General features: G+C 33.8%; 2 protein-coding genes, 3 long non-coding RNA genes and 2 other non-coding genes across 10 annotated transcripts; 3 read left to right on the forward strand and 4 right to left on the reverse strand.

The window, feature by feature from the left end:
• Positions 1-22,303: 22,303 nt before the first annotated feature.
• Positions 22,304-24,228, forward strand: LOC146999526 (uncharacterized). Its single transcript, XR_015039794.1, has 3 exons — positions 22,304-22,930; positions 23,114-23,256; positions 23,352-24,228. It is a non-coding gene; the product is annotated as an uncharacterized LOC146999526 (long non-coding RNA).
• A 3,128-nt stretch (positions 24,229-27,356) lies between these two features.
• LOC118195101 (uncharacterized) lies at positions 27,357-28,707 on the reverse strand. Its single transcript, XM_085810227.1, has 5 exons — positions 28,597-28,707; positions 28,448-28,495; positions 28,271-28,351; positions 28,115-28,171; positions 27,357-28,025 (listed from the first exon to the last, which is right to left on the reverse strand). Exons 1-5 carry the CDS (start codon positions 28,627-28,629, stop codon positions 27,357-27,359), a joined length of 888 nt encoding a protein of 295 aa, XP_085666353.1. The 5' UTR covers positions 28,630-28,707.
• Positions 28,708-56,234: 27,527 nt separating this feature from the next.
• Positions 56,235-234,589, reverse strand: Smr (nuclear receptor corepressor smrter). 3 transcript variants are annotated; one of them, XM_085827152.1, is made up of 22 exons: positions 233,877-234,589; positions 151,921-151,950; positions 104,557-104,833; positions 97,261-97,385; positions 95,924-96,158; positions 92,266-92,439; positions 90,278-90,394; positions 90,048-90,104; positions 88,398-88,450; positions 88,224-88,290; positions 88,057-88,142; positions 85,785-85,938; positions 82,887-83,120; positions 79,443-79,586; positions 77,803-78,089; positions 77,305-77,384; positions 75,675-75,846; positions 74,559-74,674; positions 73,793-73,879; positions 70,927-71,117; positions 68,459-68,630; positions 56,235-63,872 (listed from the first exon to the last, which is right to left on the reverse strand). In XM_085827152.1, exons 1-22 carry the CDS (start codon positions 233,939-233,941, stop codon positions 58,633-58,635), a joined length of 8,163 nt encoding a protein of 2,720 aa, XP_085683278.1. In that variant the 5' UTR covers positions 233,942-234,589; the 3' UTR covers positions 56,235-58,632. The 3 variants fall into 3 exon arrangements, with proteins under 3 accessions (XP_085683278.1, XP_085683286.1, XP_085683294.1); XM_085827160.1 differs by lacking the exon at positions 233,877-234,589 and adding an exon at positions 215,204-215,259; XM_085827168.1 differs by lacking the exon at positions 151,921-151,950.
• On the forward strand, positions 226,953-325,960 carry LOC146999527 (uncharacterized). Of its 2 annotated transcripts, XR_015044125.1 has the most exons (3): positions 226,953-227,150; positions 295,767-295,866; positions 325,522-325,960. It is a non-coding gene; the product is annotated as an uncharacterized LOC146999527 (long non-coding RNA). The 2 variants fall into 2 exon arrangements; XR_015044126.1 differs by lacking the exons at positions 295,767-295,866; positions 325,522-325,960 and adding an exon at positions 291,990-293,203.
• On the forward strand, positions 251,488-251,559 carry TRNAT-AGU (transfer RNA threonine (anticodon AGU)). The gene has a single exon. It is a non-coding gene; the product is annotated as a tRNA-Thr (tRNA).
• Positions 325,961-404,636: 78,676 nt separating the features above from the next.
• Positions 404,637-410,179, reverse strand: LOC118199415 (uncharacterized). The gene is made up of 4 exons (XR_015044127.1): positions 410,029-410,179; positions 409,800-409,928; positions 405,780-405,870; positions 404,637-404,887 (listed from the first exon to the last, which is right to left on the reverse strand). It is a non-coding gene; the product is annotated as an uncharacterized LOC118199415 (long non-coding RNA).
• Positions 410,180-462,853: 52,674 nt separating this feature from the next.
• TRNAK-CUU (transfer RNA lysine (anticodon CUU)) lies at positions 462,854-462,926 on the reverse strand. The gene has a single exon. It is a non-coding gene; the product is annotated as a tRNA-Lys (tRNA).
• Between the last annotated feature and the right edge of the window lie 89,483 nt (positions 462,927-552,409).

A 552,409-nucleotide genomic window follows, 5' to 3' on the forward strand; every position in this document is an offset into this window, starting at 1 on the left:
TGTCCGTTCACTAAATAAAGAAGAACATAAATTTTACCAACACATATATCGTTACATTGATGATATCATAGCCTTTAACAAATATAACAAAATAGAAGCTGCTAATATCTACCCAACTTGCTTAAAACTAAATAATACAAATACGGTGCAAAATAATGTAGTATACCTTGACCTAAATATTATTGATTACAATTTTATTAAAGTCTACGACAAGAGGAGAGAATTCACTTTTTCTACACTAAAGTTGACCAACTGGAATTCTAATATTTCCAAAAGAATCATCATTAACACAATTTTTTCACAGCTACTTAGAATGAAAAGAATATGTAATACTACAGAACACTTACAAAAAGAAATACTTTACTTCGTCACAATTTTGAAACATAACCAAATTCCTCATAAAATAATTAAAAATACCTTAAAAAAAGCTGGCATTAGCCTTACCAATTTTTAGACAATATGTTTTGGATAATGAAATTTTATGCTTAAAGCTCGATGGGACGGTATAAAGTGGATGGCTGATCCAGATAATCTAATGTAAAAAATGTATAAATGTACAGATTATTCTCGTAAATACATTTTCTTTCCTCCAAAGATTTTGGCACTACACTTTAATACTATTGTTTTAATAGTTTTAAATTACTTAAATGGCCAAATTCTACTATTATTAACAAATTGGGTCTTTTCAGTTTTCATAGTAGCTTGACCGCCCTCTAGCTTGAAGAATGACGACTTTTATTAACAAATGACTTTTTCCAATTTACACTTTCTTTTGTGGCCAAAAATAAGTAATTATAGCTGAATTAGCCATTTTCACTTATTTTAGCAGTTTCGTTCTTCTAACAATTTGACTGACGTCATTTTGAGTTCTTTCCGTGTCTTTTCACGTCTGTCACACCCTCTATAAAAAAGGGGGGAACAGAGTTTCCCCCAAAACTACAATCTCAGCCCATTGGCCTATGCAGTTTTAATTGTTTCACCCACCTACGTCACACGACGAGAAGGAAGGTTGGTAGGAAACGGAGGGAATTTGCAACCTTTTTAAAATTTTTTCGCGATGCAAAGGACGGCACCTCCAAGGTCAGTTTTTTCGTTTCTTTTGTCTCTGTTTTTTTGGTCCTAATAAAACCCAACAACATTTGTTTTCCTGCAAATTTAATTGCATTTTAATTTGATTACAGCACCATTCTCTTTATAAAAGTTCTATCTTCTTTAAGCTGTGCAGGACCAGCCCGTACGTTGTTGTAATTTTTTGACTAATAGCAGACCGCTATTTCTTTTATTTTGATTTTAATTTTACATTGCTCGGAGTTGCAATTACATTCTTAACACCCTAATGTGTTTTTCAGCGGACGCATCGGGAAAAAGGAACAGAGCAGTGAAGCTCCAAAAAAGATTTATTCGGGACTATTCATATTTTTTATAAAAAATTTCTCCGCATCAAACAAGAGCTTCAATGGTCTGTTTCGGCGAAACGCGTAATGGTATTTAGCCTAGTTCGACACTCAGTCATGTTTTCCTTGAAAAGCCTGGCGGAGGGTACGAGTGGGTTAATTTACCATTTTCCGCTTTGTAATTATTGTATTTTTGTATTTTTGCAATTTATGTTATCATTATAATTTTTGCATTTTAGATTTTGGTATATTTTTTCCGTCGATCTATTTTCTATGTGTATTAATTTTGCATATATATTTTTTCCGTCAATCTATTTTTTATGTGTATCAACTTTTCACATATCACAACGGTCAGATATTTTTTCGTGCATTCGCATGTCTTCCAACATTAATTTTAACGGTGTTTTTCGCGTGTTTACATTTTTTTTTTTTTTAGTTTTTCCAGATAATTTTTTTTTTTTTTTTAAATTTCTTAGTTCATATTTTAGTAATACAGCGTTGAACTATATCGTGGAGCTACAGTTCTTGGTAACTTTTTAGCAAGATTGCTGCAATGTTTCCACCTACTATTATTTCGTATCTTTTTGCAGGATTATACGCAAAACAATTTTTGAGACCAAATAGGTCTTACGTCTCATTACTAGTTAGCTTTACAATTTCTATTTCAATTATATATATATACATATATATATTCAAAACAGATTTTCTGTGCCGTAAACTTCTATGCTTCTGGAGTTACCAATATATCTGGTAATGACAGATATATTGGTAATGACGCCCATGCGTCCAGCCCGTTCGCGGGATTCGAACCTCGGACCGCACTACCAGTGTTCGGAGATTTTACCGCTCGGCCAATAGTGGGATCGACTTAAAAAGGGCATAAATAGGAATAGGTACTTCAATTTCCTTTCACTGCATATATTAATATATTTATAATACATTTATATATGCATATAGTTATTTATTTACAACAGGTTTTGTATGCCTTAATTTTTTATGCTTTTGGAAATTACGAGAAATATGTTGGTAATGACAGATATATTGGTTATCAGAGATATGTTGGTAATGCAACAAACCCGTTCGCAGTACTTGGACCTCGAACTGAACTACCAGTTTTCAGCGATTTTACCACACGGTCACTGGTGCGATCGATTTAAAAAGGGTATAAATAGGAATATGTATTGCAATTTCTTTCACTGCATATGTTAATATATATATAGTGTGTGTGTGTGTGTGCAAGATAATATGTTTTATGATTTAACCTATAGTTATTTAATTGTTTTTTTATTTTTCTTCCTATTACTTTTGTTGAAAGCTTGTTATATTTTTACTCACTGCTTATTGGTATCTACGATACATAGTATATTTGTAGCTACGTAATAGGCATAATTCCTGAATAAATAAAATTATTGATATCATGGGTTGCTAAAAATTTATTTTTTTTATTCAAATTCATTAGGAATATTAAACACGCGTACGCGGTGCTATATTTCAATGATTTGACTTATGACGTTGTTGCATAACCTTTTCAGACAAAATAATGTATTTTAATCATAAAATTCCTGTTAACAAATAGTTTACAAACATGTAACCTTTTAGAAAATTTCCATTTTGCAAAAGATCATACGTAAAATTATGTTTACGTTTCTTCACATACCTGAAGTTTTGAAAAGGCCGTTTCTTTCTGCGTTTAAAATATCCATTAACGTTCCCCATTTCTTTTTTCCATACTCTTTACTAAATCTAGCAGCGTATTTTTTCGAAAAAATTCACCATTTACTCGAACTCGATTTTTTTTTCCTACCACCATCTTCAGTAATAAGCACGTGCGAAACAGCCCCTTTGACAACAAACTACCCCCTTCACGTAGCCTGGAGCAATGTAGAGGTGAGCTAGACTGGTTGCTATGCAATAAACGTCACTTTCGGACGGAATTTCCACTTCCCTTTCCGCCGACGGAATTTAAAGGGGCCAGACTCGCTCTCCCTTCTGCTGTCGAGTGGAAAGAGAATCCCGACTGGTTTTTCGATATCGATCTCAACCGGTGTCCAGACTAGACCCCATAGTCAGATATTCATGTTGTCCGGGGTGTAACACTCCCCTTGATGGAGTTGACGATCTCAGCGAACCTTTAAACTGCTTGAGGTTTCCAGTGCGACTGGGGCCTCAAAATAGAAAATTCATATCCTTCCTTGGTTTGCCCCCTGAAGGCGCCTAAAGCCGACATCTGCATACCATGACTTAGTGTTAGCAGGCCGGATTGGTGGCACGGTCGGTCTGACAGTGTTTAAGTGACTTCGTTCTGCTGTCCGGGATGCGTATTTCCAAACCTAGAGCTACTAGATACCTTTATACCATTACTACCTTTATAGTAGCCTTACTCTGGTGAGACAGACTGGTTGCTATGCAACAAACGTCACTTCCGCGCGGAATTTCCACTTCATTTTCTCCCGAGAATTTGAACGGGTCAGACTCGCTCTCCCGTCTGCTATCGAGTGGAAAGAGAATCCTGACTGGTTTTCCGATATCGATCTCGACTGGTGGCCATACTAGACCCCCTTCGTTAAAATATAAGAGCAGATTTCTGAGTTATCCTTACAAGTCAGCGAACTGAATAAAATGAGTTATTCTAGACGTCAACAGTTCAAATCTCGCTTTAGAAGTAATTCGATTGATAGGTGTAGTCTCGGAAATGAAAGTTTATGTTATTAATACTCAAGGTTTGGAGATAAGGCCGTCAGATGCCATAATCCTTGCAATTGGCTTAACAAAACCAACGTTCACTCGCAGGAAAAGTAAATCCTCGACTCTCGCAAACGACAGAGAACCAAGGTGTAGAGATGTGTCTTCTTTTTATTCGTGACAAGGAGAGTGCCACACAACTTTTAATCGATACTGGCCCTGAAATTTCCATAATTCCACCATTATCGAAAGAATGTGTGTATGTGATTATGGCAAAGCCTCGAGGGCTATCTGCCTAAAGGGAAGGATGCTTTCGTGGAGGACTTTTTAAGGGAAAATTGGCTGGTATACACGTTACACATCATTATAAAAAGAAAAAATAGCTGTTGAAAAGCTGGAACTCTTCGCTGAAAATGGAACCAAAATTATGACTTATGGGCAAAAATTGTTAAAACTGGATTTGGGACTGAGAAGAGCATTTGATTCGCCTTTTGTGATAGTTGATGTTAATAAACCAATAATAGGTATTGACTTTTTTCCTTACTTTTACCTTTTGGTTGATAGTAAAAGTTGTAAATTAATTGATGGCATCACTTCATTGTCCTCTATTAGTGACCCCTCCTATGGTGTCGTTTCACCAATGGTTCATGCAGCACAGAATCAGGACGAAGTAATCCTCAAAAATTTATGGATCTTTTGAGGCCAACACTCGTCAAAAATAAAATCAAAAGTCACAACATTGAATATTTCATTGAAATTGAGAGGGTTTCTATTACGATTAGGTTCAGCTTAAAAATTAAAAGCAGCAAAAACCGAATTTGAGTTTATGTTGCAACAAGGTCTTTGCAGGCCTTCAAAAAGTTGTTGTCCAGTCCTCTACATCTCCCCCTATAGAATTTAAGTGATTGAAGGCCATGTGGAGACTACAAGGCTCTTAATAATACCACTACTCCTTATTGATATCATCTGTCCTTTCTCACCGACTGTGGCTATATTCTGCAAGGAAAGAAGACTTTTTCATCTATTGACTTGATTAGAGCTTATCAACAAATTCCAGTGCACGAAAGCGACATCCCCAAACGGCCATTATAACTCCTTTAACTCCTTTTGGGTTGTTTGAATTCCAGTTCATGAGATTTGGTTTACGCAACGCGGCACAACCATTTCAGCGATTCATGAGTATGGTACTATCAGGATTAGACTTTAGATTCTGCTATTTAGATGACCTACTAATCGTTTCTCCAGACGAAGAGTCACACCGTAAGCACTTAGACACAGTTTTTCAAAACGACTATGATTTATGCATCAATGTTGCAAAATTTACTTTTGGCACTTAATTATTTTGGGTATGAAACCACAGCTGAAAAAATCAAATTTCTTTCAACGAAAGCTGATGCCATACAAAACATCCACCAGCCTGCGCAGGTTCTTAGGGATGATCAATTTTTATCACCACTTCGTCCCAAAGTGTGCCAAGCTTCAACAACCTCTAACCTCACTACTCAGTGGAAGATGCAAAAATATAATAAAATACTGCTAACATGGACCGAAGATTCTCGCAATGCATTCAAAAACCTCCAAAATGAGCTTTGTCAGGCTACTAAGCTTATTCATCTCTCAGCTGACGCTACTATATCTCTTACATGCTTCAGATACAGCTACCGAGGACATCATTCATCAAACTGACCACGGAGTTAAGCGTCCAATTAAGTTTCTTCAAATGTTCCTTAACTGACACACAGAGAAAGTACAGCGCATATGTTCGAGAGCTCTTGTCCATCTATAGGCGCGTAGCTAGGGAGCGCATGGGCGTCCGGACGCCCTTCCGCTTCGCCAATAACTATGCTTAAAAATATGCTAAATAATTTCCAATAGAAAAGTTTTGAAAATATTGTTACTGTTTTTGTATTTATTTAGCTATTTTTAGTAGAATTTGTAATTAAAATTGTTTTATATTCCCGTGCAATGCAGCGTGAAACTTATTTGAAGAGAAAGCTTCGCCGGAAAAATTAAAATTCAGAAGCACGCGCGTTTTACATTTTAATAAATAGATATCTCGTAATTGTATTCTTTTGCTATCCTGAAAAATCGGGAAAATACCAGAATGTTCTCGTGCAGGATTAAAAAGATTATAAAAGCTGTATGAAAACATCTCAATTCAGTTGTTTACTTAGTTCTTGTTGTTGATTGTAGCGAATTCGCAGTGAGATCGAATTGGCTTTCTCTGTTTTGAATTGAGTTCTATTAAAAATTTTAGTAGTTTAATATAATTACTGTAAGATATTTTGCGATATTGTAAGAATATCTCTGAGGAAATTTCAGCATTTTGTTTTATTTTTTGGGATAATAATAAATTTTGTTAAATTTTTATTGACTTGTGGATTCCATTCATTACAAACCCGTACGCGCGCAACACTTTTTGGTGTCAGGAGTGGGATTTGAATGCCAATCACAAGAGCGATGGAAGAACAGTTGAGACAGCTCGTCACTGCTTTTGCTGCATTCCAAGAAAAGATAGAAGCTGGCTAAGCATCATTTAAAGAAGACATTAAAAATTCTGTTAAAGATGAGATGAAAATGATCAAGAAGAAATGAAAAGAGAAATTATCTGCGTAATAGAAAAGAAATTCGAGGCTAATGAAAGGCAGAATAGACTCAGTCGAAAGTAAGGTTGGAGAAATTGAAGAAAGAGTTTCTTCTGTCAAAGTTGAGTGACTAAACAGTAGTCTGTCATAAGTGAATTGGCAGCTATTTAAGAAAAAGTAAAGATTATAACATGTCCTTTTTACCTTTTTAAAGAGCAAGACAACAAACGAAATTTATATCAAGTCTTTATTCCATCCTGCATATGTTTTCCTTCCTTACTCTGTTATTACTTTACATGTTTAACAATGGACCAGTCGGTCCCTTTGACGATGGTAATCAAATTCCAGTTGAGCGCGGATAATCAATTTTTATGCTCTCAGCTTTATGGTTGCATATGCTCAGCGGATGATTGATCAATTGTTTTGGCAATTTCGGCACAGAATTTAAAATTGTCTCACCGCAGTATTCTTCAGTTAGGGTCATGTTCGGTACGACAGAGCATACAAAATGCAAGGAGTCAGCGCTGGCAGAGCAAAGCAACTTAAAAACAAGAAAGGAAGGAGCATTTCCAAGCATTCTTCACCAGATGAAAGTGAGAGTAGACGTGCAGTATGGCTGCAAAAAGCCTTAAAGCGCCTTTAGAGCTGGTAGTGATTAGCAAGCTTATAATTTGGCGTCTATTGTTCAAGAGTTTGGAATTTAAAAGGGTACTGTTTCACGAGCCTGAAAAGTCTTTCAAATTACAGGTACAGCTACAAGAAGAGTTGGTGTTGGTCAGCCAAGATAAACAATAGAGACTTATGGCTGATATGTTGCCCTGCATGTGAAAGAGATCGAAACCAGACAGCCTGCTACATTGCTCAGCAGCTGTGCAGAGCAATCAGATGGTAGGTATCCCGGTTTACAGTGGCCAAATGACTTCTTATGACTGGCCTATTCGTCTGCCGTCCTGAACGCTGCATACCACGACAGGAATCCATCATCGGCACCGTTTGTAGTGGTGTGGAGAACACAAACTGGACACCTCTTCAATGGAGTTATGTTCTACTTACTGCAGAGAGTCGTTTCAGTCTGAAAAATGATTCTTGATGCAAGGACAAGCTTTCATCCCACTAACGTTAAAGAAAGTGACCACTGAGGTGGTCCTGGCATGCTTGTATGGGATGGCATTATGATGAACAGATACAGCTCAACACGGGCCGGCGGAAGCGGGCCCGCAAGGCCTTCTTTGCAGGCGGGCGCCGACCAAGGGAGGGGCGCCGACCAGCGAACGACACAGAACATTTTTTTAATGTGCACTTATCGGGGAAGAAGAAAAATGTTCCCTGAATGCTTACACAGTGTTAGGAGGTGTTGCCCCTCCCCACCTTTCCTCTCCAGCTCATCCATCAATGCCTTGTCACCCATCCGTCAATCGTCAGGGATAGTATCATACAAAGAAGTTCGAGTTGGGAATTCACGCTGTGAGCAAGTTTAAATCTAGGTAATACCGTACTTACACGGACTACATACGCAGACGTTGTTCATTACTTACAATGACCCTTCTGCGCATCTAGTACCAGGTAACGGTCATTTTCCATGTGTCTAGAAAGCCACGTGTTATGTATCATCTACACATTCCATTTTTGTATTTACTGAGTCACTGAGTGGTTGGCGAAGAAAAGTTTCAATGCACAATAACCTTACTACTATTGGAAAAGAAAAGTCCATTTGATGAAGTACGTTCTTATTTTATTTTACTTAATATAATTTCTATTTATCCTTATTTTATCGTTTTTATTATATTTTTATTTAAAATGTATACAGTGAACTACGGCTTTTTTTCCTTGAAAATTTCTGTGAGGGTGGGAAGAGGGGAACGGATTAGCCCCTTCTATCAGGGAAAATTTGCCGTTTTGCCCTATGTAAGAATGAACACAGGCACCAACTTTTCATTTTCTTCACGGGAGTTGGAAGGGAGGGCAAGATTTGCATGGTCGAAAACGCAAAAGTCTATAGAAAGGTGCTTCTCAACCTTTTTTGGTCCGCTGACCGGTAAAACTTACGAAAAAATTTCGCGGACCAGTGTGTTTTTCCCCTCCCCCCCCAAAAAAAATTTACAGAGTATTCAAGAATTACTACATAAGTTAATTGTAATATTCTTATTACCATTTGCCTACAATCATATTTAAATATATGTGCCTTTCGTTTCCTTCTTACTCATCCTGGTTATTGATTTTTAATCTACCTATAGTTAAAGAAATAGTATTTATAGCACAGTGTTAAATTCCACGGTTATTAAAAACTTACGCTGATGCATAGTTTTCAGTTGTCCAAGCATGCAGAAAAATGTAAGCAAGATAAAAAGCGAAACCTAACCTAAGACGCCTTAAACATTACGATAGATATTCATCGCTCAAGTAATCAGCGATACTCAAGCCAAACAGGAGCACACTAACTGGTGTACTAAGTGTACGGCACGACAATTTATAAAAGGCGATTAGGTACCTAGTTGCCAGGTTGTTATATTTTTCATCACCGATCATATTATTTTATAAACTAGTAAACTATTTTTATTGTAATGTTGCGTGCGTACGGGTTCGTTACGAAATGAATGCACAAGTCCGATAAAAAATGAAGAAAATTTATTATTATCACAACAAATATGATTAAATGTCCTCAAATAATCGTGCAGTATCACAATATATCACAGTAGTATCTTCTAACTACTCAAACGTTCACCAGAACTTAATTCAAAACAGCTAAAGAAAGCTAATCCGCGAATTCGCTACAATCAACAAGAGCAGTTTTCTAAACAAACTCTCTCAATTCGAGAGTTAGTTAGTTTGTTGTTGTTTTAAGAGCAGTTTTCTAAACAAACTCTTAAAACAACAACAAACTAACTAACTCTCAAATTGAGAGGTTTTCCTCCTATTTATATGATTTTAAAATCGCACGCGAGAATTTTCTAGTACTTTCTCGAAATGAAAAAGAGATATTTATTAAATGTTACATGCACGCGCTCTTGTATTTTCAATTTTCCGACTTAGCTTTCTTTTAATATTCGTCACGCGCTGCACTGCACGGGAAATAAAACCATTTAAGTCCAAATTCTCAACATTTATACAATTTATTTAATGACTAGACTCCCCAATTAAGCATCTTGGTGTGTTCGCGCACGCTTTTTGTACAGAAAGACAAAAGGCATATAAAAAGCCGCTTGAGGAGCTTACCCTAGGCACGTCGGCTGAGATGCCCGAAGTAAAGAACTGAAGTTTTATATTCAGTTTATTTTCATAAATACAATTTATTTAATGACTAGACTCCCCAATTAAGCATCTTGGTGTGTTCGCGCACGCTTTTTGTACAGAAAGACAAAAGGCATATAAAAAGCCGCTTGAGGAGCTTACCCTAGGCACGTCGGCTGAGATGCCCGAAGTAAAGGACTGAAGTTTTATATTCATTTTATTTTCATAAAACGTTGAGAATCTTTATTAGATTTTTAATATTAAGTTGGCTTCTGGGGCTACACCCAAGGACAACTAGATATCTACAGGCCTGCTCCATCGATTTGTGACGCCACAAGCGAAGGCGATCGACACATATTTATGTCACTTTTTATTTCAAACACAAAAGTCAAGTGAAATTAATTTTTACAACTTAATATTTTGAATTTTAGAATTAATAACTTGTTATATTATATCGTAATATTTAAATACTTTTCTACCGATTTATCAAACAGAAGATAAAATAAGATTTGAGCGATATTATAAATTTAGCGAAGCAGATATAAATTAAACTGAAACCTATCTGAACTTTTATACGGAAATAAAATTTGAAAATTTAAACGGAAACATATGCACAGAAAAATATTTATAAAAATTATACAGTATGCTAATATCAATGAAAATATAACATGTATAATGAGCTCAACACAAGATGATTTTCATTTCGTAATAAAAAGAAGAAAATGTATCTTAGGCTCTCCGATTAATCTATATTGCTTAAATTAAGCAGACTGATTTATACTGCTTAAATATTAAAAAACGTATATAGTATTTCGTAACAAAATTAATATCAACACGTTAATTCTAATATAATAAAATATTGCTTTATAATTATGTTTTTCTGTGTAATAATATTGAAGAAAAAGGGGCTATTTCTTTTCTTTATTCCCTTGAAGATTTTTCAATATTCAATCCGAGATCCTAAGATGCTTTTTAATAATAAATACACAAGTGGACATTAAGTGAAATACCTAAATCGTATTAATATGTTATCCTAGTTACTAGATCTTAAGTTGAATCTACATATTGAAAAAAAAAAAGGGATTGATCCTAAAGATGATTTATAAGTAAAAACGTTATACAGTAAATCATATAGCATATCCAAAAATATATTAAAAATTCTCTAAAAACAAAGCAAGATCATAACTATGCAATCAATCCCAATGAGCATTATATCATGCTCTAAAACTTCTTATGAAAGAAAATACATCTGATCAAAAATACACTCTACATTTATTTGATGATAGAGAAGAGTAAAAAATGCCCACAACATGGCACACATGCACAGAGGAATGCCTTCGTGGAGGACTTTCTAAGAGAAATTGGCTCGTGCACAATGTGACGAACCTGCATTTATCCATGGCGGCCCGTAGAGCAAGTACAAAACATCCGAGGGTTCAGTTTTTCTAATGCTATTTATTATTCGTTATATTTACATATTTACAACTGTCCTATTGTTAGGCGGACTACCTTCACTGAAATCATGTTGCCTAATCAAACGACATTTCGTTTCTACTTACATGCATTACGCTACTGCCAAGCAGCGCCCTCTTTTTCTTTCTTTACAACACTCCTCACCTGTGAACTCAAAGTTCACACAAACCGAATACAAAATAAACCATAATTTCTAAATCAAACACAACATTTGAATACTCTATAAACTACATCAAATTACAAATAACAATTAAGTAATGTTTAAACACATTAAATCAACTTATAAAGTAATTACTAAATAAGAAACATTATACTAAATCAAAATTCGCAAGAATTATATAAACTAAACTACATTTAGCAACAATCAATAAAGATATTCAGAAGATGACAAATGTGCAAACAATAAATCAGATTATTACACTGTAACTCTTTACTACTAATTATGCACTTCAAGGTTGTATAACAATTGTACTGGTCTCTTTAGATTACCTGTTTGAGTTTTAATGAGACAAGAGCGAACCTGACCATCTCTGCCAGGATAAGTTTCATTCATTAACATTAAAGTGACCAGACACTTTAGTAGGTGGACATAAATTCACAGATCTTAAAGAAAGCAAGTAATCCTTCCTCCACCCATTCCAAAAGTGGTTTAACAAGGTTTGTTGATGTTTATACCTTTTGATCAAGGAATGTCTAGACCCAATCAAGTCTTCTCTGCACACTCTTGTAACTGGAAGAGAAAGTAAACGTTTACCAAGTAAAAAATGAGCAGGAGTTAGCGGTGAGGGTTCTGAAGGGTCATTGCAGACATACGTTATGGGTCTTGAATTAATTATGGCTTCGATTTCTACGAAGACTGTTTCTAGCTCATTCAAACAGAGACTAGAACGTCCAACTATTTTCCTTAAACAAGTTTTAATCGTTTTAAAATGCCTTTCCCAGAACCCTCCCCACCATGCTCCTTTTTCCACAATAAACTTCCATGTTATACCGTGGGAAGAAAACAAATTTTGTACAGATGGATGTTGAATACACTTCCAAATTTTTCGCAACTCGAGATCAGCACATTTGAATGTCTTGGCATTGTCTGAATATATCGTTGAGCACAATCCACGACGAGAAATAAACCTGCGAAACGCAAGCATGAAATTCTCCACGCTCATAGAAGGGACAAGTTCTAGATGTAAAGCTCGAGTTGTAGCACATGTAAACAAAAGCAGATAATATTTATTCTTGCTGTCCTTTGTAAAGAAGGGACCAGCATAATCCAGCCCTGTTACAGAAAATGGAGATGATTGAAGAACACGATCAGGTGGTAAAGGAGCGGTTTCCTGTGTACCGGCACGCACCTTGTATCGTTTACACAAAACGCACTTACTTAACGTGGACTTGACGAATTGGCGTCCTTTTATGATCCAAAACTTTTCTCTAATATCGGCCAAGGTAGCTTCGACTCCAGCATGAAACAATTTGTTATGAGACTCAAAAATTACTAGTTCACTGTATCTATCTTTATAAGGTAACAGCCATGGGTGTTTTTCTTCGAAAGCAAAGTCTGAGAATTGAAGTCTGCCCTTTAAACGCAGAAGACCATGGGTATCCAATTCTGGGTTCAGTGAATAAATCGACGATGTCTTTTCTAAGCATTTTCCACTTGATAGATCTAGAATCTCTTTCGCAAAGTATTTTCGCTGTGTAACTTTTACCCAATAGAACTCAGCTCGTGAAATCTCAACAGAGCTTAATGGACCTTTGACTTTCACTGAATTTCGTTTTATATTGTTGGTAAACCGCATAACATAAGCCGTAATTCGATACACCTTCAGCAGCCTGATGAATCGCGTTAACTGTAGTAATGCCGAAGATTCTACGTCTTGAACAGAAACATGAAGAGATGTTTGCACCCTTGCTTCGTTCTGAACGCTCTCCTCGTCGATGTTGGTCTGTTTATTTACTGGCCAAACACTTTCAGGCTGAGACAGCCAGCTAGGTCCTTGTAACCTAAAGCATAATCCTTGTAACCAAAGGGATAGGTCCTTGTAACCAAAGGGAACTTCTCACAAGATTAAAGGCTTTTCTCCTCGAGATAAAAGGTCAGCAGGGTTTTCACTCCCACTGCAGTGAAACCAGCATTCAGGATCCGTGAGAGACTGAATATCAGAAACTCGGTTTGATACAAAGGGTTTCCAATTTCTTGCACATCCCTTTATCCAGTAGATAGTTATTTGGCTATCACTCCAAAGAAACTTTTGATGACACAGTTCAGGAAACAGCTTTGTCAAATACATAGACAATTTGGCGGCTACTAAAGCAGCCATCAACTCCAAACGAGGTAAAGTCATAGTCTTGAGTGGAGCTACGCGACCCTTTGCGGTAATGAAACTGGTGCAAATAATGTTTTCTGAATCAAGGTATCTAAAGTATGCTACTGCGCCGTACGCTTTAGGGCTAGCGTCAGGAAATACATGAAGGCTAACGTTAGATTTTTCACTACTACCAAAATATTTTCTCGGAAGAGAAAACTCCTCCAACACCTTTAATTCAGCTTGCCAGCGACTCCAGTCCTTAATTATTTCGAATGGAAGGGTATCATCCCAGTCCACACTTAATGTCCAAATTTTTTGTAACAGAATTTTCATTTTCATCACAAAGGTTTGAAATACACCAATTGGATCGTAAACTTTGGCCACCATTTGGAGAATAGTCCTTTTTGTGGCCTCAGCACTGTCATGGGATAAATTTCCTAAAAATTCGCAATTCAACTTGATCTTATCTGCTTCAGAGTTCCAGATCATGCCCAAAAATTTTGACTCTTTAGTTGGTTCTATGTTATAACCTTTTCCAATCCACCAGGAATTAAGTTCCTCGGAATTTGACCTTAATTTTCTCAAATTCATCTCAGCGTCTTTAAAAATCTTAACCGCGTCTGAGGATAATCGACATGCATCTTCAATAGTGTCTGCACCGTAGTATAAATCGTCTACATATAACGAGGAATCTAACATTTCATAACTTTCTGGATTTGTGCTTTTATATTTTTTAATGTGGAATTTTATCGTCATCGCTATAATTGCTGGACTACAGCAAAGTCCGAATGGAAGACGTTTAAACCTTAAACGTTAATATTTTTCCTCACTATTCCCGAACCAAAGAAATTTTAAATATTCCCTATCCTTTTCTAAGATTCCTATCATTAAAAAGGCCTTAGCTAAATCTCCGCTGGAAGCAATTTCATATTTCCGAAATTTTAAAATTATGTCCAAAACCACGGGGATCAAACTAGGTCCAATGTCTAAAAAATCATTTAAGGACTTTACACCTTTAGCTCTAGAAGAGCTCGCGTCGTAAACAATCCTACAACTTGTGGTTTCCTTAGGTTTTATTATTTCCCTGTGCGGCATAAAATACGATGCCTCCGTTATTTCCTGTGAACACTTCTCAACTATACCCTCCTTCATTTGCTCTTCAATTACGAATTTATACTGCTGATAAATCTCAGAATTCCTAATAAGCCTATTTTTAAGACTTTCAAATCGTCTTAATGCTACTCCGAAATTATTTCTAACTGCCCTGCTTCCGATTTCCATAATAAACTGACATAGTACCTATTACCTTCTACCCGTATTTCCTTTTCAAAGCTGTGAATCATTTCTCTCACCTCGTTAGAAATCGCTGAGTCATCGGTAAGACCCAGCAAATCTAAAGTCCATAACGATCGCAATGAATCAGTTACGCAAGAAGAAAGGTTTACTATTGCCGTGTTTTGAGATACTATTTCGCTCTCTTTATCTTGAAGGCCAACTGGGACCCATCCAAACATAGTAGAAATCGCATAAATTTCCTTTCCTAATTGAATCTTTTCCCCCCTTACCATCTTCCAGTAATAATCCACACCTATTAGAATTCCAACGCTTCCTTTACATAAACAAACGATTCGCAATCCGCACTCATTCATCATTTTTAGTGTTTGTTTTGACGGCTTGGTCATATGCGCAGCCGTTATGGCGTCAGTGACGAGACAGCTGATTTTTATTTTGTTCTTTTGATTCGCATCCGAAACACAGAATTCGACAACCTTATATGTTTTAGGTACTGCGTATTTCATTCCGAAAGAATAAATAGACAATGTTTCTTCTCCAACAAATTTTAAGTTTAATTTCTTAACTACACTAATATGAACAAAACTTCGTGTAGCACCACAATCGAAAATTAAATTAGTTAACTCTTGACTTTCCGTCATAATGAGCTAACACTGAACAGGTTTGCAATAAAGCATTTTTCTTCAATGATTTATCACAAGGAACAACAGAAAGCGTGTGTTCTTTCGGGGAGTTTTGTGTTTCATCTACTGAATTATCTCGCGAGCTTTCGCACAATTCTTTTATGTTTTGATTTGAAGCCGTTCGCGCTTTGTTACGATTTGAACTACTCGTACATAGTGACTCATGATGCGACTTAAACCCGCATTTTAAGCAGTTAGTTTTATTTCTGCACGATTTCCAAATGTGATATTTTCGAAAACAAATAAAGCATCTATTTTCAGTACGTAACTTACACAATTTTTCTTTAATGCTTTTATCACAAGAAAATGAATTATGGGACTTTTCGCAGAAGATGCATGCACGATTATCAACAGCATTGAAACTGGCAGCCGTAGGTACACTTCTGTGAATTTTTTTATAATCAGACTTAGCATGTTCGAAACGTGGAGGCAAGGAATTTCTTTTATCTCGCGTCAATAAACTCGACGCTTCACGACATTCAATTTCCCGCTTTATGAAGTCCAACAAGTCTGAAACATTAATTTCTTCATTTGGGTTTTTCCTTCGATTAAATTCCAGAACGAACTCTTCTGGAATAGCTTTTAACAACACAGGTATTAATAATTGACCAAATGAACCTTTCGTAACTCCTTGCGCTTCCAAATTCCGAACTGCAATTTCGATTTCATCATATAACCTACGTAAAGCTTTAATATTATTTGAATTCCTTACTGGTTCTAAATTTAACAGTTTGTTCATGAATTGACTAATTATTATTTCTTTTTTCCCGAATCTATCCTTCAAAGTTTTTATACTCTCATCGTAATTTTTTGCATTTAATTCTAATGAAGATACTACATTACTCGCGGCACCTTTAAGTAATGTTTTCAAGTATGCGAATTTTTCTATCTTACTAAGACTTTCGTTTTTGTCTATAGTGCTTTCGTAACTGTTCCAAAACTCCGTAAATTTTTCAGGATCACCTGAATATTTCTCTAAAACTAGTTTTGGAAGTTTTACCGTACTTTGTACATTTTGCAGTCTAACCAAGTTTTGTTCAGGATCTTTAATACTTATTTTATCCTCTTCCAACATTCGATTAATTCGTTTAATAGCTCGAGAACATTTTTCCTGATATTCCTCAGAACTAACTACATCCGCTTCTAGAGAATCTATCTCAATTACGGAATGAATTGCCCCGTCTAATTCTTTCAAATTACTTTTCTTTTCTATTAATAATTCATGCACTTCGCATAATTCATCTGTATCTTTCTTTGCTAAGCTATCCTCGACTTTCTTTAATAGTTTAGATACTACCGTTCTCAATGCGGTTCTCTTTCGTTTTAATCTATCTAGTTCTGCCATTATTTCGCGTTAATACACAAATGTACCCAAGACTGCAAATTATCAAAATTCAAATCAAACACGTTCAAAGTTTAATAATAATCATGCTCTTACCTAGGGCATGGTCTGGACACATACTTCCTCGTGAAGATCACTTTAACAAATCCAAACATTCCCGGCCGATGCACCATTGTGACGAACCTGCATTTATCCATGGCGGCCCGTAGAGCAAGTACAAAACATCCGAGGGTTCAGTTTTTCTAATGCTATTTATTATTCGTTATATTTACATATTTACAACTGTCCTATTGTTAGGCGGACTACCTTCACAGAAATCATGTTGCCTAATCAAACGACATTTCGTTTCTACTTACATGCATTACGCTACTGCCAAGCAGCGCCCTCTACTTCTTTCTTTACAACACACAAGTTACATATGGGGAAAACAATGAAAACACCCATACAGTCATCCCGTTCGCCGGGATTGAAATCGGTACCGAACTAACAGTGTTTGTTATGTGCCTTTTAAAGAGACACAATAACACATGATTTTCCTAACTTCTTGACCTATAACCTAATGCAAAAAAAATCATTTTGCGTTGTGTATTAACCGGATTAACCCTGAAATAAAACTAAGTAGTGGACTGGTGAAAGACATGAGCACAAATTAAGGAGTCTAGTCTGGACACCGGTCGAGATCGATATCGGAAAACCAGTCGAGATTCTCTTTCCACTCGACAGCAGAAGGAAGAGCGAGTCTGGCCCCTTCAAATTCCGTCGGCGGAAAATGAAGTGGAAATTCCGTGCGGAAGTGACGTTTATTGCATAGCAACCAGTCTATCTCACCTCTACATTGCTCGAGGCTCAAGGAAAGGGGGTAGTTTGTTGTCAAAAGGACTGTTTCGCACGTGTTTATTACTGAGGATGATTATTTTACGTATGATCTTTTTCAAAAAGGAAATTTTCTAAAAGGTTACATGTTTGTAACTATTTGTTAACAGAAATTTTATGATTAAAATACATTATTTTGTCTGAAAAGGTTATGCAACAACGTCATAAGTCAAATAATTGAAATATCGCATCGCGTACGCGTGTCATCTTGCACACACACAAACATATATATATACTACATATATATATTAACATATGCAGTGAAAGGAAATTGCTGTACATATTCTTATTTATGCTCTTTTTAAGTCGATCTCACTAGTGGCCGAGCGGTAAAATCTCCGAATACTTGTAGTGAGGTCCGAGGTTCGAATCCCGCGAACGGGCGTCATTACCAATATATCATTGGTTACTTCCAGAAGCATAAAATTTTAAGGCACACAAAATCTGTTTTAAATAAATAAATATATATATATATATATGTGGGAAACATTATGTCATGATATTCCCTAATCCCCTACTGTATGACGTATGCATTGCGTCAGCATGTGTTTCCCGCCTTCGGAAGAAGACGAGGATTAGCTGGCGAGCGGAGCAGACGTCGCTCGATCGCTCGTATACCATTTTCATTAATTGTAACCCTAATGTAATCTATATTTGTAAATAGTAATAAATGTGTGTTATTAACTATGGTCGTTGCCTTTCCCCACATTTTGGGGGCTCGACCGTGCCTTTTGTGCATGCGTTATAATCGAACCCTAGACACCAGCAATCACTAAAGACAGAAAGCTAACAAAGGCAAGATGTGCCTTTATGACGATTTAATATTCTTCTTCAAGCCAGACGACGTATGTGAATGAAGACGTGCCTTTATGACGATTTAATATTCTTCAAGCTGGACGACATATGTGAATGACGTTACATGCTACTTAACCGTTCTTCTGATTTTGGACGTTAAATCGAAATTCGATTTTGGATTACATTGGCTTGGCCAAGATATATATTGGATTATAAGGACTGCCCCGAAGTTAGGTAGGCCCATTTTTCCCTAATTCGTTCATAATTTATTAGTATTACGATTTTAAGCTATGTTTATACTGTTTAATTCTCATTCATACATACCCTATTTCATATTCATATTGTCCTATTTTACTGTTTAAAGAACTATGGCCCTAAAATTAGGTGATATCCCATTGATAGCGAATTCTCTTAAATATGGCACAACACGAGTTATTAAATTATTTAATACCGTGCTCGGATATTCCGATTTTGATCATTCTTCGCGAAAGAGAATGCGAAATTTTGCCGCGTTCCCGGACAGTTTCGATTTGGCAAAACATAAAGAACTTCTATTAAAAGATTTCTCTTTATCAGATTTTATATCAGTGGCGAATTTATTGCATTTGGAAGCTTCCACTAATAAAGATGTTTATTGTGAAAAAATTTTTCATGCGCTCACTAATCTGACGGATTTTTACAATTCCCTAGATGTTAGTTTTTTATCCGATGACGATCATTCAATTTCAAACACCGACATTGCACCGACGCCTGTAGGTCTAAGTTCTTCTGTTCCCCCTTCCCCTCCCTCCACGGCGCCAAGCCCAAATCGCGTTGTTTCTTCTGACGCGGAAGTAATAAATTTGAATTCGAGTAGCTCCGGTGTTTATATGACGGCGAACACCGAGATTCGCGAGATGAGTCATGATTTATGGTTTATTTTGAGAGATCTTTCAAACACTTGCAGAAACTTTTCAGGCAATGATTCCTATTCAGTCCGTGCTTTTTTCAACGATATAGAGGATAATTTCCAATTATTCCCAAATCTTACCGACCAGCAAAAATTAGTTTTTGCGAAACGACTTGTTGTGGGTACTGCTAAAACTTTTTTGTTTTCACAACGGAATCTCAATTCATACGACATGTTTAAAACAGTATTACTTAATAAGTTCTCCGATAAAATTACGTCTATTGAAATTCATAAACAACTCGAAAGAAGAAAAATGCGCTCGAATGAAAGCTCTTTGCAATATTTTATCGCAATGCGCGAAATTGCGAATCGTGGTGACGGTGTTATCGACGAGGCTTCTGTCATTCAGTATACCATTCAAGGAATACTAGTTGTACCCCATCCGATAAAATTATTCTCTACGGTGCAAAATCATATTCTGAATTCAAGGAAAAGCTACGCACTTATGAATCTGTAGTTACGACTAGACATACAAATATCTCTCATCCATCAAATTTTAAAAATACGAATAATGGCCCCAGACGTGGTACTGGACGAAAAAATTCAGACCAACAACACGACACGAAATTTAATAATACTGGTCCATCTAAAACTAAACCACAAACTTGTTTTAACTGCAATGAGGTCGGACACCTCTCACGGTCCTGTCTTAATCGTTCTCTTGGTCCAAAGTGTCTAACTTGTTGTCGTTTTGGACATAAATCTATGGATTGCCGCCCCACTACATCAAATGAGACTTCCACTCCACCTGCCAAAGTAAATACAGTACAAACCTCTCACGGTAATATGTGTAAAACTGTCGTTATACTCAATAGCACAGTTTCTGGATTAATTGACACTGGAAGTGAGGTCACATTACTGAACGAAAACACATGGATTCAACTTGGTACCCCACCACTTTCAAATAATTCTGGAGTGTTAACTGGTTTCGGATTCTCGAAAATTCCTATTATTGGCTATTTTCAAACCATTATCAACATTGATAATCAGGACTTTCCGGCTAATATTAGAGTTGTTCCAAATCATTCTATGCAATTTTCTCTTATTGTAGGATGTGACGTAATTAAAAATGCTAAATTAACTATTACACCAGACGGTATATATTTTTCAAAGCCTCCAGAGCAATGCTTTGAAACTGCTCCTGAATCTTTCATTTTTGCAATAAATGACGATGTTCCAGCTTTTGATATTGGTTCAAATGTTTCCAAAGAAACTCGTGCTGCGGCAGAACGTTTGCTGAATTCTTATATCCCAAATAAAACAAAGACAATAGATATTAAACTTAATATCACTCTATCCGATGATAAACCGATTTTTCACCCTCCTAGATGCCTTCCTTTTGTTGAACGGGAAATTGTTGACAAACAAATAAATGAATGGTTGAAACTTAAAATTATTGAACCTTGTTCATCTCCATATGCCAGTCAAGTTCTCGTGGTGCGTAAAAAAGACGGTACACCCCGTGTTTGCATCGATTATAGGAAACTTAATCGACTTTTAACTAAGGATCATTTTCCTCTTCCTCTTATTGATGACATTTTGGATAAACTTCAAGACGCGCAAATTTTTAGTACTCTTGACCTACGTAACGGCTTTTTTCATGTGCCAGTAGCGGACGAAAGTAAACCATATACAGCTTTTGTAACTCACAACGGACAATTCCAGTTTCTTCGAATGCCATTTGGTCTTTCAAATTGCCCTTCAGTATTCCAGCGCTTTATAAATTACGTTTTTCGTGATTTAATTGTCAAAGGTTATGTTTTACCCTACATGGATGATGTAGTTATTCCCGCCAAAAATGAAAATGAGGCCATTCATCGTCTCAACCAAGTACTCAAAAGTTGCTAGTGAATATGGTCTAGAAGTTAATTTTCGTAAATGTCAATTTCTTCACAAAAAAATCGAATTTCTTGGACATATCGTCGAAGGTGGTAAACTTTTTCCTTCCCCTTCGAAAACAAAATCTGTAATTAACTGCCCCGAACCTAAGAGTACGAAAGACGTCCAACGCTTTCTCGGTCTCACGGGATATTTTAGGAAATTCATCCCCTCATATTCTAGCATTGCAAAACCCCTTAGTGATCTCCTTCGTAAGGACACACCCCTTTCAATTTCATGCTGATCAGAAAGCCGCATTTCACAGATTAAAATATTTGCTTTCTCAACAACCAGTTTTAAGTATTTTTAATCAAAAGAGTCCTATCGAAATTCATACCGACGCATCCATTGATGGCTTGGGGGCAGTCCTACTACAAAAATCTATGAACGATAACAGCTTTCACCCTGTCTACTACATGTCAAAGAAAACATCGGACAATGAGCGTAAATACACCAGTTATGAACTCGAAGTCCTTGCAATTGTTGAAGCTTTAAAAAAGTTCCGTATTTACGTCCTTGGTTCACATTTTAAAATTATCACTGACTGCAACGCTTTTGTACAAACTTTAAATAAAAAGGAACTCAATTCGAGAATAGCCCGATGGGTTTTATATCTCCAAGATTTTGACTACGAAATTGAGCACCGTACCGGCTCAAAGATGGCTCACGTGGATGCCCTCAGTCGCAGTCTATCTTGCATGACTATCCAAGACAGTGTCCTTCTCCAATTTCGCAAAGCACAAGAAACCGACGCGCATATTACGGCTATTAAAGCACTCCTTCAAATGACGCCTTCGTATGATAACTTTCTCGTTAAGAACAATCTCCTGTACAAAAACGTCAACGGCATTGACTTACTTGTGGTGCCTGAGGATATGCCGGCAAATGTCAGTAGTAACCGGAGGTAACCGTGCTACGGAAGTGACGTCACAGAAAAGGGGCGTGGTCGCCGCCATCTTGAATCACGTGACAACCGGAAATGACGTAGATGGAAGGAATGACGTAGACGGAATGGCATCCTCAAAGTTTCGTTTTGATTCTGTGGCAACGATTTTATGTCTCAAAGTTTTTATTTTTTGTGGCATTGAATATATATTTTTAGGTTTTGTGGCAACGAACTCTTGAACCACGTGTTTGGAATGACATCATCCATTTCTTGTTGGGGCATGTTGTTTTACAAAATGGCGTCTGCCGTATCACACCTTTGTATGCCTCCGCTAAGGTGTATGGATACTTTTCTGTGAACCAATCAGATTCTTTGAAATATGACCTCACCGTCTCTTAACCAATCACCGTTGAGATGAAATAAAGAGTTCCTACCCGATAAGTTTATCCCGAGCAACGTTCCGCATTTCTTTCCTGCCTGTCGCCCTGAGTGTACGTACCTGCTTTTGCTTCGAAAATCTTTCTTCACTGCTTCGAATGGATCAGGCACGAAACAACAAAGAAGTAAGTAACGTTTTGAAAAGTTACTGTTTTTAGATTTTTAATCTTTAAATACTTACTTTATACTTAAAATACTTTATACTTAAAATACTTTATACTTAAAATATTTTTATACTTAAATACTTTTATACTTAAAAAAGAGTTGAATTTGCAATATGTGCTTAATTTGTCTTTACTTTTTTTCAGATGGAAAACCTATTTGAGAATGAACCTATGCCTTTGAACGATAAAGTGTTGAGCCATGAAAACCGCACCCAGATGTTCCCAATGAATCAGTTAGCTCTTGTATCAAAAGAAAAGCAGAAGAAACATCCCATTTCGAGAAAAAAGTACGTATTTGCGAAAATCTTATATATTAAAGTTGATATTGTATGTGACCCCATTTTTATGTATTATATACTAACTGTTTTAATTTTTTTTTCAGCGCAAAGGACTCTTCACCGAAGACGCTATTCCAGAGGAGCTCACTCACATGGGAGACAATGTCTTTGTGGGACCCAGCATTTACAAGGGAAAAGTGACTGTGCACATCCGAGAGTATGCCAAATATGGTAAAGCTTACTATCCGACAAGACGAGGAGTAAATTTTGAGCCATGGTGTTTGAATGTTCTCGCAACCAACATGACAGTGGAGGAACCAGACCTGCTGACACTGAATCTGGAATTGCCCAAGAATTTTGTGGTCACGTATAAAGATTCCCACTTCACTTTGAAGCAACTCTCTTCGACAGGAGATGAAAAAAGTAGCCTCAGCATTACAACGACGCAGTGGGAAGAACTGATGTCCAACTTTAGCCGTATCAGCGATATTGTCACCAACCTCGTTTATCAAAACATGAACTTTTGTGAAGCCTACGAAAGCGTATCCGACGAACCTGTCAGAGAGGAAAATCTACCCCAATCCTTTGACATTTCTATGGGAAGAGCGCGACTTCAAACCATTCTAAAGACGTCACTTGAAGAACTTCTTAATCAACAAGACGAACTGAAATATCCCCAGCTGAAAGACTGTGAAGAACTCGTTCATAAAACAGAAACTGTGAATGCCATTGCTCTGAGATTCAATGCTGTTGACATTGCCAGGCAATTTTATGGAAACATTTGGGGTGAAGAACCCTATTTAATGTTAGTGAAACCTGCTCACTACATTACCAAGGACTTTTTAAAATCTGTGTGTTTAAACCATGTACTCGATGAAGTAAGAAACACATTTTGTACTATCAATGGTGTCTTAGGTATTGAATACTATGAATATTTGTAAAATAATTAGGATGCTCAATAAATGTTATTTTATTTTACAACGATCTCATGACTGTCTCCAGGTTCAGACCTTATTTAAAAGAATTAATCTGTAATGATTACTTACATAAATTTTAAAAATACCTATTGAATACAAACCTATTGATTTTTATAGAATATAAATATGGTTATTCTTAAACATATATATCATTACTTGTTCAACCTTTGAGATGTTAAGTAGCATTCATTTTCTCTCTCTTGTTTTTTAGGCCTATTTTCTAAAATCTTTATATAGGTGAAACTAGGGTATTTTTTATCTGTTCTAGTTAAATATATATAAATAAATATCAGTGTACGTTTAGATCATAACAACTGTTGCAATGAACGCAGCTCTGTCTCAGACCTATCGGGATCCACAGGTCCCCGCAAGTTTCGGGGGTGTTGCTGCTTTGCATCGTGCTTTAAAAGGTCGCCTAAAAACAAAAGACATCCAGAAATGGTTGTAAACCAAGGATTCTTATACTTTGCACAAGCCTTTGAGGCACAAGTTTCCCAGGAACAGAGTCATCGTAGGAGGCTTAAACGAGCAATTTCAAACTGATTTAGTGGATATGCAATCCCTGGCCTCTTTTAATGATGGATATAAATATTTGCTGACCTGTATAGACATCCTTTCGAAATACGCTTGGGCTATCCCTCTCAAAGATAAAACATCCGTGTCCATCCAATCCGCTTTCGGAAAGATATTTTCGGAACGTACACCCGAATCATTACAAACAGATGCAGGGAAAGAGTTTACCAATAAACAAGTTCAAAATTTTTTGAAAAAAAGAAACGTTCGCTTTTTCACGACACATAATACAACCAAAGCTTCTGTCGTAGAACGATTTAATCGAACTCTAAAAACAAAAATGTGGAAATACTTTACCGAAATGAATACACGAAAGTACATTGATGTGATTGATAAATTGATATCCAGTTATAACCATACATGGCATCGCAGTATTAAGACAGAACCTGTATCCGTTATATTACAAAATCAAGAAAAAATTTGGAAAACGCTGTATAGTCAGCAACCAGTACAAAACCCTATTTCTTCAGATTTAAAGATTGGAGACACGGTACGCATCAGCCGAGAAAAAATGCTCTTTGAGAAAGGATACGAACAAAACTGGACACGAAAAATTTTTACAATCTATAAAATTATTCGACGGATTCCTGTTGTCTATAAACTGAAAGATCTAGCAGGAGAAGTTATACAAGGAACTTTTTACAAACAAGAACTTCAAAAGGTTTCGGACTCTGGTTATTATCCCGTAGAAAAAGTTTTAAAAAAGAGGAAACGTCGCGGGAAAATAGAATATTTTGTGAAATTTCAGGGGTACCCCGAAAGCTTCAATGCTTGGGTGGATGATGTGAGAAGGGTATAAAAGGCCCGTAAATTCTGCTTCTCTGTCATTTGAACGAAACATGTCTTTCTTTATCACACTGATCAGCGACAGCTCCATGCGTTTTTTTCCAGACAACAAAATATCACAATTTACCACTCAGCTTCCTACTCCGATGGATTTAAATAGTCAGTGGGAGTTATCTCTTGTGGACTTTATTTACCCTCACACATGGTATAACGTCCGAAAAGACAATAATTTATTTGGATTTGATTTAGGTGATGGAAAATTGGAAGGTCGAAGAGTGCCTCCAGGATGTTATGAAACGATACCAGATTTATTAAAAGCCATGAAAATACCTTCTCAAAAAAATAAGATTGAATTCAGTTACCATCCTGTTACGAAAAAAATGACCATTAAGACCGACGAAAACTGCAAAGTCATTCTTCACGAAGGATTAGCGGAGCTTCTAGGGTTCGAGCCGGGTGTTTACAAAGGATTGGAACAAAGTCCTTTTGTAGCCGATCCCAAAGTATCTTTTCCTGTCATGTATGTGTATTGCGATCTCGTAGAACCTCAAATTGTGGGAGATGTACAAGCCCCGTTGTTAAAAATTGTCACCGTAGAAGGAAATGACGGAGACATCATAAACGCTCATTACCCCCGGCCCTTTTACTTGCCAGTTATCCGTCAACATTTTCAGACTATACATATTGACATAAGACTTCACTCTGGAGATTTAGTACCATTCGAAAGAGGCAAAGTATTTCTTGTGTTGCATTTTCGTCTGAGACAAATTCTATAAAAGAAGCCTTCATCTGCAAATTGATTTCATTTGGATTGTGTATGCAAGATTAGAAGCATCAAATATGCGAGTGCCTTATACGTGTTGCACGAAAAAATTTGAAGATTATTATTTAGCTCAAACTGGAAATGGATTACCTTACTATCAAGGAACCATTTTACAGAAAGGTTATGGTATTGGTGGATTTTTTGCAAAGCTGTTTCGCAGTGCTATGCCGTTTTTGATGAGTGGAGCCAAAACAGTCGGAAAAGAAGCTTTGCGGACTGGAACACAAATTGCAAACGACGTATTGTCGGGAGAAAATTTTAAAGTCTCCCTCAAAACCAGATCTAAAGAAGCTGGCAAAAAATTAGCGAGGAAAGCAGTTCAGAAAGCAGACGAGATGATTGGTCACGGAAGGTTTAAAAGGAAGCGCAAAACCCCCAAACACTTCATTTCGTCTAAAGCCAGGAAGGTGCAACGACGTGATATTTTTGACTCGTAATGGCTTTTCTGGTAAAAGATTCTCCGGAATGCGCAAAATCCGAACTGGATTTATTTTCGTTACCTCCCACTCAAACAGTGATAGAAAAAGGTCAGTGGGTTGAATTTCATCCATTAGCCAATGTGTCGGAAGGAAGTCCTGTTGAATTCAATGTTTCTGGAAGCGGAGACGACTACCTAGACTTATCACAGACACAACTCTACGTCAAAGTGAAAATTTTAAAAAATGATGGCAAGCCAATCACGGCTGAAAGTAAAGTGGGACCTGTCAATCTCTTTTTACATTCTATGTTTTCTCAAGTGGATATTAGCTTAAATGAAAGACTCGTTTCCACCAGTAATAACACGTATCCTTACAGAGCCATGATAGAAAAATTATTGAATCATGGTTTTGATACGAAAATGTCTCAACTGTCATCAGAATTGTTTTTCAAAGATACAGCAGGACGTCTGAATGTTTTTGATATTCAAGACACTCAGCCGAATGAAGGATTCAACCAACGAGCAGAATTGTTTAAACTGAGTGCTTCGGTCGATATGATTGGCCGATTGCACAGGGACCTAGAGGCACATTTGCGGCCACATGGAGTTCCTTGGCCCTGTTCACAAGAGCTGGCCGACTGCGATTTCTCATGGCATTGATGGCACTCGTATCTTTTTTCAAATGTGCGAGGGCATACACAATGGCTTTGGCACAGCACAGTCCTTCCTCATCGTACGGAATAGACAAAATAGACTGTTTTCTCAATCTGTCTATGGAGATATTGATGACTCTCCGATTTCCTCCGGCACCCACAGGTCGTCTGATGGTGATGACATCCACCGCGAATCCTGAATCTAGCTCAATTTTGTCTTTCGACTGCATAACTTTCATCACGGCAGCCAGAATCTTTTCCACTGTTAAAGTCGAAACTGTCATGAGGGAAGTACTTATCGGTTTATCCAGCCCTTCTGCTTGGATACAAAATCGGATGAGGTCCGAGGGACCCAGATTAGTTGTCGTTCGGCGAATGAGCTGCTCAAACAGTTCCCGGACGGTGTCCGGAATTCGGACCATCGGGATGCGTTGTACGTTCTGAGGCAGCCGTTCCATATCTATACTAGCTCGGAAGGTAATCTCCTCGGCCTGATATTTATGGTTTCGGCGACGAGACTTTTCTTCGAGCACAATCGCCTCATCGATCTGAAAAATAAAAATAAGTTTCAGTAATAATGAAACATTTTCAAAAAGACATTATTTTAATAAATCATGCAAAAAAGAAAAATACACACCGAACGTTCATCGGAACCAGCCATAAAAACAGACCCACGAGCTGATGACGGAGAAGTCTAAAAATAAATAAATGCATTTTTAATACTGAGAAAAAATATTCTAATAAAATCTAAAAATGCTGAAATACTTAAATAAAGATATACTTAAATATTTACCTCAAATCCGGAGCCCACTTGATAATACAAGGGTAGATCCATAGGATTTTCCAGAAAAATCTGATCCACTTCATCGATTAACTATCAAAATAAAATAAAATACGTTTAAAATACATTCAAATAGTAATAAAATACGTTAAATAAAAAAGTGCGTTAAAAATACGTGTAAAAACTTACATCGTCATCTGAGTCCCGAAAAGGAAAGTCAGGATCTTCAAACAGGACCTGGCAATTAAAAATTTAAATAAATAAAAGATTCAAAAAGAAATAAAATTCGTGTTTAAAATAGTAATCTAGACATTAAGTACAAGCGAAAAAATACTTACATTAGATGCAGAATAAGTTCGTTTAGCAGACATCGTGTACAAGAAAACGAAATGGCGCAGGAAAATGACAGAATCAAAATGACGTTCACTCAGCAAGAATCAGAGTAGAAATGATGAAATCGTCAAAGCTAGCGAATTTATAGGCGATATATAAGAAACAAACACGCTGCTTGGCTGAAATAAGATAGATATTGTTAGCGGAATGCTGATTGGTTGTTAAGATTGTATACGTTCGCCACGGCGGATGCAGAAAGCGTGAAGCGGTTTCGACAGACTGCAACGTGAAAGAGATGACGTTTACCTGTTCCCCCCCAGCCTATGACGTCATGGTGATTTTTGCTCCAAACGCAAAAATAACAGGTTTGATAACATGAAGAGCTTAGCCGAGCGGTAAAGCGCTAGACTCCCATCCCAGAGACAGCGAGTTCGAATCTCAGCCGCGGAGTTACTTTTAAAATTCAGGGAAAATAATATTAATTTCCACAAAAATTCATTAAAGGTAATAAGTAAAATAATGATGTACTAAATAGTTAAAAATAATAGTTAATAATTAAAAAGTTAAAATTAATGACGTATTAAAAATTAATCAAATAACAAAATAATATTAATCACATGTCAAATAATTAAAAATAATTAATTAAAAGTGATGTCATTCCAAACACGTAGTTCAAGAGTTCGTTGCCACAAAACCTAAAAAATAGTTGTCGATGCCACAAAAAATAAAAACTTTGAGACATAAAATCGTTGCCACAGAATCAAAACGAAACTTTGAGGATGTCATTCCGTCTACGTCATTCCTTCCATCTACGTCATTTCCGGTTGTCACGTGATTCAAGATGGCGGCGACCACGCCCCTTTTCTGTGACGTCACTTCCGTAGCACGGTTACCTCCGGTTACTACTAATGTCATTAAAGCAGCTCACGAACGAGGCCACTTCGCCGTAATCCGCACTCAAGAACTTTTAAACAGCGAATATTTTATCCCAAATCTGAAAGAAAAAATTGAGCGGTGTATCCATAACTGCATCCCATGCATCCTCAATAATCGAAAGCGTGGCAAACAAGATGGACTACTGCAACCCATTGAGAAAGACGACGCACCCTTGCACACGTACCATATAGACCACCTAGGTCCCCTTGCCACCACATCAAAGAAATACAAACATATTTTGGCAGTTATAGACTCGTTTACTAAATTCGTGTGGCTTTATCCGACAAAGTCTACAGATGCAGATGAAGTTATCAGTCGGCTGGAATCTCAAAGATCAGTCTTCGGAAATCCTTCACGGATTATCTCTGATCGAGGCCCTGCATTCAAATCCACTGCATTTGCAAACTATTGTGACACACAGAGAATAAAGCACGTTCTTATTACAGTTGGCCTCCCACGATCGAACGGTCAAGTTGAGCGTTTGAACTCCATTATTATTGCTGTCCTTTCTAAACTCTCCATAACCAACCCTGAGCAAAGGTACCGCCATGTTCCCGCCGTGCAACAAATTATTAATTCAACTTTTCAACGTAGCATCAATTCCACGCCCTTTGAACTTCTCTTTGGGACTAAAATGAAATCGCAAAACGACATAAACATCGCTGCTCTAATCGACGAGGAGATCAAATCTGCATTCATTCAGCAACGTGACGATCTCCGTAAGGACGCAAAACAGCAAATCTCTAAAGTGCAAGACGAAAATCGCCGTTCTTATAATTTGCGACGAAAACAGGCACAAAAATTTCAACTTCATGACCTTGTGGCTATCAAACGAACTCAGTTTGGCCCTGGTCTAAAACTCAAACAGAAATTTCTCGGACCTTATAAAGTCATCAGGCTCAAACAAAATGACACATATGATGTGGAAAAATGTGCATTTTCGACGGACCATCCAAAACATCCACTTGTGCTGAATACATGAAGCCCTGGTCCAACAATATTTAACGTATCATTTGATTTTTATTCAACTGTCAGCATTATAGGTCCTCCTGAGTTTGGACAGATGACACCTGAGAACTTTCTAATAATTTTTTTTCCTCATATCAACTTTTTAATTCATTTTGTCATACTAATGTTCTTTTTATTTTTAGTTAACTGCTGTGGTGTGTTTAATCTATTTTTTTGCTCCATTTGTGTAAGTATACTCAGCTTTGTATCTACGGATTATTTTTTTTCATACCTATGTTACTATATTATAATTTTTTTTTTAATTTGATGATATACTATGTTGCTTCAGGCGAGGTCGCCTGTCCGGTCATGATGGCCGAATGTGGGAAACGTTATGTCATGATATTCCCTAATCCCCTACTGTATGACGTATGCATTGCGTCAGCATGTGTTTCCCGCCTTCGGAAGAAGACGAGGATTAGCTGGCGAGCGGAGCAGACGTCGCTCGATCGCTCGTATACCATTTTCATTAATTGTAACCCGAATGTAATCTATATTTGTAAATAGTAATAAATGTGTGTTATCAACTATGGTCGTTGCCTTTCCCCACATATATAACTATATTATAAATACATTAACAGATGCAGTGAAAGAAATTGCAGCACATATTCCTATTTATACTCTTTTTAAATCGATCCCGCCAGCGGCCGAGCGGTAAAATCGCTGAACACTGGAAGTTCGGTACAAGGTTGGAATCCTGCAAACGGGCTGGCTGCATGGACGTTTTTGGGGTTTTCTCCATGTATACGAGCTAGTTTTCCTTAGAACGTCCTCCACGAAGGCAACTCTCACTTAAGGCAGATAGACCTCGAGGCTTTGCCGTAATTACATAAAGCCCAAACCAAGCACTTTTTAGATCTGAATAAAATACAGGAAACTGATGTAATATCTAAAAGTAGACCACATTAAAAAATCTGATAACTAATTATAAATCATGCATTATATTATTTACAAGAATTTAGTTTAACCGAAAATTATATAGGAATTTAACTTGTCTTATACAGGAGAATATAAAAACTATTGGAAATTGACATTGATATCGGTACAGTTAAAACTACTTAAATAAATTTTTTAACTCAAAGCAATTTAATGTAAATGTTGAATTTAGGATGTGCATAGTTTGAGTTATATACTGCAGATTCTTTAATGCATATCTAATGTATTACATTTTTATACACTACAAATTAAAATAAAAGTAGAATGAAATACATTAAACAATAATATATATAATATAACAATAATATATATACAATAATATATAATATATACAATAATATATAATATAAACAATAATATACATACAATAATATACATTAACCAATTTAAAACATAAAATTTATAAATTTATAAATTACTCATCAAATCATGAAGTTAAGTACATTAATATATACATTAGTTTAAAAATTACAATTTTAAATTAAAAGTATGCACCCCTTCTTTATATGTGAAATAGGAAAATACCAAATATATTACTTTTACTAAAATTGAATTAAGGCATTGGTAATGTAGAATAAATAAATAATGTAGCATCAAATGCGTTATTTCTATGGCGAAATACTCGAGTTTTTCACAAATCTTAAGAAATTAAAATATCTATTACGTACACTTCCAAAAACAATCCGTGACCAACGCCGTCCTCAGTTTAGCTCTAAAACGACAGTCAGAAACATAAACGGCAGCTGTCTAGCTGACGGAAAAATTTCCGACGCGTCGATCTCTGTAATGATCGAGACGATGACACCAGACTCGCTCTCTGTCGAGTAGATCGCAAAAAACGACCCGTTCTTTTATCTCGACGGTGTCCAGACTAGGGGCCAGACATACCATTGACTGATCCAGTAGAAATGATTATTTATTTAACTCTTAAGCAATTTATATTTTAGAAAAATTTTAACCAGTTAGGAGAAATAATTGAATAAAATAAAAGGTATTCTTTGACAAAATAAACTCACAATTTTCCTTCAAAACATTATGCAATATTAAGCATTATATTGAATTCATACTGGTAAGCATAATCATTTACATTGTATAATAGAATAACATACCCTCCCCGAGGAGAAAAAAAGAAAATAATATTTAACAATTTACACTTTGCAAGAGCATTCCACACAGAATAAGCATTTATGAACTTAGTTACGCAAACAAAATGATACTAATTTCTTATTGCACATTTTAATTTTTGAGTTTTGAGATGAGAGAATAAACCGGAATGATACTAATTTTTTATTGCACATTTTAATTTTGAGTTTTGAGATGAGAGAATAAACCGGGTAAAATATTTAAAAATAAAAACAGGCTTTACATCTTAACAGACAACTTATTCCAACAACGTAGTAATGAAACCCAATTAATTGCACCTGATACAAAAATCTTAACGATAAAAAAAAAATTTCTGCTTTAATTTAATTATTTAACTAATAATATATTTCCCTAGCCATTCTAATTAAGTTATCTATAACAAGAAAAAAAATTTCTTAAATACAGAAGAAATAGTGTATAATAAAATAAATCAACCATTAACTATTGAGAAAAAAATATAAAATCACTTAGCTGTCGCTTCTAGGAGGCCTGGTTGGTAAGGTGGTCAAAGAAGAATTTCTTAATTTAACAAGTCACAACTTAAAACCCTGATGGCTTGCAGAAAGTTCTATGGAAACTATTGTCATTGAATTTCTTGAAGTATAAGCGTAAAAATCACTTCAAACTTAGATGGCTTGTAGAAAAGTTCCATGAAAACTATTGTCATTGAATTTCTTGAAGTATAAGCGTAAAAATCACTTCAAACTCAGATGGCTTGTAGAAAAGTTCCATGAAAACTATTGTCATTGAATTTCTTGAAGTATAAGCGTAAAAATCACTTAAAACTCAGATGGATTGTAGAAAGTTCTATGGAGACTATTTTCATTGAATTTCTTGAAGTAGAAGCGTCACCAGCATTGACCTCGGTTGAAGAAAATTTAGTTGGAAGAATTCTTGACTCCTTAAGGACTAGGACTGGAGCAGGTTATCGACAATTTTCAGCAATAGCATCCTTGAAGATGGCTCTGCAACAGGTCATCAGTTTGACGAGATTTTGGTTTAGTCTGAAGATCACTGAGTGTTAGACATAAGCCGTTGTTAAACTATTTCATGTGGGTATTCACAGCAGATAGAACATTTGAAACTTATGGATAGTAAACGCAGGGGAAAAAAATTTATGCAGATGAAAATAGGGCTGATGAAATTAATTTGTAGCATTTTTCTTTCGAGGGCAAGAGCCCCGTAGATCACGCGGGAGTAACTCCGCCATTTCTTCCTTTTTGCCGGCTCACAGAGCACGCGCCTCTAATCCCCTGAGAACATCTTAATTCGCGGCTCAAAAGTGTTATAAGCGAAAAAAGTCAAAAAGTGTCCTCGTCCCACAAAAGAACCCGTTAAAAGGGAGAGCGCCGGACTGCCAACTTGGCACAACTCACTCCACGCCAATAGTTAAACCAGTTGCAACTACACCATTCCTTCATGTTAGCAAACTCGCCAAAGCCACCACTTTGAAACCCCAACGGAAATTCTAAGTCGCCAAGCCGTCGCCAAATAACCATGCCTAGTGAAGGGAGAAAACTTGGAATTTCAACAACCCTGTAAGCAGTCCCAACGAAGGAACGCTGAAACTTGACAAAACGACTATTTTATAGGAAAAGGGCACTTTCTTCCCCCAAAAGAGAAATCACAAAGAAAACGGAAAAAAAACTATTAATTAAAGCTCATAACTAAAATGCAATTAAAGTTAAGAAAACGAAAGTTATGTCAAATTAAAGAGCTAATTTTTCTGCAACTAATGATATTAAATACTAAGAAATCAAATTAATTTTTAACATGAAAAACTGAGTTTATTACATGAAAAATTCACCTATATCCATTGTCTGAGTGTACAAGATTGAAGACGCAGTTCGCGTAAACTCGAATAGCCAAAATAGATTACACTAGAATTAATAAGCCAAATAAAAGAATATAACCAAACTTGTTGTGTAGAACAAATTTTGAATAATTACAAATTAAAATTTTGATTTTTATGAATCACTTAATTATATTAAATTCGCTACACAACATGTTCAGCAATTTTACCACTCAGCCACTGGCGGGCCGCAGTATATTTCTATAGCTCAACTATATACAGTTTTCAGATACTTATTATATAACTTTAAATTTAATATTCTGGAATTTATTACATCTAAATCCAGAATTACTTAATTTACATATTTTTCTTTTTTCGTCATTGGTTTCCTTTAAATTGTTATTTTTAGCCTTACAGTAATTATTCAGCAATATATTGCAAATACATGTAGCACAGCTTTTCAACAAATCATGCAGTGATTTGCCACACACACAAATACTTTTACTCATTCCAAATAATGCTTTCTCCATGATGAGAAACATTAATACAGAAAAAGTTGATTGTTTGATGAAACGTATAACTTCTCGTACATTTTAGATATTAGGATTGTAAATATTTTGAATGCAGAGGTATTTATGAATGTCAAGAATTAGTTTTTTCCTGCAGAGATTACAATTTCAATGCTTCAATACAGATCTACAAACATATCCATAAATGTAAATTAGACACGCTATATCTTTTTCTGTAATATTAACATCATATGATTGATGCAAAACATCAATAAATTCATCATCAATAAGATGATCATGATTAAAGTCTTCAATATCATTACAAGGAAAAGGTTATAAAATAAGTGAGCCTGTAAGGTTCTAAAGTTCACTAACGTTTATTGTATTTTAAAACTTTACTGTCCTTTCTTATTTTCCACTCCCGGCCAGAATTAAACGCGTTAATTTGGTTATGCAAATTGTACTTGCTAACGCCCAAGTATTTAAGTTGTGGCTTTTTGCCAACGATAGAGAGGTAGCGAGAGAGAGAGACAGAGAAGGCGAGTTTGCCGCCCACCACCTTGTTGCACGCGCGTTTCAATTTACTGCTGTTTGCCTTTAGGGCCAGAGGTTTAGTCCTCTTGTAATATAAACGTATTGTAGTTTCGGCAGTTTGCGTACTACATACGTCGCACATTTTAAAGGTCATTCATAATCGTAAATATCTCTGTGAGTTATTCAGAGTCAGCTCATATTTTTATTTTAGTTCATAGTTTATACGTAGGGGAGTCAACTGAAAACCATAAAAGTAGAAATAAAAATCTGCATATGGCGCCAGTGAGCTGTAAGTTGGCATGCCTGTTTGAGATAGTATGCCGGATGTCTCCTAGGTAGCAGCAGCCGGCAGATGCACAAACACCGGCTCAACAACAGTTCCAAAATGGCAGCCCCACTAGCCACATGCACCAGCGAGGAGCAGCGTTCTGTGATTCGGTTTTTGCGAAGTGAAGGTGTGAAACCGATTGACATTTTAGACGAATGAAGGTTCAGTATGGAGATGCGTGTTTGTCACAGCCACAAATCTATGAATGGTGCCGGAAATTTGCAAATGGTGTTACGTCCGTGGCCGATGCTCCCCGCCCCGGCCAGGCTCGTCGCGTAGTGACTCCAGAGACCATTTAGCCGTTGAAGCCATCGTTTTGGAAAACCGTCGTGTGACAATAGACGAAATTGCAGCATGTGTACACATGAGTCATGGATCAGCACATCATATTGGGCATGATGTTCTCCAGTTTCATAAGGTGTCTGCAAGATGGGTGCCCGACAACTGACGCCTAAACTGAAACAGCGACGTGTTGATGCGTGCGAAGACCTTTTGTGGCGTGCTGAACGTGACGGTAATGCCTTCCTGTCACGAATCGTCACTGGTGACGAAACATGGGTGCATTACCATCAGCCTGAAACAAAGCGAGCGAGCAAGGAGTGGCGCCACTCCTCATCACCGAAACCCAAAAAGTTTCGGACACAGCCGTCTGCAGGGAAGGTTATGCTGACCCTCTTTTGGGACGAAAAGGGCATCATCTTGGAACACTACACGCTACGAGGAACTTGTGTGACGAGTGCTACGTACTCGGAACTCTTAAAAATCCTCTCCGGCCTGCCATAAAAATGAAACGACGTGGATTGCTGTCATCTGGTGTGCTGCTGCAACACGACAATGCACGGCCCCATACGGCGCGTGCAACGGTTGCGACCATCACAGACCTGAAATTTTAATACCTCCCACATCCCCCTTACTCGCCAGACCTCGCACCGAGCGATTTCCATCTGTTTGGTCCGCTCAAATAAACAATGGGCAGCAGGAAGTTCCACTCCAATGAAGAGGTACGCAACGCGGTGCACGAGTGGTTGCGCCGTCGCCCAAAAGACTTTTTTTCTACAGGTATTCAGGCTCTTCCGAAGCGCTGGCGGACTTGCATTGAACGAGGAGGGGACTATGTTGAAAAGTGATTTACTTCTGTACCCTGTGTGACCAATAAATAATATTTTTAAAAATAATTATGGTTTTCATTTGACTCCCCCTCGTATTTTTACGTTCAGACCACAAGTAGTTGGTCTCTGTATCCCAAAGCGTGGGAGCACCTGTGTTCCGTAGTTAATAAAGGGAAATTTACCCTTCTCATCTTGTCTTCTGTTCTACACTTCATAAAGACATAGGTTGTAGTCAACCTCCCAGTCCAGTCAGGACTCACTTTGTTTGCGAAACACATGAAAAGAAACACAAGTCCTGATAAGCCTTTCTCAGAATTTTGGTAGTTCGGTCCGAGGTTCGAATCCCGCGAACGGGCTGGCTGCATGGGCGTTTTCGTGGTTTTCCCCATGTGTAACGTGTATACGAGCCAGTTTCCCTTAGAAAGTCCTCCACGAAAGGCATCTCTCCCCTTAGGCAGATAGCCCTCGTGTGCTTTGCCATAATTAAATACACCAACACACCAACCTTTCTCAGAAGACTGCATTTTAAGCAAACTAACTATTTTTTGTTTTCTTTCCGACTCTATAATCTGCTGTAAAGATACGTTATAATTACAGCCACTCATTTGTCGAAATTGACCACAAGGTTATCTGTCTGAAATTTTCCTTAAGAATAAAAGGTAATTTAAATCTTTTAGGAAAATTCCAGACTGTATCAAACAATATAAATATAGGAAGATTATGTATTGTTCGGTTTTCAAATGAAGATTTTAATGTAACACCGAAAAGCATTTCAAACATATTCCTCTTAATTCTATTATTGTCTGGTATTAGAGTTATAATTCGATAGCCACAAGACTGTGTAGAGACATTAGGTTAATTGGAGAAGCCGGAGAGATGAAAAATTAGCAACCGCCTTCGCCGGGGATTGGACCACGGTCCTTTGGAATACCGGCCCAGCGTGCAGATCCACTACACCACGAAGGCACCCTAGGAAAATAGGAGACATAATCGAGTACTTATTTTGTAAACATTATAAGGTATTTCTCCCGCCTTCTTAGCATGCCTTCGTATCCTAAATGTTTGCATAATTCTTAAATTTAAAAAACACTAAATCGAAACTTATTAAATTAAAAATAATTTTAATAATTCTTAATTCAATTAGGTCTGTCTTGCAGAGCAAAGGTTTTCGAAGGAAGGTTTAATATTAGAAGTAGACACTCTCAGTTCTTTTTCTATATTTAGCTGAGATCTATATTTTGTCTTCAATGAAGCCACCGCAGAAAATCCACGCAGCGATATGTAGACATACAGGTATTCACGCAGATACTCCAGAATGTTCGAGACATGTCGCAACTTCTAGCGAAACCGCGAGTATATCTGAGATGGTGGACAGAACAGCAATAAAAGTGCAACAGATTCTTGTTTTGTCAATGCTGAGGATCGACGTTGCCAAATATGAATAAATTTACGTATTCTCGGTAATTTTTAAGTTTAAAATTAAGGTCGTAATTTAATTAAGTAATAAGTAATTAGTAATTAAGATTTAGCGCCAAAAATAGTCAAAATACATTATAACTGCATACACTTTATAATATGTGGAGGGGGCGCGATGAAAATTATGGCTGAAAATTGGGCCGCGTATACTGAAAGGTTGAGAAACACTGGGTTGAGGTAAGACTTAGCTAGTGTTTTTGGAGAGAGGTTTGGTGGTCATTGTACACAGAGCCCTTGGCAAGCATTAAGTTTGACCCATCACACGGTCAAACTTTTCCTTATCGTTTGTTAGAAAAGATGCTAATACTTCCCAACCGCTCGAAAAAGTTACCATAAAGTTTATTTTTTTCATTAGCTTCTTCTTTATTCTATATTTAGCAGATGTTATGACTTATTTTGAAAAGAAAAATTAGAATTCAATTTTTAAATTTCAGTGTGAAACTTTGATAACATGGAAACAAAGAAATCATCCGGTGCACAGAATCGTAAACGCAAAGCTGAGAAAGATGTTGCTCTTCAGAAGCAGGCAGACGCAATGTCTCATTTCATAAAGATGAAGACTTCTTCTGGCGTAAATGATGCTCACACTGAATCAGCATCATAATCAATTACAAAAGAATAGACATCATCCAGCCACAGAACATCAGCTGCATTGGATGAAGTTATTGAAAAGATTGATGAAACTCCAAAGGAAGGGAAAGATGATCCAAGCATGGAATTAAATAAATCGGAAGTTAGAGATTATCCAGGTAATTCGATGAAAGAGTCTGGCATAAATGAAAATTCCTTTCTTTATATTGATTTTGATGATCCTGCAAAGTGGCCAACTCTTAGCGACAAAGTGAGAATGACTTTGTCTGAAATGGGGCCTATTCAAAGGAAAGGTTTAATGTATCCGAAAAGTAATAATGGACGTAAATTTAGTGATACATATTATAACAGAAAAATGAAAAACGGAGAATTAGTTCCCCGTACATGGGTATTATATTCTATAAGTACAAATTCTGTTTTTTTGCTTCTGTTGCAAGATATTTGCATCGGTTAACAGTAATAGCCTTGTAAAAGGCTATAATGATTGGCTAAATGTACCTAAAGCCTTGCATAGGCATGAGATTAGTAGAGTACATATGATGAATTTCTTAAAATGGAAAGAGCTTGAGAAAAATTTGAAAAATAAAGCAACAATTGATTCCCAAACACAAAAGATGTATGAAAATGAGAAAAAAAAAAAAAAAAAAACTTTGGTCAACTGTCTTAGGGAGACTGATTGAGATCACAAAATTTCTTGGCAGCCAGAATTTAGCCTTTCGCGGCTCATCTCATGTGCTCTACCAGACAGACAACGGAAATTTCTTAAAATTAGTGGAATTGTTTGCAAAATTTGACCCTGTTATGGAATTTCACATAGAAAGAGTATTACGACCTAAAAGTAGCAACAGCTAAGTTCATTATCTAAGCAAAGTTAGTGGAAATGCTGCAAATTATTGGCAGTAGTATAAGAGAGAAAATCTTACTATCTCTTCGAAAAGCCAAGTATTATTCTATAATTTTAGATTGTACTCCCGATATTAGCAAAACTGAACAGATGAGTGCCGTCATACGTTTTGTCCTCTGCAGTGATAGAGTGGAAGAAATCAAGGAACATTTTTTAGGCTTTATTAAAGTTGATGATTCTATAGGTAACGGGCTATGTGAGACAGTAATGGAAATGTTGAAAATGTGAAACATTCCCCTTGATGATATGAGAGGCCAGGGGTATGACAACGGCGCAAATATGAAAGGGAAGAAAAATGATCTTCAAAATAACATCTTAAAAGTAAATCCTCGTGCGTTTTATGTTCTTTGTGCCGCTCATAGCTTAAATTTAATGATTAACGGTGCAGCAAAAGTGAATGCAGATACAGTTAGTTCTTTTTTCGAGAACTCAAGAATTATGCAATTTATTTTCTTCTTCTCTTAAGCGATGGGCAGTTCTTTTAAAAAACATTTCCTGTTTAACCTTAAAACCCCTCTCAAACACTCGATGGGAAAGCAAAATTGAAGCTATTCGACCTTTAAGATATCAACTAGGAGAAATCTACGATGCTCTCTTTGAAATATCCGAAGATGAATGCTTTTCAAACGAAGTGCAACATGAAGCACGAAGTCTGTGTACCAAAATCAAGGATTATAAATTTATTTGTTCCTTCATAGTTTGGCACGATTTGCTTAACTGAGTTAATCCTGTCAGCGAACAATTGCAAGAAAAGGGTTTGAGTGTTACACTAGCCTTAAAGGCAATAAGTAACTTAAAAACGTTCATTGAAGAATATAGAAGTGATATCAATTACAAAAGTATTCTTGAGAAAGCCAAAGAACTTAGGGAAGAAGTGGATGGCGAGCCACAATTTAAAACTGTTGAAGAGGTCCGAAGAAGGAAAAAGAAATGTCACTTCGATTACGAACATGCTGACGAATCCCCTCAATCTCCAGAAGAGAAGTTTAGGGCAAATGTCTTTTTTAGAATTTTGGATACCGCTTGGACATCATTAAAAGAAAGATCTGATGCAATGAAAAATCACTGCGATAATTTTAGTTTCCTGGGTAATTTATCAGAAATCGATAACGCAATTTGAAAATAAAATGTGATAAATTAGAAAAATTGTTACAGTGTGGTGACAATAAAGATATTAACGCAGAAGAACTCTATGACGAAATAGTAGCTTCGAAAGACATTTTTGCAACCGGTATGAATGACCCATTCGATATTTTGAACTTAATTGGGTCAAATAATTTGTGCTTCCCGAACTTGAAGATCGTACTGAGAATACTACTTATCATTCCTGTTAGTGCTTCTAGTAGCGAAAGATCATTCTCCAAATTAAAATTGATCAAGACATACTTAAGTTCAAGTATATCCCAGGAAAGACTCATAAATTTAGCTTGAAAATGAAATCTGTCAAGAACTATAAATGCAAAAGAAATTATAGAAAAATTCGTAAATATGAAATGCATAAAAATAAATTATTCTCAATAAATTGTTAAAATCAATTTCAACAAATGCTTTCTTCAAAACTTCCTTCTCCTATACAAAAATTTAGAAAAAGAGAGGGGCGACTTCAGCTATTTTGCAGGCGGGCGCAGGATAACCTTGCGCCGGCACTGGCTCAACATTTACAACAGACGTTCCCTTACAAAAGACGGTTACTGTGATGAAATTATCCTCCTCATATGCAACTTTTCCGAAATGACATCGATCCTGACTTTGTTTTTATGGGTGGCAATGCACGGCTACGTAAGAACTTAAATGTTGAGGAACTTCTGAAAAAAAAGACATTCACAGAATAGACTGATTGCATGAAATCTCAATTAACAAGTATAGGATACTTTAGGGACACCCCTGGCACCATGATCTTACCATCTGGAGAACACCAGATAACTGAAACAGAAGCTCTTTGAAGAACCGGAACTCTTACCCCAAAAACTATTAGAAAATCTGGTATGGTGCAACACAGCTATTGCAGTTAGTGTAGGTCACATTTCTTATTAAGTCCGTTTGATTTGTTGTTCTCCCTCTTGGCCAGACAATTTTGTACAACACTTTATTCTGTCAATAAAGAATTTTTCGATTCGCTCAGTAGTCCTATTCATTTTTTGCTACTCCGCTTTTCTTATCAATATAGAACTTAAATGTAGACAAACAATTTAACACATCGTGCTTTTGTAATATGAATTTCATATCGTCTGGAATTGTGGCCAAAATCAGAAAAGCTGGTCAGGTTTTTCACACTAGTTTATACTGAATGCTAAAAACTCGTATTCGGGTTCTTTTGTTCATGGAAAATCCAACAGATGCCAAGTGAAGTATCGAACTGCTATTTGCCATGAAACAGCACTTTGGAAGTCGGCATATAGCCGTCGGTTGAGCGTTGACTAGAAGACAGAAGGTGAAACTTGTAATGTTTCTTGAAAAAATGAACAGTTCATCAGCAATACAAAGTCCCATGTCCATTCATGTCCATTTTGGTACAAAACAGACCATTCACATCTTGCGTCAGAAACTAGAACTGCCAACCAAGAATTGATGGCATCCACAGTGAAATGACAAGAGATCTTAAACACACAGTTATCCATGTAAGATGGAGCTAACTTACACATATATCTTTCGCGATTTCTTATACAAGATGTTTGAATGATTGTAATGTCTTATTAATTACGATTAATATTATTCCTATTATCTTGATGGTGAGGATCATTATGTATTTTTGGATGTTCACTACTTATATTTTCCTCATTCTCATTACATAGATCATAATAGTCTAATGTCACTAAATTCTTCTGATTTTTGTTTTTCTTAAATGGAATTTATTCCGTCTAATTACCCTATTATCTTTTGTTCTAATCCAATATAATCTAGGAGTTGAATGCTTTTTTAAAACTATAGCAGGCTCCCATTTATTTTCCCATCTCAACAATACCTTTCCCCAGAAATAAATTCAGGTCTTTCCCTTGCATGCTTATTATAATAGATTTTAGCCTGTTTCTGCTTACTCCTCCCCTTTTCTCTATTTTGATCTTTTACAGTTGGTTTCAATTATGTCTGTGTAATTGGTAATCATGTTCTTAAATCCCTACTTAATAGCATTTGACTTAATGATAAATTTATACCTGAAATTGGAGTATTTCTATATTCCAGTGATGCTTCATTTAATTTCTGCAATTCTGTTTTTCTAAATAAACTCTTAGTTATACCTACCAACGTTTCTGCAAATCCATTAGATTTGGGATATCTAGGATTGTTAGTGATTATTTCAAATCTGCAATCCCTTGCGAAACTCTTCATTTTCCAACTATTAAACGGTATATTATCACAAATTAAAGTTTTGGGTATTCCATGTATTGCAAATATTGATTTCAGTTTACTAGTAACTTCCACTGCACTTTTATTTTTTAGAGGAATTATGTCTACCCATTTATTTAAGTAACAGCCTATGACTAGATAACCCCCCCCCCATACTTAGAGATATCAGTATCAACCTTTTCATAAGGTAAACTGGGAATTTCATGAGAAACAAGAGGTTCTTTTACTGTCTGAGGCCTGAACCTATCACAAATTGGGCATTTAGAAATCATATTCTCACTGTTGATTCGCCACTAGCTTTTGATTTTTCAACCCCACAGAGAGCTTCATGCAATAATGTTAACATACACTTCCTTAATGCAACTACTACGATTCAATTATTAAAAAAAACTTAATCTTGTTCAACACTCAACTCATTTTTAAATTTAAAATAAGATCTTGCTTCTTTAGGAACTTTATCAACACTCAAAGGCCATCCATTTTGCCAATATTCTTCCACTAACATTAACCCTTTATCTTCTAATGTAGCTTTCTGAAATTCCCTTTTCTTACTTTCAGACATTTGCAGTTGTTTTGTTACTGTATGAACAATCTCTGCCATATCAATGTTTTCATTTACGTGTGTATCAATAAAGGAACGTGACAGTAAATCTGCAATATACATATATTTCCCAGGCAAATATTTAAGTTTTAAGTTATATTTTAAGAGCTTAAGTTTTATCCTTTGCAATCTATTTGACAACACATTAGCAATATTTTTGCTCCTATTTGAAACTAATGGTTTATGATCAGTAAGCACTTCTACCTCTCTACCATAAATGTAATAGTGAAATTTATTAACAGCAAATAAAATACTAAGAAATTCTTTCTAAATCTGAGGATAGTTTTTTCTGCATTATTTAAACTCCTAGATGAAAAAGCAATTGGTTGCCCATTCTGCAATAAGCAGCAACCCAACCCATCTTTAGAACTTTATCTGCTTCAATAATGATAGGTTTACTGTTATCAAATATTCCTAATACAGGTACGTTGGAAATTAATTTTTTTAATTTCCTGAATGCTTTAGAATGTAGCTGTAACCATTGCCATTCTACTTGGTTTTCAAAAGTTCCTTTAATGTGGCTGTTTTCCCTGAAAAATGTGGTGCAAATTTCCTCACATTCCCAAACCACGCTGTAATTCATGCTTGTTCTGAGGTTCTTGTAACTCAGTAATGGCTTTAATTCGATCAGGATCAGGTCGCATGCCTGATACATTAAATAAATGACCTAAATATTTAACCTCACTAACCCTATATTGAAGTTTTTGCTTGTTGAATTTAATATTGAGTTTTTTAGCTCTGTTGATGACCTCTGTTAAAATTTTATCATGTTCTTGTACGGTGGTAACAGCAATGAGGATGACATCTAAATACACTGGTGTGCAAAACTTAAGCAACAGGTGTTCTTTTTGGCATAACTCCACGAGAAATCATCTGAGAGATATGAAATTCAGAATTAAGAGACAGCATTTTGTATTTAAACGATGACGAAAGCATAATTGCTCTAAAAATGAATACATTGCATACAGTATGGAATCAAACAAAAACAGGCTTTATTGAACTCATAGTATCGTTACACATGATTATCTGTACAAGAGGAAGAACAACAAGCAGGTGTTCCTTAGTATGGGATATGCCCTCCCCTTACTGCAGTGGTTGCTTCGAACGGTCTCTCCATACTCAGCACCAGATTGTCCAACAGATCTTGAGGTAACAGTGCCCATTCCTCAATCAGCATCTGTTTCAGTTTCTGGGTGTTCCTCGGAGGATGTAATCGTGTCACAAGTGTCTCCCCAAAGCATCCCACACATGTTCTATGGGGCTTAAATCAAGGAAGCACGCTGGCCAATCCATGCGAATGATACCTTCACTTTTCAGTAGCTTCTGAACAGCAAGAGTCCCGTGTGGCTGTGCATTGTCATCCATAAAAACGAAGTCTGCTCCAATAGCACCTCGGAATAGACGCACATAGGGAAGGATTACTTCCTGACGATAGCGATCTCCGGTTACAGAACTTCTGTCGAAAACGTGGAGCTTCGTCCGCCCGTTCAGCATAATGCCTCTCCAGACGAGTTCTTCAGGACACCGTAACGGTCTCTTTCCGTAATATTACTGAGATTAAACAGAGTCCCGACCTCTCTCCAAATCAGTTTGTGTTGAGAATCGCTTGTGGCACTAAAACGATTCTCATCCGTAAGGAGGATACGACTCCATTGATGAGATGCCCAGTTTTTGCGCTCCTTACACCACTGTAAACGATGATGCCGATAGCCAACTTTCAAAGAGATGCAGCTTTCAGGACGGCAGGCGCATAGGCCACCTTTGTGAAGGTGTTTGAACACAGTAAACCACGACAATTGTCGCCCGTTGCTGTTCACAGTTGTTGAGCTGTGGCGCTTGCTGACTAGTTTCGGATTCTTTTCATCTGCAGGACTATATATCGGTTATTTGCTAGAGTTGTTTTCCTGGGACGGTCACCACTAACCTTTCTAATAGCTGTACCTATGGTATGGAAGATTTTCTAAACGGGCGAAACGCCACTTTTGTTGATTCCGAAATCTTCAGCTATACTGGTCACACTTCGCCCTACTCCAGATTTTCGATCATTCTTCCTTGTGTAAAGTCATCCAAATCATTTCTTCTAGCCAAGATTTCACGAAAGAACTCCTTGCACTTGCAGCGAATTTCTTTAATTGCATCTCCATCCTTCCTTTTATGGTAATCTCGAGTTGAGGCGCCGTGTTTTGTGTACGCTCACGTAGCCTGTGACGTTTTTTTCTTGACATTTGCATACGCATGACCTTTCTACTGAATTGCGTGTTCATTGTACTGAACGCAAGAACCTCTTTTCTACAATTTCATGGCTATATGATTAAAATTTACATTGTTGCTTAAGTTGTGCACACCAGTGTAGATCAATACTCCAAAATTTTCAAGATTGCATTTCTGAAAAATTTCAGGTGCACAGGAAATACCCATTGGAAGCCTTAAGAATGTATAGCATCCAAATTGTGTGCTAAAAATTCAAAGGTCACTACTATCTCCATCTAATGCTATTTGAAAAAAAAAACATCCTTTAAGTCTAAGTAAATTGATTTATTACATAGCTTTGGTAAAATCTCCTCAATTGTTGGAATCAGCACATGTTCTCATTTTATAGCTTTGTTAAGATCTTGAGGATCAAGGCATATTCTTAAGGATCCATTAGCTTTTTCAATTAATCCTAGATTGCTAACCCAGTTTAAAGGTTGATCAACTTTTGCAATAATGCCCTCTTTAATTTGTTTAATTTTAATTCAAGTTTAGGTTTTAAACTAAGTAGTACTCTACGTGGTGGTTCCACTACAAGAGCTATCTGATCATCTACTATGATTTTACACAATCCATTAAATTTTCCCACACCTTCAAACACTTCTGAATAAATTGATCTTTAGATGGAGGTAAAACAATTGTATACTGATCCAACTTACCTTTATTTGATATTCCAATATTATTTATAAACTGAAATTAAGTTTAACACATCCATCAAGTCCTAATAATGGACGTATAGGGTGCGGCAGCGTTCATAGTAGGATATTAAAACCACACCCTAAGGCAGTAACTGTAATTTATTTATTACCTCTTATGTCAATTAATAGTTAAAGGTATGCCATTTACTAATGTGTAAGTCATTGTCCATTGTGTGGATTACTTTTTGAATATGATGCCCCCTCTGCACAACGCATTCATCTAGGCGGCGTTGGTAGCTTGCCATATCTCGGATAACGTATTTCACGGGCCATTGCCGACGGCAGTTCGGATGTGATCCTTCAACTCAGGAATGGTGGCACAACGTGTTCCGAAAACTTCTTGCTTCAGGTGCCCCCAAAGTCGGCACATAAAAGATCAGGTGAGCGAGGCGGCCAGGAAATGTCACCAAAACGGGAAATTACTCTACCAGGAAATGTCTGTCGCAATGGTCCGTCCATCTGGAACTTTCCCATAACGTCCCAAGTTGAAATGTTGCCGAAATAGACGCTGGGTAGCAATAACAGAGTAGTTATTTTTGAAATAACTTTCAACAGCAAAGGCACGATGCTGTGCACTCCAACGATCCATATCACTGTCACATTCGAAATGGCAGCTCATTAGTACACGAATGCGGCCCAAGCTGGCATGCATTCATGCAGTATGTCATTGTGCCACGCAAGTTAAATTGCACTATGAACGCTGCCGCACCCTAGATATGCTTATTAGAAACAATTAAAAATTCTAGAGTATAATCCTCACCATCTGAGGAATATTGTAACATTAACGACTCATCAGATTTAACCTTGGATCTCCCCCAAATGCTTCTAATACAACATACACTTGTATACAATAAGATTAGAGTTCTTAGCACTCAGTGTTTCATAAATTTTCACAGGTAAAACGTTCACTTCAGACCCTGTGTCCAACTTAAAGGTCACACTTGTCCCTTCAACAATTATAGTTTAGCCCACTCAGTTTTTTACAGTTTTAGTCCACTCTTTTGTAGACGATGCTGAGCATACACTTTTAGTTTTTTTGGACATTTATGGAATTCACGAAGAATTCATCATCAGACTCACTATATACATCTGCGTTATCATGCTGAGAAACATTTTAAACCTGTTTCAGTCTGTACATAGTCGAAAAGTGATTTAGTTTGCCACAATTAAAGCATTTTTTTCCATATGTCAGACATTGTCCATTAACGTGATGTCTGTTGCATTTTTTACACAAAAACGTCATCACGCCATCCTCTGTGCTTCTTCACTGTTATGGCTGCATTGTCTCCCCCTGCTTGATGTTGCTTCACTTTCCCTCTAGTTACGCTGTCAACATTAACTCTCTTAACGTTTGAGCACGAGCTTTGCTCAGTTCAACTGCTTTCCCTAACTCAATTGCTTTATTCAAACTCAGATTATTTTCTTGAAGCAGCCTCTCCTGTAAACTGTCATCTGATATTCCAAGGACAATGCGATCACGTATGATAGAGTCACTCTCTGATCACCAAATTCGCAAGATTTTACCAATTTTTTTCTCAGGTCAGTCACGAAACAATCAAAAGTTTCCCTTCTTGTTTTCTCTTATTGAATAAAAATCTCTCCACCACGATATTTGTTCTAGGCGTCGTGAAAGCTTCACACCTTTTAAACACTTTTTCATAGTTGATCTCCTGTTGAAAGGCTGAGCGTGTTAAACACTTCAACTGCTTCCTCACCAGCGGCATTTAACCCTGCAGCTGTAACGTAGACAGTTCCCTCGTAAGCTGTAACGTGGGCTGTCCCTACACCCTAATGATAAAAGCTTATCAAATTTGTATTTGAGGACAGAATAACATAACGCCATTGCTCCCAAACATTTTTTCAAAACTTTAATGTGAACTAAGTGTGAATAACTCAATTAAAATCGTATTATAACATACATAAATGAACAAAAAAACTCTTTTTAAAACTTACACGTTCCAAACCTGCTTACTCGATTTCGCCATCTGTCACTTGAGGCTGAAGACACTCTGCGCACATAGAGGACATATGGCTCATACACATGAATTTGTAGCACTTTTTACAATAACTTTTGATTTTAATAATTTTTAATAATCAATAAGTATTTCTCTCCCCACGTTACAGTTGCAGGGTTAAAAATAAAGCAACTTTCACATCTGAATCTTTTGAAGCATTTCCTGAAGCTTTCATATAAATCTGGAACAGCTGCTTGAATCTGCGCCAGTTTTCAGCCACATTGCCGTCGAAACTTAGGCCTTGCGGTGGGCGACAAAATTCCATTTTGCGTCTGCCGAGAGGAAAAACAACCAAAGAGATTGCCTGGCAAATAGTTTTAATACTACTCCACGTAATATTCATGTTAACAATAACTTGATCAATAATTAAGTGACATTACTACAGGCTCAAATAGCTGCCACATATATGTAACACATCTTAGCCTAGACAAGTGGTCATCTTGTTGCAGGATCCTCGGTGTTTAGTCCCAAAGCAAACTTGGTACTCATTTTATTGACCCACTCCAGGGATAAAAGGCTTAGTCAACCCTGCCCAGCCCACGAATTGAACCCTGGACCTATATTGCTGCTATGCTATGCATCACCGGGCTACTACTATACTTACTGTTTCGAATTTTGTAGGTATGTAAATAATTTTGGTGAAATTGTTGAATTTTTTCCTATAACATGAAAATCTAAAGCGCAAAGCTTCGCCGCAAAAGAAAGAATACAGGGACATGTCTATTTAACATTGAGTAATTGACTAAATTAGCGATATATAGCCAAGCTGGCGACTATTTTTTGTCTCCAAAATTGCCGACATTTTGGCCCCGTCCACGTATAACAGTAATTGGTATTGTGACTGAAACCATGTAATTAATCTAGATTTATAACTATAACCGTATCTGACCTCATATGCCCACAGTTTTCTCGAAGGTGGCTGGGATCACCGAGGCAAGCGGCAGCACGATCGCTGCGCTCCGTAAAAAAGTGAAAATTTTTCCTTTCCTCTTGGTGATTATCGATTAAATTTCTTTGAAAAATGTTTATTTTTCCCCTACAAAACCTATATCATTCCAATGAATTTCGGCTCTGATGTTGACGAGAATAAAACAGCGGACAATGTAAGGATATACTCCAAAAGCCTGGAATTTTAAGATAAGTACTTTTCTTTCATCTAAACTAAATCAAATTTCTATAAATAAGTGCCTTTAAATCAATAAATCTTAATTTTTCATCAGTTTAAAGCATTAAAAAATACTTGAAATTGCCATTGCTTGTGGCTTCCTTTGTGTATCAACTCGAAACAGACGCCAGCGTTATCAGTTCACGTCTGTCAACACTTACAAAGCCCTTAAGGAATCTCGAGAGAGGGAAAATTTGGGGATGAAAGGGATAATTTGGGCATCGCGCTATTTCCCTCTCGGATCTTCTGGATTCTCTTTTCTTTCTAGATCGCTTGAATATAGTTTCGCCTTTAAATAATATTATACCTCACCGATTTTTTCTCATACTGTTCTTTGCCATCTGTTAAATGTCCATATGTAAGGGATGGTTTATTCTTCACCGCCTTAAATGAATTTTTAGAACTATGAGCTTATATAAATAACAGTGTGCCTCATTGTGTTATATTAACATTATTTAACTAGTAATAAATTATGATAGTAAAATAATTAATCTTGTAATAAATTATGATAGTTAAATTAATAAATACTGTTTAATTTGTATTTTTAATACATATACTCAGTTATTTACACACATAAATATATATATATATATCTTTTTTATTTTATTTATTTATTTATTTTTTGGGGGGTGTATGCGGTTGTGGTCTTGTATTGTATATGGTTCTATGTTGTTAGTCTGCTGCTGCTTTTTGAAAAATGTATGAAAATGTTGAGAATGAAAGTAGCATAAGTTACTTTGGTTAAATTAATATATACTTTTGTTTGATGACCTTTGTTGATATCTCAGGATGCAAGCGTACATATTACTTTATATTCCATGCTAAATACCTTGATACGAAGCATTTTAACACCGTCAATATTTGTTTTTTCCCCAGTAACACATCTATTCACCATTACCAAACACACTCACTACACAAACACACACCTGTGAGACACTATTTATTGTAAATGAAGACAGTTTCTTCTCCTGTTAACTACACTCATGGACACAATCGTATTTTAGGATATTTTCTACTTCTTTTCCTTTTTCTTTCTATAGGCCCTTTTTTTTTTTTTTTTCCCTCTATTATTTTTGGGCCATTTGTTTTAAATTTTATTTTGTCCCATCTTTTCTTCCTGGCCTTTTGAACTCGTACAAGATGTACGAAGTTCCTTTTTACTCTCCTCAAATACGAAATTGCCCCTCTTTCTATATACCTTTCCTTCGCACCTATGCTTGATTTTTCGCCCATCGGTGCAGAAAGACTTAGCGGGTGCAAAACAAGACATCTGTCTACTTTGTCTGTCTGTCTGTCTGTCGAAGGTGGCTGGAGGACGCTGTGATCACGTACGATGAAGGCAGGATCTTGGAAGAGCTCCTGAATTTTGAAAGGTGTTTTCCAGAAAATCTTCATTTATTTAAGAAAATTTTCGCGAATATCCTCTGCATTGTCTCGTTCTCAAGGCCGGGAGTTCTCCTGTACCTGGGGGGTCTTGTCTTCCTTGCAATCTTTTGCAGCACTAAGACGGAGCGTTCAGATAAGTAGAACTTCTTTTCTCTAAGCTAAATCAAATATCTGTCACTAAAGTACCTTTAAATTCATTTATTTATTATGATCATTATTATTATTATGCTCATTTTATTATGTTCTGGCATTAAATACTTAGTAATTACTTTAAATCATGTGGTTCTTTTTTGGTTACCATCTCGTAGGGACGCTATCCTTATCAGTAGTGTTAGCACTACCCATTGAGGCCCCTTTGAGGAATTTCTCGAGAGGGAGAAACACGATCTCGGGCCTCAATGAATGTATAGAGTTGTAGTTTTTGCTCCTTTAATCTATATTTCCTAGCTATTTAAATTAAAAGCATATATTAATACAGTGTGCCTCAAATTGATAAAATAGTACACATATAATAAATTATGACCATTAACTTAATAAATAAATAAAATGCTTATTTTTTTTAAAAATTAATTAATATTAAAATAAAAAAAATAAATAAAAACTCCGTAATTTATTTACTTATTTATTTTTGCTGATATGTTCTCGCCTTGTTTTGGATTTATGATTTTATCTGATGGTGTTTTCTGAGTATATAAATATGTTGGAAACCGCAATAGATGATGTTACTTAGTTTTAATGTTTTTTTTTTTTTTTTTTTTTTTTTTTTTTTTTTTTTTAACAAAATTCTCTTACTTCCTTTCCTTTTCTTTCTATAGGCCCTTTTTTTTTTTTAATTATAAATAAGAAAAATTTTTTTTTTCCTCTCCATTACTTTTGGGCCATTTATTTTTTACTTTATTTTGTCCCATCTTTTCTTCCTGGCCTTTCGAACTCGTATAAAATATACGAAGTTCCTCTTTACTTTCCTCTGAAATACGAAATTGCCTTCTTTCTATATACCTTTCCTTCGCACCTATGCTTGATTTTTCGCCCATCGGTGCAGAAAGACTTAGCGGATGCAACAAAAGACATCTGTCTACTTTGTCTGTCTGTCTGTCGAAGGTGGCTGGCGCTGCGATCACGAAAGCTGGAGGCAGTGTCTAAACATAGCTCCGAAATTTTTAAATAAGTTTTTCAGTAAATGTTTTCAACTCTCTAACAAAGTTTAATGCACCTTTCCTATGCAATGTCTCATTAATCAAATTGAAAAAGGAAACTTCGCTTCTTCGAAACTTCAAATATCTTGTTCGCTGTTCACTATCAACACGAGAAATCCAAAAGAAACCCTGACACGGAATATTCAGATAAGTAACATTCTGTTCTCTATACAATACCTTATTCTCTATCACTAAAGTGCCATTAAATTTCTTTATTTATTATTTTCATAAGATTCCAGCATTATACAATAGTTAGTAATAGTAGCAAGTCATGTGGTTCTTTTCTTCGTAACTATTCCGTAGAGACGCCACTTTCCTTATCAGTAGTCCGTTTTTATCAGCAATTCACACCCTTCGGAGGCCCCCCTTTTCGTGCTTAGGAATTTCTTGACCATCGATGAGTATAGATTGTGATTTTTGTAACTAAGATCCCCGACTTTTTTTCAGGTCTCAAACTTAGAATTATGAGCAAATATAAATACAGTGTGACGGAATTTTCTAAACTTGTACTATAATAAATTACAACGGTTAAATTAATAAATTAATTTTATATTTAACTAATATTTAAGAAAAATAAACTGTATCATTTATTTTTGCTGAAATGCTCTCACACTGTGTATGGATTTATGATTTTATCAATTACTGTTTTTCTGAAATATACATGAATTTTTTGGAAACGGTAATAGTTAATGTCACTTTAGTTAAAATATTATGTACATCTCTGTGATGATATATGTCTTTTCTAGATAGGTCTCAAGATAAGGGCATACACATTACCATGCAGGAATTTATTTATTTATTTTTTTAACTTAGCTAAGTTTGCTTCTTAAAGACACTAATTTTTGCAAATGAACTCCTTTTAACTACACTCATGGACACAATCGTACTTTAGGATATTTTCTACTTCTTTTCCTTTTCTTCCTATAGGCCCTTTATTCCCCCCCCTATTATTTTTTACCCATTTATTTTAAATTTTATTTTGTCCCATCTCTTTTTCCTGGTCTTTCGAACTCGTACAAAATGAACGAAGTTCCTTTTTACTCTCCTCAAATACGAAATTGTCCCTCTTTCTATACACCTCTCCTTCGCACCTATGCTTCATTTTTCGTCCATCGGGCAGAAAGACTTAGCGAGTACAAAACAAGACATCTGTCTACGTTGCCTGGTTAAAACTATATAAGACCAGAGAGAGCATCTGCTCTCGGTTGTTAGTTCTGTTAGTTCAGAGCTGAATACAAAGTATTAAAATACCCGTGATAGCTTCGCCTTTTAAATGCGCTTTGCACTACATGTGTTTAATATTCTTAGGTATTTGGAAGATAACTACTGATTGTGCTCTGTGATAACCGAGAAGAGCTGTACGAGTACATTCAAAAGTCGTTAATTGAGACACCCATAATCCGGACCTCAAAGCTACAAACATTCTGCGTCGCGTTGACGCATGAGCATAGGCGTTTACACATGCGCGTAAGACCTTTACGGCTGCGAATATGCGTGTGCGCATGCGCAAAATACGTTTACGCATGCGCGTTTAATATATAACGGACGGTATAAGCTAAGCTAAAATTATCTAATTCAGTTAATGTTGCAGATTGCGATGTTCCTTAATCTTCAAATTGGATCCGGCTTATTAATTTTTGCAGACCGTTAGAGCAATTTTATAAAAGTAAGCTTGAACTTTTGATTACGTCAAATAGAATTTCCGATATATATTTACTAATATGTAAAGGATCTACAAAGCGAAAGTATGTTTCGAAGTCCATTAAACAAAAAGTTGAATTGCTGCAAAAAATGGATAAAGGCATATCCTTTGTTTCTCTAACCATTCCGAAATCTGTTTATCAATTTCACGCTGCTCTGCGGGTTGGGGGAACGCCGCGGCGAGCAATGAATTGGAAGTTGATCTGTCAGCACTATCCTTATCTTCAGGACAGATGTTTTTATTTTATTTGGCTTATAATTCCTTACTAAATGTAGTATTTCATCTCGATGTACTCCGTCTTTGATATGATTTAACTCAAATTCCACGTCATTATAATTCGCTTCCGATAGTGAAGAAAGTGACACAGAGGTTATTGAAAACAAAAAAAATTTCGATTGACAAATTAGTCGGTATTCTCGATACAGCAATTATAGGACTTGAACAGCAGAACTTTGTAACTGAACAAGAAATTATGTCTGTTTATAGAATTAAAGAGAAAGTATTATCACATGAAACGAAGCAACTTACATTGAAAGAAATGTTTAATAAAGTAAACAAATAAATATTAAGCTTTTTCTTTTTATAAATTTTGATACCCTTTAGATCATAATTGTTCTTTATTTCATAAATTACGGTTTCACATTTTTAATTTTATACTTTCTGCATGCCATCTTACCAGATTTAAACTGATGATCTATAATCCGGAATCGCCGAAGTCCCGAAGAGTCCGGATTAACGACTTTTGACTGTATTTGTCCAATCAGTCGTTCCAGAACTGTAAAGGGATCCTTTTTGTAAAATAAATTTTAGCAAGCTATCATCAGTTTTCTTGGCGTTCAATCTATTATTAACCCGTTTACACGCAACACTTTATTTATGACATCATTTTGCACTAAAACACAAAAGGCAATATCTTTAAAGTGTTTAATTCTTAAATCAAAAACTCATAGAACTATGTTGTTTCAATGTTTTTTACTAACATGTTTTCTTCCAGAAAATTTATGGGATTGGAAAGTCATCAATTTTTCCTTAGGCTGCTACTAGAAGAAATGGAATTAGTTACAAAAACTGCTGAAATATGTTCATGTAAATATTTTTATTAGTTTCTGATAAAAAAAATTATTATTCAGATCATGACAGAATTAAAAATGAAAACAACTAAGGAGATTATCAAAGGTATTCAGTGGAAAGAAACATAATACTGTCTAAATATTCTTAAGCTTGGTATACTGAAGCATATTCAGGGCAGATGTTTTTATTTTATTCGGCTTATAATTCCTTACTAAATGTAGCATTTCATCTCGATGTACTCCGTCTTTGATATGATTTAAATCAAATTCCTCGTCTTTGTAAGTATCACGAATATGCATCAAATAGTTTTCTGGTTGCAGTTTTCTAATTTCAACTATGCGTAATGTACGCTTTACGCATGCGCGCATTGAAAGAAATGTTGAACCACTTGCACTAAAAAGATGTGCCATGCACGTCGAGATGCTTTTGTCTCAAACCGCGCACAAAAATAAAAATAACGTGGTGCACATGTCGCCTAACAACAAGATTGTTTATGTCTCGAGTTACAGCCCTGGATTGCACTTGCAGATGCGAAGCGGCATAAATGAGACACTTTACCGCTTGTTATATTGTAGCGCACGGCACCGTAACCGTGTAGTTTAATCGTAGCGCAAGCGATTAATAAAGTAAACAAATAAATATTAAGCTTTTTTTTTTTAAATTTTTAAATCTTTTAGATCATAATTGCTCTTTATTTCACAAATTACGGTTTCATATTTTTAATTTTATAATTTCACCAGATTTAAATTGATGATCTATAATTCGGAAAAAACCCCTAATCCGGAATTACCGAAGTCCCGACGAGTCCGGATTTAAGACTTTGTACTGTATTAAAGGTAAATGTATTTTTCAAACCCTTGATTTACTAAAATTGTTACATGATGATGTTTTGTGGATGTTTAATGTCTCGTGGAATATGTGTAACAAAATAATGGAAAACAGACAAAATTTGTTTCAACAAGATTTTGTTTTTAATTTGCCAACAAAAGTAACAGGTTTCTGAATACTACAGCCAGCTTAGGTACAAACATTCAACACTGATATGATACACTTTATCTCATTTTTTATTTCTTGAATGTGTGTGAAGAAATAGTCTTTACCACGTGAAAATGCAGTTATTTTCAAGAAACCTGCAATACTATATACAACTTATACATTCCAAATATGGATTTCACTTTGTCAAATAAAGAAATAATTTACATAGTCATCACCCCAAAACCAGATACGTTCAAATCATGACATTCAATGTGAATGCTGACTGCTGATAAGAAAAAACTAAATCACATTTATGCAGCAATTATTATTGAAATTCTAGTATGGGCAGTGGCAACCAATGGCAGAAATGAAAAGATTTTATTTTGTGTGTGAACTTTCCAAATATATGCCCAGCCAAATTTCAAAACATCTTCCCATACACCTCTAAAATTATTTACAGGATCTTACAGTAGTGGCACACCAGCAAAAATTTTAATGATGATGTTTGTAACTAAGAATTTTCAGTTTATGTTAAAATAACCATACACAGGTTTTAGTTAAAATTGGCAGAAAGGAAAGATTTCCAGATGTGAATGACCTGTTGAATATATTATGCTCATTAAAACTGAGAATAGCTTACAAACTATTCAACAAGTGTCACAATGACAAATTCTGGAGTGTAACAATTTTTTTTCCTATTTTTTTTATTAAACCTAAAAATGAATCAAACATTTGATAAATAAAAATAAAAATTGATTAAAAATGCAAGATACTAAAAACTAATTAGGAATACAAGTTTTTAAAACAGAAAATGGAATGTTACGACTTTAATTTGAGAGTTTTGCAAATAGTATATTCAAATTATATTGCACATTACAACAGAGAAATATATACACATAATACACTATTTACAAATATAAAAACTGCTGGATACCCATGCAATATTTACCATCACATATTTACATATTATAAAGACTTTCACTCATTTGTTATCATAAAACTTTCATTCATTTGTTAAATTACATATTCACTGCCAGCTACCAATTTCCAATATGACTCTAATTTGCATAGTAAATATAAAACTTTATTAAAAATTAAAAACATGAAAACTTATTTAACACCGGGCAAAGTTTTTGAGGTAAATCATGATCTGGGATTTCTTTCCCTTAAAAAAAAAAAAAAAAGAGAGAGAGAGAGAGAAGAAGAAGAATACTATTGCTTCAGAAATACTGACATATGAACATGGTGTCAGAGTCACCCGAAATTACGATATACAGCTCAAATTCACAAAACTGAGTTATCTGCTATTTACACACTTTAAAACTATTTACAATATCTTTCAATCAATGCCACATTTTTTAAGTGCTAGTGTGCCACATATAACATACATAATACATATTTTTACACAATAAATCAGCCAGAGAAAGATTCTTTTGCAAATTCAAGTTTTTGGACATGCCAGCATGCCACTGCTACAGAGAAGACGGACTCACATGCTGGCAAAATAAAACAAAAAAAAGGAAAATTCACAGGTCATTATATATGTTAGAGAACAGTAAAGAGTACAATGTCTGTTAGGATGAGATGGAGTACCCTGCAGCAGACCAAGGCACTGAACACCGGCTGTTGAGTAGAGTGAGATGCCCGAGTTCACATTGAGCTGAGGAACAGGGGCGGTCTTTCACAACTGGCTAAATTTTTGTGTTAGTTACAACCAGTTACATAATCAGTCAACTGCTGTCATAACATACTAACTGAAATTCTTGCGACTAGAAATGCTGAAAGTTACAGGAACTTTTCTATCCTCATATAAAAAAAAGATTTTTTTTAGTCTCACTTTTTTTTTTTTTTTTTTTTTTTTTTTTAAACTACAGATTGCTAAAATAATTCCTGTTACATGAGAAAATAAACTGAAACCACCAAAATGGTTGAAATATTGAATAAGTGTAAGATCTCAGATATAAGATTTATATATTACAAAATTATACAGTAACTATATAAATATCTCCTCTTCAAATAATATATTTAACTCTCAAATCCGCCCCTGCTGAAGAACTGGCAGTGTTGATAAACAAAGAGACTATGAAGATTATAAATTTTGAACCAGTAATCTTGCAGTGAGGTGATCACAGAGGGGAAGGGAGAAAATAAAGAAAACAGTGGTCATTATGAGCAAAACCACAGATTGCAACTGTAAGAATATTAAGAATATTTTTCACAAGAGTTGAAAATAACTCTTCCAATGGCTTCTAGAGCCATGTTCACATACCACATTTAGAACACTAAATCTTTTGGAATGCAGATGGCTGAATAAAAAGCAGGAGCTGAAATAGCCAAAGTTGTCCATATGTTTATTTGGGGTATTCTCATTTCAATCTTCATCAGATAAAGGTTCATACTTAGAAGATAATAAAGGTGGAGCCTGGTTGCTCCTTGAAAGAGGTGAGGGAGAATTTCTTGAAGAATTACTTACTGGCATGGGAGAAATTCGGGAGCTGCTTACAGATGAAGAACTGTTTGTTACAGGAGTAGAGCTATGAGTTGTGGATGCTGCTAAAGAACGCATTGATAATGCTGAGTATGGATAAGCATATGTATTACCCATGCCAGAAAAAGATGAATAAGCAACATGAGGACTGGCAGGTGGAGGTAGTGATGTCGCAGAGGAAAACATGGTACCAGTACTGCTGCTTACACTACCATTCGGTGTTCCAAATGAAGAATAGTGACCTGAGCTTGTTGGAGCACTTACACCAAGTGGAGTTGATGAAGCACTTCTCTGACCCTGAGATGATGCACTGGGACTGTTCCTGTTTGGTTCCTGTGATCCTCCACCTGTACTAGTCACAGGACTATGTCTAGATCCTGAATCACTACGCTCCAAGTTTTTTGATGGAACATCACCACGATTTGATGAAAATGTTTCTATGGTAGTTGAAGAAGCAGCACCAATGTTCATAGGTTCACTTAGCCGACCTGGCGGCTCACTATCTGTAGTTCGACCATGGCTATTTACCATGTTCCACTGGTTGTCTGACCTATCACCTACACGGAATTTATAACAGTCACTTTCTGTTTGCGAAGACTGAAGGTATGGCTCAGTTCGAGGAGACATAATGCCTTTGGAAGCACTTTGACAATCTAGTACCTGAGCGCTTTGATTGCTTGAGCTGAGCCGTGGCGCTTCAGAAAGGGAACCTGAACGATGAATGTTAATAGAGTTTTGGGGCAATAAAACAGGAGCTCTGTCTGTTGTGCTTTCTGGAATAAAAGTACCTTCTGAACGAGTTTTTTTACGATTTGAACTATCTGGGTGATCCACACTATTAGGAGATACTGAACGAGAACTAGCTCTTGAAGAAATATTTTGCCCCTCTCTCCAATCACCTGACACAAGGTGACCTTCAGATCCCCTTTTATGTTGTCGTGACAGATCTCCTGGAGTTGAATTCCTACTAGGCACCCTTTCGACAGCACTAGATGGCCTTGGTGGTACAGGGCTATAACGTGTTACAGCAGGACTATACCTCTGCCCTTGAAGTAAAGGTGGACCATTCCCTGTACTGCACGGCCGTTCTGATGGAATATCTCGTTCGGAACCAGGTTGAAAACGATACATATGTTGAAGCTGAGGATCTCTGTCTTCAGAATGGCTCATTGCAGACTGTGGACGACGAGATTCTGTACTTTCCGATTCATCATCTGTTGCAGTTCTCATTACTTCCACAATTCGATTTTTCACATAGTCTAATGGAGATAAGCCCATCTGTTGTTGATGGGGTGGCCTACTAGACCCTATAACTGGACTAGAACCTGATGAGGGTGGTACAGTATAATGAGTAATGGATGGAGGAGGAATACCCTCTTGGTATTCTTGAGAATAAAGATGCCGAGTAGTAAGGAGTCCAGTTATACTTGGATTACTTGCCCATACTGGTGGCTGATTATGAGCTAGGCCACTGGCATTATGGACAGAAGAAGGAATTCTATTACCTCCTTCAATATTTTCATTTACCTGACTAGGTGGGGATATTGGCTCAACGGCATATGGACCTGTAGGGGAGGATCGAGTTGATCCTTGTGCACTAGGAGAGGAGGTTTGAGCAACTCTAATAATCTGTCGTTCTTCTTGTGATACAACTGCATCAGAGCTTTGATTAGACGATGGCCTCTTATGAGTTGTTTCATTTACTGGTGATCTATGTTCTCTATCTCTGTCTTGCTGTAATGCTCTTCTTAATTTCCAACTATGTGTATGATAAGAACAGCCATTTCCCGGACAATTCTGGGGACTGTGATCAGGAATGCCATGAGACACATTAGAGTTTATGAGAACTGCTTCAGAAGGCAAAGAAGCAGCTATTCCTTCTAAAGGCTTCCCATTTGTACCTGCAGTCGTCATTCCTAAAGCATATGGTGAAGCTCTAGATGAGGCAGCAGACACAGAAGTATTGACTGATGATTGACCATTACTGAAAAGTGGCTGAGACTGTGTTACATCTGAAGGACTATTATAATCTTTAGAGATAATTGCAGCTATATGTTCACTTAGAGTATATACCTTTTCTCCTGTATATGCTACAGGAATACCAGGCATAGAGCCCTGGACTGGTGTAGAACGTCCATGAGTATTTGATCTCTCTGGCCATGAAGAGGGAGTTTTATCATTTTCAGGTTCATCATCAATAGTCACAACTTCAGTCCTAGATGCTTTTGTGCTACTAGACTTAGGAGGTACTTTATTTTCTTCATAACTAGCATGGTATTGGTTAAATAAATCCATCCCAGAATTCTTAGTCACAGCCGATGGCTCTACATTTTGGTTAATTTGCCGAGTTATAATAGCATCAATCAAATTTGCTGCTGTTAAGCCTCGAGGGGATGAATTTGATCTTGGAGCATCTTTCTGAAAAGACTGAGAAAATATCTTGGAAGCTTCATTGTCTAAATCCGACTGTTGAGAAAGAGGAGCATAGTTCTGAGCCTGATTTTCAGACACAGCAGATCTATTCCGCTCGTCATCTTTCTTTGAATATGCACGATCTCTTGGAACTGACATACTTGTTTGTCTCATTTGACGTTCAAACTGCTCTCTTGAAAATGGTTCTCTCATATTTCCAAGACGTAAACTAGATGGCTGGTCATTTATTAATATCTGTTGTTTTTCTGTTAATCTATGATGCTCTCGTGACAAGTCATATGTACTATGTACTGAACCAGAATAACGATGATTGTCACTAAGCATTTGTGGTTGCTGTTCTGAAGGGCTCGATTCACTGTTCCTCCTTTCATGTGAAACTAGATTATGTCCAGCTTCAGTATATGACCTAGGACGCTGATGCATATCAATTAATGTTTTTTCTAATCCTTCAACAACAGGTCTATCCCTAGGAGACTTTACTTCATGCCTTGTATGTATATTTGCTGTTGGTGACCCTTTCCCATCTTTTGGTACAACCAAGCTTTTCTGTGCAACTGCTGCATTCACTAATGTGTTAAATGCATCATGTCCAGATGGTGGGACTGCAGGGTACATCAACGGCTGCGGATGTCGAGGTGATGGAGTTGATTTCCTCACATTAGCAGGACTAACAGTTTCACTTCGCATATCAGTTATACGCGGAGATGCAGACTGGGGTGCTTGTATCACAGATGGCTTGCCTGTGCCCCATGTTATGCTACGATGTATAACATTTTGTCGACCAGATGGTAAACTAGGGCTACGTTTTCCTGAATGCGGGGCATATGCAGCATTCAAAGGTGATTCTGCTCCAGAAGGACTACGTGTTCGATCAATCTGAGAACTAGGAGAACGATGATGAACATATCGAGAATCTATAGGTTGATACCCAGATGGTACATGATTATTGTAATGCGAGCCACCTCTTTCTTGGTAATTAGAAGGAGGATACATAGGATGAAGATGACCTTCTTGAGGTGTTATAGGAGCAGGGCTAGAATCAGCACCTCTGGGAGATACCTTAATTTCTTTTTCAGATGGGCCATTTCCTCCTCTTCTTAACTGCATCTGTTTAGATGTATTAAAATCTATCATTATTTGTTTAGAACTAAGCTGTGATTCATTAGCATATGGTGGACGTTGGGGAGGAACGTTAGTACTTGGATAAGGTGCATATCCAGGGCCAAATGTATATGGCTGTGCACTAGGTGTTACTTGTCTGTAATAATCTATAACCGTAGGATCATACATTGCAGGAACTGCTTGTCTGACTAAACCATCTGATATATTTTGAGCAAAAGGCTCAGGTCTATTGCTAGGAATACGCTTTACTGAATCTTGTTGCACAGGGGTCCCCAAAGTAATAGATCCACCATCTTTAGACTGTGGAGGAGGTAACTGACGAAGAAAACCTTCATACCGTGCAGATGAGAGATTAGTAGGAGGTACAGGAATAGACTGTTGATTAACAGGTGTGCCTTGAGTTATTGACCCAGTGGGTGGCAATGTACTGAGCCTTTCTTTAAAAGGCATTTTAGGAGACATCTGTGAAGGTTTTGATGCTACTAATGGTGGGGGTGGAGGAACTGTTGCTTTAATAGGTACTGGTTTTGCATGCGATGGTGCAGATGGAGAATTATTATGAGAAGATGATTGTGCAACTAGATGAGGTGGCTGAGAGTGTGGTCTTTCAGAAGGAATGTATGTTTTTCCTCTAGGATCATTACTTCTTGGAAAATAAGTTTCATGGTGAGATTCTGCAACATAATGAGGTGATAAAGCTGGAGGTGGTGGTTGAGAAGTTCGATACTGGTTGCAATGAGCAGGAGGAGGAGCACCATAATAAACTACATGGGAAGAAGAGTTACTAGATCCTGATGGTGGTCTCACAGGTGTTACAACACGTTCTCTTTTAATGAAATCTTTTACTGGACTTACATCTCTAGATTTTACTTTCTTGCTAAGATCTTGAACTTCACAATCAACAGGCACATCCATATGATGAGAGCCAGGTCGAGAAGGTTGCCGAGATCCACTGTGTGCAGTGGGTGGAATGGGTGTACTGGAGCCATCAATTTCTTTTTTAGGTTCAACTACTGTTACTTCAGCTGTATCTTTACATAAACCAGTTGGAACAGAGGAAGGAACAGGACTACTGTTCCTACCTATTCTAGGATACTGCAGGCTCATTTCAATAGCCTGATATATCAAATCTCTCACACAAGTAGGTTCATCTTTTCCAGGTTTACTAGGTTGAATGTATGGTGGTATACACTCTGGCTGAGCAGCTCCGATTTTAGGATCTTGAAGTAAGGTCTTAACAAGAGGTATGGAAGTATCCGGTGGCCTGGTATCATCTTTGGATAAAGGTAAGGGACTTTGAAAAGCCTTTCGAGGAGGTTCATTTCCAATTGGTGTTTTCAAAGCACTATGATTTACTTGATGAACAACACGAGGAGAAGAATCTCGTCCTTCACCATCAATTTGATTTTGTCCTTCATCAGCACTAACAGTAGCACTACTATCATAATCTGGAAGACACTTAGGACTAGTATCAAGATGTGGTATGCTGCGAACTCGAGATTCTTCTGAAACATTAGGTTGGTTAGATTCAGCAAGTATTTCGGGAGGCCTCTGACTATCATTTTTATCTGAAATTTTTAAACACAGAGTATAAGAAACAATATATTTATTTAATATACAAGAAATTTATTGCAGACTCTTATACAAAAAATTTTCACTATTTCTTTGAAAGAATGTTTTTCAAAAAAATTCTACTTTATTTTAACTAAAGCAAAATCTTATTATAAACTCGAAGTAGTTAAATTATTTTCCTGCTCCAACATGTGCATTTAAAAATTTGTCCAATGCTCTCTTCCAACTGAGGGGTGGAGATTGATAAAAGCCTACCAAAAGGTAATCTAGTAAACATGCACATAGCAAATATAACATTATTATTATGGAACAAAACTAAAACTCTTACAGTATTACATAACAATTGGAGCAAAATAATAAGACAACCCTTCATGTGAATAATTTGTTAGTCATCAGTTGCAAGAATGATTCATATGCTAAGTGTCTATGACTCTCTTCTTTCCCTCAATCTTAACATATGCTAGCTCATCTTGAAAAATAATCTTCTAAATCAGAAAACTAAAAGGCACTCACAGTAACGTGGATGCATGACATTTGAAAATGTTCTTGAAGAATTTATATTTACTAACAAATAAGGAGAGGCATAGTTACTGCTTTTAAACATACAGAGATTTTGTTTATATCATAATTTAACAATAACACGAATTCTTACAAGATTGAAAATAAAAATTAATGCATTTTTACTTCCTTGTACGAGGTAAAAAGGAAGTATTGTAATCGCGAAAAGTTTCAGGCAGCATATTTCAGCGAAAATATCCATTTTGACCGCTATTGAATGTAATTTAACGATGTTTTTGCGTGATATCTGTACGTAAGGACAGAATAAAATACTCTTTTCCTTCAAAAAAATTATAAAACTGCTTTAAAATTAATTTTAAAGAGAATTTTTCGTGGCGTCCGTACGAATGTATGTGCGTATGTACGTATCTCGCATAACTCAAAAATGAGTAGCCTCAAAACGTTGAAATTTTGTATGTAGGACTGCTATAACATGTAGATGTGCACCTTGTATTTTGGTTGCAATCGGCCGCACCAAACGTATATAAATATATTTATAAATATATCTACTCTATTACCCGGCTCAGTGATCTCAGTTTCTTTACTCTTATATGATTGTAAATTGTACATTTTTTGCTTTAAAAATGATTGAATTATGTTGTTTTTATCTTCCAGTTAAGGATTTTATGCCTTTAGTAAATCTGTGTGCAATATTTTTAGAATTATCAGCAATTTTAAAGTTGTTTAATTGCCGCTAAGCCGGTTTTTAATGGCGGCCATTGATGTTTACATTTGAAACAGGAGACTAGTGGATTTGTTGCCAATCTAGAGAAAGTTAGCTTCGCAACAACAAAGATAAGGCATTCATTTATTATTGCCAATTAAATCATGCTTAATTCTTTCTGAAATTTTTTCAAGGAAATAAGCGTTTGAGATTTACTTCGTAATTTTAAATATAGATATTTTGAGTTTTTATGTATTTTTGCCTTCTTGCGAAGTGAGAACTGAATTAATTAAATGAGAAATACTCAATCCTCTGTGAAAAAAATGTTTCTTTTTGTTTTGTTTACTTAACTTCTTTTACACATAGTTCTAGCTTTATTATAGTATTTGAATAGAACATGTGGCAACGCTTAGATAATTCTTTAAATGATATACATTTTGTGCATTCTGAGTTATAATATGAATGAAATATAATACTGTTAAGTAAACATAGCGCCAGAGTGTCACTATGGTAAACAAAGTGAATTTTAAAGACAAATATAAAATAAATATTTTTATTTTTGTCTTTAAATTCTATTGTGGTTTATGCACTGTTTATGCACTGTTGGTGAAATAGGTTTAATTCAATCTAATAAGTTTAAATAAAATGCAAGGAAAAATGCGTATAATTTAATATTCCGTACAAGGAAGTCATGTGGTGTACACATCAGATTTTTTTTTTTATATATATATATATATGAGAGTGTTAACTTATTTTTTCCTTAAGAAAGATTAATTTTTTTGTACATCAACTTTAAAGCAACACTGTTTTGTGATTAATATACAAACTAAAACAGATCTGCTAAAAAAATTTATGACGTGCACAAAACTAGCAATAACTGAATCTGGCTGCTAAAGGACATTAGTGTACACTCTACAGCAGCAATATATTAACTAACATCAACCACAAAAATGCAGTTTGATTTCTAGTGCAAACAAAATTTTTGTACTTGACTTGCTTTCCGAGCAAGTAATTTTGGATTTCTTTAATCAGAAAGAAACAGGTCTCTGCTATGCCCTAATCACTCCAGATTTTTTACTCTTTGACTCCATTGTTTTCTCTTACCAACTTAAAATTTTAAAACAAGAAAAGCTATTTAAAATAATAAAGCAGCAAGTCCATACAGATACTAAAAGAGGTATTTGAACTAATGCTTTTAAGAAAGTAAGAAGTACTAAAGGAAGTGCATATATTCTGATGGATATTTCCTAGTATGAAATATGCTTTTTACATTTCACTCAGAACTGACCTACAAACACTTTCCGTATTTTTTTTTTTTTTTTTTTTAAATACAGCAATACGTATACGGTCAAAAGCCAAAATAATAAAATAGTTCACCATATTATACTTCTAAATAATAAATTTGCTATTACAAATTTTAATCAGAATGATTTTTATGCTGCTATTTTATTTGTGTCCATGAATAATTAGGAGACAAACAACAACAATACACCCCCTCCCAAAAAAGTCTAGTTTACATTCAGTTTGCAGTATGAAAGTCTTTCCCTGCAAAAGTAATTGAAAACTGCTTCGGGGAAAATGAATCAAAGAGACCTCAAAACAAATGCCTTTATGGATGCTTACATATGCTTAAAAAAATGTCACTAATACATGAATCACCGACAAAACAACAAAATTAAACAAAATGAAGCAAATGTATTACTGCTATTATGTTCAGATATTCTTGTGACCAGCTTCTATGAGCATCAGATTCCAATAAATTGACATACTAGAAAGATATTCTAATTTTCAATTCTATATTTCAATATTTAAAAAATATCCACAGTTTCCATGATAATATTTCTTCCTGTTCAAAATGTGTGATGGAAATACATGGTTTCTATTAATACTTTACTTATCTTACATTTCCCCCCCCTTCTAAACAAGAAGCTTCTGGCTCCAATTTAAAAAAATTCTATACATTTATTTAGCACTATTGCCGAAACAAGTACTGAAAAAAGAGGCAGAATGAAGGATGTACAAGAACCATGAACTATATGGCATAAATACTTAAGCAACGCAGTACTGCTAAAATTGGATATGAAATTATGTATGCACTTTTATGAACTAGAATATTGTTTCCTAACCCTTTGCTTTTTTTCCTATGCTTAATTTCATATTTGAAATTTCATAACCTATTTTTTTAACATCACACAGACTCAGCTCCAGGATTTTGGCATCCTAGGCAATCAATTTGGCATAGCCCATAAATTTAAAATACAAAGGATTCATGGTAAAATATACTTTTATTTAATTTTGCCTTGTGACAATAACTTAGCAAGTGCGCTTTGGAAATCAATACACTACAGAGCTGCCTATGTCGTCTATATTTGATGCAATTTTATCATCATATTTTCATACTTCTGATTTATTATTACTGAAAATATTTTACTACGTAATCTAGAAAAAATAAATTAGATGAAAAAACACATGAGTTGAACTTACACTGCTGTCTGACATTACTGTAAGTCAGAGTACAAGAAAATACAGTACATAATAGAATGAATAACACATTTGATAAAAAATTATTTGACACAATAACAACTGTCTCTCTTTACTAGCTCTTGCATCAAACAGTAAAAATACTCTTCAGGATGAAGAACAAATGAATGCCAAGATGGTATGAAGAACTTTTTGAGTACAACTGAACTTTTTGAGTTAGTTGACCAGTTTTTTACCTCAAAGAAATGAATTTTTTTTTAATTAAGGAGGATACATTAAACAATTATTTGAGGGTATAGAAATGCAAAATCCAAATAATACTTACTAATAACATTTAATACTTGACCCATATTTATTTTTGATATCAAAATAACACTTAAGCATCTGACACATAGTCGCTTTTTAAATAACAAAAATTTGAAATGAAACCACTTTAACAAAATGAAGAGCAATCAAAGGTCTATGCTACAGTCTGGTAAAAAAAAAAAAAAAAAGTATATTTATAAACAATAACTGCTCAACTTGATCTGAATTCACTAAGAAAATTATCAATAACAGACATGCTTTACTCTTTTGATCCCTATAACACAGACTGAATTAAATTGATAGATTTTGTAATATATATTTTCTATAAAAGAAAGATGCTGTGATGAACAAAAGACAAATGTAATAAATATACTGTGATAGATGCACTTTTCTATGTTAGAATATATATATATATATATATATATATATATATATATATATATATATAACACAAAAAGCTCCATCTAAAATAAATAACTCACACACTTATAGGAAGGTAAATATTTCAATTAAATATACAATATTTTTCATTACATAAATAGTATTCTAAGAGAAAAAAATCATTAACTATACCTTCAGATAAAATTTTATCTACAGGACTAGGAGCACTAGCTGTATCACTGCTACATCGATCAGCACGATCATCTTCATCGCAACTGGAAGTGGTTTCCCCACTTTCCTCTTCATCCGTAACAATTGGTGGTGGTTTGCCATCTTTCTGATTACTTTCCTTGTCACCTTTTGTCTACACAAAAAGAAACAAATTCAATGCATGTGATTATATTTGACACATTTAAACAGATAGTACTACTTCAGAAATAAAGAAATAAATCTTAACTATTAAAATAAAAAATTATAAATAAACAGGTTAAATACATGAAATACTTTATACACATAATTTTTATATCAATAGCTATAATAACCACTTCTGAAATTAAAGCTCTTTCTCTGAAAAGCTTCTGTTATTTTTTAGAGGGGGGGACTATTTGAAATATAAAATCTGGTAATATCAACCCAACATCCATTTCTGTATGCCTTATATTTAACTCCAAATGAAAAATCCCTTCTCTAGGTACCAGTTAAAATTACAATAAATACTTATTTATGGCCATCTCAGTATGTCAAACAGACTGTTTCCATATTTAAAACTCAGAATCATCAAGAGAGAATGCGACTCATTTTAAATAATGATACAACCAAATCAGTTCAGATACTGTTGTGCACATATGGGTTTGTAATAGATTGAATGCACACAAAAAGAATGATAGATAAAATTTATTTTGATATTAGATATTAGATTGATTTTGATATTAGATTTGGTTTGATATATTAGATAAAATTTATTTACCGTAATTTCCGGAAGAAAAGCTGCATCAGCGTAAACGCCGCACTCGAGAAAAATGGCGGGAAAAAAATTAAATTTACACAGAAACGCCGCATCAGCGTAAACGCTGCAATAGATTAAATCGTCGTGGGCCGTATAGATGCAAAAACTCAACCTAAGTCCTGATATATGACATACCAGTTAAGAAAAATGCATGAAATGAAACCATAACTCAAAAATAAATTAAAGGTAAGAAATGAATAGCTTCTGTGCCGTTTAGAGACATTTTCAAAAAATTTCCACTCCCTTCTTACTTAAAAACTATCCAACAAGTACTTGTACCCAAACTGATGGGATCTGTATTTGGTAGAATGCCAAGAAAAATCCATTCATGCTGAAGGGGAAATAGGTCAGAGTTCATTATCGCGAGGCAGGTGGAGTCGTGTCCGCCTTTGAAAAAAATTGCAGAAAAGGCAGGGGTGGGGAGAGAATGGGTCCTGGAAGATTCATCGAATAGCAGAGAAGAGGGACTATTCAAACTGATGAGAATGTTGATTTGAAAGGGGGAAGAATGTTATTGTTCTGAGATCTTGTTTAGGGTGAATAAGGCATGTAGGTCCGTTCAAGGAAAAGAATGTAAACAAAATGACGTTCGCAAAAAGCAACTGAGTGGTCTTTTGTGTGGGAATAGCACCAGTCTATGCACAATGACAAGGCCATCCAAACTATGTACAATGACCATCGTAGGAAATATTTTATTTTTAGTGCACCTAAACGCCGCATGGGTAGAAACGCCGCACCCGCTGAAAATTTAAGTTTTAAACACGTAAACGCAGAGGCATTTCTTCCGGAAATTACGGTACTTAATAAAATTTATTTTTACCAAAAGAAACAGTTCAGGAACTTTCAACAAATTCACTAGTATAGCAATTCTCAGTATCACAAGTTACACTCCAAACTATTAAGTACATTACACACAATGCAATGTACCATGCATCTAAAAGGCGAAGCTCCCATGGATATCTCAATACTCCAAAGCTGCTCTGAACTAACAACAGAAATCTTATGCTCTCCGAGGTCTTGTATAGTTTTACCCCCAACTGCCGAGAAATCTCTAGTACCTCCTACTTTTGATAATCACTGGAAGGCATATGAGGGCTGAATATGGTCAGATTTACATATACTTAAGGATCAATCACAGTATCAATTACAGTTATAGAGGGACTGGACAAAATGATGCCAAGTCCTGCAACTTTTGCTGATTTCTCCCCAAATTTGGTAACAAAAATTACTCATCAAAACCGTCGCCAATTTAACAAGATAGCCATTTACTCAATGTTAAATAGACTTGCCCCCCTGTAATCTCATTTTCCAGCACAGCATCGTCTCTTCCAAGCATTTCAAGCCACATTACTTACAAATGCACACAGACGCGCACCCTCCCCCCAAAATGCATAATTTCACTAGTTAATTACATATATACAATATTCGTTAGCAATATTTACATTATTAGCACAATATTTCAATATTTGATATTTTACATTTTGTTACTTGTTTCTCCAAAACATTTTATTTCTTATCCATAACCAATATTCTTTACTTGTTTATAAACTAACATAACAGTGAATAAATAAGCACTGTACAGTGATTAAAAAAAAGCACTAAAACATTTTTATGAATTCATCATGTAAATTATTTTTACAAACATTATATTTACTTTTTTATATTCTTGCAAAATTTCTTCCAAACCATATTTCCGCTTATAATTAAAGTAAAAATTTCGACACTGCTCTTTATTTTTTGTTCCAACTATATTTGCAATAGCTTCCCAATCAGTTCCATGCTGCTGAAGACCTTGCTTAGCTTTTTCCATTTCCTCATCAGTCCATCTTGAATTTTCATTTGGATCTGCAATAATATTGGTAAATTATTACATGGAATAGAAAACAAAATACATACAAAATATAAACAACACATAGGAAAAAATTGCAATTCTGGATACATTAAAAGTAATGATAATTTTCAAGAAAAAGAAAATACATTTTATAATTTCAATATAATTTTAACATAATTAAATTAAAAAATTATATGATCTCAGGCAATTCAGCAAACAACTTCTGAATTTTAAAAAATGAATAAATTTACTTATTATTTCATCATGCTCATCTCTATCAAAAAACCAGTCATTAAGAAAAACATTATTTTGGTTAAAATTTTATGTGTTACTTTGTTGCATGCAACTAATAATGATGTTACACCTTTCCCTTTTTCAAGTCATAAGGAACTTAAAAAATTATGAAGCTTTAATACAGATAAGCATTTTAAGCATTCACTATTAACACCTACTCAATATTTCTCAATGCCTGTCAAACTACATTTTTCTTGTAGTCATGAATTCCATTTGCTATAAATCTGATTTTTAATGGTGTTTTATGGAATTTGGGAAGTGCATTGAGGTTATTAAATCTGTTGTAACGTGGATTTAAAGCGATATTTAGTTTTTTATGAAAAGTTTTAATTCTGTTTATTATAGAGGTTTCTCCAAGGTTTGCTAATTGATAAATAGTTGTGTTGAAAAGTTCTTTATTAATAATTGCTGCGTAGAATTGTTTTCATATAATGCTAAAGTTATTATTTGCTTTATCTATTTTTGTAATAGTAAAACTTTTTTTTTAATTTTTTATATCAGACAGCAGTTGTGACCAATTTAATGCACTTCAAAACTTGAAGTGCATTAAGTGCGGTGGAAATGCGTTCAAGTATTTCATCTTTCCATTTTAAAAAGGTATCTATAGGTAAATTCAGTTGATAGCTTGCTTTAACTATAAATTCATTGATGCTGTTTTTGAAAGTCTTGTTACAGTAATTTTTTTATGTGTCTGACTAGTCTAAATTTTACTCCATAACTCATTAGTGTTTTTAGTTGATTGTTTTGTATGATATCCAGGTTGCCAGTAATTATGTGCTGGTGATGAGCATCTACATAAGTACTGTAAATTGGTAAATTGCAATGTCATTCTGCTGACTCATCTATTTCATGGTGGTTAGTAAGCAAGTGCTTAACGTTTTTTGATATTTAAATGCAACTAATGGTATGGTGTCTACAGCTGGGAAGTAAACATTACATTCGTTGAAGATTCTAGAGAATCGAATATTGTCAAACTGCGGATGCAAAGCAATCAACAGCCCTGATGCATCTCAAAAAGCAATAAACAGAAGAAAGGCAAAGTCTGTTCCAGTTAATAATCAAATTCCGGTTTTGTTAAAATGAACTGTATATGCATTATACATATGTTGCACACATTGCAACTGTCTGGTTTACAATGAAAGGAAAGAAAGCCTTCTTACATTTTCTTAAGAAAGACACTTCAGAAATTAGTGCTACTAGCCAAGCCAATATGCCAATTCCTTCCACCTCTCACACAGCCTCCTCAACAAACTTTCCTCTTGTCGATGAGTCTTCAGAAGGAGAGTCACAAGCTGACTCATCACTACCTATGTAGAGATCTACTAGTTTCATCTTTACCCCATCTACAGATGCTTTTACGACAACAATATGTGGTATAGGTAATTATATATTTATTGTATTCATAATTTAAAATGAATACTTACATATTAGTGCAACCACCGTGGTGCAGTTTGGGGATGTTTTAGAGAAGAAAAAATGATTCTGTGAATTTCCCAATTGCAATTTACAATGAATATTGATTGAATAAACTGTTATGCACATAGTTACCACAGTTGGGCAATTTCTACTAAGATGGTTGTGATAATATATAAGCACATTAAAACGTATTGTTTATTAGTTTTAGTATTTTTAATTGCTAATTTGATAGCATTAACTGCTCTTATGTCATGGACACTAGCAAATGTGCATAGCAAACCTGGTAACATTTTATAAATGAATTCAAGTACAAACATTCATTCAGAACATAACTCATTAATACAGTGGGAAGCAATAGCATAATTATTTATAACTTTATGTTAAATTTAGATTTACTAAAGGAAAAAAAAAAAAAGTATTCTGGAATTGGTCATTATTGATGAAGTCTGGCTACTTATTGAACTCAAAAAAACTAAAAGCTATGTTAATAAGAATATTTTATGATCAGGGTAACAGATAGACAGGTGAACAGTTTTTGTTATTTTCTTTGAACCTTTTATCATTGCTTTATGAATAGAAGAGCTTACCTGATAAATAATTAGGCTCTAATTAATCTTGTTCATAATATTTAAAATATGATAAAGAAGGTCAAATCTTTTTATTATAGTTTATTTGTTTTACTAATTCCGAAATACAGAACGAAAATGTTTTGAAAATGGCCACATCTTGTAAAGAACTACCCTTAAAAGTGATCAATGTTTCTTGAAACATGAACAAAAATCAATACTAAAATCTTCTCTGATGCTCAGAGACCATATCGTCAGAAATGGTGAGTGGTCATCTTACAAAATATATATTTAATGCATTTTACAACAACACTTTTTAAATACAAGATTAACCTTTACGAGGAAAGCAGCCAAATAATAATAATAATAATAATAATAATAATAATAATTCTTAACGGGATTATACAACATACCTCCTTCAGTTACAGCATTGTTTTCTAATTTCCTCGTGATTCTATTGAAGCATGCTGAGCAGCATTTGTTGACATCTGATGGTATTTCTAAAACACATTTTTCTCTTCAGTACATGGAATATAATAACAAAAAATAATTAACAAAAAAAATCTACTTAATGGATAAAAGAATTTTTTAGCTCAAACGTGCATTAGTCTCAAAATGGCATTTTGTGTAGGTTTACTATAAACAGTGTATCACTTTTTAAATTACTGCTACCAAATATTATCACCCTGCATCATATTTAAAGAAATTAAATTATAATTAATGAATGTACATTTCTCGTACTGTGAAAAAATGACAGTACCTAAAGATGTAAAATTTTGAATAATATAATCCTTCACCCGAAGATGGGCACCTGGTAGCCCGAATTTTGAATTTGTTTTATTATCTATTTCATATTTTGTAAACTTTTTAACGAATTTTTGATTAACTGAATGATTTCGAAGCAAGCAATAGCAACACTATATGGGGGAAAAATTTTTTATCTCCAGTGTGCCAGACTGTCTATAAAAACTTCTGAATATATGCTGTTTTTAAATATTTTGTGATGTTGATGTTGAAATTTATGTGGTTAAGGTATGAAGAACTAGTATCTAATAAAGGTAATGCATGAAATATTACAGCCCCTTTGAGCATAATATAAAGCATAATATAAAGGCTTTCAGAATTTTTTATTAAATTTCAGTTGTATAATTTTTTTAAAATAAAAATATTAAAGCTTACGAATTTCCGCAATAATTGCATCTTTGGCTTCCTTTGAAAGTTCAGCAAATTTTCCAGGAAGTGGCCGCAATCTTTTGACTTTACGTTTTGGGGTTTTACATGTTGGTATTGGACACCTAAATAACAATAAGAAGAAGCTAAGAATTAATACAACTTAACTCTTCAGACTAATAATAAAATGAAGAGAAATTAATGTGAATATTCAGTTTAAATTTTCTTTAGGAGAGGAATCACATTAATCTTATACAGATTCTTTACACAAAAAACTCACATATTAGGATGAAAAAAAGTCTAGTTACAATATTAACAAAAAACTCACATATTAGGATGAAAAAAGTCTAGTTATAATATTAAAGTAAATCAATCTTCCTCTTGCAAATAACATTAATCTTCTTGTTAGTTTCGGGAAAAAAAATTATACATCAATATACTAACTGTAATGTAACATATTAACAATTTAATGCTACAAAAATTATTACAGAGTTAAACTACACAATATGTTTAATTCAACAGTGCATGAGCAGGTAAAGGACTAATAGCACACATTACATTTAAATAGTAACTAAACATAAGCAAATAATATCATAGCATATTGCAATCAATACAAACTGCAACATTAATTATATTGGACTTCTTTACACAGAATTGCTAAGCACGCACACCCCAAATCACTGTCTTATTTATTCTTAACAAAATCACATACAACAAATTATTTCAGCAAGTCAGAGCAGAATTATTTAAAAAAACTTTTATGAAAACAAATTAATACCAGAAATGTAACTAACTAGAAATATGAATAAATCTGATTAGAAAATTTTATTCTTTTTCATATATTTAGTAAGCAATGACTACTTATTTTTAAAAATCCATTTAAAAATAAAAATGATTTTTTTAAATGCATTAAAAAAATTCACTGTATGATTAAAATGATTATAATAATTCAAATTAGCATAATTATTTTAACATAACAGAAAACAATAGAAAAGATTTTCCATTAGAAAATATCACTGAAAAAAATCTGACTATGTTAGAAACCTTGATCAAATTTTCTTTCTATAAAAGAATTTTAAAAGTTACATTTTAAATTTCTGCAAATTTAGAACACATAATACATACCTTTTACGAACAGATTTAAAACGACAAGAAGCACACACCCTCATATCTCCAATTAAATCACTTTCTTTTATACCAAACATGCCACAATTAGATTTAGTAAGTGGCCTAGACTGATTATAGTTATCCAATTCCATTTTGCAAATAGCACATGGCTGTAAAGGATTATTTTCATCTACAAAACAAAATACTTTATTTAAATCCATAAACAAGTATTTAAAAAAATTATGCAAAAATATATTTAAATGAAAATATCAAAAACAGATTACCAAGACCTTTAATTAAAATTCTAACACAGATATGTTTCTATATTAAAAATAAAACATTTATATTTAATACACAAAACTTAACTGTTTATTAGAAATTTTTAAAAGCTACACATTCATTTATTGAAAACTAACTTTCCATGATCATTTACATAATTTTTTACAATCATCATAGTATAAAATAGTTGATTTTAATAATATTTAGGATTTTAATTCTTCAGATCTTTATTTAACTTAGCTTCACCTTCCTCTCTTAAATAAAAACAACAAGTTTACTAAGAGCGAAAATCAAGAAAGATTAAAATATGTGGCATAACAAAAGTATTGAAAATGAGAAAAATTAACACTTGAATAATAAGTTTTGATTAATAATGAAAACTAGTATTGATGGCTTTCTTATGAAGATTATAGGTTTATATGTAACTGTATAACATTATAAAAGAAGAAGAAAAAAATTTTTTAATTCTTTTAGTATTCTTTTAGTTAACATTTAAAACTTCTAAGCTAAATAACTTAAATTTACAGTTCACAAACTAGACCTAATATTTTTCAAATTTTCAATAGAAAATTATATTATTATTATATAGAAACAGTTCAGTAGAACCAAATTTCAGTAGCCTTTACTGTGTAAGGCCCAGACATTAATTTAACCCACTTGGATGGGCACATCAAATGTGCTCTGCCAGCAAACATTTTATCACGGCCGGGTGTGCGGTGTATTACACACATCCCTGTTTAATTCACTCTGTGGCTGGGCATATCACATTACTTTTTAGATAGAACATCTAATTAACACGTGGACTGACGTGGGGGTCACCGGTGGCCGGCACTCGACTTGGCTACAGCGCCGTGAGAGCCACCGGTGACCGCCGACGCAACCAACAATAAAAATATATAATTAGAGTAAATATTGATACAGATAAATTTTTAAATAATAACCATCGATACTACAATGTTTTGAAGAGTAATAGACAGCTAAAATTTAAATAATAAATCGCAAAAATGGTCTGCAGCGCCTCGGAGGTGAATGGTAACCCGCCACCGGGGAAAATGCATTAAACACGATTACATAACTCACCTTATGTTCTGTTGACAATATTTCAATATACTTTTTGTTGCTACAAAATATTAGCTAGATTTTCAAAATCCTAAATACAACATGCTATTAAACTCCACATAAAATTTTAAGCAATATTAATTGAAAAAGTTGTTTAATTATTCAATTCAAAATGTTCTAAAATGAAATCTTAAAAAACACTAAGATCATTAGAGTATTAGCATTCACACAGGAAAAAAATACAATCATACTTAAAAAAACATCAATGAGTGGACCAGATTTTTAAATTGCATAAATTCATGCTACTTACTATGATGATCACTGGCAGTATCACTGTCACTTGGAACATCATCTTTTCCTTCAATTTTCTGGCTAGCTTCTTTCTTTTTCCTATTAATAAATAATGTTATAAAAATTAGCATTTGATTATTAAAAACATTAAAAGCAGATTATCCAAACATTAAATTTTTCATTTTCATTTCATCAAGCAATTCAACACTGCTATGATTTTTTTTAATTTTACGGGGGAAAATTTTAAAATTACTGGTGTCATTCCTCCAGTACATTTCAGTATTTCTTTGGGGGGATGAAATGATTACTACTTTTCATACTTTTAAAATTAGTATAACTTAAAACTTTTAAATATACAGATATAAATCACTGATAACATTTTATTAAACTTTTAAAATTATATTTCTAAAATGATAATTTTATGACTTATTTGAAAATTTACAGCATATTAAGAATACAGTCTATTGAAATAAAACAAATTCATGTTATTATATGACTTTTCCAAAAATTAACAAACCTTATATTATTAGGCAAAGGAATTTTTCCACTGTCATGCTTGGTATCAGTAGAAGCACTTCGTTCTGAATTGTCGAAAACTGTGGAAGAGCCATCCACAGCAGATGTGCCAGAAGTAGAATTACTTACAACTCCTACAGTACTAACTGTTGAGCTAGCAGTTGATGCAGCACTCACTGCATTGCAATCTGATGAAGTCTGTGGATTTTCTAAATTAGATGTATTGCAGTTTGATGAAAGAGCAGATGCTTTAGCATCCTCCTGCTGCCTAGTTGTAACACCAGTACTCTGAAATTAATGAACAAACAACTAATTAGATGACTATGAAAACACTTACTCAAAATTTTATGCATATGCCAGTATATGCAATAATATTACAGAAAGATGATTGATAAACAAATGTTATCCTAAAAAACACATTTTTAAATTGTGAAAGAGCACAACAATTTTTAATAAAATAGATAGCTATTAATAAACAGCTAAAATAGATAAAGGCCATATATGCCTTCCAGTTATTTTCAGAAATTGAAGGTGCTAGAGATTTGCTAGAGAGCCGGAGGAAAACTATATAACCCTGGGAGAAAGCAACAACTTTCATATTTTCAGTTCAGAGTCCACTTTGGAGTATTGAGATTATTTCCACGTAAGCTGCACTCTTTAGATGCACTTTCCATTGCGTTGTGTTTAATGTTCTTAGTAGTTTGACGTGTAACTGCTAATTGTGCTCTGTAATACTGAGAAGAGTTAAGTATTTTTGTAAAAATTTTTAGAACTTTTAAGTGTTTCTTTTGGTTAAATAAATTTTATCAAGCTATCATCAGTTTGGTGCGCATTCAATCTATTATGAACCCAAACAAATATCATTATTAGCTATGTCATTATATATTTTCAGAAATGTTTAATTACTAATCCCATAAACATAATACCACAACTTTTTTAAAATAAAATACTCTGAAAATCTACATTCTATATTTGTGTTTTTGTTCTGTTAAAAATTCTAAATAATTTCAAAATGCTAGAATCCTCTACCTACATTAAAAGATAAATAAATATTTGTAGCATCATTACCTAAGAAAGTACTATAGTTGTTACATAACACAACACTGCTGATGACAAGAGATTTAAAAAAAAAAAAAAAAATCACGTAAAAGCATGAACATTTACAAAACATACAATCTAACTACAGAAGAAACTTAACAATACTCTTTCCTAAAACAAAAACCAGTACATGAACAAAAGTGACCGAAAATCTACAAGACAAAATTACTGCATGATTGTTTTTGCTTAGACATCATAGTATAGAATAGCTATTCATTATGGGCTATAAACATACTAGCACATTTGTCATACAGTTACAATTAGAGACACATTAACAGAAAAGAACCATAAACTACTACTGAATCAATTAAATAAATGAGTTTAATTAAATATGAATGTTACAAATCATATTTAATATTAATAACATTCATATTTAATTAAACTCATTTATTTTTCCAATCACTGTAAGGGAAAATGTTAATTATTACATATTTTTCATACTTCCAACTTTCAATCCTAGCATTTCTTTTAACCAAAGAAAACACTATCAGACTTTGCTATCAAAGGGAAAGGGAAAAAACCATAATACTAATAAATTCTTACCTGGGATGACTGTGGTTGTTGTTGACTTTGTGGAGGCTTCACAAGCGCCCTAGTTCTTTTCCTAACACTGTGCTTCCTCAACAACTGCTTATAATTTTCACTTTTTTTAGAAAGATAATAGTATTGAACACAATCTGCTACACTCTAAAAATAAAATAAATGTAACATACATAAATATAACAGTACATTCACTTTTTTTAGAAAGATAATAGTATTGAACACAATCTGCTACACTCTAAAAATAAAATAAATAGAACAGTACATCTCCATAAGAATAATTTTCACTTACACATACATGATAAATGCAAACTAAATTTTAAAAAAAAAATAAAAATAATATATACAATACTACATAAGAGCAACACTCAAATGTATATCAAATATTAAAAATCAGCAATCCCAATAAAATTTTGTCTAAATTAAAAAGTATATTCAAAAACTGTTTTCAATAACACCCAATTTTCAGTTTTAAAAAGCTGAAAATTATACAAAAATACTTCCAAGAACATGAAAGAAGTTTCAAATACTATAAACTAAAAAGTTTATCAAAAAATTAACTTTTTTGCTTCATACTAGAACTCACATAACATTCTTTTACTTAAAAATTTCTTCATTGGTTAACAAATATATATATATATATATATATAGAGAGAGAGAGAGAGAGAGGGTATTGCCCAATTTAGAGTAGTATTTTCTACAGTCCCCCAATGGTGCTTATGACTGCTGAGGGGGGTCTGTGGGAAATTTTAATTAATTTGGGAGTATGCGGACAATCCTGGAGTCCACAAATGGTTTAGTGTAAAATAAAATAATTATGATCAAATCTCATTATTACAAAATCTTAAATAAAAAGCAGTAAATAAAGTGGAAGCAATATTTATGTCATGCATGAGTAAAATAAAACAAAAAATTGCAGTAAATAAACTTGAAGTAATTTTAATTAGCGAGTAAAACAGAACAAATTGTGTGTGTGCTTTAAAAAAAAAAAGATAACAGTCCAAAGAAGAAATGCATACAACACAATTATGATTATTTAAAATGTGGCTTTATTTCCATTACCAGGATGTAGTAAAAGAAGAAAAGAAACACATCAAGTCAAAACAAAATTAGTAACAAAACAACCTTGAGTTTGGTATAGATTAAGTCAAGATCTCAAATTGGTTGTTGTGTTACTAATATTATTTATCAGTAAATAACAATTTACCTGTGTGGCTTGTGTACAATAAAATTTATCAAACAAAGCTTACTAAAGATTTGACAAAAGTCCACAGTGTCAAAAAGGATAGAGATTAACCTCTTTTAAAACATTCAAAGGAAAATAATTGAAAATGCAATCATTCCAAGAACATTTGAGAGATGACAGTGGACTCTATACTTCTTTACTGACTGCAAAGTTGGAACATCACATGCCTTTGATGAAGTTATTCTACCTGCTGTAAATAAGCAATACGCACCATACCGCATAAATCAGTTTTGATATTTTAAAAATAATTCCATTCAGTAATAATACAGCACAGAGATGGACTGACGAAATGACTTAGTGCACAGAAAATTCTTTCTGTGAGTACATGAAACATCAGGTATCTCTATACTACTTAAACAGTCAACTTTGCCACGAATAGAGTCTACTTTTAGCTTATGTGAGCTTTTTAAAAGAAAGGTGAGGTAAACCCCAATTGTTAATTGTGAAATGTTCAGAAACAAGTACAAAAAGTGAAACAATACTTAATGAATTAAAAAGCTATATCCTAAGTTAATATCTCCTCCACAGCTTCTGACAGCACACCAGCGATGGTAGGATGACACCGAGGCTTTATGTGACACTTAAAACAAGCTATGCCAATGCATTATCTGCACATTCATCAACAACATTTAGCTGCCAAAAATCTCGGTGTATGCTTACATGGTTCACTAGTTTATGTCATTAGAGCAGTTAATAAAATCAAAAGGATGCCTAAAATGAGAGATTACTTATCAAAACTATTCAGAAAATGATGAAGATTAGTTGATAAGTTTACTAAAAGATACTTCAGATGTTTGTTGGTTATCTAAGTGTTCTTTGATTCAATGTTAATGATATGAAAGGTCATGATCTGCTGCTCAGTTTAATTAATTCAAAAAATGACATAACTGACTAATCTGCCAAACTAAGTGAAATACATTTCTTGCTAAAAGGTGATCAATTTTACTTAATCAAAACTAAATAATACTATCTGTGTTTAATTACAAAAACTTTCCTATACAAACAAAACTTAAGAGATATGAGAATACTCTCAGTTTCCAAATCCTTCAAAATTGCAAAAACAAGATAAAAATTTGCTTGCTTATAGTCATGCTTAATTGGCTCTTCAGTTTGACCCCAGACAAAGATTTGAAAACTTTCATTTGGTTATTCCCTACCAAGTTTTGGACTCTTCTGCAAGTACAGTCACATAAAACCATACTATTACAGGACAAATTAACTGAACTATTCACAAATGAGCCGTTAAAACCAAAATTTGAGCAAGAATACCACAAATTCTGGATAAAAACAGATACCAATTTTATATCCTGCATTAAGGTCATTGCAGAGAAACTGTCCACTGCTTTCCTGTAATTTCCTATTTAGTACAACATGGATTTAGTTCAGATATGAGCCTCATCACCAAGTGGAGACTTATGAATGTTACAAACTTAGAGCAAAACATAAATAATCTCACATCTCATCAGGTTCATCCATCACATTAGGAAAATATCTGGTTTTGTATTATGTTTTATTTATACTTTATTTCTACATCACCAATTAACCATTTAAAACATCAAAATTTATAATCCTATTATGCATGTACATACACACTTGAGGGTTCAAGGTCCAATTTTTTGCTGCGAGAAGTGGTCCAAGGGCATTTTAAATTTGGAAGCCACTGCTTTTGAAGGAAAGTAGAAAACTGATGGTGATGATCTTGGTTGGCATAGAGGGTGCTGGTTATTTCAGTGGCAACCAACTGAATCGAATCTTACATGGAAAAAAGTCCTCAACATATTTTTAATTAAAACATTCCCAATAATTCTTTTCAAGTGGATAAAAAATTAATAACAGATAAAAATGGCATCTCAATTTTATGCAATCTGTTTTACTATTTTCTAGTTAATAACTTTACCATTAAAAAAAATCAAAATTTTAATAAACTTAAAAGTTTTCCAATAAATAAGTTCTGAATGTTATAAGAAATATTGAGCCATACAATCAAAAAACAAAATTCACATTTTACCTTAAAAATGTTACTGGTCAAATAGCCTTATGTCATGAAAATTATATTTTTCAACATAATTAAATTCGTTCATTTGAAACGGATGTAAAAAATTTACATATGGAATATGTATATATATATACATACATTTAAAAAACTGAACTTGAAATTTTTAATATATTCATGCAAGCAATCAACTATACTACAGACTTACTTTTCTCTCTAAGCAAGAAGCAATGAAAGCAAAGTTTTTAGGATGCTGAAGATATTTTTCTCGAAAGATTTCCTTTTCTACGTCAGTCCATATATTTAATAATTGTTTTTCTTTATATTCTTGACTAAGATCTTCAACAAGGCCATTCTTATTAACATACCAAAGTCTTCTTTGACGACTGTCTAATAGAATAGGAGGTATCACAGCATAGCTTCTCATTTTCTTTTCTTCCAGCTGAAATAAACATAAAATCATAAGCATCTCTGATTATAATTTTAAAATAATATAAGCATATTCTAGAAGTCAAAAAAACCCTGTTGCGCATAGATCATCACATCTCTCTACACCTAACAAATACCATAAAAGCCAATCCCAGAGAAATAAATATTAAATTTAATAAAACACAGGAGATTAATATAATAATTACTGTCAGATTGCCTATGTAGATCTTACAAGCATTATTCACTATTAAATTAAGTTATAACATGTGGGCTTCTTAATCTGATAAAAAATTCATTTCTTCTCTAATAACCTGCAAAATTCTGACTTACAATTATTAAGAACTTTTTTTGTAACATTTTCCAAATTCTTGCGATACTTTAGCTTTTCCCTTTAGTAAAAAGACACTTCAGAAAGTAATATTATGTTAAATACAGAATGCAGCAAGTTTCTGGCTAAACAAATTCAAAAACATTTTGAAAAAAGGCCAAAAAAAGTTATATAAGGTGAGTACATGAACAGTTTTAAAAATAGATCTAGTTTAACTATGAAATAACATCCACAAAATTCATTAGCACTTTTTTAAAACATTTTCATTTGTCTATATTTTAAATATCCCTTTTTTTTTAATAAGATGTGTTTCTTATTCAAACTATTGTTATGAATTTTGTACATACATGGATAATTTTAGGAAAACCATATGTGAAATGTATATTTATGTCTAATGTAGCATGCAAATCTAGAGACAGGATACTCTGTCAGAAAAATAAGAATACAGCCACAATTCTATTTAACTTCAGTAAACAGCTATCTCGTTAAATTGGCATAATATAGCCAAACCGGTGACTGCTTTGCTGACTAATTTCTGTCGCCAGATTTGGTGAGAAATCACCAAAAGTTGCTAAACGTGGCAACCTTTTGGTCTGGTCCCTGTATCTCCACAATAAGTATTATAATTGAATAAATGTAATTGGTCACTATATGAGCTGTAAGTGCACCTGGCCCTCATATGTCTTCCAATAATTTCGAGAAGCAGAAAGTTATTAGAAATATCTTAGCCGCCGGGTAAAACCTATATAACGCCGCGGAGAAAATCTGCCATCAGTAGCAGTTGTCGTTGTTAGATTAGAGCAACTTCGGAGCATTGAAAGCTTTGCCTTCTAGATGCACTTTGCATTGCATTTTGTTTAACGTTCTTCGTAGTTTGGAGTGTAACTACTGATTATATGATGTGATACTGTGAACACCTGTACGAGCATTCCTGTAGGAAGCTCCAGAGCTCTCAAGTGTTTCTTTGGAGAAAATTAATTTTATCAACATATCATCACAACTGTGTGCATTCAATCTGTTATGAACCCATAGGCAAGCAACACTATTAAACATGCTTTTTTTTCCCCTTATACATATAAAAGCATTTAATATACTCTTAATATATTCAACTGAAGTTATTAAATTTATTAATTCCCTTAAATTTTGTTTCATTATTTGTATTTTCAAGTAGTTTTCAAGTAATATTTTCAAACTGTAAAAACTGCATAATATTATTAATGAAGACTTCAGACAGCACAAATAAAATCACATGAGTTACATTTAAATAACACATAGTTTTTCTTTACAATTTTGGAGATTCTCACTTTTTAACCCAATTTCAAAGAAAAATATAACTACAGTCAAAAGTCCTTAATCCGGACTTGTCGGGACTTCGGCGATTCCGGATTATAGATCATCGGTTTAAATCTGGTAAGATGGCATGCAGAAATTATAAAATTAAAAATATGAAACTGTAATTTATGAAATAAAGATCAATTGTGATCTAAAGGGTATCAAAATTTACAAAAATAAAAAAAAGCTTAATATTTATTTGTTTACTGTATTAAAGATTTCTTTCAACGCATGCATGCGTAAAGCATACATTACGCATAGACGAAATTAGAAAATTGCAACCAGAAAACTATTTGATGTGCACTTGTGATATTTATAATGACGAGGAATTTGATTTAAATCATATCACAGACGGAATACATCGAGATGAAATTCTACATTTAGTAAGGAATTATAAGCTGAATAAAATAAAAACATCTGCCCTGAAGATAAGGATAGTGCTGACAGATCAACTTCCAATTCATTGCTTGCCGTCGCGGCATTCCCCCAACCCGCAGAGCAGTGTGAAATTGATAAACAGATTTCGGAATGGTTAGAGAAACAAAGGATATGCCTTTATCCATTTTTTGCAGCAATTCCACTTTTTGTTTGATGAACATCGAAACATATCTTCGCTTTGTAGATCCTTTGGCAGCTCCAGCATCGGAAATTCTATTTGACATAATCGAAAGTTCAAGCTTACTTTTATAAAATCGCTCTAACACTGCAAAAAATAATAAGCCGGATCCAATTCGAAGATTAAGGAACAACGCAATCTGCAACATTAACTGAAATAGATAATTTTAGCTTAGCTTATACCATCCGTTATACATTAAACGCGAATGCGTAAACGTATTATGTGCATATGTAAAAGTATTACGCGCATGCGTAAACGCCTATGCGCATGCATGAAAGCATTATGCATTGACGCATGCGCAGAAAGTTTTTAGCTTTGAGGTCTGGATTATGTTTTGACTGTATTACTTTTACAACAACCCCAAACTTTCTTTTAAGACTAATTATAAATGTTAAAGTCACCTCTTGCTCTTGTAAACCATCAATAATTTCTTCCCACTCTGCATCACTTCGTATTCGTTGGCTCACTCTGGAGATCCTTTCTTTGTCTTCTCTTTGTTTTTTAAGTTCAGGAAATTGCTTTTCAAAAAATTCTCGTAACTTCCCATCTTTAACCCTAACAAATAACATAAAAGCACTGCTTAAAAATATATATTTATAAAATCAAATAATACATTGCTTTAATATTAAAATAATGAAGCAACATTACAATACAATACATTAGAGCAAAAATTTCCAATGCTGAAAATTTTAAAGCTATCGTATTAATTAAATATGGTCATCATGAATGAATACATTAAATCATCTGATCCTACAAAAAATCATCGTATGTGATTGGGCTTTTTCTAAGTATTTGATATTACTTTTGTGCAATACTCATAATTAATATACATTAAAAATATTTTGCAATTAAAACAACATTTAAAGTTGCATATTTCTTATACTTCAGAAAATGTTATTAGAATTTAATAAAATACATTGCTATTGAAAACAACTTATAAGCACTCTATTCATTATTATTATTAATTTACACGAAGCTTCCTAACAGTGGCGGCTCGTAGTTAAAATTAGTGGAGGTGCTGTTCTTTAACTTTACACAATTTTGAACTTTAAACTTTAAAGTTCAAAATTGTGTAAAAGGAAACAAACATGTATAAAAAGAAAATTTATTATGGAAGCTTACAAGAAAAAATCAAACATTTCTTAATTACTTTAACCTTACCTATTACAGTTCAATCTACATCTATTTATTTAAAAATGACTTCCATTCTTCTTATTTTAATTTGAGCGTAAAGGCTCAATAATTTTCTCCTTGATCTCTGGATGACAATCAAGGAAATTTTTTTTATTGAAAGCAATGCAAGCGCATTTAGTCTTTCCGAATTCCTGGTGCTTCTTAGGAAAGTTTTCATTCTTTTCAATGTTGAAAAGCAGCGTTCTGCCTCTGATGTAGTCATGGGAACTCTCAAGAGAATTTTTATCAGTTTCGTAATTTCACTAAGAACATCAGCTAGATTATTTTTGAAGATAAATTTCAATAGCTCAATTAATTTGCAATATTCATGAATATCAGACCTGCAATAGAATACTTTTAGTTCAGTTTCAAGCTTTTCTTTGTCAATCATTGGATATGCTTCAGTGGTCAGTACTATTTCTTCTGTAGAATGTTCATTCCTAAAACTAGAGAAGCATTTCTTGTTAAACAATTTAGCAGCTGCTAAGTATTTAGTGAAGAAAAATATCTGTGCATTATACCAATACATAGTATAAAATCACATATTTCCTTAGCTTCTGCCATCAGTGTCTTTGAAAAATTATCACATTATTTTGAGTTTCTTAATCCTAAAATAGCAGTTTTGAAATTTAACTTTAAACACACTCGTTTCTCTGGATTGCATTTAGTTGTATATTATTTCAACATGAGGCATAATCTGATAAAAAAAGCTCTAATTAAAACTAGAAATTAACATCATTTAGATATTTTTAAATTCCTGTCACTTTTGCAATAGTTTGATTTGCATTTGATGTTGAATTCCAGTAAGGCAATTTTTTAAAGGTTGCAAATTTTTATGTCTATGGTCCGTATGATGAACTTCCACTTTGTGGAGGAATACAACACGCGCGGAGTAAAAAGAAATCACATTCTCAATAACACGCCAGAATTTCGGCACTGCAAGAGCAACAGTGCTTTCTCTCTCCCTGGCTCGGTGTGCTGCTTTCTGTGTGCGCATGCACAGAACAGCCAAATACCATGTCGCTGGAACTGTAAAGCTTGCAGTTCCAAACAAAGTACCCTTTTCACAAACTGGGGGCTGACATTAAGCTTAAGGATTATGTATTGTAAAAGTATAAAGAAAGAATTAAAGACTAAAGGGTACACTATATTAAATATTAAAAATTATAATAAGTGGAAATAGGGGGTGCTGCAGTTCCACAGTGCTCATTACGAGCCACAACTGCTTCCTAATATGACTTCTTGACCGAATGATTGACCTACTTGAGTATCCAATGATTGACCTACAAATTGTTGGTAACTTTTTAACAATTTACTAAACATGCTTTTATCTCATTTGAAGTTTCCAAATTTACATTATTTCATGATCACAGCTGCATAATACTAAAAATAAAAGACTTCTTAATAATGAAAATATAGCACACCAAACTAGGCATTTTGAATGATTAATGAATATTATCTTTCATAAGCAAAGGAATAGTTAAAAAAAAATTTTATTACTTTTTTTGTGAATTATTTTCTTTCTTCTCCATCTTTTTCAGCCACTCCTGCATCAACTTGCTGTATGTTTCTGTTAGATGTTTTTCCTGTAACATTTTAGATACAAATTAGATGACTATTTCACAAAGTCATTACTTCACTTTCAAACTAAGAGACAAAGTACTCACCCTCAGCTCCCTTTCTCTATGCCGTTTCCTAAAGCATTTGACTAATCTACTCCTAAACAATAAAAACCTAAAAGATGTAAATCATACCATTAAAGACATGTCATACTTTCTCAGATGAAATTCTTTGGAAAATATTTTTAAGTCTATAAAATTTAAATGGAGTAGCAAACTTACTTTCTTTTGTTTTCATGATATACAGCTGTATCTGATGGTTGATTATACATTGGCTAAAATAGAAATAAGTTATTAACTAAAAATAAAATAAACAAGAAAAATTTTACATACACATTCATGCAAGAAACTGCACGAAAAAGAATTTAAAATTTTAATTTTTAACATGCATAACTTTAATTATTAACTCAAGTGAATTCCTAAATGATGAAAACTAGCTATTTCCAGTTAAGTACTGCTTTTAATTAAGTCTGACAGATTACCATGCAAACATATAACTGGTATGATCAAAGTACCCTACTGCATTCTGTGAGTATGGTATATATAAAAGTTGGCTACATGCCATATTAGGAAAAGCTGCAAGTTAGATTTCAGAAACAGATTTATACATTACTTTAAAACTAGATGAGCATTTTAGGAATAGGAAAAAGTGCAAGTTGTATAAATTACATGAAAAGAACAAAAAGGGGATGGCTTTATGGAGGACTTTTTAAGAATAACTAGCTCATATTAAGATTTTGTATGTGTAAAACTACTAAAACCAACCATCCAGACACTAAGTTCATTCGAACTTGAATCTGAGTTGACTTACATAATCAGGGGTCTTAACCACAAGGCCAATTTGTGGAATTATTATAAATATAATTCTAGTTATTCAATAAAATTATTATAATTCTAGTTGTTTTATTACTCAGGATAATATGCCTCTACACTACCCAGATTCTGAAAATTGATTTATGATAAGCATCTCTTACGGCAAGACCGAGGATTTTCTTCAGATTTCAATTTTTTTTTTTTTATTAATAAACAGAATGACCTTCACACAAACATAAAAAGCTCTGTTTCAGGGAATAACAATATAGTAATTGAAATACAAAATCACCTATTCTTCTTCACTCCTAGAAGTAGAAGCAGTGGTGAAACAGTGGACAGTGGGGAAAAAATTGCACTGAAGACAGAAAATTTACTTTATTACACACAATCTAGTTTATCAGTTATGTTTAATTTTTCCTGCTATAACTTGCAATTAAGTATAATTTTAGTGTTCTTTAGTTAGATTTGAATGGCATATTATCACCATGTGTTGCTGATATATTAGTTTTCAACAATTTTTAAAACAGCCAGTACTTGTTCTGCAAATAGCATAACCATGACTGTAAGCTATAGAAATGAAATTAATTCCTGCTTAGCCCACACTATGGTATTTGAAAACCGTTTTGAAATTATTACAGCATAATGTTTTAAAAAAATTATGGGTGGAAGAGTATGGACACATAGCTAAAATGCATGCTTTAAAATTATATTTTTAAAATGAAATTTTTGCTTCTTAACAGCCATATTTAACAATGCAAAGAGCAGAATTCAGTATGCACTAGATTCTTAGAAATATGTATATATGTTACAGATCATGGAATAGAAAAATGTTTCATTAAACCCAGTTCCTTGAAATTAAGATAATTTTGATGAAATGAAATATTTTATTAAGAAACATTGCTTGTAAATATACTACATAAAAATTACTATTATAAAAATATAACCTAAAATTGTTTTAATATAATTGAATTCACATTTTAAAACAGCCATAATACTTAGAATGCAATTATTCTCTCATTTACAACTTTCAAAATTTCCTACTAATAATTTTATACATACTATTTCAACCTTTTGTCCTAATTTTTCTAAAATCGCATGAGACTCTTGAGCTTTACTCTAAAAGAAAATAAATAAATATATACTATATATCCAAAGATATAAAATACAGAATAAATTGGTACTGAATATACAACAAGTATGTATATACAATACGTACACTGAATATACAATAAATAATGAGAAGTAATTAAAACTATATTAAATCTCAAAATATGAAATTTGATACTCACCCTATTTTCAGAATATATTATTTGTGCTATGCTGATTTGTTTGGACTCTACAGGACTGATTTCTTTTACAATTTCTTTTGTAACAGAGGGCTTACTAGCTTCAGCTTCCAATTCATGCTGAAGATGAAAAATTCTAATTTATTTTATTGCTACTAATAGTATTGCATTACATTATAGTGAACTCTGAAATTATTTTTCTGTTACATTAAAAGAACTTTTGCTTAAATTTACCATACATTAATTTGGCTAAATGTTACCAAATTTATAATTTACAGTAAATTATATGCCAAAAGTGTACAAATTTATGGCAATAAAAATATATAGGTTAAGTATATATACTTGCTTTTAAAGCTAAAATTGAGATCTAATGCAAATTTCTGTTGCAATTCCTGCTCATTTATTATTTAGGATTTCAATCAGAACAAAGACAAACACTCAACAGCTTAACAAGTTCTTAAAATCCAAGAAGCTTAAATATCAAGAGGAAATAAAAGAAGAAAAACTTAAGTAAAAAATATTTTTAATATAGTGAGACAACTTTAATATACTTTAAAGCCAACAGTAGCAGATGAAAGATCAAACAGAAATGTATAACAGAGATGACAATTTCAATCATTTAAAAGTTTATTATTTCTTTTAATAATTTATTTTTTCAATATTCATAAATATTATTATAAAAGGAACGGAAAAGAAAAAATAAAGGGAAAATAAAGTCATGATTGATAAAATACAAAGCCTATGCTTACAGGAAAAACACATACTACAGTCAAAAGTCGTTAATTCGGACACCCATAATCCGGAATGATCTAGAATCCGGACCTCAAAGCTGCAAACTTTCTGCGCATGCGTAGCATTTACGAGTGCGTGTAAGACCTTTACGGCTGCGAATATGTTTTTGCGCATGCGCGTTTAATGTGTAATGGACCCTATAATCTAAGCAAAAATTATTTAATTCAGTTAATGTTGCAGATTGCGTTGTTCCTTAATCTTCGAATTGGATCCGGCTTATTATTTTTTGCGGACTGTTAGAGCAATTTCATAAAAGTAAGCTTGAACTTTCGATTATGTCAAATAGAATTTCCAATATATATTTACTAATATGTAATTTGTATCTGCAAAGCGAAAGTATGTTTTGAAATCCGAAATCTGTTTATCAATTTCACACCACTGATTGGAAGTTAATCTGTCAGCACTATCCTTATCTTCAGGGCAGATGTTTTTATTTTATTTGGCTTATAATTCCTTACTAAGTGTAGTATTTCATCTCGATGTACTCCGACTCCGTCTCCGATAGTGAAGAAAGTGACTCAAAGGTTATTGAAAACGAAAAAATTTCGATTGACAAATTAGCCGGTACTCTCCACACAGCAATTATAGAACTTAAACAGCGGAACTTTGTAACTAAACAAGAAATTATGTCTGTTTAATAGAATTAAAGAGAAAGTATTATCACATGAAACGGAGCAAATTAAACAACTGGCATTGAAAGAAATGTTTAATAAAGTAAACAAATAAATATTTAGCTTTTTCTTTTTGTAAATTTTGATACCCTTTAGATCATAATTGCTCTTTATTTCATAAATTACGGTTTCATATTTTTAATTTTGTAATTTCTGCATGCCATCTTACCAGATTTAAACTGATGATCTATAATCCGGAAAAATCGATAATCCGGAATCGCCGAAGTCCCGACGAGTCCGGATTAACGACTTTTGATTGTATATCAGCAAAGTGCTATTAACGTATGTTAAACTATGAAAGAAAAATCAACAAACAATTGTTAATTAATGCAATATTTAATAAAATAATTATTTTAACACATTATATTAAATAGTGATATATTTAATATAATTATTATTTTAGCACACTTACTAAGTAATGAAATATAAAACTAATGTAATGCAGCATAAATAAATAACGAATACACATTTACATTAAATCTGAAATTGGTTGTTTTGCATACAAAACTTAACATTTATAATTCTCACCATTTTCTTTTGAAGTTTAGTAATCTGCGATTCAACTTGATTAATTTCTTTGTCTAAACGATTGATATTATTTAGAATATTTTCTTTCAGTAACCGCATTGGAGATTCACCTCGACCTTCTTCAGATGGCAATGTAGGAGAAATTGCTTCTACCTGAGGTGTATAAGCAGGTTCCTGAAAACAAAAATCAGAAATAAAAAATAATCTGAAAAGTGAGGAATCATAGGCTATAAGTGAAGTAACACATATTCAAAGAGAAAGATGTTACAAAGAGTACTACAAAGCATACTACAATTCCAATCAAAATAATAATACTAATAATATGTATCACCTAGCTATAACAACTACTTTTTAACTTTATTAGAGAAAAACTTGTGAATTTCAAAATTGTCCTCTGGCATTAAAACGCTACACAGTTGTAGAGGCATGGTAGTTGGGAAAGACCTCTATCGCTTTGTTTTCTAAAACCCCAGAATGCATACAAAATGGAAAAAAAGGGTGGCAGGTTATTTGTCATATTAGCCAGGTTTTCATAAGATCACTCAAAACACAGAGGGTTTTTAATAAAATCACATAAAAGGAAAGTTCATTCACAAACATGGGAAATAGACATGCACTTTAGGTTTTCATCTGGTAGTGGAATAGAAAATTTGCTGATTTGAAATCATGCTTTTATGCTTTATGGGATTGTCTTTGTTAATTTCAGGTGACAGACTAGGTAACAAAAAGATGAATTTTTCCTCTGGGTAAAGATACAAGTAGGTGGTTTAAGTTTTCACAATTAGTAGGGGAAATATTTCTAAGGCCAGTTTTAGATGCAAAACATTTATCTTTGGGAAGGAAAATACCCACTGGTTCCACACAGCCTGTGGGTCTGACAAATGGGAGGAAAAAAGAGGGGTGGTGCTTCGAGGTGTGTTTGTACTTTAGCTCTATTGTTGAGATGCCCTTCCTGAGCAAGATTACATACTCCTACCTAATTTATTTAAAAGTTAAAAACAGGCCCTATCGGAGCTGAAAATCAAAATAACATATTTGAGGCATATCAAGTAATAAAATAATTTAATGGCTTTTCTTCCTGAACAAAATAGATATTATATCTTACATTTACAAAAATTAAAAAGGGGCCCTTACTATGCCCAATAATAGAAAGTGTGTGTTTGGGGGAGGGAGTTCTTGGTATTATAGTAGAAAGCATGTTCATTTTATATAGTATCTAAAGCAGGGTTTCTTAAACTTTTTGGTCTGAAGACCCCCATGAAATATTTACTAAAATTTTGTGGGACCCCTAAGTATTTCGCAAATTTGACACATAATAATCCCAACCCTGTTTTGACTTTCTACTTATAGAATAAAACAGCTCACTTGGCGTGGATTATATCCTGATTGTCGATTTTGTGCCAATCAATCACTGCATAAACTGCACAGTGAAGAGGATTTATAGCAACAGTTCAACAATAAAGTTTCTGAAGAAAAAAAGAAGTGTTTTTAAGTAATTATAATTGCCTTTAAACCTAATGAATCTTATAAATTTTCATGTGCAATTTATCCTCTCTCCCAAACCAAAATTTTCAGCAGAAACCTAATTCAGTTTTGATACAAAATTCCTTCAAAAGAAAAATGGTGCTCCTTTGGTAGACGGTTGCACGGATTTTGGCAACTTTTTGGCAATTTTTCTTTTGGCGAGTATTATGACTTATGGTAAACCCATTGCTGGAAAAGTTATTTATGGTAACTGATACTTTGTTGTCATTTTATTTAAAAATATAATGCGTCTTATTATGCATAAATTCCGTGTTTTAAATATTATTTATGACTTCTAAATATTAAAAATCAATTTAATTTTGCATTTTTATTTGAAATAAAAATTTTATTGTTTATGATATTTTATGAAATTTTATGCTGTGGATGATGTAATCAACGACGTCGCCTTACTTTAAAAATATTTGCTTTTAATATCTATAAATTTAATCTAATGTTTTAAACATTATTTATTAAATATTAAAATACAATTTAATTTTGCATTTCTTTTTTTAAATGGTTTTATTATGTATGATTATTTAAATAATTTTAATTCTAGGTGTGATGTAATCAGCTCTTTGATTGGTTATAGAATATTTGTGCATTAACGAGCTGCAATCAGCTCCCTGATAAGCTGCTGAAAATTTGTGCATTATTGCGCCATTTTAAAATTTAATTCATATCTTCGAATTCCTTCAAAGATGAATGTTGTTTTTGATAAGTACCAAGAATGTTTGGTATCGGAATCAAAAAATTGTCCTTTGAGACCTTATTTTCGCCAGCCTGGCTTTCCTAATCAAAGATTTATTTATAAATTCTTACAAGGGTCAGAGGAAATTTATTTTAATTTTTTGGAGGAAACCTTGCTAATTGCTTCTTCAATGAAGTGCAAAAATGTAGATCACATATGAAGATCGTTAGAAGAGCCGATTCTGAGACGGCCGTATATGGTATTGTGGTCATGTTGGAAGAAATAACCGCTGTAATGGTAAGAAAATTATTAGACATTCGTCCTTTTTTACCGACAATAAACTAATTGCTGTCATTTTAGCTCTAGTGTACGAAGCGTTCTTATTTACTTATTTTTAAGTATTTAATTTAAGTTATATTTTAATTCTTTTAAACGTTGGTATGATGGTTTTTAATTCGATATTCAGTTTACATAATATTTTAATCCAATTAAACGTTGGTGCAATGTTTTTATAGCGGTATTTTTATTCTACTTCTGTGCTATATGAAAGTAATAATTTAACCTTTCTTTAGTATTTTATACTCGTAGTAAATGTATTTATTTACATTTGCTTGCCATCTTAAAAAACAATGTTTTCAACAAAAAAATTCATCCATAATTTAAATATTTATTTTTTTAAAGTTTTGAATATTTTACTATGCGGAAAATAACGTAAAAACGGCGTTTTTCAAGATGGTTGACGATTGTAAAAACCGCGCCAACAATTGCGCCAAAGTAAATCACCAAAAATCCGTGCAACCGTCTACCAAAGAAGTACCAGAAAAATTTTCCTGTATTCGTTTATTGGTAACTGGGTTGCTATTACTTTTTTACATAGAAAATAATAATAATAATAATATACTAACATATATCAAATATGACATATATTACACAAAATAAATAACAGATAACAAGAACATATAATTAAAAATATTAATAGTTAGAACCTCCTTCTCAAAGGGCCCAGAGCCACTCAGTTGCCAAAATTGGCAAACCCAATCACTACTAATACTTCAAATGCAGCCAAAAAGCTTATGCCTGGTTATTTTAAATAAGAAAGTACCTAACAATTTACAAATGCATGATAAAAAATTAATAAAAGAAAACTAAACTTTCTAATTTCAGGACTTCTGTTCTAACATTTGATACAACCCAACTGAAAAAAAAAAAGTAACTTAACTCCTGGAAGTTGAAACAAAATAACCATTAATTTACTTTTGACAGATTTATGCCTAACACATGGACAAAATCAAAATGGTTCTACCTTGTCAAAGAAGTAAACTAATTTCAACTGGTTCATTAAATTAGGATCAGAGCCAGCTTATTTTTGTTGGCAAATATTTTGAGAAATGCACATGTATATAGTAGAGCAGCATGCCAAAATTGTAATTACAGAAATTAGCTTACTTTTTTTATCACAACATTTCTTGTATCTATTAAAAGAGGTTGATGGACGGGAGCTTTGGGTTCAACAGCAAGCCTTGGCCGCTTCATCTGTTGCCCAGCATCCATCTCAGAAGGAGTATGCACACTCACTACTGGTGGTTTTAAGGTTCTAGCAGCCATTGCGGTTGAGGAATAAGGAACACCAATCGTTAATGGAGGATTATTTTCATATTGGTACCTAATAGCTTCCATATACCTGTAAAAAAAAAAATTGGGTAGCTTTTTAGATATATGCACTTAGATATTAGCACATATGCTATATCTTCAAGTATGCCGCAAAACACAAAAATTTTCATTTTTGGACTACTGAACCTAGCTTAAAAATTTTAGAAACTAAAGCTTCTGCAGTCATCAAATAAATCATGATGTTTACGAGTTTCGGTACTTTTCCGTTTCGCCGGCGCAAATCTCGCCAAGCAGACTTTGTTGGCGACAACATATAGTATACACATAAAAAATGTTAATTCTAAGTTTTTTTTTTTTTTTTTGAAGGCATAAACATTTTAATATGGTTTAAATTTTTGTAAAAAGCCAATAAATAAAGACAATAAATTTGTAAAAAGACATTAATTTAAGAATTTACTATGATTTCATGGTTCAAAATCCTGATTCGCCGGTTCGTATCACGTGACCCCAAGTGATCTCATCTCACGTAAACTACGCTACTAAAATCTAATTCGCTCAGTAATTATCTACATTAATTTGACGTTAAATCTTAATTTGGAATACAAGTTTAAATGCAAGAATTATTTCAATTCGTACGAATAGCTTACTCAGAAATTATGTAAAACCGCAGTGCTTTACTTCGCTAGTGCATTCTCATTAGAATTGATGAATTTAACACTTGATTTCGCCTTCGGATGAGCGGTGTAATTGCGTTCTAATTGACTTAGAACTAATTGACTTATTACCGTGAATTGTCTTAGGGGATAAAATTTAAATATCGTGTAAAAATTTTATATGCCAGTATTGAAAGAAACAATCTGATAAGAAATGGCTTCAACTTGTTTTGAAACTGAAGTGTAAAAGGTTACCAGCGAAGATATTTCGTCTGGCATCAGTTAAACCATTATTGGCGACTTTATCGTTTGCGCCGGCAAAACGGAAAAGTACCCGAGTTTCTTTTCAGGCAACTGAAGCTCTTTAAATATGTTCATATTTACAGGTTATAAAACTCCCATTAGCGTTACAGTTATTAAAAAAATGATATTAACAACAATACATACAACAAATAAAAGAGGTCATGAATCATGCCCAGATTACATAAAGTATATTTAAAATGTGAAGGGCTATACTACCTTTCTCTTTCAATAAGAGAATTATATTCAGGTGTCGGTCTTAAAGATAACCTGCGCCTAACATGCACATGTTGGTCTCCATACCTTTCAATATGATGGCTTTCGGATGGTTGCCGAGTGTCAACCTAAAAACATAAATACAGAAAATCAGTAAAACAACAAATAATGATATGTAAACTAACTTGCAGTTCAACTGAATACTTCAAAATGTTTTACATGACAAAAGCAAAACATATACCACTCTCATGAAAAGCTATTGCATCAAACTGCTTAAAATAAGATTTTTTTTTTCACATGAAATATAATTCTACATGTTTAAGAGAGCTTAAATAAAATAATGAGAAATTTATGTATCACGAATGCAAAGATAATAAACATATCAGATATATTTTGCTTTTTAATTTTATTCAGAAGTTTGATCAAAAAGAGCGATATTAATATAGCGCAATAGTTAAATATAGTCTATAACGATGAAAAACATAACCACTAAATAAAATACACATTAAGCTCTTCGATCGTAGAATTTATTACAGAATGCAAAAAGAAAGCAAATAATCGTGAGTAATAAACTGATTGCGAAACTTCCATTTTACCGAATTTCCTCTTTTCACAAACTTATTAAAAATTACATTCGACACAATCAAGGCCGGTACAGTGTGCGGCCGCGCCAGTGGTCGAATTTTAGGGATGGAAAATGTAGCCAAGCACAGTGTGGGAAAATTAGCAAGCACACACCGGGCAGCAGAACGTCTAGCTCCGGCTTTGACAACACAGTCTTCTAGTGCTCATATAAATATTCGTATTGCTATTACAATGATAAACAAAAATTAATTACCATCTTCTAAAGCTGCTTAGCAGATTTTTAAAAATACATTTTGGCCGGGAGGAATTGGCAAACCCTCTCGCCCACTTGGCGACAAAATTAAACTGCTTAATTGTACTTTCTACTTTGAATAGTTCCGTTTAAAATATGTATGGTGGTAAATATTTACTTTTATTTGTAAACGATACGAAAATTTGTAATTTGATATTTGTAAAGGATACGAAGCCAACTATTTATGTTCATTTTATTTAAAACTACACGCTTTTTAATCACATTAAATACGAATTAAAAATTCAACACTTGCAATCTATCCTACGGAAACAAAAAGATTTTCACAAAATTGGGATAGCACTACTTTAAAAATTTTATACAGAATAACAGAGAACTATTATCAAGTTGCCAAAAATCAAATGGTAATTAAAAGAAATCCTACAAAAAATCCTGATTCTAGGACTCTTAAGAAATAAAATTTTTCAATCTCATATATCTTAAGTCCTACCAAAGATTATTTCGAATTATGTGAACAGTATTTATCAAAATAAAAAGATTTCAGCAGGTTACTCGGTAACCCAAAATCTGCACTGGGAACATCTGCTCACGGCAAACAAATGTCTTTCAGAGACTACATTTTTCTCGAGTTTATTAAACGAGGAACAATATAAACCCATGTGGCGATAAAACAGCTTAAATAACTAGAAACAAATGCATAAGATTTTCTGATAGTTAGATATTCGCGCAACCACTTTGGCGATTTTTTACAGAAGAAAAAGAATGAAGACATAAAAATGGAAAGAAATATTCAGTACATACACGTATCTTAGTACGTACATATTTTACGCTTTAATTATTTATTCTGAAAAATTAATAAATAAACTAACTTTGTAGGGGCTTCGTAAGAAATATTGTGGAGATCGGCGATCGCTTTAAATAGATTAATTGTTCTTTTAGAGGTGGTGGTGGATGGGTTGGTTCCCCCCTTCCCAAAACTGTATTTTTATAGAAATTTTACTGAAATGTCCTCCACGCCAAGCAGATTTCCCAAATGTATAATTTAAAACCGAATTCAAGGTAAAAAAATATCACAATTTTTCTCTATAATAAATTTAATGCAACAAACACAACACATACGGAAATGGCGACACTGCTTGTTAAAGCTAAACCAGCAACTAACTTTGGTACATTCTGAAAACTGTGGCGACTTCTTCGAGGTTGTTGCGCTAACACGTTTAGTACCCTAAAAATTGTTCTTCAAAGTTTTATATGTTTATAAAACTGCTATTCAGAAAAAAATACGCCTCAATAAAATTTCGGTAATTACCCACTTCTCAAAAGTAATCTTTTTAATTTACTATAATGATAGAATGTACCAAAAGTGAAATTATAATTTTCAAATCAATCAACGTACCACAGCCACGTTAAGAATGAGGAAAACGACCGAACTGCCTCGAGTAAAAGTCAGGAGAAGGCGCAAAGTTATAATAATTAAAATAACAATGCGCGAAAAAAAAAACCTTTAAAGATATTTAGCAGATTCATTTTGGAGATTTCTCTCGCACGTTATCATCTATCGTCACGAGACTTCTGCAGTGTAACATCAATGATCCTAAAAGCTTAATAATTATCAATAATTTGGTCATAACCTTGATATATGCGGTACTAACGCAATTACCTTAGACGAAGTCAAATTTTCAAAATCCACTAGCAACCATGCACGTAACAATTTTTCAGTTTTGGGAAGAGACGTCGCCATTTTCGCATGCATTCTTTTTTTTACAATCGAGAGATTTTTATAGTCATTTTACATTCAGCTTTAACGTATGTATAAGTGAGATTAGCCTGCTATGGAAATAAAGTGTAACAAAATTTCCGCAGGAATACTGGTAAAAAAAATAACTTTAAAGTAATAGCTGCTTTGAATCTATTCTTAAAGAGATCGCCACGAAATTTCCACCAGAAGAAACAAAAACCCGCTTGTAGGTAGGTATGCAATAAGTTATTCTTTTTTTCCTCAAGAAGCAAAATCAGGCAGTGGTTGGCGCTGCACTTAATTTCTTGCATAATTACATTTAAACAAAGTGTACAGTAAAAAAAGGGTGAGGACTTCATTACTAGTAGCTGACTCGTATGTGTGCAAATGATCATTTCATCTTATAATATTTAGAAACCCTTTGAAATAAATTTCTAAAAATGCTATGGTGCTTTTTATTGACTAAAATGATAAATGAAACTTTGAAATTACTACAAATGAAGAAACAGCGTTTGTATAATAATAGGTATCAACAAAAACATACAGGCAAAGTTTTTATTCAGAAAAATTTCATTTGTTATGTTTTACGTACATTTGAAGCGACAGTCTTTTTGAATGTAGAATTATGAACAGCTATCCAAAGATGCTGAAGACTATTTTTAAAATTAGTTCGCATTTGCGTTACACAAGAGGGAAGACACACGCAAACAATCACGCAGAGAAACTCATGCCGTGACAAGAATGAAACGTAAAAAAAAAAAAAAAAAAAAAAAAGATATGATCAGCGATTTTTTAATCACACTGTCGTTTACAGACGCTGACTTCTTTCATGAATCTTATTCCATGTGCATGGACTAACAATGTACAAAAGCCCCACACGAGTGGCCAAGTACTTAAAACAGCTGAATCTTGGCAGTTTAACTTGGGTTCGATCCTAGTTATGGCTTCATTGGTTGGTTTTCCTGGTTTTTCACCAACTGTAAGGTGAATACGAACTAGCTTAGAAAGTCCTCCATAAGGCTATCCCTTTCCCTAAGCAGATAGGCCTTATGTACTCTCTTCCGTATTCAGATAACCTAAGCTGCAATGTGCAAAACACACCAACAGCTCACTTCAATCAAGTGTAAGTTCTGCAAACAAGCAAACCATGGGCTTCGGGGTTTTTTTTCGCTTTGCAAAACTCGGTGTATATTTTTTTTCTTTTTATTTACTTTATTCAAACAGTAATTAATGCATTTATTTAATAGTGTCATATTTTTCTATTTAATCCCATTCACTTTCGAAAAGGAAATACCGAAAGAAAACATTCAAAATAATACATTAGTAACGAAAGTGTTCTGAAAAAATCTCTATCTGTACTCCAAGGGATTGGTTAGCTTTGTTCTCAACAGCCTCATTTCAAAATCAACTGATCTACATCTGAAATAGAACGGTTAAAAGAGTCATTTACATAGATACATTTCTATTGCCACTTTCATTGTGATACCTCAATTTCATACAAAAATACTAAGATTTTGTGGCTCTAGCATTAAAATCCGCGATCTGTATCGTGAATTTTCATGATTTTCAACATTACACGTCAAATGTTTAATACCATTCTTACGTCTAACACCAGCGATAAAACGCACAATACGTTTTCGAGTCCGATTAACGGACATAAGAAGCACTGTCGCGACTTCTTGCTTTTACGGAGAGTCCAAGATTATCCTGCTAGCTGAGGCAGCTTAATGCCGGCCTCCCCTCCACTACGTCAAATTAATCGATGCGGTAACCTCTTTCTCAACGACCTTCGCACGTGGACAGCTCAACAGTTTGTCCCTCAGACGGCGAGCAGCAAGCGAATATAAGAGAAGTTCAAGGAAAGTTTCATTCTATAATTTTCTTCTCGCGATACATTAAATTGTTTACCTTTCTACTTGTGTGTGTGCATCAGCTTTAGGTGTGTTAAAAACTATTTTAACACATTATTTGTAATCTGAATTACGTCGATCTTTTTGGATTTTCCTCAAATGAATTTTGGACTTTAGACCGTGTAAATATAACGAACAGCTCAGAAAAAGGTAAATATAAAGCAACTGTTGAAATGTCTTATTCTAACGTCGTTTGGAATCGTATTCGTTGAAATAAGATACAACAGTTGTTTTGGGATCGTCAGCTTTCTAGCATAATCAGCTTGGAGGGCATATAATTTTTCTTTATTCACACGGAAACAATCATAAAATGTTTCAGGATCAAAAACAGCCGTATTTTTTGTTGAATTTAACAAAACCGTAATTAATTTCTGATATACACCTTTTGAACATCCCCGGGATTCATTAGCTTGCTCAAAACAATTTGCTTAAAAGAATTATATAATAAATATTAGAAATTAAAAACTGAGGTCAAAGTAATAAGGGTTGTTTCACCTAAACTGTTTCAATTGGCGAAATCAGATGTTCGCTTTATCGGAAAGTAACTTTTCGAAAAGCGGCTGAAACAGGAATGGGAGAATCGGTGGGAAAGGCTGCGAACAAAATGGTATCATTTCGAACTGGGATTAAAATGAAAAAGGACGAAATGCACTAACCCGATTACAATCGTACACGAGAGGGGAAGATGCATAAGTCACTTGATACACACTTTTGCGAGAATCTGTGATGAATTTAAAAAAAAAAAAATAATAATAAATTAAAAAAATCGCCACACATTAAAAAATAACAGAAAATTATATTATATATTCAAAACCACTTTTCAACTAACGAAACTTCAAAATTTTCAGCTTAAATTGCAAATAATTAGACTTTGTATCATATTCAATGCACTTTACCATGGGTGATGTTAAACAGAAAACAAGAAATTAAGAATCTGTGCTATAAAAAAAAACGTGAAGAGGGTGTTTTATTAAAAATACCGGAAATGAAGATGTCCAATGGCAAGCTTATTAAACATACCTCAACTAAAAGAAAGGTTTATAGAAAGGGGGGGGGAAATCGCTTCATACAGTTATCACATACGTGAAAGTGTAATTACATCCAATACCTGAATATTTTTACTCAATTCATTATTCTTTTCTGATTATTTGCACACCGCATCGTTATGCTTTCTGCATTATTATGCTTTCTGATTAGTTCACAGCATATGTGCAGCTAAATTTAAGGTCAGTGAAAAGATTACCAAACATATTTACACTGATGAGACAAAACATTATGATATTTCCCATATTTTTCAATGAACCCATCTGAATGACGTGAAGGGCAAGTGATTAAGTGGGAATGATATTTAACTGCTGCTCCAGAAGGTAAGGAATCATTCTTGCACTTACTTTTGTGTCTGATAAGGCTGTTGATCTAAGAGAATTTGATAGAGATCAGATTGTAGTGGCTCAAAGACTTGGAACAAATATCTCCAAAACTGCATGACCAATAGGTTGTTTATGAGCTTCTATTGTTAGTATTTATGCAAAGTGGGTAAATGATAGTAAAACCAGCAGTAGATGACAAAGTATTGAAAGTCCACAACATCATCAAAGAAAAAGAACGTTGGAGATTGTCCCGCTTGGTACAGCAAAGTCGGCACCAGACAGTGGCTCAGCTAACAGCTCTATAATGCAGGTCCCAGTGCAAGTATTTCAGAACACATATTTCAGCGGACACTGTTGGACATGGGACTGCACAGCAGACATCCCACTTGTGTGTCTTTGCTGACCAATCGCCATTACCAGCTATGCCTATTGTGGGTGCTGGAACATCGAGACTGAACCATGGATAAGTGGAAGACAGTTGCCTGGTCTGACAAATCACGATTTCTGATTCATCACATCGATGCTCGTGTCAAGATATGTTATCTTCCAGGCGAACAGTTGCTCTCCCCCCTTTACAGCAAGTCATACACAGGCTGGTGGTATCAGTATTATATGCTTTGGAGTATGTTCTCATGAGTGGCTCTGGGACGCTTAGTTGTGACAGAAAACTAAAAGCTGTGGACTCGCTGAGTATAACTGTGTATCAGTTGAAGGTGTCTTGACAACATCACATATCACGAGATTAGAATTATGTTGGAGTGGTTCGAGGAACATAAGTATGAATTCCAATTAATGTCCTGGCCGTCTAACTCACCTTATCTTAACCTGATAAAGCACATTTGGGATGTCATGAAGTGGCAGCTCGTAGCTCAAACACCACTATGTCAGAATATCTCAACTTTGCATGACCCCTGCTTAGACATTTGGTACAGCCTGTCTCCAGTCATCTACCAAGAACTTGTGGCATCTATGCCAAGGCGAGTTGCAGCTATTTGCAGGCCAAAAGTTGCACAACACGGTCAATAAGGACTGTGAAGTCTGCCAGCAGAAAGGAATGATTTCTTCAGATGTGCTGTGTATTCCTAAATATAAAAATTGTTTTTTCAAAGAAATTTGAAAACTGTAGCTGAACAGTATCCACTGACTATAAAAATACAAATACACCAGCCATATAGGCCCTTTTTTTATTCATAACATATTTTTTTCACATAAAAAGTTTTTTTGTCCTTTATTACCTATGAACACAATGTCCATGAGCCGTTAAGACAGCCAAACAAATGTTTTTGACAATCCACAAAGTAGTCTATGAGCTGGTGACTTTTTTTACGAGGTTGTGGATAATCAGACTTATGCACAAAAAGTGCAAACTCAACAACAAAAACACAATTTAATTTTAAGATATACCTGCAATAAAATTAACTATTTAAAATTAGAGAAAGTGCATACCTGGAAATGTGTGTCCCTGTACATATGATTGGCAGATGCGTAAATGGCCCCACCCCCACCAGGATGAACCAAGTGGGGGGAGGAGGCCGCTACAACAGCTGCAGCAGCGGAAGTGACGTAGGAGGTAGAAGAGGTGGAGCACCGTGAAGAGGGGTCCTGTGGATATGGATATCCCCTAGTGCCCGTTAGGGGCGGGCTGTGATGACCCCCGCCTGCCCCATGAGACAGTGGTTGATGCGGAGGTCTCTTGTACTGAGCATTCCCTTCATGCGGAGGCCTGTTGTAGAAAACAAAAAAATACTTTGTACAACACTGACAAAAATTTTCACTTTTGTCTACAAATAAAATATTTTAACTTTAAATACGAAATTGTACATTTTAGAAAACAATGGTACTTTTCTCTTAACTCGTGTAACTTTTGACAGCAAGTCGCCAAATGTGCATCAAAATGCCAAGTATGCTCAAGACATTGCATACTTGTGCAATGTTTAATGTGGGCCCTGAGCGATGCCGAAATTGTGAGATTCTCGGATGTTTAAAAAAAAAAAAAAACGATTTGTTATTTTCGCTCAAAAACGACGGGAAATTGCACAAATTCGGCCCTACGCAGATTAAACATTACATATATTATATGAAATTACTGTTATTGCAAGTTCTTTTACTATTTTAATGTCACCTACGTATCGTTCGGGTTACCACCACCTAATGATCCCGACTCAATCACCTAATTTGATTTCGTGCCAACGTTTATGTCTGGCACCAAGCAGCGCCCCATTAACAGAAAACTATAAAAAACTTTTACGCAGAACAGTTAGTTCTTAATTGTTATCGAAAAATAAACCATTAAAAAAATTTTAGGAAGTGAGCATTTAGAGATATTTTCTTAAAATATATAACTCAGAAATAAATCATGCAATCAAAACACATTAATTAAGCACTTGTCAAATTTCTTATACGGTTTTAAATTCAGACTGCAAGCTTGACAGCAAGTACATAAAGTCTCGATTTGTCAAACATAAGCTAAGGCTGAAAAAAAATGGATAACTAATCGCTTTTAAGTACACTTCAATATTAAACATCAAACCAGATGTTATTTCAAAAAACGATGATCAATAAAAGTTTCACTTCATAGAAATAACAGCAAGTTTACACAGAGTTTCAATCAGCAAACTGTTTTTTAAAGAAATAAACTCATTAGGTCTCAACTAAGATAAACTTAATCCTCACTATTTCATACACATAATACTTCATAAACACTTATTTTTAGACTAACGCGTTTCCTTCCAATTTTCAGGGGGGGAAATGAAGCAAAATAAACAGCCACGAAAAACCTCAACCTGTCTTTATCGCTAACTCACCATAATATACTGCTCGTAGTAAATAACAAACAAAATAAACAATTCACCACAAACCTCGACCTAGGTCTTCATATTTTCTCTCCACAACATAAAAAGCTGATATCACGTGAAATATGGAAACGTGTTTTCATTTCATCGACACTAAATCGAAATACTGTTTGTTCATAACAGGACGAAATTCAGGATACATAATACCCGGAGTTTTTCGAATTAGTACACCTGAAGCATTCTTTTTGATCCCTGAATACAGAAAAAAAGCGAAGTCCATATGATGACTACCTCTAAAAATGATTTAAAATTTTTGCGAACGTAAATAAAAAACGGTACTCGACGTCACCTCAGTAAGACCACCTCTTCAAATTCAGCTGAAATTATGGGTGACTGATGTCTTAGAATTCACTGTCCTCAAGATCTTTTGACGAGATTTAAAATAATATTGTTGAATTTACTTTTGCATAACAGCAAATAAAAATTTTCGTGATTAACAAAGGCCGAATATATGTGTCGTTCTGTAAAGCCCCATTTGTGCGAACTGATGAAGAATGAAGCATTTCGGGTACCGCTTTACCCCCCCCCTCCCCCGCCCGGGTAACAAGATTATTTCTTGCAATTAGAGATAATAATAAGTATGTAAAGCTGAACCTGTGACGCAAAACAATATGTAGAAACGTGTGCTACAAGCACAACAACATAGCGGCAACGGATAATGAAAAGTTATTTTTAGCATATTACAACGAACCTCTCTTCCTCACAAATTATCATCCAAGATTCTAAATGGTTTTGGTTATCCGTGGAGGTGATCGTCATTAAAAAGTGACGCTCAGTACTGTTTGTATGAATCATATGAAAAGGATTAATTTAGAAAAAAACAGTTTAGAGCTGTCTATTATAAAGAGTTAATTTTAGGATGAAAGGGGGAAATACACAAATTAAAGAGGAAGAGTTACTCTACTCAAGTTAGTATTTCAGCTTCTCTGCTTTTTACCTTACTCACATATAACAAGCAATACACGGGGACCGGACCAAAATGTCGTTAAGCTTGGATACAAAAATTAATAACTAGTTTGGCGGTATCTCGCTAATTTAGGGATATATGCATTTTGTAAATGTTAAATAAGACTTGCTCCAGTATTCTTATTTTTCCGGCAGAGCACCGTCTGTTTCCAAGCATTTTGTGTTACATTATACAACGAATACCACGATTTCGCATATAATTTCAATAAAATTATTTACGTATATACAAAAATACGTAACAATATACGTTTCATACAAGAAAGACGTCGAGAAAAATGCACGTAAAAAATTAAACAATAAAAGACACCGTTTTAATTTTTTTACAGCATAAGCAAATTATGGAAAGACTCAAAGAATAAAATCACTAGGCGAAATGAGGACAATAAAATAGGCAATACAGTCAATTTTCCGAATAATGAAGGTGAGGAGGGAGATTAAGAATGGAAAAATTACTATCACAAACCATCAGAATAAATACAAAATTTTATGAGAAAAGCGGAGTATAAAATGCGCTGGATAACAATAGTGATAGCAGATGTCACAATATGTCCACAATAGTATGTAATTTAATTGTACATAATTTGTAATAAGTAAACATTATTAAATCATCGATTAAAAATAAATTGCCAATTCGCAAAAATAAATTAGGTGCACAGCGGTTAGTCATCGGCTAGACTCATACCGAAACACAAAAGCACTTTAAAACAAAAATAAACAAAAATATCCCGCCCTGCTTCGACGCGTGTTTGTGTTTGGAATACCAATTTTCAAAGAATAATAAAATAACTTATTCTCCAAACTATACTGCTTAAACACACAAATAAATTATTAGCCCAGAAGGCTATTAATTTCGTTTCGGCATTTTGCTTCCATTCACTGTAAATGGCGAATCACTTTTCAGATTGTTGCCACCAGATATTATCGCCTTGTATTATCTTTAAATAAATTAAATAATGAAGAATCTGCATAAATGTATGCATGTTTCTCGCATTGTGATAAAACAACGGTACCTAGAGCCATTCAATTTTGAATAACGTAATCCTCTACCGAATATCTGGAATCTGGAAGCCCTAATTTGGAATTTGTTTTATTATCGATTTCATATTTTGTAAAGCATTTATGAGTTTTTGATTAAGAGACTCAACGATTTCAAGGCGAGCAATGGCAACACTGTACGAGGTGGGGGGGATTATCTCCAGTGCCTCAGGAATTCTAAACATATGCTTATTTTAAAATTACTTTGTGATATTGCTGTTGAATTGAATTTTTTTGTTTAAGTGCGAAGAACATGATACTTAATAAATAAAGGTAACACACACAAAACGTTAAAAAAACACCCCTTTGGGGCGTAATGTAAAATCTAAAAGCTTTCACATTTTATTTTTTTAAATAGTATTTTTGTCAATTATATTGGTTACTCCTCGTTCCTGCTTTCATTACTATTATTATTTATTTTAATGCTGTCGGATTAACCGTAACAGTTTTCCACTACTGTTACAGTGAGCCGTCTCTTAGATGATCAGATATAACAGATTCTAGACGATTTTGGTTTACAATGTAAGGGAGTCGCCTTACAGAAGTAATGTGCATTAGGAGTGTTTATATTAGAAAAGCTTTTAGAAGTGGTCGTCAGATGAAAAGAAATAAGATATCCTGATGTTGAACAGCAGGACAGAAATCAAAACACTATTACCTCCATCTGCTCTCTAAAATAAAATGTTACCCTGAAACTATTAGCAGAGTAGATCTAATGAAACAATTTTCCATATTATGAATCACTACGCAGTAGAAACGATAAATACCTGCATTTTTAGATAAGACTGGTTTTAAAAAAATTATAATAATATAAAGCAATTAAGGGGGGGAGAAGCTATCTTGGCATTCATTGTATAAATCAATTCCCCGCCTAATAAATCAATTTAACACGTTGAAAGAGTTTTTATGACACATCTCTGAATGATTTCCTGAAATTCAAGATACAGCACATAAATCCCAAGCTTAAAATGAACTGCAAGAAAAAAAAAGAAAATTATGATATATTATTCCATCACAAATTAATGCTACATGAATAATTTTGGCTTATTTAATAAAAAAAAAAAAAAACTGTTTATTCAAGACGAGTTGGGCTTTTTTTCCCATCCCACTCTCAACGTATCGCAGCTTACCAGGCTTGCAATTTCCGGCTGATGAAAGAACTACAATTTATATATTCGGCCAAGACACGAAACCTACATAATGAAAACAATAACATCTCATTTCAGATATCAATAGGATTAAGCTTGTTGTCACGATTTACATGTTTTTAATTTTTACCGCAGGTCAGCATGTACTTTTAAAAAACTACTAAATTTATTTTTAGGAATAAACACGACGCGTGAATACCCTTAAAATGTTCAACAAGAATGTACTTATAATATGAAATAAAAATGGCTCTACTCTTATATGCGCGCTAAGATCGCCAAATGTGACGATATGTGTTCTGCGCTGGTTTTTGGCGCGATTGCATGTTGTATGGCAACCCTTTTGACGTTGAAAACTCTTTTACTGGAGTGATTTAATTGCTTGTTGGTTCGTGTCGTGCGTGTTTTGAAATGGCCTATGTTGCAATGAGAGACGTGGTTGCAAGAGGGTCTGGGAGCTCCAATTGGCGAGAAATTTGGCGATCTGAGTGCGCATATAAAAGTAGTTCCATGAAAATTCCTATGCAACTAGTGCGTTCGCAGCAACTTTAACCGGGGTCGAATTATCAGTGTTAAGCAGTTTTACCGATCGCCATTAATGAAAGAAAGAGCATTCATTCACTTGCTGTATTTATGTCTTAAATATCGAAAACACCAGCTGTGCCTGCGCTGGATCTTCAACAGATCGCCTACGCACGAAGTTTGCAAGATGTCTGTCAAGTGGCAATAATTTCTCTCTTGCCAGGAACGCCAACTGAAAAAAATATACATCTCAAAGAAGTTACCTTCGATATGCTTAATAAAAAGAAAAGTAAATCTTTGGTTTCACAGCTTATATGAATAAAAGTTAATTTCACGGTTTTATTTTAACAGAAATAGAAGTTGGTTGAGAGTTGAAGAAAATAAAAAATAATTTCAATTTTATCCAAAAGGAGTGTTTTGTACCTTTTACGAAAATATTATGTGACTGCATAACTTTTGCTAAGAATAAAATGTCTTTTTAACATGTAGTACAGAGAACTGTGAACTACAATACGTTTAAAGTTATCAAGAGGATTAAACCTCTGGCCTGGAAGGCAACCAGCAACTGAGTAAAACTTCTAAGGTAAGCGGCCTGCTTCGACTAACTTAAACATAAAATTTTACTTATCTTTGTGATATTCGGACATTCTTTTCTGAGCCCAGTCCTGGAAAGTAGCGTAGATTGTTGTTTGATTTATCCTCCTTCGTGTGCGCGCTCGCCCTTCAGTACCTTCCTCTAGAAGCTTTCTTTTTTTTCCAGTTCGGTCACCCTTGAATACCTTCTTTTTCGCCTCTGCCTGTGGTCTTGGCCGTTTGATGGCAGCTGGTCTTGGCGGAACCGGGAAAATTCTTTCGTGTTCCTGCTTGGACCTCGTTGCTGGCCGTTCAAAGTTTCCTTGTAACTTTTCCTCCGCCGCTGATGGCCCTTCCGCAGTTCGGCTACATTTACTGCGGAGAGTTCTGTCGGATGAGTAGATCTTCCGTTTTAGAGCCGGGTTATAGTTGCCGTCATTTCTCCTGGTTCTCTTCACATACGTCGTCCTTCTCCCTTCTTCATTCTGGGGGTGTTCGTGAGCTCTCTTTTCTGGACGGTGGAACGGCTTCTTTTTCTTGCTACCTTCAATTTTCCCGCGGGGAAACTTTCTTTTCACTTGCTCCTGCCTCTTAATGGCTTGCCCTTGTACATGTCGTTTTTCCACCTCTGGAGCTTGTGCCTGCGGTGTCTGCCGTGCCGGATCCTGCAAAAGATCTTTGAAAATTTGCATTTTATTATGATCATAGTAGGTTTGATTTGATCAATGTTTGCGGAGCAGGTTTCCCCATTCCTGGCTTTTAACACTACTACAGCGTGAGTTATTTTTTCTATGACATATGGTCCTTCAAATCGTGGAAAAAATTTGGCAGTTTTATCTTCTGGTGCAGAAGAAAGTAAATGCTTAATTTTTAATACTTCATCCCCTACTTTATAAGTTACTCCCCGTCGTTTCAAGTCGTAATACAGCTTTTGTTTTCTCTGTGCTACTTCCGTATTCTTTTTTGCTTCTTTAATTAGTTTTTCTATACCACCCATTTTAAATTCTGGGGCTCTTTGTTGCACATAAAATAATTTATCTAACGGCGTTATAATCTTTCTGCCTAGAAATAACTCAGCAGGAGTTTTGCCCGTTGTATCATGTTTTGCGGTCCTAAGGGCGAAAGCAAATTCATTGACATAGTTATCCCAGCTTTTATGAAAATTTTTAACATAACTACGGATAATTTTCACTATATTTCTATTGACCCGTTCCGCTATATTTGATTGCGGCCGATACGGGACCATTTTTAAATGACGTATGCCCAGTTTTTGGCACATGTCTTCAAATACATTACTTACAAATTGAGGACCATTATCCGATATAACTTTTAGGGGCGCCCCGTATTTTAAAATATATTCATTTAAAATAGAATCAGTAACTAATTTCGCGGAGGCTCGTTTTAAGGGAACAATTTCGGTCCATTTACTAAAATGATCAATCATAACAAGGAGATAGCGACTTTTATTTAACTGAGTTTTTGGGAAAGGGCCCAAGAAATCGATGCCAATTATTTCATTTGGAAATTCGGATTTAATACTATTTAGAAACCCGGCCGGGCGGAAATTAATATAATTAACTGCTTGACATGTTGGGCAGGACTGGACATACGCCCTTGTTAACTTTTGCAGTTCAGGAAAATAGACTGCCTCGCGTACGCGTTGGATAGTTTTTCGAATACCAGCATGAGAAGCTAAAGGGCTGTCATGGAGCTCCTGCAGGATATTTAATCTAAGACTAGCTGGGATAACAGGTCGAAATTCGTTGTTGGAATTCGTAGTTTTTGTATAAAATAATAGACCATCTATTAGTTCGTAATGGGCCGCCCTATTTCTTATCGCCACAATATCTTGGTGGCTAAAATTTTCAGGATCCTTTAAATACTCATAAATGCTTCCAAACTCAGGATCCTTACCCAGTTCGGTTATTACAGTTTCTCGGGAATTTATTCTACATGCTGTGAGCATTGCCACCTTTACAGTATTACCTTCTTCATCTATTTTAATTCTGGATAGGGCATCTGCTACGATATTTTCCTTTCCGGGGGTATGCTTGATTACCAGATTATATTCTTGTAGCTTGAGTGCCCATCTTATTAACCTTGGGGATAGGTTTTTCCCTGAGTACAATCTAGTTACCGCCGCATGATCAGAGTACACTGTTATTGGCGCCTTTCCAAAATAAACTTTTGCACTGCTAACAGAACTGCAAGTGCCTCTCTCTCGGTCGCGGAATAGTTTCTTTGTGTTTGATTTAAAGTTCGGCTAAAAAATGCCACGGGCTGCTGATTTTGCGAAAGTACCGCTCCTACCGCATAATCCGAAGCATCCGCTGAAATTTCTAAATTCTCATCCTTTTCAGGAAATTTCAACACAGGGGCTTGCGTTAATGCTTGTTTTAATTTTTCGAAAGCACTATTGGCTTCGGCCGTCCACGAGAATCTTGCCTTTTTCCTTTTTAATTTTAACAATGGTTCAGCAATAGCTGCAAAATTTTTTATAAAGGACCTATAATATGAACAAAGTCCTAAAAAAGAAGAGAGCTTCTTTGCCGTGTTTGGAGTCGGATACTTTTGTACAGCGATTATTTTTGATTCGTCTGTCTCGATTCCTTTCTGAGATATTTTGTAACCTAAATATTTTAATTCAGGGGCTGCAAATTTGCACTTTTCGACATTAGACCGGCATCATTTAATAAAGAAAACACCTGTCTTAAATCCTGTACATGTTGGTCGAGATTATCACTAGTAATAATGATATCGTCTAAATAGATAAATGTGGACTTTCCAAGAACAGGCCTTAACACAATGTCCATACATCGCTGAAATGTTGCCGGTGCCCCTGAAAGGCCAAACGGCATACGCAAAAATGCATAACTGCCAGACTTGGTTATAAAAGCAGTCTTAGGCACGTCCTCAGGCCTAACCCCTATTAGAAAATAACCAGTCGTTAAGTCTAAAATCGTCATATATTTGGTGGATGTTATGTTCCTTTGAATTTCTTCAATAATAGGTAACGGATATACGGGATATTTAGTTATGGAGTTTAATTACGGTAATCAATTGCGAATCTCCACCTTTTTGGATGTGTCAAAGGATAGTCATTATTTTTCTTACATAAAACCACCGGGATAGCATAACTACTTGAGATGGGCGTTATGATCTTTTTACGTAGCATATCGGTGATATGCCATTCTATAATTTTTTCCTTATTCTTATCATACCGGTATGCTTTGTGGCGAACTGGCATTGAATCTCCGGTGTCAACACTATGGTTAGTAACCTGAGTAAATCCTGGAATATCACTAAATAACGAAGCAAATTCACTTACCACTTGTCGGATTCTTCGCTGTTCTTCATTAGGCAGGTGGTCAAGATTTAACATCGGCGGTTCAGCCTTTTCTCCACGAACTGGTTTCATCGTCAGCTTAAGGGACGCTTCATTAAAATCCAGCGTTGCTTGTGCCTCTGAAAGAAAATCTATTCCTAAAATAATATGTGCTTGCAGATTCTTTACTATGAAAAACATCACCTTTACTTGTTCGTCCTTGATACGGACATACAGCGGTAATTTACCTATACACTTACATTTTTCTCCTTGCGCCGCTAACACTGTCGTATTATCCGAATTATATATGCGGTATTTCCGAAAATACTTCCTAAAAAAATCTTCTGCCACACAGGAACACTGCGCGCCTGTATCCAGGAGTGCGGTGGCTGGGATATTATTCACCAACACTTCAATCTTCGGAAGAGTCAAATTTTTCACCATTACTGTATTTAACTTGAAGGAAGAGGGGTTTTCTTGGCCTTCGGATTTCCGCACCCTCCCGTCAGCAGAAATCCGTTTTAGTTTAAATTATTTTTGATTTCCGTGCTTTCCTTCTTTTTCCACTGGCCTTGAGACTTTTTTCCTGGACTGCTATTGAACTGTCGACGTTCGCCGGCTGTTTTTGAATGCTCGGGTTTCCTTGCCCACTGATTCGCTTTGCTTCCGTAGCCGTGTGCTTGAGTTTGCTGTAGTCTTGGCGTACCAAATTGGTTTCGCTGTTGATATTGGCGTCTTCTTTCAATGTCCGCCGTTCTTCTACTTTCAAACTGGATTGCTAGCTGAAATAACTTTTCCAGTGTAATCGGATTTCTTAATTCAATAAAGTCTTGCACTTGGGGCAGTAACCTCAGCAAAATCACTTGAATTATCTCAGGATCCGGACGGTTTCCATACAAGAGTTTGAAGACGTGAATTTTTCTTAAAATAAAGCTTGAGAGATTTTCGATTCTTTGCTGATATATACTAAAAAGTTCCGTTTCTAATTTCGCACGATCCCTTACAACAGGGAAGGCTTTTAGTAGGGCAGTCTTGAAATTTTCGTAAGTATAGGTGGGACTTCCTGCTTGACCCAAGAGACTTCTGCCTATACATTTGAACCAATTTAGCGCTTGGCCCCTCAAAGCGCTGGTAGCTAAGGTAACTTTTTGAAATTCGTGCACGGGGTAGAGCATGAAGTGGTCATCCAATTTTTCCAAAACACTGGTTACCGGTGAGTTTCCATTAAATGTTGCTTCTGGTTTCATCGAAGCGCGCATGGTCTGGACGATGTAACCAAATCCTTCCAGGGCGGCAGCTGGCATTTCTGGATTCTGAGCCGCTTCTGCAGGCAGCACAGGTTCTTCTTGAAACTCGGCCATGGTTATTCTTCTTCGTTGGGCGCCACTATCAGGTTCAATGTTCCGTCTTACTTTCTTCGGGAACATTCAAGGACCTGACTCGGAACAGTGAGCTTACTAAAGCTATGTTCAATAACTGTGGGAAGTAGACAGGATACACAAGAAGGGTATACAAAACCCTTTATTTTTCTCTATTTACAATAACTTCCGTACTTCGGAATACAAAGACCCACTACTTGTGGTCTAGACGTAAAAATATAAAAAATAAAACTAAACTCTAATTTAACTTTAAAATAATAAACGTGGAAGATTTACCTTATATTAACAGGAAGCCGTATGTAGTACAGAGAACTGTGAACACTGCAATACGTTTAAAGTTATCAAGAGGATTAAACTTCTGGCCTGGAAGGCAACCAGCAACTGAGTAAAACTTCTAAGGTAAGCGGCCTGCTTCGACTAACTGCTTCCTCTCTTTCGCTTGGCAAAAAGCCACAACTTAAGTACTTGGCGTTCGCCAAACAAACTTTGCATAAATACGTTAACGCTTATAATTCTGGCCGGAAGTAGAAAATAAGAAGTGATAGTAAAGATTTAAAATAAAATAAACGTTAGTAAAACTTAAGATCCTTACACACTGTACGATTTCTCAACAGTCTAAGAATAAATTACACGTTGGAATGTACCCTTGTTAGAAGTAGCAGCTGCCTTTCTCAACTGCTGGCTTTATTTTCTGTCAATTCATGCATGGTTACTTGAAGATCACCAAACTACTCTTACACATATAAAAATAAATATTTTAATAACATCTAGATACGCTGGAAATTATAAAAATTACGCAAAATCAAAACACAATTCTGGGGAAATGAGTTAGAAAAACGCTTCCGTGAAGATTCCCGTGCAAACAAAAATTTAAAAAAAAAAAAAAATTGCAATAAAAAAATTTTACTTTGGCAGCAAGAAACATCACACAACTAATTAACGTTGCGCTCTGATTACGGGTTAACATCTAAACAAGGAAACGAGAAGAGCAGAAGAGAGGGAAGAAAAGTGAAATTCTGAGAGAAAGAATGGTCACGGGCTTTCCTTAAAAAATTCTCCAGAATGTGAATCATCGTGCCAACTGAAGACACGTCGTTACTCCCTGGGGAGGGAGGCGAAGCAACTAAAACTGTTTAGAAAGTTACTGCTAATTCTTTTCATTCACTTTTAGAAACATTTCTGAATTAAAGTCCATCGCTTTGTAAGCGGTTGCATGAAAAGGTTGAGAAAAAAAAATTACAAAAACAAATATTCTGTAAATTATTTAAAAGGAAGCTTGAAAATTGCGCATTACATAAACCAAGCCTTAAAAAAAAAAAAAAATTTAAAACTTCCAAACCTTCAAAAATCATAATTAGTTGTCTTTAATTCTCGTTTGCTTCGTTGCTTCTTATCACTTAAAAGCAGAGTCTAAAATTTAATACGCATATCTACTTGAATTATAAATAAATTTAAAAAGAAATCTTTACTTCCTTTGCATTACGATATACGCATGCTAAATCGAAAACTCTCCTGAGTTTTCTATTAAGTAAATATGAATTACGATGAACATTCATTCATAGCAGGAAAAATTACATAAAATTACTGAAGGTATAAAAATGTCATTTATTAGACTAATTAGCTGGAGAAACGCAGCTGATTAAGTCTCTTCATCATTTAACAAGTAATATTCCCACAATGTGATCGCTAAAATAGGGTCTTATCGCTATGGAAATTTTAGTTTGATAAAGCAAGAACTTTAACGATTGTTATAAACGATCGCCAAAACTATGTGAATAAATTTTAGTTTACGATCAGAAAACTTTTATAAACCGTGAAAAGCGTAATTCTCGACAACTATTGTGGTAATTTTTCCGCTACGCACGATATTTTGTCATTCGCCCTAAAACACTAAAGGTTGGGGAAATCGTTTTACAATAGTGCACGTATGTGCATTTAAAAAAAAAAAAAAAAAAAAAAACTTGTGCACGAAAATTAATATTAAAAACGCTATTCAATATCATATGCTGATTTCTGGAAAAGAAATCTTTCTTTTTTCGACAAAGCCATGCTTTTCGAATCTGCTTTTAAATTCTGGAAAACTAACATTCTTTATTTGTTTAATTAATAAAAGAAGCTCTCTTTAATGAGTCTTTGCTATCTGTACATTTGGTTTTCTATATTATTTGCTTCAAGAAAATCTCATTTTTCAGTAACACCTTTATCATTAATTTCATTTCTTTCTCTACCACATAATTTAGGTTCTGACAACCAAATACGTAACCGTTTCGTGAGAGGACGAGCAACCCCCAAATCCCCCCCTCTCTAAAGGATACATGCGCCAACTTGATACTTCTAGCAAGTAAACTTTCTTTTACCATCAGCTGTAGTTTGTTAAATATCAAATTCATCTGTTGGGTTAATTATTTTACTCTGAAAACGCGAGTTATATCAGATATGAAAATATTGTTACAGAGATATTTAATTTAATGATGGCAAACATATAACGTTGGCACATACATTTTTCTGCAAAAAATCGATTCGCGCTTTTTGTCTTATAACGGAAAAAAATCCCTGAAGGTTACATATGTGATAACTATCGTAATCTGTGTTTTGAAAATTAGAACCAAGAAACTTACGTAATAGTTTAGAGAAAGACATGTTATTCGTGTAAAAAAGTTTTGAAGTAATCTGAAAAGTAATTCACAAATTCACAAAGTCAAACAGACAGGCCACACAAATAGAGAGTATTAATAAAATCTTCGAAATATCAACAGCAAGAATTTAAGAATTCTTTTAAAAAATAATAAAATAATAAATTTTAATTTAAAATTTAAACAATAAAAAATATTTGCATTACTGAAAAAAAAATAAAAATAAAAAAAAAAATAAATAAATAAAAGACAATCAGGCTGCGTTACCAGTTAGTCCCGAAACCGAAATTACATTCATGAATAACAGAATGCCTGTACGAACAAGTACTAAAAAGTGTAGAAGTACACTGGTGTGCAAAAATTAAGGACGAGACGGTTTTTTCAATATAACTTTGTACAAAAGCTTTCCAAACCAACACATTTAATACCGTAAGATCCCCATTACGTAAGGACATGAGTAATGTAAGAAACACTTACTAAAAGAGAAATCAGAGGGATAAAAAGAAGCTTTATTGAAAAAGTAGCATGGAGCGCAATGCGACTGAAGGCCGAAACATCCGGTCTTTAATAGGGGATATGATCTCCCCTGACTGCTAGGCAGGTTTCACAGCGTCTGCCCATGCTGAGAATGAGGGTGTCAATGAGTTGTTGAGGCATTGCTGCCCATTCGTCTTGCAGCGCCAATCGAAGCTCCGGAATCGTTACTGGTAATAAGGTACAAGCTGCCAAGCGTCTGTCTAGAAAATCCCATACATGCTCGATGGGATTGAGATCCGGAGATCGTGTCGGCCAATCCATACGTTCAATATCCTCACTCACTAAGAACTGTTCGGCAGCTACTGTGCGGTGACATGGTGCATTGTCGTCCATGAAAAGGAACTGCGGACCCATAGCGCCTCTAAAAAGACGCACATATGGAAGAAGAATCTCGTTACAATAACGGGTCCCGTTGACTGAACCTGCGTCGAGGATGTGAAGGTCTGTACGACTACCAAGCATGATGCCTCCCCAAACGAGAACACCGCCACCTCCATACCTGTCCCTTTCAATGATGTTCCAGGGATGATTGCGGCTTCCCCGCTCTCTCCAGATGAGTATGCGATGAGAATCGTTACTCAGACTGAATCTGCTCTCATCTGTAAAGAGTACTCGTCCCCATTCATTGTCTCTCCAATTCCGGTGTTCCCGGCACCACAGAGAACGCCTTCTCCGATGGGCAGGCGTTAGAGGTACACACCGTACAGGGCGTCGTGCAAACAGACCACCACCGTGCAGTCTTCTCGCCACGTTAAAACGCGATATCGATCCAGTCGCCTGTGTTGTGTGTCTAGCGATTTCTCCCGCTGTCTGCCGCCTGTTTCTTCTGGCCTGTAAGGCAATATACCGGTCATCTGCGGGTGTGGTTCCTCGTGGACGACCACTACTAAACCCCCGGATAGCTGTTCCTGTAGTTTGAAATTGTCTCCAAAGTCGTGAAACGATGCTGTGAGCAATTCCGAACTCTGCAGCCACACTTGTCACACTGCGGCCTTCCTCCAACTTCCCAATGATTCGACCTCGGGTAAAAGCATCCAGATGTCGTCTAACAGATTGATTATTCGCCATTTCTCGCTGAGGCAGCAACTCGGTGTGATTTTAACTGCTATACCGCGTGCAATCTCTTTGCCAGAAATACTGATCTTACACCGACAACATGCTTTGTACTACTCAGACACTCCCCCATTACGTCTACCTGCATATCTGCACATGTGCTACCGTACATCACCTTATTTAATCTCCTGATTGGTCTTTCTGTCCGCTCTGCCACTTCGTTCAGCTGATATGCTAATTTTTCGACTTCGTCCTTAATTTTTGCACACCAGTGTAATTACTTTCCGCGCCATTCTTCTATAACAAATTTGTCACGATGGCAATAAATCTTCAAAAAGTCTGGCAGGAAAAGAGATTTTTTTTTACGTCATTTATTTTTTATTGTAAACTAGACTTAAGTTGGAAACATACGAGTAATAAACACTAGATGATAAAATATCTAAGAACCAACTCGAAAATCGCTCGGGGAAGATTAACATTTGCAACCATTTTTCCCCCTTTTCCTTTTCAAATATCAAAATTACATACAGCAAGAGAATTAATATTAAGTCTAACTGAGATCCCAGCTCATTCAAACACTATTTATTTCCATAAATCCATATAACTGGATTATTTTTTAAAGTCGAACACGTATTTATTGTACTGTAAGAATCTCTTATTTTTTGTTCGTTTATCATTTCATCAAAGATTTCTTAATTCCTTTATTTACCTAAACACTCAATCCAGTTCTACACTTCAAACAAAACGGATAATCTGTTTTCATTTAAACAAAATGAAAAAAAATTGCTTGCTTTTAAAAGTTGTCTGAAATAATGATCGGTCACTTATTGAGGGTTTCACTGCATTTCACATTACTTAAAGATATAGATTTCGGTAAAAACTACTTTCAGATTATAACTTATTTCGGTAAAGAATATTAACTGAAAACAGCTATACCTAATTTCAAGCTGAAATTTTGAGAAATGAAATCTTTACACCTTTCTAATGATAACTAGCTATGAAAATACCACTTATTCTTTGTATCGTTCTGTGTTAAAGCCTACAGTTTTTCTTTTGAGGTGGGGAGGTAACACATTAGTCAGGTAACCTTAACTGTATCTCAGTGCACTACCTTAGCTGAACCAGCAGCCCCTTGCAATATTGCTGCATAAAACTTTATACAGAGATTTACCGATTTTGGTACTATTCGATTTTGAGGGCCGTAAAAAATCGCCAAACTATTGTTGATACCAGTGCTGCCAAATATAATTGCGGCAACCCTGACGCAAGAAGGGAAGTATAATAATAGTAAAGAACTATCCAAGATTGATGTTTTGATTTAGATGAATGTTAATTTCATATACTTTTTTATTATTATAATTTATATAAAAAAGGCTAAACATGACTGAATGGAAGCATAAGAGTAAATAACTATTTCAGATCATTATTATAATTTATGTAAAAATTTCTAAACATAACTGAATGAATGCCTGCATCGCTATTTCGCTACCGAGTTATCGCTAAAGCATAGTTTCATCTCGTTGGTTGTTCAAAGATAATTTTCTATAATGAATGCCTTTTCTTTGAAAATATTCCCGGTAAAGTGCAGAATCGCCCACTTATTTGTTTGCCGCTTTTTACAAGGGTAAAAACAATTGGATTTTTGTCAATTTTCTTTTACTTTTTAAGTGAAAATAGGTCGATGTGTACATAGATAAAGTCAAGGGTGTGCGCAGTGCCATTTTTGTGCAATTCTGGGATTTTTTTAAGTGAAAATAGGTCGATGTGTACATGGATACCGAGTATATGCAATTCTTAAAAACATGTCAAGCGGTGGGTGATTCTGCACTTTACTTAAAATTCTATTCCAGACTTTTCGTCATTGGCAATTCCCAAATTGTTAAATGCATAGGATATCAAAAAAGGATTTAAAAATTAACCTAGTATTTCAATGGCGTCTTAAGAAATATAAAACTATATAAACTTACGCAATCTGAAATCAGCGCGTACGCTAGATTTGGCGCGCTGTTGATTTTGCTAGATTTGGCGCTTTTGCGCATACATTTTCGATGCAATTTTTTTACGGCCCTCAAAACGGAACAGTACCAAGAATTTTTATGGCAGCTTTAGTTTTCACCTTCGGCAGATGATTTAATTACTTTAATATCTTTATTTTTTATTTATTTATTTTTTATTTTAGTACGTGATTAAAATAAAAAGTACCAGTATACCTAAGAAACTGCTAACCTACATCAACATTTAATCATAGAAATTTTAGGCTGGAAGCATTTCACAAGATTGCAAGATGCGTTCACCTGTTTATTAATCACCATATTACTACCACATGCGTTTCCTTCTCAGCAAACTAAGCTTGAGTAAATAAATCTTTCCCCTCACGGATTGCATCATCCGCCTATGGAGATATCACGATAAAGCTTTCGTAATCTCCAAGGGGATGAAACAACGAACTATTTTGAGGCATCACTGATAAATCTCACAGATTTGTTTTCTAAACTTTTTGCCAGATAAGAAATTTATCTTCCAAATTTTATTACTTCTAAGAATTTCTAAATTCGGTATAAAAAATGTTTGTTACCACATTAACTGTTCATTTTTGAGCAACAATTAAAATAAATCATGGAAAATAAAATAAAATTACTTAAACACCGTGTAAACCGTAAAGAAGATAAGTATTTTTATAATAAGAATGAAATTAAACGGCATGTTTGCAATTATTCTTCATAAGAATATGTAGCTATAGAAGGCAAGATTTCATCATGTAAACAACTCGAAAATTTTAAATCACACATAAACGGTGGTTTTTAGCCCAAAGAGGTAATTTGCGCAGAAGGGCTTTTAATTTCGTTTTGGCATTTTGCACTGAATCACTATAAGCGGCGAATCACGAATTTTTCTCGCACTGTAATAAAACAACGTACCCAGAGCCATCCAAATTTGAATAACGTACGTCTCCACCCGAATATGGGCATCTGGAAGCCCGAACTTGAATTTTGTTTTATTATCTATTTCATATTTTGTAAAGCATTTATGTATTTTAACATTAAGAAATCCAACGATTTCAAAGCGAACAATGGCAAGGAGAGAGGGAGGGGGGAACATTTTTACCTCCAGCGCCCGCGAGACTCTATATCGGAAATTCTAATGACATGTTCCTTAAAATATTTTATGATAGTGCTGTTGAACTGAATTTTATGGTTTAAGTGCGAAGAACATGATATTTAATAAATAAAGGTAACACACAAAATGTTAAAAAAAGTTCCTTTAAGTGTAATATAAATTCTGAAAACTTTTAGATTTTTTTATGTGTGTTTTAATTGAGATTTTTAATTAAATAATGTTTGAGGATAAGATTTGGTCCCAATCGCTTCTCCCCTTTATCCATGCTTAAAACTGCCAAGCACTACGACGGGTAGAGACAGTTAACTAACATTAGTTGGAAACAAAAATATAACACAAAGAAGTTACGAAAGATACGACGAGCATCCATGACTTCAGACCGAGGAGGAGGAGTAAAATTCGTGTTCAAAAACGTCTCATTTCGATCTTTCCTTATTATAGCTCCTAGTATTTTTATACAATAATAAATAAAACAATAGATCCTAATATTTGTCAAATCAAAATTCTGAATCAAATTTAAGGTATGGTTTATGATGATGTTTGCAATCCCTGGCAAAAGGCAATGCATTTATATGGATAGGATGGTTCATTTAAGCTAATACAACGTTAAATAAATATGCATTAAATTAGCACAAATATTTAAATATATATCTACACACAAAAATGAAAACTCAATTGATCAAAATGCACACACATTTTGGAGTTCTAAATTCTGATTGTTGCCAATTTCAAAAAGGCATACATTAAAAAATAAAAAATACAGTATTGTCATTTACTGGCAGACGGATAGTTAAAATTTTTTATTAGTCCGCACAAGAAATTCTTTGCAGTTCATTCGGATTCAAAATTTATATCCACTTATTACTGTAAAACCTTTTTTCACGGTGTGAGAGTAGAGGCTTTAAGTATCAGACACAAGATTCAATTCGTTTACACTTGAAGATATTGTCGGAATGATTTATTTAATGCAAGAGAAAAAAAATATATCTCCTCCCCCGACCTTAATTGGCGTTCGCGGTTGAACCATATCTACAGTCTTAACCGTCTGCAGTTTCATATATAAGAACCATACGATAATGATGACTATTTACATATCAATCATCGGCGTCTGCATTTTACAAAACTATTTTACATTTTATTACTGCTTACTGCCCACAGAAAAGGTAGCCAAATAACATCCATATACATCAGTATTTATCCTAAATAAGTATCACAATGACTGATTTCTTTCTGATTTCAATTATAAACCTCAGCTACTAAATCAGCTAACACGAAAACGCGACTACATTAAAAATCACCATAAGAATAAAACGTACATAATTATCAAACCAGCAAAGACAGCAATAACAGTAACATTTACAGAAGGATTTCGTTCTTGACCTAAATGGTAAAATCATTTCCTCCTCGTACTACATTTAACATTTAATGAACGAATAATTTAATTTCTTGACCCAGTAAACAGCCCCGATGAAAACTAGAGACTAGGTGTTAGCAACGCTTAAATACACTGCAGGAGTTTCAACCAGAGGGCATTAACCTACGCACAACCTACTTCGTCTGTTTATTATACAGAGTCTGGCTAAGGGATGCTGGTTCGCTGGATGCTAAGGGTAATTTCAAGGAGGCCTTTAAAATGCTTTCTACGATTTAAACTCGGAGCGCAAATTTAACAGGAGAGAATGCTAAATTTAATAGATAAAATTATGTAAAATCATTTGGCATATAACCACGCTTACTTTCTTCTTTATCAAAATCTCTCATCCTGTATTTTGAGTTGAAAATTTTTAAACGTTTCCTTAAAAAAACGGGGAAATAGCTTCTGTTTATCTTTCAATTTCTCTTTATTCACCCCCTCCGGGGAAGTATAAACTGTCAAGTATTTCATTTTCGCGTGAAATCCAGTTTTGTTTATTTCCATTCGCTTTATAAATCAACAAAATGTGCAGCTACGATAGAAAATTGTTTAGCGGTTCTATACATTGAGCAATAATTAGATTTTTGTTTCGTTTTATTTTGTTCCTTTGAATAAAGAAGCGCAAGTATTATTAAAACTAATGTGCTTGTTTGTAGTCATGAAGAAAACTATGTCCCGTTTACTTCGTTGCGTTTCTTCAGTTCGCCTACATTGTTATGTATTATGTTCTTCGCATAAAACTGGGTGGCTTGAACGCTTTAAGTCATAAACCTTGCGCGCTTATTCGTGGTTTAACGTCATATTTTCGTTGCCTACAGTAAGCCCCTATTTACAGCACTTGATGACACACCTTATAAAGGATTCCTCCCCAATCTTTGTCATTTTGAGTCCCTGACAAAGCCAAAATGTATAGGAATGTAAAAAAATTATTACTTGAAATTTAAATAAATAATTAAAGAAAATATCAAAACTCTTAAGTTTGCATCCCTAATACTGGAATTCATGTTAAAACATCTAACATTTAAAAAAGGGGATTTAAGAATGATCATTCTCTGACTGCCGTTTTAGCTCTTCAACACGCAGTCTCCGCACTCAGAAACTCAATTACTTGGTTAAATTCAAAGCACTCAAACTTAATTACTCGGTTAAATTCAATGCGGCGTCCATGTATTTGGAGGAAGAATGAGAAAATAAAACAACCAAACGGCAGGTATTTTTAAGTGGCTTCGAATGCACATGATTTGCATCTGGTGCTTTTCTTTAATCTTGAATTTCACTAATAAAAATAATGGACATTTACCTAAAATGTGAATTTACACTTCATAAGCTTTTTTTTCGGGGGGGGGACTTTCACTATAACCATTTTATCTTTTGTTCCATTTAGGCTTATGCGTTCAACGAAACAGAGCATGTAACAAAAGGTAACCGCCTGTGTAAGTGATTTTTTACTCTCGTTCCCTGTATACATAAGGGAAAAAAAGAAAATGATTCTAACAATACACTTCACGCAGGTCAATGACCCTAAGGTCAAGCATCACGGTCTACTTCCTCGAGATACCCGGATGTGGTTTGCACGTGACCAGACAGAGGTTTACTCCCTCCCCCAATGGCTAGTGAGGGGAGTATGAGGAAGAGTATCACTTTCTCAATTTACAATATAACTATAAGGTAAACTATCTGCGGAATGTTCAGCTTAATATTTCAAAAACCCTCTGGTAAATAAGAAACTTGAAGCAAGTGTTTTTTGCATTATACAAGTGGCAGCAAATTACCTATAAGCACAGAACTTTTTAGAACTGGAATATATAAAATACTAATATGTGTATCACTCATGAAAACATAAGTTATAGCTTATTTTTCTTAATCCACAGTCTTTCGTAAAATTCTTGTTGGTGTTTTAAGCACCATGTCATTTAATCGAGTAGTTAAACAATCCTTCTGTTGACTGCAAGTTTGTTTAAATCAAATTATACATTTTTAATATAAATAAATCTGAATATAGCAGTTATTCTTTCTTGACTCGCTCTATTACTTAAGTTTTGGAAATAATACAAAGAATAAACTACATAAACTCTGCGTTACGAAAGACATTTTTACTTAACGATGTCTGGATTAACAATGACTAAATTTTACAATTATGCATGTCTAATAGCTTCAAAACGGAAACACGTTTAATATAGTGTGTAAATTCGTCTTATTTTAGTAATAAAATAAATACATAAAAAATTGTGTGCATTGCAATTTATCCCGGATTCTGTTCTCTGCAATAGAAAAGATTAGCTGCATGGAGTTTCATGTTTTTCCCTACAGGCAATGCGAGTACCCACAAATACACCGGTCAGCTTACGGTTAATGCAAAAAGTACGTATACTCTGACAAACGGTTACTTCGAGTAAGTAAATTAAACATTTAAAAAACACATGTAAGGATGAAACCATGATTGAAATAAAAAACTGGCTATTCCCTCTCGGAAGATATGCTCTTATGGAGGACAGACATAATAATGATAATAGTAGTAATAATAATAAATGAATAATGAAATATTTTAAAAAAATCTACGTCAATCGGAATGCCGGGCATTCGTAGAAGTAATTGTTAACAAAATGTAGAACTAACTAACTGCAGAAGTGCCATCAAAAACTATCAAATTCTCCACATACTACAAACTTTATACCAAACTTTATATATAGTGTAATCTTGTTCAAATTAGCTACCAAAAGCATTTCGGTATTTCTCGTAAAAACCTCCGCAAAAAATTAGGGTAACTATATTTTGCACGTAAAAATGCTAGAAATTAATATGTGTAGTAGTAATTAATTTTATGTTATTAATATAAGCTAAATATATATTACGATATATAAACATTATTATTTATGTATATCACTTAAAATAACGCATCATCTTGAATGCTGCCGTATCTGTGTTGACAACTGACTATGCCTCGCCATTTAGATGAACAAGTAGTATATCAATTATCTATTACAAATTTAATCGAACTATTCAACGAAAACATAATTTTTAACAATAAAACAATTCCTCTTGCTACTGTATATGTAAACAGTACCAGAGTTAAATTCTACTAAAATTTGATTATGACGTCGTCCGTTCAAAACAATATTTTCTATCTTTTGAAACGAAGGCATCCCCCTTCCCTTAAGGCAGCCAGATAACCCTTGCGTGCTTTTTCATAATTAAATACACCAAACCATCTTTTTCAACCCTTCAATTCCTATTCCGTGGGAAAAGAAGTTCAAGCAAAATTTTATTTCTATATCCACCTCATTTTTAATGCAAAATATTAACAATTAAGTAGCTTAAAAGCCCATGTTAAAGTATATACATATGATACATTGTTTTAATAGTATTGTTCAACAGTATGATATTATTCATAAACTGTTTATTTCGCTTTGTTATTTTTGAATAACCACAAAGTTAATTGGCTAGTTTTAATTTAAACAAAACATAATTTCAATCTCATATTGCTTAAAAAATAAATAAAGTAACTCTTCCACGTTATCTTCCACGTCCTTTCACTGCTCGACCTAACGTCGACACCATTTTTTTAAATCTTCGCGAGTTCAACTTCTTCCTTGACTGCTTTTACAACGAGCGGTGCGATAAGATTACAAAAAAAGGATGATTAAGGCATTTCTCTGTGTGTGAGATAAATTAAAAAAATGATGACGTCTTTATCTAGGAAGTCATTCGCAGAAATCCAGCGACCTCGAACGGTCAGCATGAAGCAAACCAGCGATCGAAACGACGTTTTACTCCTTTTGACCTTGTTTCTTCCTACGACGACTTTGTTTTCCTCTTCACTCCATAACATGGCGGTTTCATTTCATTACGCTGTTGTGACGCAATCCCGCCTGTGCATATGTGAATAATTGTATTTTTAGCCGCAAATGAAGAATTTATACACTTAGATGCTGTTGTCATTTGTGAAATTATATTCAATTTCTGTCAAAACTGCTTGAAACTCTATGCTTTCTTTAAAAAAAACATTTTATTAATTCATAAAAAAATAAGTAAATAAAAAAAATCTGAAAGCTTTCAGATTTTATATTACGTTATATATATTACTATTAGGGTTGTTTTTTTAAACGTTCTGTGTGTTACTTTTAATGATTTAATATCATGTTCTTCGCACTTAAACCATAAAATTCAATTCAACAGCATTATCGCAAAATAATTTACAAACAGCATATCTTTAGAATTTCCGATACAGTCTCGGGCGCTGGAGATAAAAAAATTCCCCCCCCCGTACAGTGTTGCCATTGCTCATTTTAAAATCTTTGAGTTTGATAATCAAAAACGCATAAATGCTTTACAAAATATGAAATAGTTCAGATTCTAAATTTGGGCTTCCAGATACGCATATTCCGGTGGAGACATACGTTATTCAAAATTTGATGGCTCTAGGTACCGTCATGTATCAGAATGCAAGAAAAATACATTCATTCAGATTCTTCATTATTTAATTTCTTTATATATATAATACAGGACGATAATATTTGGTGGCAACAATTTAAAAAGTGATTCAGTCTTTTTAAGTTTTCGACGCAAAATCCTAAAACGAATACCTCGACACGAATAGCAAAATTCTAAAAACGAAAAGCTATGTGCTGACGCCTTTTGTGCTAATTATACATTCGTAAATATCAAAGCGACTTTCCGCAAACAGAGGAATCATGCTTTGAAAATGGGGGGGCGGTGTCAATAACGGTCACTGCCACATTAGAGATCCTAAAATTAACTACAATGAAATCGCTCTCCTTCCGAATCACTTTCTAGAATAACTTCCATCTACGCTAATAGCATTAAAGAACACACTGTGAACCTTCTCCTTACGAACATCTTTGTAAGGCGACATTTCTGGCGGTGGCTAGTAATTCCGAGAACATGAATAAATACCAGTATTGAAAGTCATTTCTCTAAGGCGACCACTCCGAAAGACGAAAATCGTATAGAACCGTGGATGGTAATCATAAAAAGAGGCATCGTACTTGTACATAAATCAAGAAATGTATAAAAAGAATACGGGCATTTTAATTTACATGTATTACATTGCATTTTAATTAAAAAAACACCATGAAGTCGGAGATCATATAATCGATTAAGCGAATTACAGTTCTTTGTAGTTCGTTCTTGTTTTGTAGTTCGTCAAAAAAAATTATCAATAAAAGGATGTTTTGTTCGTAGGTTGTTAGAAAAAAGGATAAAATGTTCTTGGTTCTCGTAGGCCTCATCTGCGTTTTAATAAATGAATTCTAATCTACTTCACCTCTAAATTTCACTATAATTTCAAGGCTTGACCTTCCCTTATACATAAAAATTGTTTAATACAGTGTACCTTCTCCAAGACGATCACCTCTGCTTTCAAATGATTGTGATCTGCTTAAAGATATAATGTTGAATATGGATGGTTTTTTATGTTGTTAAAAATACTGGGCATTTTCGAAGGCAGTTAGTTGTCTTAGGAAATGATAGCCGCGACAGAATGCGTCAGTTAAATAACGGGGAATGCTGCTGCTGATAATAATTTCCACGTATTCAGCTGCTTAGAATGGAGCGAATGCAATAAAAGGAACATGAGAAATGCCACGAAAGTAGAGAGAAGACCAAATACAGAACATAAGACAAATCAAGGATGGGAACACTACCAAAAACGGATAAACATCTAAGTAAACAATCCAGGCCGTATTCAGTTTATAAAAGCACATTATACCGCCAATGAGAGGGGAAAAATTTTCAAATAACGCATTATACATCGCTTAAAAATACACGTGAAAGATAAATAAAAAGAACCCTCTTCGTCAAAAAAGGTTATCAAGAAAAGGATGTTTTATTCGTAGGTTGTTAGAAAAAAGGATAAAATGTTCTTGGTTCTCGTAGGCCTCATCTGCGTTTTAATAAATGAATTCTAATCTACTTCACCTCTAAATTTCACTATAATTTCAAGGCTTGACCTTCCCTTATACATAAAAATTGTTTAATACAGTGTACCTTCTCCAAGACGATCACCTCTGCTTTCAAATGATTGTGATCTGCTTAAAGATATAATGTTGAATATGGATGGTTTTTTATGTTGTTAAAAATACTGGGCATTTTCGAAGGCAGTTGTCTTAGGAAATGATAGCCGCGACAGAATGCGTCAGTTAAAGAACGGGGAATGCTGCTGCTGATAATAATTTCCATGTATTCAGCTGCTTAGAATGGAGCGAATGCAATAAAAGGAACATGAGAAATGCCACGAAAGTAGAGAGAAGACCAAATACAGGACATAAGACAAATCAAGGATGGGAACACTACCAAAAACGGATAAACATCTAAGTAAACAATCCAGGCCGTATTCAGTTTATAAAAGCACATTATACCGCCAATGAGAGGGGAAAAATTTTCAAATAACGCATTATACATCGCTTAAAAATACACGTGAAAGATAAATAAAAAGAACCCTCTTAGGGACTGCTAAATGTACCAGTATTTTTCTGAACATAAATCAGCATGAGTCCTGAACATCACATGAACATGCTAAAGGTCACAATGAACCGTAACAAAGAACTGTCTCCCAGATTATTCTCGGCTCCATATCTGAGTCGACTAACACCAAGGGCGTAGACGTGTCATCCTAGAACTCTCAGCGACATGCTTTTATATACAGGGTTGGATTAAAAGGGCTAAGATTTACAATGCAAGAGAAGAGACAGAGGAATTATCGTCGAATACGTGGATTACAATTATAAAATGAAAAGATCAAAACAGCGAATCCTTGAAAAGAGGGCACATTTATTATTTACGCCCAGGGCCGACGCTAGAGCTCGTGCGACCAGTGGCGCAAGCGCACTAAGTGGCAAAATATTTTTAATTTAACCCTTTCGCCGTCCTCTCCTGTCCGCGAAAATTTCCCCCCAGCGGCCGTCTGTTTTTCGTAGCGTGTAATGTTGTTTTCTCTGTACATGATAACTTTCCATACATGACTTTCGTAATGGATGAATGTCAATGAATATTAAGTAAAATTATAAGGAAATAAAGCACAATGGAAAAATAATAAATAACATCTCTGCTTATTTCTAACAGCAGGATAATTTGATAACATCTGATCCACGCGGTCCACTCCTCCCATTTTGTTGTTGTAATCTTTTACAATTATTGGTTTTTTTTACAGTTCTATCAATCATCGAGTTATTATGGACTGTACTCAAACGTATTCCTTCTTGTCTTTCCAATTCACAACCTCATTTTTTCTCTTTTTCTGCTGAGTAGACGTTGAAGCCCTCTCTCACTGTCTTGTATCTTATGTAAAATGGCGAGAATATTCATATAACCCGGGGCAAATTCAATTAGAAACAGAAAGTTTGATTATCGCTCTCTTCTAGGAGGTATTAAAACAAACAAAAATAAAAACTCAAACAAGTAAACATTTAGAAAGCGTTTTAAACGTTTAAAAGTTTTAAAATGTAGAAAGAACGCTTGAAGCGCGTTACGGCCACCCTACGGAAGTTTCACTTGAACGCGCTAGATGCGTTACGGACGACGACAGTGGGGTGGGGCAAGAGGGGGCATCTGTCCCCGGGCGCAGCATCCAAGGCGCGCCAAATTGATGCTACGAAATTTTTTAATGAACTATTTCCCATTTTTTGGCGCACAGAAAGGGGCGCAAATTCTTTAGTTGTCCACGGGCGCTGGAAACGCCCCTAGACGACGAAGAGGTTAAAACGGCACAGGCCGCCAGATTTCGAGAACTGCATGGATTACACCATGTGCAAAAAAGCCTACCGTCGACCCTCCTTTACTTACATGAACTGATTGTCGAAATGGACGTTGCAAATAAAAATTCAACATCCTTTTCTTTTAAGACCGGAAGGAGAACGTGAACGTTTATCAAAAATCAATGTCAGAAATCCTTATTCGATTATTTTATAACTATTTTGAAAAAGGACTGATTAAAGGAGGGGGAAAAATGCCACTACAAGTTTATCAGAATTTAAAATCAAAACAGACATGCGTTCTCGATAAAATTTAGTGATCTGATACCCCCGATACAAGTGAGCTGTTTGCATCCGAAAGTTTTTCTAACAATTCGGAATTAAAACGCCTACAAAACTCTTCTCACAAACGAACCGATATGCACTGACGATTACATTAATACGAAACCCACAAAATTAGGCCGTGAAATTTTACTTTTGATTCCAAAAACTCTATCGACGATTCAGACACTTCACAACAGATGCACAGATAGATTTTTCTTTCGCTCCTAATCTGTGCATCACAAAAGAAAGAATGCCAGAGATAGAAACGCATGAACTGTTTTAATCTCAGAAACAAAGGGACCTTTCCTACAAGAGTAAGAGAGGTCTTTATCCTCTGTTTTTAACGAATGGCATAGAACAATGGGCAGTGAAAGACACGCGTGTACCTTGACAGGTACATGTATCCAATCTTTGTGCTGCCATTTTCTTATATTTACAACTACATGCTTTCCTTTTATTCAGCTTTATAGCGCGACGACATCATAAATTAAAACTGCAGGTTGTGCCACATCTCACGGCAATAATTGTACTATAAATATATAATGAAATATTAATTAAATCACAAGGATGCAAAAGGTGTTTCGCATGCCAAAAAGCTTTATTTAACATTCGAATGATGAAATACGAAAGAGTATCATAAAATGCCAAGCAGAATATAGTTAAATAACACTATAATTAAAAAGAGATATATGAATCGCTAAATGTTTATTTATTATCCATTCCTCTTAGTATAATATCATAATACTTTATATTAACTAACGGACTTAACACACGCATGCATCACACAAATCGGGCCCACCAGCGACCGGGATAAAGACGTTCAACACAAGCAGTCTGACCTGGGTTCGATTTCAGGCGAACGGGCTGGCTGCATGCGCGTTTTCGTAGTTTACCCCATGTATAACGCAGATATGGTCCAGTTTCTCTTACAGAGCCCTCCACGAAGAACAACACCTTTTCCCCTTTGGCAGATAGCCCGTGGATGTTTCGACAAAATCAAATAAACAAAGAATCACATAATTTAATGCTTCCTCAATTACAAATACTATGAATCTTTCACAGTGATTTCCAGATAAAGACCAATATGTCGATAATGATTACTAATGGTTCCACACGATATATATTACGTATTTCTCTTGGCGGACTATCTCCCTAAAACGACCACTATATGAAATGAAAACCATATCTTCTCTCAAAAGAAAACACTTCCACAAAAGATCAAAAACTTCTAGAATCGTGTGTTACCATTAAGAGAGGCCTCACTGCGTAATGTCCGACATTTTTAAAGATTTATCTTAATATATATATATTTCAGAGCTTCACCAAAAATGTTCATTAGTTCGGCATGTAATTAAATTCAGAAGGGAGACTTATTTGAAAGCTTGGACTGTCTAAAATCGAAGCACGAATTCAAGTTTTCGTTTGCGGTTAATTTTGATCGAAAGAATGTATATAACACGCTGCATTGGAAAATTAAAAACAGCTTACTTTTCAACATAAATACAGCAGCAAGTTAGAAATGTTGAGTAAACTTTGTTATACGAGTTCAGTTTGTTATACGAGTTATACGAGGTTGGAAATGAAAAGGTTAGAAACGGCTCAGTGAAACGTGAAGTATGTTTATAATAAAAAGAAAATTCCACAAAAATACGTTAAATATTCTGAAAACTTATGATCTGATTTAATATGAGGTAAAACGGGGAATCTGAATAAGCGAAGACCTTAGATTTTACTAAAAACTATTCAGTTTCGAACAAGAAATGGCAATTAGGCATACACCATAGACTACCCTTAAAAATAGATATCTAGTTTTTTTTTTTAAAAATGGATTCTAATGTTCATAACCTAATATACCAGCTCCTAATAACTGTTGCGATTTCATGCAAATCTGAAAACTGTGTAGAATTCAATAAAGCACCAGGAATTCTACGAATGCGCGCGCACATACGCACAACTAATGGGAGAGGCAAAAAAGAAAAACAACAAAAAACAAACTACTTTCGCAATAAATAAGACAAATTTTGGAACTGCTGAAACCATAATATCTGAAGGTTTGATTGGTTAACATTCGAAGGCCATTAAGATACATTTACGAAATATATGCAGAAAATCACACAGGAATCAAGCTAAGGAACTTCTAGGGATCAAGGAAAGGAATTACTAGTTTCTATGGCTTTAGCTGGTATTTTACGATTATTCAACAATTAAATGAAGGATTTTATACAAGTTTAATCTTGAGTGTACAAATATAAATAAAATGTATACAATCTATCTTCCCCTTAAAAAAAGGGGGAGCTAAAAATCACTGAATAAAAATATTTAAAATGAAATATTACAAAAAAGTTACAAAATAATAAAATCCCATTTAAAAAAGAATTCTAAAAATCAGACTAACAATCCAAAACAGAGATACGATGAAATATTTTTACAAAATAGCTACAAAACTATAAAATCCTATTTAAAAAATGAATTCTAAAACTCAGAATTGCAATACAAAGCACATAAACAGTCATAACAACTCACATCATAGTTAAAGGGCTCTCCGCATCATTTTTGTAGCACGCACCCCCCCCCCCGCTCAGGTGAAATGGAACGGACCAGCGGCACGAGTTGTCAGAGTAGACGTAACCTACTCTCGTGACGTCATAATGCGACTTTCCAAGCGAAGAAATCCATCCGAACGTAAGGATGGGGAACTGTTCCCTAGTTTCGGATCACATGAGGCCGAGTTCTCAGGGTAAATCGCTCAATATTTATGGCATTCATAAGCATTAACTTGCACGCATTAAAAGATATTTCGTTGTTTGGGTAAAAAGTTTCGTACGTAAGCACTTTCCCATAATAATGCGTTCATCCTTCACTGTTTTACTTTTCTTTTTTCAGCCGTGGAAAAACAGAATTCCAACCTAATGACATACAAGGAAGTAAGTTAAAAATAATGTAGCTTCTACGTTCGTTAACAGGCCAAATAGGCACGAGTTTCGGTAAAACGTGAATGATGTGTTATTCATTTTGTAAAGCGGCTAAGTGAAGAACTATGGGGTTGTCAACTTCCTCCAAAGCTTTCGACTGCAATAATATACATGCTACTATTGATTTATTGGAAGTTTAAAGCATACACAGAATTAAAAGAACATGAAACCTAATTACAATATTTTGAAATTAATTTGGATGAGAAAAAAAATGACGCGATTTCAATATTATTTATTTTATAAAAATCCTCTCTGCAAACGATTTTGATGGAAACATTGTTGACAAGCGAAAGAGGCCGGTCTCTTTAAGCCCAGATTTCTTTTCAATATAATAAAAAGAATTTTCAACTAAAAGTACTAGCAAAAACATATCTGGCAGTTATAAGTATTTTAAGTCTAGAAAACACTTTCTTTTCATCCATACAAACGCTATTACACGGTTAAAATACATCCATCTAATTCAACACAGTGGCTTCATAACGTGATTCAGTATGGATATGTTATGCTACAGTATGTGCTCGTAGACAAACGGATCAAATGTATAAAAATTCAGCGTGAGACTCGCATTCTGATCAAAGATGCCCGTATATCCTACAACTAAACTCTCATTTTGTTACATTTAAAAATGCATCATAAGATATAAGATATAGTACATTTCAAGAGACAGCGCTTCCTACCACGACAATCATATCCCTAAGCCCAACACCGCTCTAAGAAACTAATACTTCCGAGAATATAAGCAATAATAATTTACATTAATACCGAGTGACACTGGTATTAACATAATAATAAACACTGATACTGAGCATTACATTGCTAAAGTCACCATTGTCATAAAAGAGAATGGTTTGCATTAAGTTCACCATAATTAATTTCAAAATAAAGGTCATTTATAAATTTTATTTTTATTTATTTTTAAATTTTATTAGCCCAAAATTTTGAAAATATATAAAAATGTGTAATTATCAAAATTGTATTCATGAAAGTATAAGAAATCAAATGAATCTTTTTTGTTTATTATCCCAAAAGGGACGTTAAGTCCTGAATGGGATATTGCATAGAAACACTTAAAATGTGTTGTATCATTTTTCAAATTGTTACCACCAAACATTATTGTCATGCATTATATTTAAAGAAATTAAATAATGGAGAATAAGGATGAATGTATGTATATTTCTTGCGCTGTGAAAAAACAATGATACCTAGAGCCGTCAAATTTTGAATAATGTAGTCCTCCACCCGATGGGCGCCTGGATGCCCCAATTTGAAATTTGCTTTATTGCCTATTTCATATATTGTAAAACTTTATAATGAATTTTTGATTAACTTGCACTGTACCTAATAAAATATTTTTATCTCCAGCGCACGAGATTGTCTATCGGAAATTCTAATGATATGCTGTTTTTAAATATTTATAGCCTAAAGCTGCGTTCTCCATATCCTTATTATATCCGCAGACTTAGCTAGATTTTCAAAATGTTTCTGAAAGAAGCATAGCCCTAATAAAATATGATTTTTTTACTGTTTTTTATTTATACTATTAAATCTGAAGTATCTTTATTTAAGACACAGAAATGTAAAAGTGGCTTTTTGGCTGGAAGCATATTTTGGAAAGTTGTATATTTCTTTCCTAAATATTAATTTCAAAATAAAGGTCATTTATAAATTTATAGCTTTAGGCTATAAATATTTAAAAACAGCATATCATTAGAATTTCCGATAGACAATCTCGTGCGCTGGAGATAAAAATATTTTATTAGGTACAGTGCAAGTTAATCAAAAATTCATTATAAAGTTTTACAATATATGAAATAGGCAATAAAGCAAATTTCAAATTGGGGCATCCAGGCGCCCATCGGGAGGAGGACTACATTATTCAAAATTTGACGGCTCTAGGTATCGTTGTTTTTTACATTACCGACGACGCACCATTCTTGCTCTTCTTCGGAGATTTCTTGCACCATTCTTCTCTCACCTCGAAGATAAAAAACTTTTTAATTAATTTTTTGTTCAAAACAATTTTAGTTACATTATTTTTTAACTGTTCTTCTAATTTCTTTAGTATTAGGTAATATTTTTTAAAACGTAATGGTTATTTTAAAAACCTAATTGCTGACTTTTAACTGCTTCTTTTTTACTTCGCATTAAATAATGTTGAGAGAATGTGTTAGCTGATAGAAATAAAATGAGTTTTTATCAAAAATTTAGTTCTCTCCCCACATTCATATCGTTATTGTCTCGCCGTTAAAATGATTTAATCAGCATGCTCAATCAGAATTAATGCAGCATGCACTGCTACATCACAATAGGATAAAATTATCACGACTTATGTACCTACATTAAATTTTTCACTTTGTTAAATTATCCGTATACTCAATTCGCCTCTCGATAAATCATAGTAGCATCAGTTAAAAAACTCGCATCTCTTTTCGAAGAAAGAAAATATGCGATTTCAAGCATTACGTAAACCGGAAATAAGTTTTCGAAATTCAAGGTGAGTACTGCTGGAACAACAGATAAACATCTGCACACGTATTCTGCAGTCTACTGACTCCATAGCATCGTTATTGCTTCTATTCGTAATGTTTTCTGCTGTCACGCTCGTTAATCGAAAAGCCAAGAGACCGTTTCAATTCTTTACATTGCATTTTAACTTTCGAAGCGTGCTTCTTTATGCTCCTTCTCCACACTGACTTGGTTGATTTTTCAAGCACATGTACTATAAAACGTGGATATTTTTATAAAATATAACACAGCCAATAGATAACTAGCTTATCTACTGGCTTTGTATGAGACAAACGCGAAGATATAACCCAATATTTATGACTTTTATAATTTCCGCCTAAAGTCTTATTTACACCTTTATTAAAAATAGTTTGAATAGCATCAGTTTTAAATCAGCATTTTTATTTGCCCAAACTTTAAAAAAAAGCTGGTGGCCAAGAATCCTCTTTTAAGATAATAACGATCCAGGCGGTTTTGATCTTCTATGAGGTTGTTGCTGTAGAGAGATGACGTTTAATATTCATGTTTTATGTTTTTAAAAATGCTGGTTACTGTCAAAGGTAGTCTTATAAGGTGATGGTTGTCGCTCAATGGTTCACTGTATTTATATCATTTTTAAAGTAGCGAAATACTTTCTGAAGGGAAAGAGACAGCTGAGTAAATAAGTAAAAAATTTTTTTCCATTTTTTAATTCGTGTGATTATTTACGAATAAAAAAATCGTGTTTCTACTCCTTCATATTATTGATAAAAGTATTTTTCTTCTATAAACAACTTTTAAAATTCAATTATTAACATTACAGAATTGAATAAAACATTATTTTTGAAAACCACCTGGAATTCAGCACTGTTTTCACTGTACGTGTACGGCCAGATGCAACTTTTTAGTAACAGCTAACAATTTTTATTTACGTGTTTCTTATGCTCAAACATTATGGCTTTCACGACCTCGGACAATGGGAATCGTTTTAGCGTCGTGAAACAGAAACCAAACATTTCTTGCACCATTCTTGCTCTTCTTACTAATATTCTATGTAACTTAAATGCAGTAAACTGTCTCTCTAAAATGACCATTACGACTCTAAATATTTTTGTCTTCTCTGCAGATGGTCGTCTCACAGAAGTGCAAATAACGATATACTATCAATATTTTATATTATAAAAATAAAGTGAATTCTCTCTAAGATTCAAAGTTCTAGATTCTGATTCTTTATAAAGGCTAACTTCTTAAAGACGTTCAAAACCTATGAGTGTTTATATTTTGCGAAAAACTGGCCACTTTCAAAGTTGACTTTTGACATACGCTGAAAAATTTCGATAAAAATTGATGCCTCGCATGCCAGTCAAAAAATTCTTTCATTGTGTTATTCCATCAACTTGGACATCGCCAAATGTTATGATTTGAGAAAGCGATCTTGCTAAAAACTGCGCATCGGTGATTCCAAGTTTTTCTGCATTGAAATACCATTTCAGAGATTAAAAAAGTGTCATTCCAAGGATTATCATATCCCGTCTTCCAGCTTGCTATCTTGATAAGAGTATTTCCAAAGTCCTTCACTTTTACTTGCTTATAGGAACTCTTTCCCTTAACACCTGAAACATGATAACATCGTCGGTAATGTAAAAACACTTACTTTACATTACCGACGACGTGCTGAAATCCTACTCTTGTTCGCGACATGAATGCATTTAAAAGTGCTTGGCCTAGATTTGTAAAAAGCTGAATTCTTCACAGGAATAGTAATTTTAAAGGAAACCGAAAGCGCTCATTAAATTCCTTCTGATGCTAAAATTTGTTTCTATGCTACGAGACGGCTTTATATAAATAATACATTACTATTAAAAATAGTTAAGCGCAACAACTCAAACAAGAAAGAAGAGTAGAAGTAAGAAACGTGACCAGAAATATTAACTTCGAAATTGGATAATAAATAAGTTATGTCTATTTTTCGATTTGCTATGAATCTGAACATTGTAAGTTTTTAACTAGTTTATCGCAAGAATAATTTTTTCCGCAAATTCCAGTTAAAATCAGTAAATGCGCGCACAAGAGCGCAGTTTTAGTTAGAATTATTATTTTTTTTTTTTTAAGTTTAAACAGTTGTAAGTCGATGAAACGTGGAATAATTAATTAATACATAGGAACTAGTTGTAATGTTCAGAAAATGAAATAAATGTATGAAATAATTTAAAATTTAAATTACTAACGCTGTGCTTATTTTTGCTTATTAACGCTTGCTGAAAGCTATGACAGCGATATTAAAATGAAATATTTTCTATGAACATTTGTTTTTAGAATAAAAACATGAGGTTCAGTGACGATGCTTACATTGAAAGAAAGTGAACCAATTAATGGAAATAACATTCCTCGTGCCAAATTTTATGCATGTTATACATAATCTTAAACTCGTACAGTTCCAAATTTGCGCGGACGGTTTCGATTTATGCTGTACAATTCTCTGATTAAACCCATTGTTTATAATACCATTTAAACTCATGAGTAGCAAGTGATATCAGTTAACTTCTGTCCGTATCAACAGGACATAATGATTTAATTCAAAGACTAAATAATAATAATACTCGTAAATCATATTATGCAGTTAGCTTTCACAAATAGCGGATCATTACGGTACGTTATATTAAGCTCGGAAAAACATATCATTAACTAACTTTGAAAAGTGTTGCCACTAAGCGAAAAGTGTTATAGTAACGTAAATCGAAGACCTTCAATTTATTATTCGATTTAACAGATTGACTGATCACTCAAAAGCAATAAACGCGTTTTTTTTTTTTTTTAACGATGTATGTAACTTACATACATTATGGTAATTAATTTCTAAGGTTACATAAGGAATCATTTGCTTTTTTTTTCTTTTTATAAAGGCTTATCTTTCAGACACATAGTTAATGAATATTTTTTCTCAATATATAAATGACAATAATTTCTAGATATCCACTACTTGGTATCGGAGGAGAAAATAATGAAATTTAGAATTGAAAATACAGTAATTAAAAGCGAAGTTTACAAAAAATTAAAAAATCTGGAAGCGCCATTAATTTATGAACACTGATTAGTTTACCTAAAAAGCCAAAACATACACTGTACCGTATATTTATTCCTATGAAAGTGAATTTGACTGAATCCCACTGCAGTAACCTTTTCTCGATTCTGAAGCCGCAAAATTATCTGGAACTATGCGTGGTCGTTTTAGAGAAGGTTCACTGTATTTTTTATGTTCACCGAATTTTCTCGCGATGGCAACTTCCAAATCATCTTGAACCGTGAATGCTAGTCTTAGAAAGGGTTTACTGTGATACAACAATTAAATATTGAAACTGACAACTATAATGGCATTCTTGATCTACGAATTCGGGTTTTAAGACATTAAAACGTATTCTGAAAGATTTCCGTAAAAAAATACAATGTTCAGATTCATAGCAAATCGAAAAATAGACATAACTTACATTCACTACAGTAAATAAAGTAACCGAAAAGATGTTACAAAACAGATTTTACCATCGTTATACTTGTAAAAAATGCGAAACTAACATTTAAGATAACAAAGAAAATCTCAGATTCAATTTACCCACAAAGCTTAAACACAAATATAATGCTTTATGTACTTCAGGATACAAGTGATAAGATTAACACACTGCATCTATTTAAAAAAGAAATTATTGAAGACTGTCATGTGAGGTTTCAAAACATTTCTCTTTTTCTGCTCTCAGTTTCTTTAAGACCAGTTTCACCTATTTTAAAATGCTATTTACTTACAGAATTTCAAAAACTTATAAACATAATTCTGTGCAAATCATTAGCTACTCAACTGTGTTATTCAATCATTATTAAATATAAATAGTATTACATCATATCACGTTTCTACTTCAGGGATTTTAACATTCATAGTCCACCAATGGTTGAACAGAGAAGCCTGCTGAATACTCGTTAGTTTAACTAGAGTTCAAATTCCAATGAATGTGTTGGCTGCAATGGCGTTTTCTCGTTTAACTAACCGTAAATGCCTTCCCTTTTCCACTGAAAAAAACTCCATGATGGCATTTTTAAAATTAGGCAGATATACTATGCACACTATGCCACATTAAGATTTAATCAATAGTCTTGAATATGATAATATTATGCAAAGCAATAATCGCCTTAACTTGAAAATCATCTCCTTTAAGATGAGCCATTCAGAAAAGTCTAAATGGCGAGAATTCGTGGATGGTAACTAAAAAAGGTTTACCATACGGGCCATCTGATTGATTAACAGTGAACAAAATGGACGCAAAGAATGGTAATTATGGCAAAGAATACCATAGCACCTATAAGGTTTGATCCCTTCAATGAAAAGAAAAAATTGGTTCATAATAATATTACACTAGGGAAAAGATTTCACTCAATCAGATCAGTCAACAGAAATGGAATGAAGTAATAGTGTTTCATGCCCCGCCAGTGACCGAGCGGTAAAGTCGCTAAAGATCTAAACTAAAGACTAGTAGTTTAGTCCGGGTTTGTATCACGGGTAACTGGCTGGTTGCATGGGGTTTTCCGTGGTTTTCCCATTGTGTAACGTGGATACCAGCAAATTTTCTATAAAATATCCTCCGCTAAGGTATCCCCTCCTTTTGGTGGATATCATTGCGTTCATCGCCGTAAGCACATTGAAAGGCTGCATTGCAAGATATTTTTATAAAAAAGCTGCCAGTCCCGATTTAACGTATATTTATCGATTCGACTTTTAAAGCAAGACCAAGCAAAAAATGAATACGTCATACTGATATGCGGATATAAACCACGGAGATCCCACTTAAAATACACAGAGAATTCGTTTGATTATGGCAAAGCACTCGAGGGCTATCTGCCTAAAGAAATGGATGCTTTCGTGGAAGGCTTTATAACAGAAAATCGTTCGTACACGAATTATATGCGGAAAACTATAAAAACGCCCAAGCAGCCAGCCTGTTCTCGGGTATTCGAATTACCAGTGTTAGCGACTTTATCACTCGGCCACTGGCGGGCCATGTAAAGAGAATTACGCAGAAGAAGAAGAATAATGAAAGCATTATTAAGCAACGTGGGTACTTACGGAAAATCCCGTCGACCATTTTTGCCTATTAAAGAAAAGACTCGCTACTCGGAATTTTCCACACATACAAGGCCCACCAGCATCCGAGCGGTAAAATCGCTGAACATTGGTAGCCGCTCGCGGGTTTTTATGGTGTGGACAGTGTTTACGTGGAGCACATTAGGGCTTACAATCCCCATAGAACAATCCCTGACTGTACATATGCACTGAATTGACTGTACATCTGCACTAAATTGACTGTATAACTGCACTGAATACACTGCATAACGCAGATTTTGAGATTTTTTTAAAAATTTTGATGCTTATACCTTGCATACAAAGAAATGTAACACTGCAGGCAATATGATTGCACAAACATACTAATGGTCCATTTTAACTTTTTCAATAAAAAAAAATTATATAACATGTTTCTCATTTTAAAAAAAACTCATCAAAATTCGACGCATTTAAGTAAGCAATATTACGTTCGCTGGAATATTCAGCTAACTTAACAGATTTAACTAGAAACATCTAGGCACATGCGTACAGTACTCTTCGAGAAAAACGCAAAATAACGAAGTCTCAGAAAAATATGAACGCCGTTTCTTTGATTTGTTCAATATCACATAGTTGTTTTACGGGCAATTCAAATATGAGCTGAACACACACACCAACAAAAACAAAAACAAAAAAATAATGGATGAAATGGATGAAATATTTCGGGGACTAGAAGAGGTAATCTAAAACTTGGACCACCTATGCTGACTTCAAAGCACTTTCTTCGGATTTATTCTACTGAAAAATTTGCAAAAATCTGTGCTGCGATATTTAGGATTGTTGCTTATGTTCCAGATATCGAGAATTTGCGTGTCTGAATTGAAATTGCTTATTCTTCCATTATTCCCTTCCCTACTATAAGTAGCTTGCCAGAAAATAATTATGGACTAGAAATTCTCTGCATCATAAAAGATCACATGTGGAAAAGTATTAATTTTTAAATCTTATTCATATCATAAAAGATTGCATGCGGAAGTGTTAGTGTAGTAAGTTCATCTTCAATAATTGTTTTTTAACTTACCCCCCCCCATGCAATAAAAGATCAATACACGAAATTTTTAATGACAGACCCTGAACTTCAAGTCAGTTTCAAAATTTTATATCACTTAAACACAGTCTGCCTAAGTCGGAAGATTCCAGACTGAAAAATAACAGTATATACAGTAAAATAATAACAGAGAAATTAAAATAAATTGGGTAGACAAGTAATGTACTACTTAAATTTAGAGTACATCATATGGCAGAATGCCAGCTACCCCCTAAACTGGTATAAATCTCAAGATGCATTGTGTTTCCTACAACGATCTATATATAAAACTGCATGCGTATAGGAGTCTCCATATTTATATTATTTTCAGAAGTGATCAATCATTCTTATGGAGGTAGTAGTTATGAACTGATGGTTCAATGAATTTCAGTTTCTGAGAGTTCTTGATAAGATGGTAATTTCTCCTTAAAGTTCTATTGTATATATAGAGAAAATTTCAAACCTTTAATGATGGTACGTTTTAAAGCTGTTTCTTCAAATAAATATGTAGAAATTTATCAATCGACCACACGCTTAATAGTCGTTTAAAATTAATACTTCGTTCATATTAAACAGAACAAAACTAAGGTGGCAAAAATTTCTGATTTGCGTCAAAAACAATCTACGACAGTTTTTGCTTTGTTTGAAGTCATTAAATTATTTGAAAAGGAAGTCCTGATATAATTAAAATTGTGATTTACTTCGGAAGTGAAAAATTAATTAAATGTATAATGAAATCTCTGCAGTATTCCACAAAGCTATGAATAAAATAAACCTAGCCTTGCCTTTCGCGCTTTCAGAAAGCATGCCTTTTGACATAATAATGAAATAAAATGTAAATACTGGCAGCTGATGAACCAGAAGTCAGACTTATTTTAATACAGACTGGGTACTTTGCAATCTTATTCATGTCAAGATTTACCGATAAACTTACGCTTCTCTTTTTTGCAAGAAATTATTTACCTCTTAGACCAGGGATCCCCAACCTTTTTGTCCCTAACAACATATTTTAGAATACCCGTTGGAAGGTAGTCACCATTTACTTTTTCAAGGTGAATTTTTGGTTATAAGTTGGTAATTTATAATTATAAATGCACATAAAAAGAAACAGATCGGTCGCATTTCACTTTACTGGCATCTGTGTTGTACACAATTTCTATTTTGTTAAAAATGAGACAACTTTCACATAGAATTTTATTGAAAACTAAAACAATTTTATCGTGATCGCACAGCGGCGGGCACATGTTAAAGGATCGACAGACGTCGTAGTGCCCGCAGGCATAGGACTGGGAACACCTGGCTTAGATAGTAACAGACCTAATTCAAATCTCTATAATGTAATCCGTGTATAATCTACTTTCGATTTAACTACTCCTGGGAAGGGGAGGAGAGAAAAAGAAAACAATCCACTTTTGCTACTTAACTACAATCCAATATTCGGAAGCACCTGAAGCAAGAAAAAGTACACATTCGCGACTTAATAAGACTCTACCGGAACTTTTCAAAATCTCAGTTACGGTAACTCATATTTAACGCACGTACTGAATTTATTTTATTGCCAGAATTTCTGACTGGAATTGCATCAACACGTTAAATAAATACATAAATAAAATAAAAAAGTACTATTATGAGGGCAGATAAAAAGTAATATTTACTTGTTCAATACAGTAAATGCACATTTTCATTTGAAGAAAGTTAAGAAAAGAAGTTAGGCTATTTATTTCTTTTCCATTAAAAAAAAAAGTATCAAGCAAACCTATAAAGAAGCACCCACTCAAAAACGGCCACCGATTTAGGTGAATTATCAGCATTCACACATTACAGACTTCAAAGCATCTCCACAGTATTTTTAAAAACATACTAAGTTATGTGTACATAGTATGTTTTAAATATAGGGTGGGGGTAATGAATTTTAATTGCATTAAATCAACCCACCCACACTGTTGAATCATTTGGGGCAGCCCAGATCAACTGACTGTAGCGTTCTCAATAAGCTTATAACCAAAAATAAATAAATAAATAAATAAAAACAACGTGAAACTTTTGAAAAATAAAATGAAATAAAAAAATAGAAGGAAAACTCGCAGCACTGTCACATACATAACCCTACATTCTATTTCCTAAAGTCACAGTAAGCTAACGAACTTTCCCGGAAAAAGTAAACAAACAAAAATAAAAGGATTTCACGGCCGAGTGAATATAGTTCCTATTCACAGCAGAGCGCACAGGCGCACGCACCCACCCATACCGACAGACGACAGCATAAAGAAAAGCAAACAGATGAGTGGTGGCGGGGAAACCGGTGTGGGGGGGAAATATCACGCAATTGCAACGCAGAGCTCGGTTGAGCTACCTCAAGGTGACCTTGATGAGGAGATTCTACAACCAAAGAAGCTGCTGCTATGCGTGGGTCTACGGCTCGACTTTTTTTTCAGAGAAATTTTATGACTTATACGAAGATTGACATGCACAAATGATAGACATATATTCAGTTAAATGTCAATTTGAATCAATAGGTCTATTTTCCACGGCTTTCCTCCGCCCTCTGCAGAAAGAAAATCGATGTTGCAGGTACACTTTTCCATCCCTGAGGCAAATTTATTTCAACGGGATCGGTGAACTTCAATATTACGTCTAATCGAGGTTTTTTTCTCCCTCACCCTATCAGCAGTGGGAAACAAGTCAATTTACGCAGCAGACTAATCTGCAGACAAACTAACAGAAACGATAGTTTATTTACTTTGTAATCAAGACAGAATAATGGCTTCTTCTGGAAAACGGCAAAAACTGCAATAGGACAAAAAAAAATAAATTAGGGCTACAATATATAAGGTAGTGAAGCTTGTTTTTGAAAGAAAGTTGTAGCTACGAGTAAATAAAAATGGTAATAGTCATGTACATTCATTAAATGCCAAACTGCAAACAAAACAAATGGACTATATCCTGATTTTCTAAAACACATTTTTGCAGAATGGGTAAGTGCTGACCAGTCTAATGATGTGTGTGTTCTGATCAGTATAACATTTATGCGAACTACATTTGTTATCTTTTATAAAATACACCTCGTAAACATAATTTCAAAAAGTGACCATTATTTCTGAAATCATAAACAAACACGTACTAGGCAGAAGGTTTCACTGCTTTTAATATCCATATATAACCTGTATTAACTATATCATCTACATTACAACTTCATCTGATAAAATTACATTTAATTTAAACCCAAAAAGATACTGATTTCGGAGAAGTTTCGAACATGTCATTTTTAACAAACGCGCCGCGCCTTGTTTTTTGAATATTCAGTGTGTCATCTGAAGAGACTCGAAAATCTCTTTATCCTCAATGTCATTAGCACATTTGTATTTACTGCCTACATTCTTCAAATGACTGGCAATAGATGATAGCTTATGTACAGGCAATTTCGATTCTTGTCATATAGCACGCACAAGCTAATCGAACAGTTTCTTATATGCGCTTATGTACTACGAGGCTTTATTAAACAATATGCATACATCGTAATAAAGGTTTCAGACAACTGAACTATTGAAAGAATGTGTGAAGCAGGCATTCATACAAGTCTTATGCTTCGTGATCTTCCCACAAAGCAATGCGGAGCACCATTTTGCGCTGCAATAGGGGTGTTTCCGCGCATTTTTTGAATACAGGTTTGCTTTGCTTTACCTGATTAGGGCAAAGAATCCCAGGGGTTTCCAAGGCAAAGGGAGGGTGTCCAAGGAGTACTGGCGTGTATTCATGTTAAACACGGTAAAAAACACGAGAGAGTCCTTACAGCCCAAACCCGTTCGTCTAGAATCGAACCCAGGTCGAATTACTCGTGTTCAGTGACTTAAATGTTCGGTATCTAGACGGCCTCCTGAATACAGAAACATACACATATACTACCAGGCGTTATCAGTTAGCTGAAGTGAGAGCTGAACACAAAATGCATGCCGTGCCTAGAAGATGCAAGGGTACGGGAACACGATTTTGGAACTACATATCTAGCTAGATACACATGGGGAAAAAAAAACTGCAAACATTATATTCAGGACGTGAATTTAAGTTACATAGTATGTGATGATTTTGTTGTTAGCGACCTGAGGAGAGAAGACACAAATAACTGTAATCATAGCCAATGGTTATAGACGGTGCTAATAAATGCGTAATAAAAGATAAAACGTATTAAAAAATAATTTCGTATTTAAAGAAGAAACTTGCAGACGTTGAATACTTTGTAGATAACAAAACACATAATTTTATTCCTGGATTAATAATTTCTTCTCACAAATATTCTTCATTTTACACCACTACGGGTGCCACAATCACCTCACAATTCGATCGCATTTTTAAAAAATGGACAATACAGCGAACAACGAGGTACAAGCTAGCGAAGCAAAAGTCAATAGAAAAAGTCCAGGGCCTATAATATAAGATCGGAATCCTTTACGCTTTGAACGGTCTACGCAAGTTCATTACGTAGAGGTGAGAAAGAATTCTACGCAATGCAGATGACTACAAATGACATAATGCGGGTGAGCTTTTCAATGATGATGTTTACAAGAAGTTATTACTATTTTTAAAACACAGAAGGGAAGTACCCAAATTAAAATGAGGAATTAAGAGGTTACTGCTAATTTAAATTATTATATATACAGTGTGTGTTTATGAGATAATGTTGGCTAAGCACACTGAACTTTTCTTTTAGAAGTAATGTAAACTATCTAAGCAGATAATATGAATTTAATTTACTTTAAGTCGTTTAGAAAATATTTAAGAAATTAATTCAAAGTGTAACACCAATAAGAGTAACACCCTCCAAGAGATTTCAAAAACTATTAAGTGGCAATGAACCAATGTCCTAGAACTTACTATTATGTCATAATTAATGAGAAAGTAATACGTTAGATCACGTTCTCTAATCACTACTACGCATGCAACTATACTGAAAACACGCAATGGCCATGTACCTCTGCGGTCACACAAAAAAAAACACAACTACCTGATATAAAATACATAAAATGCGGAACACTGGAACATTTTACATTATTATTCAGTTATGATTTAAAAGCAATTAGCATAAGCATATGAATCAAGATAATACTCGCCTGTTCATCACGCGAGCCTCGAAATATTTTTACTTGAGGTTACAGTAGGTTAAATACGGACTATTATTATTCGGCGACTCTGCAACAATACTAGTAATTATTCTTACAGTCTTATCTCCTATATAGTTATATAAACATAAAGACTTAAAAAATAACAATGAATAATAATACTCGGGAAAGAGCCATTTGAATTTCAGATTACATCATTTTAGAACCGCTGAACGTAATCTGTCACTTAAAATCCTCACATGAAGTTGTTTGAGAGGTCCATAATGATAAGTATTCAAGCAGCTCTTCAATGCCGCCTAAAGCTTTTTGTGAAGAGATTTACTGACAGTATTGTTAATTTATATTTTCGTCTCTTTTTAAGTTACGTCTACACTTAACTCTATGGCACTCCCTATACTATGCAATCGCAAAGTAATGATAAGTTAACTAAAAAAGTTCCCATGTCTTTATACTGATTTCCTTTCTTTAGTTTACAGGAAGAAACCTGTAAGTCAAAAGGTTCTGGATATCTCAATAAAAATATAACGAAATTTCTCACGGAGATCCATTCCGTAGAACTATACCTCACAGTGGCTTTGGAAGATAAACACTGGTATTGAGCATCACTTACTCGACCACTTAGAGATAACCAAAATAATTTGGAAAGGTCGGTAGTCATCCTACAAAGATCTGACTTTCGGTTTTTCTAAAACCTTTGAAACCGAAAGAATGACGTTCTCATAAAATAAATACATACTGCAGGAGCTATGAAGATGCACTATGAACTTCCATGAAATTCTAGACCGACCTTTTACTATATTTTAGAGGATAACAAAATCGTGTCTATTTTGCAATAGAGAGATTTCCTTAAAATACTTCTCAATTTAATTTCGTTCTAATTCATTTCACTCAAAATCAATTTACGAATAAGGGCGCGCCATAAATATTACTATGACCTTTGATAACTCTGAGATACTTTAAGCTAAATATTGAAATAATGGACAGTTTTAACATCCCACAATTCTATATGATTTTGGTTTTCTGTAATGTAATGTTCAATACCAATGTTTCTTGATATTATGTGAAATGTTGGTCATTTTCAGAGGTAGTCACGGGGACGTGATCGCCATGAGATGTTTCAGTGTATTATTTAGATATAAAAATATATGCAAAACAAATATTCATTCCCCATTAAAAAATTCTTTTAAATTAAACTTTTAAATGCTTAAACTTTTATTTAAAAATGATTCCCATTTCACTAAATTTGGCCCGCCAGCGGTAAAGTGGATAAAAACGGCTGAACACTCGTTAGTTCTATCCGGGTTCAAATTCTGGTGCATGAACAACAGTCGTTTGAGTTTTCACGGCATTCCCTCATGTTTACTTGCCAAAGCCAGGTTCCTTTAGAAAATCTTCCAAAAATCTATTCCTAACTTAGGTACCCTTCATATGCTTTGCCTTAATCAATCAATCATTAATTTCATAGAATAAATTCGATGTAAACTATTTTTGTTATTCAAAAGGTTTTGCCAGCTACCAGTGGCGGGAGTCTAAAGCTGTAAAAAAGTTAACACTTCATCCTTGGCTAGGTTCCTAAGAGTTGAAAGTTTTTTTACACCCCCCCCCGATAATGTAAATACAAATTATCCTATCTTTAATACAAATTATCCTAAAATGTAGTAAAAGGTCGGTCTAGAATTTCATGGAAGTTCATAGTGCACCTTCATAGCTCCTGCAGTATGTATTTATTTTATGAGAACCTAATCGGTCATTCTTTCGGTTTCAGAGGTTTTAGAAAAACCGAAAGCCAGATCTTTGTAGGATGACTACCGACCTTTCCAAATTATTTTGGTCATCTCGAAGTGGTCGAGTAAGTGATGCTCAATACCAGTGTTTATCTTCCAAAGGCACTGTGAGGTATAGTTCTACGGAATGGATCGCCGTGAGAAATTAAAAGCCTCCCGCGATGGAATGCGTCCAAAGGCATTACATACTTTGCTATAATAAAAGTAGCAAATGCTTCAAACGCCTTTATTAAAATTATTAATTTGTTTTATTCTCTTGCTCCCTACCCTGATTTACTTACTCATCCTTGCACCAAAAATGTCTTCAAGTTGTGAGAAAATTCCCGTTATCAGCAATTATGTAGACAGCACATAATACTGAAAGACAGTATCGCAAGCAAAACCAGTTCTAAAAAAAATAAAATACCTTGAAGCTCTGTACTTTTGGACCGGTCCTCACTCAGATAAAGACTAGATCTCGTGACAAGGCGTAAAAAACATCACAATAAGAAAATGCGCTATTGCTATTCTCTTAGAACAATGGCCATTTTCAAAACGAGACAAAAATTGCGCAACAGGAAATAATTTCTGGATTTCGGCAGACAACAGCATGTTCTCTGGTAAATTAGGTACGGAACAATCAATCTCCTTTCAATCAATCTTGGTCACTATCAGATTTTGAAGGCAATGAAAAAAAAAGCAGGAATGAACACAGGGGGCACAAAGAAAGAAAGGGATCCCCCCAAAAAAATGGGGGGAAGTGACGTCATTATGACTTAAGGTATTTCCATTTCCAGGGAAAGGACTTTCGTCTACATGAACTTCACGGATCAATCATAGACGGTGCCTTAAACCCATAAATTTTATACAATCACATTTCGTAAATACGCCCCTTTGCTCTTTGTCTGCTGAAATTATCGGTTTGCCCTGCCGAATAAAACAGTATTCCAGCTTTATTTTATCTTTCTAATCATTCATTCTGTACATTACAGCAGAAGTCCATCTTCCCATATTATTGCCGAACGCCATCTTGCATTATGTGAATGAGTAAAGGAGAAAATATGTCGAAGCTTTGTTGCTGTCAAACCACAAGGACGCTAATCTTTATAAGATTTACAGAATTAAGTGAATTACAGTATCTAAACAACACACAGCTTGTTGCGGATACGTTTACAAATTACCGGACGCAGTGTACCAGGCGATTCAGATTTAAACAGCTTAAAGTCTCCAGAAATTAATCACCCGGCGATTCCTATGTTTGGATGTATGTAAGAGACGATGTGTTCGTGGCAGACACAGAGCTAAGTCCACAAGCTTGACAAAATAGAAAGAAAGAAAGGGAGGGGGAAAAAAAGAGTAAGAGGAAAAGGAAAAGAAAGAAAAGACAAAGAAAGGAAAGAAAAGGAGAGAAAGAATGTTTGTTTATATGTAAATTTTAAGACAGAACCCCTTTAAATTCATGTATTATTTACCATTCTGCCTTCTTAATTGGTAAAATTATAAGAATTTGAAATCGGATGATTCTTTCTGAATGACCCACTATTTTCACTTTACTTTGCTCTCGTTCGAAAATTACATAATTCTGTCGGTTTTATTTAATTGCTCATTAGCCAGATTTACATCGGTTATTGCATAATTGCTAGAGCTATAAATAGTCATTCATATATATTTTTCCCGAGAAAGATTTTATGATCACTGTTTCTTAGTTACTTAGCAAACTTACCAGTGGACGCTCTTTTTTAGTCCATGAGAACTGAAAATAGAACAAAAAAAGAAAATTCAGTATTCAACTAAGGAGTTTACAAATCAAATCAAAATAATCAATCATAACAAGTTTAACTGTTATCAAATATCTAACCACCATAAGCAGTAAGTACATTTTAATGTTTTCACTAATGCAAAGTAACTTAAAATATAAAGAAAATAAAGAGAACATCTACTTATATGTTAACTTTTATATTTTGTTTTAATCAAGACTGATCGAATTTGGAAACGAGCCACGCTGACTTACTGCCAAACTAAATGTTCTGTTTTTAATCTGATCTGCATTAATTCAAAATGACTGTGACTTAAGTTTCTACTGTGCTTTAAATCTCCGATGGCATCATACTTTGGATAATTATCAATAATAAAATCATTCAAGCCATAATTTCCCATAGTTTTTCAGAAATCTCCTTCTCCATTTCACATGGAAAAAATACAATATTATGTCCATTTATCAATATGTAAATTTGAAAGAAATTTTAAAAGTTGCTTGTGCAAATAAAACAGCTGAAACTACAAAACAAATAAACAAAAATAAATATACCTATATAAAATTAAAATAAAATAAATAAATTAGTTAAAAATTAAACATAACTTCGGCAAGAAATCAAACATTCGTCAAAAATGGCAGAACCTTTCGGCCATTTAGCTGTCTTATTACCCACAGAATTCCCCAGGTGCCCCACATGAAGGAAACCTATATAAAACCGAAACAAGGGGGAAAACGTACGTATACAATCAACCCTTACGCAAGACTCGAAATCCCACCCTTGCCTGTAGACTAGTAGCCAGTCTCCGTTAACCATTACGTCGTTTACGGTGACATAATAAAAGTCAAAATTTAATAATAAAACATAATAAAACGCGTCAAAATTTAGTTTTGAAAAATTATTTATGCAAATAAATACGGGGAAAACGTAATCCACATCTAAATACAGCATAACGAAGGAACTGAGTTACTTTATTTAGAACTTACCCTTTTAAAACAAATAGCTCATGTAACACTTCTAAGGATCCAACTCTTACCTAGTATATAATCAAAACGGAAAACATAAAATGCATCTCTAATATAACATAGGACTTATCTTTTATAAAATAAGGAACCTATTTAACACTTTTAAGTTTCTAACATTCTAACTAGCACGTCTCCCAATACAATTTACTTAATAATTCTACTACTACTTATTCAATAACTCTTGATTTACCAATAATACTACTTAATAACTCTTGATTTAACCCAAGGTATGCGTAGACAGATAAAACTGGAGTAATCGGAATAGATATAAACTGATACAATTCTACAATCTAGATGAATAGAATTTCAACAACATGCTTCAACACTTGAACATTGATAAGAAATTTAAAGCATTAAAATAACGCCGCGTACTACAGACTATACATATACTAGCGTAAGATTATTTTTTTTTAACGGAGTAGCGGGGGGGGGGGGGACAACGCAGCTGCTTAGTGTCCTTGGCTGATTGCACTTTTTTTCCAGGCAGATAATGCGTCCAATCATGTCTTTTATTACGACATTACCTATAATATAACACCCCCTGGCAAAAATCATGAACTAAAGCTGAGACATCAGATATGATGTAACTGATCACTTGGTAGATTGAAAGGATGGAAATAGAATGCTGAAGAGTCATTACCATAAGCAAAATTTTATATCAGTTTCTCTGATTAATTGATCTCATTACAGCAAAGTATCCTCAAAGATCAACAAACGCAGTTGAAAGAAATCATTATGGAATTGTTAGTGATGCAAAAATTATGATTTAATATACCGAGTGAAATAATAATAAACTATACAGTCTACTCACGTTAAGCTGAACCGCGATGCTAATGAGCGTGGACGAAAAAACTCTTAACAATTTGCAAAAGCGGGTACTCAAGAGCTTTACTGAGATGCGTCGGTTTATAATGCTTTTCAGTCATAAGCATAAATAAATTATCAGAACATTTCCGGTAAATAATAAAGAAAAAAAACATAGTGTTTATACACCTTAAAAATACTCCTAATACCCTAAAAAACGGGTATCGAGTTTTCCTGGCATGCTCGCAACAAGAGCTCTGCCATCGGTGGGTGAATTAGAAAACATTTTAAATATTTTTGTTTCATTTCATCTCGAAAGAAATTTATGTTTTCAGTTAATATGTAAAATGATCTCAAGGCAAAATAAATTCAGTAGACATGATCATACTTTAGACACGGAACAACGATAAATGCAAAGAAATCTAGAAGCAATATTTATCATTCACGCGCAATGACTAGTGTTACCACTGCGCTTTAAATTTGTCTTTCAAACAGCCTCCGTGCATAGCCATTTTTTGATGTGCAAAGTATAAGTTTGTGTGAAATTTGGCAAAGTATAAGATCTTTAATTATCTAATTTAATGAATCTAATATTAATTAACATACTAAGCAATTTAAATGCGAACACGCAGTTCTTAACAATTTCTATCTCTACTTTTTCTTAGTAAGACCGAATTAGCACAAAATATACTTAATTAATATTAATAATTTTTTGAGAATTTGCAGCTCTGATGTAATTATTAAAAGATACTTTTATCACTATATGTTAAGCAATTTGTTTTCAATTTTTAAATTTCTTATGCTACACTTTTTCTTTCATATGTCAGACTGTAATTTAAAGTTTCTATACTGCAATTTTTCATTTATTTATATATATTTTTCCTTCCCCCTTTTTTTTTGGGGGGGGGAGGAAACCTCATTCTATAAAATCGGAATTTATCCTGTAAGCGCAATATGGATCGGCGCAAATCGCGCAAACTTTTATAAGTTTAGAGTCAAGCCATTAGTGAATAAAAAACAATTTTTTTTAAAGTTTTGCTAAGATTAATTTTATTTGCTAATCTTGAAACGCTGAATTCTTAATAAACCAACATGACATCGAAATATCTCAATGAAAATTTCTTCAGTTTATCTCTTGCTCGAGAGTTATATGCATAAAAAAATAAAAATCCTAAACAAATGAAATGTAACCCATTTGTTAACTATCACATACGTATATACAGGGGTTGGACAAAAATATGGAAACACCTTTAAAAAAACATGTTTCTTTGCTTAATATAGTGTAGGAAACCCGTTGGCATCCAAAACAGCTTGAAGTCTTCTCAGAATGAATAAATACAGTTCCTGTATGTTTGCCAAGGGAATATTATACCATGCTCCTGCAAAACGGTGGCAAGTTCAGATAACGATGTTGGCCGTGGATAACAAGAACGCACTTTCCGTTCCAATGTAGACCACAAAGGTTCGATAATATTCAGTTCTGGTGACTGTGGTGGCCATGGGAGATAGAACAACTCATTCTCGTGCTCAGAAAACCAGTCCTGGACAATGTGAGCTGTGTGAACAGGGGCTTTGTCGTCTTGGAAGACACCATCACCATCGGGGAACAAAGTTTGTACCATGGGATGAACTTGATCGGCCAAATTGTTCACATAAGTCTTGGCAGTCATGTGCCCTGACACAGTTATCATGCGGCTAGCAGAGAACCACGATATGGTTGCCCAAACCATAACAGAACCCTCGCCATGTTTCACTCTTGGCAACAAGCAGTCTGTATTATAGGCTTGAGATGGCGTTCTCCAGACGTAAACTCGGCCAGAAGTGGGAAACAATGTGAAAGAAGACTCGTCAGACCATATTACTCGCTTCCACTGCTCTATAGTCCAGGCTTTATGACTTAAACACCACCTTTTCCTGTTACGGGCATTAGCATCACTGATGAGTGGCTTCTCAATTGCAGCACGGCCAGCAATTCCCTGTTTATGAAGCTCCCTTCTAATTGTTTTGGTACTCACAGGGTTCGGTAACACAACATTCATTTCAGCAGTAACTTTTGCAGCTGTGGTCTTCTTATTTTTCGTCACAATTGCCCTTAATGATCGTCTGTCACGATCACTCAGGACACACTTTCGTCCGCGCTGTGATTTAGCAGATGATGTTTTTCCGCTTTTCAAATATGCGGAATAAATCTTCGATACAGTACCTCTTGAAACACTACACACCTCGTCTACCTTGCTTACAGAAGCACCTACCATACGTGCTCCGACAATTTGCCCACGTTCGAAGTCTGTTAACTCTGGCATAATGCAATGACAACCTCACATAACAGTACTCCGACAACAACTGAACTGTTTAGCACATTTACAAAGTTGTATAGGTGACGTCAGTAGTCAAAAACGCTAGCGCCACCTACATATTTCATTAAAATCAATCTTTCTTTTCAAACATGCATTTCACAAGGTGTTTCCATATTTTTGTCTATCCACTGTAACTAACCCATCTAATATGAGCAAATTCTTTAAAATCAATAACTAAAGATACTTTTTAATTTTACTTTTTATAGCATTTTTGGGGATAGTTGTCAACAACAGTATCAAAGTTCGATTTCGTCAACATCCAATCTACTAAAAATCTATTACAAGCATTCTACCAAAAATGAGTATAATATTTAAGTTCTCAATACGATAAGATAAAATTAACGTGATAAATCGTGAGATAATAAAAAATACTTTTATCTCAAAAAATTCCACTATCAATTCAAGGATATTTAACTTGCTTTTAACACTATTTTGTTTACATTGACAAGTAATTTCAGCGTTTCAAGTAATTTCAGCATGTGGATCTGTTTACAAGCACAAACCGTTGGCAGACACAACACACAATCATCATTTAAAGGAACGAGGTCAGACATGTGTTAGAAGTGCAACGCATAAATTTCATTCTTTTCAAAGATGTATTTCAATGTATAAATTAGGAAGATGTTCCAGATCTCCGACCATTCATATGATATTCCACATCGCGCTAGGCGTTGCTACCATGAAAAGACAGCCTGGGAGGTGGAGCATATGACGTCACTCTTTTCTCATTGGTGCCAGCTGACTGAGAATGAGGAACAATACTATCGACGTTTAGAACTGTCGTTGCTTGTGGACGCGTTGAAGGTTAGTTCTGTTGTATTTGAAATTACAGAATTAAAAAATGAAACCTCTAATTCGTGTCCATATTAAATTTCGGGGGATCTAAAAAAAAAAAGTTTAACATTAAGTCCGACGACACTGTACCGCAGAAAATTTAAATTGTTCTTTAGTTCAAATAGTTTCAAAACATTCAAACTATTTGAATGTTTGTTAGAGTTCAATACTGCTACATGTAACATCCTTTAGATCCTTAACCAAATCAACATAATTTATTAATTTTTATTACATTTTATAATTTGGTTTAATTATGCTATAATATCCTTTGCGAAGTGAAATTAAATATCCGTATTCTTCTTCCTTTAGAAAACAGATAAAAATAGAAACTGTTATATTAGTAGAAATATTACTTTTTATTTGCGTATTGAGCATGCCTAAATCGTCCGCTCAAAAAAAATAACTTTTATTTTTGTATTTTAAAATGCCTAAATCTACATCATATCAGTCTATAAAATAAATCAAAAACCAGGATGCCGTAAAGTAAAACGAGATGTGTATTTGAGTTATATTTTCAACAGAAAAGTTATTGGAAATTCCACACTATACATGCGACAATGAATCCGTACAGAATGCCTAGGTGTATTACTTATTTTTCCAGTTAAAATACTCAAACTAATAACAATAAAAATAATAAATTAAATACGCAACTAAAGTTATTCTTTAATTTTTTAATTAACCTATGTGTCATGTCTCAATAACCGCTTGTTACACAATTTAACAACATACAACCCACTTATATCCACGAACATGTGCTGATTTCAGGAAAGATCTGGCCAAGAGATAAATTAATAATACTCTGCTGTTTGTCAGGCATTTTCACCAAGCGATTCCAACTTATATACTTTGGAGAGGGGTAAGAAATATTGCCGATTGATGAAATATTATTCCACATGCTTTTTGTTAATTAATGTGAGATCGAAGGTCGAAAAAACACCATACCGGCTATCTAAACATGTAACAAAACGTACATATTTTATATACGTACGTGAACTTTATTTACGTAGTTTGGTTTAATAATAGCATAGTTTTCTTGTATACAGCAATAAAAGTAAAATCCGGAAGAGGATAATGATAACAACAGGTTTAGTAACAATGCAAATAAAAACATTCGAAACACTGGACATGGAAGTATTCCAAGTAGACAAAGAGCGGATTTTTAATTCAGGGGGAGACTTACTTCATCCCCTCCAAATTTTTTTATTTTTTTAGAGCTCTTCTAACCTACATCTGAGATCTGAGTAGGCATTGTGAAGGTTTGCCTCTCGCGAATGTGATTTACGGATCCCCTAAACACGTCTCTAACAATTATTTGCATAGATTTTACATTTGTCACGCCATTTTATCATATATTTGTTTATATACTCGTATTCCGTATTTTATCCTACATAATAAATTTAATCGTACATTTGTCTCATAAATAATTTGCATAGGTTTTTATATTTGCGTCTTACAAGCATACCAAACGATTTTTTAGTCGCTTCCTAAAGCTATTAATATAAATATTTCGTAATCTTGCTCTAATATCTTTATTGTGGCACATAAAACAGATATAAAAATTAAAAACAAAATTAATTCCATTAATTGTGTGCCAACTGCTGCTACAAAGGTAAGAAAACTGAAAGCATAATGATATCACGTTTAATGCCTACATTTCAAAGAACGCAAAAAAATTATTAATTTTTGTAGGGTTTGTCCATTAACTATTAAAAATGATGATTTTAATCATCTCAGACGAAGATTAATGCTCCACCTTAATTTTTATGAAATTCCAATAGAAGGAAGGTCAGCAATTATATATATTTAAACTATATACCAGGGGTGGCCAAAGTGTGGCTCGCGAACCTGATACGGCTCTCGCAGGCGTGTTTGTGTGTGTGTGATTATGGCAAAGCCTCGGGGGCTATCTGCCTAAGAGGAGGGATGCCTTCGTGGAGGACTTTCTAAGGGAAACTGGCTTGTATACACGTTACACATGGGGAAAACCACGAAAACGCCCATGCAGCCAGCCCGTTCGCGGGATTCGAACCTCGGACCAAACTACCAGTGTTCAGCGACTTTACCGCTCGGCCGCTGGTGGGCCCCTCGCAGGCAACAATACATATATTTTATATGCATGAGCCGCACAAATTGTAAACTAAAACTATTCAGTGTCCAAAAGGATGTAATTAATTAGTTTAGACTCATTTTACAAAGCTATCAGGGATTTCTTTCTATTTAAAATCTTCTCCACTACTTCTATAATGATGTTAATAAGAACTTGTGGCTTTTAGAAAATCTAGATGCGGCTCTCCTGAATTCAAACGTGCGGCTCTTGCTGACATGAAGTTTGGCTATACGGATGACATTTCGAAAATGATGTTAAACATTTAATATGGTGCAATTATTAACGACAATTTTGTATTATCTAATATTTTTAATTCCTACAGTTTATTTAGTAACTAATAATCAATAATGAAATTGCTCATAAAACATACTTTAAACTAATTTTGTCTTAAAAAAATTCTTTCAAGATATTTATATATGTTAAAATATTAATATTAATTAATAAATATAAAATTTGTTCATTTACATAAAATTTTATTTTTTACCCATTCCTCACACGATATGCCACAATCCTCGCTATGTTCTGTATAATGTTTGAATATTTTTAAAAAATGAAACAGAAATGTGATCATGTGCACTTTTGTCTTTCACTGTTAATGGAGCTGACTGCTAATATTAGAAAATATACTTCACGTCTTGAAAGGAGGGGAAACCTCGTAACAACTGTAGGATCTTAAACAAGATCCACAAGTCACAAATTTCCCCAGTAGTCACACCTCCTGAAGTTGCCTCTTTGCCATGAGCTAGCTCTACGTAAAACATAGGTAAGAAAGATCAAATAAAGACACATTCGTAATAAAGGTAAAAATTATCAGTCTGTAAATTAAGTTATAAAATAACACGTGACAGAAGCAAGGTCAGAGTTAATGAACTAATAAATTATCAATTGGCAAAAATAAAATTATAAAATTCTACAGGGCTTAAGCTATTTACGGTACGAAATAAGCGAAGGGCAAATAAAGGTCACACCAACTACTCTTTTTTTTTCTCTCCCCCTCCGCTTTTCTCTTCTCTTTATTCATTGCGAAGTGCAGGAAAAGGATGTCCAGGTGAACGTTTCTCCCTACCATTTTTTTAACGCTTTCTGCATGTGTGAGTGTGTGCGTGAGCAACAAATCTCTACCCCTCCTCTCTCTTTCCCAACCTCTTCGGGCTGGGGATTAAAACAGGTTATTTTACTTCCCTTGAGCATTACTTCCGACAGATGATATTGCTCATGTTTACCGCCAGGTGGAGCTTTCGCAACTGTCGGAATTCCATCATACACATTACAAAAAGTTTTAAAAAAAAGTTTTATCCCTACGGATGAAAGACCATGGAACTATCATTTGCATTGAGATGCTATTTAGCAACTAATGTCTTCGTATTATATAATTTACATAGTTAGTTATATATTATTTTTTTTAATTAGCCTCTTATCATGTATAAAACACTGCCTAAAAACGTGTCTTTGCCAATACTGTTTTACAATTTCAATTACTTGTAAATAGGGACAACCCCCCTTTTACTTTAAAAGATATAGTCCCCTTCAAACGAAAGTGCAATTAATATATTGAACCGTAAAACGACTGACCACCCCCACTGTCCTCAGCAAAAAAATGTACTTTCTGTATGTATAAATAATTACAATAATATATAAAATCTGTTTGAAAACTGAACCTCTACATTTTTTTAAATTAACACTATCACCACATCGCATGTTCTATGAAATATTTATCAGTTTCATATTACAAATCACCCTAATTCTTTACAGATATTCTATTCTATGTTGATAACGTGCTTTATTACTTACTATTTCGCTAATCGCTTCGTACACAACTCATTTTCAAATTGGGTAAAAATTTTAATTACATTGATTACTTCTAAAGCAATGGGAAATTTTCTGCCAATATCAGACGAAAATTAACAGTTACAGAAACACAGCAACTGTGTAAAATAGAACTTGACTGCGGTATTTCAACTATTCGTCAATCAAAGTAACGATAAAATTAATTTTATTAAAAATTAATTTTATCGTTAGCTCTTTGCTACTTTTTATGCATAATAATATGAGTACAATATATATGACCCACAAGCATATTATTATAAACACACTATTGTATTTATTTATTACAACTCATTTACCAAATTTTGAATACAAATAAGCACAAGCTTCATTTTCAAATGTAACATTCTTTATTCAGCAAATACACCTATAAAACATGATCTACGTACATAAATCATAAAGCATATCTACATTAACAAATCAATGTTCAATACTGCAAAGTGGAATAAAGCATAATTTATTACGACAAATCACTGGATGCTTGTCTACTTTCCAAGGCTAAAATCCGGAACTGGGGTGTTACAGCTATTGGAAAAATTGGCCAGCCAATTAACAGGCTTGAAAATGACAGTTAAATGCAAATTTATCTTCAATTTATCTTTTTTAGTGCAGCGGGATTCAGAACTTATAAAACCATTTATAAACAATCTATCTCACATCTAAAATCCATCTCACACTAAAGCATTACAAGTGCACTACTAAAATCCATCTCACACGAAAGCATTACAAGTGCAAAGAAAGGATAAAACATGCATCAAATATGAAATGTATTTCTAGGGTTTCGAATTTTCGCAAAACTAAAAATCTATATATTGCCTCAAAAAGATTTATTTCTTAATAAAGTAAATAAACCGAAGGACAAATTTACAGAATCTCATCCCAAGAAATGTGCAAGGAAAACATGATTATATACAAAATCATACTGAATCAAAGGATACATAAACAGGAAGGGTTTCCAATACTATACTTATTATAAACACAAAAAGTTACCTTTAATTAGTAAAGAAGGAAGGGAAAAAGTGATAGAAGGGGAAAAGAGATTGGTTTTGGTTAGGTTTAAGTGATTATTATCTTCCTGAGGAGTTGAATGCCTTCGTGGAGGGTTTTCTAATGGAAACTGGCTCGTAAACACATTAAATAAGCGGAAAACTACGGAAACGTTCATGCAGCCAGCCCATTCGCGGGATTCGAACGTCGAGCCGAACGACCAGAGTTTAGCAACTTTAACCGCCGAAGAATAATGGACCGAGAAGGAAAAAAGAAAGGAAAATCACATCTTCATAACAAAGTCAACACACGTAATATAAACAATATGTGCATTTCTGCTAGTTAATACTAAAGTAGATATTTAAAAAAAAACATTTAACATAACAGACGCCAGTACAATGCACTACAGATTCAAGAATGAGACTTATGATCAAAATATGTTAGAAATATCTTCATTAATTAGACATGTTGGATATGCTTGTAAAAATCATTAAATATACAACAAACCTGATATATTACTTAAATTTATAAATTATTTCATTTAGATACTGAACTAACACTTGAACTTACTCATAAGCGATCCCCTCCGCCCCCCGGGGGCAAGATATATATAGAGAGAGGGAAATTTTCGAAAAATTAAAACAATTTTAAAGAACTAGCACATAATTTCAATCGTCAGCAAATATTATTTTAAATAAGCAAACAAACAAAAAGTAAACTGTATCATATGGGCATAACATAAAATAAACACATGAAAAGTTCAAATTTGCCAGCTATCAGAGCATATATTCTTGCAAACTTCGCATGGTGCAACTGGTAATAAGTGAAATGTAAACAAACGTAAAAGGTAAATAAAAATATAACTGATTATAATACTACTGCATCATTGAAATAATTAAACAGCCACCTTCTGCTGCTAGTACTGGAATGAAATCGGATATAAGAACTCATCATATTACACTAGTCACCTCCGAATTTCTTATTTCAGTAAACTGACACTGCAGTAATGTGTTATATCTTGAATTCTCTGTTATTTTTTTTTTATCCTATTCAGCATACTGCTGAAAAAATAACCTTAAGTTATACAGTTAACTTATATAACACAATAGTTAGTATACGAAATTCATCTGGTTACGTTGGTATTGCACCCAAGAAGCAAAAAAATGTTGTGAAAAGCTGAGTTGTTCGGCATGTACCACATATATTGTGAATATCAGCTTTTGTCACCTTTTCATTTTTAACAGCTAATGTTAACACATGTAATATATATCTGCAATGTTTTGCAGCCGACAGCATTTCATTATATGTTCCTAGTTGTAGACAATGTCCGGTTTATAAGTCAGAACTGCGTGTGTAATTATGAAAAAGCCTCGAGGGCTATCTGCCTAAGGGGAGCGATGCTTTCGTGAATGAATTTGTAAGGGAACTGGCTCATATACACGTTACACATGGGGAAAACCACAAAATCTCCCATGCAACCAGCCCCGTTCACGGGATTCGAACCTCGGACTGAACTACCAGTGTTCAGCGACTTTACCGCTCTGCCGCTGGTGGGCTCTATAAATCAGAACTACAATCTCAGTTACAAAATTTTTTCTGATGGTTATTTATTTTGAATCGTTTCAACTGTTAGCTCAATAATGATTTTGCTGTTTGCTTCCGTTTTTCTTTAATAAAATGATAGTGAACTGTAATATATATAATGTGATTTTACTATTATTATGGGTACTTAATTACTGCCGAACGGGAGCAAATTTGTACTAGATTTTTGTAAAGAATTTAATTGTGAACTTATTACTTTGCATTATTTTGATTCATTTACTTAATTATGCATCTATTATGGGTTTATCCTGGATGACGTTATCTCAGAATGGTAACATTTTAACCCCTTCGAGCCGGGTAGCGAAAATGCGCGCTTATCGCTGAGGCCGGCAGTGTCTTACGCGAGCGTCTCTCCAGGGCCAGGGGCTTTCTTGCTACTAAGCCTAAATCCATGAAATTTCCGAAGTATCAACGCATTGTTTAATAATGCTCTATAGAGTATTTAAACGGCTTATGCTTTATAAATATTTTTATATATATACTTTAATTACCTTATTTCTTGCTTAAATGCATATTTTACACATTTTATTTTGATTACTAACCATTTTATGAATTTTAACATTATACATCTGAAAACTAAATATATTACTTAAAATTCTCTTTTCGTATGAAAAATTTGAAAACAGGGATCTACACACAGTCCTACGTTATATTCCTTGCACTCGTAATAACTCATTTGCCGTTTTGGAGGATTTTTCCGGGAATGTGAACAAACGAAGCATCGTCGTCTCATTTTCTTATCAGTCTCTTCTGAACAAAGTTTTGGAAAATGTCTTTCAGTTAATCTTTCAGAATCAATATCAGAATATCAGAATCAATATCGGAAATATTTTGCATCATTTCTGCTATTTCATGCTCTGTTAAACATTTTCGACGCTTCGACATTGCAACGGTAAAAACAAAGAATTCACGTCTAACAAGATCTAATTATTTTCTAAAAACTGAACTGCAAACCGAAATAAATACCCAACGCTTTGGAGCAAATAAAACTTCTCTACTTACAGTAAACAACTACCACGTGCGAATAAAGTGCGATTTAAAGAGACGTCATAAATCACGCCATTCGGAAACATTTATTTCCCCGTTTGTTTATATAATCAAAAACACGTGTATGTGAGTCATGCTTCTCTCATTTCGAGTAGGTCTAATTTACATGTATCTGAAACCATATGGACATACAGTGCCATCTTGTGGCAGAATTTATAGTTTGAAAAACGTTCCAACGTACTGGCACAAATACGTGACAGTCGGTAGAGAACGGAACAATCCTCTGGCACGCCTGCGTGTCGGCCGGTAGGTAAGTGTGTTCGTTGCTGGCACGTATTCGTGACAGTCGGCGTGAAGGGGTTAACAGACTGTGTGGATGGATAAGCACTAAACTGGAAAGATTTTGTAACAGACGTTTCTAGCGTGAATATATCTATATTGTGTAAAATATAAAATATCACAGACAAATTCGTAAATAGGTACATCCCTTCTTCAAGTACATGTATTACATCATTTTGCGTTATTTCATTACATTGCAAAAATTCTTGCCCATTCGCTATCCAGCTGCGTTCTCGCTTGCCCCGTTGCCTACCCAACCCAGTTCGCTGCTCTCCAATATCTTCCATTGTTTAAAATGTAACTGCGCATATAAAATTATGAGGTGCAGACTGTACCCATCATGTTACGCGATATCTGCAGAATGTGCATCCAAAGAATTCTTTTTCAGAAAAATGATGTTTTATCTATCATGCTTAGCTGTGCTTTGAAAGAATTCCTGTAATCTACGCACAGTGTTTTCGGCCACGATGAAAAAGTGAATTGGTGCTTTCCTTAGTCAACCTGTCATCTACTATCAAGTTAACCCCAACTAAATACACGTATGTGTGTTTGCGTGTAACATGAGTATTAAAATATAATACTTATGTCGAGATATTACATAATGTATATTGAGCTAGTAAAATATTTCATTAAGTGAAATTAATTGCATAACACTTCATTAATTGTAAATGTCAACAAAACATAACCTAAATGTAAATGTCACCTAAAACATAACTAAACGCATTTTAAATTAATAAATTAATCTGCAACATTAAATATGTTACAGATGTAAAATATTAAGAGCGTTCGCTGCTCTCTAAATCATTCCGTTTCTTAACCAATGCAGCTTGAAAAGTTCAAGGGGCAACATTTTGAAAACAGTTTATTTACCTATCCGCGTTTTAAATAATAATAATAATAAACACTCTTAAAAATGAGGATGCCAGGACAAGTAGATGATAAAGTCATGACAGCGTAATGTAACATAAGGCCTCCTCCCCCAAAAAAATATTGTTAAGATTTTTATAAAGATATTTTTAACCTCAAGGATATGCAGTAATTAATAATTTCTGATGGCTCAGTTTCTTATGTTAAGAGGTGGGAACAAAATAATCCTTTTTGGACTAGACACTAGTATATCGTAACATACCACTGTTTTTAAACGTCACATCAAGGGGGAAAAATGCAATACTGTAATAGAGCATCGCAAGTTTCTGATCTCATTTGCTTCGGAATTATTTTTCGATGTTTATTTACAACAAACATCGACTTTTGCTGCACAATGTGACAAATACCTTTATCGCAAAAGTCTCTGAAGCAAAAGCTGAACTTCTGAAGTTGATACTGGACAAGACAAAACAGATGAGGCCAGTTAAGACACTAGATATTTTTTATAGCTCGTACAATTAATTAACTCATGCAATTTTATAGCTCAACTACATTACACAGAAACCAATAACAATATAAAAGTATTTTTAAAATTTATATATTTCTACTTAAAAACGCCATTTCAATTATAATATATCTGTTCTACCGGTACAATAAAAAGCTTATTTAAAAATGTACAACATTCATTTAAGCATGACAAAAAGAATCTAATACAACTTAGATGCGAAGTTCAAATGCCATTTCAGCGGGACCTGCTGTAAACAAAAATCATCATATTCGTTTTGTTTAGAAGTTTGAAATTGGTTCCATACCGAACTTATGTAAAGTTAAATCACATACAAAGAGGTGAAAAACGAATCCCTGTCGGTTGACAAGCATACCGCTTAATCAATCAATGACCAAGAATTCGATGTAGCAGCAACCAACCAAATTCTTGAATGCCAAAGCGGCCAAGAACTTGATCGCATTTTTAATGATATTTAATCCGTGTTCATGGAATAGGTTTAGGTTGTAAATTACTTCAACAAGTACTGTCCAAATGATTACCACAAAAAACAAGCTAAATTTCGGACGTTATCATTGTCTTTTCCTTTCTAAAGGAAAAATGACAGAAAAAGCAAAATTAAAAATCAAAATTACTTTCATTCTTGCGAATTCCGAACTGTTCGCTCAAATTAAAAAATAAGTAAATAAATAAAAAATATCGTTTTCTTTTTGCCCTCGATTTTCAACGTCATGTCAATCTATTTGCAAGAAAATATTACCTCTGCGGGAGATTCCTCAATCTTTTGCATCTTTTCAGACAAGTTTTTCTTCAAAACTGTCCTAGATCCTTGCAACAGTTCAGTTCAATCATAAAGCATATGTATTTTAAATGCGAAAACGATGACGAATACACGCAAAGAAATAAGCACGATTCTTCATGGGAATACATTACTTTTTCTTTTCATTTATTTGTTAAGTATTTTCCCTTTCAACCCTTTCCCCATAACCCGCAGAGTCTTCTTCACGCGGAAAACTGAAATAGTTTAGCTGGCCTTAATTCTCCTCAAGGAATCTCAACGTCTATTGAAATAATTATCTGGTTCTTTTGAGTAAGTAAAACACTTAGATTCGTATCTCAGCATTTTTGTAGTGTAGATACAAAAATGACTGGCCGAAAGTCTTAAATCCTGGATTTCTGTTCTTGCAAAGAAAATATTGTTCATCATGGCATTAGCAGCTTGAATATAAAAGGGAGAATATGAAGTGAGAATTTTGAAACTTATCTTCCATCTAAATGATAATCTCACAGTTCAAATACCACTATGTGGGTAGCTAGTTAAAAGAAAAATAAGCTTTTATTTCGAGAGACAAATTTAGCAAACTCGAAGTGTGTGCGGACATTACATGAGGGATCACAGAAAATATCTAAAACGTGTATACACGTAAAATGGTGTTTAGCGTTTGAAATTTACACCGATTCATATGTATTAATTGTTTGGATTTAGGCAAAGCACACAAGGGCTATCTAGCCTAAGGGAAAGGATTCCTTTAATAGAGTTTCTTTTAGACTAAATTTGCTTTTATGCAACAGATGAGCAAAACACTGAAAATTCCAAAGCAGCCAGTTCTTTCACTGGGATATGAGCGCTCGTCGAATGTCAAGCAGCCTTGCACGCAGTCACTGGTCAGTGCTGTTAAGATGAATAACAAACTGTATGGTATCAAGCAGATGGATTTACAGACGTGAATCCATGTACTTCCATTCTAGAGAAGATGGAGATCAACGCACCTACGTTGTACTAAGTAAGTAAAATCGACGTGCTTAAAGTTTTACATCCCATATTTACAGAAGAAATTTTATTTCTTTACCCTAATGACTTTCAAAGAGTGAACTTTTTACCAAGACAAAGCAATTAAGTCATACTTCGAAAAATACTGTTGCGAATTTTGTCCATAGTTAAATGATTTTTGTGTGATTATACGTGAAATTGTTGTATTTTTCTGTATAATGATACATGAAAATCTAAGGAGACCATGATCTGCCAAAAAATAAAAATACAGGGGCAAGTCTATTTTGGCGAGAAATATTAATTCTCAAAAGGCGGCCAAACTTGGCGACATTTTGGTCCCGTCCTTGTATCAACATAATAGGTATAATTGAACAAGTATAATTGACCTTATATGCAACTATATAAACGTATCCGGCCCTCATATCCCTCCTGGTAATTTCGAAAAGTACTAGACATTTCTTAGCGGCCGGGTGTAAATTAAGATGGGAGTTCGAAAAGTACTAGACATTTCTTAGGGGCCGAGTGTAAATTAAGATGGGAGACAGCATCTGTTTTCAGTTATTAATTGTTAGCTCGACGTGAGTTTTCGGAGCACTAAAGCGCCGACTGGGGTTTATCTGAGCTAACGGAGTCGGTTCCCTGTGTCAACTAGCCGAAGAAAGTCTATATAAAGAAGGAAAGGCTCCATAGACATAATGTAAACCAGTTTGTCTTCTACGCCGCTAGAAAGAAGAGAGACAATTCGCCAAGGGGTTTGGAGAAGGAACCTGTTGGCGAGAATTTCCCCCCTTTGTGTGTGAAGTACCTGGCCGAGATTTTCCACCTCCGCCACGTGTACAGGAAATTGTGTGTTCACGTGTACACGGGCTAAGATGAATTGTTCTTTGACTTTTCGCGATAATTTAAACTCGAATTTTCGTGCTTTTTTGCTTTACTAGTTGAATTTATATTATCCATATCGCAGTTTGATGTCTGATTTTATATCTGTCAATATGTAGGGGGAAAAATGGAGTCACACAGCTTTAAACTCTTGATAAACGTGACCATCGAACCTGTTTGAACTTTGACATCAGCTTCGTGCTTTGGCGCTTTTTGGCGACAGATATTTCACGCATGCGCAGTTGTGTCTCTTTTCGTTCGGAGGGAGCCACTCCTGCTGCTGCGAAGCTTTTCTTCTTAACAATACTCTTTGGACTAGCTCCGCTGAGCCTGCAGTTCAGATTTTTCAACTTGCTGCTCTATGGGGAAAAACTGGTTTTGGGGATGGGTCGACTACGTTAGTTGTGTTCGTTAGCTCAGATAAACCCCAGTGGGTTCGGGCCTTTAGATATCTGCGGGTTAGCTTCGCTCTTTAAATTTAGCTTTGCATTGCGTTGCGTTTAACGCTCTTAGTAGTTTGAAGTGTAACTACTGATTGTGCTCTGTGATACTGCGAACAGCTGTCGGAGTACTTTTGTTTTAAGTTCCACAACTATTACGTGTTTCTTTGGATAAAATAAATTTTATTAAGCTATCATCGGTTCTGTGTTTTCAATCTATAACGAAATCGTACGCACGCAACAGTAGAAGTGCATTGCTTGAAAAAAAAAAAAAAAAAAAAAAGACCGATACAAGTATTTTATTATAGCTTTTCAACGTATTCCTGCGAAGTCACGTATGGGAAATTGAGCCTTTGGACTTTTGAAAAGAGAACTTTCTAAGCGCAAAAACCACCAGGACTGACGGACTCACCAGGACTGTGGAAAGTAATGACAGAGGAATGAAAATCGATACGCTTGGAAATTTTCCAAAAAGCCCTTCTATCATGATGCAGACCTACAGTCCAGGGAAAAAAAAGGCTTATCAGATTGAACTTTTAAAAAATACTCTTTACATTTTAAATATTAATTAAAGGGTGTGTGTAAAAAATGTGTAAACACCTTCTGTATTGCAACATACGCTGCGAATTTTCGAATGTTCTTTAAAAATAATTTCGTTCTTCGGCTATCTGAAGCAATTTTCGTTCTTCCAATCGAGCAGCCTGAGCTATGTTTCTTATGCGGTGAAGTCAAATCCGAAGTACTTGATTATCAGCCTTGCTACTAAAAAGCAAGGCTGATAATCAAGTACTTCGATAAGTACAAGATTTTAAATAACACACTGCAATATTCGCCAATATTAATGCTGACTTTAAACGCTAGTTAAACTTTTTATGCACAACTGCAAGATTTTATTTCTGGTACGTTTGGGTAATTATGAATTTAAAGACGCTTAAATAATATAAATTTCCAAATACACGCATGTATATAATATATTATTATGTATACGTAGAAGAGCAGACAAGAATTATTTTAGTAGCCGTGACCGAGTGTAAATGTTGCTGGCATAAAAATAGAATGAATAGCAGACGAACGGAACTTGGGGACACACGTAGCTATAAACTCACCATATAAATTTTATTCTTGGTGAATAATTTTTAGGACACATACTTTACACATCACTATGGGTTACACAACACTTTGGGTGCCATAAGGCATCCCCCAATTTGATATCGCCAGACAATGGACGAATCAAAGAAATGAGCAGCGAGAAAAAGACAGGAAAAATGAGTGTGTATTTCAGAACAGCAATTATGGAGTCAATTTCTTTGCTTATATTTTTAAGAGTGATTGAACAAAAACTAACCACTTTGCAGGATTAATAAGATGCCATAATATGAATTAGTCTTCAGATAACGCAGTTTAAATTCACAGCTTTAATACGGGAAGGGAACGTTACAATGTTTCTTTCATAATTTTTTAATGTTACTTACAGCTTTCATGTTTAAAAGTTGTGAAATGACAGCATCACTCGCTAGTTTTTTTTTTTTTTTTTAAACTTACTCCAGATGATGTAAAACATTTCCCTTTCCTTACTTTTCCTTCCATTATTAACCTCAAATGGCCTCATTATTTCAATGCCCTGAGCAACCATTACGCTCGATCACCTTTTCTGAATGTCATTTGTTTCACTATTTATCAGCTTCAAAATAAAAATTTCCTTTTGTGATATTTGTTACATAAGCGTAACTAACTAGTACCAATGAAGAATTGAATCAACTTCTTTCACCGAAAGATACGGTTAAAGTTAAAAAAAAAAAAAAAAAAAAAGAACACACTCCGTCAAGGACGTCATTCCCGCGACAGGCAAAGATCACTTCATAAATGGCTAGCGTGTAATAAATCTACAAAACAATGGAGCTGCATGAGACAGCCAAGATTCATAAAAATAGGAATAATAAACAAATAGAGGTCGAAAGAGGCAGTGTGACCAACCGAAAGCAGAAGAAAAGAAGGGAGAACCTCAATTTAAGTTACCAACCGAAAGCAGAAGAAAAGAAGGGAGAACCTCAATTTAAGTTTTGAAAAGAGGGTTACAGAAAAAAAAAAAAATCGAAAAGCATTTAGGACGATGTTGTAATCACGGTTAACAGACAAAAAGTTTCCACAAGGTTAAAATTTTTTTCTCTTCGTCCCCCCCCCCGTGAAAGCGGAGCCACATCAACGTCGGCAAAGAAGGGGCAATGAAGTTCTGGGCACGGTTCCAAAACCATCATTCACTCTCCCCCTCCCCTCCTCCTCTAACTCTTTTATTTACTCCAAAAGTCAGATCCATTGCGTCCCATATTCCCAACTTATTCTTGCAATGTGAGTGAACAAAATATCTATAGTATACAAAATAAATTCTTCGAGATATTCGTAAGGGAAGAAAGAATCTGCGTGCGTTCAACGCTGCGACGCAAATGAAGCATCTAGTTATGCGTTGTTTTCCCAAACACATCAAAATCAAGAAAATTACTATCTCCCCTTATTTATGTAAATATTCAAAAATGCATCAAACAGGTTTCCTATTTTTTTTTAAGGAATGACTGCAAAATATTATTTATAGCAACGATGATATTAAGTTTGGCGAAACTTGTTACTCTGCGTGAGTATAAATACTGCTCTATATACTCATTCTTCACAAAATGTTAATAATTACTTACATGATTCACAACTACGGTAAACAACAGAATATCTCTGCAGTAAGTGAGATGGCCTGCATGTCTTGAAACAATGCGCCTATCTAAATTAAATGCTCTGAATTATGTAACGATAATTTGATAATCACCGAGCTTCTCAAAATTAAGGAGAAAAATCTCATGCATACTCAGAGACTCAAAATGCTCAGCTTTAAGCTTGAATCCAAATTTTACAATTAAATTTATTTGTTCTATCATAATTGAAAATTACAAAAAGCAACAAAAATGCGTGAACAAAATATAATACTTAAATTTAAGACAAATTCAAATAACAGCGACTTTTATCAAGTACACACAATGTCGTATCATATACAGTATAGTAATGCATAATAAATCATTTTGCGTTTCTTTGTATCTGGCCGTAGTTGCTCACGTTCAGAATTTTTCTGGCCGTAGTTGCTCACGTTCAGAATTTTTTTAACAAATGGCAATGTAACGAATGGGCAACTTTGATATCAAAACCAGCGCCTTTCATTCCAATAAATAGTTTCACACAGAGATAGCTACTAAACAGTTTAAAAAATTCTTAGTAGAAAAACAAAACACCCGATTAATATCACTGTATAACCCCCCCCTCAGAAAATTTAAGAGATCCATTCAAGATTCATTCCAAACTACTTTATAAAAATATTTTTAAAAACTTTCATAACACACACAATTTAATAAACTTCGTGTGATGGATGCATGTATTTTTACAGCAATTTTACAAAACAAACGCACAAAAATAAAAGCTCATGAAATTACGTATTATTTCTTATGCGGGGATACAACCTACTAGTAGCTAATTTTTATATCAGTTGATGGGATTAACAAAATTAGATGAAATTTATTCATGTATAAATAACTATAACCCAAAACTCAGATTTACGGTAAAATGAAAAATTATTACCGATAATATATTCCATTTTCAACAGCAAATACGCGAACGTGGTTTGCCATATTCAAGAAACAAACGAACTTCAACGACAAAAGAGAATAATGAAAAACCTTCGACGCTGTAAAACTGATTAAATGAATTCCTTTTCTTTTGGAATGAAACAGAATAAAATATCGTATCCTGACATGATTATCAAACAAACTAGAAGCAACTACAAATATTCTAAACACACATATCTGGTCAAAAGACTCAACCAACTATGTCCTCGGGACAACCACATATGCTATTCAAGGTCATATTCTAGCCACAAAATGTCTGTCTACTTTATCTGTCGGGAAAAATTAAGCAAATCTCCCCATCAAGTGAGACATTACCAAAACAATTTCAAATTCAATCGACAGGCTCTAAAATTTAGAGCTATTAATTTAATCCGCCAAAAGTTGCTCGGTAAAATGAGAGAGAAAAATTTCGATATTTTCGTAAAATAACAGTAAATAAAACAAACGAAAGAACCACTAATTTGAAATAGTGAAGAAAGATCATGTGGCGGATTGTTTACACTGCCCCCGCAACGATCTTCCGCTGAGGGCACAAGACCATTCCATTCACGTAGTTCCTCAGCAGACAAGGGCGCCTAGGCTGATTGATCGAGGACACACAGGGAGGGTAATAGGCGGGGAAGTGGTTGGGAAATTTCTATCGATTTGTCGACCCAACCAACGACGCAGTAGTGAATGCGCTTCCGTGACGAAACTTTCGCCACGTGAAATTCTGTACTAAAGTTGGGTCATCCATGCTGTCCTTAATCTCAACGACTGAATTCGGTATGAGATTCCTAGCAAGCTGATTACTTATGAAACATCTGCTAAAGAAAGGTAATGAGGCTCAGAAATGCTTTAAAAATACAGCAAAGTAAGCTAAACTTGAATATCGCCAAGAATGCAGAAAATTTCACTTTTTAACCACTTTTTAGATAATACATATTTAATTAAACGAAAACTTTTACAACAAAGAATATGGCCTTAGTGCTTCGACAGGCAAAGACTTTTAGTGTTATTTGTACAAAGTGTAAATAATTGAACTCATCACTGTGGGTCCAACCGTATTGCCTAGTACCGGTCACGTGATACTCATACCCTGAATTCTCAAGAATTAGATATTGTTATCTCGAATCTCTCACAAAGCAGTTTTATGTTCTTCAGTCAGGACTCGGATGATTTTCAAATTTTATTATGTTAGTGTACGCCAACTTGACTTGCCACCTTAAAACTCTGATTGCCTGATCTCTCAGACTCTTATTTTCGCCTTCGGGTGAGTGGCGTGATAGCGCCCTAAATTTTTTCTACAACCGTGAATGGCCGTATGGCAAGTTAGAATGATAAACAACTGAATTTATTATAAACCCAGATAGAGAGCTCTTAACCATTTAAATAACAACATTGTGGGGCGTATTTTTAGCACCCCTAATGTTGTACCAATTTTTTTAAAAAAAGTGTGTTTCTGAAGAATGGTTCCTGTTCAAAAAGAAAAATAGATGTTTCAACCATCCAGCCAGTCTTGAATCACCCAGTCGTCGTTTGTTCAACAGTCTTGCCTTGATTTAAAAAAAAAAAAGTGAACTGGTGCATTCCCTAATCAAGCGCTCCTCATATTAAGTTACCAAACAAAGAAGTAAATAATCACAGTGAACCCATCTGTAAGACCATCCATGGTTCCACAGGGTTCATAGCCACATTTTAGTTAAAAAAATAAGCACCTATAAGCACTTTTCAAGCACATTTTAAGGAAAAAATAAGCACCTGTCTAATTACATTACACACAACTGCATAACATTAAAAGAAAAATTAGACTTGTAATTTAAAATATGAGCAATGCAATATTTATTAAGAGAATAAGCATTACCTCAACAATGGAAAACAATTAACTTTTTTTTTTAATTTTAAATGACAGTTAAAATTTACAGAATTAGTTTACAATGAGAGAAAAAAAAACTATGCAGAACTAAACTATATTACAAAATTTAATGATGATATTTCAGTTGAAAATATAGAAAATAAATAATAATAAGCCATATTAATTGTATTCATTTGGCACCTAATAATAAATACAATTTATTTTCCCACTCATATTAATATTTAAATAATTTAACTTAAATCAAAATTCTGAACATTTTCTAAATTTTCATTTCATAACAGTTTTCCCTTAACATATATCCCAAGCAAAGTAATTTAAGTAAAAAAGAGGCACATTTCTGAAATCAGAAGACGGGAAATTGCTTCATTCAGTCATCCTTTAACAGTAAAAGCTTAACTAACCCGCATACTCGGAAATTCCCGAATATTCCGGACAGTAACTGGAAAAAGAGGAGTGGGGAAGATTGTAGCTGTTCTTTAGATTTAAATTTAGGCTAAATAAATGATTTTGACATTTCGATATGTGCATCATATAAAAACCAACGGAACTGAGAAATATTCTGCTTAGAAAGCACAGTAAAACACTTTTAAGTGTGCATAATCAAATCTCAGACTGAACATCAAAATTAATTATCAATGCAAAATTTCTTCCATATGTGATATTACGCAATCGGAATCAACACCTGCCGGTATTCGGAGAAAAAAGAACTAAATGAAGGAAAAGAAAGAGACTTACTAATCTGGGGTGTTTCTGATTCTAATTTTCAACAGACTGTATTAAATTTCCGGAATAGAATCAATTTTCGCTTGGGTTGGGTAGACCGCAAAAACTTTTAGTCCTGTACAATCCAGATTGGACAGTGACAAAAAAAAAAAAAAGTCCGCTGCTTCAATATTAGAGATTTTGCGGAGAAACTCCCAACCTCCGTACTGTATAATGTATTGGCAAAGAAAATGAAATTATTTTGACTATTCGATTTCTTTCCTTTTATTTAAGCCATTCCGCATACAGAAAGCTAATCTGTGTAAAAACACACCCATTTTTGGAAGTTTATCTATACTTCAGCAGTTACTGCAACTATATAAATATTCATACATATGCTCATAATATAAGCATAACGATCATAATAAACACGAACATGAACTGACCACGCGGAACGAGAATGCAAATTATTAAAATCTTGATAGAAATTCAAACGTGTGTAGTATTTGGGTGGGAAGAAAAGAGTACCGAATGCACCGGAATTTTCTACGTTTTCGCAATTCTTTGGCCAATAGAACGACGTGCACCTGTCTGTACTCTCCATGGAGGTAGGAAAGGGAGGAGGGGCCATTCCGCGCTAGAAGTGAAGCACTGCTTTGAAGCTTGGGTCACCAGACGGGGTGTTTTTTGTTTACATTCAGAAGCTCGCTTGACAAAATTCTGATAGTATTTCGACACACGACAGTTCCATAGAAATCGAAAAAGGGACATTTTCGCATGAAAGAAACATTCATAGTGTGATGGATAATAGCAATTTGTATAGTTTACTGACATTTACGCAAAAATCACATCTTGGTTATTTTTCGATAACTAACAACAGCGATTTTGATTATGAATTTGTTTTATAAAATTCTAAGCTGTTGCACTACAAAAATATAGATTTTAAGAAAATTGGTGAAAGAGATCTGCCAAAATTTATTTTCTAGAAGATTTGAAAAGTTTGAAACTTGATGGCTAAATGTAAATATAAAATTATGTATGTTAAAATATTTGTAATTAGTCACATAGGTCAGATTAAGTTTTTATTAAATAGAGTAACGCATGCAAGGGCTATCTGCCTAAAGAGAGAGATGCCACTGTGGGGGAATTTTGAAGAAAAACTGACCTTTGAGTGGGTATTAAAAATAATACTTATAATTTTCATTCAAATTATATTCATATATATTTTTTATGTAAAACTTTCGGGTTTATGCTAAATTAGTGTAAATTACTTTACACGAAAGATATAGTGAATGCACAGAAATTAAAGATTTGCACATGCCGGAAATGATAAATAGGAAATATGTATGGGTATTTATGCATGTGCTTGCAAAAAGCATGTATCTGCCTTTGACAAAATACTTAAATATTCATTAAATTATTTATAAATGTATTTGAAATGAAGAATTTATTCACTTATAAACGACTGTGATAGTACTGTGAAGAAATCTAATGATTAAATGTATCTAATTTATAATGATTATAAATGTTATCTAAATATATAATAACCTTAATATTGAATTGTAAACATAAATTGAAATCCTGTTGAAAAATACGTTATAAAACTATTTAAGCAAGAATTGTTCGTAGTGGAAAGCAATCTGTTAAAAGGTATTGGTAAAGCAAATGCTATGAGATGCGCACTTAAGAACATAATAAAGAGTTTTGGAATATGTATTGTTGAAATGAAGAGTAAAAAAAAAAAAAAAAATCTGATAAGTATAATTAAAAGAATTATATATATATATATATATATATATATAAAAAAAAAAAAACTTATTTTATTCCCTTTTAGAAATGTTCAGAGAAAGTCAAATACTATTTTCCTAATAATTCTCTAATTTAAAATGAACCGAATAGAACATTAATTATAAATTGACTTACATTTTTCGATTTAAAAGAAGCCAAAAAATCATGTCATATTTAAGAAAGTATTTTAGGAAGAAGCTCTATAAATAGAAAAGAAATAATGCATAATTTTAATATTAATAATACAATAAACTTTGATCTTAATTTTTGTACCTTAACCGAATAAAATCGAATTACCTTAATTTTTTTTTCTAATGTAATTAACGAAAACTTGTGAAAATATTTCATTCAAATTAAACCATTCTGAGAAAAGTATAGCATTTAATTCCGTTCAGAATGAAATGTTGTTTAAAAATATGTTGTTTTCACATACTTAGGACTCTGAAGTGTTGTAGAAAAAGAAAATATATACATTTATATGTATATTTGCGACGTAATTACAAAATATTCACACCCGAACGCGTCAAATCCCATAGAACTCAATGGTAAATGACCCAATGTTTTGGTCACCACGTAGGGATCGCCGGTGCTTCAGAGCAGGGTACGGAGAAACTTGTTTAGGGCGACTCCTTCTTACTTCCTACCTCCATGGTACTCTCGCGCGCACCATAGGTTACGTTAATGCAGAGTAAGGGGGGGAAAGCAATTTTCGGAAGTATGATTCACCATCTGACGTTGCATATAAAAAAGAAAAGTTGTTTATTTAGTTTCGGCTTTGGTACGGAGAAAAAATGCGCGTTCATTAAAAACAAAGGATTAAAAAAAAAGCACTAAAAGCAAAAAATAAGCACTAAAAACAAAAAAATAAGGACTTTATAAAGAAAAAGTAAGCACCTATAAGGGCCTTTATATTTCATTTTCAAATATAAGAACTTATAAGCACTTGTAAGGACCGCTACGAACCCTGTTCCAGTTGATTTGGGCAAAGTAAGATAGCCTAAGATGGTAGGGTACGAACTGCGCCAAATTTGATCGAAAATCCTCGTCCCCCTCTTTTTTAATCCACGAACTGCGAGACGTTTCCTGTCCCCCATTTCTTTCCAAGAAGATTGGGTGCTACAAAAAGTCATTAATGGGACATTCTATTGAAACTGCAAGCCTTTATTTTCGTTTATCAATATTGTCAAAATCGTGCATGTGAAACAAATATTAATTTAAAGTCTGGCGTGCGCTAAAAAATAAATTTCTTTTACACTCATTTTAAAGTTTTAGGATGCTTAAAGGAATGATGAGCCAGATCTTTTTTATTTTCTGTAAAAATTAAAAACTTTCCAAATTGTAGATTTTAGTCGCTGATATATATATCAGTTTTGAATAGTAAAATTGATAGATTAATGACATACATTAATGATACATAATCAACGTATCATATATCGGATTTGTAGCTCACCTTAAATAAGTTTCTTGTCTAGATAAATATAAACAAATCTTCTTAGATAGCGGAATGGTTTTAACTTTCAAATTTACCATTTTAGGTAAACAGTTCTAATTTAATTATAAAAATTATCTTTATTAAATCTAAAAATTGGACTTCTTAAGTCGTTCTAAATTTACACTAATATTATTGCAATATATTCCCGTATCAGCGCTCGAATTATGTAAAAAATTTTGCGCAAAAGTAACAAATGAAACTGATGCTGTAATAACCTTTTTGCTTGAATTTTGATGTAACCAGAAGGATCAGTTTCAGTCTCACACTGCTCTAATTTAAATACTAGAAATTCCACACGTCATTATATATCCCCCCCCCGAAGTGTAATTTTATTTTTTGAAGAAAATCGTGGCATTTCATTGTCTAGCAACCTCTCACACACAAAAAAAAATAATAATAATAATAAATAAATAAAAATAAAAAAGAAATAAATAATTTGAGTTGCATATAATCATCAAAATAAAATTAATTCTACGAAAACAACTATTCTGCGTAATTAAAGTAAATAAAGTCGAAGTAAGAACCGCATGCTAGCGAATTAAAAATTTCTTTTCACAATTTCTCCGGAAAGAATTTTTAATTCAAAACGAAAGAGGCCTTTGCAAACAACCTACGCTTCCTTTGCAAAAGAATCTTTTTTTTTTTTTTTTTTTTTTTTTTTTTTTTTTTTTTTTACGGAACAGGGAGGGAATAATTGAATTCTATTTTTTTAATAAAAAAAAAGAATGCGCTTAATAAAAATTACACTTTATGTTTTTCACATTACAGAATTTCAGTGATTACAATACAAAAAAGCTACCCGAAAAGTTCGCCTTTCAGATTAAAAACTGGATTCTTTCATTATCTAAAAATTGCCGTTTTACTACATCGCATATCTTTATTTTACATGTAACTTATTAAGAGAATATTAATTTAATTCAACCAGTAAATTTCAATACATAAAAGGTATTAGCATTTCGTATTATCTGCGATGATGCTTTAAATTATTCGTAGAAAATTTCTACAGTGATATTCCTCAAATAATATTATTACAGTTATAATATTATTACATATTATTACGGATATTATTACAGTTACGTCTCTCTATACAATGATTCTACGTAATTTTTTGTCTTCTGCGGAGGTGGTCTCTTAAGAGAGGCGATATTCAATTATCATGTTTGCATCCTCAGAAATACAGGTCACTTTCCGTGAAGGTCTCGTCATCACCACAACAGGATTCAGTGCTATGAGAGCATTATAAGGAGACAAATCTACTCAAAAATGATTTTTAGTATTATTATCTCATGAAAATAATTTATTTTCTACGTGAAACACTGTCCACAAAGTTAACTCGAATGTCCGGCCTTCTAAAACGCGATTAAAACTGTAAATACTCTAAACTGTGAAATGGAATCTTTAAACAGCATTATTTTTCTACCTACTTATTTGACAGTAGTCTTCTTCCAAAGAATCTAGCTCGTTTTGAGACAGTTCGGAGGGAAAAAGTACGCATCTGACCTGGAATTCAAGTCCTTTTCGGATCTTCGGCATCCTAATCTTATCTGGTTATTCGCAGCTAAATTAAGCTGATTTTCTTCTGGATTTTAAAGACCAAGATACCGCCGACGGTAAGAAACTACCTTGAATTGCTAACGATTAGATACCCTATCATACCTCGCATGGTTTCACTGCCTGAACAGACTTCTGCTTGTATTCAGCTGATTTCAAGCTCACTGACGCACGTAAAGTGCAACAAAACCATCCACTAGTTAAAAGCCACTTCTTTTTTATATAAGAAGACAGTTGAAAAGTCGGTTCTCATTTTGCATATTACTACAAATAATTATACTAATGAATAATAGATAAAAAATACATCAAAAATCGATCTCATCAATTCGCAAAAGTTATAGAACGGAGTAAAAATGTTTTTACGCCGACCGACTAACATATAATTTACACAGTTTCCTACCATAACTCTGCAATTATCAAGAGAAGAAAAAATACATATTTATAAAATAGTACTTTTTTACTATCCACACACGCCAAAAAAAGTTACCAATTCATTGACGACTCGGCGGGTTGGCGAAAAACATTTGACTGTCTCTTACGGCTTCTAGGTACTCTTCTTCTATTTATAAAAAGGAGGAGGGGAGAAGCATTTAATACGAAATTTTATGTGGTGGGATCTATCTACCACAATGATTCTTCACCTGTTTTACGTCACACAGCCCTTTCACCATTGCTAAATAGGGCTCCCTCCTTTCAAAAACTCGAAAAATCCACACATGCATTTATTTACATATGGATCATGCTTATAAACTAAAGAACAAAAAGCGTAGAAAATATCGATGAATATCAAAATTTGAATAAAATTAGTTTTATGTATTCATAACTACAAGTAAATACTACTAATACCTTAATAAAAGACTGGGGTTGTTTGTTACAGCGCATGAACTCGAAAATGTGTCAAAAATAGAGTAATTCTACAGATTGCTGAAACCAGAGAAGAGGGGGGATAAAAAAATACTAATATTTTTTTTTATTATTATTACTTAAAAAAGCTATTTCTAACACTACACTACCGACCAACTTTGAAAGTACCAATATTATAAGAACGGGAGCAGGGGGGGGGGCATATAATGAACATGACTCTGTGGTCCTGTTATAGTAGTAGGACCACCTCCACAAAAGGCCAAAATCACCTGATACCATGAGTGGTAGTCTTAAATAGAATTTCCATTCCCTCTACTTCCAGCAGCTACAGTTCTTTTTATTAATTGTTACTGCTTCAATGATGACTATTCTTAAGAGTATTAAAACTAAATAGGTATTGCAGCGCTGGAAAAAAAAATTATAACTCATTTACCGAAATCAGCTGCTGTCCCTGCGATTCGAACATTTGGAATTCTTATTAATTTCTCTAAAAATAATCACATAGTATCTTTTGCTCAGAATTTAGGGGGAGGGAAGAATCACAAATATATTTCTGTTTAGTATTTACATAGCATTTTGACATCAAAACCTGCAAACACGATTGACAAACAAAAGATAATGAATTTGAATAAGCCTAAAGAAAACAGTCATAAGGTGCCCATTCACATAGTCAAAATATTAGGGGTAAACAGACAGAAATGAGAAGAATCTAACCGGTAACTAATATAACTATTATCTAAAACTTAAGCTTTGCCTACAACTAACAACATTCAATCTTCAGGCGAGGAAACTGCAAATTTACTCACACAAAAACAACTGGGATTACACTGAACTCTCCAGCGACCACATTTTAAAGTGACCAGTATTTAAAAGAACATAAACATCGATATTGAAAGTTACTTATCTCTGCAGAAGATCGAAATCATCTGGAACCATATGCGAGCGTCTTAAGACAAGGTCCATTGTATTTCATAATCTTAATATCTGATGTAGCTATACCAAATCTCAAACAGTATGTGCATAGCTGTACCATGCCATGTCAAAACTAATAAGCCATTACACATGCAAATGAATTGCCATTTTACTCTGCATTAAGTCACGCTTAAGAAGAATAAGTAACGGCCTGACCTTATCAGGTTTACCATCGATCACGTGTGAAACACGGTGACAGGAAAAGCCAACCCAATTCATTAGAAATACATCCGTGACAAAGACATTTCCAGGGAAAACGGTGAACCGCAGACAGGTAGTTCCAAAACTTCAGTTGAGCACACAAACGAAGCAACTCTAACAGCTGATTAACTTTTGAAACGACACGCGATTTGGATTCCGATGTAATACTTTATACCGATGTTTCTAAGACAATCCTCCTTACAAAACCATAGCAATATATCCAATTTTAATAATAAGAGCAAATCCTTTACTGAAACAAAAATACAATGAATTCTCTGGAAATGGTCACTGAAAGTGTACTGTATTTCTGAGAATATGAACATAAATATGACCATTGCCTCTCTAAGACGACCCACATCCCAGAAAATCCAGAAATATCTGGCACTGTGCTTAGCTGTCTTAAAAAAGATTCCTATTTTACCACCCAATACAAGTGGTAAAGCTTTTTTTTTTTTTTTTTTTTTTTTTTTTTTAATCCTCGAAAGGAAAATATTGCAGTACTTTACTACATTTCACTACAAAGATGTTATTCTATTTTTATTTCACTATTTACAGAAATAAAGGAAAACAAATGCTTCCTTTATCAAGAAGTTACCACACACCAGAATTAATATCGTTTAGTCCCTAAAATTAACAAATTTAAATCTCCTAATCTGTAAAATGTCACCGGAAGCTTTCAAAAGTCACCAAAAGCTTATGCCGTTTTAATAAGAAAGTACCATTTAAAGTACTGAAATACCTTGGAAAGACTCTAGATTGACCGAAAAGTTCGCAATTCTTTATGACTGCACACCTGCGAAGTAAATACGTTAGAAATATAAAGTAGCTGTCACAGACCTTGGATCATCAAGAAATGCAAATTCAAAAATCGGCAAAATTTCTAATTTGCCCTGCAAAGTATGTCTCATAATTAAGTACTCACAAGCTGCACTTAAATTTCGCTGCTTGTACATTGGAATCGTTTATGACATATTTCAGTTACAAAATCATCAAAAACATAGCTTAAATATTCTTCTGTTGGGCGACATTTTGATTGTTACTTTACGCTAATTATTATCATGATTGTGGTGATGAAAATTTTACATTGTTTTAAAATGCCTTCGTTAAATGGCAGTTCACTCACAGCATTTCCAGAGCTAAAAACTTCGTTCAGCGAAAACGGGTAGTTCGGTTCGGGGTCCAGTCTTGGCGAACGGGCTGGGCTCTAAGGGCGTTTTCTTGGTTTTCCCGTGTGTAAGGTGGCTACGAGCCAAGTTCTCTTAGAGAGTCATCCCTCCCTTTCGATGTAGTGCTTAATAGAGGAGCAAGTAATAATTTTTTTTTTAAAGTTTCATGCTATTGTTAATACAGCTGAAAATCTGTCAAAGAATAGAGGTGTTACTATACAATATTACAAAGAACAATAGCTTTCCATACAACAATGAGCAGCGTACACAAAAGTATTTTTGAACTCCTTCTTGGCCATATTTATGCTATAAAAACAGACATAAAAATCATCTACTTAATACTACCCAGTCAAAGCAAAGTCGTGCGACAGAACTCTTAAAAGTGCTAAACTTTATTTGCCACTGAAAATACAAAAGAACAGATGTATGGTTGATGCTTAATGATGAACATTCTGAGTAAGAACTCAGCTTCATTATTCTATAGCAACGCATTCTCACTTCGATCCCGAAAGAATCGTTCTTCCATGCTATTCTTCCTAATGATAAAGTTTACATTTGATTAAATTTATACTGAAGAAAAATCAACAAAGTAAAGCATAAGCAACAAAGTGAAGAAAAATCAACAAAGTCAGGCAACATTAAGAGGATGATGGTTCTTCGTGTTCTAATAATACATCTACTTACGTACTGCAATGACACATGCGAACATCGAAGAACTGTCGAAAAATTATCTTTTATGAAAACGAAATATTTTAAACTAAAAGCCAACATATTTATTTTTAAAATATATTTTTATATCTATTTACATTTGCACGTAATTCACTCGAAGTAAAAAAGGGATAGGGGAAGAGAGAGAGAGAAAAAAACTTCACTAGAGAAATGTTGACCTCTTTAACTCAGAAAATCTAATTCGCACCATTCCAGGAAAACACAGTTAAAAAATTAGATCTCTCCACTGAAGGATTTCTGGCATCAATTAATAAATGAAAGAAGCTCGCGCTTTCGCAACATCTAATTTTCTGTCGCCTGGGACTGGAAAGGGAAGACTAGCAATGCTTTGGCACGCGCCATCTGCAGTCCCAAGGTTTCATTTCATTTTCGTGTGAAAATGGAGGGTTTCTAAATTTAATTACAGAGAAGGGAGCGGGCATGCTTTAACACGAATAAGCATCGGCAGAGAGGAGCTTTTCACTGGCTTCGCTTTAATCGTTCTCCAACCCCACTACATTTCCTAATTTAACAATAAACATTACATTACATACGTCGAAAAAAGCAGCGTAATAATATGGTTTACAACAGCAAAACACGATTATCCACAGTTCTACAAACGAATACTGGGTTCTACGGAAGTGGTCGCTTTGGACAGGTGAAGTTAATACCAATGTTTATACTCAGATACTTCTCTTTCAGAGGTTCTTGCCAAAAGAAGTTTCACTGTGTATTATCGTACTAAAAAATATCAAATATGATACATGATAAACATTTGAAACCGCATTATGGCTAAAGACTATTTTTGTCTCTTATGGATGTGATTGCTTTAGAAAGGTGATGTTTGGTACCAATTTTACCTACATTCTAGATGGCCCACCAGCGACCTAACTGTAAAGCCGCTCGCTAACTCTGGTAAGTTTGACTTGGGTTCGATTTCAGGCGAACGGACTGGGTGCATGGTCGTTTTTGCGGCTTATCCCACGTTAACGTGGATATGCGTTAGAAAGTCCTCCATAAAGGCTTCCCTTTCCTTACGCAGATAGCCCTCGTGTAGTTTTGCTATAATTAAATAAACTTAAGATTCTAAAAAAATACTGGTCATCTAAAAATGCGATTACATAAGAGCTTCCTTTATTTGGTAATGCCCTAGAAAGTGTCAAAAATTGCAGACAATACCAAAACAAAGATCCTAATTACCATTTAGATACATTGTAATGATTCTTTCATGAGCAAAAACAGCAACAGTTTTACGGCTTGGAACAACTTTGACAGTCTAATTGCAATCTCTTTCGTCTCGGTTATCTTAACAACGAAACCATTCTTCTAGAACTGACAGAATCGAGAGTTGTTTTAAGCTGTCTGATTGAGGTCAAGTCCCTCCTTCGAATTTAATTGTGTAATTTTTATCCTACTTACAACCATTATGGAAAATCGCTAATCATTATCCCCATATGGCGACTGAAGAACAGGCAACTGGGAATTTTTTGTTAAAAGTGTATGATAGATATTATTTTTAAACAAACAATGCCTTGTCTGTTCTCAAACTATCCAATTTTGTAATGTACATCAGGAGGGTGGAACACCACCCATGCATAAACTTTTGCTTTTAATCTTAGTTTAATTGTCATTTTTTTAAGTTATTTATAAGCAATTATTTGTATTAACGTTATGTTCTACGCTATAATACAGCACGATGTATTACATCACAGAGAAAAATGTAAGAGGGTTGATGAAAACTATTCTTTTAAAAGCGGGTTAATGTAAGAAAAGGTTTGGGAATCCATGCTTTAATCATTTGCACTTGGATATCCCCTCTCAATGTATCACTCTGAAATCCTCTACAGCTCAGACCAACTTTTCCAGTCCGAAGATCTCCCCTGATAGGGGTCCCCCCCCTATCGCTTTATCATGGGGTCACTAAAGTTTATTAGTGACATGCAGGATATATTTACGCCAACATACCTATTTGAAAACGTCATGTTTCCTATTGTTTTCTACTAAAACGGCAAACCAAAATCTCCATACTATACACATATACTTTTATATATACGATATTATGTATAAAAAGTATAAGCCGATGTTACGGTCAGAAGAGTACGCGTGAAATTCATCCACGGTGGGGTGTAAACTCCATTTTAAACGAAAAGTGTATGTGTAAATTAGGTTGGTTTATACTGTAGGGTTTAAATTTTAGATAAACAAGTCTATACGTACATTTTTTGATAAGCTTTATTCTATAATTTCGTAATTCGTAATCTATATTTTCGCGAACAAATGCGTCGAGTTGCCGGTAAGCCAACTGAGATAAGGTTTCAAGTGCGCAGAGTTAATGATTTATCTCGCTAAATGCTATCTACATCTGTATATAGTAAACGTTCTGATTGATGCTTTACCATCCATTACAAGGCTTACGCTTCTGAAAATGAATGTAATTCAATTTTTTTTCCATTGAGGGAAAAAAATATGCCTTCTTAATAGGAAAAAAAAATTAATACATGTATATTTTAAATTCCTGTTTGACTGTATTATCTAGTTTATTAATTACATGCCACTTTTGATACATCAGACAGAATACCTTTTTGGAAGACTTGCTAAGATTACCCGAGTCATATAGAAGCGATATATGCGAAAAGCCACACAAACACTCAGAATATATAGACGGTCAGCAATGTAGCTGCTGCTGACAAACCGGTTAAAAGCTACGCATTCTTAGAAAAATTAAAATTATAATTCATCAGTGAAACAGCAGACATCTGGCACTCGATAACGCAACATTGACGACTCCTCTTTTCTAGGACGAGATGATTTTCTTTTAATATTAATGACGATGCCGTACCGGAGGAGAAATTTTACAATCTATTGTTCTACACCAGTGATTTCCATCGTTCCAGTTACAGGACGATGCCCTTTTTCTTCAGCTGAATGCACCATTTCTCTCTTCCTCACTCCCAGAAACGTGCGTTTTTAGACGGTTGAGGTTAAAAGAAAAATAGTTAGATACGCTGAAGGCTGCGCTAATTTTTCCTTCTAGTTCTAAATTCGGCTAGAAGCCAAGTACAGATGCCAAAGAAGCTACCTATCTTTCCGCGAAAGAGTTCAAGGATTTCGTATATATCAATGCTTACCTTTAAAAAAAACCAGGAAGAATGAAAAGAATGGTAGGTAATCAATGTCTGTTTGTAACGCTGCCATCATCTCGACGTAATTTCCTTACTTTATATTACATTTCATGGCTTTTTTTTTACATCTAATAAACCCTCTTTCTACAATTAAAAAACCTTCTGTTAAATATACGAGTATATATGTATAGTGAATCTTCTGGTGACCGCCACATGCTAAAGATCTCTGAAAGCTGACCAGCATTTCTGAGAAAATGAATCAGAACAGAGCATTCTTCTCTTGATTATCATTTCTATATAACAATAAATAATAAATAATACATATACATAGGTGTATATACATACATATATATATTATATATATATATATATAATAATGAACAATGTATAATAATTACTGAGAGCTGCTTCCACTTTTCAGGAGCAAATGTGAGTAGCTCGTGCGCAAGCCCGCTCATATGTTCTCACACTTTTGCAATAGTCCAAGATTGCTTCCATAACAATATCCAAGTGCATAGATAATCACAACATATAAAATACACTATTTCCCTCAGACGATTGCCTTAGGTTATAGAAAAAATTGGTAACCGCTTTGGGTACTACTTTGTGACCGCTTTGGACAGCTGATTTTTAGTTTGTGTTCTTAAAAAATACGTCGTTGTCAAAAATTATTCAGATATTTCGCCATGGCTCTTGCTAAAATCGACGGATCAACAGAAAGAGTTATTTCTGTGGATGGCAGGATATCATGGTCGATTATAGGTATGTACTTGATGAGGACTGGTTACATGGATTACGATAAACCACGAGAGGGCTACTTGCACAGAGGGGGGAAGCCTTTGTGGAGGACCTTTTTAAAAATTACTACCTGCTATCCATGTTATACTCGAAACCTATAATACAGACAGCCCGTTTGCTAACATTTGAATCGGGGGTCGAACTACTAGTACTTAACGATCTTACCACTAGTCCACTGGTGGGGAATTAATTAATAAAGAAGTTCGCAAAAATTTTGTAGCTGTTATATTACTTAAAGCTGCAGATTAAATGACGTATGGAAATGTCTCTTCCTGATAACTTACATTAACCCAAAACTGTCCCCGCCGTTAGGTAGTACTCCTCCTCTTGTCTGTTTTTGAAAAAACGCAAGCACAAAAGGGACAAAACCACGAATTATTTAATAGGACCAAAAGCAGTCTGATATGACAGCCCAGTGCTTCCTGAAAAGTCCATAAATCCAATAAATATAGCACTGAGGAAAACAAGCTAAATATATTAAGGTACATTCCAGTAAGAGTCGTATGTTGTGGATGATCTCAATCTTCGGTGGGGTCGCTCACCTTTGGTCATGTTCGACACCAATTTTCATTTATATTCAAAGAAATATACTAATAATTTTTGCAGGGAGTCAGTCTTCCCAAGCAAAAAACGTTATCTCAAATCGAGACATAACTCATAACCTAAAAGATACAAGCCATACGAACAGCTTGCTCTGAACAAATACTATACAGTTTCTACAAAATTCTTCAAGGTTGTTTTGGACCATTATAGTAGAACAGATGATGTAAGCATATCACGGACATGCTGTTACAACAAATCTTAAAACCAGAAAACTCTGGATACGGATTTTTGTTCTCTTACCTAGATAACACCTACCCCCCCCCTCCGGGAAAAAAAAAAAAGTATTTCACAAGTCAGTTACTGACATTATTATCCCTCCTTAGAAAGCTAATACGCCTACTTCTCGCATAAACGGACGCACAGTAATTATCTTTACCTTGAAAAACATGGAGTGGTGAATGAAAGTTGTCAACTTCGGATTTGCATCTCTACATTCCCTCAACAAGCGTCTGATGCTTCAGGGACAGCGATAATTACAGCGCTGCTTTAATCTATTCCATATGTACTCAGCTGGCAATGAATTAAAATTGATGCCGATTAAGTAATTATTTACGTTATCAAGTCTGTAATGCGTTGCGACGCAAAAAGCATTTTCGTTTTTATTTCAATGTCACATTTGGTTTTGCCTAATACATTTTTGAAAACTATTCTGCACAGAAAGTTTCTCCAAAGACAAACGATCCATTTTCCTCTGCACCCGTTCTATTCTAAAAATGCTTTTAAGGTTTATGAAATTTTCAATACTGAAATTCAGAAGATGAAGTAACTCATGAAAAGGTTCGTAACCAGTGGCGGCTCGTGGCTAAAATTAGTGGGGGTGCTGTTTCAAAAAATTTAACCTTTGTTTTAAAATTGTCTAAAATGAATATAAAAAGAAAATTTATTTTGAAACTTCATGAAATCTTACAAAAAAGAAAAAAATTAAACATTTCTTAATTACTTTAACCAAAATTGTTACAGTTCAATCTTTGTCTATTCATTCAAAAATGAAATCCATTTTTCTTGCTTTAATTTGCGCGAAAAGATCAATAATTTTCTCCTTCATCTTTGGATGACAACTGAGGAAATTTTCCCTTATTGAAATCAATGCAAGCGCATTTAGTCTTTCCGAATTCCTACAGCTTCTTAGTAAAGTTTTCATTCTTTTCACTGTTGAAAAGCAGCGTTCTGCCTCTGATGTAATCATGGGAACTCTCCAGAGAATTTTTATCTGTTTCGTAATTTCACTAAGAACATCATCTAGATTACTTTCGAAGATAAATTTCAGTAGCTCAATTAATTTGCAGTATTCATGGACATCAATCAGACCTACAATAGAATACTTTTTGTTCAGTTTCAAGCTTTTCTTTGTCAATCATTAAATATGCTTTACTGGTCGGTACTATTTCTTCTGTAGAATGTTCATTCCTAAAACTAGCGAAGCATTTCTTGTTTAACAATTTAGCAGCTGCTAAGTGTTTAGTAGAAGAATATCTGTGCATTTATATCAATACATAGTTATAAAGTCACATATTTCCTAAGTTTCTGCTATCAGTGTCTTTGAAGAATTCTTACAGAACTTTGAGTTTCTTAATTCTAAAATAGCAGTTTTGAAATTTGTTATATAATCGTTAATTTTAAACAACACACTAATTTCTCTGGATTGCATTTAGTTATATATTATTTCAACATGAGACATCTGATAAAAAAGCTCTAACCAAAACTTAAAATTATCGTCATATAGTTTTTTTTTATTTTTTATTTTTTTTTTTAATATATATATATATATATATATATATATATATAATTCCTGTTGCTTTTGCAATTTGATGTTGATTGAATTTCAGTAAGGCAATTTTTTAAAGGTTGCAAATTTTCATAAACTATGTTTATGGTCCGTATGATGAAGTTCCAACTTGTGGAGGAATACCGCACGCGCGAAGTAAAAAGAAATCATGTTTCCAACAGCATGCCAGAATTTCGGCACTGCAAGAGCGACAGTGCGCTACCCGGCTCGTGTGCTGTTTTCTGTGCGCGCATGCGCAGAACAACCAAACACCACGCCGGTGTAACTGTGAAGTGCGCAGTTTCAAACAAAGAATTTCGTACCTTTTTCACAAAATAGGGGATGGCTTCTGACATAAAGCTTAAAGATTATGTATTGTAAAAGTATAAAGAAAGAATTAAAGACTAAAGGGCACACTATTTTAAATATTAAAAATAATAATAAGTGGAAATAGAGGGTGCTGCAGTTCCGCAGTGCTTATTACGAGCCGCCACTGCATAAGAGATATTAAAGAAATGAGAAACATTACAGCATCCCTAACAGTTTCAAATGATGATCAAAAGTCATGCTTTTCGTCAAAGCTGTTCAAAAGCACCGAAATCAGTTCAATTACCTCTGGCGTACTTGTGTTTACTTTCTGAATTGCCATAGGAAGATAGATAATATTGGAGATGTCTGGATTGTTTGTTTCACCGCGTAACGGTGTATTCTTGCTTGGAACATGTTTTGTAAATTATAAACAGTATATTTAGCTGTTAAAAGTGTTTTACCCAAAATTATTGTTCCGTGTGTTTTCGCATAACATAAAAATTGAAAGTCTTTGAAGCTTAAGTTTCTTATTTTGTCTGGAAATAACACTGTAAGAGTACTTAATGTATTTTAACACGGAAAAGTTACAATCGATTAAAGTTTTAAAGAATCATTCGCTGTTATTAACGTACCAGAGCACGCTGGTGTAACTAACACATCATACGTGATGTAGAAATTTTCTTTTGCCTTCAGCTTGTTTCAGAATTGCTAATGGTTTGAGTGATTTGTTTTAATTATATGTAAACAACATCAGTGATGTAGAACGTGCTTTGATTATTAACGCGCTTTGATTAAAGTCGCGTTGTAAAAGTAAGTATGCACAGGGAAATGTAAAGTAATAGGGATTACGATTATTACACTTAATTGATCCAAAATTCTTTTATGGGATTTTCCTGTTTTAAACGTGATACATTGTTTGTGTCTTGCGGAAATTTTTGATTTCACGAACTTAACTTTTAACTTCTAGGAAACCTTATTGCCTTAAAAGTCCAATCTTAACCTTTTGATTTCTGGTTGTTTTTCTACTTCCAAGATTTGTCTTCTTTTTCCGTGTAATTTTCCTTTTGGTTTACCTTTTGGTCTTCTTTTTTCCTTGTTGCTGTATGTTTAACTGGCACTACCAGACGCATTCATTGTGATTTACGGATAAATTTCGCTTAGTTTGCGGTTTTGTTGGAAATATATTTTTGGTAGTTTTTAATAATTAAGTTTAAATAATATTGATAAATTATTCATAAACTTTTTATATATACTATATTTCACTTTTTTTGGTGACACCCATGTAAGAAGAAACTTGAATATGAGTATTTCCACTTATGAGAAGGATAATGGTAATTTTCTTTGGAAAAAGATTTATAGAGATGTTTAATAACAAAGGAAGAAAGTCAGATTTTGGCTATAAAAAGTCAAAATATGTCCGCCGAATATGTATTCTATACCATTTATCAGGAACATTTTGGTCTACAATAGCTGCCATTATTAAGAATCGTATTTTTACGCACGTTTTGATTCTTATGAGCAGATGCTTATATCATTGATTCTGGAGGGGGAGGGGAGGGGAGCGTGCCATTGTATTTTTAAAAGCAGTGGATGGAATTGTTTTTAACCCCTTTCGGAAATCAAGAGTGAAATTCCTCCCCCTCCTCAAAATCAGGTGAAAAATAACACATATTACTATTTAACGTAATTCCAAAGATTATCCATTTTGATTCAGTTTCATATAAGTGAACGGATTTTTTTAAACTTATTTTTATTTAAAATCTATCATGTTGTTTTATTTTACCTTTTTTTTTAATATATATTTCCTTGCGTGGGATCATCTGTGGAGCAGAATTTGAGCTAAAAGATAATGAAAAAGTGGATGCTAGGAACTCATAAATGTAATTAAGTCGCAGTTTCGGACGTTGAAGATCATTTTTATTGTAATTATGGTTATAATTTATATGGCAGTTGTTTAAAATATATCCTGTTTCACCAGACTGATAGATTGGTCCTTTAGAGATCCTCAGCTGCTGTTTTTTAGGACTTCGTAATCTTTTATTTTTATATCATTTAATTCAAATAGATATACTGTTGTTATATTTATTCAAAATTCACGAAGAGTATGGAGCAACTCGGTCTCAGTTTTTGTAGCATGCGTTTTGGTGTTGCTGGATTTAGGCCTTTCTGGGAGTTACGAACAGTGGCGGCTCGTAATAAGCACTGCGGAACTGCAGCACCCCCTATTTCCACTTATTATTATTTTTAATATTTAATATAGTGTGCCCTTTAGTCTTTAATTCTTTCTTTATACTTTTACAATACATAATCTTTAAGTCAGAACCCATCCCCTACTATGTGAGAAAGGTACGAAATTCTTTGTTTGGAACTGCGCACTTCACAGTTCCAGCGACATGGTGTTTGGTTGTTCTACGCATGCGCGCACAGAAAACAGCACGCGAGCCGGGTAGCGAGAAGAGCACTGTCGCTCTTGCAGTGCCGAAATTCTGGCATGTTGATGGAAACATGATTTCTTTTTACTTCGCGCGTGTGGTATTCCTCCACAAGGTAGAACTTCATCATACGGACCATAAACATAGTTCATGAAAATTTGCAACCTTTAAAAAATTGCCTTACTGAAATTCAATCAACATCAAATTGCAAAAGCAACAGGAATTTTAAAAAAAAAAAAACCCTATATGATGATAATTTTAAGTTTCGGTTAGAGCTTTTTTATCAGATGTCTCATGTTGAAATAACATATAACTAAATGCAATCCAGAGAAATTAGTGTGTTGTTTAAAGTTAACGATTATATAACAAATTTCAAAATTGCTATTTTAGAATTAAGAAACTCAAAGTTCTGTAAGAATTCTTCAAAGACACTGATGGCAGAAACTAAGGAAATATGTGACTTTATAACTATGTATTGATATAAATGCCCCACCAGCGGCCGAGCGGTAAAGTCGCTGAACACTGGTAGTTCGGTCCGAGGTTCGAATCCCGCGAACGGGCTGGCTGCATGGGTGTTTTCGTGGTTTTCCCCATGTGTAACGTGTATACGAGCCAGTTTCCCTTAAAAAGTCCTCCACGAAAGGCATCCCTCCCCTTAGGCAGATAGCCCTAGTGTGCTTTGCCATAATTAAATACACCAAATTAAATACACCAAATGATATAAATGCACAGATATTCTTCCACTAAACACTTAGCAGCTGCTAAATTGTTAAACAAGAAATCCTTCGCTAGTTTTAGGAATGAACATTCTACGGAAGAAATAGTACCGACCACTAAAGCATATTTAATGATTGACAAAGAAAAGCTTGAAACTGAACAAAAAGTATTCTATTGTAGGTCTGATTGATGTCCATGAATACTGCAAATTAATTGAGCTACTGAAATTTATCTTCAAAAATAATCTAGATGATGTTCTTAGTGAAATTACGAAAGACTGAAGACGTTTTCAGAAACGTTGCTCTTTCACAACCAGAAGTGTATCAGTATCTTAAGCTTCGGCTGTAGGTTAGGAAATACTATATTAAACAGACCCCCAAAAATTTCAATTTAAAAAAGTTACTTTAAAATTTCAAAGCTATACGTTTAAAAAATGGCTTCTCGTATCGGTACTGATACCAGATTAACGTTTTTCTAGTCCAAGAAGCATAAGAACGGAACTATATAATTTAATAACAGTTCAAAATGCTCATTTAATATGTCGTTCTACAAATAAAACTTACGCAACACCCATGCAAGAAATGATTCGTATTTTTATTTTCTACATTCCTTGCAGACAGATCTGGATTAAGTCATGGGCTTAAACAGTCTTCTAAACTGGAAACTCATTCTTGCTGAAAGAAGCGCTATACGACTAAGGAAGACATTTCGTTTGCAGAAACTATTTCCCAAGCCAGTCTATTTTTGCAGAGCTTACAGACAGCACACGTACCCCAGATTTATGCCAGCTGCCACGCCGTAGTTTACTCACAGAGGAGTCCCAACTACGCAATAAAACACAAATTTCGTCCGGCATATGGCACAGCAGTTGCAGTGAATAATCGTTTGTTGAATGAATGATGCCATATTTCAGATGACGACGGGGAAAAGAATAAAATGAGCATATAAATGTTAAAAATTCAACTGGAAAAATCTGCATGCTTTGTTCCAGCAATTTTTATATGAAGGCATTAACAACGTGAATGAATGACAAGTCTGATTTGAAGCAGTGCGTGGGTATCATATCCACAAAGTTCTTGGATTACCTACGAAATTGCCATATAGTTACGTAAAAGCACACATTTAAAAAATGTGACATAACAGAAAATATTTTCTGAATCTCATTCGAAGAATCAAATCTTAATTTTAGCATCAATACAAACGTAGAAGATACGAAATAACATATAGAAGTTAACAAAAGTCATTAACGAAACATTTTTATAGCTTTAATACCGTTTATATGACTATGCTATTTTCATTATAGTTTACAACTAATTTTACAACAACTTAATGACATCTAGTATTAGATGTTGTACAAACATCTACTCAAATCCGCTCTTGTGTTTTTAAAATGTGCTAAAAATACATGGAATTATTAAGCAAAGAAATAAAAAATTGAAAGGAAAAATAAAATCAGAACCGGGGGGAAGAGAAAGAGAGAGAATGTTTCAATTTATACTAATGCGCTTCCGGAAGCTAGTGAAAGGGGTCAAATCTTCGCTTAAACGGTCGTTCCCCTACAGGAGAAAGTCCAAAATTGAAAAACCTTGAGGTTAACCGACATTAGAATCACAGAGGATTTCTACTCTCAGTTTTCCCCTTTAATCGAATTCACTAAACAGGGAAATAAATGCAAATGCAGTGTTTAATGACCCGAAAGATGAGGTGAAATGGTCACAGAATTAAACTGCCAAAAAGACGTAATATCATTATCATTAAATATACTCCAGTCTTATTTTATTTATAGCTGACAGTTGGCTTATTACCCACTGGTTCGGCAAATAACGTTATTCGTTACCGTATTTCATCATGTAACCTCCCCCCCCAGCTTTTCTGTAGTTCCCCAGCTAGTTCTGTAAATTAAAAAAATTTTCGTATAATTTTTGGATAATTGTCGTATCATTTTTCTCTACCGTACATAGTTTCTTTGAGGACTAGTTTCTAGGTTGTTTTTTTTTTTTTTTTTTTTTTTTTTTTTTTAATTTTCTCTTTATTATTTTTACTCAGTGTATTCAATTTGTATTTGCATTTCATCCATTTTTATTTTCATTGCATTTATTATTTGAAACGTATTTTATGCAGATTCTCTGTTAAGCTACCCGTACGTGACAGGTCTTCTTACACTTTTCCAAACATGTGATTTCACGTTACTTCTTTTCTCTATGTTCCAGCACATTTTAGCTTTATCGCTTGCTGATGTGTTCCATCTTCGGAACACCGGGTCTTTTGTTCAGCCTGCTTCTTATTCTTTCCTCCGACATCCGTATGCTGCCAAGACTCATACATGTGAGGTTTCCCTGGAGCTTTACAAGCCCCATTACTGTTAGATATTGTAATGTTAACATTACTATGTATTTTACTGGAATGTAGGTTTCTTTTAAAGAAACAATATTGCGATAGTTTACAGTAGTTTATTCATGATTACTTTTCATTTGTTTATACTGTAATTGCGTTTTTCGAAAATTAAACTACTCGCAAAATTTTCACATCTTGAATATCGGGTGATTAAATTAGTTAAAAAAGGGAGGAATACGCAAAGGATATAACAGTATTTTTCCCATAGAAGCGGCGCCCACCAGCGGCCGAGCGGTAAAGTCGCTGAACACTGGTTGTTCGGTCCGAGGTTCGAATCCCGCGAACGGGCTGGCTGCATGGGCGTTTTCCTGATTTTCCCCATGTGTAACGTGCATACGAGCCAGTTTCCCTTAGAAAGTCCTCCACGAAGGCATCCATCCCCTTAGGCAGATAGCCCTAGTGTGCTTTGCCATAATTAAATAAACCAAACCAAACTCATAGAAGCGCATCTGACAATGCAGTATCTTAGAACCGCAATTTTTTCGCCCTTTGCATATTTGTCAACAAATTGTTTGTGCGCGCTTTTTCATTTGTCTTTCGTTATAATGCTTGCGAGTTCAAAGAGCTTCCCGACGCTCCATTGCCTTAGAAGACAAATATGACTAAAATTTAAGATTGCCTCGAAAGCGAGGCTAATTTTAATTCAGAGGAAAGTGTCAAATTATTTAACTACTATTAAATAATACTAATGGTATTAATTAATTAAATTCTAGTATGATAAAATATTAATCTGTGATGGTTTTGCACAAATCTGCAACATCACTGGTCTGAAGAAAAACATATTTAAACGTTTGGCAAAAAGATTTGAAAGAAATCTAACGCAATTATGACACTCAATAATTCTCACAAGTTTCTTTCTTTGAAATTACTATAAAAACATTAAAGAAGCAAAAAGTGAAGATTCGTGAATGTAGCTTGAAGCCCATATTAAACATCAGCGCTTTTAATTTTACTTATTGATTAGTTTTAAGCTTGTAATTCTAAAAATTATTTTTCATTATCTCTGTTCACCAATGGTTCAGTGAATAAGACTGCTGAGCACGGCAGTTCGTCTTCGGTTCGGTTCTCGACAAATGAACTGATTAAATAAGTGTTTGTGTTGTTCTGGTAAAATGTGAATATCAGGCGATTTTCCTTTAAAATTAGTACTACTAAAATGTATGCGAACATGCATTTGCTAAAAGGATCCATAAACTTAAGATAGTTAAAGCAAATAAATATTCGAATTTTTCAGTTTTGAAACAAGAGATATTTAAATTTTAACTCTCTATAACAATAAAAAAGATTATTTTGGCCGTTTTTCCCAAAATAAAGCAAGCATTAAGCGGTTTAAAATGAAATGTTCACAATAATTACCCTAAGATCCTAGTGTATTTTGCCATAAGCAATTTACCAATGATTTCGTTTCGCAATTAGATGCATAATTTACGTTCTGTATTTCTGCCGCGTCAATGTTCTATATAATCGCCTCATTTTTCAATGAAGTTCTATCTTACTTTCTCCAAATATCTTTGCAGACATTTATCGTAATTAAAACTGTAAAGCGATATGAAAATCCATGTTATTTCAAACATAAAAAGGAGATGCGCGGTTAATTTTCTCCTTCCCTTCTTTGAAAACTTACTTATTTCAAAATAATCGCCCTCAATTTTGAGATATTTCTTCAGATAACGTATATCCAATGATGGCAATTCACAAAAATTCTTCTGGATTGTCTGTTCCAGGATTGACCGATGACAACGAAATAGAGATATCCCTAAAGATTGCCAGCGTCAGAGATGATGACAGAGGTGGTCTCCAAAAAAAAAGGGGGGGGGAGGCTAGCTTCTACAGCTCTTCATAACACTTACATACAGAACTTACCGCTTACCTTTTAATTTTAAACTATAAAAGACACATTTTAGTTTACCTAAAAATTTGGTAAGCAAAAATTTAATTATATCTGTTTAAAATATCTTCAATCTAACGAACTCATACTTGCGTGTACGATTATCATATATGCAGGCCAATCAAATAAGATCTTCCCACCGTACAAAACTGAGCAGAGGATACCAACAAGTACGCCAAAAGACAATAATTAATTAAATAAATAAATGGTACTGAAATAAGCGGCATATAAAGAATGAAAATATCTCCCCTCTCCGTATTTATCTGATACAATAAAACAATAAGATTTGATTTAAACAAGCTAATACCACCACACTGTCTGATTTTTATCTTAAATCATTCAATGACAATTGCATAAATATAAAAGGCTGAATAGGGGGAACAATATATATGTTTTGACTATATTACGAACTTAGATAAACTTTTCAACTGGAAGGGGGGTATTCATTGTTTTAAGGTCAAAATTTAGAAGAGTAGGTATTTTCATGTACATAATATATACATATCTGATATTAGCTTATTTTTGTAGTAATATCCTATTTAACGTAACCTAAACACAAAAGCGGAAAAACAGAAACTATATTTTCTGATTTCAGAAATACCTGCTTATTTTTATTATGGAATTCCAGTTTAAAAGGATTTTGTTGTATTTATTGAATATGGTGAGGCACATGGTGGTATCTTCCTCAGCGAAGGGATAACTTCATGGAGGGCTTTTTAAGGGAAACTGGAGACTCGTATTTATTTTAAGCACAGAGAGGAAAAAACTACCTACATAAAAAGGGGATTAAAAACTTTTTAAAAAATAACTAATTAAAATTTCCTGATACCCAGAATCATAACAGCCAAAAGACTTCTCAGAATGTTTTTATTAACACTACTATGGTTTCTTACCAACTATTTAAATCAGTATCAAAAATAAGACGGCTGACCTTCCCTTTAAAAAAAAAAAATTCCTTTCCCCTTTCCTGCATACTACATTTGATACGTTTATGTTCCTCGAAGTTAGCGTCAAACATAATTTGAAATTTTAGAAACTGATTCAAAAAGAGAAAGCAGTACTTTGAATTTTAACGATCTAAATAATTTACTTTTGTTAAAATTTTGAAATTCTGTTAACATTTATTGTGGTGCAAAATTGAAAAAAACTTGAAATTTCTGAATGGAAGACGGAGCTAAAGAAATTCACAAAACAAAATACGTTTTATTTAGTTGGAAGAATAACATACAAATGTAAAATTAGGCAAAACCAGCAAATTTAGACTGGTATTGATCTTAATTTTTTGCTCCTGAAGAAGAGGAACTTATGTCTTATTGCTTTGGAAGTCACTAGAACTTTATTTGAAAACTATCCATTAATATTTTACCTTGCATAATTTCATAGCAAAGCTTCCCTGCCAGCAGACGCGTACCGATGTCTGAAATAGCGCAAGTGGTTTCCTTTTTCCCGCGTACAAAATTCGATTGCAGGAGGTAGTATAAAAACATTCATGATGATCCTAATAAAGTACCGCACTCACATTTCCTGCATCAGGTAGATATAAGAAAAATTAGAAGACAGCACATTGGTTCTTGCCCTCAAGTAAAAGGCGCTCAAAGACATAAACAATATAGGGCGAGAAGCAAGCCTATTTGAATTTTAAAATTAAGTTACCTTCAGTCTGGTCAACAAATGGCGCAGCCTCAATGCTACTGCTCTGCTGTGCACAAAAGGAATCTCCTATCACAGAAATCATGTCATTCCTTAGCTGCCATAATCCAGACTCACCAACATTTCTTTACTTCCAGAAACTTCCTGTTTACGATAAACTGAAAGCCTCCTGATTTTATCCCAATCTGCATACTACTAGCATTTTACAGCATAGCTAAGCGGTTGATAAATGCATTATTGCTGTCTGGGTGATGGCAATTAATAAATAATTTAATTCTTGTAAAATTGGGGCAACGTTCCTTGAAACAGCCAAGAGGTGAAAATACGTACATTAAATTACAATGTTATTTTAAAAAAGAGAGAGAGAACCTATACAACATCGCAACCAATATCTTGCAATCGAAACAGTTTGAAAATCAACACTAATAAAATATTTGTTAAAATAACTAAGCTGAAATCTTAATACGTGGTCGCACACTTTTTAAAAACTCAACAAATTAAAACTGGGATAAAATTTAATATTTTGCACTGCTGACAGTTTCACAGTCACGTTCCAAAGCATTCCTACAAAGCGTAGTTTCGTCAATGGCTACTGCAGAGGAGATGGAAAATCAATACGGAAATGGTAGAATGAAAAAGGAAATGCACAGCGTTTTGTTTAAAAGAATAAACTCTAAACAGAGCCAGATGACTCTCACATGCGTAAAACATAACAAACGCAATAAGCTCAACACTCAGATACCAGCCATCTGCATCTTCCAAAATCACGAAACAAACAAAAAAACAAACAAAAAAAAAAAAAACGTGAACTAGAAAACCTGTATAACGATAATTACGAACCCAGACAGACGCACATAACTTACTTTACTTCCGACTCTGCAGGTTTTAACATATTTATTTTTATTTTTCAGGCCATTATTTTTGTTACGCATTCTCTAAAGAAAAACCGGTTTGGATCTCACACCGAAACCCGCGACTTGTTTTCTCAGCGTTTTCTTTTATTACTGTTATCATTTTCCTGCACCTTCCCATTTTGCCTCGACCTTTCTTGCCGCTATTTCTTTTACTTGTTCTTTATTTTTCCCCTTCCCTCCTCTCTACACTTCTGTTAACTTTTTCTAGTTGCTCAACTTTTTTTTTTTTTAAATCCTCCAATTCAACGTTCATTACCTGCCAAACCTGCCGAGCAAGATGGAATAGAAGTTCGCAGTTCTGTATGCAAGTCTAACCAACATTTTCGCTTCCTCCCCTCCCAGCCGCTTGGCTGGTTTTTCGTTCAAGGATTCTTTCCTCCCCCTCCCCTCTCTGTTCACTCTCCCATGGCCTCCTGCATTGCGTAAAAGTAAATGTGAAGTCTCTCTCACCTCCCCCCTTCTTTCATGATGAATTCCTCTTTCTCTCCCCCTCCACTACGTCATTCTTTTTTTTTTTTTTTTAAATTTACCAAGAGGTAAGCGGCCAAGGGTAAAGAGGTCATTCCGTATCTTAATAGAAACCCTTGTTTTTAACCTAGAAAAGAATTAGGAAGTGTGGTGGGATCAAAGGTAAGATTCATCTGCATCATTCGATGATGGTTTCAGCAAAATAAACAGTGTAACTTTGTTCCCCGTGTTGTATTTCCAATCATAATTATTGTCCTCTTTAAAGAGTAATATTAATACTCCATCTTAAACCTCTTCGAGACGACCAACTACGGCGCCAGGTGATTTGGGTCTTTTGGAAGAGGTGGTTATCTTAGAGAAGTGGTATTTAATATTGATGCTTGTGTATGTTCTATGAAATAATGATCCCCTTTAAAAAAATGGTAATCATGACCTGTTTTTCTGTTTTCTTCAAATGGAGACGGGGTACATAAATCTGCTTCTAAGTGCAACATGTACAAAACATTTACAACTTTCTAGGGACGAAATTCAATAGATTTTGCTTATTTTTATCAATGAGTGAAGAACATTAAATTAAATTAAAACCGTTAAACGTGTCACATTACAAGCACATTATTTACACGTCACAGCTGCCAATCTCGAAATATGAAAAACTGGAAGTGTCTCTCGTGACAAAATTGAGTTTTCGGGTGGTTTTCCTGCTCTGCGGCTACACCACTTCAAAAAAATTCTGACAAAAGTGCACTTAGTATGATTTCAGGTTACTGAAATATTTGTAATATGATTCTCATATAAAATATATTAATATTAAATTAGTGTAAAATATACTAATAATTAATTATTTATTGTAATTTTTATGTTGTTCCGTTAATTTCATTTCATAATTTATTATTTATTGTAATTTTTATGTTGTTCCGTTAATTTCATTTCATAATTTACTTCCGGTAAACCTGGAAGATTTGCCAGCTATGAGTTAGAATGCATCTTAAGGGAACTAAATATTTAGTTAGTTGTTGGTGCAATAATACACAAAGACAAATGTCCACAAAGTAAGGAATCTAAAAAAGAAGGGAAAAAAAATTTAGAAAAATGCAACTGTACATTGTACAGTGTACACTTATCGGTAATAATTTTTATTATTTAATATTTCCCACTTATAAGCAGTAAAATAGTAAACTTGTACCTATTAATTAATGCACAAGTACGCTCTGATAATTAGGGAAATTCAAGTAGTCCGCAAATGACCCACCGAGACAGAAACCACAAAAACCGTAAATTACTCCGTTGTTGATAAAGTTTTAATTCATAACAAAATTTTCGTTGATTTTCTTCTGGGAAACGTCTGCTTTACAATTCCTTCAGCAATAGAGAAAGATAAACCTATTTACATTCTTTCAAACAATATTGTAAACAATTGTTCAAAGCTACGCTGCCATTGAATTCAAACTCAGTTAATGCGCCAATGTAATTTTAACACCATGTACACATTGGGGTAACACGGTTGGTCTAACACCACCTTTGTTACTTCGTCTTCATTAGCCTCTTAGTTCTCTTCAACAGGTACCTCCTGAATCGTCAAGAATACACTTAATTTATCTCTAATGTTTTGGTCTATAAAATGTGAAAATTTAATCTTTTTCGTTATTCTTCCATCCACGCTGTGTTTCCTCCACTCATATTATCAAATGTTTGAATACTACTCGTAAAAGCAATTTCAAAGGATATTAACTTTAAAAGGATATTAACTTTCAAAGGATATTAACTTTTCCAATTAGGTTAGGTTAGGTTATTTAATTACGGCAAAGCCTCGAGGGCTATCTGCCTAAGGGGAGGGATGCCTTCGTGGAGGACTTTCTAAGGGAAACTGGCTCGTTTACACGTTACACATGGGGAAAACCACGAAAACACCCATGCAGCCAGCAAGTTCGCGGGTTTCGAACCTCGGACCGAAATACCAGTGTTCAGCAACTTACCGCTCGGCCGCTGGTGGGCCTTTCCAATTAGGAAAACCTTCCCATATTACCATACGAGACGTTTACTGGTAAACTGTTGAGCAATTTGTTTGATTCCCTGCATTAAGAATGAGCTTCTTGAAAAATGGCAGAAGTTTTTCTGAACAACTCCAATCTTATTACACTTCCGAAGGCTAATCTCGCATAAACCGAAATTCACTATGCTTCACATGAAGCGAAACCTCTCCTTTCCCGTATACCTTACACCATAAGTTAATTACCATTACTACTGATTATCACTACTCTTCAGATCTTCACAGAAGACCAAAAAAGTGATCATCGTTGATGATCGTCTGAAGGAAGTTTCACCAATCTTGTCTGAGAATTCTACGCCCGGTTCAGATGTATTTGATGTATCACGCAGCTAGTTATAAGGAAAGCTAGACGGAGTATTAGTAGTCAGTCAACAACGACAAAAATAAATAAAATAAAACAAAATGAAACCTCATAGCATTTTTATTTGGCAAGTTACAAGATGTCCAATTAAGATCTTGTGCCACATCATAATATCGATCAAATGACAGCCCTGCACAGACGTAGATTGAAAAGTTTAGATACTTTTTCCGTATAAATATCTGTTTATCGGTCAAGCATCATACTTGTACCTTAAATCTCAAATCACCAGTTGTGGCAAGTCTGCGCGAAAGTGGAGCTTTGTTTAGAATGTTATCTAATCAGCCGCCCTGAACCTTGCCAGGCATCAAAACATGTTACTTCATTTTTCTGATAACGAAATGAGTATAGTACAACGAGGCAAGGTCAAAGGCTCGAGGATAACAAATGCGCTATTTTTACAACTACTACATTCCGGCTTCAAGAAAGTTCCTTTTCAAGCTTAAGAGCTGTACTTCTCAGTCACTTCAAAATTTTTTTCCTGGCCTTCCAGTTATTATAAGCATGTTACAAGCATCAGCGTAATCACCTTGGTGCAGTTTAGCGAATTTTTTCAGATGAGAACGATCACTAGAAATGGCAAATAATTACTTCTTACGTACATTTTATTACATACATACTTTACGCCTTAATTAAATATTTATCCTGAAAATTGAAATGCCTAATCAAGACCAACATACTGTAAAAAGATGTGGTTTACAAGATACATGAAAGCGAGATTTGTTTCAGTGGGAATTTTGCGGTTATCGCTAAAGAAGAGCCACGCAATTGTTTTCCTTCGGTGATTTTGCGGTAAGCTACTATATTCCTGCAAATCTTTAACACTTTCTTTCTTTCATATCAAGGCAAATCTTGCAAGCGTCATTTAAAATTAAATTCAAGGCTTAAAAAATATTCCATAATTTGTCTACAAAAACCGCTGGAACAAAACAATCTAACAAAAACAAATTACATGAAAATAACGACGTTCTCTCTTAAAACTAAAACAATTGTTATGCGCGTAGTTGCACCAGTCTGGCGCATTTTCGGCGATATGTTGAACAGCTTGAGTGACTTCAACTTCGTAGCTGCACTAATATGGAAGTACCAAAATTGTTAGCGCTTAATTTCGCTTTCGTTAAAAAAAAAAATAAAATAAATAAATAAATAAAAATAAATAAATAAATAAAATAATAATATCGGAATGTTGCTTGCTATAAAAAAATAATGTCTAAAAATAAAACAAAAAATTACACATAAACAATGAGTGACTATAAAAATATTCCTAAGGACACCTGTTTATAAAACAGATATCCCTCGTGAGCTTTACCTCAGTCAAATTAATAAACTATTTATTATTATCTTGGTTTGTTTTCAGGAGATGGAATGGTACTGATTTCTGGGAACCTGCGCGTAAAGTGATTTTATTTCTCGCGGTCGAAGTAAAATGCAGGACAATGTACAAAACTTTGTAATTATACTGTGCACATACTTATTCTTGCTTGAAAATATATTGCGTAGCTCTAACTCTCTAAAACTACGCAACAAAAATTAAAATTACATTTTTCTAAGCACATAAATGTTTTCGTAATTAGCCGCCGCCTAGACAGTATAGCGGTTGGTGAAGCTGACTGCCTTATGGACATAGGTTCCAGTCCTGGATTTGTAAATGCAGTGTGTCTGTACGGCAAGGGGCACTCGAAATACAAGGACAGCCAAAAGTCATATCGAGTGTTTGATGGTACAGGAAGAGGGATGGGAGTCCTTCGAGATCCAAAACTTGGAGCTAAGCCGCACCTATACCTGTACAACCTGTGATGAAACTCTGGTGTCCTACACACTTATAACCTGAACTATACCGCAGTTATTTGTGACTTCCCTACATTTAATGGATGTAATAGCGCAAATACATATCAGCTTGATTTAGACTTCACCAAAAATATTTCTCCTTTTATGCAGCTCCCTGTGCTTAATTAAATAAAAATTCTACCAAAAATTTTGGTTACCTACACCATTTAATTATTACGAGCTACTTAGAACTAACTATATTACATGTCCCGATAATATACTGCACTGATATGTATGTCAAAAATTAATTTCAGAATGCAGAATTTCAGTCCATAAATTTTAAATACAACATAGTTACAAAAATCACTCTTCCTTCCCAAACCATTTCCTTTTTTTTGCCGAAGAAAAGCCCATCAACGAAAACCTCTCGAGACTTTCCAGCACAGACGGCCACCATATTAGACGCCGACTGAAAGTGAACGGCGACATCTGCATTGTGGGTCACGTGGTGAAGAGAGAAGGGGGAAATACGGGAGAAGGGTTGGGACAGAGAGACAGAAGAAAAGTCGTGTGGGTTGATCAACAGTGTTAAGAACTGAAAACTCGATTAGGGCGGAAAAGGGTTATGGAATAGGGTGGATGGAATGGGTGTAGGGAGGGAATTCTAAATTGGCCAAGGACTTTTTGCGAAAACGTTTGTCGGCTGCGTGTGTATTGTATATGAGAGTCGAAAAGAAAATAAAAATAAAGTGAGGACAACCTACTTTAAACGATTCGCTGACTGCATTTTGCGGTAACCAATGTCAAAGCCACATCCAGTTAGAAATGTGTTCACAATGCTCACGGCTAATGCGCCTTTCAAGGACACCCACCATAACCGTTTCGAGCTGGCTGCAGAACGGTCGATACTTGAGTAAGCAAGCCCGAGAAAACTACATTTCTCAAAAGCAGCCCAAAAAAAATCTCAGCATGCATATACTATTTGCTGTAGCTTTAATACCTGCCAACAGCAATATTTGCAGTTACGGTGATTATTATTATGAAAGATTAATTATGTGCCAAGCACCTAAAATTGTCAATTTACGCTCTACTTAATGATTTATAAAAGTGAATGAAAATGATAGACCTCGCCAAGATAAGTTCTAATTTTACAAGAAATATAAAAGCCAGTTAAAATTACAGCATATCTTTTTGGTGGCGATCACTTCTGAAAGTGATAATATACGTATGTAGTAACACAAACACTGGGTTGAATATTATCTCTCAGAGATGATTATTTCCACAGAAAAACATGAAATAATTCACGCAGAAGTCTAGTGTGAATTTACTGTTTTTGAATACCATATATGGAAATATTAGCATTATGTAATTCCATTTGAATGAATTCTAGTCAGTTATTACGGTTCGCAAACGTCTTTCATAAGTATTGGTTTGTTTGGTTACGGGAAAGCAGGCAAAGATTATCAAATGAAGGACTGCCACCTTCATGGAGGATTTTCTAAGGTAAACCGGCTCGTATCTAAGACACACAAGAGGAAAACCACGAAAACGCTTATGTAGTCAGCCCGTTGCTCACATCACTGGTGGGCCTTTTCATAAAAGACGTTCTTTTTAAGATAAATCGTAGGAAAGTATTACCATTATTTACTCCCCCTCCCAGGCATTTTTAATTCATGATTTAAAACTCTTTTAGCTACATGGTTGTTCTTGAGCTCCCTTACACAAAGGTATCCAACTCCTAAAACAGATAGCCTGGTTTTGTTACATTCAAGTAACCTACCTAACCAAAACGTCTCTTCCTGGACAAGAATGCCCAGTTTCTGGAATTTGTCTGACCAGCAAGCATTTCCTGCACATACGTTTCAAGGTCATCCATTCAATCCTTCAAAATCTTAACCAAGGTCATTCATCCTTTCTTGCTTTTGAACAGATAAAAAGGGAACTGATGTGTCCACAAGAAAGCAACCACTGCTGATAAAGGACAGACCTCAAGAGGGGTTGATAAAGATGGGGAGTATCCTTCTCCCAAAAGCCAGGGATACTTCTAAGTCCTGCCCAAAAGCACTCAGAAAAGTAAATCCCTCATTCTTTACATTCATAAGATCAACACTACATAAAAATGGCAATACCCAGGATCGACACCGACAAATGATCGATATGATAAGGAAACAAAACTGATAATAATGCAATGATGAGTAAAACAACGACCCAGAATCAATAGGGAAAGAATTTGATTAAATTATTTTTTCTGGGTACCTAAGCAGGATCGAAACCGTTTTAGGTGTCCAATCGACAGTTAACAGCCAGCAAACTGCATGTCGATCCCGTTATGTCGAAAACGTACGAAAATGGTTCACTGTAATAGCAATATTCGAATGTTAGACCACTGCCTTTCACATTTCGATCTGTCTAATTCATTAGTTGCAATTAAATAGATACAACGTATATTTTATGGATTTCTTCGAGAATGTGCTCTTTAATATATGCGTTCCTTAAAAAGTTTTATCACACGTCTAAACAAGCCCTCCTCAAAAGGCAGGTACCACATACAAAGTGAACATAAAAAAGTACTGAAAACAGTAACAGAAGTTTAATTATAATTATTCATATACTACTTTTATTCGCATATAAGTAAGCGATATAAAATCGCGTGTTAATTTTTCCCATTCTTCCCTCAGATATGTTACACACCGTGCTATTTTTTCATCTCGATTCGATTAGCGGCAACATCAAGAGAAAGAAAGCTGCGAGGATTCATTGATTTTTAATAGGTAATTATTTCGTATCCCTAGTAAAAAATGGTCTTTTAAGAAAAATTTTCTAGACATTTCCTCCAGACTGTTTTCTTGCAAAAATACAATTTCTAATATGCGTGAACTATAGTTTAAACTTTAAACTATTCACGATTTTATCGCCTGATGATTTTACCACAGAATCTCAGTCATCTGCGTATTTTGCATATTTTCACAATGCTTTCAAAACTTAACAATTGACACTTATTCATATTTGAGAATATGTTGCAAAGTTTTATGTAAGGAATTAATGAATATGACTATTACTTTTGGAAAATGTGGCCTTTACACATATTGATGCAACAGTAATTTTCTGCATTGATATGGAAAAGCTTCAGTCTAAGCAGCTTAAAATTCTTCACATACAAGTACGAAAATCAAAAATCTGCTCCGATTGTTCGATTGGATATATGCGCGTATTATATGAGGATATGAGAAAGAAGTGCAACAGTTTGGCATAAAATGAGAATAACTATTATGTTCTTTAACAAGTACATTCAGTGACAGAATTTCTGGATCCCATCACTGAATATTTCTGATGGAAGTGAAAAAATTTCATTTTCACACTGATCATTTTCTAAACCCATATAATTATCATATCATCTAATATACAGCTACCAACCAATCAGCATTACTTTCACGAAAATACTGGGAGAGAAGAAAGAGCCTTTTTAGGAAATTAAAAGACCTAGACAATCAATCCGGCGTAAAACATCGGGTCATCATACACTGGGCGGACGCGACTTCACGCTGCAAAGAAAAACCAAACACGCGGACAACGAGGGAAATATAGATAGGCCTCGGGATGAGCACATTTAAATGTCTTTAAGCAATTTTAATAATGATTCTTCATTCAATATACGGTAGACGACGATAAATATTTTCTACTCTTAATGTCATACTTCGTAAAAGTGATATAAAATTCTAAATCTAACTGCATGACATTATATTCAGATTTTCCTACCGTCTCGTATCCTTAATGAAAATCAACACTACAGCGCAAACTTTCTAATTATTAATAACTAATTTCTAATTCGTATATTGTTACAGTTCCATACAAACTTCAAGGTACCTTAACACCTGTATTTTACAATGTTCACCTTGAGAATAATGCTTCGAATAAGCATAACGAAAGCATTAAACGAGTTAGTCGATGAGATTTAAAAAAAAAAAAAAAAAAAAAAAAACTGAAAGGTTTCAAATTTTAAATTACGTCCAATTGGGGTGTTTTTAACATTTTGTGTGTTACCTTTATTTATTAAATATCATGTTCTTCGAACCCTAAAATTCAGTTTAATTACGCAATATCGCAAAATAATTTTAAATTGAGCATATCATTAGAATTTCCGATACACAATCTCAAGCGTTGGAGATAAAAATGTTTTTTTTTCTGTACAACGTTGCCATTAACCGCTTTGAAATCCTTGAGTTTCTTAATCAGAAATTCGTCAAGTTTTACAAAATATGAAATCGATAAAAAAACTAATTCCAAATTTGGGCTTCCAGATGCCCATATTCGCAGTAGGATTACGTCATTCAAAACTGGATAGCGCTAGGTACCGTTGTTTTACCACAATGCGATAAAGATACATACATTTATGCAGATTCTTCATTACTTAATTTCTTCAAATACAATACAGAGCGATAATATTTGGTGGCAACAGTTTGAAAAGTGTTGTATGTAACGCAAAATGCCAAAACGAAAACAACAGTCGCTCAGGGACAAAGCCCCTTTGGATTAATAAATCACTTTTAACCTTCAAACTTTTAAAGGTCGGGGGGAGCTGTATTGTTTTTAAAAAGTTGTAATTTTCACGAAGCAAAACATTTATTCACATCAATTACATCCTGAAAACTTCATAGGCTGAAATAAATTTATTCATAATGAAAGACATCGCTCATTACAGCATGATGATGTCTGTAATATTTAAATAGTGCTAGAAAACTGCACTACTTACAAAGGCAAAAATTATGCAATGTGCAAAATTATGCAAATACATCCGTGATCTAAGGCAGTGCCCATAAGCGCCCGAGCGACAAGATCGCTGAACAGTGATAATTCAATCCGGGCTCAAATACCAATGAAACGAGTACCCGAATAAGAATTTTTGTGGTTTTTCCCATGTATAACGTTAATGCGAGAATTTGAAAATCCCTCCACGAAAGCATCCCTCCCCTCAGAAAAGCAACCCTTACAGCTGCTTAGCGTAAATCAATTACTTAACCTAATCTAAGACAGAGCTCAAGCAATTGTCACCAACTGGACTTAGGATTTCTACGAAGGTTTAGAGATCTCGGCAGGATTCATGCAATGCTAACAACGGATTCGAAATTTTACGGATAATTTTTATGATTTGAGAATATCAATACGAGAAATTATGTTTTTATTTTCATCCATAATGTTTATAAGGTATTTTCTCCCTTTTCGAGATGTAATTGGAAGCATATTCGACGCGTATTCGAGAGGTCCAAAGTTCGAGTTCCTTTCGAGGGCAATGCACATTTTTCACTTCTCCTGCAACGATAATCCTAATGACTCTAATCTATAACTGTTTTTTTTGCACCAGTTAAAAATTAAAAACTCTGAAACTAAGTCATCTTGCGCTGCAACCACCAAGCGTACAAACATAAACAAAACGACAGTTTTACACAAAATAAGGCTACTGGCACTTTAATAACTAATTTAAACCTCACACGTAGAATTTTATACACTACAACGTTCAAGCATATAGTTTTGAAGGCATGCTCGAACTATTACTATAGACTCCAAAATAATCCATACAATCAGCACAGCAAAAATTCTAACTTTTTTACATTTTCTCACCGTTTATAGGTATTTTATAATGTAAATTAGAGACTCAATATATACGTATTACTGCTATTAATTATAGCGATAGCATTATATTCATTGCGATATATGTATCAGTAATTGTAGCATATTCGTCAGCAAAATTCGTGAATTTTCTCTCCAAAAGATAAAAATTTTAAGTTGTTACATTTCAGCGATGGGTTACAATGCCAATTAAAATTTGTGACGTACCCGTACAAATGCCATTCTATTTAATAGCCTTTTTATTTAACTCTCCTATATAATTAACGTAAGGCCAAGTATTTTATATACGTGTTTATAGACAGAAACAAGCAATCAATCAAAAAATAATACTAGAACACTTTAGGGAATAATTATAACTGATTTATATATATAATTCTTGTATATATACATGGAGTAAGTACCTCATCAATGCCTTAATATATTTGCCATTCACGTTAGAATTAAAGCGCTCAATGGCTCTCTAATAAGCTTTTGAAGGGAGGATGCTTTTTATAGCCCAGCAGGCTCATATTTAGATTTTACACATAAGAAAGCCACGAACACGGTCATGCCGACAGTCCGTTCCCCGGAATTTGGATCCATATTGAACTATCAGAATAAAACAGTTGACATCCCTCCCCAATCTGAGAAGGTAATTCGTATCGTCATCATTGCACAGCATTTATTTTCTTCACGTCATTTGAGGTTATAGTTGAAGCCAGCGTTCAGTCACGTGCTTTTCATAGATCGAAATACGCTAAAAGGAAATGAAGTGGAGGGGAAAAAAATCGAACGACTCGACCTTTTTGCCGCAGCTGTTACTCTCATGGTTGCGAGTCCAACTGGGCGGTGGAAAATAACCTTGAAGTTCCTACTTTAAAGTAAGAGACTACAGACCGCCATTCCATATGCAGCCCTCTTTCATCATTGTTGTGGCTTAAAACTATATGTGCAGTTCATTAAAAAGACAAAAAAAAAAAAAAAAAGTAGGGCTACACCATTAACAGAGAAAAAAAATCTGATGTGTACACCACATAACTTCCTTGTACGGAATATTAAATTATACGCATTTTTTCTTGCATTTCATTTAAACTTACTGGATTGAATTAAATCTACTTCGCCGAAAGCGCATAAACCACAATAGAAAAAATGCATTCTTTAAAAATTCATTCTAGTATTTGTTTACCATAGCGACACTCTGGCGCTAGATTCACTTAACAGTATTATATTTCGTTCATATTATAACTCAGAATGCACAAAATGTATATCATTTAAAGAATTATCTAAGCGTTGCCACATGTTCTATTCAAATACTATAATAAAGCTAGAACTATGTGTAAAAGAAGTTAAGCAAGCAAAACAAAAAGAAACGGTTTTTCACAGAGGATTGAGTATTTCTCATTTAATTAATTCAGTTCTCACTTCGCGAGAAGGCAAAAATATATAAAAACTCAAAATATTTATATTTAAAATTGCGAAGTAAATCTCAAACGCTTATTTCCTCGAAAAAATTCCAGAAAGGATTAAGCATGATTTAATTGGCAATAATAAATGAAGGCGTTATCTTTGTTGTTGCGAAGCTAAGTTTCTCTAGATTGGCAACAAATCCACTAGTCTGCTGTTTCAAATGTAAACAATCAATGGCCGCCATAAAAAAAAAGGCATAGCGGCACTTAAACAACTTTAAAATTGTTGAGAACTCTAAAAATATCGCATACAGATTTACTAAAGGCATAAAAACCTTAACCGGGAGATAAAAACAACATAATTCAATCATTTTTAAAGCAAAAAATGTACAATTTACAAACACATAAGAGTAAAGAAACTGAGATCACTAAAGCCGGGTAACAGTGTGGATATATATATAAATATATTTATATACGTTTGATGCGGCCGATTGCAACAAAATACGAGGTGCACATGTTATAGCAGTCCTATATACAAAATTTCAACGTTCTGAGGCTACTCGTTTTTGAGTTATGCGAGTTACGTGCGTACGTACATACGCCACGAAAAATTCTCTTCAGAATTAATTTTAAAGCATTGGAGGACACGAGTCTTTTATTCTGTTCTTACGTACAGATATCACAGGAACACATCGTTAAATTGCATTCGATAGCGATCAAAATGGATATTTTCGCTGAAATATGCTGCCTGAAACTTTTCGTGATTACAATACTTCCTTTTTACGTCGTACAAGGAAGTAAAAATGGAAACATAAGGACTTTATCCTTTGCCCCTGATAAAAACAAGAAAATTAGCAAGACAAATATTTCAACAGCCGACAAATGCTAAAATATTATTTTCAAATGAGAATCCTTGTGAAAATGCTCCAATCCCAACGTTGCATATTTAACGAGGTATTGAAGAGGTAAAGAAGGTTTTATTATCTTGTTTATTTAAGAATAATTTGATTGCTTAATAAAACATCAACGTAGCAGATTTATATATATAATAAAAAATCACTTTGGTAGGCACAGCAGCAAATAACGTGATCACAAACGTTGGATAACTAGACGGTGTTATTCAGCAGTCAAATTCCATCGAGGTCGTTTGAAGGTCAAAGATTTACCTATTTTTAAGCGAAACCTATTCAGTGTTCTAATGCATTCAAGACTTGATTCAGTGTATATGCTGGAAAGAGGGCAGGCATTCACATGACTCACCCCAACATTATATCATTGATACATATGTTAATAGTCACACTAAAGCAAGCTTTCGAAAGAATCATATTAATAACGGAATTTCAAATGCTTAACAGTATAATATAAAATGATATTATACTGTTAAGCACTTGAAATTCTTGATTCTTGAAAAACTTGATTATAACGAGAAGAATCCTCCAAAAAATAATTTTAAAAAAAAGTTTTTTTTACGAAATTTGCAGCAGTATTTCATTCCGTTCAGAGTAATATAACGCTTACTTATTAAATTCTGAAAGGAAATGCATATATTTATGTTCTACTTTTCCGTTAAAATCAATAAAAATTATTATTCATGTAAATAAGGCAATTTTTATCTTCTAAATTTTCATACTTAAAAAAGTAATAATAGTACAACGAATTGTTAGATAATATTAAACTGAATTCAGCGCCGCGTGCGTTGCGCTGGAAAACGGGGTCTACATCAGTAAAAAGAGGGCGCTGAAAACGAGGAAGTCTGAGTGTTGAATCACCGCTTAGCTTAACTACAATGCTGGTTCTATATATGGGACAACACTGATAAAATATTTTTGGTCAGATACGGATGCACTTACACTTAACAGATAAAAATGGCGCATTTCATATCCGCCTGTTATCCAAAGACAGAAAATTTCAAATGCAACATAAAAAATAAAAAATAATAAAAAGACTGCAACTCTTAGACTGACTCACAAGAATATTCGATAACCTTCCACTTCCTAAAAATATTTTTACAGATTTAAAAGCCTCAAATACCCAAAGATTATACACACATAAATTACGTCAATGCATTTTAAAAGATCCGCTAGCAATTTGCCCACTGTTATTTTTTATCTCATCCGGAAAGCTCTGAAAGAGATAACACAATTTATATATTTCTAATGTTTATTATGTTGCACTACAGCTTACATAATTCTGGGAATAGGATAATTTAAAGATATCGTACCTCTCAGTTATTTATGATAAATGAAGTGGCAATTAAGCAAAAAAATATTACATTTAAGAAATATTACACACTTTATTAAAATTCAAGAACAAAATTATTCAAACGTTATACATTGCTTTAGCGTAATATATAGTCTAACCAAATCTTCTCAAAATTATTTTTTTAATCATGTAATTCCTTTGTTAAAAATTTCTAGCTGAACCTCAGATATGTTTCATATGCCTATACACGATTTTAAATAATCCATTAATCATGCTAATTCAGAAAAAGCACCATTAGTAGTCTAAAATTGTTAATTTGTACACAAAAGACTTGTTTTAAGGAGGCACAATGCACAAATCAAACAGTTGAATAGTACACACTAAAATTAATTTTACATACACAACCACCGAGAATTCGTATCCACCTAATTCTATTTTGAAAAGAGGAACAAAAACATTATCATAATTTACTATTTTTTAAATAACAAAAATAAACAAAACTTAAAGAGAAGAAAAGAAAGTTACAATAATGTGATTTGAAACTCTACAGCAACCAAATTTTCCATCCATCCACTTCTGTCACAGCAACAAAAACATCCACCATCCCTAAAACTAATTTTGTTTTAAATAACAAAAACATGCAAGAAAACTTTCTCTTACAAGAGGTTACAACAAGGTCATCCAGCACAGACATAAACCCCACTCGCATTTTCCGCAATTCAGCCAAGAAGCGCCTGTGTTTACTTCTTTAAGATAGGGTACAAAGGAGAGAGGGGAAGTTTCAGCACTGCAAGTAATGATGCAAGCTGTTTCCACATCCGGCAAGGGAGGGTAGGACGAACTCGCTTCCCGGAATAGAAAAGCTATAACAGTCGAAACAACATTCGGGCCAAGAAGTTCGTGAACCGAATTTGCACGCCCAGAAGACCTAGAACACGGGATGAAATATCAAGAACTGTGAAAATAAAAGGACTGCATACCATCCTCCCAACTTAATTTACTTGATGCAAATTATAACTCTTGGATCGCACTGTCAGTAATAGTTCCAATTAAAGGCACAATCAGAATAACACAAAGTTTTCAATACCTACATAGGACGTAACGAAATACGGCTAAACATACGACATTTACATATAAATCAACATACGGATATACTTTTACGGTTCTGCGAATTATAAAATTAAAATTACTTCCGCAGACGATGAAAGGAAACAAGCCACGCACAAAAAAGAAAAAAAAAAAGTCTGAAAGGTTTCAGATTTTAAACTACATGCAAAGGGGAGTTTTTTAATGTTTTCTGTGTTATCTTTATTTATTAAATATCATGTTCCACGTACTCAAACCATAAAATTCAGTTTAACAGCTGTATCCCAAAGTTATTTTAAAATGACCATATCTTTAGAATTTCCGATACAGAGTCTCCGGCGCTGGAGATTAAAAAAAATCCCCCTCTCCGTACAGTGTTGCCATTGCTCGCTTTGAAATCGTTTAGTTTACAAATCAAAAATTCGTTGAAGTCTTACAAAATATGAAATCGATAATAAAACAAATTTCAAATTCAAATTAGGGCTTAGACATGCCCATATTCTATGGAAGATTACGTTATTCAAATTTTGATGGCTCTAGGTACCGTTGTTTTATCCCAATGCGAGAAAAAATACATACATTCATGCAGATTCTTCATTATTTAATTTCCTTATATATAATACAGGGCGATAATATTTGGTGGCAACAATTTGAAAAGTGAAACAACGCTTACCATGAATCGACGCTAAAAGCGAAAACAAAATTAATAGTCCTTCAGGGCAAATTGCCCCTTTGAACTAATAATGGAAATAAGAGTTATGTCTTGCCGAAATAGCAACTTCAGAATAATGCTGTACGGATTTGATTAAATTAACATTTTATCGAGCGGAGTGTAATAATGAAGCTACAATTCAAAATACTAAAGTTCATATTGTTAAGCAGGTATGATAATATTATGATAAAGTGTTCAGTACGATGCCTTACATTAAATACTATATGCGTATGGTTTTTTGAGAGAGCATTTTAAATATTTGTTCATCGTGATACGATTGTTTCACGCAAAAGGCCAAATTATAAGATAAGCTTTAGGACACTGTGTAACTATGCCTGTTGTTCAAGTACTTTAATATCACTGCAATTTCAATTTATATACATACACAGCAGCTGCGGCTGGCTGCAGTAATTTTCCATTGCACTATTTCAATCAACTTTTATTCCAAAAAACAGCGGCGAAATTAAAATTTTCTTCGAATTTCTCCTATTAAATGACGAAAAGTTTTGAGACAAATAATGGAATTTTAGATTTTACCTAGCTTTAATGTGAAATGCCGCTTTAAAACCCTTTGCGGCATGGTGGGTCAATATATGTCCCACCTAATTAATATTTATTTTCTCAGTTAGCAGTTTCCGTTAGATATTTTCTAATCTTTTAAAAATAATCTATTTTAGTTATTATTTTTCTCAGTAGATGTTACTACTATACCAGGGCTTAAGTTTATAAGCAAAAAATATTCAAAATAGGATCACAAGAGTGATATCCATGTATCTCGCATTTTTCAATATTTTAAAAATTTTTGTATACAATTTATGATATGTATGATTCTTTTTAATATTCAAAGGTATTTTATTTTCAAAAATCTTAATTGGATTCAATATTTTATAACATTAATTTTGCAGTTGAAATAAGTGGGTTAAAATTTGTCCCACCACACACTTGAATTTTCGCTCAATAGATGGCAGCACTCACAATTATTTTTTCTTTTCTTTTTTCGTGATTGTGCGCATTTTTACATCCGTTGTATGCTCTGATGTGCTAAAATGTCTAGAAAAAAATTAACAACTCAGTAAGCTTTGGATCTTTTTGCTGAACTGCCATCTGATTGCGACTCGTATGCTTCAGATTAAGTTCTGATTCAGATGAAATTGAAATCCAGGAGAGAATAACTGAGGTTGAATTTATTGCTGAAGAAGAAAAGGAAATAGTTATAATTTGTTTCACTTTTTAAAGACACAGACCCATCTATGCATGTGGCTGCCATCTATGCATGTGGCACTGTAAATATGAATCGGAAGTATCTACCCAAAAATTTAAGACAAATGTATGTCAAGAATATGTAGACTTTTCAGTTAGCGATGATTTAATTTATTGCATAAAATGGAAGGATAAAAGATCTGTTTCTATCCTGTCTTGCTTGGAAAAGGCAATTGAAATGAAAGAAATTAATACAAAAGAACGAGATGGAAAGACAAAAAAAGTACTGTGCCCAAACAGCATTATTTCATACAATAAGAATATGGGATATGTCGACTGATTGATCAACTGAAAGTACTATATGAAATAGATCGCAAAAACAAGAAATGGTGGCACATGATTTTTTTTTTTTTTTTTAAATTTTAATTTTTATTTTTAGATGCGAGTATAGTAAAGTTTGTTCGTGAACCCTATCATGATGTAAAAACAATGAAAGATTTTCTTCTCTCATTTATCCACACTGTTACCCGGCTTCAGTGATCTCAGTTTCTTTACTCTTATGTGTTTGTAAATTGTACATGTTTTGCTTTAAAAATGATTGAATTATGTTGTTTTTATCTTCCGGTTAAGGATTTTATGCCTTTAGTAAATCTGTGTGCAATATTTTTAGAATTATCAGCAATTTTACAGTTGTTTAATTGCCGCTAAGCCTGTTTTTAATGGCGGCCATTGATGTTTACATTTGAAACAGGAGACTAGTGAATTTGTTGCCAATCTAGAGAAATTTAGCTTCGCAACAACAAAGATAACGCATTCATTTATTATTGCCAATTAAATCATGCTTAATTCTTTCTGAAATTTTTTCGAGGAAATAAGCGTTTGAGATTTACTTCGTAATTTTAAATATTGATATTTTGAGTTTTTTTTTTTTTTTTTTTTTTTTTTTTTGGGGGGGGGGGGCCTTTTCGCGAAGTGAGAACTGAATTAATTAAATGAGAAATACTCAATCCTCTGTGAAAAACTGTTTCTTTTTGTTTTGCTTGCTTAACTTCTTTTATACATAGTTCTAGCTTTATTATAGTATTTGAATAGAACATGTGGCAACGATTAGATAATTCTTTAAATGATATACATTTTGTGCATTCTGAGTTATAATATGAATGAAATATAATACTGTTAAGTGAACCTAGCGCCAGAGTGTCGCTATGGTAAACAAAGTGAATTTTAAAGAATGCATTTATTCTATTGTGGTTTATGCGCTGTCGGCGAAGTAGGTTTAATTCAATCTAATAAGTTTAAATAAAATGCAAGAAAAAATGCGTATAATTTAATATTCCGTACAAGGAAGTCATGTGGTGTACACATCAGATTTTTTTAATAATCGACTTAATTATTTATTTATTTATAAAGGTAGGTTTATTAATATACCTACGCTTTTATGGGAGACATACGTTTGCTTCACATCCGCTAAAATGGGAAAATTTAGAAGAAACATTTTCAAATCTGGATTCTACAAGTTATCATCAATAATAACCTTCAATAATACGTGATTAAGCACAACCAAAAGTATACTGCTTCGAACAAAAGAAAAGGAAGTCAGACTGGTTCTAGAAGACAACGTAAGAAGCAGTATCTTTGTTTTTGCTTGAAAAGGTACCTCGTATTCATGAGCTTCATTTCTTATGTAACTTGGCTTTTAAATGTACCGGGAAAATGGCTGAAGGGAACACCAAACGTTAAAATTTAAAAACTGCTTAGAATTTTACTCTGCAGAACAACTTCATAAAAAAGAGTTATTAAGTATACCAAAATTACAATGAAATAAGCAGTATCCCTTAATACAAATATTAATTATCCTAATAAATAAATTAACCAACTTCCCTTTGCAAAATCTTAAGAACTCAAATGGTAGAAAGGAGGTTAAGAACTTTGTTTCCTAAAAAAATCACTCAAAACTTTTCAATATCTTAAAGACAGTGAAACAAGCAATAAATAACATAAAAAAATACAAAAAAAAAAAAAAAAAAAAAAAAAAAAAACAAATTCTGAAAAGCAAAGTATAATTAATATTTTATCTTACTTATATTTTCAAGAGAAAAAAATTACAATGAAATAAGCTATATCCTTTAATACAAATATTAATAATCCTAATAAAAAAATTAACCAACTTTCCGTTAAAGAAAAAAAATCATGCAAAACTTTTCAATATCTTAAAAATAGTGAAATAAGCAAAAAATAACATGAAAGAAACTCAAAAAATTCCGCGCAGAATTTTACTCTGCAGAACAACTTTATCAAAAAAAATCAATAAAAATGTATTATATATATATATATATAAATGACAATGAAATATGCCAATCTCTTAAAAACAGTGACATAAGAAATATGATGGAAAATTGTTGCCAAACCCATATTTCTAAAAGAATGAAAGTATTCAAATTGATGCGATTTCATCAAAAATCTATCAACAAGAATAAGAAAGGAAAATTGTTGCCAAAATCACATTTTTTAAAGATGCGAGATGTGAGAAGTGTACTCGGAAGCTTCATTTAATTTTTTTTAATACAAAATATTATCATATTTCCAAAATTCTTTTTGTAAAAGTAGTCGCAAGGATGAAAGTTTAACGTGTCCAAAAACCAAAGAAAAATAAACTGTACATTTTTTAAAATAAACTTTTTTAGAAAAAATCCCGTTGAAAAGGTGTTAAGCTAACTTTGTTAAATAAATTCGTATTTAATCGATTTGTTGAAACACAAAATCTATTTTTTTAAGTTCGTAAAATAGCTAAGTGCGTAAGTTACATGACGATGTGAAAATGGAGTGTGTAGAGTAAAATCTCGCTTTCCTATAGCCCATTATGTTTCAAAATGACGCGATTTCGTCACAAAACATAAAATTTAAAAAAAAAAAAAAAAATCTAATTTGAATTTCGAAAAAATCGCTTCGAGGTGCACTGGCTCTTGTCTAGATGCACCCATGTACTAAATTTCGTAGCCGTGGGCCTATTAGCTTCAGCGCAACGCGAACGAAAGACACACACACAGACAAACTCTTTTATTATATGTAGAGACTAGTTAAGTCTTCACCAATTTCCTCTTTACTACTGCAAATGTAATATTTTTGTATCAACATCCAACTGATTTCTGCATTTAATTGACGGTTTCAACTCTCGCACGGCATGAATTTCAAATTTTTCCTTATTCCTTCTAGTGAAAAAAAATACCTAATACGACTGCCATTTCTTTTTTGCAGAGAAGAAGGAATCTGGCAAAAGTTTAAAAAAAGGGGGAGGGAAAAAAAAGACTGTATTCCTCTACAGATCTGTCTGTGGTGGAAGCGTGATGATTGATATACAGCAGGCGCCGCTTAATAGAATCCCTTTAGTCCATGGGCTATTTTGATAACGTCAACGGAATGCTAACATTAAAATAATCAGGAAAAATGTCCTTCAATATAGCAATAAAATGTAACTAATTTAATACAAGTATGACTAGAAACATGTAAATACGTTTTTTCCGGGCATTTTAACTAGGAAAATGCAAAATTATGTTTATGAACTGTTCATATTGTCTTCAATACAGAGCTCACTTACACGAACTGTTCATAAAGCTTCTGGAAATTGTTTGGCATATATATGCTGTACTCTTAAAACCAGGAAGGCTTCCTTTTTTGCAAGAGAACATGATATAATTTTAAATTACCCAGAGAGTGGGAAATTATTTTGGCATAAATGTTTTCAGGAAAATCTCTGCACATATATTTTGCCCCTGAAGAAGAGTCTTTGTCCGATCGTCCTCAAAATCAGCAGAGTTATTTAAAATCTACATCAAACTGTTTTTCACCTAATTGTTTGATTGAAATCGAAACCAAGCTGTTTGGCACCTTAATCCCTTACTTGGCACTTCACTTCATTTAGAAATTTTTAAGATTTATTTTGACTTTTCACTTATCATATTAACCGAGCTTGTTGATCACAATAAACGACGCATTTTCCTTATTTTTCGTATGCGAACGGGAGGAACTTCCCCAATGCGATAACAATATCCGCGTGATAACAGTCACTGGGATCACATTAAAAGTGTACTGGCTGATATGTATGTGAAGCTTCAAAAATTGTTAACTAACCTTTCACTTGAGCCTTTATTCATACCTTTATACAAAAATTTCTTTTCTTATGCTTTGTAGCACGCGAAGGGATAAAAAAAATGTTAAACTAGTAAAAATAACAAATGTTCTTTGGGCTTAGAAAATTTCGCATGCGGCAAGGAGTATCAGCAACGTGCGTAATCCGGCAATTTGCAACAAGAGTTCAGTGGACTCTAGTTGTGTTGCTATGGTAACAGCAGTATAGAAATACACATAACAGAGAACACGACTGCTATTATAGAGAAAACGTTTCAAGAATGGTTAATCAGTCTTGGTGAACGAAAGGGAAAAAAATCTAGCAACAATTTCAAGCGTTTCAAGTGGTCAGCAAAATAGGTGAGTTACAAAGAGGGTAATATATTTTACCTCTGATAAACATTAGTAATGAAAGATTGCTAGCATTTTGCTGTTAAGCCTTTGCGCTATATCTGAGAAATAATACATAAATACAGCAGAGTAACCATATCGTGAATACTATGTCCACCATGAGAAAAGTAAGGTAATTATAAGATAGTAGTTGCTTAAATTATTTCTAATACAGATTATCTGAAAAATGTATTACTATTTTACTAAGGAAATCTCTCATAGCAATCGTGATGAAAGTGTCAAATGTTTTCTAGAATACATATTAATTACCTCTCTCTAACGCAACATAAAAGACCAAATTTTAATGGAAATGTGAATGGCTTCTCAAGAACGTTTCACTGTGTTTATGTTCACTACAAAGAATTGTTTAATTGTTACAATTAGCAGCTGGAAGATGAAAATTTTTGCTGGGCACCGACCGGACAGGTAGGTTAACCTACTCTGGCTACAGTAATAAAGTTAATAATTGCGTTTACTATTATTATCACAAAAAGGGAGGGGTAGATTATCTATTTTGCGACAACTCTGTGGAGAAAATTTACCTGATCTCATGTGTATTTGCACGATCTCAACAAGAAAAACGCGCAGATCTAATAGTTCTAATGGATCACTTACGAATGGAAGAAAAATAAACAACTTGCCACATAATAATGTTAAACAAGAATGCGTATTAAAAACATCTGCTGCGTAGAAGAATTAAAAATCGCCAATTTATACAGTTTAGAAAATTAGGAATCAGTCCATTTCCATTACAAAACAACACACACACATCAAACATTTTTCTACCGAAAGTATTTACGGCAAAAATGCATTATGACACAAATCGAGTATTCATATGAAGAGGCTGGACTAATGGGGAAAAAAAAAAAAAAACTCCTTTGAAAAAGACCTTAGCCGATACTGTTACCTCCAAGGAATGCAGGAGCCAATGAAATGTCAACAACGTGACGTAACGACTTATCATGGCCGCCATATAGAGTAAGACAATAAACCATATTGTTAAATAAAATTACACTAACTTTGTGAGCAAATATCAACGTCCGCAAGCTCAGAAAAGTATTTTTTTTATTTGACATAATTTGCATAAAATAAACATTTACACTTCCACTGATCTCCCAGATTTTACAATGTATATACATTTGTATTATAGTTACTATTTACACATTTTCATTTCCCTAGATTTATTACATTTGAAACATTTATTTGCAGTCCTTGTGTACTTAAGTGGAACATCATTTATGTTAAGTATTAAAATTAGTACGTTAGACATACAAACATTATATGATGAAAGCTAACATTTAGAAAACACCGATTATAATCTAAACTAAACCAACCAGAAGTTCGCCTGTGGCAGCGGCCATGATAAGTCACAACGTTTCATGGCTTCATTTTCATTGCACGGGGCGTACGGAGGAGGCCTACTCCATTTATTCTAACCTCTTTGGTTGCCTCTAGTTCTCTTTGTTTTTTGTCCTTACTTCCTATAACATACATGCATTGCTCTTGTTTTCAAGTAAACGCTCCATTTTAATTCTCTGTTTTATTGTAATAATTAACCTAAGAGATGCATTCTTAATGTTCAGAATTTTTTTATAGCCGTGCTGTCCTATTAACAGAATTTGTTATTTTAGAATCGGCCGAAGGGAGCTGTTTATGCTATTCAGAACTAACGGAGTACACATACGAAAATGAATAAAATACTAATTCGATAGCTAGATTCCAACTACGCACTAACAAGTTCCAAAAGCTGATTAAAGCCATGGAACATAGTAGTCGGTCAAGGTTTGGGTTTCCGGCACTCGACGTTAAAATCGCTCGCTTCGAGAATTCTAATTTTCATCACAACGCCCAATGTGATAAAACTCCGGATTTTTGCGGCAATTAACAATTCAACTCACTATACAACAGGAAGCTATCCAATGGCATTCTTATTCAACAATATTACTTAATGAATATAAGCAATATGCAAAACATTTAATTTAGATATCTTACTTTGAAAATGATGAAGTAGAGAATACAAAAATTAAAAGAACTTAGATAATTTGTTTTGCATTTACCGACATATTATCATGTTTATAATTTCCATACGTGCGAAAAAATAAGCACAATAAGAAAACATTTTATACAGTGTTAAATTATTCGCTCATTTAGAACACACTACGTATTAAACATATTAAATAATTTATTTGTTGTCACAGCTGTTCCTCAGGATAGCATAGCTACCTCGACTCTGCATTAACACAACCATACGTTAACATAACACTGTTAATAAAGCCTAAACATACATGGTTACGTTATAATAAAATCTGAAGTCTTCAAATAAGCTATTCAAACTATTCTATAATTTAACAAATCTAAATTTGATGATACGTACTATAATCAATATCCTTGCACACGGCATTAAGATACGATTTTTCTTAAAAGTAGTAGTCCTTTCAGGGATTTTTCTTCAGGGAAATCGCTAAGCGTTTATTTCTGGAAAACTGTATACCATGAGCACTGAAAGCTGTGTATGATATTTCCTTCAATCACGTACAAAAGAGAAGAAATGAAATGATCAAATTAAAGATGGAGGTTATGAATTTGGTCGGCATTAGAGGTTAAAAAAATCAATGTATTTTTTATTCCAACCAAAGATATTCCAGACGAGATAACAACTTTTGAATATTCATTAAAATACTCAGATGATTTAACTTAGCAAAATACACATTTTCGTTGAGTGAAATGAGTTAATGATGGAACCAAGCACCATAGTTTTTTTATTACAGCACAATACACAATAGATTATTTGCTTACCAAGAATTATGCTAAAGCGAAACGAAACTAAGATAAGTTTCACGACATGAAAATTTCCCCAAGGCCGCCGTCAGACTTTAGAGCAGGGCAAAATTTTTAGATTTTAGAAAAGCACAGAAAGGAAAAATTTACAGATGGACATTTTTTTAAAAAATTTAGATGAGGATCTGGAATTGCAAGAACTGCAGACGTAAAATATCTGGTGACGGCCCTGTATCTTAATCGAGTCTTACTGATATGGCAAAGCCAAGATAAAGATACCTAAATCGAACGCGTTGTGCACTGGCTTGCTTCCGACGGACTAAGCGTAAAATTCTATTGACATTAATTTAATATACGTTAACTTAACCCAAAAATAAATTACAGTTTTTAGTTCGAAAGCACTCAAAACTCGGATTCGGTTGTTGAAGTCAATATCTATGGACTGCGAAATTTTTTAGTAAGGTAAAACAATTTAACGCGGATAACTTCGAAAATAAATTTCATCGACGTGAATTTTAAGATTTACATCGATCAAAATTACTGATGAAAGGATTAGCAGCCGAGAAGATGTATCTCCAGTACAATGACCGGAGGTAACTGCACATCTACACTGCTCATTTTTCCAGCGCTATTAATACCAAGTTTTGGGAATAATCACTTTTCTAATCACATACACATTTAACAATTTTCTAACAATATTTCTAATGGTAATTTGTTTATACATTAACTTGACAGAATGTTCATTGTAGTGAGCAAGCAGTTAGTTCACCACGCCCGTAAGACCATAAAATCATTAAATCCTCTGGAAATCTGTTTCTGTGAAGGTCATTTAGTTGTCAGAATACAAGTGTTTTCTTAAGGCGTAAGAATTAAAATTTAATACACTGCATATATTATTTCAGTTATGTAAATAACGAAGTATGCCAATATTTGAAATAACTCAAATAGATTAGGAAATCAGCTACAGCCTGTTTTACCACTACAGAGCGAATAACTTTTATTTATATACTTCGTAAATTGCAATTAAATACTGAGTATGAAAATATATTTTAAGATTCACACGCATGCACTGTTAAGGCATTTCTCACATCATTTGAAATGAAATTCATCAAACAAAAAAGATTCTAAAAAAAACTCTCGCGTTTTTTGTTTTCCTTTAAAAAAACACCACGAGTACTACTACGGGTGGTATTTCGTTTAAAAATATGATGCCGTTCAAGGTTACAGAAAAAAAAAAAAAAGTTATAATAATCAGAGAATGGTGTTTTTTATCGAGACAATCATGCTTTTCCATTGCTAGATTTCTTACCTCTTCAGGAAGCTTATCGGAAAAGCCTAACACGTTCCTATTTCGGAAAATATTAACAAAAATTATTCCAGTCAAAAATGACAACGAAACACCGGCTGTGAAGACTACTTAAATATGAAGTTATAATTTTAAGAACTGGCAACAGTTTGTTATATTTATTTCTTTTCGATCATGCAGACATAACTTATTTTATTATGTTTACGAAGGGTTCTTATTCAAAGCCGCACACAAACTGGATAGTTTTAAGAAGTATCGGCACACAATAATGCCACTACTTCAAATTTAAACAAAATTAAATACTGTAACACAGGATTCGTTCAAAATTCTGCGCATAGTTTTCAGTTTGTAATGTTAAAAACTTATCAAACTGAATGAAGACGCTAAATTCCAATACGCATACAAAAGTTTTCATCGTCTACATTCATTAGCAAGTTAGTCATAAAAAAGTTCAAATCAGACAGTACTTTAATAGCGTAATGGCAACAGACAAGCTACCGCATTCATTTCTATTTCTGCTTCCAAAGCGCATTAATAATTGCAAAATTTGCGCAAAGGTCGCAAAACCATTGTCATAAACTATTATGCAAAATGAACGCTTTAGTTTTGCTAATAACAATTACGGTATTTATTTTCCATGAAAAGTGCGGAATATGTGCTGAAAGTGAAAGCGCCAAATAAGGCCTTAAAATGCACTTTTTAGCATCGCCGTAAACGTATGACGGCGGTTAAGGTTACATCACGTAGATGAAAACTCAAGATTTGGAAGCAATTAAAACAATGAAGTGCCACAAAGGATGCATGTAACTAAGGTGAAATTTCAGCCCAGCTTGCATCGATAACCCTTCTTCAGAAAGATTTTTACCCAAGAACAGGTAATTATTTTGCATTAATTTCAATGAATTCCTTTATAGAACATTATATTACGTAGTTTATAATATTTCTTGGCAGCTGATGCTTTTCACTGATGTTATTTTGAATTGTAATTCCAAATTTGCGATTGTAACCAACATCCCGTAATCATCCTGTTTAACACGTAACATATCACATGCCGCAAACAGAAAAAAAAAAGCAATATTTGTTACATTCGGGAAGACAAAACGTCCCAATACTGTACAATTTCAGCGTAACATGAACTTTGCGAAATCGGTATCTCACAGGATATTTATAAATAATTTTAAAATTTAAACGAAAACAAAATATAAGGCTTAATACTGCTGATTAATATAAGTTATGGTAATAAATGTCGATTAAATGCTCAACCAAAACAGTATTTTAAAGAAACGGTCGCGAAACTGACGATAAAAATTGTCTATTTTAAATATTTTTAAATCTTCGTTTGAAAAAGCTATTAAATAAGTATCACTAACATGTGAAAGGCCATGGTACATATAAACACTTTTAATACAGAGATATTACAAAAGATTTTATTTTTAACATTAAGGATGAATTCAGCTAAACTCGAAACCTATATTTACCCCCCCCCCAAATTACCATTTATTAGCATGGGTTAGATAAAAAAATTATTATTTCTGTTAGACTGATCATTTGTAATTAAAAAAGAAGAAAAAAAAGGGAGAGCTACGAGTTTCAAAGATCAGAACTACGGACAACCGCAACATTAAATCTATGACGAATTTTAAAGATTAAGTAAGCGTTTTTGTTCTACGATCCATGCCATACGTCAATAATTATTAAAATAACTTGCAGTTATTTAATGTTACTAGGTATAAGAGTACTTTCGTCACACACAAAATGCATTATTACAAGTAAGCATTTTATAGATATCATTTAAACACTGAATCATGTGTACAAGAGACTTGCTGACGTAATCCTGTAAAAAATGCTTTATTCAGACAGTTGAACATAATGATATAATTGCGTGCCACGATGGAGATGGTAAGAAAATATGCAACATAAGGTTGGAAGTAATTTGCTTAAATTACTAAATTATGTGTAAGGCTTTACAGGAGGTTAAAGATTTGGAGAATTTCCAAATGCAATTTAATATCATACGTATGTAATAAAAAAATACGGAAAATGTTCGAAAACTAATGAAATCATTGTGTTGTAGTCACATTGTAATGCATTTTATTTTTTCCACAGATTAAAACAGAATTTTTTTGTTTTGTTTGCTAAATATTTCAACACAGAATTTGAAAAATCACCATAACATAATAATATTTAAAAATAATAAAAGTAAACGCTATCGTACTGATGTACAATTAAAATTTAAATCATAAATTTGTAATATGAACAAAATGAGTTTTTATAGAAATCTGATTTTTACAGAACAAAGGAATCGAATTAAGACGGCAAAACTCATTCTATTAACGACCTTGAGCATTTTCCAATAAGCTTAATAAAAATACGGTAACGCAATACAATTCAATAAATCATTTGATCGTGATTTTGGAAAGAATTTTAATTTAGTAAGCTGCTAAATAGTTCACAAATTATTTAAATATACTTTTGCAAAAGTATTTTCCATTTCTACGCGAAAGACCGATGGTATAAAGAAGACTGTTAAATACTCATAAGAAAAATAGCTGATGTCCTTATGTTAATTATTATAATAATCATCATACTTTTGGTGCTCCATATGTTAATTTAAACACTGGCATAAAATGGATATTGAAAACTATCGACGATTCGACAGTACGAATTACCAATCGTTTTTACTTTAGTAAAAATGCTAATAATATACGTAACCTTAGTTAAAATGTTAATTAAATACATTGCAGCACTGAAAGTCTATGTTGAAAGCGAAAGAATATCGTCATGAAGGCATTTCTAAGAGGAAATGGTTTACCACGCCAGTTCTAACGACGGAAACTAGTACGAGATAGCTAGATTTCGTACTTTTATTTTGATATATTTAATACGATTTGTACATTTTGGTATTTTACAATTTGTAGATTTCGACTTTTTTACATGACCTTGTGGATTTCATATTTTGTGTTGTAGATTTCGACGCATTTTATTCGATTTGTAGATTCTGACATTTGTATACAGCTTAAATACTTGCACATTTCGACGTTTTTTCACGATCGGCCGAGTTACAGATTTAGTATTTTAATTCCACTTGTTACTTTGGACACTTTTACACGATCAGTAGATTTCGACATTTTATTCAATTCGCAGATTTCACCATTACACTTCGAATTTAAATACAGACATGGAAACTATCGATAAGCCGAGATTACAAATTACCAATAGTTTTCATTACGTTAACGATGGGTATAATAATTAAACCGAAACGCCAATTTACGCTAATTTGATTTAAGCATTAATTTAATATATTGCAGCACTGAAAAGTTATGCTGAAAATGAAAATATAGGATCATGGACGACTATGCGGAAGCGGTTAGTAATTTTAATATATATTTAAAACCTCATCAGCCGGCCAGTTCCAATAACAAAAGCCGAAGTGATATATTTCGTCTTCTTAAGAATTTCGAAGCATTTTATTTAATTCGTAAATTTTGATATTTGAAATCGAATCGTAGATTTCGACATTTTACATGACTTCGTAATAATATTTTGTATTTTCACTTGGATGTTGCAGATCTCGAGACATTTTATTCGATTTGAAGATTTTGATATAGATATATATTATATTGATTGCTTTGACATTGTAGAATTTGAATTTAGACGTTTGGAGATTTCGCCGTTTTTACACGATCTGTAGATTTGCAAATTTTGTATTTTTACTTGGACTTTTAGATTTGAACACTTTTACGCGACCTGTATTACTTCGCCACATTTCATTCCAGAAGCAGATTTCGACATTACACTTAATACATCAACATACATAATAAAAACTCGAATTAGCAATCGTTTTCATTACGCAACTGAATGAGAATATCCATAAATGTTCTTAGTTAAGAGTGTTAAATAAATATGCGCAAGCATTCAAAGTGAAAGGATGTTTTCAAGGACGATTTTCTAAGAAAATAATTCGTAATTCTAGCATACATACAGAAAACAACACAAGCAGGCAGCTAGTTCAAACTGAAGCCGAACGCAAGACGAATATCGACGTTCCCAGCCTTTTGGCGACCACAGCACATTAATTGAGAAAAATATTAATGCAACATGTTTGGATTAACCGCAAAAATTGTATGATTTATCTACATCATAACGCTTGAAAATTCTACAGTAAATGTCTCATTACGTATGACAAAATTTAACTAAATACGGCGGAGAATGATTTGCTGTTTTCGTTAACTAAATAATGATTATTTTTTCTGCCAAATGTCCTTTATATTACTTAGAACATTGTCCTACATACAGGGAAAAACATGAAACACAGCAGTATGAGAAGTTATGCTCAAATAGAAGAAGGCAGGTTTTGAAAGGAACGTATTTTATAATCGCATATCGGCATCTACAAATTATATCGTCTGCAGCACACTAGAGTTAATGAAAATTAAAGGAAAGATTTATATTTAAATATAAGCTGCTATCGTATTCGAAAACTAATACATATTAATACAGAAACTTATTTTAATGATTTTTTTTTAATTCTGACTTTGGATATATTTAGATTTTATAGCAGCTCATCTTTCTTGCCGTATAAACAATACCATTAATAAACTGTAGTCTCTCTATCCATTTTGCCGATTATTCTCATTTCAGAGTATATCATTAAATCAAGTTATAGGCAAAACTTACGATAAAGCACTATCAAGGTTACTAATGAGGAAATTTTTACCATTAGAGATTTTAAGATTTGTTTAAAAAGGCACCATTAAGAAACTTAGATATAACATCAAAGAAATAATATAATCATTTGAGGAAAAACGCACAAACTCGTGCGTCAAATTTTAAAGAAACATGTGTACGTACTCCTATGTTCTTCGCATTGTTAAAAAAAAAGGCGGAAGTTAGAACTACCATATTTTACACATGCCTAAAGTCCTCCAGCCGAATATGGTGCACATATTCGAAGCCCGATAATTTTTATTTATGTTATATACGATGCTAATTTAACGAACTTTTGATTAAAACCTAAAGGCACTGTGTTGCCATTGCCTGAATTAAAATGTTTTATCTTGCACGCCGCAATGTGTTGCTACTTCACACATGGACCTTATAAGAAATAGACTAACCCAAACGGGTTTTCTCCCTCATCTGAGGCGCTGCCGGCTGTCACCTTGATCACATCCGGAGGAGTAGGGACGACTTGCAGAAATTTAACATTGGTTGCCTATTGCAGCGTGTATAATTGTCAAGAAAAAGCTGGTTGTAGCGCCTCATTTCACAAATTAGAATTTCTACATATTTTCATTTTTGAAATTGAGATTGATTTTTAAAAATTTAGCACATTTATCAAGCATAATTAACATTCCAAGTGATCATAAAGCTATAGCATGCTTTCAGGGCTGGATATTTTTTTAGTTTTTCCTATGTTCTAAGAAAATTTGTAACTACTTCTTTTAGAAAATAATATTTTAAATCTGAACTAATAGAAAATTTCAAACAACCAATTTTCTCTTGCAATTTTTATGCTTTTTATGGGTGTAAATAAGTAAAAAATACTAAAATATTTAAAAATGAATTTTCGAACGTTTTGTTTAAAATTCTAAATTGTGCTGCTTTTTTAAAATTATAGATGAGTATTATAGCATAATTTCTATAAAGGAATTTTATTTCAATTATATTTCATAATACATCATGGTGATAAACACTTTTGACCCCTTAAAAATTTCTATACATTTAATTCTAATATTAAAATTGTATTTAACCGTAATAATTAATTTTGCTTGTATTTTAGAGTAATTATTTTTTTTAATTTATTTTTTGTTCTGCATAAGATTTTCTTATTTACTGTTAATTTAATTTATTAGCCCAAAGCGGCGGTAGCCTAGAAAGGCTGTTAGTTTCGAAGCGGCATTTTGCGCTGTTTTACTATAAATGTCCGTCTCTCCTTGCAAATTGTTGTTACCAAATATTATCGCCCTGTATTATATGTAAAGAATCTGCATGAATACATGTATGTTTCTCGCACTGTGACAAAAACGACAGTATCTACAGCCATCAAATTTTGAATAATGTAATCCTCCACCCGAACATGGGCATCTGGACGGCCGAATTTCGAATGTGTTTTAATCTATTTCATATTTTGTAAAACTTTAACGAATTTTTTATTAACAAACTTAACAGAGCGAACACTGTACGGAAAATAACACTTTTATCTCCAGTGCGGAAATTCTAAAGATATGCTGTTTTCAAATGTATGTGGTTTACGGGCGAAGAACATGATATTCAATAAATATAGGTAACACACAAAACTTTAAAAAAAGGTTCCTTTTGGGCGTAATATAAAGTCTGAGTGCTTCTAGATTTTATTTTATCTTTTTTCTTTCCCTTCATTGCGCTCAGAAAATGTTATGCTCCAAAATTTTTGAATTATTAAAATAACTAATCCACTGTAATGTTAATAATTTAATAATCAAACAAATATGACCGTTTCAGAATGTTATTATAGTTTGGAAAATCACTGCCTGAAAATGTTCATTAAATTTAAAAGAAAATTATCAGATCTTGTTTAATATTACCTTATTTATTTCAAAGCATCACGTACTATCGATCTTATTTAATTTTACTTTATTTTTACGCAAAATTAAGTTCATAAATTTTGAGCTTAGAGTTTTTACCGTGTTACCAAAGTAAAGATGTTTGTACAAGAATTACGCGTGAAAAAAATGCGCGAAATGCAGTAAAAAGTGCTTTAATGAGATACATTAAATCGTATTTGGAAAAAACTATGGTTTTCATAATCTCATCACAATACAACGTATCACATTTAATAATTAAAAAGAGTTATGTGATACAAACGCCATAGGTTTCAGTAAACCAAATCGTCCCTACTCTTTCTTGCCGACATGTCGGTGACACGAACTCCGCCCAGTGGGTTAGTCTATCTCTTATGAGGTCCATGACTTCGCAAAGCGTAAGATTTATGTTTTAAATTTAATTAACAGTATTGTGATTCTCTTCAGCAAAAACTAATATAATTTCCATTTCGAATGTAATCAACCCTCATCCATTGAACAGAAATGTGTTGCTCTTGCCCAAATTAAAACATTTTTACCTTCACGGCATTGTGTTGTTCCGCAAAGTGTAAATAATTTTTCTTTCAAATTAATTCTGTTGCTAAGTAATCTAAAATCAATAAACACAGATTCATTTCAATTACTGTTAATTGGTAACTTGACCCCTAAAATTAAATAAACTGGTTTCTTTAATGTGTTTTTTCCTTTTATAACTAATTTATGCAACTGGTCGCACAAGCGACTAGTTACAGATACAACAGTTACCTACATTAAATACATTAAATCTTAATTATACTTGCATAAAATAGTGTTAAATATATTTCTGTCCAATTCTATGAAATGCAATCACATTAGTTTTCTAATTTACAAAAATTCTAATATTTGAAATTAATTTTTTAATGTATACAAAAAAATTAGTGCACTATTATCTTCTCTCATATTTCTAATATCTAAGTAGTAACATATGGTTCCAACATACAAGATATAAGGCACATTGGGAAAAAAAAACTAAATGCTAACAAGTTCTGATTAAGTACTTACCTATCCATGACCACATACAGAGGGCTCGTTACGTGTCCTATGGGTAGTGCCTTGACACTACTCATTGTCAAAAAATAATCTTCGCCGTCTTCTTTCTATACGTGCACACACACACAAACGAAAAAAAAAAATTAAATAAAAAAAAAAAAATAACGAAAACACTTATTCCATAAGCTGCACACTAATTAGGAATGTTGATTTCAGATTTTTTTAAATTATTCTTTCTTTCCAAAATATGGACGCTAGCTAATGAAACCACTGAGTATTCCAAAACGTAAAGTGCCTATTCGCAGCCTCATGTTTACGTCCACGCTGGCTTATATTCAGGTGTCATATTTGTGCGATGCAAACACATAAAATGAAATTATTTTTTTTTTAAATAAAGTAAAATAAAATTTAATAATTGCTATCGTCAATGTTCTAATTCAGTTTTGGGGGACATTCAGGATGCCGGGGAATTTCCGTATCTAAGCTGGTAGAAAAATAGCCACGTCATTCTTTCTCTACCGTAGGTGCGAATGTTGTTGGTTGCGTCTAAAATTTTACTAATCGATTGCTTTGCAGAAAAAAAAATTCACAGTCCGACATCGATCTTTTCCATAATCCATGCGCGTAAAATTTTCTAGGAATTCTCTTACGGCACGGAGTGAGTAGCAGCGAAAATTCTATTCATCGTTGGAGTACAGCCAACCATTTGGCGTACCATCCTTGCCGTTCTACGCCAAGTCAATGAACTAGTCCGTGATTACCGCAGACATGACAGGCAGGTTTGGACGAATCCACGCCAGCGCCACAGCGGAGGGTAGGAACGCTTCGCTGAATCGGAGGGACGTGAAGGTCATGGGACTGAATGCGCCATAGATTATGGATTGAGGCCTGTTAACGAAAATGACAGAGATCGACAAAGTAGTATTTAGAGGTCGAACATCTATTCTACTATTTCTTAAAGAAAACAAGTTAAATAAAATCAAATACTAACACGTAACGTTGTTTACATGTGAGATGATTTTGTAAACGCATGTATCTGCGCGTGAGACTGCTGAGCACTGCATAAAATATGTTAAATGATAAAAATTTTGAAATTGTCCGGATCACAAAAATGACAAGCCTCGGTCTATTTGGTATTTGCTAATGCGTTTTTCTCCCTGATATATATAATCCATTAATAAAAGAATCATAATGTAGCATCTTCAAAAATATGAATACTTTGCCTTTGCCTTTTTGAAATAAAAACGCAACTCTTCTTCTGTAGCAACTTCTTTAAATTAGTAAATCAAGTAAATAAAATAACACAACCTAACAACTTTAAATGTAGGTATTTACATTTGTAGTCAAATTGTTTACCAAACACCTTGCTAAACACATCATATTTTTTTAATTACAAATATCTTAAAAGATTATCTAACTTAATAAGCACTGTGAATGAATGGATTTAAGCCCAAATGTTTGAAATTCGTCGATCACAATTAACACTATCCATCACAACATTTTTCTCTCCAAAACCGCGATAACGAAGATTGGTATGGCAACCCATTCTCACAAACCACCGAAGCCAGCTGGCAACATTGATAGCTAGAGAAGCGAACGTGAGCTGAAAATATCTTTTGCTCTTACTGTGGACCTCGTTTATTTGGAATGGAGGTAGGGAGAACTGCTGGCTCCATCTCGGATGGGAAGAAAAATAATGTTACTCTGCTTGTCTTTGGTTATGAATTTTTTTTCACTGTACCATTTTTTCTCTCCAACTCGTTTATTATATTTGGAAATACCACCCTAAAACTTCCATTCAATAGCAAAACTATTTTTTTTCTTACTTACTTATTAATCATTCTTTTTAAAACTTGTTATAATATTTTGCAAACATTTCGTTGGATAAAAGTTTTGCAGCTAAAAACATTTTTCTGTATTTTAAATAGTGAATGTTCTGCTTTTTCTAATGTAAAAGAAGGTCTGTGTTTTTGAACAATTCTAAGCACTTAAAGTCTAATGTATATTAATGAAACTTGACTAATAAAAAAATACTTTCATTGAAATGTTATCATCTAGCCATACAGGCACAAATAGACTTCTGCTTAAAATATGTTTAAGATACAACAAACCACTACTTAAAATATAAAGAAAATCACAAAAAATGTGTTTATTGGATTTCATTCATTACAATAATTGAATAAATTTCTGGAATTATATTAATTTTGAACTGAATAATTTATCTGGAGTTATAATATTAGTTAAATGTCTCTATCTACACGATAAAAGCAAAAACTAACCTAGCCACCAAATGACTTCATGTGTAATTTTTACCTTAATGATAAAGAAACGTCATTTGTTTGTAGTAAGTGAAATTAGCACAAATTAAATTATCTTAACTTCAAAATAGCAGAAGTATATGCTAGTCTGGGCTTTAATTAAAACACGGGCTGATATTGACTGAAATTTTAGAGCACTTTTGCTTATATTTTAGAAAATCTGAGTTTAAGAGTTTAAATTTTAAAAGCTTTACCATTTGTTTCTGCATTTCTTTTCCGAGCAAATGGAAAAATGTGAAAACGAAAGAGTATAGCATCAATTGAACAAAATTTTAAAAATAGCTATAGTTAAAGAATTGTAGTCTACAGAATTCCCTTGTTATTCAATTCTATTTCAAATGCTTTCCAGTTTTTCAAAGACTGTTGTTAAAATTAAAAGAAATAAATAAAAAAAAAAAAAAAAAAAAAAAAAACCTCTTTAAGGTAACCTTAATCTGAGGCGGAATTTTATCTTTCAAATAGAATTCTATCTTCTATGTTTCAAAATCATTTTGTTCTGTAAAAGTGTCTGCATTAGGTACTGATCTGGGCAGGCTGGAAGAACTTATATTGCAATGGGAAAATGTTCTATATTGACATGAAGTAATATCTCCATTCAGGCAGTTATTAATATTTACATAAGAATACTGAAGCAGAATTGTCTTTGGCTCAGCAGTGAGAGTTCAAATATAGTAAACAGATAATCACTTGATGGGCAAGCTAACAAATAAAGAATTCACACAACACACTTAAATTTATGTGAGATGATATACACAGAGTTTCTCTTGAGTATAAGCATGTGAAATAAGAAAACACACTATTTTTTTTTCCCTCCCCACTAAGGTGATTTTAAATAAGTAAATACACTAAATGCTGTACTGTAAAAAATATTTCAGAACTCAAGCCTACATTCTACACAAATATTGATATTCTTTTGTTATCGGGACCGGATTCAGAAATAGATGTATGTATGCATGTATGGATGGATGAACGGATGTACATGCTCATTCAAACATAATGTTTTGAATGAGGCGTAGCAAGCATAACTGGTGCCCCCCCCCCACAAAAAAAACACTTATAGTAATATAATGTATAGAATATATTCATAATAAAAAAATAATGCAAATAATATTAAAATGCTGAATCTGCCATAAAATACTCTAAAATATATTAAGAATAGTCACTACCTAACTACACTAGCATTGGATTCGTAAATGTATCTGTGTCGGCGGAAAAATCAGACATACAATGATCTAGAATTAGCTAAAAAAGTATTATTTATTTTACATATTGTTTTTAAAAATAGAATTACATATAATTGTTTTTAAAAAAGTACAATTTTTAAACAATTAAAAGTTTATATTATAGATAAGTAAATATATTTATTAATAATAATATAATATTATAATACATTAATACAATTAATTACCATGTATACATTTTTCTTGCCTTGGATGAAGCAAATTTATCAATTACTTCATCGATCCTTTAGTCGATCCTTTTAAATTCTTTTCTTTCCACATTTAAAAGTGCCAGAGGACTTAGGGGATTTTGTCCCATCGTTGATTGCAAATATGTCAAAATTTATTTTAATTTGCTGAACGAACGTTCATAGCTAGCATTTGATAATGAAATAGTAAGGAGTATTTGAAGTGCGACTCTTAGGTTTGGAAAAACATTTTCTCTATAGATCTGTAATGGAGTTTTAGAACATCTTGCTGACATATTCACTGCTCAAAACAATTAGGGGATATTGTGGTTCGGTATGAAATAACCATATAATCGACAACCTTTTTAAGAAAAGGAAATAGAAGAGATTATAAAGGAAAATTGCAATACTTACAAAGTTGGGAATATGCAAATTTAGCCTGTGACCTCGAAAACTATGTGTTTTAGATAAGGAGTAAGGAAACCTGCAGCATTCCTTTTGTAGTACGGGATTAAAAACAATTGACACGTGTCGAATGCTTTGTAGCAATGAATATACGATGTCTCAACAAAATGATTTAGTTGAATCGGTAGCTAGGAAGGCCATCAGTCGTTTACAGGAGAGTCAAACACAATCCATTGTAGCGGAAGCGTTAAGAGTTTCCAAAATGTCATTTCCAGACTATGGAATCGGTTTCTGGAAACTGGATATGTTTGAGAAATTCGGGACAAGGTCGTGTTATCGTTTTAAAATAAAAAGCGCGAGCTATACATGCATTTCGTTTAAAAAAGTAAAAATATACCTCTATTTTTAGAGAAATAAAGTGGTCAGAAAGAATGTTTTGTATACGGATATATTTGGTTGATGTCCTGCAAACATTTTATTACACATTTTATCAAGCAATACAAGGAAATAAATAATTAATTATATTACAATGATTATTAATTTTAAATACATTTTCAAGAAATCAATCAAAAAAAAAAACTTAAATTTTCCAGAAAATCTTGTTAGGAGACTATTTGGCGCCCCCTTGCGAGCGGCGCCTGGGGCATTATACACCCCCTTGCCCCCCCTCGCTACGCCACTGTGTACATGTGTATATATGCACCTACATAACATGTGCATACATACATTTCTGGGTAAAAGTATATATTAGAGTACCCCTTGGCGAAACTAGGAGATTTTTGGCGGTACATGGATACCGAATTTGTGCAAGTCTTTAATTTGTTATTTTGGCTTGCATATTTTGGCAAAAAAGCCAAAATAACAAGACAAAGAACTGCGCAAACTCGGTACCCATGCCCAACATCAACCTACAGGGGTTGGACAAAAATATGGAAACACCTTTAGAAAAACATGTTTCTTTGCTTAATATGGTGTAGGAAACCCGTTGGCATCCAAAACAGCTTGCAGTCTTCTCGGAATGGATAAATACAGTTCCTGTATGTTTGCCAAGGGAATATTATACCATTCTTCCTGCAAAACGGTGGCAAGTTCAGATAACGATGTTGGCGGTGGATAACGAGAACGCACTTTCCGTTCCAATGTAGACCACAAAGGTTCGATAATATTCAGTTCTGGTGACTGTGGTGGCCAGGGGAGATAGAACAATTCATCCTCGTGCCCAGAAAACCAGTCCTGGACAATGTGAGCTGTGTGAACAGGGGCTTTGTCGTCTTGGAAGACACCATCACCATTGGGGAACAAAGTTTGTACCATGGGATGAACTTGATCGGCCAAAATGTTCACATAAGTCTTGGCAGTCATGTGCCCTGACACAGTTATCATGGGGCTAGCAGAGAACCACGATATGGCTGCCCAAACCATAACAGAACCCCCGCCATGTTTCACTCTTGGCAACAAGCAGTCTGTATTATAGGCTTGAGATGGCGTTCTCCAGACGTAAACTCGGCCAGAAGTGGGAAACAATGTGAAAGAAGACTCGTCAGACCATATTACTCGCTTCCACTGCTCTATAGTCCAGGCTTTATGACTTAAACACCACCTTTACCTGTTACGGGCATTAGCATCACTGATGAGTGGCTTCTCAATTGCAACACGGCCAGCAATTCCCTGTTTATGAAGCTCCCTTCTAATTGTTTTGGTACTCACAGGGTTCGGTAACACAACATTCATTTCAGCAGTAACTTTTGCAGCTGTGGTCTTCTTATTTTTCGTCACAATTGCCCTTAATGATCGTCTGTCACGATCACTCAGTACACACTTTCGTCCGCGCTGTGATTTAGCAGATTATGTTTTTCCGCTTTTCAAATATGCGGAATAAATCTTCGATACAGTACCTCTTGAAACACTACACACCTCGTCTACCTTGCTTACAGAAGCACCTACCATACGTGCTCCGACAATTTGCCCACGTTCGAAGTCTGTTAACTCTGGCATAATGCAATGACAACCTCACATAACAGTACTCCGACAACAACTGAACTGTTTAGCACATTTACAAAGTTGTATAGGTGACGTCAGTAGTCAAAAACGCTAGCGCCACCTACATATTACATTAAAATCAATCTTTCTTTTCAAACATGCATTTCACAAGGTGTTTCCATATTTTTGTCCATCTACTGTATTTTCACTTTAAAAAAAATCCCAGAATTGCATAAAAGTGGCATTGCGCACTCCCTTGACTTTATCCATGCACACATCGACCTATTTTCACTTAAAAAAACAAAAGAGAATTGCACAAACTAAGCTTTGCGCACTCCGTTGAGTTTGTCCATCTACACCGATATATTTTCACTTAAAAAGTCAAAGGAGCACCCAATTCTACAGTACAGGCAAACAAAAAATTCATAATCTCAATAAACTACATTTTAAACTAAACAATAAAATAACATAAAAAGGATTATGCATTAATATTATGCATTTAAGCATTACACAAAGAAAATATCCACTTACGTCTGTGGCACACAAAATTCCTTAACAGCATCCAAAAACTTCCTAAAATTATCTGAACTAGAATCCGTATATTGGCGTCACCACATAAATTCACAAAAATAAGAGTCAAAAACATCCTACGTATTCCGGTCTGTACCGAAAATGGCTACTAAGTAAACCTTCATTTACACACCAGTCAATAAATGCACTTTTGCCCTTTCGTTCCAAATCGTACAAAAACTTCAAATTAATCTTACTACATTCAGCCATTCTACCGTCTAAACAATGAAACAAGTAATGTATTTCCTAAACACACACCACAAAAGCCCTTACAAAACATCCCATGATTCAAAATTTCTTGGAATAATGCAAACGATTATGTCATAATAGGGTTTCTATAACATTCAACTACTCAGTTTACCATAAATGAAACAACAACTTGGCAATAAACAAAACAACAACTTGGCGATAAATGAAACAACAACTTCGTTATAATACAAGGGGTACCCTGAAGTCAACTTTAACCCATTTCTGAATCTGACTCCGATAGCAGAACAGTACCCAAATATTTGACACTATTTACAAATACATTTGAAGAGACAAAAATCTAAGATTAAACTAGGTGTGAATATTGTTTTTAAAAAGGGAAAAGTACAAATTCATGAAATGATTCAATGTACAATATATTATAATTTAACTAGTAGTGCTTTTCTGTAAAATGGAGTATATCCACATGGCCAATAAATGTTTATGATACATTCATCATGTGAATGATTACAATATGATGATAAGATAACAAATAGGTACAATGTACATTCTGTGGTAATCGGAATGCATTTTACTATTCAGGTGAAACTGTTGAGTGCCATGAATATGTATCTTAATTTGTATGTACTAGGTGGAAGATTCACGAGGTAAACTCTAGATATGTGAAAAGGTATAGAAACGCATAGTGATTCTGGATTGTTTGTAAACATATAAAGTAAGTAAGGAGATTTTCATACAAAGTACAAAAATATTATGGTGATTCTAACTGAGCTTGTATATTAAATGCAAAAATACTAGACAAAGAACATGCATTCTAGACAAAGAATGCAATTCATATATTTGTCTCGTATTTACAAATAAATTATTCTGAAGGTATACTAATCTGAGATTAAACCAAGGGTGAGCAATATATATTGGTGTTAAAAGATAAGTCAGGAGAAGTGCAATTTCAAAAGGAGAATTTTAAAAAAGAAGTGGAATTTCAAGAGAAGATCCAGCATATATAACTAGCTATAGTTTAACTGTTACTGCTTGCATTTTGAAAAATGAACTAGCTTGATGCAGCAATGACTTTTTCAAAATAGTGCATATCTAATTGTAATCAGAATGTACTTAAATACCTGCTGAAAATTGCTGATAGTCATGAGCATGGATCTTAACATACAAATTGCACAGATATATACATGCTATCACATCAAGACTCTCCAAATGCTGCGCAGCCAAATTACTCACTCAGAATACATAATACTAAAAGACCGAAAAGCTGTGCCTGTATGACTGATAGTTTTTGAGATAAAATGTGTAATAAAAGTATGATGTCTCATCCATCATTATTGCCTATGGTCCCAGCATGACGGAGCTCCGGCACATTTCAGCTCTCCTATATCTGATTGGCTGCATATGGAATACCATATAGTGATAAGTTTAAGTGGGAAGTCTGGATTCACCCCCCCCCCCCAATATAACCCAGTGACTATATTCCTTTTTCCAAAATTGAAGGAAAATTTATCTGAAACGAGGGTCTCTTCAGAGTGATGTGAAAACAGCTACGGAGAATTGGCTGAATGGGCAGAGATGTCATTTCTCCCAGGACAGGTTAAAAATGTTGTCCTGCATTCAGATTAAATGCCTAAATAGATTTGGTGATTGTGTGGAAAAATTATAAGCAAGTATGCCTTTTAATTCCCTTTTGTATGTCTATTGTTAATAATTAATTTTTATTACCCTTGTAACCTTTTTTCATCCACTCTCGTATCTTAATTAGTAAATAGTAGATGAAAAATTCATATTTATGTATGAAAAAAAGCCCTAGATATATGAGAAGGCATAGAAATATATGTTAATTCAGGATTATTTGTAAACATAAAAAATAAGTAAACAGATTTTCATTCAAAGTACAATAATATCATGGGGATTCTAGCTAAGCTTACATATTAAATGCAACAGTACTACGCAAAGTACATGAATGAATGTAATTAAAATATTTGACTCTATTTAAAAATAAATTATTCTGAAGGCATAATAATCTGCGATTAACCTAAAGATGAACAAGCTAGTTAAAAAAGGGGGAAGTGGAATTTCGAGATAAGTTGCAGTATATAAACTGCTACAGTTTAACTATTACTTCTTGCATTCTGAAAAATGAACTATCCAGATGCAGCAATGAATTTTTCAAAATAGTGCATATTTAATTGTAATCAGAATGTACTTAAATAACTGTTGAAAATTGCTGATAATCATAAACCTGGATCTTAACATACAAATTGCACAGGTGTCACATCGAGACCCTCCAAATACTGCAGAGCCAAATTCCTCTCTTGGGATATATAAAAAATGTCCCAAGTGTTGTGTATATGACCGACATTTTTCGAGATAAATACGTAATAAAAGTATGACATCACATGTGTCATATCACCTACGGTCCCAGAATGATGGAGCTCTGGCACATTTCAGCAATCTTAAACGTGATTGGCTAGATATGGAATACCCAGGCCGCTGGACCGGATGTGGGGGTCCGGTTTTATGGCCGCCACAATCGCCAGATCTCAGACTTTTGGATTGCATCCTGTGAAGCCATCTGTAGGAATTCGTTTGTTCGAAACCTATTTACTATAAAAGTGACTTAGTTTCTCTTCTTCATGTTGCGGTGTACTTTGGTGAACACCACGCTGTGGCAACGTGTGCAGTCAGCCATTCCACAGCGAGTGCATGCATGCGTCGATATGCGTGGCGGATATTTTGAGCATTTTTGTAAATAAGCATTCGCAAATACCAATGTTCACCACGCTTCATATTTCCAATAAAAGTTTTTTTTTTTTTTTTTTTTTTTTTCCCTCCCTCGCTTTATACTATGTCGTCATACTTTTCTTTCGCATTTATCTCGAAAACTATGGGTCGTACAGGTGTAGTTCTTTAGACACTCTTTATGGTTTATGCATTCCAAACGAGGAATCTGGCTGCGCATAGTTTGGACGGTTTCGATGGGATATATGATGAAAACTCCTAGTTACTTGGAAAGGCATGAAAATATGATGTGATTCAAATTAAATCTAAATGTAACTAAAAAGCAAACAAATCGCCATACACCAAACATGTGATACTTTAATTAGATATACAAATAAATTGCTACAATAGCTAGAGAAGTTAAGTCATCTTGAAGTTGGTGGCCGTGAAAGATTTCACTGTCTTATCAAAAACTGAAATAAATATATTTAAATAATTTGCTAAGAAGTGCTTTTATTACTTTTAGATCGTTTAATTTGTTAAACAATATGGTTATAATTTTAAAAATAATTTTTAAAATCTTGTACCACATCTAATGACAGCATACAGAAAATGATTAATTGCCAAGTTCTGTGAAAGATAAAGATCTCTTGTCTCTTTCAATAACAGTACTTATCAAGTCGATAAAGCCAAGATGATAAATGGTGTGGTAACATAAGCATAACGTAATAACACACAAATCTGAAGATTATTAAAAACATTTACACTGCTCATCGAAATTAAAGGATAGTCTGAAAAATTATACTCACTGATTAAAACTTTTAACCAATGTTCTGTGGTATAATTATTTATGTTAATTATTTGAACTTCAAGGTAAAACTAGACTTCTACGCATATGTGCGACTGATAACGTGTTGGCCATTCCACGCAATATTGGAATTCAAGTGCATGCTTAAAATTAATCTAGTTTCTGAGCGAGATCAGTATTCAGTAGTTATGAATCAATGTCTTTCAGATTTTCACTGATGGTAGTAAAAATGAACATGAGAATTGCGGTAGTGGAGGCTTCATTAGAATAACTATTAACAACTTTAATTTTAAGACTAGAAACTCTGATCACTGTTCTGTTTTTCATTCTGAGCTTATAGCAGTTGAGGAGGGCCTTAGGACTACATACACTTGCACTGCTTGCAAAGATATCTGGATTTTGACTGACAGTCGCAGTTCTATCCAGCACCTGCAAAATTGACCTCGTATTGGTATAAGCCTCCACTCTCTGTTTAGGCCTACTGCAAAATCTCTCTTCCCATCATGATGTACATCTGTAAATGAATCTCTTTCATATATTGGCATCAGTGGTAATGAAATGGCTGATGCCCTGGCTAAGGAAGGTACTTCAATGACTCTGACCACTGGCACCACAACCTTCTTGGAGATCTACTCGAGAGTTAAATCTGTTGCTGCCTCTTCCTAGCATTCTCCTCCGGCTCATTGATTGGTTCTTTGGCAGTGCAGCCGAGAGGAGCTATTGCTTTTGGTGGTAATCGTACTCAGCAAATTACTTTGGCAAGGCTCCTAAGTGGAAACCTAAATACCTTAAATTTCACATGGAAAATAAGATCTACTTCATCTATAGGAAATATAATACCGATCATTTCACTCCTGAACATCTTCTCACCTGTTTACGACTTGTAAAAGAGAACTCATTCAAAAGACCTACATTCGTATTGGAAATATTGACGGGTCTCGGACTCATGGATCTGGTCTAGCCTAATGGCTAACCTAGTATCAGTAACAACACTAGCAATGAATCAAAGCCATCATTTAAGTGAAGGCAAAAAGGACACTTTATTGGTAGATTCGAGAGAGAAACAAACATAAATGGAGATAACCCAAGATCTGAATATCCCTCAAGGTTTCATAACAAGAACTTGGAATCGCTTTTTAAGCAGCTTTTAATAGACAGCTTGGTAAAGAATAGTTAAGAACAATTGCATGAGAAAACCGTTTTCTGACAATGTTAACTGTCGCAAATCATGATGCAACTACAAGAGAGTTGGTTTCAGTCAGTAAGATTGCCACAGAAACTCGAATCAACTGTCTATTACTGCCCAAATGCTTCACGAGGTTGAACTTAATGCGATAAAAGTAATCGTTCGTCTCCCACTCATTTTATTTTCCAAAGGGGCCCATTTGAGTTTGTGTCGCTGTCGGATAAAAACGGAATCGTCATCATGTCTGAAATCATCAAAAATGGCTGTTCCGAGCTGCAAATCTTTGATGAAAATTCTGTCTCAAAGTTGTTTATGAACGCTACTGACTCAGATTTTTTGTTAACGGATGATAATGTTTGTTCGCATCCAGCATCTCCACAGAATGTATCATTCGAATATATTAGCCAGCTTATTCACCAGACTTGAACCCGACTGAACATGTACAGGATGCCTTAGATCGTCGAACTGCAGAGCATCAAATACCGTTTCCAGGATATGAAAAGTACATTTTCAGAAGAATGGCGAACAATTCCAAAAGACATGACCAGCAATCTGGTAAGTTCATGAAATCAAGGTATGAAGTCTGCATTTCTGTCAGAGATAACCATACATCATATTAAAGAAAGTTTTGTTGCAGAATAGAGCGAGATAATTTTACCGTTACTTTTTTAATTTCCATCAATTTGATTTTATATTCAATATTTTGGAATTAATCAGTTGGTGAACATGATAATTTGTATTAAATAAAGTTAATAATTTTTCAGTATATAAGAGTTAAGTTTTATTTCTATCGATATTCTTTAATTTTGACAAGCAGTGTAGCTCTCATCGCCATCATATATCGGAATGAACAATGTTGGAAAGATAGTAACACCGATCATGAGCCCTTACCAGTGATTAAAACTACTAAACACTGATAGTTCGACCTGTGTTCAAATCCCGGCGAACAGGTTGACTACATGGATGTTTTTGTGATTTCTCCCATATGTAACGTGAATACGAGCTAGTTTAACTTAGAAAGTATTCCACGAAGTTATCCCTTTTCTTATGCAGACAGCTGTAGTATATTTTGCCGTAATCAAATAAACCAAACCTTATCATGACTATAAACTAATCGAGTTTTCAATTTTGAAAAAACAGAACTCGTGATTACATAACTATCAGACTCATTACCACTTCCTACAGATTTTATTCACCAGACATATATAAACTTAGATACTTTAAATATGAAGTTGCTCTTTGCTAGCATGATATTTAGTATTGTCACAGTTTGTAAGTACAGTGGGCTCTCCTGATCTAAGTAATACCGGGGACGACGTTCACGAAGTAGATAGAATCACTGTTGGAAATTAAAAAACACTGAAATGAAAAATAACTTATATTATAATTAACAGAAAAATACTGTTAGCAGTTTTGTGTGTGTGTGTGTGTTTTGAAACTGTTTTAAATGGAGAATAAGTTCATTTGGTGACGTAAATTTAATAAATATTCCAAAACAAGAATACACTGTAAATAACGGAGAAATTAGAAACGAAAAAATGTCAAAAACGGCATTTATGACAGAACGTTAACAGTATTATTAAATACAAACTCTTGTAAAAAAGAAAGAAATTTTTATTTTGTGGACAAAAATTACTCCCAATATATCATCATATATTATAATTGCTGATATTCCACGCATTTTCTCCATCCCCCCCCCTTTTTTTTTTTTGTTTTTTTTTTTTTGTTTTACGTTGATGGTTTATGATAGTAGTTATTTTCCTTAGTTCCGAAATAGAACACTTATACAATCGATAAGACATTCCTAAAATTTTCATAAAATCTGCAGAGAATTAAATAAGTCAAACTTTCACCTCCCTCCTTCCCCCCAAATGTTTTATTAATCAAATGATAGTTGTTTGTCCACTAGGCCATTACACAACAGGCTGTCCAATATCTCCCCTCAGAAGAAGAAAAAGCAGATAGTGCAGGGCACTCCTCCAAATGTTATATCTTGTCCAGCCACACAAAGAGAACACAATGTTAGGATAAATACAGTGTAGGAGAGTCCACAGTGTTAAAACGGAAAAGATGAGCAGGAAGGCAATTGTGCCCACCTGACGTGCTAAAAGTTGCAACTGCAACCGTACGAGGTGAGTCAAGAAGGAACAAGTCATGGTCTAGAAAAAGTACATTCCAAGGTCTATCACTGGAAAGATGCAAAGCATGAAGAAAGCACCTGAATTACTCATGAAGAAAGCACCTGAAAATCCTAGCTATTTCCAATTTAGCTGAATGGAATCTCGATTTCGCGAAAGGTTTCTGAAAACTCCGTTCTTGGCAAGATAATCAGCCCTCTCATTTCCCTCAATGCCACAATGAAAGGGGATCTACTGGAAAGACACCTTATTAGGAAAATTCTCAAGTCCTGCATCCTAGGACGCCCGGGATCTCAACCTCTTTATTAGAACAAAAAGCCTGTAGTGCAGAAACAGAATCAGAAAGGATCACAGATTTTTAAAGAAGTTTTGACCTATAAAAAGTTGTTCAATTGATATAAGAATAGACTACATCCTTCCATCAACGTGAGTCATGAAATATCCAACCGTCTAAAACAAAGCATTTTCCCCAAAATGAAACTTTCCTACATAGTAGAATTATAATTTAAAAAGTAAAAAATAAATAAAATGCGTAATGTTAAGTAAATATACCTTGCAAACAGCACAACTTAGTAAAACATAAGGTCTTCTTGTCTCTGATCATTATATATACTGTTGGCTATTGACGAACCCACCTTTTGATACAATACTTAGCTACAGCGGATCGGCAATAGTGTGTTCTTTTCTTCTTTCATAAGATAGTGATATACGAAGCCGTAACTTGTAACGAACCAGAAATTTTCTATAAACAAATTTATGTTTTTATTTCTCTTACGAAGAATATTTTTTGCCTTGCCACATAAAGACTCAGTAGAGTTTGCTTTCTTGGAAGTAAGTGATCGTATTCCAGTATTTGGCTTTCTGGTGACAGGACATTATTTGTAACATAGAAAAGATCATCAAATGGAAGAAATGGAAGAAAGTGGCAAGAAGTTAATTCACATGGATTATCATCAAAATATATGAAGACGTTTAAAAAAAAATTGAAGAATTATAAAACTTAGATAGTCAAAATCATTAATGGAATGTTAGAAGCTAATAAAGCAAAACAGGAGCTCAGAAACGAAAGTACGTCTGTTGAACAGTATTTAAGTAATTGTTTTACGGTTAAAATAATTTTAGATTAAAAAACAGGAAAGAAAGAAACTGATGTTGATAGTGTAGCAAATTCTTCTTATAGTGTAAATATTTCTCGAAAACGAAAGTTTAAATTTCTGCGAATTCAGCTAAAGAAATTTTATGGAAATAATACAGAATTGTTGCCATTTTGAGTCTTATTTAAGACAATATATGAAGAGGCTAATATAGATCCTGAGGATAAATTCCAGTATTTTATTCAATCAAGTGTGATAAATTCTCGCCCTAGAGGATTAGTAGATAGTTGCAACTGCAGATAATTATTCAAAAGTAAGAAAAGCAGCTTTGAGATCAAGATTTGCCGAAAAGGATTAATTAATAGAAGTTTTTATTAGAACACTTTTGTCATTAGTCGTACAAAATACAACGAGAAATTCCACTTCTTAATTTTCAGCTTTGTATGACAGATTAGAAGCTCATTTGAGGGCGTTAGAATCTCTAGGCTTAGCAACTGAAACATATACTGCAAATCTGTTTCCATTGGTGGCATTCTGTATTCCAGAAGAATTGTTAAAATTTTTTCAAAGACAATAAATTTAAGGAGCATCAAAAGATCACCTCGGTGATTTAAATGAAATTTATTCGAAACGAAGTGCAAACAGAACAACACGTTTCAGTTGCAGTTTCAGGTTTTAATTTTAAGAATAAATCCTTTAAGGGAAACAAAAGGCAAATTCGAAAGTAAATGAACTGCTAGTGCTATTGATTTATTCGTTGTTAAAGAAATTAATTTAAGTAATGTGGGTTAACAATTTAAGTAATGTGTACATAACAGTAATGAATGTTTGAAAGCTAAAAATATATCCTAGACATAAAAGAAAAAAATATATATTTGTTAAAAGATATTGTTTTTGTTGTCTGAAAATCAAAGCATAATGGAAAAAACTGTGAGGTTTTAATGAAGTGTGTGTTATATTCAAAGAGACTTTTTTTGATAATGTGTCCGGTCCGGTACAACAAAAAACAAATGATAATAAACATAAAGAAAAAAATAATTCAGTTTGTGAAAAACTAGACTCTGGTGTACAAAAAAAAAAAAAAAAAACTGAAAGGTTTCAGATTTTAAATTACGTCCAAAACTTTTTTTAACGTTTTGTGTGTTACCTTTATTTATTAAATATCATGTTCTACGTTCTCAAACTATAAAATTCAGTTCAACAGCAATATCGCAAATTAATTTTAAAATGAGCATATCTTTAGAATTTCCCATACAAAGTCTCACGCGCTAGAGTTTTTTTTTTTTTTTTTTTTTTCCCGTACAGTGTTGCTATTGCTCGCTTTGAAATCGTTTAGTTTTTTAACCAAAAATTCGTTGAAGTGTTACAAAATATGAAATCGATAATAAAAAAAATTAATTAGGGCTTCCACATGCCCATATTCTATGGAAGATTACGTTATTCAAATTTTGATGGCTCTAAATACCGTTGTTTTATCATAATGCGAGAAACATACATACATTTATGCAGACTATTCATTATTTAATTTCTTTAAATATAAGACAGTGCTATAATATATGGTGGCAACGATTCGAAAAGTGATACAGCCTTTTAAAGTTTTCGACCCAAAATGCCAAAGCGAAATTAATAGTCCTTCAGGGAAAATTGCCTCTTTGGACTAAAAAAAGAATGTATAATGTATATATACATTGTAATACAATATTATGTATATACATTGTAATACAATATTATGTATATACATTGTAATGTATCAATATTGATACATTACATTCAAATTCGTTTTCTAATCAGGAAATTTTTCTTCAGACACTCGTCATAAATTTAATAGGTAATAACACTGATTGTTATGTTCGCGCATTAATTGATACGGGATCACAGAAGTGACACATTTTAAAGCCTTGCTTTCAGCTTTAAAATATGAGTTGCGAGCCATTGTACATATTTAGAGAGACACTTTTTTTATTTGGAGGGACAGAAACAAATGAATCGGTACATAAATTTTATATGATCTATTTACGTAGTCTTGATGTAATTTCCAAGTAATAGATCAAGAAATGATTTGTAGTGACATCTCTCGAATTAGCTATGGACTTTGAATTCTAGAACCTGAAAATTCTAATATTATTATAAGTGACATAAAAAGAAACCAAGTCCTACTGAAATATTAATTGGATCAGATGTCGCAGGAAAATTCTTTACAGGTGAAAGGAAAGAACGTAAAAAAAGATTCTTTTGCCATGAAAACTAAATTAAGTTGGTCAGAAATGGGAAAAGCTGCTGGAAGTAAGAATAAGTGAAAAGAAAATACAACTGTAACTTTACTACTTGCACTGGGGGTTACGAAATTTTTTTTTTTTTTTCCGTTTATTTGAGAGGTCGGAACACAATTGTTTGGAAACTTCTATACTTGAAATCAACAAAAAAATGTTTTGCGGCTGTTAATGGGATAGAGAAGCTAATACTGCAGAAATTAGTCCAGAGGGAATGAATTTAAAGGAAATGAAGTGGTGACTAAGAGCAAAATCCTGATGGTTCTTAATCGAGTTTTCAATTGTATAGGATTTATATGGTTTCTATAATGTAGTCTACCTGGAAAACAAAGGAAACATGGGATGCTGGAGTGAATAATGATGTAAAGGAAGAATTTTTTAAGTGGACGAAAGACGTACTATATTTAACCAATATAAATGTACCTAGATGGTTTGGTGAGAGCTAATGAGGTGAAATTCTGTGACGCCAGTCAACCAGCGTATGCTATAAGGTATTTCTCCCACTTCTCTAGCGTGCCTTCGTGGTGTAACGGTAGCACGCTGGGCCAGTATTCCAGAGGTCCGTGGTTCGATTCCCGGCGAAGGCGGTTCTTAATTTTTCATCTCTTTGGATTTCCAATATACCTAATGACTCTAAAATGCTACCACAGTATTTATCAGATGTGAATCAAAGCATGGAATATCAGTACAATTACTAGAAGCCCGATCAAGAATTACTCCTATAAAGAAAATTACCATTAAAGATTAATTTTAGTAGTAGAATACATATTTTATTTGTATAAGTTTCCCCCCCCTCTCCCCGGAAAATTGAGACTTTGATGTGAAAACTTGTGCTAAGTTAACTTAAGGTGAGAGAATGTTGGCTACTGACGAGTCACACATTTTGATGCCACTACATAGCTGCAGCAGCATTTTCTTCTTCAGAGGCGTAGCTAGAGTTCTCAGCGCTTGGGAACAGCTGAAGGTTTTACGCCTGTTTCTATGTGCCAAGAATGGAAAACATTTCATTTTAAAATTTCATAACATCAATTTGGCGCCCCCATTATGCTGCGCCCAGGGACAGTTGCCCCCCTTGCCCCACTCTAGCTACGCCACTGTTCTTCCTTGTAAGATAGCGGTATGTAAAACCGGAAGTTGTATTGAACCTGCAATTTTCTGTAAATAAATTAATTTTTACTACTCTTATGAAGAGTATTTTTTCCTGCCCCATGGTATGACTCCGTAGAGTATGTTTTTCTGGAAGCGAATGATAGTAGTTTTCGAGGAATACAGAACAAACTTTGCGAAACTGAATCCATAAATTTTATTCAAATTTATATTCATTCTGAAACAGTAAAAAAGTAATACTGTTTATTCTATAAATTATTTAACGTTTTGAATCAACTATATCATGAATTAAATTTTATTTAAATCAATCAGATTAAAAAATAAAATTGTTGATTAATAACAGACAGATTAAGTATGAAAGAATAATATCTCATGTTTTACAACAGACGCGAATGAAAAGTAAAACAGCGCACTAAAGTGAAGTAACGCAAAATCTCGCTTCGAGAATAATAGCCCTTTGGGTAAATAAATACTAAATAAATAAAAAGATATAAATATTTTGAATGGAAAAAAAATTATAGCCGATTAGCTTTTTGCTGTGTATTTCTTCCAAACAGTAAATAACATAATAAATTACTATGAATTTAGTGCGTAAAGTCGTCTGCCGTTCTTTTTTCCTTTCTCAGTACAGTGCAATAATTTCTTTTGTTTACTTGTATAGAATGGCAGATGACTTTCGATTATCGGTTCCTGTTTAGGAAAAGCAATGTGGTTTGTCTGGGAGAGAATGCGGTAGGTTAGAATCTCTGTGGTATGCATGCTTTTCTTTTGCATTCAGACCTAATCGCCCCTGGGATTTTCAAGTATTCAAGGTCAGACGTTGTGAGGATAAAGCAAGGGGCGGTTTCATAGAGTTGGGAGAAGCCAAACAATAAATGAATCAGCAAATGAACCCCACAAGCAGGGGTGTCAAAAAAAAAAAAAAAGAAAGAAAGAAAAAAGCAAAGCTGTTCTTTTTTTTTCCTTAAGTTTTCTGAACAGGAAATAAATTAGGTATTAAACTTTTGATAGTAAAGAATATTTTACTACTTTATACGCTATACTGTATGATGGCTATATTATGGTTTTTATTCTTCTTAGTACAATTTAATAACAATTAATTTTCATTTAAAAGAATGCATCTCATTCAATAGTTAGTTGATTCTTCGTGCATCGTTATCATTGATCTAAGAATACGAATTAGTAAGACAGTGTTTTGAAATGTAATGTAATTTTAGAAAATGTAGTGAAACTTACCCAAGACAACTAACTACATACAGTTCCGGATAATTTTGCTTTCTGCAGAGATTTTTGAAAAGGTTATGATCAATACCGATGTTTATTATCGTTCTCAAAAATTCTCATCATTTTCAGATATTTCGCTTGCGAGAGATTGTCGCAAACCAGAAATTATACTCGTATTCTACATATACCTTTTTTAAAGCACTCTAAGGGTCCACCAAAGGCGAAGTCATAAGTTCGCTGAACACTGGCAGTTCGACTTGAATTTGATTCCAGATGAACCGGGTGGGCCGCATAGATTTTCGTGGTAAACCATGTTTAACGCAAATGGTAACCATGGGTAAACCACGTTTAACGTGACTACCAGCCAATATAACTTAAAAAAGCTTTTCAGTAAAGCATTCCATTCCTCAAACAGATTGGTTTTTTTTTTCACATGGTCTTGCAAACAAACAAACCTCTCTAAGTTGATCACACACGGTTGCAAATGATTTTGGTCTTCTGTAGAACTACTGATCATTTTTATAGAAGAAATTTTGATATATTTTCATTTAAGTAAGACACAATAACACGCAGAAATCCAAATATACAAAACATAAACATAACTTGAAAATTGCAAAAAAGTACTTACCGAAACTCATGCAATCACAAAATGGCGGCCACACCACGTGCAAAAAAGAAAGCAAAAAGTAAGCCTGTTTGGGGCTTCTATAATCTAATTATTATTTCCTATCTTGTTCATTTGCGGTTTTGCAGCTGAGGTTGGTGGTTCGGTAAAACCATCGAAACTAGTCCCGTGAAAATTTTGTAAATATAACGCTGATTTTTGTTGTTTGACTTCTGAATTAATATTTTCATTTATTTAGTTATTCATTTATGCTTTCTGAAATAATGTTTACTTTTTAATATGGTCGCCATGAAAGGATAACATGAATCCTATCATTTTTCAGTTTATAATGATAAGAGAATTTTCAAATCTAAGTAATCAGTGAAAGGAGTGGCCAAAACCAGTTGCCAAAATTAATTACCGAATGGTAGTCTTCTTTTTAGGCTTTTTTAAGATAAAAGGAAAGTCCTAAGAGTTTTTTAAAAGCTGTAGTTCTCTTAATTCTCACAGTAGCATAAAAAGAATTCATGTACTATGTATATTGTTTCTTTCTTTTGTTGTAACCGAAAATACAAGAAAGGATATGCTTGACATTAGTGACTGGTTATTCGATAAGCAGTAAAAGTGACTATTACGAATATTACACTCCATGACTGATTTGTGTAATTAGAAATGGTATGAAGGCACTTGAGCGGGTAACAGGCAATTTGAATTCTGAATTTTAATATTGCTACCATTGCTGCAAATATTTGTTGGATGGTTTACAATTTCCAATTTTTTTCAATTATCGACACACTTTACTGGGCACACTTCACGTTACCACACAGTTATCTAGAATTTTTATATTTTTTATTAATACTAACTTATTCATCTGACACCTGAGCTTGCTATTTTTCATAATGTTCAGCAAGTTATCTTACGGTTGAAAGACCACTAAACAAATCATCCTAAACATAGACAAGTTTGTTCTCCGTTCTGATTCCGCTGTCTTCGTCGTAAAAAATTTTGATTGGAAGAATTATGACACTAGAACTTTAAGTTTGCATATGAATTATAAAAATTCTCAAGACACGTCGTGGGACTTCAGGATACACCACCGTGATTAGACATACTGGATGGGAAACAAGCGTTAAAAAAACTGCAAGGTTTCACCTCGGGAAAAAATAATGTTTTCCCATAATTAAAATTTCTAACTACGTGTGATTTTTATGTAATTGGTAAAAGTGTACATTAAAGAAATGGAGAATTATCAAATGAATTTAATACCATAGGCTGAAAAAAGCCAAATTTTTGGAATTTAACAAGACATCCTTTTGTAAATCAGTTTGGTAATCCTTACCTCTACCACCGTGCTTTGTTCAATTTCATTATTATTTCAAAATGCGTAGCATAAATTATGAGACGATTTACTGTGGTAATTGTCCCTAAAAAATACTGTTATTTTAATTATAGTTATAAACTATTTTAACAAAACGTATACAACTGCCAAACCAGAGCAGACATTAATACACCGCCGGCTATGATAAAACATATATATATAAAACCAAAAGCAGCAACACCGAGTTTTAAATGGCTTCTTGGCTAAAAGAAGTCAAAAGAAAAATTATTCACCTCCGGGTAAATATTAACTTCCAAATGGACAACGCAGTTTGAAAAAAAGTTGGTAGGGGGGAGGAAACTCGCTGGACGTCCTGTCAGACAGATGACAGCAGCCCAGTGTCCCAGATCATAATTCTTTTCTGGTACGGATTCCTAGAGGCAAATTTATTCGCTTGTGCATGGGGGGTGACCAGCTGAAGAAAGGGGAAGACGGCCTATAAAACTTCACTAATGACCATCCTGCGAGCTTGGGGCTTTTTGTGAGACACATGTTGTGTTAATTACATTCCACAGCACTTCGCAAATTTTTTTGACCTTGAGCGTGATTTGAAACCGGATGAGGCGGATCCCCAAGGGACACCAGAGGACCATAGCAGGTGGGGAGCAATAGAAAGGTTTTGTTTACTCGTTTAGTTATGTGACAAACATATCTCGGGAAGAGCGCCGGAGAACACGGACTTCAGGTCCATTCTCCATCAAAACTGATTGATTATTACGAAATATTGTATGGTCCAAATAATTGTAGATCATAAGGAGTTACCTGAGAAAATGAAATGTAAGAACATTGTATGGCGCAAAGCTGATGACATGAGGTTACTATTAAAAGTTCGTTCAAGTACAAATCGAAGCACATAGTTAAACAAGCAAGTGGAAAAAATTCAGGCAATATTTACAGTATATTAGTACAGAAGCAATAAAATAATAACCGCACATTGAAAACATGGCCTCTTGTTTGTGTTATCTGGAAAAAATTTCAAAAAAGAAAACTATTCAGCCAACCCGTCAAACTCTGAATCGCATAACTGCCAAACTTCCATTCGATCTCGTCCAGCTTAACACCGATCTAAATCTGTGAATTTGCCTAACATCTATATTTAAAATCTGGCAAGTCTATAATCTTATCTCTCGGTTTTTCGCTTCATGTTACTTTACATTGCGTTACCACAATATTAATTACCTACGCGGCCTGGTGAATTGACAGTTCTAACAGATATTACCAAATTTGCGACAGAAATCTTTAACGTATCTTTTAAATTATAAAAACATATTGCATTTAATGTAACAAGTCTGTTTAAAAACCGCATAGTACAACAGAACAACTATCAGAACAATCTTCTAACAACTATCGGTTTTTCGTACGCAGCATTTACCATTTCTGCCCCCTGAATAAATTTATATGTTATCAATGTTATTTTATCTTGCAGCTATAGTTCTCCACGTTGTCGTTTACCCACATTAATGTTTTTTAAATCATGATACAGCCTTTTTCATATGAATAGTTTGAAAACAAATTCAAAGTCTGTATTATTTGCGTTACCTTCTCTTCGAATAATAAATTTGGTAACAATTATGCAACGACACGCTTTATTGGCGGCGTTTCCAAGTATTAATTATCTCATTGCTAATTGCAATTTATTTATTTCTGTTAAATTTCATTAGTCTATTGCTGTTAATTTTCAGGTATATGTCTCTACAAGGAGTATGGATGAACAGGATAGAAATGAACAAGAGATGTATATCAAGCTTCGCCGAGAACAATGATAAAAAGCTTTCCAAAAAATTTAGATCGATGTTCTTAACATTCCTTTTTGGGAAAAGACATACGTAATAGGCCCCATACAGTAGCTAAGTGATTAAGGCCGTTGAATGCAGGTAGTTCGAGCCAGGTTCGAGCCCAGGCAAGCATCCTGGCTACATAGTTGGTTTTTGTCCCTTTCCCCAAATATAACATGCATATTAGCCAGTTTTTCTTTAAAACCCTCCATGAAAGCATCTCTCCTTTAGGCAGATAGCACACGTGTGCTTTGCCATATACATATAACTCAGTGTTTCTTAAACTATGGGTCGCGATCCCAAATGAGGTCGCAAATCGAAATTTTGGGAGGTTACAAAAATTCAGTTCGCAAGTTGAATTTAAAGAAACTGCATTCATAAAACTTTAAAGAAATTACATTAATTGACATTAATGAGATTAGGGTTATAAAGATATTACATTAACTGATATTCATGAGATTAATTAGCTGTTATATTAAGTGCAAAAGGAATTTTTAAAGCTGTCTAGCGATTCAAACCTAAACTTGAGTTTTCACAAAAATCCTTGATGAATTCTGGATCGGAGTTAGAAGTAGATTTCTCATTATTTTTAAATGGCATTAAATATTCTTCTCTCATTCAGCACCACATATTTTTATAACACTACTTTTTCAGCTTTAACGCTAATTAAAATCAAATATCGTTCAATGTTGAAACGTGTTGAAGATGCTTTATGTCCAGCAATGTCAAATATCGCACCAACATTTCATTTGTTATGCAGCAAAAAACGAGCGCGTCCGTCTCATTAGAATTTTCTTTAATTTTTGTTTGCTTAAAATAAATCCTAAAATACTTCTTTTTATATGTATATTGTTTGACATGAAGTAAATTATTTAAGGGAGGATATTTATTTTTATATCTTTATTTTATATTTAATATGTGGAGTCGCGAAACAAATCTCATGATAAAAAGGGTACACGATTGAAAAAATTTTAAGAAGCCCTGATATAACCTACATTTTTTTTTTCAGGGAAAATGGCAAGTATACACAAAACTATATGGGCGACAACTTCCAGAATTTTCTCCATCCACATTATTTATCGTATTCAAGAACTTCAAAATGCTACATTCCTACCCCGGATTTATTTAGGAAAAATATTCCTAATAATAAAAATAGCTCCACTTGATAAAGTAACGTAATATTTTGCTGTATACCCATAAATTTTAATATAAAATAGGAAATAACAAGGCATTTTACTGCTAGTTCGGTCCAGCCAGATTCAGAATAATAAGAGGAAAGGTTTTTTATAAATCGTCTGCAAATCTCATGTGAATGACAGAAACGATAAGCCGGATGAACAACAAAGAAAGAACAAATGAATGCGGAAACGAGAAGTCGTTTGCGTACAATTTCTGTTTGTCCATGTATAATAGTTGTGCTGTCATCCACTATATTGTTCGCAACTGATTCATCCTAAATGACACTATTTAAAGCTTCAGTATCGTTTACGCGAGACACAAAAGGAATCCGATGGAAGGTTTCGGTAAATTTTCAGGATGAAAGCCATACAAGAGCTTGCAATATCAAATAGTTAGTCCGCTTTTTTAAAAAATACTCTTATAAGCTGGAATTGTACTTAATTATTTATTAATGAACTCTTTATCCATTTGACATGAAAGATAGTTTTCTTTTTAGGAATCTGATTCAATTAGGAATGTGATTCCCTTGATTCAGGAGGGGGAAGAAAAGGGGAAATGCTATGCACTTCCAGCTAGATTAAACCCTGAAATTTGCGGGAAAATGCAGAGAAGGGACTCATGCTGCCCTGTTGGCATAATAGTTTGGAAGTTGGCTGGCATAATTTTGTGCTTAGATTCGAATCCCGCAGAGGAATAGTATATATATATATAGTGTATAATGTCTTTGCGGCATGATAACACTTACTGTCAAGCCAAAAGTTTTCTCGAGAGATTAATGATAGAGTATAGCACCCCCATCAGATCCATCGCCAGGGTAATCTCCTTTAAAATTGGGACGAACAGGGCACTAAAAGGTGCCCAAGGCCTAAGTCAGTAATATGTGCCAAGCTTGCCTGTTGACCATGTTAAAACTCGTTGACTTTGTAAAGACCAATAGGTTTATTCGTAACAGAAGAGACGAAAATGTGCAGTGCAGTATTCTAATTTGTATGCACTTTAGCTGGGATATTGTTCTCAAATAAAAAGATCCACTCTTTCTTCGTTAAAAGTACGTATTTATTATTATTATTATTATTATTATTATTATTATTATTATTATTATTATTATTATTATTATTTAGGTCGGATTTTTGACTTTAACAAAATTAAAGCTAAAATTTTAATACTGTATGACAAAGTTAACTTAGAAATCTTTTCGTTAACCTCTGGTTTAAGGACATCTCTTTAGTCCCCAAAATGCCTTTAGAAAGATTTTGCTGTATTAAAATTGAAGCGATGGTAAAGGCAACGAATGGAGCAGGGATCTCTGAAGTGGTCCATATGACGTAGCCAGGTCAGGATCGAGGGTCATTTGCGAGCGCCCCGAGCTGGAACTGAGCCCTTGTAAACTCAGTATTTCATTCAAATTTGTAACTGTAATGTATTAAATAACGATGTTGTAAAGATATAATTTTAAAATGAATTTGATTATATTATCCTGTATAGGTTTGAACTGATATTTTAAATAAACACTTTCATATAATACATAACACTTAACACACAAATACTTTATTTTTGTATTAACACACAAGAAATGCAAACACAGCTGATCATTACTTCTTGAAAACTCTAACTTTCGTTGTTGCAAACTTAAAATAAGGGCATTGTTTCAAAATAAACAGCATTTCCATTTATTGCAGAGGATTATTTAAATGTTTTAATATTCCCCCACATATGTATGTTAAAGACAGCAATTTAGTGAGACAATTTTTTATCTATCATGGCTGACATTATATAATTATGGTTCATATAAAAGTAAAGGAATTTGTTTTATATTTGTTAAAAAATCTGATGTGTACACCACATGACTTCCTTGCAAGGAATATTAAATTATACGCATTTTTATTGCATTTCAATAAATCTACTTCGTCGATAGCGCATACATCACAATAAAATAAATGCACTCTTTAAAATTCACTATATATGTTTATAGCGACACTCCGGCGCTAGGTTCACTTAACAGCGTTACATTTCGTTCATATTATAACTCAGAATGCATATAAATTTATCTCATTCGAAGAATTATCTAATCGTTGCCACATGTTCTATTCAAATACGATAATAAATCTAGAACGATGTATAAAAGAAATTAAGCAAACAAAACAAAAAAGAAACAGTTTTTCACAGACGATTCAGTATTTCTCATTCAATTAATTCAGTTCTCACTTCGCGATAAGGCAAAAATACACAAAAACTCAAAATATCTATATTAAAAATTACGAAGTAAATCTTAAACCCTTATTTCCTCGAATAAATTCCAGAATGGATTAAGCATGATTTAATTTGCAATAATAAAAGAAGGCGTTATCTTTGTTGTTGCGAAGCTTAGTTTCTCTAGACTGGCAACAAATCCTCTATTTTGCCAAGTTTTAAATGTAAACAAACACGTCTGCCATCACAAAATTAATTAGGCTTAGATGCACTTAAACAACTTTTAAATTGTTGATAACTCCACAAATATTGCATGCACATTTACTAAAGGTATAAAAACCTTAATCGGAAGATAAGAACAACATAATTTAATCATTTTTAAAGCAAAAAATGCACAACGTAGAAACATATAAACTGAAATAAAGAAACTGAGATCACTGAGCCGGTTAACAAAGTAGATATATATATACATATACTTATATACATTTGGTGCGGCCGAATGCAACCAAAGTACGAAGTGCTCATCTACATGTTATAGCAGTCCTGTATACAAAATTTCAAGGTTCTGAGGCTACTCGTTTTTGAGTTATGCGAGATACGTACGTGCGTACAGACGCCAAGAAAAGTTCTCTTAACAGTTAATTTTAAATCAGTTTTATAATTTTTTGGGTGGAAAAGAGTCTTTTATTCTGTCCTTACGTACAGATGTCACGCAAAAACATCGTTAAATTGCATTCGATAGCAGTCAAAATGGATATTTTCGTCGAAATATGATACCTGAAAATTTTCGCGATTATAATACTTCCTTTTTACTTCGTACAAGGAAGTAAAAATGTAAATAATCGAAACGGAATCAGCGTTATCAGATTAAAACTTCTCGCTCTAAACTAGTAACCATGTGTAAAAACAGAATAATTTACAACAATGTTTTCATTTTAACGCTTTTTTTTTTAACATGTATATAAGAAAAAATGTTTTTGAAGTGGGTTAGAGATTCCTTTATAAAGTATTTTTTTTATTTTTTTCTAAAATTTTGAGATATATAATTTATTATATCATTACTGTGACGTAATAAGGTGGAATTTTATTATCAGTATCGAAATATTTTTGCTTCATATGCTTAAAATTTGGTACTTCAAAGATTTTGATATTTTCTTCATTGTCTTCAATGCTGAAGTAATGTAAAATTTTCAAAATTAGGATGAGTTGGATATGTATGACCTAACAAATAATAAACAGTGTAAAACAAACAATCTAAAAATTGCCTATTTCCCAGCTTTCCTTTTTTTTTTCCCCCTGTAAGGAAATGTTAACCATTCGCTAAATGAATTTCAAACAGGCTACAGCGCAAAGGATTTAAAATAGCATTTAAAATTATTTTTGGAGCAAGCTCAAATGTTGTTCTGCAGGTCTAACGACATGTCCTCTCGGCAGTCCAACCTACAGATCTTGCATTACATGTGACTTCCCTCGAACGTTGACGCGGACATGTTCTAAATCTACCTTTTCTACCCTCCCTCGTTTATCATGCAAAATGATCTTTCGTACGAAATATGAATTCTGTGATCTAGGTAAATGTATGAACATGTACGTACAGTGCCGGATTTACGTATAAGCTGCACAAGCTAAAGATTAGGGCCCCCAAGACCCTCAAAAATTGTACCGTTTCTCATATAAAAAAACGGACTTATATCCCTTAAAAAGGGCCCCGTATCTCAAATAGCTTAGCATATCGTCAAATCTAAATCCGGTCCTGTGTACGTAATAAATGCAAGAGTTCGAAGAATGTACTTAGTTATCTATTTATGGGGAACATAAATAACTTTTCCATTTCATGTAAATGAGCATTTTTTTAATGTTTTTATATATGCAAATACAAGCTTCCCTTTATTTAAAAACTGACAGAGAATGTAGGTCAAACCCCTATGGCAATAGCTTTCTATTTGGCTATAAATGTCAGCTAGTATTAGAACTTTTCCTTTCTGCGTCATACTAGAACTATAAATAATATCGTTATAACGAACGCTCTTCAATATGGCTCCCTATGATTCCGTACGACTTTGGACTTCTTTGCACATAGTTATTTCAAAGAAGTATTTAGTATCGCCGTCTGTTTCTATTCTCAAAAAATGTGAACACTTCTTGCGGTGATCTTAATAAGGTGATCATTGCGAGACAGCTCACTAGATTTAAAACGTATTAAGCTGCTCAAATTGAAAATTTTTTGTATTGAACTGTAAACTGACTCATTTTATAAAGTTTGGCAATGAGTTAGCAGCACATAAAACCCAAAATCGAATTTGGAATTTTGTATTCTTGTTTGCAGTACTTACCTTTCAGCTTTTTATTTATTTGTTTATTTCAGAAATAGCTGATAACTCAACATCAAACACCTTGAATTAGAGAGATAGTAAAGCTCCTTGTTATTACCAACACTAAATTTCCATGTATAATATTGCTTCTATAGAATATCTGTGTCTTTGGATGTTAGTCCTGCTGAGCGCCCCTTTCGACTGCTAATTAAAATGTCGAATTACACCACTCTCCTCCATTTATAAACTGAGGAATAAATTTTCTGCTAAATTAAATGTAGATTGCATGACACCAGAAACTGCTGTCGATATTTTCACAGCAAACTATACACATACTCAAAAGAAGGAGAAAAAAGATTTAGAAGTGCGTAACCAGCCAACATCCTTGCTAAAAGAAGGGTAGGAAAAAGAAAGAAAACTCTGTAAGGGTTCTCAGGCGGCCCGCTTTTGCGTGTAAACAAGACGCTTGTCTCTTGAGTTGGAGCAGCTGCGTTGGCGAGAAAATGGTGTAACTTCTTGGTCGCATAGCAACATCTGGAAGATCCGACTATTGTCTGCAGGAAAGGAGGGATAATGTTCTCTGATGTGATATAACCTCGTTATCTTATTAAATGTCTTTATTAATTTTCTTCCTTTTCTTGTTACGTCTTGAGAGAATTAGTTTTCGTAAGGAATGAGAACCCGTTCTCGATCCGAAAAATGTTGAAATAAATTTGGAATTATAAATTAAACTCGAACGTCTTTTTTATTCATTGCTAATGGATGTATGACCATGAACCTTCAGGAGTTGTTCGCTATATAATTTAATCAGCAGTTTCAAAATAATTTAAACACTTTGAAATAATTTAAACTGATCCTCCCCCTTATTTTTTAAATAAATATTTAAAAAGAAAATTGAAATAATTTTTTATTTACCGTATTTCGTCGTGTATTTACCCCCTTTTCTTAACTAATTTTATTGCCTGAAAATCGAGATGGGAAAATTATATTTCCGAAGAAAGCGGTTACAATAAAAACATTACAAATGAAAAGGAGTCATTAATAACCTACAAGTAACTATCAAAATATTGTTTTTAAAAAGAAACCTACAGTCCAATAAGAATAGATAGTAATATTAGCATTACAATACAATATCTGATGGATATTGAGCAGATATCTGATGTAATTGAGTTTCAGGGCATCTCAAATGAATGAGTCTTGATGCAGTTCCCAAGATGGACATCGGAGAAACTAAGGAGAAGGGAAAGACGAACAAAAGACCCGTTTCGAAAGATCGCATTCATCAAATTAGACTACAAAAAGCTGGAACGTAAATAACTAAAGTAGGGCGAAATCATATGTTTAGAAAGTTTCTTAAATGTGAGAACACCTAAAACATTCAGGTGAGTAGCTTGACAAAGAATCTGAACAAAATAAACATAAGGGAATATAAATGGATAACATGCTAATGCTAAAATACAAATATACATTGAATACTCTAAATAAAAATAAAAATAATGGGAGTATGATAATAAATAAGGGAACATAATTTATCAGTAAACTAGCTTTTCGAGGGATGTACATCAAAGAAAGGGGAAATTTATGCGAATATTTTTTTAATTTTCATGACGTAGCGCTAAAAAAGCTAAGGGGACAAATACGCGAGGAAATATAATATTCATTTTTGCTTAGATTAAACATCTGGTCCAAAAAAGAAAAGCTTTTTTACTAATGCAGATAGCTAAGATCTTTTACGTATTTTCCAGATTTCTTATCAGTGCAACAAAGCGAGAAAATTAAAAACCGTATACATTTTCAATGTAATGAACGTTATTTTGATACTTTACGATGAAAACAAAATTTTATCACCATCCAGTTGTTAGAGTAGATAACAAAGTATATTCTAGTGCTTATTTTTATTATTTTTTATTTATTTATTTTTAAATCTCGAACTGCAGATTATCATTCTTTCATTCTATTACCTATCATTTACATCAAAAAATAAAAATATTGTTACGTTATTTTGTTCCTTCCCGTTCGTACGGGGTTCGTAGATTTGGAGTGAATAACGACGACACTTGATGAAGTATCGAAACACACTTTATTTACCAGTATTGTCAGGACAGCTCTAAAACACGTTTTACAGTCGTCAATGAACTACTATAACACTGACACGATCAGCGACACAGCCTTCATTCAGGTTATCAGGCTATCACGGTGGAGACAGCTTCAAGGCAAAGCACTAGAGTACAGCTCTCGACTCTGCTTGGTCGTTCTCGCAACTCCACGTACTCTCGAGACTCTCCACGCTACAACTCGCGATGCACTCGACGATACACAAGAGTATAGCTCTCGACTCAGCACAGTCTAAGACAAAACTCGGCAATGCACTAATTCGCGATGCAATAAAAGACTGTCTCGATGCACTCGACGACCAACTCGGCGCTAGACTTCGAGACACTCGCTCAATGACTGACTATCAGCTCGCTAGACGAGGCACATACACTGACTGACTGCGGACCAGCAGGGTTTATATAGCTTTCGGCTTGTGTTCGAGAACATTCTGGGCTACAGTAAGAATTCGTTCCAGAAGGTTCTCCATCCGTTCATGGTATATCGCCAAATTTCGCCAAACGGGCGATTTCTCACATGATGTGGCAACCCTGCTTCATCTTGCCATTTTATGGCAACCCTAAAATAGCTTTGCGGGGAAGCCATCTTACCGCGCCTGTACACTTCGTAACAATATTAATGCTGTCTTTTACAGGGAACATTCTCTAAGACAGTTCCAGAGAGTTTTAGTGTTAGAAACAGGACACTGGATACTCATGTTTGTTTACGTTCGCAGATATACTGATCACTTTCAGAGACAGTAGCTAAGAAAGAGTTCGTGTACTTGATATCATAAAAATGCACTGCTGAAAATTAGGCGTCAGAAAGTAAATCATTTAAAAATCTGTAGTTCTTAAATAATATTTTGTCACATGTATTATTTTTCTAAAAGTATCATTTCTGTATTTGAAAGAAAATTTTTGAGAAGTATTTTTGGTGGCATAAAATGTAACAATATCTGCAGAAGAACTAACTCTTAACTCTATAAATCCTTTAAAGAAATAGATATAGTAAAATATATAAGGATTCAGAGAATTAAATGGGCAGGTCACCTGTGCAGAATGGATGAAAATCGAGTAACTAAAAAGATCTCGGCCAGACCATTCGGCACCCGAAAAAGAGGGAGATATAAACTTAGGTGGCTCGACTGTTTAGAAACAAACTTCAGAATTTTTAAAATAACCAATTGGATGTCCATGGCCAGGGATAGAAGAGCTTGGAATTCGATTCTGAGGAAGGCAAGGGTCCATCCTGGGCTGTCTGGCCATTGAAGAAGAAGACATGTATTATTTTAAAGCACAAATGTGATGAATTTGTTTCATTTATCACATTTGTGATATCAAATAAAGTATTACTTCGAATTTCTGTTGTCCTTTTTATTCAGATTTTCAAGATTATAAAATTAGGATGCCGCTTAAATTCAAAGCTTTTTATTATTATTATTTTCTCTAACTCTCGAATATGAAAATTTTACTTGAGGCATAAATTCGAAGGAGTATGGTACAACTTGTTACAAAATGTCACTTTCTCTGGTGACCTTTAGTCGTCTTAGTGAACCTTATCTTAGATAATGAAGACCTCGACATTCGAGATTGACATTCGTGACTACCTGTGTCCGTACTTTCAGAAATACTGGTCAAGTATTCAAAGGGCAGTTACCACAAGAAATTTCATTTTGTGATATCTACATGAAAGATGACTTCATGTCACTAGCTGACTATATATATATTATTAAAATTCGCGTTGTGATGAAATAGTCCCGAAAGTCTGCTGGGCTGCCGCAAATGAAGTTATCAGATTGTCCAATGAATTATAAAAATATGTTTGAAAATTTCTGCGACTGTGTGAGAAAATTTCTGTGACTGTGTGAGAAAATTTCTGCTTGATAACTATTGAAGTTGATAATCTTAGCAAGAGGATTTCTAAAAATGAGTACTTAATTATTTGTATGGAATTTTGTAAATTTTTAATTTCGTATTTTTAAAAACTTTTTCATACTTACTGCATGTGTATATACTGAGTCGTTTCAAACTTCAATACTACTAGTTTTCACCAAGCATTTTCCACCTTCCTTCATGGTATATTTATCCAGTAACTGAAAAATACCAATTGAAATGAAAATAAAACCTTCACAATTCTCTCTTTCTCTCTCTCTCTCTCTCTCTTTTTTTTTTTTTTTTTTCCAACTTCCGAACTTCCGATCGACATTTCATTTTTTTTTTGCACTATTGCGTGAGAGTTATTTGCGTGTTATACCGTCTTCGGAAATGCTGTGGCGATCAAAGTATGATGTCGGCCAAAACTTTTTAATAGCGCCCCTATTAATCAGAGAATTTTTTCACATTTATGAAATTATTTAAGATTTAAATTCAAATTTTATAAAATTGATTAGAAAATTTAAAATTGGAATAGGGATTTTGTTCAGAATTGCAGAAAGACGAAACGCGATCCTCATGAATTGTTGGTGATTGTACAGAGAGATTCTAGTTCCTCTTGAAAAATTGGGATCTGTCTGTGGAATCAACAATTATTCTTTTGTTTTAATTGTTTAAATTATTATTAATTTAATATTTTAATTACCAATTCCAAGGTAATTAATCAGAATTTCCAATTTTTTATTTCCACAGTAGAACACAGTTCCTATCCAAATTTTACTTCACTTTTCCTAGAAGATAATTTTTCATTTAATTATTTATTAAATTCATTTAATTATATTTTCATCCTTAGCAGCGATAGCGCAGGATTTTACTTTTTATGTCCTTTTAAAACACATTCTGAAACTCCTCGATTTTAAAGTTTTTCTCCTTGTATTTCTTTACATTATTATTTCTTACATTTTATTTAAAAAAAAAAAAAGAGAGAGAGAGAAAGGTGTAGCAAATGCTGTTGGGCGTAGAACGTAGATCCATACTGAAAAGAAGAATTTTGATTGCGTAAAATGTTAAATCCTTAATGACTAGGAAATTCGGCAGTCGAGGCGGAAACGGAAAGAGAGAAGTACACACTCAGAAGCATTGGAGAGACAAAATGTATCTTGATTTGTGAATGGATAAATGCTGTCCACATTGCAGGATTACTTATGAAAGCACGAAACGGATTAATTTGAAAAGACGCAGTTCAGAAAAAGTTGTTATAAACAATTTGTATTTTTAAAATAGAATGGGGAGATACGCAAATTCAAATGAATAATTAAGGGCTATTTGCAAATTTAAGTTATAATTTTGATTTACATATTTTTATCTCACATTATGTAATGTACAATAAACAAAATTAGCATTACTTACTGTGGCCTGTAAGGGTTGAATTGTTAAAGACATAGATTATTTCGATTATTTTTCTGAGACTATTTGTAGCATGAAACTCTAATTTTTAATGTGTGTCTTTGTTAGTTCAGAAACAGGCTCTTTTATTTATTCACTTTTTTCGTTGCACCAACATCCTAATGACAATGCAGCGAAAGATGTAATTTCACTTACATTTTTGGTTGTGGCATATTTTGCTCCTTATTTCTTGCAGTTTGCCATAATGCTTTTTTTTTTTTTTTTTTTTTTATGTTGTTTATTTCGAACTGATTATTACTGATTATTTTGACGTATTTTTTATATTGACTGATTATTTTGACGTATTAACGTATTTTTTATTTTGCATTATTACCCCCACTATTTAATCATAAGCACTGTTTATCTCATTTTAGATAAACAGTTTTATGGTAGCACCGTACGGCCATATTTCCAATGGTAGTAGGCTTCCTCCGTTTGACGGCGCATCTCAAATTTAATTAAATTTCTATAATACCTTGCTCGCTCCGCAATCAATATATCGGAAAAATTCAAGGTACTCAAGTGCTAGCCGATTCCAATCATACATCGCCAAAAGTACACCCGCAATAGCGTTTTAGGTTGCAGTAACGCTCTAAAGGATAAGCGTAGAGTCGCGGACGATACTGTTGGCGGTAAATCGCCCTATGTTCGGTAACGCGTAAGCACAGAATGTAAATTACTAAATCTCTATTACTTTCGGGAGGAAAATTAAACGTAAGTACTTTTTAATTAAATATGTAATCACTGAAATAACGACGCCAACATTTTTAGGAAGGTGATGATAATATGTGAATACCGCTAAACAATGCTATATGTATGCCATAATAGAAATTAATGGTTCGTGATAGTTTTACACAACGAAGATGCAATCATGGATCAATCAATAGTAGAAAGAACCCTTTATTTTTATCTCAACATTCTTGAACTAAACTTATATACCTAAATTAACGTAAGAGGCGCTCCGGCGTTTTAGAAGTTAGACTAGTACTTTTAAAATATTCATAGCATACCAATTAGAGGTGAAGAGAGGCAGGGGCGTAGCTAGAGGGGGGCAAAGGGGGGCATCTGTCCCCGGGCGCAGAATACAAGGGGCGCCAAACTGATGTTACGACATTTTAGAATTAAATATTTTCCATCCTTGGCAAGCAGTAGGGGGCGCGAAATCTTCAGTTGTCCCTGGGCGCTGGAAACCCTAGCTACGACTCTGAAGAGAGGCGGGTATATATTAGCGGGACAGAAAGAGTAAAGAATTTGTAGAGACAGTAGGTATTTTTTGGAAGCAGGAAAGATGAAAAATGAGCAGTCGCCTTCATCGGGAATCGAACCACGGACCTCTAGAATACCGGCCCAGCGTGCAGAACCATTACACCACGAAGGCACGCTAGGAAGGCGGGAGAAATACCTTATAACTTATGGATCTACATTAATAATGATGAAGTTACTTTATTTCCAAAAGTGGAACATAATTTTCCTTCATATTTTAATAATAGCCCTTAAAGTCTCCCTCTCTCTCTCTCTTTTTTTTTTTTTTTTTTTTTTTCTTTAATCTCTTAACTCCCCCGACTCAAAAATAATAAAAATGCCTATAGTATATCTTTCCAAACTGCGCCGTTCTAAAATTAATTCTGATTATATAATTCTTGTAATTTTATAAAATGCAAATGGCCTATGTACCTTATACCTGACGGCGAATATGAAAATTCTTTCATCCAATTATTATCAAACCAAAATTTTTATTATCAAGAGTTACTGAATGTTTCTTCCTCTCCCCATCTCCAATTATAATGCTGTGAATACGTTAAAAAGTGAGTTTTAAATTATTGAACAGGTAAAGGTTGAAGCAAGCCACACCTGAGCATCCAGGATGGCACATTAGGTATTGCTAGGCCTTGCAAACGGCTCAGGTTCAGTCCCGGTTGGAATTCCGAAGAATTCTGAATTCTCCAGGTTGCGGCCAGAGGTACAGCCTCTTTCCTCATCTCAGTGTTTCTTAGGTTTTCTTAGGCATATTCTAAAAATTATGTAAAATATAAAGATAAACAAAAAAAGGGGGGCAAGAATTGCCTGTTCTTTAAGGGCTGGTAACACACTCACAGTAACATGGTCTCACAGTAACATCGGTGTCTACATCTATGTTGTAAATGAATTTTTATTACATCTTTACCTTTGTTGACGAAAATATTAGCCATGGCATAGTCGGAAATAAATATTATCCGAAATCGCACCGCTCTAATTAGTTATGACAATTGGGTTCTATAGTGCTATGTTTTAAACTTGATACTAGCACCGAAGCGTTAACATGTGCACTTATAAGAGCAAACTATTGAGGAAGCATTCACTTTGGGCAATTGGCAATCCAGGAAGACAGCTCTGAGAATTATTTTGTTATTTTAATGCCCCTAAATTTAACCACAGTGAAAACATATGTATTAAAGTTATTTTTACGCTGTTCGGCTGAGAACTTCCATCTATCATGTTTCAATGGCATTGAAAAAAATTTGGGTAGGATCCAAATTTTTTTCAGTGTTTTAATGCTACTGAATGATACGAAAGAAAGGTTGTTTACCGATTCAGTTTGTTTTCAGAGTGTTTCGTAAAAATAGCTGGCTGCTCTTCAATAATATTCACGTACAATGAACTATTTCGTCAAGACTACTTCTCTAACATAACCGGCTCTGAAAGTGATTAGTATTTCTGAGAATATAAATATCTGATACTGAACATGAAATCGCTAAAGCTACACATGAAGATATTTGTAATTTTACCGCTTTGTCGCATGATAAGGAACAGCCTCACTTTGGGTATCTAGGATCACCATGTAAAGAAAAATAGATACTCTGAGATGAAGTTGGGATTCAGATAAATGATTGAAATAGAGACAGTGTGTAACATTTTGTGAAAAGAGCGAAAAAGAGTGTCTCTTCATTCTTTTCAGTGGTAAATCCAGAATACTGCTGAAAATTGTTCCACCTGCAGAAAATTGTCTGAAACAGAGCGATGTGCAATGCCGCTTTGGAGAGGGTTAGGATGGTGGTTTTATAGTCATAAACACCATAAGCCGTTGCTGGTTAAGGATTTGCCTAACTGTTCTGACTAATCATCTTTATGTCAACATGGCCTAACATTCCACTGAAGATTTTGCCAAGTCAGTTGAACTTTCGTGCATGCGCTATCTCTGTTCCACAAATGAGAATTAAGCTAATGATTTTTTATGCCTTATGACTATGATAATTGCGATAGCTATACCATCATTTGAACACTCCCTTAGGCGACCACTTCCGCAGAAGATAAAAATTGTTTGAAACTAATTGTATTTGGTATTCGTCTTACAAAAGGTCTTCCATGCATGCAGGTAATATTTTCAAGGGTTAAAGACGGTGACCTTTCTTTTAGGTAAAATCATTTATAGTACCTTGACATCGAGCTGTTCTTATTTTACTTCCCAAATTTACCACAGGTACTTAATATTTTAGTTCGTATCTATGTAGTCAACAAAGACGAAATACAGACTTAAATTAGAGGTATATTTTCTTGCAGGCATATTTCCAAGGGGGAGAGAATTTGGAGCCTTCCCAAAGTCTCCAAAAGAAACTCTAAAGCTTTGCATTTGAGAGACCGCTTTTATTTTTATCAGATAGAAGGTGTAACAAATGAATCTGTTCTCTTTAAAAATCATTCTCCTTAACTTTTTTGTAAAGAATCACTGAGTGAAAAAAGAGTGAGAGAGTCAGGACTTTCTTGTTTCTTTTTTTAATTTTCTTTTCTATTTTTTCTCTCACTTAATTTTGACTGTTCATTTTAACTTACAGAATTCAGAATTATTGTTAAAACAAAATTCTTAAACTCTTGTCAGAACTTCGAATTTCTGGCAAATGGCATAAACAGTACAGTTTAAGCTACATTTTTCCTTAGCTGATACATGTTTCTGTTTTTACTACATTTTTCTTTACCCAGATCTGCATTTTACGTTCCACATCTTTCACATGAAAGCAAAATTCCCTAATATCATTGCATGTTTTCATTTTGTAAAGATGAAGAGAAAAACTTGAATCTTTACTGCAGCTTCAAGCGGTAACCATTATTACAAAAAACTTAAAAGGTATTTAAGTACAATAATAGTACTAGATAACTTTACGAACGAGAGATAATGCAGTCATTCTCCTTAATGCAAGAACAATAGTTAAAAATTCATTTGCTGTATTCTTTTTGTTTTTTATATAGCAACATATTTTTTTTCTTATTATAGCAACAATTAAACATTGTTTGACTTTATGAGAGACTTATATTTAAAATAAATTCCAATTTAATTTACTTTCAGCTATCACTGCACGGTACTACAAACATATCATCTAAAATTAGAGAAATAAATAACTATTAAATTTTGTTAAGACCACCCACATTTGCAAACAATTCTGTCTTTTGTAGAGATGGTCGCCCTTAGGAAGATGATTTTCAAAAGGAATGTTTATTTTTGTTGCCAAAAATATGTCCATTGACAAAGGTATACAAGAGTTAGTCAGCGTGACATGTTCCAGTGAATGTTTTATTTCAGAAATAAAATATTTATTAGAGAAAGAAACTGCCGAAAACGTGAGTTTGTGTCGTTCTGCTTTTCTTTGTGTCATAAAGCAGTTCAAACACGAAAATATAGTCTTAAGTAAAAAACGAATCTGTTTTCCTTTAAAATAGTAATTTTTTGTATCTAGGAAAATTTCGCGAAATTTAAGATTAAATGCTGCTAAACTTGCTGTGGAATTTATTGGAAGATTTGACACTTCAATTTCTTCTGAAACTATGCTTAGAATAGCCGGTTGGTCATTCTGCAAGAAGAAAAATATTTTCACATGTAAGAAAAACATAAACAAAAACAAAAACAAAAAAACCCCACAGGTTCTTATTCGCAGTTACTGATTAATGGCTTTATAATCATCCTGGGATTAGGTCACCGCTGTTAATGAGAGAAATCTGAACAGTTTTGGTTCAGATACAGTAGAACTCTAATTATCTGAATCAATTGGAGCATGACTTCATTCGGATAATCAAAAATTCGGATAATTGGGCATTTTCCAGAGAAAGGGTCTAACGTACGCTTTAATTAACAATTGTATGTACTGTATGTTGAAAATAGAGGGGAAAAAAAAAAAAAAAAAACTATTTTTAAAGAAAAAGAGTTAATTTCATTATATATGACAATAGAAATATACATGACAAGATGTAAGACTTTGGAGGTGGAGGAACAGTATATGACAAGAACTAGGACTTTTGAGGAGAAGGAGAAATGTATTGTTGCGTTTGCTTTTCTTCTGACACCAGTTGTTACGTTATTTTCTTCCTTCACGTTCGTACGGGGTTTGTATGGATTTGGAGTGAATAATGACGACACTATTTGATGAAGTTTAGAAACACACTTTATTACCAATATTCATCAGGACAGCTCCGAAATCACGTTTTACAGTCGTAAAAGAACTACTATAAACATGCTGACACAATCAGCGACACAGCCTTCACATTATCAGGCTATAACGGTCGAGACAGCTTCGCTGCAAAGCACCAGAGTACAGCTCCCGACTCTGCTTGGTTGTTCTCGGAACTCCACGTACTCTCGAGACTCTCCACGATACAACTCGCGATGCACTCGACGACACACAGAGCACAACTCCCGACTCTTCAGTTAACACGCTCTCTCGACAATGCACTAAGAGACTCTTCGATGCACTCGACGACCCACTCGGCACTCGCTGCCCGGCTGTCAACTCGATCGTCTCCGCACGGAATAACTAGATGAGACACATTCGCACTCGATGAGACATTCTCTCTATCTAGCTCGCTAGGCGAGACACTTACTCGATACTAACTAGCTCTCCGCGTACCAGCAGGGTTTATATAGCTTTTGGCTTGTGTTCGAGAACATTGTGGGCTAAACCGGTAAGAATTCGTTCCAGAAAGTTCTCCATCCGTCCATGGTATGTCGCCAATTTTTCGCTAAATGGGCGATTTCTCGACAAATGTGGCAACCCCGCCTACTCTTGTCATTTTATGGCAACCCTAAAACTGCTTTGCGGGGAAGCTATCTTACCGCGCCTGTACATTTCGTAACAATATATATGACAAGGTCTAAGACTTTGGAGAAGGAAAAACCATATATGACGAGAAATTTGGAAGAGGAGAAGGTATACATAGGATTCTAGTTCTTGTCATATATGTTCATCTCTACGTATAATAAAAGAAAGAATCTGTCTCTGTGTGTGTGTGTGTCTTTCGTTTGTGGTGCGTGTAAGCTAATAGACCCAGGGATACGAAATTTTGTACATAGGTGCATCTAGACAAGAGCCAGTGCACGTCGAAGCGATTTTTTCAAAATTCAAATCTGATTTGTTTTTTATTTTATCTTTTTTGATCAAATCGATCATTTTGAATAGTTTCATTCTTTTAGAAATGTGGTTTTGGCAACAGTTTTTCATTCAATTCTTTGTATACTGGACTCCTGACTGTTGAAAATATGAGATAAAATTTCACTTATTTCACTGTTTTTAAGGTACAGAAAAGTTTAGCATGATTTTTTTTGTGCAACGTAAAGTTGATTAATTTACTTATTAGGATAATTAATATTTGTATTAAGGGATATTGCTTATTTTCTTTTAATTTTTGGACAAGCACATCGCAATCTTTTTATTCTGACGCGCATGTCTCGGCGCAACAGAAAGAATTTCCTTTTTTTTTCCCCCGCTCTTTCTCTTTATTAGCTAATGGCAAAAAGGTTTGTATATTTTGAATTATGTCACCCCAAAGCAGAATTTTGATTGGTTATTTCTTTCTGATGATAGTTTCATTCTTTTAGAAATGTGGTTTTGGCAACAGTTTTTCATTCATTGCTTTCGATATTGGACTGATGACTGTTTTCTCTTGAAAATATGATAATTATTGCTTATTTCATTGTAATTTTTTATATTATGTTTTAACTATATGTAATTGTAATTATATAAATAAAATGTTTTCCATGATTTTTTTTAGGAAACAAAGCTTTTAACTTCCTTTATATTATTTAAAATTTTAAAATTTTGCAACGGGAAGTTGGTTAATTTTTTTATTATGATAATTAATATTTGTATTAAAGGATACTGCTTATTTCATTGTAATTTTTTGAATATGTGATACATTTTTTTTTGATAAAGTTGTTCTTCAGAGTAAAATTCTGTGGAGGTTTTTAAAAAAGTATTTATTAAAGCGAGATACAATTTGATATTGCAAACGAATTTTAATGAGATCATGATAAAAATCGAGACTTTATGTCCAGAAGCTATTCTGTTTATAATCGTTTTTAACATCTTTCATATCTTCATGTTAAGTGATAATGAATTTAGCAAGATTAATATGCTTTAATAATTATTTTTCTTGTTTACTGAAATATTCTAAATTATTCTTTGGAAAAAGTTCGTTTAACCGTATCATAAGTAAATCTGCCATTCAGAATAAGAATAAAGGATAATTAAGCTCACATCCTTTAGTTTCATTCTATCTGTTAGTCTATCCCACAGACCATTTTCTAAATTTGTGCCTTCAAAACATGCTTGTATTAACAAGATCTTTCGAACTTATCTCATAATTGCTGTTGTATTCAGGTTTCTGAATAGATTTAATTGATACATGAAATACTGTAAAGTGTGCAATTTAGTTCTTTTGTCACTATTTTTCTGTTGGTGAATACTAAAACTTCTTTGAATCAACTGCAATTAAGATAATGCTACTTACACGGAATTCTCAGTTTTTTAGTCAGTTTAATAGCTTAAGAAGTTAACTGCTTTTTAACGGCTTTAGACTCTGATGCTTAGTTCAACAACTTCACTAACCTTTGAAAAAGCAGTGAAATGTAATGTATTTCTCAGGGCTTAAAGAAATTAGTTTATTTTCCATTCTTACTCTTTAAACAGAAATCATGTGTTATAATCATCTATCTATTATTAACGTTTCGTGTGTTAAATTTATTAATTAAATATCATATTCTTCGCACTTACATAAAATTTAGTTGAACAGCAAAATCACAAAATATTTAAAAACACCATATCTTTAGAATTTTCGATATACAGTCTGGCGCGCTAGAGATTATAATGTTTTAATCCCTACAGTATTGCCGCGGCTCGCTTGCAAAGTGTTGAGTTTATTAAAAATTCATTAACCTTTTAAAATATGAAATGTAAAATTCGAAATTCAAAACTCGGGTTTCCAAGCGCGCGTGTTCTACGTTATTCAAAATCTGATAATCTAGGTACCGTTGTTTTTTCACAGTGCGAGAAAATACATATCATTTGTGCAGAATCTTCATTATTTAATTTCTTTAAAAGTAATACAGGGCAATAACAATATTTCGTGGCAACAATTTGAGAAGTGATTTCAGACATACGTCGCCAAACTCCGTTTCGAGACTAATAGCCATTCGAACTAATAATAAAATTACTAAATAATAATAGAATAATAGAAAACAATATGAGAGGTTTCAGATTTTAAATTACGTCCAAAGAGGCGTTTTTTTAACGTTTCGTGTGTTACCTTTATTTATTAAATATCATGTTCTACGTACTCAAACCATAAAATTCAGTTTAACCGCAATATCGCAAATTAATTTCAAATTGAACATATCTTTAGAATTTCCGATACGCAGTCTCACGTACTGGAGATAATTTTTTTTTTCTGGTACAGTGTTGTCATTGCTCGCTTTGAATTCGTAGAGTTTGTTAATCTAAAATTCGTTTAAGTTTTACAAAATATGAAATCGGTAATAAAACAAATTTCCGATTCAAATTAGGGCTTCCACATGCCCATATTCTATGGAAAATTACGGTATTCAAATTTTGATGCCTCTAGGTACCGTTTGTTTTATCACAATCCGAGAAACATACATACGTTCATGCAGATTCTTCATTATTAATTTCTTTAAATATAATACAGGGCGATAATATTTGGTGGCAACAATTTGAAAATTGATTCGCCGTTTATAATTTTCAACGCAAAATGCCAAAACGAAAAAATGCCTTTGGACTTTATGTTTTTTCCGCTTTGCAACAATTGTTTGTTTCATATGTAAACTACTTTCCACAAATAGTAGATAAATTCAGATTTAATATAAAAGAATTAGAGATTTAAAGTAAATGTATGATTTTGTAGAATTTATAAGGAATAGAGAAAAATTTCGTAAATTTTGTGAAATATTTGAAAACACTTGTTTACAGAAGAAACTGTTCTTCAAGTGGTTGTTCCATTTAGAAATACTAAAAACAATTTCATTTACTTTTCTAATCTTTCAGCATATATCCAGTAGATTTTTTTCTTTTCCAGTACTAACCACAATAAAATGCATTAAAATGACATTACAAATTCCACCTTTTTTTCCATCCATTCATTTTACTGAAAAAATAATTTCACATGATGTTACAATATTCTCAGATTTCTTGGTTAATGTTTAATATGATTTCAAGATTAGCAGTAACATGTGTATCAAGGAACTAATACACTATTTAAAATATACTCATATGATGTATATACGCATACACATCATACACGTATGTACATAACGCATGTTCACGGCATTCTGTTGTGCTCTGAGTATGCTTTATGTATACTGCATGTATGGGAGTATGTTAGTATAAAAATAATAGAAAAAGTATTGGAACTTTTAAACTGAGGAAGAGCCTTCTATAATCAAAGAAAAATGTGAAAACTCCATTGCCTACATTCTATTAAATCTATTTTAATGCACTTAAATGTGTAGAAATTATGATGTTGAGATTAGGGACCTAAAACAAAATAATCTGAAAATAATTTATAAATATTATTCCAGATATTTACATAACTAACTTCTGCAGCTCTACTTTCTAAAAATTGTGTAAATATATTCGCTTTACTTTTCGTAAAGTATGTAAAAAAATGTAGTATTTGCTGTAAATTATAAGAAATAATATCTTTTAATCGTAGGAGTTTTATTTCAGGAAGAAAGAATCTTGTACTGAAACATGAAAAATAAGTAAAAGGCAAGTAACCAAGATACATTTTTCTGGAAATCTGACCTACTTACTTATTTACAATTTTCAGAATCTCATTTTTTCTTTTAAACAGTGTGAAGAAATTATCTTAATTTGAGAATTGGTGGAAACTGCCGTCATGGATTATTTATTCCAAGCAAAAGAAAATAATCAAATTGTCAGAAGCAAAATAAATGTAAAAGAAAAAGTATCACACGCCCTCTTCAAGTTTTATCATTGCTAAAAATTCTTATCTTGCTCTTGCAAAGCTAGCCCAAACAAATTCTTTCATTAGCTATGCATTTCGACAACAATCAGGCGAGCCAGCCAATAACAAAGACGACGGGAAAGGGGGTAGAAACAGAGAGGGGAGAAATGTTGCTTTCTTTCGTATGTGGATCAATGAGAGAGCTTGGACCATGCGTCAGCTGCGTTCGTCCTTGAGGGAACGATGTGTGCATGGATGGATGGATAAGTGTGTATGGATGTTCGTGTGTGTGTGCGTATGGATGTGTGCGATTCTATCTTTAGAAGACGAAGATGGGCGACGATCGATGAGACTGACTCTTGGGTTAGGCCGCTATGAGTCTGGCTTTTCTGTTGTCGACGGGTTGGGCTGCATAAAAAAAAAAAAAAAAAAAAAAGCATTAGTGTTTAACAATATTCTGCATTCTAAACCTTTGTTATCTGGTATGCGCCCATTTTCCCAAATAAACATTAAATATGTATTTATTTAAATTTATTGTCTTTTAAATTAGTCTGTTGTAAACAAAAACACAAAAATACGAATTTTCTGCATATTTGGGACTGTGTGTTTATATTTAGATTACGGGAAATTTTTTAACTTATTTTTAAATTTAATTTCAGATAAATATTTTTTTCGGAAAGAAAATCTAAACTCGTGATTTTTAAATCTGGGAGTTCTAATTTTCCTTCTTTAAATGATTGCCAATAATTTCCTGGTTCAATGTATATTCGTTTCAAATACTGATATGTGCTCAGTATTTATTTACGTTTCATACTATCACTTCATTTTTGAATTATCATTTTTTCCTTTTATTACTTTGATTAAAATTTGTTGAGGAAACTCTTAAGAAATATACACTTTACTATATTGTTCTACTAAAATACTGTTCTATTTTTTTTTTTTTTTTAATTTGTGTATACAGCTTACTAGATGTCTAATGAAGGAAAATAATCTCTCCTTATAAACGAATAGGAACAAATGTGTGTTATTAAGAATGTGACGTCAATGATTATGTTTTTTAGATAGTATTTTATTTGCGTGTAAAATAATTTAATTTTGATTAACTTCTTCCTCCAAGAAAAGCAGCGTTTCATCTTTAGTGCGATCGATGCCTGGGTTTTATGATTGTTCGGTATTCGATAAATGCTCAGTCCTAGAAAACTGCGTTCTACGCACAAGCACAGAGAAATGGCGAATAGCAGAATCGCTTTTCAACAAAAGGCTTCGAAGATTTCCCATTCAGTTTATATGGAACAAGAAAAAGTCTTCTATATTCTTTTTTTTTTTTAAAAAAAACTTTAATCTACAATTAAAGCGATTTATTTGCACACACACACAAAAGAAAAAAAAAAATATTGCTGTATAATGATTTTGAAATTCTTTCTAAAGTTATTAAGTAATTTTTAAAAATGGCTAATAGTCTTTACTTTCTTCTTTTATGACATTTTTACTTTTAGATTACAAAGCAAATATTTAACTGATGATATATAAGTTATTTGAGTATTAAATTATACATTATATAGTATAGAATATACATTATAGATTTATACATTATATAGTAGAAATCGTAATTATACATTAGATAGTATTTTTTCTCAACTTACTAAAAGGAGAATAAATTTAGAATATCTAATTATAGTGAAATAATCTCTCATGGTGACCACCCCAACAAAGTGAACAGCATTTTATAAAATGTAAGGGATTATCGGTATTGAATGTTACCTCTCATAAGCCACCATTTCACAAAAGATCACTTCTGAAAGTTGTCAGTATTTCTGAAAACATAAATAAGCATCGATACTGAACATTATCTGTCAATGTGACCACCTCCGCGGAAGATCGAAATTGGGAAGAACCCTGGTTTGTAGTTTTAGGAAAGGTTCATTGTAAGCACCATCTCTCTGAAACAACCATCTTCGCAAAAAACCAAAATCATGTGGGATTATGTGCTTTGTCGACTTAAAAGGAGTTTACAAAAAATGCGATATTACCTTTATCTACAAGTTTGTATTAAGTACGGGTTTCTTAAAACTGTTTGAATCAATCGATTTAATATTGTGAAAATACAGTGTTGACTATCTATGTTTCCAGCTGATTTTGGACTGCTGTTATGGTGGTCGCCTAAGAGATGATAGTATTTACTCATGTTTATGCATGTTGTAAGACATGTCGAACATATTTAAAGGTAGACGATAGCCACTATAATCACAGTTTGTTATGTTTAAGAATAAAGAAAAGAGGTCACTTTAAAATAATGTAAACTGAATTTAGAATTGTTGGTTTTTTTTAGAAGTAGCCGTATTAGGGAGATGGCCGCTGCCAAAGAGTTCTCTACATAGTAAAACTTTTAATGATAACAACTTCTCATAAACGTCCATCTCTGAATAGACTCAATATTTCTGATAATGTGAATAAACGCAGGTACTGATCCTGTCGACAGACAAATTCTTTTACAGCACCACCTCCGCAGAAGACCAAAATCGTTTGAAACTGTGGATATTCATCTTACGTAAATTTTATTGTATGATTAATAGATGTTGTTGGCGTTTTTGAAAATTTATCAGAATACTGAAAGATATTTTTTATTCAGATTTGGTTCAAATGTTATCGATTGAATAACCATATCTTTCTAAAAAGATATACAGTTTTTTTTTTTTTTTTTAAATCATAACTCTCTTATGTTATCAGTTCAGAGTCCAACTTCAAGTTATCTTTGCTGACGTGATGCGGAAAAAAATATGATACATTAAACAAATATGTAGCAAGCAAAAAATAGAATCAAGATACGCCTCAAAAGGTTGCAATTCGATTTAGTTATCATATCTTTTCAGTTAAATGATAACTTGTTTGTCTGTGAAAATTAAGTATTAACAGAAAGTTTCTGTCTCCCCCCTTCCGCCTTTTTTAATAACTTTCATAGATGATCATTTGTGGGAGATTATCGTTAGCAGAAGCCTTCTATGCAAATTAAAATGTTTAGAGTTTAATAAATCTTGACTTTGCAAAGAGTTATGAAAGTATAAATAGATTCTTCGAAATATTTCCAAAAATTTGGCTGTGCATTTTTTTTTTTTTTTTTTTTTTGATATTTTTATCCAGTATAGTAAAAAATATGGCTTGTATTATAGCTATAAACAGAAAGAAAATATATATATTTATGTTCTGTACATTTGGACAGAATATTAAAGTTTGTATGGTTAGTTTGTATGCTATAGTTTGGCTAGTTTGTGGTTATGCTTTGTATGGAATTCCGTTAATTGAGTAGCAGTTATGCTATTATTGAAGAGCAAACAGATATACTAAGACTTAAAAAATTGTAAAAACTAGTTATCGTAACTAAATTTTGGGAAAAAACTACAGTTAAACCCTCTTAAAACGCTCACTTCTGAGAGTAACTGGTAATTGAAAGTCACCTGCCTAAGGCAACCATCTTCACAGAAGACCTAAAATCCCTGGACGCATAAATGATACAGTCAACCAGCGGCCGAGCGGTAAAGACGCTGAACACGGGTAGTTCGGTACGAGGTTCGAATCTCGGGAACGGGCTGGCTGCATGGGCGTTTTCGTGGATTTCCCCATGCGTATACGAACCAGTTCCCTTTAGAAAGTCCTCCACGAAGGCATCACTCCCTTTAGGAAGATAGCCCTCGTGTCCTTTGCCATAATTGAATAATCCAATCCAATTCATAAATGATACATTGAAATCTCTCTTTCAGCGACAGTTCTAGAAAAGTTTTCGTTTTTTTTGCAGAAGACGTCGCCTTAGAGATGTGATGTTCATTTATGTTATATTAAGCAGTCACCCCACACAGACCCTGTTACTATTACTATTGAGTAGCAATAGTTTTTCACATTCTTGTCACGAAATACAAGTATAACAGTGCATTTTTTAATGTTCTTTTATTTAAAAATAAATAAATAAATAAATAAATAAAATAGATGTATTGCGATGATAAATAAATACCCAGCTGTATAAATATGATAAAATTCAAGCTGTGTAATTATAATAATAATTGCAATATATCTAAAAAAAACATACTTATCGCTCCAGATAGTACCTTTTATTCTGTATTCCTTCTTAATATGGTTTAAATGGCACAGAGAAATCGTAGAAAAGAAAATAACGCCTTCTACACGTATCAAGACTTAAATTTTCCTCATTAGTAATGAAAGAATTTATGCAACTTAGTAATATGTATTTAGAAAACATCCTACCATGAAATTAATCTGTAATTAGACGTGTTACCTAAAATTTGCACTCCGTTATTAGTTATTTCCTTTTTCTTCAAGAAATTTTAACCTTTTAAGAAACAAACCACAAGAAAATATTATTTAATCTCATATTGCAAAACAAATTCTTTAATTTACAGAGGGTTTTTTTTTTTTTTTTTTTTTTTTTTCATGTTTGTACGCAATCGATTTCTGAAATGTGCTAATCAAATAGAGAATCTTAAAATTGCTGATAATGTTCGTTGCGGTTATAGCTCAGGTGTCGAAACACTGGTAATTAATTATATTTTCAGTAATCTTCATTTCATTAAACATAAGTATGCGGAATAGTTACCATACAGAATTTATTTAATTCGAAATAACCCGAATATCCAGCAGGAAGTGCAGACGATTTGCGGACAGCGTTCCACCCACGCGTCAGATGATATTCCTTTCAGAACACTACGCATGCGTGCAGACAAATCGATATTTCTAGGATTCGTTGCGAAAAGTAAACAGTGACGTTGGATTTATATCTATATTGTGACCGCTGCCTAGTGATTGGAAATCCAGAGCTAATCGTAAACAACCTGGAACAATTTAAGAATACTCGAGGAAGCAAATGTTAAGAAAACAAAGCAGCATGAAAGCGATGACGTTCGTTTAAAAGTTTAATTAAGTTACTTTAAGAAATATCATCAGCGTTTCTTTGCCTTTCTATGCTATAGTTTGTAATAGAATTCGGCGAAAGGAACGCTAGAAATAATATTTTATCGTCTTTTTCTAATGTGTAATTTAGTCTCGTGAAAATGTCGCCTTGTTTCAAATTATTTTATGCTTTGAAATGACTGTGGGAATAACTTCAATTTTTATTTATTAATCTGTGCACATTTTTTTCAAATTATCACATTTTCGTTAGACTTGTGTTTTTAAAGCACAGTTTTATATTTAATCTTCTGTTCATGTGTTAAGCAAGCAATTATTACTAGTTTGTATAAATGTAGATTTAATCAATGATTTAAATGCCATTAGCATGTGTAGCAAAGGCATATTTCCCATTCTACCTGAAAATTAAAAAACCTAAAAAACAGAAGAATAAACTACTACTGTTAGTCACAAACCTGAAAATTACACGCTTTATTTCTTTAAATGGAAAGACGATGTTGATTTCTGTTTGAATATCTGATTGTGTCGATGAATAAATAATGATAGAAACATCAATTTAGTCACGCTTTAAATATACTGATTTATATATTCGGACCAGCTATTCAGCTCTTTTAAGGAAGATTTCTCGATAGCTGAAAAATGACTGAATAAATGCTACATTTGCAACATTTTGTTGGAGCTTAAAGAGAGAGAGCTCTATTTTTTCTTCCTTCTAAACATAACACAATTTCAAACTGAATGAAATGAAATTTCTGCTTAGGAAAAGGCCTGGAAAGAGACTAAATTGTTATCCTAATACTAATTACTTTAGTAAATACCAAAGTCTGGTGTTAGTTATGATTCGCACAAAATTTAAAATTCAGTGCATAATATGAAATAGATAATAAAACAAATTCGGGCGTCCAGGTGCCCATGTTCTGGTGGAGGACTACATTATTCAAAATTTAATGGCTCTAGGTACCGTCGTTTTTTCATAATGCGAGAAACATGCATTCAAGCAGATTCTTCATTATTTAATTTCTCTAAATATAATACAAGGCGATAATATTTGGTGGCAACAATCTGAAAAGTGAAACGCATATTTACAGTGAAACAACGCAACATGCCGTTTCGAAACTAATAGCCCTTATGGGCTACCGCCTCTTTGAGTTAAAAGAAAACATGGAGGTAGGAAAGGGAGGAGGGGCCATTCCGCGCTAGAAGTGAAGCACTGCTTTGAAGCTTGGGTCACCAGACGGGGTGTTCTTTGTTTACATTCAGAAGCTCGCTTGACAAGATTCTGATAATATTTCGACACACGACAGTTCCATAGAAATCGAAAAAGGGACACTCTCGCATGAAAGAAACATTCATAGTGTTTCTTGTTTAGGGCGACACCTTCTTACTTCCTATCTCCATGAAAGAAAAGGAGGGGAAGGAAGAAAGTAAAGAAAACTTCAAAGGATTTCAGATTTTAACGTAGCAATAATCTGCTATTAAACTCACGTCTAAACGCAACTTTTTTTCTCTTTTAAATTTTATTATTAAACATGGCTTTCTTCTCACTTACATAAAATTGAGCAGTAAAATCACATAATTTTTAAAGTAGTCTATTTTTAGAATATCCGATCCAGTGTTAAGTGTTGGCATACATTTTTCTATTTCTTTTAATCTTTTCTTAGTTCACCTTCTTAGGAAGGTAACTTACAAAACTTTTTATTTTTGTAAATTTTTATTATTAACTTTTTGTGTTAACCTTATTTATTAAATATCATGTTCTTCACGCTTCTAAAAATGCATAAAATTAGCATGAAGTTCTGTTCAACAATAAAATCACAAACTATTTAAAAACAGTATATCTTTAGAATTCTCAATATAGGGTTCAGTGTTGCCACACGTTCTTTTCATATCCGCTATATTATTTCTTTAAAATAATACATTGAGATAAGATTTGGTGGCAACATCTTTTTTGCTATTGGAAATGCGGCCAGTTTGAATGCCTAGTAGGCATCAGATCACATAAAATACTTTTTCTTATTAGTCCAAAGGGGCTTTCTCCCTGAAGGACTATTGTTTTCGTTTTGCGATTTTGCGTTGAATCACTATAAATGTCCGTTCCACTTTTCAAACTGTTGCCACCAAATGTTAGAGTCCTGCATTATATTTAAAGAAATTAAATAATGAAAAATCTGCATAAATGTATGTCTATTTCTCGCACCGTGATAAAACAACGGTACCTAGAGCCATCGAATTTTGAATGACGTAATCCTCCTACAAATAGGGGAACGTGGAAGACCAAATTTGAAATTTGGAATTTATTTTATTATCGATTTCATATTTTGTAAACCTTTAACGAATTTTTGAGTAATAAACTCAACGATTTAAAAGCGAGCAATGGCAACACTCTACGGGGAGGGGGATCTTTTTATCTTCAGCTCGCGGAACTGTTTATAGGAAATTCTAAAGATATGCTCATTTTAAAATTATGTTGCGACATTGCTACTGAACTGAATTTTATGGTTTAAGTGCAAAGAACATGCTATTTAATAAATAAAGGTAACACACAAAACGTTAAAAAAACGCCCCTTTGGACGTAGTTTAAAATCTGAAACTTTCAGGATTTTGTTTTATTCGTTATTTTATCTGTTTAAAAAAATACATGGCGATAGCATTAGGTAGCAACTGTTTGAGAAATGATACGGACAACAAAAAGAGAGGATCGAGAATAAAATAATAATAATAATAATAATAATAATAATAAAATTACATGTCAGATTGTGTACAGAGTTTATTCCAAATTTAAATCTACAATTTAGGTAAAATCAATCGCGTTTCAACGGAAATTTAGTATATATGTCTTGTTTTCAAATGCCATGGCTATCAGGAGGATAAATCAAATTTATTGAGCGATATAATTGCTGAAATAGTATGTCTTAGAGCAAAGAATTGCGCAAGATAAAAATCTGCATTTGCCAGAAGGGCAGTATTTAAGCCAACGAACTTAACGCAAGTTTCCAAGGCAATTTTAATGACAGGTCTTTTGTTTGTGAAAATACAGATATGGGCGGCATGCCAAAACTGGTTTTACCGTTTCCTTGAGATCTGGAATGTGAAGATCCGTCAAAGAATAGAAGCCGCTTCTTTTTCCATTATTATTACGAATGCTTTCCCACGAGTGTGATTAAAGACTTCATAAAATTATAGTACTTTCCAGCAATTAATATAACTCACATTAAAACAGCCAGAAGTCGGTTTCAAAATCATTTATCAAGAAAGATATTTTTTTTTTTTTTTTTAAATCCCCATGAAGAATTTTATTTTATTTTATTTATTTATTTACTTTAAATTTGATATGTGCATTTCTAAATGTTAAAATAATCTGTTTCCTGGCAACTTTTTCCAGGAAGTTTTAGCACTCAGAATAAAATAATAATAACCAATGAGTTATAATGTTTCCTTGGAAGAGGACAGTATTTTCTGCAGCTATGAAATCTTTTTAAATAGCTTGAATGACTGGCGCAATTGCAAAAGTTCGTAATTCTCTTCTGTAACTAAGCAGGCTATACTTCGCATTGGTTGTAATGCATACTTCAAATTTAAACCTGCTTATGAAAAGGAGGCATGAAACATGAGATAGAAAATAATAGCTGCAAACGGAACCAATAGTGTTTCATTTTTTTCAAACTTTTGACTTTCTTTTGCTTGAACGAACGATTTTGGTTGCCTGATTAAAGCAAAAGGGGCCATATCTAAATAGTTCTAACGTTTTAGATCAAACACTGGTGGCAGAAATATGCAAATCGAGACAGTGCCGGATTAAACCTCTAGCCAGGCCCAGGCCCGGATGCATATTTTACAAGTGCACATTTGTGTAGCCACCGAGGGTGTGGCTTCTAGGATGGACCAATGGGCATCCAGTAATATTTCTAACATATCACATGACCTTTCGCGTGCTTTAAAGTTTAAGTAAAATGGTTTAAAATATTTTGCCACGCAATTTTCTGTACAAAATAATTAAAGTACCGTCGAGTTCTGAAAATTTTCATTGCGAAGTTAGATCAAATATAAGCAAATGTGAAAATTTCACTACCTGGTTGAAGAATTTAAAATAAATAAAAACACATTTTGGATACTCCGCAAAAATATCCATGTGAAATATTAATTAATAAATCGTAAATAAGATGAAGAAAGAAGTATGTGATAAACATCTGAGCCCAAATGCTATCTTTATATAAAACTATGCATATGAGAAAAATATTTACACCAATTATATATGTAAATAGAAGTCAGCACTTTTTATTGCAGTCTATATGAAAAATTATTTAAAAAAACTATACACTCGAATTTTCTTAATTCACAGGTGTTAAGTAAATGCATAATATTCGAAGCTAATTATAGCTTGAGTCATTTTCTCGATGTAAAGAGCGATAATATGCCGTGAACATCAATCCAAATATTGTGATAAAAAATCGCGAAAGTAAAATGTCAGCGATTAATTAAACTCATGAAACGAATGCACTACGAGATTTTCTTCTATTACGCCATACATTTTTTTACCGCGAAACAAATGCAAATTAAAACTTAAACGACATACGCTCACATGCATGAAGATTTAGCGTCACAAGAGCAATAGACGCTCATTGGTCTATTTTCGAAACCCCTCCCTCAGTGGCTAGGCTGATGTGCACTTGTGAAATATGCGGCGCGGTTCGAATAGGGGCCCGATTGGATTTTTTTTTTTTTTTTTTTTTTTTTTTTGTGGGGCCTTCTCTTTGCAAGTCCCCTTTCAAATATCTTATACAAACGAATTTTTTCTTGGCTCAACAACTTCTGTTGAACATTATCTATTGTTTGCTCAGCAGAAAGTCGTTTTTGAAGCTCTGTACATTTTAACATAGCTATCAAATGATTTTTTGATTTTTCATGTGTTCTCTTTCTCGTTTCAGTGGATTCGACATCTAATGACATGACAAAATTATAGGTTAGGTATCCATTTTTAATCACATAATATACTTAAATTTTTAATTTAAAAAATAATTGTTTGTTAATAAAGATTACGCAATATAATTAGTACTTACCTTATTCAACAAATAGTAATTGTAGTCAAAAATACGACTCTAGTAATTATAACGATTAGAAGAATAGCAAGCTACACATGCAAGAAACAATTGACATTTGATACTAGCTATACATCCACCACTGACTGGTACGGTTGCGCAACTAGTTGCGCGTGCATATACCTGTATAGTAGTTTACTTACGTTAAGTAGTTCACGTACGTAGTGCAAAATCTCTCTAATATAGGACAATCCCGATTAAATTCAATACATTTGCCATGAACTTTTACGGGTATCAGTTTTCTATATTATAAAATATATATTATATAATAATAAACACATTAATAAATCTCATCCAGCAATGCGAACTTAAAATAAATATATTTTTAATTATTTGAATAATTCATAATTTGTCCATTATCGTCAAAAGGAATTTGCTTTAAATTTCGAATTTTTTTTTTTTTGTTGTTCATTTTGATGGTAACTCGGGGCCCGATTAGGCCCAATCGCTACAATCGCTCTTTATCCGGCCCTGGCCAGACCCTAAACATAATTTATCATTTATATAAGTTGCTTAAAAACTGACAGAAATGATGCTCTGCTGGAAAAATTAAGAATAAAGGGGCAGGTTTATTTAACATTGAGTAAACGGCTATCTCGCTCAGTTAGGGAGATATCGTGAAACTGGGGATAACTTTAGCAACTAATTTTTCTCGCCAAATTTGGCGAGAAATCGCTCAAAGTCGCCAAATTTAGCTATCATCTGGCGCAATTTGGGTCCGGTCCATGTATCATTGTAATAGGTATTGGTAACTGAATAACTGTACTTGATTTCATATGCAACTGCAATTGTATCCGGCCTTCATATGCCTTCCAATAATTTCGAGAAAGTACTAGAAATACCTCGGCGGCCAGGTAAGAACTATATAAAACCGGAGACAGTATCAGTTTCTCAGTAGTTGTATTTGTTAGTATGATTTCAAAGTACTGAGATATCTCTGGTTACCTTCGCTCTTTAGATGCGCTTTGTACTGCATTGTTTAACATTCTCAGTACTGATTGCACTTTGTGATAGTTGTACCATTACTTTTGTGGAAAGTTCCAGAACTGTGAAGTGTTTCTTTTGGTAAAATAAATTTCATTAAGCTATGATCAATTCTGTGTGCATTCAATCAATTACGAACCTATATGCACGCAACAATATATTTCATGTTGAGAAGCATATGTTAAAATAACTTCACGTGAACCTTTAGTTATAATAGTAGTTTGCTCAAAATCATGCTCAGATAAATAAATCTTTTTTATTAATTTATTGTGAAGTTTGTCCTCGATAAGGTTACTTGATGAAAATGCTATTTCACAACGAGAGTGATGTAGTGTTAAGAGTTGCCCAATAACATCAGATAACACGTTAAAAGATTGGTTACCGTAACTGTACTTTGGCACTGGAAAGTTTATATTTTCACTATCATAACTCGGTGTGAAATGTTTCAAAGCTAACATACTACCCGTTGATTTATAGTAATTTTAGCTAGAAGAGTTTCTTATCGCGTATCATATTTAACCTCACGGTATTTGGACAGCAAAAACTCAGAATGGGAAAACAATGTTTAGAAATCTTCAGAATCAAGAACGTGCATTTAAAAAAGAAACATTCAATTGAAAATCTTACGAAAGATATACTTTTTAATTTTATCTAACTATTTGCATTATAAGTAATGATATTTATTTATTTATTAGTCCAAAGGGGCAATTTGCCCAGAAGGACTATTAATTTCGTTTTGAAATTTTGCATTGATTCACGATAGGCGTTGTTTCACTTTTCAAATTGTTGCCACCAAATGTTATCGCCCTGTATTATATTTAAAGAAATTAAATAATATGAATAAATGTATTATGTAATTAAATCTGAATAAATGTATGTACGTTTCTAAACAACGATAAAACAACGGTACCTAGAGCCAACAAATTTTGAATAACGTAATCTTCCACCGAATATGGGCATCTAGAAGCCCTAATTTGGAATTTGTTTTATTATCGATTTCATATTTTGTAACACTTTAACGAATTTTTGGTTAACAAACTCAACGATTTCAAAGCGAGCAATGGCAACATTGTACGAGGGAAAAAATTATCTCCAGTGCGCAAGACTGTGTATCGCAAATTCTAAAAATATGCTCATTTTAAAATTATAATAATTTAAAATCGGCTATATTGCTGTTGAATTGAATTTTATGGTTTAAGTGCAAAGAACAGGATATTTAATAAATAAAGGTAACATACAAAACTTTTAAAAAACGCCCCTTTGGGCGTAATGTAAAATCTGAAAGCTTTCAGATTTTTTTCTTTTTTCTTACTATTTTGTTGCTGTTGTTTGTAAATGGTTGTGTTTAATAACGTCTCCGATAGTTCTATCAACGGCAACATACATTTCACTATTGTTAGTTAATAAATACCAGTTCATTAAAATAAATCCTCGTATTATTTAAAGCTTGTCCTTGGGTTTTACTTATTGTAAGGACGAATGTCGATGGAAACGATCTTCTGAGAGTAAAGCGAAAGTCATTGTCGAGGCAAAAACATCATAGCGTTTTTAAGAACATCAGAAAAAAAAATGTGTTTAACATTTACAAACAGAGTGTTTGAAGATCAGATATGCCTGTCATTATGAGCACCTTGTATAAATTAATTCTCTTTTCTAAAGTACACGAGTATTTGAAGAAAAATTTTAAGAAAAATTTAAATTAAATTTTTAAGGCTTGTGTGGTATTTCGTTATTTTCGCATTTATTATAGCAAAGTTTCCGATCGTTCTTCCCTTATCTCTGTTTCCTAAGACCGTATTTGGAAGACATTTTTCTGTTCCTGAGTGATCAGATATACATGGCTTCTACAAGTTATTTTTCTACTATAAATTACATTGACACACCTTCAGTTTTTATATGATCATTTCCTTTAAAAAAGCTCTTAATTCAATAATATTTGTTTACAGAAATATTCTGATATTTTAAATTTTTTCCACTTTAAAATTTTACTGCAAAATATATTTTAAATGCTTTGTTGCCGATTTTAGGCAACAATATATTTTAAAATATACCAGTATTTTCAGACAATGCTATTTTGCTATTTTGGTAACAGTGTATGTTACTGGCCAGGCTTCTTCTGAAATACAAAGATTGTAAATAGGAATAATTGATTTTAAAAGACCTTTGGAAAATAGTTAATAAAACATGGAAAAAGTATTCGTAATAAAATGTGCAGTGGTATGTGAAATGTGAACATGAAACAAATAAGTACAAAGAGCATTAAAAATGAAAATCATTTTAATCGCGAGTGTATATAAGAAACATTGTTTGAAATTTATAAAAACTGTTTAAATGAACGACCACCAGTTGCAGTATATGCATCACAACGTTGACGGCTTTTATTTAGGAAGCGCAAATTCACTTTTCTGTGGACCTTTAGGCAGAATTAACGTTGTTGCTTCAAAAGCACGCCACATACTGGACATCTTCCACGTGTGCTGGACATCAGTTTAATCTGTCATTCCATCGTCACTGTGAATGCTTCTATTACAGTTGATGAGCGTTCATTTTAACAATTCTTATATAAAATTATCTTAAATATTCATAAATAAAACAAATTTTTTTTCCTCCATGTGTCCTTAGCGTGTTCAAACGAACGACCACCAACTGCGATAAAAGCATGTCAGGAGATTCAAATCCACAAAGCTTCAGAAGAGTTAATTTACGCCTAATAAAGGAGATCCGTCATCTTTCTGGGTGCATCTGCTATAGCTGTTCATCCGTCAATTCAACCATTCTTGTAAACAGCAAACAGTATTTCTTGTGAATATCTGTGAATAAAACGAATTTCCTTTTTCCATATTCTTTATACTTGCTCTGTTTTCTGCATTAGCATTAAAAAATAACATGTTAGAAACTGATATAAAGTTACTGCTTATGATAGCAAGTTTTGAATATCTATTAAATGGCTCAAAAATATCAGCCAGCAGATATGATCTCATATGAACTTTGATTCTGCTAAATTTTTGCAGCAGTACTATTTGTAATTACATTAAGTATTTAACTATATACTTTATTATTAAAAGAAGGGTTTACTAGTGGCCAACGCCAAAGCCGTTAATGGTAGTTCGACCTGGGTTTGATTCCAGACGAAGGGGCTGGCTGCATAACAGATAGATCTTGTGTGCTTTGCAATAAACAAATAAACCAAATCTATTATTAAAAGCGTCATTAGGGTTTTATCTATTATCATGCGAATATAAATTACATTTGTAAAAAAATATGAAGTGCAGAATATTTTAAAGAAAATGTTTGCTATATATTTCAAGAAATCTTTGAAAATGCATTCTGTAGAATAAGTGCAATGTTTATGAATTTTAGTCGTTTATTTATTAGCTGAAAAAAGGCTGCAAATATTTTAAGCCTTGTTAATGAATTTAAATATTAGCTGGGGATAGAAATATATTTGTCAGTTTTGATTTAGAACATTTAAATTAATTAACTATTTGTTTATTTGAATATGACAAAGCACGCAATGGTTATTTTACTAAAGGCAGGGGGGAAAATGCTCGTTTACGCTTGGACAAAAGATGCGTGTTTATTGTAAAGTAGTAGATCTTTTTATAATTTAATAATTCATGAAACTAACTGACAATGATAACTAACTTATTATCTTAATTACACTCTGTTTTTCACATTTTTCATTCAATACTTCTTTGTAAGAGAATATTCACTCACATTTCTTATTATTTAAATGTAAATAAATATTAAAAAAAAAGAATTTTAATTAAAGTTTTAATTATTTTTCTTTATATTTTGTATGTTAATCTAATAAAGTATTATGATTTTTATCTTTACTTTCTTTTTTTCCTTTATTCTTCAACAGAATGCAAATTAACTTAAGGTGTATTTAAGCTGAGGGCTTTTGGATTTCAGAGAGAGAGAAAGAGAGAGCACACGTAGCGATTCAATTCTGCCAGTTCTAGATAAATGTAATATTTCAGCTTTGCGTTCTTCTGCAGTCGATACTTAAGTGGGAGGAAATTATTTGAGCCAGTTTATAGCTTAACAATTTAACTGTGTAGTCTTAGAGTCCTGAATCAAAATTCATATTTATTTGACTTTTATTATTGAATTTACATCGCCACAAGTCGTCGTTATCTGTAGCACGAGCCGTGCCATGTTTTATTAAATTTCAGTTTAATCAAATGCTTCAAGCTTTAAACCTTTGTAAGCCTTTGTCATGCTATTTTAGACATGCAGAAAATCGATACTAGTTTAGTAAGGTTGTCTGTATCAGACCAAGTATAACTTTATGATTTATTTATTTATACTTTTTCGATTATTATTCATACTATTTTAGACACAGCGAAAACTCGCTGCTGCTCTAGTAAAGTTGCAGGAATAAAGTTCTATTATCGGACCAAGTAGAACCTTACAATTTATTTATTTTTTTTTTAAGTTTTCATTATTATTATTTTACTGAATTAAAAAAAAGTGTATTCGAAGAATATATTAAAAATTCTAAACCAGCAATTAAAATAATACATTCTCAAAGAATTTCTCTATATGCGTTATATACGAATTTTTCATACTTACCACAGCATGTATTTCTAAACTGTTCTATACACTGTTTCTTAATATTAGCAGTTTCAGTACAATTTGCACTGTACCATGTTGTTTGTTCATTACATCCCAACAGTATCTTCTAGTTTATACACATCTTCAAAGTCTTTAGTCAAAACCAGATCTGATTCATTTAACAGTTCGAAATCTCCTCTTGTATGCGGCTTACGTATCTTCGCGCAATTTTCCAAATTCTAACGTTTATATTCAGTAAATAAATTCTGTATTAGCTCTGAAAATAAAATCAATAAGAGTTTGAAAAAAAAAAAAAAAAAAAAAAAGGCTAAATGTTTAAGCTATTCTGATAGTCAATTTTACCCACATATCCTCGGATCTTAAGCAGAGAATAAGTAATAACTACTCGCAGAAAAAAATCACCACATTTTTAAGCATACAAATCATGTGGCTTAGAAGATGATGCCATTTAGTGGTAGTTAATGTATATCAAACACCGGGGGGGGGGAGAGAATCACATAGAATAGCGAAATGAGTTAAACAATTCATTTGTTTCCTAAATCGTCTGACAGAGCTACATATGCAGCAAATATTCTGTAGCAAGAATTTTAATATCAGATTTAAATTGAACGAGGAGCTGAATTTAATATCTGTGGCATGGACCAAAAAGAATTTATCATATTTTCGTCTGAATGTTCTTTTGTTTGAATTTCTCTTAAATATTGTAGAATACCAAAATTAAATTCCCACTGAAGGTCACCTTCAACCCTTTACTTTCCGCCCTCGACACTTGAGTTTTACGGATAAAAAAAATGCTGGAAAAATCCTCATTTGGTCCTTTGTTCCATTATTTCTCAAACAGCTGTAAATGTTTGGAATTTCCGTTGCTGCCGCGCTAGCACTTTTCATATTTTATTTATTCACCTCTGCAGCCGAGAAGGGCATTGTGCCCTCTGGGTAGGTTCCCCTTAACCTCTCGCAGCGGCAGATTGGAAAGCGGGCACAACAGAAGCGGTTTTATATTTTTCTGTTTAGATTTTTTAGTGAAGGTGGAATGAAAAGATTAAAAATGAAAGCGTTCAACCCCTCAACCGAGAAGAAAGAGTTAAAGCGGTTTCATTCAACGACCTCCATTTGACATTGAAAAAGATTTTTTCCGAGTTTTCTCTTCGTAAATTGAAAATTTAATAATTAATTTAGAACGAGACAGAAAATTTTGCGATTAAACCACGGCCGCTAAATTACTTTACGGATTATCTATATTTTTACAGGCTGATTAATAAATAAATTTCTTAAATATCTCCCGCTCACAAGCGGCCGAGAGATAAAGTCGTTGAACACTGGTGTAGTTCTGTCCGAGGTTCGAATTCCGAACGGGCTGGCTGCATGGGCGTTTTCGTGGTTTCCCCCCCCCCATCTGTAGCGTGTATACGAGCTAGTTTCCCTTAGAAACTCCTCCACGAAGGCATCCGTTCCCATAGGCAGATAGCCCTCGAGGCTTTGCCATAATAACACAAACCCAAACCAACCGAAACCAATCTTAAATATCTCACAGGAGGGGTTGGAGGAATAGCCAGTTTCCGACTAATGATTAAAAGACATTTAATTAGAGTTTATAATAAAAAGAATATAACTCAATTTTCAAAGTGCAATATAATATACCTTGTAAGAATTTCAAAAACTGAATATGTATATTGTTTATCGCTTAAATTAATTGTTATTAAAATTCAAATATATTTTTGACAATATTAATAGCTTGAGAAGTGAATCTTAATTAAGGTATATATTTATTACATGAAGAAATTTACTGATTCCATTGTTTTTATGTTCTATTTCTAGGAGCCCTCTAATGATAATTTATGTTCTATTCCCGAGTGGATAAGACCGCTGACAATGGTAGTTTGACCCGGAATCAAGTCAATCAAGTCTTAGTGACACGGTATTTGCCGGATTCTCCATATGTGTAACACGAATATGAGCCAATTTTCTTTGTTGAGTTCTCGATAAATCCATCCTTTTCCTCGCGCACTTTGTTTTAATTAATTAATCAACTCAAAATTCTCGCTGCCGGAAACTATAGCAGCTAATTTTTCTATGAAAACTTATTAATGGAGGCGGCCCTTTGGGTAGATGATGTTTAGTACCGTTATTTATTTATAATCTCAAATATTTATCATCTTAGCGAAGTGGTCAGCATGAGAGGGTTCACTGAAAATGTTAACTGAAAAATATTCTGTTCACTGAAAATATTCTATTCACTGAAAATGTTCTGTGTTAACTAAACATGATGGCTGCTTATATATGAATTAGATAGTATATGCGTAACGACTGTTGAGGCGTTGTTAGAAAAATAGGTGAAAGAGTAGGTATACGCGATGGTGAATGAGAAAAGGAAAACTGGTGGGTTAAATTTCAGTTGATGTGACTGCTTATTTAAAAGAATTCAATATGAATCTCTAAGGTCAAAAAGAGGTAATTAATGATAGCTTAAAGAATGCCAGTATTCAAAGTTAAAGTCAAATTAGGGTCATCTCATATTAAGAACACCAACTTAATTCATTCTGAAATTCAAATTACGGCCATCTCACGTAAACAACACTCAAAACAAAATCATCTAAATAACTAAATATAAACGGAATCGATTGTTCGGACACTTTGAAAACAGATTCCATATGCTTCCTGTATATTTTTTCAACTGACGTCACGAACTTACAGACATGGACTTTATAAAAAATAGACTAACCCAAACGGGTTTTCTTCCTCACCTGAGGCGTTGCCGACTGTCACCTTGATCACATCCGGAGGAGTAGGGACGACTTGCAGAAATTTAACATTGGTTGCCTATTGCAGCGTGTATAATTGTCAAGAAAAAGCTGGTTGTAGCGCCTCATTTCACAAATTAGAATTTCTACATATTTTCATTTTTGAAATTGAGATTGATTTTTAAAAATTTAGCATATTTATCAAGCATAATTAACGTTCCAAATAATTATAAAGCTATTGCATGATTTCAGGGTTGGATAGTTTTTTAGCTTTTCCTATGCTGTAAGGAAATTTGTAACTACTTCTTTTAGAAAATAATATTTTAAATCTGAACTAATAGAAAATTTCAAACAACCAATTTTCTCTTGCAATTTTTATGCTTTTTATTGGTGTAAATAAGTAAAAAATATTAAAATATTTAAAACGAATTTTTGAAAGTTTTGTTTAAAATTCTAAATTGTTCTGCTTTTTTAAAATTATAGATGAGTATTATAGCACAATTTCTATAAAGGAATTTTATTTCAATCATATTTCATAATACGTCACAGTGATAAACATTTTTGACTCCTTAATTTTTATTTTTTAATTCTAATATTAAAATTGTATTTAACAGTAATAATTAATTTTGCTTGTATTTTATAGTGATTATTTTTTAAATTTATTTTTAGTTCTACGTAAGATTTTTTTATTTACTGTTAATTTACTTTATTAGCTCGAAACGGCATTTTGCGCTGTTTCACTATAATAAATGTCCGAGTCTCCTTGCAAATTGTTGTTACCAAATATTACCACCCTGTATTATATTTAAAGAAATTAAATAATGAAGAATCTGCATGATTACATATATGTTTCTCGCACTGTGACAAAAACGACGGAATCTAGAGCCATCAAATTTTGAATAATGTAATTCTCACCCGAAAATGGGCATCTGGACGGTCGAATTTCGAATTTGTTTTAATCTATTTCATATTTTGTAAAATGTTAACGAATTTTTTATTAAGAAGCTCGACGAGTTCAAAGCGAGCAATGGTAACACTGTAATGAAAATAACATTTTTATCTCCAGTGCGGAAGTTCTAAAGATATGCTGTTTTCAAATGGTATATGGTTTACGGGCGAAGAACATGATATTCAATAATTATAGGTACCACACAAAACGTTAAAAAAAGGTTCCTTTTGGGCGTAACATAAAATCTGAGTGTGTCTAGATTTTATTTTATCTTTTTTTCCCCTGCATTACACTCTCAAAATTTTATGCTCGGAATTTTATAAATTACTAAAATAAATAATCCACGTTAATGTTAATAATTTAATGATCATATAATCAACTAAATAATCGTTTTGTAATGTTGTTATGGTTTTGAAAATCACTGCCTGAAAATGTTCATTAAATTTAAAAAAAATATACCAGATCTTGTTTAATTTTACCTTATTTATTTCAAAGCATCCCGTACTATCAATATTATTTAATTTTACTTTATTTCTACGCAAAATGAAGGTCATAAATTTTGTGCTTAGAGTTTTTACCGTTTTACCAAAGTAAAAATGTTTGTACAAGAATTACGCGTGAAAAAAAGAGCGAAATGCAGTAAAAAGTGCTTTAATGAGATATATTAAATCCTACTTGGAAAAAACTGTGGCTTTCATAATCTCATCACTATACAACGTATCACATCTAATAATTAAAAAGAGTTATGTGATACAAACGCCATAGGTTTCAGTGTTAAAGTAAACCAGATCGTCCCTACTCTTTCTTGGGGACATGTTGGTGACGCGCGCCCCGCCCACTGGGTTAGTCTATTTCTTATAAGGTCCATGCTTACAGATGGGATATATCAGATGCGCACAGAAAAGCGTACTTATTTGAATGGACTTTTTAAACTGTATCTAACAAAAGAAAAATTTCGGACGTTTTACAAACATTCCCTGTACATAACGTTTCTTTCTGAAAGTATGAATGTTTGCGAGCAACTTTTTTCGGGTGTGAAATACAAAAAAAGTAAAAAATTAAAACGAACCGTTTTCAGAAAACAATTTTTAAGAATCTGTTTGCAATTGCTATTATGAATGCCACACTTTAAAAAAGTTAAGTTCACACTTTGTTTCCTTATATAGATGTCTTCAAGATTACAAGTGCTTCAAACAATTGTATCACAATTTCCATAGAAAGTGATGTTACAGCTCTTTGCGAATCATTTTTAAGTAATACGACGAAGAATTCTGCTGAAACGTTTGACCTCTGCGATGTAAATGTACGTTCAAAATTTTATACACGTTTTCAAAATACATTATGGAATTTCACTATAACTTCTTTACAAATTCTTTAACTGCAATAAAGTTTTGCAGCTCAAAAGAGCTACAAAAGAGAAAACTATCAAAGCGTGGTAATCAAATTAACGTTTATTAAATTACAAAAAAATAATCACCCGTTACGAGCTGTAAAATAAAATTATTTCTACACAATTAAACAAATTAGATCCACTTAATAAAATTTTACAAAATTGTTATATAACACAGAACTAAAAAAGAGAATGTATATAGTATACGATATGACCAGGGAAAAGAAGTATAAATTTTACTGCAGAGCAAGTAATTTTTCGAAATTCCCAAAATTTGCTGTACCGTAAACTGTTCTGGAAATTCATTTTTAATGACAATACATAGAATTTCCTACACATAGATATTTTTTATGAGAACTGAAAATGACTCATACACAGGCCAAACATCTACATGGCGTAACAGCGGAAATCCCGATAATTAATCATTGCGTGTTGTTGTTTGAAGCACGCACATACTTGTAGATTCAAAATTTCATTACTCAGCAGTAAAATCAATGGTCATATCGCATATATATATTCTCCATATATATATTTTATCCATATATATATCGCATATATATATTTTAGTTCTGTGTATATTAGATATATATATATAGCAATTTTGTAAAATTATGAAGCGTATCTTATTTTTTTAATTGCGAAGAAATAATGTTATTTGACAGCTCGTAACAGGTAATTAATTTTTTGTAAATTAATAAACGTTGATTTGATTAGCACGCTTTCACAGTTTTGCACTTTCTTCAATTGAAAAGTTGAATGTATTCTGAAAGACAGCATAAAAGTTCGACTTCTTCAAGAGTTCTGGATATTAAAATGCAGAAAACCTAAGCGTTTGAAATGCATTTCGTCCCATTTTAAGACGTGGTGAATGAATGATACTTGATTGATGACTTCAGTTAATTTTCGACGGAAAACTCACATACGGTAGTTGACAACAGACTGATGAATGGAATGGTTAATCATTTCATCGTTGATTGGAAAAAACTCCTATTGCACTTGAAGCACTGATTAATTGCAAAGCACTTAAATCATAGATCACCAGGCAGCACTTTTTTTTTTTTTCGTAGCCACTGGGCAGAACATCAGAGAGCGAGTATGAACGCAGAAAAACTTCATCAGAATTATAAACGTAGAACTTTGATTAGGAATGTAGATATTACAAATAGGCAATGCACAAATTTGCATCCAAATGCGTTTCATTAGATATGCGGAAAAAAGTGATAGATATTCATTCAGTCCTCGTCCACGCATTGTAATTAAAAAAATCTTTGCAGTATTTATGGCATAGAATGTTGATCCATACTGAAAAGTAAATTGGCAGCCGAGGCAAATTAAATATTCATCTTCATTTCAATTGACATTTGCGGCCAAAATTCACTGGGCACTCTAAACGTGCTTATTCAAGAACATTAACATTTTTTATACTATTGCGACTGGAATAAAAGTAGGACGCCAGAGGTAGCCTGTTAAGAGAAAATTTTAAGTTCTGAATTTGCTGCGTCATCAGCGTTATGCAAGTCATATAGATACGGCTTGACCTAGAAATGACGCAGTGCAGAAAGAGGCATTACTATTTTTAGAATTGAGAGGGGGGGAATTAAGGGGCTATTGTTTTCATTTATTTATCTTTATATATTATACACACACACACATATATATAAGGCAAAAAGCGAAAATTGGGGGGAGTGTTTAGTATCAAAGAAAGGGCACATATATATATGAAAAAAATTTGTAGGATATCTCAGTTCTGCTAGCAATAATGCAATAAATTATGTCTTGAAACTAGCATAATAGCAAAAAATCAAAGTATCGAGTATCCACAAAGGGAAATATACATCGACCTTCGAGGTAGAAAAGAACAGAATGTGTAAACTCAGTAACCTGCTTGATAGACTCGGATGATGATGAGATATTATTAACCGAAGTTTCCTTCGCCCCCTTTACATATTTGACACAAATACTTTACTTTGCATCAGCACACAAAAATGGAAACACAGCTGACTGTTACATCTTTAGAATTCTGGCACTCGTCGCCAGTTTAAGAAAGGTTAAATATTAAAAACACGTTAAAACATTAAAACCATTAAAACATTAAAAACACATTAAGAAACATTAAAACATAAACAAAAATTACAATTAAAACTAGAGTTTCATAGCTAAAAAATTACTTTTAAATTTTAATGCATTTAACTAAAACTATTTAAAATTAAAATAGTTCTTTAATTATTTATTTTTATACCTTCTAACTAACGTAATGCAGAGAAATAATAAAGTAAAAAAAAAAGCATCATCTCTGAATGTAGAAAATTATTCCTTCTAATCACATAGCAAAGAAATATAAGTAACATAATGATTTAAAAAAAAAAAAAAAAACGATCTGCTGCCAGTTTACCTAAATTTACTTTCAATTAATTCATTTAAAATTTCTGTTTGATTAAGAAATACTATCATTCAACAAACAATGAAGGTTGAATGGTTCTGTAAACAATGAAGAATTAATTCTTTTGATTTAAAAGCAGATCGTTGCTAATTAAGGCACAGCATCTGAAATTCGAACGATTTTTCTGAAAACTCTTAAACTTGATAAATTAAAGTAGAAATTTCAGTTTTTTTTAAATTTTAATATTCTTTCCATCCCCACCCCGATCTATTCGACAGTGTGCAAACTCAAATTCCATGCTCATTAATTTGGCTATTAAACAAAGGTACGTAACAGAAATTCTATACTATTTTTTTTTTTTTTTTTTTTTTTTCTTAAATTTGTATTGCGTTTTGAAAAAATTCCATTGTCACCACAAATACTTATTACACATGTGTCAAAATGTGCAAAAAATTCTGATCGATAAAAGGAGTTGAAATATTAGTCTCGATATTTGACACAAACAAACAGTGAAATCAATTTGAATAAACTGGTACAATAAATAAATAATTAGAAGGGGAAAAATTGTTGGAACTGACGGTTAAAGATTGACAATGGTTGTTCTATTAAAAGTTGCTATCATCAAAAAGAACTATTCGCACAATAGCTAGTAAACAATCATCCGTGAAAGTATTTGTGAAAAGTTTCTGATTTCTTGGTAGAAAGAGAAACTGAAAAAGAAAATGCTAAAATAGTTTATTTGGGGGCAATAAGTCAGATTAATATTTGCAATTTATATTATGTATTTCTAGAAGTATAATGTTTGTTTTCCACATATATCCATATTTATAAAGGTATCCTTATTCTAAGAATGTTTAATGCTTCTCTGAGATCGAAAATAGATTTAAAAGAAAGGGGGGAAGAGTATGATTCACGTTGGTGTTTCAAAAGAGATTTTACTATTCATGCAGATATTTCAAAAGAAACTTTTACTATTCATGCAAATATTTCAAAAGATTTTTAGCAAATTCTGAAGTCGTGTCGTTTACGTGCCACTATCCCATTGTTCCCTTTGGAAAGAGTCTCTTGCATAAGAATACATTTACTGGTTATTTTTAAAATACCTCTTTTCTCATACCAAGTCTGTGATGTCTCTTAACATTTGTTTAGTTTTCAACGGTCTAAAAATTTCGTTTAAAAGCTGCTTTTTATAAACTGTATTGAAAAGAGGTTGAATTTCTTCGATCAGTTTTTTAGAAAAATGCACTTATGAGTTTGATCTCACTTCTGCAGTTATTTTTACTGCGAAGTTATAAGTTTACTTGTGTAGTTTGATTGGGAAAGAATGGCGGAGAAACTCTAAGTGAAACTGGCATGCTATTTCTTCATTTATAAATACTCACACTACATCATTTAAATTCTAATTATTGATTTCACCCCTATATTCAAAAAGTTCACGGAAAATACTGATACAACAATTTCCTGTTTGAAATGTAAAAAAATATTACCTACACGATTTCGAATGTTTGATTAAACGTTTTTTATATTTCTGGTAGCATAAAGATTTTGGTATTTGTCATAGTTTTCGTTTGGTCGGCTCGTTATTTTGGATAGCTCGAATCATCTGAGAACATTGGCTAGTTAGAACTAATATTAAATTATTATTATTACACAATGAAGGATCAGTATGTAGAGATGGATGCAGAGTCGTAGCTAGGGTTTTCAGCGCCCAGGAACAACTGAAGATTTCGCGCCCCCTACTGCTTGCCAAGGATGGAAAACATTTAATTCTAAAATGTCGTAACATCAGTTTGGCGCCCCTTGGATTCTGCGCCCGGAGACATATGCCTCCCTTGCCCCCCCCCTCTAGCTACGCCCCTGGATGGATGTTCCTCGCACCGTGGGAAAACGGCGGCACTTGAGCCACCAGATTTTGAGCTGACGTATTCCTCCACCCAAACATATGCATCTTGAAGCCCGAATTTAGAATTTAGAATACTTTTTAGTTAGGTTTTACGCAAACTTGACATTTTGATTATCAATCTGCAATTTAAAAGCAATGGGTGTTCACTCAACAAATCTTAAGATATTCATCTTTCAGATTTAATCAGGGAACTCAAATGTGCTGCTACTCGTCGAAAAGTAAAATAATTGTGTTTCGAATTCAGTCAGTAAATTCAACGAGTTAAAAGAAACGTATTGCCACTGCCCGAAATAAAATATTCTTATCTTTCACAAGTCAATGCCTGTTATTCGGCAAGGATATCTAATTTTTCTTTTAAATTTAATCTAGTTGATACTGATTAACAAACTAAGCCAGTGTTTTTTAATCTGTGGTCTATTGTGATCCATCTAGATTCAAAAAAAAAAAAAAAAAAAAAAAAAAAAAAAAATTGGATTTAAATTAACTACGCTGTTGTAACAGTCCTGTTATATCACACTACAGCTAAAAATTGTAATTCAATTTACTTCTACATATCTGTGTGAGAAAGGTTATCAGGGTCAATGTTCCTTCTTACCTTCTTCGGGAACATACAAGGACCTGACTCGGAACAGAGAGCTTACTAAAGCTATGTTCACTAATTGTGGTAAGTAGACAGATACAGACGAAGGGTATACAAAACCCTTTATTTTTCTCCTATATACAATAACTTCCGTACTTCGGAATACACCGACCCGCTACTCGGGGTCTAACGTAAAAGTATAAAAATAAAACTAAACTCTAATTTAACTTTAGAATAATAAACGTGGAAGATTGGCCTTATATTAACAGGAAGGCGTATGTAGTACAGATAACTGAGAACACTACAATACGTTTAAAAGTTATCAAGAGGATTAAAACCTCTGGCCTGGAAGGCAACAAGCAACTGCGTAACTTCTAAGGTAAGCGGCCTGCTTCGAACTCACTGCTTCCTCTCTCTCGCTTGGCAAAAGGCCACCACTCAAATACTTGGCGTTCGCCAGACAAACTTTGCATAAAAACCTTAACGCTTATAATTCTGGCCGGAAGTAGAAAATAAGAAGTGATAGTAAAGATTTAAAATAAAATAAACGTTAGTAAAACTTAAGATCCTCACATACTTCCCGCCAGAGTTAATTAGTTTGAAACTGAGGTCTAAAACGACCTTGTTGAAAACTTTTAGCTCTAAAATCTAAAGCGAGGCCAATCTTTTACAAACATACTTCGCTAGAAACTAGAAATTTAAAAGAAAGAAATTTGTTACAATAGCAGCTCCCAGGATATACAACAATTTTTTTTCATTTGTACTGCATCTAAACAGGAGCTTTTATTCAATTCTGGTTCCTTCCAGAGATCTGGAAGGAAAACTAGTTTAATGAAATGTTACACAATGAAATGGCAAGTAACATATACAATTATACTTCTCTTTAACATTCTTATTTCATTCATGACTATTTTAATTATCTCTCCCCGTGCTCTCTGACATGTGTTGTAAAAGAACACCAAACACGAATGTGTTTCTGTCTACGTGTGCCACACTTCCTCCTACAATCAAAACACTAACGTGTTAAAATTCAACATAACGAGACCTCTTAACACACCCTAATTTCAACTCTAAACCCTGAGGTACTATTCTAAAAGTGGCTAACTCTAAAGTGTAGCGTCAGAGAGCCTAACTACATCATTCAACCTTTAACACATATTCGCCATGCTTTAGTCTTTTTACAGTCACACGAATAAAAAAATTTTAACATTCACTTTTACCATATCACGGTATTTCTTAACATTTAAAATAACAGTTCACATTGTATATAAGAACATATCAACATGCCGTTACTTTTACACATTTGAAAACATACATTAGTAGTACATTGCTAACTTCTATTCTTTTCAAAGCAAGTGCCAATTCTTTCTACATTGAAATACTACATTTCAAAAAGTCTTTCAGACTAAAACTTCTCTCTTGCTAGAATGTTTTAAATAAAATTTATACAATAACTTTTTACAATATTTAAGTCTTTACACAACGCTATTATACATCAACTTTAGTTTTACGCGCGAGGAATTGAAAAACATAATATCAAAATCGGTAAGAACTCATTTCTCGCCCTTTTGGCGATAAAGGTAGACCTCGCATGAGGTAAAACTTCTTGAAATCTGCCACTTGCAGTAAGAATGAAAGATTAACTTAATGTTTGCAAAGTAACATAAAATTTTACTTATCTTTGTGATATTCGGACATCCTTTTCTGGGCCCAGTCTTTAAAGGTATTGCAGATAGTTGTGTGATTTATCCTCCTTCTTGTACGGCCTCGCCCTTCAGTGCTTTCCTCTGGAAGCTTCCTTTTTTCACCAGTTCGGTCACCCTTGAATACCTTCTTTTTCTCCTCTGCTTGTGGTCTTGGCCGTTTGATGGCAGCTAGTCTTGGCGGAACCGGGAAACTTCTGTCGTGTTCCTGCTTGGACCTCGTTGCTGGCCGTTCAAATTTTCCTTGTAACTTTTCCTCCGCCGCTGATGGCCCTTCCGCAGTTCGGCTACATTTACTGCGGAGAGTCCTGTCGGATGAGTCGATCTTCCGTTTTAGAGCCGGGTTATAGTTGCCGTCATTTCTCCTGGTTCTCTTCACATACGTCGTCCTTCTCCCTTCTTCATTCTGGGGGTGTTCGTGAACTCTCTTTTCTGGACGGTGGAACGGCTTCTTTTTCTTGCTCCCTTCAATTTTTCCGCGGGGAAATTTTCTTTTCACTTGCTTCTGCCTCTTACTGGCTTGCCCTTGTACTTGTCGTTTTTCCACCTCTGGAGCTTGTGCCTGCGGTGTCTGCCGTGCCGGATCCTGCAAAAGATCTGAAAATATTTGCATTTTATTTCGATCGAAGTAGGGCTTGATTTGATCAATGTTTGCGGAACAGGTTTCACCATTTCTGGCTTTTAACACTACTACAGCGTGAGTTATTTTTTCTATAACATATGGTCCTTCAAATCGTGGAAAAAAATTGGCAGTTTTATCTTCTGGTGCTGAAGAAAGTGAATGCTTAATTTTTAAAACTTCATCCCCTACTTTATAAGTTACTCCCCGTCGTTTCAAATCATAATAGAGCTTCTGTTTTCTTTGTGCTACTTCCGTATTCTTCTTTGCTTCCTTAATTAGTTTTTCTATATCACCCATTTTAAATTCTGGGGCTCTTTGTTGCACATAAAATAATTTATCTAACGGTGTTATAATCTTTCTGCCTAGAAATAACTCAGCAGGAGTTTTGCCCGTTGTATCATGTTTTGCGGTCCTAAGGGCGAAAGCAAATTCATTGACATAGTTATCCCAGTTTTTATGAAAATTTTTAACACAACTACGGATAATTTTCACTATATTTCTATTGACCCGTTCCGCTATATTTGATTGCGGCCGATACGGGACCATTTTTAAATGACGTATGCCCAGTTTTTGGCACATGTTTTCAAATATATTACTTACAAATTGAGGACCATTATCCGATATAACTTTTAGGGGCGTCCCGTATTTTAAAATATATTCATTTAAAATAGAATCAGTAACTAATTTCGCGGAGGCTCGTTTTAAGGGAACAATTTCGGTCCATTTACTAAAATGATCAATCATAACAAGGAGATAGCGACTTTTATTTAACTGAGTTTTTGGGAAAGGGCCCAATAAATCGATGCCAATTATTTCATTTGGAAATTCGGATTTAATACTATTTAGAAACCCGGCCGGGCGGAAATTAATATAATTCACTGCTTGACATGTTGGGCAGGACTGGACATACGCCCTTGTTAACTTTTGCAGTTCAGGAAAGTAGACTGCCTCGCGTACGCGTTGGATAGTTTTTCGAATACCAGCATGAGAAGCTAAAGGGCTGTCATGGAGCTCCTGCAGGATATTTAATCTAAGACTAGCTGGGATAACAGGTCGAAATTCGTTGTTGGAATTCGTAGTTTTTGTATAAAATAATAGACCATCTATTAGTTCGTAATGGGCCGCCCTATTTCTTATCGCCACAATATCTTGGTGGCTAAAATTTTCAGGATCCTTCAAATACTCATAAATGCTTCCAAACTCAGGATCCTTACCCAGTTCGGTTATTACAGTTTCTCGGGAATTTATTGTACATGCTGTAAGCATTGCCACTTTTGCGGTATTTCCTTGTTCGTCTATTTTAATTCTTGATAGGGCATCTGCTACGATATTTTCCTTTCCAGGGGTATGCTTGATTACCAGATTATATTCTTGCAGCTTGAGTGCCCATCTTATTAACCTGGGGGATAAATTTTTCCCTGAGTACAATCTAGTTACCGCCGCATGATCAGAGTACACTGTTATCGGCGCCTTTCCAAAATAAACTCGGAACTTTTGCACTGCTAACAGAACTGCAAGTGCCTCTCTCTCGGTCGCGGAATAGTTTCTTTGTGTTTGATTTAAAGTTCGGCTAAAAAATGCCAAGGGCTGCTGATTTTGCGAAAGTACCGCTACTACCGCATAATCCGAAGCATCCGCTGAAATTTCTAAATTCTCATCCTTTTCAGGAAATTTCAACACAGGGGCTTGCGTTAATGCTTGTTTTAATTTTTCGAAAGCACTATTGGCTTCGGCCGTCCTGGAGAATCTTGCCTTTTTCCTTTTTAATTTTAACAATGGTTCAGCAATAGCTGCAAAATTTTTTTATAAAGGACCTATAATATGAACAAAGTCCTAGAAAAGAAGAGAGCTTCTTTGCCGTGTTTGGAGTCGGATACTTTTGTACAGCGATTATTTTTGATTCATCTGTCTCGATCCCTTTTTGAGATATTTTGTAACCTAAATATTTTAATTCAGGAGCTGTAAATTTGCACTTTTCGACATTAACTTTTAGACCGGCCTCATTTAATAAAGAAAACACCTGTCTTAAATCCTGTACATGTTGGTCGAGATTATCACTAGTAATAATGATATTGTCTAAATAGATAAATGTGGACTTTCCAAGAACAGGTCTTAACACAATGTCCATGCATCGCTGAAATGTTGCCGGGGCCCCTGAAAGGCCAAACGGCATACGCAAGAATGCATAAGTGCCAGACTTGGTTATAAAAGCAGTCTTAGGCACGTCCTCAGGCCTAACCCCTATTTGAAAATAACCAGTCGTTAAGTCTAAAGTCGTCATAAATTTGGTTTATTTTATGTTCCTTAAGATTTCTTCTATGATCGGTAACGGATATACCGGATATTTAGTTATGGAGTTTAATTTACGGTAATCAATAGCAAATCTCCATCTTTTTGGATGCGTAAAGGATAGTCATTATTTTTCTTACATAAAACCACCGGGCTAGCATAACTACTTGAGATGGGCGTTATGATCTTTTTACGTAGCATATGGGTAATATGCCATTCTATAATTTTTTCCTTATTCTTATCATACCGGTATGGTTTTTGACGAACTGGCATTGCATCTCCGGTGTCAATACTATGGTTAGTAACCTGAGTAAATCCTGGAATATCACTAAATAACGAAGCAAATTCACTTACCACTTGTCGGATTCTTCCTTGCTCGTCATTAGGGAGGTGGTCAAGTTTTAACATCGGCGATTCAGCGTTTTCTGTACGAACTGGTTTCATTGTGAGCTTAAGGGACGCTTCATTAAAATCCAGCGTAGCTTGTGCTTCTGAAAGAAAATCTATTCCTAAAATTAAATGTGCTTGCAGATTCTTTACTGTAAAAAACATCACCTTTACTTGTTCGTCCTTGATACGGATATACAAAGGTACTTTACCTACGCACTTACATTTTTCTCCTTGCGCCGCTAACACTGTCGTATTATCCGCATTATATATGCCGTATTTGCGAAAATACTTCCTAAAAAAATCTTCTGCCACACAGGAACACTGCGCGCCGGTATCCAGGAGTGCGGTGGCTGGGGATATTATTCACCAAGACTTCAATCTTCGGAAGAGTCAAATTTTTCACCATTACTGTATTTAACTTGTGGGAAGAGGGGTTTTCGTGGCCTTCGGATTTCCGCACCCTCTCGTCAACAGAAATCCGTTTTAGTTTAAATTATTTTTCCTTTCCGTGCTTTCCTTCTTTTTCCACTGGCCTTGAGACTTTATTCCTGGGTTGCTATTGAACTGTCGACGTTCGCCGGCTGTTTTTGAATGCTCGGGTTTCCTTGCCCACTGATTCGCTTTTTCTCCGTAGCCGTATGCTTGAGTTTGCTGTAGTCTTGGCGTACCAAATTGGTTTCGCTGTTGATATTGGCGTCTTCTTTCGACGTCCGCCGTTCTTCTACTTTCAAACTAAATTGCTAGCTCAAATAACTTTTCCAGTGTAGTCGGATTTCTTAATTCAATAAAGTCTTGCACTTGGGGCAGTAACCTCGGCAAAATCACTTGAATTATTTCAGGATCCGGACGGTTTCCATACAAGAGCTTGAAAACGTGAATTTTTCTTAAAATAAAGCTCGAGAGGTTTTCGATTCTTTGTTGATATATACTGAAAAGTTCCGTTTCTAATTTCGCACGATCCCTTACAACAGGGAAGGCTTTTAGTAGGGCAGTCTTGAAATTTTCGTAAGTATAGGTGGGACTTCCTGCTTGACCCAAGAGACTTCTGCCTATACATTTGAACCAGTTAAGCGCTTGGCCCCTCAAAGCGCTGGTAGCTAAGGTAACTTTTTGAAACTCGTGCACGGGGTAGGGCATGAAGTGGTCATTCAATTTTTACAAAAAACTGTTTACCGGTGAGTTTCCATTAAACGTTGCTTCTGGTTTCATCGAAGCGCGCATGGTCTGGACGATGTAACCAAATCCTTCCAGGGCGGCAGCTGGCATTTCTGGATTCTGAGCCGTTTCTGCAGGCAGCACAGGTTTTTCTTGAAACTCGGGCATGGTTATTCTTCTTCGTTGGGCGCTACTATCAGGGTCAATGTTCCTTCATACCTTCTTCGGGAACATATAAGGACCTGACTCGGAACAGAGAACTTACTAAAGCTATGTTCACTAATTGTGGTAAGTAGACAGGATACAGACGAAGGGTATACAAAACCCTTTATTTTTCTCTATATACAATAACTTCCGTACTTCGGAATACACTGACCCGCTACTTGGGGTCTAACGTAAAAGTATAAAAATAAAACTAAACTCTAATTTAACTTTAGAATAATAAACGTGGAAGATTGGCCTTATATTAACAGGAAGCGTATGTAGTACAGAGACTGTGAACACTACATTACGTTTAAATTTATCAAGAGGATTAAAACCTCTGGCCTGGAAGACAAACAGCAACTAAGTAACTTCTAAGGTAAGCGGCCTGCTTTGACTCACTGCTTCCTCTCTCTCGCTTGGCAAAAAGCCACAACTTAAATACTTGGCGTTCGCAGTGGCGTAGCAAGCATAACTGGCGCCCGGGGCAAAATACCTTTTTGGCGCCCCCCCAAAAAACACTTTCAGTATATAATGTATAGAATATATTCGTAATAGGAAAATAATTCAAATAATAATAAAATGCTAAATCTGCCATAAAATACTCAAAAATATATTAAGAATAGTCACTAGCCTTGGGTTCGGAAATGCATCTGTGTCGGCGAAAAAAATCAGACATACGATGATCTAGAATTAGATAAAAAGCTGTTATTTATTTTACATATTTATACAAGTGTTTTTAAAAAGTACAATTTTTAAACAATTAAAAGTAACGATACATTATAGATAAATAGATATGTGGCAACTTGCTTACTACAACTCAACTCTGCCAGTCTGGTAACCCATATCAACCAAAAACAAAATAATATTTATTCTATTCAATTGTTATAATTATTTAACGATCTGTCTAAAAAAATTGTACTACCATAATTGGTGACCCGTATTTATTACGAGTAGCAATCTTCAATATTGCACGAATATGGAGTTTATATGTCAAAATTCTGAGCACCAGTAAGTTATCCAGTGTGATGAGATGCAAGTAAGACATTTCACCTGTGATTTCAAGCGTTGTGCCGCATTCCGATGAGTCAATATACACTCATGTCCATAAATTAAGGATAATGCAAAATCAGGCAAAGGAAGACTTAGAAGCAAAACAAATTTGACTTATTTGTAAAGCTTATTTATTAAACAAAAGGTAAAGAGCAATAAAAGATGCTATATGTTTAATATTATTAAAAAAAATAGCGATTTTTTCTCCCTAGAGCAATTTACAAAAAAAAAAAAAAAAAAAAAAAAAAAAAAATATTACAAAAAAAAAAAAAAAAAAAAACCAATATTACATGGTTGGTATGATTTTTTAATACATTGTATGTCTCCCAGACGATGCAATACAGTCCGTACAACGCCTAGGCATGCTGAGTATCAAATTATCGATCTGATCTTGGGGGATATTACACCACTCAAAAAGCAATGCTCTCCGAAGTTCCGGTAGACATGTAGGAAGAGGTTGACGGGCTGCAACTTGTCGGCCAAGCATGTCACACACGTGCTCTACTGGATTCAAGTCCGGTGAGAATGCTGGCCAGTCCATACGGGTGATATCCTTCCATTGAAGGCATTCACTTACCATGTTTGCACGGTGAGGACGGGCGTTGTCATCCATAAACACAGATTGTGCGCCCATGGCGCCCCGAAAGAGACGTACATGTTGTTCCAGAATAACGTCCCGATAGATTTGGCTTGTCATGGTTCCAATTTGAACACGCAGGTCAGTTCTGGAACCCAGAATAATTCCACCCCAAACGAGCACTCCGGCACCACCGTAACGGTGTCGTTCAATGATGTTTTCTTGGTGGTAACGGGTACCTGGAGCTTTCCATATGAAAGTCCGGCGAGAATCAGACTGCAAGCTAAACCTGGACTCGTCGTAAAACATCACACAAGCCCACTGTTGCGGTGTCCACAATGCATGTTCTCTACTCCAGGATAACCGGAGGCGACAGTGAGTTGCACTAAGTGGAACGCATCTGACAGGTCTACGAGCATATAGACCAATGTGACCTAAGCGTCTGTACACGGTCTGCCTTGAAATTGTCGTACCAGTGGCTGAAGAGAGCTGACGAGACAGGTCTGAGGCTGTGCTCCGCCTGTTTCTTTTGGCAGTAACTGCCAAATACCGGTCCTCATTCGGCGTCGTTGTAACTCTGGGGCAACCTGTGCTGTAACGTCTACTCACATTACCGTCATCTTGGAATCATTGCCAAAGCCTGGAGATGACACTTTGGGCAATTCCAAGTTCGTCTGATACTTCTAGTTGGGTAGGCCCACATTCCAGACGGCCGATAATTCTACCACGTAAAAAATCATCTAAATGCGTCCTTTGTGTCATAACTATTCGGTTATTGCACTGAAATGCTTATAAAGCGCCTGCGAACAATTTTACTTCTTTGCCTGTATTCCTTATATATCACTCTCTTACACTCTCGTCATTGTGACGTACCATCGGTGTCATCTGGTTACTTCCTGAAATTTGCATATGATTCTTGAAGACGTGTGTAGTGATTTTACAGGTGATATATTTATTTTAGATTCCGATTTCCGCGTGACTCCGAATTATCCTTAATTTATGGACATGAGTGTATTTCTGTCATAATTTGCTGCATTTGAGCCACCAAATTCTCTGATTTCAAGTACCAAGAAACTGTGTCACTATATACATATTGATTATTTTTCTATACATATTATTACTGTGCATATTTGATTGATCTAAAGTGGTTGACAACGATGCTGCTTCACAATTGGCGTGAGTGGCAGTTAAGCCACCGCCTTTTTGTCGCCGAGACCCATCGTTATGGTTCATTCAGTTGGATGCGCAGTTTAAATTGAGTTACATTACTGTCGACGAAACTCTATTTTATACAGCGATCGCCGCGTTAGAATCAGAGGTACTGCAATCAGCTCGTGAAATAATTTTGAATCCACCGGCGACGGACAAATACAAATCTTTAAAAAAAGATTAATTTCCGTTTATGAAGAATCTGAGATAGTTAAAATCAAGCAGCTGTTGCACGATTTACAGTTGAGTGATATAAGGCCTTCTTAGTTGCTATCTAAAATGTCAGACTTAGCCGCCGGTAACCTAACGGATAACATTCTTAAAACATTATGGACGAATAGACTCCCATCTAACATGCAAACCATTTTAGCGGCCAGTAGCGAGCCACTTAACAATCTTCCCGAAATCGCTAATAAAATTCACGAACTGGCCATTCCTGCGCAAATACACGCAGTGCAGGCTCCTGGTCCAGGTATTGTGGCGTTACAGGCTCAAATTGATGATTTGTCCAAACAGGTTGCTCAGTTAGTAGCCATCCAAGCTGAACATTTTCACCGCAACCTCTCCACATCACGTAGTCGAAATACACGTCCTAACCCACTGAGGAAACGTTATGAAAGCCCTCCTCCGGGTATTTGTTTTGTACCACCACAAATTTGGAAACAAGGCAAACAAATGCCACCCTCCGTGGGACCCACCGTGCCAACAAATGCCACCCACCGTGACCAGGGAAACGAGAAGGGCCGTTGGTCGAAGTCATGAATGACAGCGGCCGGAATTTTGCACGCCTTTTCGTCATCGAAAAGAATTCGGGCTTAAGGTTTCTTGTAGACACCGGGCTGATGTTTCTGTAGTTCCACCACATTTTCACGAACAAAAGCGCTTTATTAAGTTACAACTTTATATAGCAAATGGAACTCCTATTCAAACTTCTGGTGAACGCCTGATATATGTTGATTTAAGATTGCGCCGCAATTTCCAATGACAATTTATTATTGCTACTGCCCTATTATTGACGCTGACTTTTTACATAAATTTTCTTTGCTTATCGATATTAAAAATCGCCCTTTGATAGATTCCATAACCAACTTAACTTATCATGGAGTAATTTGCAATAGTGAAGATTTGAGCATTAAACTGATTTCGGGTAACTCCCCATGACATCAACTTCTCAGAGAATTCCCTACAATCACGCGCACAGTTATGGGTATTTCCGAACCCAAGAACGATGTACTATATTATATTGAAACTAACGGACCTCCAATTGCCGCTAAACCTAGACGCTTACCTCCGGACAAGCTTAAAGCCGCCAAAGAGGAATTTTAATACATGATGGAAAAGGGAATTTGCCGTCTTTCAAAAAGTTCATGGGCCAGTCCGCTCCATCTAGTTCGGAAACAAAATGGTAAGTGGTGATTATCGCCGGTTAAATGCAGCTACAATTTCTCATCGTTACCCAATCCCGCGCATTCAAGACTGTATTCAAGTTTTAGAGGGAAAAGCTATTTTCAAAACCCTTGATCTTGAGCGGGCGTATCACCAAATGCCCGTTAACCCAGCTGATAGTCCCAGCTGTTAACCCAGCTGATAGTCCCAGCTGTTAACCCAGCTGATAGTCCCAGCTGTTAACCCAGCTGAAATTGCGGTTATTACGCCTTTTGGACTATTTGAGTTTCCGGTCATGATTTTCGACTTATGCAGTGCTGCTCAAACGTGCCAACTCTTCATGAATCAGGTGTTAATCGGCCTCGACTTTCGTGTACTTTATTTTGATGACGTCTTAATCGCCTCCTCTTCAGAGCAAGAACACCTATCACATTTGAGAACAGTTTTTGAACATTTTCAAAGGTACGGTGTTAAGTCTTAATCCTTCCAAATGCGTTTTTGGTCAACCAAGAGTATTCTTTCTTGGTCATGAAATTTCCGCTGATGGCGTTCAACCCCTTCCAGAGTCACCGCTATCCGCGATATGCCCGAACCATCTACAGTGACGAACTTAAGATTTCTTGCTATGCTCAATTTTTATCGACGTTTCTTACCTCATGCAGTAACCATACAAGCACCTCTAAATTCTTTTTTGGTTGGAAGCAAGAAAAACGATAAACGCGTTATAACCTGGACCACAGAATCTTGCGAAGCGTTCCAAAAATGCAAAAATGATTTAATTTCGTCAACAAATTTGCAGTATCCTTCCGCATCTAAACCATTATCACTCTACGTTTATAAGGTATTTCTCCCGCTTTCCTAGTGTGCCTTCGTGGTGTGGTGTGGTCTGGTGATTCTGCACGCTGGGCCGGTACTCCAGAGGTCCGCGGTTCGATTTCCGGCGAAGGCGGTTGCTAATTTTTCAACTCTACAATGGCGCTCGAACTAAAAGGATGAGGATTCTCCACACCCAGGATTTGGCGATGGGGTTCCCTGAAAACATCAGTCGCCCTTTAAAAAGGCTTATGCTTTATGCTTTTCAACAGGATAAAACTTCTCCTCGTCAAATGAGACACCTAGACTTCATAGGGCAGTTTTCAACAGCTATCCGTTATATTGAGGGTTCGCAGAATATTGTTGCAGACACCTTGTCTCGTATTGAAGAACTAGCCGTTCCTTCGCCAATAAAGTTTGCTGCCCTTGCCGATGAATAACACCAGGATTCAGAACTACAAAACCTCTTGAAAAGCAAATCTTCCACCAATCTCAACTTGCAGCCGATGCAAGTGTCACCTGGAAAATCACTTAATTGTGATGTTCAGGATTCAAGATTTCGACCTTTGTTCCCTCTGGGTTTCACCATGCCATTTTTAGTCAGTTACATCGTCTGTCACATCCTGGCATCAAGGCTTCAAAAAAAAATGATACACCAACGTTTTGTATGGCCTAGCATGCAAAAGGACATAGCCAACTAGACACGTTCGTGCTTGGAGTGCCAAAGATCTAAAATTGTTAGACACACAACCAGACAACTTTAAAATTTTAATTTGCCCTCATCTCCCTTCAATCACGTGCACCTCGACTTGGTCGAGCACTTATATTTATTAATAATAATATAATACATGAATACAATTAACTACTATGTATACATTTTTCTTACCTTGTATGAAGCAAATTTATTATTTACTTCACCAAAGTCGACCCTTTCAAATTTTTCTCTTTCCACACTTAAAAATGCTAGATGACTTAAGGGATCTTGTCACATCGTTGATCGTAAATATGTGAAAATTTATTTAATATGCTGAACGAACGTTCATAATTAGCATTTGATAATGAAATAGTAAGTAGTATTTGAAGTGCGACACTTAGGTTTGGAAAAACATTTTATCTATAGATCTGTAATGGAGTTTTAGGTTCCGTTTCTTTTCTACTGCGGAGTAACGTCATACAGTCACATTCACTGCTGAAAACAATTAGGGGATATTGTGGGTTCGGTATGAAATAACCATATAATTAACAACCTTTTTGAACAAAAGGAAATAGAAGAGATTATAAAGAAAAATTGTAACGTTTACAAAGTTGGGAATATGCAAATTTAGTCTGTGACGTCAAAAACTATGCGTTTTAGATAAGGAGTGAGGAGCGACCTGCAGTATTCCTTTTGTAATAGGAGATTAAAAACAATTCACATGCGTTGAATGCTTCGTAGCAGTGAATATACGATGTCTCAGCAAGATGACATAGTTGAATCGGTAGCCAGGAAGGACATCAGTCGTTTACAGGAGAGTCAAACGCAATCCATTGTAGCGGAAGCGTTAGGATTGTCCCAAAATGTCATTTCCAGATTATGGAATCGGGTTTTAGAAACTGGATATGTTTGAGAAATCGTTTTAAAATAAAAGCAGAACATATACGTGCATTTCGTTTAAAAAAAATATAAATATATCTCTACTTTGGAGAAATAAAGTGGTCAGGAAGAACGTTTTGGTTGATGTACTGCAAACATTTTGTTACACATTTTATCAAACAAATCAAGAAAATAAATAATTAATTTTATATAAATAATTACAATAGTTATTAAGTTTAAATATATTTTCCAGAAATCGATCAAAATAATAACTGAAATTTTCCGGAAAATCTTGTTTGGAGACCATTTGGCGCCCCTCTACGAGCGGCGCCCGGGGCATCATGCACCCCCATGCCCCCCTCTCGCTACGCCACTGGGCGTTCGCCAGACAAACTTTGCATAAAAACCTTAACGCTTATAATTCTGGCCGGAAGTAGAAAATAAGAAGTGATAGTAAAGATTTAAAATAAAATAAACGTTAGTAAAACTTAAGATCCTTACAAGGTTTTCATGGCTAACTCAAATAAAAACAAAGTGGTGAAAACCACTTTGTTGATCTCAGACTTAAAATTGCCAGCATACATTCATACATACAGCTGTGGAAGAATTAGCACGCTCATCCATATCATTAATATAAGCACAACATTTATTTAATTTTTACTCCTTGTTCGAAATTATAATAGCGAAAAATTTCGGGCCTCATATATGAACAGAAATTTCCATTTCCACTGTTCCCGATTTTTTTTTTTTTTTTTTTTTGTTCTAATCGTACGGACACAATAAATTATTTTTTTTCCAAAACAGATTGTAAAATGGACTCAGAAATGAAACTCGCACAACTAAAAAACGATTAGCTGTATAATGATGAAATTTTGTACATGGGACTGGCTATAACGTCTAGTTGTGCGTTTTCCCCGTTTTTTATTGGACTAGGATACCCATCTCTTTACACGGCTTGAAAGTCCATAGTCAAAGTCGTTAGTTTCGCAATCTTCGGTCGCAGTCATATACTTTCAGTTACAGAGTTTTGAATGACGAAAAGTTCGTGCTTCAGAAATTTCAAATTAAAAAAAAAATATATATTAGCTTCTGAAAAATAGCAAACTTTAAATGTGATATCCCAGTTTCGACACTTAAAATTGGAAAAGTTTTATTTTCGTTATGAAAAAATAAAATAATAAGAAGTTTCACACCCGTACGATAAAAATTGACAGGGACATTTAATTTCAAAATCTAAAGTTTTTGACATTATTTTTAACTTGCCTTGATGAAACACGTAATTAAGTTAGAATAATTTGGGGAAATAAGTTGAAATGAGGTGCAGCAGAAAATGTATGTGATTTAATAGGCCGTACAAGGAAGTCAAGTGGTTTTCACATCAGACTTTTTGTAAATAAGATAAAGATTATCCAAACTCTAAATAGCCTTACAATGTTAAAAACAAATACATATTTCCTCTTTACGTATTTAATGACAACAAAAAATTATATGAATTTTAATTAACTCTATTTTTAAAATACAAGTATTCCGGTAGTAACATATGCTAAAAAATTACTTTCCAAGGAAACAAGGATAAAGTGGGTGGTCCACAGAACATTTTAATTTATAAAAGTGGTCTCCATTTGAAAAACGCTGAAGCAATTAAGTAACAGACGTGAAGACATGCAGTACCGTTAAATATATGAACAAAAATACTGTTGCGTTATTTTTATTATTCTGACACCAGTTGTTACGTTATTTTCTTCCTTCACGTTCGTACGGGGTTCGTGTGGATTTGGACTGAATAACGACGACACTACTTGATGAAATATCGAAACACACTTTATTTATTTGTCAAGACAGCTCCAAAACACGTGTTACAGTCGTCGATGAACTACTATAAACACGCTGACACGATCAGCGACACAGCCTTCAAATTATCAGACCATCACGGTGGAGACAGCTTCACTGCAAAGCACCAGAGTACAGCTCCCGACTCTGCTCTGTCGTTCTCGGAACTCCACGTACTCTCGAGACTCTCTACGCTACAACTCGCGATGCACTCGACGACACATAGAGCACGGCTCCCGACTGTTTGGTTCAGTCGTTCCCGGACCTAAACACGCTCTCTCGACGATGCACTAACCGCGATACACTAAGAGACGCCTTCGGTGAACTCGACGACCCACTCTGCACTCGCTGCCCGGCTGTCAACTCAATCGACTCCGCAGGGATTGACTCACTAGACGAGACATCAAACTCGCATTCTAGACGAGGTACACAAACTAACTGACTGTGGACCAGCAGGGTTTATATAGGTTTCAGCTCGTATTCGAGAACATTCTGGGCTAAACCGGTAAGAATTCGTTCCAGAAGGATCTCCATCCGTCCATGGCATATCGCCAATTTTGTCGCCAAATGGGCGATTTTCGGCCAAACGTGGCAACCCTACCCTCCCTTGCCATTTCATGGCAACCCGAAAACTGCTTTGCGGGGAAGCCATCTCAACGCGCCTTGACATTTCGTAACAATACTAAACTAAGTCAAAATTAGTTCCTCCCCCTTCCAAAGACTTGAAAATGGAAGTAATCTTACTGAAAACCAAACTTAAACTCTAACTATCCTACTTTAGATAAACTATATAACACAAATATTATTTTATAATAAAATGTTGAATAACGTATAATACTACTAAATACTCCACAGAAAATGAAAATCAGTATGGGCCTATATACCATGAATACTATAAATTTCATAGTGTAAATATTAAATGTACTCCTTCTGCTGTTCCATATGCTAAAGAATATGTACATCAGCCGCCCAGACGGAAAAGTGATTAGTGACTCTGGCTGTCGAACCGAAGAGCCCGGGTTCGGATCCCGGAGAAGGCATAGATGTTTGTATATGTATAGTGTCTGTGCTGCATGGGAGCACTCTAAATATGCAGCGAGCCGAAAATGCGCTCGAGAAGTTGGCGGTAGGAGAAGAGGTGTGAGACACCCTCGGACCCTCCCTCCCTCCCCGTGGTTCTCTCCATCAAAACTGGAGGGCGGAACTGAGTAAAGTCGTAGTGTCACCTGTATGCTGCTCAAGGATCTTGCCAACAACAGGCGCAATCTTGTACTCCTTGCCACGATGAATTTCGTGGTCAGACAAGTGAGATAAGTCACAACAACAACATGTCTACACAAGAAATTTTACGTTAATTTGTTATGCGCTTCTTACGGCACTCGTGGAAAAGTTTTTATGAATTATGTGAAGCATAATGTGTAACGCTTAACATGTGTCCGATCACAATGAATCTTTTAAATTAAATTAAAGATTCAGGGCCATTTGTGTACGAGCCTGTATACATATCAATTGCTGTCCTTAGTAAAACCACAGCTAAACAAATGTTATTCAGGATGTTCAGGGCGTGGTTACTTTCTCAAAATTGATGGATTTTCCACAAGTTTGTAGGGGCGATATTTCAGTATTTATGGGCTTGTTTCTTTATCCTGTTAAAGCCGGAGAATGTCAAAAATAAGTGAAGTAAACATCCAATTAATTTACGAGTAATGAGTGGGTTTGAATGAAGTAAGATAGAAAGGTGGGCGAGGTTTGTAACATTGTCTACGTATGTTACCTTCTATTCGAGGATTTTTGACCAAGCCCTCTTCCCGTTGGGTAAAGGTTAAAATTCTTATTAAAAGAACAGTCTGATTTATATCGAGTTCGTGCGCGTTAAGAGTATGCGTGGAATTCACTATGACGCATTTACTAAAACAATACAATTTTGAACCTGTTGAAACTTGTCATCGTTTGACTAACATATTATTCAGTTCATCACCAACTTTCGTAAATATCGAACGCATTTTAGTACCCACAGAAGATGAATATAGATAATTAGTACAAACGTGCTGTGCTACATTTTTTATTTTCGTGTGGTGAATCTGCCAGGTTTGCAGCGATAAAAATTAATAGGGTGCATGGTGAACACAGTGTAAGGATTGCCCAGAAATGGTTTAAAAAATTTTAAGTTGGAAAAAACAGCTTGATGATGAATCCCGTTCAAGACATTTTGGACTGTTGGAACCAAATCAAACGATTCATTCAGAAGTTTATAGTGAACTCATATAGTGAACTTTGCCGTAACTTGTGAAACTATAGAACTATAGTGAACTTTGCCGTCTAAACTCAGAATTGATCCAAAAAACTCCCACGCTTGAGGAATATCAAGAAAGTGCTGTTTCATCATGATAACGCTAGACCGCATACGGCTCGAACAACGCTACAAAAAATTAGTGAATTTAATTGGGAGCTTTTGCCACATCCTGCTTACTCCCCAGATATTGCCCCAAGTGATTTTCACTTATTTCGTGCCTTAAAAATTTTTTTTACTGGGAAAAAATTTAAATTCCAAACAGGATGTACAAAATGAACTTTCAAGTTTTGCATCAAAACCAGAGTCTTTCTACAGCAATGGCATAAAAAAGCTGCCTGTAAGATGGCGAGACATATAGATAATGGAGGAAAATATATAATAGATTAAAATGTTAAATTGTGTTTTTTTATATTATTAAAAGATTTACCAAAAAATGAGCACGAATCAATAGTAAGCATTTTTATGATACTGTGAAACCTCCATTGGAGGTCACCTTCCTGAAAGATCCCGAAAATAATCAGAATTCTGAGACCGTAAATGAGCATGGGAACTTACAATTAGCTCTCGAAAACGACCAGTTCCACAAAAAATCAAAATCATTTGGAACATGCAGATGAACGTCTTAGAGAGAGTTCATTACATTTATTTTGTCTCAATGAATTCGACTTCCAGATAAATTCAAATTAGTTAATTATTCCTTATCGTTTTTTGAATTTCGAATAAACTATGAAAGTGTTTTATACATTAAGAAACAATCCATAAACATCATGATAAAAAAAGGACGCAAAGATTTTTGATGAACTATGGAGAAACATTACTTTATAAAATTAATTTATATGAGAAGTTTTTATTTTATTTTATTTATTTATTTTTAATTTTAATTTTATTTTTTAATCTATTGACGTGCCTATTCGACATTGGCCATTCCAAAGGCCAGAAGGGGTGGCCATTTTATTCTGGAGGCACCTAATAGGCGGCCACCATTGCAACCTATGAAGGGGTGGACAGTTAGAACCATGTGTTCTCCGGGATTCGAAATAGGGCCCTTCGGTACCGCAGTCGGCTCCTGTCACTACTATACCGTCTAGGCGGCTATATGAGAAGTACGAGTATATTCGTCGACAAAGTAGCCAGTGTTGAAACTTGTCTCAAGGCAGTAGCGTAGCTAGGGTGGGGCAAGGGGGGACATCTGTTCCCGGGCGCAGCATTCAGGGGCGGCAAATTGATATTACAAAATTTTAGAATAAAATGTTTTTCATTCTTGGTCCACAGAAAGGGGCGCAAAATCTTCAGTTGTCCCCGGGCGCCAAAAGCACTTGCTACGCCTCTGCCTCAAGGTCTGATAATGGAATGAGAAATCCACTACAGTGGATAGAATGGTCAGCATTTATAACAGTACAATATCAATAAAAATGTTTCATATCAGTCCGCTTAGTGCCAGTATCTCTTTATAGATGGTATAAGTTCTGTGTTGCTAATTTCTGGTTGTTTGAGGATTGAAACATAGGTTTTGACCAGGCTGGGGGAACCTATGACCGCAGGTTACCGAGTGATCCATTTTATAATTTCAAGTGAACCAACCACCTGAATTTCTAAAACAAAATATAATCTATAAAAATAAATTATAAATTATAGATATGAAATGTGCATTTGAAGAATACATAAAAAATAAAGCGAAAATATATAATAATATTTTTGTTTGATTACCAAGCTGCAGTAAAGAGATGCATTTTTGTTTTTAAAAAATAAAAATTATAACGCAATCTCAGAGCGAAATCGATAAGTTTGGCAACCCTTATCCATAATCCATAATTCCAAAAAATTGGCTTTGTCATTTTTTCCGCATTCAGTTCAACTTATAAATGGGAGCAAATATTTTCACACTTGAAATTTATTCTAAGAAGAAAACCTGCTTTAATACCAAAATTCAGGAGCTTAAATTCGTCTTAAGAAGCCAAACTTGACTAAGTGGACATCACAAGTTCAGTATCAGGGAAGCCATTAATATCGAAGAGAAAAATAAAATCCGTTCAGTTAAATTTGTTTTATGATAATTAAAATTAAAAAATCTGGAAGCTTTCAGATTTTATATTACTCCCAAAGGGGCGTTTTTTTTTTTTTTTTTTTGTGTGTTACCTTTATTTATTAAATATCATGTTCTTCGCATTTACACCATCAAATTCAATTCAACAGCACTATCATAAAATATTTAAAAGAGTATGTCTTTAGAATATCCGATATCCGATATAGAGCCTCGCGCGCTGGAGATATATATATATATTTCGTACAGTGTTGCTATTGCTCGTTTTGAAATCGTTGAGTTTCTTAATCAAAAACTCATGGATGCTTTACAAAATATGAAACAGATAATAAAACAAATTCCAAATTTGGGCTTCCAGATGCCCATTTTCGGGTGGAGACATTCAAAATTTGATTGGCTCTAGGTACCGTTGTTTTATGCAGATTCTTCCTTATTTAATGTCTTTAAATATAATACAGGGTTCTAACATTTGGTGGCGACAATTTAAAAAATAATTCGCCGTTTATAGTGAATCAACGCAAAATGCCAAAATAAAATTAATAGCCCTTCTGGGCAAATTGCATTTTTTTTTTTTTTTTTTTTTGTTTAAAGGGTATTCTAATAATTTTCTCGATAATTATTCACCAAGAAAGACTATTCTAAAATTAAAATACCACTGACTCGAAACATTTTCTCAGTGCACACATTTTGGTTGATTTTGACTTGTAGACAAAATAATAATACTAATACTAATAATAATAATAATAATAATAAATAAAAAATAAAGTGCTGACGCCTGCTCTAGACCTATCCAACGTGCTCATTCTGACTTACTTTTAGAAACTGAACTAGCCAATCTATGCTAATAATGGTCTTATAAAGATATTACTCCACTAATCGTGCTCGAAGGAAGCTACAAGTATGATATTTTAATCCCAATGTTTCACCTTTCAAAACTAAAAAAAAAAAAAGTGCAATGAACCCACTTGTGGTATCGCTGTTTCAAAACGACTATCTCTGAAACTGATCAGTATTTCTGAGAGCATAAACAAACATCGGTATTCATCTTTCATATGACTTCTTCTCCTGAAGATCAAAATCATCTAGAATCATGAGTGGTCGTCTTAGAGAGGGTTCATTTTATTCATAAAGCTCCATAATGCCCATCTGTGTACTTAGAAATACTGAAATTTCCTTTAACATCTGACAAAGATTTATTACGTCCGCCTAAAGTGATATTATTCCAAACGCATACTGTTGTAAGGGTATCTATCTCTAAGATAGCCTTTTAGGATGATAGCCGATGCCTTGTGTTCTCCATATCCAATAATGCTAGATGATGTTCTGTAGCGGTAATGGACTTTATGGATTCATCTGTTAAGAGCCTAGACATCCATTGGTCTTCAGTTTCGTTTCATATAATTGCGAGTTGAGTTCAGCTACTCTCTCCAATGACCTGAAGCGAATGATAGGTAAATTATTGGCCTCTCTTACTGTATAAATCTCTATCATAAAGCCATCCACTATCTCCACTCTATAAGAGCTGACGCAACAGACTTATAAGCTGATATATAACAGTTTAATCAATGGAAACAATGTATGCAGCATATATAATATTAATGACAAACAAATGCCTTATTTCTAATTAAGCTTCACAAATATTTTAAAAATTGGTTAGTTAAATTTTTAATTTTTCCCCCAATTTTAAATAAATTATTAATTATAATAAACAATTGCCTATAACTTTATGTTCCTGAGGATAAAGATTATAGATCGATCTGTAGTTTAACAAATACATATATAAGGAAAGAAATGACTTTTAACATGTGCAGGCAATGACCTTCATTTGACCCTTTCGAGCTTCATCTGCGGGGACTGTTTGAGGTGAACTCACCCTTTGCTTCCCTTCATATAAAAAAGGAAAACGAAAATTTCATGAACATAAAAATGAAAACTAAAACTGATTCACTGCGTTCGGGGGTGGTTTCCCAAAGGAAGGGTTGGGAATAAAAATACAAAAATTAAAAAAAGTAAAGCTGGGGTTAGTTTTTCCGTAAGGGAAAAGGAAAGGGTTTAAAACGACCTGTATGTGTCATTGAATTGCTACGAAGTTATATAACCTTCAGATATCATTGAAATAGCGTGTTACATTATTGAATAAAATCAGCTTTCAAAGATTTAATGAATGACAAAATTTCAGCTCAGAAATTTTAATTAGGAAATTCGATCTGTTTATTTAAATCGTTTGGGGCGGCGCCATTTTGGATAAACTTTCTTTCTTCTTTAATAAAATATGGACCACCTCCACAGAAGAGTAAACTTTTTCTTCGAGGAAGAGTGTGAAAGAGAAAGTTCATTTATACTGATAATAATATATACTATCAACAATATACTTTATTGTTGCTACAAACAACTTAACTATCACGAATTACTATCACAAACAACTTATCTATCAGTTTTTGTTTAAAAAACGTTTGAACGATTCTTTTTTCTTTTCTTTTTCTTGTGTTTTGCAGCTTTTCGTTCGTTTCTATATGACCTCGAGGAACTTCAGAAAATCATCAAGAAAGCATTAGTTAGAGCGATTCCAAGAACTTGGCAAAGGTATAGAAGTAACATCCAAATGCTAGCAGTAGACTTGAAAGAGAAAAACATTCAACGAATCGTTAAGATAACATCAACAGCAAAACTCCAAATCAATGGCTTCATAAAGAGAAATATCTGGAAGATGAAAGTTTCGTTTGCTAACGCGGGTGTTCATATTTCTTGCAGTAATAAAACTGATGTTAACTGCTAATATTTAATCCTCTTACACTGCTTGTATTTTGAATAGATTTATATTCATAGATATTTCTTTCTCTAAACATAATAAATTATGTGAATAAAAATAAATAACTGCTAACTTTATATCAGGAAAGAAAAATGCTTAAATTAAATTTAAAATTATTTTGCTTACATGTTTTATTTGTAAAAAATTCTTCTGTTTGTCAATAATATAGGTTTTTGAATAATGTATACTGAATTAGAGTAATCCAAATAATTTATAGGACCTATTGATTTAGTATTCATTGAATATATTAAACATTCAGAGTCCGTAGTGAAAGTAACTTTCACAAACCATTTTTTTTCTACCTTCGGTCTAATCTACCATAATTAAGCACATCTGGAGAGCAGTTAAGCGAGACTGTTCAGACGATTTCAGAAGAGTCTAAACGAGACTGTCATTGCTTAGAGGTTACATAGTCATTTTCACTAACATTATCATTTGTAACGCACATATTACTAATTTATCATAAAATGTCACACGTTTCAATATTTTCTAGGCTGTTATCTTCATCTTCAGTGTTTTTAAATTATCTCTCGTGGTCCCATCTCTCATCTGATTATTCAGAAATTTTAAGTGAAAACTTCCTATTCTGTAAGGCTAGGAGACTTTTGCGACATTTCAGATTCTAACAGTGAATATTTAGTGAATAAATTCGGTGTCAGTGTTACAAAGAAAAAAAAAATTCTTTAAATAATTTCTTAACATAAATGCTGGTATAAAAATTATCTGAAAATTCTCAATAGACTAATTAAAATAAATAACACATCAAAGCATACAACATTATAATCCGTTGCTTTAAAACAGGCACTTCAAGATCTTTCCGATCCTCTCCCACTTGCGATCATAATACGTTTCATCATCGCCGCACAGGATCGATTTTTTCCCACCTCATTTCAAATCTGCCTTCATTCGAGCCTTCATTCTGTTTAAGAAGTGAAACGCACTAAACTCAAATGAAATGGGAAAATAAAATAATTACGGATTTCAAAACCATTTGCCACAGCGTTCATTACCATGGTTACGAGACAAGCCAGGTGGGAAAATGTTCCTGATCTGTCTATTCTAAAGCAGCAGGCCATGTCTTTCACGATGACAAAGGATATTATAATAGTTTTATAAAGCGTTGCCACTTTAGTGAATATAATGTAAGAGCCGGAAAACCATAACGGGGAAGTAAAATTAAGTAACATTGAACAATAAATCGTATTATAGTTTTATAAAGTGTTGCCACCTTAGTGAATATAATTTAAGTATTGGAGAACCGTAACATCGAAGTAAAACTAAGTACCACCACATTATGAATCATATTGAAATAATAATAATAATAATTTTCTACAGTTTTTTATTGCTAATTAATACAAAGATAATCCTTATTTATTATAATTTAATTCATTTACTTTTACTGATACCTAAAATACTATTTAATTCACCGATGTCACATTCTGCTCAGTTATTCAAATGAAAAATAAAGCCTGAGGCCAAAATTGAACTTATTACCGTTATTTACAAGACGTAAGATTTTCCCTGTTATACGAGTGCAGCTCTTAGCAGTGTAATTGCTTTAAAACAGGTGCTAGTATTATTAGTGCATAGAAAATAAGAAATGAAGGTAACTGCAAAATTTTCAGACACAGAAAATTTTCTAATTATCTACATGTACCTTACGTTCTTACTTTTCTTTTCATTCCTGTATTTGAATATCGTTTTTAAATACAGGATGAAATCTGTTTTCAAAAGGATTCTGAAATTATTATTAAAAAAAATTCTTCCTCTCCCCCCGGTTGAAAACTGTTTCTGTTGAATGCATAGCGAGATCTTTAGTTTATTTTTCACGCAAATTTGCAAAGAGAGAGCTCTCAGGTGCTGTCATTCGACTTTCTATAATATATCTTTCAAATTATATGAAATATATTATTTCATATTTATTTTCAAATTATAACTGTAATCACTTAAAAAAAGTGAGAGAACCATCTCTAAAACTAACACCCAACATTTTAGGTCGATTTAATCACTTAAAAAAAGTGAGTTTAATTACTGTAATCACTTAAAAAAAGTGAGAGAACCATCTCTAAAACTAACACCCAACATTTTAGGTCGATTTAATCTTCTAAGGAGGTAGTCGTTTTAGAAAGTTGATGTTTAATACCAATATTTTTTTATTTTCAGAAATATTGGCTACTTTTAGATTTGACTGTCATGAGAAGACTCACTATACTTCTTAGTAATCTTAGTAACAGTTCCTGAATCCCCATACTTTAGAAACACCATGCCATACCATTAGCGGACGCTCCCTCTTAATACATAAAACGAGTCTTAATCCTGTGAATGCCTTTTAATGGGAAGATTGGCCTGTATATCTAAATAATATAAGCTATTTTTTAAAACACTTAGTTTATAATATATCCAAATCATAATTTTTATAGTAGTATGAGAATCTTCTCATGCCAATCACCTCTAATAGCATTTCTGAAAGTGATTAATATTTTTCCGAATGCAAATAAACATCAATATTGAGCATCACCTCTCTAGGACGACACCTTCACAAAATGATCTTGGAACTGTAGGTGCCGTCTTAGAGAGAAAGAGTTAAATTATCTGTTTAATGAATTGTGTTGTTATGATATCTATGTAACAAGAGACGGATATTAGGTTTGAAAATACTGTTGTGAGCTATGAGTTCATGGATGTCTCTTTAAATAAACACTCCAGATAAGCAGGGAGACTTTTAGAATACATTATAAACAATAATAAACCGCAGCGATATAGACAGATATAAATAACTCAAGCAGAACGCAGATAATAGCTAAATCCTCTGTAACACACAAGAAATATCGTAAACTCCTGATATTACCCATACAATAAACTCCATAATAGAATTAATACTTTTTGATGTGGTGTATTTAATTATGGCAAAGCACACGAGGGCTATCTGCCTAAGGGGAGGTACGCCTTCGTGGAGGACTTTCTAAGGGGAACTGGCTCGTATACACGTTACACATGGAGAAAACCACGAAAACACCCATGCAGCCAGCCCGTTCGCGGGATTCGAACCTCGGACCGAAGTACCAGTGTTCAGCGACTTTACCGCTCGGCCGCCGGTGGGCCTAATACTTTTTGAATTGCAATTCTTCTGGAAACTGATCAACAACTGACTCCAACCTTCCAACTTTCTCTGTATGCCGCGATTATCGAGTGTTGGACTGCTGCTAGCAATCAAAGCAGTCAGAGTTACATTTATACGGTACAGTACGGGCTCCTGGAAGCTTCGGGATAAAATCGCTCCAAGAGCTTCGAAAATGCCTTTACTCGAATAACTGAAGTATTTTCTTAATTTAAATACTATTAGATTTATAATCACAAAATCTACAGTTCTGTATGAGAAATAATCAGACATATTTATGCAAAACATGTGCTCATAGATTCAGTTACACAAAAGTACACGCTGAAATTTTTGCTTAATAATATAACAAATAACTAAATAGAAGCAATAAACAAACGAAACCAACAATGCAATTGAATGGAGAAAAATATTTGTAGAAATTTACAAAAGTATGTATATTTTCATATTCATTTTAAATTTATGTAAAAAAATATTTAAGATACAGAAAAAAAATTGTCTCGCATGACTTTCAATATTCTAATATTATACTTTTCTAAGGGACACATCAGATGAAAAAATACAAACTAGCGTGCATCAGCCCAATAAAAATACTCTAGATGATTTATGAGACAACCTTAAACTAGAACAAAACAGCTAAATCCAGGTACTTATCAGATAAAATCTTCGTTACGAAATAGCAGAATCTAACAATTATTTCTCCGCGCGTCAACAACCGAATTTTTCTAATCATCATGTTTACAAAGTATCAACTGATGCCTTTTATTGTGTGCTTTATCTAAAATTGCGTGAGGAGAAAGTAATTCTATTATTTAGTTTAAACTTAGCAAGTGTGTGAGAAAAAGTCTCCTATAGATATGCTTGAAGCTTGAAGAAGACGATAACATCTTTTCCAAGAGCTAAAAAGATAAGACTAAATTATTTTATACCCCATGGCTGTTTTAGGTACTTTCTAGCTAGATTTACCTCTGGTATTTAAATCACTTTCGCAAGTTTTATCACGAAAAGTTTTATATTAAAAGGAATTCTTTTAAATCCATATACTATTTACAGCTTCTAACTGAAAACTTTCTTTAAGAATTAATCCTTTTTTAAAAACGGAATAGTACTGCAGTGTATTCTAGGATACGGTATCGTCTCTATGACAACCATACATAGAGATAATTTTTCTCTGGAAGAGGTCGTATTACAGAAGTAATGTCCTATACCGATGTTTGAAATACTGGTCAAAAGTGGTCGTCTTAGAGAGGTTATTCTTACGAGAGGATTCCTTATATTTCTAAATTCACCTTATTATTATCTGCGCTTATCTTTCAAAACATAAAATGTGCATTACCACTAAACTTAACAAAAGTGTATATTTTATTATCTCTATTGTTTAATAAGAATAAATTGAATTTAATTAAATTTAATTTAAATACAAATTAAATTAAATAATTCTTTGCGCCATTGCTTCAAGGAATGAAATTTAAACTTAAACAAATTTAAATTTAAATTTTAACAAACACGTATAAAAGTAAAAAAGCAAATTTAAAGCCAAAATTAAAAAAGCAAATTTAAAGCCAAAAAAAATTTTTTAAAAATATATGTGTAAACGTATAAAAGATTTAATTCTCGAACTAATCTACAATATCGTTTAAATTCAGAAGCATAAGCAAATCAAGTGCAAAACCAATCCATGAAAATAAATTCACTAACTTAGCAAATTAAAATTAATCCAAACAATTTTTTTTAAAAATGCATAAGTGAATGACTGTTGAGCAGGCAGGAGATAGACTTATCAAGGGGAAGTTGCCTCCAAACCTAACTCTCCAATCATTCAATTCGTGTTTCGTCATTCATGCAGGCAAGGGTAAAAGTCAAAACCAAAAGTAAAAAGTGAAGAATGTCCAAAGAGAAATACCATTAAAGTGGTACCCTTAGAAATTAGCATTTAAGAATTAAAGTTCTAAAAGGAAAATGCTAATGAAGTCTTTTGAGAAACAAGCAAGTAAAGTCTTAACTTTTTTTAAAAAAATTAAATTAAAAAAAATTAATTCTTTATAAAAATTAATCTAGAAACCAATGTATTTTAGAAACCGTTGTCTACAGAAACCTCCCCGACACGAATATGCATATCAGTAAAAAGAAACTAAAAAAGAACAATACATAATCCATATAAACCAATAAGAAACAAAAAGAACTAATTCACAATTTTTAAAAACAAATATATACTTAAAAATATAATTTCATATCTAGAAAATACTTAAATACTACATAAAAAAAAAAAAAAAAAAAAAAAAAAAATTAAATACTTAAAGCAAGTAAATAGTAAGTTTTAATTCTAACTTACCTACTATATGAGCGTTGGGGTAAGCAAAAGTATTTTTATAGAGAAGTAAGTGTGTTCTTCAAATTAATTATATAGATGGCGCTTATGTAGGTAAAGTTGGGTGCCAAGCTGCTATCTTTGTTAAAGGGCCAACTCTTTTCAAAAGTCTCAATTATAGCCCGAATTGAGTGAAGATTTTAATCTTCTTCTTCTAATTTTCCATACTTTAACCAGTATTTAGTATTATTTAATTTTGGTACACCAATTTTGGTATACCAATTGAAATCAAGCTCATTAAACTTACAATATTTTCTTTCATTAAATTTAACTTCTTTAAGGAATTTTTGAGAATTTTCAGGGAATTTTTTGGAGGTTTTTTTTAAGGACTTCGTTTCAAAAAATTTTTGAAAATTTTTAGACATTTTAAATTCTGCTTTAAAACTTGAATTTTAAAACATTTCATTTTTACTTCATTACTTTAATTATTTGCATAACAATATTTACACAATTTTTCAACAGAACACACATTTCACATTACAAACAGTTTACATTTCTTAATTCACAATATCACTTTACTCTATTTTACTTCCAGCAAACTTGGCTTAACTCCCTAAATAATTGATCGTTAAAATTAAAACTTGAATTACATACCTTTAGAATTTTTAATTTTTAATTTAATTTTTTCTATATTTATTTTTTTATATTTTAATTAATGTTTGGAAAAAATTTTTAATATAACAAAGATAGCAGCTTGGCACTCAACTTTACCTACATAAGCGCCATCTATATAATTAATTTGAAGAACGCACTTACTTTTGCTTACCCCAATGCTCATATAGTAGGTAAGTTAGAATTAAAACTTACTATTTACTTGCTTTAAGTATTTTTTTTTTAATTTTTTTTATGTAGTATTTAAGTATTTTCTAGATATGAAATTATATTTTTAAGTATATATTTGTTTTTTAAAAATTGGGAATTAGTTCTTTTTGTTTCTTATTGGTTTATATGGTTCTTTTTATTGATATGCATATTTGTGTCGGGGAGGTTTCTGTAGACAAGGATTTCTAAAATATATTGATTTCTAGATTAATTTTTTATAAAGAATTAATTAATTAAAAATTTAATTTTAAAAAAAGTTTAATTTAATACTTGACATTACTTGCTTGTTTCTCAAAAGACTTCATTAGTATTTTCCTTTTAGAACTTTAATTCTTAAATGCTAATTTCTAAGGGTACCACTTTATCGGTATTTCTTTTTGAACATTCTTCACTTTTTATTTTTGGTTTTGACTTTTACCCTTGCCTGCATGAATGACGAAACACGAATTCAATGATTGGAGAGTTAGGTTTGGAGGCAACTTCCACTTGATAAGTCTGTCTCCTGCCTGCTCAACAGTCATTCACTTATGCATTTTTAAAAAAATTGTTTGGATTAATTTTAATTTGCTAAGTTAGTGAGTTTATTTTCATGGATTGTTTTTGCACTTGATTTGCTTATGCTTCTGAATTTAAATGATATTGTAGATTAGTTCGAGAATTAAATCTTTTATATGTTTACACATTTTTTCAAATATTTTTTTTTTAAATTTTTTTCGCTTTAAATTTGCTTTTTTAATTTTGGCTTTAAATTTGCTTTTTTACTTTTATACGTGTTTGTTAAAATTTAAATTTAAATTTGTTTAAATTTTTATTATCTCTAGGTATTTAAGTGGGAAATTATATATTTAGCCCTCTCTAACACGACCATCCACTGTTCAAAATGACTTCTGTGAAGGTGGCTGTATTGGAGAAGGGATGTCCTATACCGACGTCTTTTCATATTCTCCGAAATACTGATCACTTTCGGAGATGGTCGCAGCGAGCTGGTTGAATTGTTTAGATTAGCAAAGTAGGCAAAAGCTATCTTCTTGAAGGAAGGGATGCCATTGTGGATTTGATTTGGTTTGGTTTTATTATAATACGCCAAAGCACTCGAGGGCTATCAGCCTTAAGGGAGGGATGCCTTCGTGGAGGACTTTCTAAGGGAAACTGGCTGGTATACACGTTACACATGGGGAAAACCGCGAAAACGCCCATGCAGCCAGCCCGTTTGAACTTCGAACCGAACTACCAGTGTTCAGCGACGTTACTGTCATTGTGGAAGAGCTTCTAAGGGAATTTGGCTTGTATTCATGTTACGCTCGGAAAAACCACGAAAGAGTTTATTATATTTTTAAATAATCCATTTTTCTCGTATTTCTAACTAACTAAGTTTTGAATGCCTGTTTTTATTGGGACTGGGACTATCTGTCTAGGGAACAGGTGCCTTCGTCGCACACTGAGACATCTGTCTAGGGGACAGATGCCTTCGTGGAGGACTTTCTAAGAGAACTGTCTCGTATAGACGTTACACATGGGGAAAACCACGAAAACGCTCATGTAACCAGCCCATTCGAGTGGAATCGAATGCAAGACGGAACTACCAGTGTTCAGCGAGTTTACCGCTCGACCGCTAGTGGTCCTTGCACAGTTTGAGAGCATTATTAAGAGACTACTGCTCATATTAATGTCAATATTATAAACAATTTAAATTCTTTATTAATCAGTTTTGTATATACGTATTAACTATCATTTAATATTACGCACAGGCGAATTTAAGCGTGGGCTGGCTGGACTAATGCTGGAGTGCTAACCCTAATAAGGTACCAAATGTGGAAACAAAATTTAATAACTTTTTTAATTTTTTTAATTCTCTAACGTTAATATTACATCAGAATATTACGTTATAAAAGAGTCTTTGCCAAAAACCTGCAGGCCATATGAAAATATTTTCGTCTGTGTTATAAAAGAGTAAAATTTCATTTGATTTTGCATTGAAGAGAATTTTCATAGGCGATTTCTTTTTTAAAAAAAAGTATGACATTTAAGGTGTCTGGCGAAAAAAGTGGCGTATCTGGCGAGCTATCTTCACACTGTTTTCGAAAATCACGCAAAACACCATAATTCTTACCGGAACGGAATTCTACGTTTGGCGGCGTCTTTGTTGTACGTAAGGCAGTAAATACTACGTACTTTTAAGGTAGAGAAATATTATATAAAAGTCAGCTGTTGAGCTTACATGGACTTGGTTTTCAATTAGGGGTTTCGTAAACGGTGATTTAGCTTAAAAAAATCTTTTAGTTTTTGATCCTGAGACTCTTTGAGTTTTAATCTGAAAATTTCTGATGAATATGGTTGGTTTTATTTATGTTACCTGAAGATCACTTTTGATAATTTTAGAGATTAAAGAGCTACATGAAACTGTACTCTGTTCATGAATTTGCTTGTTGTGTTGATTTAATAAAAGTAGGACTTCCGTTACTCTTCAATAGTTTACTTTTCAAGCATTTGAAGTCATCTTTAGGAATACCTTTTGATTAAACAATTTTGTTCTCAAAAATTATTTAATGACAACGAACTGAAAATCATTTCAATTTTGTAGCTGCGTATTACTTTTTAATGTTTCACTAAAAGAAGCAAACAGCTAAGGCATTTACTAATCGCATGTTAAAAGTTTCAAACTGCATCACTTTGCCTCACTTTACCTGAAAAACAGCAGTGCATTACTTGAAACTTCTTAACTCGCAAGAAAAATATCCTGATCCTCAGTGGTTTATGATGACCTTAGTTTGACCCCGGACTGTTATCCTCTTCTCTCCCTTCCCCAACTTGGAAAAGAAGAACCTGTTCCTCCGAAGAGAGGCAGTTTAAAAAGCTGCAGAGGGCAAAGAAAAAATATTAATAACAAAATAAAGAATTCTCCATCTCCGAAGGGTTAAAAACATCTGTTCTTCCTTTTCCTGCCCCTCCGATGAGGGAAACGGGGAAAGGTTATATGGGAGAGGATGCCCTTCGGTGCCCTTCAAATACCCTTCAAGCTCAGATATGAAAAAAGAAGGGTAAAAAAATTTCCAGAAAGGAACTGCATACATTTGTAAACATTGGCGGTTTTTAATTCTATTATATTACAATAATTTCACCCGTAAATATAATTTGATATTAGCAGAATATATAAATGTAAAATGCAATATGTATTATTAGAACTTAGATGGCAAACGTCATCCGAAAGTGCATTAGAAGTTTACGACGTTCTTTCATGGGATCGCGCCTTCAAGAACATTTTAATTTTATTACGCACTGCAGATAAAGTTAATTTCAATCAATGTTTACCAAAAGATATTAATTTGAAACATTCCGTTTTAGTCAATATTGAGATAGAGAGAATTTTTCATACAATTATATGGTTTTGAATAGTATGTCTACTGATAGTACAGCGCAACCCTCTCGTGATGACCGCTTCCCTAAAAACGATCGTTCCTGAAAGTGATCAATATTCCTGCAAGCAATAAATAAACAACATCAGAATCAAAAGTCACCTTTCTGAGGCAACCACAGAACATCAAATGGTGGAATCGTGAGAAATGGTCTTAGAAAGATTTCACTTTATTTCCAATATTTCTTCTGATGATAATATATATATAAATAAAAAATAAATAAATAAATAAACATGTATTATTGGGATGTAGCCTCAACTCGCAGGAAAAGACACGAACGGTGTATGATGTACCTTCTACAGTAAAGTACAGATAACGGAATTTGTTTAAAGAACTGTTAATAGATGAAAGCAAGGAATAAAATGATGGTGAAAACTTTTTTCGCCAATGGAAATCGTAATTTTTTACCACCATTCTATTTTCAAATTTTGTGTAGCCAAAATTCCGGTTATGGTTAATGATCCCAATTCTAATCCTTCTTTATCACCAACTTTTCAATAAATTATTTCCTACCTTTTTTCGTTATTACTCCAATAGTTATTTTTTTATTATTATTATTTAGCTAGAATCTTCCCCAATATTTTGTCTGTTGCTGTCGCTTAGGCACATGTTTTTCTGTCATTACTTTTTACTCCTGCAACAGGAAGGTGATTTAGGTAGGTAAAGTTTATCTAGGTTTTGAAGTTCAAGTTTCAGAATTACAAGCGATTGTCTTAGCTGATCATTTTCTAGGCGATCGTGATGAGAGTGTTCATTGTATTTTAATGTTGTACGTTGATTTCTAAAATCGAATAAGTAAAAATAACCTTTTCGGAATAAGTCAACTTAATAATTAAAATACAATGAATGCCCCGTGTACTATGATTTCTCCCTTTAGACATATTTCCTCAAAAAGTAAAATTAGATCCTAACAACTATCATTATTTTCAATCAAGTAGTTTTATATGTGCATTAAATATCCAATAAATTTGAATTATTATCATGCATTGTGTTGAATGTTCTAAGTCAGTAAAACATTTCTGTTATGCTAATACGATATTGCAATGATTTTAATAATTTAAAGTCTGAGTTTATATCATTTTCAGTTCCATTAAAAATACACATGAATAAAGTATGCGGAAATCTACAAACAGAGCAACAGAGCTAATTAATTCAGTGTGATATAAATCTTATTCAAAGATTTAAAGATACGGATTTTATCAATTTTTATTCATACTTTTCAAAAAATAAATAAACTCTGTTACGAATTTTTGATTAGGTTATTATTTATTCTCAAGCTTTGTTCCACTTAGTAAATGTTCTCTGAAAACCTAGAAAGTTAGTTTTCGTAATTTGTTGGTCCAGAAGAACTATTAATCTCAAAACGGCATTTTGCGTCGATTCACTTTTCAAATTGTCGCCACCAAATGTTATCGCCATGTACTATATTTAAAGAAACTAAATAATGAAGAACCTGCATGAATGCTTTTCGCATTGTGAAAAAAACAACAGTAACTAGAGCTATCAAATTTTGAATAACGCAGTTTTCTAACAGAACATGGGCACTTGGAAGACCGAATTTTGAATTTTGGATTTGCTTTATTATCTATTTTAAATTTTGTAACACTTTAATGAATTTTTGATTAATTAACTCAACGATTTCAAAGCGAGCAATGGCAACACTGTACGAAAATTTTTTTTTTATTTCCCGCGCGCGAGTCTGTGTATCGGAAATTCTAAAGATATGCTCATTTTAAAATTATTTTGCTATATTGCTGTTGAACTGAATTTTATGGTTTAAGTGTGAAGAACATACTTTTAATAAATAAAGGTATTATTTTAATAATTTATTAGTCGAAAGGGGCTTTCTACCTGAAGGACTATTGTTTTCGTTTTGCGATTTTGCGCTGAATCACTATAAATGTCCGTTTTCACTTTTCAAACTGTTGCGACCAAATGTTGCCACCAAGAGTCTTACATTATATTTGAAGAAATTAAATAATAAAAAATCTGCATAAATGTATGTCTATTTCTCGTATTGTGATAAAACAATGGTACATAGAGCCATCGAATTTTGAATGATGTAATCCTCCTATGAATATGGGCATGCGGAAGACCAAATTTGAAATTTAGAATTTGTTTTATTATCGATTTCATATTTTGTAAAACTTTAACGAATTTTTGAGTAACAAATTAAACGATTTAAAAGCGAACAATGGCAACACTCTACGGCGGAAAAAAAACCTTTTTTATCTCCAGCGGGCGCGGAACTGTGTATCGGAAATTCTAAGGATAGGCTCATTTTAAAATTATTTTGCGACATTGCTACTGAACTGAATTTTATGCTTTAAGTGCAAAGAATATGATATTTAATAAATAAAAGTAACACACAAAACGTTAAAAAAACGCCCCTTTGGACGTAATTTAAAATCTGAAACCTTTCAGATTTTTTTGGCGGGGGGGGCTTTTTTATTTTATTTATTTATTTTAGTTTAAATTAAAGTAATATATTGAATGATTAATTAAGCATCTTAGAATTATTTGAAAGAATTTCCACTCTAGGAATGTAATATTTAGGTGCCAATATTTTTTAATTACAAACTGTAATTAATAAAAATGGCTTGCAGATACTAAACTTTACATTTCAGATTAGAAAATAAATATAAATTTGAATTTTTGTCCTTTGAGATATTATTATTGCAGTTTATGTATGTTTTGATAAATATTTAATAAGCGAAATTAAGAATTTATTTTAAATATTTTTCATTTTGTTAAAAAAAAAATAATCTGGCCTATATATCGTGCATTCGGCTAGAATGCAGTTTGAGAGTACTGTTTTAAAGGATTTAGCATTTACATTCTGTAAGACATGATCGCTATCTAAGCAGAGCTGTAAATTAAGTTCAGTTCAAGGAATCGTAAATGAAGTTCAGTTCAAGGGATCTTAAATCAAGTTTAGTTCAAGGAAGTATAAATTATGCTATTTCGGTCAAAGAAAATAGTAATAATAATAATAATAATAAAATTTAAAAAAATCATTCTTTAAATGTAAATCGATTAACTTCATAATTATTTCAAATGCGAATTGATTGATTAACAAAATTTCTATAAATGATATACATATTCTCATGAAACATTTTTTTTATAATATTTATAGACAGAAATATCACCACTAAGATCTGCATAGCTACTTCAAAATTTCAGTGAAACCGTTTTTGCAACAGCAAAAACAAATAAATATCTTCCTAACGCGATCACGCACGGTTGGTTCTGGACGATTCCGCGCAGGAGGCCGCATTGGAAAGTTGACGTTCGATATCAGTGTTAGTTTACATTCTCAGAAATACTGATTACTTATTATTATAGTTTATTGCTGCGAAATGTTTTTATAACCTTCTCAGCAGTGAAGCAATAAAATTAATTTTTTCTTTACATTTTAGTTATTGAGAGTTGATGGCCTCTGGGATGCAACACCTTTGTACATGAAAGCTGCCAAAACAACGGACATCCGCGCCTTATTTCAAAATGCATCAATCGGGCAAGCCACCTGTAGGCGTTGTGATGCTCAACCAACCAAAAAGAAGACCGGATGGCATTGACATTCTGTGGGCGCAAATTGCGTTCTCGGAATAATAATAATAAATAAATAAATAAATAAAAATTAAAAAAAAAAAAAAAAACACCAGCGCAACATGCGCAGAATTCGAAACGTATCTTACGAGTGTGGCAAAGCCGAGATAACGAATACCCACCTCTGGCGTTTTCGGTATGATAAGACGTTTTGGACTGAAGTCAACCTATAAATCGTTGACAAATATGACAGCCGAATGAAAAAATTAATGCGGTTTCACAAGATTTTAGTCGCTGGGAAAACGAGATGAACGCACCAAGCTTCAAATAGTTATCATAAGATAACTGGCATCAAAGATGCATCCGGGAATTAATGAAAATAAAGCAAATAATGTAAATGGTAATCATCTGATAGTTCAAAAAGAACGTAAAAAATTTCACTTCTTCAAACGCCCAGATGATGACATTTTGAAAGGAGAAATTTAGCTTCTTAATAATAAAAACAGCCACTGTTTAACATGAATTAATCTGTTATTTACATAATCTGTCTCATATATTCACAGCACTCTAAAATTTTCGTTTTTGAGCAGTCTACTCATATTGCTTTCAAAGCAATTCTAAGCAAAGCTAGCATTTTAGTATTGTCAAAACCGAGCCTCAAATACGATGTTGCCCTTTCAGTTTTCTCAAATATTAAACTGAAAAATAATTCGTATTTATCTGATAAATGTATAAAAACATTTAAATAAAAATAATAATGATAAAAATAAATTTAAAAAATCTGAAAGTTTTTAGATTTTAAATTTCGTTCAAAGAGGCGTTTTTTTAACGTTTTGTGTGTTACTTTTATTTATTAAATATCACGTTCTACGTACTCAAACTATAAAATTCAGTTCAACAACAATATCGCAAATTAGTTTTAGAAGAGCATATTTTTAGAATTTCCCGATACAGAGTATCGCTCGCTGGAGATATTTTTTATTTTTTTTTTTTTTTCCCGTACAGTGTTTCAAAGCCAGTACAGTGTACTTTTAAAATTGTTTTCACCAAATATTATCGCCTTGCATTTCTTTTAATTTACTTCTAGAGAAATTAAATTAAGAAGAATTTGCATGAATGTATATCTGTTTCTCACACTGTGAAAAAACGACGGTATCAATGAGCATCAACTTCTGAATAACGTAGTCCTCCACTCGGATATATGCACCTAGAAGCATGAATTTTGAATTTCGAATTTTATAATCATATTTTGTAAACCGTTAATGATTTTTAACAAATTCAATAATTTGAAAGCGAGCAATGGCAACACTGTACGGGTAAAAACATTATTATCTCCAGAGCGGTAGACTGTATATTAGAAATTCTAAAGATATTCTGTTTTTAAATATTTTGTGATTTTGCTACTCAACTGAATGTTATGTGGTGTAAGTGCGAAGAACATGATATTGAATTAATAAATTTAACACATAAAACGTTAATAATAATAATAATAAAACTTTGTGAGCAATCTTATTAAGGAAACTGTGCATTGGTATGATAAACTAAGAAAAGACTGAAAAAAAAAAAAAAAAAAGATAGAGAGAGAAATATATGCCAACACTTCATACTTCATTGGGAATTCTAAACACATGCTGCTTTTAAAATGTTTACAGTTTTGTCTTTGAGTTGTATATGGGGTAAATAGTACTAAGAAAATGGTGCTTAAAAATAAAACTAAAAAGACAAAGGGGAAAAAAAAAAAAAAAAAAAGGCTTAGCAAAAATGAGTGCAGCTATAGACTAATAGACTGCGAGCTCAACGAGAGCGCAGAAAAACCTTAACAAACACTTTTGGGTAACCGTTAAAATCGGAGTCCTTCAGATTTATTATTATTATTTTTATTTATTTTATTTATTTTATTTCTATTTAATATGCCAGCACTAAGATACATTTCGTTTCCCTCGGTTGCCCAGAGTGAATCAGTATCACACATTTGTTTTATCGCTTTGCTCGAAATTTTTTTAATATTGTGGCAATTCTGCATTGACTCAGCACATCGGTGCTTTTACTCCTTCCACCCACGCTTACAAGTGATTAAGCAATAAGACTTCTGAACACTGGTATTTCGATCTGTGTTCAGATCTCAAGAAACAGGCTGACTGTTGGATGTTTTTGTGACCATGAGTAACTAACTTCTAACCATGAGTATCAGCATCCTTTCATTAAAAATTTCCCCGCAAGCATCCTTTCGTTCAGGGAAATAACTTTCGTTAACTTTGCCATAATTCTAATAATCCAATAATCTGTTAATGTTTTATTGTTTTTAATTAAAGTTTTGTTGAAATTATTTCTACACATGTATCTCAATTGAAAGAACTATTCGAAAGTATCTAAACTTAAATTAAAAGAGGGAAGACATGCCGACCTGCAAGACAAATGTAAGAAACAAAGTCACGTGGCAAGAATTAAATTTCTTGCATTAGACAAATATTATTAACGGGGGAGGGGAAGCGCTCGATAGAAATTCAAAGTTCTGCTTCAGCGAACGTACAGATAATATGAAAGTGACAGGATTCATCAGGTATTTTGCATGCTACAACATACATAGCGTAAACATAACTTTCATATGAATTGAAAAGCTTTTAAACAGTTATGTGACAGTTAAAACAGTTAAGTCATGTGACTAGTGACAATTTTTATTGCGGTAGACTGAAATTGAACTACCAAATAATTTGGAAGCAGAACTATTTGAATACAGGTTGTTGTTATACGTCGCAGCCTAAGATCTTTAATTCATAATCTTTCTAATGTCACATTATATATTAATTTTAAACTTGAACTCTAGTTCTTGTGCAAAAAATCGTTTGCATCAGAAATAAAACCTAATGATAGCAATGAAATTTATTAGTAATACTGTAGAGACATTAGGATTTTTTTTTGGAACAGGAAGAAATGAAAAGTGAGCGACCGCCTTCGCCGGCAATCGAACCGCGGACCCCTGGAATACGCGCCCAGTGCAGGACCAGGTGCAGACCACCACACCACGAAGGCGGAAGAATGCCTTATAATACATCAATTGCAACCTACTCTATACGTATAGCTTTTTAAAATTTTATTGAAAATGTAATCTTTTTTTTTTCAAACGAATCATATTTTTAATAGTTTGAATTTTTTACTTTTACTGTTTACATTTACGACATCATGTATTCAAAAAAGAAACAGAGAAAGAAATGCCAATACATTCAAAACTGAAATTTTATTTTTTAAAATTGAGTTTTTATTTTATTAAGCAATAAAGAGTTTTACGAATTGACAAAGATAAGTATTATTTTCATTTATTAAGATTAATCTGAAGTTTCAAACTACTTTTCTTTTTTAAAAAATGCATAGTCTAAAAATATACCTAGACCAATTTAGTATGAATAATTCATAAAAGAAGAAAAAGCAGGAAAAAAAAAATATTTCTTGATATTGGCAAAAAAAAACCACACATCATTTAAAGTTCAACTGATGTTTCACTTGTTAAAATGCAAATTAAACTGCCGCTATGTTATCGGTTCTTTTCTTGCATAATAATCCATTTTTAGAACCGGTAATTAGTACTTGGAGGGAGGGGAAGAAAAGAAAAGAATGTTTTTGACGGTGAACTTGAATTGCTAAACACATCAAACTCAATACAAAAGCATTGCTGGAAGAATATATTCGTTTAAAACTTAAAATTCTAAATGATATTTTTTTTCAAGTATGCAATAAATTCATCGCCTCTTGTGAATCGGCAAGGAGAGATTTTATTTAAATGCATTCAGTTGCGGCATATTCTCTGCATTTATTTTCTCAGCGCTAATTTAATCTTGCCATTCGTTAGCAGGCTTCTTTCAAAACCTTGAACTGCTTATTAATTTTACTTTTATTAAAAAAACTTTTTGAAATAAGAAACCTATTTCAGAGAACATCAGACTTATTTATTTGTTTGTTTATTTCTGCTGTATTTCTTGAAGGATTGAATTCTAGTTTCATCTTGAGAAAGAGAGGAAAGGGGAGAGAAAAGCTTTCTCTCTCGAGAAATTTTCTATTTCTCATTCTAGGGAAAAAAAAAAAAAAAAAAAAAAAAAAAAAACTTGTTGCTCATGTTTGGAATGAATTTCTGTGAAATATATGAAACTTAAGTTTTCATTTTCTCTGCCATGGGCGTATTGGTCATTACTTCGTTTTTAGAGGAGTTTTGCCTCTTTCAACAAATTACAACTAAATTAGTTTTGCTTTCAAAACCATGGTTTGGATATTATTTAATAACAGAGGAACAGTTTTTCACATTATCAGAAATCATAAAAAGTACAAATGAAAGATTTAAATTTAATTAATAAGAAAAGGAGATTAAAAAAAAGAGTTTGTACTTTCATATGAAGTCCTTCTTTTCCTATGTATCTCTTGGCATGTTCACTATAGATGTTCTTTTAGAAACAACTTTTCTACGGTGATAACTTCTGAAAGAAGCTGTTATTTCTGAGAATGAAAATAAATATCAGTATTGACCGTCATCTCTACACTCTCAGACAACCAAAATTATGAGAAACCATATGCAATAAGATTCGCTCCAGTGGCTGAGTGGTTAAAGACTGCTGACTGCTCGTATTTCGATGTGGGTTCAAACCTAAGCAAACAGACTCATTAAACGTGTTGTTTTCCCCATGTGCAGTGTGAATACGAGTGAATTTCCCTAAGAAAGTCCTCCAGACAAATTCGTGAGCGTTGTCAAATTCGAGTAATCTGCAACCTGCAGAAGGTTCACTATCCCTCTTAATTTCATTGTTACGTCTCACTGATTTATTTATTTAGTTTCGAAATGCTGTCAAAATCGTGTCCAATCAAACGAAGACTTCACCTTACGCAAGCACGGTGAACTTGCGTTAAAAGGACCATTCAGAATTCAGATGATTCCGGTCTTTTGTGGAGGTATCGATGCTTATTTATAGTCTTTGGTGTGATGATATTTTTAAAGGTGATGACTGAAATTCTCAAGTGCCAAATTTGTATAGTCAGGGAAATGATTAAAACCATTAACAGATCTTAAAGCTATCCGTTATTGCACATCAAACGAAATATTTCTGGGAATCTTCGCTTTGGGGATATTTCATTTGTTGACTTCCACAAAAACAGTTCTTTGAAGCTGTCGAGTTCGTATTTTGTACACACACCGCTTGTGGATGATAATACTTCAATGCTGTGGAGTGATTTTTTTTCAAATGTTGAAACAATTTTTAGCACATATTTTCGTTTAACGAAGAACAAATTAAAAAAAATTTAGAAATATTGTTTGCACCATCGGTTAGAGAAGTAAAAAAAAGTCTCTTAGGAAAATTTATGTAAAATTTTAATGAGATATCTGACTTTTTCTTTTTTCAAAATTTTGAAAATCCCTTGATATTTATATATTAGATTGATTAGTCGATGATTTTAAAATTTTGACATCTAAAATTGTAGCCGTTACAAAATTTTTAACTTTTCATTCATTTATAAACTAAACTCTTCGCAAAATTTTTTCTTTAAAAAAATTAAAAGAATGAAAAAAAGGTATAAACTGGGCGATTTTTCACATTAAAAAAATATGGCATAATTTAATGCGTAGAAGAAAACACTGGAACTTTTAACAGCTTTCGATATTCGTCATGGCTGAGAAAACAGTAGTAGCTGAAGGTAAAAGCTATGATGACGGAGTAAACATACTTCAGCTTGAAGAATTTCCAATCTTTATTTTCATGCGTATAAAACAATTTTAGTAGATATTTATCCAATCATAATGAAATACGATAAGTTATATGTAATTGGTTTTTAAAGGTACGACGTAAACATTTTGGACAGGACAGCATAAGCAGAGCAGAGTTCTTTGCAGGGTGAAAGCTAGGGAAAGGAATGACGTAGTTGTGCCAGGAGTATTTATACTAAATATGATGCAGAAAGTACTCTAAGCTATGACTGGTTAATTTCAGGTTGTTATGTAGCATGGAAATATCTCGAATTTGGGAGAACAGATGAATTTAGGGGAAGAACATAAAATCTAGACTCGTTAATTTTAAGGTCGCCAATTATTCTTAAAGCAGCTATCGTATTTTGTTATATCTTACATATATATGTAAAACAGAAGGGGAAATATCGCTTCCTCTTTTGGCATTGCTGAAAAACATAGTTTCAAGGTTATGCTGTTATTGCGTCACATTATTTTCCTTATATGAGATTCTTTCTTTTGATATTTGGCTTTTCTTTAAATGAGATTTTAATGGGATTTCTGATTGTTTGGCAAAATCGCAGGATTTTTGCGATCGTTCTCCGAAACAGAATTATAAGATGAAAAAGAGGGATTATTCATTGTTTAAAATCTGATTTTTCAAATGAGTAATGTGTTGTTGAGACTAAAAAGACAAATATTTTAAAAAATAATAATAACTTAAAAAAATCAGAAGGGAAGAAGAGATTTCATAAAGTACGTTTTTATAAGTGGGCATAAAGTACGCCCAGAAAACCATTAATGGACTAAAAGGATGAAAATAATTTATCATATAGCTTCAGGGCAATAAGAAACTAAATAATACTCTCTACAGAATTTATCTATAATTTTATATGAGAGTAATATAAGCGTGGTCGCCTAAATAACGAAATCGATTACTTGAATTGCATTATCAAAAGTATAAATAAGCCATTAGCTTCATGCCTTATTTATACTTTTGATAATGCAAATAAGCCATTAGCTTCATAAATTTATCAAAGGCGCCCCATGCTTTTATTATTCGTGATACAAATCTGTAGATGAATTTTCGTTACTTTTCCGTTAAAATAACACACACAAGCTGATGTCAAATGGTGTCTCTTCAATGGAAAACTACCGAATTTCGTAAAGAAAATTCTTAAATCTTTTGTTCCCATTAAACTGCATGATAAATTGCTTTTTCTCATTTTAGCTCATTAATGATTTTATAAAGTTTAAATAAAAGCTTATTTTAGAAAAATTTTTATTATTATTATTACTGTTATCAAAACTGTGAAGGGAGGAGGAGAAATATCCGAACCTCCTCCATCCCCCACAACAGGATGAAACGAAATGCAAATTCTTGTTGACCTTTAACTATTTTCTATCAAAATCTGTATCTGGGAAGTTTCCGAAACGTTTATAAAGAATTCCAGTATAAACAGAAGAAATAGAAATGAGACCGCGCCTGTGTAGTACCAATTACAATAAAAAAGACTCATAAAAAAAAACTGCCGATAAGCATCTTCAAGTTAACAGCTGTTTCAGCTATTATCATATGAATCACATTAATCACAGATATTACCATGCAGAACATCATTCATTCCGTCTGATGCTTTCGTCTAGGGCAGCTATATGAAGCTGTTACATCAATCGTAACTACGTCTAGCTTCAAGTTCCCACAGTTCGTCCAAAGGCAATTATGTAGTCTCATTATTCAGAAACCTTAACCATCACTAACTGAAATAATTATGACTACACTTTCTTTTCATTTAGCGATTTAAAAAACACATAAAGAGAAAGGAAATTTGCGAGAATGGTGCTGTACTTGTATATAGTATCAGAATTAACGTTATTCTGTAGTTAATTCTTTTCTTGAAGATCATATCCATAAATGGCCATTATTTCTGAGAACATGCAAAAAAAAAAAAAAAAAAAAAAAAAAAAAAAAAAAAAAAAAAACAGTACCCAACGTCATCTCTCTAAGGCAACCACTCCTACGGAAGATCACAGTATTTAAAAATATGAGTTATTGCCTTCCAGAGAGTTAGTCTATTTTGTAGTAACACTATAAAACATTAACACTATAAAACATATCATGCTGATAATCTTCCGTAGAAGACCACCCCTAAAAGTGGTCAGTTTTTCTTAAAATATAAACAGATATCGATGATACATATATCACTTCTGTAAGAGAGCATCGCCAAGTAACAAACGAATCATCTGAAATTGTGAGCAGTCATTTCAAACAATTATCACTGTAGAATTAAATTTCTCTAAGACAACCATTCACTAATCCAGACGATCTTGGCTTTCCGTGGAGGTAATGGCTTTAAGATACTTCCTTGCGTGCTTTGTCATAATTGAATTTTGACGATAGTGGTATCTCTCCTACACTGCTGAATAAGCTGTATAATTCAGGTGAATATCATAGCTAAAGTTAACTTGGCTTTCTCGAAATGAGTTTCCTTCCTGTTTCACAATTTTAAGTATCTGTAAAAGTTGCAGCAGGATGTTGCTAACCTCTTACTGTGTATACTCTGCTGAGTACTGCGTATACATAACATACTGTGTGGAATTCCTTGTAGCATTTTGCAGATCCCTTGTTAATGAAGAGATGATCTAGATCAGCACTCCGCAACCTTTTCTCACCTGCGACGCACAAAAAATCTTTCTGGAATTTCGTGGCACACCAAAGAGTTCCGAGTTATCAAGGAAGTGCCGAAAAAATTCAAATGCTGACACACTTACAATCACACACACAACCACACAACAGTGAAATATATAAAAACATTTAAAATAGACATTATTAAGGAAAAAAAAATATCATTGTGTATTAAATACATGATAAAAAATTGCAAAATGTCAAATACATGTATTTGATTGCGGCACACCTATATCCTACTCATGGCACACCAGTGTGCCGCGGCACACCGGTTGCGGAGCACTGATCTAGATCAGTGGTTCAAATTGCACGCTGGCCAAATCCATAATCTGAAAGTAGATGATGGGCATCAACAGCAATAATAATAATAAATTAAAACAAAAATAAATTATTCTTATTATTAACAAAACAAAATTTTTTGACTAAAATAAAAAGAAATTACTGCCCAAACTTACATATCAAAATGACGCGAAGAAACAAAATTCGAATTTATATTTATTTTTTGACAGAAATCTAACGGCTGGTATTTGTAAGAAATTTCTGTTTGTCCTAGTTTGTATTTCAAACTCATTGACAGCTAAATGTTAAAAATTTTAACTGATATTTATACAATTAATTATAAGATATTAAAGTAACCACTATATAATTCACTTTTAACTTAAAAGCAAATGTACGAAAACTTTCCAAGAGGGATAAAAGTTGAAAATATATTATGACAACTTATTCCCGTGCTTTTGTTTATTATATTTTTCTATGGCGCATACAGGAAAAATGCATATTTTTATGCAAATAACTATAAGCTTCTTTATTTCTTACTACACCTTCAGTTATATCTCTTGGCGTTGCGATTTTCAAATAGTTTGGAACCTTGGAGGAAAATTCTGGAAATTATCTTCATCACGAATCCTACACATTCATCGGCAGTCTAGTTCTTTTCGTAGATTTATAAATTTTTAACTAAGGAGGAAAAAAAAATCAGTACACATGTAAATGTACTCTCAAACAATGTGTCTATTCTTGTTGCAAAAATTCGTAATTACTAAGGACATTTATCTTTTAACAAGTACTAATAAATGTTTATCAAATTTTTATCTTTAAATCTTTGAATAAGACTTATATTACAGTTTACGAATACTTAATTAGTTCTGTTAGTAGATTTTCTGTGGCGCAACGCACGTCCGTTTTTGGGAATGAAAATAATGTGAAATTACATTCCAAACCATTAAATTGTTAAACATTTCTTCATACTTTTGTCATAGTAATGCTAATTAATTTACGGTGAATATATTCTCGGGCCGCCAGTCTGAAACCACTGCTTCTAGGTTAACGATTTTCAGGTTGCCGTATTAATTCCAAGTTATCAGTCACGCGACTTATTCTATATTTAATCAACCAAAATTTTGAAATTTTCTCAAAGATGCTTGCGCGGTCACCCTGAAATGATTATAATAAAAAAGAAAAAATATATCATTATAACCAAAACTACCATAAACAAAAGATTCACTTGGCCTTCTTAAAAGAGTTTTAATTAACAAAACACAATTAAGATAAAACATTGCAATTAAGGGCGTTATAATTACACATTTAAGTTACAAAGTAAATCTCGGGGAAACAGAATGCTTAGTTCATGACTCCCGTACATCGACTGAAAGCTATTATATTTTTTGGGCTGGTATTTCTTTCGGCGGCCGCTAGGTGGCGCTCGTTGAGCCGTGGGGTTGCATCATGATTTTAATACAATTTTACGGATCCAGTTTCTAATTAATAACAGTAAAGAAGAAATGTGTTTGCTTTTAAATCGCTTAGCTTGTTTATTAATAACTGACAGATTAAATTTCAAATAAAAATTAAATAGTTTACGATTTCCTGAATGGCAACACACTCGTGCGTAAAAGATAAAAATATGTAATTTTGCCCAGTGACAACACACTTCTTTTAAATTGTTGAGTTTTTTTGATCAGATTTGAAACTTTATGCTTTCTCCGGTGGCAACACATTCCTTTTCAACTGCTAATTAAGACATTCGTTAAATTCACACAAAATATGAAATACATAAAAAACAAATTTGAGTTTCGAAGTGCACATTTTCAGATGACGGATTACGCGTGTTTAAACATTTGGTGGCTCTAGGTGTGCTGCTGTTTTTTCAGATTGCGAGAAACATACATAAACTTAGGTTCTTCTTTATCTAATAATACAGAATATGTGCGACATGTGTGGTTGTTTATTTTTATCTATAGAACCTGATTCTTTTACTCCAATTCACTTAATTCTCTCAGAAAGTGTCTTGTTTTGAAATGAAACATCAATATTACGAAACTTTATTAAAATATAGACAACAAAAATTTATGAAATCGCTGATTATTGTTGGAAATACCTATCTTAATCTTATGTGATAAAAAGAATCTTCTATGACTATTGCATCTCTACTTCTACGAGATAACATATCAACGATTTTTATTTGCAAAATTAGATGACTGTTACGATTCTTGTGATGTAAAAAGAATTCTGATAATTGTACTCTGCATTTGGCAACAGGTTGTGATGAAATACAAATATTTATCTATCACCCGAATGTGGTTCTACTCTTTTGCGATGGAGTTTCAACCGGTTTGTTGATATTAATAAAGATAAAGAATGATGAGAGATAATTTCGTGATTTTCCTGCTAAACTTCTTTTAACTTACCTATTCATTTGTAGGATGTTTTCCGGCAGAATACTTTAAAGGGGTTCTGAAATAAAAATTAAATTATCGTAAAACTAAGCAAACAGGGAAGTTTTAAACATACTTTGCGATACTTTTGGGTAGGTTTAAACATACTTTTTATTAAAACCTTACTTTGTCAAATCTTTTATTTTCAAAAATATAAATTTTGAATAATTAAATGGCACATCTCTCCAGGTGAAATTATATTTTATTTCAAGTTATATCTTTACGTAATTATACCTTAAGTAGTAAAAAGTTTTTAAAATGCACTAAAATATGTATTTCACAAATTTTGAAGCCAAATTAATCATAACTCATCTTTAAAGATAATCAATAACTCAAACAACTTCATTATTGAGTTATAAGAATAAACACATTTTAAGAGACATTGAAACGTCACATAAACCCTTTAAAAGAATATTTCGGAGAATATAAACAAACATGAATACTGAATATTGTTTCTAAGGCGACTCTCACCACAGAAGACCGTAATTATCCGAAATTGTGGATTGTCGCTGCCAATGTATTGTTACGAATTTTGCATACATGTAAATAATTTTAGTGAATTTCTATGTAAATTACAGTATGTCTTATAAAATATAGCATGAAAAGCTTCAAAATGAGGAACATTGAGGAAAAATAGGGTTACTGTGGTAAGCTCATTCAACGTCGAGGTAAATGGCGAGACAGTGCCAAGCAGGCGATGGTTTTGGCTGCTAAGATTTGTTACCCAACTTCGCGACATTTTGGTCTGATCTCTGCGCAACTGTAACTGGTCCGATGTTATGCCGGATAATGTAACAATATCCGGCCGTAAGTAAGCGTAACTGTGTATGCCTTCCAGCAATTTCAAGAAATCGAAGGAAATGGAAATTTCTCGGTCAAGTGGAAAACCATATAACAGCGGACAATTTCAGTTTACTTGAGAGTTTTGAAAAAACCATGGTACGTCGATTTTTGATGTAGTTTTCATCGTCTTGCACTTAGCGTTCTTAGTAGTTTGAAGTGGTAACTACTGATTGTGCTCTGCCATACTGAGAAGAGCTGTACGAGTAATTTTTGTGAACCGTAAAGAGTTTTTTAAATAAATTAATTTCATTAATAAGCTTTCATCGGCTTTGTGTTTGTATTCAGTGTATTATGAACCGCACGCACGGAACATTTCTTGTTTCAAGATTGGGGTCGAATGCAGATGACAAAAGAGACGGAGAAGGAACTAAGACAGTTGGTGGCAGCCTTTTGCTGCATTCTTAAGAAAGATGAAAGGAGAAATCAAATCTGTTAATCAAGTCTGTTAAAGAAGAAATGAAAATGGGCCAAAAAGAGATAGAATGGATGATCAATTTTCAGTTGAAGAAAAGATGGCAGAAGGCCAAGAAAATATGGACACAGTTGTCAAGTGAGCTTAAAAGAAAATTGAAGCAGTTCAAGAGGAAATAAAAATAGAAACTACTGTCATAATAGATAACAAGTTCGAGGTTATGGAAGTCAGATTAGACACAGTTGAAAATAAAGTTGAAGAAATCGAAGAAAGAGTTTTTGCTGTTGGACCACAAATCGAAAAACGAGGTCTCTTGAGCAACAAATCGAAGAAAGATTTGTTTCTGGCGTCAAACAACAAGCTGAAGAAATAGTTGTTTCTGCTGTCGAACAATAAATCGATATCAGATTTTCTGCTGTCGCCAAGAAAGTTGATAACTTGAAGAAATCCATAGTGACAAGTGAATACAATTCTGACGGCTTTAAATTCCTATCTATGTCTTCTCGCCTCTCTCTAAAGCTATCGATGTAAAGAAAGACTTTCTCGCAAGAGTACAAGACTAATTTTTCTACACTGAGCGGACGCAAATGTATGGGAATCCAAAATTAAGCTTTCCTGAAAGTAGACGTAACGGATATCTTTCATTGTCTGCCCATAAACAACAAGCTAATCGGGGCGTTGGAAGTGCGCTTTGGCTAGAAGCCTTTAAAAATGTACAGTAGGCTTCAGTTCAAATCTCGCCAACAGAGGCCTATGGAAACATTTTAGGAGCTCGTGATGGATGTTGAAATGTCATGGTGGATGGCTGTTTCATCCCGCACTTTTTGGACTGCCGAACAGAAGCAAAGGAAATCGCATTACTTCGTCGATGGCATCCGGCATCCTGAGGTACAGAAAGCCCTGTGAATGGGGAATTCAAAAAGCACTTAAGTAAACTTAAATCATAATATAAAGTATTTGTTGACGTAAAATAACATTCTTTATATTGTAACATTTAGAATTTAAGAGTTTTGTATCTTGAGAATGACAAGCTATTGAAGACATGTAAAAGCGGAAGTCAGCTTAGCAGTTCTATGTCACACTTTAAAATTCTATGTGTATACATAAATAAGTCTGGATAGTCAAAATTAAAAACTCATTATAATACTCAGTGTCAGTAATGTTCCATTTTTTAAATGGAAAGGGTTTGTGCCCTCACAGGCAGAATGCACTTTATTAAATTTTTAAATCAAAGGAAAATAGTATTTTCTTGAAAGTCTAATCCGAGTATCCAAGAGTCTGTAATACTTGCTACATATGCCGTGTAATAGTGGGCGTTCCATACGTGATGTTAACGTTTAGTTTTTCATCCATGCCGATTTTTTCCCGGACACAGACTGAAGGGTAAGGCAAGATGGCATTATTCTTCAGACTGTGTCAAGGCGGCATCCAGATGAGTTTATCTCCCAACTGTTGAGACAAAGATGATGGTGACATTGGTACCGAGGGTCCATTTATATGCCACATGATGAAGAGTCCATTACTGCCACCACTCATTGCAGAAATCTGAGGCGCTTTAAAATGAGACTTCTCATTATCTGACAACTTTCGCCCCACGAGATGGCCACTAATATCAATTAGTTTCTCACCTTCTTGCTGGAAGTTGTCTTAGCTTTCGTGCCTTGAGATGTATAAACCAAATTACAAACAAACTTAAACATTTATACACATCAAAATTCTTGATACATATGAATGTACCGCTTCAGTATAATTCTCAAGGGATAAACAAACAACAACAAAAAAGACACAGTTTTATAGGCAAAAAAAAGAGTATGAGTCATCCTCGTCAATAAGAAGATTCAAGTTAATGGCGCTGTTGATGTTACTGTAGTTACCCTACATCAGTGTAAATTTAATTCTAGAATCCAAGCTTACAATAAGTTAAACTGCATTTTGTTTCATTTCTTTAAACTTCAAGAAGTTTGTATCTTATTCAAGAGAGATTTTTTACGCTGAAACCCTTAAAACTTTCTTTCCATCTAACAAAGAACTATATTATCGTTCAAAGACGATTTAAGGTTTTGTTTTGGCTAAACCGATATTTAATGCTTTGGACAAGAAAGATAAAATAAAATTCATTGTTTTGTTTCTTTTGTTTCAGAGGATGAATTGTTTTTATATGTAGCAATAGAAAAACTCAGCATGGTATAAATGTAATATTAATTTACTCCAATGCTTCAAATACCAAGTAAGCTAGCTGTTTTGCAAAAAGAGAATGAAAAAAGTATATATGATGTTGTGTGGAGGTCGATTTTTATCTTCTAAAAGAATCTAAGAGGAGGTGGGAAAGGTTAACCATTAGAGATTTAACTGTGCTTGAATTTAAAAAGAAAAAATCTGAAAATTTTCAGATTTTATGTTACGCCCAAAAGGGCGTTTTTTTAAAGTTTCGTGTGTTACCTGTATTTATTAAATATCATGTTCTTCGCACTTAAACCGCATAAAATTTAATTCAACAGCAATATTACAAAATATTTAAAAACAGCTTATCTTTAGAATGTCCGATACGCAGTCTCGCGCGCTGGAGCTAAAAATGCTTTTTTTTTTAATTTATTAATTAATTTATTTTTTCATACAGTGTTGCCATTGGTCGCTTTGAAATCATTGAGTTTGTTAATGAAAAATTCGTTAAAGTCTTACAAAATATGTAATACATAATATATAACAAATTGCAAATTTGAGCTTCCAGATGCCCATATTTGGGTGGAGCATTACGTTATTCAAAATTTGATGGATCTAGGTACCATTGTTTTATCACAACGCGAGGAACATACATTTATGCAGATTCTTCGTTATTTAATCTCTTTAAATATAATACTAAACTCAGTGGCGCAACAGCCCTAGTGCGCCACGGCCTGCAGTGCCCCGAAATCTGCTTTCTTGACCTTGGGCTTCGGGAAGCGTCAGCATATGCTCTGGACAAGAGGTCAGCTTGTCGCAGGACCCTCGGTGTTTACTACTCAAGCGACCTAGGCAAAGAATATGTTACTCTTTTGATGGACCCATTCAAGGGATGAAAGGCTGAATCAACCTTGCCCAGCCGGGGATCGAACTTCGGACCTGTAGTGCAGCTGCGCAAATCGCTAGTCAGTGCGCTTCCTTTATATATAATACAGGGCGATAATTGTTGGTGTTAACAATTTAAGAAGTAATTCAACACATTTAAGTTTCCAATGCAAAATGCCAAAACAAATTTAAAGCCCTTCTTTGCAAAATTTTCTCTTTGGGCTAAAAAAAAAAAGTACCATTTTTTTGTAGTCTAACAGAAGTATTCTGAAACATTTAAATTTTGTACCACTAAAAAAAATGTACCACAATAAAGCAATAACTAGCATATATGGCCAGTGGGCCAGTTTAAATGTGGTGCCAGAAACGAAAAAAATGTATGTATATTAATAATAGATTGAAAAAATGCTGAAAATGATGCTATTTTATACATTTATTTAATAAAACATTTATTATTTTTATTAATTTTGAACATTTATTCAAATCTTTTGCGTAAAAACTGTACCCTTAAAAATAATGTACCATAGTTTGAGTAAGCCTGCGAAACACCTTTTAAGAAGCATTCACACGTTGGTCTACTCGTCATTATTTCATGGTCCTAAGTGTTAAATCGTTAGCTCCGTTCATACCTGAGGAACTGAGTTTAAGCCGTGAATATGCAGTTGAAAAAGTTAAATTGTTGATCGTCTGTCAGTTCGTGTTTGCTTCGTTGTGAGCGGGTGGCTCTTGTACCATGTTAATATAAATTTCAACAATCAGAATATTTAGACAAAACTCTTGTATCAGTTTCCATGACCTAGCAAGATCCGGTTGCCTAGCAATGAAGCTAGACTTATGCCGCTAGGGCGTTCCAAAGTTTATTTATTTCATTCGCTCCATAAGAGTTTACAAGTTTCAAAAAGTTAAAAATAAATGCATATTTAAAAAAAATGCGAATACCAATCTCATCTTGGCATTCAGATTTCAGTTTTATACCGGACGGAGCTTTAAGCAGTTACCATAAGCGTATTTTACGTTCCTGTATTCAAATGGCGCCGACATCGAAAGAGTAGTTTCGCTTTGAAATAACTTTAATATATTCAGCTAGTCTCAGATTATACAAACCAAATTGTAAACACATAATAATAAAGTATCCATACTTAAAAATCTAATCCAAGCTATGTTTTAAAATAAATGTTAGAACAATTATAGGTTACCTATATTTTAGCGACCGAATTCTATCGACGACAAATCCAAAGCATGTTGCCAACGCAGGGCAACGAAAAGATGTAAATTAATTACGAGAGACGTGAAAGTAGACAAACGTATTATTTTAATAATTATTAAGTCCTCCATAATTAAAATGATAGAACATGAAATTTCGCGTTTAAAATGAGCGGTTCATACCATTTGGCAGATCCAAAAGGTATTATGCCTTTTGATATTGTGTCTCCTAAATTAACCGACATGGAATTTCGAGCCTTTATTTACCTAAAAAAAAGGCAAAGGAGAGGAAAAAAAGGAGAAGGACAGTTCTTCAAGATTACAGCCGCATATTTATTTCACTTTATTGCACGAGGCTTGCAACAAATATTTCCTCAAGCGACAATATGTTCTATTTTGGCACACACTAAATCCGCGAACGGAAAACAAGTGCCACCTCGAAGAAATTTGTCTCAATGAGTTTAAAAAAAAAGGGTTTATTTAAACTGAAGAATGAATAAACTCGCTGCTGTTTTATTTAAATGAAAACTAATAAATCTCTTGAAATATTCCCCTTGAAAATTAAACTAAAGTCCCACGTGCTTTCCGTGGATCATGACTATAATTCAAATTTCAAGCTGTCAATTCCTACTCATACTTGCGTAAAAAAAATAAAATAATAATAATAACAGGAACACAAAAGCCGGAAATATTTCATAAGCGGTCGGAAGTTGGGCGAGACAAATATCACAATCACGTGACTTGGACGTGAATGAATCGGGAGTGATATGTTTTACTTGGCAAATTCGTTTTCTCGGCTATTAACAAACTCAAGGTTATACTGCAAAGATAGTCATCGGTAAGCGTTTTGTAGTGGGAAAACTAACAAACAATGTATGCAATCAGATTAGAAACACACTCAATTTTTTTTTCTTTTTTTTCTTTTTCCACTCTTTGTGAATGTTTTCAGGTTACTTTCTATCTGTGGAATGAGCACTAGTCAGCATTATTTACTGATAACAAATATTCAGTAACACAGGTTGATGAATTTCATTTTCATTTTCCTTATATCCGCCGTAAGCAACTCTGTTTTGAAAATGAGCCTAAAACGTTCGCTATTCAAACTAAATATAAATATAAAGTCATACAACAGCAATCAAAATAAAAATTCTGCAGTTAACACCTGTCCTAAGTATTTCATGCTCTCCGAAACTATAAAGAAATTAATTAATTTTTTTGTCACCTTGATTTTTTAGCTGGCTGCTGAACCAAGCATTTATTTAATTCTCACAACGGAAATTAAAAAGTGTAATTTAGAGAACTGACGTAAAGTATTGAAATACTGAGGATCTAAACCCTATTATTATTTTAAAATATTACTTCTAGGCAGCACGGCCTCGCAATTTTTTTTTTTTTTTTTTTTTTTTTTTTTTTTTTTTTTGATGTTACCATTTTCCTTCTGAACAGTCGACTGCAGACTATCAACATGCAAAACACTCATGAATATTTAAATAATATTCGGCTCAACTGTATTTCTGCATCACAAAGACAATTAGAAGAAGCACGTGTGACCTTTAATTACGCAACATGCTTTCATACTTATGTGCAATTTTAAAGATGTCTGACTTAAAAAACGCTCGAGAAAAGCGCTGTAATTCTCGAAAAATGTATCCATAATATTACATTGTCAAAAAATTAATATAATAAATAATGTTATCAATAAATTATATACAATTACATATATTCAATTTGATTTTTTTCGTGTGATAAATTAAATAATCAAGTATCAGTTCTTATCCCTTCCTTATGATTTAATAATAATAATAAGAGAAATTAATATGAAAAAGAAAATAAATGAAATAATGGCAAATTAAAAAGAAATTTTAGTTTAGCTTCTCAATTGAATTAAAACATTAATATTCATTACGTTAACTAATGCCAATCCTTTCCATCTTAGGATTTTACGTTAAAAAATGCTCGTAATAAATTATTACATGTAAAGCGAGCAATTAAAACTTTATGTTTTATCAATTTTATTTATTAGCTTGAAGTATTTGTTAAACAAAACCATATGGTATAAAACAAAAAGAAAACTAAATGATCAAAATGAAATTAATGTTCATGTATTCCATGTTAATTAATATTCATTCATTTACGATTGAAAAATTCAGCGATTTAAAGAAACATAAAACGCAATTTAAGAAATATATATATATAATTTAAACAATAGGAAATGTGTTGCCATTGCGTGAAATAAAATATTTCTATCTTCCACATGCCAGTGTGTTGCCATTCAGCAAAGCATTAAGATATTTCTTTCTTTATTTTTTTTTTTTCCAGATTTAATTTTTCGGATTCCAGATAGAATCTGAAAGTAATCATTGATTAACAAGCTAAGCGATTTCAGACAATAAATGCAGTTCTTCATTTCTATTATTAGCTGGGAAATTACACTTCATATATATAAGGATTCATTAAAACCCTTATATATGTGAAGCTAAAATTTTAAAATTAAACAACTGAATACGATTATATATGAATTTAAGACCTTGTCGAAAGCAAAACAGATATCAGAAAAACTATAAAATAAAAATTTCACTTAATCTTCCGAACCGAAATTACAGATATTCAAGCATTATGAGCTGTTGCCATTCCCCTATCAACAGGAGCTTTACTTTCCATGTTTTTTTACTATCAAACAGTTAAAAACGACGCATGTACACCTAAATAATTTTCATCTCTATAATATTGTTTAATAATAATTCACAATTTTTATTAACATTTACAACATTAATGTCATTACTAAAAAGAAATCTAACGCCTTTATTACATAGCAGCGCTATAGAAAAGTTGTTGACAAAAAAATCCTTTCGTGGCGACCATCTCCAGGACAATCACTTCCGAAAGTAATCAATATTTATGAGATGATTAACAAGCATTCATATCAAACATCACTTCTCTAAGATGACTACCTCCACAAAAGGCAAGATCATCTGGAACCGCGGGTGGTTGTTAAAGAGGGTTTGCAAAAGTAAGTTTACTGTACTTTCGGTTTAATTGGCGTGAATAATGAAATAAATTTTCCCAGATATTTTGTAGGAGATCGTCTGGAAACTTCTCAAGAAACGGAAAGTTAAAAGTTTGATTACTAAATTCTCCAAAAGAAGTCTAAATAATAATAATAATAGTAATAATAATAATAATCTGAAAGATTTCATATTTTAAATTACATCCAAAAGGGCGTTTTTTTAACGTTTTGTATGTTACCTTTATTTATTAAATATCAAGTTCTTTTCACTTAAACCATAAAATTCAGTTCAATAGCAATGTCGCAAAACAAGTTTAAAATGAGCATATCTTTAGAATTTCCGATACATAGTTCCGCGCGCTGGAGATAAAAAGGTTTTTTTTGCTCCCCGTAGAGTGTTGCCATTGCTCGCTTTTCAATCGTTGAGTTTGTTACTCAAAAATTCGTTAAAGTTTTACAAAATATGAAATCGATCATAAAACAAATTCCAAATTTCAAATTTTATCTTCCACATGCCCATATTCGTAGAAGGATTACGTCATTCAAAATTCGATGGCTCTATGTACCGTTGTTTTATCACAATGCGAAAAATCTACATACATTTATGCAGATTTTTCATTATTTAATTTTTTTAAACATAATGCAGGACTCTAACGTTTGGTGGCAACAGTTTGAAAAGTGAAACGGACATTTATAGTGAACCAACGCAAAATCGCAAAACGAAAACAATAGTCCTTCAGGGACAAAGCCCTTTGGACTAAAAAAAATAAATAAATAAATAAATAAATAAATCTCAATAAACACTCTTTTAAGAAAACCGTTTAATGGTTTAAAGAATTATCTCATTTCCTTGTGCATAGTACCGTGGCTCAAGTAAGTTGAAAGATCCCTAGTAGTCTTTGCAAACACCTGATAGTCTTTGCAGATGTCCCAAATGATTTTGGTTGTGTGTGGAGGACGTCGCTTCAGAATGCTATCACACAGCCGTCTATTTCAGACAATCAACTATTTCAAACAATTTTTCTACTGGCTTTATCATTAAAAGAAAAATATGACAAAGAAGAAAAATTTCAAAATTTTCATTTTTGCATGTGAAGAGAATGATTTTTTGAATTTTTGAAGAGAATTTTCATTTTTGCATGTGACATTTCTGTCACATGCAAATGATGCATGTGACAGAAGTGTTGGTAACTTTCAAAGAAGGTAGTCATCACCAAAGGGCTTATTATTCACTAGTTTGTCTATACGGTCGTTCGATTCTGAAAAAAAAATTATAATACAAAAAGTAAGAAACTGAAAAATGGCGATATGAAGTAAATAACAGTAAACTCTCTCGTGCCGTTCACTTGCCTAAGATGTCCACCTCTAAAAGTGACAGTCTGAAGAGGAATCTATATTGCATATCACTTCTTTCAGATAACCACCTCCACAGAAGATCAAAATCATCGGGAATCATAGGCGGTGGTTTTAGGAAAGGTTCACCTCCTTTCTATATTCTATTTTAAGTGTTGTTATTATATGTTAAGTGTTTGTTTGAAACGTGCGTTGTGTTTCTATTTTGAATCAACAACTTCCAGAAATTCCAACCATCCACAAAACATCTTTCCTACTATCATCGTTTAATCTCCGTAATGAGCACAGTATTACAAAATCCCAACATTATCGTTCATGATGTCATAACAACACCGCCAGGTATTTTAACTAAACCATCGAGAGATCAGTTGTACAAACGAATGACAATGAGTACGAAATGGCGTAGAACAAAAATAACAAACGAATGCGGAAATGAGAAGTAACTCCTTGCAATTCTCGTTTATCTTTTTGGTTGAGTCATCATTTTATTGTTCTCATCTGATTCGCCTTAGATTTTGCTTTGCATGTTTGCAATTTTAGAATTGTTCAGAAAAAGCAAAAGGCAAAGAGTTCATTTGAAATTGTAATTTAAAATTACTAGCTGAAACAGTGAAGTTATCTATCCATACAAAAGACAAGAACAATGAAGTTCTTCCCAGACTGCCCAAGATGCACTTGAAATTCATTTTAATTACTTGTTTTTATAACATATGTTCTACTAAACATAAGTAAACCGAAAAAAATTATTTATACAGATATAAGTAAACCAAAAAAGAATTTTATACAGCCCTTAAAACACTTAAAAAGAAAACAAAGAAGAAGGCTTAACTTTTAGCCTTATTCTTTGTTTTCTTTTTAGCCCATTCGTAATATATTTTTAATAAGTAATATTGTAGAGACATTAGGTTATTTCGAAGCAGGAGCTATGAAAAATTAGTACTGCTTTCGCGGTGACTCGAACCACGCACCTCTCGAATTCGCGTTGAGCGTGATTACCACTATACCGCGAAGGCATGTTAAGAAGGCGGGAGAAATACCTTATAATAAAAATAATTAATCCCTTGGTAAATAGTCAGCTGGCAACTGCACTACTTAATTAAAACAAAATCAAAGAAATTTTTAAGCTCATCAATTTAAATAAATAAATTTTAAGAAATTCATTAAGCATTTATCAATAATAATAATAATAATAATAATAATAATAATAATAAAGACAGTTTTCGGATTTTAAGGATCGTCAAAAAGGATTTGTTATGGCTTTTTTACGCTCCCGCTGAGCTCGCAGTCTACCAGTCTTCTAATGTACTCACTCCAGCTAACCAACTTTTTTTTTTTTTTTTTTTTTTGTATTTTTAGCTTTGTTTTTAAGCATCGTTTTCTTCGTAATTATGCTGTATGCAATACAACAGAAAAATTACAAAAATTTTAAAAGCAGCATAGCAGCATACGTTTAGAATTCCCGATATGATATTAATGTGGCATGTATTTCTCTTTTTTTCAGTCTTCTCTCAGTGCACAATAACAATGCTCAGTTTTGTTAGTAAGACGGCTTGCAACCCCCCCCTTTTTTTTTTTGTCTTTTTATTATTAACGTCTTGTGTGTCAACTTTACTTATTATTATCACGTTTTTCGCACTAATGACAGATAAAATTCAATTCAACAAAATCAGCAACAGCAAAATCACAAAATATTTAAAAGCAGCATATCTTTAAAATGTCCGAGATACAGTTTCGTGCGCTGGGGATAAAAATGTTTTATTACAGACAGTGTTGACATTGCTCGTTTTCAGATCATTGAGTCTGTTAGTTAAAAATTGATTAAAATTTTACAAAATTCGAAAATTCAAAGTTCGGGCTTCCAGCTCAGTGTATTCGGGTGAAGGACTACGTTATTCAAAATTTTTCGGATCTAAGTAGCGTCGTTTTCTCACAGTGCGTGGAACATACATACGTAGATACATGCAGATTCTTCATTGTTTAATTCTTGGTAGCAACAATCTGAAAAGTGATTCGCCATTTACATTGAACTGACGCAAAATCCCATTTCGAGCCTAATAGCCCCTTTTGTGCTGCAAAATCGTTCAACATATCTTGACGATGAAATCTCGAAATTTATAAGATTTTCTTTTTGAATAGCACATAATCCACAAGGTCGTAGGAATACATTGAATGTATTATAGAAACTAATAATGAAAATTAGGAATTAGAATAACTCAAGTTGTAAGGATCTTAAGTTTTACTAACGTTTATTTTATTTTAAATCTTTACTATCACTTCTTATTTTCTACTTCCGGCCAGAATTATAAGCGTTAAGGTTTTTATGCAAAGTTTGTCTGGCGAACGCCAAGTATTTGAGTGGTGGCCTTTTGCCAAGCGAGAGAGAGGAAGCAGTGAGTTCGAAGCAGGCCGCTTACCTTAGAAGTTACGCAGTTGCTTGTTGCCTTCCAGGCCAGAGGTTTTAATCCTCTTGATAACTTTTAAACGTATTGTAGTGTTCTCAGTTATCTGTACTACATACGCCTTCCTGTTAATATAAGGCCAATCTTCCACGTTTATTATTCTAAAGTTAAAGTATAGTTTAGTTTTATTTTTATACTTTTACGTTAGACCCCGAGTAGCGGGTCGGTGTATTCCGAAGTACGGAAGTTATTGTATATAGGAGAAAAATAAAGGGTTTTGTATACCCTTCGTCTGTATCCTGTCTACTTACCACAATTAGTGAACATAGCTTTAGTAAGCTCTCTGTTCCGAGTCAGGTCCTTGTATGTTCCCGAAGAAGGTAAGAAGGAACATTCACCCTGATAGTGGCGCCCAACGAAGAAGAATAACCATGGCCGAGTTGCAAGAAGAACCTGTGCTGCCTGCAGAAACGGCTCAGAATCTAGAAATGCCAGCTGCCGCCCTGGAAGGATTTGGTTACATCGTCCAGACCATGCGCGCTTCGATGAAACCAGAAGCAACGTTTAATGGAAACTCACCGGTAACCAGTTTTTTGGAAAAATTGGATGACCACTTCATGCTCTACCCCGTGCACGAGTTTCAAAAAGTTACCTTAGCTACCAGCGCTTTGAGGGGCCAAGCGCTTAACTGGTTCAAATGTATAGGCAGAAGTCTCTTGGGTCAAGCAGGAAGTCCCACCTATACTTACGAAAATTTCAAGACTGCCCTACTAAAAGCCTTCCCTGTTGTAAGGGATCGTGCGAAATTAGAAACGGAACTTTTCAGTATATATCAACAAAGAATTGAAAACCTCTCGAGCTTTATTTTAAGAAAAATTCACGTTTTCAAGCTCTTGTATGGAAACCGTCCGGATCCTGAAATAATTCAAGTGATTTTGCCGAGGTTACTGCCCCAAGTGCAAGACTTTATTGAATTAAGAAATCCGACTACACTGGAAAAGTTATTTGAGCTAGCAATCCAGTTTGAAAGTAGAAGAACGGCGGACGTCGAAAGAAGACGCCAGTATCAACAGCGAAACCAATTTGGTACGCCAAGACTACAGCAAACTCAAGCATACGGCTACGGAGAAAAAGCGAATCAGTGGGCAAGGAAACCCGAGCATTCAAAAACAGCCGGCGAACGTCGACAGTTCAATAGCAACCCAGGAAAAAAGTCTCAAGGCCAGTGGAAAAAGAAGGAAAGAACGGAAAGGAAAAATAATTTAAACTAAAACGGATTTCTGCTGACGAGAGGGTGCGGAAATCCGAAGGCCACGAAAACCCCTCTTCCTACAAGTTAAATACAGTTATGGTGAAAAATTTGACTCTCTTCCGAAGATTGAAGTGTTGGTGAATAATATCACAGCCACCGCACTCCTGGATACCGGCGCGCAGTGTTCCTGTGTGGCAGAAGAATTTTTTAGGAAGTATTTTCGCAAATACCGCATATATAAAGCGGATAATACGACAGTGTTAGCGGCGCAAGGAGAAAAATGTAAGTGCGTAGGTAAAGTACCTTTGTATATCCGTATCAAGGACGAACAAATAAAGGTGATGTTTTTTATAGTAAAGAATCTGCAAGCACATTCAATTTTAGGAATAGATTTTCTTTCAGAAGCACAAGCTACGCTGGATTTTAATGAAGCGTCCCTTAAGCTGACAATGAAACCAGTTCGTACTGAAAACGCTGAACCGCCGATGTTAAAACTTGACCACCTGCCTAATGACGAGCAAGATAGAATCAGACAAGTGGTAAGTGAATTTGCTTCGTTATTTAGTGATATTCCAGGATTTACTCAGGTTACTAACCATAGTATTGACACCGGAGATGCAATGCCAGTTCGCCAAAAACCATACCGGTATGATAAGAATAAGGAAAAAAATTATAGAATGGCATATTACCGATATGCTACGTAAAAAGATCATAACGCCCATCTCAAGTAGTTATGCTAGCCCGGTGGTTTTATGTAAGAAAAAGAATGACTATCCTTTGACGCATCCAAAAAGATGGAGATTCGCTATTGATTACCGTAAATTTAACTCCATAACTAAATATCCGGTATATCCGTTACCGATTATAGAAGAAATTCTAAGGAACATAAAATCAACCAAATTTATGACGACTTTAGACTTAACGACTGGTTATTTTCAAATAGGGGTGAGGCCTGAGGACGTGCCTAAGACTGCTTTTATAACCAAGTCTGGCACTTATGCATTTTTGCGTATGCCGTTTGGCCTTTCAGGGGCCCCGGCAACATTTCAGCGATGCATGGACATTGTGTTAAGACCTGTTCTTGCAAAGTCCATATTTATCTATTTAGACGATATCATTATTACTAGTGATAATCTCGACCAACATGTACAGGATTTAAGACAGGTGTTTTTTTTATTAAATGGGGCCGGTCTAAAAGTTAATGTCGAAAAGTGCAAATTTGCAGCTCCTGAATTAAAATATTTAGGTTACAAAATATCTCAAAAAGGGATCGAGACAGATGAATCAAAAATAATCGCTGTACAAAAGTATCCGACTCCAAACACGGCAAAGAAGCTCTCTTCTTTTCTAGGACTTTGTTCATATTATAGGTCCTTTATAAAAAATTTTGCAGCTATTGCTGAAGAATTGTTAAAATTAAAAAGGAAAAAGGCAAGATTCTCGTGGACGGCCGAAGCCAATAGTGCTTTCGAAAAATTAAAACAAGCATTAACGCAAGCCCCTGTGTTGAAATTTCCTGAAAAGGATGAGAATTTAGAAATTTCAGCGGATGCTTCGGATTATGAGGTAGGAGCGGTACTTTCGCAAAATCAGCAGCCCGTGGCATTTTTTAGCCGAACTTTAAATCAAACACAAAGAAACTATTCCGCGACCGAGAGAGAGGCACTTGCAGTTCTGTTAGCAGTGCAAAAGTTCCGAGTTTATTTTGGAAAGGCGCCGATAACAGTGTACTCTGATCATGCGGCGGTAACTAGATTGTACTCAGGGAAAAATTTATCCCCAAGGTTAATAAGATGGGCACTCAAGCTGCAAGAATATAATCTGGTAATCAAGCATACCCCCGGAAAGGAAAATATCGTAGCAGATGCCCTATCAAGAATTAAAATAGACGTACAAGGTAATACCGCAAAAGTGGCAATGCTTACAGCATGTACAATAAATTCCCGAGAAACTGTAATAACCGAACTAGGTAAGGATCCTGAGTTTGGAAGCATTTATGAGTATTTGAAGGATCCTGAAAATTTTAGCCACCAAGATATTGTGGCGATAAGAAATAGGGCGGCCCATTACGAACTAATAGATGGTCTATTATTTTATACAAAAACTACGAATTCCAACAACGAATTTCGACCTGTTATCCCAGCTAGTCTTAGATTAAATATCCTGCAGGAGCTCCATGACAGCCCTTTAGCTTCTCATGCTGGTATTCGAAAAACTATCCAACGCGTACGCGAGGCAGTCTACTTTCCTGAACTGCAAAAGTTAACAAGGGCGTATGTCCAGTCCTGCCCAACATGTCAAGCAGCGAATTATATTAATTTCCGCCCGGCCGGGTTTCTAAATAGTATTAAATCCGAATTTCCAAATGAAATAATTGGCATCGATTTATTGGGCCCTTTCCCAAAAACTCAGTTAAATAAAAGTCGCTATCTCCTTGTTATGATTGATCATTTTAGTAAATGGACCGAAATTGTTCCCTTAAAACGAGCCTCCGCGAAATTAGTTACTGATTCTATTTTAAATGAATATATTTTAAAATACGGGACGCCCCTAAAAGTTATATCGGATAATGGTCCTCAATTTGTAAGTAATATATTTGAAAACATGTGCCAAAAACTGGGCATACGTCATTTAAAAATGGTCCCGTATCGGCCGCAATCAAATATAGCGGAACGGGTCAATAGAAATATAGTGAAAATTATCCGTAGTTGTGTTAAAAATTTTCATAAAAACTGGGATAACTATGTCAATGAATTTGCTTTCGCCCTTAGGACCGCAAAACATGATACAACGGGCAAAACTCCTGCTGAGTTATTTCTAGGCAGAAAGATTATAACACCGTTAGATAAATTATTTTATGTGCAACAAAGAGCCCCAGAATTTAAAATGGGTGATATAGAAAAACTAATTAAGGAAGCAAAGAAGAATACGGAAGTAGCACAAAGAAAACAGAAGCTCTATTATGATTTGAAACGACGGGGAGTAACTTATAAAGTAGGGGATGAAGTTTTAAAAATTAAGCATTCACTTTCTTCAGCACCAGAAGATAAAACTGCCAATTTTTTTCCACGATTTGAAGGACCATATGTTATAGAAAAAATAACTCACGCTGTAGTAGTGTTAAAAGCCAGAAATGGTGAAACCTGTTCCGCAAACATTGATCAAATCAAGCCCTACTTCGATCGAAATAAAATGCAAATATTTTCAGATCTTTTGCAGGATCCGGCACGGCAGACACCGCAGGCACAAGCTCCAGAGGTGGAAAAACGACAAGTACAAGGGCAAGCCAGTAAGAGGCAGAAGCAAGTGAAAAGAAAATTTCCCCGCGGAAAAATTGAAGGGAGCAAGAAAAAGAAGCCGTTCCACCGTCCAGAAAAGAGAGTTCACGAACACCCCCAGAATGAAGAAGGGAGAAGGACGACGTATGTGAAGAGAACCAGGAGAAATGACGGCAACTATAACCCGGCTCTAAAACGGAAGATCGACTCATCCGACAGGACTCTCCGCAGTAAATGTAGCCGAACTGCGGAAGGGCCATCAGCGGCGGAGGAAAAGTTACAAGGAAAATTTGAACGGCCAGCAACGAGGTCCAAGCAGGAACACGACAGAAGTTTCCCGGTTCCGCCAAGACTAGCTGCCATCAAACGGCCAAGACCACAAGCAGAGGAGAAAAAGAAGGTATTCAAGGGTGACCGAACTGGTGAAAAAAGGAAGCTTCCAGAGGAAAGCACTGAAGGGCGAGGCCGTACAAGAAGGAGGATAAATCACACAACTATCTGCAATACCTTTAAAGACTGGGCCCAGAAAAGGATGTCCGAATATCACAAAGATAAGTAAAATTTTATGTTACTTTGCAAACATTAAGTTAATCTTTCATTCTTACTGCAAGTGGCAGATTTCAAGAAGTTTTACCTCATGCGAGGTCTACCTTTATCGCCAAAAGGGCGAGAAATGAGTTCTTACCGATTTTGATATTATGTTTTTCAATTCCTCGCGCGTAAAACTAAAGTTGATGTATAATAGCGTTGTGTAAAGACTTAAATATTGTAAAAAGTTATTGTATAAATTTTATTTAAAACATTCTAGCAAGAGAGAAGTTTTAGTCTGAAAGACTTTTTGAAATGTAGTATTTCAATGTAGAAAGAATTGGCACTTGCTTTGAAAAGAATAGAAGTTAGCAATGTACTACTAATGTATGTTTTCAAATGTGTAAAAGTAACGGCATGTTGATATGTTCTTATATACAATGTGAACTGTTATTTTAAATGTTAAGAAATACCGTGATATGGTAAAAGTGAATGTTAAAATTTTTTTATTCGTGTGACTGTAAAAAGACTAAAGCATGGCGAATATGTGTTAAAGGTTGAATGATGTAGTTAGGCTCTCTGACGCTACACTTTAGAGTTAGCCACTTTTAGAATAGTACCTCAGGGTTTAGAGTTGAAATTAGGGTGTGTTAAGAGGTCTCGTTATGTTGAATTTTAACACGTTAGTGTTTTGATTGTAGGAGGAAGTGTGGCACACGTAGACAGAAACACATTCGTGTTTGGTGTTCTTTTACAACACATGTCAGAGAGCACGGGGAGAGATAATTAAAATAGTCATGAATGAAATAAGAATGTTAAAGAGAAGTATAATTGTATATGTTACTTGCCATTTCATTGTGTAACATTTCATTAAACTAGTTTTCCTTCCAGATCTCTGGAAGGAACCAGAATTGAATAAAAGCTCCTGTTTAGATGCAGTACAAATGAAAAAAAATTGTTGTATATCCTGGGAGCTGCTATTGTAACAAATTTCTTTCTTTTAAATTTCTAGTTTCTAGCGAAGTATGTTTGTAAAAGATTGGCCTCGCTTTAGATTTTAGAGCTAAAAGTTTTCAACAAGGTCGTTTTAGACCTCAGTTTCAAACTAATTAACTCTGGCGGGAAGTATGTGAGGATCTTAAGTTTTACTAACGTTTATTTTATTTTAAATCTTTACTATCACTTCTTATTTTCTACTTCCGGCCAGAATTATAAGCGTTAAGGTTTTTATGCAAAGTTTGTCTGGCGAACGCCAAGTATTTGAGTGGTGGCCTTTTGCCAAGCGAGAGAGAGGAAGCAGTGAGTTCGAAGCAGGCCGCTTACCTTAGAAGTTACGCAGTTGCTTGTTGCCTTCCAGGCCAGAGGTTTTAATCCTCTTGATAACTTTTAAACGTATTGTAGTGTTCTCAGTTATCTGTACTACATACGCCTTCCTGTTAATATAAGGCCAATCTTCCACGTTTATTATTCTAAAGTTAAATTAGAGTTTAGTTTTATTTTTATACTTTTACGTTAGACCCCGAGTAGCGGGTCGGTGTATTCCGAAGTACGGAAGTTATTGTATATAGGAGAAAAATAAAGGGTTTTGTATACCCTTCGTCTGTATCTGTCTACTTACCACAATTAGTGAACATAGCTTTAGTAAGCTCTCTGTTCCGAGTCAGGTCCTTGTATGTTCCCGAAGAAGGTAAGAAGGAACATTGACCCTGATAAAGTAAATTTATAGGACTCCGGTTTCGAAATTTAAAAAGATCTTTCCTCTCAGTTGAGGGAAAAGGTAATCAAAATTATTACAGAGAAACATGACCTACACAAGAACGACCGAGAAAGAACTCCAGAAAGTTTTAGCTACATAACAGAAAACAAAGCCACTGATGCGGTGCCATATATTGACCGAAACGGTCATAGGTAGCGCTACTTGCTTGTCATCGACACAGAAAATAAATATGTACTTTTCCAGTACATATTAAATGTACTTGGCCAGATATATAAATATGTACTTGGCCAGATAGTCGTCATGGATAAGAACACTTACATCGATGGTGTCACTAAACTCTTAAACGAAGGACCATATAATCCGATCCCTAAAGATCCTTCACCTTCGGACTTATCCAAAATAAAAACTGCGATCAAATCTTCGCAAATCATTTCAAGCAACTTAAAACATTCGCTTATCCCATCTGTTGCGAATTGTGCCAGATTATATGCTCTTCCCAAAATTCATAAAAGTGGTATTCCTTTCCGCCTTATTGTATCAAATTTAGGTACTGCCTCGTATCCATTAGCTAAATATTTAGTTTCTAGATTTTCCACTCTATTAGACAATAACATTTACACCATAAAAAAATTCAATAGAGTTTGTAAAGAAAGTTAAGAACATTTCTCCTAGAAATTTACTCATGGTTTCTTTTGATGTAAAATCATTATTCACCCATGTCCTGGTGGAGGGTGCATTAAGATGTCTAGAAACCAGACTTCGCGAATTACATTTCTCTTGCATCGAAATTGATGAGCTAATTTCTCTAACTCAACTCTGTTTGAAACAAACACATTTTGTTTTCCAAAATAAATATTACAAGCAAACTGAGGGATTAGCCATGGGAAGCCCCCTCAGTCCCATCCTAGCTGATATCTACATGCATTATTATGAATCAAAATTGTTTGAAACTTTAAACTTCCCGGCATGGTTCCGCTACGTAGACGATACTTTTACCCTGTTTGAAGGTAATAAAGATGATTTAAATAGAGTTCTTTCAACAATGAATTCTATTGATCCTGCTATTCAGTTCACTTTTGAACTTGAGACTTGCAATTCTCTTCCGTTTCTCGACATTCTGGTCACACGTAACACATCCAACTTCAGTACTACAGTTTACCGTAAACCTTCATCGGTTTGCCTTCCACCACACTTTAAATCATGTCATCCGACTAAACAAAAGCTAGCTTCATTTTATTCCTATGTTTTCCGTGCTCTTCAAGTTTGCTCCTCCAAACTAGCCCTTGATGAAGAACTAAATTATTTAAAAGCAATAGCTATTGACAGGGGCTTTTCACCCAACATTATTAATCAAGCAGTTAAAAAATTCTCATCTCAACACACTAAAAGCCACACTCTTATTTTAGGAGATTATAAAAATTCTGTTGTCATTCCCTTCTTTCCATCAATTAGCTATAAAGTTGCACATATTTTGCAGAAATTTAACTTTCGGGTTGTTTACTCTCCCATCAATAAAATTCCAACTTCTATACTCAAGGACCCCATTCCGGATATGAATTCCTGGGGTATTTATAGGATTCCTTGCCAGTGCGGTTTAATTTACATTGGCCAAACTAAGAGAGCCTTAAAATTTCGCGTCAAAGAACATGAGGCATATGTTAGAAAAAAGGAAACACAGAAGTTTTCTGTTGCTCAACATTGTTGGTCCGAAAATCACACTTTCAATTTTTCTGCTGCCAAAATTGTTCAAAAAACATCTTCCATTGGAGAACTGGATTTTCTAGAGGCATTTCACATTCATAAAAATCTTTCTGTTCTAGTTAACGATCCTAATTCCAATCCAAATTTGCCTTCGGCTTTTAGAGAAATTATGTTTTAGTTCTGGTTTCGCCAACAGATGGCGCCACTTGCTTATTCTTGTCCAGGCTTTCTTATCTTATCTAAACATTATTTCCTATCTTGTTCATTTGCGGTTTTGCAACTGAAGATGATGGTTCGGTAAAACCATCGAAACTAGTCCTGTGAAAATTTTGTAAATTAACGCTGATTTTTGTTGTTTGACTTCTGAATTATGTACTTTTCTGTTAACGGGGTGCCACTTAGCGCCAAACATAAACGTTGGAGAGAAATCCAACAAGATGGCGGCAATCATAACGATACGTAAGGGTTTAAGAAAAGAATGATTGTTTTATTTAATGCAAAATAAAAACAAAAAATGCAGACGCATATTAAAAAAAAAAAAAAAATTACCAGATTAGTTTCCTAGGTGGACAGGAGGCGTAAAACTGCCGATTTCATTTAACAAAGCCGAAACTATTTGCTCTTTGCCATATAATCCCTGCCACATGATGGCAGTGACCAATTTCTGGCAGATGTTTATTTCTTTTGTCCATGGCATCCCGTATCAGGATCAGTAAAGTTGTGACTTGTAGTTGTAGTTGTTCATATCCAGAAGCCGCTTTGTTACACATTTAAAACATTTCCGAAGAACAATTTTTCGAACAATTTTTCTACTTTGTCCCACAACATGAAACAGCCAGTCACCGCGGATCGTTTTGGGATTATCTTGTAAAGGGAAAACTAGTTGTCCATTACAAATTATGATTGATGACGGGGTTTCAATGCTTATAGATCTTCGGTTATTGAAAACGAGCAACTTAATAATGTCTTGAGAAAGGAAAAAAATCGTTGCGTCTTTCTTTCAGTGGTAAAGCAGGTAGAAAAGGTATTTGAAACAGTTGTTCGTCTGAAATAAATGAATCTTTGATACCAACCTTATGCAAATTAAAAATCTACCAGAGAAAATTTCATTCTTTTTACTTATTTCCAATGACGTTACTTACGGCTATTCATGCCACATTGCAAGCGGGCTACCACAAATGAACATATTGATTTTTTCAAATGAACATATTGATTTCAAGTGTAACGATGGTAAAAAGATCACTGGACTGTATATTTCGTCCTATGTTGTGTTCGAGGCAACAAAACGGCTATAAAGCTGCAGCTTTTATAGTTGCAGGGAGATTTTGAGGTTAACCTTGTATATTATTACATAAATGGCAACCAGTTTTATTCAGAAAGCTATTCACAAAAGCATGTTTCCTAAAGCAAGAGACCTGTCGTATCACCTGCCATAGTAAATAGCTTTACATTATGTTACCTATAACACGAGCAAGTAAGTCAAATAATTACCCGTCCAGTTTCAATTTATTTGTATACAGACTGTCTCGGAGTGGCCTTTCCTTCTGTGGAAATTATTTTGATTATAGCGTTTTCTGTTAAACGCGACGTGCCTTTTGAATTTCGAATAGACGCTCCACCGGTAGCTCAGTAGATAGATGGATAGATGTCTCGCACACTATTTGAGTAGAAACACTTCGGTTCCTATTTAAAAGATTTCGATTTTCGATTGTGAAAATATATAGATCTTGAATAATCAATGTTATACTGAACCACTGAATGCTGTAATTAATGATACGTAAATAATGTATATATTAAAAGTTACATTTTAAAAATTCCTTGATGTCGAGTCCTCACAATCTTAGAATATTTTGAAACACCTTCCTTTGGAAATGATCAGTTTTGGCTGTGAATATATATAAAAAACGGTATTGAACGCTTTGTAAGACTATTTCTTCTCCTTCTCCCAAAACTAAAATCGTCCACACGGACATTTTTAGCGAAGCTTTACTATATTTTCTGTAAGGAAACCCAGCTTTAAAATTAATTACGTCATTATGACGAGGGCACGACTATTCTGTCTTTAAATAATAATAATAATAAAACTGAAAGCGTCACCTCGGAATTACTTCAACAGACAGGAAATCAGTTTTATTTTTAATGATTCTTTATTGCCGCACAGATAGAACATAAAATAACAACTAAATGGTATTTTCGACTTGCGTTATTACACAGAAATAGAAGATGCACATTGTTTTTTCAGCTTCCTTTAATCAAATTTGATTAAAGTATGATTAAAAATACATTAAAAATTAATTTTCAGGAAGAGCGCTGGATCAAACAAAAGATGAATAAGGTATGTTTAGTCATCGGAAAAGCAATCTTGAGAATGGATAAGCTGATGAAAAACACTCACAAACAAAGCAATGAGCCGTGTCCGAGAATGATGAAGAATTCTGTAATTCTGAAAACACAATAATGGAAAATCACGATTTGCTTGTGTAATGGGTAATTAAAAAATAAAATTTCTCTCTGGGATGTTGAGATTTTAGAGAACAATAGTGGGAATTTGAAAACAGAATGCCGATAGTGTTTACCAAATCATCATTCATTTCTAGCGCTGACAGTACGTAAGGTTGAAAAACAAAAAGTTCAGAAAGTTTGGTCTAATAACGAAGAAAAATCATTTGAAAGAATTTGTTGTATTTTGGTATCGTATCTAGAAGCTTCGTTTATCTCACTAAATTTTATGTTTTCATAAAAGGCTTCTTTAAAACCAGAAAAACTCTTTTCTTAAACATCTATACGTTAAAACGCATAGATGTTAAATAATTTTCATAGAGAATAATCAAACTCAGTATGTGTGTTATTTATTTATATGTTAAATGATAGATGCAAAAGTTGCTGTTCCATGATAGTATTAGAACAATACCTTTGCATATGCCATTTCGTATGCAAAGGTGTTGTTCTATGATAGAATTAGAACACCTTTACATATGCCATTTGGTATGCAAAGGTATTCCTCGCCATTTTCATTTATGAAATGGCAAGCCTCTTTCACCAGGACTTCAGAAGCCGTTTACTTTAAGACACAAAGTATGTTTACTCATTTTTTTAAATTTAATAATAATTTGGAAAGCGAGACACTTTGCAATTATAACTTGCGCAACTGCTTAAATCCACCTCTCAGGCTAATTTAATGAGGAGTTTTTATAAATTCTGGTAATTTTGTAGAGATAGTAGCTATTTCTTGAAAGCAGGAGACTTGAAAAATGAGCAATGCCCTCACCGGGATTCGAACCACGGACCTTTGGAATACGCGCCCAGCATGCAGACCACTACACTACGAAGGCATGCTAAGAAGGCTGGAGAAATACCTTATAATTTATTTACGTTTATTTCTTCTTTGTTATATTTTTCATTCTTTTATACGGTGAACTCTCTGTAAGACGACCACACAGCGTTTCAATCGATTTTATTGTTCTTATGGAAGTAGTGTCCCTCTTCAAGATATGACGTCTAGTCAAGGCTGTATTAACCATTATGCACATGCTTAAGGCATCAAGGCACACTCTTAAGGCATTATAAGCACATGTTAAAGGCTTATCTAAAACAACTTAAGGCATCAAGGAAAGGGGCACCACAAAAAAAAAAAAGGGGGGTCCTTAATTCAGGAAAGAGTGGCAGCAAAAAATTGTCCATTACCAGTTTTGCTATGGAATGCATGGTGCAGCTAAAGCAAAACCGAAAGGGAGAAGGAATGAAATAAAAAGCGGCGATAACACACATGGGGGGCACCAAAATCTTTTAAGTACTTAGAGCTTAGGTTTACTTCATTTTCAGAGGTGATCGTACATTACCACAAAAGTTTTCACCATATAATAAACATTATGTACAAGAATTATTTATTTCTCAGTATAAAAGCACACTGCTGGACAATTGCTAAAGAGGCGCAGCACTATCATCCATAACACTTACAAAATGTGGAAAATTAGAATAAATATGGGATACAGTAAGATGTGCGTCTATTCAAATTTTCATTTCCACTCCTGTTCATCGTGTGATGACGCTGAAAAAAGATTCAAAGAATATGATACTTACGGGCAGTTGTACTAAGTGAAAATTTTAAGGGAAAAAGTTAATGGCCGAAATTGAAAGATTCCGTTGTCTTCCGACATTCACTTAGATGAAGGGTGAAAAATAACAGATGTTGCAGGGTGTTCAACATCGCCTACAGCTTTGTTTCATGGCTGTGAAAAATATCTAAAACAACTGCAACGAGGTCTTGTTAGATGTTCAACGCCTGCAAAAAGCAGATACATTGCCGTATCAGTCAAAAAGAAATCAGCGCATCACAGCTCAGCAGATGGCGAAAGAGTTTCTTGCCAATCCAGAGTTCAGTCTGCCACGGGACAGTGGATCTCCCGAAAAACTGTAGTTAGACTTTTGGGAGAAGGACGATTACACGGCCGCAGATTGTTGTGTATTGTGTGTGTTTCCATTATCCAGACACCATTCGTTTACAATGGTGTCTGGAGCATCGCATTTGGGCAGAAAAAAGACTGAGCTTGCGTACTGTTCTCAGTTAGGTTCAGTCTGGCATCGGACTGTTGACGTCAACTGATCCGGCGTGAAAGTTTTACTGCTCCAGAAAAAGGATTAATATCCGAAATGCAGTATTACGGTAAGGCCCGGCTTCATGATCAATAGCCGCACGCCCATAATATGTAGTTGTAACTGGGAGTATGACTGGTCTATGATACATTAATGAAGTTCTTCTGCATCATGTTCGCCTTCTGCGTGGTGCTTGCGGTAACAAATATTCATTTCATGGACGACAACGCACAATGCTATCGGCACCCGCTGCTCAAGATTGTCTATGGAGCGAAAATATTTAACGCCTCGTATGGCCATCACATTCTCCAGATCTAAGCCCCACTGAAAATGTTTGCGATGCTATGGCGAGGTATCATATCCTCCAGCGACCATCGTAGCTGGTCGAAAATATTCTCCAAAGAACAAGAACGCTCTCATCCTTACACTGACAGAGGAGTAGGAACAATTAACCGCTGAATAATGTTGTGCAAAGCATAGCACGACAGGTGGAAAGTTGCATTGCATTCCACGGTGGACATTTTCCGCATTAAAATTTTTTAAAAAGTGCCTGCTGTCATTCATATGCGAATTTCTATTTCTTGTATGCAGCATTAAATGAATATTTTTTATATTTTGGGATGTTTCAAAACCTTCTGTATTTTCTTGAACAATAAATGTCCTTTATTTTAACGCCTGAACAGTGTGGCAGCCGTCCAGACGCTATAGTGGTTAGGGGAGCCTACTGCGGTACAGAAGGGCCCGGGTTCGAATCCTGGAGAAGGCATGGATGCTTGTAAATGCATAGTGTCCATGCGGCATGGGGACACTCTAAATATGCGGCGAGCCGAAAGTCCTCTCGAGATGTTGGTGGTAGGAGAAGAGGGGTGGGAGACCCTTGGACCCGTCTCCTCCCCTGTGTTCTCTCCATCAAAACTGAGGGCGGAACTAAACAAAATCGTACTGTCAGCTATATGGTGCTCAAGGCTGTTGCCAACGACAATCGCATTCTTGCACTCCTTGCCACGATGAATGGTGTGGGCTTTTTCTGATGTTACGGTGAGACAAGTGAGATAATTCCAAGCACAACAAAATGTGACAATAGTATTTTATTCTGCTTAGTTCCTCCTCTCCCCCCTCAATGTTATACTGTATTGCAGTTTGTGTTGCGCCCTTCTAAAAGGACATCAAACAATTTTACATTGGTGGACAATTGCTAAAAGCCAAACAAATACTTTTTTTTTTTTTTCAAGTTTAGAAGAATCTTTAAAAATATTGAATCTTTAAAAGAATTTGAGTTTGAAAATCCAGCATTTTTCTTCCTACTTTTTTGAACGAAAAATGATATATAAAAGAAAAATATCGAATATTTATAGGGTATTAGACCATGAGTGTCAAAAATAATTTTATTTATGACACTCATGGTACAAAATAATTTTTGCTGCAAAATGTTGTTTAAAAATTGAGTAAAATTATCTTAAGCGACTAACTTATGCAGTGTCGGACTAAGGTTAAAGTGGGCCGTAGGCAACATTGTATTTCCGAGCCTATTTTTCAGTCATGACACATACTTTGCGTTTAGTGGTTTGGTTTTAAAGCATGTAGTATGTAGTTCTATTTAATTATCGGATTCCAAGGAAAAAAAAATATATATATATATACATGCACAAAAATTAAATAAACATAATTTATTAAAACAAACAAACATAAACATAATTTATTAAAACAAACAATAATACTTAAACAAATATACCTGGATTGATTAGTTATATTGCCTTTTTTCTCACTTTTAATTCTGCAAACTCGTCAATTATTTGTCATAATTAATAGAGTTATTTAATAACTCTTTTTCTATATAAAGTAATGATAAACTATTTAATTTTTGTTGGCCTAATGTGTATCTTATTTTTTTTTTTTTTTTTTTTTTTATTCTGGCCGTTACTGAGAATGATCTTTCACCGCTTGCATTGTTTATTGGAAGTGTTAAATAAATTCTCAGAATTATGTTTAAATTAGGGAATGTTGCAATAATATTATTTTCCTGAATAAATGACCACATGGATACAGGCGAAATAATATTTTCTTTACCTACAAAAGGCTTAAATTGTAATACTTTATTTTTCAGGTCTGCTAGGTTTAAATCTTGTTCATAACATTTCAGTTCCTCTATTGAAGAGTCACTAACATCACTATCATGAAAATTTGTTTTGAATTTATTGATAATATTTTTTATATCCCTCGGATCTTTTTAATGTTGCTAATTAAAGAATCGCGTACAACAAAACAAAAACAAAAAAAAAAAAAAAAAAAAGTGTTCTTTGCCACTGAATCTTATTTCATGTTCTGGAATTTCACCATGAAATAGTTTTCGTATTTTCTGCCGTTTTTTGTCATAAGTATATGAAATATCTTTAACTTTTCTTGCTTCTTTTTCTTAATTGTCAAAATCATCTCTAACAGTTTGTATGAAGTCTATCAATGAATCATGTATTAAAAATGCTGTAATTGGGGATTCGTCTTTTTGTTGAAGAGTCTTGTTTGAAGCATCTATTCTCTCTAAAATCTTTTCCCGTATAGTGAGTAACAGTACATACTCAAATGTATCAAGTTTCTTATGTAAATCGGCAGCTTCGGACCCTGTTAATCGTTTTTCTTCTTTGCTTGAGGAAAAATGACGTAAACAATGTTTAATTTCTTCATATAATTTTCCTTTAAGGATTTCACAGTATCGGAACGAGCAGACCACCTGGTGTCACAAATAAGTTTAATACTAAAGTGTTTGCTCTTACAAAATTTTTGTAATGCATTCCACCTATGTGTAGAACTTGAAAAAAATACGTACATTTCCTGAACGATATTGAAAAAGTGGTCATTTCCATGCAACTTTCGGCAGCAGCGTTTCCAATTAAAATTAATCAATGATTTGCGCATGGTATAAAACGAGCAGAAAAAATATGTTGTTTTATTCTGGATTGGGGTGCCTTATATTTACCTGACATATTAAACGCATTATCATATAACTTTATCCCCGACAGTTAGTGATGTCTAAATCTATATTATTTAAAAATTCTAAAATAACTTTCTTTTTACCAGTATGAGAAAATATAGGTAGGAATCCCCCAAAATCTTTCTTTTATACCACTTGGAAGAACATAGCAAATAAAGACGGTCAGCTGATCTATGTGAGATATATCAGGTGTTGAATCAATAATTAGGGAGTAAAATTTGCTTCCTTTATTTTGTTCACTATTGTGAGTTGTAAATCTTTCGATATAATAGAAATAAATTCATCCCATATTGTAAATGACATATAGTTTATAGTACCGGTTTATAGTTTATAGTATTTTTTCATGTATTCCGGCAAAAATAGATCGAACTCGGATAAATATTTCAAAGCACCTATATAATTACCATTATTTTCACTGAAAACACTTCATTTTTACCACGAAGCGCTGAAGAGTATGACGAAATAAATTTGATTGTCGCTCCCACACGTTTAAGTACTTCCCTCCAAAAAAAAAAATTTTTTTTTTTTTTTTTCATTTATAATTTGTTTTTCCAGTTCAGTGTCAAATGCATCCGATAGTTTTAGATTTTGTTATAAAAATTAAAATGGAGTTAATGTGGTCACTGGAGTTTTCATGCTCTGACAATTTTTTATGCACATTTTTCCAATGATTCATCCCTTTTGTCATTACCGTTGTTTGTTTGGAAAATAATTTACAGACGTAGCAGTACAGTACGTTACATTACAACCAACAACTTACAGTACAGTAAGTTGTTGGTTTCGGTATAAGCCAACCAATTTCTTTTAACTTTTCCCCGCTATTAATTGTTCTGAAGAAGGAGGCAATAGTTAATTTTCTTGTGGTTTGTTTTGACCCTTCGTTGCATCGAATAGAAGATGATTCCAAAGATCCATTTATTAATTTTGGTGGATTTTGTATATAATACTCTCGCATGACGTCTGTTAAATATTCTGGCCATAATGCAATATCGTTTACAAAACTCTTAGTTTCATCATTACTTTGAGATGATTTTAAATTTATATTTTCTCCTTTTGTTTCATCTTCACAAACGGAATTGCTTGGTTTTTCCTGCTAGCCTTTTTGCAGAATAGTTTCAGACACAAATGATGTTTCTGGAGTTCGAGCAGGTGAATTTGTGAAAATGATGAAGATTGTTGTAATTGTTGTCCATCTACAGTTAAAAATTTGTCTAACGATCTTTTCATTTGTTTTGCCACTTTATCTCGATTTGCTTTTCGTTTTCTTTTTTCACATCCACTTAAATATTTATAGGAACTCATTTTAAAGACCACGTACCTGTGAAGTATTTGTAATCAAGTCTAGGTACTTAAGTCTTAATTGCACAATTTTCAATCACAACTCACATAAGATGCAATACGTTCAGGAGACACTGATTTTAAATAGCTACGTTTGACTTTTGAAGAAAACGAAAAACACGTGCATAGTAAAGGCTCGATAGGCGCGAGGCACGATCATATTTACACACATCGACACTGGCGGCCGTGTATGCATAAGCAAGGGAACGCTCGTCCACACTCGTCAACTTTATTAATCAACGATTCGGCATAATTTGCATACGTTTCAGTAATAACTATGAATATCACGTTTTACTGTTAAATAAAAATACAAATTAATTATAAAAATTAAAAAAAATAAAACCAAATTTTCGGGCCCTAGACACATGCCTAGGTTGCCTAGGCCTTAGTCCGCCCCTGAACTTATGCCATGCTGAACAACCAGTTTTATAATATTAAAGAAAAATGAACGATATTACACGTCATCATCTTTGGCAGCAACGTCTGTTTATCGACAACTGAAAATAATAAAACCTCCAACAGATTTTAAAGTAGTGTAGCAAAAATTTATGTAAAAATGCTGAGAAATATTATTCTTTCTGTGGGTTATTGTTTTTCCCAATGAACAAAAAGAATTATAAATTATATAAAACTTTAGCAAAATAAAAATTTTAACTTGAAGAAAGATTTATAAAATAAACTTTCACGATTTCGTTTCATGTTGCAAATATATATAAATGGGGCTTACATCTGTTTCGCCTTTTTTTCTCTGAATCAAAAAAAGTACAATTTCTTCTCATCTTCATGTTTACAATTCCTATAATTTCACTTCCATATCCACAAAAAGCGCGCGGTCAACGATCTGCAGCTCAGCAATTTGAAGATCCTTTAAATCGAAAGGAGGAGGTAGTAGAAGCACAGCACAGAACCTTTCCTGGAAACTGCGACCCGCCCTCCTAGTGGCGGTGGTGGTGGGGACAAGAACCTTGCTCTTGGAACGAAATCCACCCCCTCTTCCTGTTCTCTCACTGTGGGGAGAGACGGGCCTTTTCAACCCCTCCGAAAGAATGAAAGTGAGTCGGTGCGACGTAAAAAAAATGGTGCTCTCGGGAAGGGGAACCTTTTTCTTTTTTTCCTCCATTTTTTTTTTTTTTTTTTTTAAATAACACTGCTTCTTTTCCTTCTGTCCCCATTTCCACTGGGGAAAAAGGAGGTTGGAAGTAAACAAAAAAAGAAAAAGAACGAAAGAAAGAAAAGTACAGAGTCTTGGGAGAGAAGTATAACATCAACGGCGGGATAGAGGCAGGGGAAGGAAGGAAAAGCAAAAAGAAGAAAAATAACAATGCAGATAACTAAAGCAGTCACAAATGTATGGAAAAAGGTCACATCAGGTGCGCCGCCTGCAGGGGTTTCTCTTCCCTCCCTGTGCGTCTCAACAATAGCTGTAGGCCTAGTTCAGGCAACGGCTGGTGGATGGATATGATAGTCAATTATAGGCTTGGCGAAGAACTTAAGGCTACATTCTGCAATGAGTAACAAAGGAAAAAAAAAAAAGAAAGAAAGAGTTATTGCGTGGATTCTTAGCTATAACTCGTATCGAATAATTGTAAAAGGTATAACTTATGATTCAACCACTTCAGATGTATAAGAATTTATAGGAACTGATGGATTCTAAATCAAAAGTAGCGTTTTTTATCAAGTTTTTTCTTCTCTTTTGGATCGAAAGTATATTAATATATAAACAAATAATGCTGAATCAATAAACTCGAAAAATAAATAAATAAATTATACTGGAAAAGAAAGTGAATAAGTTATATTGAACTAATAAGCTGCAGAAATCCCATATCATGATTAAGTCTGCAGTCTACATGCAAATGTTAATGTACTTGATTTCAAACTCAAAATAATGTAATGTTTTGCGAAAATACGTTACTCTGTGTTATTTTATTTCAGGTGCACTTATTATTACTAGGGTCAATTACTCGTGGGCTAAGGCGAAAGATACATCGATATTATTCTGGTACACAGCAAAATAATGCTTTCCTCTTGAAAAGGGGAGAGATGCCTTGCTGGAGAACTTCATAAAGAAGAGCTGGTTTGTATTAGCATGAGTAACATTATATATGAGGAAAGTTACGAAAACTCCTTCGTAACCAGCTCATTCATCGGGATGCCAAACTACCAGTGTTTGATTCCCAGTGATATTACCGCTCGGCCACTAATGAACATGATGTTTTAAAAACTTTAACTAATTTATAGAATAACCTGTTATTAAAATTTTGCGTTATCTCTATTGTAATGACGGTGATTTTGATAACGTGAAGTGCACAGGACAGGAATTTTTCTGCAATAGAGTAATGCTGTTGAGCAATTCATTGCTAATTTAGAAATCAAACAGCAAAAATTAGCGTTATATTTTCAAATTATTACGCTGATTTGAAAATATAACGCTGATTTTTGTTGTTTAACTTCTAAATTAATATTTATTCGGCGTGTTATTGTATTTGAATTCATTATTATTAATGATTGTAAGGTATTGCACATTATAAATAAATACTCATTGCAAAAAATACAGTGAACTTTCTTAAGATGATTATGTTCATTTCCAGATGAATTTTATTCTTCTGTGGAGATTTTCTGTGGGATCGTCTTACAAAGACGATATTTAATGGGTGTACTCCAACTGCGCGAATCAAAATTTCTTCCCACCCGTTGCAATTTTATATTTCGAAGCCAATTTTAGCCAAGAGGAAAATAAAAATAAAGAAATAGAATTATATATCACAATCAGAACGAGTAAAGATTATTTAATAAGCAGGCTAATTACTTGAATAACAGTAATAAATGCGAGAGCTAACAAAGAAAATAAAAGGTGTTAGTAAAACATACATATTAGCATTACAAACATCTTTCATTAATTATAATATTACAGCAAGGAATATTATAATAATATCATAAATTAAAATAATATAAAGCATACCAATTGTATTTTTTATAAATGACATCAATAATAGTCATGATGTCTGAACTAGACTGGAAAATTTGCATAGCTCACTGGCGTGCAAAAGATCATTCCCTATCAAAGTGTGCTAGAAATATTTTTTGTTAATTAAAGTAATCATGTAAATGTTTGCAGAAATTAATAGTTAAATTAAAAAAAAACTTAGCCTGAAATATATAATAACAACATTAGTATGCGTTTGGAAGTCTGACGTATAAATTGTGAATAAATTTTAATTATTATGATAACATACATATGAAACTTGAATACAGTGCAACAATATGTGAAAAAGGAATGGATTAAAAGGAAACTGAAAATCCCAAGATATGAATATAAAGGAGTTCGATTTTTTTTTTGTTGTTAATTATGAAAAGTCTGCAGACGCTCATAATTATCAATTTATTAATTAAACGTATGCCAAATTGCATCAGGTAGAGTAACTGGAAAACAGAATAAATATTTAAACGTTTCTAGTATTAAAATATTGAATTTGTAAGAAAGTTAAATAAACTTAAAATAATCATAAATAATAAACCATAAATAGCTAAATAACTTCAATGACTAAAAATGGAAAGCTTAATATGGCAATATATTGCAATAATATTAGTGTGAATTTAGAACCACTTAAGAAATCCAATTTTTAGATTTAATAAAGAGAATTGTTTAAATTAAATTAGTACTGTTTACCTAAAATGGTAAATTTGATAGTTAAAACCATTCTGCTGTCTAAGACGATTTGTTAATATTTATTTAGACAAGAAACTTATTTAAGGTACGCTACAAATGCGTTCCATCTGTGATTCCTATAATGTCTGTGACTTGTTTTGTTCGTTTGTTATTCCTATAACATATCTCTCAAAGTGAGCTGAACAGAAAAGAGAACAAAAGTGAGCAAAGTAAATAAGTTTCTCAAAGTGAGCTGATCAGAAAAAGAACAAAAGTGAGCGAGCGAACTCTGTCGTGACAATTACCTTATAAGGTATTTCTCCCGCCTTCGTGGTGTAGTGGTCTGCACGCTTAGCGCGTAATTGAGAGGTCCACGATTCAATTCCCGGCGAAGGCGTTGCTAATTTTTCATCTTTCCTGCTTTTTGAAAAAAAACTAAAAGGATGTTGGATGATTCTCCTCACCCAGGATATGGTGATTCGGTCCCCTAAAAACCCCAGTCGCCCTTTAAAAGGGGGAGTATATAAGGCATTTCTCCCGCCTTCCTAGCGTGCCTTCGTGGTGTGGTGGTCTGCACGCTGGGCCGGTATTCCAGAGGCCGTGATTCGATTCCCGGCGAAGGCGTTGCTGATTTTTCTTCATCTTACCTGTTTTCAAAAATATCTAATGTCGCTGCAGTGGCGGCCGAACTAAAAGGTTGATTCTCCTCATCCAAGATTTGGAGATTGGGTCCCCTAAAATCCCCAGTCACTTCTCCCGCCTTCCTACCGTGCTTTCGTGGTGTAGTGGTCTGCACGCTCAGCGCGTAATTGAGAGGTCCGGGGTTCGATTCCCAGCTAAGGCGCTGCTAATTTTTCATCTTGTCTGTTTCCAGAAAATACCTAATGTCTCTACAGCCTCTTAAAGTGACCAGAATTTCTGAGAACGTAAATAAATATCGCTACCCTCTTTATATAACACCAAAATCATCTAGAATTTAGGGTGGTCGCCTTAAAGAGGGTTAATTGCATCTGCAACCTATATTTGCACTGACTACATAACTAACTAAACTAACAACATAATGGGAAACGCAATACATATTACTTTTCTTTTAATTGGGTTAAAACCCATATTGGTTGTTTGGGCAATGAGAGGGCGGATATCTTAGCGAAGGAGGCAACAATGAGTAATGATATTGAAACTGTCGATGTACAAGCTTCCAGGAGAAGATGCATTAACATTATGAAGTGTGATATTGTAGATAAATGGCGGACTCAATGGGAAAACTCTGCTAAAAATAATATGTTCATGAAGATTTTTGTTCCTAAGGAAAATATGAATATTAACTATGACATTGGCTTGAATCAGTTAATTACGGGTCTTGGGAGATTTCCCTTTTATCTGAAAAGATCCCATGTTCAAGATAATGATTTATGTAAAGTATATACAAAAGTAGGAGACAATGTCCACTTTATTACAGAATGTAAGTTAACCAGATGCATTGATGGAGCGAACATAGATTTTATGAAAAATGGTTTACTTAGGACAAGAGGAATAGTGCATAAAATTATGAAGATTATTAACAACAATAGAGAAGCCATTGGCATTGTGTGATTCGTGTATTTGTATAGTTGTGTGGTGATTTTTGTACTGGCGTAGCCCGCATATAGTCATAGGGCAAACTTTGCTCTGCAAGGTGGACCGGGCTGCGCCCTAACAAAACAAAATAAAACATATTACTTTTCTAAAAAGACTCTTACTGATCATAATTCTAAATTAAAAAAAATTACACAAAACTGTATTTTGAACACAAAATTACCTGATGTCATACAATATCCTGTAAAGCGGTGTAGGACTAAAAGAACGAAGTTTTTTACGTTTCTTAGTGTACTTTTTCTACACATTTGTATGTTTATAGTGTCTTTGCGGCATGAGGGCACTATAAATATGTGGCAGCCGAAAGTTCTCTTAGGTGAATTGATGGTAGGGGAAAGGATTGGGAAACCCTCGGACCTACCCGCCGGGGGCTGTCCCTTTAAATTGGGGTGAGACTCGGCAAAACCGTACTGTCAGGTATATGCATGGAGGTAGGAAAGGGAGGAGGGGCCATTCCGCGCTAGAAGTGAAGCACTGCTTTGAAGCTTGGGTCACCAGACGGGGTGTTTTTTGTTTACATTCAGAAGCTCGCTTGACAAAATTCTGATAGTATTTCGACACACGACAGTTCCATAGAAATCGAAAAAGGGACACTCTCGCATGAAAGAAACATTCATAGTGTGATGGATAATAGCAATTTGTATAGTTTACTGACATTTACGCAAAAATCACATCTTGGTTATTTTTCGATAACTAACAACAGCGATTTTGATTATGAATTTGTTTTATAAAATTCTAAGCTGTTGCACTACAAAAATATAGATTTTAACAAAATTGCTAAAAGAGATCTGCCAAAATTTATTTTCTAGAAGATTTGAAAAGTTTGAAACTTGATGGCTAAATGTAAATATAAAATTATGTATGTTAAAATATTTGTAATTAGGCACATAGGTCAGATTAAGTTTTTATTAAATAGAGTAACGCATGCAAGGGCTAACTGCCTAAAGAGAGAGATGCCATCGTGGGGGAATTTTGAAGAAAAACTGACCTTTGAGTGGGTATTAAAAATAATACTTATAATTTTCATTCAAATTATATTCATATATATTTTTTATGTAAAACTTTCGGGTGTATCCTAAATTAGTGTAAATTACTTTACACGAAAAATATAGTGAATGCACAGAAATTAAAGATTTGCACATGCCGGAAATGATAAATAGGAAATATGTATGGGTATTTATGCATGTGCTTGCAAAAAGCATGTATCTGCCTTTGACAAAATACTTAAATAAAATACTTAAATATTCATTAAATTATTTATAAATGTATTTGAAATGAAGAATTTATTCACTTATAAACAACTGTGATAGTACTGTGAAGAAATCTAATGATTAAATGTATCTAATTTATAATGATTATAAATGTTATCTAAATATATAATAACCTTAATATTGAATTGTAAACATAAATTGAAATCCTGTTCACAAATACGTTATAAAACTATTTAAGCAAGAATTGTTCGTATTGGAAAGCAATCTGTTAAAAGGTATTGTAAAACAAATGCTATGAGATGCGCACTTAAGAACGTAATAAAGAGTTTTGGAATATGTATTGTTGAAATGAAGGGTAAAAAAAAAATCTGATAAGTATAATTAAAAGAATTATTCCCTTTACATTTTATAATAACTCAGTTACAAGTTTTAAATAATACTTAAAAAAAAAAAAAAAAAAAAAACTTATTTTATTTCCTTTCAGAAATGTTCAGAGAAAGTCAAATACTATTTTCCTAATAATTCTCTAATTTAAAATGAACCGAATAGAGCATTAATTATAAATTGACTTACATTTTTCGATTTAAAAGAAGCCAAAAAATCATGTCATATTTAAGAAAGTATTTTAGGAAGAAGCTCTATAAATAGAAAAGAAATAATGCATAATTTTAATATTAATAATACAATAAACTTTGATCTTAATTTTTGTACCTTAACCGAATAAAATCGAATTACCTTAATTTTTTTTTCTAATGTAATTAACGAAAACTTGTGAAAATATTTCATTCAAATTAAACCATTCTGAGAAAAGTATAGCATTTAATTCCGTTCAGAATGAAATGTTGTTTAAAAATATGTTGTTTTCACATACTTAGGACTCTGAAGTGTTGTAGAAAACGAAAATATATACATTTATATGCATATTTGCGACGTAATTACAAAATATTTACACCAGAACGCGTCAAATCCCATAGAACTCAATGGTAAATGACCCAATGTTTTGGTCACCACGTAGGGATCGCCGGTGCTTCAGAGCAGGGTACAGAGAAACTTGTTTAGGGCGACTCCTTCTTACTTCCTACCTCCATGGGTATATGGCGCCCAAGGTTCTTGCCAACAACATGCGTAATACCTTCTCATATAAGACAAACGAAACAGTCACAACAACAACAAGATTTATCTGCTGCTGGTTTATTTCGTAAAACAAAAGAACAGCTGAATTAATTTGCAAGTATTAAACAGCACAATGAATGGAAATACGTTACTGAAATTTTATATTGATAAAATGCGTACCTTTATTCGGAGCAAAATTCCTCTGATAATACACGGTATTAAGGTTATAGCTCCTCACAGCAGTTACCATGATTATTATTATTATTATTATTATTATTATTATTATTATTATTTTCTTTGTTTCCCTTTTTCTGCTGAAGTATAAAAAGGTGTAGGAGAATGGGCAAACTTTAAAATTTAGATCTTTAATTTCATCTCCATCTGTTGCATAAGCATGTTGAAAAATAAATTAGACCTGTTTTCTTCGTGTAGTTATGCAAATTTCGGCAGTGAACTTATTTATTTCTAATTTAAATTATGATTAGTAAGTCTCTTGCAATGATCCGTTTTACATAACGCAGGAACTCCTCCATAAAAAATGATATTTTATTAAGGTGTGTTTACTTCTAGCCATTCACTTATCCGTAAACCTCTGAACTATCATTTATTTTTGAAATATAAAAGCTTAAATCAAGCCTTCAGGTTTCATAAATGTATGCAGTTGCTCTTCTTGAACAACTTTAGACACTTCTGCATTTTGATGAGCCCGTCTATAAATATATATGAATTAATAAATATATATTAATTAAAATAATATTTTTTTTGTGGTTTTAAATTGAATGGAGATGGTATATGGAAAGTTTTCTTATAAATTATTGTGAATTATTATATATATATATATATATATAATGTTGTATGAACTTAAATCCATTTAGTGCGAATACAAGTTATTATTACTTGCGCAATTGCTGCAAAGTTAGTTAATAATAATATATATATATATATATATAATCTCTTTTTAACCCCCTTTTGTTTCTATAACACGTATCATAGGGTATAGTACAGTTTCTGAAGCAATGGTTGGAGCATTTCAGCAATTTTGTTTCAAAGCTTCAGTTGGTGCTATGCTAAAATTACAATTCGTATATCAGATTAATTTGGTGTTCATCGTAATTTTGTTTCGTAATTAAGAAAGTAATTTGGAGCCAGAAATTGTTTTGCAGTTGTTTTTAATGATTTTAATACTTAATCTAATCAGTCATTTATAAAATTAACTTCGTGTTCGAAAACATAACATCTTTATTTGCTTTACAGTCTTACTAAAAGATACAAATTTTACTTTTTGTACCAAATAAAACATATTTGTTTTTCTCTTTCACATGAAATTATTAATTAATAATATGAAAAGCTTATAAACTGCAAGAACAGAAATTAAGTAAATTAAATGGGAGAAGAGATTTTGGTCAGAAAGTATCATAAAATGGGTGAGAAGTTTTTTTTTTTTTTTTTTTTTTTTTTTTTTTTTTTTTTTTTCATTTCTTTTACCCTTAGAAATTAAACCGTCGAGTGTTGTATTGCTTTTGCAGTGTCTTTTCTACACTTTGGTGTTATTTCATTCTAAAATTATGGTATATCATAAAATTATGGTATATCATAAATTATGGTATATCATAAAATTATGGTATATCATAAATTATGGTATATCATAAATTATGGTATATCATAAATTATGGTATATCATAAAATTATGGTATATCATAAATTATGGTATATCATAAATTATGGTATATCATAAATTATGGTATATCATAAAATTATGGTATATCATAAATTATGGTATATCATAAAATTATGGTATATCATAAATTATGGTATATCATAAATTATGGTATATCATAAAATTATGGTATATCATAAATTATGGTATATCATAAATTATGGTATATCATAAATTATGGTATATCATAAAATTATGGTATATCATAAAATTATGGTATATCATAAATTATGGTATATCATAAATTATGGTATATCATAAATTATGGTATATCATAAAATTAGGCAAAGCAACAACCTTGTGTTTGGAATCTGCTTCAGATTTCTCTGCTCGTGATGAAGAGGGACCTGTACCTGTTTGCTCTCGAAATCGATAGAATGTTGACTAAAATCTAGGCCAAACACGAGGTTGTTGGTTTGCCTAATTTTATGTTTTACTTTGGCCCATTTATCTGCTCTCTTCATTGTAGTACACTGTTATTGGACAGTATACTCTAATTTTGGCTCTCAAAATATCTAACGACAATATTCTAAAAATAGACAACATTTTTTTTTTTTTAAATCTATTTTAAGCACATGTTTTTTTTCTAGCAAAGAAACTCAGTTTTAAATTAACTTTTTTCATTCATCTCTCCGGTTGGAGTTACCATGAGAATCGAAGCATTCATCATCTGTTGCTCCTGCTCTTGCGACGATTCTCTCATCAGTTTGCCATTTACATAACGAAAGAACACTTCCCATAAAAAAAAAAAAAAAAAAAAAAAAAAAAATTCATATTATCATCATCAGACAAAGCAAACGGCAAATTTCACGTCCTTGAGTTTTCATATATAAGAAATCAGATAACGAATGCTGCAACTTGCGCAAAAAATAGAAAACAAATGTAATTTGGAATATAGAAACTTGATTCCAGAGATTGAGGTCATCGTGACTACGAGAATGGCGGTTTTCGTGTGGTTCTTTTGCGCATATCTGCATCCGTTTGTTCTTAGAACGGGTTTTCTCTGCCGCATCCCCACGTAATGATAAGAGATAATAATAATAATAGTGCAGACAAATAAGCAAATAAATAAGAAAAGAAGCACACTGCATTGCCAGAAAACAATAGATGTTATAATGACGCTACTTTTTTTTTTTTTTTTTTTGTTGTTTCCTTTGCACTGTTGTTATTCGATTGTTGTTCGTTAACAAACAGGAACTAGAGAGTTGTGGATTTATGCCCGGCTGCAACCGCTTTTGAGCAGCAGGTGAGGGAGAAGAAGGTAAAAAAAGAACAAATAAGACTTACATTTTGATCATTCGATTGCAGTTTAACACTAGAGAAGGTTCATCTTTCTTTACTTTTTTTCATTTTATTAATATTATATCTTTTCATTTTACGATACAGTGACCCTCGATAACAGCAGTAAACGTGAGTTAATTTAAAATTAATAATATTTGTCGCCCTGCTTCGAATTCCCTTGATAGGCGTATTGTCCCTTCCTGGTAATGCAATCTTTGCGATTAGCTAGTAGAGATAGCAAAAGAAATATCTAAAGTATATCTAAAGATCAATAAAAATGAACTATAAAAGTTTTATTTATTTATCCTTTCCGGATACAAAATTTAATTTAATTACAGTTTAAAATTTATTTCGATCAATGATATTAAATTACACTGACTGCTGTAAAAAAATTTCTCAAGAATTCAGATCTGGTGTAGATGCTAAGATTGTAACATATTGTTCCAAGAAATTAAATTTATAGAAATGAAATCTAAGATTACTTGAGATTCCTGTGCATTGGGGGGGGGGGAGAAACATTTTTCTGATAAACTCCGAAATCTAGTACATCTAGTATCTGGATCATGTATGATACCAGCAATTTTTTAAAAGCTTTTATTACGACCTGATTTTCCGAGCCAAGTCAGTTTTATTGAATAAAATAAATTTAAAAAAATTTTTATTTATGATTGCAAACAATTAATACTTCTAGTTGGGTTTTTAGATTCTTCACAAGGTATAGTAAAACCACCCAGCAGACTTCTCAATTCCAAAATATTGCATCATCTGTGAAGGTGCTTGCACTAGAAAATATGACTATTGGTGATGTTCAACATCTACATTTCTTTAGAAATTGGGGAAATATGTTACTTCGACGCAGATGTGACATCATCTAGACTTGCAACATGTGGATACGTGCTCGCTATTGAACATTCTAGTACTTTCCTTCTAGTTCAAAAACTGCCGCTAGACGGCAGATGCCTCATCCAGGGCACTTTTTGTTATCATAAATGCCAATCAGGGCCTATGTAGACAGAGGCTGAGTCATTTGTCTTCTTTGTTCTACTAAAAGCCTATTCATCCTTTCTTGGAATGTTAACGGTCTCTTGGATTAGAAGAAAGAATTGATCAGCTGCGGGGAGGATCTTGATCCCGACCTCGACTTAATTCATTAAACACACATCAAACCATCTTCCAGTGTCCTACCACCCAACTACCATGCTTACCGTATAGACAGACAGATCGGAAGAGGTGATGGCACCCTTACGTACGTAAAAAGGCAGTTATCCCATTATTGGAATAAAATTCGCACGTCTTCGTTTGAAAGCCCTTCCATCATTATCACTCTTGACAACAGAAATATTATTGTCGCCAATATATCTCCCAAATAGCACCCTTGATCTGATGGAACTTAACGCTATCTTCACTCTTAAACCCTGCATTATTGCTGGCGAAGATTGGAAAAGTATACCTACTGCCTGTCAAATGCCCGAGGCAAGCTCCTGTTCAACTTCCTCCAGATCAATAACTGCTCCATCATTGCTCTTCACAATCCCACCAATTATTCTGCCTTACTTATGACACCCTCTCTGCTGTTGCTCCTTTCTCTCATATTACTTTTATTCACAACTGGAAGTTTGGCGACATCTTGAGTGCCAGGACTGCTGGAAATCCGAAAACCACCTTGATCACGAATCTGGAAAATGGTATGAGTAAATTCACCACCAACTCATTTCTTACATCAAAGATTCCATTAGTAGCTGCAAGCTAAATAGGCCTTCTAAACATATTCCCAAGGACATCAAGATCCAAGGATCCAAGAAAAGAATCATGCTAGAGGGAGATGGCAACAGACCTGCGACACAAAAAAGTGTATATGCAAAAGAGTATACAACATCTTGCTGAGCCGTTTCAAAGAAAGGATAAAGACCTGGATAAAGCCAACTGCCTTGCTGATGATATGGAAACTTCCTTTCAAACTTACCTGTCTCCTTATGACAATAACACGATCAACATGGTAAATCGCATTGTCACATCCTTCCTCCAGCAACTGGGTCCCAAGAATCTCATTCCTATTACATCTCTCAGAACGTCATTAATAAACTGAAAACGAAGAAAGCTTCTGGTTCTGACGGTATCTGTAATGTTGCTCTGAAGAATATTGTCTTAAATTCTGTCACCTATTTTACTAAGATCATCAACCCCTGTCGTCACAGGTCCATTACTTTCCTGACACCCATCATTAGGTTTCTCAAGACTAATAAGATTCTTCTCTTTCTACAGAACTACAGGCCTATCAGTCTTCTGAGTGCTCTCTCCAAAATTACGGAACGTGTTATCCTCAACACCCTTATCAACATGTGCAATATCCTTAATTTCCCGCCGATAGAACAGTTCGGTTTTTGGGCGAAGCATAGTACCATTCATCAATTACTTAGAGTGGTCAACACTATCACCGAGGGCATGAATGCCAAGATCTACACTGGGGCAGTCTTCCTTGACATCGCAAAGGCATTTCTGGCACCAGAGACTTCTTTATCCAGCTCATCCAGCTTAATCTTCCGGATTTTGTCAGCCATTTCATAGTTTCCTTATTCACCAACCGGAGCTTTCGCTCCCGTTATTCCATTCAACATATGGTCAAGTTCTGTTCTTTAGCCATATATAACCTGATGGGACGAAGATCTAAATTCCACATGAAAGTAAAGATAATTCTGTACTTTCCAGTATTGTTTCATAGAGCACCAGTTTGAGCCAGTGCACCCAAAAGCAACAGGAAAAGAAAAAAAAAAAACAATTTTTGACCTTCCAAGATAAAATTCTTCGTTCCATTCACCAGCTCGCCTTGGTTCGTGAGAAACATATGCATTCACAACGACCTTGACCTTCTGCTTGCTCAAGACTACATTCTAACCAGTTCCTTCAACTATTTTATCAAAGCGATGAACTCAAATTACGCTTATATTGCCAAACTGGTAAATTATGATAATAGCCACAGAGACCTCGCACAATTTTTCATAATTCAGCTTAGTCTATCCAATGAATCCACTGCTCTAAGTTTTTCAGCGATGAAGTTAAAGACTTTATAAATCCCAGCAAAACAGGAATGCATATATTATCACTTTGTACACATTCTATAAATAAGTTTATTTTCATTGCTTTTGTATTTTCTATACCTTCCATCTGTAAATTTTGTCAATCAATTTGTTTGTATTTGCATAACATGTATCCTCAACCGCCGATATGCTATAACGTCCCCGTCAATAGTCCATCTTCTCTGAATCTCTCTAGTGAGCTCCACAAAAATTTGACTTCTCCCATTTTCTGCCTGCACCAGCTCGAACCAGATTCCTTCTATCGCCGTTTAACGACAGCGCATTAGCGCATATTCTTCATGCACTGTCCTTTGCCTAGGAGCAAATGCAAAGACAAGTTAAAGCCCACATAGCTAAATGTTTGAAATGTAGAACTGTTCACACCACCAATTAGAACAAATGAAACTTAACGCCCAAAGTAAATTTTTACTGCAAAGAGATTTTTATTCTTAAATGATGCTAAAGTCATGGCTTTTAAAAGATCGGGAACATTTTCGCAGCATCCTGATGATATTTTTTTATTGGCAACTTCTTTTAAACCTAAAGAGTCACCCATATCAAAGCGAAAGAGATTGTTATCTTTTGTTAATACTGCATCAAGTGTGCGTCAAAACTGACTTCCCCCTAACTTAAAGACATGACTACAGGCAATGAGGTAATGAAGTATGAGCTAGTATTTTCTGGAAAATAAAGTTGAGAGCTGTCACTAGGTAGCGTCAGACAGAAAAACATCTCAACAAATGATGGCTTTTTACAAGAAGTGGGGCTTCTGCATTCTTTACACATCGGTCGCGGTTAAATTTAGTTGGATAACCTAAGAATTTTAAGTAATATTCTGTCATACTATTTTTCTTGCTTTCTTGAAGCATATTTTCTACGGAATAATATCCCGAATGTGAGATTTTTTGCAGTTATTTTTCGTAAAGATTGTCTTCACTTTGCCAGCGAGGTCTTTTAGCGGACAAACAAGTAGATTTCTGGGAAGGATTTCGTGAATCGTGAATATTTCTCAGGTTCAGTTATTTTCCTAGCTTTTTTCAAAAATCAGTTTTAATCTGCTAATGGCTACTACTTTCTCCCACTTTGAACTTAGACTGAGATTTATTTACATTCATTGGTGCAATCTGAATGGAGCGAAGCCCGCGATGTAACGATATATATTCATTTCATCAAAGTATTTCCACAGTTTGCTGGCTTTGTGGAATCGCTCGATGATGCATGCTTTCCCTCTCCTGTTGTCAGTTGTGAAAAAGCAAACTTTTACTTTCTCAAGATAATTTTTAATGCTTTTATTCGTATATTCTTTACATTTATCGACTTTCTCTCGCTAAAAATACTCTCTAGAGCTGGTTTGCCCGTCTGACCTGTTTCTTCTTTGAATGAAATGCACTAGGCGTATTTGGAAAACACATTAATACTTGTTGGTAAATATTGGCATCTTTGTTTTGGCAAATGTCATCAAAGCAGAATGAAAATAAGAGTCGATGCTTCTGACTAGAAGAGATTGATAAGAAATTCTCTCTTAGATAGATTTGTGTTTATTTGGGTAGGCTTACTGAAAGCTTGGCTCATTAAATATAACATGCCAAAAATACTGAATTCTTGTGGTAAACATATAAGGTATTTTCTCCCTCCTTTCTGCATGCCTTCGTTTCTGCATGCCTTCTGGTAGCACACTCTGCGCGTTTTCGAGAGGTCTAGGTTCGAGTCCCGGCGAGGGCATTGCTTAGTTTCCATGTCTTCTGCTTCAAAATAATCTAATGACTCTACAAACGTCTAAATTAAATTGAGGTAGCATAACTCTATTCCCAGTATATGCGCGCAACCGATTAAACTCATTAAATCATACATCGAAGACAATTTCTTCCTCCACCAACGCATATGAAAAGTAGAGGGTGAAAAAAATCGGCTTTTTTTTTCCGAATAAACGTCAACTCTTATGGAATTAATAATGATCAACTGGATTCTCATTTTATTCAAAGCAAAGAAAAGACCGATGAAGGAAGAAATGCAAATTGTCTTACCTTTCGTTAGCATGTACAGTGAATCATTTAGTAGTAGCCAACTTGCTAAGAGGTGAATTTTTCATGGTAAAGTATTAAAACCTTTATCGATACAGTTTACGTTGAATAGATAATGTAAAATTTAACAGGAGAATTATGAAATTTTGATGTACAAGGAATGGAGAAGAAACGAGAAGTTACCTTTAGAGTTATAAAAAATGGGAAAATTTTTAAAAAGAAAGGGGGAGGGAAAAGAAGAAAAAAAAATCTTAAAATAAAAGACATCAGTTTGTATTTATTAATTCCAAGCTCACTTTTGAAAACAGTAGTTAAAATTTCTTACAAATCAGAACATAATCAGCAGCTTTACTAACAGAACAAATTAACGGAAGTTCTTTTTAAATGCAGAGAATGCTCTCGGGACGACGACTTCTTTAAGATGACCACTTCGGAAAATTACCAGCATTCCACTGAAATTTAAGAATTTCAGAGAACACAGCTATTTAATGTCACACTTAGATTGCAGTTTTAGAGAGGAATTACCGCATTTAGCATACTGTTTAGTGTCAGTTTGTTACAGTGTTTCCATTCTAAACGTGTTGGACCAGGAACCAAAAATCGGTATCCTTTTGCAATAAGAAGCATATAGAGACATTAGGTATTTTTTGAAAGCTGGAAAGATGAAAAATGAGCGACGCCTTCGGGAATCGAATTACGGACCTCTGGAATACGCACCCAGCGTGCAGCAAACCTGGATGGGGAGAATCATCACGCATCACCCCTTTAGTTCGGGCGCGACTGTAGAGACATTAGGTATTTTTGGAAGCAGGAGAAGTAAAAAAAAGAACAACGCCTTCGCCGGGAATCGAAACGCGGACCTCTGGAATACGCGGCCAGCGTGCAGACCACCACACCACGAAGGCATGCCGAGAAGGCGGGAGAAATACCTTATAAACATATTGATTTCTAACTTTAAAATACTAATAAAAATTTTAAAATAAATGCTGCCCTGGACAGTGCAGTGGCTAGGTGAGGTTGACTGCCACAGTTCGACCACAACAGTCGCTATCATGAGCAAAAACACGCATGCATCGATCGAACTAATGAAGTAGGCGGGTGCGGACAATTCGCAAAAATAAAATGGAGTTCTCACGTTAGTCCTCACCGGCGCAGTTTTGTAGCAAACAACCCTAAATGGGTTTTATGGCAGAATGTCATTAGTTCATCTTCTAATATACAGTCACTGAAATTCTGTTTCTTCCGATTTTGCCTGCACTTGCTCTCAGTAGTTTGCCAGCTTGAACCAACCTCACTCCTTCGCCGTATTATGACAGCGCGTCTTAGCGCTCATTCTGTATTTATTGCATTTTGCCTAAAAACAAATGCAATGACAGATTAAAGTCCATTGTGACTAAATGATGAATTAAATTAAAATGATAAATTAAATTCTCTGTCCCTTCACAGGAGGTAACGCCTGCTAGGTGCCTGCCTAATAAAATGGCCAACGCCTCTGATCTTAGTAGCGGCGAAATCCTAAAAATGGTTAGTGCTTTTCATAAAAAAGATCCACGATATGGTAGAGTGCCAACCAAGGTTGCGTTAACGGTGGTCAGACTCTAGCCCGAAACGAAGTATATGAGTTTACTCCCGCGTAGGATTTGGCTGACTTGGCGAGCGTCATGCTCTTGTAGATCAATCTAGATCTGGGCTTGTAGATCAATCTGGGATCAATCTTGGTGATGAAATGGATAAACAACCGATGAATCTGGCCTATCCCGACGAATGCCTGCAAAGTTTCAGATCATTGAGAAAGACCTTAAAATTTATTCTTTTTCATTTAATACGAATTTCGTACCATATTTCATAAAAATCTTAATTCGCATTATCAATAAAATTGATATTCCTGGTAAATATATGGCGTGTACTGTTATTGTCTTAAACAGAACTTCTGTAATTATTACATTGTCATTCAGTGTTAAAAAATGTTTCAGTGTGTGCTGATTAATATGTCTACAATTAAATAAAGGAGCTGTGAATGGTTTAGTATATTGAAAAGTAGAAACAAGAAACAAGTAAAAAATGCATAAACTTATTTAATTTATTACCACCTACTACTATCAAATGATTTTCGGTCAGAACTGCAAGTTAAATAAATTTTCTCAACCAATGCAGAATCTTCAACACGACAATACGAAATCATAAAAACCATCAGTTACATCCAAAGGAAAACTAACCATGTAAATTTTGAATTTAATCATATAATGAACAGTATTGATTATTATGCTTCTTTATAATGTAATTTTTAAAGAAATGGTATTTAAATCATTACTAAAACCATTCTCACAGAGGTCAAAGAGGCAATTGAATTTGGCACGATATATAATTAGAATATTTTGTTATTTCGATTTTTCCTTCGAATCTATAAAGTGATTTTATTAATTTGTTTATTTCGGTATACACTGGCTAATTCCAGAAATCGCGGTTTTATGCGAAGAATTAATTTTATTGCCAAAAGAATTTCGAGTTTGCCAATATGACGACGCAGTTCGCATTCTAATGCAAAGTATCATTAATGCAAGGTACCATAAGAAGCAAAAAAGCTATCGTGAAATTGCAGGAGCTGATAACACATGCGTTATCAATGATGTTTTAAAGATATTTTAAACAAAATAAACCTTATAAACCATGATTTACTAACTAATTGCACGGATAATCTTATTGAAGTCCTTCTTTCTGCAACTGTTTTTCACTGTAGTAGACATCACTGATGCAAATTATAAAAGTATTTTCTGAAATAATCTAATAATTTACTATTCTTTCATTTAAAGCTATTTAAGCAAAAAAATATATTTCATCCTTCTAAATGTTTTGTTTTTATGATTTCGCTTTATTACATATTGTATAAAATGCTTACACGTTTAAAATGCTAAAAAGTTTACATGTTTTAAACGTGAATGTGCCTCCCTTCCGTGTGGGCAAAAAACCGGATAAAGAGAAAGCGAAGAATTCTTATACTGGTTTTATTGGGCCCTAATGTTCACGTGACATTGTAAGCTTCAAATATGGTAGTCACTCTATAAGGTATTTCTCCCGCCTTCTTAGCAAGCCTTCGTAGTGTAGTGGTCAGCACGCTGTCAACGCGTATTAGAGAGGCCCGTGATTCGAGTCCCGGCGAAAGCGTTGGTCATTTTTCATCTTTCCTGTTTTCAAAAAATACCTTATGTCTCTACAGTGGCGTTCGAACTAAAAGGGTGTTGGATGATGATTCTCCGTACCCCAGGATTTGACGATGGGGTCCCCTAAAACCCCAGTCGCCCTTTAAAAGGAGGGAGTATAAGGTATTTCTCCCGTCTTCGTCGTGTAGTGGTCTGCACGCTGGGCGCGTATTCTAGAGGTCCGTGATTCGATGCCCGACGAAGGCGTTGCTCATTTTTCAAGTCTCCTGCTTCGAAAAAATACTTAATATCTCTGCAACTCAATACAAAGATTAGCTCCGCAAGTTTTCTTTCAGTATTTGTTTCTAATGGATAATGCAAGACAACATTCCAATGTTTCAAAATACATAATAACTAAAACACGAGCTTTAAAATTTTTTCCTGCGCCTAATTTTTTTTTTTTTTTTTCTTTTAAATCTAGAAACAGAAAAAGAAATGTATAAATTTTACTTATTTTAAATTTTATAGAAGAGTCTGGAATTCCGAGCACATACCCATTTGCCCTTATCTTAATGGAGCCCTTACCATAAGGGCATATCTTCCCCAAGGCACATGACTGTCAGATGCTTTCTGTTTACAATTAATATACTAACCAAACAGCCAACTGTTTATTATTCACCGAAATGGAACGCATAAGAACGAGTCTTCCAAAATTCAAAACTTGAGCGCAAAATACAGCGTGTACAAAGCAATGAAAATAACAGATTTGTTTGAAATAACCAGAATGCGAAATTATCCGAAACAACAACAACAACATCAGCACCCTTTCCAGCATTTTTTATTGGGGGAAATTGTCCCCCCTTCCCCAAAAAAGGAAAGAAAATAAAATGAAAAAAACTGAAAATAAGGGCACAGACGAGAAGTTCAGTCACGCTATTGAAGAGGCACTCTCACCTTAACCGAACAGTGCCGTGAAGCCTGTTTTCTTCCTCACGCTTCTCTCCCTTCCTTCCCTCACATTTTCTGCTGCTCCCCCCCGTCTCCCGTAATCACTCCTCACTCCTTACCTCCATTCTCTTCGCTGTGCTAGATCTCAGGAATCTTTGGACTTCCTCGCTCTGGCGTCATGAAATCGTGAACTGAAAAACCTGGCATTCGTGAAAATGGTGGAAATGAATTACGTGACCTCTCGTGACATTTCAGGCGAGTAAAAAATTAGGAGTGAAGTGTTCGAACTTGACGGTAGCCTCTTAAAAATTTTAAAGCGCTGGTTGCAAATAAGAACTTTCTTTATATTTCACTGGTGCTGTTAAAGAGGACTGAAAGGTGTGGAAGCCGTTGAAAATGCAATTTAGTTTTAACGCAATGTGGAAGTAAATTCGATGAAAACGATTACGAGTCTATTGTGCTCTGTAATGAGCCTGACGAAATAGAATTTACGGTAACCAATTTGCTTGCCATAAAATACAGTCCTCTCTGCGTCAAACTGGTTTACAATACTGTTGCCCTCGTAATTCAAAATAAATATAATAAATAAAAAAAAAAGAATAAATAACTCTTTATCAAATTTTTAGAAAGCTGAATTTATTCATATGGTAGATATTAAAAAATATTAATTTTGGAACACAGTGAAACTTATGTAAAATGACCATCCTTGGTGTCAGGCAATTTTGTATTCTATGAAGATGGGTCGTCTTAAAGAGATAATGCCAATATGCAGATAATAGTAACTCTTACAGATGGCCGTTTGCGACAGATGTCCACGAAACTATACATTGCAACGGAGCCTCTCATAGCTCCCACCTCTGAAAATGACAGTATTTCTTAGAGCGTAAATAAGATTGTTATTGTATTTAACTTCTACAATAACCACCTGTATAGAAAAGTAAAATTATATGGATGTTATTCTATTGAGCGGGGATGGTCGTCTTAGACAAGAATCACTGCATTTGGTATGAAAATAGTTAAAAAAAGAATACCTTTTGTATCTAATACTTTACCTCTTAGAAGGTATTGACAAATTATCTTTTCAAAATCTCTTATTATTCATTAAAGCATGAAGAATATGCAAGTGTGTAGTATGTTCCTCGCATTGGAGGAAAAACCTGCGCTTAGAACTACTCAAATTTAAACACACATAAATAACTCTCCACCTGAACATGTGCGCCTCGAAGACCGAATATTGAATTTTTTTTTTTTTTTAAATTTATTTCATATCTTGTACGAATATAATGAATTTTTAATTAATAAACTCAGCTATTTAAAAGCTGTATGTTGTCACTCGACAAAATATAAGATAGTTATGTTTCATATTTAATCCGAAAGCTCTGCGATTTAAAAGAAATGTGTTGCCATTCTGCAAAGCGTAAAATATTAAATTTTTTTTCCAGATTAAATCTCTCTGTTACTAATTAACAAAGCGATTTAAAAGGAGACAAAGTTCTTCGTATTTGGTAGGTGAAATAGTGAAATTTCACTACATATTTATATATACATTACGTACATTTGGCCTTTTTTACAGTAACTATTTTAGGTGTTTGTATTTTTAAAAAGTAAGTAAAGTTGAATAAACTGATAATCTGCCACGTCATATTAGAACGATAGTTATATTTTATTTTAGGTTAGCTACAATTAAGGGCAACTTTCTCGCTGGTTATAGAAAAGCAAATGCGGGCAGTCATAAATAACAATGATTGCTAGAAAATTCGAAGCTGATATCGATTTTTTTAATCATTTAACTGACTGGGAAACCAGATAGACCGGAATCCTGTTGGTTGAACTGTTGCAACTTACGTGACGTCAAGCCTTCGAAATCAGAAGAGTGGAATAAAAGCTCCATAATTTTGTTCATTCTTTTTTTAAACCTTCACCAGGTTTTAGTTATTCATTTACGTATTCTTTTCAGTTCATATTGAAAATGGCAACATGTCATCTTCAGGGTGCTTTCGTCGAAGGTCGAATCCTTGTATCTTTATGTCTTCTTTTTTCTTTCGCCCAGCTATCTCTTTGTATCACTTCATTTCGTCATAGGCTTTTATTTCGTAAACTCGGTCATGTTACTTGACTTTGACACCTCCTTATGAAAAATGATAAGTCATTCCATGGTAACCTTCGTACACGCCTTTTGGATCTTGTTTGATAATGCAGCGATTAAAGAAGGGTTTGCACAATATGATTCATTCTGAATGTCAGCGTGTTTTTCCTTCTGTGACCGAAATAATGCAGCTTCAAAAAAGGTTACGTTTTCGAACCAAAATAAAACTAAGGAAATTGTATACATTATTAGCGGGAAAATATTAAATGTCCAATACTGCATAGCAATCTTCCTTTTCTTTCTTTCTTTTCTTTTTTTTTTAATAGCCTCGAAGTCTCTCATGGCGACCACATTTCCTAGACCATCCTCTCTCTAAGTGAAAAGTATTTCTAAGAATATAAATAACATCGAAGTAGTGAAAGTATGAGGTACTAACATAAATAATGAAATAATAATATGTAGATACATTAGGTATTTTGGAAGCAGGAGTGATGAAAAATGAGCAACTCCTTCGCTGGGAATCGAACCACGGACCTCTGGAATACGTGCCCAGCGTGCAGACCACCACACCAAGAAGGGGGGAGAAATGCCTTATATACTCCCTGTTTTAAAGGGCGACTGGGGTTTTTAGGGGACCCAATCGCCAAATCCTGGGTGTGTAAATTCATCATCCACCACCCTTTTAGTTCGGGCGCCACTCTAGTGATATTAGGTATTTTTTGAAAGCACGAGAAGTGGTGAAAAATGAGCAACGCCTTCGCCGGGAATCGAATCACGGACTTCTGAAATACGCGCCGAGCGTGCAGACCACCACACCACGAAAACGGGAGAAATACCTTATAAATAATTAAAATTAATTTAATTATTGTTACTAAATTAGTTGGAAAAATTAATTATTTCATTATTCTACTGTTGGATAACAACTTTCTAAACGGAAATTTCTTGCTAAATGCATGAACATTTGGAATCTCGGAGAAGTGGTTGACTCTTCTTCTTCTATTTTCTTCTTCTTCAGTTTTTTTTTTTTTTTTTTTTTTTTTTTTTTTTTTTTTTACATGAATAAGAAACAGCATTCCTTAGAAATTCGTCTACGAAAACATGTCGTCTTGTAGGCAAGCATATTGTTGAAGATTGAGTATTTGTTTCTTTAATCCAGACTAATTTAGCCTTTATGTTATGCCACAACAATTATCTTCTAGTCTGGACTAAACCTTTCTAGAATTTCCTTTTCTGTTTTGTACTAATACAAACCGTTGAAGCAATACAACCGTCTGTACCGTTGAAGCCTAACACAAGAACTTACCAAGAAACTAATACAAGAATGCCAGCTTAATACAAAAACCGACCAATCACAGCGAAACAAACACGAAATAACATTCAGTCTACGATTTCTCTGAGTCAGTTTCACATTCACTTTCTCTAATACGTTATGGATGATCTGAGGTTTAAGGAGTAGCTGAAACAACATCAAGAACAGGCGACATTCATATTACAGGAGAGTAGAAATGAAAATATATAGTTACTCTGTATCGTTATTGGAATGCAGGTTTCTTTTAATTTAAAGAAATAATATTGTGATGGTTACCTGCAGTTTATCCATCACTATTTTTCATTTGTTATGGTCTTATTTTAACTGAGTACTTCGAAAATTAATTATTCGTGTATGTTAATAACTTTCATCCTCGCCTTTGAATATCGTTTGATGATAAAGCAAGGGTGTGCACATTGTGAGACATTCCTATTTCCATCGTGAACGAAATAGACCGACAACCACATTGCATACAAGACCGCTTTATGTGAAAATATCGAAAAATATGCAAATAAAATTTCTTGATGGGAAATTGGCATCAGATGATAGTCTTTTCCACTTGTGCATAATTTTCGAAGTCCAGAAAATAGTTAAAACTTATAGCAGAATGCAAAAGTGCTCTTACTTTATTTTATCATTGGTTACATTAATTCTAAATCTGGCTTGTAGAATGTGTAAAATAATACCCATTCATTGTATCGAAAATAACTATAAAAAATATTTTTCTTACTTACGGAAACTGTAGTGTTAATATTAGTAGTGTTAGTAGTGTTAATATTGCAAAACTTACACGAACTTTCAGCAGCATTAGTGGCATAGCTGTAAATAGTAACTTTCTGAAATCATCAAAAAGATATAGGTATGGCAACATATTTTCCAAGGACATTTTTAGCCCAGAGGAGCGTTAGCTCAGAAGAGTCTCGAAACGGGATTTTGCATTGGATCACTCACGTTTCAAATTGTTGACACCAAATATTATCGTCCTGTATTATATTTAAAGAAATTAAACAATGAAGAATCGGCATAAATGTATGTATGTTTCTCGCATTATGATAAAACAACGGTACCTAGAGCCATCCAATTTTGAATGACGGAATCCTCCTATGAATATGGGCATCTATCTGGAAGCCCTAATTTGGAATTTGGAATTTGTTTTATTATCGATTTCATATTTTGTAAACATTTAACAAATTTTTGAGTAAAAACTCAACGATTTAAAATCGAACAATGGCAACACTCTACGGGAAAAAAAAAGAAACTTTATCTCCAGCTAGCGGAGCTGTGTATCGGAAATTCTAAAGGTAGGCTCATTTTAAAATTATTTTGGGACATTGCTGTTGAACTGAATTTTATGGTTTAAGTGCAAAGGACACGATATTTAATAAATAAAGGTAACACACAAAACGTAAAAAAAAAAAAAAAAAACGCCGCTTTGGATTTAAATTAAAAATCTGAAACCTTTCAGATTTTTTTTCTTTTCCTGGTTTGTTTTTACAGTTCATTATACAACAAAGTTATGGAATTTGTTGATTTCAGAATTTCTTTTCTACACGCCATCAGTAAAAATTCCTTTTCTCTCCTTTCAGAAAAACTGTATGAAATCCTTTTTTTTTTATTTATTTATTTATTTTTTTTTTAAGTGCTATCAAGTGGATAGATAGCGTGCATAATTCACAGACTTTCGTCATTGCAAAGATGCTCCTTATGTTGTTAAGTTCCAGGATCTGACGTCATGCGAAGAGATGTTTTCTTATCTTACTGTTAAATTTGTATACTCAGCTGCAGTTAAGATGAAGTGCGATGAGTGCACAAATGACCGTAAGTGACCAGATGTTACAGTTCAAATACGAGACCCTGAGAGTAAAAAAGAGAAAGATAATGATAATATTTAAAAGAAAACGTTAATATTCTTTAAAATCTATAAATATAGTAATATTTACGATATTTAATTTAATATCAATTGATAATTATGTTTTCTTTATTATCGCTTATCTTAAATTATTTAAAATTCAAACTCTGAACAGAAGTATTTAAAACACGTTGCTGGAAATATATATATTATATACGCATATCGCTAGTACATGCAGTGCTGGAACGTTGGATTGAAATTGCAAACGATAATTCTTTGTTAGAAACAAAACACTGCCAACATGCAATTTCCTTTTTAAATGAAACTGCGAAGAAGTACGTTTTTGATAAATAGCAAAATAATAGTAAAATGATATAAATACCGTAAAAAATACTACACTATTATTCAAACTTTTAAATTTTTTTTTTCTTTTGAAGAACAAAATCAACAATAATTGTTTCCAAGATCATTTCGATTATTTAATTTAATTTTTGTACAGTAATATTTGAAAATTTATTTAGATTTTTTTTAAAAATCTTCTGAAGCTTTTTTTACTTTAATAATATTGACTGACATCGTTAAAAATATTCTTAACACAATTTCTGAATCTGGGTATGATTGAATAATGAAATGCATTTCTGAATTACCTTTAAAAGACGTAATTTTGTTTTAATGACAAAAATTATTAAAATAACACGTAGTTTGTAAAATTAGGTATTTCTGATGAAATATCCGAAGCATTTACATTACTTGGATATTTATGTGATAAGTTTAAAGCAACATATAATACTTAAATCCAACAATAGTAATTTTTCACTGGTTAGAAACTGGAAAACGAAAGTTTTCTCGTCTAATTTTTCGTATCGCAGTTTTAGTAGTGAGAGTGAAATACTATACCTCATTTGTTTCATATATTTGTTCTCATTTGTTTCATATCAAAATATTTTTCTGATAAAATTCGTTCCTTTATCAATTGATTCTTGGCAATCTGAAAATAGAACAGTAATTGCAGTAATTCAGAAAATAGAACGATTTCAGATCTCAAAACTCTGGTAAATGTGATATTCTTACTGAATTTTTTTTTTTTTTTTCACTATGGGAAGAAATAAAATACTAATATACAATGGCTGATTTAAAATGCAGCGTATAAAAAATGACGATGAATAGTGCATTTTATCACAGCTTCACCAAATAAATCTGAACAAAAATTATACGCTATTTCTATCCCATTTTTTGCGATGGATTCAACTGTTAATACATACTTTCAAATTCCACACGAGCTTTATGAAAGTCATCTGACTATGAAATGCAATAAAAGTACATAAATAAAAATACAGATCTAATCTAAAAAGATCTTCTTTTTTTGGTTGTTAAATATGGTATTATAGAACCTTCTTATTCAATGATTAACCTTTTATATAAGTTTTTAAGTCTGTATAAATAAAAGATTAATTAATTAATATCGTATTTGTCTAATCATAGTAGCTGTGGAAAAATATGAAGAAATTTTTGTTCTACAATACCAGTCTGAAACTTTCGAAGAGCAGTAACTTTATTAATGTGATAAAAAATACTTTATTAAATGTAAACATTTTTTGGCAGCTGAAAAATTAAATTAAAAATATAATAATTTAAAAAAAATGAGATTATTCATATTTTAATAAATATATACGAATTTATGATAAAAAGAAACAGGGAATAGGAGAGCAATGCAAACTGAAGAATGTTTGCAGAAAGAACAAACTGAGAATTAAAAGAAAGAACTAATTCAAATCAATAATGGATAAAAACGACAACAAAATAAAACAGAATCATTTGATGATTTGATTAAAAATGTGCCATAATAATGCAAAACAAAATGAAGCAAAAGAATGAAAATAAATTAATGAACAAATAAAAGTTTTCCATTAAAAGTTACAAGTGTACGCTAAGACATTCTAAATGCCAAAAAATGTCAACATGATAAGAAGAAATAGTCACAGTTAATTAAAAATTGATAATGCTAATACCTGCAATTTTAAAAAAGACAATTTAATTACAATTTACCAAATATGAAAGATCTATGCAGTTAAGATAACTGATTGGCTGTTCTTTCTATTTTGATTTAAAGTAGAAAATCACTCCATTAATTCTGAACATAGGGAAAAAAAAAAAGTGTAAAAAATTAATTTCGGCTTAGTAAATTCAACAGAGTAATCTCCATTTCATTCTTTTTACTTTACAAATTCCAACTGAAAAAAAAAAAAAAAAAAAAAAATTATTACGTAATTGTTTTAAACTGAAGCTGCTGGCATAAAACAAAACAGTAATAACGTTTTAAATTTTTTATTCCACAAACGAACAAATCGAAACATCTTCCCTTACGCCCGCCGGGAAAAAAAGGCATAGCTACCTTGTACAGTCATTAGGATTTTTTGGAAGTAACACAGACTGAAAAATTAGCAACCGCCTTCGGCGGGAATCTGGAACCTCTGGAACCTCTGGACCTCTGGAATACCGGCCCAGCGTGCAGAACCACTACATCACGAAAGCACGCTAGAAAGGCGGGGGAAATACCTTATATACTCCCCCTGTTAAAGGACGACTGGGGTTTTTAGGGGACCCAATCTCCAAATCTGGGTGCGGAGAATCATCATCCAACAACTCTTTTAATTCTGGTGCTACTGTAGAGTCATTAGGATTTTTCGGCAGCAAAAGAGATTGAAAAATTAGGAACCGCCTTCACCGGGAATCGAACCATGGACCTCTGGAATACCGGCCCAGCGTGCAGAACCACTACAGCACGAAGGCACGCTAGGAAGGCGGAAGAAATACTTTATAACCTAAAAACTTTTGATTGCAGTCTAGTGAGTGCACCTCTATACATTTACCAGTCAAGTTTCGAAAAGCTTAAAAAAAGTATTTAAAAAATTTTTAAAAAAGAAAAAAATCTGAAAGGTTTCAGATTTTAAATTACGTCCAAAGGGGCGTTTTTTTTAACACCATAAAATTCCATAAACTTCAGTTCAATAGCAATGTCGCAAAATAATTTTAAAATGAGCGTATCTTTAGAATTTCCGATACACAGCTCCGCGAACTGGAGATAAAAAGTTTCTTTTTACCCCGTAGAGTGTTGCCATTGTTCGCTTTTAAATCGTTGAGTTTATTACTCAAAAATTTGTTAAATGTTTACAAAATATGAAATCGATAATAAAACAAATTCTAAATTTCAATTTTGGTCTTCCACGTGGCCCTATTTGTAGGAGGATTACGTCATTCAAAATTCGATAGCTCTGTGTACTGTAGTTTTATCCCAATGCGAGAAATATGCAGATTTTTCATTATTTAATTTCTTCAAATATAATGTAAGACTCTAACATTTAGTGGCAACAGTTTGAAAAGTGAAAACGGACATTTATAGTGATTCAACGCAAAATCGCAAAACGAAAACAATAAGTCCTTCAGGGACAAACTCCCTGTGCGAATTTAATGTTAAAAAGTATCCCGTTTTTAATACGATGTATTCATAAATGTTATTTATTTGAACTAAGTTGCTTATTTGCGTATTTGAAACGGCTTTTCAAATTAATTGAGTTCCCTCATTCATCGTTTTTTCCCTACATTCTCTTTAAAAACGACTTTTAAACGTCATATATTGTATTTAAATGAGCTGTTCAAAGTGGCAAAGCGAAATGCTAGGGGGAAAACTTGTTATGATATTATTTCATCATAAATCATCATTACATGGAAATTTATACATTTATTTAATAAGCAAAAGACGATATGTAGCTGTGCATTTATTTCACGCGATCGCTCGTTTATAAGGCTTGTGATAAATATTTTCTTGAAATAACAATACTTTGTATTTTGCCAGGACATAAATATCGATTGACACCTCGAAGAATGTTCGAGATATTTAAACGCAAAATCTAAAACCAGATAAACTAAAAACATGTTTTAATTAAAATTCCACCATATTTTTTTTCACCGTGCTCTTTTATTGAGTTTAAATTTATCCCCATTATGTAATATTATCCATTACGTTACAGCTGATATTCCTGTAAAACAAGTAGTGACATCTGGTGGGTAAGATGAATAATCAGCATACATGTCAGCTCATATTCAAAATATTGGTTTAGTATTTCATTTCTAAATGGCCAAAAATAGCGAATAAAACGAAATGTATAATTTTCGTTCGAATAAATGTTTTAAATGTTACAATACTGTTCGTAGACTTTTTCTAGTAACTATTCGTAATTCTCCTTTTTTAATTATTAATGTCTCTCATTTAAACCCAAAGTATATGATCATTTTATGACAGTAAGATAAGAAAGGTAGTAGTATTGGGAAACTCGTAACAAGAATTTTATAAAAGTAAAAACATAAGACATAAAAACTTTTTTAAAAAAGTCTGGAGTTTTATGCACCTATATTATTTGATTTGCATTAGAATTAATACCATTTCCTAAGCATACAAAATAATAACAGGCCGATAATAACATATAATAACAGGCCATAAATAAATAGCTCGAAGCAGGCATTACTCGAATATTATCGTTATTGCATCGACTTAATAATCGGTATCAGTATAATTATATCAGTATTGGTACAAATTTAAAAATCAGCTATCATTTTAACATAGCTAGAAGTATAAATATAAATTTATGGAATTCGTTTACAGCCTAAAATAAAATTCCAAGTTTTCCTCCAAACTATGCAAGATCGAGGAAAGCAGCTTGAGTTTGAAAGAATGTTTTTCTGTCTAATCAATGTTTTGTCCTATACCAAGTTAACGATATTCGCTATATCGATTTTCATTGGAATGTCATAATAGTAGTGCAGTTTTTGTTGAATAAACAATTTTGTGAGAGCTGTCATGCTTTTTATTTTTTTTTTTTGATTAAAAAAGAAAAGAAAAGAAGAAAAAACAAAACTTGCCTTGCAACGTTTGATCGTTTCGTTGTCCTTCTTGACCTTCAAAAAGAGTTTGTAACGAAGATAAAATAATAAAAAAGTCTGCTGTGCGCGGGATGAGGAGGGGAAGAGTTGTGAGGGGGGAGAAATTTTCTAGAGTAGGAAAAAAAAAAAAATTATAAACTTCCTGCATCGTTGTAAGTTAAAATGGAATGCACGAAAAGGTCACAAAAATAAAATAAATAAAAAATACCGAATTTGGAAGAAAATGAAGAAGGTGAACGAAATAAACAAGCAAAACACGGCAGAGCCAGGTGCTGGTTCGGTTCCACTTCGTAATCACGAGTCTCACTTTTTGGCTGCTGGCTTTTCCTACCCCCTTCTTTTCCCCCCCGCCATTTTTAATATTTTTCCCCCTCACAGAATCCTCGTTCCTCCCTCTGGGTTATAATGGACTGTGCGGTGTTTCCGAACGCTTTGACCTTGAGAGGCTTTTTGAATGTCATTATGGATTTGTTGATGGAGTGCCGAGGTGTTTCTTTTGATCTTACTAGTTTATCGCCGTTGTCTATGGCGATTAGAGAAAAATTATGTGCAGTATGCTAATTGTTGCTTTCTTTTTCCGTGTTCATGAATAGAACATCAAATGCACCTGTTTAAATTTCAATTTCGTTCTCTGGATGCATCTTTTCTTTTTTCATCAGATAAAAACACTGCATCTCTTATATTTCTGTTCATTCGTAAATAAAATGTATTTTAAATGCAGCTGGTATCAGTAGCATGTAGATTGTGCAGAATTTAATCCCAAATTCCTTTCTACCCAGTTTTTTTCATTTAATTTTCGATTCACTGAGAAGGAATTTAACGTCTAGAATTTGAAATTGTTATGTGAAACTCACTGACAGGCGATTTTTTAAACGGCTTTGAATTTTTTGAAAATTTAAGTTGCATATTGACTTAGTTCAGGTCTTCGTATTTTATTTTGGATTTTGTAGTTCCCATATTCTGAAAAACTGTTTTCCTCGCAAATTAGTTTATTTTCAACAAGAAACACCTGTTCCAAAGTTTGAAAGTGAATTGCTCTTCATTCATTTCTGCGCTCATTGCTGCTGACGCCAAGGAGGCCCCCCTTGGCTGAGGCGTTCTTGCAAGTACAGATATGATGACGTGAACAGCGAAAGGAAACACGATGTGTAAAACGGTTACTTGTGGTTCCAGAGATTTTGGTATTCTTTGGAGTAGTCGTCTCAAAAAGGTGATTTTCAGTACCATTGTTATATTCTGATATGCTAACATCTTTCAGAGATGTTCATTTGAAGGAGATAAGTCGTCTCGAGAGGATTCACTGTATATAAAAGGAAGAGAGACATGCCATCCAGTCCAAACTCAAAAATTAGATATAATTCTAGATGTAATATATGTTTTATAGAAAAATTCTTCGTATTTGAAATGAATCTGAAACTTTTATCTAATGAGAGAAAAATTCTGCTCCATTTTATCAGAAATACGCTGCAAAGGTAGATAGATGAAATAAAATATATAATAAAGAGAAGAAATCAACAAGTTGAGCGCCATCTGCAGAGTAAAATAAGAAGCTATAAAATGTGAAAAGGAAGAAAGTTTGTTGGTAATTAGGATGCACATTTGGGAAGAAAAGGAACGGAATTAAAATCCTTCTACTTAAACTGATGGATGTAGAAAGTTTCAAAGAAGTCTAATTCAGTAATTATTTATAATCTATAATTTTTTTAAAAGTTCTTTTGAACAAATTTAGCAGAATTATAAAAATAGAAATTAGGTATAATTATAAGGTCAGAATGTTTTAAAGGACCAATGATAGAAGGTTTACTAAATTTCATTCATACTTAAAGCCATACGTAATTTTGGGAAAATGGCCTGGACTATTTTTAAGCGTTGAAGAAGAGGTAGTCAATTTAGAAAACTCTGATATACTATGCTTTTCTTTAAAATGGAAATCGTTAAATGCTTTTTAATTAAAGCTTTAATTTTGGTTAATGTTAAAAAAATTCTTATTTTCTATTTGCATTGTTCTTACCAGCGATGGAGCAGTAAAATCGATGAGTACTGGTCGTTCGGGCCTGGGTTTGTTTCCATGCGATCGGACTTACTGAATGGGCCTTTTTTGTGTTTTTCCCCGTATGTAACGTGTATACGAGCCAGTTCTCTTAGAAAGTCCTCCGCGAAGGCATATCTTCCCTTAGGCAGATAGCAGTAGTGTGCTTTTCTATATTCAACTAAAACAAACAAAGAAGATATAAATTGATCTTTTCTGCTAAGCCGCTCGCTTAAACAAAACCATAAATGTGTGGAATCACGAGCTGAATTTCAAGGCCCACCAGCGGCCGCACGGTAAAATCGCTGAACATTGGCGATTCTGACATGGGTTCGATTCTAGGCGAACGAGCTGGCTGCATGGGCGATTTCATGGTTTTCCCCATGTGTAACATGTATACGAGCCTGTATCCCTTAGAAAGTCCTACACGAAGGCATCCCTCCCCTTAGGCAGATAGCTTTAATGTGCTTTGCCATAATCAACTAAACCTATGAATGCTTCTTTTTTGTATAGGATGGGCCAAATGAGACCTACCAGTGTTAAACACAAATAACTTTTTTATTTTTTGATATAATTATTTTTTCCTCTTTGTAGGTTATAATTGAATTCTTGGAAATTTATTATGGAACCATACAGTACAAAACAACGCGTTAAAATTATTGAGTTTTTCTATTCTTGGCAACGATCAATTGTTATGACGCATAATAACTTGAATTAAAGTATCAGCAATATTTTAATTCAAGTGTACTGTTTGATGCGGTAGTATGCCCAATAGAGTTATCGGCTCATATTTCTTCGAAAATGAGGATGGAACGCTGGAAACGATTTCCGAAGCTTCTTACAGAACAATGATCGAAAACTTTTTGATGGGCAATGGCGGAGCAGAATCCCTTTTTTATGGGAATATTTAAAATAACAAAGTTTATGTTAATAAACCAGAGACTATTAGACAGCTGAAGCAGAATATTCGAAACGAAATACTGAGCCTTCAACTGGAAACATAACGTGGTGTAATGGAAAACGCGTTAAAAAGAGCCAATCTCTGTATCGAGAAAAAAGGTGGACATTTGTTTGATGTCATATTTCATACATAATTTCCATGAAATATATTTAATGTATAAAAAAATAATAAAAATAAATTATTATTACAAGAGTTATCCGTGTTTAACATTAGTAGATCTTATTTGGCCCACTCTGTATGAGATAAATTTAATTATTAATTAACACACACTTAATTATTAATTCATTTCTCACACGGATACCACTGAACCATATACAGACTGACTGTTATTTTATTTTATTTTTCATTGATCCTCCCATAATGACATAACAATTATGGATACCTTTCGACTAAAGCAAATTTAAAGGGCAAAAAATTAAAAAGTTGTTATTAACTGAAAAATCTATTTTTGAAAATCAGGAAAGCATTGTAAAATACAATAAAACCACTCTTGGCAATACTTCTGTATCAGACCACCTCTGAAAGTGACCAGTTTCTCTGAGCATATAAATAATGACACTGAACATCAATAACAGTTATATTCTCTAAGAAGTAAAATTAGCTTTAAGTAGCAAGAAATTAAAATGATCTGCTGTAAAACTTCTATAAGAAGAGAGTCCCGTTTGCAGATGATTTGGGTCCGCTTTGGAGATGCTTTAAAGAGGTGATGTTCAATATTGGTGTTTGTTTATGTTAGCAGAAATGCTGGTCATTTTCAGAAGTATTCATTCGCTTTTAGAGATTTCGCTGTGCATGATTATAGTATAGTGAATTTTTATTATTTTACTAATGCATTTAAACATTCGAATTCTCTTTTAATTCCTTTAAAAATCTGAATATTTTTTATAATTAAATATATCAATGGAACTTTTCATGGTGACAGTTTCCGAAAGGACTAATACAGTGAACCCTCTCTTATATGGCCCCTTCTTCTTCCATATGCTTCACAGGATTTTCCGGAGGTGATCGTGTTACAGAGATAAAGTTTAGTGCCAATATTTATTTAAATTCTTAGATATGCTCGTTAATTTTCAGAGGTGGTCGCATCTTGAGAGTTTATCATACTTCTAAGTACATACGTAATCATTGGCACGGACTTCATTTGTGTAATGTGACCACAACCATAAAAATATCTGATGTGTACACCATATGACATCCTTGTACAGAATATTAAATTATACGCATTTTTTCTTGCATTTCATTTAAACTTATTAGATTACATCTACTTCGTCGATAGCGCATAAACCACAATAGAATAAATGCACTTTATTTAAAATTCACTATATTTGATTACCATAGCGACACTTTGGCGCTAGAACAGCGTTACGTTTCCTCCATATTATAACTCAGAATGCACAAAATTTATATCATTTGTAGAATTATCTAATCGTTGCCACATGTTCTATTCAAATACTATAATAAATCTAGAACGATGAATAAAAAAGAAACTAACCAAACAAAAGAAAAAGGAAGCAGTTTTTCACAGGCGATTCAGTATTTCTCATTCAATTAATTCAGTTCTCACTTCGTGACAAAGGAAAAATACATAAAAGCTAAAAATATCTGTATTAAAAATTACGAAGCAAATCTTAAACACTTATTTCATCAAAAAAATTCCAGAAAGAATTAAGCATGATTCAATTCACAATAATAATTTAAGGCGTTATCTTTGTTGTTGCAAAGCTTACTTTCTCTAGATTGGCAACAAATCTACTATTCTGCTGTTTCAAATGTACACAAACATGGCCGCCATGGCAAAAATAATTAGGCTTAGCTGCACTTATAAATTGTTGATAACCCCACAAATAGAAAAAATGCACAATTTACAAACATATAAGAATAAAGAAAGAGCGGATATATATATATACATATAGTTATATACTTCTGGTGCGGCCGATTGCAACCAAAATACGATGTGCACATCTACATGTTATAGCAGTCCTACATACAAAATTTCAACATTCTGAGGCTACTCGTTTATGAGTTATGCGAGATACGTACGTACGTACAGACGCCACGAAAAATTCTCTTCAGAATTAATTTTAAATCAGTTTTAAATTTTTTTGGGGGGGGAAGAGTCCTTTATTCTGTCCTTACTTGGGGATGTCACGCAAAAACATCATTAAATTGCATTGGATAGCGGTTAAAATCGATATTTTCGTTGAAATATGATACTCGAAATTTTTCGTGATTACAATACTTCCTTTTTACTTCGTACAAGGAAGTAAAAACAAAATTCGTCTGTAAACGTATCTGGTCTCCTTAGAGAGGTTTCGTTGTATTTATAATTTAATATGTGAAAAAGCTTTCTTTTTTCTAATTATCATTTTTAATAGCTACAGAATATTTTATTATTTACAAGTTAATGTGCAATTTGTAAATGTTGCTTCTCTTTTTTTCAGAAAGCAGAAATAATATACACTATTAGAAAAACCTCTGAAGTAACACTCCTCCCTAATAAAAAGACTCTTTAATGAGAAAGAAGGAAAACCACTCAGAATAGCACTGAAGTATAATGACGCTTTGGGGTTTCCAAGTGATGTCAAATGATTGATGAAGGAACGAATACAAAGCTGTGAAATCGTATGATTATCGATTAAAGAACTCGTAAAAATTCACCTGACTGAAATTTTATCGCCTTGTTTTAAAAAAAGAGCGAAAGATCGATTTTATATCTTGAAAAAATTTTATGAGAGCACCAGGTTTACCGGTATCGTAGCGTAAAAAATAGTGGGAATTAATAGAGGGTGGGTGGGAGGGGGAAGAGAATCGATCAGTTTCAGAAAATTCGCCAAGAAGAGGAAATTTATGTTGGAGATTCAGAATAAATCCTTGATTGCTATTTTACCTTCTAACAGGTGTTGCGAAACTGTCTGCAAATGAAAAATAAAAATTAAAATTGACTTCCATAAAAATTAACTTCAACATAAAAAAGCTTTCAGTTAAAAATTATCACTTCGAGGGCCAAACGGCTCTCCATAGAGAATTTTTGTGTTGAATTTCATAATTCTTACTCTTTCTGTTTTATCGAATGTGTACCTTCATATTCTTACGAAATGCCCAGTCGCGGTAAGATAGCTTCCCCGCAAGGCGGGTTTAGGGTTCCTCGAAAATAGCAAGGAAAGGCAGGGTTGACAGATATGGCGCGAAATCGCCCATTTGGCGATATTTTGGCGACTAAATTAGCGATATGCCATAGACGGATGGAGAACATTCTGGAACGAAAAAGAACCGGTAAGAACCAGAATACCAGGTAATCCAGAATGTTCTTAAAGGCAGGCCAAAAGCTATATAAACCCTGCCTGTACGTGGAGTAGCAGTGTAGTGTCGAGTGAGTATCGTCAATGTATCGCGAGTTGGTGCCATCGAGAGTGTGCATCTTAATGAGAAAAGAACGGATGGAGAACATTCTGGAACGAAAAAGAACCGGTAAGAACCAGAATAGACGGATAAGAACCAGAAATGCCATAGACGGATGGAGAACATTCTGAAACGAAAAAGAACCGGTAAGAACCAGAATACCAGGTAATCCAGAATGTTCTTAAAGGCAGGCCAAAAGCTATATAAACCCTGCCTGTACTTGGAGTAGCAGTGTAGTGTCGAGTGAGTATCGTCAATGTATCGCGAGTTGGTGCCATCGAGAGTGTGCATCGTTGAGACTAATCGAGAGTATCGTCGAGTGCATCGCAAGTTGTAGCGTGGAAAGTCTCGGGAGTACGTTGAGTTCCGAGAACGGCCGAACTGGGTCGGGAGCTGTACTCTAGTGCTTTGCCGTGAAGCTGTCTTCACCTTTATAGACTAATAGGCTGTACTGCTGATTGTTTCAACGTGTTTGTCGTAGTTTTTCGACGACTGTAATGCGTCTTCGGAACTGTATTGTATGATACAGACAAATAAATTGTGTTTTGATTCTTTATCAAGTGTTGTCATCAATCACTCCAAATCCACGAACCCGAACAAACGCAACAATGTACATTGCTACGAATTGATGTTGCAGGTTTTGGGGATGTCTCTTTAAATAAGGAAGAAGAAATGACAATTTATTGGGAAAATAACAGAGTCTATCAAAAAGTAATATATAAATAACTCAAGTAGAACCCAGATATTAGGCAAAACGAGCAGTCTCCCTGAAATCCTTCAGAGCTGATTAACAAACGGTTGAATGTTGTATATCGGACTCTTATTTATATAGTATTACTAAGCCTTCTGGAAACTTCGGAAAAAATCGTTCCTAGAGATTAGAAAATGCGCTTTCGTAAAATGCCCCAGAATTTCCAGAAAGTCATCAAGTAGGTGATAAATTTCCAATCATTGTCAGTTTGGCAACAAAAACTGTATCCAAAGTCGGTCAGGAGCATTTTTCTCTGTATATCTCAGTTTCTCGTCGTACTGATTTTCTAATTTAAATGTTGTTGTATTCAGAATCGCAAGGTCTACAATTCTGTACGAGAAACGAGTACTTATATACAAAACATATGACTATAAATTTAATTAATAAGACAAAAATAAACCCTAAATTTTTTATTCTAAATGCCAAAATTAAATCGCTAAATAAATAAAACAATGTAAAATATTATAGCAATATTTACTTATTTGTTTAATTTTTTCGATTTTTGCATTGTTTTGTACACAAAATTAACATAAAGTTTAACATGTTAGAAAGAACTGATTGGAATTCATTTTATGTATGAAAATAACCACAGAACTTCCATGTAGCCAGCCTATTCGCTGGGATGCGAACCCGGCTGGATCTATCGGTGTTCAGTAGTACTACCACTCGCTGGCTTGTGGGCCGGATAACTTCACTTAAATTCAAAACCTGCACTTTATGGCTACTATTGAATACATGATTACTTCGTAGACTATGGGCTCTTATTTTGATAATCAATGGATTCTGACTCTTCTGCACGGTTTTAAAGTTTATCAGTAACATTTAGAGTCATTATTACAATGTAATAGAAATATATTTGCCATTTATAATATAACGAATTCTCTCATGGCGATTCTGACCTACGAAGAACACGTCTGAAAGCGACTAGTGTTTCTGAGAATACACATAAACATAGGTACTTAAAGTCGTCTATGGCAACCACCTACATTGAACACCAAAAGCATTTGAAGCTTGAGTAGTCATCTAGTAAAGCTTTACTCTATTCTCCGTTACGGTTACAGAGCTGAAAAATTAACACTATATGCGAAGACTTTCTGGAAGCATTCGCGTTTTGATTTGCAGCCCTTGCAGGAATTGAAACAAACAAAGCAAAAATTTTCCGCAGTATATACAGCTACTTATTTATTGCTCTACAGCGAACGTTGGCTATTTTATTGTACTTCAAGCTAAAAAATTTCTTGCTCTTTTATCACGGAAAGTTATAAGAAAAACGTTGCGATTCTTTTCACGCGCAACTTGGCGTGTTATCAGGCGGTAGCAAATTTGTTTTGCCTTTTGTTTGTGTGTCTGTGTGTGTAGATTTCGTTTTATCGTATTACGTATTTCCCTTGACACGTATGGGATATTTTACTGTTTGTGTATACAGATGGAAAAATCCTGGAATCTGTAGCTGTAAATCTTTTTACTCTCAGAAAATTTTCAGTTTGAAGCGCCCCATAGATGTGTAAGCAAGATAAAAGAAAGCTTTTTATTACTATATTTCTAACTTAATTGAAAAATCGAAATCGTACTTTAGAATTTTTAATATACTTTATATTCCATCTAATTATACCATTACAGGAAACCTGTAGGTTTCATTATCTCCTTAAGACGACCACTGAGGTTGTCCATGACTTCTAAGAACATAAATAAATTCAGTACAAGGTGATAGTTTCCAATGAAGACCAAAACCATCCAGAACCGAGGGTGATTGTCTTAAAAAAGGTTCCCTGAATCACTCATCATTTAAAATAATATTCTGTGATTGTTTTGTTGCCAACCACCTCTCTAAGAAGACCACTTTTGAAAGTGAGCTCTGAAAACTAAATTCGAAATTGAACTTCGTCTAAGATAGCTAAGATAACCACTTTCATGGAGAACCAAAATCAGCGCGTATTCTGGCTGACCATCATACATAGGAATCGCTGCAAACATGCAGTTATATTATAAATGCGCACTTTTATTTAACAATGTTATAACCATGTATTCTTAAATTGGTAATGAAACATAAGAAGAAGGGAAAAACGGCCTCCACGAGATAATCTTAGCCTGATAGCCCTTGCGTGCTTTGCCATAATCAAATAAACCAAATCTTTCAGTATGCAAATAAATAATGAATTCTATTTCGGAACTGGTTGATAATTAGGGAGAAAGAGAAAAAAAGTCAAAATTTTCTGTGACGGATGCATGTTAAACTATTGTAAAGAACGTGACTGTCAAAAGAATTTATTAGAAAAATTTATTTATTAGAAAAATTTATTTATGAATAAGGTACTGTTGCTGTACAATAATATTTCGTCTTCATTCAGGTGTCGCCTTAGAGAGATGATGTTCAATATACGTTCTCAGAAATACTGATGACTTACATGGGAAATCAGAATAAGTTTTACAAATAAAAAAATAGAGTGGAGATCGCGACGGATGGGTTTAGTGTTTGCAGAGAACCAAATCCCTGGAAAACTAATCCAAAAGTCTCCCTTGCTTGTTCAAAGGGGGTGGTGGAAATCTCATAGAGATGATATGAAAAATATTGTGCTTTATATTCGAATTCAGTTTCGGGCTACAGCGCTTTTTCTACAAATTTTTAAACTGTAAGTACACTTTTGGGAGCGCCTGTAAATAATACTGTAATCTCTACCAGTAGTTTATTTATAGATATTTTGCATTTGTTGTGAGTTTCTTATTGTAACACCCTCTTTCGGAAATTACATTATTCGCATAATTTTCCCCTCTCGATTTTCGTACGATAGAGTTAGTAAGCAGGGGTATGTACACTGAAGTTCCACTAAATTAGGGATAGCAATTTAACAACGAGTTGGGCCTCTGCTGACCTTGATAATGGCTGCCTCACTACGAGGCATACATTCAATAAGTTTGTGGAAGCATTCTACGGGAATGGCTTGCTAAACATCGGACAGAGATATCCATAATTCAGAAAGAGTCGCTAGTGTTGTGTTATGTGGTTTCACACCTTTCTCCAAAGCATCCGAAAGGTGCTCAATAGGTTTTGAGTCAGGGCTTCTAGGAAGCCAATTCGTGACAGAGAAGTCATCCAACCAGGCGGTGTCTGCCGAAAACATCGGGGCAAAAACATATCGGACGAAAACATCGCAGAGAAAACAATGCAAGGCGAAAACATCGTGGGAGGAAAGAAAGCCAAGAAAAAACATCGCAGTTCTAAAACATCGCGGTACAAAATCGCAGCAACTCCAAGTACCGAATCATATTCAGTATGAACCATATTGATATTCTATCGATCCCAAGGATCCCAAGGATCTCAAACACTGCCAAGAGCAAACACATCAGACCATTATTGAGCAGCCATGGCCTTGTATAATTCCAGCCTGACATGCAGGATCCATGGCTTCATGAGCCTGAGGGCATATTCTCAGACTCCCGTCCGTGTTAAGTAGTCGGAATCAAAACTCATCACTCTATGCTACTCGGTTCTAGTCCTGTAGAGTCTATTCTTTCTGTTCCTCTTCCCCAGGCAAGAAGTGTAGCTCGATGGCATGCACTGAGTAATGGTACTCTCGTGACTCTACAGCTCCCGAAGCTCATATGATGAAGCGAGCGTTGCACGATCCGTTTACTGACTATACGACTGGCGCCCTGATTCAGCTGGGGAAGGGGGATTTGAGCTAATGTTTGGCTTCGCTGGCCCCATGCGTCGGACGTCTACTATCTGTCCTTGACTGAATGTTCTAAATCAAAAGTTTTACCCATACTGGCAAATGAAACGCCTGATTAACAACAATAGTGCCAGCTATATATGCAGTTACCACAACGCCGTCATGTGAGCATAAATGGGGAGCAGCGCTACAAAATTTGTATAGCTATTGTCTGTCCCTAATTCAGTGGCACTTCAGTATACACTAATTATTATGTCATACTATTTCTTATAATATCTAAAAACAGCTGCAGTAAACACTGTCTAAGTAGTAAACACTGTCTTTCTAAAGCGATCACCTCTGCAGGAGAACATAATGATCTGGAATCGTGAAAGGCTGCTTTAGAGAGGTTTCACTTTTAGTCCATAAAGACGAGAGGGAAAGATTACAGAGTCTGTTCGCACAATTTGAGACGATTTTGCTTTGCTATAAAAAAAATCGTCTTTTAAAGTATAAATTATCAACTGCTAATTGAATGCTTTCATAAAAAATGGAGCTTTTAAAGAAGCAATGGTTGGAAGACTATGTTTATGCTCTTTCCGAAGAAAATTATTCGAATATAGTTATTAAAATCTGTGAAATCCCTGGTTTTTTTATATCCAAAACTACAGTATGTAATACCGTAAACAAGAAAGGAATGAAACACCAAAGTTTGGACACATAAAAAAAAATCCAAGGAACGAACGGAATGTTGCGAATATTGCAAAGGGATATTTAATGTTAAAAATGAAATTTTGCTATGACAAAAGACAGTTGTAAAATCATTAAAATGCTCAGTATCATCTGTAAACAAAATGATTAGTGCTAATTTGAATTTTAAAAAGGCGATGAATCATGGGTCTAATTAAATGACTGCAATAAAAAGAGATCCATTCATTACCTTTAAAGAGCAGGGAAAAAAGAAAAAAGAAAATATAAAACATGGTTCAAAGAATCTAAAGAAAGCTCTTCAATGGGATTTATAATTGTTGCTGGTTTTTCATATAACAGCAAATCAAAAATAAAGAGAGTGGAGAAAAATGTTAAGATCATCTCCACATATTATCAGGAATATATTTTATATCTAGTTTTCACATATATAAATTACATTCTCTTTACAGATAATGCCAAAAATCAGTAGAACTGTATCAAGACAAAGCAGGCAGCCATACGTTCGAAATCCACTTTTAAATTCCTGGAAAAAAATGGATCAAGAAACGGTTAACGAGACCATACTTTTCATCCGTATCTCTGCTAAACTTCCTGATGTATCGCCAATCGATTTCTGCGTTTTTAGACGTTTAAAGAGCGGATTGTCCAAACGTCGACCTACAGCCCTCTTCAAGCTGTTCAAGAGGAATGGGATAAAATACCTATTCCGATACTTTATTTATCTTAGATTTATGGAACTATTTATACTCTTAGTTATTTTTTAAGCGACAAACCTGAAATGAAAAATCCGTTAACGTATGATAACAAGGCAATTGTGAGTTACTTAGCTGATATCTTTGAAAAATTAAATATATTAAATAAACAACTTCAAGGAGCAAATAATACTTATGATGCAAAAGGAAGATATTTGATTTCATTATCTTTGTTGAATTATGTCAGGCATATACTATTTACCACAAAAAGTTTGAAAAGTCTCATTGGGTCCAAAAATGTGACGCGACTACCGCTATACTTGTTATTGTCGATCATCTGAAAATTTTATCGGCTGATTTAAAAGATTTTGTAACTTAAAACAAATTGATTTTCCAACTTGGATGATGCAGCCAATGCTAGTGGATTTGGCTGACATTTCAAATATGCAGTAGAAAGAAGAACTCGCAGAAATTTAAAATGATGAGTCAATTAAAACTTTATTTAATATAAAAGGAGCGATGACATAGCTTTGTGAGGAAACTAGAATCAGATATCCAAATGCAACAAAATTTGCAAGAGAACTATTGTTACCGTTTCCATCTTTATATTTTACTGAATGCGGATATGAAACCGGGAGACTTGAGACTCAAGTTATCTAAATTGAAATCTGACATATAATTTCTTTGCAGCAAGTATCAAGCGCAAGGAATTCGCTAAATTTAAATAATTAAAAATATTAATACTTAAAATAAAAAAACTTTCACTAAAATGAGTTTTTTCTTGAATTTCAGTTCTCCATGTTTTGAAAGTTCACTTATTGTGCTGCTCATAAAATTTCGTAGTCATTTCTTCCTAAAAGCTATCATTCAAGTTTCTTTCGTGAAAATTTAATTTTTTAAATATTAAAAATTATGTATATGCTAGGGGGAGCCTAAAATTTTTAGAGAGGATTAGGTGGGGCATAGCACAAAAAAGGTTGGGAAACACTGGTTTAGAGCAAGTTGTATTAGAATGAAAATTATAGATAAGTTTCATAATTAAAAAAATAATTTAATTGAATCAGAAAAGTGAAACTGTATTCGTATCAATACACGGATTTATAAATTTTTAACTTTTTTGATATGAACTATTTATTACGCATTCATTGAAAGTAAGACTACGTAAATTCAATCAATACCGCAACCTTCTCGAATGAGAATTATGTATTGAACTGAGATTGGATGAATCATTTACCCTTGGCAACGTTTTATTGACACCGTTTTACTTCGAAGCGTCTTTGCACCGCGAAACCAAACAGCTGTTTTCGATCAGCAGGTGGTTATTTGACGTAGTAAATGAGAGAGTTTAATGACTTCCCAGTATCGAAAAAAATTGGTCAATAAGGCTCCTTGGCTTTGAATTTCATTCAGAACTTTTCCAGCCTGCATTTACTCATTAAAAATGCGCCCCGGCTGCACTTTTCATCACAAATGACAACAGGTTTCGGATAAAATTTTTAACTACCACAATAGTCGATATTACTAATGCGCATGATAAATTTACATCTAATTTTTTAATCCGACAGAAAATTGTTAAAGAAAGATAAAGAAGACAACATTTTTAATGATTGAACCTGCTGCTTGACAACAAATGCGTTTACATTAAGTTGATAGATGCGACAGCATAAATTAAAAAAAAAAAAAAAATCTGCAGATTTGTCTTAGATATTATGGCATATTTGCGTAGATTTGTTTTATGTTTAAAATTAAAGTTGACTCTACATACCCGCTAGGATAAAGAGAAAGAAACCAAAAATAATCCATTACAGTATTCAGTCTATTGCATACTTAACACGGTTTCACGCGGCTGGTACACAGAAATAAACACATGACAAAATGGACTGCATATTCTTCACTTTTATTTCTTGTTTCCAATGGCAGATTGTGAACAGTTAGAGTGTAACCCAGTCCATTAATCTATACAAGGCCACACGTGGTGGTCTTTTTATTATGGAGGCACAAAATAAGTGGGCCACCATCGCTTCCTATGAAGGGACGGACAGTTACAACCATGCCTTCTCCGGAATTCGAAACCAGGCCCTTCGGTATCGCAGTCAGTTTCCCTAACCACTATACCGACTAGGCGCCTTCTTCACTTTTATTTAATTATGCGAAAATTACTACAACATAACAGGCCATTCCACGGTGCTGTCGCAAGAACAAAGTTCACCACTAGTATTGTTGCTACATGCAACAAGTAGTAAAGAAATTTAAATTCTAAAAGGATAAATCATAGATAAATACCTTACACGTCCGGTTGCAATGGACAGATGATTCAGCCATCAAACAAATAAACCAAGAGATCTTATTTTTTGTATGCTGCTTGCAATACTCACATGAACACAGTTATTGGAATAATTACCTTACTTTCTAATTTTCGAAAACTAAAACTGGTCCTTATACTAATTTACCTTTAACAGAGATTTTCCAGAAACTTCTGAAATTTTCCTCCAAAGCATATTTGTAGTGGATGATGATTTTTCTACACAATTCCTGTCGGAGGTGTGGGAAAACTGATTCCAAGCTATCCGTCTTTCTTTCCATCAAGCACTCCAACTTGCGCGTATTTAGTTTATAGTGCGTATTTAGTATATATACTGGTGGACAAAGTTAAGAGATGGAAAATATTTTCCCACATTTCTGCTAAAATACCGTCGAAACCTGGACAGTTGGTTGTCATACAATGTTACTGTGGCGCTGGTATTGCTGAGATGAGTTTACATATTCCTGTAGGCGGCGCTACGCCAGCAGGAGGTATAAAAGTCTGCTTCCAGCTGCTCAGCGCATTCCGCTCTGCAATACAGTAGTGATTTTTATTGCCTTTCTTGAATAATCTTATTGTTTTTTTTTTTTCTTGAATAATCTTGTTGTCCAGAAGACCAGGTCAAGGTCGTCCGAGACACACAACAACTAATGACGACCGGTATTTGGTACTTTCACCCAAGCGCCAGAAGACTTGTACAGCCACACAAGTGTCTCGAAACCTCGCTACTGCCACAGAAACATCAGTTTCAAGGAAGACTGTTGCAAAAGGCTTCATGAGACAGGACTCTATGCCAGAAAGCCCGCTATTTGCATCCCACTCACTCACTCCAACAAAAGAGACTGTTTACAATGGTGCATACAAAACCAACAGTGGACACAGCTTCAGTGTTCACGGATGAGTTCAGATGTCTTCACGGATGAGTCCAGATTCAGTCTACAACTTGATTCTTAGCGATTATTGATATGGAGGGAACCTGGGACCCGATACCATCCTAGCTTTTATTATGGATAAGGATCAATATATGGGTGGTGGAGGTTTAATGGTCTGGGCTGGGATCATGCAAAATACCCGCACACCGCTCCATGTGTTTGACACTGGTTCCGTGAATGCCCAAAGGTAGAGATTGGAGATCCTAGAGCCCTATTTGCGAATTTTCAGGGGTGCTGTTTGCCCTGAGTTCATTTTTATGGAAGCCAGTGCACGACCACATAACGCCCGTGTAATTGATGACTATCTGGAAAGCAAAGATATTCAGCGTATAGATTTGCCAGCCAAATCTCCTGACCTTAATCCTATCGAACATGCTTGAGATGCTCCTGGGAGGGCTATTGCAATTGCTAACACCCACCCAGAATCATTCTGGAGTTAAATACTGCTGTGGTGAATGAGTGGGTGCAACATCCACGGGCACTCTTGACCTCTCTTGTTAACAGAAAGGCTGCTCATTATGCATGTTGTCTGTCTATCAGAGGCGACCACACACCATACTAGCCACATTTTTACTGCCATCTCTCATCCTCAAGTTTAGGCCACATTAGACTTTTGGCCATAACTCAAATGGCATTTTCATCGTTGTTTTGTACTCATCATTGTAATGCAATAAACTATATTAGTATATACTATATACTGGGATTAAGCCTGCAATATTTATACGAATTCAGATAAACACTATTATAAAAAAGATGCTTGGGATGCAGTTTTGGGGAAAAAAAAAAAAAAAAAACTGTGTTGTTGAATATAAAATATAAAATCTCTGTTTGAATAATGAGATTCAAGAAGCGAGCTTACTTCCTTCCAAAGAATTCAGTCTCTGAAATGAGTAATTTAGCAGGCAGAAATTTTAAGTGGTGAAAATCTTCGACTATCTTTACAAATTGCAAACAATTTTCCAAAATGTTTAAGTACTAGGCTTTCCCACGAATCTCAGATAAATCTGCGAATTTTGGATACTCTTCTGTTATTTTTTTATTTCAATTATAACTTTTAGATTATTTTTATATTTAATTAATTCAATCTTATTACCCGTCAGAATTTCTGCAAAAATAAATTTCAGTGTAATCTTGCTCCCAAATCCAGACCGGAATTTTGAAAACCTCAGATCCTGATTTTCCGCAGTGGCAAAATGACACGTGTTCCGAGCCGTTACTTTCAAGGGGACCTCAAAATCGTCCTACCATATTTATAGTATGTAATATTTTCCCCTAGTTCTCAGTTTTGAAAATCTGATGTGGACACCACACGACTTCCTTGCACCGCCTATTAAATTATGCACATTTTTTGCTGCATTTCATTTACGAGGAAATAAGTTTCATCCTTTCTTGGAGGTATATTTCTTATTCAATTAACTCACTGCTCACATCGTGACAAGGCAAAAATGCATAAATACTTCAAATATCTTCATTAAAAATTGAAAAGTATGGTAAAACATAAAACACTAGATACAGTTAAAACAATTAAAAAAATTACAATTAAAATTAGAGTTTCTACGCAAAATCAAGCAATTCGGCCGGCAGGCTACAAGGCAGATTTTTCAGAGCACAGAACTGAAAGTTTACGTTTGGTTCCACTCGGCAAAAAGACACTGAAGGTGCAGAAACTGACTTAATTCACTATCCTGCTAAGTTTCAAATGTAAACAAATATGGCTGTTCCATTAGGATTAGCCGCACTTAAACAAATCTTAAATTGTTGATAATTCTACAACTATTGTATGCAGATTAACTAAAGGCATAAAAACCATAACTGGAACATAAGAACAACATAATTCAGTCATTTTTAACGCAAAAAATGCGCAATTTACCAACATATAAGAATTAAAAAAAAACTGAGTTCACCAAGCCGATATATAACCCCTTCTAAGATCCCCACCATGATTCCAAATAATTTTAATCTTCTGTGGAGATGATCGTCTTGGAAGTGTACTTTCAGTATCAATATTCTCAGTAGTATTCGTTTTTCTGAGGGGTTGTCTGGTCATCTTATGGAGTTGATCGTCACGGCAAGGTTCACTTTATTTTTGTTACTTGTTTTGATTTTCATGCTTAAATTTATATTAAAATCATAAACAAAATAAAAGTCATTTATTAGTTCGTTAAAACAAAATTTCAAAATCCTTGTTAAAATTTTAGTTAATTAGTTTCAGCTAGTTGTAAATAGAATGACTTCAATCAGCTAAAAAATAACAAGATTGAAAGCAATCCACAAAACACGCCAGTAAAGTTATGGAATGAGGAAACATAAAAAATGTGCAGTGGCCTCGCCGAGATGCGAACGCCGAACCTACCAACTGCTACCCAAATGTACTTTCAATTACACTGCCAAGGCAGGTTGTAATCAAAGAGCAAATACCTTAAAAACTTAAAGTGTAATCATGGTTTTTGAAATTACAACGAAAACCATTTATGCTTTTGCCAGCAATCTGATACACACATACAGTGTTTGGGTAATGAAACTGAAACACTTGACAGATTATCATTCCAGATTTCAAAACAGCTTATCCTTCCAGTTGAGAAGACTACTGGATTTTGAATTTTGTCAACAGCAGGAGAACATGAAGTTTGAAGTTTCAGCTGTTTTAAGGGTACTAACTCCAAAGACTGAGTATTTTAGGATATAAATGAGTAATATATCGGAGTTGAAAAGCAGATGATTTGCTGCTCATTGTCTGGCTTTTAACATCTATCATCAAGATGGCAGGTCTTTTTGATATTTTAAGGATCATCAATAAGACCATCAATAAGACCATCAATATATCAGAAAGATTTCTCGTTTTTGGTTACATGTTCTCTGCTCCTCTTGAATTAATACTTACATATCCAGAATAAACGAAGAACTTTGTCCAGTCGCTAGGCTGCTGAAATCAGATATATTTATCAGAAAAGAGCATTGAAGAGTTAAAAGGAACGTAGACAAAAAATATAAAATAACGAAAACTCAAATTACGGTAGAATGTAACGTTTTCATGGGTTCATCTATTCACTCTCAAAACTACCACCAGTCAGGAGGTTTTTATAATTACACCTACGTTAAACTCTGGCTTCACAGATGTCAAGAACAGCAAAAGTTGTTCATTTGTTGTTTTTCATTCTCTACTGTCCAACTTTTGCTGTTGGACAGTAGAGAATGAAAAATATGTATTGTTCAACAGAGCGTCCACTTTAATGGTCTTTTCCACTTCTAGAAAAATTTATGGACACATGACCTGATTGTCTCTTGCCCAGAATGAAGCAAGGATGTGGCTTTTTGATAGCCTGGGACTCAGATGTATCCTAGATATCTCTGAGAATATTAATTGTTCTTACCAGTCACCGATAAAGATTATTGACGCAAGCAGCAGATGCATTTGTTCAAACTTTTTATTTCGAAAGATTTGCCTTGTACTAGGATGACAATGTACAGTTTCAGCATATTCCAGAACTTTCAATATTATTAAATTTCTGTCTGGGATATACTAGACAACTAGAGGACCGCACCGAAGAGCATATTAAAAAATGCACTATATTCTAGACAAAGGTAATTTCAGTTTTATTGTTTAAGGTCTTTTTAACACTTTTAGAAATATTTATTCGAAACGTCTGAATTGCACACTTAATAATTTTAAAATATAAATTCATTCGATAGGCCAGAGCAACGTTTCTAAAAACTTTTCATCTTTGCATAACTCTCGAAACTAATTCAGGGAATCCCTGGGTAAACATTAGGTATAATTAGCCCATTCATCGTTTTTTCTAGAGGAGCCCACGAAGATTTCTTTAAAGCAAGATTTCAAAGACTGCCAATTGAGAAATACTGAGTAGGCATTTTGTTAACAAACATTAAGGTTGTGATTATTAAGGGGAGGGGTCGAATTCATCAGTATGCCTTGTAAGTCGCTGTGGTACTGTGGGAAATAAATGCCTTTAGCAAAAAGATGCGTAAACAACTTTTTTTTCTACCCAAGCATTCTTCGTTCGTCTTTCTTTGTCCAAAGAGCTGATGATAATCAAGTGGGCCTAGGCCTCACAAAAAAGAATGATATAGGTATGGACAACAAATCATGCTCAAGGACGAATTGATGGATGGACTTTTAGGGGCAAAAAAGAAAACGAAAAACTTCTTTCTTACCACAATCAGATAACGCAACAAGATACCAACACCTGCAGTGCACAAACAGTTGGACGACAAGGCGTTAATATCAAGCCTTTCTCTCTAAATGTGAAATCGACAAAACGAGTTCTTATCGTAATTTCCTTTGCATAATGTTAATTCTAAAGCAACTAATTTTCAATACATTTTAAAGGCATCATAGATAAAACTGAACACGCACCTCTTTTTTAGCCACGTGTTTTGTTACGACTTGAAGAGTTACACTGCCAAGCAGTGAACAAGAAAATGATGTTTTGTAGAATGAAAGAAAACGTTCTCCAAGGTCGGACACGAAAATTTCACCATCGATTTTTAAAATAATAGATTTGCTAGTCTTTCTTAGTCGCCAGATCCCGTTATCCTTCACTTGTGAGCCACGACTCTCACAATCCTATTCTCTGACAGGTCAAGATCAGGGAAAATGTATAAAAAAATAAATAAATGAAATAAAAGATGTTTAAAAATGTACTTCAAAAAGAAAAAAGGTCACGTTGCGCGTGCCGTAAGTTTAAATTACCGCATTTCTTCGCATTGCTCGGCCGAAAAATTGTAGCCTGTCGTCCTTGAAGCAGACAAGTTTTATAATTTGCAAGTAGTCAGCCTTGGAATGTCTCCGACCCTACTCTCATCTATCTATCTATCTATCGCCCCCCGTAACAAGGTATAAAGTGAGAAGGGGTAGAAGGTGAAACAAAGTTTGGATGATAAAAAAAAAAGCGAACAAAAAAGTAAAAGTTTTTTTTTTTTCTCTTTCGCAAAACTTTTACGCTTTTTAGAAACGGATCAGTCTCGTTGAGTCATCTCCACGTGCGACCTGTTTGCATTGGAAATTGCCTTCGTTAAACGCCTTGTTTTGTGATGACCTCGATTAACGTTTCGAGCAGAATAAAAGAATTCCTCTCCGTAAAATTCTCGAGTATTGTTCTCATAATGCCGTCCAATTGTGTAAAAGAATTCGAGGGACGAACCGGTTCAGTTGAGATTTCAGATCTTTTGAATATTATTAACAAATTCTTTGCTGTATAATAAACTAAGAAATTTAACATTTCGGGAAAAACATTAACATTTGAATAAGTCAAATGGTAAATAATTAAATCTTTTTGCATTTTCACTTTACTCGTACTGAAATATACAAGATAAATTTGCGAAAGAGACTTCGAAAGGGCGTAAAGAGCCTTTATTGTAAACTAAATTAGATGAACAGAAGGCACACCTGATGCTTTATTGTAAACTAAAATAGATGAACAGAAAGCACACCTGATGCTTTACTGTAAACTAAAATAGATGAACAGAAGGCACACCTGATGCTTTATTGTAAACTAAAATAGATGAACAGAAGGTACACCTGATGCTTACAAATCCGCCATAATTATGGGGGAAAACTCAAGGTAGAAATTCAAATGCAAAGCTAAATTTAAATAGTTAATAACCGAAGGCTACACAGAGTAATTTAACGCAAAGTTACCTCGGATTTCATCGGCGTGACTTAACTAACGACAAATATAATGCAAACCCGAAGACTGGAGATATTTATTAGCTTAGAATAGTAACGTGGTCTTCAAGAGGCGCAACACGCTCTGCCTTAACAATCTCAAATCCTCACTTAAATATACGCGAGCTAATTTGTATTCTGACGAGAAAATGGAAAGAGAAAAGTGAAATTGAAAATTCCAAACATAAAATAACTGAGATACAATAACACGCCGAACAAGTATTAATTTAGAAGTCAAACAACAAAAATCAGCGTCCATTTGAGCTTTTGCCGCTAAGGATGATTGTTCGGTAAAACCATCGAAACTAGTCCTGTGAAAATTTGAAAATATACGCTGATTTTTGTTCTTTGACTTCTAAATTAATAAAATAACTGGTTAAACGAATTAAATAAATTTCTAAATTTTTACCAGTTGTGTGGAAGTGGCCATGATATGAGAAAAACACTATCTGTTGTGGTTGCCTTAGGGAAATGATCACATCGAAAAGGTTCATTATATATCTCGTATATCCAGTATATATCTCGTTGGTTCAGACTCCAGTGGACAACTTTTCTCGATTTCATTCTTTGATTGACTCGGAGCTCGAGTACTTGTTTTCACTTGAAAGAAAAGTTTATCTTGTTGATCTACTGCTAAGTTTTCGGCGGTTCTGTTCCCTAACAAATAATGACTGGGATCCAATCCATTTCGAATGACCACTGCTTTTGTTGTTACTTGGTCAAAAGTTCCTTCTATTGTAACGTTTGCTAAGGGTAAACAAATTGAGGCCTCATCAAACGGGTGTTTTACCCAAACAGTCTCGCCCGTCAGCATCGAAGGAATAAGATATTTTTTGCATATTTCGTCAATGCATGACCCGGTATCTCTCAAAACTGGAAGATCAAAACCGTTGACTTTAGCCATCGTTAGATACGGGGCTAGACAATCTTCTTTAATCTCCTGGACTCTACTTACAATAAACGAAGTTTTGAGATCCTTTTTAACTTCCGAACATTGAGGCATTTAAGTGTTCGGTTGAACCACAAGAATAACACTTAGTGGTCTTCTCATATCAAATTGACGCTCATTCTGATTCCGGAGATGTTCCTTTCAGAATCGGAGATGTTCGGAACCTGATGGTCTGTAATATCTGCAAAACACTGATGATGATCGGACAATGGCTGACCTACAAACTTGAGATGAATTTTCAGAGCCTAACGGTCTATAATTTCTGCATGGATTTTCTCATCTGAACCGCTGCCACCATTTTAATAAAGCTGTAACGTCAGAACACCCGTGTTGGGTGCAAGAAAAGACAGGTTGTCTTTTAAAATATTTATTTTGAAAACTTAATAACAAATTCTTGAATAAATATTAAAATAATTGAATCATTTCAGCTATAATTCATACAAAGGCCGCTGAGGCGGCGACGACGCTAAAATGCGTCTGCTTTCACTCGTTTACAGCATCAGAAGCTTTTTACACAAAGCTCTCTCCTCGTTTTGTTAAAAACCTGGAAAGAGAATAATTAGTTCCTTATGTTCGGAAACCACACTAGGGGTTTTCCGCTGCACCTTTCTTCCAAAGGTGTGCTCTCCATTCTGTCTCTGAGAAACAGATAGTTCTCATTAAGCACCTGGAAGTCCGAAGGTACCGTATGTCTGAACGTCACACGAGTGTCATTTTTATTTTACACTCGCCATATTTATATTGCAAACGCCATATTTTAAATTATTGGTTTTGTATGCACAATTTTTACAATATTGATAAACGAAAATAGAGGTTTGCAGTCTCAGTAAAATGTCCCATTAATAGCGATAAATGACATTTTGTAGCACCCATCTTCTTGGGAATTCAAGTTCTTAGGAAGAGGGGACAGGAAAACGTCGCCCAGGTTCGTGGATTAGATAAGAAGGGGGGAGGTATCTTCAATCAAATTTCGCGCAGTTCGTATCCTACCCCACCTGCCAAAACTTAGCTCTTCATTGCGAATTTCTAAACAAATGCTGCTATGCTGCTTTTAAAATTTTTGCGATTTTTTTGTTGAATGATATGAAGTTAGTGCGAACAAAACGATGCTAAATAGTAATGTTAAGAAAGCCCTCCCCCCAAAAAAAACCTGAAATCTTTCAGATTTTACGTTACGCCCAAACTGGCTTTTTTTTAACGTTTTGTGTGTTCCCTTTATTTATTAAATATCATGTTCTTCGCACTTAAACTATAAAATTTAGTTCAACAGCATAATCGCAAAATAATTTTAAAATGAGCATATCTTTCCTACGCACAGTTTCGCGTGTTGGAGAGATTTTTCCCTCCTCCCCGTACAGTGTTACCGTTGCTGTCTTTGAAATCCTTGAATTTGTTAAAGTGTTACAAAATACGAAATCTATAATAAAACAAATTCAGAATTAAGGCTTCCAGTTTCCCATATTCGGTGGAATCACGTTATTCAAAATTTGATGGCTCTAGGTACCGTTGTTTTATCACACTTTGAGAAACATACATACATTTATGCAGATTCTTCATTATGTAATTTCTTTAAATGTAACACAGAGTGATAATATTTGGTGGTAACTTTTTAAATGTAACACAGAGTGATAATATTTGGTGGTAAATTTTTTAAATGTAACACAGAGCGATGATATTTGGTGGCAAAAATTTGAAAAGTGAAAAGGACATTTAAAGTGTTCGACGTAAAATGCCAAAACAAAATTAATAGCCCTTCTGGGCTAAAAATAATTCCACTCAAATTATACCCAAATATTAGATTTTGATGAAAAACTTACCCAGAAATTTAAAAATTTATCTTGGTATACTTTTTCACTTTGCATCTAGAATAATTGCTATGACGAAATTCTTAATTTATAATAGCTTATTTTCCTTTCCCTTTTTTATGAGCGAAAAAAAAAAAAAGGTGCATCTTTAATTTTTTCGGATAATTTTAACGAAGTGTGTAAAGCACCTTTGGCGTTATTATCTTTAATAAGAAATACCAAATTACAAAACGCACCACTGTATAGATTCACGTGTATCTTTGCTAATTTTGAATAAAAAAAACTTGAATTGTTTGCATCTATGCCTACAAATACATCTACTTTAAGGTGACAGTAAAAATTTTATAGGTTATAATTAAAATTTTTTTCGAAAAATTTATAAAAATGACTAAATATAAGTTTTAAAGATAAATTAGAAAATATGAAAATTTTATTTGGATTTAATATAAATTTTGAGCTGTAAAGGAATCAAGAAAGTTTAATTAAAAAAGAGATATTAATAAATATATACCAAATTTAAATAACACTGAGTAGCTAAAATTTTGAGAGTTAATTTTTTAAAAACTGCTCGTGCGACTTTTATTTTATGAAAGTTGCTCCTTTGGCACAATTTGAATCGAAGACTCGGAAATACGAAAGAAAAAAATAATATGTCATTTCAGAAAAAGTTCAATTTTGTGTCAGAATACTTATATTAGAACAATGCTATATATAAATCTAATATATATCTCAAGTCTTGCTTTCAAGACATGAAAAACGCAAGTTAAATTCAAACACAAGTAGTTTTTCGTCATGAATCGGTTCAGTAGAACAGTACGAGGGCAATCCCAAAAAAAAGGTCTCCTATTTTTTGGGGATGTAGAGAAAGTTTTAATACGGTTGTTGGCAACACTGTTGTGAATGGTGCTGTCTCCTCTACCACATAAGCACGCAGGCGCTTCGCTCGGATGCTCAGTCTTGGCTTGGCAGCCATTCGAAATAGAGCTCCCGATAAACGCCAAGTGCGAAGTGCGCGCAGTTATTCGATTTTTGAATGTAAAAGGCGTTAAACTGGTTGAAATTCACCGCCTATTGACGGAAGTGTATGGACAGTCGTGCATGGATGTCAAAAAAGTTCGCAAGTGGTGTAGAGAGTTTACAGCCAGTCGTACTGAAATTCATAGCGAAGAAAGGAGCGGGAGGCCGTCAATTGCCGATGAGACAATCGCGAAAGTTAAGGAACTTGTGCGTAAAGATCGGAGGATCACTCTGGATGCTGTCTGCATTTTGGTTCCTGAGGTTTTCACAAGGAGGTTCTATTCTAACCTCCTTGGGTTTTCAGAAGCACCATCCACAGGATTTTAACGGAAAAGTTGCAATATCGGAAGGTGTGTGCAAGATGGGTGCCGCGTATGTTGACAGAAGACCACAAACAGCAACGGGTTTATTCTTCCCGCGAATTTCTTCGCCGCTATGGAGACGAAAAGGACAACTTCTTGGACTTCTTGGAAAGATGAGGGTCAACACTTCCTGAAGGGCATGGCGGCAAGCTGGTATGACATAAGCATTGTAAAACTGCCACAGCGTCTACAAAAATGCATCGATTGAAATGGCGATTATGTTGAAAAATAAAGCATTCTTCAATCTTTAAAGAGATGTAGCCATTATAGAAAATAAATGTTTCTTTGTATATCTAAAAATATAGGAGACCTTTTTTTTGGGATTGCCCTCGTATATATAGAACTGTCTTTTTTTTGTGTGTGTGTGTTTTTGTGTATGTCTGTGTGCAATGTATACATCAGCATAATTTTCTGTTTCTCACTGTGGCTTGTATTTTTGGAATAGTCAAAAAAAGAATATTTTTCCACGAGTCAAGAAACTTACTTCGGAAATACATTAAAACATTTCGCAATTTCTCTTGAAGTAAGACAAGAATAACGCAATCCGAAAATGGATCTCAGTCAGTCGAATGAAAAGAATAAAATCAATCTTTGTACAATTAAAATCATCCTTTCATTGTGAAATACACTGCAATGCGCCTAGCTTTCGTAATAATAAAGTACGAAAATAGAAATAACGACCAACCTGAAACGTGGTATATGATTACAAAAGTAGGAAAACGTATAATGAGTTTAATTTTAGGAGACCGACAATTAATACAGTTATCATTTCGTTCGGATTGCACGTGGCAGATATCTAGGGTCTAAAAATTGTAGTTCTGCAATACCATACCCTATCATATTATACGTAATTTTGTCTATATATAATCCTCTTTTAAAAGTTTGATTTTTCTGTTGAATGACTGCTTTAAAAAAACGTGGTGTCCATTAGTGATGTTTATTTATGATCTCAGAAATACGGTCACTTTTAGAGGGGGCATCTTAGAGTGGTTTATACGAGTAATTAATTTAATAATTTATAGAAGCTTTTAGTTCTTCCGTTTTGAAGGTCTAACTGCATATCCTTTTCTGTTGATAAAAAATAATCGTGGACTAAAGTATACATTCAAATGCAGAATATTCTATAAGGTTCTGCATTAGGAAAGGCTAAACCTAATTTCATCTGTTGAAATAGACATGAATAAGGAACAAATGAAGAATAATTTTTTTTTAAAGGTAAATCCACTTTAACAAGTTAGGTTAGGTTAATTAAGTACAGTAACACGCCGAACAAGCATTAATTCAGAAGTCAAACAACAAAAATAAGCGTTATATTTTCAGATTTTCACAGGACTAGTTTCGATGGTTTTACCGAACTATCACATTCAGCAAATGCCATTTGCGCTTTTGCAGCTCAGGGTGATGGTTCGGTAAAAGCATCGAAATTAGTCTTGTAAAAATTTGAAAATATAACGCTGATTTTTGTTGTTTGATTTCTGAATTAGGTTAGGTTAGTTGATTAAGCAAAGCACACAGTAACTATCTACTTAAAGGGTAACTTTGAGAAGGACTTTGTAAAAGAAACTGGTTCGTATTCGTCTTCCACAGTTTCGATAATAACCGTCCTATTTCGAATCAACTTTGTAAAGCGATTTGTTTTTAAGTGTTCAGTTAGAACTTTTTAGATCTAGATTAAATAATTTAATGACCGAACTTTCGGATATTTTTAGTAACATATTTGTAGTGTGTGAAGAAAAAGATATTGATGTATTTATAGAAGAACAACAGGTCATACAAGATACTGTTGATGAGTTAATTTTAATGCTAACCAGAGTTAAGAATGTTAAAGACATTAGTGTGGAAAATAAATCTTGTGAAAAAGCGAGTATACGCTTACCTAAGCTAACTCTTCCTGTATTTAGTGGCAGTACTGAAGAATGGTTATCATTTTCTGATTTATTTAAAACGGCGATAGTGGATAATGACCGTTTATCAGGTGCACAAAAGCTACAATATTTAAAGGGTTCTTTAAAAGGAGATGCTTTGCGGATTGTTCAAGCTTTAACAATTTGTGACAGGAATTTCGAAATAGCGTGGCATTTATTGTGTCAAAGATTTTCACATAAGAGAGAATTACTTTCATCGTTATTAAAGAAAATCTTGTTTATCAAATTTACAATCTGAAATTCCTAGTCAGATATTAGCGTTAGTAGACACTGTAAGAGAGTGTGTATGTTCGTTTGAAAATCTAGGATTCAAAGTGGAGCAATTCGCGGATACTATTTTGATGTTAATAGTACAGTTTAAATTGGATTCTTCGACAAGAGGATGGTGGGAAAGAACATTAAAGAGTGAGGAAATACCAACACTTAATAATCTGCTAGAGTTCTTGAAATCTCATGCCAGAACCTTGCAAGCAGGTAAAACGCAAGGTGTTAAAAAACAAGTTACAAAAGACAAATTAACTTCATTGGCTTCAGAGATTCGCGCGCAATGTACGTATTGTAAAGCCGGTCATTCAGTTTTTAAATGTAATAAGTTTTTAAATCTGAATGTTCAGGAACGCGTTAATGTTGTCAAGAGAAATAATGTTTGTTTTAATTGTTTGATTTCAAACCATAAAGCTTTCGAGTGTAGAAGTACACATAAATGTAAAAAGTGCTTTAAAAATCATCACACACTACTGCATTTCGAAAGAGTTCAAAATGAACCAAAGGCACGTAAAGGAGTTACGAACAGTTCGAATGAATTATCAGTGACGGCTAAGCCATTTTTCCCTAGGTCAGAAAATCGCGCTCAATCGGCTGGGTCAGGGGAGAATATCGCAAGTTCTAGTCCAGTAATCAAATCTTGTGTTTCAGACTTTAATTTTCAGAGTGAAGTTTTATTATGTACGGCTGTTATTAATGTGTTAGATTCATCGGGTGAATACCAATTGTGTAGAGCCCTCCTTGACCCTGGCAGTCAAGCAAGCCTGATTTCAGAAGATTGTGTACAAAGGCTAGGGTTAGCAAGAAGAAATGCCAGAGTTTTTATTTCATGTTTAGGGTCTTTGGATACGAAAACTAATGGAATTACGGAAATAAACTTCGTTCCGCATTTTCTGGCGAAAGTGTCATTTAAAACACCAGTATTAATCATCAATAGAATTATTGGAACTTCATTTTACATTGGATAAGAAGTACGTTGAGGAATATAATGATTTAATGTTAGCAGATCCAACATTTTACAAAAGTGGGCCTGTTGATATACTTTTAGGCGTAGATATTGCCTTACCTCTTTTAAAGGGAGAAATAATTAAACGCGAAGAAGGTAAACCGGTAGCTTCTCGTTCTGAACTAGGATGGATTATTTCAGGTAGTGTGAATAATTCAACAGAAATTAATCCTACTATCTATGTTAATAATATACAAGTGGAAACTGATCAGATGCTGTCTGACTTTTGGAAATTGGATGCTGTACTTACGTTTGACATGCTTACTAAATCGGAGAGAGCATGTGAAGATTATTTCAAATCTACATATACGAGAGAGGAAAGTGTGGTATATACTGTGAAATTACCGTTTCACTCTCCGCCTTCTCAGCTAGGAGATTCCAGACAATTAGCTATGCGTAGATTCCAATCTTTAGAAAATTCACTTCTAAAAAGGCCTCAGATATATGAACAGTATAAGGATTTCATGAGGGAATACCTTGAGCTGAGACATATGGAGGGAGTGCCTGAGGGAGAGATTCTTATTGACTCTACGTATTACATGCCTCATCATGCCGTATTAAAGGAATCAAGTACTACGACTAAACTGAGAGTTGTTTTCGATGCTTCAGCTAAAACGACATCGGGTCTTTCATTGAATGATATTTTGATGGTTGGGCCAAGAGTTCAGCAAGAGCTGTTTCCAATTCTTCTACGGTTTAGAACTCACAAAATTGCAGTATGTGCCGATGTAGAGAAGATGTTCAGACAAATTCGTGTCCACACAGAAGATACAAATTGGCAACGAATGCTTTGGAGGGATAGTCCTAGTGAGCCCTTGAGTACATTTAGATTAGTGACAGTTACATATGGGACTGCCTGTGCGCCATATTTGTCTACTAGAGTAATGAAACAACTTGCATTAGATGAACAAGCGAGATTTCCTTTAGCATCAAAAATTGCCCTTCGTGATTTTTATGTTGATGATTTGCTTTCAGGGGCACAAAGTGAAGAGGAAGCGAATGTTCTAGTTCAGCAGTTGAATGAAATGATGAAAAGGGGTGGATTTCGCTTAAGGAAGTGGATTTCAAACAGTTCAGCTATTTTAGAGAATATTCCCGAGTGCTTACGTGAATCCAGTATTTCTCTTGAAATAAACAGTGACAAGAAAGTAAAAGTATTGGGAATTAATTGGAACAACTCTAGTGATACGTTTCATTTTTCGGTATGCATAAGTGATAAAGAGTTTACTAAGAGGACTATTTTATCAGAAGTAGCCAAAATCTTTGATCCAATGGGATGGTTAGCGCCAACAATAATATACGCGAAAATATTATTACAAGAGTTATGGAACTTACAGCTGGGTTGGGATGAACTCGTTGATAAGAGAATAAGTAGGAAATGTTTCAAATAATCAGAAACATCCTATGATTTTACCTAAGAATCACAATATTACGCGTTTAATTATTAAGCATTATCATGACACGTATCTTCACGCAGGTACGCAGCTACTCACTTCTGTCATACGACATAGATTTTGGATTGTGAATGCTAGAGATATTATAAGAAAGTGTATAAATCAATGTGTTATCTGCCGTAGAGTTAGAGCGCAAACTGCAACTCAGCTAATGGCAGATTTACCCGCTTCAAGAGTTACTCAAAGTAGAGCTTTTTTTCGTGTAGGGATTGATTTAGCAGGACCATTTAACGTAAAATATCGTCCGGGTAGAGGAGTCAAAATCTTTAAGTGTTACGTATGTCTATTTATTTGTTTTACTACAAGAGCAATACACTTAGAATTAGTTGGAGATCTTTCAACAAAATCATTCCTCGCGACACTTAAGCGGTTTATAGCTCGTAGAGGCAAACCATGTGAAATTCACAGTGATTGTGCAACGAATTTTATAGGAGCTAATAAAGAATTAAGGAAAGCCTTTTCTATTGTTCAACGTGATGAACAGCTACAGGGTTATATTTCTTCAGAAAATATTAAATAGTTGTTTAATCCTTCCTCTGCCCCTCATTTTGGAGGGCTTTGGGAAGCGGGTATCAAGTCTATGAAACATTACTTAAAAAAATGTTTAGGAACACTTATTTTAACATACGAGGAATTTTTGACATTAATAACCCAAATTGAATCCTGTCTTAATTCTAGGCCTTTGGTACCAGCTTCAAGTGATTGTAGCGACTTGGAGGCGATAACACCAGGACACTTTTTAACCGGAGCGGCTTTAAGCGCTATTCCAGAATCTAACCAAATTCAAGAAACCATGAGCTGCAGTGACCGTTGGAGGAACGTGCAAAGGTTATTTCAACATTTCTGGAATCGTTGGAGCAGTGAGTATTTATCTAGATTGCAGCAGAGACCCAAGTGGTGCACGTTACAACAAGATCTGAAGATTGGTCATATGGTTCTTATTAAGAACGAAAATCTATCTCCGCTACGTTGGAAATTAGGTATAATTACTAAAGTATATCCTGGTTTGGATGAGAAAGTTCGAGTGGTGAGTTTACGCACGTCTAATGGTGAAATAAAACGACCTATAGCAAAGCTATGTGCTTTGCCATTTAATTCCTGATTTAGAGACTTTAATTTTTATTTTTCAGGTTTATGCAGTTCAACAGTTTAAATTTATTGTTTGAACCCCCTTGGGACTTCAAGGCTGGGGGTATGTTCGATGTTATGCAAATTGTATTTCTTTCTTTGTACCGAGGAGCGGCGCAGACGCAAATTTGTTAGGTTTTTAAAGCTCGCGTTTAGAGCTTTGAGGTTGCTGTGAATTACTGGAGTTTCAACTAAGCAGAGGTTCTTCTGAGTTTGTGTTTGGTAAGCCGCCACTGAAGTCGGAGTTTGTGTGGTCTTCGCCGTTCCTCAACTAACTTACTCTTTGAAAGTCAATAAAGAAGTTTCGGTCAACGTTATGAGTCTGAGGTTTTTTGGGTTCTATACTGAAGTAATATCAAGTCAATTTACAGTCCACTATTTTTAACAACGGAACGTACACTGTCATAATTGACTAATATTCTGAATAATAAAATTTTTAAGAAAACATCAACTTCATTCACGTGAATAAATACATTCTCAAAAACAAACATCCAGAAAATCTTTCACAAGTGTCAACATAAACGATATACAAATATATTTTTAAGTATTTAAATATTTCATAAGCTGAAGATAAACCAAAAGAGTATCGGGAATTCATTGGCATATGTTCAAAGAGATAAAGCAGCAAAGATAAAATAGTTTCCAATAGCAAAGAGGAAACAGTTTCGAAATGTCTAAACGACAACCTAGAGCACACTCTCAAAACGTTTGCGAAAAGACAGTGATCTCACAAAGACATAAATTTTATGGAACATGACATTATTTAAAAATTTTCGTTCGAAATTTTAGTTCTGATATAGGAAAATACACATTAAGTAAGTAAATGTGGGTATTCGTGTACATGTTGGTAAAAAACAAATATATAAATTTTTAGGAAGATTTTGCATGTTTTCTATTTGGGTAATAATACTTTTAAGTTAGGAACATTTTCTATACTGAACATATGTGTCTACGAAATTCTTTGGAAAAAGCGGAAAGTAAATAATCATTTCGATACTTCTCTAGAAATCAAGTGTTATAAATGAACAACGATTTAAAAATTAACCAAGAGCACAACGAAGTACATATATAAATTATTTTGCTAATCGGTTATGAACTTTTAAGTAGGATATATCCAGAATCTTCAAAATTAGTAATGAAACGTTCAATTTAACCCTTGAGATTTTACTAAAGAAGTCTCTGTAATAGTAAAATGCTGGTTAAAATTGTGCTAACAGAAGGGAAAAAATCCCTTTTTTAAAATATTCACATGGTATGTAATAAAAATGAAAGCATGGCTCCGGTTCAGCAATGAAATACAAGTTGTTAAATAAAAAAAATTTCTAAACTGAGGTTTTTTGTCAAGTACGAAATGTATTGAAATAGCGAAAATTAGTAATATATTAGCAGTGGACTAGGAAACAAATTTTCAAAGATGATACTGTAGTATTAAAATTAATCAAAAAGTATAACACGTAAACATTTTTCTTCGCAATAAGTTATGAATGTTTTCGTTTCAGTAGAATGAAGTTAGAAAGTACAAATTTGGTAATGAAACACTCATTTCAGCCTTTATGATTTTATTAAAAGATGCAATAAACACATTCACTTGAAATGTAATGCAGTAAGTTAAAATATAATTCATCAATGCAATATATTAGGTATGTATGGTTTATTTCGAATATGACAAAGCAGAAACTTTTTGAGTCAGAGAGAAACCATGTTTACAAAACAATGGTTCTTGTTTTCCTAGTAATTTAAATCAAAGCGTTGATGTTTCTTAAGAAGATGAGATATTTTTAGACATGTTTCTAATGAAATTAGTATATAAAATTCTTCTAAGAAATAGTCTTTACGAGAAAAATCTAAGACAATGCAAGTCAGTGATCGTGGTGACTTCGAGAAAACATTCAAAGTCTGTATGAGCTGAGTTAAAAGTCTCCATTATCTACATTCGAATACATCTAAGTCAGAGAAAATTAATCTATTCTTATAGTATACTAAGATAAAAATTCCATTTCTTTTCTTAATTTCTGGTTCAGCGTGGTAGTGTTGTTAAATCTTCTAAATGTGTAACACAATTATTAAATCAAATAATATAACTATTTAGTAAAACTTTGTTCTCAAGTCTTTACGAAGCATTGTAAACGATAAATAGGAAAATATTTGAAAACTCAATGATTTGCAGTGGCAATAATGTAAAAGTGGTAACCTTCAAAGTGTTCAAAAAGTTATCGAAAAGGTACTGCACAAAAAAAAAAAAAAAAAAAAAAAAAAAAAAAAAAAAAACTGTTTATGAAAACACGATAACATCACAGCCATCCGCAATTAACTTTCGTCAAAACTGAAAATTTTATGTTCAAAATTTACTTGGGATGCAGGAAAAGAAATATTAAAAGATTCAAAATGAAAATACTCATGCAAACTTTCCGAAATGAAATGTTCCGTATTTCAGGAAATATTCATTTAACTTGTTTGCAGTTTTGTTAAATAATATGTAATGAGCATTCGGATGCGGGAAAAATAACAAACATTTAATTATCTGGCAATGAATCATATTTTATTGAAAATGCAATGGCATGAAAATTAGACAAATATATCTGTATGGAAAATCTTGATGATAATTTCTGAGTGTGTTTGTTTTAAATAGAAATAGTTAAAGGCTCCTAGATCGCTAATGAACTACTAAATTCGGTCAATTTTCATCAAAAACGCAGTAAGAAGTTCTCCGCGATGATAAAATATCACTTAAATTCTTTAGCTTTGTGACTCAGACATTGGCAAGACCAACGGTTGTCTGGGCAATACAAGATAACTATGTATTTAATAGGTTACTTCAAAGATATGAAAGAAATAACAGTTGGGTAAAAATATGGACGTTTTCAAGAAACAAATGTTCTCTTATATCCTTTTGGTATAATAATTGGAAACAAAATGCAAAAATTAAGTAAATACGTAGATAAATCTCAAGAAAAACGATAAATTTATATTAAATGTGTACTTAAAGTCTATGTAAAGTTGGAAAACAGTGATCTTAATACATTTGAAAAAGTAGTTCATATACAGTGCATTAAAATTTTGCTATCGATCTATGAATTCATGAAAATCAGCCCCAAAAAGTCATCATTTATCACGTTCGCTTGTTTACAGTATATTCTCTTGTCGTTTTAATCTTTTTGCATTTCAGTTGTATTATTTCTGAATCTGAAGCTTTAAAACACAAAAACAGTCTGATTTATCAGCTTGCGTCTAAATGTAAAGTACAGTCAACCAAGTGGAAGATTTTAGTATAAGTAAATGTACTGCAGACAAAATAAAATTAAAAATTCTTCATTATTTTTCATACTCTGTTCATGAAACTAGTCCTGACTTATCCCATTCGGAACATTTTCAGAAAAAATATTCGTTTCTTGTTCATGTTTTTGCATACTCAAATACTAATTTTGTTGGAAAATAGGACATTTTCTTATTCCATTTTATATTTCACTGTTAAAGTCTGGTTTGGGAAAATTGTTTTCCGTGGAAATGGCATAGTTGTCCTATATGTCTGTCACTGTTCTAATAAATTACGTTACTAACATGTGAAAATCCCTAGTTATACAGAGATTATCTTGAATGTTTCCTTAATCTGAAATGCAAAATGTAACCCATGTGTAAAAATAGAGCAAGTTTATCTCAAAAAGTTCTCCACGAGTACATCTTTTTCTCGGTCCTTACATGCTTTTCTGTATTTATCACTCAAGTTCATTGTGTACCTCTCTTTTATCTAATTTGTGAAGTATTCCTCTTTGAATACTAACATTTGAATTTGTTTAACTGATTTTAAAGTACATGTATATTTTGGTCAATGCGTGGGGAAATGAGGAACTGTGGCACTGAGTGTTCTAAGCATTCCATACTGCATTTTTCTTAAGAGTACAGTTCAGTTAAAAGCGAAATGTGTTTCGTACTTTGTGAAAATTTTATTTACTTATTATGTGTCATGCTCATGATAAATAAAAATGTTATACATGTGCGCTGGACTGCATGGTTCCAATGTTTAATTAAAATAATGCTTTTCAAAAAACTGTGGTCTTTCTTATGACATATTCAAAATGCGTTAAAATTTTTAAAGTTGGTGACTATAGTAGATCACTATATGGACTTTCTGTCATTATTACCTATTTTGTATAATTATTTGTGTGTAATTTTATTTATTATCTATGAGAAGTTAAATGTCAAAAAAGCTGTAAAAGTTCATTATTAGGCAATGTCAGTTTGAAATTTCTATCTTAAAATTATTTGTGTTAGGTCTTTTATGTTAATTACTATGTTAGATCCTTATTTGGAACTCTACTCAATATTTCGTGTAATGTATCATAACTATGTAGGAGTCATTTATCAGGTATGATAAATTAAATTTCGTTCTCAAAAGGCTGTAAGAGTTCAGTGCTAAATAAATTATTGACAATGTGAAATATGGGTATTTTTCAGTTAAGTTACAATGAATACGTTAAAATATTCCAAGTTAACACATTTTTATATTCCAAATTGGGAGAAAGGCGATAAAGTTTCATTTCCATGGCTGAATATTAATTCCATGTGTATTATAGACTTTAAATTCTCCTTCACAAAATGTGACTATAATTCAAGTTTAAAATAATACGTTACAATGTGGATATTCTTCTCTGTAGTTAAAATATAATTCAATCTTCTGTACCTTGTTAAGAGAGTTAGGCTGTGATAAGTTCAAATAGAGTAGTGTTTATAAAGTTCTGCGGTAAATGGTGGAATCATTAAGAATCCGAGTGACGTTTTCACATGAAGGAAAAATCAAGGTTCAAAGTATGTTTGGTGATTTAAGTAGGATGTGTTCAAGAAAATGCAAGATATTTTTGTAAAATATTTCAAAGAGTTAGCAAAATTTGTGTTAGTAGTATCAATGAATTTTTCTGAATAAAAGGGAGTGTTCTGAATATATATGTATAAATGTCTGTAGAGTAAAATAAGAAGAAATGAAGTACTATTGGTACGTATCTAAACTTAACTGGGTAGAAATGCTCCATGCATTGGTTTGAGTGGGCTTCATACCATGAAAATTTATTGCTCCTTATAAGATTTGTTTAAAGTCAGTAGGTCTTACAATAAAGAAACATGTGTAAGTCTGTATTTATTATGGGAAAAAGGAATCAGAAATACAGCATGAATATGTTTTATAAGTTAAATATAAGGGTAAATGTGTAAATGGAAAGTGTAAAAATTACATTTGTCAGACATAGTTTGGTGAATCCTTTGAATAAAAGTAAGACGTGTAAAAGGGAATCAACAAAGTTTTGTATAGTTGGCCAAAACGTTAATACAGTCATTAATAGTTAGTACAATACATTAGAAGGAAAAGTTCTGAGTATCTTCAACTTAGTAGTAAAAACGTAAGAAATGTAGTATTCCAGTTAAACTATATAGAAAGAGCATTGTGTATATTGGCTTAATGTTACAGAAAATATTATCTAGTGAAGTTATATGCATGAAAATTCCAGCTTAAAATTTCAAAGACAGAGAAATGTAGGTAAGTTTACTTTTGGAGAAATGGAAATGTAACATCGTATTGTATTTAAAACAAGGGAAAAAAGTTAAGGGTAAAATAAAAATGTAACAAAAAAAAAAAAAAAAATTAAAGGAAAGGGGGAAAAAATGAAATTTATTTTAGGAAGTAAAATGCATAAGGGAGAAAACAAAAAACTGCATTTGTGTAAACAAAAAACTAAAAAAAATTAAAATTATGAAACTAAATATTACTTTTGTAAAAAAATTAAGTTAAAAATGTAGTAACACCTTTTTTTTTAAATAAAAAGCGGAAAGAAAAATTAAATTTGTAAAAATAAATATTACTTTTGTAAAACAATACAAAACAACAACAACAACAACAACAACAAAAAATAAAAAAAATAAAAAAAATAAAAAAATAAAAATAAAATAAAATAAAATAAAATAAAAAAATAATAAAAAAAAATAAAATAAATAAATAAATAAAATAAAATAAAGTAAAGTAAAAATACAAAAAGGAATAAATTTTGGGGAAAAAAAAACCTTTTGCAAAATAAAAAAGTGAAAAGGAAAAATTCAATTCGTAAAAATAAATATTATTTTAGTAAAACCAAAAAGAAAATTAAATATAAAAAAAAATAAACTTTGCAAGATAAAAAGTAAAAAGAAAATTTAAATTCACTTTTGTTGGAAGTAAACGTCAATTTGCGAAAGTTAAAAATAAAATTTATGTTTGGGAAAGGGAAAAAAATGAAATAAAAATTAATAAATTAACCAATAACTTAAAAAAAAGTAAGAATGAAATGAAAAATGAAAACAAAAATATCTTAATAATAAAAAAAATTAAACTGTGGGAAAATCTTACATTTAAAACAGCAATGAATAAAGTAATGATTAAGAAGCCAAAAGAAATCCTAGCCGTCGTGTAAAAACAAATGTGTGACGCGGTTTTCATGTCAAAGCGCACGCGCAGACTTTCAGCCTTATGTCATCAATGGTGCAAAAAGTCAAAGGGCCAAATAGAGTTTCAAATAACAAGTCTGATAAGAGGACCGGATAGCCGAGCGGTAAAGCGCTAGACTCCCATCCCAGTTCGAATCCCGGCGGTGGAGTTTATTTTAAAATTCATTAAAATGGATTAAAATATAATGGAATCAATTAAAACTAGTTAAAAATAATGACGGATTAAATAATTAAAATGAATCGTATAAAAATGTGTAAATAATTAAAAGTAATGACGTATTAAATAATTAATCACGTATTAAATAATTAAAAACAATAAATTAAAAGTGGTGTCCTGCCAAACACGTGGTTAAAAGCTCGTAGCCATAAACATAAAAAATAGTGTCGTTGCCACAAAAATAAAAACTTTGAAAACATAAAATTGTTGCCACAGAATCAAAACGAAAGTTTGATGATGTCATTCCATCACGTGATACAAGATGGCGCTGGTGTCGTCACTTCCGGTTCCAGGCCCCTCTGGATACTGCCCACACCCCTTTTCTGTGACGTCACTTCCGTAGCACGAGTACCTCCGCTTACTACTGATGAAGAGTCTGCATGAATGTATGCATGTTTCTCTCACTGTGAAAAAAATGACGGTACCTGCGGCCATCAAATTTTGAATAACGTAGTCTTCCGCCCGAACATGTGCACCTGGGAATCCGAATTTTGAATTTTATATTTTATACGTTGTAAAACTTTAATGAATTTTTAACGAAATCAACGATTTGAAAGCGAGCAGTAAGCAGCAGAATACGGATTAAAATATTATTATCTCCAGCGCGCGAGGCTGTATATCGGAAATTCTAAATATATGCTGTTTTTTTTTTTTTTATTATTAAAAGATATGAGAGCAGTATTATTTACGATTTTCATGAGTGTTTGCAGGATTATATTTTAAAATTAGTTTTTTTACCAGTTCATCCTCAAAAAGTCTCATTTTTCGCCTTGATTTAACGCGTAGAATTCTCAAAATATTTTAGTCAAGATTTTGCTTTAAAAATCGACTTGGAGCACACCGAGTTACAACCAAAATTTTTTTTTTCGTCACTTGCATTAGTTATCACCACCAGTGTTGTTAATCTTATATAAAAATAATGTTTGAACACGAAATGTAAAGGACGGCGCGTCATTATAACATCTCATCCATACGTATACCACAGTGACATGATTTCCCATAGCATCCCATCGCATTTTACCGTTGATCCTAAACGGAAAAGCTGAAATGGAAACTTTTCTTATCTGGAACCGTCGGTGGCTGTTGTTAGGAGGTCTCATTACAAATATAGAGCAAAATGCAATGAACCGTTTCACTGCAGCCACCTCTGAAAGTGATCAGAGTATTTCAAAGAACAGAAATAATGGCTAGGTCAACAGAGGCCAAATCATTTATTTGGAAACGTAAGTGGTCGTCTTAGGGTTCTAACGAGCTCTATCATCCTTTAAATTTAGTCTTATATTTTTTAATTTAAAAACAAAAATTATAAAATTAAAAAAAAAAAAATATCTAAAAGGTTTCAGATTTTAAATTACGTCCAAAGGGGCGTTTTTTTTTACCATTTTGTGTGTTACCTTTATTTATTAAATATCATGTTCTTCGCACTTAAACCACATAATATTCAAATCAAGAGCAATATCGCAAAATACTTTTAAATTGAACGTATCTTTAGAATTTCCGTCTAACGCGCCGAATTTCTGTCTAACAGTCTCACGCGCTGAAGATAAAAATGATTTTTTTTTTTTTTTTACAACGTTAACTTTGCCATTGCTCGCTTTGAAATCCTTGAGTTTATTAATCGAAAATTCGTTCAAGTTTTGAAAAATATGCAATCGGCCCATATCCGCAGTAGGATTACGTCATTCAACAATGGATGGCTTTAGGTACCGTTGTTTTATCACAGTGCGAGAAACATACATACATTTATGCAGATTCTTCAGTATTTAATTTCTTCAACTGTAATACAGGGCGATAATATTTTGTGGCAACAGTTTGAAAAGTGAAAGGACATTCAGAGTGATTCGACGCAAAATCGCAAAACGAAAACAATAATCCCTCGGAGACAAAGCCCCTTAGGACTAAAAATCGTTTGGGAAAAAGTTAACAAAAATTTTTCGTAGTACGCTGTCTTAGATGACCACCCACTCTTTCATATGATTTTGACCTTCTAGCGATGTTACCGTCATAAATAAGTGACATTCAATAGAGACTTAGGAACAGTGGTCACTTTCAGAGGTGATTATCTTAGGGAGGTGGTTGTTGTCCTTATGTAGAAGCAATAAACTACAATATAATGAAAATAACACAACAACAACAACTTCCCCCCCCCAAAAAAAAATACCGAAACCTCAGTAACCGGCGCTGTTAAATAGTATTTAAAACTGCGACTGTTTTAAAATAACGAAATCCGCGGTGTTGCTTGATTTTCGATGTCTGAACTAATGACGGTGGAAAGTTTACTTTTTCAGATTTTATCGCATTAAAAAAGAATAACAGTTTTAACATCTAACGTACGACTTCTTCCTGTTGTAGATTACACGCGTGAAGCATAAATTAGATCTGAAGTTTCCGTTTCGAAATGGTAAATTCCAGTTGACGGGCAGCTCACGCGCGTGGTGATTACCGATGCGTAGAAAATCAGCAGAAAGCACGATTTCTGCAATTTTATGTAATTTAAACACGCGACTTTTTTGATGTTGTTATTTTGACGTAGCAAATGCCAAAGAAAGTAATGAGACAAAAATATATGCATTCTTGTTTCTTCAGTTTGAAATCATGCGTCATTCAACAGTCGTTACATCAATTGTGGAAATTAATAATTATGCTTGCAGCATATCAGAACATTTTCTGTCACTGGGTTTTGAGGATTTCTGTCATGTGTAATGGAGAAACACCAGTTCTTCTCTATCTTTTATGCCGGTTTCTTTATAAAGCAGTGGGCTTAACTCTGCTCCACGGTACCCCAGGGTTCCACGAGTCGAACTCCTGGATTTCAAAAGTCAAAATAAAAAGTCGAAACGCACTCACACTAGTTGACTACAAAAATATAAAGCTACATTTAGCTATAGATTAGTTTAAAACTTAACATGTGTTTATCAAATGTCAAAGAGAATGATATGCACCGCTTTGAAAAATTAAACAAGTTTTTTAATGGAAAACGGCTAATCTTTGGAATATGGTAACAGGTAGTTTGGCGACATTTTGGTAAGGTGATAAAGGTTACTAGCTAGGACTTTACCAATAATCTGAGAAGTGCACAGTTCCAATCACAGATTATTTTGTCTCAGAGAAATGAGAGATCATGAGACATGTCATGTGACATTTATGGACGAATCAGAGTTCTTTAATCCAAAAAGGGGGGAAATTTGTAAAAATATCTGCAGTAATTCATATTATTTTGTATGTTCAGCTTCATTTCATCTTGTATCTTGTGTGAAACAGTGTTACTTAATATTTGGATCCCATGGCACTCTCTAAAGTAAATTCCAATTTTTTATTGCATTTATGTGATCATACAAAAGAGTTGCTTGAAATGGTGTATGAGTGTAGGATTAATTGCAGATAAGTATGAATGTCCAACATGTGGGAATGAAATGAGATTGTGTGAAAGGAAGGATATTACAGATAAGTTTGAATGGCGGTGCAAGAAATCTGGTGAAAATGGACAAGATTCTGAAGAAGATTAGGTAAGTTAGTATTTTTAATATTTTGAAGAGATTATTTTTATGCATTTGTTCTAAATATAAGCAATAAATAAATTAATATGCTATTATTAGAAAATTTTTATTAGCAATAAATTAGTTTAAAGTAACTAAGGTTTTAAGCTATTTTTTATTAATTTAATGTATACGTTTATTTATATTTTAATTAGTGTTTTTTAATTTATATATATTTTAATTAAATGATAGTGATTTTGTGCATTATGCGTTTGTAACATATTGGAATCCATTTGAGTACAAGTGATCCTGCATGGAAATAAAGTTAAATATTTGCCACTAAGTATTTGCAACCATTTTTAATGTTTGCCTTATAAATTCGCAGGTGACTTTTATAATAGGTAATTTAGAGGAAAAAGAAAATTAATGTAATTTCTTGCATATTTTATTTATTTTATACGTGCAAATCTTCATCCTTGGAAAGGGTATATGCAAGCTGAACATATAAAAGCTTGCATAGTATACATACTTTTTAGCGATCAGGTAATTTCATATATGTCCATTTTACCGACTTCAAAGATTCGAAGAATTTTCCTGCATTTTTGTGCAAATTTTTCTAATTTATGAGAAAAATTATTTACATGTTTCATGTATAAATTTGCCCTGTAAAAACAAATTTCTGTGCACATTTGTTCCACTACTTTCCGGAAAATTCCGATCCTGATTTTAGCTAATAAGCACTTAGAAACAATTTCGCACCTAGTTTTCGTCATGATTAAGCACTTTTGTTCCATAGTTCCATAAATAAAAGTTCTAGCATAAGCATAATTCGGCTAGCAGATTGTTGGAAAAAAAAATGTTGTGTAAAAAAAAAAAAAAAAAAAAAAAAAAAAAAAAATGCCATTTACCATAATTTGAAGATTCACCAAAATTTTACAATGGAGCACCTTTACAATTGAAGAAAAATATAAAAGAGTATATCCAAAGATAAAACTAAGTATAACTTGATAAAAAATCCGTTCGAATACTACAACCATTGCGCGAGATGGTTGTCAGTAGAGATTTATTTACTATTTACTACTTTATTTGATGCAATAAATCCTTTCTTTATAACTACCTCTGAAAGTGGCCAGTATTTCTGAGCATATACTAAATAAGCATAGGTACTAAACTTCACTTTGCTAAGGCGACAACCTTCACAAAAGAACAAAATTGTCTGGAATCGTAGATCTCAGAAATAACATCTTACAATAACTTAGAAAGAGAATTCTCAGCCCCTTTAATTACACTGAAACATTAATCCGAAAAATATTGAAACATATGTTTGATTAAATTTCTTAATGTATCTTAAGGTACTAATCAAGGCATACACAATTAATCCTCAGGGATTATTGTTGTTCTGACTAATCTCGCTTGTCTGATATCAGAGCAAGCTCGCGTAATTAATCGAGGTAAGAAAACAAGATTCGCCTTGGGCACCACAGAGTGACAGTACGACTTAGCTCAGTTCCACTCCAAATGTTGAAGGAGAGCATTCCGGGGAACAGGTCAGAGGTTCTTCCACACCTCTTCCCCTACTACCAACCTCTCGCGAGGACTTTCTGCTGGACTTTGCTGCATATTTAGAGTACCCCCATACCGCACCAACACTATACATTTAGAAACATCCATGCATACTCCGGGATTCAAACCCAGGCTGTTCTGTAAGGCAGTCGGAGTCATTAACTACTATGCAAGTTGTGTGGTATCTGTGCGGATTCACTTACTTAATTAACTACTTGGTCCCTATTGAAACCGTCAGGTGACTCATTGCTTTGTTTATGTAAATCACAACAAACTCAGAAAATTTTTTTAAAAAAGTCACAAAAATCTGGAAGGTTTCAGATTTTAAATTACGTCTAAAGGGTAATATTTTTAACGTTTTGTGTGTTACCTTTATTTATTAAATATCGCGTTCTACGTACTCAAGCCATAAAATTCACTTCAAGAGCAATATCGTTCAAGAGCAAAATATATAATTATTTGACTATAATTATTTTTACATTAATTCTTTCCTGTATCTTCTATTTCTTCCGTCGGCTATTGCCAAGAAGCAAATTTAGTTGAGTTTAAATGGCAAGAGAGTTTGTAACTTAAGCAGAAAGCTGCGCCAGAAAACAGTTCATTTTATGTATCCAAAGTGCTGATACCACTATGGGTTTAATGAACAAAATTCGTTGAACTGTAGGTACACAGTCAGCTGCTTTTAACACTTTTAGAACAGAACGTACATAACTTGTTCATTCACTTATCTGCAGAAATGATCAAAGAGCAGTCTTCATCATGCCTCATATAAAGAAGATCGTGAAGTATTTACCAAACAACCTCACTCTGAAAGAAAAAAGCTACTTGAGACAATTTTGCTGCTGTGGTCATATGAGTGAGTCATCACAAGGTCAAAGATAAAAGAGAATTGGGTGGGAAAATTACTTAACGTTAGTTCAGTAAAAGCTACGGAATGTGTGTTTCTCAAAGTTTTTAAAAATTTAAAGAAAACATGAATTTATATTCAGAAGAACAAAGTGAATACTTCCACTACGACGTACTGTTCTTTGAACATTGTTATCCAGAACAACAGAACGATAGTGATGAAGGACTATATTTAAAGAGGTTAGAATGTGAAAGTGATCTAGACAGTAGGTTAAACAATCAGCTAAGAAAATTTTTTCTTTCATTGTTGAAAATATATTAATGGTAATACTTTTGTAAGATTCATACTTTTCTTATTTGTTCCATATTAATTTTTATCAATGCACATTTTAGTTTCTGAAATTTACTTTTCTTTTTTGTGTCTTTATAACTACATATCCACCGAGGTTACTGGATTTCTTACTGAAACAACGTTTAAGTTGTTCGTCTTTGCAGATACTTTATTTGAATTAATAATAATTTGCTCTAATGTTTTAGACTCTAACGAAAAATGTTGAATTAAAATCAATAAAATGTTAAAATTTGTTCCTCAGTGTTATTAAAAATCAAGTCTCTATATGCTTCAAACTTAAAGTTGCTATAAACTACGAAATTCACATAATACATCTATCTAGTAAATTAATTATTCCGTACAGAATTAGTTCTATGAAGTTCATACATTATGAAACTCTAGTCCATTTAATAGCTCCGGGCATTAAGCATTAGATTGATATAAATTATCCTCCAAACCCTAAATTTCATGTTACCATGAATCATCTCCAGATGATGATTCACTGTTAACCTCATATTCAAGATTATGAATCGTGAGAAAAGAACAAAAAGGAACTTCCAAGAGAGAAAAAAAAAATTTTTTCATCGATCCACTTTTAACATTTCTGCTATAAATGAGGATTTCCAGCGAGATTGCAATTACATTGTAACGTTCCAAAGCCAAATGATTTGCACGAAGCTTAGCTGGCTTCACCATGGTAACCGTGCATCTTCTTATCCACGGTTGCAAAGTTAAAGAGGAGTATGACGTAACTGACATTGATTGACGATGAACGAAAAACCTAAGACACGCCCAATTCCCTATAGGTTAACGTAACGTCGTTGGCCGTGCATTTTTTTTTTCCCCCTTCTTTTATTTTTACTCATCTCACAAACAGTTTCGCGCATTTTTACCGCGCTGCAAACACAAATTGTGTGACCACACCCTTTACATCCGGTGGCGTTTCGGATTTAACCTTCTTACCTGCAGGTCCCACACTTATTTGACCCTGAGGAGATATACTGGATGTGGGATAGTTCCAGAAACTTGTTCCAAAGAAACGTAAGGAATCTTTTTAGTTATTGTGTATAGCCAGTAAACAGTCTAAGTTCAGTCGTTCATTAATGGACTGTGCCAATATGAACGTTCAGGAGGCGTACCTAAAAATGCAAGGTGCTAAGCAAAACAAAGGAAGCCGTATAATGCGTGGCGAATAAGGAAAAAGAAATACACGGCAAATGTACTTTAATTTTTATGCTAACTTGGTTAATAACACACACAATGAAACCTCTCCTGGAAATCATCTTTGAAAAGTGTATTTCTAACAGTGTAAGTATTTCTGACAACGTAATTAAACACGTGTTGAGCATCAGCTATATTTTTATTATCATATTTTGTAAGACGACCACCGCTACAGAAGGCTAAATGTTTAGAACTATAACTAGTTTTCATAAGAACTGAACACTGGTCACGAAAGCAGTCACAACTACAGTGGACGTTGCTTGGTTTATTGAAGTTTGTAGATGTTGTAACGTCGTATAACAGAGCCGGAAACAACATAGCCTTTCTCAGCTAAATATATTTATCTGTTACTTATAGAAATATTTATGTTATATTTTACAACAAGGGATGGTTAAAAACATTCAAAAGAAATTGTGCTATTTTCCGCTGTCTATTTTGAATAATCGTAGCCTAATTTTTCTCTCCCAATGTCTAAATCCCATATTTGCTGCCTAAAGTACGCCTACCATTCTGCAGAAATGTTAATATGGAAAGAGAGGCCCTAAATGGATTTCCTCACTGCGGAGAACAAATTCGTTAACGACTAGGCGTTTTTACAAAAGTCTGAAAAAATTTTACAAATTGGTGGCCTCAAACTCTGGGTCGATTCCATTTCTTGTTAACAAAAGACAATGAACCTCCTACAAGTAAGACTGGTGCAACCGGTGTGGCTGCAAATGGGTAGAAATTAAGGGCTGCGGAATTTTTAGAGTATAGGAAGGCACTAGCACCCACCCTGCTTACAAAAGAACCACGTGCGATTGCAACTGATTCTGAAACCACGGTCGATCAGGAGGAGATCACTTTAGAGTGGTTATGTTAAGTACCGCTTTTTGTTTGTTCTCAGAAATACTTATCACTTTCACATGTGGTTGTTATAAAATGAACAGGTTTAGTGCATTTCAGAAGGTAAAGTCTTTACGATGTTCACAGTTTTGCCTATCAGATTCCGGTCTAATTTAAACTAATAATTAAAAAAAAAAAAACATTTTTTTAAATAAGTTGACGAATGTTATAGATATGGTGCCATGAAGATTGTTAAACCCATCGGCAATAGTATGGAAGCCTCTTCTACCTCTCATGAAAACGATATTACCTCATTTGTCTGCTGGCTTGTCTTGCTGGGTCTCCTGAAACGCAAAAATGATAGAATGGCAGATATCCATTTATATCAGTTTCAAAAGTTGGATTAAAAATAAAAAAAAAAAAAAAAAAAAAACTGCGCCATTGCATTTCTAGGAAAAATCTGACAAAAATTCACATACTACGTGCCAGAATTTCCATATGAAAATCCGAGACATTCATGATTGGGATCCGTAGTAAACAGTCTTTCTACCAATCACCTACACTTAATATTTAGTTTCTACTTATGAATTAGAAAGGCGTTTTTATACATTTTAATTCATTGGCAGATGAAAATCGTACGAATAATGCTGATAATAACAAAGCACAGAAAACTTTACACCTTTTTGGGTACCGAGTAGAACTGCGTTGTAACGAATTTGTGTAAATTTAGCGGACTTTTAAGTTCCAAAAAATGTACGTTATATCAAATCACTGTTAATCAGGGTAGCGATAACGGAGTCTTAATATTGTCACGAATTGTACAGGCGCGGTGAGATAGCTTCCCCGCAAACCAGTTTTAGAGTTGCCATAAAAATGGCAAGGGAAGGCACGGTTGCCTTATTTGGCGAGAAACCACCCATTTACTGACAAAATTGGCGATATACCATGGACGGATGGAGAACCTTCTGGAACGAATTCTTACCGGTTTAGCCCAGAATGACCTCGAACACAAACCGAAAGCTATATAAACCCCGCTGGTCCGCAGTCAGTTAGTGTGTGTGCCTCGTCTAGCCAGCTGATAGTAAGTCATTGAGCGAGTGTCTCGAAGTCTAGCGCCGAGTTGGTCGTCGAATGCATCGAGAGAGTCTTTTAGTGCGTCGCGAATTAGTGCATCGTCGAGTTTTGTCTTACATTGTGCTGAGTCGAGAGCTATACTCTTGTGTATCGTCGATTGCATCGCGTGGAGAGTCTCGAGAGTACGTGGAGTTCCGAGAACGACCAATCAGAGTCAAGAGCTGTACTCTGGTGCTTTGCAGTGAAGCTATCTCAACCGTTATTGTCTGATGGTGTGAAGGCTGTGTCGCTGATTATTCCAGCGTGTTTATAGTAGATTTCCGACGACTGTAAAAATTGTTATTGGAGCTGTCCTGATTAATATTGGCTAAATAAAGTGTGTTTCGATACTTCATCAAATGTCGTCGTTATTCATTCCAAATCTACAAACCCCGTACGAACGTGAATGAAGAAAATAACGTAACATTTACGACCCACTCGGTACTCGCTGCCCGGCTTTCAACTCGATCGACTCCGCAGGGATTGACTCGCTAGACGAGACACACTCCTCACTCTCGATGAGAGACACACACTAACTGACTGCGGACCAGCAGGGTTTATATAGCTTTCGCTTGTGTTCGAGAACATTCTGGACTAAACCGGTAAGAATTCGTTCCAGAAGGTTCTCCATCCGTCCATGATATGTCGCCGAATGGGCGATTTCTCACCAAATGTGGCAACCCTGCCTTCCCTTGGCATTTTTATGGCAACCCTAAAACTGCTTTGCGGGGAAGCTATCTCACCGCGCCTGTATATTTCGTAACAATATTATTATTCATATTTTTGAGAGCAAACGATAAACCCTCTCGTATAACTATTCTAAAGTTGGCTAGAATTTCTACGAACACTATTAATAATTCCTAAAAACACTATACACTATTAATAAAAATATTAAAGCTACAATTTACTGCCGCGTATAAAAGTGATCAGTGTTTTTGAGAATGAAATTTGAAACGTGCAAAATATTCTGAAAATTATACACAATGAAATATCTTGTATAACAGCATTGTATATATTAAACACCCTATTCTTGGATTACTGCATATGTATGAGAAACATTGTAAAAATTTAAAACATAAAATAAGAAAATTTGAATTGAATAATTTATAAAAAAATGCAATGTAATAAATATGAAACTAAGAGAAATGGTATCAAGGCACAAATAAATTCATGATGTTGTTAACATTAATCAAAAATTACTATTTCAGCTGTGTATTGCAAAGTAACTGATAAATTAAAAATTCACAGAACTTGTAGGAAAGAAAATAATGTACACTCTTTGTGTCAACCACCTCCCTAAGAAACCATCTCCGAAACCTTTTGAGTCTATAGACAAACAACAGTGATGAATTTTACCTCATACGCAAGATAGTCCATAAAAGACCACCTTCGTATGAAAGTATATTTTGGGATCTATAGACAAACAATAGTGATGAATTTCACTCTTTACGAGATATGTTCCATAAAAGATCAAAATTACCCAGAATAATACGAATGCATCTTAAGGAGTGTTTGCAGCACTTTGTAGCGAAAATGTTTGAAATTATAGAATTCAAAAACTATTGTTCTTCACATCAGAAGCCGCTTTTACTTAACTTTTCGTGGTACTGTCATACATAAAAATGTCAAATTATCGGATCGATTACTGTTAATAACTAGCAAAGTGTTATTGTTGTTATTCAGTGGCATTAAATATTTTACCCTATTCAAAATGAAAATTATTTTGCAAATACATTAGCTCTTGTAGTTATTCCATCAAATAACAACGAAACCTTCATGGCAACCACTTTCTATAGATGATGTCCTCTGAAAGTGACCAGTGTTCTAAGAATGAGAATGAACATCGGTACTGAATACTCCAAAATGTCATATTCTTTGTCAGGCAACTACCGCTTCAGAAGACAAAAACTGCGTTAAAAGTGGGCGTTGTCATAGGGGATTTTTAAGAGGATTCAGGGAATTGTAACAAAACGATTACGACCAGGAACAAGTGTTGAAGACATTAATTTCCAACAAAACTCAACAAAATATGCATAAATGTACAGTATTACAGTTTCGGAGAATAAATAAGACCTTCTTCTTCGGCTGTAGGATTCAAAATAATGGCCAGGAAATCTAATAAAATGATTATAACAGACGGAAATTTCGGAAAATTTCCTGTTAAGATAGAGAAAACAAAACTATTACTGCCAGCATCTGTTGATTAAAAAATGTGAAGAGAAAGTAGTTATGATAATTTCTTGAAAGGTTGACGGTAAAGAGGAATTTGAATTAGAATCATTAAACATAACTGAAAGATTATGAGTGAGAAATGCTCCGAGAAAATCTAATTCAACAACGGAAGATGTTTTTTGAATAATTTTGGCAGCAGAGAAACAGAAAATGTCATTTTTGACCAGCAATATTGGATAATGCATGATTTATGCGTTTCTTTTTAAATTCTTACAATTAGCTCACACTCTTCCTATATCTTGTTCAAATTTTCAATCGTTAATAAAATACATACTTTTTATTCTCCCACTCAAGTTCATATACATTTTTTTAAACTTGTAGTGGATGACACTTGATATCAGTACAGTTTTTTCACATATTAAAGTCAGTTTCTACTTATTTATATATACTACTTATTCCATAGCTGCCAATGATAAACGAAAAAATGTTAATAATATACATTAGTAACTAAAATAAAATTTTTCTTTGTTGACCTAAGTAAGAAATGATTTTAATTTTTTATTATTATTACTTGTTTCCTAACATACGTCTCATGGTCTTTAGTGTGAAATTTCATCTTCGGTTGGCGAATTAGAATTCGTCGAGGCGTTTCACACTCACAAAAGTCTTTCAGTTCTGGTTAGTAATTCAGTTCTAATCCGTTTTTACCATCAGTTCTTCAGTGAATTATTTCGTATTTGCTTTCCTGTCAGCAGATGGCGCCAGTAGTTTTATTTCCTCTTTTTTTTTTTTTTTTTTTTTTTTTTTTTTTTTTTTTTTTAAAACAGGAACTTTCTCGAATATTTTTGTCTGTTATTATTGCATAAGCAAACGTTTCTCTGTCGCCATGATGAATCCTGCTGCTCTAGAATAAGGTGTTAGGCAACCTTCAAAACTATAGTGCTACAAATTTATTCACATTACTCTTATTTTTGTTGCTCGTCTTTAACATATGATTGAAGAACGTAAATATTTTCATAATGATCTTTGTAATTTTAGATTATGCAATTAGCAATCATATCAGTTTCAAAGTTTTATTTTCGAAATTTAATCTTGTTCATAGAATTTTTTACCTTATACTTTCCTAAGAACTTGTATTAATTCAGATCTTTTCACTCACTGTATTATTTTCGAAAAGTACGAGGTATTTAAAAAGGATAAAATTTCTGTTTAAAATCACATTTGCAGCGAAAGGTGTTTTGAGCAATTCCGAATGATAAGACCAGGTTTCCGAAACAGGTGTCTGTATTCGGCGCCAGACGCGAACAATCCTTGACTTGCTTGTCAGAAATGCCCTTGGGAGTCTCCGCATCGTCGAGATTTCTTGGAAAATAAGACTTTAATGATATTATAAGCTAGCCAAATTATGTTGATACATATTCAATGAGGTGCGTAGACAATTTTTGAATCTGTTTTTGGCAAGTTTATATGGTCCTTAGTAATAAATTTTCTGTGACATAATGACATCTTCAGTAAAAACTCTCAAACTCGGAATTTTACTACGAGTTATGATTGGTGGCTTTGTTTTATTGCTGTTTAGTCTTGATTGACGTGAAAAGAAATTTGTTTTTTGGGACCAAATTTTGAGTTTTGTTTCATGAAATTTATGCCTAATTTTTTGTTGGTAATAAAATAAGTAATGAAAAATTAAAAATAAATAAATAAATAAATAAATAAATAAATAAATAAAATGAAATAAAATAAATAAATAAATAAATAAATAAATAAATAAATAAATAAATAAATAAATAAAATGAAATAAAATAAATAAATAAAATGAAATAAAATAAATAAATAAATAAATAAATAAAAATAAATAAATAAATAAATAAATAAATAAAAATAATTTTACATAAAAATAAAAATAAAAAATCTGAACGGTTTCAGATTTTAAATTACCTTCAAAGCGGCGTTAACATTTTGTGTGTTACATTTATTTATTAAATATCACGTTCTTCGCCCTTGAACCATAAAATTCAGTTCAACAGCAATATCGCAAAATAGTTTTAAAATAAGCATATCTTTAGAATTTCCGATACAGAAACTCGCGCGCTGGAGATAATTTTTTTTTTTTTTTTTTTCTGTACAACGTTGCCATTGCTCGCTTTGAAAGCCTTGAGTTCGTTAATCCAAAATTAGTTAAAGTTTTACAAAATAGGAAATCGAAAATAAAACAAATTCCAAATTTCAAATTTGGGCTTCCAGAAGCCCATATTCGCAGTAGGATTACGTCATTCAAAATTGGATGACTCTAGGTACCGTTGTTTTATCATAATGTGAGAAACATATATGCATTTCTGCAGATTCTTCATTATTTAATTTCTTCAAGTATAATACGGGCGATAATATTTGGTGGTAACAGTCTGAAAAGTGAAATGGACATACAGAGTCATTAACGAAACTATTCTTTAAAGATATGATAATTTCTAATGATACCCATGCTGGTAGTTATCTATGTATGGTAATCCCACTCGGGGATATCTGATGAGAGACATTGGATATTTTTTGGAGGCAGGCAAGATGAAAAATGAGCAATCGCCTTCGCCGGGAATTGAACCACGGACCTCTGGAAAACGGTCCAGCGTGTAGAACCACTACACCACGAAGGCACGCTAGGAAGGGGGGAGAAATACCTTATAAGTTGTTAATAATTCATACTTCATACGATCTTTTCTAAAAATGTTTCATATAATATATAATCATAGTATAAAAGTATATTATTGATCAATGCAACGAAATGCATCATTTCAACATTGTTTATACATCTTAATAATACTTTTATTGTCCCAAACGTGTTATTAATATTTATACGATTGGCACAATTAATAAAAGATTTCTTATATAATATAATCAAACTCGTTTATAACAAATTTTAGAGGACAATAGGACAATTCTGACCGTGCGTAGACATGTCACCCCAAAACATCGCTCAAATGAATTCGAGAGGCTCAAAACGGCCTTTTTCGTTGAAATAGGACACCTAAAATTTTTCTCGATTACAATGCTCTGTAAAAAAGAAAAAAAAAAAAAAAGGAAACAATAGCAAAATTAAAATAACGATAATAAAAAAAGGAAACTACAAATATTGTATCACTTGCATAATTCCATTAACAGCTATTTACATATAAGTGTAATCATCAAAGTAAAAAAAAAAAAAAAATCTGTTTTTGGGTTTTAGGGTTTGTATAAATAAAAATAGCTTTCATTATTTATTTAAATGGACTGTATGAATTAAAATTAATTTCATACTTAAGCTTGTCAAGAAACATGTGTTTTATATATTGTACTATTTTAATTTTTATTGAAATAAAGTTACAGGGGTGACCACCACCTAACAGCTATGAAGTAATTCTTATTTCTATAAATATAAATAAATATGTGTACCCAACAACACTGATAATCGTGTTTTCTAGAGCAATCACCTATGCAAAAGACCAAACTCATCTGGAACCGTCAATGCTCCTCTTGCGGATATAAAATTAGCTTAATTTTTATTTAATTATTTATTTTTGTACTGTATAATTTTTGCTGTCATAAAATGTAATAAACAAGTAAATAAATTATCTCACTTGCATTTAAAATAAATATGTATTTAACCTATGGAAGTAAAAATGCACCTTGATTATCCGGTCACGGAATCGTCGATGGATGCTAAAAAAGTATTCATTGTTAAGGGTTCATTGTTATTTGCCGCCGTTGTTCCTTTTTCAAATGTTTTACAAGCGAGTTTCAAAAGTATAATCGCCCAACGTAAGGCTCGAACCCACGACCCCGAGATTAAGAGTCTCGTGCTCTACCGACTGAGCTAGCCGGGCGTCGAAGCAAATGTTCTTATATTTGATTTACATTCATTTGCTGTTTAACATACTTTTAAATAATTTAAAATACTTCAAAAAATTATTATTATTATTATTATTTTTTTTTTTTTTTTTCCTGCTTTTATTTTCTAGGTTTATACAAACTGCAGTTATCGGGGTCATCTGTTCTTTTCCTAAGCCGAGTAAAATCAAATGAGATGTTAATTTATTTATTCGCATTTAATTTAAATAATATTAAAAATAACTGGAAAATAAATTCGGAATTATATATTTCCAGTTTTGTTTTAAATTTAAAAATAACTTTTTGTTTAATTTATTTTACAGCAATTAAAAAAAAAAACAAATTATGATCAGCTTGACATTTGAGGGCGTTAGATTTTGATAACGTTTGCAGCCTCGGACAGAAATTGTTGGAAATTATTTTCATCCCAGATTGTAGATGTCAATAGGTCAATCGGGTTCTTTTCTTATCAGTTTTCAACTGTGGAAAAAAAAAATCTATTCATATATAAATATTGTAGAATTTTGAAGCAGGAGACGTGAAAAATATACAAACAAACAAATATCTCATTATCTAATATCAAATTACAAATATCTCATTATCTAAATATCAAATTACAAATATCTCTTTCGTGATGTGTTCTTTCGAGTTTTTCAGACCGCTGAACACTAGTAGTTTGACCTAAGTTCGAACTCTTGTGAATGAACTCATTGTACGGTTCTTTTTCGTAGTTTACTCCCTATATAACGTGAATGTGAGACAGGTTTCTACCCTTTTTTAAACTCCCTAATAATTAAATTAACCGTCAAATCTATTATTTTGTTCAAGATTAGATTTTCTTATCATTAAATGGGCGGTGTGCATGCATTTTTTTCGTGGGTTTTTAAAAAGCAACCCGAATAACAATTGTTCTTAGGATAGGAAAGCTACTTCTGTTTTAGGCAGTAATACCCTCAGTACTTTGCTGTATTTTAATAAGTTGATCATTGATCAGTGTGCGGCGTATACCATTAGAAGCTCAATGTATTAATGTGTTAATTAATCAAGAACGAATTCATATTTATAAAGAGCTGGTGAATAATCTTCACATAAAAAATTACTCCCACATCTTTATCTTTGTCTGTATTATATAGATAGATAGACAGATAGATAGATAAACTGGACCCGTGTTTTCTTCCAACACGTCCTTTAGTTTCCTAAAGAACATGTGATGAACAACGGTTTAATACTGTGATTAACCATCATATATTTTTCCTGTTCGAATCCCTTCTAACGGGGGTGGTTGTAAGCTTGTATTTATAGGTTTGTAGAGACTTTAGGTTATTTTGAAGCAGGGAACGTGTAAAATATGCAGTGTCCTCACCGGGGAACTAAATTTGGATTTTCGGATACGCGTCAAGTATGCTTCCACTTACACCACCAAGGCATTGGAAAGAAGGCATAAAATATCTTATGCATTCCCCCTCCCTTAGGCCACTGGAATTAGGGGACCCGATCGCCAAATCCTGGTGGTGACCGTTCACCCGAACTAAACAAGGTGGTGACCGTTCACCACCTTGTTTAGTTCGGGCGCCACTTGTAGAGTCATTAGGTTATTTTGAAGCAGGTCATTAGGTCATTTTGAACTTGAAAAGGACCTCTCGAATACGCGTCGAGTATGCTTCCAATTACATCACGAAGGCACATGAAAAGGAGAAAGAAAATGCCTTATAATGTATTCCCAAACAAAGCGTTTATTTTTAGTGCAGAAGTTCGTTACTGAGCTTATTTATTTTTTAAGAAATACGAATAAAATTTATTGAAATATGTATCTCGAAATCTTTGAATAAGATTTATATTACATTGTAAATTAATTAAGTACATTTATAGATTTTCTGGCCCATTGTTCACATGAAGATAATATAAACTCAAATTTCAAATATCTAAAAGCTTGAAATCTTTGTGACACCATATGTGCAACAATTGCATAATTGAAATGTCTGCTCTGAAATAATCCCTGTTGTAGAATAATCTGGTACATGCGTCGTGTTAGCAGATGTGTGGCAGTTTTGCAAGATTGCGGCCGAAGAATGCAAGCAGACTCATCGTATCATTCATCTACACGCATGACACTAAGCCTGTACTTGCACTTCCTTGTACACATTTTCAATGTCAAAATAACCCCTTCTGAAAACGCATTTCTCGAACTTGTTATACCAGATTCAGAAAAAAAGACAAAAGTGTAAATGCCCGAAGCTACCCAGTCACACGAAAAATTGCTTGTCATGATTATGTTATTTATAACTACGAAATTCTAATATATCTTTCGAATCCCCCCCCCCCCACACACACACTTTTTTTTTTTTAAAGACGTAATACTTTCCTGTTGCTTATAATTATTTTTTCTCAAATTACATTACATTGTATTTGTGAAGATATTTTTAAAGAAAATGCAGACAAGTTGCATAACTAGGTTTCATAATGTTTTACAGAAATGAAACTTCCTTTTTCTTTTTTCTAAAGTATATCCTGCTGGTAATAATTGGGTAATATATTATTACTCTGTCAGTAACAAAACTGCAGTCAGAAATAATGTTATATTATGTTAAATATAATTGATGTATAAAAATAAATCAAAAGTTCATCAAATTGCCTGTTTTGTAAGCCCGTGACTACAAAAGAAAAATATTAGTTATTCACAAGTTTGCAATATATTCGTTAACTGAATTTTTGTACAACTGAATAATGAATGTTACGATATGCTTCTGTCCTAAAGAGTCAACTTACACAGCAAAAGTGCACTCAATCGAGTTACTAAAATTAAAAATAGTACTACAATAAACCTACTCGTAGCGAATTCCTCCCCATGATGACCACTTCTGAAAGCAATGCGTAATTCTAGGAAGAAACATAAATATCGGTACTGAAAAGTCACCTCTCTAAAGCGACCACGTGGAAAGACTCGAATCACCTCGAACTAACTGGTCGCCTTAGAGAGGGTTCGCAGTATCCCCCCCATGAAGCAAATTAAAGTACACTTTTTCAACCTAATTAATCAGGGACGTTATTATTTTTTTAATTGCGAAACGAAAAACCCATTTTGACTTTTAGTAAAATAAAATTTTGAAATGAATTTTAATTCCGTAGACTCAGTTATGTAGTTAGAAATAAAGCGCTTATAATTATTTGCATACAAACATGTGCATTTTTATACATGCGTCGAAGAAAAATTTAATAAAATTTAATAATAATATTTATTAAAAAATTTAATAAAATAGAAAAAGAAATTAAATTCTCGTTATTTATTCTCAAATTTTATCCCATTTGGAAAAAATTCTCTGAAAACACAGAAATTTTTCGTAATTTGTTTATTTTTAGTTCAAGTAGAATCATTTAAAGATTAATCAAATATGCTAGAATTATTTGAAAGGAATGACTTTCTAAGAATTTAATAGTTAACGTCAGTATGTTTGAATTACAAAGGATATACAAAGTATAACCAGCAAATGTCTTTTGAAGGTACCAAAGTTTAGATTTTAGATAGAAAATAAACAGAAATTCGTTATAATATTATATTGTTACGAAATGTATAGGCGCGGTGAAATAGCTTCCCCGCAAAGCAGGTTAGGGTTGCCATAAAATGGCAAGGGAAGGCAGGGTTGACACATTTGGCGAGAAATCGCCCATTTGGCGACAAAATTGGCGATATGCCATGGACGGATGGAGAACCTTCTGGAGCGAATTCTTACCCGTTTAGCCCAGAATGTTCTCGAACACAAGCCGAAAGCTATATAAACCCTGCTGGTCCGCAGTGAGAGTGTCTCGTCTAGTGTGCGAGTTAGTGTGTCTCATCTAATTAGTCCGTGTGGAGACGATTGAGTTGACAGCCGGCCAGCGAGTGCCGAGTGGATCATCAAGTGCATCGAAAGCGGTTAGTGTATCGCCGAGAGAGTTAAGCTCCGGGAACGACTGAACCAAAGAACCTGGAGCTGTGCTCTGTGTGTCGTCGAGTGCATCGCGAGTTGTAGCGTGGAGAGTCTCGAGAGTACGTGGAGTTCCGAGAACGACGGAGAAGAGTTGGGAACCGTACTCTTGTGCTTTGCAGTGAAGCTGTCTCCACTATTATTGCGTGAGAGTGAGAGGCTGTGTCGCTGATTGTTCCAGCGTGTTTATAGTAGATCTTCGCCGACTGTAAAAGTGTTTTGGAGCTGTCCTGATTAATATTGATAAATAAAGTGTGTTTCGATATTTTGTTTGGTATAGGATTCAAATTAGATGAGTAGCGACTGCGGGCTCTAAAACTTTTTGTCTCTTTCGAGATAATGCTGCGAATGCCCACGAAGGTCCGTATGTCTGCTGTTACTCTTCAGTAAAGAATCTGCGTTAACTCTGAATTGTCAACTGATTCGATGTTTTTTCCGGGTGAATTTTTTGTAGATTCTTTAACAATGAGTTTTAGGAAAGAACAGTCAAGCAACGAAGAAAATTGTTAGGACTTGGCAGTTCCAGGACTTGGCAATTGCATACAGTGTGTAGAGTACGATGGTGTCTACGATTGTAAAAAACAAAGACGCTATTAAATCTGCTAACGTTACGAAAAGGTTACCAACTAAAGATCAGAGCGTGCTGAAAAATTACTCTTGCTCTGAATAGCAGAAAAAAATTTATGTATAGTGCGTCATTTATAATACAGCATAGATTTCACCCACTGCATTTGTATGTTAGTATTAAACAGTGTTGTAATAATAACCACAGAATTTTTTTTATAAGACTGGGTTAATTATTTTCCTTTTGCTTTATTTTACTTTTTGTTGGAAAAATTCGTTTCGTATGCGTCCAAAGATATGAAACGGATTAATGATGCATACCGAGATACTACTCTACAATAAAATGCCTTTGAGACGAAGATTCACGGTTCCAGAATTTGGTCTTCTATGGAATTGGCAACTTTTTGAAGGTAACATTCAGTACGTATGTTATGTTTAGAATGGTTAAGAATGCCGAACATTGGTAATTCGACCCGGAGTTCAAATCTTGGGGAACGGGACGACTGCATGGGCATTTTCATGGCTTTCCTCATCTGTAAAGTCAGTTGCCTCAACAAAATTTTCCATGAAGGCATCCTTTCCCATGGAAAGATAGCTCTCATGTGCTTTGCCGTATTTTAATAACCAAAGACTACCGATGTTAATATATGTTCTCAGAAATACTGCTCTTCAGAGGTTTTGTTAATGTTAAATGTATTTATTAAATTATATATTGAAAACTCTTATAACGATCTTCTGTAAGATGACCACTTCTGACAGTGACGAAGAATGCAAATAAAACATCGGTGATAACGTCACCATTCTAATGCAAACACCTCTGCTGAAGATTAAAATCGTTTTAAACCCGGGTGATCGTTTCAATATATGTTACTATATTTTTTTATCATTCAAGAATTCTTTAAACTTTATTATAAATGTATCACAGTTTTCCACAAATAAAACCTTTACTCAGACGAGTGATGTGCAAAAATTCGGTTCATCAGAGAAGGCCTTTTCCAATCAGATCTCATAATAAAGAAATATTTAAAAACTTATTCCGGAAGTCATTCTAAAATTTTAATAAATTTTTCGTTTCTCTTTCTTTTTTTCTAGAAAACTGAATGGATCTCAAGCTTATGACGCGTTCAGAATTCATGAATTTGTTCAGACGCAAAAAAATTCTTGCTGTAGCTAAGACTACATACTGAAACGGGAATCTCGACTGTGGTTTAAATTGAAGAGTGTGTACAAGTTTCAGTCTTGCAGAAGCCACAATGTCTGAAGCATTTCCTGCTGTTCTTGCTCTTATGACGCTTAGCTTCGACCTTGCAATGGACTGTCGAGCAGGAAAGAGCAAGTACAATGAAAAGAAATAAATGATTGCAAGACAATTACGTAATACATACATCACCCCTTCATCGCAAATGGGCGGAGACATCTTGCCACGCAGATCTTCCTAATGCCCCAAATGCCTCGCACGTAAAAAAAGGGGGGAAAGCCTGTCCTCCCCCTCCCACCCTTTTTTTTACCCGAATCACGTGAATGACCCATTACTATACTTGAGTCTATTCATTGCGCGCTGAAGGCGTTTTACTTAGCCATAAATTAAACTCCTTCTAAGCTTTGGGTTCAACTTTTTTTTGTTGTTGTTTTGTTTCCCCTTTTTCTCTCGCTTCAAAACAAGGCGACTGTTCGTTTGAAAAGGAATTTCTCTCCATTTTTCAACGCTGTAGGACACCAAACATCATCCGGATTCCAGTTATCCGTAAATCCACTTATCCGTTGCCTTTTCTAAACTATGTAAAATTGGTGTTTGTTAATTTATTTATGTTTTTAATTTTTTTTTTCGTTCTTTTAAACAACGATCTCAAACTCAAATTCATGCCGACCGAATGCCCGATTTAAAAGCAGCGGACGGGATGACTTTTTTTAAATAAAAATAAAATATTTTTCACTAAATTTAAAATTTTGTTCACTAAATATTTATTAAAACATAAATGAACTTTAAATTCAAACACATTGATTTTCAGACTTACATTTATTTCAAACACTTCTGATGTGTTGAATTAATTAATAAATAACTTACTTAAACAATCTAGTACTTCTCTTTTACTTATTATATTACTTTTCTTGGACGCATACAGGAAAAATGCATGTATTTGGATGTAAACAATTATAAACTTCTTTTTTTTTCTTATTACAACTTCCAACAGCAACACTTCAAAGTTTCGATTTTAAGTTTGTAACCTTGGAGATAAATTACTAAAACTCACGAGATGCTCATTGATCAGCTTGGTTCTTTCTAAGCCAAAGGAGCGTTAACTCAGAAGGGTTATCGGTGTCGAAACGGTATTTTGCTTTGCATCGCTGTAAAAGGCTGAATCACTTTTCCAATTGTTGCCACCAAATATTATCGCCCTGTATTATTTTAAAAGAAATTAAGTAATGAAGAATCTGCATGAATGTTTCTCGCATCGGGAAAAAAACGATGGTACCTAGCTATCAAATTTTGAATAACGTAATCTTCCACTCGAACATGGGCACCTGGAAGTCTGAATTTTGAATTCCAAATTTGTTTGATTATCTATTTCATATTTTGTAAAACCTTAACCGATTTTTTGATTAACAAACTCAACGATTGCAAAGCCAGCAATGGGCAACACTGTACGGAAAAAAAAAAAAAAAAAAAAAAAAAAAAAAAAAAAAAACACCAGCAAGCAAGACTGTCCATCGAAATTCTAAAGATATGCTCTTTTTAAATATTTTGTGATGTTGCTTTTCCCTTATTGCTTATCTCCTTGGGCAACCATGCCTAAGGAAACAACATAGTCATGCGCCCCAGGGCACTACTTCAATTGAGTTGGACAACGTCGTACTTATTGAACGATATTCCAGCATAACAGAGGAACTTGGAACTTGCTGAACATAATTTTATGTAGTTTGAATACGAAGAACGTGATATTTAGTAAATAAAGGCAACACACAAAAGAACTGAGGCTACTTATTTAAATAACAGAAAAAGGGAAACTCAGTTTAAGAAAGTGTTAGATTAATTTACAACGTAAGATTGTTTAATTCTTGGAATACATATATAAAAAAAAAAAAGTAAGTGGAGTTGCATATTAGAGCAGCATTGCCTTCAAAGTACTTCCTTGTGCATCTTTGTTCTGATTTAGACTGCATTACCATTTATGGAGGAACGCTTGGTAGTCAATCAATTTGCTGAAAATGTTGCTCAGAAACTCGTCTCGCATTCTCTTGGATATTACTTAATATTAGAAAAGCTTTATTTCATCAGCGCAGCTTTTTAATTTAACCAGAAATCCCAAAATATTAACTCAAGCGAATTAGCAAGCTGATTTAATTAGGTAACATTTTGGGGAAGGAAGGGTCGCCAGGACGTTTCTTACAAGAGTAGGATAGATTAGGTTGCTTTATTAGAGTAAGTTAAAGCACACGTAGGTTCTCTGTCTAAGGAAAGGATGCCAGGGAGTTCATTTTAAGCAAAACTGGCTCATATTCAGGTTACATATGAGGATCATCACAAAAAATAATCACGCAGCCAATCTATTTGCCTGCGATCGAGCCCGGGTCGAACTCCCAGCATTCAGCGGTTTTTAGTCCCTCGACCCCTGGTGGGACCACCCCTGTAGTCTTTTACTTTTAAATAGGCACTTCAAGGTCATTTCTCACCAAAGCATGAATTATAACGACGGCAACAACTGCTGCGGAAAAAAGGTCGAATCCTCCAGTTTGTTAAAATTACCTCATTCCATACTATATTCGGTGATAACGACAAATGTTACGTTCCTAAATGACAATTCATAAATAAATTGTCACAAACTGGAAGTGCCTATCTTAAAGTAACAGACTGCAGGAGGACACTGAGATTCTGAGTATGAAATTTACAGAGATCCATCTTATGCCCGATTCTTCAGATAAAATTAATCTAACTGTTTCTCGATGCCTGTGTAATTCTTCAGCTATCAGACTTCAGTTTGGCTCATCAGTAGTCAAGAGTTAAGATAAATGAACAGTGATTCCCGGCAAAATCAATGAACAGTAGTTCAACCCAAGTTCCAATCCTAGCGAACGGTCAGGCTGCATGAAAGTTTTCGTAGTTTTCCCTAACTGGAAACTAAATAAAAGGCAATTTCCTTACAAAGTTCTCATGAAATCATCTCTTATGGTAGGGAAATAGCCCTTCAGCACTTTGCCATGATTAAATAGGTCAAACTAATCCAAATTCACATTTAATCATTGGTTGGACCACATCGCTCTCTTACTCTGCTAATTAATAACTGAAACGTCCATTATTTGCTGTTCTAGGTTGTTTGTTTCTGAGGTAATTTTTTGCACCGGATCCAACTTTGAATTTTTCATGCTATTCTATTTTTCTATGACTTCTTTTTCAAAGTGCCTCTTTTAACAATTCTAACATTTCAATAGCGCTTTTTCTAATTTTCACTCATTTTGTTAATACTTTAAATTCCGATCGCCCACTTTTATGAAGGTCATGCAGATATCTCTCACCTTTCTCATACTTAATAACGCTTGTTATTATCAACCTGAAATTTATGTGTGCATTACTTCATATATGTTCAACACTAAATATTCAATCAAAGTTCAATTAAAGTGCATAAGAAGAGAACATCGTTTGGAATTTAATAGAATAGATTTGCTCATTTCACAAACAGGCCTTTTGGATATATTCTACGCTGCTAACAACAGCTACTTGATCTGGAGAGAAGATATACCGAAAGCTTAAAGGAGATGGGTTACTACAACAGACGTATTGAGAAAAGCTCTAATATCTTGATCGAAGTAATATGGTAGTTGCTCGATGATAGCAACAGCGGGTCAAACAAAGCACATGTAACCATCATAGAGGCTTAGGGCGTCGAAACACAAGAACATTCGAGAAAGTTATGCGATCAGGAAAACAGCCACAACCTATATCAATGGCATCACTTTGCCATCCTCCATGTATTCTGTAGTTTAAAGAAACACCATTGGGAGAAGACAGACAGAAGTTGGGATGCGGTGTCGACATTTATCGAGGAGACTAGCTTGTCATCCAATGTACATACCCAGAACTGTCTAGTTTGCTAGTTTAAAGGAGTAACCAGTGTTCCGATCCCGTCTTTGCTATTAAATGGCGCATCACTACTAAATCTTGTATGTTTGGTAAGCTACCTCACGGGGTATCTAATTCCCTTTAGTTGCCCTGCAAGGTAAAATCTGATGGCTTCCCAAAGCAGTCTGTAATGTTGGCGACATTCTACAGTTTACTATACTGCATACATTGTCTAGCCACCTAAATGAATTTTCTCAGTAATGTGTTCAAGAACTTGACACCATTCCATGGCCATCAAGCTCTCTAGTTCTATCACCAACAGAACATACTGAAAAGGCAATTACACCCTTCTCAGAATACAACTGAATTAACTGATCACTTAAAAATTTGTAGCAGAATCTTCTAAGGAATATATCAGCAGTTAAATTTACTCTATGCCATTTCAAGCATCGGCTTGTGTAGCTGCAGAGAAATATTTACCACGTATTAAAACGCAACCATTTTATTGCTATTGCCTTCATTCCTTATAAAAAAAAAAAAAAAATCTTCGAAATTCTAACTATTTGCATACCTTCTTAAATGATATACTTATATGCTGAGTTTAACGATTATAGCTTGATTTTTTACGAATGCATGAATCTCCACCACCCCCAAACATTGCAGTAAGAATGAAAATGTAGCTCCTTAATTTATTTTGTACATAAAAACGTGTTAGTTTGATTGCGAAATAAGATATTTTGACTGGATCTTAACACTTTCTCATGGTCTCGGTCGAGTTAAGGAATCGTCGGCCTGGAGAATAAAATTATAATTAGAAACACTGATGTTTATATATGTTCTTAGATGTACTGATCACGTTCAGAGGCTTAGGAAAGTGGTTATCATGAAACTGTTCATTATAATTAAATAACAAGACTAAACATCAGCGATCATATTTTATAAGGCGATATCTCCACGGAAGAAGCCAATGGTCTTCTCAGCCTTTTTTTGCCCTATGCACCTATTTCAGCGCTGCTACAAGTTCATTCTTCCCCTTCCTTTCCCAAACTTGAAAAATACATATACATTTATTTACATTTAGGTTATTTTTAAGGTATTATATTAACCAAACAACAAAAAGTATAGAAAATGCTGATAAATACCAAAACTTGAATAAAGCAGTTTTTTTAATATTTATAAACTAAAACTAAATAGAAAATGCTAAATCAAAGATTGACCATATTCCTCCCCCCCAGGGGATTACTCCTGGTCTAAAGGGTTTTACCAATATAAGTTCTCAATCCAGTGTGAAGAAAATTATGGCAATTATTGATACCACTGTTAAGAATCTGAGGCAATCTAACGCAGTTTAAGCAGTAAAATACATTAGAAGTCTAATATATATTAGAGGAATTAAGACTGCTTTTTAAAAAAAATATCCTTTTTATAGACATAGCTTTGTAGCTTTTGAGTTGAAGAGCCGTTTGATCAATTCTCTGAAACATGCCGAGGTAAAAGAGACATTACATACATTGTTTCCGAGTCTGTCTCGTTCTCTCTGTCACAGTTACAGGCACTGCACATTTCCCTTTCGTTCCAAGGCTTGAAAATGAAAACCAGGTTAATGTTTGTCGTTTTTGCTTAAATGCTGCTGGGAGGGGAAAAGGGTGGTGGAATACATGAGAAAGAGGGGAAAGTCGAGGCCATGACATTAAGCAACGAAAATGACACTCGACAATCTGGAATGTATGGATGGGGATCTCTCAGAAACTGGTTTTTCACCTAAGACCTTGGAAGCGAACAGACTTCTATCATCTCACGCACAATTTCACTCAACGAAAAGAAGTGATTTCTATTCCTGTTTCAGAAATCTCTGCAAAAACGTGGAAAAAAGAGACAATGGCCGAAAATTATCAAAATTTTTCCTCCATAATTCAGATTGCCTCCACTTTGCCTTTTTTCAGAGTGGGGAGGAAAGGGTAGTAATTTACGTCGGGGCTTGCGCGTAAATGGTAGACATGACTTGTAAGGAAGGCAAAATAAATCGTGAGGGACGGCTCGTTTTGATACCTATAAATTTTTGACAGCAGTTTCGCTCAACTGAAAGCGTGTGGAAGGAGGGAAAGAAATTGGCGGGAGGGGGGTAAAAGTAAAATATCAAGAGTCCTTGAGTTTGCAGAGCAACGTTTCGCTCGTGCACGCGAAAATAGCCATAAACGGTCGACTTCCGTTTTTTGTGAACTAGTCGTGCCGTCCAAATAGTCTACAGGCACGAAAAGTTATTTTTTTCCCTCGCCTGTCTGCTTTCGTTCTTTGTTGAGATGACGTCACTCACCTGATGAACAATGAAGTAAAAAGAGAGAAAATGTGTTGCTGTTTTTTTAAAGACATAAATTATTGGCTTTCGAACGGTTCATTTCGAAAACTGTATGACAACTCCATTCGAACCGAAAAGCTATAGGAAAAATGGCGAGTAGCATAAAGCACTCAGTTTGGTAAAAGGCTAGGATTTTTTAAAAATTAAAAATACAGTGAACCTCTCTGAGACAACCACTCAAAATTCCCAAATAATTTTGGATTTCTGTGGAGGGGGTCATTTTCAAGAGGTGGGGTTCACTATCGATGATTATTTATGTTTTCAAAAATGCTGGTTACTTCATTGTCATCATCATAGAAAAATGGTAATCCCCAAGAAGATTTACTCTAGATATTTATATGGAAATTTAAATATTAAAATAAGAAAAGAATTCGCGCAAATTGAGATTTTATTGTATAGAGATCCAAAAGACCACAATGTGTTTGAAATGGTTCTCAGATTATCATAAAACATTAACTTGATTTTCTCTAATGTTATTTAAAATACACAGGATTATTACGTCAAAAGCAAAATTTATTTATTCTTAACTCCATATATTGTACGCAGACCGCAGAGTAATCATGACGAAAGAGATATTAATCCATGTGTAGGACTGAATTAAATTATTTGGAGTACGGCAAAACGCTCGAAAACTACCTGCCTAAAGGGGAGGATGTTTTCGAGAATGACTTTCTAAGGAAAACTTTCTCGTTTAACCAAGAAAAAAACCGTGAAAAATCATTCGAAAGAATATGAACCCAGGGTGGAATCACCAGTTTGTAGCAATTTTACTGCTCGTTAGTTTAAACATAAGACAAGTGCCCATCTTCTCAAATATGGCATCTTAAACCAACATGTCACCGCGTTTATGGTTTCATCGCCCCAACGAGATCCATGGCCACAATTTTGATCCTTTAGCACTGGAGTGAAATGGAAATCATTTGGCGTCAGACAGAAAATATAGCTGATATTCCAAATGCTGGACCGAATAGCAAAATCTGGAATATCCAAACCGGAACAAAATATTTTCATCTTTTGCCTATTCTCAAAGAACAATTATCATCCTCAGATTCAAGATTCAAAGACGTCAAAACAGAATGATACGGTGAATTAAAATAAATAGAGCCGGCTTAAACGCCAGTACCATATTTTACGAGACAGCCGTGAAAACACTTGTGTGATGGTTATATAAATGCCTTTCATTATGACGACAGCATTGAACAGTTACATCTCCATTTTGAAACAAATTGTTATGATAAATAAAGTTTATTCTTGAAATACTAAACCTTTTAAACTTACTTTTAAGACGTCTTTTGTACAAATATGATTTGCTATTTTTAGCAATACAATGAAATTTCTTACAGTGGCCAACTATGAATGCAACCGGCATTTTTGAGGACAGAAATAAATACTGATCTCCTGTTGAGAGGCGAAAGTATGATAGCTCCATATAATATCCTGTCTTAAAACCCTGAAAAGTCGTCTTAAGGGAAATATTGTTATGTACAAAGAAATAATGGTTACTTTTAGGGCCAGCCGTTTAAGCAGATGGTTGCCTTAAGAGATTTCGCTGTGTCAGAAATGCGTACAGTGAAAGGTGGTTGGAATTCTAATGACTTTCACACAGAACTTTAGTTTTAGGGAAAATGGCAACAAGGGATTTCGTTATTGATGAAAATTTACGTTTTTGAACTATCAGCACTTGCACATCCATTCTTCATCGTATCGTCTAGATTTTGTTCAACGACATTTTGAAGCAGTGAACAACATTCCGTTGAAAATTTACCGAGAGGTAGTTTTTCCTTATAGATCAAGGTTACTTTCCTACTTCATTTCCCCTCTTTCTCGTTGCTAGCTTTCCAATCCTTGGTCATATTCTGATTTTAATGTTTTGTTTTAGTCAGCCTTGTCTTTATAAAGAGACGTCTTCTTACATTCTTGCTGATCTTTTTCCATATTCCCCTTCTAAGTGAAAAGCTATTATCTTTAGAACTGCATGTTTTGGTAAATTTTGTGAGAAATGATTTACGATATTAGGATATACAGTGTACCTTTTCAAGGCAACCACTTCTGAAAGCCACCAGTATTTTTAAGAACATAACTAGACATCGGTAGTGAACATCAGGTGTCTAAGATAACCCACTTCAGAGAAATCCAAAATCGTCTGTAACCGTAAGAGTTCACTGTTGTAAGTTATCTTTCATAAACATTCCTTTCTTGTAAACAAAATGAGAAAAACAAAGTGTTTTTATAACATTTTCTCAGAAATGAAACCAAAGGTCATTCATATAGCTTCGGCCAATGACTCCTTGTTTATTTGTTTGGTTGTTAATGAAGCTAGGAATGTAGGTGATAAGTTCTGTAAAATGATTTCTTCCATAGATGATCAAAATCATGGAAACATGAGAGGTCTTCTTAGAGAGGGTCCATATCATTCAGTTATGGTGTTTGTAAGTTAAAAAATCATATATTAAACTCGCTTAAATTAAACCCTCTCTAAGAATCATTTATGTTCCAGATGGTTTGATACCGATGTTTATATAAAGTCTCATGAATAATTTCAGGGGTAGTCGTACTAGGGAGTCGCTCTGAAAGCTACACTGTAGCTGAAATTCTAAATTAGCTCTAGAGGAAAAAAAATGTTTCAGAAATTCTATGTAGGCGTGTGGTATGAATAACAGTAAGCAGCTATTCACTAGCTTTTGATGACAAAAAGTAAATGAAATAATGCTATTTTTATTTAAAACTTCATTTAAAACTGTTTCAAGGTCACATACGAGTTCAATGCAATTTATTCTGGACTATCTTCCAAAGGTGATTCCCCAAATCGTCCGTTTTCATTTTATCCTGTGGCCGAAATCGTGGCGATTCATCCCCTGCTATCTCTCATTCCTCTTATTAGTAACGTCTACTGACGGAATCCTTCCCATTTCATTCTCTTTTCAAAAAGTCATTGTTGAAACAGACTTCTGTTGAGATCATGGAAGTAGGAAGTAAGGAAGGAGGTAGGTTCCTTTTTTATACCTCCATGGTTGAGACAGGGAACATTTTGTGACAAATGCCCATTGGCTTGTTATAGTCAATGATCTGATCAACATGCCAGTTGCTATGAAGTAATTTTAGAACGATGCACAAATGTCAGATGAAGTTCTATTTTCAGTCACATGCCTGCCTCTTGATGTTTTCATGCATTCCATTTTAAGGTATAATCACGAATTTATAGAAACCTGAATGTATTGGAACCAAACGTATTCATTATGTCTTAATATTCGAACACAGATCATCTACATTAAAAAAAAAATTGTAAACTAAATTGAATCGAATGAAACTAATAGAAAGAAAATGGTTCATAATATCAGAAAGCAAAAATTAAGCAAGGTGAAAGTAGAAAAACCCACCTCGCCAAAACCGTTTTAATTAATAAAAGGGGGTGTTTGCTGTTTCAGAACGACTCTTCGAAATCGAGAGAGAGGGAATCGATGGACGACGGCAGCTGACAAATAGGCACGAAGCTCTCTTTTAGACGGCCAATTTTTAAAGTGTCAGTATTGTTTGAACAATAATAAATGAATGTAACTTCTTTAAGGCGACAGTCTTTACTTGCCTGGAATACTGATTAGCGTCTTATAGGTGATTCATTGTACTTGCATTGAAACATAACACTATATTTGCATTTTAATATTTTATTGTATAACATGTTATTGACACAACGACATATTTTTTAAATGTGACATGACTGACACGAGCTTTTTTTTTTCTATGGAAACAATATCTTTTCTGAAATTCAGATTCACAATTAAGATTAAGGATTCCAAAGTATTCAAAAGTGAATTATAAATTGGCACTTTTTCCATAGAATAATTTTATACATTTGGTGGGAGAATAGAATGCAGTCGTTCTTCTTCAAATAGCAAAAATACTTCCAGAAGTATAAAAAAGAATGATCATAACTGTGAAAGCAATTAGGATCTTCTTTATAATATATGCGAAATGCTAAAATTTCAAGAATTTCATTAACTTCCGAGAAATATCATATTTTTATTACATAAATGCTTAAAAATTAGAAAATTCTTATATATAAATCACAATAACTTATTATTATTATTATTATTGTTACTGTAATACTGCTATATACTGTATTGTACTGGGTTTCTATTGTCGGAGCAATACTTCCCAGTCACGCAAAGAGTTCCATGAGAAGCATGGTATTGGAAAATTCCGTATTGAGTTTCAACTGAGGGGAGAAATAAGAAGTAGAATAAGCAATACGGCGCAAATTATTCTTGTTAGCTTATTCATTGGTCACAAATATTGTACCTCAGGGTTGTACCTGGGAACATTCGCTTTACTGTTTTAAATAAAGTCGGTATTTACGTCACCTGTTTAAAGCTTTTGAAGGAAATGTGTGAATAAAGAGCTCTAAATTCCAAGCCTTGTCAATTTTGTGTAACATAACGAGATAGAAATCTCTCGTAGTGACCATGTCCCTAAGACGACCGCCTCTAAAAATGACTGAGAACATAAATACATGTCCATAATTGAAAGTAAGCTCTGAAAGGCGAAACTGCTTTCAAAGTAGACCAAAATGATGTGGAATCGAGAATGGTTGTTTTAGAGAGGATTCATCGTTTTTTATGATTTGCTATAGATCTTAGTTGCTAAATAAAACCGCAAATACTTGGGATGCATTATGCCTTTCTGATGTTAAATCGAATATCTGAGTTAGATACAAATATAAAAAGGAATCGAATTACATGGGGAATTCCACGTAAAAGCATGCGCAGCAAGCCCTTTCATCAGGTTCTATACCAAGGTTCATTGATCCTATCGACTCCACCGTGCATCTATCTTATCGCAGAAATTTCATAAACTGTTATATCAAATATTTTATCTCATTCACTTTCAGAAAATAGAAATATAATATTAACATAATGAAGTTCTTCTCTAACACAAACATTTATGACTCCAGATTATGAAATGGCCGTCTTAGAGAGGTAATGTTCAGCACAATTATTTACTAAATAAAATTATTTTGGATGATTATGATTTCAAATATTAATTTCAGAAGGGCTATTAATTTCATTTTGGCGTTTTGCATCGTGCACTATAAAACGGCGTTTCACTTTTCAAATTGTTGCCACCAAATATTAAAGCCCTGCATTATATTTAAAGAAATTAAATAATGAAGAATCTGTATGAATGTATGTTTCCCGCATTGTGAAAAACCAACGGCACCTGGATACATCGAATTTTGAATAATGTAGTCAGTCCTCCACTCGAATATGGCATCTGGAAGAACAAATTTGGAATTTGTTTTACTATCTATTTCATATTTTGTAAAACTTTAACGAATTTTTGATTAACATGCTGGGGGGGATATCACCAGCGTGCGAGATTGTGTATCGGAATTTCTAAAGATATGCTCTTTTTAAATATTTAGTGATATCGCTGTTGAATTGAATTTTATGGTTTAAGCGCGAAGAACATGATATTTAACAAATAAAGGTAACACACAAAACGTTAAAAAAATGCCCTTTTAGGAATAGTAAAATCTGAAACCTTTCAAATTAAAATTTTTTTTCTTATATAGTAATTATTACGATGAACGTATTTCTTGCATCTAAATTAATGCTGTTTGATGTACTCATTAGAATTGAGCAATTTGATACACCCGAGACCCTAGTTTGAATTATACAACTGTCTATCATCAGTGACTGATAAGTTAAAATATAATGAATAAATGATTCTTGAAAATTTTTCTGAGCTATTTTAAACTTCGTAGTATAGCAGAATACTTCGTGAATAATGAAATTCGAATTTTTCTTTATTTTCGCAAGATACTTGAAAAATATTATGAAAAATGTTTTAATTTGTAGGAAAAAATATGCCAATAATATCAGTATCCAAGTACGTAAATTTTAACGTTCTGAGGATATTCCGTATGCTCTTTACGATCGTCTTTAATTCTTTATTTCATCAAACGGCCATCAAAATTAATATTCGGTGGGAGATGGAAGCTTTTAAAATGCAAACATAATTTTACTCATTTAAAGGGGGAGGAAAGGTTAATTTGGAATCGAAGGGTTTTTCTAAAATAAAAATGTAAATATAAACAATGCATAAAAGAAGACATTAGCTTACGGAATAAAATGATAAATTTTGAGTTTCATTTATTATGACGCAGTCTATGAAAAACGTGCTATAATATCACGCAAGCACCAGTTATTTTGGTAATATCTGAAAAAAGAACCTTTTTTTTTTTTGTTAACAAAGAAATAATATTCGCATCAAGAAGCAAGATGGCGATGTCTCTCTCTCCTCCGAGAAGAAAAACAACTCTTTCTTACACCCTTTGCCTCCTGCATCTCTTTTTCATTCTTTTTTCATAACCTCGTGCTTCCGAAAAAACGCAAAAGAAAGATTAGCGGCGCCATCTATCGGAGGGTTCCCCTACAAAATATGACGTCATTTCAATCCAGGTTACCAGTGACGTCACAATAGCAAAGGCGTGACCTTCCAGTTCAAACATAGAATGCAAACCAGTCCTGTCCAGCTGGAATAGCGGTTCGCATCTTCGACCGCGAGTAGGCGGATGTGTCTTTTTAGGCAAAATAAAAATGGGTATAGTTGTAGAACCTGATCTGCGTTTTAAGCTGTTTACAATAATAGAATTCATAATAATTGTTTGAATTTCGCCAGCCTGCCGTGATGGATATTCATCCGGAAGGGAGTGATGTTAGTAGAAATTTAGACTGCGAAACCATGTCCTTAAAAAGTGAAAGTTCGAATGCTTAATTTCCTATGGCACTTTAAATAGAATTAATGATCTAAAAAGTTTTTCCCCCTCTTACGCTTTCCGTCTGTTTTTATAACTAAATAATCACGGAAGTATATATAGCTGCTAAACCTGTTTATTCATCCCTTTTCCGAATTTTCCTACCTTTTTTATCATTCATTTCTTTCAGACAATTATTCATAACTTTGTGGATGATAACATTAGCAGGCTTTTCTTGAATTCAGATTAATGAATCAAATGTGAATTAAAATTATAAAGCTTCTAACTTGTGAAATTATTTCTTTTTTGAATGAGGATCCAGCTTTATAGCTCTCAAATGAATGCCAAATATTCAGAAAAGTATATTTCTTTTATCAAATAATTTATTTAATGTAATTTATTGTATTTGCTGAAATTGTATTTAAATACCCTCAGTTAATAGCATTTCTAAGGATGGAATTTTCAAATTATTTTGTGCTGCAGAAGGAATCTCTTGAAAAATAGGTTTTCTGTTGTTTTTGTGGTGAAAACAATGGTTCATTATTAAATAAGCTACTCATTCTTGCAATTCGCATTTTTTAGTTGTTTATCTGAGTATGAAATCATTTCGAATCAGTATTATCACACTCACACGCTGCTGTGCAATTTTGGTATTCGCCTCCTTTTTGCCAGTCATACACAGTGTCATAGAAATGATATCGTTTTATCTCTTGCATAAACGTGTAGAACAGTTGAGAGTATAATTAATCAAATAGTCAGGGACGCCAAATTTCGCGTTCTTACCATCGTTTTTTAGAAATTCGGTATAAAAAATTTATTATGAGGGAAATAACTTTATATGATATGAACAAATAAACAAATGAAAAAAAAATATTCCTGTCTATTAAAAAAATGTTTATATTTATTTTATTTATTTGCTTATTTTTACATTTATTAAGGATATTTATATTTTTTAGGTTTATTTTCCTTTACATTGTAAAAATTTTAATTAAATAAAGTAATAGTTAAAATTAGTGAATATTAGTTAGTAATAATTAAAAATAATGTGTATATTCCGGTAAGTCTTATTTTAATACTTTCAATTTATAATATTTTTGTTTTGTTGCATATTTTTACGAAACACGTAGCAATATTTGGCCCATGAGTTGAAAACAAAAATTTTAAACATTTTTTTCACTCAAAATGGTGAGATAATTGTGATCTATAGCAAGGTTTCCCAAAAATTTTTTTCATGATTCATCAATATTTTTCCTTCGTGACCCAGTAGAAATGTTTATGACTTATTGGTAAATTAAACAAATTTTAATTAATTCAAATATTTTTCGTTTATTGTGAAATTCAAAATTACGTACAAAAATGTAAAACAAAAAGAAAGCTTTAATGTGAAGTCAAATGCTGTTTCTCGTTAATTGGAACTTTCAGGTCTACAATAAAATGTGTCAACTTTATTTTAAATTTGGTTCAACATCTAATTGTTTTTTATGTTTAGTTTTTTAGAAAAACATGTCTCAAGGAGGCTTTTGTGTGAAAATGGATACTCTTGACAATATTTATCAACGGTATTTTGTCGAAGCTGTTTTTAAGAGCTGTATCATAAGACATTTCAATTACGGGCTCGATAAATGAATCCAATAATTCCATCTCTGATTCTTAATTAATAATGAATTGCCATGAATTGGAGGAAAGTTTTCTCTCAAATTAGCCACCCAGACCGTTTAGTGTTAAGGAAGCTTACTGCGATACCGAAGGGCCTGGGTTCTAATCCCGGAGAAGGCATGGATTTTTGTAAATGTATAGTGTCTGTGCGGCATGGGGGCACTCTAAATATGCGGTGAGCCTCAAGTCCTTTCGAAAGGTTGTTGGTAGGGAAAGATGGGTGGGAGATCCTTGGATCCGTCCCTTCCTCGGGGTTCTTTTCATCAAAATTGGGGGCAGAAGTGAGCGAAGTCGTACCTGTATGGGTTCTCAAGGCGCTTGCCAACTACAAGCGCAATCTTGCACTCCTTGCCACGAGGAATTTCGTGGGCTTGTTTTGATGTTACTCTCAGACGAGTGAGATAAGCCAACAAGCATTCTTTCAGATTTGTCTGCTGTTCTATCAGATTGATTTGATACCAATAGAAATTTTATCAAACATAGAACTAATATTGCATTCCTTCTGTATTTCAGTTAGCTTCATCGAAGTATTATACTTTCCCGCTCTCAGATGAAAAGTCTGCAAACTGATTTTATTTCATTGTAGCTTCATCTTTTCTTATACTTTCATAATACAGTTACATAAATATAGTTACATAAATATAGTCTTGCAACAAAGATTTAATTATTTAAAAAATCAGAAATGTTACCAGGGTAAGGTAATTTTATCAACCCATTAACATCACTAAAACTATTTTTAAATTCAAATACTGCATATTCACATATAGCCATTAGTTTAAAAACATTTAAACACCTTCTCTGATTTCCAAAAAATCTCTTCAAAACGTGCCTCTGAATAACCATGTACACCGTAAGCATATTTCACAAGTGCACATCAGCGCAGCCACTGAGGGAGGGGCTTCGAAAATGGACCAATGAGCTGCTATTGCTCTTATGACGCTAAATCTTCGTGCTTGTGAGCTTATGTTGTTTACGTTTTAATTTGCATTTGTTTCGCAGTTATAAATATATGACATAATAGTAGAAATCTTGTAATGCTTTCGTTTTCTGAGTTTAATTAATCGCTGACATTTCACTTTCGAGATTTTTATCACTCATTAATATTTGGATTGATGTTCACGGCATATTATGTGGATTAAGAGAATTCAAGTGTATATTTTTTTAATTGAGATGAGAACGACTGAATCTACTGTCAGTGCATTCTTTTGAATTTCAGTGCATTCTTTTGATTTTTAAAGCGTAAGATTCAGAACACATACTATCTGATTATATCCATTGTTAAAATTAAAAGTTATATGTGAATAAATTGAATATATTCGTTGCGAATAAGATAAATTCACTCTGCTTGATGAGTATTTCTTGTGTAGATAGTTCACTTAAGAGTGAGCAGTTATTAAATGTGAAATTTAACACACTAAATGTATACGAATGCAAAATAGTAAATTTCACTTTGACTAAAATTCTGCATTGGTTATTATTATAGAACGCCTTTTTCATGTAGACTGCGATGAAAAGTGGCTGACTTCTATATACATATATAACTGGTGAAAATATTTTTCTCGTACGCGTAGTTTTATGTAAAGATTGCATTTGGGATCAGATGTTTATCACATATTTCTTTCTTCATCTTATTTACCACTTATTAAGTAATATTTCACATCGATATTTTGGCGAAATATCCAACATGTGTTTGTATTTATTTCAACCAGGTAGTGAAATCTTCATAATTGCCTATATTTGATCTAACTTCGCAATGAAAAGTTTCAGAAGCAATCGACGATCCTTTAATTATTTTTCACAGAAAATTGCGTGGCAGAATATTTTCAACCATCTTGCTTAAATCTCAAAGCACGCGAAAGGTCATGTGACATGACAGAAATATTACTGGAGGCTCATTCGTCCATACTAGAAGTCACTCCCTCGGTGGCTTCACAGATGTGCACTTGTGAAATATGCACACCGTAAGACAAGGATGTCAAACTCGCGGCCCACAACAAATATTTTTGCGGCCCGGCCAATATATCGGCAAATAATAATATATAATAATAAAATAACATATCGACGAAGAAAAAAATGAAATGTTTACTGCTAAGTAATTAACGATAATTTATTCACTGTTGTTAGATTACTCACAGAGAGCTGACACACACACTACTTAAATTACAAATGCGTGTGAGTAGCTTGCGTTCAGCTACTTTCGGTTTTTGGGGAACACGTGCACTCAGAACTTGTACGCATCCCCCGATAGCCGAATGTGGCCGAACTCATGGTCTCAGTTTTCCAAACATAGTTTTGTACGATATATTGGTGCATGCATGTGCATGCACTTTGCTTTATTATTAATTATTACTTAATTCGTATTGTTACGGATTTCATAGTTATTTATTTATTTAGTTTTTTTTAAATTTAGAATTGCAATTAGATTTGCTTCATGTTGCCCTAGCAACGCAGACGATTTTTGAAAAGACAGCTGCGCTGGAAGGTTAAAAATAGAACAGCGCGTGCATTTAATACCTAATAAATAAATATCTCGTAATTGCTGTTGCCATCCACAAAAATCCAGATATTTATAGATGTTTCCAGTATATTCGAGAAATTAATTATAAAGCTTATAAAAGCCGAGAACAAACAACTCATCTCAGTATTAGCTGTAGTTCTAGCGAACTGGTTTACTTAATGCTGTGATTGATTTGTAGCGATTTCGCTGTGAGATAGAATTAGTTTCTCTGTTTTGAATTGATTTCTGCTAAACGTTTGACATTTTGTGATATTGTTAGAATATTTTTGAAGAAATATTTCAGCATTTTGATTTATCTCTTGTGGAAAGAATAAATTTTTGTTAACTTTTTAACGTTAACCATGTTTATTCCAGCCCTTTGTATTCAGTATGTCTATATCAAAACCAAGTGGTTGTAAAATTAAACGAAAAATCGCTGACGAACATAAAATATTCCAAGTAAAATGGGAATTAGAATATTTTTGCTGTGAAATAAAAGATAAAATAATCTGCTTGATATGTAATAATACTATTAATGTACCAAAGTTATATAATATTAAACGTCATTACGAACAACGCAAATCGATTAATTAGGATAATTCGGAGGATTAATGAGAGAAGAAAAGTTGAAAGAGCTCAAGTTAGGAGTGAAAAAGCAATAGTCCATGTTTAGTAAAGTATTGCAAGAAAGTGAAGCGGCGGTACATGCAAGCTACGTCTTGTCCGAGTTGATAGCTAAACATTCGAAGCCTTTTACTGACGGTGATTTCATCAAGGAATGCCTAATGAAAGCTGGAGAAATTGTTTGTCCTGGAAATGTGAAGGCTTTTCAATCAATTTCATTGTCTCGAAATACAGTTGCGGAACGAGTTACTGATTTAGCCGCGAATTTAAGTGATCAGATCAAAACAAAATCATCTAGTTTCGAGAGTTTCTCCATTGCCTGTGATGAGAGCACGGACATTAGTGGCAAAGCTCAATTAGCAGTGTTTCTTCGTTCTTGTGACAAGAATTTTAACATTTCTGAGGAATTACTGGAACTAATACCGATGCCTGGTACTACCACAGGAGAAGATATATTTACTTGTGTTTTTGGACTTCTGCAGAAATACAATCTACCTTTGGCAAAATTAAATTCTGTAGCTACAGATGGCGCTCCATCAATGACCGGGAAAAACAAGGGCTTCGTAGCATTACTAAGAAAAAAACTTAGTGAAATTCACGGTTCAAACATTCATCATATGCTTTGTATTATACATCAAGAAGTTCTATGCACGAAAGTAATAAATATGGAGAATGTTTTGTCATATATAAAAAAAGTTATAAATTTATAAGATCTCGAGGTTTAAATCAACGTCAATTCACTGCTTTCTTAAGTGAGTTAGATAGTGAATATTCGGGTTTGTCCTACTATACCGAGGTACTTTGGTTATCTTGCTCCAAGATTCTCAAATAATTCTGGGATTTGAAAGAAGAAATATGTCAGTTTTTAAAAACGAAAAATCAAGACGTAAGTTTGTTTTACGATCCAATATGGATACAAGATTTATCTTTCTTGGTTGATGTAACCAAACACATAACCGATTTAAATTTATCGTTACAAGGAAAAGATCATATCATTACGAACATGTTTGACATAATTAAAGCATTCAAATGTCAACTAGTTCTTTGGGAAAAACAACTTAAAAATGAAGATTTGACGCACTTCCCGACGTGCAGCATGAAGAAATCAAGTTTAGATGATACTTGTTCGTATCAAAAATACGCAGAAAAAATTGCAAATTTAACAACTGAATTTGAAACGAGGTTTAATGATTTTTTGTTCCCTCGAAGACTTTTTTTGTTTTTTTGTTTTCTTCGATTTTTCTCAATAAGTATTGACTCAGTACCGAGCCATATGCAAATGGAGGTGATCGAGATTCAATGCAACTCAAATTTGAAAGCAAAATTCATTGAAGTGGGCGTGCCTGAATTTTACAAATATTTACCAGCCAGGTTTGAAAATACTCGAAAATTCGCATATGAAATTATTTCCATGTTTGGTAGCACTTATCGGTGCGAGCAGTTATTTTCAGTCATGAAAGGCAATAACTCTCCTATTAGAAACCGTATTAATGATGCTCACCTTGGGTCAGCGTTGAAAGTTATCACTGCAAACAAAATTTCTCCCGAAATAGGAAAGATAATAGCAGAGAAGAGATGTCAAGTATCAGGACGTAAACATTAAATTTTTCTTGTTCTTTTCTATATAAATGTATATATATGTTTATTATTGTATTATTCGAAATAAATCTACGTTTCTATGAATATTGATTTTTTTTTGCGGCCCGCCTAAAGTTAAACCTGGTTTGTTTGGCCCAAGTGTACCTATGAGTTTGACATCCCTGCCGTAAGATGTTCATATTCACTGTCCATTTGTACTTAATGCACTGAAAATCTTATTAATTTTATACATTTTTGCAGAGCAGTTTGCAAAAGCAACAGCATTTTATTTATGGCCAAGGCTTCTCTGTATGTTGTACTTTGTTTGAAAATGAAAAATTAATCAATAAATAAATTAATTATCGTCATTGATAGGAAATTAATTGATTTATTGATTAATTTTTCATTTGCAAAAGTTACCATTTCAATTTTTTTGATTCAAATTGAAGTTCCTTTAAAAATTTTTTTCAAAATTTAATTTTTAGTGCTTAAATTTAATTTTTAGTGATTCTACTATAGTTCTACTAACCTTATCTAAGGAGATAATATACTCAATAATCCATTGGTAAATATATTGTATATATACAAATATTAGAAAAAAAAAACAGCAATTTCAGATATAATTTCACTAAAATTATCTACACATGGACCAAATTCGTAATATATCGTATTACTGAAACAGTTATTTTATCCAGTCATACCTAGTTTATTATTCTGGAAAAGGAAAATATTCTCTTATGGTTTTCTTCAATTGAAGAAGATGCGCCATTGTATAATTTTTTGTCTTTTCGTCTAAATCCCATTCATTTTCCATTAGAAAAAAGTTTCGTTTTGAAAAGAATTGCCCCTCATTCTCTTTGACATATTATCACTACATGTTAAGTTTTAAAACTTTATTGTAACTAAATGTGTAAAGACATTAGGTATTTTGGAAGCAGGAGATGTGAAAAATGAGCAACGCCTTCACCGGGAATCGAACCATGGACCTCTGAAATACGCGGCCAGCGTGCAGATCACCACACAACGAAGGAACGCTAAGAAGGCGAAAAAAATACCTTATATACATCCCCTTTTAAAGGACGACTGGGTTTTTAGAAGACGTAGTCTCCAGATTCTGGGGGTGGAGATTCATCATCCACCACTCTTTTAATTCGGGCGCCGCTGTAGAGACATTAGGTAGTTTGGAAGCAGGAGATGGGACAAATGAGCAATGTCTTCGCCGGGAATCGAACCACGGACCTCTGGAATACGCGCCCAGCCTGCAGACCACCACACCACAAAGGTACGCTAAGAAGGCGGGAGAAATGCCTTATAAATGTATTTTTATGTTTTTTAGTTAATAAAGTCATGATACTATTTTTCTTGCTAGTCAACTAGTGAGAGTGCTTTATAATTTTCTTTTCGAATTTTTATTTTGATTCTCAGAACCTTGGGATTGAACTCGCGGAACCCCAGGGTTCCTCGGAATGCAATTTGAAGTGCTGTAATGCAACCATACACATTCTGGTGCACCGACTTTTATTTTGGGAAAAGTCCTGCACGGTCGCCTGTACTGTGCGAGCACCATCACTGTTGAATCCCACGCATTTATACCAATCAATGTGATTTCGACTGATGTAAGTGTCAATCGAGTTAAAATTTTTTTCTGCTGTTATTCTTTTATTCAATGGTTTGTAAAAACGAAATTCTGCATTAGATGTACTCTAAAAAATTCTACCTCACAAAACATATTAAACTGGACTTATTTTACGCATGTATACTTCGATAGACTTGAAGAGGAAAAAAAAATGTACTTTTTAAGCGAGCTACGATAGTTTCTCCTATATCATCCGCTGTTTCCGTGATTATACACTTCACTGTGTTAAAGTGTATTGAGCAACATATTAATCTAGTTTTGCTGGTTTTTTATTACCTATGCGAGAAGCAAACAGTTTCATGTCGGAAACTTCCACAACTGTATGAAGACATCCAGTTTCAGCAAATAATTGGGATATTTCATAAGAAGACACAGCAGAGTTTCAGGTAAAAGCCCCTTGAGGAAAATTCGAAGACATAGTCTGTTTGCTAAGTATTGATTCTCTCCTCTCATTTATAAAGAAATCTATATATTGTAGTTCAGATTCCAGGTGTCACTTCAACTTTAAAGGTTTCATGGATTCATTCGCTAGAAATACACTAAATCCTAAGACGAGCACCCACTGTCTCATAAGATTTGAGTTTTGTGAGGAACAGGTCATATATAGACAGAAGTCGTTAAGCACCCATGCTTATTTGTCGTTAAAAGTATTGGTCTTTTTATAAAGGTCATCAGTCCAAGAGGGTTTTTGTGTATACATAGAATCAATACTTCAGAAAACGAAGCAAGAGGCCACTTTGTATCGATATCTATGTTTACCAATGCTTTTCAGTTTAGTCCCTTTAGCATATATTACTTATTTACATCATTAGTCTTGAATTTAAATAGTACATGAATTATTAGCTATTTGATTTAAATAAAAACCTTTTATTCCACACGAGTAGTAAGTTATGTTTGCTAGACCAATGAAATTCCTGTTTAATTGAAATAACTTGAAAAAATATGATGAAAGTTATTTCAAGCTAAGGAAAATTTCAAAATGCTCTGCAAAATTTTATAGTCCGAACTATTTTAATGTTCTGCAAAAACACAATATATTGTATGATTATACAAACAATTAATTAAATTATAAGTAAAAAATGAGTAATTTACTGAAAATATAAATTCTTTAAAACTTTTTTTTTTTTTTTTTTTTTTTTTTTTTTAAACGATAGACTTAGTCCCTCACTTGCCAAACTTAGTTGTTGAATGATCTTTTTTCCGATTACACTTTAAATCAGTGGTTCTCAGTCAGGGAATTTCATAGTTTCAGGGAGGAAATGCGCCCAGCCTTTTATTTACTCGATCAGGATTTAGTTTTATTTATGAATGTAAAAAGCCACTTGCATTTAAGTTTTGGTATTTATCAACATTTTCCATACTTTTTCTTGTTTAATTTATAAAACACATTAAAAAATAATCTGAATTTAAATAAATGCATGTATATTTTTGAAAGGAAGAAGGGGGATGATTGTCTAGAAATGGTAAAAGGGGTGCATGGGGCAAAAAAGGTTGAGATCCCTTCTTATAGATCATTTCTTTTATTTCTAAGTCATGAAAATCATTAAGTGTTCTTAAGATAGCAAAATAACAATACGCTTTTTGCTTTTATTTCAGCTTTACTATGTATCCAGTTAATTTAACATGTTCGTTGGAAGAGCACTTTAAATATTTGTATACAACTTCCGGATCAAAGAATGCCATAGCAGTTTTCAGGCTTAAGGTTAACCTTTCTCCGGATGTTAAATATGAAATATGCTGACATTTAACTTCCACAGATTCTTCAGTAAGAAAATTCGCTTTTGGAAAGATGATTTTCAAATGAAAATGTAGTGAACGTTGAATAACCCGTAATAACTACCTCTATAAGTAATCTCTCTGTCTAAGCATACAAGCAATCATCAACATCAACGACATTTTTAGAGAGTGTTCACTATATAAGGATACAATCTTTGTTAATTTGATTACATCAAAGAATGCGAAGGCTATGTGCCTAAGGGAAGGCATGCCTTCGTAGAAGACACGTTAAACATGGAGAAAACCGGGAAATGTCCATGCAAACAGCCCGTTCGTCTTGAACCGACCCTAAATCGATCCCACACGAATCGACCTTAGGTCTCTACCAGACGAATCAACTCTGTGTCAGCCACAGTCTTGAATGGAAGTATTGTGACAACTGGCGACGCTTCTTTAGTAGAAGAAAACAAAATTATGGTAAACTTTGAAATACTTAGGGGGGCCTTTTCGTTCTCCGGGCTGTTTGATCAATTTTACGTTGAATCTATATTAAATTTCAAGCAATTTTTTAGACTCAAACTGCCTTACTTAAAGCCTGAATTTGGAATTTGTAATGTTATTGACTTCTTATTTTGTAACAGTTTAACGAATTTTTGATTAAAAACTCAACGATTTCAAAGCAAGCAATGGCAATTAAAAAATAAAAAATAAAAAAAAGTGCTAAAGATAAGCTCATTTTAAAATTATTTTGCGCTATTGCTGTTGGATTGAATTTTATAGTTTAAGTGCGAAGAACATGATATTTTTTTATTTGCGTAAAAAACGCCCTTTTATTCGTAATGTAAAATCTGAAAGCTTTCAGTTTTTATTGGTGCATTTTTATTTGCAATACATAATTTTATTATTATTAGTCCAAAGGGACTTTGTCCCTGAAAGGACAAATTTTGCTATTTTGCTTTGAATCACTATAAACGTCCGTTTCATTTTTCAAACTCTTGCTACCGAATGTTAGAGTTCTGCATTATATCTGAAGAAATTAAATAATGAAAAATCTGTATAAATGTATGTGTATTACTCGCATTGTTCTAAAAAAACGGTACATAGAGCCATCGGATTTTGAATGACGTAACCATCCTACGAATGTAGGCATGTGGAAGACCAAATTTGAAATTTGGAATTTGTTTTATTATCGATTTCATATTTTGTAAAACTTTAACGAATTTTTGAAACTCTCTGTCTACTCAAGGATGTCAAACTCAAGGATTTCAAAGCGAGCAATGGCAACACTCTACGGAGAAAAGAAACCTTTTTATCTCTAGTGCTGCGGAACTGTGTATCGGAAATTCTAAAGATAAGCTCATTTTAAAATTATTTTGTTACATTGCTATTGAACTGAATTTTATGGTTTAAGTGCAAAGAGCATGATATTTAATAAATAAAGGTAACACACAAAATGTTAAAAAAACGTCCCTTTGGACGTAATTTAAAATCTGAAACCTTTCAGTCTTTTTTTATTGTTATTTATTTATTTTATTTTATTTTTTAATTTTTATTTATTATTATTATTTTCTCCTTTTCTAAGTTAATATCCGGTGAAGTTTCTTTTGCTGTTCGGTTACATTATTTTATTTCTGGCTAGTAATACTACTGTGATCTGAAAGCTATCGTTTGAAGTGCACCTACATTTTTCTCTTATTTCGAAAACTTTTAGCTTTTTATAAGTTTTATTTTTGATTTTTTTCAGAATTTTTTTAAATTTTAAATTGTATTTGGGACGAGATGGATGTACCCGCGGGCAGCGTTAGATAACATGTTCTGCACAATGGCACAATTAAAATGTTCTTGGACTTCCCTGCTTCATTTTCTTATGTTTTTTTTTTTTTTTTTTTTTTTTTTTTTTTTTTTTGCCTTTTTTTTTTTAAATATTTTCTTCTTTACCAACTTCATTTTCTTCGTCGGAAGTCGCCTCTGCTGTCATTTTGTTTAAAATTTCCACATTATTTAAAAAAAGATAAAATATGGTAGTCCGGGGGCAATCTCCGTCTACCAACCATAATACAAAGTTCCCTAAAGGGTAATTTTTCTTCTTTGTTACCTTGGCAGATGGTTTCGCGAAAATCTTATGTTCCTTACGCACCGTATTTCAGGTATATCTTCATTTATGATGATTTTTCTCCAGGAACATTGAAAATCAAAATTGAAAATCTATGTTGCATGCTGTTAAGTTTTGACTGATCTAGTTGAACTTTATATCAGCGACTGGGCTTTCCCAGCTTCTAAGAGGTTTTATGTTTTATCAGAAACTTTTTTTAAAGACATTTTGCTGCACGAGTTCATTAGTTTAACCTATTCAATAGGTTTAACTTGTTTCCTAAGTTCATTAGTTTAACCTGTTACAGATCTTTAAAAGTAAAAATAATAATGTAATAAAATTTAGTAAAAAAGTAATGTAATAAAATTTAGTTGTACAATTATTAGTTGTTCAGTTTAAAAATGTCTGAATTTAAGAGGTATTATTGTACAAGCAATCTTAATTCAAATGGTATAAATACAAAGCATTTTTCAATGAAATAACTTTAATTCCTCTTAATTTTACGCTTCGGAGGTTAATAAATATTTTAATTGAAGCAACATAAAATAAAGGAAACAATTTTTCAACATAACGGATACATCATTCTTCAAAGGAATATTTGGTTCCGCTATGGAATTTCATTCATAATGGAAATAACATTTTTTTCAACATTATATTTAAAGAATTTACATGTAAGGACAAAATTTATCTTAACACCTTAGGAGAGACTTAGAAGCCAACTAACACTTGTCACTGCAGACCTGAAAATGAATATTTGCTGACAGAATAATAGTGACTGTTGACAGCATTATGGATTGCTGTTATTATGGTTTAATATCGTCATTTCCATTCCTGAATAGCAAATGATAACCTTCTTAAACCTCAAGGTTAATTTTGAAGGACATGGAGTTTCTGTGAAAGAAACAGGATCTGCGTTCACCACCTGACGACGATATTTTTTGGGTAAGATTCAGGTTATTTAGTTTTCAGTTATTTTATTTCAGAATTAAAATACTCTGTCAAGACCATCACTATCTTAAAACGACTGTCTTTAAAAGTGATCAATGTTTCTGAGAACGTAAACAAACTTATACTAAAAATCATCTCTTTAAGACGACCTTCATAGAAGACCAAAATCACCTGGAGCCCTGGATGATAATCTTAGGGTTTCACATATTTATCGATATAAAGTTAAATATTTTCATATGATGTTACAAGAGAGTAAGAATTTAAAATGCTCTATTACAAGCTCCCGATTAGACCCATAATATCCAAGATTATAATCCCACATTCTTAGAAAGACCACATATCAATCATTAATTTCACAAAGTCCTGCTTTTTCTTTACGAAAATGAGAAAAATACATATTGGGTGCCTCTAAGGCCGGTCACTCTAGCGGTTATGTGAGCTAACGGAGATGTTTGGAACAGTTATCATCGGAGAAGAAATTTCAGAATTTAGAATTATTTTGTTGTTGAAAGAATAATTTTATTTCTTTTTTGCATATTAAATAACTAAGTTAAAATTTTATCCCTTCACCCAGTGCATCTCAGCATGAAGAAGAAGATGTTTATGCTGTTTACCACAAAGTGATTCAAATAATGGAAGGTTGAGAGCTTTGTGCCAGATTTCTTTTATAATGCTAATTACATCAGACAGTAATTCATGTAATTCTGGAGATAATTTTTTCCCGACAAGTTCCTCACGGAGTAAAATACAATGATAAGAAATTGTATTATGTGCCCAACATTTAAAATTTTTTTTAACAACTGCAGATCGATGCCCGATCATACTTACAGCACCGTCTCTATGTATTCCTATACATTTTCCCCAATGAATTTCATGTTTCAGAAAATAATCCTTCAATGCATTGAAAATTGCAAATTCAGTTGTTTTACCCGGTAAGTCGAGATTCTTCTTTTAAATAACCTCCTAAATTAAGTCTTACAATGTAAAGAAGAATAAACTTGTTTGTCATGTCGACCTATTCCAACTGAATGTTCTGACCATTTCTACAACTTGAATTTCAACATCTTCGACCAGTTCTTCAATTCTGCATTTCTCAGACCTAGCAGATAGAGGAGGTACCCTCGTCTCAAAGGCTTGGTCCGAAGGGCATGGTTATCCAAAACATCAGCTTGTAGGGATTTATATTTGTTTTAACTAATAATGTAAAGTTTTATTTGAAACTTTCCTATAAGCCTTCATTCCCCTAATTATGAGTGCCAGAATAGTAAAATGTTGTAGCGCGCGTGAACGAATGCAAATTTTCTACTTTGAAGGAAGTAGTTAAAAGCCGAGTTTCGGTAGGAGGAAGAGAGAGTTAGGCTCTAGCTGCCGTCTCTCCGTAAATACGTTTGATTATTGCTGGTCCAAGTGGCTAACTTGCATTTATCTGCTGTCACTAGCTTCAAAGGGGGTTTAAGTTCGGGATTTCGCTGAGCCCTGTAGGCTAGTTTCATCATTGTTAACATTTCAACTTTTAGTTTCAATTATCTGACTTTTAGTTACCGCCCAAGTAGAGGCGAAGTTTGTTAGCGTCGAGTAGACGCATTGTGAATTTTAAAGAGTTAATAAAGGATACTTGAACCCTTCTTCTTTATAGTTTCCTGCTATTCCAGTATACAGATAGAAGTTAATCCATCTGGACTCTACATTGGCGCCCGAATTAATACAAACCAAAAAGAAGATGGCCCAACGAAGAAGTATCTCCACAAGGGCTCAGAAGTTGCAGACCCAATGGTGACCTCCCATTAGATGAATTTGGCTTCCTAATACAAACAATGAGAGCGGCAATTAAACCAGCAGTGGTATTCGATGGCAAGAACTCCGTCACCTCATTTCTGTAAGCCCTTGAGACGCACTTCCAATTGTATCCAGTACCGGATACAATTGGAGAAACGGATCCCAAAGCCTATCGCTTTGCTATAGATTACAGAAATAGTTTAACTAAATTTCCGGTTTACCCTTTACCCGTGATTGAGGAGATTATTAGAAAAATAAAATCTACAGAGATTAAGACTATTCTCGATCTCACTTCAGGATATTTTCAAATAGCCGGAAGACGTAAACAAAACCGGAAGACGTAAATAAAACTGCTTTTATTACTAAAGCAGGCACTTATGCGTTTTTACGTATGCCTTTCGGACCCTCAACTTTTGAATGCGCCATGGATATTATTTTCCGTCCTGTACTCGGGAAATCCACTTTAATTTATTTAGAAGATATCATAATAAGCAATACTATTGACGAACATATATAAGACCTTCACGAAGTTTTTTCATTATTGAAGGAAGCGGGATTAACTGTAAATGCAGCAAAATGTAAGTTCGCAACCAAAGAATTACGATATCTAGGGTACAAAATTTCAGCTAAAGGTATTGAGACTGAGGATTCCAAGATTAAAGCTATTAAAAATTACCCTCCGCCAAATACGGTAAAGAAGCTGTCATCTTTTCTTGGACTATGCTTGTACAACCGTACGTTTATTCAAAACTTCGCTAATATTTTATAGAAACTTTGCTAGTGTTAAAAGGGAAAAAATCAAAGTTTGTTTGGACAGCTGAGGCAAACACAGCCTTTGAACAATTCAAATCAACTTTAATTAACGCACCGGTAGTAAAGTTTCCGAAGGGCGATGATAACTTGGAGATTGCGGCCGACGCCTCAGATTACGCCGTGGGTGCGGTGTTAATGCAAAATCATCATCCCCTGGCATTTTTTAATAAAACTTTAAACACCACGCAACGTTATTATACCGCGACCGAACGAAAAACATTAGCCGTGTTAATGGCAGTTCAGAAGTGCCGGGTATATTTCGGAAAAGCGCCCGTCACTGTATATTAAGACCATGCGGCCGTAGGTAGACTATATTCGGGAAAGAATTTAACTCCTATACTAATTAGATGGGCCTTAAAGTTACAAGAGTACAACTTAATAATTAAAAGTCTACTCCAGGCAAAGACAATACCGTGGCCGACGCGCTATCAAGAATCAAGATAGATAACAATGGGGATCAAGTAAAATGCCCAATTTTGACGTCTAAAGTTCTAGATTCCCGAGAAACTATCATTTCTAAATTGATAAAGGATCCATAATTCGGTAATGTCTATGCTTATTTTAAAAATCCAGATAATTTAGAACATCCAGACCTTGCCGCAATTAGAAATAGAGCCCAAAATTACGAGATTGTTTAATAATAAGTCTACCAATATATAATAAGTCTGTTTTATAATAAGTCTACGAATGAAAACTTCGAACATAGGCCAGTCATCCCAGCCGCACTACGGCTAAGCATTTTGCAAGAATTGCATGACGCTGCGACCGCAGGCCACCTTGGGAGTAAAGAAAACGGTGGGTAGGGTAAGTGTATTTTCAGAAACTACAGAAAGTAGTAACTGCCTATCCCTTTCCGGCAAGCTACCTTTTAAAGTTGGAATTTCAATAAAAAAAAAAGGTAGGCAGTCTAATTAGGCTTAAGGGATGTTTAAAATTTTATTAAATTATCTAAGTGAGTTTAAATAATATCTGAATTTCATTGAGACATTAAATTACGCCTCTGACCACGCGTTGCCGACTTCTCATTTAAGGTTCCTCAAATTAGAATACATAGTGAATCTTTTCTAAGGTGACCAGCCATGGCTTCAGATGATTTTTGTGTTCTCTAGAGGTGATAGCTTTTAGAGAGATAATGTTCAGAATCGTTATTTATGCTCTCAGAAATACAGAACATTTTTAGAAATAGTATGTCAGGTAGGTAGTCAGATAGTCAACTTGAGAAGCTGATAATTAATGTCTTTGGAAAGTACGATATTTTGGTTTTTCTTTCATACAAAAGTAAGAAATAATAGTTGTTATGTGCCTGGAAAAAGGTATTGCACCTTGTCCTGCTAACTTTCTCAATCAGACCCTGTTCTTCAGCAAATAGCTTCAATGAGTATACTTTGAAATTGTAAATAAATGTGCTTTGTTGAGTTATAAATGAAAGCGAATGATTGTCCTGATGCAGAGAATTCTTTGTTGGCGACTATTTTCCTAAAGTGACCTTCTTTGAAATTCAACAACATTTATGAAAACCTTAGCAAAAATCGGCACTGAATATGACCCCTCTATAATGGCCAGAGCCACAGCAAGCCAAAATCATCTGAAAAATGATCTTAGAGAGGAAAAAACACATGCAAACTAGTGACTGTGATATCATGATAATCAGACAGTTGGTTCGCAAAATTACAGTGAGGTTAAAAATGAAAATTTAGAATGGTATTCTAACGTATTTATCATGACGTTTAATTTCTTGCAGTTTTCGATTCAAATAACATCTTTGGGAGATGATCCATCAGAATGTACTGCAGAGAGAACTACTCGCAGACTATGAGGAACTCAATCACAGCGGGTAGCAGTAGAAACCCATTTTATATCATTAATTGTTGTTATTATATATGAAACTGTAGTATCATTTTTATAATCTAATATGAAAATCTGAAGATGCGAAGCTATGTCCTAAAAATAAAAATACAGGGCAAATCTATTTAATATTTATTAAATGGCAATCTCGCTAAACTGGCGAGGTATGGGCCAAGTTGGCCATAGTTTGGTTGACTAATTTTTTTTGCCAATTTGGCGAGTGTAGTGGAGACAATGGGCAGACATTATGGCAAAAGTTAAGCTTAACGTAGCACATGATATCGTCTTCACGAATAATTGCTTAAAGTGTAATGGACTATTCGCCGTGGCCATTTCGCCGTGGCCGTTTCAACATGGCCGTTTTACCGTCGGACCGCTTCTCCGTAGAGATATTTTGCCGTCAAGACATATTTTTCTTTACACGATTGTATTATATCTAGCAGTGTTATATTAAGTCGATTTAAATTAATAACTGTGTTTAGTTTAATAATTTAATTTAATTTAATAAACATTTTATATCTTATTTTATATAAAATGTTTTTATAAGATATAAAATGTTTTTGTGTACGGTTTTATAGAAATACACCATTACACATCACATATTAAATTTAAAAGATTAAGGTGCTGACAAGCTTCCAAAATAATTCCGCTTTCCATTCAGATTTTATAAAAATGTGAATTTCTTGCTTATATGAGTGATTTCTCTGAACTAGCCGATTAAAATTTCAAGAAATTTTGACGAATCATGTAAATATTGTACCGCATAATTTTAAAATCGATAATATAACCTCTGTTATATCAAAAGTTTAGCCCTAGTTCTATTTGATACTAACATAATTTTCCAACTATGTGTAATTTCTTTATATCTCATACTTGCAAATAACTATATATATTAAAAGCAAACTTTATTAAGTATACAAAAGGTAAACGGAATTATTAAACTACATAAATTTAATACAAGTATAACACGGCAAGATAAAATACAGTCATGTCAAGAAAAATATGTCTTGACGGCAAAACATCCCGACGGCGAAACATCCCGAGACGAAACTTTCCGACGGCCACGGTGAAATGGTGACGGCGAAAAGTTCTAGACCCTGAAGAAATACCTGTAGTTCTGTGTATATTTTGAATTATTCATCCACGATACTTTTGTAGAAAAATTTTAATCTGCAGAAGCTATCGACAAGACATTAACTTCAAAATGCGCACAAAGTGGCGAAAGGGACGAAGGCGAAGCGAAAAAATTTTGCTTCTTCTCTTGCAGCTCTCGGTGGAATAATGTGTTACAAAAAAATTTTGCACGGAAAGAAAATTTTGCTGTAACAGAGTGCCTGCGTCCAAGACCCTACCCTTCATCGAAGAATATTGTAATTTGCTAAAGATGCAGAAATAACTAGAGATATTAAAGAGAATTAATTCTGAAATTCATATTTACATGGCATAACTCTTTTTTATAAAAGGATTTTTTTTTTAGCTTTTATAAGAACTAAAAGGTATACATTAATAATGAGGGTCGTGCAAAGATCTCAAAAAATTATGAAAATGCTATCCGGAAAGCTATGAAAGGGAAGCCGACGAACTAGTGTAATGTGTCACAAAACCGGTTCAGTCAGACATTATGCTTTCGCGCTAAGCGATGAAGATTATTTTATCGAAGATTTTATATCTGATAAAGTTTGCTTTTACAGCCAGAAGTTGCCAAATTTGGCAACATTTTGTTCCGGTCCGTGTATAACTCTATCTGGCATTGTGGCTGAATAAATGTAACTTATCTATGTATGTAACTGTAACCGTATCCAGCCCTCATATACCTTCCAGCAATTTCGAGAAATGGAATTTACTAGAGATTTCACGGTGACAGGATTAAAACTATACAAGACTGGGGAGCATCATTTTCGGAACGTTCGCCGTGAGTTCAGCTTATTGAGATATCTCCGTGTGAGCTTCGTCCATAAATGCGCTTTGCATTGCATTATGTTTAACGTTTCTTAGTAGTTTGAAGTGTAGCTACTCATTGTAATCTGTGATACTGTGAAGAGCTGTGTGAGTAATTTTGGAGATGCAGAACTGTCAACTGTTACTTTGGTAAAAAATCAATTTTATCAAGCTATCATCGGTTCTGTGTGCATTCAGTCCATTACCAAACCGTACGCATGCAACAATTGTTTGTGGTGTTGAATGAGAGTAACAAGCGCGATGGAGGAGAATTAAAAATGTGGGTGGCAGCCTTTGCTGCATTCAATAAAAAGAGATGAAAGCGGGTCAAGATTCCGTTGAAGAAGTGATGAAAGGGGCCGTCAACTCCATTAAAGTAGAGATGAAAACAGGTCAAGAGGAAACGAAAAGAAAAATTTATTCCATAATAGAAACCAAATTTGAGACTATGGAAGGCGGAATAGATACGGTTGAAGATAAAGTTTGAGTAGTTCAAATAAGAGTTTCTGCTTTCGAACAATAAATAGAAGAGAGTTTTGCTATCCAACAACAAATCGAAAAAACAGTTTCTACTGTCGAACATCAAACTGATCCCTGAGTTTCTGCTGCTGTAACAAGGAAATGTACAATTTAAAGAAATCCACAAGGACAGCTGGTCACAATTCTAACGCCTTTAAATTCGAATATATGTCTTCCTCACCCTCGCTAAAGCTATTCACATACAATGAAAACACATACAATCTCTTGGAAGTGTACAAGACGCAGTTCTCTGTAATGGCAAACGCAAATGAATGGGATTCAGAACTAAAGCCTAGCATGTCGCTGTTTCTTTGAGAACAGATGAAGCGGTCAACGTGTCTTGCCTCTCCATGATGCAAGGCTAGGAGCGCCTCGTGCACACTTTCGAAACCCCTCTCCTAATGAATCAGAGTTATAGTATTATCTAACTTTGATTCCTGACAATTTAAACTATATTGTACATTTTTCAGAAACAGTCTTAGAGTTAAACGACAGAGATGCAACTACATTCTGCTTAGAATCTGATACTGTAACTACTTTCTGTTTAACATCTGAAACTGCTTCCACTTCAGGAACAATATTTTTACAAAATAACTTATTATGATTTAAACCATTACACAACTGACAAGGCTGAAGTTTCACTGTGGCTAACGCCGAAGCAGTAAGAACGCTTTCTGTCCAGGCTTTCTTATTTTATCTCATCATTACATACTATCTCCTTCATTTGGGCTTTTGCAGGTGTGTCTTAATTATGTTGCACAGTTTTGACAATAAAGCTAATTACAATAGAAGGTTTTGATTATTTAATCTTTTAAATTAATAAATTGCACCTTATTGTTCATGAAGTGCATGAGCAAAAGAGCTTATTACAGAAAAACCTTTCAGAAATGAAGGCTGAAATAAATTCTAATGCAATTTAACTAGATATTTATTTGATAATATATCAGTTTTTAAGAATTGTTATCTTTGAAAAAGAATATCTGTATTTAAGTTATGCCTGAACAGCTAAGAAGAATACTTTTTTTTCAGCTTTGCATAGAAAGGAAATTTTGCTCCATTCATCGAAGGAAAATATCTTACTTTCCCATTGTGCTGTAAGCTTAGCAAATTTCACTACGTTCCCAGCAAATGACAGCATATAAAAAACGGAAAGAGAAATTAAAACGCACAATTTTTCATATCTGCACGAACAAATAGAATGTAACAAAGAAATTGCATATTCAAAGATGAATTGAGCTATAGAAACAGCAAAATACAAAATCGAGTATCACCATGGCAACACTCGCCATTCATCTATTTTTGGGCCCGGATCGATAGGCGGCGACACAGCGCCAAGCACCGCCCACTCCTTCGAAAAACGGAAATAGAGCCCCTCTGGGTATTTTCTTCGAAGGAGGGAAGGGGGTTTGTTTTTGTTATTGTTACATTGTGTCATTGTTGATCGATAGAAAGTTATTTCATCTTTTCGTTACTACTAAACAAAGGGTGGCGTGGCAAATGCGGTCAAGAGCAGGAGACTGACGTTAATTACGGAAGGGGAAAGTAAACGGCTGTGTCAGGGATCATAAGGGGAGATATATTTTTTTTTTAAAGTGTTTTTTGGCTAGTTTATACATTCAAAGGAAAATACAAGTTACTCACTGAACTTCGCACATTAGTCTGAATAACCTTTAAACCCGATGAACAGTACATTTGTGTGACAAGGCGAGCTTTCTGACTGTACAATCTGTTTTACATTTAGCGAGCTTGTGCCGAATAAGTTTATTCGCTATTTTATGTAATTTCTGCAATATTTTGTAATTCTTTTATTTTTTTCATTTAAATTTTATTTTTTTAAAGATAATTTCTTTTTATTCACAAATATTTATATTTTATTTTTCTAATAAGTGAAACATTTAATTAAATTCTGATATTTTGTTTTCATAAGATAAAGTACGAAGCCTTTGTTAAAATTTTCATAGCTCACTGTAGTTCAGTGACCGTATTTTAATGTGCCATTTTACTCGCGAGTCCATTCATCCGATTTGAAACTTGGGAATGAATTAACAAATCGATCTTTCCATTCAATTGGTCCTATCGACTTGAATACAGTGAGCCTGAGTAAACGGGAAGTATCTTTCGTAAATATAAAAACCATTATAAGCGCATTTCTAAATAATAATTTTAAAATATAATTTTCACAGCTGTTTGACGCTGCTTTCATTTCTTAATTATAAATGTATGTACTGAAAATTACGAAGAGAATAACACATACGTATCTGTTATTACGAGAATAAGTATTGCTAATGTGTGCGATAGGGCTTGAAAACTAATTTTGATTCACCTTTCTTTTCTTTATGAATGACGAATATCTGTTTGCCATACACGTGATCAAATAGGGAATAAGTGTTTAATCCGTAAGATTATAAGTATTGATTAACATTTCATATAACTACTTTTAATTGAGGCTTTCTAAGAGCAACCCCCTTAATTTTGACTCGCAGCTTTTAATTTTAGACTAGGATATGAGCATAGAATCTACCTTTAAACAATGGGATTTTTTTTTTTAAACACTGTGGCATGACAGTGCCTAGTAATAATAGTTTTAGCGTCACTAAGAATCATTTTCTGGATTCTCATATTGATTTTTTTCCAAAAGATATTAAAAGCTGCAATTGACGAGTATGAGCAATGCATAATACATACATATATAACGTAAGCATACCATAAAGAAAAATGAACCCCAACAAAAGCTGATCGATGCTATTAAACTCTGAAGAGGGGTTTATCAGAGGGAAAATGGCAATTAAAATCAATTAAAATTCCATTTAATTGATTTTAATTATTTATTTACTGTATCGATTTATTATTAATTCTAATGGATTGGAATATTTGAATATGAATTAGCTGAATATTTAAGAAAAATATTATGACTGCGAGAATAGGAAAAAAAAAACATTTTTTGAATATTTACTTTCTTATAGAATGCAGATAAATTCATTTTTACTCAATGAAAATCAAAATTTAGTAGCTAATTAATCTGTCCTGTATCGAGCACTTTAGTTCAGTGATCCGTATTAATGTGCGCTTTTTTTTAAAAAAATTTAAATGTTTCAAGAATAATTAGAAAAGGGCATAACTCTCTTCTTACCCTTAAATTCTTCAATAAAAAAACTGCATTTTCAGCTATAACCAAGTGAAATAATTTTCTAAATATAATTCAAAGCATGAAAAATAAGGTACATAAACAGCTTGGAAATGGAACTAGCATTGAGATTCTCTTTAAGAAATATGGTGAAGCTTAGCAGAAAGTCTACGAAGTGAAGTAATTCCGTAGAATATTTTCTCTTTATGATTAAATTGCACTCAATTATACTTTATAAACGACATGTAAATATTATTTAATGTATATGTGTGGATGTGTGTGTGTGTAGCTCACTAGCGGCTGAGCTGTAAAACCTGGCAGGTCGATCCGGGGTTCGAATCCGGATCGACGGGGATGGCTGTATTGGCGTTTTCGAGGTTTTCCCCACGTGTAACGTGCATAAGAGTCAGTTTTGCTTAGAAAGTTCTCCACGAGGCACCCTTACCCTTAGGCAAATAACAGTCGAATGCTTTGCTATAATCAAAGAAACCAGACCAAACAATAGATATAAGTAGCTTAAAAACTGCTATATTTTACGTATACTTATCAAGTAATATTTCAATATATATAATGATTAAAAGAAAGGAAAAGTAGGATCCTAACTGATTGTATATAATGTAATTCCTATGAAGGCCCTAACAATTTTTTCTCACTTAAAGTCGTAACCCAAAAAGAGAACAAATTAAACTTCAGATACGTATACAATACTGAATCTAATACAAAAAATACAAAATATAAAAATAAATTATATATGTACGAAATCTAACTAACCATTTATATTGATATTACGTAAATATACGTATGGTAATGAACATTGTATTATAAAGATATTTTATACCTTGTTCTATATATGGTTCCATTTATATATACCTATACATAGATATATATAATTTAAGGATTTCATTTAAGGATTATAGTAGTAGTTAATACTACTACATATAAAACACAAAAGTGCATCAATAATGTATCTTTCAGTATTATTTAACTTCCTTCTTAAGAATTTTCGGCAGTCTAGTTTGCGTTATTTTATTCATAAGTCTCAAATAAAAACAATTATTGGTTATATGTCATTAGAAAATTAACCAAAAAGCAGCGACCACAATGTAATTGAGAAACAGTCCTTAGCCGTGAAAAGGTTGAAAGCCATTCGGTTATGACTATTATCTCACATACTCAGCTACTTCGCATACATGGAACATAGCATTCGAAATGAAAAACTCAATATTTACTACAAATTCATTCGTGTAACAAATATCTGTCTTTCTACACCTATGGCTTTAAAAAAAGATGTTATTTATCTTACAGTTTATCATTAAGTAATACATTTTCATTGTACAAAACTGCATTCATTCGAAGAATTCAATTTGTATTTTCCTCTGTATAAAACTGAATGTACAGAAGTTAGATGTTTAAACGACCCCCAAGACCCCGAGCAAGATTACTCCCTACTTTTCAGCCCCCCCCTGTGAAAAAAGGGGTTCTAAATTTACGACCTGACCGCATATAAGGGTATTTCAAACAAAGTGGTATGTTTTTAATGGCTTCTCTATTTCCAGTACAATTAACCTAATATATTATTCTGATTTGCATACTTTGTATCCACTTCAGAAATAAGGTTTAATTTTGCATATGAAAGGATTCCAATAGTATACGAATGCAAATGTTAAGTCTTTCGGTGGGTTTTTCTTTTAATCCATCAACGCTATATATATTGTGTAATAAAAATCGATGTGAAAAGGTTTTCTCTTTATATACATTATTCTGATACGAAAAGTATCTAATATCAATAAAAATGAGGCACAAATGTATTAAATCTTGAAAATAAATTCTTCAACTGATTTCTAAATAACGAAATTTTGATTTCGGTTCCCAAAAAATGAATTCCACTTTTTGCGGGGTGTGCGAGGAGGATGAGAGTAATGATATTTTATCAATCTGAACTGCACATTTTGTGTTACCTACACATTATTTTATTATATTAACATGACAGAGATAAACTCATTAGGTACTTCTTCCATAGATTTCTGTGTCTGTATAAGTAAACAATAAACCTCGTATATTGAATTGTTAAACATTTTGGTATTAAAAAATTCTTTTCTTTATACTTCCTTGTACGAAGTAAAATGAAAGTATAGTAATCGAAAAAAAAATATGAGTATCACATTTCAACGAAAATATCCATTTTAACCGCTATCGAATGCAATTTAACAATGTTTTTGCGTGGCATCTGTGTGTAAGGACAGAATAAAGGATTTCCCCCCCCCCAAAAAAAAATTTTAAAACTGATTTAAAATGAATTCTGCAGAGAGCTTTACGTGGCGTCTGTGCGTACGTACGTATCTCTTATAACTCAAAAACGAGTAGCCTCAGAACGTTGAAATTTTGTATATAAGATTGCTATAACATGTAGTGGTGCACCTCGTATTTTGGTTGCAATCGGCCACACCAAAAGTATATAAATATATGTATATATATATCCATTCTGTTACTCGGCTCAGTGATCTCAGTTTCTTTATTCTTATATGTTTCTAAATTGCGCATTTTTTGATTTAAAAAGGATTGAATTATGTTGTTCTTATCTTCCGGTTAAGGTTTTTATGCTTTTAGTAAATCTGCATGCAATATTCTTAGAATTATCAACAATTTAAAAGTTATTTAAGTGCAGCGAAGCCTAATTATTTTTGCCATGGCGGCCATGTTTGTTTACATTTGAAACAGCAGAATAGTAGATTTGTTGCCAATCTAGAGAAAGTAAGCTTCGCAATAACAAAGATAACGCCTTCTTTTATTATTACGAATTAAATCATGCTTAATCCATTCTGGAATTTTTTCGAGGAACTAAGTGTTTAAGATTTACTTCGTAATTTTAAATATAGATATTTTGAGTTTTTATGTATTTTTGCCTTCTTGCGAAGTGAGAACTGAATTAATTAAATGAAAAATACTGAATCGTCTGTGAAAAACTGTTTCTTTTTTGTTTTGTTTGCTTAATTTCTTTTATACATCGTTTTAGATTTATAATAGTATTTGAATAGAATATGTGGCAAAGATTAGATAATTCTTCAAATGATATAAATTTTGTGCATTCTGAGTTATAACATGAACGAAATATAACGCTGTTAAGTGAAGCTAGCGCCGGAATATCGCTATGGTAAACAAATATAGTGCATTTATTCTCTAGGGCTTTATTCTCTTGGCATTTATTCTCTTGGGATATCAACGAAGTAAATTTAATTCAATCCGATAAGTTTAAATGAAATGCAAGAAAAAATGCGTATAATTTAATATTCCGTACAAGGAAGTCGTGGTGTACACATCAGATTTTTTTAATCTACATGCGCAATCTCAATATTCTAACAATACCAGTTTTCTTTTGTTGTGCATAATTTCTGGTAGTTTCTGAGAACATTATACAGGTTGTTTCCCCGGACCCATTTTGATGTTTAATAACTCATAAAATAATGAAGATATAAACAAAGTTATAGCATTTATTGATGGAATAACTTATATATTTTCCTTTTCGGGTTTGAATATCTTTACTTTTGTAAATATCGTCTGCGCGTGTGGTTAATTTCAGATAATTTCATTTTCCAATCTAAATATCTGTAATTTCCTAAATATGGTATCTCCGACGAAGCATCCTTTCATCTTTCTGGCATTGTTAATCACCATAATGGGCGCGTATGGGATATGAAACTCCCATGAATACCGTGAGGCACAAAGGGCTTCCCCAAAGGTTAATGTGTAGTGTGGACATGCACGACCGAGTCATAGGGCCTTTGCTTTTTACAGAAAAGATGGTCTCATCAGTCGTATACTTAGACATGTTGGTAAACTTCGTATTTCCACAACTTGAAGAGCTTCAGCCACATGTCTTTTTGCAACAAGATGGTGCACCACCTCATTGGGGTACCACCGTTCATAGTTCTTTGAATGACCATTTTACAGGAAGATGGATTGGGCGAGGAGGTCCAATTCCTTGGCCACCCATATCACTTGATATAACGCCGCTGGACTTTTTCCTTTGGGGATTTGTAAAAAACAATGTTTACAGGAGGAGAGTGTCGAACATTGATGACCTAAAAGCCAGAATTACAACCGCAATAGCCTCTGTGGATGCCGACATGCTTGCCGGTACCTGGCGTGAAATTGAATATCGACTTGATATTCTCCGTGCGACGAAGGGGTCACACGTTAAAGTTCATTGACAAGGGTCATGAAACTTTTTGTGTCTATCTAACCATTTATGTTATTAATTTTAATCTATCTTTATTATTTTATGAGTTATTAAATATCAAAATGTGGCCGGGATTTTTATAAACACCCTGCATTATTATAAATAAGGATAAATAATATTCATATCGTCTCTTTTACATAAATACTTTAGGTGTATGATTTTATACTGCTATAAATTTGTATACACTTGTTTGCAATTTGCACGTGTTAAATATGTGTAAAATGTTTACTTGTTTCTTAGGTGAAATGGAAAGTGGAGAACACATTAAGCTGTTATTATTTCATATAAGTGGCAACATTTTACATAATCATTTGAATCAAATCTTATATAACCTCATATCTAATAATAGTTTGGCCCACGTCGATAAAACTCATTTGTTTTAGAATAGAAAAAGTGTTATTATGCTGTTTTCACATCCTCCATATAGTCGGAATTTTGGAGTGCGAAGGTAGTCTTTAGACTGTTTGTGCGGTAAAATTTCCCAAAGGAAATACATTAATTTTTGATGAACTATTAAACAGTTTGACGTTTGGAGTTATAAATATGAAAGATAATGACTTTGGGTACTTGTCTTCTGTAGCAGTCTCGGAGAGAAAACGGCATCGGTCTTATGAAAGTGCGATTTGTTGCTAAATGTTATAAACACCCACGAAAGCGAAACTTACAAAGATAACTAAAAAAGTGGCAATTGTTTCAACACCTATACAACTCAAGTTATTTGATGTATACATGTGGAAGGAATTTAATGTAATTTTTTATTATAGTATTTAATACAATTTTTGTCAGCAATTTATTTAAAATAGCAATGTAATTCAACAGAACTTATTTAACATATACATTGATTAATGTATTAATATTTATCAATACAAACAGTTTATTTAAAATAGCAACATATATAAATGTGCCAGAAAATTCTATTTATCATTAAACGTACCAATTGCTTTTAATGCAATTTGGTTGGAAAATAATTAGAGAAAACAACACATAAAAACACAATTCTTTGTAATGATCACAATTTAGCAATTGCTACTAATAATGCCTCAAACATCAGCTGTAGCTTCTTTTCCTGTTGATGGAGGATTAAATATAGTAAGCGTAATGAATCTTTTACAATGGGAAAAAAAACCGCTATATTGACACAATGCAAATACGGAAAAGCAGTCAATTCATTAAATGTTACTTTCTCGTGCAAGCTAAGATCTGTAACTGTTTCTTTCTCGGTGATGCAGAAACTTGCCAAATTAACTCTCTGGCTAGGGCCAGTTTTTTGCAATAAAGGTTAAGTACCCTTTTTTGCGACTACCTGAAGTGCTGGCCGTATAAATGTGTGCTGTTCTGTCAGCTTATTAAACTATTTGCAGTATGTCTTCATTTTATTATTCCGTTTTACCTCGGTAGATTATTCTCTTGACTTCTCACCATACACTTAACAAATCTTTTTGAAATGAAGTCATCATTGTGAAGGCGATGGCACAATTTTGCAATTCACCGCATAGTCCTTCAATGCTTCACCTTAAATTAATAAATTACCCATTTCTCATCTTTCGTTAAGAATTTACTCTAAAATGGTACAGATTTGGAACAAGAAAAATAGGTACTAACACTTTTCTTCTGCTAATTTGCAATAAGATGGTATGAAATACAATGACCGAACTTCTTAATGAATCTGTTATTGTTACTTACGCTCTCTTGCCTGACAGTAACATCAGCCCAAGCCCACGAAATTCTTCGTTGCAAGAAAGCGCAAGATACGCCTGTTGTTGGCAAAAGCCTTGAGCACTTTACAGGTGACAGAGCGATTTAATTCAGCTCCGCGCCCAATTTTGATGGAGAGCATCCTGGGGGGGGTAAAGTGTAAACCCTGTGAGAAGGTCTCCGTCCTAAGGATAAACCAAGCGGAGTAAAGACAACTCAGAGGAAAATTCGAGAGAACCTGGCTGACCGGATGTTTATAGCTTAGAATGAGATAACTGTTGTCTCTTGCTGTACAGTAGACGTCTTGCATGGTGATGCTGCGTACAGTTCGCTGATGTATGCTGCATACAATAAAAATGCGTTGCCTAGAAGGCGAAGTTACATTACATAACACTGCCCTTACATTACATTTAAATTATACTGATGATAAAACAGTATAGAATATGATACATTACATTACACAAGGATACAGTGCGGTATACAATACATTGATTAATGTGCAGTTTACAGTTTGACATGTGCCGTTTGCATTACATTTAAATTATGCAAATGAAGAAACAATACAGTAAAGTATAAATTACATTGAGTATACCGTACGGTATACTATACATTAATATCAGTGAGTACTGATTTAACATGTACTGTCTAAGATTACTTAGAATGTTAGCATAGTTGAAGAAATGGCATGAGTGAATACAAGACAGAACAATATTGAGGTAACGTACGTTTAGTACACGGGTGTATACAGATAGAATACATACCGTTCAAATTAGAAAACAGAGTAGGGTATTGGATACATTTGAAGATTAGGGGGGGAAGAGGGACTAAAATAGAGTAGAATTTTACACATACTTTATGCAGATTAAATGCTAAGTTGATGACATTCTATTTTTTATTTCAATGCAAATTTCTAGCATCTTGATGAGTTTTGTGTGTGTTGCTGGGTGCGTTCCTTCCAGTAAGTGCCCATTCCTTCCAGTAACGCGCTGAGGGTCTTTTTAGGTGGTGGTATCTAGTTAACGGGCAGTCGAAGGCATAGTGGTCCGGTGAACCCACCGCTCCACATTCACATAATTCACTGTCCACAAATCCAAATCCAATGGAATGGACCATGCCCTGTAAGAAATGATGGTAGATGAAAACGAAAAGGTTGTGTCTGATACTTTAGGGATGAAGGCATGCGTCCGTCAACTCAGGGGGGGGGGCGGGTTGGAGGGTCTCCCACCTCTCTTCCCTTTCACCAAACCAGGCGAGAAGACTTTCGGCCCGCCGCATATTTAGAGTGCTGCCATGCCGCACCGACATTCTAAATTTACTAATATCCATGGATTCTCCGGGATTTGAACCCGGTCCTTCGGCACTGCAGTCAGTGACCCTAACCACTATACCGGTTGGGAGGCCTCTTAATGAATCTAGATGTGTGCATCCTTCTGTTGATTGTTCTTCTGTATGCCGATAATGTGTTTACTTGTATATAAACGTGAAGATAAGGTTTTTTTTTTTCTTTTTTTGGGGGGAATGATTTTGTTCTGAAATTTGAACGCAAGAACTACTCAGACCAACTTATTGCCTTTATATGCTCAACTTTTTTCTGGCAAAAGAAGAAAAGTCCATATCCTGCAAATACGAAATTTGATTAACTATTTGTCATTCATTCTTCCTCACAACAACAGACGCAACTTTGCCTAGCCAGCTTATCATTCGCCATTTCATTCTTTTAAATGGCCCTCTGCCATTTCATTGTTTTAAAACTTCCATCTGCATTTTTTCTTCATGATCTATTTATTTGTACCATCTAATTCCAGTTTTAATATGCTTCGGGAAATTGTACACCAGCTCGTTCAGCAATCCGTCATCTGCGATTCCTTGCATATGATTGATGAACTGAAAACATAAATTTTTTAATGAAAAAACAGAAAACAAAAGATCCGAGAGATAGAGAAAGAAAAGATTCCAGTCACTCACGTCCATCTGTGATGTAGGTCATCTTATGAGTTTGCAATTATGAAACGGGTCAAATTTTTGCGCATACATAATAGTTTTTAATTTTGTATTTATTTTTTATTTTAAATATTTGCAGATGTCTGTATTGTTTTGCATATTGTTGCGTGCGTACGGATTCGTAATAGATTGAATGTACACAGAATCGATGAAAGCTTGATAAAATTTGTTTTCTGAAAAGAAACAATTTATAGTTCTGGAACTTTCCACAAAAATACTCGCACAACTCTTCACAGTTTCACAGAGTACAATCAGTAATTAAATTAATTTTAAACTACTAAGAATGTTAAACTTAACGCAATGCAAAGTTCATCTAAAGAGCGAAGTTCACATGGAGATATCTCAATACTCCCAACTCACGCTGAAATGATAAACAACTACTCAGACTCAGTTCAGAAAACTGAACTTGAAACTTCTTCATTCTTCTAGCCTTAACTTCTTAGAAGTGTTTACTAGTATCATCAAAATGTCCTTTAAAGGCACTCACGGGTATGTAGAGAGGGAAAGAACTATCGCACAGTATGTCCAGAGACGACAATGACAAGTACTTGAAAAACAGAATACAGCATGAAATGAAAGTAATTTCCTAGTTCATGCATAGGTATCGCCATCTATGGGTCAATGTGGACTCCAAAACTGCATCAGTAATAGGAAGATGGAAAGTCGACACGAAAAATAGATAAAATGTAGCACACATGAAAATATAATGCTGTAATAAAATAAATCTAATAAACTGAAGTAGCTTCGTGGTTAAATGAAATAAATAAAATTTCGGGACGTGAACCGAAGTCAAAGAAACTGATGCTGTCCCCTGTTTGATATAGTTTTCTCTCAGCCACCGAGATGTTTTCTAGTACTTTCCATAATTTGAAGGCATATGAGGGACGGATACGGTTACAGCTACACATAGCATTAATTACAGTTATTCAATAACCATAACTCCCAAAACCATCGCCAGCTTGGAGATACCTCATCAATTTAGCGAGATAGCCATTTTCTCAAGGTTAAATACACTTGTCCCTGCATTCTTACTTTTCTGGCAAAGCTTCTTTAGATTGTCATGTTGCATTATATTAAAAAAAAAAAAAAAAAAAAAAAAACTACAGTTTCACATATAATTTCACTAAAATTATTCACATACGTACAAAATTTGTAACAATATTTTGATTTGCATTTTTTGCTTTATCTATGCAATTTTTTTATAAAAGAATTCAAGGTGATTCACAACTCACTGATAGAATTAAAGATACCAAATTAAAAAAAAATTCCAGACTTTAAATATTAAATATTTCCAAGTTTAAAGAACTGGGAAGATTTGGAATTATCAGTATGAAATTCTACAAAAAATACTTTCCTTACCAAAGCCTTGCGACCCTTTCTAGCAAAATACGTGTCTGAAGGGTGACATAAGAAAAGGATACGAAAACGTTTTGACAGCTTTGTTTTTATCAGTATTGGCGTTACATTGCGAAACGACTCACATCTCAGATCGCACACATTTTCAGGATGTATGTGAAATATAAAAGCAGTCATACAGAATTAATGTCAGGTGAATTTGGAAGCCAAGACAAGACTTGAAAGTTGCTGGAATGTTCCTCGAACCACTCTCTGACAATTCAACCCATATGACACGGTGCATTATCCTTTTGGTAAACACCATCCTCCCGGCGAAAATACAGTTGTCAAGAATGGTTGAACCTGGTCTGCAACGATGTTCACGTAGCGCACAGACATCAGAGATTGTTCTGTGGAGATTATTGATTCTAATGTGCTCCATAAAAACATTGCCCACATCATAATACCCCCGCTACCCGGCTTGTCTCCGTCCAACTGTGCATCCGGGAGCCAGGGTTTTGTATAGAAATCGGCGTATTAGCATACGTCCGTCGATGTGATGGAGCAGAAAACGTGATTCGTCGGACCATGCAACTTTCTCCCATTCTTCTAATGCCCAGTTACGATGTTTCTTGGCTCATTGCAGACGCAGCTAACGATGACCTGCCGTCAGTGCAGGGACGTGCATCCATCGGCCTCCGGCTGCGTAGGCCCATACCCAGCAACATACGTTATACAGTGTGTTGAGAAACACTGTCTGGGTCGCTACTGTTGTAGCTGGTGGTGATGCTCTTCGGTCAAGGCGAACAATGCGTGGCAATCTCTGCTCTCCTCTGGAACAAATGCGCCGTCGACGACACACTGCTGGCAGGCGACTTGTCGTTTCACCATCGATACACCACTTTCGATATGTGCTCATAACAATTGCACGTGAGCAGCCCACTAAACGGGCCGTTTCTGATACTGATGTTTCCAGTCACCGAGCCGTAACGATTTGACATTTATCGACGTCCGATAAATCAGCTGCTCTTCCCATTATGTCACTAATCGCGTTATTATGTTTCGACAATGCATAGCTGCTTTATGTACTCCAACATCAGACGCGCAAGTGCAGTGATTTTGTTCCTGGGCGAGCCCATTCTTATAGAGAGGGTGGTAACAATGTAATAGCTCTTCAGTGTATATATTAAAAAAGTCTGCTCTAAAACCGAACCTTCTGGACTCCCGCAGAGGTTGAAGTTATGCTTGAAAGTATATCTCCTACTCTCACCTGGAAAGTTTTATATTTCAGATAAGATCTGAGTAATTTGAACACCGTGGGAGACAATTTGATTGTTGCAATTTTAGAAATCAGTCCTTGATGGCAAATTTTATCAAATGCCTTTTCTATATCTAGTAAAGTGACAGCCAGCCATTGGTATTTGGTAAACGCTTCAGTGATGTTTTCCTAAACGTTTAGGATTTGCATAGTTGTATTTAGGCCCTGTCTAAAACGAATGATGTTATTTTTGATGACGTGATCACTCAACCTTTGATAAATTATCCTTTCGAAGATTTCTCTAAACAGGGACGCAGGCTTATAGGTCTGTAACTTGTGGAAAGATTTGGATTTTCACCAGATTTTAAAAAAGTAATAAAAGCAGTGTGCTTCCGCTGTTATGAAAATTAGAAAAGTAACGCATTAATTATGCTGGCAACAAGTATGAAAAAATTACCGCCCAGACGATATAGTGGTGAGGGAAGCCTGACTGCGATACCGTAGGGCCTGGGTTCGAATCCCGGAGAAGACATGGTTGTAACTGTCCGTCCCTTCATAGGAGGCGATGGTGGCCCTCCTGTTAGGTACCACATCTGGCCTTGTATGGATTAATGGATTGTGTTATACTGTAAGTGTTCACAATCTGCCTTTGCGGAAAAAAAAAAAAGTATGACAAATTTTCTGAGAGCTTCGTTAATGGCATTATACTCGATTTTTTTCATAACCTCGTGCTTTCTTTACATTTAAACTTTTTAATGATGTTATTTACTTCACTGAGCATTGTATTCTGTTTAGAACCCTTATGCACTAACGACTTAATTCACTGTTTATTTCACCTTCATGAGTTGTATCGTTTGACATGTTAGGGTTGACGATTTCACCTAGAGTTTTGGCAAAATCTTCCGCTATTTCTTGCTTTTATCGAGTTATGATATTATCCTGTATAAGTGGGCCGATATGGTCAGGACGCTCAGATCGTAAAGGCCTTGCAATTTTACATACTGTTTTCTGTTCAGATGTCATATTATCTAAAAGTGATTCCCATCTTTCAATTCTATATTCAGCAATTTGATAACTTATTTCCATGACTAGGCTACGAAAATTTCTTTTGAAATTAGGATCTCCGATGAGTTTGACTCTTTATCTTCTGATTGTTCATTTACCCATTTTTTCTCCAATTCAAGCAAGGATGTTTTTTATAACTTTCTTGTAAAATTTTTCTTTTGATTCTCTCCGGAATAATACATACTGACAGTTTCAGCTCAAAATGCACTGACCCGCCTCCTGCTGACTGAAACGGCAGCCTATGCTGTCCCAGAGGATAATGGTGCAAGCCATACGCGTTGATTTCGCGATGGCCAGATTACGAATCTTTAGTTAGCCGCCTCACCTTTCGTTGTCTCTCGGAGTGGTGATCCTGCGAAGCCAGTTCAGCGTTGAGTGAGAAAGAGGGTTCAAATTTAAAGGTCTGCCATCAGTGCAGTGGGCTGCGATGGGCGATGCGGAAAGTGAGACTGTTATTACCCTCTCTCGGACACTCTTCACTGATACAACATAATCTCTCGAGGAAATGTGGAATCAATGCTGCAAACATTTTTTCCTCTAATTTTTTAAAGATTTGTTATTATTATTATTATTATTGTTGTTGTTAATTTTTACTTTATAAATCCTTGCCTATAATAAATTCAGTATTGCAATACATTCTCTTATTACTTTAAAAAGAGGTCATATTTACAATTTTCATCAGCATATTTCTTCGAATTTTTTATCTTTCCTCTTCAGGAATTTATGACTTTGTTTAAAAATACTTCTTGTTTGAGTTTATATATTATTAGGAAATTTTTTTAACGAAATAATCCACTCTTGATTGAAATTTATTTGTAGAATTATCCTATAATTAATTTTTATCGACATTTTATTGAGAATACAGATGGTCCGGCGAATTCTAAATGGACTGTAACTCTCAATTAAACTAATTAACAAACTACTCTGTAACCTTTATTATACTAATTTTTGGAAGGCGCTCAGGCTCCCACAATCACTCTCTGCTTCGCCATTGAAGCCAACTCTCAAGTAATTCACATTCTTTTTGTAAACAGTAGCGATGGCAGCGCCATCTGGCTTCAGAGGGACTTAACACTCCCCCGGATTGAAATTACAAAATTTCAAGAAATTATACAAACATTCTTAAGACAAAGTTAATATACTTATAAACAACATAATATACTATTACTATAACTACAGCTATTACAATAACAATACAATACATATGCAAAATATATCATTTCAGTTTTCTATCGGAAGAACGGCGATCTTTGTTATCGCTCTTTTCAATTCTCTGATTTTGTTTTGATTTTAACCATTCTTACTTTATTGTCAGATCCATGATAGACTTTAATAACCCGACCTAATATCCATTTGCAAATTGGCAGATAATCCTCCTTGACGAGTACCATAGAACCAACAGAAATATTGTCTTTCTCTATCATCCACTTGTTTCTCTGCTGCAGAGTTCCTAAATAGTCATTTGACCATTTCTTCCAAATAATCTGAACTACTTTCGTTGTTCTCTGCCACCGGCTTAACCGATTTTCATTTACGTCTATTCTCATTGGCTCCGGAATCGTCTGTATTGATCTCCCCATTAAGAAATGACCTGGGGTCAAAATGTCATAACAATCAAAATCATTGGAAATAGGTGTAAGAGGTCTTGAATTCAGTATTCCTTCTACCTGCACAATTATAGTTTCAAACTCCTCATATGTAAAACGGAAATTTCCAAAATATGTAAAACGCAAATTTCCAAATTTTTCGTTCTCTTTAAATGATACTTTACGGATTTTACACCGGCTTCCCATAGCCCTCCGAAATGAGGGGACTTGGGAGATATAAAATTTCAGTCTATTCTTTCGGACGTGAAATATGAGGCCAAAGTTTTATCAGGAAAATTAATTACATTGTAAAATTTCTTCAACAGAGAATTTGCTCCAACACAATTAGGGGCATTATCAGTGAATATTTTCGCACATTTGCCACGTCTGGCCATGAAACGCTTAATAGTGGCAATTAAAGCACTAGAAGTTAAATCTGACAAAGGCTCAAGATGAATAGCTCGTGTCACAAAACATATGCATACACAAATGTAAATTTTATTTAGTACGCCCTTTCTCTGATGCTTGTAAGTCACATAAAAAGGACCGCATAGATCCAAACCTGAAACACTAAATGGGGGTGATCTATTACTCTCTCGTATGGCAAATTGCCCATAATCTGTGAAGACAAAATCGGTTTTCATTTAAAGCATGTCACACAAAGATGTACTGTTTTTCGCGCCAAATCTCTACCACCTAATGGCCAAAATTTTAAAGGTACTGCATTCAATAATCCTTGCGAGCCAACATGCAATAATCTTTTGTGCACACTAGAAAAATAAATCTTACTTAGCTTAGAATTTTTTGGTAGGATTGCAGGATATTTCTGAGAAAATGGTAAAGAAGCTTTTTCAAGACCGCTTCCAACACGAATTATTCCTTTACGATCAACAAAGGGACGTAAATTTTTTAAGTTACCTGTTATGTCCTTTTTACAAAATAGAACACTCTGCTCATGCTTAATAAGCGTTTCCTCAGCTATTCTTACCTCCTCTAGTTGAAGAGGGCCTACTTTTCTTGATCCACCTTTCCTGCAATTACAAATAAACCTAAAAATATAAGAAAGAACATTAATCATTCTATAATAATTGTTACTAATATTCAAGAGTTCGTCTAAAACGTTAGAGTTCATGTCAATCAACATAGTTCTCTCAGAAATGTCATTAATGTCACTATAACTTTTGGTTTCTTGCACAAAGGATTCCCTTTCACTGTACCATCCCGCAGTATACATCCCGCAGAATAACATACGTAAGACGACTATAAAAGGAGGTGTTGTCGAAACGTTATCAATTGATTGTCGATTTCAAATTATAAAGGCACCTAAGAAATCTGAACTGCCGATTTCGTTGCGAGAAAAAATTGTTTCTCTACGTGAAAATGGCCTAAATTATCGAGAAATAGGTAAAAAAGTAAATGTTTGCTTCTCTACTGTTCGGTATATTATAGGTTCTCAACCTCTGGAACTATTGGTTGTAAGCATTTGTAGGGAAGATGCGGCTCTGTAAAAAATTCTGCACAAGTCCACCACTTAGAATTGTTCACTAGAGAAGAGACACTAACTCCACGCGTTAGAAGATCGGCTGGATTGTCCTTGGTTGAACAATAAAACCATGAACCTGGATTAGTCAACTTCTGAATATCGTCGACGCGATTTTGAACGAAAGTCTTCCATCTCCTGCTTGATCCTTTGATCCAATACAGTGTAACTTTAGAATCACTCCAAAAAAAGGTATTAGATAAACCTTTACGATCTAGAACTTTTTTAACTTCCGTTCCCAATCTTGCAGCAATCAGTGCACCCAGCAATTCAAGTCGAGGCAAGGAAACGTTTCTGACAGGTGAAACTCTGCTCTTGGAAGCCAGCAAATTCACAGAAATTTTTTCTTGATTCTGTACCTTTACGTAAACGGCTGCACCATACAACTTTTGACTTGCGTCAGAAAAAACATGGATCTCTATATTTTCATCACATGAATCCAAAACAAATCTTGGAACACTAATGTTACTAAGTTCTGAAAGCTGGCTACACCACTGAGAACACTCGTCGTTCAAATCAGAAGGAAGTTCTTCATCCCATGGTAATTTACGTAACCATAGCTTTTGTAGTAAAAGTTTTATTCTAACAGTGAATGGTGTGATGAGTCCAAGAGGATCATATATTTTTCCAGCTGTTTGGAGGATGAAGCGTTTGGTACTTTTCTTTCTCCTCGAAATTTCCGTCAAACAAGAAGTCTCTATACTCAAACTATCTTCCTGAATGTTCCATTGAATTCCTAATACCTTCAATATCTTTTCATTTGAGCTTAGCGGATGAATGTCGAAATTTTCTTCTTCCCATTTTTTAGCTAAATGATAATCATTGGTCACCCATTTGCGTAGATTCATCCCAGCTCCACGCATAATTTCCTTTGCTTCCCTTGAAGTTTTTAAGGCTTCTGATACATCATCTGCTCCTGTAACAAGATCATCAACATACATACATGTATCAAGAATTTGAAATGTATCGGGATACACATTTCTGTACTTTTGGATATGCAGCTTTATAGTTGCCGCTAACAAAAAGGGACTGGAATTTACACCAAAGAGCACACGCTTAAATCTATACACCTCTAGCTGATCCTCGGTATTCTGCAAAGGTGTATCAATATTCTTAACAAATAAAAATCTAACTGCATCTCGATCTTTCTCAGCTAACACGATCTGTAAAAATGCTTTTTCGATATCTCCTAAGATTGCAACTCTATTAAGTCTAAAATATATCAGCAAGTGAAATATATTTTGATTCAGATTAATACCTGGCCACAAACAATCATTCAGGGACAGACTACCTACAGTGGGTACAAAAAGTATTTGCACACATACATTTTTGTTCACAATTTATAAGAAAATGCATTAAGAAATAAAAAAATTGGCATTTAAAAAATAGAATAAGCTTATTCATTTAAATTAATTACAAAAAATACAATAATATTAATAAAAAACATTTTTTGCAACAATATTAAAATAGCTTATGTCAAAAAAGTATTTGCACACTCAACTCAACTTTGCATTTTTAGGCTATTATTTGACAGTCATCCCGCAGTATACATCCCGCAGAATAACATACGTAAGACGACTATAAAAGGAGGTGTTGTCGAAACGTTATCAATTGATTGTCGATTTCAAATTATAAAGGCACCTAAGAAATCTGAACTGCCGATTTCGTTGCGAGAAAAAATTGTTTCTCTACGTGAAAATGGCCTAAATTATCGAGAAATAGGTAAAAAAGTAAATGTTTGCTTCTCTACTGTTCGGTATATTATAAAACGTAATAAAGAAAGAGGATCTACATCAAATAACTTGCGCTCTGCACGCCCAAAGAAACTTTCACTGCGAATAAAGCGAAAATTCATAAGAGAAGCATCGAAAAATCCATTTGTTAGTGCAATTACTTTAGCCAATGATGTCGCTTTAACATCTGGAGTTCAAATCTGTGCCCAAAGTGTTCGAAATGTCCTGCACGATGCACATATTTATGGGAGATCTCCAAGGAAAAAACCTCTCATAACTGAACGAAATAGACTGAAGAGACTTGAATTCGCTAAATATATCAATATGCCAATTGATTTTTGGAAAAATGTCATATTCTCCGACGAGAGTAAGATCAATATCTTTAAATCAGATGGCAGGAAATTAGTTTGGAGAAAACCTTGTACTGCTTTTCATACCAAAAATGTGTTACCTACAGTTAAACACGGAGGAGGTTCTGTTATGATTTGGAGGTGCATGGCTAGCAAAGGAGTTGGTAACTTGTGTTTCATTGATGGGAATATGACAGCTCGAACCTATATTGATGTGTTGCGAGATAACTTGCCACTAAGTGCAATAAAATTGGGTATCAGTAATTCGTACTATTTTCAGCAAGACAACGATCCCAAGCACACTGCCGGTATAACACGAATGTGGTTGCTTTATAATGTACCCAGAAAAACTGCCACTCCAGCACAATCACCAGACTTAAATACTTTGGAAAATTTGAGGAATTCTTTGGATTTAAAAATAAGAAAAAGGAAGATTTCAAGCAAATCTGCCCTTAAACAAGCCCTTATTGAAGAACGGTCGAATACTGACCCTACTGTTACAGAAAATTTAATTAAATCAATTCCAGCAAGATTACAAGCAGTAATAGATGCTAAAGGAATGCATACTAAATATTAGTTATTTGAAATTTGCTTATATATTTTATTTCTTTTGTATTCATACAGGTGTGCAAATACTTTTTTGATATGAGACATTTTAATTTTTTTACAAAAAAGCATTGTTATTTATATTATTGTAATTTTTCTGTTTGTTTTGGATGACTAAACTTATTCTGATTTGGCAATAAAATTTTTTTATTTCTCAATGCTTCTTTTTATGAATTGCAAACAAAAATGTTAGGTGTGCAAATACTTTTTTTACCCACTGTACTTCATGTGAGCTCGCATCAAATACAATACACATTTTTGTCGTAATGCTTTCTTCTCTATAAACTGCCAGTTTCTTCTCTAAAACTGGCTTGTTTACTGGTTTCGTAGAATCTAATACTCTTTCTATTATCCCTTGATTTAGGTACTCTTCTAAAGTTTCTCTATATTTTAGGTATAATGTATTATCATGCTGCATTTTCCTCATCAGGATCTTTATTCTTTTTTCTGCGACACCAAAATTGTCGCCTAAATGTTCCCAACGTTTTTTCCAAGGCAGACTAACAATATAACGACCATCTTTGAAACTAACAGTTTTGTTGAATATCTCTAATGCTTTATCTTCATCGTAAGAATTGGGATCATCTCTAATACCAATTGGTTCCAAATCAAAAAACTTCTTCAACTGTGCTTCGACCTTGTCATAAATTAACCCACAATGCATTAATTGTTTCTCATGTGGTAAATCTTCAATGTTACCCCTTACCAAATACCCAAATGCTGAGTTTTGTAACACTACATTTGTATTTGGTACATAAATTTGCCCGGTTCTTATCAAATCGAAAAATATTCCAGACCCTAGAAGTAACTGAATTTTACCCGGTTTGTGAAAGTCTGGATCAGCTAATGTAACTCCTTGTGGAATCTCAATATTACAGACATCAATTTGTCTAGAAGGCATCAAATGAGTAATTTTCGGAATTACGAAAAAATCTAGTTTACAACTGTATGTGTTTCTCTATTTAAAATAACCGCACTTATTTTTGATTTCACCGTTGTTGAAATCCCAGATAAACATCCTACTGATACGTTTACATTTTCTCTTTGCAAATGAAGCTTCTCAGCTAATTCTGATGAACAAAGATGAATCATACTTCCACTGTCAAGCAAAGTTCTGGCTGGAAATATTTCTCCTTCATTTCCCTTAATATAAACAATCGCTGTCGATAGTAGGACTCTGTTGACTGCATTAAAATTTTTATTTACATTAGCTGTCATAAGACACTCGCTATCCTTACTTATAAATGGCTTTGCGTGACAGTTCAGTTTCGCTACTTCTGTAGACGAACTGGCGTCTGACCTTTTATCCGACAGAGGCGCGATTTCGCAACTGTCTCTATTTTGGGAAATCGAAACTTTTTCTCGCTCATAACACAGTAACGAATTGTGCTTTTTTTTGCATAGCCTACAAGAGTAATTTGAAGGGCAATTTCTCACTCCATGATTTCCAAAACAGCAGAAACATAAGTTGTGCTTTTTAACATACTTGACTCTATCCTTTAAGCTGAATTTTTGAAATTTAAGGCATTTAAATAATTTATGTTCCACATTACACAGTTTACAAATTAAAGCGCGTTTCTCAGTCACACATGAAACCATTGAAGAAACCTTTGATTGACTTACTAAAACTTTTGATTTAGACATTACTGGAATTCTAGAAGCGTTTAATGTTCTCGCGTGATCCTTTAGAAATTCTAATAACTCTGTAATGTTCGGTATTTTTCCTTTCTTTAAATTCCTTTCCCACCATAATTTAGTATTCTGATCAAGTTTCTGGCTAAGAATAAAGGCAAATATAGCGGATGAAACCCCATCTAACTTTTGTTCTAAACATTCTAACGATCTTACAACTTCACTTGTAACATCAATTAAATTTAGAATCGCAGAAGCTGACTCGTTTTGAATAACGGGAATACTCATAAATCTTTTAAGATGAGCATACATTTGTTCTCTAGGATTTCGAGTATCTTTCTTCAAGGAGAGACCACGCTAACTTATAATTATTATCCGTTATAGCTATCGTTTGGATAATTCTAAAGGCATCTCATTTAAGCGCTGATTTCAAATATTGCAATTTTACAGCATCTGATAAATTCGGGTTTTGATCAATACCCGCTTTAAAAATATCCTTAAAAGAAAGCCAAGAATGCATTTTTCCTGAAAATGTTGGTAACGAAATCTTAGGTAAACGCACAACAGTAGTTTCAGAAATTACTGCATTTTCTACTTTATTTTCTTTAACAACGTTCGACAATCTATAATTTATTTCAAATTCTATATCAATAATTTGATTTCATCTTGCTCACTGAAGATTTTTTCGATATTTTCTTCACCACTTAAATCGATAATAGAATCAAAAATATTATCAAATTCATTTTGCAGATTGTTAAATTTAGTTTTTAACAATTCTAAATCACTAACACTTAAATCTGGCTCACAAAGTTTCTTTTTACCCCTTTCTTTCAGCAACTGGCTATAATCCACAAACACAAATTCCATTGAAACAAAATGGCAAACTCACTGTTTTACACTAGATTATTTACTTAGCTGATATCCCTCCGGCTCGACGGACCATTCAAATGGTCCGGCGAATTCTAAATGGACTGTAACTCTCAATTAAACTAATTAACAAACTACTCTGTAACATATCTTTATCTTTATTATACTAATTTCTGGAAGACGCTCAGGCTCCTACAATCACTCTCTGCTTCGCCATTAGAGGTGGAGCAAACCGCATGTATTCGTTTTACTGAGTAACGGGTACATCGGTTGACTCGAAGTACCGATTCGGTACTCACAAATTCATTTCGTTACTCGCATCTGTCGTACGATACGGTTTATTCGAGTACGAATGATGCGGTTGCTATACGAATACGAATGATGCGGTTTCTATGCCAATACGAATGATGCGGTTGCTGTTCGAATACGAATGATACGGTTGCGTTACAATGCGCTCATATTTTTCATAGATAATTTTGAATTTTTTTGGGCATCGGGCAAACTCTTGTTTACATTATGTGTTTTAGTTGAAATACTATTTAGTTGTTCATATTTAAGCAGATGAGCAATTTTGGCAGCGTGAAGCGTTATTTTGTATTTGCTTTTTACTATTGCTATTTATGTTAGTAATTTGAAAATTTAGATGATTTTTTTTTTTTTCCCTTGAGCGTGCCATAGTGAGATTTTATTGATTTTAAATATTTATATACTGCACTTAGGTATTGTTTATATAAGAATATGGTAGGTTAATATAGGTTCTTTACTTCCTTGTATCAAATAAAATGGTAGTAAGTATTGTAATCGAGAAAACTTTTGGGTATCATATTTTAACGGAAATATCCATTTTTGCCGATTACGGAATCCATGTGAATTATTTTTTGGTGTGACGTCTGTACGTACGAACACAATAAAGGACTCTCTCTCTTTTTTTTTTTTTTTTTCAAAACAACTGATTGTTAAATGTAATCCCATTTACTCTAAGCTGATACTTATGACTAATGATTATGACTCTAAGTTGATATTTGAAAGGGATTTTTTTCGTGATGTGTAAGTACGTATGTATGCATTTTGCATAACTCAAAAACGATTAGTTATAGAACGTTGAAATTTTGTATATGGGTCCGTTATAACATCTAGATGTGCACCTCCCTTTTTATTGCAATAATAATTGCAATAATTTTATTGCAATAATAATACTACCAAACGTAAATATGTATATATATATCAAATAAATTATAATTAAATGTAAAGTACATATATATATATATGTCCTTATAAATGAATGTAAAGTACACACACACACATATATATATATATAAAATAAAAGACAAGTAAGGCAAAAATAAAAGCTTTGGCTTTTATTTTATTTAATTATCACTAAATAAGTTACTTGACTTTTATTTTCGCAATCATTGGTTGTAGTCAGAACTTAATTTTTAAAATTAGAAGTGCTGGAGCTCTGTGGAAGGCCATCAGGAAAGATGAATAAATAAATAAATAAATAAAAATAAAAAATAAATAAAATAACTATTACAATAATAAAATAATTAGCAACTAGAATATTAAATGATTATTATTATAATTCAATAAAAATTTAAAGACAAATGAAAATTTAATTAAATCTTAAATTAATGATGAATAACTAAGTAATGAAATAAAATACCAGACATCGTCTTGTTTGGGGGCTGTGGCTGAAATTGCAATTTAAGAACTAAGCCGAGCATTAGTTAAATTTAGGCTTTTAAGCTGGCTTGTAAGCTGGTACGGGAAAAAAAACCACGAAACGCCTATGAAGCCAGCCCGTTCGCCTGAGATCGAACTCAGGTCGGAACTACCAGTGTTCAGTGATTTTACCGCTCGAACGCTGGTGAGCCATTTCTTAAATGAATAAAGATATACTCATAGCATTATGAAATAACACTGATTGAAATATTTAGTGCTTCACTATTATCTTTAATAAAGTAACATAAAAATTTCCTTACCTATTATAGATTTCTAAATTTCTTTCTCAATTCGTACTTAACCTATACATGTGCGAATGTTTTTATCGATCATATTGTTAAGTGTAAAAAGCAAGTTGACTTTTATAATATAGCATTTCTTGTCTCAACAAATAACAGTCTCAACAAGGAGTTTTTGGAAAGGAGATGAATCGGGGAAAATTCACCCTTTCGTCATTAGCGGTTCTGATGAAGGGAATGGGGAAAGCAGCAAACGAAATAACGAATAACGGACAAATAACGAAAGCTAACCTTTAATGCGGTCTCCCAGTTTCTGTATTTGTATTTGGGAAAGTTTTATGGTCATTATGAAAAAGTGAAAATTTGATATGGATTCCGCATGACTTCCTTCTATGACTATTTAAATTATGCTTATTTTTGCTGCACTTCATTTAAACTTATTTCTTCGAATTATTCTAACTCAATTAAGCGATACCCGAAGGCAAGTTACAAATGGCGTCAAACATTGCAAATTTTGAAACTAAATTTCCCGGTCAATCTTTGTCCTACGGGACTCAAACTTCTTGTATTTTTATTTTTTCATAACGAGTATAAAACTTTGCCAAATATAAATATAGAAACCAGAAGACGACATTAAAAGTTAGATTTCATAATTTGTCCAAAATTAATTCTTTTTTAAATTTGACATTGACAAAATATGAATATTTTCGTCATTTAAAATACTTCTGTATTTTTGTTGCACCGTATTTAAACTTGCTTCCTCGAGTTATTGACATTAAATTACATTAATTCCATTATCTATTGGAAAATAATTATAGCAAACCATCTATTTACGACATCTCTAAGAGGTCACCTTTTAAGAGATCTCTATTTTTGGGAACATAAACAAACATTGGTAGTGAACATCATCTTTTTAAGACCACCACATGTAAAATCCTCTAAAAGCATGAATGGCTGCATTTAAATACGAAAATTAAAACATATGGCCAAAAATTACTCAAGCTTGATCTTGGACTCAGACGATCATTCACATGGCCTTTTGTAATTGCGGAGGTAAACAAACCGATAATAGGCATGGATTTTCTTGCAAACTTTAACCTTTTGGTAGATTCTAAAAATCGCAAGTTGATTTATGGTACTACATTCTTAACAACCAATGGAACTCCTTGTTTTCAAAATAACAATAATAATATTCCGATTTTAAATGCCGTAAATGATCCATATAAACGTATCATTAACGATTTTCCGGATTTGTTAAAACTGAATGTAGTTAATAATAAAGTTAAAAATCATAACATCGAACATTATATCGAAACCAGAGGTCCACCAGTTTTCGCTAAAGCCAGGAGACTATCAGCTGAGAAACTCAAAGCGGCTAAAAAGGAGTTTGAATTATGCTCCAAATGGGTTTATGCAGGCCATCCAAAAGTAACTGGTCGAGCCCACTACATCTCGCTATGAAGAAATCAGGTAATTGGAGACCTTGTGGAGACTATCGAGCGTTAAAAACAACGTCACGATTCCTGATAGATACCCTCTCCCATTTTTAACAGATTGCAGTTCCATTTTAGCTGAAAAAAGAGTTTTCTCATCCATAGACCTCATTAGAGCGTACCAACAAATTCCAGTTCGCGAAGAAGATATACCGAAAACGGCCATTCTCACTCCCTTTGCTTATTCGAGTTCCCATTCATGACGTTCGGCCTACGAAATGCGGTCCAAACGTTCCAGCGTTTCATGAACAGTGTGTTGAATGGACTAGAATTCGTGTTTTGCTATTTGGATGACATTCTAATAGCCTCTCCAGATGAAGAAACTCACCAAAAACATCTACGAGCAGTCCTTGAGAGACTAAACGAATATGGCCTGTGTATTCATGCAGCAAAGTGTAAATTTGGTCAAACAAAACTTGCATTCCTGGTATACGAAGTGTCAGCTGAAGGACTTAAACCTCTTTCAACGAAAGTTGATGCCATCAAAAATTTCCCAGAACCAAAGTCCTTTACTAGTTTAAGACGATTTTTAGGTATGGTGAATTTTTATCACAGATTCATACCAAATTGTACGAAACTGCAACAACCTTTAACAACATTGCTCAGTGGTATTAAAAAGAACTGCAGAAAAGAAATAACCTGGACGGCAGAAACAAGAAACGCCTTCCAGATCTTAAAAGATGCACTTATTCATGCCACAAACTTAACTCACCCATCCGAAAAGGCTGAAATATCGCTAACAACTGATGCTTCCGATACTGCCATTGGAGCCGTTTTACATCAGATTGTGAATAATGAAAAACAACCCTTAAATTTCTTTTTCCGAAATTTGACATCAGCACAACAAAAATATAGTGCTTACGACAGAGAACTCTTAGCCATCTATACAGCAGTAAAGCATTTCAAATACATCTTAGAAGGGCGAACTTTTGCAATATATACGGATCACAAACCACTAACATTTGCCTTCTTACAAAATTTGGAAAAAGCTTCGCCACGACAAGCTAGACAACTATCATATATTAGCCAGTTCTCAACCGATATCCGATTCATACAAGGGCATGAAAATACCTCGCTGACGCTCTCTCTCGCATAGACACCATTTCTGTACCATCTGCAATAGACTTACAAACTATAGTAGACTGTCAAGACGATGACGACTTGGAGATACTTAAAAACAACCCAAACTTAAAAATCCTATAGATCCCTATACCGGACAGCGACAAAAAAATTTACTGTGATACTTCTACAAATTATAATCGACCATATATCCCTGCAAAGTTTCGGCAGAAAATATTTTCTTCAATCCATAATTTATCTCATCCTGGAATAAGATCCACGATAAAATTGATAACACGACGTTTCATATGGCCCAATATGAATAAAGACTGCCAACTATGGACTAGAGCATGCTTATCTTGCCAAAGATCTAAAGTTCACAGACATACACAGTCATCTTTGGGAGAATTCAAAGTACCTCCACACAGATTCCAGCATTTAAACATAGATCTGGTGGGTCCGCTACCTCCTTGCAAAGGATTCAAATATCTTCTAACCATCATCGATCGTTATACACGATGGATCGAAGTGGTACTGTCAAATGTATCCTTGCTGGATTCGAACCAGTTGCTACCTGGATGAATACATCATTTATTTCAGGAAATCACGCATGAGGAATGTGAAAAGTCCTTACAAGGTAATCGCCTAATAGAAGGCTAAGGCCATATGCAATCGTTCGCATTTATCTTAAGGAGGTTTCACTACATTTCAGAGAAGAGTAGTGATAAAATCAGAGTTCCGCACCAGAACAGCATAGGAGTCGGAGGGTGTGGTTTGTTACGTCACAGGGGCAACGTACAGAGTCATCAATGACGTCAAGAAGAAGGCGCGATCATCCATGACGTCATGAGTTGTGGTTAGTATTTCAGGCATGGACCTTATAAGAAATAGACTAACCCAAACCGGTTTTCTCCCTCGTCTGTGGCGTTGCCAGCTGTCACCTTGATCACATCCGGTGGAGTAGGGACGATTTGCAGAAAGTTAACATTGGTTGGCTATTGCACCGTGTATAATTATCAAGAAAAAGCTGTATGTAGCCCATCATTTCACAAATTAAAATTTCTATATATTTTTATTTTTGAAATTGAGATTTATTTTTAAAACTTTAGCATATTTATCAAGCATAATTAACGTTCCAAATAATTATAAAGCTATTCTATGCTTTCAGGGCTGGATATTTTTTTAGCTTTTCCTATGCTGTAAGGAAATTTGTAACTACTTCTTTTAGAAAATAATATTTTAAATCTGAACTAATAGAAAATTTCAAACAACCAATTTTCTCTTGCAATTTTTATGCTTTTTATGGGTGTAAATAAGTAAAAAGTACTAAAATATTTAAAAACGAATTTTTGAAAGTTTTGTTTAAAATTCTAAATTGTGCTGCTTTTTTAAAAATATAGATGAGTATTATAGCACAATTTCTATAAAGGAATTTTATTTCAATTATCTTCCATAATACATCATAGTGCTAAAGACTTTTGCGCCTTAAACATTTTTATACATTTAATTCTAATATTAAAATTGCATTTAACCGTAATAATTAATTTTGCTTGTATTTTATAGTGACTATTTTTTTTAATTCATTTTTAGTTTTGTATAAGATTTTTTTTTATTTACTGTTAATTTAATTCATTAAACCAAAGCGGCGGTCGCCTAGAAAGGCTGTTAGTTTCGAAGCGGAATTTTGCGCTGTTTTACTATAAGTGTCCGTGTCTCCTTGCAAATTGTTGTTACCAAATATTATTGCCCTGTATTATGTGTAAATAAATTAAATAATGAAGAAATCTCCATGAATACATGTATGTTTCTTGCACTGTGACAAAAACGACAGTATCTAGAGCCATCAAATTTTGAATAATGTAATCCTCCAACCGAACATGGGCATCTGGATGGCCGAATTTCGAATTTATTTTAATCTATTTCATATTTTGTAAAACTTTATAACGAATTTTTGATTAACAAACTCAACGAGTTCAGAGTGAGCACTGTACGGAAAATAACAGTTTTATCTCCAGGTGCGGAAATTCTAAAGATATGCTGTTTTCAAATGTATGTGGTTTACTAGCGAAGAACATGATAATCAATAAATATAGGTAACGCACAAAACTTTAAAAAAAGTTTCCTATAATATAAAATTTGAGTGCTTCTAGATTTTATTTTATCTTTTTTTTTTCCTTCATTACGCTTAGAAAATTTTATGCTCCGAATTATATGAATTATTAAAATAACTAATCCACTTTAATGTTAATAATTTAATGATCATATAATCAAATAAATATGATCGTTTTGTAATGTTATTATACTTTGGAAAATCACTGTCTGAAAATTTTCATTAAATTTAAAAAGAAAAAAATATCAGATCTTGTTTAATTTTACCTTATTTATTTCAAAGCATCACGTACTATCAATCTTATGTAATTTTCCTTTATTTTTACGCAAAATTAAGTTCATAAATTTTATGCTTAGTGTTTTTATCGTTTTACCGAAGTAAAGATGTTTGTACAAGAATTACGCGTGAAAAAAATGCGCGAAATGCAGTAAAAAGTGCTTTAATGAGATATATTAAATCCTATTTGGAAAAAACTGTGGCTTTTATAATCTCATCACTATACAACGTATCACATTTAATAATTAAAAAGAGTTATGTGATACAAACGCCATTGGTTTCAATGTTAAAGTAAACCAGATCGTCCCTACTCTTTCTTGCCGACATGTCGGTGACGCGCGCCCCGCCCACTGGGTTAGTCTATTTCTTATAAGGTCCATGATTTCAGGCTGCTGAATAAAATGAGTTGTAAAATTCCTGCTGCTTTGAGTTTTGGTTTCACATTTGTTTTTCTTGATGACTTGCAGAATTCTTGCTGCTTTGAGTCATATTTGTTCAGTTTCGTTTTCAGAGAATAGACAATCAATAGGATTTTTGCTGCTTGCACATCATAGGTTTTGGAGAAATGCTCTTGGTGTTCTCTGTTGACGAATAAGAGAGTTGTGTATATTTATTCTTGAAAATGTTTAAGTCTATTATTTAAATCATTCCTCACTCGTCTCCAGAAACAGTGCGTGCACGAAGGAGAAAAAATAATAAAAACGACTTACCTGAACACGGGCAGATAAAAATTAAACTGCCGTCCTCCCCCAAAAAATTCAGCTTATAAGTCTATTTAATTCGATTTTTGACATTTTTAGTCATCCTGGTATTCTATGAACTTTCAAACTTTCTTATATTTTCTATTCATAATAACATATTTATTTGCTCTAATTTTGACACTTAATGTTTCTAATTTATAACATTTTATTTAAATTTACACAGAATTTTTTTTTTCATACCATTTGCAGTTTTCAACATTCCTGAATGAACTTATTTGTTATATTTTAGGAATAGGCTACGTGTTCCTATTTCAATTAGAACTGTCATCTTAGTTTTTTTCGGCTTAGCATTGGGTGATTATGTGAGTGTGATATATTTAATTGATCCAGTTGGTTAAACTTGGATATTTATGAAGAATTTTATTCGAGGGATGAAGCTAATATTTTGTTATAAAAACTATGAAACTATACATTTAAAAATATTAATATTTTAATTAATGTGAATGAATATGTTTTACGAAGAAAAGTGCTCCGAATTGGTGACAACGATATTAATTACGAACTGTACTGTTGTAGTTACGTTTGTACCTGTCTGCAATAAATGGTTAATGTGTAGAGAAAGCTCTTCCAGAAATATAATTTAAGCACCTAGTTAACACGAATTTTTAACACGAACTCTTGGTTTTTCGATCCCTTGGGATTCGTATCAATGATGGTTTACTGTACTTTTGAAAGAAGCACTGAAAACTAGACTTGTCGAAATGCGTTTGCAAATAAGCAACGTATGAAAAAGTGCCTGTTTATTTTTACAAATCAAATATGGCTAATATAGGTTTTGAATTGAAGAAGGCAACATTTGTGAAAATATTCCAGTTCTATTGTGAAATGATTAATAATTAAATATACCTTTTTTAATTAAAGTAAATTGTAGCAATATAAAATGGAATGTAAGGGAAAGATATTGTTATTGAACAGCGAATTGGTATCACTTGAATATATTAAATTGCTATTGTATTAAATTCGAATAAAAGGGTTAAGGTTATCCACTAAAACTAAAAAAAAAAAAAAAAAAAAAAAAAAAAAAAAAAACGTCAGAATTAAAATTAAGGGGTTAAAAAAAGCTCGAATAGGTCCAAACAGTAAAACCATTGAACATTGGTAATTCCCATTTGAACAATGGCAATTTTTGTACAGTATTGAAACGGCTGTTTTTAAAAATTTTGTGCATATGATGCAAATCATTACTAATTTTTCATAAAAGTACTCCAGAAAAGTGACATAAGAATATAGTATAGACGCATAGACGAAGTGTTACACGATAATTACACATTGTAAATACATTGTACGATTATTGTTCCTTCATTGAGTCATACGGTTTTTCCAAACTTTGGTGGAATTCATTCTTGCAGGTAACTCTGGCTAATTATGTGCATTGTTTGACATACAGTAAACACCGCTGTAGTAACTATCTTTCAGAAACGATACTTTCTGGAAGTGATCATATTTCCGAAAACTTGGGTATTCAATATTGCCTCTCAAAGACGGAACACCATTGAAAAAAATCATTGTTACCTGAAATTGTGTTCCATCATCTTAGAGAGTTAGCCATTGTAAATGTGTTTGAGCACCAAATACAGTAAACCTTCTGGTGGCGGCTGGATTTAGGGCTATTTGTTGAAACTGACCAGTAGTTTTAAGACTTTAAACCAATATAGGTATTGAACATCATTTCTCCAAGACTACTCTTAATACAGAAGATGAAAATAATATGGAAACGCTGTTGGTCGTCTAAAAGACAATTCACAGCATTATTATTATTATTATTATTATTATTATTGTTTTTTTCAGTGGCGGCCCTACACCGTCTACAGACGTTGGCCACTACTAAGGCCAAAAGCGGTGGTCACTTTATTATACAGGCACCTAACAGGTAAGCCTTTGCTTCCTACGAAAGGATGAAGGAGTGCAAGCATTCTCCGGGATTCGAACCCGGGCCCTTTGGTGTCGCAGTTGGCCCCCCTAACCACTTTACCGTCTGGGCCGCGAATTCTCAGTATTTTATTATATTTTTTATATGCACATTTTGAAGGAAATTATTAAATACGGTATAGAGTTCATTTCTAAGGTGATCACGCTAAGAAGTGACGAGTATTTCTCAGAACTTAAGTAAACAATCAACAATCTCTTAAACGTAACCTCTCTAAGACACCGCTTCCAGAGAAGGTCAAAATCACCTACAATTGTCGTTGATTATCTTAGAAACAGTTCACTGTAATTTGCAGATTTATAAAATGTTAGTTGATTTAGCTATTATTAATTAGCAAAAGTCATTTGCTAATAGTTAATCTAATATTATATTACTGTATACTGTATTTAAATTTTTATGTACATAGAACACTTCACTTTCTAAGATGACCACCTATGGTTACGGTTGATTCTGAACTTTGTGAAGGTGGTCATCATAGAGAGATGAAGTTCAATGGATATTTTTCATATTCTGTGAAATACTGATCATTTTGAAAAGTGGTCTTATAACTCTTTGGGGGCAACCACCACTCTGGATCAGGACCAAAGAAAGAGCCATGTGTCTGGGTGGCTACTGCTCAAACTGATCAGTGCATTTAAAAAATGGGACTATAAATAAACATCAGTATTCAGCATCATATCTCATTTATGACCACCACAACAGAAGGCAAAATAATCTGGAATCGTGGATCGTCTTCCTCGCGTTCATTTTAATTAAATTATTAAAAGAATGCAATTTACAAAATGGTTTCTTTTTCTTTATTTTATATCTTATCCATTCCTCTTCATCAAAATGATGTATTGTTTTGTTTATCTAGAAATTCTTTCTGCAGCTGAAAGATTAAAATATCTTCCCATTTCCTCAAAAACAGGAAATGCTATTTCAAAAAATAAGCTTGGAAGTTAAAATACTTAATCCTTAAAGTAATATAAAAACTTTAGAACTCAGCAAACACTGGAAAGTAAAGGATCACTCTCACAAATAATTTTTGAACAAAAGAAAAAGTTATTTCTGAAATAAAAACTAGAAGGAGGATTAAAGAACATAGCAAAGAGAATATTTTATTCGATTTGTTTTATCTTTCAGAGCAAAGGGGAATTTTTTAACTTTTTAATGCCCTTTAAATTAGATGCTTTCTTTACATCTAGTACACTTTTTTTAAAATTTTCTTTCTGTTAGGGAATGCAACACAAACAACTACTATACAGTACTGAAAATTAGTACTTATTAAAATATTTAATACTTTCATTGAAATATACATTAATATATTAAATACAATAGTTTATAATACGTTCATTATAAGTTGTTTTTCAAAGAGAAATAAATAATATTCAAATTAATAAATTCAAATCCAAATACTGATATCCTGTAGAATGTAAAGGAAATTAATAGCTCAAGTACTTGTTTGTGAATTAGTTGAGAAAAGAAAAAGTTTCTCAACGTCCATTTTATTTTAATACGAAAATACATCAATTAGTATTTTCTTATGGCAACCACCTCCCTAAGATGACCACCTATGTAAATGTCCGTTATTTTTACAAATATAAAAATATCAGTACTAAGCATCATATTTTTGAAATTACAGTCTCTGTAAAAAATCAAAAATCATCTGTAACCTTGGGTGAGAAGATTCACAGCATTTTTATTCCATCGTTAATAGCTCCCACTGGTGGCTAAATGCTTAAGAATGCTATGATCTTGACCTGGGTTCAACCGCAGGCGAACGGGTGGATGGTCTGTTTTCAAGGCTTTCGCATGTGTAACGAGAATACAATCCAATTTCTCTTAAAAGTCCTCCATGAAGGCAGCCTTTCTCTTAGGAACATAGAATCTTCGTGTGCTTTGCTATATTTAAATAACCTAACATCCATTTTTAGCAAAAATTCTGCACTGAATCTGAAACTGAATCATACAAAGGCAGATAACTCATTTTATTTTTTATTTTGATGGAATTTTTTGAATTCACTATCAAAACTTATGTAGTGAAACTTTTCGTCGCGACTACCTTTCTAAGAGACCATTCCTGAAAGTGATCAGTATTTCTGAAAGCATATATAAACAATGGAATTGGACATCATATATCTAAGGCAAGCATTTCCTCACTAAACCTTATTTCTCTTAAAGCTATTGATCGTTTAAGAGCAGGTTCATTCAAAGCTGGATTAACCATTAAATAAAATAAGCACGTGCTTAGGGCATCGAGGAAAGGGGATACCAAACAAGTTTCTCATAGTGAAACACATACCAAATGCGCTCGGATTCCGCAATCTCTATGATGAGCACAAATGCGCATGAGAGTTCGGAACGATCCATCAATATCTTATACAGTGTTTAAATGGAAAGCATGATTTTGATTTTAGATAGAGTCTACAGCTTTATCTAAAATCAAATCTAAAATCATCCATTTTTTTCATCATTATGTTATGTTAGTCACTTAGCTAATGGGTTTATCATCGTGCAGCCTATCAAAATGCCATTTCTCAGAGGTGTTGCAATTCGCTGTGGCACAAAGTCTATAACTTACCATTCAAATTAAAACTAGTGAATGAAACAATAGTAACTAGCAGTTTAAAAATAGTATATGTCCTTCTTAATAACTTACAAATTGATTTATTTTTTAAATAAAGTAAGGGAACCTACGTTTACGGTTTCAGATCATCGTGTCAAAAACATCTTATATATATGCGGCTTAAGTGTTTGTCGCCGATAGTTTATTGGTTGCTTGTGTAACTGTAAATTGTTTTATTCCCCTTGCAGTGCAGCGCGTGACTAATATTATGAGAAAGCTAAGCCGAAAAAATTAAAAATACAAGAGTACCTGCATTTAACATTTAATAAATAAATTTAACATCTATATATAATAGAATTCGGAAATATGCAACCAACAAATAAAATGATATAAAAAAAATGAATGAATTTTGATGAAAAAACAAATAAAGTGATAGAATAAATATCTTTATTATACAGCGGCTTAAGTGTCTGTTTGTCGCCGATAGTTTATTGGTTGTTTGCGTGACTGTACTAGCCACGGCACAGGGTTGCCGTTTCAATTGAGACGTAGACAATTTCCTGTAAAACTTGCCTTTGCTATGACCACGAATAAGTCTCAGGGCCAAACGCTTAAGCCTGTTGGCATTTTTTTACCTGAGCCTGCATTTGGACACGGTCGCCTTTATGTTGCCTGTTCAAGAGTTCGTGAAAGGACGGACGTAAAATTAAAAATAATTGATGGTCCACTGCAAGGCGAGCTTAAAAATGATGGACAGACGTGCACAAGAAATGTTGTGTACAAAGAGGTCTTTGACATGTGAATTAAAATTTTATTATTTAAATCACTTTAATTTATTGAGCTAGCGGTGGCTCTTAAGAGATGTACCGCCAGTGGTTTCCTTCATTCCACTCTACTTTAAGCAATTAAGCAAGTAGATGGGGGGAAAACCCCGTGGGGCGGTAAGCAAAGGGGCTTCCTTGCCGCCTGCGCTGGGTAATTCAGTTTGAATTACCAGAAATCTTTGCACAAATCATTTTAATTACAATTTATAATATCTAGAACAGTGGCGTAGCAAGTATAACTGGCGCCCGGGGCAAAATACCTTTTTGGCGCCCCCCTTAAAAACTTTCAGTAATATAATATATAGAATATATTCTCAATAAGAAAATAATGCAAATAATAATAAAATGCTGAATCTGCCATAAAATACTCAAAAATATATTAAGAATAATCACTACCTAACTACTAGCCTTGGATTAGGAAATGCATCTGTGTCGGCACAAAAATCAGACGTACGATGATCTAGAATTAGTTAAAAAGGTGTTATTTATTTTACATATTTATATAAGTGTTTTTAAAAAGTACAGTTTTTAAACAATTAAAAGTTTAATATACATTATAGATAAATAGATATGTGGCAACTTGCCTACTACAACTCAATTCTGCCAGTCTGGTAACCCATAGCAACCAAAAACAAAATAATATTTATTCTATTCAATTGTTATAATTATTTAACGATCTGTCTCAAAAAATTGTACTACCATAATTGGTGACACGTATTTATTACGAATAGCAACCTTCAATGTTGCACGAATATGGAGTTTATATGTCAAAATTCTGAGCAGCAGTAAGTTATCCAGTGTGATGAGATGCAAGTAAGACATTTCACCTGTCATTTCAAGCGTTGTGCCGCATTCCGGCGATTCAACATATTTCTGTCATAATTTCAGCGGATATATGTATCGTCTACTGTATTTGAGCCGCCAATTTCTCTGATTTCAAGTACCAAGAAACTGTGTCACTATATACATAGTGATTATTTTTCTATAGATATTATTACTGTGCATATTTGATTGATCTAAAGTGGATGACAACGATGGTGCTTTACAATTTTCGCGAGTCGCAAGCCACCGCCTTTTTGTCGCCGAGACCCATCGTTATGGTTCATTCAATTTTATGCGCAGTTGAGTCACATTACTGCCGACGAAACTCAATTTTATACAGCGATCGCCGCGTTAGAATCAGAGGTACTGCAATCAGCTCGTGAAATAATTCTGAATTCACCGCCGACGGACAAATACAAATCTTTAAAAAAAAAAATTAATTTCTGTTTATGAAGAATCCGAGACAGAATCAAGCAGTTATTGCACGATTTACGGTTGGGTGATATGAGGCCTTCTCAATCGCTGTCTAAAATGTAAAATGTCTAGCCGCCGGTAACCTAACGGATAACATTCTCAAAACAATATGGATGAATAGACTCCCATCTAACATGCAAACCATTTTAGCAGCCAGTACGAAGCCACTTAAAAATCTTCCCGAAACCGCTGATAAAATTCACGAGCTGACAATTCCAGCTCAAATAAACGCAGTGCAGGCTCCTGCTATTGTGGCGTTACAGGCTCAAATTGATGATTTGTCCAAACAGGTTGCTCAGTTAGTAGCCATCAAGCTGAAACATTTCAGCGCAACCGCTCCACATCACGTGGTCGAAATACACGTCGTAGCCCACTGAGGAAACGTTATGAAAGCCGGGTACTCATAACCCGAGTATTTGTTTTTAACCACCACAAATTTGGAAACAAGGCAAACAAATGCCGCCCACCGTGTCGTTATAACGACCAGGGAAGTTGCTCGAAGTTGTGAACGACAGCGGCCGGAATTTTGCACGCCTTTTCGTTATCGAAAAGAATTCGGACTTGAGGTTTCTTGTAGACACCGGGGCTGATGTTTCTGTCCTTCCACCACATTTTCACGAACAAAAGCGCCTTACCAACTTACAACTTTATGTAGCAAATGGAACTCCTATTCAAACTTTTGATGAACGCCTGATATCTGTTGATTTAGAATTGCGCCGCAACATCCAATGGCCATTCATTATTGCTACTGTTTCAAGTCCTATTAGTGGCGCTGACTTTTTTCAAAAATTTTCTGCTTGTCGATCTTAAGAATCACCGTTTGATATATTCCGAGAGTAATTCGCATTAGTCAAGATTTGAGCATTAAACTGATTTCGGGTAACTCCCCATGGCATCAACACCTCAGAGAATTCCCTACAAACACGCGCCCAGTTATAGGTATTTTCGAACCCAAGCACGATGTACTACATTATATTGAAACTACTGAACCTCCAATTGCAGCTAAACCAAGACGCTTACCTCCGGACAAGCTTAAAGCTGCCAAAGAAGAATTTCAATACATGATAGAACAGGGAATTTGCCGTCCTTCAAAAAGTTCATGGGCTCTATCTAATTCGGAAACGAAATGGTAACTGACGCCCGTGTGGCCATTATCGTCGGTTAAATGCAGCTACAATTCCTGATCGTTACCCAGTCTCTCACATTCAAGACTGTATGCAAGTTTCAGAGGGAAGAGCTATTTTTACAACCCTTGATCTTGGGCGGGCGTATCACCAATTGCCCGTTAACCCAGCTGATATTCCAAAAACTGCGGTTATTACGACTTTTGGACCATTTGAGTTTCGGGTCATGACTTTAGGCTTATGCAATGCTACTCAAACATTCCAACGCTTCATGAATCGGATGTTAATCGGCCTCGACTTTTGTGTACCTTATTTTGATGATGTCTTAATCGCCTTCTCTTCAGAGCAAGAACACCTACCACATTTGAGAACAGTTTTTGAACGTTTTCAAAGGTACGGTGTCGGTCTTAATCCTTCTAAATGCGTTTTTGGCCAACCGAGAGTATCCTTTCTTGGTCATGAAACTTCCGCTGATGGTGTTCGACCGCTTCCAGACAGAGTCACCGCTATCCCCGATATACCCGTACATCTTCAGTGAAGGACTAAAGAATCTTGCTATGCTCAATTTTTATCAACGTTTCTTACCTTATGCAGCGACCATACAAGCTCCTCTAAATTCATTTTTGGTTTGAAGCAAGAAAAACGATAAACGTGTTACATAACCTGGACCACAGAATCCCGCGAAGTGTTCCAAAAATGCAAAAATGATTTAATTTCGGCAACAAATTTTGCAGTATCCTTCCGCATCTAAACTATTATCACTCTACGTTTATAAGGTATTTTTCCCTCTTTCCTAGCCTGCCTTCGTGGTGTAGTGGTTCTGCACGCTGGGCCGGTACTCCAGAGGTCCGCGGTTCGATTCCCGGCGAAGGCGTAGCATATTTTTCATATCCTCTGCTTCCCAAAAATAACCTAATGTCTCTCCACGTTGACGTTGCTCAGCGTGGATCAACAACAGCTATAGGAGCAGTTTTACAACAGAAAGATCAAGAATTATGGAGACCACTTTCACATTTTTCTAAAAAAAACTTTCACCAGCACAAACCAGATACAGCACTCACGATCGCGAATTGTTAGGAGTTTATGAAGCTGTCAAATATTTTTGACATATGCTAGAGGAACGCGTTTTCATGATCGTAACAGATCACAAACCCTTAACCTATGCTTTTCAACAGCGTTAGGATAAAGCTTCTCCTCGTCAAATGAGACACCTAGACTTCATAGGGCAATTTTCAAAAGATATCCGTTATATTGAGGGTTCGCAGAATATTGTTGCAGACACCTTGTCTCGTATTGAACAACTAGCCGTTCCTTCGCGAATAAACTTTGCTGCCCTTGCGGATGAACAACACCTGGATTCAGAACTACAAACCCTCTTGAAAAGCATATCTTCCACCAATTTGTCATTTACTTCATCAAAGTCTTGAAAAGCAAATTTATCATTACTTCATCAAAGTCGATCCTTTCAAATTTTTTTCCTTCCACACTTAAAAATGCTAGATGGCTTAGGGGATCTTGTCCCATTGTTGATTATAAATATGTGAAAATGTATTTTAATTAGCTGAACGAACGTTCATAGCTAGCATTTGATAATGAAATAGTAAGTAGTATTTGAAGTGAGACTCTTAGGTTTAGAAAAACATTTTCTCTATAGATCTGTAGTGGAGTTTTAGGTTCCGTTTCTTTTCTACTGCGGAGTAACGTCATGCAGTCACATTCACTGCTCAAAAATAATTAGGGGATGTTGTGGGTTCGGTATGAAATAACCATATAATCGACAATCTTTTTGAACAAAAGGAAATAGAATAGATTATAAAGGAAAATTATATTGTTTACAAAGTTGGGAATAGGCAAATTTAGTCTGTGACGTCGAAAACTATGTGTTTAAGATAAGGAGTGACGAGCGACCTGCAGCATTCCTTTTGTAGTAGGAGATTTAAAAACAATTGAAAAGTGGTGTGGTGGTGTATTTAATTATGGCAAAGCACACTAGGGCTATCTGCCTAAGAGGAGGGATGCCTTCGTGAAGGACTTTCTAAGGGAAACTGGCTCGTATACACGTTACACATGGGGAAAACCACGAAAACACCCATGTAGCCAGCCCGTTCGCGGGATTCGAACCTCGGACCGAACTACCAGTGTTCAGCGACTTTACCGCTCGGCCGCTGGTGGGCAACAATTGAAAAAGAGTTGACTGTTTGTAGCAGTCAGTCCGATGTTTTAGCAAGATGACTTAGTTGAATCGGTAGACTGGAAGGCCATCAGTCCTTTACAGCAGAGTCAAACGCAATCCATTGTAGCGGAAGCGTTAGGATTTTCAAAAAATGTTATTTCCAGATTATGGAATCCGATTTTGGAAACTGGATATGTTTGAGAAATTCGGGACAAGGTCGTGTTATCGTTTTAAAATAAAAAGCGGGAGATATACGTGCATTTCGTTTAAAAAAATAAAAATATATCTCTACTTTGGAGAAATAAAATGGTCAGAAAGAACGTTTTGGTTGATGTACTGCAAACATTTTATTACACATCTTATCAGACAAATCAAGAAAATAAATAATTAATTATATTACAATAGTTATTAATTTTAAATATATTTTCCAGAAATCGATCAAAATAAAAACTGAAATTTTCCGGAAAGTATTGTTTGGAAACCATTTGGCGCCCTTCTAGGAGCAGCGCCCGGGGCATCATGCACCCCCTTGCCCCCCCGTCGCTACGCCACTGATCTAGAACAGCGGTCATTTCCTATTACCGCCGGACTTTCTAGTTGAATATAAACACCAGTATCTTCAGATTTTACTTCCAATCCTTAAGTATGCTTTTGATATTTCATTAAAAAAAAATATACTCATATCAAGAAACTCAAACAGTTTGGAGGTGGGGATGGGGGAAGACACTATTAATTTTTCAGATGAAAGGAAGTGCTTTCGGATGTGTCTTGGTGTCTTGAAAGCGTATAGACGGTTAGGAATGTAAAAGAAGAGATTCTCGGCTTGTAAAAAATATCAATAATGCGGCGAACTCAGAGACTTAAAATTTTTGTTACACGTATATTGTCACAAGTTGTACTTTTGTTACACGTATTTATTTTCGTCACGTAAAGATTATATTTTAATTTTTAATAAATACTAAATTCTGTAAACAGCTGTTGAGCGTACTTTCTTATTAAAGTTGCTAACGCTTTAGCCAATAAAATGGGCAAACTTAATCTCCCAATCTATAATGCGCAAATTTCAAATGTTGGTAAAGTGCAATGCCCTCTTTTAACAACGAAGTAATTCCTTGACATATTTCTTGCCAGGCAATGCATCATTTTGTTATTTTTTCTTTCCAATGGCAGGCACTCAGCCGACTTCGGTTTGGCTACAACTACGGCCAGAAGTGGTGGTCACTTTATTATGGAGGCTCTAAAATAGGTGTACTTTTTGCCTACTATGAAGAGACGGACAGTTACAACCATGCCTTCTCCGGGATCCGGACCCGGGCTCTTTTGTATTGCACTCGGTTCCCCTAAACACTATGCCGTCTGGGCGACCCTTTTGTAGTATATAATCCAAACTTTGACAGACTGGAATAGACTGGACACTCTTGAGTTAAAACATTAAATTAAATATAACCAGTTTCTGACGAAAATCCACGTTTCTTTACTTTTATTTCCTGCAATATTTGATTCATAAATTATTTTATAACATTCTGCTAACTTCTGAAAATAAGCATATATATATATGTAATAATAAAATTCCATAGTCATGGCTGACGAGGCTGACGTCATTTCTTTGAAGCTCCGCCTTCCCAGAGGCTATAAAAGGACTCGCAAAGGAATATCGGGGGCGTTTTTCTTAAATGTCACGATGCAGTAAACTTCATGCAGAAAGTTATTAGTAATTCTTTTTTATTTACTCCGGAGATCTTAATTTTTGTAACTGCTATTTTCTCCTGAAATATAATAAATGGATCCTGTTTTTTAAACTTATCGTCTGTTAATTTAAACTACGACTACATCTATGATTCTTCACCAATCTATTTATTCCGGACAAAAGCTGGTACATCACAAGGAGTCGGCAGGATGGGTGTACCCAAAGAGGAAATAATACCCAAAGAGTAATTCCAATGGAAGAGAGAGAACTTTTAAGTGCAAGGTTGTGTCTGTTTTTTACAACTGAAGAATTGTGAATTGTGGTACAGCTTTGTTGTCGCATTTTGAGCGCGTCTCATAGTTAGAACTGCATGATTTGGATATCGTCTGCTGGAAAGAAGTAAAGAATTTCAATCATTTATTTATTTATTTTTTTTTTTTCAATTGAAGAATTGTGGATTGTGATACAGCTTTGTTGTCGCATTTTGAGCGCGTCTCATAATTAGAACCGCATGATTTGGATATCTTCTGCTGGAAAGAAGATGAAGAATTTCAATAATTTATGCCGTTTTTTTTTTTTTTTTTTTTTTTTTTTTTGTAATTGAAGAATTGTGGATTGTGATACAGTTTTGTTGTCGCATTTTGAGCGCGTCTCATAGTTAGAACCGCATGATTTGGATATCGTCTGTTGGAAAGAAGATGAAAAATTTCAATCATTTTTTTTTTTTTTTTTAAATTTTATTTTTTTTTAACAGCACACAAACGAGCAAGATTAAATAGTGTACTCAACAGCCAAGTAAGAACATATTTTAAGAAATTATTTTTTCTCAGTGTGTGAACTAAGTTGCTACGACAATAGTTTGTTTTAAATATATTATGTTAAAGTAATTACGAGTTTATTTAAATTTCAAGTCTTATTCTAATTAATAGTATTCTAAGTAAGATTTGATATTATGCTGAAATGTGTAGTGATAATCATAAAATTTGAGAATACAAAATTTTTATTTAAGTCTATTATTCTATGAAGTGTTGATAATGCTCTGAAGAGTTTTTGGTTTAAAAAAATATTTTAACTATTGTAAAAATATTTTGAGAAAAGTGCATATTATTTGCTCTCAAGAAAATTTTAAAGTTTCAGTTACAATGTCGACAAATCAGAAACCCGTTAATCTTGACGATTCACTGAACGTGAATCAAGATACAATAGATTTAAATATTATTCCATTTGAAGATTCTAAGGACAGTGACATAATTTCTTGGTTAGGTTATTTTAACAAAGTCTGCCAAAATAAGGAAGAAAATTGGAAACTTCAAAATATTTCTCGTTACATTAAGGGAAAAGCTCTCTGGCTCTATATTAAAAATTGCCATGAGCTAAAAACTTACTCAGAATTTGAACAAATATTAAAAGAAAACTTTATCGATCCCACCTTAACTACTTTCGGCGACTTCGCTAATTTAAAATATAACGCCAGAGATGACATCACAAATTACTTTCGAAAGAAAATTGAAGTGGGTAAGCGGCTTAATTTGGATAAATCAATTATTTTAGAAGGTTTGACAGATGGTTTGCCAACGAACTTAAAGTCTTTGATGATTGTTCAAAGTCCCGCTGATCCGATAACTTGGCTAGAACAAGCCCACAAACTTCCACAAATTCATGAATTTAAAGATGAAAATTCGCAAAATTATAACAGAGATAGGAATAGTGAACAATTCAGACAAGCTAATTTCCGAAATAATAATCGTCAGTTTGTTGATAATCGACCCAATGCATCTAATTACAAACCTCATAGTTTTCAACAAATTGGAAATATATCTAACAGCAATATCAACAACGGAAAGAAAGTTGTAAGTCACCATACTAATAGTAATTTTGACGGTATTGCCCCATCACCTTGTAGAATATGTACCAAAAAAGGGATACCAAATTGTTATCACTGGGCTCAAATCTGCCCATTCCGAAATGAGAACAACGAAACTGAAACTAATTCTAATGTGGAAAACAAAAATTCGGGGTCTGATTTTTCGGGAATTGGACAACTAAGACTTAAGGGATTTTTATCCCATGGCAGATCAGTCGACTGTGTCATGGACACTGGCGCGACATTGTCTATCATCTCAGAAAAATCCGCAAACAATTTACAGTTAAAAATTCAAAAGGTAAAAGGTATTAAAATTAGGCAAACTAAAGGAAATTTTTCTATTGATAAAATGTGCAGATTACAAATGAAAATTGGAAATATTATTAAACTAATTAACTTGTTAGTGTTAGATACTAATTTAGATTATGTTCTTTTAGGTTTAAATGAATGTAAATTATTTGAATTAAAAATTGATTGTAGTAATTTAGTGGTAACTCAAAGAAATGAAAACATTTCAAATTCTGTGAATATAAATAACAGAGTTTCTTTGCATGTACAACTTGATCAAGTAGTTGAAGAAAACAGTAATGTAATGCCATCCGTTAAGACAAAACCTAGAAATAATATCTCTGAGGTAATAAGTTTTGAGGAAAATAATATATCTAATGAAAATAATGTGTCTAAAGGTATAATAGTTAATGAAGGTAATAAGTCTAATATTATGAAGTTTAATGATGACAAGATGTCTAAGGTAACAAGAGTTAATGTAAATAATGAAAGTAATGTAAAACTAAAAATTCAAAAAGTGATGTGAAAAAACAAAATAGTGAAATAACAACAGATTCAGAGAATATGGAGGAAGAAAAAAAACCCTGAATTAATTAAATTGTTAAATAAATATAAGAATGTGTTTTCCCAAAATAAATATGATGTAGGTCAAATTAACATTGAACCACAACGAATTAACTTGACTTCTGATTTGCCTGTCACTTTAAGACCTTATCGAACCTAAGGAAGAAGAAGAAATTAGACGACAAATTGATCAATTATTAAAAAATGGAATTATTAAAGAAAGTAGTAGTCCTTATGCATCCCCAGTAACTTTAGTATTAAAACGCGATGAGGACAAAAAAACCAGAATGTGTATTGATTATCGTAAGTTGAATGCTTTAGCAAAGACTGATGCTCATCCCCTGCCTCGGATAGACTTTTTATTAGACAAATTAAGTAATGCAAATGTTTTTCTACAATAGATCTAAGATCAGGGTTTTGGCACATTCCTATTCACCCTGATGACACCGAAAAATTGGCTTTTATTACAAATTTTGGACTGTATGAATGGCTAAGACTCCCTTTTGACTTCAAAAATGCACCGGCTATCTTTAACAGAGTTATTAAACGCATCCTCACTAAAAATAAAATCCAATTTGCTTTTAGTTATTTTGATGACGTAATTGTTTACTCTTCTTCCAAAGAACAACATCTAAAGCATTTGAGTGAATTATTTGAAATATTTATTCAAGAAGGTATTAAATTGAACCAGAGTAAATGTGTCTTTGCCAAAGATAAAATCAATTTTCTAGGTTATGAAATTAGAAAGGGTAAAGTTACCCCAGATAACCAAAATATTGAAAGTACAGTCAAAAGTCGTTAATTCGGACACCCATAATCCGGAATAATCTATAATTCGGACCTCAAAGCTAAAACCTTTCTGCGCATGCGCCGCGTTGACATATGCGCATAGACGTTTACGCGTGCGGGTAAGACCTTTTATGACTGCGCATATGCGTGTGAGCAAGCACAGAATACGTTTTCGCGTGCGCATTTTACGTATAAAGGACGGTATAAGCTAAAATTATCTAATTATCTATTTCAGTTAATGTTGATGATTGCGTTGTTCCTTAATCTTCGAATTGGATCCGGCTTATTATTTTTTGCAGACTGTTAAAGCAATTTTATAAAAAGTAAACTTGAACTTTCGATTATGTCAAATAGAATTTCCGATTCTGGAGCTCCCAAAGGATCGTACAAAACGAAAGTATGTTTCGATGTTCATCAAACAAAAAGTGGAATTGCTGCAAAAAATGGATAAAGACATGAAGAATGTGACAGAGAGGTTAGTGAAAACGAAAAAATTTCGATTGACAAGTTAGTCGGTATTCTCGGCACAGATTACGGGACTTGAACAGCGGAACTTCGTAACTGAACAAGAAGTTATCTCTGTTTATAGAATTAAAGAGAAAGCATTATCACATAAAACGAAGCAACTTAAACAACTTACATTGAAAGAAATGTTTAATAAAGTAAACAAATAAATATTAAGCTTTTTTTTTTTTGTAAATTTTGATACCCTTTAGATCATAATTGTTCTTTATTTCATAAATTACGGTTTCATATTTTTAATTTTAGAATTTCTGCATGCCATCTTACGAGATTTAAACTGATGATCTATAATCCGGAAAAATTGATAATCCGGAATTGCCGAAGTCCCGACGAGTCCGGATCAACGACGTTTGACTGTATTAAAAACTTGAAATATCCAACTAATGTAAAAGAACTACAAAGAGTGTTAGACAGTGTAAATGTTTATCATAGATTCATACCTAATTATGCTAAATTAAGATCTCCTCTAAATAAATTATTGAAAAAAGATGTACCATGGCATTGGGATGATCAATGTCAAACTTTTTTTGACGAACTGAAAAATATTCTTATTTCAAAACCAGTCTTACAATTGTATGATCCAAATAAACCTTGTCATGTTTTTGTTGATGCATCAGAGATTGCTGTGGGAGCTGTTTTGAAGCAACCAGATGAAAGTAATGTATTACACCCAGTTTCCTACCATTCTAGAGCTTTAAAAGATTACGAAAAAAATTATGCAATTACAGAACTTGAATGTTCAGCTATTGTTGATGCATTAGGTAACTTTTATTACTATCTTCACGGTCAAAAATTTACAATCCATACCGATCATGCAGCCCTTGTTTGACTTAAAAATGTTAAGAATTTAAGAGGCAGATTATTCCGTTGGTCACTCCGACTCAGTATGTTTGATTACGAAGTTAAATATCAAAAAGGCTCTACAAACGTTGAAGCTGATATGCTTTCTAGACAACCTGTTTCTCACCAGCTCCAACATTCTGTGTATTTACTTAATCGTGATGAAATTATACAACAGCAAAAAAGTGATAAAAATATGTAGAACTAAATGATTTGATGGTAATTAAGAAGAAAAAGGGTTATAAAATTGTGGTACCAAAATCCTTAAGATTAAAATTATTAACTGAAACTCATGAAAAATTCGGACACCCAGGTATTCATGCTATGTTAAATTTAATCACCCCACAATATTATTGGCCCTACATTAGTAAAGATATTGGAAATTTCGTGAAACATTGCCATGTTTGTCAAATTAATAAAAAGAAAAGAAACCATACAATTTGGACTTATGCAAGAAGTACCCTCAACTGATAAACCTTTTGAATATCTTTCTATTGATACAGTCGGTGGTTTTAATTATTATAATTCTACAAAAAAATATTTACATCTTGTGATCGATCATGCCACAAGATATGTCTGGGCTTTTCCATCTAAAAGTGCAACTACAGAAACTTATGCTAATATTTTGAAACAAATTTTCCAAATTCAAGTCCCCGAAAAAATCCTTAGTGACCGCAATGCCGCATTCACCTGCAATAGATTCAAAAAATTTCTTAGAAATTATAATGTAAAACAACTTCTAACTACTGCCCATCACCCCCAGACAAATGGTAAAGTAGAGCGTGTGAACCAAACCCTAGTAACCCGTTTAAGATGTAAATTCTACATCATCGAAAATTTTGGATCAAATTATTAGTGAATATAATAATTCCCCTCATTCGGAAACTAAATTCACCCCTGCATATCTTTTACTCGGAAAACTTCCTTTCGATTCTCCCCTAGATCAAAATACTTACCCTCCGGTTGACATAGCGCAAAATTAGCTAAAAAGAGAACTATTGAATATCATAAAAGGAATAAAAGTCGTTATGACACAAAATTTGCAGATGTAGAATTTCAACCTGGTGATCTAGTTTTATTTCATGAATTTGAATTTCCGAATACACGTAAATTGACAGCTCCCTATTCTGGACCATACCAAATTGTCAAAAAATTATCTGAGGTTAATTATGAAATTGAAAAAGAAGTGCCACACAAAGAAACCTACTGATATTGTCCATGTTTCCAGACTACGACACTACCAAGACCCAGAAAATTTTAAACTACATCACCAATAGATAGACACACCTTCCTTTTGGTAAACGCTCAACTGAGGTTGCTACTAAAGGTAATTAGAGCACTTCTAATTATTTAATGTCTAATTTTCTGTGTTGTAAATTTTTGGCGTGTTGTTTTGTATCTTTGTATTTATTTTGTATTGATGTGCCAATTTTTGGCAACGACATTAATGGTAATTATAAAATACTATTGAAGTTGAAAGTTGTGTTGAACGACAATGCAGTATATGACATAATTGTCATTGTCGATAGTAAAATGTAAAATACGAGTAAAATTATTGTGTAAAATGATTATTATCAAAATAAGTGTTTTATATGAATAAGTAGTCAAAATGAAATACTGTAAACAAACTAAAAGTCAAAAGGAAATGTTAAGAAATTAGTCAAGTATTGCAATTGTCAATGATATGAAGAAAAAAATAGAGGAATACCTCACCTCAAATATAAATTTTTAATATTAAAGCCACGGCGAACTGGAAATGAAAGATTTGTAAAATAAGAACTGCTCTAATGCTTTGCAGCAATCTCTAAAGACCTGGATCCAGAACTGAAACTGTTCTCGAAAAATGTTTTCCCAATACTGCATGCATAATGTTATTTTTCTTTATTTTCTATAAATGTATTATTAAGATATATTATGTATATATTAAGATATATTATTTACAATTTATATATTGATATTATTATTGACTGTGTTATAGTGAGAGTGTCTATTTAAGATTAATATTATTGTAACTCGAATTCTGGATGCGAGTTCTTCAAACAAATTAAGCAATTATTTTAAAATAATTTTCTAGCTGTTGTCGCGTTTTTTTTTTTTTTTCACTATCTGGAATGTCTTGTGGTCGAGGCGCTCGGCTTCAAGCCTTTTCAGATGGGGAGAATATTTTGTAATAATAAAATTCCATAGTCAAGAATACACATAAAATTCTAACTGTATGTTCTTTTCATTTTTAATGGCGACGGTCTCTTATTTGAACGTACGTGGAATTAAATCCACAGCTCCGTAGTCAAGTTGTTTTTCCCGCCTTTTCTACGCGTACAGTTATAGAATGTTCTGGAAATATTTAAATCGAAATGGATTGGCTGACGAGGCTGACGTCATTTCTTTGAAGCTCCGCCTTTCCAGAGGCTATAAAAGGACTCGCAAAGGAATATCGGGGCGTTTTCTTAAATGTCACGATGCAGTAAACTTCATACAAAAAGTTGTTAGTAATTCTTTTATATTTACTCTGGAGATCTTAATTTTTGTAACTGCTATTTTCTCCTGAAATATAATAAATGGATCCTGTTTTTTAAACTTATCGTCTGTTAATTTAAGCTACGACTACATCTATGATTCTTCACCAATCTATTTATTCCGGACAAAGCTGGTACATCACATATATATAATATATATATGCATACATATATGTAAGATGTAATAAAATATGATGGCTATGATAGGAAATAATTGGCAACCTCAAAACTGACTATTCTAAATTTGATGTTCTCCCCCTAAGTTCATCTTTTCTTTCAGATTCGAGATCCTTCCAAAATCATATGACCATTACATAACGTTGCTTGCAAAGAGAACTAAAACCTAAAATAAATAATCGTAGCTTAGCTGTACATATGCCTAGTACAAATACTGCTTCGCTAGCAATTACGTCATTCTTCTTCTTAACTTGACATTCTTCTTAACGGCAAAACCTCTGCGCTGCTATGCATAATTGCCGTCTTTTGGTCTTGATTTAAGATGACGTAGTGTGGTGTTAACTTATGTACATAAAAATTATTGTTGCTAACTATGATCTAGAACTATCCTGTCTACAGCAAACTGATTTAATGTGCATTATCATGGAATAAAATTATGGTTCCAAGTGGCCGCGTCTGTCTTCGAATGTCATCTTTCTAACTACGCAGTTAAGCCTCTCCAACGTAAATCTGTTGCAAGCTTCTTTCTTAAATTAAAATATCGCACACACACACACACACACACACATATATATATATATTCTTATTATATATGCATATATATATATATGATAATTTGATAATTTTGTTGTTAGTGGTGACTTAAGGAGAGAAGGTATTATCGTCGCTGTCATTATCTTTTTCACCTGTTCTAGCATGAATTTCAGCTATAAAATCCTTGGGAGTAGGTTTTTCGGAAGTGATAACGTTGACGTCAACAGATACATAATTTTCAAATTCTTCTCTTCTCATTTCTGAATTTTCCAAGTCTTCTACTTTTTCTGCCTCTTCCTCAGTGATATGCCCTCTTAAAAAATGTCCGATTCAGCCTTACGGAGGCAATTGGCAATGTATGTTGATGCAATGGCTTTCCCATGCATCGTTCATTAAACGTTTTGCTTGGAGTACATTTACATTAGCATTTAAAGATTGTTCCTATTTTTTCTCTTCTACCGAAGTGTCGATATGATAAACATATGCGAGTGAAGCCGCAAGAGCCTTCAGAAAATTATTTATTCCACGAAAAATAGTAACGTAAATGTAAGCATTTCAAATCATCAATGTATTTGTTCGAAAATTTCTAGATGCTGAAAAATGAAAAAATGCCGTAAAAAAATATGATTTAATCTATCATTAATTTCCGCGAACGCAATGAAAAACTTGAGAGCTCATTGGCACTTGCTGAGAATCGTCACTAAATAGCATTGTTTTTCATAATCTTTGTCAGGGATACTTATACATATATTTATACACGTAGCCCAAGATAATGTTTCGAAATGTT

Source organism: Stegodyphus dumicola, chromosome 1, assembly GCF_044657685.1.
Source record: "Stegodyphus dumicola isolate Sdum_Otavi_A_Nest chromosome 1, ASM4465768v1".
Classification (NCBI taxonomy): domain Eukaryota; kingdom Metazoa; phylum Arthropoda; class Arachnida; order Araneae; family Eresidae; genus Stegodyphus; species Stegodyphus dumicola.

Coding starts and splice junctions, on each gene's coding strand:
- LOC118195101 (XM_085810227.1), bottom strand. CDS start 28,629: ATGTCTGCTAAACGAACTTATTCTGCATCTAAT. Junction 28,352..28,447: donor TTCGGGACTCAGATGACGAT/GTAAGTTTTTAC, acceptor TTATTTTGATAG/TTAATCGATGAAGTGGATCA. Junction 28,172..28,270: donor AAGTGGGCTCCGGATTTGAG/GTAAATATTTAA, acceptor ATTTATTTTTAG/ACTTCTCCGTCATCAGCTCG.
- Smr (XM_085827152.1), bottom strand. CDS start 233,941: ATGAGTAGTGTCAAGGCACTACCCATAGGACACGTAACGAGCCCTCTG. Junction 88,143..88,223: donor ATAGAGAAAGGGAGCTGAGG/GTGAGTACTTTG, acceptor AAAATGTTACAG/GAAAAACATCTAACAGAAAC. Junction 79,587..82,886: donor CTTCTTGCTTAGAGAGAAAA/GTAAGTCTGTAG, acceptor TTTTATTTTTAG/AGTGTAGCAGATTGTGTTCA.